At 43.8% G+C, this 576,716-nt stretch overlaps 6 protein-coding genes and 2 pseudogenes across 16 annotated transcripts; 3 read left to right on the top strand and 5 right to left on the bottom strand.

The window, feature by feature from the left end:
* Positions 1-9,277: 9,277 nt before the first annotated feature.
* CCL24 (C-C motif chemokine ligand 24) lies at positions 9,278-14,915 on the bottom strand. The gene is made up of 3 exons (XM_003416557.3): positions 12,026-14,915; positions 11,709-11,826; positions 9,278-10,780 (listed from the first exon to the last, which is right to left on the bottom strand). Exons 1-3 carry the CDS (start codon positions 12,096-12,098, stop codon positions 10,612-10,614), a joined length of 360 nt encoding a protein of 119 aa, XP_003416605.1. The 5' UTR covers positions 12,099-14,915; the 3' UTR covers positions 9,278-10,611.
* Positions 14,916-110,022: 95,107 nt separating this feature from the next.
* Positions 110,023-384,826, top strand: HIP1 (huntingtin interacting protein 1). Of its 6 annotated transcripts, none has more exons than XM_023556050.2 (33): positions 257,178-257,384; positions 263,350-263,433; positions 306,221-306,284; positions 309,115-309,257; positions 309,490-309,546; positions 314,502-314,582; positions 329,695-329,771; positions 330,285-330,346; positions 336,922-337,062; positions 339,648-339,705; positions 342,627-342,702; positions 342,829-342,969; positions 343,324-343,421; positions 343,761-343,833; positions 344,492-344,687; positions 345,367-345,455; positions 345,879-345,995; positions 347,236-347,337; positions 347,554-347,697; positions 348,145-348,280; positions 350,427-350,513; positions 350,695-350,802; positions 350,883-351,019; positions 354,198-354,308; positions 355,064-355,122; positions 355,523-355,616; positions 363,187-363,287; positions 363,549-363,654; positions 366,212-366,335; positions 366,756-366,817; positions 371,075-371,183; positions 371,901-371,982; positions 372,351-384,823. In XM_023556050.2, exons 2-32 carry the CDS (start codon positions 263,407-263,409, stop codon positions 371,951-371,953), a joined length of 3,033 nt encoding a protein of 1,010 aa, XP_023411818.2. In that variant the 5' UTR covers positions 257,178-257,384; positions 263,350-263,406; the 3' UTR covers positions 371,954-371,982; positions 372,351-384,823. The 6 variants fall into 6 exon arrangements, with proteins under 6 accessions (XP_023411816.2, XP_023411817.2, XP_023411818.2 ...); XM_064296136.1 differs by lacking the exon at positions 257,178-257,384 and adding an exon at positions 267,220-267,243 and having other exon boundaries at positions 263,392-263,433; XM_023556048.2 differs by lacking the exons at positions 257,178-257,384; positions 263,350-263,433 and adding an exon at positions 110,023-110,157 and having other exon boundaries at positions 372,351-384,824.
* LOC104846487 (RNA-binding protein 7-like) lies at positions 168,162-168,847 on the bottom strand (annotated as a pseudogene).
* Positions 384,827-435,678: 50,852 nt separating the features above from the next.
* LOC100654720 (nuclear envelope pore membrane protein POM 121C-like) lies at positions 435,679-464,874 on the top strand. Of its 4 annotated transcripts, XM_064296130.1 has the most exons (13): positions 436,362-436,951; positions 438,072-438,287; positions 438,606-438,764; positions 440,414-440,494; positions 441,945-442,116; positions 448,828-448,919; positions 449,550-449,623; positions 450,112-450,233; positions 450,395-450,497; positions 457,317-457,493; positions 458,525-460,150; positions 462,077-462,199; positions 462,659-464,874. In XM_064296130.1, exons 1-13 carry the CDS (start codon positions 436,362-436,364, stop codon positions 462,754-462,756), a joined length of 3,633 nt encoding a protein of 1,210 aa, XP_064152200.1. In that variant the 3' UTR covers positions 462,757-464,874. The 4 variants fall into 4 exon arrangements, with proteins under 4 accessions (XP_064152202.1, XP_064152200.1, XP_064152201.1 ...); XM_064296132.1 differs by lacking the exons at positions 436,362-436,951; positions 462,077-462,199 and adding an exon at positions 435,679-436,087 and having other exon boundaries at positions 462,497-464,874; XM_064296131.1 differs by lacking the exon at positions 462,077-462,199.
* Positions 464,875-464,928: 54 nt separating this feature from the next.
* Positions 464,929-469,711, bottom strand: NSUN5 (NOP2/Sun RNA methyltransferase 5). 2 transcript variants are annotated; one of them, XM_010596391.3, is made up of 10 exons: positions 469,599-469,711; positions 469,344-469,466; positions 468,719-468,893; positions 468,515-468,623; positions 466,705-466,843; positions 466,504-466,619; positions 465,866-466,044; positions 465,494-465,704; positions 465,272-465,412; positions 464,929-465,197 (listed from the first exon to the last, which is right to left on the bottom strand). In XM_010596391.3, the coding sequence occupies exons 1-10, from the start codon at positions 469,689-469,691 to the stop codon at positions 465,083-465,085; spliced, it is 1,401 nt and encodes a 466-aa protein (XP_010594693.2). In that variant the 5' UTR covers positions 469,692-469,711; the 3' UTR covers positions 464,929-465,082. The 2 variants fall into 2 exon arrangements, with proteins under 2 accessions (XP_010594693.2, XP_064152205.1); XM_064296135.1 differs by lacking the exons at positions 469,344-469,466; positions 469,599-469,711 and adding an exon at positions 469,213-469,305.
* Positions 469,712-491,348: 21,637 nt separating this feature from the next.
* On the bottom strand, positions 491,349-501,131 carry TRIM50 (tripartite motif containing 50). 2 transcript variants are annotated; one of them, XM_003416555.4, is made up of 6 exons: positions 500,733-501,131; positions 497,091-497,186; positions 495,931-496,161; positions 495,806-495,828; positions 494,599-494,723; positions 491,349-491,938 (listed from the first exon to the last, which is right to left on the bottom strand). In XM_003416555.4, the coding sequence occupies exons 1-6, from the start codon at positions 501,129-501,131 to the stop codon at positions 491,349-491,351; spliced, it is 1,464 nt and encodes a 487-aa protein (XP_003416603.1). The 2 variants fall into 2 exon arrangements, with proteins under 2 accessions (XP_003416603.1, XP_010594642.1); XM_010596340.3 differs by having other exon boundaries at positions 495,806-495,825.
* A 3,195-nt stretch (positions 501,132-504,326) lies between these two features.
* FKBP6 (FKBP prolyl isomerase family member 6 (inactive)) lies at positions 504,327-555,120 on the top strand. The gene is made up of 10 exons (XM_064294828.1): positions 504,327-504,396; positions 505,803-506,720; positions 506,805-506,892; positions 506,984-507,126; positions 508,038-508,240; positions 511,108-511,227; positions 513,639-513,833; positions 513,956-514,065; positions 517,273-517,365; positions 554,827-555,120. Exons 1-10 carry the CDS (start codon positions 504,327-504,329, stop codon positions 554,837-554,839), a joined length of 1,953 nt encoding a protein of 650 aa, XP_064150898.1. The 3' UTR covers positions 554,840-555,120.
* LOC111752454 (5S ribosomal RNA) lies at positions 534,375-534,492 on the bottom strand (annotated as a pseudogene).
* Positions 555,121-576,716: the final 21,596 nt, after the last annotated feature.

Genomic DNA, 576,716 nt, shown 5'->3' with positions numbered 1-576,716 from the left:
TGTTGGTGAAGTTGTGGAGAAACTGGAACCCTCATCCATTGCTGGTGAGATTGTAAAATGGTGCAGCCAAAAAGTTGAAAATAGAATTACCATATGACCCAGCAATCCCAATCCTGTGTATGTGCTCAGAAGACGTGAAAGCAGGAATACAAACAAACCTGTACACCAGTGTTCATTGCAACACTTTTCACAATAGCCAAAATGTGGAAAAAGCTGAAATGTCCATCGACAGATGAATAGATAAACAAAATGTATTATATACACACAATGGACTACTACTCAACCATAAAGATAAATGAAGTCCTGATGTGTGCCACTACATGGATGAACCTGGAAAATATTATGCCAAGCAAAATAAGCCAGTTGAAAAAAGACAAATACTGTATAATATTACTCATATGAAATAAGCAAATATACAGTAATCAAAGATTATTAGTGGTTACCAGGGTTGGGAAGTCCCTGAGCCACACAAATGGCTAAGTGCTCCACTACTAGCTGAAAGATCTGCAGCTGAAACACATCTAGAGATGTGTGGGAAAACAGGCCTGATGATCTGCTTCCGAAAGGTCACAGCCTCAAAATCCCTACGGAGCTGTTCTATTCTGTACACATAGGGTCACCATGAGTCAGAATTGACTCAAAAGTAACTTTTTAAAAAAAGTTTTTGTTTTTTTAAAACCAGAGACAGGAGGGGGGGAAAGGGGAAGTTTTTGCTAAGGAGGCATTGTGTTTGTGTTAATGCAGGTAGAATAATCTGGAAAAGGGTAGTGACAATTGTTACTTACAAAACAAGAAGAATGAAATCAATGTCACTGAATTGTACGTGTAGAAACCATTGAATTGAGGAAGCTTTTGTTGTTTATGGAGTCCTGGTGTATATTTTTACCACAATTTAAAAAAAAAAAAAAAAGCAGAGGGAATTAAATATTGATTTCAGTAAACTGACCTAGGTTACCTGATAATACAATTGGTTATTCCAGGTAGGTTCCTGGCTTTGTTTCCTTTCTAAACACTGTTGTCTTGCAGGGAGGTCAGAACATGAGCATAAAGCAGTCCAACCACAGCAATGGATATTCAAGGACCATGCTCCAGGGCTGTGTCATTTCCATCTTCTTAGTGCCACCCATTACCCAATACCCAGCACCAGAGCTGGGCAGGGGTGCTTAGAGATGCCCTGTGGACCATAGAGGCTTACAAACACAATGAGTCATCAGAATCACCTGGAGCTTTCAAGAATACTTGTTTCTCAGCCCTGCCCTGCATCTCCTGGAATGGGACCCAGGAATTTGTATTTTAACCAGACTGGCTAAAATTCAGGGAGTGAATTCTAGAAAGGGGCAGTGGTTTCTGCTAGTGCAGTCTTAGGGAAGGGCAGACCAGGACATGGACCCTATGCTCAGTCAATTCCCGTCCCCTGGTATGCCCTAATTTAAAAAATCTGAGTTTAAGAAAAAAAAAAAAGCAAGCAAGCAAACAAATGACAACAAAAACAGAAAATCTCAAGGCTAGATGGGATCTTAAATATCACCTAATCCAACCCTTTTAAGACACCCACATCATGGTTGTCCAGGCTGTTTTGGGGAACTCAATGTCTAGTCCCTCCCAACTAATCTAGTTCTGACCACGAAAAAGTTCTTTTTAAAATTTGGCAGAAATCTATATTCTCATAAATGCTACCAGTTCTAAAACAAACAAACAAAAAGCCTAATTTCTCTTCTCTTCTTCTGGAAGATGAGACAATTGAGGCTTAGGCAGATTAACATTCTTTTAGTTTGGGTTCCCCTAGAAGCAGGCCCTGAGACAAGGATTCAGCTGCAAGTGAATTTATTTGGGAGATGATCCAGGAGCCTCGGGTAGAGGCGGGCACAAGGGTGTAGAGCAGGGCAGGTGGCAATGCAGGGCAAATTATCAAGCAAGCTATCACACAGGCAGTTGGGCACAGTCCACTGGGGAGTTCTGGGAGTCAGTGCAGAGCAAGCCTCAGAGTTAGCCCAACTGTGAGGAGGAAGCTGGGGAAACAGGCTGCTCAGCTGTACCTTGAACAGCACCGGAGCCAATTTTTTTTCTTCTTCTTTCTCTCCTTTCTCTCCCCCAGCCCATCCCTGCCTCCAAGTAAGATCCTGATGTTAGCTCCGCAAATGGTGAAGTGTTAACCAATGTTTCCTCTGAGACTGTGGAAAACAAGTGATATTGATCTAAGCCTGTCAAATAAGACGAAAGATGGTGCCAGCTATCCTCTGAGCTGATGAGATAATGGCAGGGAAAGATCAACATGTTTGAGGTACGACCACCAAAACCAAACAGAAGAAAAAGAGCACACATTCCACAAGTCCCTAAAACTTACGGCCCCTTTTCCCTTAAAAACCGGAGCTGATCGGTAGTCTGGGAGACAGACAACTTTAGGAGGAGATCATTCCCCTCTGTCTCCATATACCGGTATATGTAATAAAGCTCTTGCTACCCACCTCACCCCTGTCTCAAGAATTGGCTATTTGTGGCAGGCGGCTCTAGCTCGCAAAATTGCAGTGACACTGGGATATGTGCACCCCATCTCCCGCCTGTCACTATTTGAGGGCTATATCCCATGCTACTAGTTGTCCTATTCAAAGGATCGGAGTGCTCAGTAATCAAAAAAAAAAGCCCTCAGCAGATTCACAGGTTTCCCCAGTAAGCAGCCTTTCGCTTAAAGAAGTGAATGCTGAGGTGATATGGGCAAGGGCCCCAACAGCATCTCCTAAAACCACTATAATGTCTGCCCTCCAATGTTGTCTTCTTTAGGCTAAACCTGCCCTCTGCTTTCAGTTTGCCCATACCACCCTACTGGCCACCTTGGATATTTCTACTATAATTAACTGTGTGTCAGGGACCCAAATGTTTCATAAACAGGACCCAATATGCACTAACCATAAAGGGGAAAAGTTGATAAATTGGATTACATTAAAATGTGGAATTTTAATTCATTAGGAGACACCAATAAGAGAAAAAAAAAAGAATCTGTAGGGTGGGAGATTTTTGCAATATGTACATCCATACTGGGTTGAATAGTGTCTCCCCAAAATTCATACCCACTTGGAACCTCAGAAAATGACTTTGTTTGGAAATAAGGTCTTTGTAGCTGTAACCAGTTAAGATGAGGTCATACTGGATTAGAGTGAGTTCTGAATACAGTGCAGCGTCCTTTATAAGAAGGTCATGTGCAGACACAAGAGACCAAGAGAGGAAAGCCATGTGAAGACGAAAGTGAAGATTGGAGGGATGCAGCTACAAGCCAAGGATTTCCAGGAGCCACTAGAAGCTAGGAAGAGGGAAGGAAGAATCTTCCCTAGAGCCTTCAGACTTATAGCCTCCAAGACCATGAAAGAATAAAAGTCTGTTACTTTAAGCCACCCAGTTCTTGGTAATTTGTTATAGCATCTCTAGGAAACTAGGACAGCGTCTATCTGTAACAGGAGTGTAATTCAGAATATATAAAGAATGCCATAAATCAACAAGAAAAATACAGACAAAACAATACAAAAATGTCCAAGTCTTAAACACTTTATGAAAATGGAAACCCAAGTGGTCAATAAAAAGGTGCTTGACTTTATTAGTCATCGGAGAAATGTAAACTTAAACCACGATGTGATACCACTACACACCCACCAGAATGGCTAAAATGAAAAAGATAGAAAATATCAAATATTGGTGAGGATATGGCACCCTGGGAACTCTCATATACCGCTGGCAGGAGTATACTCAACATTATTCAACAATATCTACTAAAGCTGAAAATACACATACCCTATAATCCAGCAATTCCATTCCCAGGTATATACCCAAGAGGAATATGTACATATGTTCACCAGGAGACTTGTACTTAGAATGTTCATATCAGCATGATTCACAGAAGCCCCGAACTGGAAACCACCCAAAAGTCTATCAATAGTACAATGAAAAATAAATTGTGATTTATTCACATAAAACAATAGCGTAGAGCAATGAGAATGAACTACAATAATACACAGTCATATGGCTCTCACAACCTAATGCTGAGGGAAAGAAGCCAGAAGCAAAAGAGTAATATTGAAGGGTTGCATGTATATAAAGTACGAAACAAGCAAAACTGATCTATAATGAGAAAAGTCAGGATAGTGGCTACCCTTGTAGGGGGATAGTACTAGAAGGGGGCCCAAGGAAGTGCTCTGGGGGGCTGGTCATGCTCTGTTCCTTGATCTGGGTGCTAGTTTGCCATTTGTTGTTGTTAGGTGCTGTCAAGTCGATTTTTGACCCATAGTGATCCCATGTGACAGGGTAGAACTGTCCCACAGGGTTTTCTAGGCTGTATTTTTTAATCTTTATGAGAGGAGCTCTGTGGCCCAGTGGTTAAGAGCTTGGCTGCTAACCAAAAGTCGGCGGTTCAAATCCATTAATTGCTCCTTAGAAACACTGTGGGGGCAGTTCTATTCTATCCTGTAGGGTTGCTATGAGTCGGAATCAACTTGATGTTAATGGGTTTAGTTTGGTTTTTTTTAATAGCAAGGGAGGATGCCTGGTGGTACAGTGGTTAAGAGCTCAGCTGCTAACCAAAATATCGGCAATTCAAATCTACCAGCCGCTCCTTGGAAATCCTGTGGGGTAGTGTACTCTGTCCCATAGGGTCACCACGAGGCAGAATGAACTCCACAGCAACGAGTTTGGTTTAGTTTTTACAGCGAGAGAGTCAGCCACCAACATTTGCATTTGGCAAAGACTCCAAGGCAGGCAGGGGAACGGGAAGGCTTTATAGTGAAAAAGGGAAGGAAGGCTTCAGGCGTGCTGATTGGAGGTGGTTGGCACCGAGAACCTGGAGGAGGGCTAACTAGAAGAGGGGCACTTTATGTGATAGGTTTGAGGAGCATATCTGGCTTTCTCTGGATGGTGCTGAATTGGAAAAGGGAGAAAAATAGAGAAGCTGCAGTCACTGACCAAGGCCAGATCGATCTGCGCTGATTGCTGCCGAGGCAGTGGTTTTGCTTCTTGAGCTGGTTGCTGCAGAGACTATGGGTCAGAGTTCTGTTGTCATCTACGGCCTGGCCATAATCCGTTAGTGTACGCAGTTTCTCATCCCTAAATACCACCTCTGAGCCTTTGCTCCAGCGGCACTCCATCCTTGGTATGTGTTCTTCTTCCCCCAATCACCCCAGCTGGGGTACAATCCAACCATTATTCAGACAGCAGCTCTCTGGCAAGGATCTCTGCAGGCTTCTCCCCATCAAAGTATCCCCTCCTCTGACTGTTTAGCACTACTGTTCGCTCTACTTTGTATTACAGTTAAAAAAGAAAAAAAAAATTTTTTTCTTTTTTAACTTACGTTACCTTTAATAGTGACTGTGTTGACTGACTGCTATGTGCCAAGCACTTAACATATTTTATCTATAATCCCCTCCAAAAATCTACAAGGGAGGATAGCAGAGAGCTATCAGTGTTCCACCATCCTCTCTTGGGCCTCTTGTGTGCTCTGAAGACTTCCAGCTGCCAGCGTGGGCACCTCTGTGTCTGAGAGATTTTTTGAACCGTGGAAGGCTGCTCTACCCTCACTTGCTGAAAGAATTAACACTACCCCTCCCACACTGCAGGCAATGATCGTTGGGACTGGGTATGTAATTCTGAGGTGAGTCTTACATCACTTCCCAGTGGAGACAGCTCTAATTGCCCTCTTTGGTAGCTGACTTAATAATGCACTCTTATTGGCTCGCTTCCCTTTCTTTTTTACCTCTCTATTCTCCTAGTGATCACTATGCCTCTCAAATGTGACACTGCATTCAAGTCTTTGTTTCAGGGTCTGGTTCTAGGTGAAACACAACCAGAGTTGGGAGATTTTGTTTTCCCCATTTTACAGATGAGGAAACTGAGGTTCGGAAAGGTTAATTCATGTATTTCAAGGTCATGCATCTAGTAAAGCAGGATTGGTATCATACAATCCAGCAATCTTACTTCTAAGAATATATCCTAGAGAAATAAGAGCCATCACATGAATAGACATGCACATCCACGTTCACTGCAGCATTATTCGCAACAGCAAAAAGATGGAAACAACCCAGGTGCTCATCGACATATGGATGGAGAAACAAACAGTGGTACATACACACGATGGAATACTCTGCAACAATAAAGAACAACAATGAATCCATGAAACATCTCACAGCATGGGTGAAACTGGAGGGCATCATGCTGAGTGAAAAAAGTCAATCACAAAAGGACAACTATTGCATGAGACCACTATTATAAAAACTCAAGAAAAGGTTTATACACGGAAAGAAACAATCTTTGATGTTACAAGGGAGGGGAGGTGCAGGGAGGGGAAATCACTAACTAAATAGTAGACAACTGTTAACTTTGGTGAAGGGAAAGACAACACACAATACAGGGGAAGTCAGTACAACTCGACCAAGGCAAAGGAAGACACTCAGAGGAACATAAGGAAAGAAAAAGAGGCAACCACAGTAAATACTATAGCATATATAACCCTACAACAACAGTAAAAATAAATAATAACTTACAGGCAGATACGTATGCTGAATAGGGGAAGGAGGGCATATAGTAGTATACCCATGTACATATATAGGTCAGGCTGTAGATATTTTTACATACATATTTGCATGTACAGCACAAAGGTGGCACAATCATAGAAACTTCCTACACACATTGAAACACCTTGAGGGACGGAGTTATTGGGGCTGAGGGCTGGGAACCATGGTCCCGGGGAACATTTGGGTCAATTGGCATAACATAGCTCTTAAAGAAAATGTTCTGCAACCTACTTTGGTGCGTAGCATCTGGGGTCTTAAAAAACTTGCAAGTGGCCATGTAAGATACATCTATTGGTCCCATCACATTCAAAGCAAAGGAGAATGAAGAAAACCAAAGACACAAGGAAAATGTTAGTCAAGAGGATTAATGGACCACATAAACCACAGCCTCCACAAGCCTGAGCCCACAAGAGCTAGATGGTGCCTGGCTATCACCATTGACAGCTCTGACAGGGATCACAATAGAGGGTCCTGGGTAGAGCGGAAGAAAAATTTAGAACAAAACCCAAATTCACAAAGAAGGCCAGACTTACTGATCTGACAAAGACTGGAGGAAACCCTGAGATTTTGGTCGCCAGAACTATGGTCCCCAGAATCCTTTAATTTAGAACTGAAGCCACTCCCAAAGTTGACCTTTCAGCCAAAGTTTAGACAGGCCTATAAAACAAACAATAACACATATGAGGAACATGCTTCTTAGATAAATCGAGTATACAGAACACTGTGCACAACACCTGCCCAAAAGCAAAGATGAGAACGCAAGAAGGGACAGGAAAACTGGACGAACAGACATGGAAAACCCAGGGTGGAAAGGGAAGAGTGCTGACACATTGTGGAGATTGCCACCAACGTGACAAAACAATCTGTGTATAAATTTTTGAATGAGAAACTAATTTGCTCTGTATATTTTCACCTAAAGCACACATACATACATACAAAAGCAGGATTGGTATTTTTCGGGGGACAGCCCCAGCAAGGAAAGACCCTCGCTGTGCATCCTGGCAGATAATCCGAAGGACTGACACATAGCTCTTTCCAGATTCATACGTTTATTCAGGGAAACTTACTGACATGGGCAAGCAGCTGCTTTCTCCAGTGGCAGCTGGCTGGAGTATTTTCCGCAACCACCTAGCAAGGGACCCAAGCTTCTATACCATTCCAGCTGGAACCAAGGCTCATCGTTTTTCTCTCACATTCTTGGGCAGTCAGTGTTCCCAGACAGTTCACGTCCAGGCCCAGATGTTTTCCTTCTTGTTGCTAGGGCATTCTTCGGCCTTGGCCACTGGCCCAGTCATGACACTCCCAGCCTTGTATCTTAGCCCAAGTCCATCCCGAGTTCATCCCCAGCATGCTTCAGGGAAGAGCAAAGCTGACTCCATTAGGGAGGGGATGCATATAGCTAAATAGCATTACCCTACAGTATTAAACTTGAAACAGGCTGCTCAGCCATGTCTTGAACAGAACCTGCGCCATTTTTCCTTTTCCTAGCCTGTCTCTGTCTCCTAGTATGATTTTGCTGTTAACTCCCCTAAAAGCTAAATGTCAACTGATGTTTCCCCTAGGACCGTGGAAACCAAGTGATATCAATCTAAGCCTGTCAAACAGGACGAAGGATGGCACCAGCCACCCCCGGACTGATGGCATAATGGCAGAAAAAGATCATATTAGAAATACGACCACCAAAACCAAACAGAAAGAGAATGGTCATTCCACAGGTTCCTAAAATCCATGTTCCCCTTTCCCTATAAAACACCGGCTGGACTGCAGTTGCTCCAGACACACAGCTTTAGGAGGAGATAATTCCTCTCTGTCTCCATATGCCGATATATGTGATAAAGATCTTGCTACCCACCCCACCCTTGAAATGGGAAAATACTGCTTGAACATCCAGATGGTAGAATAGTTAATGTTTATGGGAACTGATAAAACCCCTGTGAGATATACCATGCCTTGCAATTCTTTTCTCACTGATTGTTCTCCCATAATGTTGTAAAAGTTTAAGATTAACTTATGTTTTTCTTCCTAAAGATGAAAAACAAGTAATAGGATCTGGGAAACGAGGAGTCAGGAGACAGTGATATCAGGAGATGCCAGAAGGGACCCCAAGAATACCTTGAAAAGATAATCACGTGTAGCAGGCGGTTTGCAAAACACCTCAAAGGGGAATTAAAAATTCTCCAGATTCCTCGGACTTAGCTTTTCTTTCCCTGTAAAGCCCTCCAGCTGGCCCTTTTGGGGCAGACAGAATTTGGACAGAACCTGTCCTCTCTGTCTCTTGGATACCGGTATTCAGTAAAGCCCTCTTGCTGCTTACCTCCTTCCTGTCTCAGTATTGGCTTTGTGGCAGGTGGCTCAGATCCATCATTTGCGGTAACACCCTTATCTCAAGAATTGGCTGTGGCGGGCAGCTCTATCGCGCGAAATTGCGGTGACAAACTCATAGTGCTCTTGATTTGTTTGTATGTGTGTGTATGTAATGTTTCTCCCTAATTCTTTGAAGCTGGAGATAATCTCTTCTAATTTGATAGCCTCCTAGTGCCTGTAACAGTTCCTGAATGGCACAGATGGTTTATACTTGACTACCAACCTAAAGTTAGACAATTCAAACCTACCCAGAGGCGTCAGGAAGAAAGGCTTGGCCACCTGTTTCTGCAAAGATTACAGGCAAGAAAGCCTATGGCGGCAGTGAATTGGAACTGACTCAACAGCAGTGGTTTTGGGTTTTCTGGTTTAATGCCTTTAATAGTTCCTCGTGCATATAAAGTGCCTCTTTGCTGAAATTAAAAGAAAAACTTAACTGAATCCAGCTGGGTATTTTTCAAAGTTAATGACAGGGATCCCAAGAGAGAACACACGTTTCCACCCCAGATATACTGAATCAGAATCTACAGTTTAACAAGATCCCCAGGTGATTCTTATATGTAATAAATTCTGAGACCCACTGCTGTACTAGTGATTCTCAGAACTGGTTCCTAACTAGCGGCATTAGCATCACCTGGGAACTTGTTAGAAATGCGAATTTTCAGCAGCGGTTAGAGCTTGGGTGAACTAGTTAGAGGCCCAGCTAAGAACAAACCAAGATCACTCCCAGGATATCCTGGGTTTAGGATGTCCTCATCCTCTCATCCTCTCCTGGTTTCTGGTGGGCAAGTGCCCCCCAGGATGCTCTTTGAGGCACACACTCCATTGTTCTTACCCCAACCCTCCCCCTAAGGGAGATGATAAGAGGCAACACACGACTGCCTTCAAAAGAGAAATCATATTTTACCAGGATTGTTATTTGGGAACAGCAACTGTGTCTACACTCTTGACATACAAACCACACAGTATCTCATGCATTGAACAAAAAAGGTGGTTCTTCTCCCCCTCAGTCCCCACCCCACTTGCTTCTCACCAAAACATGGAGAAAGCCCCACTTCAAAGACCACTAAGGCCTCCAACCCCAAAGCAGCAAGGAGCAAGCTTGTCACAGAGCAGAGCATCTCCTCAAAGTCGTATCTTCACAAAGAAATGAAACTACCCAGGCTGGCCCTCACCCTGATCCTCCATGTCCATTTCTTTACAAAAAGCAGGATGTTCCTGCATATCCCATGAGAAGTGCCCAGGGAGGACCCACTGTTATAATTTGCCAAATTGGGAGTGTTGGAATTAGAACAAGGCTGGAGTACCCATTATGCCAGGGAGCTGCAGCCATTGACAGGTCACTCATCTCCAGACAGACAGCCCAGAGGCCCCACTATAAGCCCAGAGGGCCAAGAAAAGCTACTGGAGGCATGGCATCAGCAGGGTGTGCTGGGCCTCAAGCGCCTGGGCTGAGCTGGGGACCAGGAGTCAGAAGAGAAGCAGCTGCTACTGAAGAGGAAAAGGGCAAATGGCTGCCCCTGCCTCCACCCAGGGTGCCCAAGGGAGCTGGCCTCTTCTGCCTTGGGTTTTCCATAGAATAGACACTTTCCCTGAAAGTGATGCTGAGAAGCAGGAAAATTAGCTCTCATCACAGGCTTCCCAGGCCGCAGGCATCCAGTCAAGTGGCAAGGCCCAGGCCCAGAGCTGGAGGCCAATGTGGTTAGATGGTGGTGCTGTTGGCAGGGTGTCTTCGGACAGGGGCCTTTCTGCCTATTGCCTTGTCCCCAGGGGAGGCCTTCTTTCGTCTGGCCTCCAGGTTCTTCATATACCTCTGGACCCACAGCTGCTTGGGGTCACCACAGAATTTCTGGCCCTTCTTGGTGGTAAAGCTGTGGGAAGAATCACAGAGCACACCTGAGGCCTGGAAGGAGCCTTAGGGACCACCGTACACAACCTCTTCACCTTACAGGGAGGGGGTTGTGGAGGTGGAAGCGCAGATTGAGTGAGCCACTTGCCCAGGCCTCCTAGCAAGTTACTGACAGTGTCTTCTATCTGTGTGACTAGGTCTCTTTGTTTCAGTGTTGGGAAGAAGAATGGGGGGCGGGGGGACTGAAAAGTTCATGGTCTGTGAACTCCCTGTTAGATGGAAGGAGGCCCAGTTCTGCCTTTAGATAATGCTGAGTCTGAAAGGAGAGACACAATCTTTACCCACAGGGAGGAGGGTAGAGTAGAATATGCAAAGGGCACCCGCAAGAAAAAAGTCAGATGCCCCCATGTGCAAGGGAGTGTGGCTAAAAAAGTATGTCAGAGTTGGGAGGGGGACTGGGGTACCCTCTCTAGGCTGGTTCTGAGAGGGGAGGACCCAGGTTATGGAACTGAGTCTGATGCCAGTTGGGGAAAGTTAATACTAATTTCACATTTCTACTGCCCACCACTGCTTAGAAGTGGGTTCACTATGGGTTATCTGGGGTCCAGAGCCTGGCTACCTCTGTGGCCTTGAGCAAGCCCCCTTTCTGAGTCTCAGTTGCTTCCTGTAAAATGGGATAATCATAACTACCTCATAGAATTGTCGAAGGGGTTTGTTCAGATTATGTTATAGGCCCTGAATAGGGCCTAGTTTATATCTGGTGATCAGTAAATAATTATTTAATCTGAATTTTCTTCCTAGTTTTATGGGAGAGAAAGCTGAGGCTCAGGGGATAAAGCAACTTCTCCAAGATGCACAGAGCTGGGTGCTCCTGTCTTTATTCCTCAGTGACCCTAAAGGCTCATCCCTGCCCCTCTCCTGCCAGATGCCCAGGAAGAAGCAGTACTTACATCACCCCTGCCTTGGGGCAGACACTCCCATTGGACACCTGGTAGCCTACCACACGGCCCTCGGGAATTTTCTTGGAAATAAAGGACATGCAGCAGGAAGAGGGGATGGCTACAGAGCCTAAAAGAAGGGGAGAGAGAAGAACCACGTTCTTTCCCACCCTGCCCAGGGCTCTGGACCACCAGACACCCAGCCTGTCCCCTACATTACACACCTCCTGCCTGTCACTGGCCCCCATCTTTGTTCCACACCATCCCCAGGCTAGAGGTCCTCCACCCTTCCTTGAGCCATCCCAGCAGGGCCAGGGCTGAGGTCTTACCTGCAGGGGTGATGCTGTGGGCACAGAGGGCCAGGAGCAGTAGGCTGGCTATGAGGGTCGCAGTGCCTGCCATGTCCTGGAGAGCAGAGGAGGCCAAGAGGATGCAGACCAGGGTGCAGGAGACGGGCTAGGAACAAAGGCCTGGTTCCTCGAAGAGCACAGCAACCTCCCTCTGACCTTTATAGGGGTGGCTAGGAGGAAATATGTGCTGATATAGCCCCCCTCCTTCTCCTCTTAAGGTTCCTCTAAAATCCTAGAGGTCCCTGAGGTCTGAAAAGGGGAAGTTGTTGCACTTGAGTCAGGGGTTATTTTGGGTGCTCTAAAGAGCCTTGGTGGCATGGTGGTTAAAATGGTGGACTGCTAACTGAAAGGTTGGAAGTTCAAAACTACCAGCAGCTCCACAGAAGAAAGACGTCTCAGTCTGCTTCTGTAGAGGTTTACAGCCTTGGAAACCCTATGGGGTCACTATGAGTCAGAATCAACTTGACGGTAGTGAGTTTGTTTTTTGGTTTAAGAAGCTTTGGTGGTGCAGTGGTTAAGCGCTAAACTATTAGCCAAAACGTCAGTGGTTCGAACCCACCAGTGACTCCACAGGAGAAATGACCTGGCTATATGCTCCCATAAATATTACAGCTTAGAAAACCTAGTGGGGCAGCTCTACCCTGTCATATAGGGTCACTGTGAGTCAGCACACAACAACAAGAAAAGGCTGGGGGGCGGGGAGGGATTGCCCTGCCTGGGTGAGGGCAACAAGCTTTGAATGCACAGTCAGAAAGTTGATTGGGGTCCTTGCTGTGCTGCTTATTCCCTGTGGAGTCTTGGGCAAGTCACTTACCTTCCTGTGCCTCAGTTTCTTTAGCTGAAAATGGGTAAAATCATCCCTGTTTCCTTCCTTCCTTTCGATCATCCGTTCACCACATTCATCAAACACTTATTTGTCGTTAGCTGGTGCTGAGTCGGCCCTCATCTCATGGAAACCCCACGTACGATGGAACAACCCTTGTGATCCATAGAATTTTCATCGGCTGATTTCTTTGGAAGTAGATTGCCAGTCCTCTTCCTAGTCCGTCTTAGTCTGGAACCTCTGCTGAAACCTGTTCAGCATCATAACAACATGCAAGACTCCAGTGACAGAGAGGTGGTGGCTGCATGTTAGGCACATTGGCCAGGAATTGAACCTGGGTTTGCCATGTGGAAGGTGAGAATTCTACCATTGAACCACCAGTGCCTTTCAAACTCCTATTAGACATATGCTATGTGCCAGGCTCTGGGAGGCTTTTCGTGGGGAGACAGATATGTGATCAAGTGTGCCTGTAAATGGTTGCAGGTGCTGACAGAGTGAGCCTAGATTCCGCTGGATGATACCAGCTTTCCTGGACTTGTGCACCCAGCAGTGGGGACCTACACCATCAGGTTCCAAAGCCTTAGCCTATAGGCTCTAGGAAAGTGGAAGTGACTGGAAATATACCCTCTCCTGGGAAAGCTCTGGACTAATGTCTGCTGGAAGGATACAGGCTTCTGGTCCAGCGTGACCTACACTGTTTTTTGAGTTTCACGGGAGGATCAAGCCAGTTTACCTCCATGCAGTGGGACTTTGCTTGGCTCCCTTCCCTTCTCCTCCTGGTTTGCTTTCCCCATCCCCTGCTGGTCACCTGTAAATTCTCATCTCAGAGCCTGCTTGGGGAACGCTGACCTGAGACAAGGGGTGTGTGTTGTAGGTGGGTGGGGGTGTGGGGGTTGGGGAACACAGAAAGGACCAGCCAGCTCTGCTGGAGGAAGGATTCAGAGTGGACAACTGACCAGAGGATTCTGAAGCTCAAAGGCAACGGTGACTGTGATACAGCTTTGTAAATCATAACGTTCAGGTCAGTTGTGAGAGACAATAGTGACTTTGTCAAACAGAGGGCACATGATAGCACTGTCTCATTCCACCCGCCACTCTGGCTCTGCAGGATGCCAGACCCTGGGACCTGGGGTCCCCTCATACTTCTTCCATTCCCAACCCCTCCTTAGAGTCCTCTCCATTTGATGTTTCACGGCTTCCCTGCTCTGGATTCCCAGGGTACTAGGAACACACTGGAGAGGAAGTGGCATGCATCCCCTGGAAGATGGCCAGTTGTCTGTCTGTGTCTCCTGCTTGACTGTGAACATCTTGAGGTCAATGTCTTATTCCTGCACTCACTGAGTCCCAAGCAGATCACCTGTCCCATGGCCAGTTTGTAGAGTGAGTACGTGATGGATGAACTCTGGTCAATTTCCTCTGGATCAAGGACGCCTGTGTGGTTCCTGCCCAGCGTGACTGGGGTCAGTATATGGGACAGTATACAGGTTGGGGTGGGGACAGGAAGGAAAGTCCCCTGATGGGGGCAAGACTGCAGTCGGCGGGGTGGGGCGAGTCCAGTAGTGCCTGATCGCTTCATTCCTTTCTTTTTTTGTCAGTTGCCTTCGAGGAGATTCCAACTCATGGCTACCCCGTGTGTTCAAAGTAGAACTGCTTCATAGGGTTTTCAAAGCTGTAACCTTTCAGAAGCAAATCACTAGGCCTGTCTCCAAGGTGCCTCTGGGTGGGTTCTAACTGCCAACCTTTTGGCTAGTGGTCAAGTGCTTAACCATTTGTGCCACCCAGGCACTCCCTTCTTACAGAATGACAAATACCGAGAGCCCAGCTCTGCTCTTCCCTGGCTCTACACCTTCCCCTTGTGGGTTCCACCCTTTCATCCCCCAGCCAACAACAGCAGTCCATCCCTGGCAGGGTAGTTGGGGAGGATTAAATGAGAAAATTCATGTGAAAGCCTTTAATACGTGCAGGGGATTTTCATGATTGCACTTTACAACATCTCATTCTGACCTCTGTGTCTCAACGGTTCAGAGGTGGTGGCCTGTCATCTGTTTGGGTTCTATGACTCAGTGGGTGTAGGAGTGGGGTGTGGCAGAAGGAAGTGGAGAAGTAAGGATGTACCATGAGGGTGAAGAGCAAGGACAGGAATGAGTGGGGAGGTGGTGGGGGAAAAGCACAGGCTGTGTGCGCTTTGCAACAAGAGTAGGGTAGTAGAAGGTCATTGGGTAGGAGGGTTTGGGGCAGGTTGCCTCACCCAGTTTAGTAACACCCTTTAGGTGCTTTTTCAAGGCCTTTTTTTAGTTCTAAAAAACACCTAGTCTTTGTGTCTTACCCAGGGAAGTAGGTAAGCCAGGTGTTCCTAACCCTGTTTTACGAAGAGAAAATTGAAATCTACAAAGGCTAAAGGGCTACCAAGCAGCACAGAGCCAGCTCAAACCCACTGTTCCCAGCTCCCAAAATGGGAGTCTGTACGCTTCCTACTTGAAAGAGTGGAACTTGAAAGCCAGAGGGATTATTTAAAGAAAGAGTGGGAAGAGGAGTTTCTAGGAAAGCAGAATAGAAAGGGGAGGGAATAAATACAGAAAAGGAGGAAGAGGAAGCAGATTATGAGGAGGAGGAATAAGAGGAAGGAAAAGAGGAGAAGGAAGATAGAGCAAACTTGGGGAAGGGAGGCTGGCAGGAGTGGGAGGAAGGAAGAGAAGAAAGAGGGATTAGAGAAGGTGGCCCTGAGCAGGGAAAGGAGCCCAGAGCCCAGCCCAATTCCAGCTCACACTCCCAGCAACAAGCAGGCCCTGTCCTTCTCTTGGTCTTGGTTTCTCCACCTGAAAAATGAGGGCATTGGCCAGATCTGCATTTCCCCAAGTGTAGTAGCCGCAACACCACGGGTGATAAAAGAATGGGTATTTCTCATTTTAATTTAAATAGGTTTTATTATGGTTACTGTTACAGATTGAATTGTGTTCACCTAAAAAGATATGCTGAAGTCCTAACCCCTGTATTGGTAAATGTGACTTTATTTAGACATAGGGTCTTCCTTTGTAGATGTGATCAGTTAAATTAATGAGGTCATGCCAGAGTAGGGTGGGTCCTAGTCTCTTGTGAGTGGTGTCTTATAAAAGGGCAGAACAGACACAGAGACAGGGACACACAGGGGCAAGACAGATCCCTTGTGAAGATCAATAAGCCAAGGTTATGACAAGAGATGTCCAGGGCTATCAGAAACTGAAAGAGACAAGGAAAGATCTACCCCTGGAGTGGACAGGGAGAATATGGCCCTACTGATGCCCTCAGTTCAGTCTTCTTGCCTCCAGAAGTGTGAGACAATAAATTTAAATGTTTTAAAGCCACCTACTTTGTGATATTTTGTTAAGGTAGCTCTAGGAATCTAAGACAGTTACCCTCTATGATAAGGGATTTTATATTTTTGGTAGTGATATAAGCTTTTCTTAAAGTAAAAAATATGAGCTGACAAAAAAAAAAATTTAAGTGAATAATAAAACAGATGGTATTATGACAATGGCCCAAGACAATCTGAAGTCAGTGCTCTCTGAAGGGCTTTCTCGTCCTACCTTCCTTACAGCAATGCAGCAGCAAGGAGGGGATAGAGGATTAGGGGCAGGAAAAGTGTCTGGGAAAAGAACAGATGGTGATGGAAGCAGTGAGCAGGTAGCAGAGGGTCAGTTCCCACTCATCTGTCAGTTTGTCGTCCTGTGCTTAACCTTTTGCACTACCCACAGACTCCGAAGACATATCTCAGAAAGGCAAAATTAGACTTGATGGTCCTAATTAGTCCAAAAGTAGACCAGAGACCATGTGGTGATGTTAGGGCAAAAAAATCCCCTGCTGGACCAGGAGAGGGGTGGGCTGGAGGTGAGGGGCACCAGAGACAGTAGAGCCCTGGCTGCTGTATGAATTTGTCAAGCTCTTAACCTCTGTTAGCTCCACTGATTATCTCCATTTTATACACAAGGAAACAGGCTTAGAGAGGTCAGGAGGGGGTAGAGCTGACATTTGAACTGAGTTCTATCTGATTGCAAGGTTCATGTGGTGCCTCCTATTAGTGGAGCTCAGCCTTGATCCTGTGGGGATTGGGGGCATACGCAGTTTTGAGGTGCACAGTTAACAAAACCTCATCTGCTGATTAGTGACATGATCAGATCCTCTGGTGGGTATGGTGGGAAGAAGCTGGGGGCAGGAAGGCTAGATGCCAGGTTGTTTCAGCTTCTAGGGAAGGGAGAGTTCAAGCTGGTTCACTCTGCTCCCTGCCTCAGAACTATCTGGAAAGCCTGGGAGAAAGGAAGATGCAGAACCTGAGGTGTCCCCCAGAGACACTAGCCCCTACCCAGCCTGCAGACCAGGTTCTAGATCAGAAAACCCAGCAGGTTTCTTAAGACTCATCTCTTGAAGCCAGCCCAGAACTCACCTCTTTAAGCCTCTGCCTAATTCCTGGAAAGACTGGACAGCAGCTGTGGCTCTCCAAGATCACCCTATGATTTTAAGAGTCACCACCAGGTTTCAAGGTTTCCCTGAGTGGCACAAATGATTAAGTCCTTAATTATTAGCTAAAAGGTTGGTGGTCTGAACCCACACAGAGGTGCCTCGGAAGACAGCACTGGTGATCTGTTTCTGAAACTCACAGCCTTTGGAGCCTATGAAGCAGTTCTACTCTGCACTCATGGGGTCTCCATGAGTTGAAATAAACTTGAGGACAACTAATAACAACAACAACCAGGGTTCAAATTTTAGCTCAGCTCTTTAGTAGCTGTGTGACCAAGGTTGCTTAACTCTTCCATGTTTTAGTGTCCTCATCTGTAAAATGGGCAATAACAATATCTAACTCATGGGTTATTGTAAGGATTGAATGAGATGATTCAAGTCAAATTCTTAGCTCTTCGCTGATATAGATCAAGTGCCCCCCAAAATGGTGGCCATTCTTGTTATTGTTACAGCAACTCGTCAACCTGATGAACTGATTAAACAATCCATAGACAGGCTCTTCTGTGAGCTTTAATATATTATCGCATTTAATCTTTACAACAATGACCCTATGAAGTAGATACTACTATTCCTATTTTACAGAGTGGTGAGTTAACTTGCTCCAGGTTGTACAATCCTAGACTCCACCTCCAGTTTTTAGCCTGAATCTGAACCATCAGACAGAGTGCGAGAAATATGGGCATAGTAGGGAACAGTGGCAAAGGAGAGAAAGGCTAAGAGAGGGAAAATGGAGAAGCTGAGCCTAAAACTCATCTGGAAATACAAGGAATCTCAAATAATCAAAATGATCTTAAAAAAAAAAAACCAAAGGACTCATACTTTTCAATTTCAAAACTTACTACAAAGCCTTAGCAATCAAGACAATTTTTCACTGGTATAAAGCAGACATATAGCTCATTGGAATAAAATTGAGAGTGCAGAAATAAGCCCATATATCTATGGTCAACTGATTTTTGACAAGGTGCCAAGGTCATTCCACAGGGAAAGAATAGTCTTTTCAACAAATGGTGCTGGAACAACTAGATCTCCACATGTAAAAGAATGAAGTTGGATCCTTACCTCACACTATATATAAATATTAACTCAGAATGGGTCAAAGACATAAATGTAAGTGCTGAAACTATAAAACTCCTAGAAGGAAACTCAGGTGTAAATCTTCATGACCTAGGATTAGGTAACAATTTCTTAATTTTGACGCCAAAAGAACAAGCAACCAAAGAAAAAAATAGACAAGTTGAACGTCATCAAAATTTAAAACTTTTGTGCATCAAAAAACACTGTCAAGAAAGTAACAAGAAAATCTACAGGATGGGAAAAAATATTTGCAAATCACGTATCTGTTGAAATATATATATATATATATATATATATATATATATATATATATATATATATATATATATATAAAGAACTCTTACAATTCAACAATGAAAAGACAAATAGCCCATTTAAAAAACAGGCAAAGGATTTGGATAGATATACAAATGGCTAATAAACACATGAAAAGTTGTTCAACATTATCAGTCATCAGGAAATATAAATCAAAACTACAATAAGGTACAACTTCACATCCACTAGGATAGGATGGCTAAAAAAATTATTTTTTAACAGGAAATTAACAAGTGTTGGTGAGGATAGAAAAACCAAAATGCTCATATATTGTTGGTGGGAATGTAAAATGGTACAGCTGCTGTGGAAATAATCCAAACACCCATCAGCTGATGAATGGATAAACAATGTGGTATAGCCATAAATGAAGTATTATTCAGTATAAAAAGAAATGAAGGCCTGATTCATGCTATAGCATGGGTGAACCTTGAAAACATTATGCTAAGAAGTCAGACACAAAAAGGCACAAATTGTATGACTCCATTTATGTGAAGTGTCCAAAACAGACAAACCCATAGAGACAGAATGTAGATAAGTGGTTGCTGGGGGAAGGGGAAAGAGAGTAATTAGAGAGGTACAGGGTTTATTTTTTGAAATGATGAGAAATTTCTGAAATCAGATAGTGGGGATGGTTATACAACATTGTGAACATGATAAAAAAAGAAAACTCAATTGTACAGTTCAAACAGGTAAAACTGATGAATATTATGTTATGTGAATTTTATTTCCACTAGAAAAAAGAAGAAAAGAAGGAAGGTAGGGAGGGAGGGAGGAAGAAAGGAAGGAATTAAAAAAAGGAGGGAAAAACTCCAACAAGTTTTTGAAATGTTTGTTCAAATGATGGGCCTTAATGGCTTTATTATCACAAGCCCAGACTCAAAGGCCTCATGTGCTCTTTCATGTGCCCTGACTTTCATCCAACAGTCTGATTTATCAGATTGGAACCAGGAAGGCACAGGCAGGTGGAGAACAGTGGGTTTTTCCCCCAGTCTTCCCTTACCCTGAGTATGCCTTCTGGCAACTAGGCAGAAAAGTTATCTTCCTTCAGGAATTCCATGAAAGAGTCCTGAAAGAGCTGGAGTTTCAAGGTCCTCAGCCTCTCTCTCTTTTTCTCCCTGGTGACCTGCTCAGGCCCCTGTGCCCTCTTACTCTCTCTGTCCCTTCTTACATCAAAACCTACTGTCAATGAAAGGCATTCGGTCTACACATAAGTGACTGGCAACAGCTTAAAACAAGAGGCTTCCTGTTTTTTACCAAAACCACATCCGTTGCCATTGAGTCAATTCCAACTCAGGGCAACCCCACGTGTGTCAGGGTAGAACTGCGCTATAGGGTTTCTGGGCTGTAATCTCTACAGGAGCAGATCACCACGACTTTCTTCCACAGGGTCACTAGGTGGGTGTGAACTGCCAACCTTTTAGTTAGTAGCCAAGGCCAAACTGTTTGCACCACCCAGGGACCTTTCCTGTATTCTAGGTCTCTGCAAATTAGGACAATAGAAGCCAGGTTTTTCACTACTGGAGAATGAGTACCAGGTGGCTTCAAGTCGACTTCAACTCATGGTGACCTTATGTGGAGAAGGGAATTGAAAATATGGAAAGGGGGATGGCAAGAATAAACTCAATGATGTTGGGTTGGAATCACATATATCAGTATTAATTCATGGTTTTATATATATAATAATATGTATATATGATTTTTCCCCTAATTCTCTCTGCTGCCAGGGCAAAGACACACCCATAGCAATGAGCATAACTAGGAAAACGTTTCTTCTCGGACAAATGGCTGATTTCAAGGCAAAGGAAGGGAAACTAGAGTCTGGAACATCTTTTTGTGCCAGGAAGTAAGGAAGTACTCAAAGAATCCTGGGGACATGTAAAAATGACACAGGAGCCAGCTTACAAAGGCTCACACTGGCCAAATCTGGAATGATCTGACCGTCAAAACAGTGGTAGAATGAACTGAGGAAAATAAAAATGTGCAAGTCCATATAATCCCAAATAAATAAGTGAATCAATAAATAAGCGGAGGAGGAGGGAAAGCTCTACCTTAGAGCAGAATACTAACTAATAAACATAAAGAAATGATGGAGTTAGAAGATCGTTCTTGGGTGCTAAAATTGATGGGTGAAAGTTTGATGATGTTTATGGAGTCTCACCCTACAGATTACTTGTTAATTACCAAAAGAAAATTAGTAACTTGACCTTGAAGAGATTTGGAGGGCAAATTAAAATAAAAAATATGTGAGCTTTCTTTCAGAGATTTGAAGCTGAATTGAGGTGGTCAAGGAGAGGGGGGCTATGGTATATTAGAATGTTCTTGTCCCAGAGCTGCTAAAAATTAGCTGTACGAATTTGGGCAGGCTGTTCACTTTTCTCAAGTTTCATTTTCCTCATCTGTAAAATGGGAGTTGAGGGGGTATGCTACCTACTTCACGTGGTCGTGAGAATCCAAGCATCATGAATGTGAGAGCATTTAGTAAACATCAAAGCACAGCACATGTATAAGCCAATAGTTGAGTCTAGCAGGAACCAGAGCCTTCAGTTGTGGGAATTAAGCCTTAATGGAGGCATTTCAAGGAGCTCTGGTAGTGCAGTGGCTAAAGTGCTCTGCTGCTAACAAAAAAAGATCAGCAGTTGGAACCCACCAACTGCTCCACGGGAGAAAGATATGGCAGCCTGCTTCTTTAAAAATTTCCTGCCTTGGAAACGCTATGGGGCAGTTCTACTCTGTCCAATAGGGTCTCCGTGAGTCAGAATCAACTCAGCAGCAGTGGATTTGATTTTGGAAGCATTTCAGGCATTAGACAGCAAAGGAACAAATATTTGGGGTCAGTAGGGCCTTTCTGGGCCCCAAAATTTGGACCTCGAGGAAGTCTTCCCCTGCCTAATGCTCGTCCTGCCACTCTTGAATGGACTTTAAGAAAAAGGACAATGGCTTGGAGGATAGAACCAGTAATACCGGGGCTTCTAGAGTTGTCCTTTTCCTTGGGGGCCTGGGACTTCATGACAGATAGCTGTTTCAAGAGCCTACCTAGGGCAGATAAAGTGGATGTGTTTTAAGGAGTTCAAAAATTTCTCCCTTCTCACTCTAATTGTTGATGCAGATAATTGGCAATCTCCCTCTTAATAACCCTTCCTTTGTTAAGATGCAAATATGTTTCCTGGTAGGGAAATTCCTCACAGGAACTCACGAATAAAATTTAATCAGACTAGTTAGTTATTCATCCATCCAACCACTCACTCACTATTGAACACCTTTCTATGCTCAACTGGGGAAAACCAAAGGGAGTTTTACACAGGTGCTGCCTTTGGAACACTCACACTGGGTTGGGAGAGATAGAGTTAATTATGATACAGTGTGGTCTGTACCCACAGGTATAACAGCAAGAGGAGCCAGAGGAGGTATGCCTGGGCCACACTGGAAAACAGAAAAGGCAAAAGAAAGCTTTCTAGAGGAGATGCCCCTAAGCTGAGTTAGGCTGACCAAGGGGAGTGCAACTTGGGGTGATAAGAGTGGAGACCTGGTAGAAACCATAGGTGCAGAGTTAAGGATGGTAGATGACATGATCAGGACTAGAGTTTTAAATAAATCACTTGCCAGTAGTTGGTGCCATGTTAGTTGCAGAAGGAGAAGGAGGTGTCCAGGATAATGCACAGGTTTCAAACTTAGGTTAGGGCCATTCATGGAAAAGAAGAATCCCCAAGGGGAGGCAGATCTGAGCGAAAGCTGTTTTGGGCTTTTGAGGGGTATTCTAGTATTCTAGTAGAGGTATGTGGTAAGTGGGGCAGGTACAGAAAGGTCTAGACATAGATCAACTAGATTATAGAGCAAGAAGGACCCTAGGGAGTTTCACATATCCTGACATTTTGCAGATGGGAACTGGAGGCCCAAAGAGATTGCACAAATCCAAATTCCCCACCCAACCCACATCCCATACACTGACAGTATAATGCCATGGCAAGGACATGACCCTAGAGGTAGACTGTCCTGAGTTTGAGCCTGGCTTTACCACTTGCTCACTTGGTGGCCCCAGGCAAGGTGCAGCCCATGACTCCATGAAATGCCACCAGACCAGTAGCCCTTCACCTATTCCATGAAAACCCCACTTGCTTCTCTGAACTCTTATTTAATTCTCTTCTTACCACCATTTCACCAGTGAAAAAAACTGAAGTGCAAGATCCCAAAGCCATGATGCAACAGGGCTGGTTCTACATCTTCCTCGCCTAGCTCCAGGTGGGCACTCTCTGTTGCTTGGTGCCAATGCCACTGCTTGAGTCCACTTTCTTAGTAGCTATCAACTCCATCCCTCTCTTTGGACATTACTGCCTCCACCTTCACTCAGGTTCTCATCAGCTCTCTCCTGGGTTCCTGTCCCGACCTCCTTACTGAAGGTGGCTGAAGACAGGTGGAGTGGGGCCTCCACTGCTATGCAGAAAGTCACAGGGTTTGAAGCAGGCGGATACGGCAGGAGGGTGCTAAAAGCCTGCATAGGAGCAGAGATGGGGAAGATGTGGGGGTAGGGTTCGGGAAGCAGACTGGAGATGTCACTGCTACCTGTGGTATGCCTCCCCCAGAGCTACTGAACACACACACACACACACACACACACACACACACACACACAGAGTCCCAGGCTACTGTGAACAGCTGCACGCTTGGGAGCCACTTACCTAGAGGTGACAAAGTGATAGCCTCAGCATCAAGTGGAGAAATGTTTTCCCCTCACTTATCAGATCCAGGGGTGCAGGGAGAGCAGGAGTAAAGGAGCACATCTCATCTTGTTTGCCCTGGAAATTCAGGAGTCCAAGGTTTACGAGGGCTTTTGAGAAGTTGGCTTCGTGGCAACAGGGAGACCTTGACAGGGGCAGACATGTGGGGGCAGGATGGTGGTCTCTGCTGGGAGATCACAGTGAGCCCATTGTCGGGATGTACTTCTCCCCATATACCTCAGAAGCCCAGCCTACTCAAGTCTGGTCCTGGAAGAAGCGTAGAATGGGTGGGGTAGTGAGGGACAGGTGACAGCTATGGAGTGCCGTGCCCTTTGATCCCCTGAGGGAAAGGCTGCCAAGAGCTCCGCTTGAACGGGAATAGGAGGGCATAGGTAGTGGCTGAACCCAAGGGCACTGCTAAACAGCTAGCCCAGACTGGATGAGTGGACTGGGATGGCTGCAGATCAAAGGGGCCAGGGAGATTCCTTTTGTATACCACAGCAACGTGGTGACCAAGGGGTCAAAGTAAAGATGAAAGGAGGCAGATTTCAGCTTGATAGGAGGAAGACATTTGTCGTGGGCAAAGCTGTCTAGAGACAGAATGACTACATTGGATGAGAGTGAGATCCCTGCCAAAGGAGGTTTTGAAATCTCCTCTTGGCAGAGCTCCATGTAGGAACCTCAAGCTTCAGGCGAGGGAGTCCCATCCAGCCATGGGCTTGTGTGATTCAGTGAAGCAACCATTTGTGACTCAATGTCATAAGATCTCCAAGTCCCTTGGAAAGATAGACACATAAATAATTAAATGCAGCACAATAAGCTGCAGAAGCAGAGTGATGAAGAACATAGGCTTTAGGGGCAATTAGGCCTCAGTTCAAATCCTGGCTGTACCAGCCGCAGTTTTGTCATCTGCGGAGTGGAGATGAAATCCTTTACTTACTAGGGGTGTTGTGAAGAATGAGTGAACCACTTGAACATAAAGTTCTTGGCGCAGTGCCTGGCCCGCAGTAAATATTAATAAGTTGTCATTGCCCTTATCAGGTACCATGTACAAAGGGTTCTGTGAGAGCAAAGGAAGAAGCAGCTCTATGTGGGGGATCTGGCAAGCTTCAGAGAAGGAAGGATAGGAGCTACCAGGTAGTAAAAGAGTCAAGGGCATTCCAAGCCAAGGGAAACATTGAGGGCAGGGGGATGCCTGGTGAAGGGGAGAACGGAGATGGCAGGGGGTGAGGCTATGGGTGAGGGTGAGCAGGGCTATCACATAAGACCTCACACCTCTTGTACCAAATGCAACCAGTGTATTGTTCCTTAAACTTCTTCCAGGGAAAGCACCACCATCTCTCCCACCCCCACATCTAATCATATCCCTAGTTTTATTGATTGTACCTATTTATCACACTGAATGACGCAGGAAGCATCAAAAGCAGATGGAGGAAATACACAGAATCACTGTACCAAAAGAAATTGATTGACATTCAACCATTTCAGGAGGCAGCATATGATCAAGAGCTGATTGAAGTAAGAAGTCCAAGCTGCACTGAAGACATTGGTGAACAACAAGGCTCCAGGAATTGACGGAATACCAAATGAGATGTTTCAACAAACAATTGCAGCACTGGAAGGGCTCACTCATCTATGCCAAGAAATTTGGAAGACAGCTAGCTGGTCAACTGACTGGAAGAGATCCATATTTGTGCCCATTCCAAAGAAAGGTGACCCAACAGAATGCAGAAATCATTGAACAATATCATTAACATCACACGCAAGTAAAAGTTTGCTGAAGATCATTCAAAGGCAGTTGCAGCAGTACATTGACGGGGAATTGCCAGAAATTCAAGCCAGATTCAGAAGGGAATGTGGAACAAGGGTTATCATTGCTGATGTCAGATGGATCCTGGCTGAAAATAGAGAATACCAAAAAGTTATTTACCCATGTTTCATTGACTATGCAAAGGCTTTCGATTGTGTGGATAGTAACAAACTATGGATAACGTTGTGAAGAATGGGTATTTCAGAATACTTAATTGTGCTCATGCAGAACTTGTACATAGACCAAGAGGCAGCGTCCAAACAAAGCAAGGGGATGATGTATGGTTTAAAGTCAAGAAAGCTGTGCGTCAAGATTGTATCCTTTCACCATACTTATTCAACCTGTATGCTGAGCAAATAACCAGAGAAGCTGAACTATATGAAGAAGAATGGGGCATCAGGATCGGAGGAAGACTCATTAACAACCTGCAAATATGCAGATGGCGCAACCTTGCTTGCCAAAAACAAGGACGACTTGAAGTACTTACTGATGAAGATCATAGACCACAACCTTCAGTATGGACTACACCTTAATATAAAGGAAACAAAAACCCTCACGTCTAGCACAATAAGCAACATCATGATCAATGGAGAAAAGATTGATGTTGTCAAGGATTTCATTTTATTTGGATCCACAATCAACATGCATGGAAGCAACGGTCAGGAAATCGAACAACGTATTGCCTTGGACAAATCTGCTACAGACCCTTTTAAAGTGTTGAAAAGCAAAGATGTCACTTTGAGGACTCAGGTGCCCCTGACCAAAGCCATGATATTTTCAATCGCCTCATATGCATGCAAAAGCTGGACAATGAATGAGGAAGACCGAAGAAGAATTGATACCTTTGAATTACAGTGTTGGCAAAGAATATTGAGTACACCATGGACTGCCAGAAGAAGAAACAAGTTTGCCTTGGAAGAAATACAGCCAGAATGCTCCTTCGAAGTGAGAATGAAGAGATTTTGTCTCACATACTTTGGACATGTTATCAGGAGGGACCAGTCCCTGGAGGACATCATGCTTGGTAAAGTAGAGGGTCAGAGAAAAGGAGGAAGACCCTTGATGAGACAGATTGACACAGTGGCTGCAACAATGGGCTCAAGCATAACAACGATTGTGAGGATAGTGCAGGGCCAGGCAGTGTTTGGTTCTGTTGCACATATGGTTGCTATGAGTCAGAACCGAATCGATGGCACCTAAAAACAACATAAACAACAACCTATTTACCAATTTCCGGACCCATCTGTGTCTTTTCGGCCCCATTCCACTACCTCCCAACTTGCCTCCCTGCAATCTGTTCTGCATACAGCTGCAAGAAAACTCCTCCTAAATGCAAAGCCGCCCCAGCCACTACCCTGCCTCAAATTCCTCACTAGTACCCATTACCTACAATGGTGTTTTCCAAACTCTACCTACTCTCTCATCACCTTCATAATGTTTACCATTTCTACCTACCCCCCAATCCATTATGCACTTAATGATTTAAAAAAAAAAGTCTTCAAATTAACTTTTTACATTATTATTAGTATCATCCAAAAATATCCATGAAATCACAGGTTTAGTACACTGTCTATACTTTTCTCAAACACATGGTGAAATAAATACACAGCTATTAAAATAAAGCAGGTTTGTGTATATGTATCACATCTGTAACAGAGACCATCCCTGCTTTGCCACTGTCATCTCTCCTTGGTACCTGGCCAGCTCTGCGCCCTGGGGCCAGGCTGACCTGCTGGGGAAAGGGGCTTGGGGACTCCGGTAAGAGAGGCTGGTACCAAGACCAAGGATTATTAGCAAACACTTGGCAGGTCTTGGTTGAAAGACAGGCAAGGTGGGACCAGTGATGTGTTGGTAAATTTTTAGCACCTGGCTCTGTGGGAGAAGAGGAGCCCTGGTGGCGCAGTGGTTAAGTGCTTGGCTGCTAACCAAAAGATTGGGAGTTTGAACCCACCAGTTACTCCATGGAAGAAAGATGTAGCAGTCTGCTTCCATAAAGATTACAGCCTTGGAAACCCTATGGGGCAGTTCTACTCTGTCCTATAGGGTCGTTATGAGTCAGAACTGACTGAACAGTGGTGGGTTCTGTGGGAGAAGCCCTGATTTGTAGTGTTTGATGATTTCCATGGTATAAACATCCCCACCATAACTGCTGCCAATTTGATGTCACTGAACATGAAATTGGGAAGAAGTGTTCACAACCAGCTCCCCCAAGCTTATGCGAGCTGGCTTTGGCATGCCGCTGAGTGGGGCCCAGGATAAGGTCTTAGGAAGCGCAGAGTACTTAAGTCCTGGGAGACACAAAGAGGAAAAGAGTGGTGTTGAGAGGGCAGTTGGAAGGTATTTACTTACAACTCTGAGGCTCACCGAAAGCAGGTAGGTACAGGAGGAGGGAAGGGCTATGAGCACATGCACAAAGGTCATTCTGATAGTCCACAGCTAGGGAGGCTTGGTCCTAAAGCCAAAGAGTCCCAGGCCAGAGGGACCAGGAAGCCCTAACCACTGGCTTTGTTGTCTTATCCTTCTCCTTGTAGAAATACCTCCTGCTTGGAGGCCCAGGAAGGATAAGATTCTGCTGATCCACAAAAATCTGGTGGTTGACCTTCATAAAAGGAGAAGTGAAAGGGCAGGCTTTCTGAAGATCCTACACAGCTGGATTTTCTTCCCTAAGACGGAAAAACCTTAGGCTGGAGCCAGACTCGAAGATGCCTGGCCGCTTTACTAGCTTTCCAAGGACACTGGGGGTCTGAGTCTAGAGACAGACACACTCTGCCCATTCACCTGACCCCAAAACTCATGGGGTTGGTTGGAATATCTGGGACTTCTGTGCCTTTGGGGGCCAAAGGGATAGTGTATGGCAGAGCAGCCAGGGCAGTGGAGAGCTGGCTAAACCTATGCTTAAACCCCTGACTTTGCCCTTTCTGGAGGGTGTGAAATGGGACTTCATTTTCCCCCTCTTCGAACTGGCACTATAGTGCCTGCTTGCCCCTAGCCCCCGTCCCCTCATGGAGCTATTGGGAGCCAAGAATGAGAAAAATAACCAACCAAATCCGCTGCCATTGAGTTGATTCTGACTCATGGCGACACCATGTGTGCAGAGTAGGACCGTTTCCATAGGGCTTTCAAGGCTGTGCCCTCGCGGGAGCAGGTCATCCAGCTTTCCTCCCAAGGCTCCTCTGGGTGAATTGAAACCACCAACCTTTTGGTTACTAGTCCAATGATTAACAATTTGCGCTACCCAGGGACTCCCCTTGAACGAAAGAGAGCCACAAAGGCACTTTTTAAACTGCAAAGCATTGTGCAGAAATGAACAGCGCAATGACAGTGCTGCTCCATCTACCCAAGACTCCCAGGGAACAGTTCCTGCTCATTAACTCAGTGACTCGGGCTACAGGGAAAGTCCTTGGTTACCCAGTAGTTTTTAGAGCCTGGGGAGATGGGATGCACCAAAACAGACAATGGGTACTGAGAGGGTAGGTGGGAATATTCTCAACACCAACCCTCATAACTATGTCTGTGACCCCTCTCTGTCCTCAGGAAGGTTATAGCCTCACCAGGGAGAAAAGTGGAAAGCCCACTTTGCTCTCTTCTTGACACATCCTCTCCTCCAAATGTCTGAGAAGTGCCTGGTGATCTCTTCCTCCCCTGCCCTATTCCCTCTCCCCTGTTTCTGCCACTATGGACAATGACCCTAAAGAATAGCTCCTTACAAGAAATGATCTTTTACAGGCACGGTCTCTGGGAATACAACAACCCAAAAGACTGTCAGTTCAAACCCATCCAGAGGCAACTTGGAAGGAAGGTCAGGTGATCTGCTCCCAAAAGGTGACAGCCTTGAAAACCTAATGGAGCACAGTTCTACTCTGCACATTCAGGATCACCACGAGTTGGAATCAACTGGGTTGCAGCTAACAACAACAAAATGTTATCATTTCAACATGTAGCAACATAAAAAATTATTAATGAGATATTTTACATTCTTTTTCTCACCTAGTGTATATTTTACACTTTCGACATGTCTCAATTGTGACTTTATACTCTCAATAGCCACACATGACTAGTGGAATGCATGGTGGGGTACAGGTCAAGGGGGATGATTTTATGACCTTTTAAGCCATAATCCACTTTTTTTTCCTCCTAGCAAATTCTCACAAAGAAGCTAAATCCATAAAGAGATAAGCATGGTGCTTCTCTGGGTAGAAGCAGGAGTGGAGATTCTGGAGCTGTCCTCTCAAGTCTCTTCATCCTGTCCTCTCAAGTAGCTCTCATCCCCCCCGCCCCCGCCACCAATGATTGCTCCACCCAGCAATCATTGAAAATACCAATAATAACAATAGCTAACATTTATTGAATGCCTACTGTAAGCCAAGAATGGTGCTAAAGTCTTACATGTATTATCTCATTTAATACCCCATGGTGGGTAAAGAAGCCCTGGTGGTGCAATGGTTAAGCACTTGGCTGCTAACTGAAAGTTTGGTGGTTCGAACCCACTCGAGCCTCTGCAAGAGAAAGACCTGGCATTCTGCTTCCATGAAGATTACAACCAAGAAAACCCTATGGGGTAGTTCTACTCTGCACACACGGAGTTATCCTAAGTCAGAATTGACTCAGTGACAACTAACAACAACAACAACAGCAGGAGAAACTGTCTATGCAACATGAACAGTTCTGTTTTGGTATCTTTGAGACACATGGGAAGATACTGGACTGATAGTTGATCTAGATCCTGATTCCAACTCTGTTATTTGCTAGCTGAGTGGGCAAGTCACTAACACATCCTTGGCCTCAGTTTTCCCAGCTGTAAGATGGGCGTAATGATCCTTGCCTTGCATGCTGGTTCTGAAATTGACAAAGACTTAGCCGAGTTAGTGGGGGTAAAACGGAAACTCTTTCAGATATGAAGGCTGATGAGTGTTGTTTAGCTGGATCATAAACCTGTATCTTCAGGAAGGGATGAAGAACATGAGAAATGGTAAATAGGTAGATAATCATACGAAAGACAACTTTTTACTAACAATTTTACTCATAATTTATTTAAAATAAAAATATTGTATGGTGAGTTGGATTTGGTTGGATGGTGAGTTTATTACATATGTAGATATAACACGTGATAACTAGCATAGAGACTAAGAAGAAATGGATCTATACAGTTGCAAGATTCTTGGATTTCATGTCAAATGATACAACATTAGCTCTAAGTAGACTGTGAAAAGTTAACAATGTATACTGTATTTCCTAAAGCAATCACTAAAAAGGTAACGCAAATAGATTTAGCAAAAGAGTCAATGAAAACCCAAAATAAAATAAAATTCCAAAATAAATATTCAAAAGAAGGCAGGAAAGAAACACACAGGAAGAGAAAACAAAAAACAAAGTAAAAAAGATAAAAAGAGGAGACAAACAAAAGACAAATAACATGGTAGAACTAACTCCTACTATACCAATAATTACATTAAATGTAAACGGATTTGTGTTGGAGTTCCCAAAACCACACCTACATTTGGAGATTCCCTAGAAGGACTCTTGGGACTCAGCATATAGTTGTACTCACAGCTAAGACTTATTATAGTGATGTGGTAAGGGTACACAGTGGGATCATAAGGGGAGAAGGCTCAGGAAGAGTCTGGAGGAATCCATGTGTAGGCTTCCTTATGTTCTCTCCCTCCCATGAGGGATCACACAGAGTGCACTCTTCCTTCAGCCATGAACATGCAGCAACGTGTGTGTGATGTTTCTATCCAGGGAAGCCCATTAGAAGCCCAGTGCCCAGGGCTTTTTGGGAGGCTGGACATGTAGGCATCTTCTGCCTTGTTGTTGTTGTTAGGTATCATTGAGTCAGTTCAGACTCTTAGCGACCCTTTAGGACAGAGCAGAACTGCCCCATAAGGTTTCCAAGGGGCAGCTGGTGGATTTGAACTGTCAACCTTTTGGTTAGCAGCCGAGCTCTTAGCCACTATGCCACTAGGGCTCCTTTGCCTAGCACATACAAAATTCTAGACCCCCAGAAGAAAACAGGTGTTCATTGTAAACCGTATTGTTTGTACAACTAGACAGACCAGTGAATCATCCTTATCAGTTAACTGTTGACTGGGGACACTTCAAGACTAAATTCCCAGATGCCGGTCAAAGGCCAATCTTGCAAGCAAGATTGGATAGGTCTCGCCCTGCTATGTTAACTCTTCTTTTCACAGGACTAAATGCTCCAATTAAAAAGACACAGATTGCCGGACTGCATAAAAAAGCAAGACCACTACATGCTGCCGACAAAAGATGCACCTTAAATATAAAGATATAAATAGGCTAAGAAATGGATAGCAAAATATGTACTATACAATCAATAAAACAGAAGGAAGCTGGAACGGCTATATCAATATCAGATAAAATAGACTTTAAGACAAGCAGTATTACTAGAGATAAGGAGGAGTGTTTCACAGTGATCCATTAGGAAGACATATAATTATAAATATGCATGCACCTAATAACAGAGCTTAAAAATACATGAAGAAAAACCTGCCAGTATTCAAGAGACAAATTCACTACCATAGTTAGAGATCTCAATACTACTCCCTCGATAATTGTGGAACAAGTAGACAAAAAACCGGTAAGGATATAAAAAAAAAAAAAAATTTTTTTTATGGAAATTACCTTAACTAATTGACACTTATAGAACACGACACCAACAAATGTAGAATACATTTTTCTTTTTCCAAATGCATCTCATAAGGTCATTGAGATACACCATGTGCTTGGCTAACAGCTCAATATACTTCAAAAGATTGAAATGTTACAGAATATGTCATCTGACCACAATGGAATTAAATTAAAAGTCAATAAAAATAAGATATCTAGAGAAATATTTGAAAATGAAACAACACATTTTTTAAAAACCCACGGATAAAAGAAGGAATCACAGGGGAAATTGGAAAATACTTTGAATTTAAAGATGATGAAAATATACCATATAAAAATTTGTGGGATCATATGTTCATATATGGAGCCCTGGTGACAAAGTGGTTAAAAGCTAGGCCACTAACCAAAAGGTTCGTAGTTCAAATCCACCAGCGGCTCCTTGGAAACCCTGTGGGGCAGTTCTACTCTGTCCTGTAGGGTCGCTGTGAATTGGAATTGAATCTACAATTTAAAAAAAATATTCGTGTATATAAATAAGCACACAGGGGAAACAGTTATGGATTCTTCTTAGACATAACAAAAAAATCTCTTGGGACTGAATTTCTGGGTTTGAAGGATTAGAACCATAGTATCATGGGACATCTCAGTCAAATGGTATAGTATAGTTTACAAAGTTACATTCAACATGCTAGTCTGAGTGGTGTCTTGGGTCTCAAAATCTTGCTATCGACCATTTAAGCTATAACTATTGGTCTCTACTCATCTGGAATAAAAGAAAAAGAAGAAAACCAAAGAAGAAAGTAGTCTACAGGACAAATGTTGTTGTTGTTAGGTAACACCAAGTTGATTCTGACTCATAGCGACAATGTACGACAGAACGAAAACACTACTTGGTCCTGTGCCATCCTCATAATTGTTGCTGTGCTTGAGCCCATTGTTGTGACCACTGTGTCAGTCCATTTCATTGGGGGTCTTCCTTTTTTTCACTGACCCTCTATTTACCAAGCGTGATGTCCTTTTCCATGTACAATTATATGAGATGAAGCCTTGCCATCCTTGCTTCTAAGGAGCATCCTGGCTGTACTTCTTCCAAAACAGATTTGTTCATTCTTCTGGCATATTCCAGAAGGTATATTCATGGTATATACAATATTCTTCACCAACACCATAATTCAGAGGCACCTATTCTTCTTTGGTCTTCCTTATTCATTGTCCAGCTTTCGCATGCATATGAGGCGATTGAAAATACCATGGCTTGGGTCAGGCACACCTTAGTTCCCAAAGTGACATCTTTGCTTTTTAAAACTTATGAGGCCTTTTGAAGCAGATTTGCCCAGTACAATGTGTCCTTTGATTTCTTGACTGCTGCTTCCATGAGTGTTGATTGTGGATCCAAGTAAAATGAAATCCTTGACAACTTCAATCTTTTCTCCATTTACCACGATGTTATGTATTGGTCCAATTGTGAGGATTTTTGTTTTCTTTATGTTGAGGTGTAATCCATACTGAAGGCTGTGGTCTTTAATCTTCATTAGTAAGTGCTTCAAGTGCTCCTCACTTTCAGCAAGCAAGGTTGTGTCATCTGCATAATGCAAGTTGTTAGGTTGTTAATCAGTCTTCTTCCAATCCTGAAGCCTCATTCTTCTTCATATAGTCCAGCTTCTAGGATTATTTGCTCAGCATACAGATTAAACAAGAACAGTGAAAGAATACAAAACTGACCTTAAATCATGCAACATCCCTTTGTTCTGTTCAAACAACTGCCTCTTGATCTATGTACAGGTTCCTCACGAGCACAATTAAGTGTTCTGGAATTCCCATTCTTCCAATGTTATCCATAATTCGTTATGATCCACACAGTCGAATGCCTTTGTATAGTCAATAAAACACAGGTAAACATCCTTTTGGTATTCTCTGCTTTCAGCCAGGATCTGTCATCAGCAATGATATCCCTCATTTCAATTCCTCTTCTGAATCAGGCTTCAATTTCTGGCACTTCCCTGTTGATATACTGCTGCAACTGTTTTTGAATGATCTGCAGCAAAATTTTACTTGCATGTGATATTAATGACATTGTTTGAGAATTTCTGCATTGGTTTGGCTCACCTGTCTTTGGAATAGGCATAAATATATGTCTTCCAGTTGGTTGGCGAGGTAGGTGTCTTCCAAATTTCTTGGCACAGATGAGTGAGCACTTCCAGCACTGCATCTGTTTGTTGAGACATCTCAATTGGTATTCTGTCAATTTCCAGAGCCTTGGTTTTGCCAATGTTCTCAGTGCAGCTTGGACTTCTTCCTTCAATATCATTGGCTCTTGATCATATGCTACCTCCTGAAACAGTTGAAAGTCAGCCAGTTCTTTTTGGTACAGTGACTGTGTATTCCTTCCATCTTCTTTTGATGCTTCCTGCGTCTTTCAATATTTTGCCCGTAGAATCCTTCAATATTGCAACTAGAGGCTTGAATTTTTTTTTTCACTTCTTTCAGCTTGAGAAATGCTGAACGTGTTCTTCCCTTCTGGTTTTCTAATTCCAGATCTTTGCACATGTCATTACAGTATTTTACTTTGGTGCTCGAGGTGCCCTTTGAAATCTTCTGTTCAGATCTTTTACTTCATCATTTATTTCATTTGCTTTAGCTACTTGGTGTTCAAGAGCAAGTTTCACGGTCTCTTCTGACATCCATTTTGATCTTTTTTTTTTTCTTTCCTGTCTTTTTAATGACCTCTTGCTTTCTTCTTGTATGATGTCATTCCATAGCTTGTCTGGTCTTGGGTCACTAGCCTTCAATGCATCACATATATTCTTGAGATGGTCTTTAAATTCAGGTGGTATATGCTCAAGGTCATACTTTGGTCCTCGTGGACTTGTTCTAATTTTCTTCAGTTTGAACTTGAACTTGAATATGAGCAAATGATGGCGTGTTCTGCAGTTGGCCCCTGGTCTCGTTCTGTCTGATGATATTGAGCTTTTCCACTGTCTTTTTTCACAAATGTAATAGATTTGATTCCTGTGTATTCCATTGGGCAAGGTCCATGCGTATAGTCATCGTTTATGTTGTTGAAAAATGGTATTTGCAATAAAGTCGTTGGTCTTGCAAAATTCTATTACTTGATCTCCTGCATCGATTCTATCACCAAGGCCGCATTTTCCAACTGTTGATCCTTCTTCTCTGTTTCCAACTTCTGCATTTCAATCACCAGTAGTTATCAATGCATCTTGATTGCATGTTTGATCAACTTCTGATTGCAGGAGTTTGTAAAAATTTTCAATTTCTTCATCTTTGGCCTTAGTGGTTGGTGTGTAAATATGAATAACAGTCATATTAACTGGATGTCCTTGTAGGCATATGGATATTATCCTATCACTGACAGCATTGTACTTCAGGACAGATCTTGAAATGTTCTTTTTGACATTGAATGTGACACCATTCCTCTTCAATTTGTCATTCCTGGTGTAGTAGATCAGATGTTTGTTTATTCAACATAGTCAATACCAGTCCATTTCAGCTCACTAATGCATAGAATATCAATGTTTAAGCATTCCATTTCATTTTTGATGATTTCCAATTTTCCTAGATTGATACTTCGTACATTCCACATTCCTATTATTAACAGATGTTTGCAGCTGTTTCCTCACATTTTCGGTCATGCCACATCGGCAAATGAACGTCCTGAAAGCTTGACTCCATCCATGTCATTAAGGTCCACTTTACTTTGAGGAGACAACACCTACCCAGTTGTGTTGTGAGTGATTTCCAACCTGAGGCGGCTTATTTTCTGGTACTATATCAGACAATGTTTCACATAAGGTTTTCACTGGCTAATTCTTTTCAGAAGGAGACTGTGGGGTCCTTCTCCCTAGTCTGTCTTAGCCTGGAAGCTCAGCTGAAACCTGTCTACCACGGGTAGCCCTGCTGGTATTTGAATGCCAGTGGCATTGCTTCCAGCATCACAGCAACCCACAAGCTGCCACAGTATGACAATTGACAGATGCGTGGGGACAAATAGTTTAGACAAACCGCACTCTCATCTGCCTTGAAAACAGAAGAACTAGGTGGTGCTCAGCTACCACTGTTAACCATTCTAATCAGGGCCACAATATATGGACTTTGACAGGATGGGAGATAATTGTGGAACAGAACCTCAAATTCCTAAAACAAAAAACAAACAAAAAACCAAAGCAGACCTACTGGACTGGTTGAGACTGGAGGACTCCTCGAGGCTACCGCCTCAAGATACTCTTCAAACCTTGAACCAAAACTGACTCCTGAGGCCAATTTATAGTGAAATAACAAATTGGCTCAGAAAATAATGAATATCACCCATAAGTACTGTGCTGCTTTAAAAAATCACCTGCATGAAACTAAATGGTCAACAATTACTTTAAAGTAAAGATGAGAATGTAGCGGGCAGGAAACTAGATTAATGAAAATGAAAAAACAGAAGGAAAATAATGAGAATGTTCATGCCCTGTGAAGGGCGCAACCAGTGTCACTGAACAACTTGTGTAGAAATTGTTGCATGGAAACCTGAACTGCTGTGTAAACCTTCACCAAAAACCCAATAAAATATTAATTTAAAAAAATTGTGGGAGAGGCGGGGCCAAGATGGCGGACTAGGTGGACACTACCGCGGATCCCTCTTGCAACAAAGACTCGGAAAAACAAGTGAATCGATCACATACATAACAATCTATGAACTCTGAACAACAAACACAGACTTAGAGACGGAAAATGAACAAATATGGGCAGACAGCGACCGTTTCCAGAAAGAGGAGCCAGCGTACCAGGCAGGTGAACTTTGGAGCCCGATCTGGGGCAGAGCCCAGGGGGGCAGACGGCACAGACAAGGGGCCCAGCCCTACCCCCCCGAACCCATCCCGGGAGGGAGTCTAGCTGGTTGGCGCGGGCGGCATAGCGGCGCAGCCGGAGAGAGAAGCACCCGGGAGGCAGTGACTGATCTTGGAGCGGGAAGAGCAGCGTCCCAGCCGGGGAGCGGTCCTGCCGGGAGTTTGGCGGGAAGTGGGCATGGCGCGAGCGGGGGGATCAGCTATATTTCCCTAAAGCGACCCTGGGGCGGGGCCCACACGTTCGTGTGGGGGATGCCCACCCAGCTCGCGCGTGTGGCGCGGCGCACTGGAGGGAGAAGTCCCAGGGAGGAAGTGACTGGTCTTAGAGCGGGGACAGCAGCGTCCCACCTGGGGAGCCATCCCGCTGGGATTTTGCCGAAAGCGGGCAGGGTGTGAGCACGGGGATCAGTTATATTCCCCTGAATTGACCCAGGGGGCGGGCCCACCTGGTCGTGCGGGTGATGCCCACCCAGTTCGCGCGTGTGGCGCGGGGCATCGGAGGGAGAAGTCCCTGGGAGGAAGTGACTGGTCTTGGAGCGGGGAAAGCAGCATCCCAGCCGGGGAGCCGTCCAGCTGGGATTTGGGCATGCGCGGGCGGGGCGTGAACACGGGGTCCAATTATATTCCCCTGAATAGATCCCGGGGGTGGGCCCACACGTTCGTGCGGGAGACGCCCACCCAGTTAGCGCAAGCGGTGCAGCGCACCGGAGGGAGAAGTCCCCGGGAGGAAGTGACTGGTCTCGGAGCGGGGAGAGTAGCGTCCCAGCCGGGGAGCCGTCCCGCCGAGATTTTGGCAGATGGGGGTGGAGTGTGAACGCAGGGATCAGCTCTATATTCTGTGGTGCTACACTCCTAGCTCTCTGATCCCTCCCCCACCCTCCCCAGGCGGCTCCATTAACATCCGAATAGCCTGAGCCAGAGGGAGAATTCAGATAGGGATCTGACTGCATTTTTTTATAGCTGATTACCTCGAAAATCTAGTTTCCCAGTGATGGCTCGGAGACAGCAGTCCATATCAAACCACATAAAGAAACAGACCATGACAACTTCTCCAACCCCCCAAACAAAAGAATCAAAATCTTTCCCAAATGAAGATACAATCCTGGAATTATCAGATACAGAATATAGAAAACTAATTTACAGAATGCTTAAAGATATCACAAATGAAATTAGGCTAACTGCAGAAAAAGCCAAGGAACACACTGATAAAACAGTTGAAGAACTCAAAAAGATTATTCAAGAACATAGTGGAAAAATTAACAAGTTGCAAGAATCCATAGAGAGGCAACATTCAGAAATCCAAAAGATTAACAATAAAAGTACAGAATTTGACAACGCAATAGAAAGTCAGAGGAGCAGACTCGAGCAATTAGAATGTAGACTGGGACTTCTGGAGGACCAGGGAATCAACACCAACACAGCTGCAAAAAAATCAGATAAAAGAATTAAAAAAAATGAAGAAACCCTAAGAATCATGTGGGACTCTATCAAGAAGGATAACTTGCGAGTGATTGGAGTCCCAGAACAGGGAGAGGGGACAGAAAACACAGAGAAAATAGTTGAAGAACTCCTGGCACAAAACTTCCCTGATATCATGAAAGACGAAAGGATATCTATCCAAGATGCTCATCGAACCCCATTTAAGATTGATCCAAAAAGAAAAACACCAAGACATATTATCATCAAACTTGCCAAAATCAAAGACAAACAGAAAATTTTAAAAGCAGCCAGGGAGAAAAGAAAGGTTTCCTTCAAGGGAGAATCAATAAGAATAAGTTCAGACTACTCAGCAGAAACCATGCAGGCAAGAAGGGAATGGGACGACGTATACAGAGCACTGAAGGAGAAAAACTGCCAGCCAAGGATCATATATCCAGCAAAACTCTCTCTGAAATATGAAGGAGAAATTAAGATATTTACAGATAAACACAAGTTTAGAGAATTTGCAAAAACTAAACCAAGACTGCAAGAAATGCTAAAGGAGATTGTTTGGCCTCACGACCAATAATATCAGGTACCAGCACAATACAAGGTCACAAAACAGAACGTCCTGATATCAGCGCAACTCAAATAGGGAAAGCACAAAAACAAACAAATTAAGATTAATTCTAAAAAATAAATAAATAAACAAAATAATACACATAACAGGAAATCATGGAAATCAATAGATAAACGATCACAATAATCAAAAAGAGGGACTAAATACAGGAGGCATTGAACTGCCAGATGGAGAGTGATACAAGGCGATATAGAACGATACAAGTTAGGTTTTTACTTAGAAAAATAGGGGTAAATAATAAGGTAACCACAAAAAGGAATATCAACTCCATAACTCAAGAAAAAAGCCAAGAAAAACGTAACGACTCAACAAACATAAAGTTAACCATTATGAAAATGAGGATCTCACAAGCTGCTAAGAAAAACGTCTCAGCACAAAAAAGCATGTGGAAAAATGAAATGGCCAACAACACACATGAAAAGGCATCAAAATGACAGCACTAAAAACATATTTATCTATAATTACGCTGAATGTAAATGGACTAAATGCACCAATAAAGAGACAGAGAGTCACGGACTGGATAAAGAAACACGAGCCATCTATATGCTGCCTACAAGAGACACGCCTTAGACTTAGAGACACAAACAAACTAAAACTCAAAGGATGGAAAAAAATACATCAAGCAAATAATAAGCAAAAAAGAAGAGGAGTAGCAATATTAATTTCTGACAAAATAGACTTTAGACTTAAATCCGCCACAAAGGATAAAGAAGGACACTATATAATGATAAAAGGGACAATTGATCAGGAAGACATAACCATATTAAATATTTACGCACCCAATGACAGGGCTGCAAGATACATAAATCAAATTTTAACAGAATTGAAAAGTGAGATAGATACCTCCACAATTATAGTAGGAGACTTCAACACACCACTTTCGGAGAAGGACAGGACATCCAGTAAGAAGCTCAATAGAGACATGTAAGACCTACTTACAACAATCAACCAACTTGACCTCATTGACTTATACAGAACTCTCCACCCAACTGCTGCAAAATATACTTTCTTTTCTAGTGCACATGGAACATTCTCTAGAATAGACCACATATTAGGTCATAAAACAAACCTTTGCAGAATCCAAAACATCGAAATATTACAAAGCATCTTCTCAGACCACAAGGCAATGAAGCTAGAAATCAATAACAGAAAAACTAGGGAAAAGAAATCAAATACTTGGAAAATGAACAATACCCTCCTGAAAAAAGACTGGGTTATAGAAGACATCAAGGAGCGAATAAGGAAATTCTTAGAAAGCAACGAGAATGAAAATACTTCCTATCAAAACCTCTGGGACACAGCAAAAGCAGTGCTCAGAGGCCAATTTATATCGATAAATGCACACATACAAAAAGAAGAAAGAGCCAAAAGCAGAGAACTGTCCCGACAACTTGAACAAATAGAAAGTGAGCAACAAAAGAATCCATCAGGCACCAGAAGAAAACAAATAATAAAAATTAGAGCTGAACTAAATGAATTAGAGAACAGAAAAACAATTGAAAGAATTAACAAAGCCAAAAGCTGGTTCTTTGAAAAAATTAACAAAATTGATAAACCATTGGCTAGACTGACTAAAGAAAAACAGGAAAGGAAACAAATAACCCGAATAAGAAACCAGAAGGACCACATCACAACAGAGCCAAATGAAATTAAAAGAATCATTTCAGATTACTACGTAAAATTGTACTCTAACAAATTTGAAAACCTAGAAGAAATGGATAAATTCTTGGAAAAACACTACCTACCTAAACTAACACATTCAGAAGTAGAACAACTAAATAGACCCATAACAAAAAAAGAGATTGAAACGGTAATCAAAAAACTTCCAACAAAAAAAAGTCCTAGCCCAGACGGCTTCACTGCAGAGTTCTACCAAACCTTCAGAGAAGACTTAACACCATTACTGCAGAAGGTATTTCAAAGCATAGAAAAAGATGGAATACTACCCAACTCATTCTATGAAGCTACCATCTCCCTGATACCAAAACCAGATAAAGACATTACAAAAAAAGAAAATTTTAGACCTATATCCCTCATGAACATAGATGCAAAAATCCTCAACAAAATTCTAGCCAATAGAATCCAACAAAACATCAAAAAAATAATTCACCATGATCAAGTGGGATTTATACCAGGTATGCAAGGCTGGTTTAATACCAGAAAAACCATTAATGTAATCCATCACATAAATAAAACAAAAGATAAAAACCACATGAACTTATCAATAGATGCAGAAAAGGCATTTGACAAAGTTCAACACCCATTTATGATAAAAACTCTAACCAAAATAGGAATTGAAGGAAAATTCCTCAACATAATAAAGGGCATCTATGCAAAGCCAACAGCCAATATCACTCTAAATGGAGAGAACCTGAAAGCATTTCCCTTGAGAACGGGAACCAGACAAGGATGCCCTTTATCACCGCTCTTATTCAACATCGTACGTGAAGTCCTAGCCAGGGCAATTAGGCTAGACAAAGAAATAAAGGGTATCCAGATTGGCAAGGAGAAAGTAAAGCTATCACTATTTGCAGATGACATGATCGTATACATGGAAAACCCTAAGGAATCCTCCAGAAAACTACTGAAACTAATAGAAGAGTTTGGAAGAGTCTCAGGTTATAAAATAAACATACAAAAATCACTTGGATTCCTCTACATCAACAAAAAGAACACTGAAGAGGAAATCACCAAATCAATACCATTCACAGTAGCCCCCAAGAAGATAAAATACTTAGGAATAAATCTTACCAAGGATGTAAAAGACCTATACAAAGAAAACTATAAAACTCTGCTACAAGAAATTCAAAAGGACATACTTAAGTGGAAAAACATACCCTGCTCATGGACAGGAAGACTTAACATAGTAAAAATGTCTATTCTACCAAAAGCCATCTATACATATAACGCACTTCCAATCCAAATACCAATGTCATATTTTAAGGGGATAGAGAAACAAATCACTAATTTCATATGGAAGGGAAAGAAGCCCCGGATAAGCAAAGCATTACTGAAAAAGAAGAAGAAAGTGGGAGGCCTCACTCTACCTGATTTCAGAACCTATTATACAGCCACAGTAGTAAAAACAGGCTGGTACTGGTACAAAAACAGGCACATAGACCAATGGAACAGAATTGAGAACCCAGATATAAATCCATCCACGTATGAGCAGCTGATATTTGACAAAGGACCAGTGTCAGTCAATTGGGGAAATTATAGTCTTTTTAACAAATGGTGCTGGCATAACTGGATATCCATTTGCAAAAGAATGAAACAGGACCCATACCTCACACCATGCACAAAAACTAACTCCAAGTGGATCAAAGACCTAAACATAAAGACTAAAACGATAAAGATCATGGAAGAAAAAATTGGGACAACCCTAGGAGCCCTAATATAAGGCATAAACAGAATACAGAACATTACCAAAAATGATGAAGAGAAACCAGATAACTGGGAGCTCCTAAAAATCAAACACCTATGCTCATCTAAAGACTTCACCAAAAAAGTAAAAAGACCACCTACAGACTGGGAAAGAATATTCAGCTATGACATCTCAGACCAGCGCCTGATCTCTAAAATCTACATGATTCTGTCAAAACTCAACCACAAAAAGACAAACAACCCAATCAAGAAGTGGGCAAAGGATATGAACACACATTTCACTAAAGAAGATATTCAGGCAGCCAACAGATACATGAGAAAATGCTCCTGATCATTAGCCATTAGAGAAATGCAAATTAAAACTACGATGAGATTCCATCTCACACCAACTAGACTGGCATTAATCCAAAAAACACAAAATAATAAATGTTGGAGAGGCTGCAGAGAGATTGGAACTCTCATACACTGCTGGTGGGATTGTAAAATGGTACAACCACTTCGGAAATCCATCTGGCGTTATCTTAAACAGTTAGAAATAGAACTACCATACAACCCAGAAATCCCACTCCTCGGAATATACCCTAGAGAAATAAGAGCCTTCACACGAACAGATATATGCACACCCATGTTTACTGCAGCTCTGTTTACAATAGCAAAAAGCTGGAAGCAACCAAGATGTCCATCAACGGATGAATGGGTAAATAAATTGTGGTATATTCACACAATGGAATACTACGCATCGATAAAGAACAGTGACGAATCTCTGAAACATTTCATAACATGGAGGAATCTGGAAGGCATTATGCTGAGCGAAATGAGTCAGAGACAAAAGGACAAATATTGTATAAGACCACTATTATAAGATCTTGAGAAATAGAAAAAACGGAGAAGAACACATACTTTTGTGGTTACAAAGGGGGGAGGGAAGGAGGGAGGGAGAGGGCTTTTTATTGATCAATCAGTAGATAAGAACTGCTTTGGGTGAAGGGAAAGACAACACTCAATACAAGGAAGGTCAGCCTAATTGGACTGGACTAAAAGCAAAGAGGTATCCGGGATAAAATGAAAGCTTCAAAGGTCAGCGGAGCAGGGGCTGGGGTCTGGGGAACTTGGTTTGAGGGGACTTCTAAGTCAATGGGCAAAATAATTCTATTATGAAAACATTCTGCATCCCACTTTGAAATGTGGCACCTGGGGTCCTAAATGCCAACAAGCGGCCATCTAAGATAGATCAATTGGTCTCAACCCACCTGGAGCAAAGGCAAAGGAAGAACACCAAGGTCACACGACAACTAAGAACCCAAGAGACAGAAAGGGCCACATGAACCAGAGACCTACATTATCCTGAGACCAGAAGAACTAGTTGGTGCCCGGCCACAATCGATGTCTGCCCTGTCAGGGAGCACAACAGACAACTCCTGAGGGAGCAGGAGAACAATGGGATACAGACCCCAAATTCTCATAAAAAGACCATACCTAATGGTATGACTGCGACTAGAGGAATCCCAGAGACAATGCTCCCCAGAACTTCTGATGGCACAGGACAGGAACCATCCCCGAAGACAACTCATCAGGCATGAAAAGGACTGGTCAGTGGGGGGGGGAGAGGTGCTGATGAAGAGTGAGCTAATTAAATCAGGTGGACACTGGAGAGTGTGTTGGCAACTCTTGACTGGAGGGGGGATGGGAAGATAGAGAGAGAGGGAAGATGGCAAAATCGGCACGAAACGAGAGACTGAAAGGGCTGACTCAATAGGGGGAGAGCAAGTGGGAGAAGGGAGTAAGATGTATGTAAACCTACATGTGACAGACTGATTGGAATGGTAAATGTTCACTTGAAGCTAAATAAAAATTAATTAAAAAAAATTGTGGGATGCAGCTAAACCAGTGCTTAGACGGAGATTAAAGGCTTTTAATGCTTATATTAGGAAGAAATAAAAGGTCTAAAATCAGTGACCCAAGTTTCCACCTTTAGAAGCTAGAAAATGAAGACCAAGATGAACCCAAAGTAAAAAAAAAGGAAGCAAATAATAATGATATAAGCTAGAATTAATAAAAGTTCCCAGATGCCAGTCAAATAGAAAATAAACAATAGAGCAAATAACTGCAAAAAGTTAGTTGTTAGCAAGATTAACAAAACTGATAAGATCGTAGCTAGATGAATAAAGAAAAAAGGAGGCACTCTCAGTACAGATGCTATAGACATTAAGAAGATAGAGGAAATGACCAACAGGTCAAAGAATAAATCACAAGGAGCATTAGAAAATACTTTGAGATGAAGGAAAATGAAGATAAAACATGCCAAAATTTATGGGATGCTACTGAAGTCATGCTCAGAGAGGAATTCATAGATAACTTAGTTGAAATAGACAAATTTCTAGAGGATAACAAACTAACAAATTGACTTAAGAAAGAATGGAAAATAAGATATAACATGTAAAGACACTGAAGGAGTGATCAAAAACTACCCACAAAGAAAAACTCAGGTCCAGATGGGTGCACTGATGAAAAGAATTAACACTAAACATTCACAAACTTTTTAAAAAACGAGAAGAGGAGGAAACACTTTCCAATTTATCCTATGAGGCCAATACTGCCTTGATACAAAAAGCAGAAAAAGACATGGTGAGGGAAAAAAAAAACTATACATCAATGTCTCTTAGAAATACAGACACAAAAGTCCTCAACAAAATACTAGCGTACTGAATCCAGCCATATATAAAAAGGATTATACACCAAGACCTGATGGGATTTATCCCAGGAAAGCAGAGTTGGTTTAACGTAGAAAAATCAGTCAATATAATACATAATATCAATAGAATAAAGGGCAAAAACCCCATGATCATCTTAATGCAGAAAAAGCATTTGACAAAATTAACACCTCTTTATGAAGAAAACGCTCATAGAAGGGAACTTCCTTAATCTGATAAAGGGTATCTACAAAAAAATCCATAGCTAACATCATACTTAATGGTAAAATACTGAATGATTTCCCCCTAAGATCAGGAATAAGACAAGGCTGTCTTATCAGGAATAAGACAAGGATGTCTGGCCACTTCTATTAACATTGTACTGCAGATTCTAACCAGGGTAATAAGGCAAGAAAAAAAAAAAATGAAAAGGAATACAGATAGGAAAGGAAAAAGTAAAAAATATCTCTATTTGCAAAGACACAATCTTAAATATGTAGAAAACCCTTAATCTCTATACACACACACACTATTAGAACTAATAAATGAGTTCATCAGGGTTACAGGGTATGAAAACAATATACCAAAATCAATTATATTTCTATAAACTAGCGTTAAACGATGCAAAAAAGAAATTAAGAAGATAATTCCGTTTACAATAGCATCAACATTATTAAAACACTTAGGAATACATTTAACCAAAGAAGTGCAAGACTTGTACACTGAAAACTATAAAACATTATTGAAAGAAATTAAAGAAGGCCTAAATAAACGGAAAAATAGTCTATGTTCATAGACCAAAAGACTAACATTGTTAAGATGTTAATACTCCCCAAATTGATCTACAGATTCAATGCAATCCCTGGCAGAATTAGAGCTGGCTTCTTTGCAGGAGTTCACAAGCTGACTCTAAAATTCATATGGAGTTGCAAGGAAACCAGAATGGCTGAAACAATCTTTTTTCTTTTCCTTTTGTTTTGACTTCTTCAGTATTGTGTACTGACTTACCCTTCACCGAAGTTACCACTTCTCTACTGTCTAGTGTTTTTCCCTCCCCACCAATGCCCTCCCTCATAACAATCAAATGGTTTCTTTCTGTGTGGGAACATTTTCTTGCATTTTTATAATAGTGGTTTCATACAAGATTTGTCCTTTTGTGACTGACATTTCACTCACAAATGCCCTTCAGATTCATCCATATTGTAAGATGTTTCACAGATTAATCATTGTTCTTCATCTTTGCATGGTATTCCGTTGTGTGTACGTACCATAATTTATCTGTTCATCTGTTCATGGGCACTTAGGTTGTTTCTATCTTTTTGCTATTGTGAACAATGCTGCAATGAACATGGGTGTGCATATGTCTATTCATGTGATAGCTCTTATTGCTCTAGGGTATTTTCCTAGGAATGGTATTACTGGATTGTATGGTATTCTATTTCTAGCTTTTTAAGGAAGTGCCACATTGTTTTCCAAAATGGTTGTACCATTTTACATTCCTACCAGCAATGCATAAGAGCTCCAATCTCTCCATAGCCTCCTAACATTTCTTATTTTCTGTTCTTTTTTTTTTTTTTTTTCCAGTAATGCCGGGGTGAGATGGTATTTCATGGAAGTTTTGATTTGCATTTCTCTAATGGTTTTAATGGCTAGTGACCATGAACATTTCCTCTCATGTCTGTTAGCCACCTGAATGTCTTCTGTGGTGAAATGTCTGTTCATATCCTTTGCCCATTTTTTAATTGGATTATTTGTCTTTTTGTCGTAGAAGTGTTGTGTTTTACTTTAGATTTTTAGAGATTAGACTTTTGTTAAATATGTCATAGCCAAAAATTTTTTCCCAGTCTGTAGGTTCTCTTTTTACTCTTTTGGTGAAGTCTTTTGATGAGCGTGAGTTCAATTTTTAGAAGATCTCATTTATCTAGCTTATTTTCTGGTGTTTGTATATTCTTCATTGTGGTTCGTATCCTGTTTATGCCATTTATTAGGGGCTATAGTGTTGATCCTGTTTTTTCTACCATGATCATTATAGTTTTTGGTTTTATATTTAGGACTTTGATCCATTTTGAATTGGTTTTTGTGTATGGTGTGAGGTATGGCTCCTGTTTTTCTTTTTTTTTTTTGCAGATGGACATCCAGTTTTGCCAGCATCATTTGTTAAAAAAAAATTGTCATTTCTCTATTTAATGGACTTTGGGCCTTTGTCAAAGATCAGGTGGCTGTAGATAGATGGGTATACATACATCTGTGTTCTTGATTCTGTTCCCTTAGTCAATGCGACTATCAGTGTATCAGTACCAGACTGTTTTGACTACTGTAGCTGTATAGTAGGTTCTGAGTTCAGGTAGCATAAGGCTTCCTACTTTGTTCTTCTTCTTCGATAATGCTTTTCTTATCCAGGGCCTCTTTCCTTTCCATATAAAGTTAATGATTAGTTTATCCATCTCTTTAAATAATGACATTGGTATTTGAATCAGGGTTGCATTGTATTTGTAGATTGCTTTGGGTAAAATCGACATTTTCACCTTGTCGAGCCTATCTATCCATGATTATAGTATATTTTTCTGTTTATGTAGTTCTCTTTTGGTTTCTTGCAGTAGTGTTTTGTAATTTTCCTTGTATGGGTCTTCTATGTCCCTGGCTTGATTTATTCCTAAGTATTTTATTTTTTTAGGGGGTATTACAAATGGTATTTTTTCCCCTGATTTTCTTTTCATAGTTCTCTAATGGCATATAGGAATCCAAATGGTTTTTGCACATTTATCTTGTATCCTGCTACTCTACTGAATCTTTCTATTAGTTCCAGTAGTTTTCTTGTGGAGTCTTTGGGGTTCTGTAGGTATAGTGTCATACCATCTGTGAATAGGGATAGTTTTACTTCTTCCTTACTAATTTGAATGCCCTTTATTTCTTTTTTTGTGCTGTATTGCTCTAGCTAGGACTTTCAGCACAATGTGAAATAGGAGTGGTGATAAAGGGCATCTTTGCCTTATTCCTGCTCTCACGGGGAATTTTTTCCAACCTTTCTCCATTAAGAATGATGTTGGCTGTTGATTTTGTACAGATGCCCTTTATTATGTTGAGGAATTTCCCTTCTATTCATATCTTATTGTAAGTTTTTTATCAGGAATGGGTGTCGGACTTTATAGAATGCGTTTTTTGTGTCCATTGAGATGATTATGTGATAATTTTCTTTTGTTTTATTTATGTGGTAGATAATGTTGATTAATTTTCTAATGTTAAACCATCCTTGCATATCTAGCATGAATTCAACTTGGTCATGGTGTATTATTTATCTGGTGCTGAATTCTATTGGCTAGAATTTTGTTAAGAATTTTTGCATCTGTATTCATGAGATGTATTTGTCTGTAATTTTCTTTTTTTGTAGTGCCTTTGCCTGGTTTTAGTATGAGGGTTATGCTGGCTTCATAGAATGAATTGGAAAGTATCCCTTCCCTTCCTGTATCCTGAAATAATTTGGATAGTGCTTGTGTGGGCTCTTCTCTGAATGTTTGGTAGAATTCTCTAGTGAAGCCATCTGGGCCAGGACTTTTTGTTGTTGTTGTTTTTTTAATTACCTTTTCAATCTTTTATTATGGGTCTGTTCAGATTTTCTACCTAAATTTGTGTTATTTTAGGTATTTAGTGTGTTTCTCAAGATGTGCCTATTTCTTCTTGGTTTTCAAATTTGTTGAAGTATAGTTTTTCACAGTACACTGTTATGATCTTTTTTATTTCAGTTGGGTCTGTTGTAAAGTCCTCCATTTCATTTCTTATTTGGGTTATTTGCTTCCTTTTCTGTTTTTCTTTTGTTGGTTTGGTCAATGGTTATTCAATTTTGTTGATCCTCTCAAAAAACCAACTTTTGGTTTTGTTGATTCTTTCTATTGTTTTCCTATTCTCTGTTTCATTTATTTCTGCTCTGATTTTTATTATTTCCTTTCTTCTGGTGGCTGTGGGCCTCTTTTGCTGTTCTCTTTCTATATGTTTGAGTTGTAGGCTAACATTTTAATTTTATCCCCTTTTTTCTTTTTGATGTGTGCACCTATTGCTATAAATTGACCTCTGAACACCATCTTTGCTGTGTCCCAAAGGTTTTGGTATGATGTGTGTCTTAGTTATCCAGTGCTACTATAACAGAAGTATCACAAATGGATGGCTTTAACAAACAGAAATTTATTCTCTCACAGTCTAGGATGCCAGAAGTCCAAATTCAGGGTGCCAGCTCCAGGGGAAGACTTTCACTCTTTGTTGGCTCTAGGAGAAGTGTTTGTCATCAATCTTTTCCTGGTGTAGGAGCATCTCAGTGCAGGGACCCCACATCCAAAGGACACGTTCCAATCCTGGGTCTGCCTTCTTGGTGGCATTAAGTCCCCCGTCTCTCCGCCAGCTTCTCTCTTTTATATCTTAAAAGATATTGACTCAAGATACAACCTAAGCTTGTAGATTGAGTCCTGCCTCATTAACGTAACTGTCTCTAATCCTGCTTTATTAACATCATAAGTTAGGATTTACAACACATAGGAAAATCACATCAGATGGCAAAATGCTGAACAATCACACAATACTGGGAATTATGGCCTAGTTGAGTTGACACACGTTTTTGGGGGACACAATTCAATCCATAACAATATGCTGTCATTCTCATTTGATTCTAGAAATTTGTTAATTCCATCCTCGAGTTCTTCTACTACTCGATGGTTTTTAAGCAAGGTGTTATTCAGCTTTTGTGTATTTGCATTTTTTTCCTTTCTCTTCCTGTTATTAATTTCTAATTTTATAGCATTGTGATCAGAGGAGATGCTTTGTATTATCTCAATGTTTCGGATTTTGTTGAGGGTCACTCTGTGGCCTAAGTTATGGTCTATTCTGGAGAATGTTCCATGTGCATAGGAAAAGAATATACACTTTGATGTTGTTGGGTGGAGTGTTCAATATATGTCTCTGAGGTCAGTATGGTTGACTCTGGCCTTTAGACCTTCTGTATCTTTGCTGAGTTTCTTTATAGATGCTCTGTTCTTCACTGAAATTGGTGTGTTGAAGTCTCTTACTATTATTGTGAAACTGTCAGTTTCTCTTTTTAGTGCCATTAGGGTTTGTTTTATGTATTTTGGAGCCCTGTCATTGGGTGCATGGAAATTTATCATGGTTATGTCATCATGGTGAATTGTCCCTTTACCCAAACCCAAACCCAGTGCTGTCGAGTCGATTCCGACTCATAGCGACCCTATAGGACAGAGTAGAACTGTCCCATGGAGTTTTCAAGGAGTGCCCAGTGATCATTACATAATGTCCTTCCTTGTCTTTTATGATGGATTTGTCTTAAAGTCTATTTTATCTGAGGCTAGTATTGCCACTCCTGCTCTTTTTTGGTTGTTGTTTGCTTGATATATTTTTTCCGTCATTAGATTTTTAATATATTTATGTCTTTGTGTCTAAGGTGTGTCTCCTGTAGATAATATATTGATGGGCCTTTTTTTTTTTTTTTTTTTTTTTTTACCCATTCTGTCACCCTCTGTCTCTCTATGGGTTCATTTAAGCCATTTACATTCAGTGTTATTATCGGTAGGTTTGAGTTTATTGAGGTCATTTTGTAGTGCTATTTTTTTTGTGGTGCTGATGTTTTCTTTGTTCCTCTTACTCTCCTGTGTTGGGCTACTTTTGCTTGTGAAATTTATTTTTGTTCCTTTTGTTATTGTAGATTTTGTGTTTACTGAGACTTTATGATTTTCTTCTTTATTTTGATAAGTAGGTTTAACTTTCTTTGTAGTTATCCTTGAAATTTACCCTCATCTTCCTAAGTTTGAACCAGCCTTTTATTACTTGATATCTCCTTGACTTCCTCTGCATTTGAAAGTTCTATACCTTCACCGTGTTGCTGTTGTTGTTAGGTGCCAATGAGTCAGTCCAACTTACAGTGACCCTATGTACAGCAGAACTAAACACTGCTCAGACTAGTGCCATTCTCACAATCATTGTTATGCTTGAGCCCTTTGTTGCAGCCACTATGTCAATACATCTTGTTGAGGGTCTTCCTCTTTTTTGCTGACCCTCTACTTTACCAAGCATGATGTCCTTCTCCAGGGACTGATCCCTCCTGATAACCCATCCAAAGTATGTGAAACTTAGTCTTGTCATTCTTGTTTCTAAGGAACTTTCTTGTTATACCTCTTCCAAGACAGATTTGTTCATTCTTTTGGCAGTCCATGGTACACTCAATATTCTTCACCAACACCGTTATTCAAAGGCATCAATTCTTCTTCAGTGTTCCTTACTCATTGTCCAGCTTTCGCATGCATATGAGGTAATCGAAAACACCATGGCTTGGGTCAAGAACACCTTAGTCTCCAAGGTGACATCTTTGGTTTTTTAACACTTTAAAGAGGTCTTTTGCAGCAGATTTGCTGAATGTGATGCGTCTTTGGATTTCTTGACTGCTGTTTCCATGGGTGTTGATTGTTGATCTGAGTAGAATGAAATCCTTGACAACTTCGATTTTTTCTCTGATTATCATGATGTTGCTTATTGGTCCAATTGTGAGGATTTTTCTTTTCATTATGTTGAGGTGTAATCCATAATGAAGGCTGTGGCCTTTGATCTTCATCAGTAAGTGCTTCAAGTTCTCTCTGCTTTCAGCAAGCAAGGTTGTGTAATCTCCATAACACAAGTTGTTTATCAGTCTTCCTCCAACCCTGATGACTCATTCTTCATATAGCCTAACTTCTCAGATTATTTGCTCAGCATACAGATTTTATACAGATTGAATAAGTATGGTGAAAAAATACAACCCCGATGGACATCTTTCCTGACTTTAACCACACAGTATTCCCTTGTTCTGTTTGAATGACTGCCTCTTGATCTATGTACAGGCTCCTCATATGCACAATTAAGTGTTTGGAAATTCCCATTCTTTGCAATGTTATCCATAAGCTGTTATGATCAACACAGTTGACTGCCTTTGCATAGTCAATAAAACACAGGTAAACATCTTTCTGGTATTCTCTGCTTTCAGCCAGGACCCATCTGACATCAGCAATGATATCCCTAGTTCCATATCCTTGGATGAATCCAGCTGGAATTTCTGGCAGTTCCTTGTCAATGCACTGCTGCAGCTACTTTTGAACGAGCTTCAGTATAATTTTACTTGCATGTGATATTAGTGATATTGTTTGATCATTAATACACTATGCATACCACCTTTTATTGTTCTGACTTTGTTATCATTTACAGATTGACATCTCTAATTACCTGTTTTGAATCTTTTAGTTTTGTTTTATCCTTGAGAGTTCATTACCTAGGTAGGTATTTGGCTGAGACTGATCTGTGTTCTAGATTCAGGTTGTTGTCTGACGTTGGTTGTCTAAGCAAAGGACTCCCTTTAATAATTCCTGTATGTTTGGTTTGTTTTTTACAAAATTCCTTATTTCTATTTATCTGGAAATGTCCTAAATATGATTGCCATCATATCTGAGAGAGAGTTTTGCAGGATATATTACTCTGGGTTGGCAATTTTTTTTTCTTTCAAGGTTTAATATATATCCTCCCTTTGCCTTCTTGCCAGCATGGTTTCTGCTGAGTAATCAGAGCTTAGTCTTATTGTTTCCTCACTGTATGTGACTTTTCATTTTTCTCAAGCAGCTCTCAGGCTTCTTTCTTTATCTTTGGTTTGAGTGAGTGTTATTATTATATGTCTTAGTGACTTTTGTGGTCTGTTGTATACAGTGTTTGTTGAGTTTCTTGGATGGTCAGCTTTTCATACTAGGTAAGTTTCTGTCAACAAATCTTCAGTGATCCTCTCTGTGTTTCCCATTTCCTCCCTTCATTCTGAAACTCCGGTCATGTGAAAATTTTTGCTCTTGATTGTATCCCACATAGTTCTTAGATTTTATTCATTCTTTTCTGTGATTTTTTTCTCAAAAAAGTGGCATCCATTAATTTGTCTTCAATTTCATTGATTCTGTCTTCCATTGTTTCAAATTTGCCCCTAAAACCTTTTATTGAGTTGTCCATTTCTGAAATTTTATTGTTTATATTTTAGGTTTCTAATTGCCATTTTCATATGATTTCTAATTGTTTATTTATTTTGACATCTTGTTCTTGTATTAGTTTCCTGAATTCTCCTGTAGCTTTGTCTGCGTTTTCCTTGATTTTGGCTATGTTTTGGTTGGTTTTGTTTGTGTTTTCCATGATTTTGTCTGCATTTTCCTTGATCTCTTTCCTAATCTCTTGGAGAGCCCTGAATAACAGACCTTTTGAATTCCCTATCAGGTAGTTCCTGTGCCTTTTCTTCTGCTGGAAGGTCAATTGACGCTTTAGTATGGTCACTTACTGGAGCCATCTTGTCCTTTTTTTTTTTTTTTTTAATGTTTTGATATTTTCTGACATTACAAGACATTAGGTATTATTTTCTTTTTTTGTTTGTTGTAGGTTTGTTTGTTATGTCTTGCTTCTCTGTTTTGTTTGATTATGTCTGGGTGGGTGGTCTGGATGAGCTTTGTGGCTTGCTCATCTGTGGGCATGATAGTTTTCACGTTTTCTCCACCTTGTCTGGTTGCTCAGATATGGTAGAGCAGGACAGGTCCAGCGGGGGGGGGGGGGGCAGGGAACGGCGGAGATGGCTTTTATGTCTGTAGCATGAATCTGGCTGGGGGATGGAGCAGAGCCATGGTGGTTGGTGGGGGGCGTCCTGAGCCACTGGTGAGGGGCCTGGCATCTGGGCCCAGTCCCTCAGGGCTGCAGTAGTTGGCAAGGGGGAGAGTCCAGAGCCTGTGGGGAAGGGTCTGGAATTTTGGCTATGTCCACTTGGGGCTGTGGTGGGTGGCAGGAGGGGTTTGGAGCCAGCAGGGAGGGGCCTGGGCTCTAGGCTATGTCCTCTTAGGGCTACAGTGACTGGTGGGAGAGGTCCAGAGCAGTGAGCAAGAGCCTGGGGTCCAGGCTGGTTCTGGGATGGGAGTGGCGGGGGGTGAAGTTGTGGCAGATGGGGCTAGATGGAGGAGGGCAATAGGGTCAGTTGGTACTGTGGTTAGTGTAGTTGGGGTTGCCAGGGTGGGGCTGTTATAGCTACTGTTCACCAGAGGGGTGGGGATTGTGGGAATGTGCTCTTATGGTTACTGAGTGAGAAAGTCTGGCGTCTCCTTGAGTTGCCAGCCAGCAAATGTGGTCTTACTTAGCACTGGCCGTGTCCGTGCTGTACTTCTATCTTCTATTGGGAATTTCATGGAGGCACCTTTCTGTGTGCAAGGTTATTGGTTTTATTCCAAGATGGCCACTCTGAGTCATGCCATTTGGCCAGGAACCTCCACTCCATATCTCTATTCCTTTCCCATTTTGTATCAGTTTCTTCTTCTCAGTGACTTCTGATCTAATATTTTTCCCTTCATTTAAGGTTCGAGTTTCCAGGATTGATATCTGTATCTGTTTTACTTGGTTTTTCAGGTCTTATTGCAGCAAGATGGCTTAGTCTGCCATCTTGTCTCCACTCCTCCCCCCTGAAAGAATCTTGAAAAAGAACAATGCTGGAGAACTCACACTTCTTGATTTCAAAACTTGCTACAAAGCTACAGTAATCAAGACAGTTTGGTACTTGCATAAGGATAGACATACATCAATGGGATAGAATTGAAAGTTCAGAAATAAACATTCACATTTACAGTCAATTTATTTTCATCAAAGGTGTCAAGACAATTCAATGAAGAAATAGTCTTTTAACAAATGGTGTTGGGACAACTGGAGAGCTATATGCAAAAAATGAATTTGAACTTGTACCTCATATCATATACAAAAATTAACTCAAAATGAATCAAAGACATAGCCTAAGAGCTAAAACTATAAAACTTTTAGAAGGAAACATAGGTGTAAATCTTCGCGACCTTGGATTAAGCATTGATTTCTTATATATGATACCAAAAGCACGAGCAACCAAAGAAAACATATAAATTAGACTTCATTAAAAATTAAAAAAAATTTGTTGTTAAAGATGCCATCAAGAACGTGAAAAGACAACCACAGAATGAGAAAAAAATATTTGCAAATCATACCTCTGATATGTGGCTTAAATCTAGAATATATAAAGGACTCATATGACCCAATAATAAAAAGAGAAATAACTCAATTAATAATGGGCAAAGGACCTGAATAGATATCTCCCCCAGGAAGATATTCAAATGACCAATAAGCATATGAAAAGATGCTCAAAATCAGTCATTAGAAAAATTAAAATTACTTCACCCCTACTAAGATGTATATAATAAAAAAGACAGATAATAATAAGTGTTGATGACAATGCGGAGAAATTGGAACTCTCGTTCACTGCTGGTGGGAATGTAAAATGGTGGATCTGTTTTGGAAAATAGTCTGGCAGTTCCTCCAAAGGTTGGACATATGACCCCGCCATATGAAAACATATCTCCACATAAAAACTTCTACACAAATGTTCATAGCAACATTACAGCCAAAAAGTTGTAACAGCCCAAATGTCCATCACCTGTTTAATGGATAAATATAATGTGGCATATCCATACAATGGAATATTACTTGTTAATAAAAGGAAATGAAGTGCTGATGCATGCTACAACATGGATGAACCTTGAAAACATTATGCTAAGTGAAAGATACCAGTCACAAAAGATGACATATTGTTTGACTCCATTTAAATTAAATATCTAGAATTGGCAAATCTATAGGGACAGAAAATAGATTAGTTTTGCCTAGATTTGGGAGACGTGGAGGAGGTGGGGAGTGACTGCTAATGGATACAGGGTTCTTTTTGGGGGTGATGAAAATGTTCTAAATTTGACTGCAGTGATGGTTTTCAATATACTAAAAGCCATTGAATTGTGGACTTTGATAGGTGAATTTTATGTAAACATATCTCAGTAAAGCTGCTATTAAAGAATAAGAGACTGTTATGAGAAACTTTTGATAAAAAATTCAACAACTTGGATGAAATTAACAAACTTCTTGAAAAGTAAATCTTGCCAAAATGGATACAAGATGAATCAGAAAATCTAAATAGCTTTATGTCTATTAAATAAATTGAACTCATTCATTTCTATGGGAGGCAGTACCAAGATAGGGGAGTAGTCAGATGCTTTCTGTGATCCCTCTTATAACAAAGACCCCAAAAAACAAGTGAATTGATTATATATGGCAAGCTAGGAGCCCTGAACATCAAAGGCAAAGTTAAGGAATCAGACTGAGCTGCGGGGGAGGGAGATACAGTTCAAAAGCAGTGAGTTGCCAAACCTGACCGAGTGGAAACCAGCACCCCACAGACCGATATCACTGCTACTGGGAGCACAGCGAGGCAAGCAGAGGTGTTTGTGGCACGTTTTCTGCACCGGGGAGGCCAAATGGCAGAGAGTCTGCTCAACCCGCCAGAACAAGTGAGAATCAGCCCACAATCAGCAAATGATAAGTACTTGCATTTAACCTACCATGATCCAAAAATACCCCTTCGGGAAAAACCTCTCTCCCACTTACCTGCTCCCTTTCTGCTCTGCACTAGTTCCCAACTGCCTGCATCCCCTGGGCCAGAAGAAGGACTCTGCACTCTTTCTGAGCCATTCTCCTGGCCATGGAGAGGGAACAAATCAACAAACAGGGAAAAAATAATCTGCCAGATCCCCTAAGTCGGGCACTCAGGGCAGAAACAGCTGCTTTGCCTAGGCACAGGCATAAGGGGCCCATGGGCTTTGAATGCCTTTCACCCCTACACAGACCTGTGTAGGTCCATCTCGACAGCGTAGGCCCTCATTATCACAATACAACAGGGTATATAACTGAAGTCTAACTTCAATTGATTCAGCTACATGGTGGAGACGCAAATTTGTGTCATTTGACACCATTCTGCCTATTAAGCAGGGTCCTCACCTACCCACATCAGAGGCCTGAGGGCTAGTGGCTCCACCCATGGCACTTAGCTACCAACGACAGGGGATCAAGAATAAGTGGTGCCTCCCAGTCCTTACAGCCAACAGTATTGGGTGCCCATAGTCCAGATGCAAAACCCAGCCACCTACGTGCTCTAGGGAACAGGGACATTCTTTCCTCACAGACACTCAGGGGTGGTTGTTAGCCCCCTGCCTTACTCAGCCCATGACCCCCTACTGCACCCAGATACCTGTGCCTACACCAATCACCCCCACTCATCTAGGACTGTAGATGAGAGTCTGCACCACATACTTGGTGACTGACTATCTGGACACTTGAGCTGAATCCATACAAGAAAAACGAACGGACTCCTGGGCTCACATACCTAGAAACAGCTGTAACCACCTATAACAGGACATTAGAGCTCTGAAGGTGCCAATAATCAAACTAGCTCACTATACAGATCTCTTCAGGAGATTGGGAAGGAGATCAGGCAAAACACAGAACAAGCCAAGGAACGCACAGACAAAGCATTAGAGGAACTTAAGCAGATTAGACAAGAGCATAATGACAAATTTAATAGGCTGCAAGAATCCATAGAGAGACAGTAAACAGAAATTCAGAAGATTAACAATAAAATTTCAGAATTAGACAATTCAGTAGAAAGCCATAAGAACAGAATTGAGGCAATGAAAATCAGAATTAGTGAGATTGAAGATAAAGCACTTGGCACCAATATATTTGAGGAAAAACCAGATGAAATAATTCTTAAAAATGAAGAAACCATAAGAATTACGTGGGATTCTATCAAGAGGAATAACCTACCAGTGACTGGAGTACCGGAATGGGGGGGGGGGTGCAGATAACAGAAAATACACAAAGAATTGTTGAAACTTTGGCAGAAAACATCCCTGATATTGTGAAAGATGAGAGGATATCTATCCAAAATGCTCATAGAACCCCACACAAGGTAGATCCCAAAAGAAAGTCACCAAGACATATTGCAATCAAACTTGCCAAAACCAAAGATAAAGAGAGAATTTTAAGAGTGGCTAGGAATAAACAAAAGGTCAGCTACGAAGGAGAGTTAATAAGAGTAAGCTCAGACTACTCAGCAGAAACCATGCAGGCTAGAAGGCAGTGGGATTACAGATGTAAAGACTTGAAGGAAAAAAATTGCCAGCCAAGAATTATATGCCCAGCAAAATTGTCTCTCAAATGTGATAGCAAAATTAGGACATTTCCAGACAAACAGAAGTTTAGGGAATTTGCAAAAACCAAACCAAAATTACAAGAAATACTAAAGAGAGTCCTCCAGTTAAAAAGTCAGCAACATCAGATAAGAACCCAAAACTAGAACACAGGACAGAGCAATCAGTTATCAACCCAGATAGGGAAATCACAAAAATAAATAAAAGCTAAAATGCTCAAAACAGGCAAACAGAGATCAATATGTAAAAGATGACAAAAATAAAACAAAAAACAGGGCCTAAAAAATGTAGCCATAGATCTTTCATATGGACAGGAAGTCAAGGTGATACAAGGGAATAAAAGATTGGTTTAAACTTAGGAAAACAGGGGTAAATATTAAGGTAACCACAAAGGAAACTAACAATCCTACACATCAAAATAAAAAACAAGAAAAACATAAAGACTCAGCACCAACAATGAAAAGGAGGAAAAGACAATATATAAAGAAAAATGACCCAGCACAGAAATTAAGTGGAACAAAGAAACTGTCAACAACACACAAAAAGGGACATCAAAATGACAACACTAAACTCATACCTATCAATAATTGTGCTGAATGTAAATGGACTAAATGCACCAATAAAGAGACAGAGAGTGGCAGAATGGATAAAAAAACACAATCCGGAAGAAATGTAGTCAAGATGGCTGACTAGGTAGAACTACCGCGGATCCCTCTTGCAACAGCCTCGGAAAAACAAGTGAATCGATTACATACGTGACAATCTACAAACCCTGACCATCAAACACAGAACTAAAGAGTTGACCTGAGTGACAGGGGAGCAAAAAGCAACGCCCTGAAGTAGCAACGGCTTCTGGAACCAGTGCCCCGCGCCACAGCCTTGAGCCCTCGTGGTTCCCTGGTGCCAGAGAGGTGGAGCTGATTGCAGCTTACTGAGACAGGGCAAGCACGGGACACAGCCCTAACCCCTAACTCCCTGGAGTAACCTCAGTAGAGACGGCCAGCACAAGCAGGCTGCATACTGGAGCGGCTGACAAGAGAACGAGGAACCACGGGGAAGCAGCAACTGTTTTCGAAGCCTGGAGCCAGCGTTCCAGTCAGAAAACCTTGGCGCCACACTTTGGACTAAGCGCAGAGGAGCTGAGCACGGCTTCCTGAGATAGTGCAAGCACGGGACGCAGCCCTAGTCCTCTGAAGTAACGTCGGGGGAAACCCAGCCAGCGCACACAGGCTGCACAACAACGCGGCTGATAGGAGGAGAAATCACCGGGAAGCAGTGACTGCTTTTGGAGGCTGGAATACAGCGCCCCAGCCAGAAAACCTTGGCGCTGGGCTTTGGACTAGGAGTGGAGGAGCTGATCACAGCTTCCTGAGATGGTGCAAGCACGGGAAGGCAGGCCTGACCCTCAGGGGCAATCATGACCCAGCCAGCACACACAGCCTACACAAGCCTCTGGAATCTCAGACAAAACAGTCATCACCAATCAAGATAATAAACTTTGTCTACATTGCCACACTACTCTCCTATCTATCTGATCCCTCCCCTTCCTGCCCCAGGCAGCTTCATTAACATTGGAATTTCCTGGGCCAAGGAGTGAAATGCTTTGCTGGGTTTTTTTTTTTATTTCCCCCTCACCCATTCTCCTGGTCTGAGAGAAGCAGCAACTAACAACTCAGAGGGAAAAAATCCTTCCCTGACTTCCCCAAACTGGAATAAAAATACAGAACCAGCTCCAGCCAAGCATATGAGATCCACAGTCTTTGGCTTTCATCCCCACAGGTAACAAGGTGGCTATTATAATGCAAAGGCAGTTCTGATAGAGATCTGACTGTAATTGTTTTAGCAGAGCAGTGGAAAGAAGTTTTTGAGCTCTGATAGCTCTCTACCTGTCAAACAGAGCCCTCACTGATCCACAGTGGGGAACTGAGGGCTGAAGCTCCACCCAAACCACCTAGCCACCTGCTAAAGGGGTCTGAGGATAGCGACGCCTACCAATCTTTAGAGGTACAAGCATTGGATGCCTAAGGTACAGCTGCAGAGCCCACCCACCAAAGTTCTCTAGGAATAGAGACACACCTACCTCACTGGCACGTGGGGGAAGGCTGTCAGTGTCCTGTCCTCCTTGGAGCATGACCCCCTGCCACTACTAGAATCTGGTGCACACAACTATCACCACTACTCCTCTAAGTTAATAGGTGACAGTCTACACCACACACTTGGTGACCCAAAATCAGAACACCTAAGCTGATTCTATTCAAGAATAGTGAATAGACTCTTAGGTTTATATAGCTGATTACAGCTCAAACCAGCTGGTAATAGGACATAAGTGATTCCAAGGCTACAACAATCAAGACAGCACAATCTAGTAGCCCATCTGGGTATATTGAAACAAAACAAAACAAGAAGATAAGACTCAGTGAGCAAATATAAAATAAATCATTACAATATCTTATAGATGGCTCGGAGACAGCAAAAAAAAAAAATTGAAACAAAACAAAACAAGAAGATAAGACTCAGTGAGCAAATATAAAATAAATCATTACAATATCTGATGGCTCGGAGACAGCAGTCGATATCAAATCACATAAAGAAGCAGACTGTGATTGCTTCTACAACTCCCCAAATTAAAGAATCAAAATCTTTCCCAAATGAAGATACAATTCTAGAATTGCCAGATGCAGAATATAAAAAACTAATGTACAGAATGCTTAAAGACAACAGGGATGATCTCAGAAATGAAATAAGGCAATCAACAGAAAAAGCCAAGGAAAACACTGATAAAGCAGTTGAGGAAATCAAAAAGATTATTCAAGAGCACAGTGGAAAATTTAGTAAGCTGCAAGAATTCATAGAGAGACAGCATTCAGAAATCCAAAAGATTAACAGTAAAATTACAGAATTAGACAACTCAATAGGAAGTCAGAGGAGCAGAATCAAGCAATTGGAATGCAGAGTGGGGGTCCTGGAGGATAAGGGAATTGACACCAATATAGTTGAAGAAAAATCAGATAAAAGAATTTTAAAAAATGAAGAAACCCTATGAATCGTGTGGGACTCTATCAAGAAGAATGACTTGCGTGTGATTGGAGTTCCAGAACAGGGAGGGATAACAGAAAATACAGAGAGAATAGTTGAAGATCTGTTGGCAGAAAACTTCCCTGGCATTGTGAAAGACAAAAGGATATCTATCCAAGATGCTCATCGAACCCCATACAGGATCGACCCAAAAAGAAAATCACCAAGGCTTATTATCATCAAACTTGCCAAAACCAAAGATAAACAGAAAATTTTAAAAGCAGCCAGGGATGAAAGAAAAGTCACCTACAAAGGAGAATCAATAAGTTCAGACTACTTGGCAGACACCACGCACACAAGAAGGCAATGGGATGACTTATATAGAACACTGAAGGAGAGAAACTGCCAGCCAAGAATCATATATCTAGCAAAACCCTCTCTCAAATACGAAGGTGAAATTAAAACATTTACAGATAAATACAAGCTTAGAGAATTTGCAAAAACCAAACCAAAGCTACAAGAATTACTAAAGAAAATTCTTTGGTCAGAAAATCAATAATATCAGATACCAACACAACACAAGGTCACAGAACAGAACATTCTGATATCAACTCAAATAGGGAAATCACAAAAACAAAATAAGATTAATTTAAAAAAGAAAAAAATGCTCAAAACAGGGAATCATTGAAGTCATTATGTAAAAGATTACAATAATCAAAAAAGAGGGACTAAACACAGGAGGCATAGATCTTCCATATGGAGAGGAAAACAAGGTGACACAGGATGGTATAAGTTAGGTTTTTACTTAGAAAAATAGGGGTAAATATTAAAGTAACCACAAAGAGGTCTAACAATTCCATACATCAAAATAAAAACCAAGAAAAACATAACGACTCAGCAAAAATAAATTCAACTACTATGAAAATGAGGAACACACAATTTACAAAGAGAAACTTCTCAGCACAAAAAAGTAAGTGGAAAAATAAAATTGTCAACAACACACACAAAAAGGCATCAAAATGACAGCACTAAACTCATACTTATCTATAATTACCCTGAATGTAAATGGACTAAATGCACCAATAAAGAGACAGAGAGTCTCAGACTGGATAAAAAAACACGATCCGTCTATATGCTGCCTACGAGAGACATACCTCAGACTTAGAGACACAAATAAAATAAAACTCAAAGGTTGGAAAAAAATATATCAAGCAAACAACAATCAAAAAAGAGCAGGAGTGGCAATATTAATTTCTGACAAAATAGACTTCAAAGTTAAATCCACCACAAAGGATAAAGAAGGACACTACATAATGATTAAAGGGATAATTTACCAGGAAGATATAACCATATTAAATATTTATGCACCCAATGACAGGGCCTCAAGATACATAAAACAAACTTCAACAGAATTGAAAAGTGAGATAGACACCTCCACAATTATAGTAGGAGACTTCAACACACCACTTTCAGAGAAGGATAGGACTTCCAGTAAGAAACTCAATAAAGACAATGAGGATCTAATTGCTACAATCAACCAACTTGACCTCATAGACTTACACATAACACTCCACCCAACAGTGGCAAAGTATACTTTTTTTTCTAGTGTACATGCAACATTCTCTAGAATAGATCACATTTTAGGTCATAAAACAAACCTTTACAGAATCCAAAACATTGAAATATTACAAAGCATCTTCTCAGACCATAAGGCCATAAAAGTAGAAATCAATAACAGAAAAATCAGGGAAAAGAAATCAAATACTTGGAAACTGAACAATACCCTGCTCAAAAAAGACTGGGTTATAGAAGACATTAAGGAGGGAATAAACAAATTCATAGAATGCAACGAGAATGAAAACACTTCCTATTAAAACCTCTGGAACACAGCAAAAGCAGTGCTCAGAGGTCAGTTTATATTGATAAATGCACGCATACATAAAGAAGAAAGAGCCAAAATCAGAGAACTGTCCCGACAACTTGAAGAAATAGAAAGTGAACAACAAAAGAATCCGTCAGGCACCAGAAGAAAAAAAATAATAGAAATTAGAGCAGAATTAAATGAATTAGAGAACAGAAAAACAATTGAAAGAATTAACAAAGCCAAAAGCTGGTTCTTTGAAAAAATTAACAAAATTGATAAACCACTGGCCAGACTGACCAAAGAAATACAGGAAAGGGAACAAATAACCAGAATAAGAAATGAGATAGGCCATATCACAACGGACCCAACTGAAATTAAAAGAATCATATCAGATTACTACAAAAAATTGTACTCTAACAAATTTGAAAACCTAGAAGAAATGGATGAATCCCTAGAAACACACTACCTACCTAAACTAACACAATCAGAAGTAGAACAACTAAATAGACCCATAACAAAAAAAGAGATTGGAAAGGTAACCAAAAAACTCCCAACAGAAAAAAAGCCCTGGCCCGGACAGCTTCACTGCAGAGTTCTACCAAACATTCAGAGAAGAGTTAACACCACTACTACTAAAGGTATTTCAAAGCATAGAAAATGATGGAATACTACCGAACTCATTCTATGAAGCCACCATATCCCCAATACCAAAACCAGTAAAGACACCACAAAAAAAGAAAATTACAGGCCTATATCCCTCATGAACATAGATGCAAAAATCTTCAACAAAATTCTAACCAATAGAATTCAACAACATATCAAAAAAATAATCCACCATGACCAAGTGGGATTTATACCAGGTATGCAAGGTTGGTTCAATATTAAAAAAACAATTAATGTAATCCAGCATATAAATAAAACAAAAGACAAAAACCACATGATCTTATCAATCGATGCAGAAAAGGCATTTGACAAACTCCAACACCCATTCATGATAAAAACTCTCAGCAAATAGGAATTGAAGGAAAATTCTTCAACATAATAAAGGGCATTTTTACACAGCCAACAGCCAAATAAAAAAATATATATATATATATCATCCTAAATGAAGAGAGCCTGAAAGCATTTCCCTTGAGAACGGGAACCAGACAAGGATGCCCTGTATCACCGCTCTTATTCAACATTGTGCTAGAGGTCCTAGCCAGAGCAATTAGGCTAGATAAAGAAATAAAGGGCATCTGGATTGGCAAGGAAGAAGTAAAATTATCTCTATTTGCAGATGACATGATCATATACACAGAAAACCCTAAGGAATCCTCCAGAAAACTACTGAAACTAATAGAAGAGTTTGGCAGAGCTTCAGGTTACAAGATAAACATACAAAAATCACTTGGATTCCTCTACATCAACAAAAAGAACATAGAAGAGGAAATCACCAAATCCATACCATTCACAGTAGCTCCGCAAAAGATAAAATACTTAGGAATAAATCTTACCAAAGATATAAAAGACCTATACAAAGAAAGCCACAAAGTACTAGTGCAAGAAACTAAAAAGGACCTACTTAAGTGGAAAAACATACCTTGCTCACGGATAGGAAGACTTAACATAGTAAAAACGTCCATTCTACCAAAAGCCATCTATATGTACAATGCACTTCCGATCCAGATTCCAACAACATTTTTTAATGTAATGGAGAAACAAATCACCAACTTCATATGGAAGGGAAAGAAGCCCCGAATAAGTAAAGCATTACTGAAAAAGAAGAAGAAAGTGGGAGGCCTCACTCTACCTGATTTTAGAACATATCATATAGCCACAGTAGTCAAAACAGCCTGGTACTGGTACAAAAACAGGCACATAGACCAATGGAACAGACTTGAGAACCCAGATATAAACCTATCCACATATGAGCAGCTGATACTTGACAAAGGCCCAATTCCAGTTAATTGGGGAAAAGACAGTCTTTTAAACAAATGGTGCTGGCATAACTGGATGTCCATCTGCAAAAAAATGAAACAGGACCCATATCTCACACCATGCACAAAAACTAACTCCAAATGAATCAAAGACCTAAAATAAAGACTAAAACGATAAAGATCATGGAAGAAAAAATAGGGACAACGTTCGGAGCCCTAATATAAGGCATAAACAGAATACAAAACATTACTAAAAATGACGAAGAGAAACCATATAACTGGGAGCTCCTAAAAATCAAACACCTATGCTCATCTAAAGACTTCACCAAAAGAGTAAAAAGACCACTTACAGACTGGGAAATATTTTCAACTATGACATCTCCGACCAGCGCCTGATTTCTAAAATCTATATGATTCTGTTAAAACTCAACTACAAAAAGACAAAGAATCCAATTAAAAATTGGGCAAAGGAGATGAACACGTACTTCACTAAAGAAGATATTCAGGTGGCTAACAGATACATGAGGAAATGTTCACAATCATCAGCCACTAGAGAAATGCAAATTAAAACTACGTTGAGATTCCATCTCACTCCAACAAGGCTGGCATTAATCCAAAAAACACAAAATAATAAATGCTGGAGAGGCTGTGGAGAGATTGGAACACTTATGCACTGCTAGTGGGAGTGTAAAATGGTACAACCACTTTGGAAATCGATCTGGCGTTTCCTTAGAAAGCTAGAAATAGACCTACCATATGACCCAGAAATCCCGCTTCTTGGAATATATCTTAGAGAAATAAGAGCCTTTACGTGAACAGATATATGCACACCCATGTTTATTGCAGCACTGTTTAAAATAGCAGAAAGCTGGAAGCAACCAAGCTGTCCATCAAAGGATGAATGGATAAATAAATTATGGTATATTCACACTATGGAATACTACGCATCGATAAAGAACAGTGAGGAATCTGTGAAACATTTCATAACATAGAGGAACCTGGAAGGCATTATGCTGAGTGAGATTAGTCAGTTGCAAAAGGACAAATATTGCATAAGACCACTAATATAAGAACTTGAGAAATAGTTTAAACTGAGAAGAAAACATTCTTTTGTGGTTACAAGACGGGGGAGGAAGGGAAGGGGGAAGAGGGGCATTCACTAATTAGATAGTAGATAAGAACTACTTTAGGTGAAGGGAAAGACAGCACACAATACAGGGGAGGTCAGCACAACTGGACTAAACCAAAAGCAAAGAAGTTTCCTGAATAAACTGAGTGTTTCGAAGGCCAGCATAGCAGGGGCAGGGGTCTGGGGACCATGGTTTCAGGGGACATCTAAGTCAATTGGCATAATAAAATCTATTAAGAAAACATTCTGCATCCCACTTTGAAGAGTGGCGTCTGGGGTCTTAAACACTAGCAAGCAGCCATCTAAGATGCATCAACTGGTCTCAACCCACCTGGATCAAAGGAGAATGAAGAACACCAAGGACACAAGGCGATTACGAGCCCAAGAGACAGAAAGGCCCACATGAACCAGAGACTACATCATCAGGAGACCAGAAGAACTAGATGGTGCCCGGCTATAACCGATGGCTGCCCTGATAGGGAACACAACAGAGAACCCCTGAGGGAGCAGGAGAGCAGTGGGATGCAGATCCCAAATTCTCATAAGACCAGACTTACTGGTCTGAGACTGGAAGGACCCCGGTGGTCATGGCCCCCAGACCTTCTGTTGCCCCAGGACAGGAACCATTCCCGAAGCCAAGTCTTCAGACATGGATTGGACTGGACAATGGGCTGGAGAGGGATGCTGGTGAGGAGTGAGCTTGTTGGATCAGGTGGACACTTGAGACTATGTTGGCATCTCCTGCCTGGAGGGGAGATGAGAGGGCGGAGGGGATTAGAAGCTGGCCAAATGGACACGAAAAGAGAGAGTGGAGGGAGAGAGCGGGCTGTCTCATTAGCGGGAGAGTAATTGGGAGTGTGTAGCAAGGAGTATATGGATTTTTGTGTGAGAGACTGACTTGTAAACTTCCACTTAAAGCACAATAAAATTATAAAAAAAAAAACAGCAGGAGTGGCAATATTAATTTCTGACAAAATAGACTTTAAAATCCACCACAAAGGATAAGGAAGGATACTATATAATGATTAAAGGGTCAATATACCAGGAGGACATAACCATAATAAATATTTACTCAGTCAATGACAGGGCTCCAAAACACATAAAACAAACTCTAACAGCATTGAAAAGAGAAATAGGTAGCTCCACATAATAGTAGTAGACTTCAACACACCACTTTCCATGAAGGACGGAACATGCAGAAAGAAGCTCAATAAAGACGTGGAATATCTAAAAGCCGCAATCAGCCAACTTGACCTCATAGACATATACAGAATGCTCCACCAAACAGCAGCCAAGTACACTTTCTTTTCCAACGCACATGGAACATTCTCCAGAATAGACCACATATTAGTCCGTAAAGCAAACCTTAACAGAACCCAAAACATTGAAATATGACCAGTCATCTTTTCTGACCATAAAGCCATAAAAGCAGAAATCAATAAAAGTGGAAATCCCTTCAGACAGGGATTGGACTGGGCTATGGGACAGAAGATGATACTGGTGAACAGTGAGCTTCTTGAATCAAGTAGACACATGAGACTCTTTGGGCAGCTCCTATCTGGAAGGGATATGAGTGGGCAGGGGGGAACAGAAGCTGGCCGAATGGACACGAAAATAGAGAGTGGAGGGAAGGAGTGTGCTGTTTAATTAGGGGGAGAGCAACTAGGAGTATATAGCAAGGTGTGTATAAGTTTTTGTATGAGAGACTGACTGGATTTGTAAACTTTAACTCAAAGCACAATAAAAATTGGAAAAAAAAAGGTTATGTGCTATATGATTCCATTTCTATAACATTGAAATGACAAAATCACGGAGATGGAAAACAGATGAGTAATTTCCAGGAGTTAGAAAATGGGAGAGGGAGGGAGGTGGCTGCAGCTATAAAAAGGTAGTACAAGAGATCCTTGTGAAGAAGGAACTCTTGTATGATTTGATTGTGCTGAAGAGAGGGGTTAGAAGAATCTACACATGTGATAAAATTGCACAGAATGAAATACACACATATAAAAATGAGTGCACGTAGAAGTAGTAAAATCTGAGTAAGGTCAGTGAATCATATTATACCAATGTCAATTTTCTGCTTGTGTTACGACTGAGAGGAAATGGGGAAAGGGCATAAGGGATCTCTTTGTATTATTTCTTACAACTACATGTTAATCTACAATTATCTTTCACAAGTTTTTAAAAAAATTCTATTTGCTAAAATGGACCCTAAGTGGCAAACCACCTCCTCCATTTGGTGAGAATGCCTACGTCATGTTCTCCACATGGCCTTAGTGATTTCCTCCCCACCCCTAAACAGCCGCAGCTCTCTCCTGCCTCTGAAGGACTCTGTCACACTTGTTGTCCCTCTTGTGGCACTTGTTTACAATTGTAATGTAGTTATTTATGCTCTTAGATCTGCTACCAGACTGCAGGCTCCTTGAAGTCAGAGATTAAAAAAAAAAAAGTGTAAATCTGATACACTACCACTCTGAGTCTGAGTGGTGTACATAGAAGAGGGCAGTACAGATCCATGGGCTTAACAAGGGGTTCTTTTATTCATAATTCCATATGCTTACCAGCAGATGGCAACAGTATCCTACCATTTTTTAAGGACAACACCTACAACCTCTTCCCTGACATCTGGCCAATTTTCAGGGAAGTCCATTCTATGAGCCTTTACTGAGAATCTACTTGAAGTCCAGGGTCATATGCTAAACGCTGGGGGAGAAGGATGGGGCTGGGGGTGGGGATGGATATGAGACAAGGAAGCCCTGCTCAATTTTCATAGGGTACAGTTCAGAGGTCAGTAAAATATACACAAAGCAAATCAGACACCCTATTACAAGTTAAGGAGGCAGTGATGGTTCTGTGGTAGAATTCTCTCTTTCCACACGGGAGACCCAGGTTCAACCCCCGGCCAACGGACCTGGAGACCCAGGTTCAACTCCTGGCCAGTGGACCCGGAGACCCAGGTTCAACTCCTGGCCAGTGGACCCGGAGACCCAGGTTCAACTCCTGGCCAACGGACCCGGAGACCCAGGTTCAACTCCTGGCCAACGGACCCGGAGACCCAGGTTCAACTCCTGGCCAACGGACCCGGAGACCCAGGTTCAACTCCTGGCCAATGGACCTGATGCACAGCCACCGCCTGTCTGTCAGTGGAGGTTTGCTTGCTGTTTTGATACTAAACAGGTTTTGGTGGAGCTTTCAGACTAAGACGGACTAGGAAGAAAGGCCTGGCGATCTACCCCCTGAAAATCGGACAAGGAAAGCCCTATTTATCACAATATTCCAAGCCACGGCTGACAGCGCGCGTGGCACAGGACTGTGCGGTGTTTTGTTCCACTGTGCGTGGGATCACCATGAATCAGAGCCCACTCGATGGCAGTTAGTAACAACTACAAGCTAATGGAGCTGTGTGAGCTTGACTGGTGGCACCACCTTCTTGGGCCTCAGTTTCTTCATTCTTTAAACAAGGAGGTTGGAGGAGAAGATATTCAGGTCTCCTTCCAGCTCCTGAGTTCCCTCAATATACTAAAGCGTACTCACGAGCCACCTGGGAGAGAGGTCAGTATGTGCAGGTGTAACCACACGAAGCTCCACAAAGAAGAACAGAACTGGGCCCTGAAAGATGGACAGGGCTTGGGGGCGGGGGGCACTGCCATAATAAAGGTCATTGTTCATACCATTGTTACCAGGTGGAAACCCCAGGTTCTGCTCGGCGTGACTCGTATTGGCCAATAAAGGAGAGACTGAGGTGGGAAGGCAGAAGAGCACCTTTATTTCATTGTGCAAGGAAAGGAATCAGTCAGTGCTTCTGTCACCAAGACTGTTCCCCGAGGGCAAGGGTAAAAGTTACTTTTAAGGGGTTAACAAGTAGGGAGTTCATATAAGTTATGTCAGCAACATTCTTAATCATAGTACACAGGTGCAATGGGGTTTACACAGAACTTCAAAGCTGTGGGGAAAGAAGCCAAGCAAAGAAAACAGGATTTTGATGCAAAGCTGCCTGAGGCTCTGCCTTATTACTGTGTGGTGTGGTACAGGAGGAGGTCCATGGGGGTGACACCATGAGTTACCACACTGGGTAACCAACCCCAGTGATGCCACTGGAGGTCAGAAATTCAGAGGGGTTAAGAAGCTTTCCCAAAGTCACTCAGCTAATGATAAGTAGAGGTGGGAATTCCGATCCCTTCTGTATAACCTCAGAGCTCATCCTCTTTCCATTGCACAGCATGCAAACAGAGGGAAGGGTTCACTCTATTCTTAGGGTTGTGGAAGGCTAGGTGATTCAAGCAGAGTCTTGGCAAATGAGTGAAGCTTCTGGAACCATAGCGAGCTGAGTCATGGAAGGTAGGGGGTATGTGAAGAACTGGAGACAGCACAGTAGGGGGATGGTTGGAGGACAGCTGAAAATAAGGGCAAGACTGTGCAAAACCTCATTGGCCATGCCAGGGTGTCTGGACTCAGCTGTGTAAGCAACAGAAAGCCCTGGTGGGTTTTAAGCAAGATTGTAAAATGATCCAATCTGTGTTTTGAGAAGGCATCTCTTCAAAAACCACATGATCTTATCAATTGATGCAGAAAAGGCATTTGACAAAGTCCAACACCCACTCATGATAAAAACTCTCAGCAAAATAAGAATAGAAGGAAAATTCCTCAACATAATAAAGGGCATCTATACAAACTCAACAGCCAACATCACTCTAAATGGAGAGAGCCTGAAAGCATTTCCCTTGAGAACGGGAACCAGACAAGGATGCCCTTTATCACCGCTCTTATTCAACATTGTGCTAGAGGTCCTAGCCAGAGCAATTAGGCTAGATAAAGAAATAAAGGGCATCCGGATTGGCAAGGAAGAAGTAAAATTATCTCTATTTGCAGATGACATGATCATATACACAGAAAACCCTAAGGAATCCTCCAGAAAACTACTGAAACTAATAGAAGAGTTTGGCAGAGCTTCAGGTTACAAGATAAACATACAAAAATCACTTGGATTCCTCTACTTCAACAAAAAGAACATAGAAGAGGAAATCACCAAATCCATACCATTCACAGTAGCTCCGCAAAAGATAAAATACTTAGGAATAAATCATACCAAATATGTAAAAGACCTATACGAAGAAAGCTACAAAGTACTAGTGCAAGAAACTAAAAAGGACCTACTTAAGTGGAAAAACATACCCTGCTCATGGACAGGAAGACTTAACATAGTAAAAACGTCCATTCTACCAAAAACCATCTATACATACAATGCACTTCTGATTCAAATTCCAATGACATTTTTTAATGTGATGGAGAAACAAATCACCAACTTCATATGGAAGGGAAAGAAGCCTCGGATAAGTAAAGCATTACTGAAAAAGAAGAAGAAAGTGGGAGGCCTCACTCTACCTGATTTTAGAACATATCATATAGCCACAGTAGTCAAAACAGGCTGGTACCGGTACAAAAACAGGCACATAGACCAATGGAACAGAATTGAGAACCCAGATATAAATCCATCCACATATGAACAGCTGATATTTGACAAAGGCCCAGTATCAGTTAATTGGGGAAAAGATAGTCTTTTTAACAAATGGTGCTGGCATAACTGGATATCCATTTGCAAAAAAATGAAACAGGACATGTACCTCACACCATGCACAAGCACTGACTCCAAGTGGATCAAAGACCTAAACTTAAAGACTAAAACGATAAAGATCATGGAAGAAAAAATAGGGATGACGTTAGGAGCCCTAATACAAGGCATAAACAGAGTACAAAATATTACCAAAAATGATGAAGAGAAACCAGATAACTGGGAGCTCCTAAAAATCAAACACCTATGCTCATCTAAAGACTTCACCAAAAGAGTAAAAAGACCACCTACAGATTGGGAAAGAATTTTCAGTTATGACATCTCCGACCAGCTCCTGATCTCTAAAATCTATATGATTCTGTTAAAACTCAACCACAAAAAGACAAACAACCCAATCAAGAAGTGGGCAAAGGATATGAACAGACACTTCACTAAAGAAGCTATTCAGGCAGCTAACAGATACATGAGAAAATGCTCTCGATCATTAGCCATTAGAGAAATGCAAATTAAAACTACAATGAGATTCCATCTCACTCCAACAAGGCTGGCATTAATCCAAAAAACACAAAATAATAAATGTTGGAGAGGCTGCGGAGAGATTGGAACTCTTATACACTGCTGGTGGGAATGTAAAATGGTACAACCACTTTGGAAATCTATCTGGCGTTTTCTTAAAAACTTAGAAATAGAACTACCATACAACCCAGAAATCCCACTCCTCGGAATATACCCTAGAGAAATAAGAGCCTTCACACGAACAGATATATGCACACCCATGTTTACTGCAGCACTGTTTACAATAGCAAAAAGCTGGAAGCAACCAAGGTGTCCATCAACGGATGAATGGATAAATAAATTGTGGTATATTCACACAATGGAATACTACGCATCGATAAACTGCAGTGAGGAATGTGTGAAACATTTCATAACATGGAGGAACCTGGAAAGCATTATGCTGAGTGAAATTAGTCAGTTGCCAAAGGACAAATATTGTATAAGACCACTATTATAAGATCTTGAGAAATAGTAAAAACTGAGAAGAACACATACTTTTGTGGTTACGAAGGGGGGAGGGAGGGTGGGAGAGGGTTATTTACTGGTTAGTTAGTAGATAAGAACTATTTTAGGTGAAGGGAAGGACAATACTCAACACACGGAAGGTCAGCTCAAATGGACTGGACCAAAAGCAAAGAAGTTTCCTGGATAAACTGAATGCTTCAAAGGTCAGCGGAACAAGGGCGGGGGTTTGGGGACTATGGCTTAAGGGAACTTCTAAGTCAATTGGCGAAATAATACTATTATGAAAATATTCTGCAACCCACTTTGAAATGTGGTGTCTGGGGTCTTAAAGGCTAACAAGCGGCCATCTAGATGCATCAATTGGTCTCAACCCACCTGGATCAAAGGAGAATGAAGAACAAGAACACCAAGGTCACACAACATCTATGAGCCCAAGAGACAGAAAGGGCCACATGAACCAGAGTCTTACATCATCCTGAGACCAGAAGAACTAGATGGTGCCCGGCCACAACCGATGACTGCCCTGACAGGGAGCACAACAGAGAACCCCTGAGGGAGCAGGAGTTCAGTGGGATGCAGACCCCAAATTCTCATAAAAAGCCCAGACTTAATGGTCTGACTGAGACTAGAGGAATCCTGGCGGTCATTGTCCCCAAACCTTCTGTTGGTCCAGGACAGGAACCATTCCCGAAGACTACTCATCAGACATGGAAGGGACTGGACAATGGGATGGAGAGAGATGCTGATGAAGAGTGAGCTACCTGCAACAGGTGGACTCTTGAGACTGTTTTGGCATCTCCTGTCTGGAGGGGAGATAGGTGGGTAGAGAGGGTTAGAAACTGGCAAAATTGTCACAAAAGAATAGACTGGAAGGGCTGACTCATTAGGGGGAGAGCAAGTGGGAGTATGGAGCAAGGTGTATATAAGCTTGTATGTGACAGACTGACTTGATGATTTGTAAACGTTCACTTAAAGCTCAATAAAAATTATTAAAAATAAAATATGTATATATATATAAAAAAAAAAAAGAAGAAGGCATCTCTGACATGTCTGTGGAGCAGGCTGGGTGACACGACCAAAAGTCGGGAGACCGCTGGACAGTCCACGAGAGAAACATCGAGGACCCCAAGTAGGCTGAGACATCGAGAAAAGAGGAGGGATGAAGCCCCGAGTCATTGCAGAGCTCAAATCCAGAGGCTGCTCTCCCGCCATGGGAAATGTTAGACCTGTGAATAATCCAGCACATCTTTGACATACTGCCCAGAACAAGGTCTGGCACACAGTAAATTCTTAATATCAGTGTATTGCATGGAGGAAGGAAGGAAAAAATAAAAACCCTGAACTCTACAGCAGTGGTCTTCGTGGACTCAGGGGAGGAAAGGAACCATTTAAAATCATTGGGAAGCTTTTTCTAAAGAAACTTGCTCCTCCCCATCAACAAATCCTCTCTGACCCCATTCCAAATTCAAATATATTCTGAGGTGGGGTAGAAGCTGGGGAATGAGGGCAGGGGAGGAGCCCAGGCAGATAGATGTGTTCCAGTCCCTCCTGGTAGACACCAGGACACTTAAAGTAGGAAAGAGAGAAGCCATGCTTGGGGAGATAGGGACCGAGGAACAATCAGAAAGTGTTTGGTTCCTTAGAAGCCAATCCTTTTTTCTGTCCTCTACCTCCCTGCTTGTTTGGTAATGACCTTGTCTCCTCCATTATTAATCCATTGTTTCAACTAAAGCTGTGACTCTGTTGGGTCCATTAAGGCTCTCCTGGGGCCGTCAGGCACTCACCAAGGGCATTAGAGCAGAGAGAGATGGGGCTGGGAGGCGCTAGGGGCTGGCTCAGCATACACTGGGAGGAGCTGGGTTGCTGCCAAGTCTACTCCCCCTCCTCCCAACCAGCAACCCCAGCAAATCCAAGGCACCTTACTTAAGGGTCTGTCTGCACCAAGCAGGTCACTGCCCCTTCCTGGGCCTCAGTGTCCTCCTCTGCAATGATCCTTGAAGCTGTTTTTCTTACACAGAGACCTCCCAAGCATACACAGGCACCATAGCATGGGCTTGAGGTCAGCCTGGCTGGGCCTGAATCCTAGTGCCACAATTTATCAGCTGTGTGATCTTAGACAAATTCCTGAACTTGCACCCACCATTAACCTCAGTGTCCTTGCCGGTAGATTATCGTAACACTAAGCTCACACGGTCGCTATGAGGACCGAGTGAGAGAACGTAGCACAGTGCCTGATATATGGTAAGTGAATAAGGAATGTCAGTTACTACAGCTGCTTTTGTTGTCTTTATTATTATTACAATGACAAAGTTGGACTTAAGGCAGAGTGGTGGCATGGCACAGGTTGGGTGACAGACTTGGCCAGAGTACACAGGGCCCTCTTACTCTAGGTAAAGAGTAGGAGGCCTCAGGAGGTATGGTCTTAGTCCCCTTGTGTGGGTCTCTTGGTCTCTGCCAGGGGTTGTTGTTGTTGTTAGGTGCCGTCAAGCCAGTTTCGACTCATAGCAACCCTATGCACAACAGAATGAAACACTGCCCGGTCCTGAGCCATCCTTACAATCGTTGTTATGCTTGAGCTCATTGTTGCAGCCACTGTGTCAGTTCACCTCATTGAGGATCTTCTTTTCCGCTGGCCCTGTACTCTGCCAAGCGTGATGTCCTTCTCCGGGGACTGATCCCTTCTGACATGTCCAAAGTATGTAAGATGCAGTCTCACCATCCTTGCCTCTAAGGAGCATTCTGGCCGCACTTCCTCCAAGACAGGTTTGTTCGTTCTTTTGGCAGTCCGTGGCATATTCAATATTCTTTGCCAACACCACAATTCAAAGGCAACAACTCTTCTTCGGTCTTCCTGATTCATTGTCCAGCTTTCACATGCATATGATGTGATTGAAAATACCATGGCTTGGGTCAGGCGCACCTTAGTCTTCAGGGTGACATCTTTGCTCTTCAACACTTTGAAGAGGTCCTTTGCAGCCAATTTGCCCAGTGCAATGTGTCTTTTGATTTCTTCGCTGCTGCTTCCATGGCTGTTGATTGTGGATCCAAATAAAATGAAATCCTTGACAACTTCAATCTTTTCTCCGTTTATCACGATGTTGCTCGTTGGTCCAGTTGTGAGGATTTTTGTTTTCTTTATGTTGAGGTGTAATCCATACTGAAGGCTGTGATCTTTGATCTTCATTAGTAAGTGCTTCAAGTCCTCTGCCAGGGGAGGAGTGGACAATTCTAACTGGCAGGGCTGTCTTCAACCCTCTTGATGAAGGCAGGAGCAGGGGAGCTGGGTTTACTTCTCATAAGTGGGACTCCCTGCTGCCCAGGGAAGCCAGAAAGCCCCCAGAGAATATGGGCTCCCTCTTGATCCCTGTCAGTGGCATAGGAGGGCTGGAGCAGAGAGTAAAAGGCCTGGGGAGGGGAGGTCTTGGATCCTAGGATTTGGTCCATATAAATCAATTCCAACTTTTAGCAGCAAGGCTGCAGAACTGCACCGAATCAGAGGTCCAACCAGGTGAAGGTGATTTGTGATGTCCTTTCCAGGAGTGCACAACACTTGCCCTGCAGAATGCTGCCCCCTTCTCTCTGAAGATCAGGGTTATCCCACTTAGCTAACATCTCCTTAGCATCTAATAGTGCGTAAAGCATTTTCAAAACCGTTATCTCGGTAGCTTTCAAAAATATTTTTTTTAATCAGAGCTACACTTTTTCAAAATAAAATCTCATATGAAACTACAATGTAAAAAGCAGATGAAATTGAAATTTATATCACATAAATTTCAAATTTATAAATGAAATTATTATAAAGCCAGTCAATGTTCTCATGTATCAAAATTTGGTATATCACATGTTTTGGTGAGGTATCACTTTTGTTCAGTTGCTTTTTTTGTCATTGTTTTTTAAAGAGTTAAAAACGTTTTATTGAAATAAAATTCAAATGAAATGTTTCTAGAATTCCTGGGGCTTCCAAGGGACACTGAATTGAAAGTGGCTGCTTCTGAGAAGTGAGTCACCTTAGAGGGGAAAGGAAGGGAAAGAAGAGGATAGGAAAAGGGAGGAAGGGATGGGAGGGGAGGGAAGCAAAGAGGAAAGAAGAGAGAAAGAAGAAGAGAGAAGACGGAGAAGAGAGGGGAGGGGAGGGGAGGGCAGGGGAGGGGAGGGGAGAGGAGAGGAGACTGTTTTTTTGTAATTACCTCAGAGAAATATTTGATATTTTTTAACTCTACACAACATAACTTCAATAAAAATAAACATTTGAAAAGAAAGATAACTACAACATTTTTCCTTTAACCCAACATGTAGGAATTAGTTTAATCCCTGTTTTACAGATGAGGGAACTGAGAGTCAAAGAGGTGAAGTGATTAGTACACAGTAAGTGTCACTTGGCCCCAGGTCAGCTGATTCCAAACCCTATGATTTCCTCAGTTGCATCCTCACGCATCTGAAGAAGAAATGGTCAGCTGCCCAATGCACTCAGTGTTGGGAAGGACTCCAGATCCAACATCTTCCTTCTCTGCTACTGATGCCTGAAACTCCTTGAGGGGAGGGTAGAATCTTTCACTCCACAGACATGTGTAAAGTAAGTGGTTCTCATTCACCATTCACTTGACACTTTCGTTATGAGTTCCTCATTCATGTGTTAAGAATCTGAGTTCCCTAAGTGCCATCACTTGTCTGTCAGTCTGTTGTACCGTAGGGGTTCTGTGATACTGTAAGCTACACCACCAGTATTTCAAGTGCCAGCAAGGTCACCCCTGGCTGACAAGTTTCAGGGGAGCTTCCAGACTAAGACAGACTAGGAAGAACGGCCTAGTGATCTACTTCCAAAACTCAGCCAGTGAAAACAGAACACTGTCCAACTTGCTTGAGTTGCACATGTCATCAGGAGGGATCAGTCACTAGAGGAGGACATCATGTTTGGTGATGCCTTAGTAGAGGGCTAGGAAGGGTGAGGGAGACCCTTGGTGAGATGGCCTGGCACAATAGCCGCAACAATGAACTTGAACATGCTGATGATTGTAAGGATGACACACAACCAAGCAGTGTTTTGTTTTGGGTACATAAGGTCACCATGAGTTGGGGTCCACTTGGCAGCAGCTAACAACAATGAGTAGAAGTAGCTGACATCTGTTGTATTTGGGCCCTTTTCCCATCCCAAAAGCACTCCTCCCCCAATAGGTGCAGCTCTGGAGGATGGGTAAACCCAAGTAGCTATACACTAAGACAGAAGACTGCTGAAGGGAACCTGTCCTCCTCTCACTGTCCTAAGTTCAGACAATCGAATACTGTCTCCCAAAATTTTGAATCTTGAGCAAATAAGTCAAACTGAACAAGGAATGGATTGATCCAGCTGGCAGTTTCTGCTACAAGACCTTTCATGTGGCTCTTTTGACATTATTTTACTTACCTACTGCTGTGTAACAAATTATTCCAAAGCTTAGTGACTTAGAAAACAAACATTTATTATCTCATAGTTTATGTAGGTCAGGAGTTCAAGACTAGTTCAGCTGACTTAGGATTTCTCCTGTGGTTTCATTCAGCATCCCAGCACAGACTGCAGCCATCTGAAAGCTTGAATGTGCCTGGAGGAACTGCTATGTATAGTGCCTTTTACGACCTGGTCTCTGAAGTAACACACTTAATTCTATTTCTTAGAAGAGAGTCACTACATCCAGCCCACAATCAAAGGAAGGTGAATTAGGTTCCGCATCTCAAAGGGAGGAGTATCACAGATTTGACATATTTTACATATTTCACTCTGAAGATGCCATGATTCTCCCACTTACAAGCTTAATTCTCCCACCTGCCCACCCCACAACAGGGCTGGCTTCACTTCATGGGTGTGTGACTTGTGCATTTGCTAGAGGCCCTGTGCTTCGAGGAGCCCCACACTTGGTTTAAGTTTCCCAACGATTTGCACTCTACTGCTAACCTAACGGTTGGTGGTGAAAACTGATGCAGCAATATCACTGAAGAAAGACTTAGAGATCTTCTTCTGCTTAGATTATGGCCAAGTTCTACTTTACAGTTCTACTCACATGGGGTTGCCACAAGTTGGCAACTAATAACAACAGTGCTTGGTTTAATGCTCTGCTGTTGTCCTCTTGACATTCTTCATAATTTTTTTTAACAAGGGGGCCCACATTTCACACTGGGCCCTGCAAATTATGTACCCAATCCTGCTGGATGTTATTGTTGTTAACTGCTGTAAAGTCATCTCCCAACTCATGGTGACCCCATGCACAGTGGAACAAAATCCTGCCCGATACTGCACCATCCCCATGATTGGTTGTGCATAGAACCATTGCAATCCATAATATTTTCATTGGCTGATTTTTAGAAGTAGATTGCCAGGCCTTTCATCCTAGTCTATCTCAGTCTGGAAGCTTTGCTTAAATCTGTCCAGTATCACAGCAACACACAAGCCTCCACTAACAAATGGGTGGTGGCTGTGCATGAGGTAAATTGACCAGAAATTGAACTCGAGTCCCCCCGTGGAAGGCAAGAAACCTATCACTGAGACATCAGTGCCCCCTAGCTCTGCTGGGTAGTCTCCTGTAAATTCCCTTGTGTTTGAACTAGCCAGAATTAATTTTTTGTTGCTTACCACCAAAACTCTCTACCATACAGTAGCTTTTTCCTGTACATGTTTGTATATACCATACGTGAGTTTTGGCACGTAAGTAGGTACTCAACCAGTATTTCTTGACTAATAGTAATTGACACAATTGTAAATTGCGTGCTAAATTTCGAGAATAATTTCTGATTATGTGCTTCATAAGGAAGAGATAGTGTCTTCTATGGACATGTCTATATCCCTAGCACACAGATAGTAAGCGTTCAATAAATATTTAACTGAAAAAAGTAGACAAGGAAGGAAAATTAGAACCCAGATTTGTCTAATGCCAAAGCTCATGTTCTTTCCTTTGTACCATTCTGTTTCATCAAATGGTTTGTATTATTTCTGCATCTGTGGCATTGTTTCGATATTGTTTGTTACTCTTGGGTTGATTCCGACTTACGGTGACCCCAGCGTTACAATGTAGAACTTCTCCATAGGGCTTTCTTGGCTATAACCTAATGGAAGCAGATCTTCACACCTTTTCTTCCACAATACTGATGGACTGGTTTATACCATCAACCTTAAAATTAGCAGTTGAGTGGAAACCATTTGTATGTCGATGGCCCTGTGTTACTAGCTACTCGTGCCTCACCACCAAACTGCGAGCTCCATGTGGGCAAGGACCATATCTGTTTTTTTGCCTGTGAAGCCCTTGTGCCTGCCCAAAGCTGGTCAGAATATTAGCTGAATGAATGGTAGACAGGATCACAGCAACAGGATAAGTGGCAAGACAGGAACAAAAGCAAAGCTGTGCTCTCCTGTGTTTCTCAACTGGAAATATTTACACAAGTGTGTAAGGAAACTAAAAGTTCCTGTTGCTGAGTGAGTTCTGACTCATAGCAGACCTACGTACAACAGAACGAAACACCATGAGATCCTTTGCCATCCTCACAATTGTTGTGCTTGAGCCCATTGCTGCAGCTACTATGTCAATCCATCTTGTTAAGCGTCTTCCTCTGTTTTGTGAACGCTCTACTTTAACAAGCATGATGTCCTTCTCCAGGGACTGTTCCCTCCTGACAACATGTTGGAAGTATGTGAGGCAAAGTCTCGCCATCCTCACCTCCAAGGAACATTCTGGCTGTACTTCCAAGACAGATTTCTTCGTTTTTCTGGCAGTCCACAGTATATTCAATATTCTTCACCAACATCATAATTCCTAGGCATCAAATCTTCGGTCTGCCTTATTCGTTGTCTAGCTTTCTTATGCATATAAGGCAATTGAAAACTCCATGGCTTGGATCAAGTGCACCGTAGGCCTTAAAGTGATGTCTTTGCTTTTCAACACTCCAAAGAGATCTTTTGCAGCAGGTTTGCCAATGAAATGCATCATTTGATTTCTTGACTGCTGCTTCCATGGGTGCTGATTGTGGATCTATGTAAAATGAAATCCTTTACAACTTCAATATTTTTTCCATTTATCATGATGTTGCTTATTGCTCCAGTTGTGAGGGTTTTTGCTTTCTTTATGTTGAGGTATAATCCATACTGAAGACTGTGGTCTTTGATCTCATCATAAGTGCTTCAAATCCTCTTCACTTTCAGCAAGCAAGGTTGTGTCACCTGTACATTGCAGGTTGTTAATGAGTCTTCTTCCAATTCTGATGCCACGTTCTTCTTCATATAGTCTAGCTCTCGGGTTATTTACTAAGCATACAGACTAAACAAGTATGGTGAAATGATACAACTCTCACACACACCTTTGCTGACTTTAAACGATTCAGTATCCCCTTGCTCTGTTGGAATGACTGCCTCTTGGTCTAAGTACAGGTTCAATTAAGTGTTCTGGAATTCCCATTCTTCACAATGTTATCAATAATTTGTTATGATCCATACAGTTGAATGCCGTTGTATAGTCAGTAAAACAGGTAAACGTTTTTCTGGTATTTTCTGCTTTCAGCCAGTATAAATCTGACATCTTCTGAATATGGCTTGAATTTCTAGCAGTCCCCTGTTGATGTACTGCTGCAGCCGCCCTTGAATTATCTTCAGCAAAATTTTACTTGCCTGTGATATTGATGGTATTTTTTGATAATTTTCTGCATTATGTTGCATCACCTTTTTTTGGGATGAGTACAGATATGAATCTTTTCCAGTCAATTGGCCAGGTAGCTGTATTCCAAATTTCTTGGCATAGGTGAATGAGCACTTGCAGGGCTGCAACCGTTTGTTGAAACATCTCAGTTGGTATTCCACCAAATCCTGGAGCCTTGCTTTTTGCCAATGCCTTCAGTGCAGCTTGGACCTCTTTCTTTAGTACCATTGGATCTTCATCATATGCTACCTCCTGAAATCGTTGAACATCAACCAATTCTCTTTGGTACAGTGACTCTGTGTATTCCTTCCATCTCGATGTTTCCTGCATCGTTTAATATTTTCCCTGTAGAATCCTTCACTATTGCAACTCAAGGTTTGAATTTTTTCTTCACTTCTTTCAGCTTGAGAAATGCTGAGCGTATTCTTCCCTTTTGGTTTTCTGTCTCCAGGTCTTTGCACATGTTATTATAACACTTTACTTTGTCTTCTCTAGCCACCCTGTTCAGCTCTTTTACTGCATCATTTCTCCCTTTCACTTTAGCTACTCTACTTTCAAGAGCAACTTTCAGAGTGTCTTCTGATATCCATTTGGTGTTTTTTTTTCTTTCCTCTCTCTTTAATGACCTCTTGCTTTCTTCATGTATGATGTCCTTGATGTCTTTCCACAACTTGTCTGGTTCTGAGTCATTAGCGTTTAATGAGTCAAATCTATTCTTGAAATGGTCTCTAAATTCAGGCGGAACATGCACAAGGTCGTAATTTGGCTCTCATGGACTTGTTCTAATTTTCTTCAGTTTCAACTCGAGCTTGCATGTGACCAATTGATGGTCTGTTCCCTGGTCAACCCCTAGCCTTGCTCTGACTGATGATACTGAGGTTTTCCATTGTCTCTTTCCTCACGTGTAGTCAATCTGATTCCTGTGTATTCCATCTAGCGAGGTCTACATGTATAGTCACAGTTTATGTTGTTGAAAAAAGATATTTGCAATGAAGTTATTGATCTGCAAAATTGTATCATGCCATCTCCTGCATGGTTTCTATCACCAAGGCCATATTTTCCAACCACCAATCCTTCTTCTTTGTTTCCAACTTTCTCATTCCTATAGCCATTAATTATCAATACATCTCGATTGCATGTTTGATCAATTTCAGACTACAGAAGTTGGTAAAAATCTTCAATTTCTTCAACTTTAACCTTAGTGATTGGAGCATAAATTTGAATAACAGTTGTATTAACTGGTCTTCCTTGTAGGTGTATGGATATTACCCTATCACTGACAGTGTTGCACTTCAGGGTAGATCTTGAAATGTTCTTTTTGACAATGAATGTGATGCCATTCCTCTTCAATTTGTCATGTAGGCCATATGATTGTCTGATTCAGAATGGCCAATACCAGTCCATTTCAACTCACTAATGCCTAGGATATCCATGTTTATGCGTTCCATTTCATTTTTGATGACTTTCAATTTTCCTAAATTCATCTTTCATATATTCCTTCCAATTATTAATGGACATTTGCAGCTGTTTGTTCTCATTTTGAGTTGTGCCACATCAGCAAATGAAGGTCTCAAAAGCTTGACTCCATCCACGTCGTTAAGGTTGACTCTACTTCGAGGAGGCAGCTCTTCTACCATGTGTCTATCACTTTGTCGTACTGTGGTGGCTTGCATATTGCTGTGATGCTGGAAGCTTTGCCACCAGTATTTCTAATACCAGCAGGGTCACCCTTGTGGACCAGTTTCAGCAGACCTTCCAGACCAAGGCAGGCTAGGAAGAAAGGACCCAGTAGTCTATTTCTGAAAAATTGGCCAGTAAAAATTGTATGAATAGCAGTAGAACATTGATATAGTGCCAGAAGATGAGCCCCTCAGGTCGGAAGGCACTCAAAATACTACTGGCGAAAAGTTGCTTCCTCAAAGTCCAGTCACTAGAAGAAAGAGGCTAAATATCTGCATTAGAGTGAAAGGGTTAAGTGTTATAGGTGGCGGTCTTGCCACTAAAAAATGGAGAGATAGGATGAGGAAGAAAGCCTGGAAAATAGGCCTGGTCATTTTAGGGAATACAAAGGTGTGGTCCTGGGAAGGGCAAAAACGTCTTTCAAGGAAATGGGTTTCTTTTTTTTTTTAGAAACACATGAAGGCACACACCATTCTCACAGACTGTAGCTACTTGGGCAAAAAGCACTTTATTCTGTAATTAGTCAATGAAATAAAATTTAGGGTGATAAACTTTTTGGAACAATAGCCTCCATGCATTAGACCTTTGTAACTAGCTGTTTTTTTTTTTTTTAATTGTACTTTAGATGAAGGTTTATAAAACAAGAAGTTTCTCATTAAACAGTTAGTATGCATATTGTTTTATGACATTGGATAACAACCCCATGACACGTCACCACCTTCCCTCCTCAAATCTGGGTTCCTTATTACCAGCTTTCCTGTCCCCTCCTGCCTTCTACTCCTTGCCCCAGAGCTGGTGTGAACCTTTAGTCTTCTTTTGTTCCATGGGCCTGTCCAATCTTTGGCTGAAGGGTGAACCTCAGGAGAGACTTCATTGCTGAGCTGAAAGGATGTCTGGGGACCATACTCTCAGGGTTTCTCCAGTCTCTGTCAAGCCAGCAAGTCTGGTCTTTCTTTTTGAGTTAGAATTTTGTTCTACATTTTTCTCCAGCTCTGTCAGGGACCATCTATTGTGATCCCTGTCAGAGCAGTCAGTGATGATAGCCAGGCACCACCTAGTTTACTGGACTCAGACTGATGGAGGCCATGGTAGTTGTGGTCCATTAGTCCTTTGGACTAATCTTTCCCTTGTATCTTTAGTTTTCATCATTCTTCCTTGCTCCGGAAGGGGTGAGACCAGTGGAATATCCTAGATGGCCGCTCACAGGCTTGTAAGACCCCAGACACTACTCACCAAAGTAGGATGTAGAACATTTTCTTTTTAAACTATGTCATGCCAATTGAGCTAGATGTTCCCTGAGACCATGGTCCCTACAGCTCTCAGCCCAGCAATTCCGTCCCTTGGGGAGTTTGGATGTGTCTATGGAGTTTCCATGACCTTGCCTTGTACAAGTTGTGCTGGCTTCCGCGGTATTGTGTACTGTCTTACACTTCACCAATTTTACCACTTATCTATTGTCTATTTAGTGTTTTTCCATCTGTACCCCTCCCCTCCCTTGTAACCATCAAAGATTGCTTATTTTTCTGTGTAAACCTTTTCGTGAGTTTTTATAGTAATGGTCTCATACAATATTTGTCCTTTAGTGACTGACTTATTTCACACAGCATAATGCCCTCCAAATTCATCCAAGTAGTGAGATGCTTCACAGATTCATCATTGTTCTTCATTGTTGCGTAATCCTCCATCATGTGTATGTACCTCAGTTTGTTTATCCACTCATCTGTTGATGGGCATCTAGGTTGTTTCCAACTTCTTGCTATTGTGAACAATGCTGCAACGAACATGGGTGTGCATATGTCTATTCATGTCACGGCTCTTATTTCTGTAGGATATACTCCTAAGAGTGGGATTGCTGGATCATATGGTATTTCTATTTTTAGCTTTCTAAGGAAGCACCACATCACTTTCCAAAATGGTTGTATCATTTCGCATTCCCACTAGCAGTGCATAAGAGTTCCAATCTCCCTGCAGCCTCTCCAACGTTTGTCATTTCCTGTTTTTTTTTAATTTTTGCCAGAAATGCTGGGGTGAGATGGTATCGCGTTGTAGTTTTGACTTGCATTTCTCTAACTGGTTAGTGATAGCAAGCATATCCTTATGTGTCTGTTGCCCACTTGAATGTCTTCTTTGGTGTTGAATTTTCTTGTAGATTTTAGAAGTTAGAACTTTGTTGGATTTGTAACAGCCAAAATTTTTTTCCCAGTCTGTAGGTTCTTTTTTTACTCTTTTGGTGAAGTCTTTTGATGAGCATAAGTGTTTAATTTTTAGAAGATCCCAGCTAATCTTCTGGAGTTTGTGAGTTGTTCGTTGTGGTTTGTATCCTTTTAAAGCCATGTATTATGGCCTCTAGCATTGATCCTATTATTTCTTCAATGAGCTTCATAGTTTTTTACTTTATATTTGTCTTTGATCCATTTTGAATTAGTTTTTGTATACGGTGTGAGGTATGGGTACTGTTTCTCTTTTTTTGCAGATGGACTTCCAGTTTTGCCAGTACCATTTGTTTAAAAGACTGTCTTTTCTCCATTTGAAGGAATTTGGGCCCTTGTCAAAGATCAAGTGACCAGAGGTGGATGGATTCACATCTGGATCCTCAATTCTGTTCCACTGGTCAATGTATCTGTCATTGTACCACTACTAGGACACTTTGACTACTGTAACTGTAGAGCAGATTCTGAGGTCAGGTAGTGCAAGTTCTCCTACTTTATTTTTCTTCTTCAATAGTGCTTTGCTTATCCGGGGCTTCTTCCCTTTCCATATAAAGTTAACGATAAGTTTTTCCATCTTTTTGAAGAATGTTGTTGATATTTCGATCAGAATTGCATTGTATTTGCAAATTATTGGGTAGAATTGTCATTTCGCAATGTTGAATCTACCTATCCATGAGCATGGTATGTTTTTCCATTTATGTAGATCTCTTTTGGTTTCTTGCAGTAGTGTTTTGTAGTTTTCTTTGTATAGGTCTTTTACATCCCTGGTTAGATTTATTCCTAGGTATTTTACTTTTTTAGGGACTGTTATAAATGGTATGGTTTTCCTTTTCATTGTTCTTTTTATTGGTGTATAGGAATCCAACTGATTTTTGTATGTTTATCTTGTATCCTGCTATTCTGCTGAATCTTTCTATTAGTTCCAGTCGTTATCTTGTGGAGTCTTTTGGGTTTTCTGTGTATAGTATCATAGCATATGCAAATAGAGACAGTTCAACTTCTTTATCAACTCAGATGCCCTTTATTTCTTTTTCTTGCCTTGTTGCTCTAGCTAGGACTTCCAGCACAATGTTAAATAGGAGCAATGATAAAGGGCATCCTTATCTTCTTCCCATTCTCAAGGGGGATATTTTCAGCCTTTCTCCATTAAGAATGATGCTGTCCATTGTTTTTGCATAGATGCCCTTTATTATGTTGAGAAATTTCCCTTCTATATCTATTTTATTGAGAGTTTACCAGGAATGGGTTTTGGACTTTGTCAAATGCCTTTTCTGCATCGAGACGATAATGTGCTTCTTTTCTTTCCTTTTATTTATGTGGTGAATTGCGCTGATTGGTTTTCTAATGTTGAACTATCTTTGCATACCTGGTGTGAATCTTACTTGGTTCTGGTATATATACATTTTTTTATATGATGCTGAATTCTATTGGCTAGAATTTTGTTGAGAATTTTTGCATCTATATTCATGAGAGATATTTGTCTGTAATTTTCTTTTTTTGTGGTGTCTTTGCCTGGCTTTGGTTTCAGGGTGGCTTCATAGAATGAATTTGGCAGTATCGCTTCCTTTTCTATGTTCTGAAATAGTATGGGTAGTACTGGCGCAAGCTCTTCTCTGAATGTTTGGTAGAATTCTCCAGTGAAGCCATCTGGGCCAGGGCTTTTTTTTGTGGGGAGTTTTTTTTTTTTTTTTACCTTTTCAATCTCTTCCCTTGTTATGGGTCTCCTCAGATTTTCAACATCATTTTCTGTTAGTTTGGGTAGGTAGTATGTTTCTAGAAATTTTGTCCATTCCCTCCAGGTTTTCAAATTTGTTGGAGTATAAACAAACAAAACAAAATCCGTTGCCATCGAGTTGATTCCAACTTATAATGACCCTGTAGGACAGAGTAGAACTGCCCCATAGGGTTTCCAAGAAGCACCTGGTGGATTCGAACTGCCAACCTTTTGGCTAGCAGCCGTAGCTCTTGACCACTACTCCACCAGGGTTTCCAAGATACAGGCTGTTTGAAGATGATGGGTGTGTAGTTTTTCATAATACACTGTTATGATCCTTTTTCTTTCACTTGCATCTGTTGTAATGTCTGCCATTTCATTTCTTATTTGGGCTATCTGTGTCCTCTCCTGTTTTTCATTTGTCAGTTTGTCCAGTGGTTTGTCAATTTTATTGATCTTTTCAAAGAACCAGCTTTTGGTTTTGTTGATTCTTTCTATTGTTTTTCTGTTCTCTATTTCTGCTCTGATCTCTATTGTTTCCTTTCTTCTAGCAGCTATGGGCTTCTTCTGCTGTTCTCTTTGTATTTGTTCAAGTTGTGTAGCTAAAGTTTTGATTCTATCCCTTTTCTCTTTTTTGATGTATGCATCTATTGCTATAAATTGACCTCTGAGGGCTGTCTTTTCTGTGTCCCAAAGGTTTTGGTATGATGTGTTTTCATTCTCATTTGATTCTAGGAATTTTTTGATTCTATCTCTGTTTTCTTCTATTACCCAGTGTTTTTCAGCAGGGTGTTATTCAGTTTCCATGCAATTGATTTTTTTTTTTTTTCCTTCCTCTTCCTGTTGTTAATTTCTGCTTTGATGGCACTGTGGTCAGAGAAGATACTTTGTATTATTTCAATGTTTTGGATTTTGTTGAGGGTTGCTTTGTGGCCTAAGATGTGGTCTATCCTGGAGAACTTTTCATGTGCATTGGAAAAGAATATGTACGCTACAGTTGAGTGTTCTATATACACCTATGAGGCCAAGTTGGCTGATTGTGCTCTTTGGTTCTTCTGTATCTTTGCCGAGTTTCTTTTTTTTTCTTTTTTAATAATTTTTATTGTGCTTTAAGTGAAAGTTTACAAATCAAGTCAGTCTCTCACACAAAGCCCATATACACCCTGCGACACAATTACTCTCCCCTTAATGAGACAGCCTGCTCTCTCTCTCCACTCTCTCTTTCCGTGCCCTTTTCACCAGCTTATAAACTCCTCCACCCTCTCATCTCCCCTCCAGGCAGGAGATGCCAACATAGTCTCAAGTGTCCACCTGATTCAAGAAGCTCACTCCTCACCAGCATCCCTCTCCAACCCATTGTCCAGTCCAATCCATGTCTGAAGACTTGGCTTCGAGAATGGTTCCTGTCCTGGGGCAACAGAAGGTCTGGGGGCCATGACCACCGGGGTCCTTCCAGTCTCAGTCAGACCAGTAAGTCTGGTCTTATGAGAATTTGGGATCTGCATCCCACTGCTCTCCTGCTCCCTCAGGGGTTCTCTGTTGTGTTCCCTATCAGGGCAGCCATCGGTTATAGCCGGGCACCATCTAGTTCTTCTGGTCTCCTGATGATGTAGTCTCTGGTTCATGTGGGCCTTTCTGTCTCTTGGGCTCGTAATCGCCTTGTGTCCTTGGTGTTCTTCATTCTCCTTTGATCCAGGTGGGTTGAGACCAATTGATGCATCTTAGATGGCTGCTTGCTAGTGTTTAAGACCCCAGACGCCACTCTTCAAAGTGGGATGCAGAATGTTTTCTTAATAGATTTTATTATGCCAATTGACTTAGATGTCCCCTGAAACCATGGTCCCCAGACCCCTGCCCCTGCTATGCTGGCCTTCGAAACATTCAGTTTATTCAGGAAACTTCTTTGCTTTTGGTTTAGTCCAGTTGTGCTGACCTCCCCTGTATTGTGTGCTGTCTTTCCCTTCACCTAAAGTAGTTCTTATCTACTATCTAATTAGTGAATGCCCCTCTTCCCCCTTCCCTTCCTCCCCCCTCTTGTAACCACAAAAGAATGTTTTCTTCTCAGTTTAAACTACTTCTCAAGTTCTTATAATAGTGGTCTTATGCAATATTTGTCCTTTTGCAACTGACTCATTTCACTCAGCATAATGCCTTCCAGGTTCCTCCATGTTATGAAATGTTTCACAGATTCCTCACTGTTGTTTATCGATGCGTAGTATTCCATTGTGTGAATATACCATAATTTATTTATCCATTCATCCTTTGATGGACAGCTTGGTTGCTTCCAGCTTTCTGCTATTTTAAACAGTGCTGCAATAAACATGGGTGTGCATATATCTGTGCGTGTAAAGGCTCTTATTTCTCTAGGATATATTCCAAGAAGTGGGATTGCTGGATCGTATGGTAGTTCTATTTCTAACTTTTTCAGGAAGCGCCAAATCGATTTCCAAAGTGGTTGTACCATTTGACATTCCCACCAGCAGTGTAGAAGTGTTCCAATCTCTCCACAGCCTCTCCAACATTTATTATTTTGTGTTTTTTGGACTAATGCCAGCCTTGCTGGAGCGAGATGAAATCTCATTGTAGTTTTGATCTGCATTTCTCTAATGGCTAATGATTGTGAACATTTCCTCATATATCTGTTAGCTACCTGAATGTCTTCTTAGTGAAGTGTCTATTCATATCTTTTGCCCATTTTTTAATTGGGTTATTTGTCTTTTTGCAGTTGAGTTTTTGCAGTATCATGTAGATTTTAGAGATTAGGCGCTGATCAGAAATGTCATAGCTAAAAACTTTTTCCCAGTCTGTAGGTAATCTTTTTACTCTTTTGGTGAAGTGTTTGAATGAGCATAGGTGTTTGATTTTTAGGAGCTCCCAATTATCTAGTTTTTCTTCTACGTTCTTTATAATGTTTTCTATACTGTTTATGCCATGTATTAGGGCTCCTAACGTCCCTATTTTTTCTTCCATGATCTTTATCGTTTTAGATTTTATATTTAGGTCTTTCATCCATTTTGAGTTCGTTTTTATGCATGGACTGAGGTATGGATCTTGTTTCATTTTTTTGCAGATGGATATCCAGTTATGCCAGCACCATTTGTTAAAAAAAAACAACTGTCTTTTCCCCATTTAACTGTTTTGGGGCCTTTGTCAAATATCCACTGCTCATATGTGGATGGATTTATGTCTGGATTCTCAATTCTGTTTCATTGGTCCATGTATCTGTTGTTGTACCAGTACCAGGCTGTTTTGACTACTGTGGCTGTATAATAGGTTCTAAAATCAGGTAAAGTAAGGCCTCCCACTTTGTTCTTCTTTTTCAGTAATGCCTTATTTATCCGGGGCCTCTTTCCTTTCCATATGAAATTGGTGATTTGTTTCTCCATCTCATTAAAAGATGTCCTTGGGATTTGGATCGGAATCGCATTAAATGTATAGATCGCTTTTGGTAGAACAGACATTTTTATAATGTTAAGTCTTCCTATCCACGAGCAAGGTATGTTCTTCTACTTATGTAAGTCTCTTTTGGTTTCTTGCAGAAGTGTACTGTAGTTTCCTTTGTATAAGACTTTTACATCTCTGGTAAGATGTATTCCTAAGTATTTTATCTTCTTGAGGGCTACTGTAAATGGCATTGATTTGGTGATTTCCTCTTCGATGTTCTTTTTGTTGGTGTAGAGGAATCCAATTGATTTTTCTATGTTTATCTTGTATCCTGATACTCTGCTGAACTCTTCTATAAGTTTCAGTAGTTTTCTGGAGGATTCCTTAGGGTTTTCTGTGTATAAGATCATGTCATCTGCAAATAGAGATACTTTTACTTCTTCCTTGCCAATCTGGATGCCCTTTATTTCTTTATCTAGCCTAATTGCTCTGGCTAGGACTTCCAGCACAATGTTGAATAAGAGTGGTGATAAAGGGCATCCTTGTCTGGTTCCCGATCTCAATGGGAATGTTTTCAGGATCTCTCCATTTAGGGTGATGTTGGCTGTTGGCTTTGTATAAATGCCCTTTATTATGTTGAGAAATTTTCCTTCTATTCCTATTTTGCTGAGAGTTTTTATCACGAATGAGTGTTGAACTTTGTCAAATACCTTTTCTGCATCAGTTGACAAAATCGTGTGATTCTTGTGCTTTATTTATGTGGTGGATTACATTAATTGTTTTTCTAATGTTGAGCCATCCCTGCATACCTGGTATGAATCCCACTTGGTCATGGCGAATTATTTTTTTGATATGTTGTTGAATTCTATTGGCTAGAATTTTGTTGAGGATTTTTGCATCTACACTCACGAGGGATATAGGTGTATAATTTTCTTTTTTGTGGTGTCTTTACCTGGTTTTGGTATCAGGGATATGGTGGCTTCATAGAATGAGTTTGGTAGTATTCCATCCTTTTCTGTGCTCTGAAATACCTTTAGTAGTAATGGTGTTAACTCTACTCTGAAAGTTTGGTAGAACTCTGCAGTGAAGCCATCCAAACCAGGGCTTTTTTTTTTGTTGGGAGTTTTTTGGTTACATTTCAATCTCTTCTTTTGTTATGGGTCTATTTAGCTGTTCTACCTCTGTTTGTGTTAGTTTAGGCAGGTAGTGTGTATCTAGGAATTCATCCATTTCTTCTAAGTTTTCAAATTTGTCTGAGTATAGTTTTTCATAGTAATCTGATATGATTCTTTTAATTTCAGTTGGGTCTGTTGTAATATCGTCCATCTGATTTCTTATTCGGGTTATTTGCTTCCTCTCCTGTTTTTCTTTTGTCATTTTGGCCAACGGTTTATCAATTTTGTTGAGTTTTTCAAAAAACCAGCTTTTGGTCTTGTTAATTCTTTTAATTGTTTTTCTGTTTTCTATTTCATTTAGTTCAGCTCTAATTTTTATTATTTGTTTTCTTCTGGTGCCTGTGGGTTTCTTTTGTTGCTCTCTTTCTATTTGTTCAAGTTGTAGCGATAGTTCTTTGATTTTGGCCCTTTCTTCTTTTTGTATGTGTGCATTTATTGATATAAATTGGTCTCTGAGCACTGCTTTTGCTGTGTCCCAAAGGTTCTGATAGGAAGTGTTTTCGTTCTCATTGAATTCTATGAATTTCTTTCTTCCATCCTTAATATCTTCTATAATCCAGTCTTTTTTGAGCAGGGTATTGTTCAGTTTCCAGGTGTTTGATTTCTTTTCCCTGCTTTTCCTGTTGTTGATTTCCACTTTTATGGCCTTATGGTCAGAGAAGATGCTTCGTAATATTTCAATGTTTTGGATTTTGCTAAGGCTTGCTTTACGACCTAATATGTGGCCTATTCTAGAGAATGTTCCATGTGCACTAGAAAAGAAAGTATAGTTGGTTGCTGTTGAGTGAAGTGTTCTCTGTATGTCTACGAGGTCAAGTTGGTTGATTGTGGCATTTAGATCTTTCGTGTCTTTATTGAGCTTCTTTCTGGATGTTCTGTCCTTCACCGAAAGTGGTGTGTTGAAGTCTGCTACTATAATTGTGGAGCTGTCTATCTCACTTTTCAATGCTGATAGAGTTTGTTTTATGTATCTTGCAGCCCTGTCATTGGGTACATAAATATTTAATATGATTATATCTTCTTGGTGTATTGTCCCTTTAATCATTATATAGTGTCCTTCCTTATCCTTTCTGATGGATATAACTTTAAAGTCTATTTTGTCAGAAATTAATATTGACACTTCTGCTCTTTTTGATTGTTGTTTGCTTGATATATATTTTTCCATCCTTTGAGTCTTAGTTTGTTGGTGTCTCTAAGTCTAAGGTGTGTCTCTTGTAGGCAGCATATAGACGGATCTTGTTTTTTGATCCATTCTGCCATTCTCTGTCTCTTTTGGTGCATTTAGTCCATTTACATTCAGGTTAATTATGGATAAGTATGAATTTAGTGCTATCGCTTTGATGTCTTTTTTTGTATGTTGACAGCTTCTTTTTCCCACTTGATTTTATGTGCTGAGTAGATTTTCTTTATATATCGTCCTTTCCTCATATTTGTTGTTGTTGATTTTGTTTCTGCTGAGTCTATATTTTTCCCTTGTATTTTATTTTGATGAGTAGGATAGTATAACCAAAGGGTTGGCAGTTTGAATCCACCAGGTGCTCTTTGGAAACTCTAGGGTGCAGTTCTACTCTCTCCTATAGGGTCGCTATGAGTCAGAATCGACTTGACGGCACTGGGTTTTTTAGGATAGTTTGTCTCCTTTGTGATTACCTTATTATTTACCCCATTTTTCTAAATTTATAACTAACTTTTATTTCTTTGTATCGCCGTATTTTCCTCTCCATATGGAAGGTGTATGCTTACATTTCTTAGTCCCTCTTTATTATTTTAACGTTGTCTTCTTTTATATAATAATATCGCCGTTACCCTGTGTTGGGCTTTTTTTTTTTTTTTTTTTTTTTCAGATTTCCCTGTCTGGGTTGACTTCTGGTTGCTCTGCCCAGTGTTCTAGTCTTGGGTCGATACCTGATATTATTGATTTTCTAACCAAAGAACTCCCTTTAGTATTTCTTGTAGTTTTGGTTTGGTTTTTACGAATTCCCTCAACTTGTGTTCATCTGGAAATGTCTTAATTTCACCTTCATATTTAAGGGACAGTTTTGCTGGATATATGATTCTTGGCAGGCAATTTTTTTCCTTCAATTTTTTAAATATGTCATCCCATTGCCTTCTTGCCTGCATGGTTTCTGCCGAATAGTCCGAGTTTATTCTTATTGGCTCTCCCTTGTAGGTGACTTTTCTTTTATCCCTCGCTGCTCTTATAATTGTCTCTTTATCTTCAGTTTTGGCAAGCTTGATTATAATATATCTTGGTGACTTTCTTTTAAGATCTACCTTATGTGGAGTTCGATGAGCATCTTGGATAGATATCTTCTCATCTTTCACAATATCAGGGAAGTTTTCTGCCACCAAATCCTCAACAATTTTCCCTGTATTTTCTGTTATCCCTCCCTGTTCTGGTATTCCAATCACTCGTAGGTTATTTCTCTTGATAGAGTCCCACATGATTCTTAAGGTTTCTTCATTTTTTTTAATTCTATTATCTGATTTTTATTCAAATATATTAGAGCCAAGTGATTTATCTTCGAGTTCAGAAATTCGAGCTTCTACTTGCTCAATTCTGCTCCTCTGACTTTCTATCGAATTATCTAATTCTGTAGCGTTATTGTTAATCTTCTGAATTTCTGATTGCTGTCTGTCTATGGATTTTTCCAGCTTATTAAACTTTTCATTATGTTCCTGAATAATCTTTCTGATTTCTTCAGTTGCTTTATCTGTGTATTCCTTGGCTTGCTCTGTGTACTGCCTCATTTCCTTCCTGATGTCTTGAAGGGTTCTGTATATTAAACTTTTGTATTCTGCATCTGGTAATTCCAGGAATGCACTTTCAGCTAAAAGATCCCTGGATTCTTTGTTTGGAGAGCCTGTTGAGGTGATCATGGCCTGTTTCTTTATGTGACTTGATATTGACTGTTGTCTCCAAGCCATCTATAAGTTATTGTATTAGTTTATGCTTGCTTACTGAGTCGTAGCTGCTTGCTTTGTTTTGTTTTGGTATACCCCTATGGGTTGCTTGAGTGAGCTAGCTTGATTATTTTCTCCTTTGGAGCTCTAGTGTCCTGTCCCCAGCAGGCTAGAGCTGTTATCAGGTATATCAGTCTAGGAATCCATTCAGTTTTCTTGTATGAATTCAGCTCAGGTTTCCAGGTAGCTGATATCAATTGTGTGGTACATGTTCTGTCCTACAGTCTTAGAGGGGCAGTGGTGGTTGGCATATATACCCATAGCTGATTGCAGCAGGGGGTCACGCTCTGAACAAGGCAGGGGGCTGAGAACTGACCCCCAAGTGTCTCTGAGGAAATGCGTCTCTGTTCCCTAGAGCGTGCTGGTGGATGGGCTCTGCAGAGGGACCACAGGCACCCCAAATTTTTGTTGTAAGGACTGGGAGGTTCCAGTTATCCCTAGACCCCTGTCGCGGGTGGATGGGTGACCTGAGTGGAGCTACCAGTCCTTAGGTCCCTGTTGTGATTAGGTGAGGACCTTGTTTAATAGGCAAGGCAATGTCAAACGTCAAACACCTACCTCTCCACTGCACTGCTGAAATGATTGGGGTTTGCCAACACGGACCTATTCTCCTGAAATAGGCCCACATAGGTCCATGCAGAAGTGAAAGGTACTTAAGGTCCATAGACGGTTTATGCCTGGACAGGAGCCGCTTCTGTCCTGAGCCCCCCCAGTTTATGGAACTAGCAAATTATCTTTTCCCCCCAGTTGCAAATTTTTTCCTTCCCCAAGGCTGGGAGGACAGCTCCAGGTGCTCACCAGGGTCTATCTCAGGCCTAGGGATTCAGCTGCTGAAGCTGGGTTGAGGGTGGGGAGCGCAGTAAAATATATGCAAGTACCTAGCTTTTGCTGAGAGCGCCCTTCTCTTCAGGTTCCGGAGGCATGAGTGGGCTGTGTGGCTGGCTGCTCCTCCCTGAGGAAACTGTGGCTGCATGCTAGGACCAGCCCACCACCACCACCACCACTCCGGAAATGGTGCCTGAGGGCTCCCTGCAATTCAGGTCTGGTAACCCCTTTCCGCTTCTGAACGATCTCTTCCTTCCTCTGCCCCTCAGGTCCTTGTCTAAGCTTGCCTTTGATGCTCAGGGCTCCCAGCTTGTCACAAATATACTCGTTTCACTTGTCTTTTCAGGTCTTTGTTGTAAAGAGGGCTCGATGGAAGCATCTGTCTGTTTCGCCATCTTGGCTCTGCCTCCTGCTGAGTTTCTTTCTAGTTCTTCTGTCCTTTACTGAGAGTGATGTGCTGAAGTTGCCTGTTATTATTGTGGAATTGTCAATTTCTCTTTTCAGTGCTGTTAGGGTTTGTTTTACGTATTTTGGAGCCCTGTCATTGGGTGGGCAAATGTTTATTATAGTTAAGTCTTCATGATGGATCACCCCTTTAATCATGATATAGTGCTCTTCATTGTCTTTTATGGTGAATTTTGTTTTAAAGTCTATTTTATCTGAGATTAGTATTGCCACTTATGTTCTTTTTTGGTAGTTATTTGCTTGACATATATTTTCCATTCTTTAATTTTTAATAAATTTACGTCTTCGTTTCTAAGATGTTTCTATTGTGGACAGCATATTGATGGATCCTGTTCTTTTATCAATACTGTCACTGTCTGTCTCTTTATGTGTGCATTTAGACCGTTTATATTCAGCGTAATTATTGATAGGTGTGAGTTCGTACTGTCATTTTGTAGTGCCTTTCTTTGTGGTGCTGACATTTTCTTTGTTCTTCTTACTCTCCTGTGCTGTATTCCTTTTGTTTGTGGGCTTCTATTTCATTTCTTCTGTTTTTGTAGATTTTGTTTTCATCGAGACTTTATGTTTTTCTTCTTTATTTTGTTAACTTTCTTTGTGGTTACCTCTAAATTTACCCTTATCTTCCTAGGTTTGAACCAGTCTATTATTACTTGGTATCACCTTGCCTTCCTCTTTATTAGAAAATTCTATACCTACATCATTTGTTCCCTCTTTTATTGTTCATACATTGTTGTCATTTACAGATTAACCTCTCTGTGGCAATTCTTTCGGTTTTGGATAGTCCTTGAGAGTTCATTTCCTAGGTTGGCTTCTGGTTAGTACAATCTTGCGTCCAAGTTTCAGACTGTGGTTTGATGTTGTTTGTTCTCATACAAAAGGACTCCCTTTCATAATTCTTTTAAATTTGGTTTGGTTTTTGCATATTCCCTTAATTTCTGTTCATCTGGAAATGTCCTGATTTCATCATCATATTTGAATGAGAGTTTTGCAAGATATGTTATACTTGGTTGGCAATTTTTTTTTCTTTCAAGGTTATATATGTCACCCCATTGCCTTCTTGCCTGCATGGTTTCTGCCGAATAATCAGAGCTTAGTCTTATTCTTTCTCCCCTGTATGACTTTTTGTTTTTCTCAAGTGGCTCTCAGGATTTTTTCTTTGTCTTTGGTTTTAGCGAGTATGATTATGTTATGAAGTGATGATTTTCTTTTGGGATCTATCCTATACGGGGTTCGTTGAGCTCCTTGGATGGTCAGCTTTTCATCCTTCATGATATTAGGGAAGTTTTCTGTCATCAGTTCTTCAATGATCCTCTCCATGTTTTCCATTTTCTCCCCGATCTTGAACTCCAGTCAAGCACAAAGTTTTGCTTTTGATTTTATTGCACATAATTCTCAGCGTTTCTTCATTTTTCTCTGTTCTTTTTTCTGATTTTTCCTCAAACAGAGTTGTATCCAAGTACTTGTCTTCAATTTCACTGATCCTGTCTTTCATCATTTCAAACCTGCTCCTCAGCCCTTCTATGACACTGTCCATTTCTGAAATCTTGTTGTTTATCTTCTGGATTTTTAATTGTTGTTTTTGTATGATTTCTAGTTGTGAATTTATTTTGGCATTTTGTTCCTGTATTATTTTCCTGGGAAACCCTGGTGGCACAATTGTTAAGTGCTACAGCTGCTAACCAAAAGATCAGCAGTTCGAATCAACCAGGCGCTTCTTGGAAACTCTATGGGGCAGTTCTACACCGTCCTATAGGGTCGCTATGAGTCAGAATTGACTTGATGGCAATGGGTCTGGTTTTTGGGTTTTACTATTTTCCTGAATTCTTCCATGTTTTTGTCTGTATCTTCCATGAATTTGTGTGCTTTTTCTGTAAATTTGTCTATTTTTTCCTCTTGGATAGCTCTGAATATTAGAGATTTGGATTGCCTGTTAGGTAGTTCTAGTGACTTTTCTTCTAGTGGAAAATCATCTTGTGTTTCATTTTGTATGCCTACTGGTACCATCCTGCCCTGTTTGTTAGTATGTTTTTATGTTGTCTGCTCTCTTTGGGACATTCAGTAGTTATTTTCTTCATTGATTGATTGTAGATCTGTTTATTTCATCCTGCCTTTTTGTTTTATTTGGTTATGTCTGAGTAGGTGGGCTGTGCATTCTTTGTTGTTCGGTCGTGTGTGGGCACAATACTTTCCACCTTCTTTTCCAACGGGCAGCGCCAGTCACTCAGCTATGGTGCAGCAGGGCAGGTCCAGTTGAAGAGGAGGGGCTGGGATGTGTTGTTTGTGGCATGTACTAGGGCCAACAGTTCCTGCATTTGGTGTTGTATTTAAGAAATCTTTACCAAGCCCTAATCACTTTGCCAAACCCTAATCACCAAGATTTTCTCCTATGTTATAAATTTATAAAAGTTTATAGTCTTCGTTTTTACACTTAGGTTTATAATACATTTTAGTTAATTTTTGTATATGATGTGAAGAAAGAATTGAGGTTCATTTTTTTCATATGGTTATCCAAATTGTTCTAGCACCATTTCTTAAATAGCTTTCTCCCATTGAATGCCTTGTACTTTTATAGAAAATCAATTCACCGTATACGTACTGCTCCATGTTTGGACTCTGTACTCTGTTCTGTTGATTGGCATGTCTGTCTTTTTAGCAGTACCACAGTGTTTTGGTCACCATAGCTTTGTAAGTCTTGAAATTATGTAGTGTAAGTACTTGAACTTTGTTCTTCTTTTTTGAAATTGTTTTGGACATTCTACATCTATTGCCTTTCCTCATAAATTTTAGAATCAGCTTGCCAATTTTTACCAAAAAGGTTTGCTAGAATTTTGATTGGAATTGAATTAAATCGATAGATCAATTTGTGGAGAACTGACAACATTGAATTTATGGTTCATGACCATGGCATAACTCTCCATGATTTAGGTTTTCTTTAATTTCTCACAGTAATGTTTTGTAGTTTTCAATGTATATATCTTTCACATCTTTTGTCAAATCCCTATTTTGTATATTAGTTATTATTGTGTATGTTTTTTTTTTGTTTTTTATTTCAATTTTTGATAGTTGCTGGTAAAGAGAAATACAATTACATGCTGTATATTGGCCTTGATTTCCACAATATTGCTAAACTCATTTATTAGTTCAATAAGAAAACAAACAACCCAATTTTTAAAATGGGCAAAAAAAAAAAAAAAAGAAACAGAATATTTGTATGGCCTCAAAGTATCTCCCCCCAAAGTATTTATTAATTACAAAGGGGAAAATATTAATTTAACAATGGAGAAAAATGAGATACACCACCTTAACCAAGTGATCGGAGTTATCAACAGTAATAAGACTTATCAACAGTATGTAACCTTTGATAGAATGTGCTGAGAAGGGCACATTATCTCTGTGGTATTCTCACCAAAACTTCATATCCTCAATCTAATCATGAGAAAACATTAGGCTTCAGTAGATTAGTTAATAGTATTGTACTGTACCAATGTTAGTTTCTTAGTTTTAGTCATTGTAACGTGGTTATTCAAGATGCTAACATTAGGGGAAGCTAAGTGAAAAGTATATGGAAACTCTTGGTACTATCCTTGCAACTCTTCTGTAAGTCGATATTACTTCAAAATAAAGTCGTTTTGTTTGTTTGTTTGTTTTCTGTTTTTAATGGGTAAAAGGCTTAGGTAAACCCTTCAACAAAGAATATGTATGGGTGTGAAATAAGCACATGGAAAAATGCCCAACATCATTAGTCCTTAAGAAAATGCAAGTTTAAACAACAGCAAGATACTACTATATAATTATTAGATGGCTAAAATGAAAAAGACTGACCTTACCAACTGTTGACAAGAATGTGGAGCAAATGGAACTCTCGTACACTGATGGTGGAAATGTAAATAAAACAAACACTTTGGAAAAAAGCCTGGTAATTTCTTAAAATGCTAAATATACACCTACTGTACAACACAGACAGCTCTAGATATTTACCCAAAAGAAATGAAAGCATAAAACTTGTATACAAATGTTCATAACAGCCTTTTTTGTAATAGTTAAAAGCTGGTGGTTGTTAGGTGCCATCGAGGCGATTCTGACTCATAGCAACCCTATGCACAACAGAACAAAACACTGCCCAGTCCTGTGCCATCTTCACAATTGTTGCTATGTTTGAGCCCATTGTTGCAGCCACTGTATCAACCCATCTCCTTGAGGACCTTTCTCTTTTTTGCTGACCCTCTACCAAGCATGATGTCATTCTCCAGGGACTGGTCCCTCCTGACAATACATCCAAAGTGAGACAAAGTCTCACTATTCTCGCTTCTAAGGCGTATTCTAGCTGTACTTCTTCTAAGACAGATTTGTTCATTTTTCTGGCAGTCCATGGTTTATTTGATATTCTTTGCCAACACCATAATTCAAAGGTATCAATTCTTCTTCTGTATACATAGGTATGGTGAAAGGATACAATCCTGATGTACACCATTCCTGATTTTAAACCACACAGCATGCCCTTTTTCTGTTCAAACAACTGCTTCTTGGTCTATGTACAGGTTCCACATGAGCACAATTAAATGTTCTGGAATTCCCACTTTCCACAATGTTATCCGTAATTTCATATGATTTGCATAGTCAATAAAACACAGGTAAACATCTCTTTCTGGTATTCTGACATTAGCAAGGATATCCCTCATTCCACATCCTCTTCTGAATGCAGCTTGAATTTCTGGCAGTTCTGTCGATGTAACACTACAACATTTTTTAAATTATCTTCAGCAAAATTTTACTTACATGTGATATTAGTGATAACTGAAGAGGAACAGTGTTACATTCATTGTCAAAAACAACATTTCAAGGTGTATCCTGAAATACAATGTTGTTAGTTATAGGATAATATCCATATGCTTACAGAGAAGACCAATTAATACGATTATTGTTCTAATTTAGTGGCCAAGCACTAATGCCAAAGATAAAGAAATGGAAGGCTTTTACAGTCTGAAATTGACTAAACATGTAATCAAGGTGCATTGATAATTACCAGTGATTAGTGTGTGAAACTTGGAAATAAAGAAGGATTAGCAGTTGGGAAATATGGCCTTCGTGATAGGAATGACACTGGAGATCATAAGATAAAATTTTGCGAAACCAACCAATTATTCATTAGAAATATCTTTTTTCAACAATATAAATAGGGACTACACACGTGGGCCTTGGAAGATGGAATAAACAGGAATCAAATGGACTACATCTGTGGAAAGAGACAATGGAGAAGCTCAATATCATCAGTCAGAACAAGGCCAGGGGCCAACTGAAGAACAGACCATCAATTGCTCCTATGCAAGTTCAAGTTAAAGCTGAAGAAAATTGAAACAAGTCCATGAAAGTCAAAGTATGACCTTGAGTATATCCCACCTGAATTTGGAAACCATCTCAAGAATAGTTTTGATGTGTGGAACACTAATGACTGAAGACCAGACAAGCTGTGGGATGACATTGAGGACATGGTAAGTGAAGAAAGAAAAGGTCATTAAAAACACAGGAGAGAAAAAAAAAAAAAAAAGACCAAAATGGATGTCAGAATAGAAGGAAGAAAGGATGAAGTAAAAGAGAGGAACAGAAGGTTTCAAAGGGCCACTTGAGAAGACAAAGTATTATAACGAGATGTGCCAAGACCTGGAGTTAGAAAACCAAAACAGAAGAACGCGCTCAACATTTCTCAAGCTGAAAGACCTGAAGAAAAAAATTGAAGGCTCAAGTTACACTATTGAAGGATTCTATGGGCAAGAAAAGACCGAGATGGATGTCAGAGGAGACTCTGAAACTTGCTCTTGAACTTCGAGCATCTAAAGGAAAAGGAAGAATTGATGAAGTAAAAGAACTGAACAGAAGATTTCAAAGGGCGTCTGAGGAAGACAAAAAAAAGTATTATAATGACATGTGCAAAGAGCGGGAGATGGAAAACCAAAAGAGAAGAACACGCTCGGCGTTTCTCAAGCTGAAAGAACTGAAGAAGAAATTCAAGCCTCGAGCTGCAATAGTGAAGGATTCTGTGGGGAAGATATTAAACGACGCAGGAAGCATCAGAAGAAGATGGAAGGACTACACAGAGTCGTTATACCAAAAAGAATTAGTTGATGTTCAACCATTTGAAAAGGTGGCATACGGTCAGAAACAAATGGTACTGAAGGAAGAAATCCAAGCTGCTCTGAAGGCACTGGTGAAAAACAAGGCTCCAGGAATTGATGGAATATCGAGATGTTTCAACAAACAGATGCAGCTCTGGAGGTGCTCACTCGTCTATGCCAATAAATATGGAAGACAGCTTCCTGGCCAACTGATTGGAAGAGATCCATATTTATGCCTATTCCCAAGAAAGGTGATCCAACCGGATGTGGAAATTATAGAATATCATTAATATCACACAGAAACAAAATTTTGCTGAAGATCATTCAAAAATGGCTGCAGCAGTATATCGACAAGGAGCTGCCAGAAATTCGGGCTGGTTTCAGAAGAGGACGTGGAACCAGGGATATCATCGATGATGTCAGATGGATCCTGGCTGAAAGCAGAGAATACCAGAAGGATGTTTACCTATGTTTTATTGACTATGCAAAGGCATTTGACTGTGTGGATCATAACAAATTATGGATAATGTTGCGAAGAATGGGAATTCCAGAACACTTAATTGTGCTTATGAGGAACCTTTATACACGTTAAGAGGCAGTTGTTCGGACAGAACAAGGGAATAGTGATTGGTTTAAAGTCAGGAAAGATGTGCATCAGGGTTGTATTCTTTCACCATACCTATTCAATCTGTATGCTGAGCAAATAATATGAGAAGCTGGACTATATGAAGAAGAATGGGGCATCAGGATTGGAGGAAGACTCACTAACAACCTGCATTATGCAGATGGCACAACCCTGTGTGCTAAAAGTGAAGAGGACTTGAAGCACTTACTAATGAAGATCAAAGACCATAGCCTTCAGTATGGATTACACCTCAACATAAAGAAAACAAAAATCCTCATGACTGGACCAAAGAGCAACATCACGATAAAAGGAGAAAAGATTGAAGTTCTCAAGGATTTCATTTTACTTGGATCCACAATCAACAGCCATGGAAGCTGCAGTCAAGAAATCAAAAGACGCATTGCATTGGGTAAATCTGCTGCAAAGGACCTCTTTAAAGTGTTGAAGAGCAAAGATGTCACCTTGAAGACTAAGGTGCGCCTGACCCAAGTCATGGTATTTTCAATCACATCATATGCATGTGAAAGCTGGACAATGAATCAGGAAAAGAAGAATTGACACTTTTGAATTGTGTTGGCGAAGAATATCAAATATACCATGGGCTGAGAAAAGAATGAATAAATCTGTCTTAGAAGAAGTACAGCCAGAATGCTCCTTGGAGGCAAAGATGGCGAGACTGCGCCTTACATACTTTGGACATGTTGTCAGGAGGGATCAGTCCCTGGAGAAGGACATCATGGTTGGCAGAGTACAGGGTCAGCGGAAAAGAGGAGGACCCTCAATGAGGTGGATTGACACAGTGGCTGCAACAATGGGCTCAAGCATAACAACGATTGTGAGGATGGCTCAGGACCGGGCAGTGTTTCGTTCTGTTGTGCTTAGGGTCGCTATGAGTCGGAACCGACTCGGCGGCACCTAACGACAACAACAACATGGGCAAAAAACTAAATGATGCAGGAAGCATCAAAAGAAGATGGAAGGAATTCACAGAGTCACTATAACAAAAAGAAGTGGTTGATGTTCAACCATTTCAGGAGGTAGCATATGATCAAGAACCAATGGTACTGAAGGAAGAAGTCCAAGCTGCACTGAAGGCATTGACAGAAAACAAGGCTCCAGGAATTGATGGAATACCAACTGAGATGTTTCACAAAAAATGCAATGCTGGAAGCACTAGTGTATGCCAAGAAACTTGGAAGATAGCTGGAGTACTTATTGGAAGAGATCCGTATTTGTGCGCATTGGAAAAAAAGTGATTCATTGGAATACATACATTACCGAAAAAACTGGAAACAACCCAAATGCCCACCAGTGGGTTAATAAAGTGTGGACTAGCCATACAGTGAAATACTACTCTGAAATAAAAGGGGGGGGGGGAACTATTGATACATGAAACAATATCATGAATTTCAAAATAATTATCCTACATGAAGAAGGAGCTCTGATGGCACAGTGGTTAAGCACTCCACTGTTAACCAAAAGGTTGGCAGTTTGAATCCACCAGCCGCTCCTTGGAAACCCTATGGGGCAGTTCTGTTCTGTCCTATAGGTTCTCTATGAGTCAGAATTGACTTGATGGGAACAGGTTTTTTGTTTTTTGGTAGTGAAAAAAGCCAGACAATGAAGAGTACTTACTGTATTATTCCATTTATACAAAATCCTAGAAACGCAAACTCATCTGTAGCGACATAAAGCAGATCAGTAGCTGCCTGGGCACAGGTGCTGAGAATCCTGGCCCAGCCAAGTTGACACGCAGCTTAATGATCACAGATGCTAAATCAGATCTAAACTGAGTGCGAGGTGGGACATAGTTCACCGTTTGTGGAGAGGCAGGGTTTTGGGGCCTCCCAGAGATTAGGATTTCATGTCAGGAATTATTGCATCCCTAGAAGGTATAAGGAGTCCCTGTGTGGCACAGACACTTAGGTCTTTGGCTGCTACTTGAAAGGCTGGCTGTTTGAATCCATTCAGAGTTACCTGGGAAGAAATGCCTAGAAATCTATTTCCAAAAGATCAGCTATTGAAAATCCTATGTGCAGTTCTATTCTGAAACACATGGGGTGGCCATGACAGCAACTGATAGAAGGTATACAACAAGTTGTCTTAGTCGTTTAGTGCCGCTGTAACAGAAACACCACAAACAGATGGCTTTAACAAAGAAATTTATTCTTTCACAGTCTAGTAGGCTAGAAGTTCAAATTCAGAGTGCCAGCTCCAGGGGAAGGCTTCCTCTGTTGGCTCCGGGGGAAGGTCCTTGTCAACAGTCTTTCTTGGTCTAGGAGTTACTTGGTGAAGGAACCCCAGGTCCAAAAGACACGCTCTGTTCCTGGCGCTGCTTTCTTGGTGGTCTGGGGTCCCCGATGTCTCTCTGCTCATGCTCCTCTCTTTTATATCTCAGAAAAGGTTTACTTAAGACACAACCTAATCTTGTAGATTGAGTTCTGCCTCATTAACATAACTGCCTCTAATGCTGCCTTATTGACATCATAGAGGCAGAATTTACAACACATAGGAAATCGTATCAGATGACATAATGGCGGACAATCACACAATACTGGGAATTATGGCCTAGTCAAATTGACACACATTTTGGGGGAACACAATTCGATCCATAACAGAAGTGGTTCCTAAATTGCTGAGAGATGAAGGTGAATGCTGGCACAGTCCTGAAATTTATGTCTAGGGGAGGTTTACCCTAAACTCCTGGCAAAGGGTTTTGTTGTTGTTGGCAAGTGGGCAGTTTTAACTCTGAGTTTCACAAAAGAAAGTAAGTTGAATCTTTCTTCACATGGCGCCTCCAAACCACAAATTCTCGAACTCTACTCTGGTTTATTCTAATAAGAATTAGATTGATCCCTTAATTCCTATTTTAAGGGCCCCTGTGTTTATTGAAGCCATAAACTCTGGCAAAAGGTCATAAATCACTCTTTAGCTGGGTCTGTAACCGAACGAGAGTTCTTGTCCTGTCCTATTAGCTGATCGAAATAAGACAGATGCCACACCACCAGCTGCAAGGGAAACAAAGTGGAAATTTATTGTCTGCGCTGACAAGGAGCAACGCGGGGTCTAGCAACCATAAGGCCACGCACATGTCCACCGTCTAAGGCGGCTAGGGAACTTTTTTTTTCCAATGGTGTAGGGGTTGGGTTTGGTACCAGGACTCTCTGCCCTTAGCCCTCCCATACCCACACTTGGAGGTCTGGATATTAAATTGTCTTCCATCGGAGGTGCATGTAGTGGGACCCCTCACTTCTAAAATGGAATCGGATGAAATCATGGGCTGGGAAATATCATTCTTTCCAGTGACAATCGGGTCCGGGGTGGGTTGAAGGACGCGATCTCCTCAATTTGTGCATGCTTCAAGGTGTGGCTAGTTCAGTGGATGGAGCCACTACCTGCCATGACTTCCTGAAAAATGTTGCTCAAAACAAGCTTGTGGTTAGCAAGACAAAGAAGGGGGGGGGGTGTTGATTGGGGTTTTCAGGTCCAGAGCATGAGTGGGTACAGGACTAGAAATGGGCACAGAGGTAATATTATGATTAACCTTGTCTGTTTCTTTAGGCTTTGTATTTTTGGCATACTCCTGTGGACCCCCTGTGCTGGGAGACCCAACTTTTGGTCTTCTCCACCTTGCTGTATTCCTGGAAGGAGATGTGGGGGGGGGCACTAATTGCATCATCCTTGTCCTCTGGCTTACAGTTGGGTTTGGCCAATAGGGAGCACTATTAGGAAACGAGAGGACAGAAGACATGGAAGGAGAGAGATTGGAGTATTCACACCACAGCTCCCTCCCTGCCAGGCCACTATTCTGGAGTGGCCGTGTTTTTCTTCCTAGGGCCACAGCTTTGGGCAGAGGCCTTGTCTTCCACAACCGCAGCTGGTGTCCGCATAGCTCCCTCTCCTTGTCCCTGCGAGCTTTGGGGTGGTAACGACTTCCCATTGTTTTAATCCCTGGGTACTTCATCATCCCTGGTTGATTCCCTTAAGCCAGGTCACACTTTTGTACATGTTATTGCTGTGTTGTGTGTCATGAAGTCGTCGCCAACTCATAGTGACCCTATAGGACCAAGGAGAACTACCCCATAGGGTTTCCTAGGCTATAATATTTATGGGAGCAGATCACCAGGTCTTTTGTCCTACAGAGCTACTGGTGGGCTTGAACCAGGTGAGCGCTTAACCATTGCACCACCAGGGCTCCTTCCTTTGTACATAGTTCCTTCTTAAACTGTCAATTCCCCCTTTGACCCATTTCCTGCTAGAATTCTGATATACGTTCAAGCACCCCCAAATACCCTCAAACAACACCCTTACCTATTGTCTTTACTTCCCTATAATGCAGTTTACTGATACACCTCCCTCAGTTCCCCTTATATTCCCCTGCCCTCTTAGCCTCGGTGCTCCTTCTCTTTCTCCTATTTCTCCTTCTCAGGCTTCTCTGTTTCCGCACGCCCACATACACATTCACCATGTCTGTGTTGATACTGAAATCCTTCTGTGGTACAAATGCTTAATGAGTTTGGTTGCTAACTGAAAGGCACCCAGAGCCACCTCGAAGAAGGGTCTCGCAATCTACTTCCAAAAAATCTGCCACTGCAAACCCTACGGAGCAGTTCTACTCTGATGCGCATGGGGTTGCCATCACTGGTTTGGTTTTCAGTATGTTGATATTGCTCTGTCTAAAACCGAAGTCATCTGTTCCTCAGCCAGCTCGCTGACTGTAAAATGGTGGAGGTAGCAATAGTATCAGAACCTGTCTAAACTCACAGGGGGAATGATGAAAGTCACCATCAGCCCAAAGATGATTCTCATGAAGTGGAGGTCAGACACACCTCCAGTCTCCAGCGTTTTTACCAACTCTGACACCAGCTGTCCTTCCCGTGGCACTTTCTACCCTGCTGGGTTCAGTAACTCATTGCAATGGCCACATAGAACTCACAGACCGTCGTTACGGTTAAATGGTACGTTAAGAAGGTAGCAGGCTACAACTCAGGGTCAGGAAGCATGTAGGCAAAGTCTTCCTTCTCTAGTGCAGGACCGCTCTCTCACTTCGCCCAGGCCATGCAGGCCTCCTCTCTCGGCCCCCTCGGGACAGGTTCCTCTTGGCCCTGCCATCTGTCACCACTGACTCTGCCGTGGGGCCCGTTTTGGGCCTGTCCTTGTCTTCAGTGCTACAACCCTTGACCTGCGTTATAGCTCTTTTAGGAGGTTCCTTGCCTCCTTTCTCTCTGCTTCTTCTCTCTTGCCTTTTCTCCTTTCTGCTTCTTCCTGCCTCCTGTCTGCCTGCTTCTGTCTCTGGAACCTCTGGAGAGTTGGCTGTTTCTAGCTACAAGCTCCTCAGTTTCAAGGCATGGCCCTCCCACCATGGCCAGGAACTGACCAATCCCCTTTAAGTAGTCCACAGACATGTAATTTGTTTAGTAGGCTGCAGAGAGTTCGTTTGCATAGTTTATTGACCAATTCTTGCAAGGTGCATACCAATCACAGAACAGGCTGCAGCCCAGGACCGGACAAAAAGTATCAAACCACCCTCGCTTACAGCTCACCTAGGAAATGTCAATCAACTTCGACAAACTTAACAAACCCTCTAAGGTAGAAAACTAGGGCAAAGGTAACTCCTCAGGGTTTAGGGGAAAAATCTCTCAAGCTGTTTTTCCAAAGAACTAAGGCAAAAGGCCACATAAAGTAATTCATTTCACCACACGTATTATGTATGCCCCCCCAGAAACCCTGGTGGTATAGTGGTTAAGACCTACGGTTACTAACCAAAGGGCAGGCAGTTCAAATCCACCAGGCGCTCCTTGAAAACCCTATGGGGCTGTTCTACTCTGTCCTATAGGGTCGCTATGAGTCAGAATCAACTTGACAGCAACAGGTTTGTTGGTTTGTTTGTTTTACTGTGGTCCCCTTGTCAGTTAATTTTATCTCCAACTTCCCTGACACAAAGGTTTAAAAACTGGGTAACAGCTAACCTCTCCCTAGAGGAACCCAAAGGGGGCTGCGCCCAAAGCCTCCCACATAGACACACAATCTAAGTAAGGAGAAACTAGTGAGCTTTTTGCCCACGGTGTAGCCTCAAGGGAATTTCCCTTCAATTACTCTGCCACCCTTAAATTCTTCTCTGTAAAAATTCTGGTGAAGACCACGGCCTCCCCCTCATCCCTTTGTCCAAGCCTTATTCACACAACCTCCCTGAGGCAGAACTTTCTCCTTTCCATTCTAGTGTAGGCCCGCATTGTATCTCACCTACTGCTGGAGCCTTCCCATCGGTTCCTCCCACTTCCATCTGGCCCCCATAATCTGGCCAACACAATGCCAGCACCACAGAGCACGGGGCTGAGCAAAAGCCTGAGTAGCTCCCTGTTGTCCTTAGCTGCCTGCCCAGTCCATCTGGACTCATAGCAACCCCCAGTACCTGCAAATGCCCTTTCACGTCTCTATTGAATGTGTGAATTTTCATCAAAAGCTGTTAATGAAGATTGTAAAAAATACACACAACTCATTAAATAGTTTAATGCTTCAAAGTGTCATTCATTACTTTGAGTTTCAAATAATTAAAAAACAAAACAAAAAACACCAAAATTGGAATATCATGGAAAACGTGTAATTTTCTTCAGTCTCTCAGCTAAGGGTCCCACTTCCCTCTGGCTCCTGTCACCTTTGCTGACGCCATCTGAGCGGGATGGGGGAGGCGTGTAAGGCGGCCCAAATCGAAAATCAAATGGATGCGGTGGAGTGGATTCTGGTTCACAGTGACCCTATAGAACAGAGTAGAGCTGCCCCGTGGGGTTTCCAAGGAGCAGCTGGTGGATCGCAACTGCCTACCTTTTGGTTAGCAACCAACCTCTTAACCACTGTGCCACCAGGGCCCAGCACTGCATAAACAAAAAGTGTCTACAAATAAATTCTGGCCCGTCCAGACGACCAGAGGCTTGGAAAAAAGGTTCAGGGAGGTTCCCACTGCCCAAGTCCGGAGCTCCCAGACCTGGAGCCGGCGATCGTTACAAAGGGAACGGGCAGGGGCTCAGGAGGCAGGAAGCAGGAGCCTACACCCGCTGGGTGGGGCCCGCACCCACCGCGGCCGGGCTGGGCCGGGCGCTGACCCTCCCGTCCCGAGCCGGGCGCCTGCCGCGGAGCCGACCCACCCCAGCTCTCGCGTCCCAGGGCCGGAAGCAGTAAAGAGGCTACTCCCAGGCGGGCCCGGGTGCCCGGGGACGGCCCGACTCCGCAGCCAGCGTGACCGCCGCCCACAGCCCCAGGACCTCGCTGCGCAGCCGAGAGCAGGAGGCAGCAGCGCGCGCGGGGCGCTTCGCGGAGGAAAAGGGCGCTCGGGCCCCGAGGGCGCGGAGAGGGCGGCCGGCGCGCGCCTGGCGTCGGGGGCGGGGTGTGCCGGGGCCCGCCCACCGGGACCCGCCCACCGGGACCCGCCCACCCCGGCCCCCTCCACAGGGCCCCGCCCACCCCTGGGCCCCGCCCACCCGGGGTCCGCCCCCGCCGAGAGCCGCCGGACCGCGATGATAGACAGGCCTGCGGGCCGGTGACGGCGCTGGCCACGGGGTTCCGAGGGACTCCGTGGGGCGGGGGCGGGCGGGGAAGCCTTGGGGCGCGGGGCGGGGCCTCGGGGAAAGTGGCAGCGCTCCCAGCCAATGAGAGGCGGCGGCCGTCCCATTAGCGCCGGATCCCAGAGGAGAGGGCGGCGGGCGGCGCCCTGGGGATCCCGGGGCAGCTGAGGCCTCCGACTCGGCGCCGCGCGGCGACATGGACCGGATGGCGAGCTCCATGAAGCAGGTGCCCAACCCCCTGCCCAAGGTGCTGAGCCGGCGCGGGGTCGGCGCGGGGCTGGAGGCGGCGGAGCGGGAGAGCTTCGAGCGGACCCAGGTGAGGACCAGCGGAGCGCCGGGGCTTGGCCGGGGCACCCCGAGAGATGCAGTGCCGGGGAGGGGACCTTGAAGGCAGGAAGGATGCTGCACAGCCCGAGGAGGACGGGGTCGGGGGGCCGCGAGGCGCCTGCATCTGGGCGCAGATCTAGGCGATTCCAGGAGGTCCGGGACCCCGCGATCTCCCAGCCGGCCTGGGGAAAGGGCAGCAGGGCCAGGGCCGGGCTCCAAGGAGCGGGTCGTCTGTGCGGCGAGGCCCGGGGGGCTGGACCGGGGCCCGAGTGGAAGGGTGTCCCTGGGTGGAGGAAGCGCATGGGGGGGGCACTGGGAGACGCACTGTCGGGGCGGAGAGTGGATGCGCCAGGAGGAGGAGGTGAAGGGTGAGGCGCCCTCTCTCTGCTCTCGACCCGCCGCTTCTCTGTTGCACTGACATTTCCCCCAACCCCTGACCACCCCTTTTCTCCGCATCTCTTGCTGAAGTCTTGCCGCCCCAGTTGTCGGCCTGGAAGGGCCAGGCTGAAGGGATCTGAGTGGTGAGAAGGAATGTAGGAAATGCCAAGTGTGGCCGGGTCTGGAAAATGACTTGGGGCTGGAGGAGGGAATCAGTCAAGGGCAGGAATTAGGACGCCTGACAGGACAGCCCATTGCTATTTGGAATGAGCTGCCCTTGGTGCCCAGAAGCCTGACTTGGGGTTTTCGTTTCATCACTCTGAGATGTGTCTGACAGCCCCATTTGTCCACCCTGACCAGGGATGGGGGCCAGAATTCCTCAGTGTCATCAACAAAAAGCCACAGTCCATTTTACCTCAGTTTTAATGCCTCAAGTATTGATTTGACTGTAGAAAGCTGACATGTTTATGCTGTTCACCACTTCATTTGTGTGTACAGTGGATACAACTGTTTTCAGTGGATACAACTCTTCTTTTAATCCTGGTGCCAAGGTTATCAGCAGGTTTGTCTTCACTCTTGCCCTGGAGCGGAACCTTTGAAAATCCTATTGGCCGCTTACTGCCAGAGACTGGTCTCCTGCCGTGTTCTTATGTGCTCTGGTTCTTCCCCAAAATACAGTACTATGTTAGGGTAAGGGTTTTGGGGTTTAGATAGAAAATAGAATAAGACCCTGATTGGAGTTCCCTCTGTGTGAATTCTTGTGAAGGATGAAGCTTTCCACCCCAGGGGACTTCATCCTCTTGTCATTCTTGACACACCTGGCCCCCCGAAGATGTGTCGGCAGGTGTGTCTGGGTGGGGTGAAGTAGGGAGCTTCTCTGCCTGTGTCACCTAGGGGAGAGATGGCCATTCACCTCTGCCTCTCAGGGTACACCTGGGTTTGAGGCTTGTTCTCTGGCTTTATGAAAAGAAGAAAGTTTTCTGTCTGTCTGACCAGACAGTATCTTGGGTGTTAATTCTTAAATTAGCTGCCTGGTCACTTGGCACTTCTGGCTCCAGGAAACAGTGTGTTTTTTTCCCCCCCTTAAATAAAAGAGAAAATAAATAAGTATAATTTTATAATAATACATCCCTTCTAGAGACTTAGATAAGTAAAAAGTGGAGCAACTGAGAAATATTCATAAGACTTTGACCCACTATAGTAATGGAAATTAGGCTTGTGAAAAAGTTTCCGCCATGGCTGGCATGTTCACTAGCTGTTCAGGGACCCCCTGACGAGGAGAGTCTAGGCCAATGCTTTCCAGTTATTTTACATTCTGTGGAACACCTGTAATCGTCCAGATTTGATCTAGTCGAGTCTGTGCGCGTGTGTGTGCGCGTGTGTGTGTGTGAGAGAGGAAGAGAGGGAGATGGGGAGGTGGATTGGAGGAGGAAAGAGGAGTTTTGCTATTATTGAAGCTATTTAGGGGAGCAGGAAAGTGAAGAAGAGACTGGCCCTAAAACCAGCGGCAGTCAACGAGCAGAAGTTTATTTTGTATGATGACCACCTGTCAAAAGTACTACGAGATATAAAAATGGGGGAAAATGAGTTAGAAGCCGTGAGAATCAGCCAAGTTATAAAGATAATAGAAACGCTGTGGGGCAGTTCTGCTCCGTTCTTTTGAGTCACAATGAGTCAGAATTGACTAGACGGAAACGGGTTTTTTGTGTTTGGAATAGTACTTAACGGTATTACCTTATATAATCTTGACAAGGACCTCTGCAGTGGGTGTTGGCCACATTTTACCCAGAGACAATTGGGGCACAGAGAGGTTAAGTAATCTGCCCGAGGTCACAGAGCTGGAGGTGGTCCCATTCTTTGATCACTGCCTTAGGCCACCTTTGAGTACTGGGAAGAGCACGGGCTTTGGAGCCAGTTGGAGCCAGATTCCTGTTTACACCTGGGTAGGTATATAGGTGGTGTGACCCCAGACAAATTGCCTAACATTTCTAGACCTCAGTTTCCTTATTGTAAAATAAAGATAACACTTCTCTCTCAGGTTTACTGTGGGGATTCAATATGTGTGAAGCATTTTGTAAACTGGAGCATTGTTCAAATGTGGTATTGTTACAGTCTGACTGGGGACAAGAGATTTAAGAAAGCCGAAGTAACAGTACAGGCTGTGATTAACTCTTCAGTGTAGGGACAGAGGCGTTACTAGGTAATACGATAATTTGAGGGTGATAATTATGAGAGTGTGGGTAAAGTACAGGGGATAGGAGTGGGAAAAGGTTGGGAGCCCTCACTAAGGACTGCAGTGTGCCCTTCAGCATGAGTGAGCACTTGGCTGGGTGGAGAGGAGGGGATGGGGGGATTCCAGTAAGGGGAAGCCATCTAAAGGCAGAAAACCATGCAGGGTGGGTGTCAACAAGACCATTGGCTGAGGAAGAGAGAGGTGACAAAACTGGCTGCTTCTACCTCTGAACTCCTCCAGCACATTTTGTAAATCTCTCCTAGTGCTGGTTACTTGTGCTGTCATCATTGCTCTCTGTAAACTGTGAGCTTCTCTTGAGGACAGGGCTATGTCTTGCTCTTGACTGTGTCCTCAGGTGCCTGAAGTGTGTAGTACGTGGTGAACTGGCTGTAGTGGAGGGTAGAAAGACTGTAGTTAGCACGAGCAGGGAAGGCTATGACCTGGTGTTACCCTCACCATGAGGAGCTATGATGGCCTAACTCAGCTCTGGGCCACAGAAGGCATCTGGAATTGATTGACCTCTTTCCTAATGGCCTCAGGATCCTCCTGGTCCAACCTAGACCTCTACATAGTCAAGAGCACTGCCCCCATGGCCATCAAAAGGACTCTGATTTCTCTTTGCCTTCCTCCTGGTTCTAGGCTGCCTGACCCTCAGATCCGCCTTGTTTCCTCACTTCTGCCATCCTCGTTTGAGGATGTTTTTTCTCCCCGGCTGTCTTGTCACAGTCACCACGCTTCACATGACAGTGTCACTGCTGGAATAAGGACTCTTGACCCACCCAATGGCCCAGCCACTGCCACAACTAGACCCCAGTTGTGTCCACCACTCAGACATCACCTTATGTACCCAACCCATCACAAGCAGTGGCTTTGGAAAGTGGAGAGCAGTTCTTGCCCTCAGAAAAGCTGGGGCCCTGCTGTAATAACAGTACCGTGTCCAGAGCACTTTTTAGTTTATAGATAGGTGGTTGCTGTTGAGTGTACTCCAGCTTGTGGTGTCCTGTATCCTCACAATCACCAGCATGTTTAAGCCCTTCATTGTGGCTCTTGTGCCAGTCCATTTCACAGAGGATCTCCCATCACCTTGCTGGCCCTCAGCTTCACCAAACACGATGTCCTCCTCCAGTGATTGATCCCTCTAGATGACAAGTCCAAAGTAAGCAAGTCAAACAGTGTTCTGTTGTGATCCATAAGGTTTTCACTGGCTAATTTCCAGAAATAGGTCAGGGCCTTTCTTCCTAGTCTGGAAGCTCTGCTGAAACCATGACCCTGACCCTGCTGGTATTTGAAATACTGGTGACATAGCCTCCAGCATCATAGCAACATGCAAGCCACCACAGGATGACAAACTGACAGGTGGTGGTTTCAGTTTATAAAGCATGTTTTTAGCTTTCATCGGGGCTGTATGGTTGTTAGTGCTACCTTCCTTGTGTAATGAATGAGGACGTTGAGATTCAGAGAACTTGGTGACTTGCCTAGGGTGGGGATTCAAACCCAGGACTCCAGGTTCCAAGTCTTAGGCCCGTTCCATCATGCTGTCCTCCCATCAGCCAAGATGGCGATTCTGGAGTGAACCAGGAGGGCTGCTGCTCACAGACAGACAAAATACCCCATCTGTGTTTACTTAGCAGGAAGATGGTTTTCCCAATGGTTTGTTTATTCTTTGAACACCCGTTTAGTGAGCACATACCATGGAGGGCACACAAAGATGAGAAACATAAAGAGAACAGCCCCAAAGGAGCCCATAAGTCTGCAGGGAAGGTGGACTGGCGACTGGGCTCCTCTGCCAGCCTGGCTGCTCCGTTGTGGGCAAAGGACCAGCAGCACCGGAGCGGTTAGAAATGCAGAGTCTCAGGCCCCACCCCAGGCTCTCTGAGTCAGTATGCATTCTAACTAGAGCCCTGAGTATGCCTGTGCACTAAGGCTTGAGCAGCACTGCTCTGTAGTAGGTGAGTGCTTGAGCTAGAGGGGAGGATGGGGCCCGTGGAAACAGGCAGGAACAAACACTTCAGGCACACCACAGAGTAAAGGATCTTAACAAATAACTATGCATTTGGGAAAAGCCAAGAGTCACGGATTCTAGAGAAGACGAGACATACACATTTGTTTTTTTGAACACTGATCACATTATGTGATCCTGGTGTGCAACCATCACCCATATCTGTTGCTATATTTGCCATCACCATTAAAAGATACTCGTTGCTTCCTAAACAATTTTCCCCCATTTGTCCTTCCTCCTGTTCCAGGTAACCACTGATAAACTTCGGTCTCTATACATTTGCCTGTTCTAGATATTGCATATAAGTGGGATCATACAGTATTTGTCCTTTTGTGACTGACTGACTTCACTCAACACAATGTAGAGACACATTTATTGAGGGCCTGTGGGGTGCTAGGAATATGTAAATGATTTATATCAGTTGTTTAATAACTCAGGCTAAGAGAGGCTAAGTGACTTATCCAAGGTCACACAGCAGGTAAACAGAGAAGCCAAAATCAGATAGCAAAATGCTTTCCTCCACGCTTAGGTCTAGGGTGTGGGGGGTGTTTCTTCAGCAGGTGCTCAGCCTTAGGTCCAACAGGTGGAGAATGTCAGGATTATTCTGGAAGCATCAGTGGTCTTCAACCCTAGCCGCACTTCAGAGTCACTTGGAGAGCTCTTTAAACACATACTGTGTTTTTTCCTGGGTTCCACCCTGCAGAGATGCTGTCTTAGTTGGTGTGAGGTAGGAGTCCCTGGGTGGCGCAGACCATTAGTGTGCTCAGCTCCTAATCAAAAAGTTGATACTTTGAGTCCACCCAGAGATGCCTCGGAAGAAAGGCCTGAAGATCTACTTCTGAAAAAAGCAGCCATTGAAATCCCTGGAACACAATTCTACTCTGACACACATGGGGTTGCCGTAAGCTGGAATTGACAGCAGCTGGTGGTGGTGGTGGTGGTCAGGGGTGGTTATTGACAAGTTGTAAAGCATGAGGTAATTCTAATGGAGCCAGAGTGGCAACCACTGGGCCTGATGAGCTCCTGCCCCCCAGGCACACTGTGGGCTCTGGTATGGCTCAGTCATCCCAAAAAAACAACATGGCCCTGGGCCTGCCTCCTGCTGGTGAGAAGAATCTGTGCTTATTCTTTGTAACTTCAAATGTCCAGAGCTCCCTTGGAACCGCAGTGCCCAGGTTGTATAGCAGCCTGCAGCCTGCGTATCTGGCGCTCCTTCCCCTACTGCTTGTTGACTAGGTATGTAAGGTGAAAGCTGGAAGTGAACCTCATTTTCCTGTTTACTTCACTTTGTAATTAGAGATGGATTCTTATACAAAAGATGCACTCCGAAGGCATTATGCTGAGCGAAATTAGTCAGAGGCAAAAGGACAAATATTGTATAAGAGCACTATTATAAGATCTTGAGAAATAGTAAACCTGAGAAGAACACATACTTTTGTGGTTACGAGGCGGGGAGGGAGGGAGGGTGGGAGAGGGTTTTTTATTGATTAATCAGTAGATAAGAACTGCTTTAGGTGAAGGGAAAGACAACACTCAATACATGGAAGGTCAGCTCAATTGGACTGGACCAAAAGCAAAGAAGTTTCCGGGATAAAATGAATGCTTCAAAGCTCAGCGGAGCAAGCGCGGGGGTCTGGGGAACATGGTTTGCGGGGACTTCTGAGTCAATTGGCAAAATAATTCTATTATGAAATCATTCTGCATCCCACTTTGAAATGTGGCGTCTGGGGTCTTAAATGCTAACAAGCGGCCATCTAAGATGCAGCAATTGGTCTCAACCCACCTGGAGCAAAGGAGAATGAAGAACACCAAGCCCACACGGCAACTAAGAGCCCAAGAGACAGAAAGGGCCACATGAACCAGAGACCTACATCATCCTGAGACCAGAAGAACTAGTTGGTGCCCGGCCACAATCGGTGACTGCCCTGACAGGGAGCACAGCAGAGGACCCCTGAGGGAGCAGGAGATCAGTGGGATGCAGACCCCAAATTCTCATAAAAAGACCAAACTTAATGGTCTGACTGAGACTGGAGGAATCCCAGCGGCCATGCTCTCCAGACCTTCTGTTGACACAGGACAGGAACCATCCCCGAAGACAACTCATCAGACATGAAAGGGACTGGTCAGCGGGTGGGAGAGAGTCGCTGATGAAGAGTGAGCTAATTATATCAGGTGGACACTTGAGATTGTGTTGGCAACTCTTGTCTGGAGGGGGGATGGGAGGATAGAGAGAGAGGGAAGCCAGCAAAATTGTCAAGAAAGGAGAGACTGAAAGGGCTGACTCAAGACGGGGAGAGTAAGTGGGAGTTGGGAGTGAGATGTATGTAAACTTATATGTGACAGACTGATTGGATTTGTAAACGTTCACTTGAAGCTTAATAAAAGTTATTAAAAAAAAAAAAAAAAGATGCACTCCTCCGAAACCCTCTTTGCCTCCGAAGCGGTTTTGAAAATGTAGTATGGACACTAAGCTTTCTTAGGGTCATTGGTTTTGTTGTTATTAGCTGCCATTGAGTTGGCTATTTCATTATGTAAAAAAAAAAAAAAAAACTTTTTTTTTCATTATGTACAGCAGAATAAAATGTTGCCTGGTCCTGCGTCGTCTTTGTGATCGTTGTTTGAGTCTGTTATTCCAGCTATTGTGTCAATCTGTCTCTTTGAGGGCTTCAGTTTTTTTTTTTGTTGACCTTCTGCTGTACTACGTGATGGTAGTGATCGGCCCCTCTTGAGGTCCATAACGGACAATATTCTGCTTTCCCCCGAACTGATAATTATGGTAATAGCTAACATTTGTTGCCCACGGACTGTGTGCATGTGATAACAGCCTTACATGAACCACCCTTTTTGATTTTTGCAACAAATTTAGGAATTATAATCTCTATTTCATAGATGAGGAAATTGAGGCTGAGAGGGGTTAATAACTGGCACAAGATTCCAAAGTAAGTCACGGGGACTCAAACCCAGGAAAACCGGTCCTAGAGCCTGGCTTTCCACTGCCTGCCTCCCTGTGTCACTGCCTGGTCCCTCCAGCTCTTTTCCTCTCCCCGTCAATGGTTGGGGTCCCCAGGGTGCTGCACTCAGTCCTCTTCTCTTTTACTCCTGTCCACTTCCTCTGCCCTCACCTCCATCTGAAGGCATCTGTTCTCACCTCTGATGTTAATACCCCACATTTTCCTCCTCCCTTCCCAGCCTGCGTGATCATTTCCTGCTGGACATCTGCACCTGGATAAACCACACACACCCCAGCTCACCTAGGGCCTCCACAGCTGCTTCTCCTCACTGGTCCTGCCATCATCTTTCCAGCAACAGTTGCAAGTCCTTCCTTGCTCTTGCTCTCACAGCCACATTTGGTGATGTTTCTCTTGTCCATCCCTCCTTTGTGTATCACTCTTCCTTATCACTATGATGAACAGGTTTCAGCAGAGCTTCCAGACTAAGACAGACTAGGAAGAAAGGCCTTGTGATCCACTTGAGAAAGTCAGCCAGTGAAAACCCTATGGATCACAATGGTCCGATCAGCAGGCAGTCGTAGGAATGGCACAGGACCTGGCAGCATTCATCCTGTTGTGCATAGGATTGCCATGAGTTGGGCTGACTCAATGACAGCTAACAATGACAACCCTTATTACCTCTGACATGGATCGCTGTGATCCTAGCCTCCCTGTCCCCTAGACAGTCTGGTGCCAGATTGATTGTCTCCAAAGCCTGACGCTGCTTATAAAAAAAAAATTTTTTTTATAACTCCTTTTTTTCAAGAACCTTTGCTGGCTCCCCAGAGACCCTGCAGAATGTGCACTGTCAGGGTCCCTGGTCCCTGTCTTTTTCCAGCCTTAACTTGGGCAGTGTGATGGTTAAGCTTGTGTGTCAGCTTGGCTGGGCCATAATTGTCAGTGTTTATATGTGATCATTCCTATGATGGGATCTGCTGTGAGTAGCCAGACAGTTGAAAGGGAGTTTCTTTGGGCATGTGGCCTGCGTCCGAATATAAGTGGACCTTCTGGCTTTTGCCTGCCCTGGATCCTGCAGCTGCCTCTTGTTTGTCTGACCTCCAGTTCTTGGAACTTGAGCTAGCATCTTATCTGCCAGTCTTGGGATTCATTGATCTTCACAGCCTGTGAGCAACAGCCGTGCTCTCCAGTATACCAATCTTGGGTTCACCAGCCCTTGCGGCTACATGAATCAGGAGAAGCCTCTATCTTGATCCATGGACTTGGGACATTCCAGCCTCTACAATCATGTGAGCCATTTCCTTCATATAAATCTCCATGTATATTTACACACTTTACTGGTTTTGCTTCTCTGGAGAACCCAGCTTAAACATTTGGTATTGAGACTGGTTCTAGTAAAACATAATTGTAAGGATGAGTTTTCTAAATTGGTTCTCAAGTCTGGGTAGTCTTAAAGATGTTGATGACTCTGCTACCAGCAGTAAAGAGGGCACTGCTAATCCATGGCGTGAGGTAGTGGTACAAAAATGCAAAATATTGTCACCAGTAGATCAGGTATTGGTGAAAGGCGAGGCTCTGAGTGAACATATGTGTGATATCTTTCTACAGTTTTGCTAGGATGAGAAGTATAAGGAAGGCGATTGGTTGGTTCTACTTTCACTAGACAAACTGGTGAAAGAAAGAGATGCATTCAGGACTTAGAGTCAAAGCTCAAGTGCCACATAAACGACCTCAAATTTCCACTTGTGCTTTGAAGGAAAGCCTTATTTCTTGTAGTAACAGAGCTGATAATGCTGAAAACCAAACCCAGAGTCTTACTGTAAGAGTTGCTGAATTACAATGCCACCTCAGTTGCCAACCTTGAGTGTCTGAAGTTAAAGTGAGGGCATTGATTGGGAAGAAATGGAATCCTGGAACTTGGGTTGGGGACATATGGGCAGATAATCAGAAAGTTGGAGACACTGAGCCCCTAAATTCCATTGAATCACTCCTGCCAGCAGAACCACTCCCATCTAAAGAGATTGCTTCATGTTTGTCTGCTACACTACCCTGCACAGAAAAACCATTAGCCCCTCCACTCCCATCTAATGATATTAGCCCAGCTGCCTCTAAAGGCCTTTGCCTGAGTCATTACCTGGGGCAGATGCTTTACAAGACAATGCTGTGTTCTCAAAACAATTCCACACTGCCAGCTCTGGCTTCTAGACCTGTAAGTAGACTTAAGCCCCAGTGAGCCTCAAAAGGTGAAGTATAAAAGTGTGACCCAGGAGGAGGTATGCTACATTCCAAAAGAACTGCTTGACTTTTCTAATATGTACAAACAAACCTGGGAAGTATGTGTGGGAATGGCTATTAAAGTTGTGGGATAATGGTGCAAGGAACATAAAAATGGATCAAAGTTTATAGGTATGGGTCCATTAAGCACAGATTCTTCATTCAGTGTTTCAGCTTGAGAAGTTAGGAAAGAAGCTAATAGCTTATTTGATTGGGTTGCTGAAGCATGAATTATGCTGTGGCCTACACATAATCAAGTTGAAGTACCAGACCTGCTGTGGTGTATTGTAGAAGAAGATATCCAAAGGCTTAGGGAAACTGGCATGCTAGAGTGGATTTATCAGGTTGGACCCACAGATGCACACATGGAGTGCCCAGAGGACACACCTTTTGCCACAAGTGTGAGAAACAAATTTGAATACTGCATCCTTGAAGACTGCTGTTATTGCTATTTCATGTAAATCAGATTTGACAGTGGGAAAGCCCTAATTGAATTTAGACACCTAACTACAAGGGGGCTGATTGGACCCCATGGTAGTAGGAGCCATGTGGTTGCACTCAATTGACAAAGGCAGGGTGGGCATGGTTAGAGTAATGGACAGCAGTCAAAGCGGTAATCGGAATAGTCTGACTCACATGGACTTGTGGCATTGGCTACTTAGTCATGGTGCCCTTAGGAGTGAAATAGATGGGAAATCTACTAAATATGTACTTGATCTGTACAAACGGATGAATTCTCGGTCAGGTGAATAGCAGTCTAACTTGAATCACTAGAATAGAGAGTCACAGTCCCTCAATCAGTTCCCAGGCTTGAGCGAGTTTAAAGACCCACAACCCTTTGAATAAAGGGGAGGCCGAATCCCCTTGAGGTAGTACTCCAATACACTGCCAAAAATTTATACTGTTAATCTTTCTCCCAGTCTTCCCCAAAGGGATCTGTGGCCTTTGAGGAGAGTGACTGTTCACTGGGGAAAAGGAAATAATCAGATTTTGGGGGGATTACTGAATACCGGCTCTGAACTGACACTAATTCCAGGAAACCCAAAATGTCACTGTGGTCCACCAGTCAGAGTTGGGGCATATGGAGGTCCGGTTATTAAGGGAGTCTTAGCACATGTCCGTATCAAAGTGTGTCCAGTGGGTCCCTGAACCCATCCTGTAGTGATTTCCTCAGTTCCAGAATGCATAATTGGAATAGATATACTCAACAACTGGCAGAACCCCCACACTGGATCCCTGACAAATGGAGTAAGGGCTATTTTGGTAGGAAAAGCCAAGCAGAAGCCAGTAGAACTGCCCCTACCTAGGAAGATAGTAAACCAAAAGCAATACCACATTCCTGGAGGGACTGCAGAGATTACTGCCACCATCAGGGACTTGAAGGATGTAGGGGCATTGATTCCCACCACATCCCAATTCAACTCACCTATATGGCCTCTGCGAAATACAGGTGGATCTTGGAGAGTGACAATAGATTGTTGAAAACTTAACCAGATGGTGACTGCAACTGTAGTGCTGTCCCAGATGTGGTTTCATTGCTTGAGCAAATGATACATCTCCTGGTACCTGGTGTGCAGGTATTGATCTGGTGAATGCTTTTTTCTCCATACCTGTTTCAAAGGACCATCAGAAGCAGTTTGCCTTCAGATGGCAAGGTCCGCAATACAGTTTCACTTGGCTACGTCAGGGCTATATCATATCTCCAGCCCTGTGTTATAATTTATTCTGCAGGGACCTTGATCGCCTTTCCCGTCCACAAGACATCACACTGGTACATTACATTGATGACATTATGCTGATTAGATCTAGTAAGGAAGAAGTGTCGATGACTGTGGACTTGTTAGTAAAAACGTTTGCATGCTTGAGGGTGAGAAATTCCACAAAAATTCAGGCACCCCCTACCTTCCTGAAATTTTTGGGGGTCCAGTGGTGTGGGGCATGTTGCGATATTCCTTCTAAAGTGAAGGATAAGTTATTGCATCTGGCTCCTCCCACAACTAAAAAGGAGTCATAATGCCTGGTGGGCCTCTTTGGGTCTTGGAGGCAACATATTCCACATTTGGACATACTACTCTGGCCTATTTATCAAGTGACTTGAAAAGCTGCTAGTTTTGAGTGGGGCACAGAACAAGGGAAGGCTCTGCAACAGGTCTAGGCTGCCATGCAAGCTGCTCTGTTACTTGGGCCATATGATCCAACTGATCCAATGGTGCTTCAAGTATCAGTGGCAGATAGAGATGCTGTTTGGAGTCCTTGACAGGCCCCTCTCGGTGAATCACAGTGCAGACCCTTAGGATTTTGGAGCAAAGCCCTGCCGTCCTCTACAGATAACTACTCTGCTTTTAAAAAACAGCTTTTGGCTTGTTACTGGGCCTTAGTAGAGAGTGAATGCTTAATCATGGGCCTCCAAGTCACCATGCCGTCTGAGCTGCCCATTATGAACTGGGTGTTGTCTGATCCAGAGAGTCATAAAGTTGGACGTGCACAGCAGCACTCCATCATTAAATGGAAGTCGTATGTGTGAGATCAGGCCATGCAAGACCTGAAGGCAGAAGTAAGTTGCATGAGGAAGTGGCCTAAAATGCCCATGGTCTCCAGCCCTGTCACATAACCTTCTGTCTCCCAGTCTGCACCTGTGGCCTCATGCAGAGTTCCTTATGATCAGTTGACTGAAGAAGAGAAAACTCGTGCCTGGTTTACAGATGGTTCCGCGCTATACGCAGGCACCACTTGCAGGTGGACAGCAGCACCACTTCAGCCCCTTTCTGGGACCTCCCTGAAGGACAGTGTTGAAGGGAAATCCTCCCAAAGGGTAGAACTTCGAGCAGTGCACCTGGGTGTTCACTTTGCTTAGAAGGTGAAATGGCCAGATGTGTGATTGTACACTGATTCATGGACTGTGGCCAGTGGTTTGGCTGGATGGTCAGGGGCTTGGAAGGAACATGATTGGAAAATTGGAGACAAGGATTTATGGGGAAGAGGTACGTGGATAGACCTCTCTGTATGGGCCAAAGAAGTGAAGAAATTTGTATCTCATGTGAATGGTCACCAAAGGGTGACCTCAGCAGAGGAGGATTTTAACAATCAAGTGGATAGGATGATGCATTCTGTGGAAACCAGTTACCCTCTTTCCCCAGCTACTCGCATGATTACTCAATGGGCTCATGAACAACGTGGCCATGGTGGTAGCGATGGATGCTATGCATGGGCCCAGCAACATGGACTTCTACTCACCAAGGCTGACTTGGCTACAGCCACTCCTGAGTGCCCAGTCTGCCAGCAGCAGAGGTTAACACTGAGTCCCCGATATGGCACCGTCCCTCGAGGTGATCAGCCAGCAACCTGGTGGCAAGTTGATTACATTGCACCACTTCCATCATGGAAAGGGCAGCGTTTTGTTCTTACTGGAATGGACACTTACTCTGGATATGCATTTGCCTTTCCTGCACACAGCGCTTCTGCCAAACTACCATCCGTGAACTTACACTATCATGGTATCCCACACAGCATTACTTCAGATCGAGGGACTTACTTCACAGCAAATGAAGTGTGCAATGGGCCCATGCTCATGGAATTCTGATCTTACCATGTTGCCCATCATCCTGCAGTAGCTGGCTTGATAGAACGATGGAATGGTCTCCTAAAGACACAATTACAGTGCCAACTAGGTGGCAGTACCTTGCAGGGTTGGGGCAGTGTTTTTCAGGAGGGCATGTGTGCTCTAAACCAGCATCCAGTATATGATGCTCTTTCTCCCATAGCCAGGATTCATGGGTCCAGCAATCAAGGGATGGAGATGCGAGTGGCACCACTCACTATTACCCCTAGTGACCCACTCACAAGATTTTTGCTTCCTGTCGCCACAACCTTATGCTCTGCAGGTCTAGAGGTCTTAGTTCCAAAGGGAGGAATGCTCCCACCTGGAGACACATCACTGATTCCATTGAACTGGAAGCTAAGAATGCCACCTAGCTACTTTGGGCTCCTTATGCCTCTGAATCAACAGGCAAAGAAGGGAGTTACCATACTGACTGGTGTGATGGATCCTGATTACTAAAAGGGAGTTGGATTGATATTACATAATGGAGGTAAAGAAGAGTATGTCTGGAATGTAGGAGATCCCTTAGGGTGTCTCTTAGCACAGCCATGCCCTGTGATTAAAGTCAGTGGAAAACTACAGCAACCCAATTCCGACATGACTACTAATGGCCCAGATCCTTCAGGAATGAAGGTTTGGGTTACCCTACCAGACAAAGAATCACGACCAGCGGAGGTGCTTGCTGAGGGCAAAGGGGATACGGAATGGGTGGTGGAAGAAGGTAGTTCTAAACACCAGTTACAGGCACTTGACCAGTTGCAGAAACGAGGACTGTAATTGTTATGAGTATTCCCGCTTTGTATGTATGTTCATTGTATCAGTTAGGGACAAGTATGACTTTATAGTTGCCTTTATTCAGAGATTGTATATAGCTAGAAGAGATGTGTACAGGTGCCAAGCTGACAAGCAGTGGACTGTAATGGTTAAGGTTGTGTGTCAACTTGGCTGGACCATGATCCTCAGTGATTTGATAGTTGTATGATGGTGTAATTACTTCCATGATGAGATTTGACATTATGTGATCACCTCCATGATGGGATCTGCCGTGAGTAGCCAATCAGTTGAAAGGGAGTTTCCTTGGGCGTGTGACTTCCATTGAATATAAGTGGATATTCTGGCAAGGTTGTGGGTTTTTGCTCATTCTGGATCCTGAAGCTGGCTCCTGTTCATTTGATCTCTAGTTCTTGGGACTTGAGCTAGCAGCTTACCTGCGGCCTTGCCTGCCCATCTTTGGGATTCATCAGTTTTCACAGCCTGTGAATAAGAGCCCTGTTCTCCAACCTGCTGGTCTTGGGTTTGCCAGCCCCTGTGGCTACATGCATCAGGAGAAGCATGTCCTATGGACTTGGGACATTCCAGACTCTACAGCCACATTTGAAAAATGAGACAATCACTGATTTTATGGTTTTTCTGTATAAAAGTGCTCCATAAATTATGATAAATATAAATATATATATTTATACGCTCTACTGGTTTTGCTTCTCTAAAGAACCCAGTCTAAGACAGGCATCATCCCCCTCTTACCCCTGCTCTGGTCTGGGTCTAGCCAGGTCATGTGTTCATGCAAGTAGACAAGGTACTTTCTGACTCCTCTGCTCCTGCTGTTTTCTCTGTGTGCACTGGCCTTCCCTCCCATCTCCATCCATCTCAGATACCACCTCTCTCTTGAGATCTGCCTCCTAAGGCCCGATAGCACATCTTGCTGTGTAACCCTTACATTCATTCAAGCCTCCATCTTGTTTTCCTTCTAGACTGTAAGCCCACTGAGGGCAGGATCTGGCTTTCATTGCCAGTTACAGGCCCTTGCATTCCACAGCACTGATGCCTGTTTGCCAGATGTTTGAATGTAAAACAGTTCAAGGGTCTGCAGGCTGCCTGGGTGCTGCAGGCAGGCCCCCACTTGCAGGGCCTTTTTCCTTTGTACCTTTTGAAGATTCTGTTTCCTTTTATTTCTTCAGTAGCTGATTCTTACTAAGTGCCTGCTCTGTGTGCCAGGCCTGTGCTGGCAGGTCCATTGCCTGGTCCTTTTCCCATGGGAGCCGCAGCCTACCTCCCTGAGAGCAAGGCTAGAAAACCCACTTAGAAGAGAGCCTCCAGAGCCCAGAAGCAGAGTTAGGCTCTTGAGTTCCTGTGATGTTAAGAACACTTGGCAAGCATTTCTAAAACATGGTCTTAGCCTTTCCAGGGCTTCTTCCTTGTTCAGGTGGGTCCCCTTCTGAGCTGGGAGCTATTACAGGGAGGGAGAGTGACTGGCCTAGTGTCCTGGGACCTGGATGGAGCTGGTTGGCAGCACCCTGTGCAGGCACTGGGGTTTACAGTGGAGGGTAAAGGATGCTAGCATGAGTACAGTAATACCAGAACACCCCCCAGACGGTGAGAAAATCTGGCTCTGCTACTGAATTGCTCTTTATAAAACGAGGCTGGAAAAGAATTCTGAGGGTCCTTTCAGCTCTCAAAATATTTTAGCTTATACACCTCCTGTAAGCAGGCTTTCACACTGTTTAATAAGGACATAGATTTCGTCTGTGCTATCAGAGTTTTCAAATGCCTTTATATGTGGTGCAGGGACTAGGTACCAGTGACGTGGGGCTAACGAAAGGCTAGTACTCCACCTTAGATAGGGATGGGGAAGGTCCTTGAGGCCAGGAAAACAGATTCCCAGCCTGTCTGCCCACTGGAAGGGGTCCTTGAGTGGCAGGTCCACCAGGCGCTGGTGAGGATTGTTTCATGTTCTTCCTCCTCTTAGCCCCTCATCTCCCCTCCTCAGGACACAGTGTGGAGCAGACCTGGGTGTGGCGGACCGACGGCCAGTTCCTGTCCTCCATCAGGGAGGGTTGATGGCCTGGAGAGATGCCCACCTAGGGAAGGGAAGCTGCCAGCCTCACCTCCCCAGTGGGTGGAGGCTGCTTCCTGTTTTCCTGCCCAGGCAGGCAGGGAGGAGCCCCATTCCCAGCTTGTGGTCAGTGTAGTCTGACATTTGTGAGAGAAGAGGGGCAGGATTTAAGTGCTCCTGTGGCTCAGACAGTGGAAGAGAAGGTGGTGCATTTTGGATATGAAAGGCTGCGGCTATTGTCTCTGCTGTTAGTGCTGTGAGACAGCTCAGGAAGCTGGTCTGTGCCAGGCTGTTCAGGAGCCCAGTGTGGCCATTTGCTTCTGATTTCACAACAGCTAACACTGTCAGTGGTGGAGCAGTGGCAGTTTATGGTAGAATCCTCACCTTCCATGTGGGAGACCCGGGTTCGACTCCTAGCCAGTGCACCTCAGGAGTAGCCACCACCCGTCTGCCAGTGGAGGAGTGTGTGCTGCTATGACGCTGAACAGGCTTCAGCAGAGCTTCCAGACTAAAACGGACCAGGAAGAAAAGCCTGGCGATCTGCTTCCAAAAATCAGCCAGTAAAACCCTGTGGATCACAGCAGTCCAGTGTATAACCAATCCCGGGGATGGTGCAGGACTGGCAGCGTTTTGTTCTGTTGTGCACGGGGTTGCCAGGAGTCGGGAGCAAATTTGACAGCAGCTGACAACACTGTTTGTAGTTTATAGAGCACTTTTATACAGAACAACCATAAAATCAGTGATTGCCTTATTTTCCAGATGTGGACCCTGAGGCTAAGTGTGGCTAAGTGTCGTGCTTAAGAGGAGTCAGGAAATGTCAGAGCTGAGGCTTGAGCTGGTAACTTAGAAAAGGTGCAGAGATTTTTCTTTTTCCTGTCTTTTGTAGTTGATTTATTTGGAGGTTTAAAATTCTTTCCAGAAGTTTTTCCTGCAACACACATAACCATCAGAGGGCTTAATAAAAAAATAAAAATAGGCAGGAGGAAGGTCACAAAAGAGGATAAACAAGTGACCAATGGACACATGAAAAGGTACACAGCCTCTTAGTTGTCAGAGAAATTAAATTAGTTAAAATTACAGTGAGATACCACTACATGCCCATCAGAATGCCTGAAATAAAAATGAAGCATACTGCCAGTATCAAGTGTTGACAAGGATGCAGAGCAATGAGAACATGCAGTCACTGGTAATGGGGCTGTAAGCTGGTGCAACCACCTTAGAAAACAGTCTGGTTTACTTAATATTGAAGATATGTGTATCCTGTTATAGATTGAATTGTATCCCCCCCCCAAAATATGTACCCCTGAGGCTGTACCAATAAATGTGACCCTTTTTGGAAATACGGGTTTTCTTTTGTTATTTTAATGAGTTCATACCAGAGTAAGGGTGAATCCCAAACCTAATCAGTTCTAAACACTGTCTTACAAGAAGAGCATAGTAGACACAGAGACGTACACACAGGGGGAGATGCCACGTAAAGACAGAGGCGGATGAATCCAAGAGTCCAGGAGTGCCAAGGACTGCTGGAGGCTAGAATGCAGAAAGAGACAAGGAAGGACTCCTAGTCTCCAAAACTGGGAGAAAATAAATTTCTATTCCTTAGAGCCACACACCTGTGGTATTTCTGTCATGGCAGCACTAGCAAACTAAGACACCCTTGTTGTTGTTAGATGCTGTCAAGTCGGTTCCAACCCATAGCAAACCTGTGTACAACGGAATGAAACACTGCCTGGCCCTGCACCATCCTTTCGATCATTGCTGTGTTTGAGCCCATTGTTGAAGCCACTGTGTCAGTGCATCTCGTTGAGGGTCTTCCTCTTTTTCACTCACCCTCTACTTCACCAAGCATGATGTCCTTCTCCAGGGACTGGTCCCTCCTGATAACGTGTACTTCTTCCAAGACGGATTTGTTCCTTCTTCTGACAGTTCCTGGTATGTTCAGTGTTGTTGACTAATACCATAATTCAAGGACATCAGTTTTTCCCCAGTCTTTCTTATTCATTGTCCAGCTTTCGCATGCATATGAGGTGATTGAAAATACTATGGCTTCGGTCAGGCACACCTTAGTCCTCAATGTGACATCTTTGCTTTTTAACGCTTTTAAAGGTCTTTTGCAGCAGATTTGCCCAGTGTAACATGTCATTTAATTTCCTGACTGCTGCCTCCATGGGCGTTGATTATGGATCCAAGTTAAAATGCTTTCAGCCAAGATCTGTCTGACATCAGCCGTGATATCCCTATACACAGAAGTTTGACTACTAGATATCTACCCAACAGAAATGCATACAGGAACACCAAAAGAATGGTCGTCAGCACATTTTGGAATAGCTGCAAACTGGAAACAACCCAAAATGTCCATCAAAAAGGGACGAACAGATAAACTGTGATATAGTCATTCACTGGAATATCTTAAAAAAAGAATTTTTTTTCCATGAAAATGAATAAACTTTTTTTTTTTTTTTATAGTTACATTCAACAACATGGATTAGTCTTAAATAATGGTGAATGGTAAAAAGCCGAACACAAAGGACATCTTCTGTGTGATTTAATTTATATTAGGTTCAAGAAACAGGCAGAACAAAACCAATATTTAGGGTGCTTGATTAGATGGTAAAACTAACGCAAAAAGGAAGTGATTATCTAAAAGTCAAGATGAAGCTGCCCAGGGGAGGGGTGGTGATTGAGAGGGTACGCAAGGGGAGCTTGTGAGGTCCTGCCTATCTTGGTTTTGGCCTGGGCTATGTTTTTGGTAATTCTTTAAGCTGTACATTTTTGTTTTTGCGACTTTTTGTACCTAATTATATTTCAAAGGCAAAGTTAAAAAAACCCTCCTCCCAGGGAGGAGGAAACAGTTTCTTGGTTGGGGGTTAGGGGAGGGAGGGAGGGAGGAAGACGTACTAAGAACTGCTGGGAGCTGCTGCCCCTTACATCCTCTGAGGTCCGTCTGAAACAGCCTCCCTCATGAAAGCACTTCTGACGCCGCCTGGAAGCCTTGGACCATGCCTGTGCAAGCAGGGTATTACCAGCACTGCTGTAACTTGTAGCTGTGAAGCTGAGACCTGTCGTTAGCCCACACTTAGCACGCTGCTCCAACTTTTATTCATTTGTGTCTTGTGTGTGCCTCTCTTAGTCACAGACAGGCCGTGAGGTCCCCAGAGAACAGGGGCTGGGTTTTGCTTATCATTTATTGTGTTGCCCAGCTCCTAGCTAAGGCTCAGGGTATCTGTTAAATACAAAATAAATCAGTGGTGAAAAGTTCTCAAAGGGGAGGGTGAGAGAAGAAAGTGTGTCTCCAGGCTCAAAAAGAGCATGTTTAAATGAAACCTAAGACGTGGATGGTAGACCTCTGGAACACGTAACCTCAAGCTTGGCTCATTTTCCAAATATTTAGCTTAAGTCATGAGTGATGGAGTCATGATGAGCCACTATGAGAATCTGGGAGCTTGGGGAATATAACATGACAGGTCTCTGGGTGGTAGAAACAGTTAACATGCTTAGCTCCTAACCAAAAGGTTCGATGTTCAAGTCCACCTGGAGGTACTTAGGAAGAAAAGCCTGGCAATCTACTTCTGAAAAGTCAGCCATTGAAAGCCCTATGGAAATTGGTGTATGTTCTGCTGTGTACATTCTCAACAATGACAGAAGTAAAGTGTATATGAAAAAAGAAACCCTGTGGAGCACAGTTCTGCTCTGACACACATGGGGTTGCCATGAGTCAGAATTGACTCGACAACAACTGGCTTAGCATGGCAGGAACCTCGACCTTCCAAGAGTGGATCTTCGAGATTTGTCAGGGACAGATTTTTGGCTGCATGGTGCCTGGGACCAGCCCACAGTGACAGTTCTTAGGTTTAGAGGTTGCTGTATGTGAATTTTTCTGTCTTGCTCGTCTGTTGTGCGTCCTCTGTCCCTCATTGGACTGAATGCAGATAGCTTATCTACTTGGTTTTCCTTTAGTTTGTCTTTGCTGATCCTTTAATTATTCCTTCCCATTTTCCAGAATCCTTCAGAAAGAGGAATAAGTTATATGTGGTTACTCCTCTGAGCAAGACCCAGGGTAATTTTCCTTGAATTAGTAGGTCAACCCAGGGCTCCAGCTCTCTGCGCTTGGCACATGGTAGGTATTTAGAAAATACACGTTGAATACCTTATTCATCTTTGCAACCTCAGTTTTCTGACACAGTGTTTGGTCCCGAGTGATGCTCAGTTGTGGAATGAAGGAAAAAAAATTTGAATAAAGAACTGAGTGAACATCAGCCATTGTTGGTCCCAGTTCCTAACTGTGAACAACAGTGAGCTAATCCTGAATCTGGAAGTAAGTGAATGAGCACAGTTAGAGCCACCAGGAACCTCTGAAGAGACCAGCTCTCTAACATGAGTGGTTCTCAGGGACTTCGTATTGAGTGTCAACTCCCTGACTCATGCTGGGAAGTGACTTGGAGATCTGTTTCCCTTGGGATCCTTATTCCAGAATGGGACCTCCCTGTATAGTTAAGACCCATTTGCTGCCAAGAAAAACTCAGCGTGACTAAACCTGAACTCTATGTCCTGTCCCAGGCTTGCTCATTCTCAGTCTTGTTCTCGGTTTTAGGGCTTTGTAAACAATGCACCAGGCTATTCAGGGTGAAATTCTTCCAGTCATCTTTGACACCACTTTCCTACATCCTGCAGCTAGTCACCAAGCCTGGTTGTTTCAGTTGCTCTCCATATCACTCCCAACTCTCTACGCCACTGCCTCTGTCTGACTTCAGACGTTCATCTCTAGCCTAAACTATTTATTGCATGGACCAACTGGCCTCCCTGCCCTTCACTCTTGACCTCCATGAGATCCACCCTCTGCCTGGCTGCCAGAATGCTCTTTTAAAAGACACAACTGCTTGTAGCACTCCATGCTTTAAAAACCTCTGTTTGTTCTGCATTACTCTGAGCTGAAACCCAAACCCTCTAGCATGGCACAGAGCCTGACCTTGTCAGGCATAACGTCTTGCCATTCCCCTCCACCAAACCCCCAGCACTTGTCCGACACAGCCCGCTGCTTCATGACTCTGGGTTTCTCCAGGTGGCGCCATGTTTTCCGCCTAGAATTCCTCTCCCACTTTGCCCACCTGCCAAACTCTTCTTCATCTTTTAAGTCCCCTCTCAGATGCCCCTCTTCTGGGAAGTTTTCCCTACTCTTCTAGGCAGTTATTTAATTGTATTTCTGTGTGTGGTAGATTTTGTCATATCGTATTAACGTATTTACCTAGGTCTCTGTCCCGTACTGGGCTGTGAGCTTTACCATAGTTAGCCTTCTTGTAGGCCTCCTCTCCCCACCCCCCAAAAATGGGATACTTGGCATGTAGTGGGGACCCCCCCACAAAAAAAATTTACACCCTAATCCCTGGAACCCGTGAATATATTATGTTACATGGCAAAAGGGACTTGTTGCTGTCAAGTCACTTTCGACTTATGGTGACCCCATGTCTTACAGAGTGGAACTGCTCCATAGGGTTTTCGTGACTGTAATCTCTTTGGAAGCAGATTGCCAGGCCTTTCTTCTGTGGTGCCACTGGGTGGATTCTAACCATCAATCAACCTCTAGGTTAGTAGTTGAGTGCAAACTGTGCTACCAAAGGAAGGACCTTAAAATAGGGAAATTAGCCTGGATTATCCAGGTAGGTCCGATATAGTTACAGAGGCCCTTAAAAGCAGAGAATCTTCTCTGGCTGCAAGCAGAAGGGAGCTGCGGCAGAGTGGGTGAAGGCAGATTCTAAATGTGAGATGATGATTCTGTGGGCTGTTGCTGCCTCAGATGTCGGGGCCCCCATGCCAGGGCTGGAGAAAGGTCTCTGGGTGCTAAGAGTGGCGTCCAGCTGACAGCCAGCAAGGAAGTGGGGACCTCAGTCCTACAACTGCCAGCAACCTGAATGAGCATAGAAGCAAATTCATCCCAGAGCCTCCAGTAAGGAATGAAACCTTGCGGACACCTTAATTCTATTGTTTTAGATTTTATATTTAGATCTTTGATCCATTGTGAGTTAGTTTTTGTGCATGGTGTGAGGTATGGGTCTTGTTTCTTTTTTTTTTTTTTATCAGATGGATATCCAGTTATACCAGCACCATCTGTTAGAGAGACTGTCTTTTCCCCATTTATTGGACTTTGGGCCTTTGTCAAATATCAGCTGCTCATCCGCTGCTCATCGGGGGATAAATTTAGGTCTGGATTCTCAATTCTGCTCCATTGGTCTGTGTATCTGTTGTTGCCAGTACCAGGCTGTTTTGACTACCATGGTGGTATAATAGGTTCTAAAATCAGGTAGCGTGAGGCCTCCCACTTTGTTCTTCTTTTTCAGTAATGCATTACTTATCTGGGGCCTCTTCTCTTTCCATATGAAGTTGGTGATTTGTTTCTCCATCTCATGAAAAATGCCATTGGAATTTGGATCACGATTGCATTGTATCTGTAGATTGCTTTGGGTAGAATTGAAGTTTTTACAATGTTGAGTCTTCCTATCCACAAGCAAGGTATGTTTTTCCACTTATGTAGGTCTCTTTTGGTTTCTTGCAGTAGTGTCTCGTAGTTTTCTTTGTATGGGTCTTTTACGTCTCTGGTTAGATTTATTCCTGAGTATTTTATTCTCTTGGGGGCTATTGTAAATGGTGTTGATTTGGTGATTTCCTCTTCCATGTTCTCTTTGTTGGTGTTGAGGAATCCAACAGATTTTCGTATGCTTATCTTGTTTGCTGAAATCTTTTATTAGTTCCAGTACTTTTATTGTGAATTTTTTAGGGTTTTCTGTGTACAAGATCATATCACCTGCGAATAGAGATACTTTTTACTTCTTCCTTACCAATTTGGATGCCCCTTATTTCTTTTTCTAGCCCAAGTGCTCTGGCTCAGACTTCAGTGCAACACTGAATAAGAGTGGTGATAAAGGGCATCCTTGTCTGGTTCCCGATCTCAAGGGGAATGCTCTCAGACCGTTTCCATTTAGGATGATGTTGGCCGTTGGCTTTGTATAAATGCCCTTTATTATGTTGAGGAATTTCCCTTCTATTCCTGTTTTGCTGAGAGTTTTTGTCATGAATATGTGTTAGACTTTGTCAATGCCTTTTCTGCATCAGTTATTAAGATCGTGTGGTTCTTTTGTTTTATTTATGTGATGGATTACACTGATTGTTTTTCTAATTTTTATTATTTGCTTTCTCCTGGTGCCTGAGGGTTTCTTTTGTTGCTGTCTTTCTATTTGTTCAAGTTGAGGGATAATTCTTTGATTTTGGCCTTTTCTTCTTTTTGGATGTGTGCATTTATTGATATAAATTGGCCTCTGAGCACTGCTTTCGCTGTGTCCCAAAGGTTCTGATAGGAAGTGTTTTCATTCTCATTGGATTCTATTAATTTATTCCATCCTTAATGTCTTCTGTAACCCAGGCTTTTTTGGGCAGAGTATTGTTCAGTTTCCAAGTGTTTGATTTCTTTTCCCTGCTTTTTCTGTTACTGATTTCTAGTGGTTAAGTGCTACAGCTGCTAGCCCAAGGGTCAGCAGTTCAAATCCTCCAGGCGCTCCTTGGAAACTCTACGGGGCAGTTCTACTCTGTCCTATAGGGTTGCTATGAGTCGGAATCAACTCGACGGCACTAGGTTTGGTTCTGGGTTTATGGTCAGAGAAGATGCTTTTTAATATTTCAATGTTTTTTATTCTGTTAAGGCTTGCTTATAGCATAATATGTGGTCTATTCTAGAGAATGTTCCATGTGCACTGAAAAAGCAAGTATACTTGGATGCTGTTGGGTGGAGTGTTCTGTGTATGTCTATGAGGTCAAGTTGGTTAATTGTGGCATTTAGCTCTTCCATGTCTTTATTGAGCTTCTTTCTGGATGTCCTGTCCTTCACCGAAAAGTGGTGTGTTGAAGTCTCCTACTATAGTTGTGGAGCTGTCTATCTCACTTTTCAATACTGTTAGAGTTTGTTTTATGTATCTTGCAGCCCTGTCATTGGGTATATAAATATTTAATATGGTTATATCCTCCTGGTATGTTGTCCCTTTAATCATTACATAGTGTCCTTCCTTATCCTTTGTGGTGGATTTAACTTTAAAGTCTATTTTGTCAGAAATTAATATTGCCACTTCTGCTCTTTTTTGATTGTTGTTTGCTTGATATATTATTTTCCATCCTTTGAGTTTTAGTTTGTGTCTCCAAGTCTAAGGTGTGTCTCTTGTAGGCAGCATATAGACGGATTGTGTTTTTTATCCATTCTCCCACTCTCTGTCTCTTTATTGATGCATATAGTCCATTTGCATTCAGTGTAATTATGGATAGGTATGAATTTAGTGCTGTCATTTTGATGTCTTTTTTTATATGTTGTTGACAGTTTCTTTTTCCCACTTAATTTTTTGTGCTGAGTAGTTTATCTTTATATATTGTCTTTTCCTCGTATTCGTTGTTGATTTTGTTTCTGCTGAGTCTCTATTTTTTTCTTGTATTTTATTTTGATGTATAGGATAGTTTGTCTCCTTTGTGGTTACCTTAATATTTACCCCTATTTTTCTAAATTTAAGCCCAACTTTTATTTCTTTGTATCACCTTGTCTTCCTCTCCATATGAAAGATGTGTGACTACATTTCTTAGTCCCTCTTTATTGTTTTAATGTTGTCTTCTTTTACATAATAACATCGCTGTTTCCCTGTTTCGAACATTTTTTTATCTTGACTTATTTTCGTGATTTCCCTGTCTGGGTTGACATCTGATTGCTCTGTCCAGTGTTCTAGTCTTGGGTTGATACCTGATATTATTGATTTTTTAACCAAAGAACTCCCTCTAGTATTTCTTGTAGTTTTGGTTTGGTTTTAAGAATTCCCTAAACTTCTGTTATCTGGAAATGTCCTAAGTTCACCTTCATATTTGAGAGACAGTTTTGCTGGATATATGATTCTTGGCTGGCAATTTTTTTCCTTCAATTTTTTATATAAGTCATCCCATTACCTTCTTGCCTGCATGGTTTCTGCCGAGTAGTCTGAGCTTATTCTTATTTACTCTCCTTTGTAGGTGACTTTTCGTTTATCCCTAGCTGCTCTTAAAATTCTCTCTTTATCTTTGGTTTTGGCAAGTTCGATTATAATATGTCTTGGTGACTTTCTTTTAAAATCTACCTTATGTGGAGTTCGATGAGCATCTTGGGTAGATATCTTCTCATCTTTCACGATATCAGGGAAGTTTTCTGCCAACAAATCTTCAACAATTCTCTCTGTGTTTTCTGTTATCCCTCCCTTTTCTGGTACTCCAATCACTCATAGTTTATTTCTCTTGATAGAGTCCCACATGATTCTTAAGGTTTCTTCCTTTTTTCAAATTCTTTTATCTAATTTTTCTTCAAATATATTGGTGCCAAGTGCTTTATCTCCAAGCTCACCAGTTTTACCTTCCAGTTGCTCAGTTCTGCTCCTCTGACTTTCTATTGAGTTGTCTAATTCTGTAATGTTATTGTTAATATTCTAAATTTCTGATTGCTGCCTCTCTGTGGATTCTTGCAGCTTATTAAATTTTTCATTATGTTCTTGAATAACCTTTTTAATTTCTTCAACTACTTTATTTGTGTATTCCTAGGCTTGTTCTGCATATTGCTTGATCTCCTTCCTAATTTCATTCCTGATATCTTAAAGAGTTCTGTATGTTAATCTTTTGAATTCTGCATCTGGTAATTCCAGGAAGGCACCTTCATCCAGAAGATTCATTGATTCTTTGTTTTGAGAGCTTGTGGAGGCGATCATGGTCTGTTTCTTTATGTGACTTGGTATTGACTGTTGTCTCTGAGCCATCTATAAGTTATTGTATTAGTTTTTGATTGCTTACTGTATCCTAGCGTCTTGCTTTGTTTTGTTTTGATATGCCCAAATGGGTTGCTTGAGTGAGCTAGCTTGATTATTTTTGCCTTTGGAACTCTGACATCCTGTCACCAGATGGCTAGAGCTGTTATCAGGTATATCAGTCTAGAAGTCCATTCACTTTTCTTATATGAATTCAGCTCAGGTGTCCAGGTAGCTGATCATCAAGCGTGTGGTACAGGCTTTGTCCTACAGTCTTAGAGGAGCAGGGGTGATTGGTGTAGGTACTGGTATCTGGTTGCAGCAGGGAGTCAAGCTCTGAACAAGACAGGGGGCTCAGAATTGTCCCCCAAGTGTCTCTGAGGAAAGTGTGTCCCTCTTCCCTAGAGCATACAGGTGAGTGGGTTCTGCAGGTGGACCATGGGCACACATTGTTTTTGGTTGTGAGGACTGGGAGGCACCAGTTATCCTTGAACCCCTGTTGTGGGTGGCTGGGTGACCTGAATGGAGCCGCCAGTCCTTAGGCCCCTGATGTGGGTAGGTGAGGACCTAGTTTAATAGGCAAAGTGGTGTCAAACCTCAAACACCCACATCTCCACCGCACAGGTTAAACAGTTGTAGTCTGCCAACAAGGGCCTACTCTCCTAAAATAGGCCCACACAGGTCCATGCAGGGGCGAAAGGTACTCAAAGTCCACGGACTGTTTATGCCTGGACAGGAGCCGCTTCTGTCCTGAGCTCTCCAGGTTAGTGGAGCTGGCAAATTATCTTTTCCTCAAATTGAGAATTTATTCCTTCTCCAAGGCCGGGAGGATGGCTCCAGGTGCTCAACAGGGACTATCTCAGGCCCAGGGAAATCAACAGCCACTGAAGCTGGCTTGGGGGCAGGAGGCACGGTAAAATATATGCAAGTACTTAGCTTTTACTGAGAGTGCCGTTCTTCTCTGGTTCTGGAGGTATGAGTAGGCTGTGCGGCTGGCTGCTTCTCCCTGCAGAAACTACAGCCAAACACTACTCCCAGCCTGCCGCAGCCACTCCAGAGAATGGTACCTGAGGGATCCCAGTGATTCAGGTCCAGCAACTCCTCTCCACTTAAGAACTGTCTCTCCCTCCCCCTGCTGATCAGCCTGTTTTCTAACTTTGCATTTGATGTTCAGGCCTCCTAGGTTGTCATAAATATAATTGTTTCATTTGTTGTTTTGGGCCTTTGTTGTAAGAGGGAATCGCAGGAAGTGTCTGGCTATTCTGCAGTCTTGGCCCTGCACTGACTGTTTTTCTAATGTTAAACCATCCCTGCATATCTGGTATAAATCCCATTTGGTCATAGTGAATTATTTTTTTGGTACATCTTTGAATTCTATTGGCTAGAATTTTGTTGAGGATTTTTGTGTCCAACTTCATCAGGGATATTGGTCTGTAATTTTCTTTTTTTGTGGTGCCTTTTTTTTTTTCACCTGGTTTTTGGTACCAGGGTTATGCTGGCTTCATAGAATGAGTTCAGGAGTGTTCCATCCTTTTCTAATGCTCTGAAATACCTTTAGTGGTAGTGGTGTTAACTCTTCTCTGAAAGTTTGGTGGAATTCTCCAGTGAAACTGTCAGGGCCAGGGCTTTTTTGTGTTAGGAGTTTTTAAATTACCTTTTCAGTCTCTTCTTTTGTTATGGGTTTATTTGGTAGTTCTACCTCTGTTTGTGTTAGTTCAGGTAGGTAATATGTTTCTAGAAATTTGTCCATTTCCTCTAGGTTTTCAAATTTGTTAGAGTACAGTTTTTCATAGTATTCTGTTATGATTCTTTTCATTTCAGTTGGGTCTATTGTGATATTGCCCATCTCACGTCTTATTCGGGTTATTTGCTTCCTCTCGTTTTTTTCTTTTTTCTGTTTGGCCACTGGTTTATTGATTTTGTTGATCTTTTCAAAGAACCAGCCTTTGGTCTTATTAACTCTTTCAGTTGTTTTTCTGTTTTCTATTTCATTTAATTCTGCTCTAATTTTTATAATTTGCTTTCTTCTGGTGTCCAAGGGCTTCTTTTGCTGCTCTGTATTTGTTCAAGTTGTAGGGATAATTCTTTGATTTTGGCCCTTTTCTTATTTTTGGATGTGTGCATTTATTGCTATAAATTGACCTCTGAGCACTCCTTTTGCTCTTTCCCAAAGGTTCTGGTAGAAGGTGTTTTTGTTCTCATTTTATCCTATGATTTTCTTTATTCTGTCTTTAATTTCTTCTGTAACCCAGTAGTTTTTGAGGAAGATGTTGTTCAGTCTCTGTGTGTTTGATTTTTTTTTTTCCCCTGCTTTTTCTGTTACTGATTTCTACTTTTATGGCTTTATGGTCAGAAAAGATTTTTTGTGATATTTCAGTATTTTGGAATCTTTTAATGCTTGCTTTATGACCTAGTATGTGGTCTATTCTAGAGAACGTTCCAAGTGCGCTAGAAAAGAAAGTATACTTGGCTGCTGTTGAGTGGAGTGTTCCATACATGTGTATGAAGTCAAGTTGACTGTGGCATTTAGATATTCTGTGTCTTTATAGGGTCGCTATGAGTCGGCATCAACTTGACGGCAGTGGGTTTTTGGTTTTGGTGTCTTTATTGAGCTGCTTTCTGGATGTTCTGTCCTCCAAAAGTGGCATGTTGAAGTCTCCTACTAACATTGTGAAGCTGTCTATCTCTCTTTTCAATGATGTTAGAGTTTGTTTTCTGTAATTTGGAGCTGTGTCATTGGGTGTGTAAATATTATGGTTATATTCTCCTGGTGTTTGACCCTTTAATCATTATATAGTGTCCTTCCTTTTCCTTCTTGGTGAATTTTATTTAAAGTCTGTTTTGTCAGAAATTAACATTGCCACTCCTGCTGTTTTTTAATTTTTGTTTGCTTGATACATGTTTTTCCATCCTTTCAGATTTAGTTTGTGTCTTTAAGTCTAAGGTGTGTCTTTTGTACACAACATATAAAAAAACATATAGACGGATCGAATTTTTTTTTATCCATTCTGCCACTCTGTTTCTTTAATGGTGCATTTAGTCCATTTATATTCAGCGTAATTATTGATTGGTATGAGTTTAGTGCTGTCATTTTGATGTCTTTTTTTGTGTGTATGTTGTTGACAGTTTCTTTTTTCCACTTAATTTTCTTTGCTGAGTAGCTTTTCTTTATATATTGTCATTTCCTCTTTTTCATTGTTGTTGCTTTTGTATTTGCTGAGCCTTTATGTTTTTCTTGTTTTTTATTTTAATGTGTAGGATTGTTAGTCTTCTTTGTGGTTACCTTAATATTCATCCCTATTTTTCTAAGTTTAAACCAAACTTTTATTTCTTTATATTGCCTTGACTTCCTCTCCATATGAAAGATCTATGACGATATTTTTTACTCCCTCTTTTATGATATAATGTTGTCATCTTTAACACAATGAAATCTCTGTTTCCCTGTTTTGAGTGTGTTAGCTTTGATTTATTTTTGTGATTTCTCTCTCTGGGTTGATATCTTGGTTGCTCTGTCCTGTTTCTAGTCTTGGGTTGTTATCTGATGTTTTTGATTTTCTAACTGGAGGACTCCCTTCAGTATTTCTTGTAATTTTGGTTTGGTTTTTGCAAATTCCCTAAACTTCTTTTTTCCTGGAAATGTCCTAAATTCGCCTTCATATTTGAGAGACAGTTTTGCTGAATGTATAATTGTTGGTTGGTAATCTTTCTCCTTCAAGGCTTTATATATGTCATTCCATTGCCTTCTTGCCTACATGGTTTCTGCTGAGTAGTCGTCGCTTAGTCTTACTGACTCTCCATTGTAGGTGACTTTTTATTTATACGTAACCCAGACCCACTCTTAAAATTCTCTTTTTCTTTGTTTTTGGCAAGTTTGATTATAATATGTCTTTGTGACTTTCTTTTGTAATCTACTTTGTGTGGGATTCAGTGAGCATCTTGGATAGATACCTCTTCATCTTTCATGATATCAGGGAAGTTTTCTGCCAACAGATCTTCATCAGTTCTCTCTGTATTTTCTCTTATCCCCGCCTGTTCTGGTACCCCAGTCAACTTGTAGGTTGTTTCTCTTGGTAGAATCTCACATAATTCTTTGGGTTTCTTCATTTTTTTTCAATTGTTTTATCTGATTTTTCCTCAAATATGTTGGTGTCAAGTGCTTTATCTTCAATCTCACTAATTCTGACTTCCATTGCCTCGATTCTGCTCCTATGACTTTCTATTGTGTTGTCTAATTCTGAAATTTTATTGTTAATCTTCTGAATATCTGTTTGCTGTCTCTCTATGGATCCTTGAAGCCTATTAAATTTGTCATTTACTCTTCTCTAATCTTCTTAAGTTCCTCTAATGCTATGTCTGTGTGTTTCTTGGGTTCTGGGTTTTGCCTGATTTCCTCCTTGATCTCTTAAAGAGTTCTGTATATTCATCTTTTGTAATCTACCTCTGGTAGTTCCAGGAAGTTATCTTCATCTGGAACATTTCTTGATTCTTTGTTTTGGGAGCTTGCTGAAGCCATCATGGTCTTTATGTGATTTTATATTGACTGTTGCCTCCAAGCCATCCATAAGTTATTGTATTTATTTTATGTTTGTTTACTATATCCTAGCTTCTTGTTTTGTTTTGGTTTGATGTGCCCAAATAGGCTGCTTGAGTATGCTAGTTTGATTATTGGCACCTTTGAAAGTCCACTGTTGTGTCACCAGGTGGTTAGAACTGTCACTAGGTATATGAGCCCAGGAGTCTGTTTACTTTTCTTATATGGATTCAGCTCAGGTGTCCAGGTAGCCAGTCACCAAGTGTGTGGTGCAGGCTTCCACCTGCAGTCCTAGACAACCAAGGGTAATTGGTGTAGGCACAGGTATCTTGCTGCAGTAGGAGGTCATGCACTGATGAAGTCAGGGGGCTGATGGCTGCTCCTGAGTTCCTGGGAGGAAAGTGTGCCCTGTTCTTTAGAGTGTGTAGGTGGGTAGGTTTTGCAGCTGGACTATGGGCACCCAATGCTGTTGGCTGTAAGGACTGGGAGGTACCACTTATCCTTGGACCCCTGTTGAGGGTGGCTAGGTGGCATGGGTGAAGCCTCAGGCCCCTAATGTGGGTAAGTGAGGACCCTGCTTTATAGGCTGATTGGTGTCAAACATTATGAACCTACCTCTACACCACATAGCTGAAACAGTTGAAGTTAGGCTTCAGGTATATACCCTGTTGTACTGTGCTAATGAAGGTCTCCACTGTTGAAATGGGCCCACACAGGTCTTTGCAAGGGTGAAGGGCATTCAGAGTCCATGGATTGCTTATGCCTGTGCCTAGGCAAAGGAGCTATTTCTGCCCTGAGTTCCCATTTTAAGGGGGCCGGCAGATTATTTTTTCCTTCTCCAAGGCTGAGAGGATGGCTCAGGGCACACAACACATCTTACTTCCAGCCCAGGGAAAGTGACTATCACTAAAGCTGGCTTGGGACTGGTACAGATTGGGGAGGGATCAGTTAAATGGGAGAGAGTTTTTTCCAAAGGGGTTTTTTTTGTCCACACAGTAGATTAGATGCAAGCACTTATCTTATGCCAAGAGCCCCAGTCTTCACTGACCCCGGAGGTGTGAGTGAACTCTCCGCTGCTTGATCTCTCCCGATGTAGAAAATGCATCCTGGACACCACTGCTTGTCTCCCTGCACTTGTACTGCATCACTGGATCCAGCCTGCAGGGTGCCAGTTCCCGCCAGGTCAGGTCCGGCAACTCCTTGCTGCTACAGAACCGTCTCTCCCTCCCCCTGCCGCTCAGTTGGATTCCTCAATTTTGCCTTTGATGTTCAGTGCTCCTAGATTGTAATATATAACCGATTCACTTGTTTTCTTGGGTCTTTGTTGTAAGAGGGACCATCGGAAGTGTGTGGCTCCACCATCTTGGCCCAGCCTCCGACACCTTGATTCTAGCCCAGTGAGACCTCTGTTGGCCTTCTAACCTACAGAACGGTGAGATGATAAATGGGTGTGTTTTAAGCTAGTTATTTTTTATGGCGGCAATAGAGAACTAATACAGGATGATAACAGGTAATTCATGGTCCAGAGCAAGGGAACTAACGTACCCCATGCCTCACTGAACAGACAGGCCATCCTTTCAGACCTGGAGAGATATATATTATTTCATTTGTGCTGCTTGTGGCCATAGATGAAACATTGGATTTCCACATTTGGCACTCATTCACAGGAGCTTTCTCCTGGAGAAATAATTCAGCAGCCTGTTCAAATCATACTTTCCTGCTGGGCCACAGAGTTCTTTGGGACAATTCCAAGCTTAAGGATAGCAGATATAATTTACTTAACCTTGAAAAATTTTTTTCTTTTTTGATCCAGTGCTATGCTGTCTTTTAAAACAGGTGGGTGGGAAATGCAGCGTTAGCATAAAATCATGACAGTGTCTGCTGGAAGCAGAGGTGGGAATAAATGAGTGGCTTCCCCCAGGGTGAGGGGCCATGTCTTAATACTTACTCAGACTTGTGGTGGTGATCGGGAATGTCCCGGGATCCTGGGCTGAGCTGCAGGGCAGCCAGGAGCCCCTGGAGCACTGGAGTGAGAATCAGGAAGCTTTGCTTCTCCCAGCCGTAGTTCTCTCTGCTTTGCCATGTTCCCCACCGCTCTGTCTGTGAACTGAGGGAGGCTGGGACACACTAGCCCCAAAGGCTGATAGAATTGGTGATTACGTGAAAATGCGGTTCCTGAGGTAGCAGCGCTGTCAGAATCAACTGCCCGCTGTCAACACCTGGCCCTTGTTAATTCATCTTTGCTCTCCTATTAGCTTTGGACACTGAATTGTTTGGCTTCCCCCTCTCTATAAGACCCTTCCTTCTGAGTAACCTTGGTTGTATTAGTTTCTATGGATAACTTCTGTATTGGCCACATGTCCCCCAAAGAACTGGCCTCCCAAGGCCACTCACTCAGAGAATTTTCCCAGTGAGTAGCCTTTACAATTGGTCATTGCTGCCCTGACACTATCTCCTGCCATCTTCTTATGTCTGGCAAGTACAGCTGCTCAGGTTGGGTACTCTAAAACTTTGGGGGTGTCTTCTGATCCTGGCCAGCCCGGTGTTAGCCCATTAGGTCTAGGTTGTACCGTATAACAAAAATATTATTCCAGACAAACCTTTTTTTTTTTTAATTAATTTTTATTAAGCTTCAAGTGAACATTTACCATTCCAATCAGTCTGTCACATGTAGGTTTACATACATCTTACTCCCTTCTACCACTTGCTCTCCCCCTATTGAGTCAGCCCTTTCAGTCTCTCGTTTCGTGCCGATTTTGCCATCTTCCCTCTCTCTCTATCTTCCCATCCCCGCTCCAGTCAAGAGTTGCCAACACACTCTCCAGTGTCCACCTGATTTAATTAGCTCACTCTTCATCAACATCTCTCTCCCCTCCACTCACCAGTCCTTTTCATGCCTGATGATTTGTCTTCGGGGATGGTTCCTGTCCTGTGCCATCAGAAGTTCTGGGGAGCATTGTCTCTGGGATTCCTCTAGTCGCAATCATACCATTAGGTATGGTCTTTTCATGAGAATTTGGGGTCTGTATCCCATTGTTCTCCTGCTCCCTGAGGAGTTGTCTGTTGTGCTCCCTGACAGGGCAGACATCGATTGTGGCCGGGCACCAACTAGTTCTTCTGGTCTCAGGATAATGTAGGTCTCTGGTTCATGTGGCCCTTTCTGTCTCTTGGATTCTTAGTTGTCGTGTGACCTTGGTGTTCTTCCTTTGCCTTTGCTCCAGGTGGGTTGAGACCAATTGATGTATCTTAGATGGCCGCTTGTTGGCATTTAGGACCCCAGGCGCCACAATTCAAAGTGGGATGCAGAATGTTTTCATAATAGAATTATTTTGCCCATTGACTTAGAAGTCCCCTCAAACCAAGTTCCCCAGACCCCAGCCCCTGCTCCGCTGACCTTTGAAGCTTTCGTTTATCCCGGAAACCTCTTTGCTTTTAGTCCAGTCCAATTAGGCTGACCTTCCTTATATTGAGTGTTGTCTTTCCCTTCACCCAGAGCAGTTCTTATCTATAGATTGATCAATAAAAAGCCCTCTCCCTCCCTCCTTCCCTCCCTCCCCCCTTTGTAACCACAAAAGTATGTGTTCTTCTCCGTTTTTTCTATTTCTCAAGATCTTATAATAGTGGTCTTATACAATATTTGTCCTTTTGCAACTGACATTAAATCAGAGACCACATGGAGTATCAGAATAAGATGACATCACAGTAAACATGTGGCCAAATCTATTAAATGTACTTGATTTAGAGAATGTTAGAGCTGGATTGGATATCAAAGATTCTTTTTGTTGTTGTTGTTGAGAATATACACAGCAAAACATAGACCAATTCAACAGTTTCTACATGTGTAATTCAGTCACATTGATTATGTTCTTTGAGTTGTGCAACCATTCTCACCTCTTTTTCTGAGTTGTTCATCTCCTATTAACATAAACTCACTGCCCCCTAAGGTCCCTGTCTAATCTTCCGAGTTGTTGTTGCCACTTTGATCCCATATAGGTAGTTCTTAAAGAGCATAATGCCCAAGGCAGACATTTTTAATTAGTTAAGCGAAACTATAGTTTGGTTTTAAGAAGACTTCAGGGGATAGTTTTGGTTTAAGGTTTAAAAATTATCTCAGGGCAATAGTTGCAGGGTTTCATCCAGCCCCCATGGCTCTAGAAAGTCTAGAGTCAATGCAAATTTGAAATTCTGTGCTGCATTTTCCCCCTTTTGATCAGGATTCTGCTATAGAATCTTTGGTCAAAGTGTTCAGTAATGCTAGCCAGGCACCGTTCAGTTCTTCTGGTCTCATGGCAAAGGAGGCAGTTGTTTATGGAGGTAATTAGCCACATATTCTATATCCTCCTATTGCTGACACTCCTCCCTCTGTTGATCCAGGTGAATAGAGACCAATTGTGCCTCGGATGGCCACTTGCAAGCTTTTAAGACTCCAGGCACTACGCAATGAACTAGGAGGTAGACTAGAAGCACTAAACATGTTATTAGGCCAATTAACTGGGATGTCCCATGAAACCATGACCCTAACCCAAGAAATCCCATGAGGTGTTTGGTTATATATAAGCAGCCTCAGCAGCTACTCTTTTTTTTTTTTTTTTATTGTTGTTATAAATATATCTATCACACAACTTTTCATAGGTGTACAACTTATTGACAGCAATTATGACAATTGGCTATGCAACCCTACCCTTAATCAATGTGATTTTTCCATTACTGTTAAACCCTTCCCCTGCCATCCTTTTCCCCTCCCTCCTGCCCGTGGTAACCACTAATAAACTTTGGTCTCTATACATTGCCTTTCCTTGTCTTTTTATATAAGTGAGGTCATACAGTATTTGTCCTTTTGTGGTTGACTTATTTCACTCAGCATAATGTCTTCAAGCCCCATCCATACTGTAGTATGTATCAAGACTTTGTTTCTTCTACTGGCTGAGTAGTATTGAACTGTATGCATGTACCACATTTTGTTTATCCCCTCATCTGTTGATGGGGATTTAGATTGTTTCCACCTTTTGGCTATTGTGAATAGTGCCGCAATGAACATTAGGGTACAAGTCTCTGAGTCTCTGCTTTTAAGTCTTTTGGGTATATACCTAGGAGTGGAATTGCTGGGCCATATGGCAGTTCTATTTTTAATTTTTTGAGTAACTGCCGCACTGTTTTTCATAATGACTATATCATTTGGTATTTCCACCAGCAATAGGTGAGAGTTCTACTTTTCCCACATCGTCGCCAACATTTGTTATTATTATTATTTTTTTTTATCTTAGCCATACTAACCCAGTGCGCTTGAGTTGATTCCGACTCATATCGACCCTATAGGACGGAGTAGAACTGCCAGTGGGAGTGAAATGGTATTTCATTGTGGTTTTGATTTGCATCTCTCTGTGGCTAATGAGATGAGCCTCTTTTCATGTGCTTGGTGTCATAGACTCTCTGGTAAGTGATTGCAGTATATTTCTTTTGGACCAGTAGCATTTACATTTTTTAAATAAGCCTGAATTAGCCAGGGCATGAACACTTTGGTTCACCAGAGTCCCCACCATTGCCTATTGTCTTCCACTAGCCTGGTCCATTCAGTGACCTTGCTTCTCTGGCTATTGGAGTTATCTGAGGTTAACAGACAGGATTCCAGTTCCTGAAAGGAAATTAATGATTAAAAAAGATAAATAACTCGTCCAGGGCTCAAACATCAAGTCAGTGCCCAGATAGAGGCAGACCCAGACTTGCATCTGGATCAGTGTTGTGACCCAAGACCTTATAGAAGTTAAAAGCACGGACTTGGAAGCCAGACAGTTTACCTGTCTGCTCCAAAGGTGATCCATCCAGAGATGCTGGTCAGCACCAGTGAATCTGAGTCAGTTAATTAGAGATCTGTTGAAAGAGCGTTTACAGTAATAAAAATATCTACCTCGTGTTATTGTATGCTGTCGAGTTGATTCCAACTCATGGTGACTCTACAGGACAGAGTAGAACTTCCCCACAGGGTTTCCCTAGGCAGTCATCTTTATGGGATCAGATTGCCAGGTATTTTGTGGAGCCACTGGTGGGTTTGAACCACCAACTTTTAGGTTAGTGGCTGAAAGCTTAACCATTGCTCCACCAGGGCTCCATATCTACCTCATAGGGTTATTGAAAGGATTCAGTGATACAGTAAATGAAAAGTGCTTAGCACACTACCTTATATATAGCGAGCGCTCAGAAGTCTCAGCTCTTATTTATTCTTGTGCTAGTACTTAGTAACGTGAAGTTTTGGGAGCTAGTGTACTATTTGGCATGGAGGAGATGCGTAGATGTTGTTGAAGTAAATGAATGAGCCTTCCTGGTTCATTTGCTCCCTGTTTTTAAGGCCTGGCTTGAGTGTCATCTGGGAGAGGACATGCACTGGGTTTGCTGTTTCGGATGGTGGTATGCAGAATCCGGGACATCTCAGGAGGTGTTTAAATGGACCATGATCTGAGCACATTGATCCACCTTTGTGCAGGGCCTTGGGTGGACTGTGTGTTGGAAGAATCTGTGCACTTCTGGTTCTGAGGTCTCGGGAGAGACATTGTGGCACAGGGCTGGATCAGAGATGACAGCGAAAATGATAGTGGGGTGTGTGGAGAGAGCTGTCCAGTCTGGAGAGACAAAGGCTGAAGCCAGGTGCAGATGGACTGGGAAAAACACTGGCTCCAAGGTCACTGGGGTTTGAGTCGTAGCACTGCCTGTTACCAGTTGTGTGATCTTGGTATTTTGTTTTGGATTTTATTTTCATTAAACTTACACATGTACATAGTTATAGGAGTTGTATAGTTACCCAAAAGCAGCAGCCTCCCAACCCAGCTCTTTCCCTTCTCCCTAACCGTTTCCCGCTTCCCAGAAGCAACCAGTTGCAATTCCCTTCACTGCTTCGGTTTTAGCCATTATCATTAACCTCCCTCTGTGGAAGAGAAGGGTCTAGCTCTCATTTCATGCAGGCCCCCATCCCCATGACAAATGTGCACGTCCCCTCTCCATCCTTTCAGAGTCCTAACTTTATGTTTAGTGTTAACTTTATTACGACCATGTAAATGCTAGAGGCAGCTGAGCTGCTCTAGTGTACTTTGATATATTTTACTTTCCTGCGTACATTTTTGTTATTCCTGGAGTGATTGTTTTCTTGGGTTTCTGTGTATTTATCATTAATTTATCCTCAACTATCCCTCCGATGTGTAAATCACCACTTAATAATAGGTATTCCATCACTTTCCACACTAGGTCCTTGGTCAAGTTGAATGGGAAAGGGCTTTGTAGGCAGAAAGGCATCATGAAAACAATGTAGATTGGTGATGACTGTTGCTGTTTGGAACTTTTCTTCCCAAATCTCTCAACTGGAAAGTAATTATAAGGCACTTCTAACCCAAGAAATAGAATAGGCTAAGCATGTTTATAGGGCTATAAAGAGTTTGGGTCAATTTATAGAATATTTAGCTGTGACACATAATGAAGAAAAATCTGAGTTGTTAAAGGTGTCTGTATGTCATAGAGTGACCTGGACCTCTCACAGACAGACCCCTTTTGGGGGCTTAGTTAGAGGCAGAACTTGGGGCTGAAAGGACTGAACCAATCTGTCTGCATTAACGATGTTTCTGTGGGAGGAGAAAAAACTTCCCTCTAATGCCTGGAGCCAAAATAACTATCATAATGATGGTGGTGGAGGTCTAGCTTATCTCGCTGTGCCCTGGCTTAGGGGCACCTTGGAGCCTGGGAAATTTGAAAAGTATTTGTTTTCATTTATTCTGAGTGCCAGTTGAACATTTTTAGAACGTCATCTGTCATGTTGTTGTTACGTGCCGTCAAGTTGGTTCCAACTCATGGTGGCCCCATCCACAACATAAGAAAACACTGCCTGATCCTGCACCATCTTCCATTTGTTGCTATGCTTGGGCCCATTGTTGCAGCCAGCATCAGTCCATCTCGTTGAGGGTCTTCCTCTTTTTCACTGACCCTTTACCAAGCATAATGTCCTTTTCCAGGGACGATCCCTCCTGATAACATGTCCAAAGTACGTGAGGCGAAGTTTCACCATCCTTGCTTCTAAGGAGCATTCTGGTTGTACTTCTTCAAAGACAGATTTGTTTGTTCTTTTGGCAGTCCATGCTGTATTCAGTATTCTTTGCCAGCACCACAATTCAAAGGTGTCAACTCTTCCTCAGTCTTCCTTATTCATCGTCCAGCTTTCACATGCATATGAGGTGATTAAAAACACCATGGCTTGAGTCAGGCACACCTTAGTCCTCAAGGTGACATCTTTGCTTTTTAACACTTTCCCTAAAGAGGTTTTTTTGCAGCTGATTTGCCCAGTGCAATGTGTCTTTTGATATCTTGACTGCTACTTTATGGGTGCTGATTGTGGATCTAAGTAAAATGAAATCCTTGACAACCTCAATCTTTTCTCATGATGTTGTTTAGTGCTTCAGTTGCAAGGATTTTTCTTTCTTTATGTTGAATTGTAATCCACACTGAAGGCTATGGTCTTTGATCTTCATCATAAGTGCTTCAAGTCCCCTTCCTTCTCAGCAAGCGAGGTTGTGTCACCTGCATAACGCAGGTTGTTAATGAGTCTTCCTCGAATCCTGATGCTGCATTCTTCTTCATACAGTCCAGCTTCTTGGATTATTTGCTCAGCATACACATTGAGTAGGTGTGATGAAAGGACACAACTCCGACACACACCTTTCCTGACTTTAAGCCAATCAGTATCTCCTTGTTCTGTTCAAATGACTGACTCTTGATCCATGTATAGATTCCTCATGAGCACAATTGTTTCGGAATTCCAATTCTCCACAATGTTATCCATAATTTGTTATGATCCACACAGTTGAATGCCTTAGAATACTCAATAAAACACAGGTAAACATCTTTCTGGTATTCTCTGCTTCAGCTAGGATCCATCTGACATCAGCAGTGATATCCCTGGTTCCGTGTCCTCTTCTAAATCCAGCTTGAATTTTTGGCAGTTCCTGTCAGTATACTGCTGCAGCCGTTTTTGAATAATCTTCAGCAAAATTTTGCTTGCATGTGTTATTAATGATACTGTTCAATAATTTCTGCATTCGGTTGAATCACCTTTCTTGGGAATAGGCATAAATATGGATCTCTTCCAGTCAGTTGGCCAGGTTGCTGTCTTCCAAATTTCTGGCATAGGTACGTGAGTATTTCTGGAGCTGCATCCATTTGTTGAAATATCTCGATTGATATTCCGTCAACTCCTGGAGCCTTGTTTTTCGCCAGTGCCTTCAGTGCAGCTTGGACTTCTTTCTTCAGTACCGTTGGTTCCTGATCATATGTTACCTGCTGAAATGGTTGAACGTCGACCAATTGTTTTGGTATAATGACTCTGTGTATTCCTTCCATCTTCTTTTGGTGCTTCCTGTGTCAATTAATATTTTCCCTGTAGAATCCTTCAGTATTACAACTTGAGGCTTGAAATTTTTCTTCAGTTCTTTCAGCTCGAGAAATACTGGGTGTGTTCTTCCTTTTTGGTTTTCTATCTCCAGGTCTTTGCACATGTCATCATAATACTTTACTTTGTCTTCTCGAGCTGCCCTTTGAAATCTTCTGTTTAGCTCTTTTACTTCATCATTTTTTCGTTTCGCTTTAGCTACTCTGTGTTCAAGAGCAAGTTTCAGAGTCTCTTCTGACATCCATTTTCGCATTTCTTTCTTTCTTATATTTTTAATGAGCTCTTGCTTTCTTCATGTATGATGTCCTTGATGTCATTCCACAACTTTTCTGGTCTTTGGTCATTAGCGTGCAATGTGTCAAATCTCTTCTTGAGATGGTCTCTAAATTCAGGTGGGATATATTCAAGGTCGTACTTTGGCTTATCTGTCATAGGAAATGGAAAATATAAGCCAAGTGACAGGAAAGTCTCAAATGCCAGCAGTAGATTCCCAGCCACTTTTCTGCCTTAAACTTTGGTGCAGGCCTGACTGATGACTGGTGTGAGGCCTCTCTGAGCCTCAGTTTCCTCATTTGAAAATTACGTTACATAATCATAAAACCAGTTGCCACTAAATCATTTCCAACTCTTGGCAATCCCATGGGTGTTGGGGTAGAACTGTGCTCCATAGAGTTTTCAATGGCTGGTTTTTCAGAAGTAGATCACCAGGCCTTTCTTCCAAGGCACCTCTGGGTGGACTTGAACCTTGGCTAGCAGCCTAATGCATTACCCATCTGCACCACCCAGCGACGACTACATAATCACACAGTTCCTTATTCACAATTTTGAAATCCCCTAGACTCTGAAAACCGAAAGTTCTTTTCACAGTTTGGTACCTGACTTCCACTTGTCTTGAGGTTATTTACAGTCTTTATGTGTCCACTTTAGTATGACTAGTTATGCTGCAGAAATATTACTGTGTTTGATGAGAGTGCGTTGCCCCGACCCCAAAATTCTAAATTCCAAAAACACACCTGGCTCTGGGAGTTTGGAATAAGGGATTGGGCCCCTGTAGTATCTACTCCATTTGCATTGCTGGCAGGATTTGATGAGACATTATGTATATAAAAGATGAAGAACCATGCCAGGCAAATAGTAGGTGCTTGATAAATGTTAGCTGTTATCCATATTATTCACTATTTGTTGGACTAGGAATGACGATAGAGATTAACCGTCTAAGCCCAGCTTCCTGTTCAGTAATGGTCATGATGAATTATTTAAAACCAGAAAGAATTTTGAAGTAGCAGCTTGGTGTGTAATAGAAAGATGCAAAGGACAGAACTGGGTTCAAATCCCATTTCTGCCGCTTACCACCTCTGTGATCTTGGACAAATGCCTAAACCTCTTTGGCCTCAGTTTCCTGATCTGTACAGTGAGGATTGTAATACCTGTCTCACAGGGTTGCCCTGAGGATACAGGGAAACTCAAGAAGACAGTGTTTTAAAATGAATGGCCCCAGATGTGATGCCCTAAGATGGGCCAATCACCTCTGCAGTTTTCTTGCCAAAAGTACATAACCTTGGTCTAATTATGGAAAACGTCAGACAGACAAACCCAGAAAGCTACAAAAGCATCCAGGTCGTGAAAGATCAGGAAAAACTAAGGAAGTATTACAGATTGGAGAGACTAAGGAGGCATGACAACTAAATGCAGGGTGGGATCCTGCAAAGGACAATAGTGGAAAATTCAAATTAATTTTGTAATATCCATCCATCCATTGAGTCAGTCGTGACTCATGGCAACCCCACATATGTCAGTCAAGAACTGTGGTTCCTAAGGTTTTCAGTGGCTGATTTTTTGAAAGTAGTATAATAGTTAATAGTATTGTACCGAGGTTAATTTCTTAGTTTTGATGAATTTTTCTATGGTTGTATGTTAATATAATAGGAAGTTGAGTGAAGAGTGTACAGGAATTCTGTACTATTTTTGCAACTCTTCCGTAAGTCTAAAATTACCTCAAAAGAAAACGATTAAAAAAAGAATGGCACATTTCTCGGCAAACCCTTAGTCAGAGTTCTGTGAATGTGTGTTCCCTTTCCCCGTGAGGCCTCTTATCCCTGCAGAAACTAAAGACTCACAAAAGCCACAGGGACAGGAAGGACATGGTAGTTTGTGAGGTAGGAAAGTGAATCATCTGAGCTGTGTCAGTGGAGGGAGAGGGTCTGGTATCTCCTCCGAAGAGGGAGTGCTTGGCTTTTTAAAACTGACTTGGCCAGCTTCCTAGCAGGATTGGAGAAGTATTACAATGTCAAGCTCCTTTAGTAGTTGTTGTAGGAAGCTGCCACGCGCCCAAGTCTTGGTGGCAGAAATGCAGTGGAACCTTTGATGCTGTGTAGCAGGGACATTTCTGTCAGACTCTACCTGTTGCAGTAGACGTAGCAGGGGTAGTGGAGAGACTTTGCAGTCAGGTGGTCTTAATTCCAGCTCGACTTTTGTTACTTATTATCTTGGGGGGACCTTGGGGAAATTATTCATCTGTAATATGGGATAATATACTGACGTCCTGGCTCACTGAGTGGGCTGAATGAGAGGGTCCAGTGAATGCTGGTTGTTGGTTCCTCTCCCCTTGAAGCCTTTCCTAATGCTCTCAGTCGAAGTATCCCCTACCCTCCAGATTCCCCATGGCTCTCACTTTGTGTCTTTCCAAGAGCCCTTTCTAGGGATGGGCTTCTTATTACATGATTGTGTGCCTGGTGTGTAGACCACAGGACTTTACACATAGGGCCCCTGAAAAAAATATGTTGAATCAATGAATGAATAGATGAGTGAGTAGATAGATAAGTGAGTAAATAAGTAGACAAATGAGTGGATGACTGAGTGAATGAATGAGTGAGTGAGTGAATAAATGAATAAACAGATGCCTTTCTTGCCTCTCTGAAGAGGGCTGTGTATCACATATGTACCACGCTTTGGTATGACAGGATGACTTTGGAAGAGTTCAAGCCAAACACACCTTTTGTTATGATTTACTCCCCTCTATCTTGGGTGCCAAGGAGCCCTTGTGGCACAGTGGTTAAATGCTTAGTCATTAACCGAAAGGTCAGCAGTTCGAACCCAGTAGTTGCTCCACAGGAGAAAGATGTGGCAATCTGCTTCCGTAAAGATTCACAGCATTGGAAACCCTATGGGACCGCTCTACTCTGCCTCATTGGGTCGGAATCAACCCAAAATCAATGAGTTTGATTTTTTTGCTTTGTTCTGTTTTATTTTGGATGCCAGTCGCCTATCCAGAAAAAGCAATCAGCTTCTTTTCTTGAACTGTTTGAACTTATCAAGCTTTAGTGCCTCGGAATTCTCCTGGCCTCTCTCCTTGCTGCTGAGAACTTTTTGCCACAGGAAATCAGGCTCATTTTGAGGGCCCAGTAGCTAAATATAGTCTCTCAGCAAAGATATTTAAAGAGCTATGTTGATGATGTTATGTCTGAACAGGGAAGGAGGGGAAAATAACTTTTTTTTTTTTTTCTGGAAAGAAGAACAAAGTTACACCAGGATTTCCGCAGGGCTGCAGAGAGCAGAGCAATGGTCTGGTGTCCGTGACTTAATTTTGGAGTTACCAGGTAGACCTCCTGGGACTGTCATCAGCTTGGGGCTTAGGGTTTAGGTTTCCATTACCAGGCATTCATTTCTTGATAATTCCTATTCATCACTATTTAAAAATACCTCCTGCCCTGGAGAGTGTCCTCTGACAAGTATGCCCTGCTTGCCAAGCCCAGGAGGGCTGTGCTGGGTGGGGTGGGGGGGAGGCCGTGTCCGTGAGAGCCACTCTGGCAGACTGGCCTGGGACAGGATTCAGGAATTCACCCACCCCATCTGCCTCCCACCCCCAGGGCCGGCAGGGGGCTGAATTGGGGAACCCACCCTGAGAGAGGCTTGCTTTCCCCTCACTTTCTCGTAGCATCACAAGTGCTAGTTGATGAGCAGTAGATGACAAAGGTGGAAGAAGCCAGAGTAGGATGGGCCCTGGCATCTTGACTGATGAAAAGAGAGTTGCAGATACAGAGGCCGAGAAAGGGTTCATTTGTCAGAGAGAGGTTCTGACTGAAATTGCGATCACTGTGGTCCCAGTGGCATCCCAGGGCCTTCTGTGGGGGTGGGCAGCTTGCCTTCTGTACTCTCCCCTGGCCTCCATATTGGGTTGATGGACTGGTCAGGATAATGTCAAGACAGGAGGAAACAGGGTATTATTTTTTTCCGCAAATGTCCCTTCTAGAATATAAATAGGACAACTCTAGGAGTTCTGAACTTCCTTTGGGGCTGGACTTGTATCTCTTTGGGAAAGAAACAAGTAGCTCTTTCTCTAAGAAGCTCCGCGCAGTAAATTCTCTTAGTCTTTTTATGTCTAAAGATATCTACATTTCACCATCTTTTTTTCTTCTCTGTTATAACCAAATTTTATTGATACTTTTTTTGAGATCAGTTCACAGACTTCATGATTTATTGATGTTAGTGTTAAAAAGCCAAAAGCAAGGTGGTCGTAATACTTTACTAAAAAGTTACTCAACTGATGTTCTAGCTTAAGTTTGGAGACAGTTCATTCACACGTAGAGGACATCAGAGCCCAGAATCTTAAACTATTGTAACTCCTACGTCTTTTGTGAGGGATGTCCTGATAACACAGGATTTGGTATCTCATGCATTATACCCACAGCACATTAATAGTTATTGGGAAATTCCAGACCTTCCCTAGCAGGATTGTACTAGATTAAATTGTATCCCCCAAAAAGATATGTTGAATTCCTAACCCCTAGTGACTATGAATGTGACCGTATTTGGAAATAGAGTCTTTGCTGTTGTTATCAATTTAAGATGAGGTCACACTGGATCAGTTTTTGCACTTGGGTGCTGTTGAGTCGATTTCCGACTTATAGCAACCCCATGTGACAGAGTAGAACTGTCCCATAGGGTTTTCTAGGCTGGAGTCTTTATAGGAACAAATCACCAGGTCTTTCTTCCACAGAGCTGCTGGTGGGTTCGAATTGCCAACCTTTCAGTAATCCAATGACTGGTGCAATTATAAGGAGAAAAAGATTTAGAGACACACAGGGAGAATGCCATGTGATGATGGAGGCAGAGATTGGAACGATATGTTTACAAGCCAAGAAAAGTCAAGGATTGCCCATAGCCACCAAAAGCTAGGGGAGAGGCATGGAACAGATTGTCCTCAGAACCTCCACTAGAAACCAACCTTTCCAACACCTTGATTTTGAACTTTTAGCCTCTAGAACTGTGGGAGAATAAAGTTCTGTTGTTTTACAACCCCTAGTTTGTGGTACTTCATTACAGCAGCTGTAGGAAACTAATGCGAGGATATTGGCACAGATAGTGTGCAGTTCTGATAGGGAGATGAAAGATCATATAAGCGACTATTTGCTGACCTTTTAGGGGTTTCTCCTTAAATGTCTATTCATCAGAACTGACTGTCCTCCTTGTCGTCTTGGATGTAAGCAGTGACTGTGGGCACAGCTGGGAGAATAGTACCAGGTGCCTGTGGGTACCATTATAAAAGTTTTCCCAAAGTTGGCAGCCTGGACACTCCCCCTCATGTTGCGTGAGCTGCTGGGATACAAGATGGAGACAGTAGCGAATGGAACAGGGTTAGGATCCTGCTGCCTTCTCACTGCACTCTTAGTTCCTTTTCTTCAGCACTTTAGAGCTATTATTCCAATGTCTTCTGGTACTTCGCTAGTCTAATAGTTTTTGGATAATCCTCTTCTGTCTTGCAGCTTTCAAGAGTTTTCTTTTACTGTAGTGATATGCTATGTGCCCTGGATATTTTACCTTATCCTTTTTGTGACTTGTTTTAGCTTTTATTCTAATTCTAGAAATTTCTCAGCCATTACCACTGATATTGCCTCTGGTTTTTTTCTTTATTCTTCCTTCTGTGATTTCTATTAAATGCATTGTGGAACTTCTCATTCTGCTCTCTGTTTAATTCCTCTTTCAAATTTCCTGTCTGTTTTTCCTTCTGTGCTGTATGCTGGATGATTTCCTCAGACTCATCTTCCTATTCATAATTCTCTCTTTAGCTGTTTCTAAATCTGTTCTTTGGTTTCTAGAATTTCTACTTCTCTTTTTAAAGCCCACTTTTTTGTTTTCCACAATGTTTTGTTTTTGCTTTATGGTTCCTACTTTCTTCATCTCTTTGAACATGTTAAACATTTTTACTTTAAAATCTTTGCATATAAAAGGACTGTTATTTATAGTTCCTGGGGTATGCTTTCACTCTCTTTTTTAAATCTGCTGCTTATATAGCATTTGGTTTTTCCTGTATCATTTGTAATTTTTGTCTGTGAGATCATCTTTGGTGGGAATTATAATCTGTGGAATACTGCATGTGGCCTGTGTTAAGAAGGTGTGCATTGGGACGGTTTGATAGCTGCCTCTGCTGGGCCCTACAGGTTCACTGCATTTGAGTCAATTTTTTTTTAATTGTTATTTAAGTGAAAGTTTACAGTTCAACTTAGTTTCTCATACAAGATTTATACACACATTATTATGTGACCCTAGTTGCTCTACCTATAATGTGACAGCACACTCCTCCTTTCCACCCTGTATTTCCTGTGTCCATTCAACCAGCTCCTGTCCCTTTCTGCCTTCTCATCTCACCTCTGGACAGGAGCTGCCCATTTAGTCTCATGTATCTACTTGAGCTAAGAAGCGCACTCTCCACAAGTATTTTATGTCTTATAACCCAGTCTGTTCTTTGTCTGAAGAGTTGGCTTCACGAATGGTTTTAGTTTTGGGCTAACAGAGAGTCCAGGGACCTGTCTACTAGGGTCTTTCCAGACTCAGACCATAAGTCTGGTCTTTTTACTAGAATTTGAGTTCTGCACCCCACTTTTCTTTTGCTCTGTTGAGCTCTCTGTTGTGGTCCCTGTCAGGGCAGTCATTGGTGGTAGCTGGGTACCATCTAGTTCTTCTGTTCTCAGGTTGGTGGAGTCTCTGGTTTATGTGGCCATTTCTGTCTCTTGGGCTCATATTTTTCTTGTGTCTTTGGTGTTCTTCATTCTCCTTTGGTCCAGGTGGGTTGGGACCAATTGATGGATCTTAGATGGCCGCTTGCTAGCTTTTAAGACCCCAGACGCCACTCACCAAAGTGGGATGCAGAACGTTTTCTTAATACACTTTGTTATGCCAGTTGACATAGATATCTCCTGAAACCATGGTTCCCCAGACCCCGCCCCTGCTACTCTGTCACTCAAAGTGTTTGGGTCAATTGTCAGTTGGTTTTCCAGGACAGGGCTTCCATACTACATGGGCAGTAGGGGAACTTGGCACACTTGTCCTTTTTTTTTTTTTAGTTTTTGTGAGAAAGAAATACGAATATTTTCAGAGCCTTGGTAGAGGTTACAAAAATCATTCTTATTTAGGGGTACATCATGTCTTTCCCAGTTGTGTCTTTTCCAGTAAGGGGAAGTGCACTACCTGCCATGGTCAGAGGCTCTGGCTTCTCTCTACTCTCTTCACCAAAGGCCCGGGGCTGGCACCTTTGGCAGGAGCTGAGTTCCAAATCACTGATGCACATGGTTGGTCTCAACTCCAGGCTCTCACAGCAGATACCTGGTTTGTTACGCACTGGCATGTGGCTTTGACTCCCATTTGCTGCAGTGACTTTCTAGTACCTGGAGATGCTTTCAAACTCATGTCCACATACTTGGGGGAGAGAGGTCTTCTGTATGTTAGCTCAGTCTGCTGTCTTTATCAGAAGGCTTAACTCCCTACTAGTAATGTTCTACATAGCAGCCAGAGAGATTTTTAACAAACGTAAGTCAGATTATTTCACCATTGCTTGAAACCTTCTAGTGGTCTCATAATTGCTTAGAATAAAATCTGCCTTCCTTAAGTAAATGAAAAACCCTCCTCTATCAGCTGCCCCTGCTACCCTTGCCAGCCTCATCTTGCTCACTGTGCTTCGGCCTCTCTGGCCCTTCTGCCACTCTTGCTCCCATCCTAGAACCTTTGCGTCTCACCCTCATCCTAGAACCTTTGTGTCTGGCTGGTCCCTCTACCTGCAGCACTTTTCTCCCAGATCCCTACGTGGCTGGCTCCTTGTCCTGTGCTCTCACCATATTGCCACCTCTTTAAAGGTGCTTCCTCCAACTCCTCAAAGAAGCCATTCCCTCACTCTGTAGCTCATCAGTTCATTGTATTTTCTTTTTAACCTTCTCACTGGGTAGGATTATCTTGTTTATCTGTTCATCACCTGACTTCTCCTCCTCCCCCAAATCAGAATGGGGGCTCCACGAGCATAGGAGAAATCAGCTTTCTTAACTGTTGTCTCCTCAGGCTCCATCACAGTACAGTGGGACAGGAACTAACACCCAGGCTTCTCCTCTGTAGGCTAGATAATTCAAATTCCTGCCACCTCTCTTCCCGTTTCTACCTAGAATCTCTCAGGTAGGAACACTGGATAGAAGAGTCCAAAGATCGGTGCTCTGGCAGCAGGGCACGTCCCCTATGCGATCTTGGGCAAGTTGTTTAACTTCTCCATGAGTTTCCATTTCCTCATCTCAAAAATGAGGACAACCCTATATGGTGGAGTTTTTCTGAGAATGAAATGTGGATGTTCTCGGAGGCTCAGGAGCAGTTACAACAATCATTCTTAGTTTGGGGTGAAAGTGTTAAAAATTTCCTCTCAGTAAGGGCCTATGAGGACACTTCTGCTGTCACCATACCCCACGAGAGCCCTTACCCGAAGCCCCTTCTTGTTGGTTTTCCTCATGTGTTGCCTTTTGTCTCTGCTGTGGCTGTTTTTTGGGTGATTCTTTGGATGATAAGTTTTGTGTCGGTCAACCAACAAATGTGTTTTTGAAGGCTTGCTGTGTGCCAGACACTGTGCTAAGAACTAAGTATAAAGAACAAATCCTACTACTTTCATGGATGTTCATTCTGGTCCCTCGAGGGCAGGGATCCTGTCATGTCCTTTGGCTTGCCCCACAAAGGTCTGTCAGGGTCCTGAATAAAGTGGGTTAGTCAAATGCCCCATCAAAGAGGAAACCTGCCCTCAACAGTGTTCATCATACAGCAGATGAAGTTTCCCAAGCTCCTGAAATCCCAGGCGCCAGCCCAGGGGTGAATCAGACTTGATTGCTGCCTTCATGTTGCCCCTGAACCACAGGAGGAGCGGATGGACTGAACAGGCATTGCAATCTACTGTGCTAAAGAGGATGCCAGATGAGCGGTAAGAGCCTAGGAAGGCAGGGTTGCTGTCTCCAGTTGCTTATTTAAGAACTCAGTGTTACCCTGTGGCTGGCAGTGATTTTAAACCTGACAGCCGTGGGGAAGAGGAGCACAGGGCAGCCTGGAGGAGCAGAAAGGCTTCTAGCAGCAGGTGAGCCTGGAGGAAGGCCACAGGGGACCAGCAGGGGCAGAGGGAGAAAAGCACGCACAAAGGGTACATACTCTCCAGCAGAGGTCACAGGCTGGCATCCCAAGGGCTGCATTTTTCTGTGGACTTGTTTTGTTTGGCCCACGCTGTGTTTTTAAAAAATTGGAACTTAATGTCTTTATATGGAGAACACATTCTTTCCTACACCACAGTCCTCACTGTTCCCATTTTTCTTTTCCTGTACCTATAACCAGCCTAGACCCCTGCTGTATCCACTGAAAACCCGGGAGAGCCCATTGGAAAAGTATTAGAATTAATAAGCAAGTTCAGTATAAGAAATAAAAGTACTGGGAGTGAGGCAAATACGTAAAATTAGATAATGTATTTTCCCATATATCAGTGACCAGCTTGAAAGCATAGTAGAAAAAGATCTTGCCAACTAAAGCAGCACCTCCATAAAGGACCTTTATAATAATCTGTGAAATCTCCAGTCGCTTCCAAAATATATTTACTGAGTGTTTGCTATATATTTTATTTTAAATTTTTCAAATCTACTTAATTTTTAAAAAATAGATAACACATTTACTTGGTTCAAAAAATTTAAAAACATAAAGGGAAAAGGCTCCCTCCCACCTCTGTCCCTCAACCACCTAGTTCCTATTCAAGTCCAAGAGAGAACTCCTATTGCTTATTGTGTCCATTCAAATATTTCCTTTTCATATGCAAGCAAATACGAACATATTGGACTATTGCCCCTCCCCCCTTTTTTAATACGAATGATAGTTCAGAATCTTGTTTTTTCACTTAACAAAATATCTTGGCAGTGTTTTCATATTGGTGAGTAAAAGGCTTCCTCATTCCTTTTTATAGCTGAATAGTAAAAATACAGATTTTAGATAAGCACTTGGGTTCTGGAGCAAATCGTCTGGGTTTGAAACCTGTTTCTACCGCTTACTACCTTGGACTGTTGACCTGATCTCTCTGTGGCTCAGTTTCTTCATGTGTAAAATGGATGAATAGGTGGTGTTGTTGCCGTTGCTGTTAGTTACTGTCCAGTTGGCTGTGACTCATGACGACCACATGCACAATGGAACGAAATGTTGCCCAGTTCTGCACCATCTTCACAATCGTTGGTATGCTCGACTCCATTGTTGGAGCCACTATGTTTTTTGAAGGTCTTCCAACCTAGGGGGCTCATTTTCCAGCTGTATGAGACAATATTGTGTTGTAATCCATAGGGGTTTCGTTGGCTAATTTTTAAAAATAGATCACCAGGCCTTTCTTCCTAGTCTGTCTTAGTCTAGAAGCTCAGCGAAACCTGTCCACCATGGGGTGACCCTGCTGGTATTTTAAATACTGGTGGCATAGCTTCTAGCATCAAAGCAACACACAGTATGACAGACTCACAGGCGGGTGGTGGATAATAGGTACCTACTCATACTGTTGCAAGAATTTAGTGAGATAATGTTGACAAAGTGCTTAGGACAGTGCCTGGCATTCAGTGAGCCCTCTAAATGTTAGCTGCTTTAAAATTCTTATTATAATGATGAATACTATAAATGCAAAGTAGGGTGAAGGCGAAAGAGTCACTTGGGGGGTGTTTTAGATAGACTGACCCTGATAAAAATACTAGAACTTTACTGAGATAAAAGCAGATGAATTAATGGAGAGACATACCCTGTTTCTGGACGTAAACTATGGAATTTGTAATGATGTCGTGTTTTCCTATTATAATTTATACTTATCCCATTTGTAATCAAAACTCCAATAGCTTTTTTTTTTTTTTGAAACTTGTTAAATTGTTCTGAAGTTTATCTGGAAGAATGAGAACAATTTTAAAGCTTTGAAAAAAGATCGTAGTGAGGACAAACTTGCCCAACTAGATATCAAAACAGATTTTAATTATTAAAACAGTGACTCAGTTAATGACTTAAGTATAAACAAACCAGTGGAACAGAATAAATAGATCAGAAACATATCCCTATACATATCTAAATTTGTTATATGGTAAAGGTGACCTCACAAGTCAATGAGGAATAGAAAGATCGTTTAATAAATTGGATGAGGTCAGTTTGGTTAGGTGTTTGTGGGGAAAAGAGGATATTTTAGATCATCATTTTGCGTTGCATGCCTAATAAATTCCAGATAGATCAAAGAGTTAAATTTGAGGCAAGAAGAAAATTGAACCATTAATAAAAACCAAAACATTGAGTAAGGTAGAAGGAAGGATTTTGGGCTAGGGAGGACCTCTGAGTTTTAAAGTAGTCATAATTTTATCACAGTGGAAAAAAACATTGATTTATGTGATCAAGAAATATGTCAGAAAACAACAAAAAGTTTTAGATAAAGTAGCAGAAATAAAGGTTTCAGATAAAGTAAGGAAATAAAAATTATCAAAAAAAAATTTTTTTTTTTTACAAGGACAAAGAGAATGAGAGAGGAATTGTTTTCAAATAAGACATTTCAACACATTTTGGAAGGAAGAGAAGGGACGCAGACAGGGGAGAGCTGATGGGCTCGGCAGGGCTCAGAGAGGCTTGAGTTTGGAGGCAGCACGTTGGGGTGGGGGAAACACACCCATCCCTAGCTGAATTTCCAGCAGACATTTATCCTGCAGCTGTGGATCTGGCTGGAGAAGCCGACCCAGAGGAGCTCCTAACTCAGACACTCCATGTGGCAGAGGGTGGAATGTGGCAGGTGCTGAAAACAGAAGGATTAACTGAAAGTATGGAACCTTCAACCCATCGAGAAGAGCCAGGTACAAGCCACAGAGTGTCTGCCTCTGAGGCAGGTGATCAGAAGGCGTTTCTCTGCAGAAACTCAAGGCTCCTTGCCCACTCTCCCTTAAAATAAAATTTGCCGGCTGATGAACACCATGCACACAGAATTTCCAGTTAACTTTTTAGAGCCTCACTGGTAATGTAAACAGCTAACCAAGGATCAGTTGGTGTATAAGGAAAGTCAAGCCTCTACCATGAACAAAAGAACTAAAACAAACAATCAGGAAAAAGCAATCAGCAAGAAACAAATACAGTGCAAGTTTAGAATAAAATTTTAAAAACTTTTAGACAGTATTCTCACAGAGTTCAAGAGGACAGTATATCATAAAACAAAAATATGAACCTGTGGAAAAAACCCAAAATTTTATTAGAAGATAAAGTCAAGGAAGCCTCTCAGCAAGTAGGAAAAAAGGGCAGGAAGTTGGGAAGGAAAATATGGAGAGCAGATGAGAGACACAGAGAACCATTCCAGAAGGTTCAACATCGGGATACTTGGACTTCCAGAAAGATAAAGGAGGCAACAGAGGAAAGGAGATGGAAGAAGTAGGACAAGAAAATTTTCCAGAAAACACATCTGCAGATGAAAAGTGCCCAGCACAATAAATGATGAAAGACACACCAAGGCACAGCATTGTGAAACTTTAGAATGCCAGGGTTAAAGAGAGTGGATTCTACAGGCTTCCAGAGAGGAAGAACAGGCTTCAGGTAAAGGAATGAGAATTAGGACAACACTGAACTTTTCAAGAGCAACCCTGAATGCTAGGCGTCACATGCCTTCAGCATTCTGGGGAAAAGTGATCTGGATCACCCAGCCAAAGTACTGATAAAGTGAGGGGGCAGAACAGAGATACTTTCAGATAATACAGGATGTGAACATTTTCTCCCCATGAATCGTTTTTACTGGAGGATGTACTTCAGCAAGAGCAAAAGAAGAGAGCATGAGAACCAGGAAAAGTGGATCTAGTACAAGTGAGCAGCAAAGGCCGCCGAGGGGGCGCCTCTCGGAAACAAGGGACCCCACAGAATCTCTTATTATAATAGAGTATTTGGAAAAAGTGAAGAATACATGTGTAGAAAATTATGCAAGTAAAATAACAAAGGAATTATTAACTCCAAGAAGAACAAGAAGTTGAACAAGAATAGAAATGTAATCATAGTTTTACCAATTTGGGTCTATGCTGAATGGCATTTATATAGTCATAATTTATACAGTGATTATATAACTAAAATATTTGTGTAACTGTTGAGAAGATAGGGAAGGGGGTGGTAGGATATCTAAAAGAACTATATCTGTTACAATAGAACATTACTAGACAGTGTTTAAAATTAGTAAATAAATATATTCATTGGAAAGATAGAGTTTATTACTACGTACTAAGAGGTAAAAAGTGAGACTGAAAATTGGAATTGAGGGGAAGTAGAAAGGGAGACATGACTGTTGGTTGCTTATTAAAAGCTGTCCTTACTGCTTGATTTTTAAACTGTGTTCTATATGATTTTGATGAAAAAAAAATTGACAAAAGAATAAAAACCATAGCTGTAAAAAAAAAAGCAAGAACAAAAAGGAAGGAAAAAAAAAAAAACAGAAAACCAAACCCCTTGCCATCCAGCCGATTCCAACTTACAGCGACCCTGTAGGAGAGAGTAGAACTGCCCCATAGTGTTTCCAAGGAGTGGCTGGTGGATTCAAACTGTAGACCTTTTGGTTAGCAGCTGAGCTCTTAACCACTGAGCCACCAGGGTTCCAATAGGTTAAAAAAAAAAAAAAGATACCAAAGAATAAATATCCTTAGTATACAAAGAACTTATCCAAAGCATTAAGAAAGACATAAATTCCAGTTGATAACTAGACATGAATAGAATAGATGACTTATAAAGAAAGAAAAATATCCATAAACACAAGAAAAATTAGTAAATAAAATACAAATTAATGTCATAAGATATTTTTACTTTTTTGTAATGACAAAAGCAAATACTATCAGGATGTAAAGAGTAGACACTCTTCTAATAATGGAAGTACAGATTGGTGGGAGTTTTTGGAAAGCAGTTTGGCCCAGTAAGTCAAGAATCTTAAAAATATTGATACTCTTTGACTCAGTAACTCAGCTTCTGAGAATCCACCCCAAGAAAATAAGCTGAAATATACAAAATCCCTGGATACACAAAGATGTTTATCACAGTGTTAGTTTAATAGTAAAAATTATAAACAACCTAAGCATTCAACAGAAAGTAGATGAGTAATTTCTGATACACCCAATGCCTTGAAACATGTTTAACACGTAATAGAGACAAATAGTTTATGTGAATGAATACATTCATAGGATGAAATACTATGCAACCATTAAAATTGTATTCACGAAGTGTTTTTGTGTGTGTGTGTGTATTAATTGTTTAATGAGAAACTAGTTTGCTCTGTAAATCTTCATCTAAAGTACAATAATTTTTTTTAAAAAATATATTGCCATTTGTATAAAATGTCCCTGAAGTTAGTGATTTTAAAGACGAGATACAGCCCTCCTTTGGATGTTTAATTTTAAATGTATTAAAAAGCAACATAATACAAATGTCGTGGTCAGTATTAAAAAGTACCCAAAGTTTTCAGTGAATAAATTTTTATAAACAAGTTTATATTCCATAATGAAAGGTAAACAATATCATCTTGATACATAAAAGTTATGTTAAACAAGATTTTAAAATTTAAAAATCAGGAAGTGTTTAAGACTACATTTTTTCAACAGAAAAGCACCTGGTTCAGTCTTCACCATAGAATGTGTCCTATACACACGCCCTGGGCATTTTGAAAGTATGAAAATTTTTAGCATTTGAGTGGCAGAAGCAATGTTCTTAAAGGCTTCATGAATCTTTTCCCCCCAAAAAGCATATTTGCAGTAAAACAGTTTGCCGTTTTATCTGACTATGCATTGACAAGTTTTTTCTTCTTGAAAAAGGGAATTTAAACTAATACTGTTTTTTTGATGTAAATATACATCTAGAGACATTTAACTTCTTGAGTGACTTTAGTCATATATCAAACATGATTTAATAAACAAATCCTAATATTTTAGAGTGAAACAGTATTCTGTGTAAATTTACACTTGTATTTTCAGTTAGGGTAAAGCTCGAAAGAACATGTCATAGATTGTTAAATTGTCATAGATTCTTAAATCAATATGATTGATCCCCAAACTTTACCAATAAGCCTTCTCAAATATAATGCTAGTAAAACAAATCACTGAAAAGTTTCATTTTCTAATTTATTAACAAAATACTGGTAGCCATTTCAGACTGTCAACACAGATATTTTCTGTTATACACAACCAAATCTGATTTATTAGCAAGAAATTTTTTATAATACAAAAGGATTACAGGCCATCTAAGATGCATCAATTGGTCTGAACCCACCTGGACGAAAGGAGAATGAAGAGAACACCAAAGACACAAGGTAATTATGAGCCCACGAGACAGACAGGGCCACGTAAACCAGAGACTGCATCATCCTGAGACCAGAAGAACTAGAAGGTGCCCGGCTACAACCAACGACTGCCCTGACAGGGAACACAACAGAGAACCCCTGAGGGAGCAGGGGAGCAGTGGGATTCAGACTTCAAATTCTCTTAAAAAGACCAGATTTAATGGTCTGACTGAGACTAGAAGTACCCTGGAGGTCATAGTCCCCAGACCTTCTATTAGTCCAAGACAGGAACCGTTCCCAAAGCCAACTCTTCAGACAGGAATTGGACTGGACTCTAGGATAGAAAATGATACTGGTGAGGAGTGAGCTTCTTGGATCAAGTAGACACATGAGACTATGTCAGTAGCTCCTGTCTGGAGAGGAGGTGAGAGGGCAGAGGGGGACAGAAGCTGGCTGAATGGTCACTAAAATAGAGAGTGGAGGGAAGGAGTGTGCTGTCTCATTAGGGGCAGAGCAACTAGGAGTACATGGAAAGGTGTATATAAATTTTTGTATGAGAGACTGACTTGATTTGTAAACTTTCACTTAAAGTGCTATAAAAATTTTTAAAAAAAGGATTACAAATAATTAAAATATTTGTCTTATAATATAACCAAACTATACAGTTCAACCTTTCCTAAACTGTCTAAAATGATTAGGAATTGTGGCACTTTCTTCTGAATAAAATCTTTTCCTCTTCATAAAACCCTGAGGTGAAAGGTTATTAATGTAAACTGGAATCACAATTCTTCTCATTTCTGTATGAAATTGCAGCTATGGGTTTAAAAAAATCTTTTAAAAGAGATGTGGCAAATGCAAATCAAAACTACAATGAGATACCATCTCACCCCAACGAGGTTGGCAATAATCCAAAAAACAGAAAATTATAAATGTTGGAAAGGTTGCGGAGAGACAGAACACTTACAAACTGCTTGTGGGAGTGTAAAATGGTACAGCCACTTTGGAAATCGATTTGTTGCTTCCTTAAAAAGCTAGAATTAGAACTACCATATGATCCAGCAATCCCACTACTTGGAATATATCCTGGAGAAGTAAGAGCCGTTACACGAATAGATAATGCATTCCCATGTTCACTGCAGCACTGTTTACAATAGGAAAAAAATGGAAACAATCAAAGTGCCCATCAACAGATGAATGGATAAACAAATTATGGTATCTTCACACAATGGAATATTGTGCAACGATAAAGCACAACGATGAATCTGTGAAACATCTCATAACATGGAGGAATCTGGAAGGCATTATGCTAAGTGAAATTAGTCAGTTGCAAAAGGACAAATATCATATGAGACCACTATTATAAGAACTAAAGAAAAGGTTTAAACACAGAAGAAAACATTCGTTGATGGTTACGAGGGTGGGGTGGGAGACAGAGGGATATTCACTAATTAGATAGTAGACAAGAACTATCTTAGGTGAAGGGAAGGACAACACACAACACAGGGGAAGTCGGCAAAACTGGACTAAACCAAAAGCTAAGAAGTTTCCTGAATATAACCAAACACTTCGAGGGACAGAGTAGCAGGGGCGAGGGTCAGGGGACCGTGGTTTCAGGGGACATCTAGGTCAATTGGCATAACAAAGTTTATTAAGAAAATGTTCTGCATCCCAATTTGGTGAGTGGCATCTGCGGTCTTAAAAGCTAGCGAGCAGCCATCTAAGGTGCATCAATTGGTCCCAACCCACCTGGAGCAAATGAGAATGAAGAATACCAAAGACACAAGGAAAATATGAGCCCAAGAGAAAGAAAGGTCCACATAAACCAGAGACTCCAGCAGCCTGAGAGCAGAAGAACTAGATGGTGCCCGGCTATCACCAATGACTGCCCCGACAGGGAACACAACGGAGAATCCCTGATGGAGCAGGAGAAAAGTGGAATGCAGAATTCAAATTCTAGTAAAAAGACCAGACTTAATGGTCTGACTGAGACTGGAGGGACCTGAAACTCATGGCATCCTGACTCTATTAGCCCAAAACTAAGACCATCCTCAAAGCCAAGTCTTCAGACAGAAAGATTAGACTAGACTATAAGACATAAAATGATACTGGTGAGGAGTGTGCTTCTTAGCTCAAGTAGACACATGAGACTACATGGGCAGCTCCTGTCTGAAGGCAAGATGAGAAGGCAGAGGGAGACAGGAGCTGGTTGAATGGACATGGAAAATACAGGGTGGAGAGGAGGAGTGTTCTGTCACATTACAGGGAGAGCAACTAGGGTCACATTTTGATGCGTATAAGTTTTTGTATGAGAAACTGACTTGAATTGTAAACTTTCACTTAAGGCACAATATAAATAAATAAACAAAAATTAAATAAAGAGATGTGGCATCTTGTAAAGCTGCCCTGTACTGTTTTTCAACAAAACTTTTCCAGACTAAATTAGCCAAAAGGGCCTAAAATGACCCTAGAAAAGAAAGACGATGTCCTTTTAATACTTGTTAGTGTCGAGATGAGTGCCATTTTCCATCTCTACTATTGTCTCTTCTGTTACCATAGTCATGGCTTCGGCCATCGTGATTCCTGTCTTTGTAAAAGAAATCATCAGTATAACATGGTTCACAGCTATAATGTCTGTCTGCTGCACAGGGATGAGAATTCTGTCTAACTGCACTGTGATAATGAGGTACCTTGGCACCACTGGGAGCTTGAAGACTGGTTATGAGAATGATTATGTGGCTGCACTGTTGGGAACATCCTGGTTGGTCCAACTGTAGAGAACCAAATTTCCCACCGTATGGTATGTGTCTGAAAACATTGTTCATCACTGCTTGTCTCTGAAAATTTTCTGAAGAAAACGATCTCTGAATTGCCTGTGCTGATGGAGTCATGTTATCCATGGCCCTTTCAGACCTGCTGCTGAGAGATGTGGGAGTAAGAGTAGGGCTTGAATTCCCAGGTGATGCTGGGAATATGACCTACTGGCATCCTGCGAGTCATGGCTACTTCCTGATCTAAACTGAGTTTTGACAGGCCTTCCAAAAGTTTGATTCCATTAAGCAGATTCATTGTATAAGGAACAGATTGTTCATGTTTGCAATTCATAAATGCAAATCGCTTACGTTTACCATCCTTATCTTTTGGGATCTTTATTTTTAATATTGGCCCAGGCTGGTGGAAAAGCTGGAGAAGGCGCTCCTCTTTCACGTTAGTTTCAAGGTTGCCCACAAGGAGTGTGTGATCAGTTTCAGCTGCCATCTCAGTGTCACCACCTCCCCACCAAGGCTGAAGGGTCATGGCCGATGAATCCATGGCACATTCTCGGAAACCCTCATGAAGTGTTTTAATAATGTGAAATTCTTAAACTTTAGGGGAAAAAAATGAGGATTAAAAAGTTTATCTGGAGTATGGTTTTACCACTTAAAGAAAATAAATAGATAAAGGTAAAAAGAAAGGATAAGGAAAAAACCCAAAATGTAATGCATTACCTCTGGGTGGTGGAATATTAAATTAAAAAAAAAAAAACGGAACTACCTCCTTTGCTGCTGCAGTTATCTACCTGCCTTGGGCAGGACAGTTTTCCAGGACTTCCTGGGGGGGTGGGAAGGACCATTAGCGTGTGGGTGCTGCAGGTTCTGCTGTTGATGTTAGGTGCAGTGGAGTCCACTGCGACTCATAGCAACCCTATAGCTTGGACCCTCCTTTCTCCATAGGATTATTGAAGTAAAGGCTCTCCCTTTACTGAGACTGGGAGCATCTGACTCTCTTTGCTTAGCATGCGGGGAAATGCAGGATTTATAAAATTTGTTCTCAGGCGCATATTAGCACCCGTTTTATACCAGGAACCAAGGGCACAGAGAATTCCCACGAAATCGAATAAGATCCATCAGGACTGAGACTGTCCTCCAGGCATGGAGAGCAAAGGATGACACCGTTTCCCAGTTCCCTGACAGCACCCCTAGTGCTTCCTCCACAACCCCGTCAGCCGACATAGGTCTCCTGACCGCCAGTCCTGGACAGCTGAGCGCACCTTTTGTCAGCAGCCTGCACCCCCTGTTTCTTCTCGTGGTTTGTGGTACATGTTGCTCTTGGACACAGACACAATCACGATAGTACCCTTAGGAGACTGGCTGCCCCAGAGCTAAGACACAGCTAAGGAAATTTCTGTGTATACGTGTGTATTTTATTTACTTATTATTTATATATGCCTCTATGTATGTATTTTTTACAGTGAGTTGATATTGCCTTTATAATAAGTCAGAAATACAAGTTTGTTTCGTGTGTTTCTGTAAGTATTCACTCTGCTTGTTTGCTTTAATGTCTTGCTCACCCGGTTGCCTACAGATGTGACCACCACGTGGAGCTGAGCCAGGGGACCTTGGAGAGGAAGAAGGGGGCCTCGAAGAGCCCCCTGGTCAGTTTGTCACTGGGAAGCACTGGTCCTTTGCTTGTCATCCAAGCCAGGGATACCCAGGTGCTGTGGGGCCACTCTCTTCTGCTGGCTCCTGGGGAGGCTTAAGTGATTTGAAGATTGCTATGGCGAGCCAGAGCTGGGAGGCCTGTGTAAGCCTTTTGGGGGCGGGGGGAGGTGGAGGAGCAGGATGAACTGATTTCCACCTGCTGGTTTGGTGCAGCTGTCTGGGGAGAGGACCAAATGCCACCGAGGGAGGGAGGCAGCTGCTGGCGGCAGGCACAGGGCCAGGCCCGGGAGAACGGAGTGGAGGATTTGTGCCAAGGGCCTGACAGGTGGGGCTTTGTGTCTTGGTGTCCTCATCTAGGGGGCAGCCACACAGCTGTCTCATTATCCCGGCTTCCTCTTATCCGGCTGCACTTGGCCACCTTCCAGCCACTAAGTTCTGTGGCCCTCTGCTGAGAGCGCCCTCGGCCCCCAGCCCTGCAGACACAGTGCAGTGGGTTCCCCCTTGGGTGCCTTCCAGCCACTAAGTCCTGTGGCTCTCTGCTGAGAGCCCCTTCAGCCCCCAGCCCTGCAGACGCAGTGCAGTGGGCTCCCCTTTGGAACCCAAACTCCACAATCCTGGGTCACCCCAGCCTTGGCCGGATCATTGTAGGGGTGAGGGCTTCCTGTGATGTGGTGGGGGTCTCTGAAAAGACTCACTGTTACTTTCCGAGCTTCTACCTTGAGGCAAAGGATAAAGAAACCCTTGTGAGTCTGTAGATGCAGTCCCACCACCAGGACTGTGGCACACACAGTGGTACCCCACTGTTGTGGTCAGACACCAAGCTGGGTGTCAGGATGCAGGAAAGACCCAACTTTTGTCCACAGTTTAGTGAAGGAGATAGCCTCATAAACTAGAATGAGTGTAATAGCGAGGTATTGAATGGAATGGAGTCCCTGGGTGGGGTAAACAGGCAAGGGTTCATCTACTAACTGAAGGGTTGGTGGTTTGAATCCACCCAGGGGTGTCTCAGAAGAAAGGCCTGGTAATACGCTTCCAAAGGGTCACAGACGTTGAAAACTCTGTGGAGCGCAGTTCTACTCTGCCACGTGTGGGGCCACCAAGAGTTGGCATTGACTTGACAGCAGCTGGTTTGGTTTTGGTTTTGTGTACAGAATGCCACAGGAGCACGTAGAAGAAAGTGAAGGGCTCTTTCTAGGGTCTGGGGAGGGGGATGGGCTCACAAAGAGATAACCTTTGTGAAGAGGTTTTACAGTTGAGGGTACCAAAAAAAAAAAAAAAACACACTGCTGTGGAGTTGGTTCCAACTTAGTGACCCTATAAGACAGAGTAACCCTATGGGGTTTCCAAGGCTGTAATCTTTACGAGAGCAGACTGCCACATCTTTCTGCTGTGGAGCAGATGATGGATTTGAGCCTCTTACCTTTCAGTTAGCAGTCGAGGGCTTTGACTACTGCGTCACCAGGGCTCCTCAGTGGAGGGTACAAGAGAAAAAATTCAGTGAAGAAAACATCATGTAGAAAGGTCCAGAGGCATGAAAGAGCTGGGCTCTGGAAACAGCGAGGTCTTTGATGATATTGGGCCATAGGATACGGGTTGGGAAGGGAACGAGGCGCAGGGGAAGTGAAGATGGGAAGGCAGGGTGGGGCGGGGCCAAATGATGTATGTTTGTCATCAGAGATTTTAAATGTGTCACTGGGAGGGATTGGCAAGATCCAATTTGTGTTTTAGAAAAATGTATTTTCACAGCAGAGAAAAGAGGAGGCTAGAGCAAGAGTGATGGGGCAAAGAGATCAATTTGAAAATTATTGTTAAAGTCTAGGATAATAAGAAGTCTCTGGGTGGTACAAACGGTTAACATGCTCAGCTGCTGACTGAAGGGTTGGAGGTGTGATTCCACCCAGAAGTGCATTGGAAGAAAGGCCTGGCTTACTACTTTCTAAAAATCAGGCAGTGAAAACCCCATGGAGCACAGTTATACTCTGATACACATGGGGTGTGTCAGAGTAGAACTGTGCTGCAGGAGAAAAATACCTGGCAATCTGCTGGCATAAAGATTTGCAGCCTAATAACAAAATGTATTACGAAAGCATTCTGCATCCCATTTTGATTAGTGGCGTCTGAGGTCTTCACTAGCAAGTGGCGATCTAAGATGCATCAATTGGCCTCAACCCACCTGGAGCAAAAGAGAATGAAGAACACCAAAGATGTAAGGTAAAGGTAAGCCCAAGAGACAGAAAGGGCCACATAAACCAGGAACTACATCAGCCTGAGACCAGAAGAACTAGATGGTGCCGCGCTACCACCAATGACTGCCCTGACAGGGAACACAACAGAAAGTCCCTGATGGGGCAGGAGAACAGTGGGATGCAGAACTCAAATTCTCGTAAAAAGACCAGACTTAATGGTCTGACTAAGACTAGAGGGACCCCGGAAGTCATGGTCCGCTGACCCTGTGTTAGCTCAAGACTAGAACCATTCCTGAAGCCAACTCTTCAGACAGGGGTTGGACTGGACTGTAAGACAGAAGATGATACTGGTGAGGAGTGAGCTTCTTGGCTCAAGGAGACACATGAGACTATGTGGGCAGCTCCTGTCTGGAGGCAAGATGAGAAGGAAGAGGGGAACGGGAGCTGGTTGAATGGACTTGGGGAATACAGGGTGGAGAGGTGGAGTGTGCTGTCTCATTAGGGGGAGAGCAGCTAGGAGTACATAGCAAGGTGTGTATAATAAGTTTTTGCATAAGAGACTGACTTGATTTGTAAACTTTCACTTAAAGCACAATAAGTAAAAAAAAAAAAAAAAAAGATCTGCAGCCTAAGAAACCCTGTGGGGCAGCTCTAGTATATCCTATAGGGTTGCGACGAGTCAGAACTGACTTGACGGCATACAACAGCAACAGCAAGGATTGCTGTCTGTTTTGGTGCTGTGCTGGCTGGGCACCTGGTGGAAACATCTGGAGTCACTGGAAATACAGGTCCGGAGACTTCCAGATGCAGTCACATAGTGGACCAGACAACCTGAAAGCCCTATTGCCCCAAACATTTAGAAATGTTAGGTAACGAGAACAGATACGCTTTTAGGTACATAGCAGTGCTCATTAGATGGTAAGAGACATTCAGGCCTCACCTTCCTACTCCCACTCCAGGATTTCCTGGGGCACTTCCCACTACTTGCCCCTCAACCCTTGTCTCCAGGTCTGTTTCTGAAGATAGGTTCTTCAATTGATGCTGAAGCAATCAGTTACTCATATGGAAAAATAAAATTAGAATCTTGCTTTATACCTTAACTGAAAATAAATTCCAGGTGGATTAAAAACCTAACTGTGAAAACCAAAACTTTAAAACTTTTAGAAGAAAATCTGAGAGAATATCAGAACATAGGGGAAACATTCTTAAATAAGACACTGAAAGCTAAAATAAAGAAAATTATTGATAAATTTGATTTTATTTAAATTATAAACTTTGTCAACAAAAAATGCCATTAGAATGAAGAGAGGCCTCAGACTGAAAAAGATATTCACGATGCAGAAAACTGACAAAGAATAGGTGAAATCTATAAAGAACTAGTACAAATGTATAAGGAGACAGACGACCCAGTGGAAAAGTGGGCAAGGACATGAGTAGGCATTTCATAGGAGAGGAAACAGACTACCAATAAACACATTAAATACCATTTCACACCCAGTAGATTGGCAAAAATTTTAAAGTCTGACATACTGAATGCCGGCTAATAGGTGGAATGACTCATCTGTTGATGAATTTCCTGGCACTAGGGGTGTACATTGTCGCCGCCACGATTGCAGATGAAGCTTAAAATGTGCATGTCCCAAGTCCCCGTGGTTTCCTGTCTAGCACATCTGCACAAGGACATGGGAACAGGATTTTTCAGTGATGCCCTGAATAATCGGTTTGTAATTATGAAAAGTTGGAAACGACCTAAGTGTCCATCCACTTGAGAGTGGCCAAACACACTGGTACAGTAGAATATTAATCAGCAGTCTATATTCTGTCAACACGGATAGCTCTGAAAAATATAGATGTTGGCCACAAAAAAGCAAGTGGGAGCTCTGCATCTGCTTAGGATGTTAAAAAACGGCAAGTAGCAGAAGTGGTATTGCTGTTTGTGTATCATTTATATATAGTTTAAAAACGTGAAAAACCACACTGCATATTGATTTGGGTACACACGTTATGAATGAACATTATAAAAACATGTGGAAGAATAGTAAACACCAAGTTCAGGATAGCGGTTGGACGAGAGGAGCAACTGAATGAGATGGAAGTGCGGAGGGTGCAGAATGTGAAGATTGGCCAATGCTGGGTGATTCATACACTGGCAGCATTGCGTTTTTCTCTACTCTTCTGTATGCTTGAAATTAAAGGAAAAGAGCAAAGAGGAGAGGTGACACTGGGGGCAAGGACTTGAGTCACCCCCAGGTAGGACCAAGAGCAGGTCCTTGGGAAGCACCCACATTTGAGCAGCGGGTAGATGAAGGGGGCCCCTGAAGAGGCTGGAGGACAGAAAACTGAGACAGTAGGATGTGGAAAAAGAGAGCTTCAGGGAGGGCCCGCTCCTGAGAAGAGGTCCCTGGACTTGGCAGTGAGTTATGGCAAAAATGCGAGCAACTTCAGTGGGTAGAGGGGGCAGCGAGTAGATGCAGAGTTTGGAACAGAAGATAGTGGAAACATCTTGGAGAAGCCATGTTCAAAGGGAGGAGAGAGACCGTGACCTCTGAGTCATTCTAGTCTCAGTCAGACCATTAAGTCTGGTCTTTTTACGAGAATTTGGGGTCTGTATCCCACTGCTCTCCTGCTCCCTCAGGGGTTCTCTGTTGTGTTCCCTGTCAGGACAGTCATCAGTTATAGCCGGGCACCATCTCGTTCTTCTGGTCTCAGGATGATGTAGTCTCTGGTTCATGTGGCCCTTTCTGCCTCTTGGGCTCATAATTACCTTGTATCTTTGGTGTTCTTCATTCTCCTTTGGTCCAGGTGGGTTGAGACCAATTGATGGATCTTAGATGGCTGCTTGCTAGAGTTTAAGACCCCAGACCCCACTCTTCAAAGTGGGATGCAGAATGTTTTCTTAATAGATTTTATTATGCCAATTGACTTAGATGTCCCCTGAAACCATGGTCCTCAAACCCTCACCTCTGCTACGCAGGCCTTCGAAGCGTTCAGTTTATTCAGGAAACTGCTTTTGGTAGAGTTCAGTTGTGCTGACCTCTCCTGTATTGTGTGTTGTTTTTCCCTTCACCTAAAGTAGTTCTTATCTACTCTCTAATTAGTGAAAACCCCTCTCCCTCCCTCCCTCCCCACTCTCGTAGCCATCAAAGAATATTCTCTGCTCTGTTTAAACTATTTCTCAAGCTCTTACAATAGTGGCCTTATGGAATATTTGTCCTTCTGCAGCTGACAAATTTCACTCGGCATAATGCCTTCCAGCTTCCTCCATGTTATGAAATGTTTCGTGGATTCATCATTGTTCTTTATTGATGCCTAATATTCCATTGTGTGAATATACCATTATTTATCCATTCATCCATCGATGGGCACCTCGGTTGCTTCCATCTTTTTGCTGTTGTAAACAGTGCTGCAGTGAACATGGGTATGCATATATCTGTTCATGTAAAGGCTCTTATTTCTCTAGGCTATATTCCAAGGAGCAGGATTGCTGGATCGTATGATAGTTCTATTTCTAGTTTTTTGAGGAAGCTCCAAATCCATTTCCAAAGTGGTTGTACCATTTTACATTCCCACCAGCAGTGTATAAGTGTCCCAGTCTCTCCACAACCTCTCCAACATTTATTATTTTGTGTTTTTTGGATTAATGCCAGCCTTGTTGGAGTGAGATGGAACCTCATTGTAGTTTTAATTTGCATTTCTCCAATGGCTAATGATTGTGAGCATTTCTTCATGTATCTGTTAGCTACCTGAATGTCTTTTTTAGTGAAGTGTCTGTTCATATCCTTTGCCCATTTTATGATTGGGTTATTTCTCTTTTTGTAGTTGAGTTTTTGCAGTACCACGTGGATTTTAGAGATCAGATGCTGATTGGAAATGTCACAGCTAAAAACTTTTTCCCAGTCTGTAGGTAGTCTTTTTACTCTTCTGGTGAAGTCTTTGGATGAACATAGGTGTTTAATTTTTAGGAGCTCGCAGTTACCTGGTTTCTCTTCTGCATTGTTAGTAATGTTTTGTATACTGTTTATGCCATGTATTAGGGCTCCTAGCATTGTCCCTATTTTTTCTTCCATGATCTTTATCGTTTTAGATTTTATATTTAGGTCTTTGGCCCATTTTGAGTTTGTTTTTGTGCATGGTGTGAGGTATGGGTCTTGTTTGATTTTTTTGCAGATGGATATCCAGTTATGCCAGCACCATTTGTTAAAAAGACTGTCTTTTCCCCATTTCACTGACTTCGGGCCTTTGTCAAATATCAGCTGCTCATACATGGATGGATTTATGTCTGGATTCTCAATTCTAGAACAGTAAGTTTTATGGCATGCCCCAATACACATACAGAGCTACTCAGCAAAGATTGGGAGATTTATTGGTTCTAGGCTGTTAAGGAAATCTCTGTCTAGTCATTAGCTGACCACTAAACTAGCCAAGTAGAAATTCCAATGGTCATACATGACAAAGAATGTAGATTTTACAGAATTAGCCCAGAAAAATCACTAAACAGACAAAAAACTACTATAACAACCAGCAACAAAAATAAATTCTGCAGGGGGGGAGAGAATATGATTTCTAGAGTTATCACATATCATTTTAAATGTCCAGTTTTCAACAAAAATTATGAGACATGCAAAGAAATCAAGAAGTCTTTCCTATACAAAGGGAAAAAAATCAATCAATAGAAACTCTCCCTGAAGAAGTTCAGATGTTGGATTGGATTAAAGAATCCAGACAGAAGTTTTAAATCAACTATTTTAAATATGTTCAAAGAACTAATGGAAACCATGTCTAACGGAAAGTCTGAAAATGACATTTCACTAAATAGCGAATATCAATAAAGAAACCTTGTTGTTAGGTGCTGTTGAGTCAGGTCCAATTCATAATGACCTTATTTATAACAGAATGAAACACTGCCCAGTCCTGTGCCATCCTCATAATCATTGCTATGTTTGAGTCCGTTGTTGCAGTCAGTGGGTCAGTCCATCTCATTGAGGGTCTTCCTCTTTTTTGGTGACCTTCTACCAAGCATGATGTCCTTCTCCAGAGACTTGTCCCTCCTGATAACGTGTCCAAAGTAGGTGAGACAAAGTTTCACCATCCTTGCTTCTTTTTTTTTTTTTTAATTTTTTTTGTACTTTAGATGAAGGTTTACAGAACAAACTAGTTTCTCATTAGATAGTTAGTACACATATTGTTTTACGACATTGGTTAACCACCCCAAGACATGTTAACACTCTCCCTTTTCAACCTTAGGTTCCCTATTACCAGCTTTCCTGTCCCCTCCTGCCTTCTAGTCCTTGCCCCAGGGCTGGTGTGCCCCTTTAGTCTTATTTTGTTTTATGAGCCTGTCCAATCCTTGGCTGAGGGGGGGAACCTCAGAAGTGACTTCATTACTGAGCTGAAAGGGTGTCTGGGGGCCATACTCTCACAGTTTCTCCAGTCTCTGTCAGGCCAGCAAGTGTGGTCTTTCTTTTTGAATTAGAATTTTGTTCTACATTTTTCCACGGCTCTGTCTGGGACCCTCTATTTTGATCCTCGTCAGAGCAGCCAGTGATGGTAGCCAGGCACCATCTAGTCGTACTGGACTCAGTCTGGTGGAGGCCATATTAGATGTGGTCCATCAGTCCTTTGGACTAATCTTTCCTTTGTATCTTTAGTTTCCTTCATTCTTTCTTGCTCCTGAAGGGGTTAGACCAGTGGAGTGTCCTGGATTCACCATCCTTGCTTCTAAGGAGCACTTTAGCTATACTTCTTCCAAGACAGGTTTGTTCATTCTTCTGGCTGTCCATGGTATATTCAGTATTCTTCACCAATGCCATAATTAAATGCATCAGTTCTTCTTTGGCCTTACTTATTCACTGTTCAGTTTTCACATGCATATGACATGATAGAAAATATGACGGCTTGGGTTAAGCACACCTTAGTCCTTAAAGTGACATCTTTGCTTTGGAACACTTTAAAGTTTTTTGTAGCAGATTTGCCCAATGCAAACGTCATTTAATTTCTTGACTCCTGCTTCCGTGAGTGTTGATTGTGGATCTAAGTAAAATGAAATCCTAGACAGCTTCAATCTTTTCTTCATTTATTGTGATGTTGCTTATTGGTCTAGTTGTGAGGATTTTTGTTTTATGTTGAGGTGTAACCCATGCTGAAGGCTGTCGTCTTTGATCTTCATCTGTAAGTGCTTTAAGTCCTCTTCACTTTCAGCAAGCAAGATTGTGTCATCTGCATAACAGAGGTTGTTAATGAGTCTTCCTCCAATCCTGATGCCATATTCTTCATATAGTCCAGCATTTAGGATTATTTTCTCAGAGTACAGATTGAATAAGTATGTTGAAAAGATACAACCCTGATGCATAACTTTTCTGATTTTAAACCATGCATATCTCCTTGTTGTGCTTGAAAAACTGCTTCTTGATCCATGTACAGGTTCTGCATTGGAACAATTAAAGTGCTCTGGAATTGCCGTCTTTGCAATGTTATCCATAATTTGTTATGATTCACGCAGTCAAATGCCTTTGCATAGTCAGTAAAACACAGGTAAACATCTTTATGGTATTCTTTGCTTTCACTGAAGCTCTGACATCAGCAATGATATCCCCACTCCACATCCTCTTCTGAATTCAGCTTGAATCTCTGACATTTCCCTGTTGATGTCTGGCTGCAGCTGTTTTTAAATTATCTTCAGCAAAATTTTGTTGCATGTGATACTAATGATATTGTTCAAAAATTTCTGCATTCTGTTGGATCATCTTTCTTTGGAACGGGCACAGATATGGATCTTTTTCAGTCGGTTTGTCAGATTTCTTGGCATAGACAAGTGAGGGCTTCCAGTGTTGCCTCCATTTGTTGAAACATCTTAATTGATATTTTGTCAGTTCCTGGAGCCTTGTTTTTTGCCAGTGCCTTCAGCGCGGCTTGAGCTTCTTCTTTCAGTACCATTGGTTCTTGATCATATACTGTCTCCTGAAATGGTTGAACATCGACCAATTCTTTTTGGTACATTGACTTTGTATATTTGTTACATCTCATTTTGATGCTTCGTGCGTCATTCAGTTTTTTGTTCATATAATTTTTCAGTATTGTAACTCGAGACTTGAATTTTTTCTTCAGTTCTTTCAGCTTGAGAAATTCTGAGTATATACTTCCCTTTTGGTTTTCTAACTCTAAGTCTTAGTACATTTCATTATAATAAATGTGTCTTGTCTTCTCAAGCCACCCTTTGAAATCTTCTGTTCGGCTCTTTCACGTCATCATTTTTTCCATTCAATTTAGGTAGTCTGTGCTCAAGAGTAAGTTTTAGAGTCTCTCCTGATGTCATTTTGATAATTTTTTTTATTTCCAGTCTTTTTAATGACTTTTTGCTTTCTTTATGTGTGATGTCCTTGATGTTATCCCACAACTTGTCTGGTCTTCAGTCATTAGTGTTCAATGCATCAGGTTTATTCTTTTTACATGGTCTCCAGATTCAGGTGGGATATACTCAAAGTCATACTTTGGCTCTCATGGACTTGTTTTAATTTTCTTCAGCTTCAGTTTGAACTTGCTTATGAGCAATTGATGATCTCTTCCACAGTCAGCCCCTGGCCTTGTTCTGACTGATGATAGTAAGCGTCTCCATTGTCTCTTTTCACAGATGTAGTCTACTTGATTCCTGTGTATTCCATCTGGCGAGATCCACATGAATAGTGTGGATTGTTGTCATTTGTATTGTTGAAAAAAGTGTTTCCAATGAATAAGCCATTAGTCTTAAAAAATTCTGTCACATGATGTCCAGTGTTGTTTCTATCACCAAGGCCAAATTTTCCATCTGCTACCCGTCATTCCTTGTTTCCAACTTTCACATTCCAATCATGAGTAATTGTCAGTGCATCTTGATTGCATGTTTGATCAATTTCAGACTGTAGCAGGTCATAAAATTATTCAATTTCTTCACCTTTGGCATAAATTTTAATAATTGTATTAACTGGTTTTCTTTTTAGCTATATGGGTATTACCCTATCACTGACAGCATTGTACTTCAGCATAGATCTTGAAATGTTCCTTTTACATATGAATGCAACACCATTCCTCTTCAATTTGTTATTCCTGGCATGGTAGACCATATCATTGTCTAATTCAAAATGGTCAGTGCCAGTCATTTCAGCTCACTGATATCTAGGATATCTATCTTCAAGCATTCCATTTCATTTTTGATAACTAACGGTTTTACTTAATTCATACTTCATACATTCCATATTCCAATTACTAATGGATGTGTGCAGCTATTACTTCCCATTTTAAGTTTTCCCATTATCAACAAAGGAAGGTCACAGAAGCTTTACTCCATCCTTGTCGTTAAGGTCAGCTCTACTTTTAGGAGGCACTTCTTCCACAGTTGTATTTTGAGTGCTTTCCAACCTGAGGGGCTCGTCTTCGAGCAGTATATATGACGGTGTTATGTTTTTATCCATCAGATTTTCGTTGGCTAATTTTTTTTTTCTGAGTAGATTGTCAGGCCTTTTTCCCAGTCCATTTTAGTCTGGAAACTCTGCTGAAAGCTGTCCACATGGGTGACTCTGCTGGTATTTGAAATCCTGGTAGCATAGCTTCCAGCATCATAGCAACATGCAAGACACCACAATATTACAAACTATTAAAGAAACAGAAATTATAAAAAAGAACCAAATAGAAAAATATATAGTTGAAAAGCACAAACAAATGAAAAATTCACTGGAGAGGCTCAACGGCAAATTTTAGCAGGCAGAAGAAAAGACTCAGTGAACATGAAGGTTTGTCAGTTGGGATTATTTAATCTGAGAAACAGGAAGAAATGAAGAAACACGAACAAAGCCTTACAGACTTTAGGACACCGTCATGCACACTGTAATAGATTGAACTGTGTCCCCCCAAAATGTGTCAATTTGGTTAGACCATGTGTACTTGTCCTCCATTTTGTGATTTTCCTGTATGTGATAAATCATAATCTCTGCCTGATCTAAAGGGAGTTTCCCTAGGGTGTGGCCTGCACCACCTTTTATCTTTGAAGAGATAAAAAGAAAGGGAAGCAAGCAGAGAGTTGGGGACCTCATACCACCAAGAAAGCAGCAGTAGGAGCAGAGCATGTCTTTTGGACCCAGGGTCCTGCACCTGAGAAGCTCCTTGACCATGGGAAGATTGAAGACAAGGACCTTGTTCCAGAGCCAACAGAGAGAGAAAGCCTTCCTCTGCAGCTGATGCCTTGAATTTGGACTTTTAGCCTACTTTACTGTGAGGAAATAAATTTCTCTTTGTTAAAGCCATCCACTTACTGTGTTTCTGTTAATGGCAGCACTAGATGACAAAGACACATACCAGTATATGCGTAATGGGAGTTCCAGGAGAGGCAAGAAAGGGATAAGAAGAATATTTGAAGAAATAATGGCCAGAAATATTGATGAAAATCATTAATCTGTACAGCCAAGAAGCTCAACAATCTCCAAGTAGGATAAATCCAAAGACAGCCACACTAGATGCAGAATAATCAAACTGCTGAAAGCTTAAGACAAAGAGAGACTCTTAAAAGCAGCAAGAGAGAAGAGGCTCAGCAAGATTAACAGCTGATTCCTCCTCAGAAACCATGAAGCCAGAAGGCAATGGGGTGACATATTCAAAGTGATGAAAGAAAAACCAACCTGTCAACAAAAAAATTCTGTATTTGTTAAAACCATCCTTGAAAAATGAAGGAAAAGTTAAGACATTCCTCAACCTGATACAGAGCATCTACAAAAATCTCATAGTAACATCATACTTAATGGTGAAAGATTGAAAGCTTTTCCCCTAAGATCAGGAACAAGAAAAGGATGTCTGCTTTCATCATTTCTATTCAGGATTGTACTGGGGATTCTAATGAGAGTAATTAGGCAAGAAAAAGAAATAAAAGGCATCCAGATTGGAAAGGAAGAAGTGAAACTGTTACTACTTGATGATGACATGAAAATATGTACATCTCTAAAGAGTACAGATAAACTACTAGAGCTAATAAATGAGTCCAGTAAGATTGCAGGATAAAAGATCAGTATAATAACTGGACACTCACATGCCAAAAAATAAAAAAATCTAGAACAACCGTTACACCTTTTATGTGAATTACCTCAAAATGGGATCATAGACCTAAATGTAAAATGCAAAACTATAAAACTTCTAGAAGAGAAAATAGGAGAAAATCTAGGTGACTTTGAGTTTGCTGATGAGTTTTTTGGTACAACACCAAAAGCATGATCCATAAAAGAAAAATTTTAATAAAGTTGGACTTTATTAAAATTAAAAACTGCTGCTCTGCAGAAGACACTGTTGAGAAAATGAAAAGACAAGCCACAGACTGGGAGAATACATTTGCAAAACACGTATCTAATAAAGGACTGGTATTGAAAATATACAAAGAACCCTTAAAACTCAACAATAAGAAAACAGCCCAATTAAAAAAACAGACAAAAGATGTGAACAGATACCTCATTAAAGAATGTATACAAATAGCAAATAAGCACATGAAAATATGTTCAACATCATCTTTGGGATGTCGTTTTGGAATTGCAGTGGAATATCATTCAAAAACCTGTTGCTGTCAAGTCAATTCTGACCCATAACGACCCTATGGAACAGAGTAAAACTGTCCCATAGGGTTTCCAAGGAGCAGCTGGTGGATTCAAACTGCCGACCTTTTGGTTAGCAGCCAAGCTTTTAACCGCTGTGCCACCAAGGCTCTGGAATATATTATTCAGTGATAAAAAGAAAGTCTATTATTAAAACAGTAATAACAACAAAAACTTGGTGTGAACAACTCTTTTGGAAAATAAAATAATAATGTAGGGATTCTTCTCCTAGAATCTATCCCAAGGAAATAGGAAATTGCAAAATAGACTTTCCTAAAAGAAATTTCACTTCACCATTATTTATAACAATGAAGTCAATTCATATACTTAATAAAGGAATGATCAAGTAAGTTCTAGGCATATGATGAAACTATTAAAATCCAGGAAATCCTGGTGGTGTAGTGGTTAAGAGCTATGGCTGGTAACCAAAAGGTTGGCAGTTTGAATCCACCAGGTGCTCCTTGGAAGCCAGATGGGGCAATTCTACTCTGTCCTATAGGGTTGCTGTGAGTCTGAATTGACTCGACGGCAAAGGGTAGGGTAATAGAATCCAATTTTCAGTGATACTTAGTAATGGAAAAATGCCCATGATAAAAAAGTAAATAAATAGTACTTACTGTATATTATAAAATGTTGTAGTATTACACAGCCAGAAATGTGTATTATACATGTGTAAATAATATCTGGAAATAAATACCCTATCTTATTTAAGAAAGTAAAATAAAGATGCATATTAAAAAAGTTGTATTTATATATACGCTAGTTATGATAAATCCAAAAATGAAATTAAGAAAACAGTTCTTTTTAAGTAACATCAAAGAGAATAAAGTATTTATGAGTAAATATAACCAAAGATGTGTGAGACTTGCACAATGGAAACTACAAAACATTGTTGAAAGAAATAAAAGACTGAAATAAATAGAAGGACATCCATGTTCATGATCAGAAGACTTAATATTGTTAACACAGCAGTACTCTAATTGATATACAGATTCAATGCAATCCCTATCAAAATTCCAGGGTTTTTTTTTTTTTTTTTACAGAAATAGACAAGCTAATCCTGAGATTCATATGAAATTAAAAAAAAAAAAAAAAAACCAAGTCCACTGTCGTCAAGTCAGTTCCGACTCATAGTGATCTCACAGGTTTCCAGGGCTGCAAATCTTTACAGAAGCAGACTACCACATCTTGCTTCCACGGAGCTGCTGGTAGTTTTGAACTGCCAACCTTTCGATTAGCAGTTGATTAACCACTGTGCCACCAGAGCTCCCTATGAAAATATAAAGGACTGCAAATAGCAAAAAAATATATTGATAAAAGAAGAACAAAGTTAGAGGACTTACACTTCCTTATTTCAAAAGCTACTATAAAGTTAAAGTAATTAAGACAGTGTGGTACTGGGCCGGTGGAATAGAGTCACGTGTCCAGAAATAAATTCATACGTTTGTGGTCAGTTTATTTTCAACAAGAGTGCCAAGACCATTCAATGGGGAAAAAAGAGCATCTTTAATAACTGGTGATAGTACAACTGGATATTCTTATGCAAAAGAATGAAGTTGGACCCCCTACCTCACACCACAAAGAAAAATGAACACAATATAGATCAAAGACATAAATGTAAGAGTGAAATCTACCAAACTCCTAGAAGAAATCATAGGCATAAATATTTGTAACCCTGGATTAGGTAATGGTTTCTTAGTTTTGACACGAAAGAACAAGCAACCAAAGAAAAATAAATATGCAGTATTTATCAAAATTAAAAACTTTGAGGAGGCAGAGCCAAGATGGAGGACTGGTCAGACACACTAAGCCTTCCCTCTGCAACAAAGACCTGAAAAACCAAGTAGAACAGGTACAGACATCATTACTGGAACCTTGAACCTTAAATGAAGGGATAAAGTATTAGACCAGAAGCCACTGAGAAGAAACTGATTGAAAACCACAAACGAGTAGAGATACAGAGTGGAGGTTTCCTGCCTACTGACACAACACAGCATGATCATCTTGGGACAAAGCCAACAACCCCAAACAAAAAGTGCAGAAAGGCACCTTCATGGAATTTCCAATAGGAGACAGAGGAATGACACAGACACCCAGAGCAAAATAAGGCCTCGTTTGCTGGCTGCAGCTCAAGGAAGCCCCCAGATACTCCTATACAGTAACGAGAGAAGCAAGCTCCTAAAACCCCCACCCTTCTGGTGAATAGCAGCACAAACCACCTCATCCTGGCAGCCCTGACTGCCGTGTACCACAGTACAATGCTCCCTTACTCCCCTCCCCCATCTAGCCCCATCCGCCCCTCCGTTTGTCCCCACTTCTGCCTCTCTCCTCTGCCCTGCTGTGCCGTGGCCTCAGGAGGAACCAGCCCTGCACCACTTCCCTCCCTGCTGGTTCCATCCTACTGCACTATTGCCCCAAGCAGAGCCAGCCCCATGCCACCCACCTCCATGTACCCCTCCAGGCCCACCGCGCTGTGCCATAGCTGAGCAACCAGCCCTGCCCATCTGGACAAAGTGGTGAGAACTATCATGCCCACAGATGAGTGAGCAACAAAGTATGCCCAGCCTGCCTGCCCAGACCTATCAAAGTAAAACAAAAAAGCTGGATGAAACAAACTTAGAATCAGTAAGTTAAAAAATACCTGAATGTCTTGCAGACAGCAGACAGTATCAAAACATATAAAAAATCAAGACAAGATAGGTCTTGCAATTGACCAAAATAAAACACCAGATGACCTTCCAGTAGAAGAAAAAGTGCTGGAACTACCTGATATGAAATTCAAAAGTCTAATATTCAAGGCTCTCCAAAAGATCAGGAAAGACATCAAGGAAAACACAGAAAAACTAAGAAAAAAATAGATGAAATAGTGGAAAACAGACAAAACCAACCAGAGTATAACCAAAATCAAGGAAAACACAAAGAAAGCAGTAAGAGAATTCAGGAAAGTAATACAAGAAGAAAACATCAAAATAAAGAAATATTAAGAACCATACAAAAACAACAGTTAGACATCCAATAGATAAACAACAAAATTTCAGATGTGAACAACTCAGTAAGTTTTAGGAGCAAATTTGAAACAATGGAAGACAAAATCAGTGAAATTGAAGATGAACCCATTGATGACAGTTTGAGGAAAAGTCAGAGAAAAGAATGAAGAAATATGAAGAAAACTTAAGAATTGTGTGGGACACAATCAAAAACAAAAATTAGCACATGATTGTGGAGTTCCAGAACAGGTAGGGAAAATGGAAAAAAGGCAGAGAGGATTGTTGAAGATTTGCTGGGAGAACTTCCCAAATATCATGAAAGACAAAAAGCTGCCCACCCAAGAAGCTCCACCAACCCCAGAAAGGATAGACCCCAAAAGAAAGTCACCAAGACGTATCATAATCACATTTGCCAAAACCAAAGACAAAGAAAGAATCCTGAGAGCAGCTCAAGAAAAACAAAAAGTCCAAAAGGCAGAACAATAAGACTAAACTCTTATTACTCAGCAGAAACCATGCAGGCAAGAAGGCAATGGGATGACATATAAAACTCTGAAAGAAAAAAAAAAAAAAAAAAAGCTGCCAACCAAGAATAATATATCCTGCAAAGCTCTCTCCGAAATTCAGGGGTGAAATTAGGTCATTTCTAGATGGACAGAAATTAAGGGAATTTGTAAAAATCAAACCAGACTTACAAGAAATATTAAAGAGAGTCCTTCAGTTAGAGAACCAGCATCAACCTGAATCCAGGATACAGGACATCATTAGCCAGATACCAACCTAGGTAATGAACTCTCAATGATAAAACTAAGATTCAAAACAAGAAACCAAAGATGTCAATCTGTAAATGACAACAATGGCAAGATAGTAAAAGGGGTAATAAATGGTGTAGGTATAGAACTTTCAAATACAGAGGAAGTCAAGGCAATATCAAGTAATAAAAGAATGGTTCAAACTTAGGGAGATATGGATAAATTTCAAGGTAACCACAAAGAAAGTTAACAAACCTACTCATCAAAATAAAAAAGAAAAACATGAAGACTTAATAAACATAATAACTTTAATAATGAAAGAAATGGAAAGAAATTCCATAAACAAAAGAAACCCAGCACAGAAAAGTAACAGGAATATAGAAAATGTCATCACCACACACACATACAAAAACACAACAAAATGACAGCAGTAAACTCAAAGCTGTTGATAATCACACTGAATGTAAATGGCCTAGATGTACCAATAAAGAGACAGTAACAGAATGGATTAAAAAAAACATGACCCATCAACAAGCTGTCTATAAGAGATACACCTTAGATGCAAAGATATAAATATATTAAAAATAAAAAAGATGGAGAAAATACAACCAAAAAAAGAGCAAGAGTGGAAATACTGATCTCAAATAGAACAAACTTCAAGGCAAAATCCACCATAAAAGACAAGGAAGGACAATATATAATGATTAAAGGGACAGTCCACTAAGAAGACATAATAAATGTCTACGCACCCAATATCAGGGCAATAAAATACATAAAAACTGTAACTGCACCAAAGACAGAAATAGTTCCACAGTAATAGTAAGAGACTTCAACAGACCACTTTCAGTAAAAAACAGTACATCTAGAAAGAAACTCAACAACCATCATGGCCTCATACCACCCTAAAGCAGCAAAGTATACATTCTTTTCCAACACACATAGAACATTCTCCAGAATAAACCTCATTTTAGGCCACAAAGCAACCCTCATAAAATCCAAAATGTTGAGATAATGCAAATCATCTTCTCTGATCACAACACCATAAAAGCAGAAATCAGTAACAGGAAGGGCAAGGAAAAAAATTAAAAACAATAATACAAGAAATCAAAGATGGAATTAAAAAAGTCCTAGAATCAGATGAGAATGAAAACACATCAAAACAAAACCTTTGGGACACAGCAAAGGTAGTGCTCAAAGGTTAATTTATGGCAGTAAATGTACACATCAAAAAAAGAAGGGCCAAAGTCAAAAAGTTAATACTACAAATAGAGAACGGCAAAAGAAGCCCACAGCCACCAAAAGAAAGGAAATAATAAAGACCAGGGCAGAAATAAATGAAATACAGAATAGAAAAACAATAGAAAGAATCAACAAGATCGTATGTTAGTTCTTTGAAAAGATCAACAAAATTGACAAACCAATGGCCAAATTTACAAAAGAAAAGCAGGAAATGAAGCAAATAACCCAAATACGAAATGAGATGGGGGACATTACAACACATCAAATTGAAATGAAAAGGATCATAACAGAGTACTGTGAAAAACTGTACTCCAACAAATTTGAAAACCTAGAGGAAAGGGACAAATTTCTAGAAACACACTACCTACCTAAACTAACACAAGCTGAGATACAAAATCTGAAGAGACCTATAACAAGGGAAGAGATTGAAAAGGTAAAACAAACAAACAAAAAAACTTCAAACAACACCAAAAAATTCCTGGTCCGGATGGCTTCACTGGAGAATTCTACCAAACATTCAAAGAAGACTTCATATCAGTACCACTCAAACTATTTCAAAACATAGAAAAGGAAGGGACATGCCCCAGAGTCATTCTATGAAGCCAGCATAACCCTGATACCAAAACCATGTGAAGCCACCACAAAAAAAAGAAAACTACAGACTAGTATGTCTCATGAATATATGTGCAAAAATTCTCAACAAAATACTAGCCAACAGAATTCATCAACATATTAAAAAAAAAAAAATACACCACGACCAAGTGGGATTCATACCAGCTGTGCAAGGATGGTTCAACATTACCAAATCAATCAATGTAATCCACCACGTAAATAGAAGAAAAAAGAGGATCACATTATTAACTCAATCAATGCCGAAAAAGCATTGATAAAGTCCAACACCCATTCCTCGTAAAAACTCTCAGTAAGATAGAAGTGGAAGGGAAATGTTTTAACATAATGAAGGGCATCTATACAAAACCAACAGCTAACATCATTCTCAATGGAGAGAGGCTGAAAGCATTCCCCTGAGAATGAGAACAAAACAAGGATGTCCTTTGTCACCACACCTATTTCACATTTTGCAAGAATCCTAGCTGGAGCAATAAGGCAAGAAAAAGAAATAAAGGTCATCCAAACTGGTAAGGAGGAAGTAAAACTATCCCTATTCATAAATGATGTGATTTCTGTACATAGAGAATCCTGACGATTCCACAAGAAAACTGCAGAACTAATAGATTCAACAGCACAACAAGATACAAGATCAACTCCTAAAATCAGTTGGATTCCTATACACCAGCAAACAGAATACTGTTTATAATAGTCCCTAAAAAAATAAAATACGTAGAAATAAACCTAACCAGGATTGTAAAAGACCTATAGAAAGAAAACTACAAAACACTACTGCAAGAAACCAAAAGAGACCTACCTAAATGGAAAAACATACCATGCTTATGGATAGGTAGACTCAACATTGTGAAAATGTTGAATCTACCAAAAGCAATCTACAAATATAATGAAATCCAAATACCAACAGCATTCTTTAACAAGATGGAAAAACTAATCATTAGCCTTATATGGAAAGGAAAGAGGCCCTGGATAAGTAAAGCACCATTGAAGAAGAAGCATAAAGTAGGAGGCCTCACGCTACCTGACCTCAGAACCTACTATACAGCTCCATAGTCAAAACAGCCTGGTACTGGTACAGTGACAGACACGTTGACCAGTGGAACAGAATCAAGAACCCAGATGTAAATTCATCCACCTACAATCACCTGATGTTCAGCAAAGACCCAAAGTGCATTAAATGGGGAAAAGGCAATCTTTTTTCCTTTTTTGCCATTTTCTCCTTTTTTTTTTTTTTACTTTAGGTGAAAGTTTACAGCTCAAGTTAGTTTCTCACACAAAAATTTATACACACATTGTTATGTGACCCTAGTTCTTCCTTTAACGTGACTGTACATTCCCCCTTTCCACCCCAGATTTCCCATGTCCGTTCAACCAGCTCCTATCCGTTTCTGCCTTCTCATCTTGCCTCCCACAGGAGCTGCCCGTATAGTCTCGTGTATGTATTTGAACTAAGAAGCACACTCTTCACGAGTATCATTTTATGTCTTATAGTCCAGGCTATTCTTTGTCTGAAGAGTGGGCTTCAGAAATGGTTTTGGTTCTAGGTTAACAGAGAGTCTGGGGGCCATGTCTTCTGGGGTCCCTCCAGTCTTAGTCAGACCATTAAGTCTGGTCTTTTAACTTGAATTTGAGTTCTGCGACCCACTTTTCTCCTGCTCCGTCAGGGACTTTCTGTTGTGTTCCCTGTCAGGGCAGTCATTGGTGGTAGCTGGGCACCATCTAGTTCTTCTGGCCTCAGGCTGATGGAGTCTCTGATTTATGTGGCCCTGTCTGTCTTTTGGGCTAATATTTTCCTTGTGTCTTTGGTGTTTTTCGTTCTTCTTTGCTCCAGGTCAGTTAGAACCAATTGATGCATCTTAGGTGGCTGCTCGCTAGCTTTTAAGACGCCAGACACCACTTACCAAAGTGGGATGCAGAACATTTTCTTAATAAACTTTATTATGCCAATTGACCTAGATGTCCCCTGAAACCATGGTCCCCAGACCCCTGCCCCTGCTACACTGTCCCTTGAAGTGGTTGTGTTCAGAAAACTTCTTAGCTTTTGGTTTAGTCCAGTGGTGCTGACTTCCCCTGTATCGTGTGTTGTCCTTCCCTTCACCTAAGATAATTCTTGTCTACTATCTAGTTAGTGAATACCCCTCTCCCTCCCTTCCCATCCTCATAATCGTCAAAGAGTGTGTTCTTCTGTGTTTAAACCTTTTAGGAAAAGACAGTCGTTTTAACAAACGGTCCTGGAAAAACTGAATGTCCTTCTGTAAAAAAAAAAATGAAGCAGGAATCATACCTCACACCATACACAAAAACTAAAATTAGGGTCAACACTTGAGGCCCTAATACATGGCATAAAATGGATACAAACCATAACTAACAACAGATATTCACCAGAAGATAAACTAGATAACTGGGATCTTCTAAAAATTAAGCACTTATGTTCATCAGAAGACTTCGCCAAAGGAGTGAAAAGAGAAACTGCGTAGTGGAAAAAAATTTTGGCTATGACGTATCTAACAAAGGTCTAAGCTCTGAAATCTATAAGATAGTCCAACACCTCAACAACAAAAAGATGAATAATCTAATTAAAAATGGGCAAAGGCTATGAACAGACACTTCACAAAAGAAGACATTCAGGTGGCTAACAGACACATGAGGAAATGCGATCATTAGCTGTTGTTGTTGTTAGGTGCTGTTGAGTCAGTTCCAACTCATAGTGACCCCATACACAGCAGAACAAAACACTGCCCAGTCTTGTGCCATCCCCATATTGTTTTTATGCTTGAGCCCTTTGTTGCAGCCACTGTGTCGATCTATCTCATTGAGGGTCTTCCTCTTTTGCTGACCCTCTGCTTTACCAAGCATGATGTCCTTCTCCAGGGACTCATCCCTCCTAATAACATCTCCAGTGTATGTGAGATGAACTCTTGCCATCCATGCTTCTAAGGAGCATTCTGGCTCTACTTCTTCCAAGACACATTTGTTCGTTCTTCTGGCAGTCCAGGGTATATTCAGTATTCTTCGCAAACACCATAATTCAAAGGCATGAATTCTTCTTTGATCTTCTTTATTCATTGTCCACCTTTTGCATGCATGTGAAAACACCACGGCTTGGGTCAGGTGCACTTTAGTCCTCAAAGTGACATCCTTGCTTTTGAACACTTTAAATACTTTTTTTGCAGCAGATTTGCCCAGTGCAGTGCATTGTTTGATTTCTTGTCTGCTGCTTTCGTGGGAGTTGATTGTGGAGCCAAGTAAAATGAAATGCTTGACACTTCAATCTTTTCTCCATTTGTCATGATGTTGCTTATTGGTCCAGTGGTGAGGATTTTTGTTTTCTTTATGTTAAAATGTAATCCATACTGAAGGTTGTAGTCTTTGATCTTCATCAATAAGTGCTTCAAGTCCTCTTCACTTTCAGCAAGCAGGGTTGTGTCATCTGCATATCTATTAGAGAAATGCAAATCAAAACTGCAGTGATACACCATTTCACCATGACATTATTGGCACTAATCAGAAAATGACAAATGTTGGAGAGGCTTCGAGGTGATTGGAACTCTTATGCATTGCTAGTGGGAATGTAAAATGGCACAACCACTTTGGAAAACGATATGGCACTTCTTTAAAAAACTAGAAATACCATATGATCCGGCAGTCCCACTCCTAGGAATATATCTTAGAGAAATAAGAGCCATCACATGAATAGACATACACACACCCATGTTCATTGTATCATTACTCACAATAGCAAAAAGATGGAAACAACCTAAATGCCCATCAGCAGATGAATGGGTAATCAAATTAGGGTATATGCACACGATGGAATACTACACAATGATAAGGTACAATGATGAATCTGCAAAATATAACATAAATGAATCTGGAAGGCACTATGCTAAGTGAAATAAGTCAGTCACAAAAGGACAAATATTGTATGAGACCACAGTTGTAAAAACTCATGAAAAGGTTTACACACAAAAAGAAACAATCTGATGGTTATGAGGGAGGGGAGGAAATAGGAGGGAAAATCCCTGACTAGATAGTAGATAAGTGATAACCTTGATGAAGGGAAAGATAGTACACAATACTGGGGAAGTCAGCATTACTTGACCAGGGCAAAGTCATAGAAGCTACATAGACAAATTTAGACTCCCTGAGGCACAGAGTTAACTAGGCTGAGGGCTGGGGACCTTAGTCTCAGGGGACATGTAGGTCATTTGGCATAACATAGTTTATAAAGAAAATGTTCTTCATCTAACTTTGATGAGTACGGTCTAGGGTTTTAAAAGCCAGCAGTTGGCCATCTAAGATACATCTACTGGTACCATCCCATTTGGAGCAAAGGAGAATGAGGGAAATGAAAGACACAAGGGAAATATTGGTCCAGAGGACTAATGGGTCACAAGTACCACAGCTTCCATCAGCCAGTGCCCAGAACATCTAGATGGTGCCTGGCTACCCCCACTGACTACTCTGAGAGGGAACACAATAGAGGGTTCTGGACAGAGTGGGAGAAAAATGTAGAACAAAATTCAAAATCACAAAAAATGACCAAGCTTACTGGCCTGACAGAGACTGGAGGAACCCCAAGAATATGAACCCCAGACACCCTTTTAACTCAGAACTGAAATCACTCCTGAAGTTCACCCTTCAGTCAAAGACTAGACAGGTCTATAGAACAGTTAACACATGTGAGGAATGTGGTTCCTAGTCAACCGTGTATACAAGACTAAATGGGCACACTTGCCAAAAGCAGAGATGAGAAGGCATGAAGGGGCAGGTGAAGGGGCAAATGGAAACAGGGAACCGACGGTGCAGAAGGGGAGTGTATTGACACCTCACGGGGTTTACAACCAACACCACAAAACAGTTTGTGTATTAACTGTTGAATGAGAAACTAATTTGCTCTGTAAACTTTGATGTAAAGCACAATAAAAAAAAAATTAAAAACTTTTGTGTATCAGAAACACAATGAGGAGTTCAAAAAGACAGCCCACAGAATTGCAGAAAATATTTGCACATCGTATGTCCGATAAGGGTCTGCGGGTACCATCATGTCAGTTTCCATTCATAGTGATCCTGTGTACAACAGAGCAAAAACTATCTGGTCCTGCGCCATCCTCCCAGTCATTGCTATGTTTGAGCCCATTCTTGAGGCCACTGTGTCAATCCATCTTGTTGAGGGTCTTCCTCTTTTTTGCTGATCCTCTACTTTACCAAGCATGATGTCCTTGGCCAGGGATTTGTTCTACCTGATAACATGGCCAAGGGAAGTGACATGAAGTCTTGGCCATTATTGGTTCTAAGGAGCATTCTCACTGTGTTTCTTCCGAGACAGATTTGTTCGTTCTTCTGGCAGTTCATGTTATATTCAGTGTTCTTTGCCAAAACCATAATTCAAATGCATTAGTTCTTCTTGGTCTTCCTTATTCGTTGTCCAGCTTTCACATACATTTGAGTTGATTGAAAATACCGTGGTTTGGGTCAGGCACACCTGAGTCCTCAAAGGGACGTCTTTTCTTTTTAACACTTTAAAGAGGTCTTTTGCAGCAGATTTTCTCAATGCATTTGATTTCTTGATTGCTGCTTCCATGGGTGTTAATTTTAGATCAAAGTAAAAGGAAATCCTTGACAATGTCAATCTTTTCTCCATTTATCATGCTGTTTCTTATTGGTCCAGTTGTGAGGATTTTTGTTTTCTTGAGGTATAGTCCATACTGAAGGCTGTGGTCTTTGAGCTTCATCAGTAAGTATTTCAAGTCCTCTTCATTTTCAGCAAGCAAGGTTGTGTCATCTCCATAATGCAGATTTTTAATGGTCTTCCTCCAGTCCTGATGCCACATTCTTTTTCTGATAGTTCAGCTTCTTGGATTATTTGCTCAGCACACAGATTGAATAAGTATGGTGAAATGATACAACCCTGACACACACGTTTTCTGATTTTAAACCACTTAGTATCCCCATGTTCTGTTCGAACCACTGCCTCTTGGTCTATATACAGGTTGCACATGAGCACGATTAAGTGTTCAGAAATTCCCATGCTTCAAAATGTTATCCATAATTTATGATCCACACAGCCGAATGCCTTTTCATAGTCTGTAAAACACAGATAAACTTCTTTCTGTTATTGTCTACTTCCAGGCAGGATCCATCTGGCATCAGCAGTGATATTCCTCGTTCCATGTCCTTTTCTGAATCTGGCTTGAATTTCTAGTAGTTTTCTATCATAATGCTACAACCATTTTTGAATGGTCTTCAGCAAAATTTTACTTGCATGTGAAATTAGTGATAAAGGGTCTAGTATCCAGAATTTATAAAGAACTCTTAAACTCAAAAATAGTAAGATAACCCAATTAGATATGGGTAAAGGATTTGAACAAACATTTCTCCAAAGAAGATATTCAAATTGCCAGTTAGCGCATGAAAAGATGTTCAACATCATTGTTGCTATTAGGTGCCATCGAGCCAGTTCCGACTCATATCGACCCTATGTACAACAGAACAAAACACTGCCAGGTCCTGTGCCATCCTCACAATGGCTGTAATGGCTGACCCCATTGTTGCAGCCATTCTGTCAATCGATCTCCTTGAGGGTCTTCCTCTTGTTGCTGATCCTCTACTTTACCGAGGATGATGTCCTTCTCCAGAGAGTGATCCCTCCTGATAATATGTCCAAAGTACGTGAGACTTAGTCTCACTATCCTTGCTTCTAAGGAACATTCTCATTGTATTTCTTCTAAGACAGATTTCTTCATTCTTTTGGCAGTCCATGGTATATTCGCTATTTTCAACAACACCACAATTCAAAAGCGTCAGTTCTTCTTCAGTCTTTGTTATTCATTATCCAGCTTTCGCATGCATGTGAGGTGACTGAAAACACCGTGGCTTGGGTCACATGCACCTTAGTCTTCAAGGTGACATCTTTGCTTTTTAACACTCTAAAGAGGTCTTCTGCAGCAGATTTGCTCAATGCAATGCATCTTTGAATTTCTTGACTGCTGCTTCCGTGGGTGTTGATTGTGGATCCAAGTGAACTGAAATCCTTGACAAATTCAGTCTTTTCTCCGTTCATCATGATGTTGCTTAAAAAAAAAAAAATTTTTTTTTTTTTTTTTTTGCTTATTGCATCATTTGTGAGGATTTTTGTTAATGCTGAGGTGTAACCCCTACTGAAGGCTGTAGTCTTTGATCTTCATCAGTAAGTGCTTTAAGTTCTCTTCACTTTAAACAAGCAAAGTTGTGTCATCTGCATAACACCGGTTGTTAATGCAGCTTCCTCCAATCTGGATGCCCAGTTCTTCAGAGAGCCCAGCTTCTTGGATTATTTGCTCAGTATACAGATTGAATAGGTATGGTGAAAGGACACTACCCTGATGCACGCCTTTTCTGACTTTAAACCATGCAGTATCCCCTTGTTCCTTGAATAGACTGCCTCTTGATATATGTACAGGTTCCTCATGAACATAATTAAGTATTCTGGAATTCCCCTTCTTCATAACGTTATCCATAATTTGTTATGATCCACAGAGTTGAATGCCTTTGCATAGTCAATAAAACACAGGTAAACATCTCTCCGGTGTTTTTGACTTTCAACCACGTCCATCTGACATGACCAGTGATATCCCTGGTTCCATGCCCTCTTCTGAACCTGGCTTGAATTTCTGGCAGTTCCCTGTTGATATACTGCTATGGCCAATTTTGAATGATTCTTCAGCGAAATTTTACTTGCATGTAATATTAATGATATTGTTTAATAATATCCACATTCAGTTGGATCACCTTTCTTGGGAATAGCCATAAGTATGGATCTCTTTCAGCCAGTTGACCAGGTTCCTTCCAAATTTCTTGGCATAAATTAGTGAGCACTTCCAGCACTGCATTCATTTGTTGAAACATCTCAACTGATACTCTGTCAATTCCTGGAGCCTTGTTTTTCGCCAGTGCCTTCAGTGTAGCTTGAACTTCTTCCTTCATTACCATCGGTTCCTGAGCATATGTTACCTCCTGAAATAGTTGAATGTTGACCAGTTCTTTTTGGTATAGTGACTGTGTGTATTCCTTCCATCTTCTTTTGATGCTTTCTGCATCGTTTAATATTTTCCCAGTAGAATCCTTCACTTTTGCAACTTGAGGTTTGAATTTTTTCTTGAGTCCTTTCCATTTGAGAAATGCCGAATGTGTTCTTCCCTTTTGGTTTTCTATCTCCAGCTCTTTTCACATTTCACTGTAATACTTTGTCTTGTCGAGCTGCCCTTTGAAATCTTCTGTTTAGCTCTTTTACTTCGTCATTTCTTCCTTTTGCTTTAGCTACTACTCAGTATTCAAGAGCAAGTTTCAGAGTCTCTTCTGATATCCATTTGGGTCTTTTCTTTCTTTCCTGTCTTTTTAATGACCTCTTGCTTTCTTCAGGAAATGCTGTTGATGTAGTGGTTAAGAGCTATGGCTGCTAACCAAAAGGTCATCAGTTCAAATCCACCAGGTGCTCCTTGGAAACCCTATGGGGCAGTTCTCCTCTATCCTTTAGGGTCGCTATGAGTTGGAATCAACTCGACGACAATGGGGTTTGCTTTCTTCATGGATGATGTCCTTGACGTCATTCCACAACTCCTCTGGCCTTTGGTTGTTAGTGTTCAACGCATCAAATCTGTTCTTGAGATGGTCTCTAGATTCAGCTGGTATACACTTAAGGTCATACTTTGGCTCTCTTGAACTTGTTCTAATTTTCTTCAGTTTCAACTCGAACTTGCATATGAGCAGTTGATGGTCTGTTCCGCAGTCAGCCCCTGGCCTTGCTCGGACTGATGATAATTGAGCTTTTCCATCATCTCTTTCCACAAATGTAGCCGATTTGATTCCTGTGTATTCCACCTGGTGAAGTCCATGTGTATAGTTGCCGTTTAAGTTGGTGAAAAAAGGCATTTGTAATGAAGAAGTCATTGGTCTTGCAAAATTCTATCATGCAATCTCCAGCATCGTTTCTATCACTACAGCTATATTTTCCAGTGAGCCTTCTTCTTTGTTTCCAACTTTCACATTCCAATCGCCAGTAATTATCAATACACCCTGATTGCATGTTTGATCAATTTCATACTGCAGAAGTTGGTAAAAATCTTCAGTTTCTTCATCTTTAGCCTTAGTGGTTGGTGTGTAAATTTGAATAATAGTCAAATTACCTGGTCTTCCTTGTAGGCATATGGATATCATCCTATCACTGACAGTGTTGTACCTTAGGATAGATCTTGAAATGTTCCTTTTGACAACGAATGCAACGCCATTTCTCCTTAGGTTGTCATTCCCGGAATAGTAGACCATATGATTGTCCAATTCAGAACGGTCAATACCAGTCCATTTCACTCACTAATGCGTAGGATATCGATGTTTATGCGTTCCACTTCATTTTTGACGATTTCTAATTTTCCTAGATTCATACTTCATACATTCCGTGTTCCAATTATTAATGGATGTTTTCAGCTGTTTCTTCTCATTTTCAGTCGTGTGACATCAGCAAATGAAAGTCCCGAAAGCTTGACTCCATGCACATCATTAAGGTTGACTCTACTTTGAGGAAGCAACTCTTCTCCGGTCATCTTTTGAGTGCCTTCCAACCTGGGGGGGCTCATCTTCCAACACTGTATCAGACAATGCTTCACATAAGGTTTTCACTGGCTAATTCTTTTCAGAAGGAGACTGTGGGGTCCCTTTTCCTAGTCTGTCTTAGTCTGGAATCTCAGCTGAAACCTGTCCACCACGGGTGACCCTGTTGATATCTGAATACCAGTGGCATAGTTTCCAGTATTACAGCAACATGCAAGCTGTTGGGATAGTTACCATAAAAAATATGACACAACAATTCCACTTCTAGGTATATACTGTATATTTATGCAAATAGCATGCGTCTTCCAAGTTTGTTTGCCAACCACTCTCTTCCCCCAGAAGGTATTTTTGTAAGTGCTGCTATGCTAATTTATTTTACCTGTTGCTATACAAAAATTAGCGTAGTGCACTTATGAAAATACCTCTTTGGGGAGAGGGAGAGGTTGGCAAACAAACGTAGAAGACATGGGTTATTTGCATAAAAAATACAATACCGAAGAGAATTGAAAACAAAAATTCATATAAAAGAATATACATGAACATTTAATAGGATTAGTCATAATAACCAAAAAGTGAAAACAACCCAAATGTGTGTGAACTGATAAATGGTTAAACAAAATGTAATTTATCTATACAGTGGAATATTATTGGGCAATAAAAAGGAATGAAGGTCCAATACATGCTACAACATGGGTGAACCTTGAAAATATCCTAATGAAAGAAGCCAGACAGTAAACCCACATACTATATGATTCAGTTTATATGGAGTGCTCAGAGTAGTCAAATCCATAGAGACAGAAAGGAGATTAGTGGTTGATGTGGGTTCGTGACAGGGGGGAATAGGAACTGACTACTAATGGGTGTGGAGTTTCTTTTTGGATTGACAAAATGTTCTGGAATTAGATACTGGTGATGGTTTACAACCTTGTTGTAAACTGAAAACCAGAATGGAAACTATCATGTTATGTGAGAGTTATATCTCAATTAAAAAAAAAAAAAAAAGCTTATTTTGGCTGCATGTAAGGATAGACCATCAGAAGCCAAGAGTGGAAACTGGCAGGCGAGACAGGTGATTTTTTACAGTTTGTCCAGTTTCCACACTTGGCCTTCTGTGATCTTTTCCTACGTACAGCCAAAGTAGTGTGTTTGGTGCTCTAACTGTGTTGGAGACTGATCCACAGGGATAATGGTTTAAAAAGGTAAGAAGATACACAGGTGAAAGTTGTGTGATAGATATATTTGCAACACCAAAAAAAAAGAAAAGTAGCTCCTGAGGCTGATTATGTACAACCAAATACTTCATCAGTTTTGGTTCCTTGATCTGGAGGTTTAGGGTCGTGGTTTCATGGGACATCCCAGTTAATTGGCCTAATAACATGTTTAGTGTTTCTGTTCTACCTTCTAGTTTGTTGCGTAGTGTCTGGGGTGTTTAATGCTTGCACGTGGTACAACAATCCAAGGCACAACAATTGGTTTGTATTTGTCTGTATTCCAGAGCAACAGAGAAAGGAGAGGCAGGAATAGGAGGAGAATATGGAATGTTTGGCTAATTACCTCCATTAATAACTGCCTTCCTTTGCCATGAGACGAGAAGAGCTGGATCGTGCCCGACTAGCATTAGTGAGCATTTTTACCAAAGATTCTATAGAAGAATCCTGATCAAAAGGGGGAAAATATACAACAGAATTTAAGATTTTCATGGACTCTAGACTTTCTGTAGCTATGGAGGGTGGACGAACCCTTGAAACTATTGCTATGAGATAAACTTTAAACCTTAAACCAAAAATATCCCCTGAAATCATCTTAAAACTGAAAGACAGGATAGTTGAAGTAGTAAAAAAGGTCTGCCTTGAGTGTTATGCTCTTTTAAAAACTGTCTATATGGGATCAAACTGACAACAGCAACTCAAAAGATTAGTTAGAAAAATTAAGGGGCAGTGAGTTTACGTAAATGAGGGAGGAACAACTTAGAAAAGGAGAATGAGAGTGGTTGTACAACTCAAAGAGTCTAGTCAGTGTTACTAAACTGTACATGTACAAACTGTTGAATTGGTGTATGTTTTGCTATGTATATTATCAGCAACAACAAAATAAATGAATAAAATTTAGAAGAAAAAGAAAAAACATTAGAAGGCCAGGATCTGGAGTCCTGAGGAAAGGCTGGCCTTAACAGGAAGAGGGGTACCTCCAAAATCGAGGCAAGGGAGGAGGGAAAGTGAGTGCAGATGTGGGCGTTTTAAAACGTGGCTGTGTCATTTGGGTTGGTACTGACAGAGTTCCAACTTAGGCAGAGGATTCCTGGAAGTATCAAAAGCCGCAGGCAAGCCAGAACCTGGCTGGTTTCCACCAAGATCTTGGGGCCCTGGCACTAGGTGTGCAGGGTTGCTTGCCGGGGCAATCGTCCTCTTGAATTGATTTTTTTTAGTTCGACGATGCGGGAGATTTGAGGTCTCAACTTCATCCTAAATATCATGGTTCAGTAACACAATTGGTAGCCTGACTTTAATAGAATGCCTGTTTCGTGAAATCATAGTGACCGATTAGTCAAGAACTGACATTGTATCTAACAGTCAGTCAGTTTAATTTTGAATTGGGTATATGCCAATTCATTAATGAAGGAATAAAAGGTGGAACTGGCAATAACTAACACAGTTTAATTGATTTACAGAATTTGTAAATCTGCAATGTCTTACTTGTCCTGTATGAGAACCATGTGAAGCAAGCTTTATTATTTTTACACCGATTTTTTTTTTTTTTTTAAGAAAATGCTTCAGGGATTTAACACTTTTCTAAGTGGCCTGAATCCAAGTCTTCTAAATCTTATGTTCTTTCCACTATTACTCCGTGAATCAAGCAGAATTTTTTTTTTTGCATATTCAAATCTTCAGAGTATGTTGTCAAGGTAGAAAGTGTATTTTTATAGATTGTCTTTGATACTTGCCCATTACAATGATTATTTTAAATAATACTTTTTTCTGTTAAGAATGGTAATTATAGAAAATCTAGGACAAGTTTTTTTAAATCAGCACTCAGATAACTACTGTTAACATTATAGTGTATTTCTTTCCAGTGTCTGCCTATAAATACACATATATATTTTTACAATTTTTCTTATGAAGTTGTGCTCATACTAGTAGCCGTGTGCCCTTGTGAATGCTGCCTAACCTTTTTATACCTTAGTTTCCTTCCTCTGATCTCAGGTGCTGTCTGTTCTCTGGGATCAGGATCTTTTCCCTGACAGCAGTATACCCATTCTTTCTTCCGTTGGCCAGCAGGCTTTCCCCTTCAACCTTCTTGACCCTCTCCTCGGATCCCTTGCCCTGTGACTTCCATAACACCCACACATGCCCGAGTTCCTGAGCACCACTGGGGATCACACCTCAGAGAATATTAGTGCCTCTGTTGAGCCTGTCAATCTTTGTCCTTTTTTCTTTCTTTGTAATTTTTTCCTTGTTGGATTTTACTTATTTTTTAAATAGTAATGTATGAAAATGCCTTAATTTTTTTCCTTTAGAACAAGGAGGTAACTAGAGAAGAGTAAATCTTCCTCCAGCCCACGTCCCCTACCCCCAGTCACCCTCCCAAGAGACAGCCCCTTTTACTGTCTCTCTGTGTTCATGCTAATGAAGGAAGCCAGACACAAAAACTACACATTATATGTACCATGCCATCTGTGTGGACTTGTAGTGCCATTTCACCTTAGCAATATTGATCTTGAATGTTATTTGTATCAGTACATATGATTCTCCCTCGTTTATGTTTGTTTGTAACTAACGAAGTTTAAAGCATGCAATGAAACCTAGAAGTCATAAAAGAAACGTTTAGCTATAGAAAAATTAAGAGCTTTAGTATGTACAACAAAAGATAACATACACAAAGCAAAAGACAAATGGCCTCCACGTTCAAGTGGGCCTTCAGCACTGTTTCGGGATCCTTTCCCCCTCCCCTTTCTTAACAGTGACTATTTCAAACCTTCTGTTGCTCAGAGCTCCACCTTCATCCCTGCTTGCTTGCTTGTCTTCTTCACACAGAAAACTAGTCATCAGCTGGAAATGCTCTCAGCTTCCCACCACCAGACCTTTAAATATATTTGAGCCTGTACCATCTATTCCACCTCCCTCCTGTTAAAATGGAAGTTCTCTCTCCCTCTGTCTAAAGCTAACACTAACTTTGTGCTCTGATCCTGTCCCATCTTTCCTTAGTAGAACCGTTGCTCTATTGCTTTATTGGAGTCAAAAAGCTAGAAGTCATCTTGCCCCACCAACTGTTCCGTGCCATCCCCTCCGTTACTGTGTCCTCCTGATATTTCCTGACTCTGTTCTCTCCTCTCTTTCCTGCTTTCACTGGTCAGGCTCTGGCCTCATCATTTCATGCCTGGACCATTGCAGAAGCCTCCTCCCTGGCCTCTGCTTTACACCTTGCCATCCCAGCAGCTGCCAGTGATGTTATCTAAAACTCGGATCTGCTCATGTCCCCTGCCAAACACCCTTAACTGACCATCTGCCTCCTACATCAGTTCCTCTTATCTGCTTGTAGTGGAGTAGAAGCAATGTGTAATGAACCTCCTGGTTGGTGAGTGACTACCTGTAATTTGGAAAAGCTTCTCGTACCCCATTTGAGCCACAGCCCTTCAGGATAAAGTCTTGTTAGTTTAGGCTCTCTCTTCCGTGACCCTCAATTGTCTGACTTTCCAGAATCACTTGCCAGCACCTCTTGCCTTGTTCTGTGATGCCAACCTGCCACGTACCTACCCCACTTCTTCCAGGAACATGCCTACTGGCACTGCCCCATTTCACCAGGGTGCTATTGCGCATCTCCCAAATCTCAGCCCTAGGCTGGGTAAGTTATACTCCCTCCTCTGGGCTCTCCTTGCATCCTGCATGTGCCTGAGTGGTTTGTCGAACTGTCTGGTGCCTCCTAAGAAGCTAGTTGGGCACTATCCAAGCTGGCTGGCTTGGACTCTCTTTAGAATATGGACCACATCTCACCCCTGTTCACCAGCACTGGGTCCCAGCCCCAATTCTGGGGGAATTAGGAAGGTCCCACTTACCTCCTTCCTAGCACTTGCTGTGATATTAAAACTAAATTTAAATGATCTGCTTTGGTGTTTGCCTCCCTAGTACACTGTAAATATCTTAAGAACAAGGACTACGTCTTGTTCATCTTTGTACCTGCAGAACCTTCCTTCCCAGGGCCTGGTACATACCTGGTACACAGGTGAACCAAAAAGAAACTTGGCATGCCACAGACTAGTTTAATGTTTTCTTGGTCATTGTCCTGGAACAGGTTATCATAAAGACAGTTAATGAAATGTAATTAGGATGAGTGTAAAGTCCTATAGTTATACCCAAAAATAACAGCCAGGCAGATATTGGGTGGACAATAGCCATGTATGTGAAAAGAGCTGGGGATTTTCATTGAGGAAGGCTCAACGTGGGTCACTAGAGTGGGAGGCTGCAGGACACTGCTGGGGGTTTAGCCTGCTGCAGTGGTGTCCTGAGACCTGCTCTGTCAATGTCCCTCTTCTCTTGTGTCTTCAGTAATTTTCCCTTTCCCACCCAGCCTACTAGCCTATAAACCTGCCCATGTTTCCCTTAACCTTTAAAAACCTTTTTCCTACCCTGCTTCTTCCTCAAGGGACCTCCCTCTATCCTATCCTTTCACATTCTTGAAAGAAGTGTCGAAAGGGTAAGACAGTACACAATAGTGGAGAAGTCAGCATGGCTTGACAAGGCAAGATCATGGAAGCTCCACGGACACATCCAAACTCCCTGAGGGACCAAATTACTGGGCTGAGGGCTGGGGACTATGGCCTCGGGGGACATCTAGCTCAATTGAAATAACAAAGTTTATAAAGAAAATGTTTTGTATCCTACTTTGGTGACTAGCATATAGGGACTCAAAAGTTTGTGAGCAGCCATCTAAGATACTCCACTGGTCCCACCCCGTCTGAAGCAAGGGAAAATGAAGAAAACCAAAGACATAATGGAAAGATTAATCCAAAGGACTAAGGGACTACAACTACCACAGCTTCCACCAGACTGCATTCAGCACAACTGGATGATGCCTGGCTACCCCCACTGACTGCTCTGACAGGGTCACAACAAAGGGCTCTGGACAGAGCTGGAGAAAAGTGTAGAACAAAATTCAAACTCACAAAAAAAGACCAGACCTACTGGTCTGACAGAGACTGGAGAAACGCTGAGAATATGGCCCCTGGACCACTTTTTCGCTCAGTACTGAAGTCACTCCTGAGGTTCACCCTTCAGCCAAAGATTAGAAGCTGGAAAAAGGATTTTTGGATTAGTAAAGAGTGGATGGTGATCAGATGGAGGCGGTATTGACTCTTCTTCTTCTTTTTTTTTTTTTTATGGTGTTCATGAATTTTTTATTGTACTTTAGATGAAGGTTTACAAAGCAAATTAGTTTCTCATTAAACAATTAATACACACATTGTTTTGTGAAATTGTTTGCCAATCTCATGACATGTCAACATTCTCCCTCTCTTGACCTTGGGTTCCCCGTTACCAGCTTGCCTCTCCCCTCCTGCCTTCTCATCCTTGTCCCAGGGCTAGTGTGCCCATTTAGTCCCATTTTGTTTTATGGACCTGTTGTTGCTAGGACACAACTTTCTCTTCTTTCTTTCTCCCTTCTCCTTCCTTCCACTCATTCTACTCAGCAGACAACTTAGCCTTGTTGAAAAGATGAAGACCCTTCAATGTGAGCCTCCTCTCCACTTGATTTCACCCACTATGATGCCTTTGAACACATCACCTCTTCTCCTTCCTCCCTCTTCCCTCCAACTGCTTATTGCCTTGATCCCATCCACTCATCAGAGACCTTGTTCAATCGTCTGTCTCTCTTCTGTTGTAGTTCCTACCCATTCCATTCCTTCTTCCTCCTAGCATGTGCAAATCTTTAAAACTGCTACTGCCTTCTCTGCATTTTTCTGTCCCCTCAGGAACTTCCTATGATTCCTTGCCCTTCACCACAGCCTTTTCCATCTCCCCATTTCTTACCAATTGCTCAGTGTCATAGAGTCTAACATAGGCCCATATTGCAACCGCTCTCCCAAATGGCATCAGATACCTAACTGATGCATTTAATGCTTCTTTCTCTCACTCCCTTCAGTTCTTATCCTCAGGATCTCTATGTAGAATCTGGCCTCCTTCTTCGAACATTCTCCTCCCTTGGGGTCCAGGGCAGTTCTCCCTACCTCCCTTGCTGTCTTCTTGCTCTCGCTTGGGTGCCTGCAGTAGATGCTCTTACCATCTTAGATGTAGGCTGTCTCCAATGCTCCATCCTTGATCTTTTTTCCTTCTTCACACTTTCCCCATTGCCTGTAATAATAAACAAAGAGATTGGTAGAGGGTGCTGAGAAGACTTTGAGGTTGAAGGAAGTTCTTCGTGTTGGTTTGGCATTGTCGTTGGTTTTTCATTGTTGCTGTTGTTGGTTTTTGTTTGTGTTTTGTAATGGCATGAGGAATTCCTTAGGGCACAAAGGAGGGGATTGGAAGAACACAAACAAACCATATGCCGTTACTCTTTTCTGACATGCCCCAAACATTTCTTGTCCTCATGGTCCTTTGCTTATCATCTCTACTAGATGTATTCTCTCCCCACTCTTAACTTCCATAGCTTCCTGGCAATGCTTTAATCAAATATTACATGTTGGTCATTTTACTGCATATTATATCTTAAATACTTCACTACTAGACTTAGGCTGTTTTGAGTTCAGGACTTGACTTATAAGTGAATCCCCTGGAGCACACAGCAAAGATCCTTGCATATAAACCCGTCGTCATCGATTCTGACTCATAGCGACCCTGTAGGACAGCATAGAGCTGCCCCATAGGGTTTCCAAGGAGCGACTGGGATATTCGAACTGCTGACCTTTTGGTTAGCAGCTGAGCTCTTAACCACTGCACTACCACCGCTCCTCCTTGCATTTTTTTGTATAGTGGATATTAAATAAATGCTTCCTCAGCAGCATTAACTAATGGGAAGGACATGAGTTTTAGGTGTAAACAGACCCCTGTTCAGTCCTGATCCTGGCCTTAATTCCTACTGGTTGTGTGACCTTGAACACAGTAATTAACTTTCATATTACAATAATTGCCACAAACTATTGGGAGGATTAAATGAGACAATGGATGCTCAGGAGATGCCAGTCCCCTTGATGAGATGGGAAGGAGCAGAAAGGAGTGGAGTGTGGTGGGAAACAGCCTGGGGGACACTAAGCTACACAGTGAGACCAAAGACCAGAATTTTTGCATGCTTTGGGATCTGGGGGAAAATCATTTGCGAGGCTGCCCTAATTTTCCATAACGTAAGATCCTCCCTGAGCAATCTACACTTTCAACCTGGGGCTGGCTGGAAGTGGAAGGAGGCAGAATGACCCAGCATCTGAGAACATACTGATACAGCTTGATGTGTCTCCATCCCATAAATGGCCAGTTGTTGGAACTGGACTGACTGCACTTGGTATGGCCTTTTTGACTTTCACAGTCTTTCTTTAGATTGCTTTCCTGCTGGTCTTACTTTTTTTTTTTTTTGTCTTCTTCCCTCCCTTCACCCTCTCTATATGCACACACATGATGCCCCAAACTCAGCTGCCCCCTTCTTTACTTTCCCTCCCTCAAAGTTTAGCTACTGAGTAAGACACTCCAAGCCCATATCTCAATTCTGGCATCTCTTCAAATGGCATCACACCAACTAGTCCTGGAGCTGGGCAGATTTGTTCTTCACCCACGAAAATCCTTTTGAAATGAGGAAGAGGCTGGCAAGCCAGCTAATAAATCCATTTGGAGTGACCCAGGGTGCAGAGAATGTTTTATCTCCTTCATTTTTAGTTCAAAGAGCAGTGTACTCCAGCTTTGCATCCATTCCCCCCTGCCCCATCTCACCTGACTCCAGCCCCCACCCCTGGAGCCGAGCACAGAACCTGGCTCCTGGTGGTACCAACTACTGGTTAGCCTGGTTGGGTGGGTGGGTAGATGGTTGAACTCCAGGCCCCCGGAAGACTGGTATTTTCCTAATGCATAACAGGACACCAAGAAGCAATGTGGGGCTATGGAAAGAGCCTACAGCCATAGCATTTGTTGAAAGAACAGACAAGAGATAAGAGTTTTGTTTCTTAGACGAGCCCTTAGCTTCTGTGTCTCATTTCGCTCATCTGTAAAGTCATAGTGCAGTCCTGCTTCACAGGGCGCTGGGAGGGCCACACGTGGCCTAGGCATGAAGGCCCTTTGCTGAAGCCGAGAACAGCACCCTGCCAGTGTTAGGGGTTGCAGGGTCCCGGGGAGCCGCAGTGCCCGGGATGGGCCTGGCACATCTGTCGATGACTTCTTGCGTGCACTCTTTCATCCATGCAACCAGCATTACTTGAGTGCCTGCTTTGTGTCCTGCACTGTGCCAGAGGCTAGCGGTTCAGCCGTAAACAGGGCAGAGGCCCTGCGCTCGCCGACCACTCAGTGGTCCAAGAACAAGCCCCAAGAGTCCTAACTCCCATCCCACTCTTTTGGCACTAACTCTAGACTATGCTGTCATCATGACTTTTTTAAACCCAGCAAGATATGCTGGTGGAGAGCTTGCATCGTAAGCAGGCATCCCCAGCTTTAAGGAAAAAAAGATTTTAAAATGAACAAAGAATAGGCCAGGTTCTTTGCAGGTCAAGCAGTTTAAAATCCTTGAGGAAAGCTTTTTTTGGATTTCTATGTAAGGAGAAGAGAGACAGAAGATTTCAGATATTACTCGCACTGCCACCCCTGCAGATGACAGGGCTGCAGCCTTCAGGCCTCGTCCTGCTGGGGCCCAGGGGCGGAAGACGGTCACCTGGTCCTCTTCACACACCAGCTGCAGCTAGGAATGGTGCCAGGTGACACCTTGTCCCCACTTTGGCCCCACACGGAGCAGCTATAGCCACGGAGCTTACAGCCTGTGCTGGTGCCTGGGCTGATTACAGGTTATTCACCAGCTGTGTAATCCACAACTCTCGATCATCTCTGGTGAACTGAGGCTCAGGGAGGGTAAGAACTTTGATCTAGGTCATGCAGCTATGCATGACAGAGGCAGAATCTTTGTTCTTACCAAGACACTCGTTGAGCCAGATCCTAGGAGCCAGGTGAGGCAGAAGAGCAGTGAGGTTGATGGGGCAAGATCTGGCAAGAGACTCTATGTATTTAATAAAACCTGAGTTACACCCAAAAGGGCAGATTTTATTATTTATTAATAGAACTTAGCAATAAAGGGACCTGTTTGGAGCTCAGAAAATTTTATGGGCATTAACAGTTTCCTAAGTACTTTCATACGTGTAATTTTTCATTTGGTCTTTACAACAACCTCTGGGAGGGAGGTTTTTGGGTTTTTTATGTTATGAATTAAAAAAACTATGACTCAGATTATACAACTTGTGCGTGTGGCAGGGGAGGGGAGGTTAGTGTGGGGAGCGGTCTGATAGATGCCCTTAACAGCCCTACCAAGGGCAGAGGTGACTCCCAGCCCAGGGGAGCAACAGGAATGCTTCAGCTTAATGAGGTCACAGGTGGTTTTTCCCCCAACTTTTATTACCCCAGTCAAGTGTTCTAGTGAAAATAACTGACACGTGTGTTTTTTACAAGTCTTTTCATTAGAACATGATTTAAGCTTTGTCTCTGTACTCTCACCGTTCATTATGAAGATTGTTACCTCAAGTGATGTCAGTATATTTTGTAAGGGTGGCATTTTTCCTCTGCATGTGCTTTAAAGGTCTCACTTGAAGTTTGGAAAGAGTTACTTGCCCTGGCCTGGGCTGGGTTGCTGCCCTCAAAGAGTCAGCCTAACCAAATCATCCCACTAGAGGGAGAGCTCTAGGTAAAGTGCGCTGAGGAGGCTGACCCTGCCCACGCACCTGGGAGCTGGGGAGACTCCCGGGAAGAGGTGGTAAGTGTGTGTGTGCATGTTTCTCTGCCAGGGAGAGAAACACAGAGAAAGGAACAGTGGGAATCCTTGTAGGGAGAGGGGCCGACTTGTGCAAAGACCCCAAGCCTGGCGTGCTCACCATGGGACAGCTGAAAGGTCGGCCATTTGGGGAGGAGTGATGGAAACAAGGCTGGAAGGGGTTCAATCCGGAGGAAGGCCGCTGGGATTCACCCTTAAAAGCCATGGGGAGCTCTTGGTAGTTTGTATTGGTCAGGGGTTTATATTTGTGTGTGTGTATATGTGTGTGTGTGTAAATATATGGTGGTGGTGGTGGTGGTGTTGTCAGGTGCTGTCGGGTTGGTTCCAACTCATAGCAACCCTGTGTACCAGAGAATGAAGCACTGCCTGGTCCTGTGCCATGCTCACAATCGTTATGCTTAAGCCCATTGTTGGAGCCACTGTGTCAATCCATCTTGTTGAGGGTCTTCCTCTTTTCTGCTGACCTGGTACTCTACCAAATATGATGTCCTTCTGCAGGGACTGATCCCTCCTGACAATATGTCCAAAGTATGTAAGACGTAGTCTTTGCCATCCTTGCTTCTAAGGAGCGTTCTGGTTGTATTTCTTCAAAGACAGATTTGTTCGTTCTTTTGGCAGTCCATGATATATTCAGTATTCTTCACCAGCACCAGAATTCAAAGGGGTCAGTTCTTCAGTCTTCATTATTCATGGTCCAGCTTTCACATGCATATGTAAGGTGACTGAAAATACCATGGCTTGGGTCAGGTGCACCTTAGTCTTCAGGGTGACACCTTTGCTTTTCAACACTTTAAAGAGGTCCTTTGCAGCAGATTTGCCCAATGCAATGCCGCCTTGGATTTCTTGACTGCTGCTTCCATGGGTGCTGATTGTAGATCCAAGTATAATGAAATCCTTGACAACTTCAATCTTTTCTCCATTTATGATGTTGCTTATTGGTCCAGTTGTGAGGATTTTTGTTTTCTTTATGTTGAGGTGTAATCCATACTGAAGGCTGTGGTCTTTCATCTTCACCATAAGTGCTTCAAGTCCTCTTCACTTTCAGCACACAAGGTTGTGTCATCTACATAATGCAGGTTGTTAATGAGTCTTCCTCCAGTGCCCCATTCTTCTTCCTATAGTCCAGCTTCTCCTATTATTTGCTCAGCATACAGATTGAATAGGTGTGATGAAAGGATACAACCCAGACACACACCTTCCCTGACTTCAAACCGTACAGTATCCCCTTTTTCTGTCCGAACAGCTGCCTCTTGATCTATGTACAGTTTCCTCATGAGCGCAATTGAGTGTTCTGGAATTCCCTTTCTACACAATGTTATCCGTAATTTGTTATGATCCACACAGTCAAATGCCTTTTCCTAGTCGATAAAACACAGATAAACATCCTTCTGGTATTCTCTGCTCTCAGCCAGGATCTATCTAACATTAGCAATGATATCCCTGGTTCCATGTCCGTTTCTGAATCCGACCTGAATGTCTGGCAGTTCCCAGTTGATACACTGCTGCAGCCACTTTTGAATGATCTTCAGCAACATTTTGCTTGCATGTGGTATTTTTTTTTTTTGTAATTAAAAAAAAATTTTTTATTGTGCTTTAAGTGAAAGTTTACGAATCAAGTCAGTCTGTCATACAAAACCTTATATACACCTTGCTATACATTCCTAGTTGCTCTCCCCCTGATGAGACAGCATATTCCTTCTCTCCACCCTGTGCTTCTGTGTCTATTCAGCCAGCTTCTGTCCCCCCCACCCCACCCCAGGGCCTTCACATCTCCCCTCCAGACAGGAGCTGCCCAGATAGTCTCATGTGTCTACTTGATCCAAGAAGCCCACTCCTCACCAGTATCATTTTCTATCTTGTAGTCCAGTCCAATCCCTGTCTGAAAAGCTGGCTTCGAGAATGGTTCCTGTCTTGGTCTAACAGAAGATCTGGGGACCATGGCCTCTGGGATCCCTCTGGTCTCAGACAGACCATTAAGTCTGGTCTTTTTACTAGAATTTGGGGTCTGCATCCCACTGCTCTCCTGCTCCTTCAGGGATTCTCTGCTGTGCTCCATGTCATAGCAGTCATCAGTTGTAGCTGGGCACTGTCCAGTTCTTCTGGTCTCAGGCTGATGTAGTCTTTGATTTATGTGGCCCATTCTGACTCTTGGGCTCATACCTTGTGTCTTTGGTATTCTTCATTCTCCTTTGCTGCAGGTGGGTTGAGACCAATTGTTGCATCTTAAATGGCTGCTTGCTAGCATTTAAGACCCCAGACACCATTCTCCAAAATGGAATGCAGAATGTTTTCTTAATAGTTTTATTATGCCAGTTGGCCTGGATGACCCCTGAAACCATGGTCCCCAAGCCCCTGCTACTCTGGCCTTCGAAACATTCCGTTTATTCAGGAAACTTCTTTGCTTTTGGTATAGTCTAGTTGTGCTGACCTCTCCTGTATTGTGTGTTTTCCATCCGTTCACCTAAATTAGATCTTGTCTACTACCTAATTAGTGAATCTCCCTGTCCCTCCCTTTCTCCCTCCCTCCCTCATAACCATCAAAGAATATTTTCTTCTCTGTTTAAACTATTTCCTGAGTTCTTAGAATAGTGGTCTCACAATATTTGTCCTTTTGCTGGTGACTAATTTCACTTAGCATAATGCCTTACAGGTTCCTCCATGTTATGAAATGTTGCATAGATTCATCACTCTTCTTTATCGATGCACAGTATTCCATTGTATGACTATACCATAATTTATCGATTCATCCGTTGATGGGCACCTTGGTTACTTCCATCTTTTTCCTATTGTAAACGGTGCTGCGGTGAACATGGGTGTACATATATCTGTTCGTGTAAAGGCACTTACTTCTCTAGGATATATTCCAAGGAGTGGGATTGATGGATCGTATGGTAGTTCTATTTCTAGCTTTTTAAGGAAGCACCAAATCAATTTCCAAAGTGATTGTACCATTTTACATCCCCACCAGCAGTGTAAGTGTCCCAGTCTCTCCACAACCTCTCCAACATTTATTATTTTGTGTTTTTTGGATTAATGACAGCCTTGTTGGAGTGAGATGGTATCTCATTGTAGTTTTGATCTGCATTTCTCTAATGGCTGATGATAGATTTCCTCATGTGTCTGTTAGCTACCTGAATGTCTTCTTTAGTGAAGTACCTGTTCATATCTTTTTCCCATTTTTTAATTGGGTTATTTGTCTTTTTGTTGTTGAGTTTTTGCAGCAACATGTACATTTTAGAGATCAGCCGCTGATCAGAGATGTCACAGCTAAAAACTTTTTTCCCAGTCTGTAGGTAATCTTTTTACTCTTCTGGTGAAGTCTTTGAATGAGCATAGATGTTTGACTTTTAGGAGCTCCCAGTTATCTAATTCCTCTATTGCTGTTTTTGCGGTTCTAGTAATGTTTCGTGTACTGTTTATGCCACGTATTAGGGTTCCTAGTGTTGTTCCTATTTTTTCTTCCATGAACATTATTGTTTTAGATTTTATATTTAGGTCTTCGATCCATTTCGAGTTGGTTTTTGTGCATGATGTGAGGTATGGGTCTTGTTTCATTTTTTTGCAGATGGATATCCAATTATACCAGCACCATTTGTTAAAGAGACTGTCTTTTCCCCATTTAACTGACTTCGGGCCTTTGTCAAATATCAGCTGCTCATATGTCATGGGCTTATGTCTGGATTCTCAATTCTGTTTCATTGGTCTATGTATCTGTTGTTGTACCAGTAGCAGGCTGTTTTGACTACCGTGGCAGTATAATATGTTCTGAATTCAGGTAGTGTGAGGCCTCCCACTTTGTTCTTTTTCAGTAATGCTTTACCTATCGGGGCCTCTTTCCCTTCCATATTAAGTTGGTGATTTGTTTCTCCGTCTCATTAAAAAATGTCACTGGTGTTTGGATCGGGATTGCCTTGTACCTATAGATCGCTTTGGGCAGAATAGACATTTTTACAAGGTTAAGTCTTCCTGTCCATAAGCAAGGTATGTTTTTCCACTTAGGAAGGTCTCTCTTGGTTTCTTGCGGTCGTGTCCTGTAGTTTTCTTTGTATAGGTCTTTTACATCTCTGGTTTGATTTATTCCTAAGTACTTTATCTTTTTTTTTTTTTTCCTTTATCTTCTTAGGGCTATTGTAAATAGTATTGATGTGGTGATTTCCTCTTCTTTGCTCTCTTTGTTGATGTAGAGGAATCCGAACAATTTATGTATGTTTATCTTGTATCCTGAAACTCTGCTGAACTCTTCTATTAGTTTCAGTAGTTTTCTTAAGGATTCTTTAGGTTTTTCTGTGTATAAGATCATGTCATCTGCAAACAGAGATACTTGTATTTCTTCTTTGCCAATTTGCCTTTATTTCTTTATTTAGCCATATAGCTCTGGCTAGGACCTTCTGCACAATGTTGAATAAGAGTGATGATAAAGGGCATCCTTGTCTGGTTCCTGTTCTCACTGGGAATGGTTTCAATCTCTGTCCGTTTAGGATGATGTTGGCTGTTGACTTTGTATAAATGCCCTTTGTAATGTTTAGGAATCTTCCTTCTATTCCTATTTTGCTGAGAGTTTTTATCATGAATGGGTGTTGGGCTTTGTCAAATGCCTTTTCTGCATCAATTGATAAGATCATGTGGTTCTTGTCTTTTTTGTTATTTATGTGATGGATTACATTGATTGTTTTTCTAATGTTGAACCATCCCTGCATACCTGGTATGAATCCCATTTGGTCGTGATGAATTATTTTTTTGATATGTTATTGAATTCTGTTGGTTAGAATTTTGTTGAGGATTTTTGAACCTAAGTTCATGAGGGATATTGGCCTGTAATTTTCTTTTTTTATGGGAGTTTTTATCTGGTTTTGGTATCAGGGTTATTCTGGCTTCATAGAGTGAGTTTGGGAGTATTCCATCCTTTTATATGCTCTGAAATTCCTTTAGTAGTAGTGGTGTTAACTCTTCTCTGAAAGTTTGGTAGAATTCTCCAGTGAATCCGTCAGGGCCAGGGCTTTTCTTCATTGGGAGTCCTTTGATTATTTTTTCAGTCTCTTCTTTTGTTATAGGTTTATTTAGTTATTCTGTCTCTGTTTGTGTTGGTTAGGGTAGCTAGTGTGTTTCTAGAAATTTTTCCATTTCCTGTAGGTTTTCAAATTTGTTAGAGTACAACTTTTCATAGAAATCTGATATGATTCTTTTACTTTCAGTTGGGCCTGTTGTGATATCACCCATCTCATTTCTTATTTGGGTTATTTGCTTTGTCTCCTGTTTTCCTTTTGTCATTCTGGCCAATGGTTTATCGATTTTGTTAGTCTTTTCAAAGAACCAGCTTTTGGTCTTGTTAACTCTTTCAGTTGTTTTTCTGTTTTCTATTTCATTTAATTCTGCTCTAATTTTTAATATTTGATTACTTTTGGTGCCTGAAGTTTTCATTTGTTGCTCTCTTTCTATATGTTCGAGTTGAAGGGATACTTCTTTGATTTTGGCCCTTTCTTCTTTATGTATGTGTGCATTTATTGATATAAATTGACCTCTGAGCACTGCTTTTGCTGAGTCCCAAAGGTTCTGATAGGAAGTATTTTCATTCTCATTGGATTCTATGAATTTCTTTATTCCATTCTTAATGTCTTCTATAGCCCAGTCATTTTTGAGCAGGGTATTGTTCAGTTTCCAGGTGTTTGATTTCTTTTCCCTGCCTTTTCTGTTATTGACTTCTACTTCTATGGCCTTATGGTTAGAGAAGCTGCTTTGTAATATTTCAATGTTTTTTATTCTGTTACGGCTTGCTTTATAGTGTAATCTGTGGTATACTCTAGAGAATGTTCCATGTGCACTGGAAAAGCAAGTATACTTGGATGCTGTTGGGTGGAGTGTCCTGTGTATGTCTGTGAGGTCAAGTTGGTTAATTGTGGCATTTAGATCTTCCCTGTCTTTTTTGAGCTTCTTTCTGGATGTTCTGTCCTTCACTGAAAGTAGTGTATTGAAGTCTCCTGCTATTATTGTGGTGCTGTCTATCTTGCTCTTCAGTGCTGTTAGAGTTTGTTTATGTATCTTGAAGCCTTGTCGTTGGGTGCATAAATATCTAATATGGTGATATCCTCCTGGTATACTGTCCCTTTAATCATTATATAGTGTCCTTATCTCTTGTGGTAGATTTAAGTTTGAAATCTGTTTTGTCAGAAATTAGTATAGCCACTCCTCTTTTTTGATTGTTGTTTGCTTGATATATTTTTTCCATCCTTTGAATTTTAATTTGTGTCTTTAAGTTTAAGGTGCGTCTCTTGAAGGCAGCATATAGCCAGATCGTGCATTTTTATCCATTCTGGAACACTCTGTCTCTTTATTGGGGCATTTAGTCCATTTACATTTAGTGTGATTATAGATAGATATGAGTTTAGTGCCGTCATTTTGATACTTTTTTTGTGTGTGTTGTTAACAGTTTCATTTTTCTACTTACTTTTTTGTGCCGAGAAGTTTTTCTTTGTAAATTGTGTGTTCCCCTTTTTCATTGTGGTTGAATTTGTTTTTGCTGAGTCTTTATGTTTATCTTGTTTTTTATTTGGAAATGTAGGATTATTAGTCTTCTTTGTGGTTACATTGATATTTACCCCTATTTTTCTAAGTTTAAACCTAACTTGTATTTCCCTGTATCGCCTTGATTTCCTCTGCATATGGAAGTACTATGTCTACTTTATTTAGTCCCTCTTTATTGATTTAATGTCGTCTTTTACATAGTGACATCACTGATTGCCTGTTTTGAGCCTTTTTTTTTTAAATCATGATTTATTTTTTATGATTTCCCTTATCTGAGTTGATATCCGTTTGCTCTGTTCTATGTTGGGTTGATATCTGATATTACTGATTTTCTATCCAGAGAATTCCCTTTAGTATTTCTTGTAGTTTTGGTTTGGTTTTTGCAAATTCCCTAAGCTTCTGTTTATCTGTAAATGTTCTTAATTTCACCTTCATATTTGAGAGACAGTTTTGCTGGATATATGATTCTTAGCTGGCAATTTTTCTCCTTCACTGCTTTATATATGTCATCCCATTGCCTTCTTTCTGCCAAGTAGTCCAAGCTTATTCTTATCGATTCTCCTTTTTAGGTGACTTTTTGCTTATCCCTGGCTGCCCTTAAAATTTTCTCTTTATCTTTGGTTTTGGCAAGTTTGACGATAATGTGTCTTGGCGACTTTCTTTTGGGATCTACCTTGTATGGGGTTCGATGAGCATCTTAAATAGATACCCTTTCATCTTTCACAATATCAGGGAAGTTTTCTGCCAACAAATCTTCAACAATCCTCTCTGTATTTTCTATTATCCCTCCCTTTTCTGGTGTTCCAATCACTCGCAAGTTGTTATTCTTGATAGAGTCCCTCATGAATCTTAGGGTTTCTTAATTTTTTTAAATTCTTTTAACTGATTTTTCTTCAAATATATATTAGTGCCAAGTGATTTATCTTCAGTCTTACAAATTCTGCATTCTGGTTCCTCAGTTCTGCTCCTCTGACTTTCTATTGCGTTGTCTAATTCTGTAATTTTATTGCTAATCTGAATTTCTGAATGCTGTCTCTCTATGGATTCTTGCAGTTTGTTAAATTTTTCATTATGTTCTTGAATAATCTTTTTAATTTCTTCAGCTGCTTTATCTGTGTGTTCCTTGGCTTTTTCTGTTGTTGCCTGATTTTGTTCCTGATGTCATTCCTGATGTCTTCAAGAGTTCTATATATTAATCTTTTGTATTCTACATCTGGTAATTCCAGGAATATATCTTCACCCAGGAGAGTCCTTGATTCTCTGTTTTGGGAGTTTGTTGAAGCAATCATGGTCTGCTTCTTCATGCGATTTGGTATCAACTGTTGTCTCCAAGCCATCAAAAGTTATTGTATTTATTTTAGTTTTGCTCACTGTGTTTTAGTTTCTTGCTTTGTTTTGTTTCAGTATAGCCAAATAGGCTACTAAAATGAGCTAACTTGGTTATTGGTTTCTTTCAAGCACTAATGTCCTGTTACCAGGTGGGTAGAGCTGTTACCAGGTATATGAGCCTGGGAGTCCATTCACTGTTCTTGTATAGATTCAGCTCAGGTGTCCTGATAGTCGATAGCCTAGTGTTTGGTGTAGGCTCTCACCTACTATCTTAGAGGAGCAGTGGTGATGGGTGTATGCACTGGTTTCTGGTAGCTGCAGGAGGTCACACTCTGAGGAAGGCAGGGGGCTGACAGCCTTCCCCCAAGTGTCAGTGAGGAAGGAGCGTCTCTGTTCTTTAGACCACTCTGGTGGGTAGGCTCTGCAGCTGTACCATAGGCACCCAATGCTTATACCTGTAAGGACTGGTAGACACCAGTATCCTTTCGTGGGTGGCTGGGTGGCGTGGATGGAGCCTCCAGTCCTCAGGCTCCTGCTGTGGGTAGGTGAAGGCCCTGTTTAATAGGCAGAGCGGCATCAGACCTCCAAAACCTGCCTCTCCACTGCACAGCTGAAACAGTTACAGTCAGACCTCAAACAGATTTGCCCTTGCAATATAATAGCCACCTGAATCCGTATAGGGGTGGACTGGAGCCACTTCTTCTCTGAGCTTCCAGATTAAGGGAGTCTACAGAGTATTTTCCCCATTTTGTTAATTTGTTCCTTCTCCCAGGCCAGGAGAATGGCTTAGGGAGCACAGCAGGGTCTGTCTTAAGCCCAGGGAAATCAACTGTCACTGAAGCCAGCTGGGGCAGAAGGGGGAGAGATCAGATAGATAGGAGAGAGTTCTTTCAAAAGAAGGAGCCATTAGATCTGCCCATGGTAAATTAGACAAAATCGCTTATCTTTTGCTGAGAGCTCTGTTTTATCTCAGATTCCAGAGGTGTGTGTAACCTGTGTGCACTGGCTGGGTCCCTGCCAAGATTGCCCCAGGCAGTTAGGGCTTTGTCCCACATCTGCCTTCTTTCACTGAAGCAGCTGTTCCCTAAACTCGACAGCCAGTCCCGCGGTCGTTACACGCGGGGGTCAGGGTGCCAGAACGTCAGTTACCTTCTTTTGCTGAAGCAGCTGTTTCCTAAATGCCACAGCCAACCCTGTTGTAGACACGCCACAGGGTCAGGGGTGCGTAACTCTGCTTGCCTTCTTCCGCTGAAGCTACCACGTCTCAGGGAACTACCATCAGCCCCGCCATAGTCACGCCAAAGAACGGCGCCGAGGAATCGGAGCTGAGGCACTGCGTGTGCTCGGCAACTCGTTACTGCTTCTGCACCGTCTCTCCCTCCCCTGTCGCTCAGACCAACTCCTTAATTTTGCCTTGATGTTCAGGGTTTCTAGCTTGTCATACATGCGATTGATTCACTGCTTTTTCAGGTCTTTGTTGTAAGAGGGGTCGGTGGAAGCTTCTGGCTAGTTTGCCATCTTGGCCCTGCCTCCTTGCGTGTGGCATTAATGATATTGTTTGATAATTTCCACATCTGGTTGGATCACCTTTCTTGGTAATAGGCATAACTATGAATCTCTTCTGGTCCGTTGGCCAGGTATCTGTCTTCCAAATTTCTTGCCATATATGAGTGAGCACTTCCAGCACTGCATTTGTTTGTTGAAACATCTCAGTTGGTGTTCCGACAGTTCCCGGAGCCTGGTTTTTCACCAGTGCCTTCAGTGCAGCTTAGACTTCTTCCTCCTGAAATGGTTGAATGTCGACCAATTCTTTTTGGTATAGTGACTGTGTGTATTCTTCCATTTTCTTTTGATGCTTCCTGTGTTGTTTAGTATTTTCCCGGTAGAATCCTTCACTATAGCAACTCGAGGCTTGAATTTTTTCTTCAGTTCTTTCGGCTTGAGAAATGCCGAGCATTTTCTTCCCTTTTGGTTTTCTATCCAGCTCTTTGCACATGTTATTATAATACTTTGTCTTCTCAAGCCACCCTTTGAAATCTTCAGTTCTTTTACTTCATCATTTCTTCCCTTTGCTTTAGCTGCTTGATGTTCTAGAGCAAGTTTCAGAGCCTCTTCTGACATCCATTTTGATCTTTTCTTTCTTTCTTGTCTTTTTAACGAGCTTTTGCTTTCTTCATGTATGATGTCCTTGATGTCATTCTACAACTTGTCTGGTCTTCGGTCATTAGTGCTCAACCATCAAATCTGTTCTTGAGATGGTCTCTAAATTCAGGTGGGATATATGCAAGGAGGTAGTTTAGCCCTTGTGGACATATTCTGATTTTCTTCAGTTTCAGCTTGAACTTGCGTATGAGCAATCAATGGTCTCTTCTACGGTTGGCCCCAGCCTTGTTCTGACCGATGATATTGAGCTTTTCGATCGTCTCTCCACAGATGTAGTCGATTTGATTCCTGTGTATTCCATCTGGTGAGGTCTATGTGTGTAGTTGCTATTTATGTTGGTGAAAAAGGGTATTTGCAGTGAAGAAGTCATCGGTCTTGCAAAATTGTATCGTGTGATCTTCAGCATTGTTTCTATCACCAAGGCCATGTTTTCCAACTACTGATCCTCTTCCTTTGTTTCCAACTTTCACATTCCAATCTCCAGTAATTATCAGTGCATCCTGAGTGCATGTTCAATCAATTTCAGACTGTAGAAGCTGGTAAAAATCTTCAATTTCTTCATCTTTGGCCTTAGTGGTTGGTGCATGAATTTGAATAATAGTTGTATTAACTGGTCTTCCTTGTAGGCGTATGGCTATTATCCTATCACTGACAGCATTGTACTTCAGGATAGGTCTTGAAATGTTCATTTTGAAGATGAATGCAGCACCATTCCTCTTCAAGTTGCCATTCCCAGCATGGTAGACCATATGATTGCCTGATTCAGAATGGCCAATACCAGTCCATTTCAGCTCACTAATGCCTAGGATATCGATGTTTATGCGTTCCATTTCATTTTTTATGGCTTCCAATTTTTCTAGATTTGTACTTTGTATATTCCATGTTCCAGTTATTAGTGGATGTTTGCAGCTGTTTCTTCTCATTTTGAGTCATGCCACATCAGCAAATGAAGGTCCCAAAAGCTTGACTCCATGTCATTAAGATTGACTCTACTTTGAGTAGGCAGCTCTTCTCCAGTCATGTTTTGAGTGCCTTGCAACCTGGGGGGCTTATCTTCTGGCACTATATCAGACAAGGTTCCTCTGCTATTCATAAGGTTTTCACTGGCTAATTCATTTCAGAAGGAGACTGTGGGGTCTGTCCTAGTCTGGAAGCTCAGCTGAAATGTGTCCACCATGGGCAACCCCGCTGGTATCAGAATACTGGTGGCATAGCTTCCAGCATCACAGCAACATACAAGCCCCCACAGTACGACAAACTGGCAGACACATCAGAGGAGGGAGAATTGATTTATTTTAAGGAATTGGCTCATGCGTTTCTGAGGGCTGACAAGCCCAAAGTCTGTAGATCAGGTGACAGGCTAGAAAATCCAGCAGGATATCTATGTTACAGTCTTGAAGCAGAATTCCTTCTCTCCAGGAAATCTCAGTTTTTGCTCTTAAGGCCTTCAACTATTAGATGAGGCCCACCTACATTGTGGAATGTAATTCTGCTTTACTTAAGATCATCTAGATTTAAATGTTGTTGTCGACTCTGACTCATGGTGTCCTCATAGACAACAGAACAAAACGTTGCCTAGTCCTGTGCCATCTTCACAATCATTAGTATGCTTGAGTCCATTATGGTAGCCACTGTGTATTTTGAGTGCCTTATGACCTAGGAGGCTCCTCTTAATACCTTCATAGCAACATCTAGACTAGTGTCTGATCAAATAACTGGGCACTATAGCCTACCCAAGTTGGCATGTAAAATTAACCATCACAAGGTGTTTGAGGGGATGACCTGCTCAAGCCTGTGTTTCCCAACGATCACTGTACTGGCATGTAGGGAGTCTAGAAATGAGGTGATCACTGTCCCCAGCATCTCAGCACAGAAGACCAAGATACCATGACTGAAATGCACTGTGACCAAAACAGAGCACACCCTAAAGTCTCTGCTGAGGCCTGGTGGCCACTCAGCTCTGGGAGGCTTACAGAGGGAGCAGCAACAGCCCCTGCCCTCAGAAGTCCACAGCCCTGAGGGAGATGAGCAGGGCTCCAGGCCTCTTTGACCGAAGGCCAGCTGTTTGAGGCAAGCAGTGAGGGCTGTGGGAGTTCGTGCACTTCTCAGTACTGCCACCTCTCCTGCCTCATGCCTCACCTCACAATCCCAAACTTCCCTGCAGGGACCCTGCCGAATCTCCCCTCCCTGTACTTGTTCACACCTCTGTTGGAACACTTCTGTCTTGCTTCCTGGAAAGTGTCACTGCCTCCAGGAAGATGTCCCTTTGCTCACTCAACCCAGACCCTCCTTGGTGTTCCCTTGGCACCTGCACCATCTTGTGCAGGTTATCCCCCTGTGATCTGGCGTGATCTGAGGGCTGGACCCCTGGCTTTATTTGTCTCAGTTTTCAGAGCACTCACCCCGGTGCCATGCATACATTGTTTTTGTTGTTATCAGCTGCCATTGAATTGGTCCCTGACTCATGGTGACCCCATGCACAACAGAACAAAATGCTGCTTGTTCCCGCCCCATCCCCATGATCATTCGCAGTTTGTACAGTAGGGTTTTCATTGGCTGATTTCAGAAGTAGTCTGCAAAGCCTTTCTTCCTAGTTCTTCTTAGTCTGGAAGCTCTGCTGAGCATCATAGCAACACCCAGGCCTCTGATGATGGATGAGTGGTAGCTGCACGTGAGGTGTTTTGGCTGGGAATTGAACCCAGGTCTCCTGCATGGAAAGTGAGAATTCCATTACCAAACCAATGTCTCCATGCATACAGTAGACACTCAATAAAAGTTTACTGGACTGAGCTAGAAGGGAGAGGCCGGTAAGGGCTGGGTTAATATAAAGGAGCATGGAGGGTGTATGAGCAGTCAGGCAGGTGTGGGTGAAGGGGCAGGTGGAGGGTGGCAAATGCAGAGAAGGATGACAGTTGGCAGAGAGGCCAGATTCTAGGGGGGGTTGGATCATATTCAATGGAAACTAGGACTGATCACCAGGACGGGTGACTTCAGAGCCAGCTGACATCACTGAGCACCTCCTGGGAGCCTATGCTTTGTGCCCTCATTTGCATTAGCTTCTTTAATCTGCCCAAGAGTGGGTATTACAGGAGGAGAACTACGACCCAGCATTCACATCTAAACAGAAGCAAAGTGTCTTCTAAAAAGTGTTGGGTTTTGAATACCACTTTCTGTGACGACCTCCCTGCCGCCTGAGGCCTCTATGATGTTTATCTTCATAGGCTCTCCTATTCCAGTGTGCTGTTTAAATGACTGTTATTACTGACAGTAATACTTAACATACGCATGGTGATTTAATAAAAATGGTAGCTAACTTTTGTATAGCACTAGGTGTACCAGGCAGTCTTACATATGCTAACTTATTGAGTCCTGAAAACAACCCTAAGAGGTAGCTACTGGTATTAGCCTTGTTTTGTAGAGGGGGAAACTGAGGCACCAAGGCATTGAGTGACTTGCCCAAGAACTTGAGTAGAGTGAACACTGGAGCCAGGGTTCCAGCCCAGAGTCCCATCTGATTTTCATAACGACCTTCCTGAGGCCATACAGCAGGCAAGAGCTGGAGGGAAGACTTGAACTTGGGGATTCTGACTTAAAAGCCCTTCTTCATTCAGCCTCCATCCTCTGCCTTCAGAATCCTGGGATATTTTTATTGTGAGGAGGGTCTTTGAGGACCCTCTCAACCTCCCACCTTCTCTTGTGGGCCAAGTGCTCACAGGTGCCCCCGTATTAGCCTATGTGAGAGTAGCTGCCTCCTGGGAAATGATTTTGAACAAAGCCATGTTGTGACCCTTAAAAAGTAATATGTGGGATGAACAAGCACTTAAAAATAATCCAAGATCAGTTTTTTGTGGTGGGGGCTGTGTTTTCCTTTCTCTTCCCTTCTCTCTACCCTCTGCCCCCAAGACTCGCCAATTGCTGCCAGCTGACAGCTGGGTCAGTCTGCCTTCCTGTAAGGTTGTAATAACATGGAATTAGCCTGGCTGCTGCCCCCGCTAGCCCAGAGGAGCCTGTGGTTGGTCACTGCCCTCAGCCTGCTCCACACTCCCAGGATGGGGTAGCCTCGTAAATGACTGGGCAGAGACAAATTCCTGGACTTGTCCTCCTAGGGAGGAGCAGTGGAAAAACCCCTCTGAGTTAGAGGCTGGCAGCTTCTGGGCCAGGCCATTTGAAAGTGTCCAAAATTCCTGCCTACGGAGAGGAGCTGGGCGGGCAGGGGCAGAGAGCTCTGTCAGCCTGGGCCCCCTGAGTTGAGGTTTCCAGGCTGTCTGCTGACTTGGGCTTGGCTGAGTGGCTCCCATCTGTCTCAGTGCCTGGAACAGGCCCCAAAGCCCACCCCTGACAGCTGCCTCAGCCTGCTGGGAGTAGCTTAAGAAATCCAGCAGATCTTTCCTACCCAGAACCCACCAGCTAAAAGCATCACCCTAAGACTAGACCAGCTTTCCTCCTTAGCAGGGTGTATCTTACAGAATGGATATAGGTTCTTGGGGGGCGGGGGTGCTAGGCATTTCTGATTAGCTCATCCAGGCTTGGAGCCTGTCTTTCCCCTATGAGTACAAATGTGTGGGAAGGGCCAAAGGACATTCCTGTTTAATACATGGGGAATGACAATGCAAAGAGGGAAAAGAAGTTTGCCACTAGGAGAAGACTATGGCCAAGAGATGGAAAATTCCATGTGGAAGCTAGGAAATCCCAGCATAGGAGAAGTGGTAATGGAAGTGCTCCACTTCCTTGTTTCCCACATCCCTAGGCTTCAGCCAAGACTCGGGCAACTGGGGGCAGGGGTAGAGGATAGGGATGGGTTGGGGGCTGGGTTTCCTGAGCCTTAGCTGCAGTTGTTTAGTTGATTGATTGTTCCCGGTCTTGGCTGCACATCACAGTTTCCTGGGGAGCCTTAAAATTCTGATGCCCAAGCTGTCCCCAGACGAGGTACATCAGAATCCCTGGGTACAGCCCCGGCTCCCAGGTGACTGCAGTGTGTAGCTGGGGTGGAGAACACTGCCAGCAGTACCAGCCTCAGTTCTCCTCTACCCTCATTTCTCTTCTACTCTCTTGCACCTTAACTTCTGATACCTCAAATTCAGAGATACGTATTGCCATGCCCGGCAATAGGACATCTACGTAGGTGTCCTACATAGGATACTCTCCCAGGGCTGGAAGCATTTGCAAACGGCTCTTCTATGATTTCATTAAAAACTGTCCCTTATACGGACACCTTATCAGCTCCAAAAGTGTCCCTTATACGGACGCTCTATCAGCTGACGGGTGAACTCCTGAGGTTCACCCTTCACCAAAGATTGGACAGGCCCATAAAGTGAGACTAAAGGGGCATATCAGCCCAGGGGCAAGGACTAGAAGGCAGGAGAGGACAGGAAAGCTGGTAATAGGGAACCTCAGGTTGAGCAGGGAGAATGTTGACATGTCATGGGGTGGTTAACCAATGTCGTAAAACAGTATGTGTACTAATTGTTCAATGAGAAACTAGTTTGTTCTGTATGCCTGCATCTGAAGTACAATAAAAAAAAAAAAAAGTGCCCCTTATAAACACTTAAGGGAAAAGATCAGCTTGAAAGTTGTACCCAAGATCCAGTACCAAAAAAACCCAAACCAGTTTCCATCAAGTCTATTCTGAGTCACAGCGACCCCATGTGTGTCAGAGTAGAACTGTGCTTCATAGGGTTTTCACTGGCTGATTCTTCAGAAGTAGATCTCCAGGCCTTTTTTCCGATGCACCTCTGGGTGGATTCAAACCTCCAACCTGCACCACCCAGGGACTCCTAAGATCCAGTAGGGGTTAAAAATAAAAGCTGTCTTTAGCCCACAGCCAGAAAAATGAATGGCCTGTCTTCTGAGAGCTCTCCTGCCTTCCCCTGGCCTGGCCTGAGTTGGGTTCTCATCTTTGTGACCAAATGACCCTCACACATGGCCTCTTGGCTCCCTGAGACAGATGGCTCGCAAATCCGTGTCTCTGGGCTCAACCTGCCTGAGCTGCGGCCTCCACTGCATCCACCTCTCAGTGGCTGGTGAACGAGCAGTGCAGACTTAGTGTAATTGAGACCATGTTTTCCCTCCTACTGCTCTGGAAAACAGGACCCTTGCCCTGATTCCTCCTGAATCCTCTTAATGGCACCTCTTCCTCCCAGTCTCCCAGGGTCAGACTTTTGGTCAACCTTACTCCACCTGTTCTTCATCTCTACAGTGGGTCTCTTCCCTCCCCTTCTCCTCTCCTTGAAGCCGTGACCCCAGTTCAGGCTCCTGTCTTCTTGACCCAGGATTTCAGCTGGTGACTTTCCACTGCTTCTAGCCTGTTCCTCTCTGCACCTCCCAGGCCCCACTGCCAGCACTGGCCTAGAACACTGTTGGGCAGGAGGAAACCAGCAGGCTGGAGGGACCTTGGGAGCCATGCACTCAGCACACCCTCTGATGCTTGAGTCCCACAACAGCATTCTCACCAGGTGCTCTACCAGCCTCAGCCTGAGCTCACAGGTAAGGAGATGCTTAGTTCCTTGTTATCTCTTGAGACCACGAATCCATATCTGGCCGGCTCTTCTTCATATCTCTTCTTACATAGTAGCCCTGGATGGCTTCATTTTGCCTGCAGGGGAGTGCCTGTGTGTTCTAGCATGGAATTCCTTTCTTTGCTATACCTCTCTGTTATGCATTGAATTGTTTCCCCTAAAAGGTATGTTGACATTCTAACCCCCTGGTTAGAGGTACCTGTGAACCTGGCCTTATTTCGAAAATAGGGTCTTCGAAGATATTATCAGTTAAGTTAATACAAGGTTATACAGGAGTAGAGTGGGCCCTAATCCTATATAACTGATGTCCTTATAAAAAGAGGAAGAGAGGAAATGGGGGCAAGGTGGCGGATTAAGTACTAGTCCCCATTTATCCCCCAGCAACTAACCCACTGAACAACAAATAAAACCAAACACAGACTGAGATCTCAGAACTCCAAATGATAGCTCAAGTGTTGGAGAGTCAAGTTGAGTCCAGAAACGGGGGAAAGGAAGAATGGGGTGGCACAGAAGCTGAAGATGCTAGCCACTGGCACCTGGAAGACTCAGCTCGTCGTGGCCATTTTGGGACGGGGATGGGCAACACCCTGAACACCCTGAACAAAGAACATAGGATGGGAGCTAAACTGAGGACGCTGTAGCCTGATTTTTAAGGCAGTACAGATTTGCTATGAGGGTTCTTGGGCTGCACACTTGGAAGGGGGCAGGGGGAGATGAAGGTGCTGCAAGTAAGTCCCGTTGAACCTCACTGAGACCCAAGGCAGACTCTAGGACCTAAAGAAACTAAAAAAATCGCATGTCCCAGCCGTCATCCAGAGTGAGAAAAATACTTCAGATAGACGACACAGAGAAAAACAACTGACTCCATGCCCACAGCAGGATACCGTGAGAGAGCCTGGACAGGGGCACTCATGAAGGAAAGACATAAAATGGTCCCCACCTTCATCTCAGGAAAGCCAAACCAGACCTCTTTGTCCACGTCCATGGCCAGCAAAAAACCCCAGCACGTGTGCATTGACCTGCAGAGGCTAAGCCATCCCAAACTCTACATAAGGGCGTAAAGGAAGTCAACCCCAGTGGTACGCTCAGGGCCACAGCTAAAATCTCAGAGGACAGAGGGAGCCAGCACATCAGCAGAGTCAGCCACCTCATGGAGAGCCAGCCAGAATAGGTACCCAAAGACTTAAGTACCCAGATAAAACCTCACAGAACTGACTCAGCACTGGGAAAAAAACCTAAGTACAAGACTGTGCTCTAGTGGTTCTTTTCAATTAAAAAATCTAACATTATAATTATTGAAATTCCAGAGCACCATGACAATAATAAAGGCATAGAAAGAATTTTCCAAGAAGTAATCATAGAGAATTTCCCAGACCTGCACAGAGATCCAAGCACAAACACCAATTAGAAGAAACACAAAAAGATCAATCACGTGCCACAATCTAGTAAAATTTCTGAAAACCAAGACAAGGAGAGAATTCTGAAAGCAGCAAGAGAAAAACACAATACAATATGCCCTTCATAAGAAGCAGTGCAGATTTCTCCCTACAAATCCTAGAAGCCAGAAGGCAATGGAGTGACTGTATATAAAATACTGAATGAAAATAATTGCCAAACAAGAATTCTTTAACAAGAAAAGTTGTCATTCAAAAATGAGGGAAATTAAAACATTCCCAAATTTGCCACTACAAACTCAGCTCTGCAAGTATTACTCAAGGAAGTTCTCTAAATGGAAAGGCAAGAACTTTAAACAAATACTCAAATCCATACATGGGGGAAAAAGTACGAGAGAGAGATCTCCAAACAACACAATAACATGGACAGTTGTAAGGACCAAGTATATATTTTCAGGGAATAAACTCAGTAATTTAATTCTGCAAGCAATACAGCATCGAGTTCCCAAGAAATTAGTACAAAGTAAACCTATCAGATATAGAATGCACAGCAATATTAATGAAGACTCACCAACAGAAACAGGCAAGGGAGGAGCAAATCAGCATTAGATTTAATATGTTAATGTCGTATGTTATCTGTTGTCCATACATTAAATGTCATAATTGCAAGTTGTGGAATGTAATACGTGTAATCCAACTCAAACCAAAACCCATTGCCATCGAGTTGATTCCAACTCCTAGCAACCCTATAGGACAGAGTAGAGCTGCCCCACGAGGTTTCCAAGGCTGTAAGTCTTTATGGAAGCAGACTGCCACATCTTTCTCCCAAATATGTATGGTAACCACTAAGAAGTCTCTGAGAAAAAATACACAGAAGAAGAAATCAAAAAGGCTCCTTACAAGAACACAGCCAAACACAAAAAATAACAGGAAAATGAGAATAAAAACACAAAGAAGGTATGAAACACTCAAAAAAACAAATAGCAAAATGAATGAGGTAGACATTTCATTTTCAGTAATAACCTTAAGTGTAAATGGTCTAAACTCCCCGTGCAAAAGGTAGTTAGTGGCAGAATGGATAAAGAAACATGATCCATCCTTTTGCTGTCTGTAAGAAACACACCTTAGACATAAGGTCACAAACTGACTGAAAATGAAAGGATGGAAAAAAGTATTCCCTGCAACTAGTAAACAAAAAAGAAGAGGGTTGGCCATACTGATATCAGATAAAATAGACTGTAAATCAGAATATGTTACCGGAGGTAAAGAAGGAAAATACATAATAATAAAAGGGTCAATCCAGGAAGAAGCCGTAACAATTATGTATGTCCCTAACAGCAGTGCTCCAAAATAAATGAAACAAATACTAACTAACATGAAAGGAGAAATGGACGATTCTACAATAATAGTTGCGGGCTTCAACACACCACTTTGAATTCTAGACAGAATATCTAAAAAGATCACTGAGGACATTGAAAACTTAAATAAAACCCTAAGTAAGTTTGACCTAATGGCATATATAGAACACTCAAACCATCATCAGAAAAATACATGTTTTTCTTCAGCACACATGGACCATTTACTAGTATAGACCCTATGCTAAGACACAAAACAAACCTCAACAAATTTAAAAAGACAAATCATACGAAGCATTTCTCTCACCATAATGGTATGAAGCTAGAAATCAACAACAGGAAAAATAAGGAAAAAAAATGCGCGTGGAAACAAAATAATACACCACTAAAAAACTATTGGGCTACGGAAAAATCAAAAATGAAATTTAAAAAATTCTTGTTGTTGTTGGGTGCCATCGAGTCGGTTCCGACTCGTAGCGACCCTATGCACAACAGAACGAAACACTGCCCAGTCCTGCGCCATCCTTACAATCATCCTTTTGTTTGAGCTCATTGTTGCAGCCACTGTGTCAGTCCACCTCGTTGAGGGTCTTCCTCTTTTCTGCTGACCCTGTACTCTGCCAAGCGTGATGACCTTCTCCAGGGACTGATCCCTTCTGACAACAACAACAAAAAATTGTTAGAATCAAACAAAAATGTAAACACAACATACCAAAACCATTTGGACACAGCAAAAGCAGTATTCAGAGGGAAATTCTTGGCAACGAATACTTACATTAAAAAAAGAAAGATTCGAAATCACTAACTTAAACCGACCAACCTGAACAAATAAAAAAAGAAGTGCAAAAGACACTTAAAGCTACCAGAAAAAAAAGGAAATAATAAAAATCAGGGCAGAAAAAATGAAATAGAAAATAGAAAAACATAGAATCAGCAAAACTAAGAGTTGATTCTTTAAAAGGATCAATAAAATAGACAAACCACTGGCTAGACTGACAAAAGAAAAAAATGAAAAGAGGCAAATAACATTTAAGAAATGAAACTGGAAACATTAAAACAGGTACCATTTAGATAAAGAGAATCATAACAGATTATTACGGAAAACTGCTCCAATGAATTTGAAAGCCTAGATGAAATGGGTGAATTCTTATAAACACACCACCTACCTAAACTAACACAGAGATTAGAAAATTGAAATGACACATTACAAAAAAAAAAAATTACAAAAGAAGATATTAAAGATGTCATCAAAAAAACTGCCAAAAAAAAAAACAGCCCAGGACCAGAGGGCAACCCTGGGGAATTCTACCAAACATTTAGAGAAAAATTGACACCAATTCTGCTCAAACTCTTAAAAAACAGAAGAGGAAGGGACACTCCCTAACACTTTCTGTGAAGCTAGCATAACCCTTATACCTAAACCAGACAAAGACATCACAGAAAAAGAAAACTATAGCCATATCCCTCATAAACAGAGTAGAACTGCCCCATTGGGTTTCCAAGGATTTCCTGGTGAATTCAAACTGCCAACCTTTTGGTTAGCAGCCGTAGCTCTTAACCACTACGCCACCAGGGCTTCGTTTCCCTCATAAACATAGATGTAAAACTTTTCAACAAATTTCTGTTCTTGTCGTTAGGTACCATCGAGTCAGTTCTGACTCATAGGGACTGTATGTACAACAGGTTGAAACACTGCCCAATCCTGTACCATCCTCACAGTCATTGTTAGGTTTGAGCCCACTGTTGCAGCCACTGTGTCAATCCATCTCATGAGGTTCTTCCTCTTTTTTGTTGACCCTCTACTTTACCAAGCATGATGTCCTTCTCCAGGGACTGGTTTCTTCTGATAACGTTTCCAAAGTACATGAGATGAAGTACCATCATCCTCGCTTCGAAGGAGTGTTCTGGCTGTATTTCTTCCAAGACAGACTTGTTCATTGTTCTGGCACACCATGATATATTCAGTATTCTTTGCAAACACCATAATTCAAATGCATCAATTCTTTGGTCTTCATTCATTGTCCAGCTTTCACAATCATATGATGCAACTGAAAATATCATGGCTCGAGTCAGGTGAGCCTTAAACCTCAAAGTGATGCCTTTGTTTTTTAACACTTTAAAGAGGTCTTTTGCAGCAGATTTGTCAGTGCAGTACATCCGTTGGTTTCCTGACTGCTGCTTCCATGGGCCTTGATTGTGGATCCAAGTAAAATGAAATCCTTAACAACGTCAATCTTTTCTCCCTTTATCACGGTGTTGCTTATTGGTCCACTTGTGAGGATTTTTGTTTTCTTTATGTTGAAGTGTAATCCATACTGAAGGCTGTAGTCTTTGATCTTCATCAGTAAGTGCTTCAAGTCCTCTTCACTTTCAGCAAGGAGGTTGTGTCATCTGCATAACACAGGATGTTAATGAGTCTTCCACCAATCCCGAGGCCTTATTCTTCTTCATATAGTCCAGCTTCTCTGATTATTTGCTCAGCATACAGATTGAATAAGTATGATGAAAGGATGAAACCTTGACACATTCTTGATTTTAAACCATGAAATATTCTCTTGCTGTGTTAGAATGACTGCCTCTTTGTCTGTGCACAGGTTCTTTATCAGCACAATTCAGTGTCATCAAATTTCCATTTTTTGTAATGTTATCCATAATTTGTTATGATCCACACAGTCAAATGCCTCTGCATAGTCAATAAAACACAGGTAAACATCTTTCTGGTATTGTCTGCTTTCAACCAAGATCCATCTGACATCAGCAATGGTTTCCTTTGTTCCACGCCCTCTTCTGAATCTGGCTTGAATGTCTGGCAGCTCCCTGTTGATGTACTGCTGCAACCACTTTTGCATGATCTTCAGCAAAATTTTCCTTGCATGTGATATTAATGATATTATTTGATAATTTCTGCATTTTGTTGAATCACCATTCTTTGGAATGGGCACAAATATGGATTTCTTCCAGTCGATTGGACAGGTAGCTGTATTCCAAATTTTTTGGCATGCATGAGTGAGCAGCTCCAACGCTGCATCCATTTGTTGAAACATCTCAATTGGTATTCTTTCAATTCCTGGAGCCTTGTTTTCACTAATGCCGTCAGTGCAGCTTGGACCTCTTCCTTCAGTACCATCAGTTCTTGATCATACGCTACCTCCTGAAATGGTTGAACATTGACCAATTCTTTTTTGGTATAGTGATTCCGTGTATTCCTTTCATCTGCTTTTGATGCAGAACTTGGACTTTGTGAACTGTATTGTGCCAATTGACTGAGTCATCCCATGAGACTATGGTCCTAAACCTTCAAGCTTAGAAAACCAATCTCAGATGGTGTTTACATCTAAAGAGAATCGGTAATTGTACCTTCAATGAATATATGTGCCTGCACACACGTATTTGTATTTACACATACATATACTGTATTTTAATGCAGATAACACGTGCCTTCTATGTTTGTTTGCCAACCACACCCTCCTCCCCATGAGGTACTTTAGTAAGTGCCACTAGGTCAGTTTGTTTACACGTTGCTGTAAAAAATTGGCATAGCATGCTTATGAAAGTACCTCACAGGGAGAGGGCATGGTTGGCAAACAGATGTAGAAAGTGCATGTTATTTGTGTAACCTATCTGCTGTCACATATGTATACACCTGTACCGACCCGTAGACCTATATGCCTATAACCATCCGTATGTGATCGTACACTCATTTTCTGGTCTTTGTTGGAGTTGCAGTCATCTTATATATGTCAAATTCTTTAGTACAGGCATCCTTTTCTCTTGAGTGCTTCTCAGTGACATTATTTACTTTGGTCGTGGTGTGCCCACTATACCTACATTTGGTGCCACTTTTCCCATTGCCAAAAACAACAAGTATCTATGATCTAAAGCATGCTTCCCTCTACCCCCCTCCCTTATAACTGCCAGTGAACACCAGTCTCTTTATATACATCTATTCTTGTCTTCTTATAAAAGAGGGATCATACAATATTTGTCCTTACGTGCTCAACTTTTTTCACTTAGCATTATGCCCTTCAGGTCCATCTGTGTTATAGTATGTTTCATGGAGCAAGAGTAAGAAGTTAACCAGAATCTTAGAGAAGAAACACGTCTACAAGGCTTATAGCCTACACCAGCCATGACCTCATCTACCCTGAGACCAGAAGAACTAGATGGTGCCCAGTTACCACCACTTACTGTTCTGAGCAGGGTCGTAATTTATGGTCCTGGATAGAATGGGAGAAGAATGTGGAACAAAACTCAAATTCTTAAAAAAGGCCAGACTAACTGGACCAGGTGAGACCAGAGGACTCCTGAGACTATCACCCAGAGACATTCTTTAAACCTTGACCCGAAACTATCTCCTGAGATCACCTTTTAGCAAAATGGCAGAGTGGCACATAAAATAAAGGATATTACCTGTAAGATTAATGCTCTACTAAAAAACCGTCTTATGAGACTAAAGGTCAACATTTGCTCTAAAGCAAAGATGAGAAGATAAGGGTCAAAGAAAGAAGACTACTGGAAATAGAGCAACCAGAGCACAATTAAAGAGAATGTTGATACATTGTAAAAAATGTAACTAATGTCACTGAACAATTTGTATGGAAATTGTCAATTAGGAACCTAACTTGCTGTGTAAACTTTCACCAAAAACACATAAAATATTATTTTAAAAATAAATAAGAGGAGCAGAGACAGCAATGTGAAGATGCACGTTCATTCCAAAGAATACCAAGGAACACCTGGAGCTACCAGAAGTTAGGAGAGAGGCATGGAATAAATTCTCCCTCAGAACCTCAGAAAGGATCAATGTGGTCGACGCCCTGGTCTTGGACTTCCAGCCTTCAGAACTTTGAGACAATAAATTTCCGTTCTTATAAGCCACCTGCTTTGTGGTATTTTGTTGCTGCAGCCCTAGGATACCAATAAACTCCCTCCTGCTGTATCTGCTCAGTGAGATGACTCTGCTCCTACAGAGACTACACCTGGCTCCTTCCACTCATCACACTCTGTCTCACACTGTATTCACCTTGCCGTTCAGTCTCATGCCTACACACCGTGCGCCTGATCTTCTCCAGCCACCTGCCTCCCCTTCACACGCTGCTCCATTCACACACTGCTGTCCTGGGACATCACAGGATCGAGGTGGCCATGTGCAGGTGCCTGTGCCCCTCGTCAGTGTGAGCCAGGCCGTCTGTCCCTGTGCAGATGAGCCAGCTGTCCACAACCAAGGCCAACATGGCCTGGTAGCAGCTCCTGTACGAGTGGCCTGTTTGGTCCTTGTGGACTTCTCTTTCTCTTGATTTGAAACTGTTTTCTGCCTACTCAGTCCCCCTTTACATGGATCCTTCCTCTGAAAGGAAGCACGTTTCTGGGACAGTCCAGAAACTGCAGGAGCTGAAGTCCCAAAGTCAGCCACTGGTAGATTGGACTAGAAGCAGAATCCTAGATTTTGAGGTCCACATATAAGACTGAGGTTAAGTCATGTGGGTTCGTGCACACTCACAGTCAATGCCAGAGCCAGAGGAACACTCCAGATCTCTTGCCGCTTCTTTCTAGGAGACCCCAGGCCTCTTCCTGACCAAACCTGTTGCCATCAAGTCGATTCTAACTCATGATGACCCCACGAACTGTTCCACAGGGTTTTCTTGGTTGTACTCTTTACAGAAGCAGATCACTGGGTGGGTTTGAACTACGAACCTTAGGTTAGTAGTGAAGTGCAAACCATTTGTGCCATGCAGGAACTTTTTTTCCTCACCAGGAGAGTTCATTTCCAGGTACTGTCCAGCTGCACTCCTGGGCTTCCAGGGACACCCTCTGGGCACATCATGGTCCTGGAGGGATCCTGTTGATTGCAGAACATTCAGCCTTTCCCAGTTAAATGGCACTCCAGACATTATTGCATTACTCATTTATGCTGCAGCTCCTGGGTTAACCAAAGGTCAGCTCTGACATCCCCAGCTGGTGTCCAGAGGGTGTCGTGGGCAGACGCATCCCAGCTGACGTAGAGACTCCCAGTGGTTTCACTCCTAAAGGGCTGACAGTCATTTGAAATTGATCCTAGCTCTTGCTGTGCATGGGTTTATCTTTGGGAAAGGTAGGCCATGAATTAGTCACTAACATCTTTGCAGCTCAGTGTCCATGTTGTAGAATGAACACCATGAGCCCTGAGATCCCAGCATCGCTGGGAAGGTTAGATAGAACAACCTAGGCAGAGCATCTGGCCGGATGCCTGGCACGATGCCGGTGAGTTCCTTGCTCCTTTGACCCCTGTGATCTGGAAGGCGTTAGTAGGTTTAATGCAGGCTCAACAATGTAGCCATTGTATTAGGACTTAAGGGACTAGGTCTTTACTGAGCAACTGCTTGGAGGCCAGGCCAGAGCCCTTGAGGAGATTTGGATGGCTCTATTTTTTTTTTTTTATGGTGAGCACTGTAGTTGCCTGGGTGGTGCACATGGTTAAGTGCTCTGCTACTAACCAAAAGGTTGGTGGTTTGAGTCCATCCAGAGACACCATGGAAGAAAGTCCTGGCTATCTACTTCCAAAAAGTCCTATCTATGGAGAACCTTATGGAGCATAGTTCTACTCTGACACACACAATATCACCGTGAGTTGGAACCAACTTCAGGGCAACTGGTTTGGTTTGTTTGGTGTTCAGTGCTGGGAGAAACAGGCCAAGTGTCGGACCTAACCTGCTGCCTGCTCTCGGAATGTAGGCTAGATATCGACAAATGGAAATTTATGGAGATTACCCTCTAGTTCCTCCTGTGAGTATCAGCCCATGTGTGATTGGCCCAGGTGAAGAGGAGAAATCGTGACCTGTCAACAGGGGAACCCAGAGTTCCTGCAGGCCCAGCACCTGTAGCTGTGGCATCAGATCAGGTGAATTAAGCTGCTGACAACCCAGAGGGTGAGGCTTCTGAAGGTAGCTGTGGCAACCCCCAAGGCTCTTGTGCTTCATGGCATGTGTCCACAGAGATCCAGGGCTCAGCAGACACATCCAGAGAGAGCACCTCCATCCACCAGCTGCCTTTGTGACCTGAGGCTTCCCTGAGAGAGCTGCTCAGCTTCATATTTTCTTACCATGTCACTAGCACCTGGATATTGCTGAGAGGTTCCTGTAAAATGAAATTTGCATAATGAAAGCAAGTAACTAAGATTCCTTATAAAATTTGAGACGTTCTCCAAGAGGTCAAGAGAAAGGTTTTCCAGCAGTTCAACCTAAAAGGTTTTAGCTAAGAAGACATTGAAGCTGAACCCATGTGTAACTATAGAATGACTGTAAGAGGTGGGAATTTTATTCCTCACCTTGGAGGTTACTCTCCTTTCTAGCACTTCCTTAACTGTGGGGTCTCGGATCTGCATTTTCTACCTATCTTTGACTTCACCTCATCCCCCTTTGGCTTTAGGATTTTTTTGGTCATGCCCTAGCATCTCATTTATTGCTTACAGCTTGCAGCCTAAGCTGCACTCATTTTCTTTTTACCTGTTTATAAAAATTTGGTTTTCTTCATTGTCCGGGGGGATGGAACCAACAGATGTATCTTAGATGGCTTCTTGCAGGCTTTGAAGACCCCAGATGCTATTCACCAAAGTGGGATGTAAAACATTTTCTTTGTCAACATTGTTATGCTCGTTAGACTAGATGTTCCCTAAGACTATGGTCCCCAGACCCCAGCCCTAGCTACCCGGTCCATCAGAGTGTTTGGATGTGTCTAGGAAACTTAACATGCGTTTGCTTTAGTCCAGTTGTGCTCACTTCCCCTATATTTTGTGTTGTTCTTCCCTTCACCGAAGCTGACACTTGTCTACTATCTGGTTGGTGATTGTCCCTCCCCTTCCCCAGCATAACCATCAAAGAATGCTTTTTCCTGTGTATAAACCTTTTCTTTAGCTCTTTTTTTTTTTTTAAGTTTTTTTTTAACTTTTATTAAGCTTCAAGTGAACGTTTACAAATCCAATCGGTCTGTCACATATAAGTTTACATACATCTTACTCCGTACTCCCACCTGCTCTTCTCCTATTGAGTCAGCCCTTTCAGTCTCTCCTTTCGTGACAATTTTGCCAGCTTCCCTCTCTCTCTATCCTCCCATCCCCCCTCCAGACAAGAGCTGCCAACCCACTCTCAAGTGTCCACCTGATATAATTAGCTCACTCTTCATCAGCATCTCTCTCCCACCCGCTGACCAGTCCCTTTCATGTCTGATGAGTTGTCTTCGGGAATGGTTCCTGTCCTGTGCCGACAGAAGGTCTGGGGAGCATGGCCGCCGGGATTCCTCCAGTCTCAGTCAGACCATTAAGTATGGTCTTTTTATGAGAATTTGGGATCTGCATCCTACTGATCTCCTGTTCCCTCAGGAGTTCTCTGTTGTGCTCCCTGTCAGGGCAGTCATTGATTGTGGCCGGGCACCAACTAGTTCTTCTGGTCTCAGGGTGATGTAGGTCTCTGGTTCATGTGGCCCTTTCTGTCTCTTGGGCTCCTAGTTGTCGTGTGACCTTGGTGTTCTTCATTTTCCTTTGCTCCAGGTGGGTTGAGACCAATTGATGCATCTTAGATGGCCGCTTGTTAGCCTTTAAGACCCCAGACGCCACATTTCAAAGTGGGATGCAGAATGTTTTCATAATAGAATTATTTTGCCAATTGACATAGAAGTCCCCTCAAACCATTTTCCCCAGACCCCCGCACCTGCTCCGCTGACCTTTGAAGTGTTCATTTTATCCCGGAAACTTCTTTCCTTTTGGTCCAGTCCAATTGAGCTGGCCTTCCATGTATTGAGTGTTGTCTTTCCCTTCACCCAAAGCAGTTCTTATCTACTGATTAAACAATAAAAAGCCCTCTCCCTCCCTCCCTCCCTCCCCCCTTGGTAACCACAAAAGTATGTGTTCTTCTCAGTTTTTACTATTTCTCAAGATCTTATAATAGTGGTCTTATACAATATTTTTCCTTTTGCCTCTGACTAATTTCGCTCAGCATAATGCCTTCCTGGTTCCTCCATGTTATGAAATGTTTCACAGATTCGTCACTGTTCTTTATCGATGCATAGTATTCCATTGTGTGAATATACCACAATTTATTTACCCATTCATCCGTTGATGGACACCTTGGTTGCTTCCAGCTTTTTGCTATTGTAAACAGAGCTGCAATAAACATAGGTGTGCATATATCTGTTTGTGTGAAGGCTCTTGTATCTCTAGGGTATATTCCGAGGAGTGGGATTTCTGGGTTGTATGCTAGTTCTAGTTCTATTTCTAACTGTTTAAGATAACGCCAGATAGATTTCCAAAGTGGTTGTACCATTTTACATTCCCACCAGCAGTGTATAAGAGTTCCAATCTCTCCGCAGCCTCTCCAACATTTATTATTTTGTGTTTTTTGGATTAATGCCAGCCTTGTTGGAGTGAGATGGAATCTCATCGTAGTTTTAATTTGCATTTCTCTAATGGCTAATGATCGGGAGCATTTTCTCATGTATCTGTTGGCTGCCTGAATATCTTCTTTAGTGAAATGTGTGTTCATATCCTTTGCCCACTTCTTGATTGGGTTGTTTGTCTTTTTGTGGTTGAGCTTTGACAGAATCATGTAGATTTTAGAGATCAGGCGCTGGTCTGAGATGTCATAGCTGAATATTCTTTCCCAGTCTGTAGGTGGTCTTTTTACTCTTTTGGTGAAGTCTTTAGATGAGCAAAGATGTTTCATTTTTAGGAGCTCCCAGTTATCGGGTTTCTCTTCATCATTTTTGGTAATGTTTTGTATTCTGTTTATGCCTTGTATTAGGGCTCCTAGGGTTGTCCCTATTTTTTCTTCCATGATCTTTATCGTTTTAGTCTTTATGTTTAGGTCTTTGATCCACATGGAGTTAGTTTTTGTGCGTGGTGTGAGGTATGGGTCCTGTTTCATTTTTTTGCAAATGGATATCCAGTTATGCCAGCACCATTTGTTAAAAAGACTGTCTTTTCCCCAATTTACTGACACTGGTCCTTTGTCAAATATCAGCTGCTCATATGTGGATGGATTTATATCTGGGTTCTCAGTTCTGTTCCACTGGTCTATGTGCCTGTTGTTGTACCAGTACCAGGCTGTTTTGACTACTGTGGCTGTATAATAGGTTCTAAAATCAGGTAGAGTGAGGCCTCCCACTTTCTTCTTCTTTTTCAGTAATGCTTTGCTTATCCGGGGCTTCTTTCCCTTCCATATGAAATTAGTGATTTGTTTCTCTATCCCCTTAAAATATGGCATTGGAATTTGGATCGGAAGTGCGTTATGTGTATAGATGGCTTTTGGTAGAATAGACATTTTTACTATGTTAAGTCTTCCTATCCATGAGCAAGGTATGTTTTTCCACTTAAGTATGTCATTTTGAATTTCTTGTAGTAGAGCTTTGTAGTTTTCTTTGTATAGGTCTTTTACATCCTTGGTAAGATTTATTCCTAAGTATTTTATCTTCTTGGGGGCTACTGTGAATGGTATTGATTTGGTGATTTCCTCTTCGGTGTTCTTTTTGTTGATGTAGAGGAATCCAAGTGATTTTTGTATGTTTATTTTATAACCTGAGACTCTTCCAAACTCTTCTATTAGTTTCAGTAGTTTTCTGGAGGATTCCTTAGGGTTTTCTGTGTATAAGATCATGTCATCTGCAAATAGTGATAACTTTACTTCCTCCTTGCCAATCCGGATACCCTTTATTTCTTTGTCTAGCCTAATTGCCCTGGCTAGGACTTCAAGTACGATGTTGAATAAGAGCGGTGATAAAGGGCATCCCTGTCTGGTTCCCGTTCTCAAGGGAAATGCTTTCAGGTTCTCTCCATTTAGAGTGATATTGGCTGTTGGCTTTGCATAGATGCCCTTTATTATGTTGAGGAATTTTCCTTCAATTGCTATTTTGGTAAGAGTTTTTATCATAAATGGGTGTTGGACTTTGTCAAATGCCTTTTCTGCATCAATTGATAAGATCATGTGGTTTTTATCTTTTGTTTTATTTATGTGATGGATTACATTAATGGTTTTTCTGATATTAAACCAGCCTTGCATACCTGGTATAAATCCCACTTGATCAGGGTGAATTATTTTTTTGATGTGTTGTTGGATTCTATTGGCTAGAATTTTGTTGAGGATTTTTGCATCTATGTTCATGAGGGATATAGGTCTGTAATTTTCTTTTTTTGTAATGTCTTTACCTGGTTTTGGTATCAGGGAGATGGTGGCTTCATAGAATGAGTTGGGTAGTATTCCGTCATTTTCTATGCTTTGAAATACCTTCAGTAGTAGTGGTGTTAACTCTTCTCTGAAGGTTTGGTAGAACTCTGCAGTGAAGCCGTCCGGGCCAGGGCTTTTTTTGTTGGCAGTTTTTTGATTACCGTTTCAATCTCTTTTTTTGTTATGGGTCTATTTAGTTGTTCTACTTCTGAATGTGTTAGTTTAGGTAGGTAGTGTTTTTCCAAGAATTCATCCATTTCTTCTAGGTTTTCAAATTTGTTAGAGTACAGTTTTTCGTAGTAATCTGAAATGATTCTTTTAATTTCATTTGGTTCTGTTGTGATGTGGTCCTTCTCGTTTCTTATTCAGGTTATTTGTTTCCTTTCCTGTATTTCTTTAGTCAGTCTAGCCAATGGTTTATCAATTTTGTTAATTTTTTCGAAGAACCAGCTTTTGGCTTTGTTAATTCTTTCAATTGTTTTTCTGTTCTCTAATTCATTTAGTTCAGCTCTAATTTTTATTATTTGTTTTCTTCTGGTGCCTGATGGATTCTTTTGTTGCTCACTTTCTATTTGTTCAAGTTGTAGGGACAGTTCTCTGCTTTTGGCTCTTTCTTCTTTTTGTATGTGTGCATTTATCGAAATAAATTGGCTTCTGAGCACTCCTTTTGCTGTGTCCCAGAGGTTTTGATAGGAAGTATTTTCATTCTCGTTGCATTCTATGAATTTCCTTATTCCCTCCTTAATGTCTTCTATAACCCAGTCTTTTTTCAGGAGGGTATTGTTCATTTTCCAAGTATTTGATTTCTTTTCCCTAGTTTTTCTATTATTGATTTCTAGTTTTATTGCCTTGTGGTCTGAGAAGATGCTTTGTAATATTTCGATGTTTTGGACTCTGCAAAGGTTTGTTTTATGACCTAATATGTGGTCTGTTCTAGAGAATGTTCCATGTGCGCTAGAAAAAAAGTATACTTTGCAGCAGTTGGGTGGAGAGTTCTGTATAAGTCAATGAGTTCAAGTTGGTTGATTGTTGTAAGTAGGTCTTCCGTGTCTCTATTGAGCTTCTTACTGGATGTCCTGTCCTTCTCCGAAAGTGGTGTGTTGAAGTCTCCTACTATGATTGTGGAGGTGTCTATCTCACTTTTCAATTCTGTTAAAATTTGATTTATGTATTTTGCAGCCCTGTCATTGGGTGCATAAATATTTAATATGGTTATGTCTTCCTGATCAATTTTCCCTTTTATCATTATGTAGTGTCCTTCTTTATCCTTTGTGGTGGATTTAAGTCTAAAGTCTATTTTGTCAGAAATTAATATTGCTACTCCTCTTCTTTTTTGCTTATTGTTTGCTTGATATATTTTTTTCCATCCTTTGAGTTTTAGTTTGTTTGTGTCTCTAAGTCTAAGGTGTGTCTCTTGTAGGCAGCATATAGATGGCTCGTGTTTCTTTATCCAGTCTGAGACTCTCTGTCTCTTTATTGGTGCATTTAGTCCATTTACATTCAGTGTAATTATAGATAAATAAGTTTTTAGTGTTGTCATTTTGATGCCTTTTCATGTGTGTTGTTGGGAATTTCATTTTTCCACATACTTTTTTGTGCTAAGACGTTTTTCTTAGTAAATTGTGAGATCCTCATTTTCATAGTGTTTGACTTTATGTTAGTTGAGTTGTTACGTTTTTCTTGAGTTATGGAGTTGTTATACCTTTTTGTGGTTACCTTATTATTTACCCCTATTTTTCTAAGTAAAAACCTAACTTGTATCGTTCTATATCGCCTTGTATCACTCTCTATCTGGTAGTTCAATGCCTCCTGTATTTAGTCCCTCTTTTTGATTATTGTGATCTTTTACCTATTGACTTCCATGATTCCCTGTTATGTGTATTGTTATTTATTTTTTTTAATTAATCTTAATTTGTTTGTTTTTGTGATTTCCCTATTTGAGTTGATATCAGGACATTCTGTTTTGTGACCTTGTATTGTGCTGGTATCTGATATTATTGGTTTTCTGACCAAACAATATCCTTTAGTATTTCTTGTAGCTTTGGTTTGGTTTTTGCAAATTCTCTAAACTTGTGTTTATCTGTAAATGTCTTAATTTCGCCGTGATATTTCAGAGAGAGTTTTGCTGGATATATGATCCTTGGCTGGCAGTTTTTCTCCTTCAGTGCTCTGTATATGTTGTCCCATTCCCATCTTGCCTGCATGGTTTCTGCTGAGTAGTCTGAACTTATTGATTCTCCCTTGAAGGAAACTTTTCTTTTCTCCCTGGCTGCTTTTAAAATTTTCTGTTTATCTTTGGTTTTGGCGAGTTTAATGATAATATGTCTCGGTGTTTTTCTTTTTGGATCAGTCTTAAATGGGGTTCGATGAGCATCTTGGATAGATATCCTTTCGTCTTTCATGATGTCAGGGAAGTTTTGTGTCAGGAGTTCTTCAACTATTTTCTCTGTGTTTTCTGTCCCCCCTCCCTGTTCTGGGACTCCAATCACCCGCAAGTTATCCTTCTTGATAGAGTCCCACATGATTCTTAGGGTTTCTTCATTTTTTTAAATTCTTTTATCTGATTTTTTTTCAGCTATGTTGGTGTTGATTCCCTGGTCCTCCAGATGTCCCAGTTTGCATTCTAATTGCTCGAGTCTGCTCCTCTGACTTCCTATTGCATTGTCTAATTCTGTAATTTTATTGTTAATCTTTTGGATTTCTACATGCTGTCTCTCTATGGATTCTTGCAACTTATTAATTTTTCCACTATGTTCTTGAATAATCTTTTTGAGTTCTTCAACTGTTTTATCAGTGTGTTCCTTGGCTTTTACTGCAGTTTGCCTTATTTCGTTTGTGATGTCTTGAAGCATTCTGTAAATTAGTTTTTTATATTCTGTATCTGATAATTCCAGGATTGTATCTTCATGTGGGAAAGATTTTGATTCTTTTGTTTGGGGGGTTGGAGAAGCTGTCATGGTCTGCTTCTTTATTTGGTTTGATATGGACTGCTGTCTCCGAGCCATCACTGGGAAACTAGTTTTTCCAGAAAATCCGCTGACTGGTACGCTGGCTCCAGGCTCTGAAAACAATCGCTGCCTCTCCGTATTTGTTCGTTCTCCGTCTCTAAATCTGTGTTTGTTGTTCAGGGTTCGTAGATTGTTATGTATGTGATCGATTCACTTGTTTTTCCGAGTCTTTGTTGCAAGAGGGATCCGCGGTAGCGTCCACCTAGTCCGCCATCTTGGCCCCGCCTTCTTTAGCTCTTATAATAGTGGTCTCACACAATATTTGCCCTTTTGTGACTGACTTATTTTAGTCAGCATAATGCCCTCCAGGTTCATCCATGTTATGAGATATTTTGCAGATTCATCATTGTTCTTTATCATTGCATGGTATTCCATTGTGTGTGTGTACCATAATTTGTTTATCCATTCATCTGTTGATGGACATTTAGGCTGTTTTCATTTTTTTGCTATTGTGAATAGTGCTGCAGGGAACATGGGTGTGTATATGTCTATTCATGTGATGGATCTTACTTCTCTAGGATATACTCCTAGGAATGGGATTGCTGGATCATACGGCACTTCTATTTCTAGCTTTTTAAGGAAGCGCCATATCGTTTTCCAAAGTGGTTGTACCATTTTGCATTTCTACCAACAGTGCATAAGAGTTCCAATCTGAGGAGAGGCAAAGACATTGGGGTAGTCAGATAATTCCAGTGGTCTGTCTTACAACAAAGACCCTAAAAAACAAGTGAATAGATTATATATATGACAAGATTATATATATCAAAGGCAAAGTTAAGAAACCAGACTGAGTGATGGGGAGGGAGAGATGGTGCAGAAGCAGTAAGAAGTTGCCAAGTCAGTGGGAGCGCCTCACCCCTGATTCCCTGGTGCAGCCACAGAGGGGCTGGTGGTAGTGTTCAGAGTTGCAGCTGCTTCAGTGAAAGAAGGCAAGCAAAGTGGCGCACCCCTGATCTTCTGGCACGACAGTGGCAGAGCTGGTGGTGGTGTTCAGGATGTGGCTGCTTCAGCAAAAGAAGGCAAGAGAGGTGGCACAGTCCCAGTCCCCTGGCACAACCATAGCAGGGCCAAGCCAGCGCACAAAATCTACGTACACCTCTGGAATCTGAGATAAAACAGTGCTCTGAGCACAAGATAAGTGATTTTATCTAATTTACTGCATGGATCTAATATCTCCTCCTTTTGAAAGAACTCTCTCTCATCTATCTGATCCTTCCTCTCTCTGCCCCAGCTGGCTTCAGTGACAGTTGATTTCCCTGGGCCTGAAATAGGTCCTGCTGCGCTTCCTGAGCCATTCTCCCAGCCTTTGAGAAGGAACAAATTAACAAACATGGGAAAAATACTCTGCTGACTTCCCTAATCTGGAAACTCAGAGCAGAAGTGGCTCCTGTCCGGGCACAACCAGTCCAAAGACTTTGTCTTTCACCGCTGCGTGGTTCCAGGCGGCCCCATTACAGCAGATAGGATCGGGCATTATATTGCAAAGGTGAAATCTGTTTGAGATCTGACTGTAACTGTTTCAGCTGTGCGGTGGGGAGGCAGGTTTTTGATGTTTCATACCACTCTGCCTATTAAACAGGGCCCTCATCTACCCACAGCAGGAGCCTGAGGACTAGTGGCTCCACTCATGCCACCTAGCCACCCACAACAGGGGTCCAAGGATAAGTGGTACCTCCCAGTCCTTACCATTAAAAGCAGTGGGTGCTTATGGTACAGCTGCAGAGCCCGCCCACCAGAGCGCTCTAGAGAAAAGGAACACACCTTCCTCACAGACACTCAGGGAAACGTTGGCAGCCCCCTTCCTTCCTAAGGGTATGACCCCCTGCTGCAACCAGAAACCTGTGCATATGTCAATCACCACTGCTCCTCTAAGGTCGTAGGTGAGAGCCTACACCACACACTAGGGTGACCGACTACCTGGACACCTGAACTGAATCTATAAAAGAATAGTGAATAGACTCCTGGGCTCATAGACCTGGTAACAGCTCTAGCCAACTAGTGACAGGACATTAGTGCTTCAAAGGCTCCAGTAATCAAGTTAGCTCACTCTACTAACCTATTCGGGTATATCAAAACAAAACAAAGCAAGAAGCTAGGACACTAAAAAAAAAAAAAAAAACAGCAAACATAAATTAATACAATACCTTATAGATGGGTCAGAGACAACAGTCAATATCAAATCGCATAAAGAAGCAGACCATGATTGCTTCAACAAACTCCCAAAACAAAAAGGAATCTTCTGGATGAAAATGTATTCCTGGAATTACCAGATGTAGAATATAAAAGGTTAATATACAGAACTCTTCAAGAGATCAGGAAGGAGATCAGGCAAAATGCAGAACAAGCCAAGGAGCACACAGATGAACCAGTTGAGGAAATTAAGATTATTTGAGAATATAGTGAAAAATTTGATAGGCTGCCTGCAAGAATCCATAGAGAGACAGCAATCAGAAATTCAGAATAATAACAGTAAAATTTCAGAATTAGATGACTTAGTAGGAAGTCAGCAGAGCAGAATTGAGGCAATGGAAATCAGAATTAGCAATATTGAAGATAGACACTTGGCAACAATATATCTGAAGAAAAATCAGATAAAAGAATTTAAAAAATGAAGAAACCCTAAGAATCATCTGGAATTCTATCAAGAGAAATAAGCTACGAGTGATTGGAGTACCAGAACAGGGAGGGATAACAGAAAATACAGAGAGAATTGTTGAAGCTTTGTTGGCAGAAAACTTCCCTGACATCATGAAACATGAGAAGATATCTATCCAAGATGCTCATTGAACCCCATACAAGGCAGATCGCAAAAGAAAGTCACCAAGACATGTTATCATCAAACTTACCAAAACAAAAGAAAAATTTAAGAGCAGGCAGGGATAAACAAAAAGTCACCTACAAAGGAGAGTCAATAAGAATAAGCTCGGACTACTTGGTGGAAACCATGCAGGCAAGAAGGCAATGGAATGACATATATAAAGCATTGAAGGAGAAAAATCACCAGCCAGGAATCATATATGCAGCAAAACTGTCTCTCAAATATGAAGGCGAAATTAGGATATTTCCAGGTAAACAGAAGTTTAGGGAATTTGCAAAAACCAAACCAAAACTACAAGAAATACTAAAGAGAATTCTCTGGTTAGCAAATCAATAATATCAGAAGTCAACCCAACACTAGAATGCAGGACAGAGCAACCAGATATCAACGCAGATAGGAAAATCACAAAAATAAAACAAGATTAAAAAAAAAAAAAACGATCAAAACAGGGTGTCAGCGGTGTCATGTAAAAGATGACAACATTAAATCATTAAAGAGGGACTAAATAATCATAGATCTTTCATATGGAGAGGAAATCAAAGCGATATAGGGAGATACATGTTAGGTTTAAACTTAGAAGAATAGGGGTAAATAATAAGGTAACCACAAAGGAGACTAACAATCCTACACATCAAAATGAAATACGAAAAAAAAATAAAGACTCAGAAAAAACAAAATCAACAACAATGAAAAAGAGGAACACAGTTTACAAAGAAAAACTACTCAGCACAAAAAAATAAGTGGAAAAAAGAAACTGTCAACAGCACACAAAAAAAGACATCAAAATGACAGCACTGAACTCATGCCTATCTATAATCACACTGAATGTAAATGGACTAAATGCACCAATAAAGAGACAGAGAGCTGCAGAATGGATTAAAAAACACGATCTGCCTATATGCTACCTACAGGTGACACACCTTAGACTTAAAGACACAAACCAAAGGGTGGAAAAAAATATATCAAGCAAACAACAATCAAAAAAGAGCAGGAGTGGCAATACTAATTTCTGACAAAACGAACTTCAAAGTTAAATCTACCAGAAAGGATAAGGAAGGATACTTTATAATGATTAAAGGGACAATATACTAGGAGGATGTTACCATATTAAATATTTATGCACCCAACGGAGGGCTTCAAGATACATAAAACAAACCCTCACAGCATTGAAAAGCAAGATAGACAGCTCCACAATAACAGTAGGAGACTTTAACACACCACTTTCTGTGAAGGACAGAACATCCAGAAAGAAGCTCAGTAAAGACATGGAAGATCTGAATGCCACAATCAACCAACTTGACCGCATAGACATATACAGAACACTCCACCCAACAGCATCCGAGTATACTTTCTTTTCCAACCCACATAGAACATTCTCTAGAGTAGACCACATTAATTAGGCCCTAAAGCAAGCCTTAACAGAATCCAAAACATCAAAATATTACAAAGCATCTTCTCTGACCATAAACCCATAAAACTAGAAGTCAATAATAGAAAAAACAGGGAAAAGAAATCAAACACATGGAAACTGAACAACACTTTGCTCAAAAATGATTGTATTGTAGAAAAATTAAGGATGAAATGAATTAATAGAACCCAATGAAAATGAAAATACTTCCTATCAGAACCTTTGGGACACAGCTAAAGCAGTGCTCAGAGATCAGTTTATAGCAATAAATGCACACATCCAAAAAGAAGAAAGGGCCCAAATCAAAGAATTATCCCTACAACTTGAACAAATAGAAAGCAACAAAAGAAATCCTCAGGCACCAGAAGAAAGCAAATAATAAAATAGAGCAGAATTAAATGAAATAGAGAACAAAAAAACAATTGAAAGAATTAGCAAGACCAAAAGCTGGTTCTTTGAAAAGATTAACAGAATAGATAAACCATTGGTCAGAGTGACAAAAGAAAAACAGGAGATGAAGCAAATAACTCGAATAAAAAATGAGATGGGCAATATCACAACAGACCCAACTGAAATTAAAAGAATCATACCAGAATATTATGAAAAATTGTCTCTAACAATTTGAAAACCTAGAGGAAATGAACAAATATCTAGAAACACACTACCTACCTAAACCAACACAGAGACAGAACAACTAAATAAACCCATAACAAAAGAGATTGAAAAGGTAATTTAAAAACTCCCAACAAAAAAGAGCCCTGGCCCTGACGGCTTCACTGGAGAATTCTACCAAACTTTCAGAGAAGAGTTTTTTTTTTTTTTTTAAAATCTAGAAACTAGTCACCAAATGAATCTAGAGATAGGTATATCGAACTGAACCCTGGGCCGGCCTCCTACTCTGCTGGGTGCTCTACATGCATTGCTTTGCTTAATTCTCACATCAGCCCTGCAGCTATAATGTTTATTATCCCCACTTTGCAGGTAAGGAACTGAAATTCAGAGAGGTTAAGGAACTTGCCCATATCTGGAAACTAGTAGAGCCATAATTCACCTTGAGGTCTGTCTGAATTCAAGAGCTTATACTTTTTTTTTAATACCTATTATTGTTATGCAAGTAATAATATATCATCATATATATTTTCCTTATAGAAAATTAAAACACTATAGGCAAAGCTAAACAACCTTTCAACTACCCCTCCATATTCCATTGCCTTCCCCAGGTTTCAGTTTTACACTCTTTCATCCACACATCTCACCTGCAAAACAGATGTAAGGGTAATAATAGGCTTCTGTCACCTTGCCTGTTTTTTTAAGGGTCGAATGAGATAATGGACAAAAAAGCATTTCGTAAACTTTATACCCCTCTGCATATGCTTCTTGTTGTTGTTGTTGTGTGAGATCTAGTCACAGAAATCCTATGGGACAGAGTAGAACTGCCCCTAGGATTTCCAAGGACCAGCCGGTGGATTCAAACTGCCAACCTTTTGGTTAGCAGCCTGAGCTCTTAACCACTATGCTACCAGGGCTATGCTTGTTAGTAGTAGCGTAATAACATAGGCCCTTTTGTAGGAAATGTTTTTTACCTTAAACTTCATTACTGGGAGTTCATGGAATTTCACGTCTCTAAAGTGCCCTATGGAGCCCTGATGGTACAGTAGTTAAGAGTTTGGCTGCTAATCAAAAGGTTGGCAGTTCGAATCCACCAGCTGTCCTTTGGAAACCCTGTGAGGCAGTTCCGCTCTGTCCTTTAGGGTCTCTGTAAGTTGGAATCAACTTCACGACAATGGGCTCGGTGTGTTTTGTTGAAAGGCTGTATGAGGCCCTGCCTTCAGCCTGTCCTTGAGGCTCATCTGCACCTATTGGTAGAGCTAAACTTCAGATTGAATCCCAACATGAGGAAAACTAAGCTTCAGATTACACCCCAACGTGAGGAAAGCTAAACTTCAGATTACACCCCAACATGAGGAAAGCTAAACCTCAGATTACACCCCAACATGAGGAAAACTAAGCTTCAGATTATACCCCAACATGAGGAAAGCTAAGCTTCAGATCACACCCCAATATGAGGAAAACTAAGCTTCAGATTATACCCCAACATGAGGAAAGCTAAACTTCAGATTACACCCCAACATGAGGAAAGCTAAACCTCAGATTACACCCCAACATGATGAAAACTAAGCTTCAGATTACACCCCAACATGAGGAAAACTAAGCTTCAGATTATACCCCAACATGAGGAAAGCTAAGCTTCAGATTACACCCCAACATGAGGAAAACTGAGCTTCAGATTACGCCCCAACGTGAGGAAAACTAAGCTTCAGATTACACCCCAACAGGAGGAAAGCTAAGCTTCAGATTACACCCCAACCTGAGGAAAGCTAAAATTCAGATTATACCCCAACATGAGGAGAGCTAAGCTTCAGATTACACCCCAACATGAGGAAAACTAAGCTTCAGATTACACCCCAACATGAGGAGAGCTAAGCTTCAGATTACACCCCAACAAGAGGAAAACTAAGCTTCAGATTACACCCCAACATGAGGAAAGCTAAGATTCAGATTACACCCCAACATGAAGATAGCTAAGGTTCAGGTTATACCCCAACGTGAGGTAAGCTAAGCTTCAGATTACACCCCAACATGAGAAAAACAAAAACCCTCACAACTGGACCAATAAGTGACATCATGATAAACTGAGAAAATATTGTAGTTGTCAAGGATTTCCCTTTATTGGGTCCACAACCAGCGCCCATGCAAGCAGCAGTCAAGAAGTCAAATGACGTATGGCACTGGGCATATCTGCTGCAAAAGACCTCTTTAATGTGTTGAAAACCAAAGATGTCAGTTTGAGAACTAAGGTGCATGTGACCAAAGCCATAATATTTTCAGTCGCCTCATATGCATGGGAAAGCTGGACAGTGAACAAGGAAGCCTGAAGAAGAATCAACGCATCGGAATTATAGTGTTAGCAAGGAATATTAAATATACTGTGGAGTGTCAGAAGAACAAACGAGTCTGTCTTGGAAGACGTACAGCCAGAGTGCTCCTTAGAAGTGAGGGCAGCCAGACTTCATCTCACATACTCTGTATGTTATCAGGAGGGATCAGTCCCTAGGGAAGGACATCATGCTTGGTAAGGTAAGAGGGTCATCGAAAAAGAGGAAGACCCTCGACGAGATGGACTGACACAGTGGCTGCAACAACGGACTCTAACAGCAACGATTGTGAGGATGGCACAGGACCAAGCAGAGCTTCAGTCTGTTATGCGTAAGGTCCTTAAGAGTCAAAACACACTTGAGGACACCTAATAACAAGGTGTAGAACCACTCTTCACCGGTAGGTGTCAGCCTCGACCAGGCCGCCTGCGTTGAACCTTCTGTAGGGATTTGTAACTGGAAGCTTCCTGGATCCATTCCCTACTTTTCAGTTGAGGTTAAACGTGAAGCAGTGATGTGCATGTGGAAAGGAGGCTGAAGAGAGCCCTGGGTGGGACAGATAAGGGCAGGGCACTAAGGATGCAGTGGCCTGTGAGACAAAGCCCCTGCCTGGGGGAGCTCCCAGGCCAGTGGAGAGAGAGCCCAGGGCACAGACTATCCCATCCCAGGGTGATGCAGGGGGTTCACAAGAGCCGCTCATTGTGGGAAGGGACTCCTGAGTAGCTGGCTATGTCTGGATGGGTCAGAGAGGGTTTCACAGAGGAGGTGACATCTGAGATGGGTCCTGAAGGGTAAGAAAGAATCTTCCAAGCTGGATAGTGGGAAGGGCATTGGTGGATCAGGACCTCGTTGTTGGGGTGGGAGGGGCAGGAGGACTGGAGAAAGTAAACTAGAACAGAGCGAGATGAGGCCAGATTAGTAAGGACCTTGAGTGCCAAGTGAACTATGGAAGGGTTTTTTTTCTTTTGGGGTGGGTAAGGCAGGGGCAGGGGTCTCACTTGGAAGTGTGGTAGATGAATTGGACGGGAAGAGACTGGAAGCAGGGAGGCCAGTTAAGAGGCTGTTGTTGAAAGTCTTAGCACAGAAACAGTTGGTATGGAGAAGGAAGACATGGATTGTAAGCTATTTACAAGGAAGAATTTATGAACATGAGACTTAATTAGATGGGGTGGAGTGGAGGGAATGTCAATGGAGGAATTAAGGCCGACTTTGAAGTGGAGCCCTAGTGGCACAGTGGTTAAGCGCTTGGCTGCTAACCAAAAGGTCAGTGGTTGAAACCTACCAGCCTCTCCATGAAGATTAGAGATTTGGGAACCCTATGGAGCAGTTCTACGCTGTCCTGTAGGGTCACTGTGAATCTGAATCAACTCTACGGCAGCGGGTTTGGTTTGGTTTTGAAGTTTCTACCTCGAGCAACTAAATGGAGGTAGAAACCATTAACTGAGACAGAAGACATAAGAGAAAGAGAAGATCGTGAAAACGGGGAAGAAAGGTTTATCTTTGGACTTGTTCACTGTGACGGGCCTATGAGGCTGGGACCTCCACAGGGGAAGATAACCAGCCAGGGGTTGGATGTAGCATCCAGGAGCAGAAGGAGAAACAGCAGAGTCACAGCCTGAGGGCCACAGCATTCGTGGTCCGGGACTCATTGTTCATCTTGCTGGCCAGTTTATTTGAAAGCAGCTTCCCTGCCTGGGCTAGTAGCACAAAGCCTCATGGTGGTTGTGCTTGTATCAGGTGGCTGTCACCACAGCAGCGTGGCTAGAAATGTCTTAACAACCTGAGAGGCCTGGGTGCATCAGGGCACAACCACTCACCTTGTCACCTCTTCTCAAATCCAAACCTGTCTGCCCAAGGAGAGTGGTAGGACAGGCAGGCACCCAAGAATGCTTATGTGCTGGATGGTTCTAGCAGGGTGATAGGTTAGCCAAGGCAGAGAAACGCAGGCTTTTTTTTTTTCTTTATAATTTTTATTGTGCATTAAGTGAAAGTTTACAAATCAAGTTAGTCTCTCACACAAAAACTCATATACGCCTTGCTACACACTCCCAATTACTCTCCCCCTAATGAGACAGCCCGCTGTCTCCCTCCACTCTCTCTTTTCGTGTCCATTTCGCCGGCTTCTAACCCCCCCACCCTCTCATCTCCCCTCCAGGCAGGAGATGCCAACGTAGTCTCAAGTGTCCACCCGATCCAAGAAGCTCACTCCTCACCAGCATCCCTCTCCATTCCATTGTCCAGTCCAATCCATGTCTGAAGAGTTGGCTTCAGGAATGGTTCCTGTCCTGGGGCAACAGAAGGTCTGGGGTCCATGACCATTGGGGTCCTTCTAGTATCAGACCATTAAGTCTGGTCTTATGAGAATTTGGGGTCTGCATCCTACTGCTCTCCTGCTCCCTCAGGGGTTCTCTGTTGTGTTCCCTGTCAGGGCAGTCATCAGTTGTAGCCGGGCACCATCTAGTTCTTCTGGTCTCAGGGCGATGTAGTCTCTGGTTCATGTGGCCCTTTCTGTCTCTTAGGCTCGTAATCACCTTGTGTCCTTGGTGTTCTTCATTCTCCTTTGATCCAGGTGGGTTGAGACCAATTGATGCATCTTAGATGGCTGTTTGCTAGCGTTTAAGACCCCAGATGCCACTCTTCAAAGTGGGATGCAGAATGTTTTCTTAATAGATTTTATTATGCCAATTGACTTAGATGTCCCCTGAAACCATGGTCCCCAGACCCCTGCCCCTGCTATGCTGGCCTTCGAAGCATTCAGTTTATTCAGGAAACTTCTTTGCTTTTGGTTTAGTCCAGTTGTGCTGACCTCCCCTGTATTGTGTGCTGTCTTTCCCTTCACCTAAAGTAGTTCTTATCTACTATCTAATTAGTGAATGCCCCTCTTCCCCCTTCCCTTCCTCCCCCGTCTTGTAACCACAAAAGAATGTTTTCATCTCAGTTTAAACTATTTCTCAAGTTCTTATAACAGTGGTTTTATACAATATTTGTCCTTTTGCAACTGACTCATTTCACTCAGCATAATGCCTTCCAGGTTCCTCCATGTTATGAAATGTTTCACAGATTCCTCACTGTTCTTTATCGATGCGTAGTGTTCCATAGTGTGAATATACCATAATTTATTTATCCATTCATCTGTTGATGGACACCTTGGTTGCTTCCATCTTTTCGCTATTGTAAACAGTGCTGCAATAAACATGGGTGTGCATATACTGTTCGTGTAAAGGCTCTTATTTCTCTAGGATATATTCCAAGGAGTGGGATTGCTGGATCTTATGGTAGTTGTATTTCTAGCTTTTTAAGGAAGTGCCAAATTGATTTCCAAAGTGGTTGTACCATTTGACATTCCTACCAGCAGTGTAGAAGTGTTCCAGTCTCTCTACAGCCTCTCCAACATTTATTTTGTGTTTTTTAGGTTAATGCCAGCCTTGTTGGAGTGAGATGAAATCTCATTTTAATTTTGATCTGCATTTCAGTAATGGCTAATGATTGTGAACATTTCCTCATATATCTGTTAGCTACCTGAATGTCTTCTTTAGTGAAGTGTCTATTTGTATCTTTTGCCCATTTTTTAATTGGGTTTTTTGTCTTTTTGCAGTTGAGTTTTTGCAGTATCATATAGATTTTAGAGATCAGGTGCTGATCAGAAATGTCATAGCTAAAAGCTTCTTCCCACCCAGTCTGTAGGTAATCTTTTTACTCTTTTGGTGAAGTCTTTGGATGAGCATAGGTATTTGATTTTTAGGAGCTCCCAGTTATCTAGTTTCTCTTCTACATTCTTTATAATGTCTTGTATACTGTTTATGCCATGTATTAGGGCTCCTAACGTTGTCCCTATCTTTTCTTCCATGATCTTTATCGTTTTAGATTTTATATTTAGGTCTTTGATCCATTTTGAGTTGGTTTTTATGCATGGACTGAGGTATGGATCTTGTTTGATTTTTTTGCAGATGGATATCCAGTTATGTCAGCACCATTTGTTAAAAAAAAACAACAGCTGTCTTTTCCCCATTTAACTGTTTTGGGGCCTTTGTCAAATATCCACTGCGCATATGTGGATGGATTCTCAATTGTGTTCCATTGGTCCATGTATCTGTTGTTGTACCAAGACCAGGCTGTTTTGACTACTGTGGCGGTATCATAGGTTCTAAAATCAGGTAAAGTAAGGCCTCCCACTTTGTACTTCTTTTTCAGTAATGCCTTATTTATCCGGGGCCTCTTTCCCTTCCATATGAAGTTGGTGATCTGTTTCTCCATCTCATTAAAGAATGTCCTTGGGATTTGGATTGGAATTGCATTAAATATATAGTTCGCTTTTGGTAGAACAGACATTTTTATAATGTTAAGTCTTCCTATCCACGAGCAAGGTATGTTCTTCCACTTATGTAAGCCTCTGTTGGTTTCTTGCAGAAGTGTACTGTAGTTTTCTTTGTATAAGTGTTTTACATCTCTGGTAAGATGTATTCCTAAGTATTTTATCTTCTTGGGGGCTACTGTAAATGGCATTGATTTGGTGATTTCCTCTTCGATGTTCTTTTTGTTGGTGTAGAGGAATCCAACTGATTTTTGTATGTTTATCTTGTATCCCGATACTCTGCTGAACTCTTCTATTAGTTTCAGGAGTTTTCTGGAGGATTCCTTAGGGAAACCCAGGCTTTTTTAAAAAGCTGTTTTACTCCTTCCCTGTGCTTGTATGTATGTGTGTGTGTGCACCCATGCATATACAGGCTTGCCTGTCGGTACTTTCTTATCTGCCAGGAACTGCTGACAGGAATCCCTCAATGGAGCAAGAGATAGGCCAGCTTCTGTCCTGGCTGGCCTCTCCTTCTGCTGTCACATGGGTAGCACCTGTCCTGGCTGACCTCTCCTGTCACACTGGCAGCTCCTGGGCGAGGAAGTCCTACAGAGAGGGTAGCCCCAAGGCAGGCACCTGTCTGGAGCCATGACACTAGCACACACTGATCTTCGGACAGTGTATTGGTTTCCTGTAGCTGCTGTAACATAACCACAAACTTGATGCTTAAACAACAGAAATTTTTTCCCTCCCAGTTCTGGACGCCAGAAGTAGGAAATCAGTATTACTGGGCTAAAATCAGAGTGTCAGCAGGGCCATGCTCCATCCAGAGGCTTTAGGGAAGAATCTGTTCCTTGCCCCCTCCAGCTTCCGGTGGCTGCTGGCGTTCCTTGGTTTGTGGCCACATCACTCCAGGCTCTGCCTCTGTAGTACATTACTTTGCCTCTTCTGTGTATGTCAGTTTGCCGTCATGACGATACGTGTGATTTCATTCAGGGCATACTCAGTCGATAGATAGTGCTGATCCAGTATCACCTTTCCATCTCAATAAGATCCTTAATCATATATGCAATCTTGGCTACGTAAGGTAATATTTACAGGTTCTAGAGATTACAACCTTTATCTTTAGGGGCCATCACTCAGGCCCCTATAGGCAGGGTTTAGGAAAGTACTTTCATTTGACCCTCACCACCAGCCTGGGAAGAGGGTGACACTACACCCATTTTAGAGATGAGAAAATGGGCATTGTCAGCTAAGGTACCAAAATCTGTGGGGAGACCTTCATCTGTTGACTGGGGACCTCTGGCCTAATGGTTGCTAACATCGTTGTTTTACTTTAGAATGCCTTTATTATAAAGGGAAAACAGACTTTTCTCAGTAGCCAATGGTAGCACATCACATAGCTTTGCATTTTTGACTTTCCTCAGTCTTTCCATTCAACACACGTACCGTTTTTTAAACATAAAATTTATCCATTTTTTTTGTTTGCTTTTAGGAAAAATATGGTGGTACATTTAATTGAGCTGCATTTTTACATTGGATGATTACTGCTGGTCCAACTGGCCCTGGTTTCCCTTGGCTATGTTGTAGAACCAGGAAGCAGTGGCATAGTTTTCTCCCACCCTGCACTGCGTTTGGGTTCACTTTCACGGGCCTGAGTCAGTAGGGGGACGATTGGGAACCCAGCACACCAGAAAGGACCAGGGCTTCTGGCTGGGGCATGGGCCATGAAGAGCTGGACTTTCCAGGGGGCAGTCCTGGAATAGGATGGGACACTGGCCCCTGCAGCCCAGACTTGTGGTTCAGTGACGAAACCTGGGCCCAGAGATCCCTTACTTGAAGCCAAAAGACTTTTGACTGGGCTTGAGACAGAGCCTAGGAATGACAGTAACCACCTCCATGCCCCTTATGTTCTTATGCTTTGGCTTCGGGCTGACCTCATGGGCTGTACTGTCTGCCTGCCCCCATCCACGTGACCTGGGAGAAAGTACTGCCCTCTCCGGGTCTCAGTTTCCTCTTCTGTGTAGCGGAGGTTGGTCCAAGTGGACTCTAAGGCCCCTGCTGACTGCTGCTCCCAAACCTTACTTCCCATCTATTTGAGGCAGCCTATAAGGGTTGCTGGAAACCTGGTGGTGTAGTGGTTAAGACCTAGACCCCTAACCAAAAAGCTTGGCAGTTTGAATCCACCAACCGCTCCTTGGAAACACTATGGGGCAGTTCTACTCTTTAGGGTCACTATAAGTTGGAATCAACTTGAGGGCAATGGGCTTGGGTTTTTTTTTTTTGTTTTTTGATATAGGGTCGCTATGAGTCAGAATCGAGTTGTTTGGTTTATAGGCTTGGGTGTCTGGGTTTTTCCTGGAGATCTTGCCTCAAAAGAGTATTTCTGAGCCCTTTTCTGCCACCACCTTGTGTCTCCTGCAGGGACGAGTGTTTGCCTCCCATTATTCATGAGAGCAGACCTGGCACTGAGGAAAGCATGGGAGATTGGGGGTTCTGGCCAGAGGAAGGAGCTGTGTGCTCATGGCAGACAGAATTCAAGTCCTCAGCCAGCTTCCATCCCTCCACGAAGGGCTGGCTCTGGCTCACTTGCTGGGGGCCTCAGGGCCTCTCTGGGGATACCTGTTCCACTGCCTTCTATTCCCCCATTTATTTGCAGACCCCAGTCTCATTCCGGTGTCCCCTCCCGAGTAGCCACAAGAGGCAAACAACTGGCTCTGAATTCCGCCTTTGTCCGGTGAAGCCAAGCACCGAGGGGCCCGGGGCGACCCCCTGCCCCCACTGGAATGTCAGCTCGCTGCGCCCCCACCTCTCCCTCCTTTTCAGACGCCTCCCCCGCGCACTTCCTGAGCCCCCCGGTCCCACCGCCACCACCGCGCGCACACACTTCCTGGCGGGCTCGGCGGCCTCCGGGTCCTCGGTCGGGAGCGCCGCCCAGGCTCCTGGAGAAGCGACCTTTTGTTATTCAGATCACACCCTCGGCCTGCGCGGGGCGAAACTTCGCCCGGGAATCCGTGTTAGTTTTCCCGGCGCTCGGGCGCCCCTGCAACCGCGGCCGGGATTTCCTCGCCCGCGGGGGGCTGGGGCGCGTCGTCTCCGTCTCCCCCGCCTGGGCGCGTCTCCCCCGCCTGGGTGCGCCTCCCCCGCCCTGGGTGCGCGCTGCGGCTCGTGGGCCCCCACCCCTCCCTGTCTCCCTCCCGGCCTTTCTCGGGTGCCGCCTCGGTCCTGCCGCCGCCGCCGCCGCTTCCCCGGTCGGTCCGCGGGGCCCTGCTGGCTCCTCCCCGGCAGCATGGCACCATCAGGGCGGAATTAACCGGGCGCAACATTTAACATTTAGGGAAGCGGGATCTCAAGGGAGAGGGGTGCCCTGCAGCCTCGGTCATGGATGTGAGCAAGATGGTAAGTGAAGAGCAGCGGCTCTGCCCTGGAACCCCGGCCCCCCGCCCCCGCTCCCTCCCAGGAGGCTTGATCCATTGAAAGTTTCTGGATTGTTGATCCTGCCTCTTGGCCCCAACTCCAGACATGCCGGAGGAGGGAGCCGGGCCAGGATTCCGGAGGACCGGGATGGGCTCCCTGTTTCCCGCCGCGCTGCCGTTCGGACTCCAGGGAAAGGGCTGTCGGAGTTCGCCTCTCCGAATGAGAAGCCAGCCTGGTAGAGGGAGGGTGGGGAGGAGGCCTCCCAGCCCCCTGCCCAGACACCTCGAGATTTCTGGGAAGATTGATAGGGCCGAGCCACTGGCGGGGGAGGGGGACAGGGAGGCGACCATAAGCTGACAGTGAGCCATTTAATCGCCCCATAAAGTGAGGGGGCAGGAATGGAATCCTTAGGTTAGGTAGGGGGTGCTCTGGATTTACCACGTGTAAACCTCAGCTTCATTTGACTCCCCTTTTCCTTTAGAGATGGGCTTTCCTGAAGAGGCCTGTGTCCTCCCCCAGGGCAGCCCGAGGAACACAGCAGCAGCTGAAGCAATTATTGTCCATTGACTGAGTCCAAAGAGCAGCCCTCAGCAGGTGGCAGGATGCGATTTGGGGAACTGAAGGGAGGGGACCTGAAAGGGCCTCAGGGAGCACCTAGAGACCTGGGGAACTTCAGGTTTACCCAGGGGTCCTGGTTGTTTCTCAGTCTGAATGGAGATTTAAGGGTGCCCTTGAGATCATTACCGCCCTGACCTGGACTCTAGACCAGCCCCCGCCACCTGTGTGTCGGGTTGGAGGGGGGCCCCAACAAGGTCTGTGCATCATAGGGCCCCTGGGCCTCAGAGCAAAGGAGCTGGGTCTGGGCGTGCCTGTGTGTGTGTTGGGGGCTCTGGGTCTGCCTACACCATAGGGATAGAAGGCACTGACATTTCAGTTTCTTCTGTACAGAATTAGGCTGGTTTTCCTCAGTAGATGTCCCTTTGAGGCAGCCGTCTCTATGGTAAAGTCCTTTGCCATTCCCTCTCAGGTAGGGAAGTGGGATGGGGCAGATGTTAGGTAAGACTCCTTTCTTCCCGTGGAGGAGACCAGTCTCACACTGACTGAGCACTGCCCTGGCTTGTGGGCTGAGGACAGGGGCCTGCACTGGCTCCTGTCTACGCATGGCTGACCATGAGGAGACGATATAGCCGATCCACAGTGGAAATGCCAAGAGGCCGGACTACCATGCCATATTTGGCCTTTATACCATGAAAGCTCACTCTTTTTGGGTGACTGTTAAAAGAACGCCTCAAAAAAATTCTTCTTTGCAGTTGTGGGGTGGGGATGTGGAAAATTGAGCAGCAACTGGGCCCTTCCTGGAGGTGTCTGAGCAAGACCAAAGAGTCACCTTTTTGGGCCGTGGTGTAGGGAGGAGAGACTTGAGGCTCTAGACTGATGGCCGCCTGAACCAGATCACCCCTGAGCTTCTTTCTGGCCCTGAGTTCTGGTTCCTTCCAAAGCCTGACCTGCGTCAGCCAGTTTACAGGGTTCAGGGACCTGTCTTCAGAGACCTGGGTCACCTCTGACACTACCACCTCCCTCCACAAATTCCCTCATTAATTCAACAGCATTTGTTTAATCTTTATCATTTCCATAGCAAGTGCTGTGTGAAGGACACAAACAACTTAAGGCCACCCAGCTCCTCAGGGACCTTAGCATCTCGATGAGGGGTCCAGGGAGATACAGGCCAACTCAACAGTTAGGTATCAGTGTAAGCCCCGACTGGAGGGCCACAGCTCCAAGGGCTGTGGGGTCTGTGAATGGACTGGGCTGCAGAGTTGCAGATGGAAGCCTAGGACCTGATTTGCTCCTGAAGGCTGGATGGACTTGACTGCCCAGAGCAATGAGTTGGCTGCTGGAAGAGGTGCATGCAGAGGAATGGGCAAAGCCCACTGGGTGAGGCTGAGAGCATTTGGCCGGGACGAAGGTTTGACATCGAGAAATGTTAGGATCATTGGTTGAGGCTAGACCAGGAGGGCCTTGAATGCCAACCTGTCGGTACTGGGTAACCTCTGGAGAACTTGGAGTGCAGGGAAGGCACATTTGTTGCCTCTTTCCTCTTTTAGCTTGAGATCCAAACAAAGGTGACATTAGATTCTCGTTAGTTGTTGAGCAGCCCTGAAGCAGTCGTCTTCAGCCCTTTGCTGAGAGTGCAGACCATGGCCTGTATAGCAAGAAGAACCTTACATGCCCCAGGGACTTGGTGCCTGCTCCCTATTCCTGCAGAAGACTTATTTTCCGTTCTGACCGTTAAGTCCACATCTCTGGCTTGAAGTCCACACTCTGGGGGCCTTTGACCCCAAACCCAGTATTTCAGCCACGTCCATGACAGAGCCCATCAGCTTTAGGGGCTTCTGGGTATCGCTGAATGAGAAAAAAGTGTGGTTCACCCAACTGTGCTTTTGGGCAACCTGTTAGCCTCATCTGTAAAATGAGAGTAATAACACCTGCCTTGGAGGCCTGGCATAGGAAGCCCTCTACACATGGGGGCTGTTCTGAAAATGACTATCTCCCAAGTCCCATCTGGCCCTGAGGTGACTCAGATTCCCCACACACCCTTTATTTTCTTGATTGGCTGGAGGCCCTGGGCATAGGCTATATTTCAGTTGGCTGCTGTTGGGACCAGTACTCCCAGGTGTAGTTATGTTTGTGAATGACAGTACAAATGGCTGGGGACAGTGGACTCACCAGCTGCTCTAACCAATGAATTTTTTATGACATCCGATATCTCTGTCCGGGGGGAGCTGGTTTAACCCAGCTCACACAGATAAAGTGCAGTTGGCTTTGACGGGCTGATGATGGAACCTGGAACCTGTGCCATCACAGAACGCACAGTGTTACAACTGCAGAGAAAAGACCCAATGACCTGCTTCTGTAAAGACTACAGCCAAGAAAATCCTGTGGGGCAGTTCTTCTCTGTCACTTGGGGCCACTATGAGTTTAAATTGACTCGACAGCATCCAACAACATAATTTTGGGAGCTGAGTCAACACTACCAGTTCTTACAAAAGAATGTATAGTATGGAATAGCAGCATATTTATATAGGGCTTGACAGTTTACGGAAACCCTGGTGGTGTAGTGGTTAAGAGCTACGGCTGCTAACCAAAGGGTCGGCAGTTTGAATCCACCAGGTGCTCCTTGGAAACTCTATGGGGCAGTTCTACTCTGTCCTATACGGTCGCTGTGAGTCGGAACAGACTCGACGGCACTGGGTTTGGTTTGGTTTGGTTTACAGCTTACAAAGCATTTTCACACCCATTTTCCAATAATTCTGTGAGGAAGGCAAGGCAGAAATAATTAGCTACATTTTACAGATAAGAAAGCTGGAATCTGAAGTTAAGCCCAAAACCCCATAAAAGTGGCAGAACCAGACTTTGTACTCAGTTCTCCTGACAATTAAAATATACACTATTGTGACAAAATAAATAACTTGATTCCAACTCACAGCAACCCTATGGGACACAGTAGAACTGCCCCATAGGGTTTCCAAGGAGTTGCTGGTGGATTCAAACTGCCAGCCTTTATGTTAGCAGCCAAGCTCTTAACCACTGCACCAACTTTTCTAGTGCCAACTGGGCTCCCAAATAAATCATGGATAAGGAAAAAGATTTAGTCACCAAATTCTAGAACGGACACTAGACTAGCTGGGAGTGGTGGCCTTTGTCTTCCTACCTTAGGGATAGAGATTGTCAGCCTGTACGTAGAATTTGCTCCTTGTAAATCACCTGCAGCTGTTCTTAAATTCAGCGTTTCTTCATGAATCTGAGCTGCCACCCCCTCAGAGGTGAGATACCTGTCCCCTTGGAGCCTCCAGTGTACAGAACAGGAAGATGGGGGAGGGGAAGGTTGTTTCAGGTGTTGTGCGTAAATGATAGTGGGGTGGAGTAGAAGACTCCAGGGCCCATGCTGTCTCTGCTGTATGTGTATTTGGTGGGCTGGAGGAGGGGCGTGGTAGGAAATGCTGAGGAGACGCCCCCGCCCCCGTGCACAGTGACACCAAGGGCTGCTCAGCACACACCCACTTACAGCAGTGTGGAGGGGAGGACACCCTCCCATGGAGGGTCTGAGCCACAGGGTCCACTGAAGCTGAGCAACAGGAAATAGGTGGCCAGCTCTGTCAAATCAGAGCAGTGACTTCAACTCTGGGTCACAAAGCCGGTTCAGTGGCTGCAGCCAGCATTTGAAAAAGTAAAACAGATTGGGAAATACCCCAGTGTACCCTGTGTAAGAAGGTCAGTGTTAGTTTACAAGACTGGTTTAGGCTGCATGTGCACATGCGTACCCTAAGTACTGGGTGGCCGTGCAGAATGTATTTTCTGCTATGGTCATAGTCAAAAAAGACTCAGAGCACAAGAGGATGTCACCCTCTTAAACGAGTAATTCAGCTTGAAGTTGATCATTGTCTTCAACTCGCTGAGGGCCTGTCAGGAGGAAGAGGCAGTTTATGTACCCCTCGTGGCTCTGGAAAATCAGATTCATTTTCAAGAGGGGGTAGATTTGGGCTGGGTAGGACTTCCCCACAGCGGAGCGATCCCATGTGGAATCATGGACTGCTGGAGAAGGATTGGCCTGTGAGGCCCCACCAACCCAGAGATTGGCTTGGGAGTGGTCCTCGGAGACCAGTGGGTTCCATGGCCGAGGTCTAGGGGCCTGACACAGGAGAGTGTGTGGGTTCCAGGCTGAGGTCTGGGGGGCTGACAGAGGAGAGTGTGTGGGTTCCAGGCTGAGGTCTGGGGGCCTGACACAGGAGAGTGTCTGGGTTCCAGGCTGAGGTCTGGGGGCCTGACACAGGAGAGTGTGTGGGTTCCAGGCTGAGGTCTAGGGGCCTGACACAGGAGAGTGTCTGGGTTCCAGGCTGAGGTCTGGGGGCCTGACACAGGAGAGTGTCTGGGTTCCAGGCTGAGGTCTGGGGGGCTGACAGGAGAGTGTGTGGGTTCCAGGCTGAGGTCTGGGGGGCTGACAGAGGAGAGTGTGTGGGTTCCAGGCTGAGGTCTGGGGGGCTGACAGAGGAGAGTGTGTGGGTTCCAGGCTGAGGTCTGGGGGGCTGACAGAGGAGAGTGTGTGGGTTCCAGGCTGAGGTCTGGGGGCCTGACACAGGAGAGTGTCTGGGTTCCAGGCTGAGGTCTGGGGGCCTGACACAGGAGAGTGTCTGGGTTCCAGGCTGAGGTCTGGGGGCCTGACACAGGAGAGTGTCTGGGTTCCAGGCTGAGGTCTGGGGGCCTGACACAGGAGAGTGTCTGGGTTCCAGGCTGAGGTCTGGGGGCCTGACACAGGAGAGTGTCTGGGTTCCAGGCTGAGGTCGGGGGGGCTGACACAGGAGAGTGTGTGGGTTCCAGGCTGAGGTTTGGGGGGCTGACAAAGGAGAGCGTGGCCCCATCTGCAGAGACAGCTCATTAAGAGTCAGTCCATGTATCCTGCACTGCATCACCCTCCTCATTTTCCAAAACTCAGCAGACCATCATGGATCAGGCACCCTCCCCACCAGCCCTGGAGTAAGGTCAGTGACCGTAGATTGTATTCACCTCAGCCAGATGCTGGTGCGAAGGAAATCTGTTAAATGCCTCTTTCTGAAATGCTTAGGAGAAAAAGAACTTTAGATTTACCATAAATCTGCTATCTTTGATCATCACTGATCACTAAGATTTTATCATGTTAAATTGAAGCTCAGTTCAGTTCCGTGGACATGTATTGAATACCCACTTTATACACAGGCCCCTTGGTTTGGAAGTTAAGATGTTAGGGGTCCAGAGCCAAGTATGGCAAGGTCCCCATCTGTTGAAAGGCTTACAGAGTGGAGAGTGCAATGAGAAGCCTCCCTGGAATGCGTGTTAAGTGCAGTGACACGTTAATAGAGCATTTGTAGTAGACAGCACTCACCTAGATGCTTTCTTTCCTTCCTCGCAACAGCCTTGGAGGCAGGAATCTCTGTTGCTGCTTCACCTGTGAGGACCAGCCCAACGCGGCATGGGTTTCATGACAGCCGGGGCCACGGTACACCATTGCTGACACACCCTCTCCCTCTTTTTCTCTCTCTCTCTTAATCCCTTCTCTTTCCTTTACACTCCGCCGCCACCCCCCCCCCACACACACACACAGCTGGGTAGTTTTCTTGCAAAGTGTGTCCAGGGGCTATTTCCACTCCACTTTTGTCTTCTTACTTGCAGTCCCCGTCCAAAGCCAGACAGGCACATGGTCTGGCAGCTGCCCCAAGCCAAAGTATTGCTGCAGCCAGACAAAACTCAGGCTGCCCCAGGAGGCCCCCCCAAAATTAAACCATAGGTATTTAAAGGAAAAAAAAAAAGCTCATGTCTCCTTTAGATTCTCTGAAATTCTAGTTCTTGATTTAGAGGTGACTTCTGTGGATGAAAGGGGCCTGGGGGCAAGAGGCATGTTGGAATGTGAGTGGTTGAGTTGTGGGAACCCAGCGCTATCCCCTGTACAGGGAAGGTTGGAGACCTGTCATCTGTGCCCACCTGAGGCTGCACTAGATAGAGTCAGACCAGAGACTAAGTCCTGGGTCCACCGTTTGCAGGCCCTAAAACTGTGGGGCCACCATTTGCCAGCCCTGAGACTGTGGGGCCGTCATTTGCGGGCCCTAAGACTGTGGGCAAGTTAATTGACCTCTCGTCTTCAGTTTATTCATCTCCCAGATGGGGTAGTGTCTGCAGTTTGTGGAGGTGTTGAAGTGGCTTGTTTGAAGTACTTGACTCATGGCAACTCCATGTGTGTCATTGTAGAACTCTCCTCTATAGGGTTTTCAGTGGCGGCTTGTTCAGAAGTAGATCACCAGGCCTTTTTTCCAAGGTGCCTCTGGGTGGACTCAAACTGTCAACACTTGGGTTAGCAGCTGAGCGCATTAACTCTTTGCACCACCCAGGACTCCAGTTGGCACATGTTGTTTTAGAGGCAATCAAGTGGACCCCCCAATCATGGCAACCCCGTACACAACAGTTACGGATCAGACCATTGTGATGTACGGGTTTTCATTGGCTGATTTTTCAGAAGTAGATAGCCATGCCTTTCTTCGTAGCCTGTCTTAGTCTGAAATCTCTGCTAAAACCTGTTCACCAACTCCCCACTGACGGATGGTTGGCTGCTGCGTGTGAGGTGCAGTAGTCGAGAATCGAACCCAGGTCTCCCACGTGGAAGGTGAGAATCCCATCAATGAGCTACCACTGCCTCCACTTGGCACATCATTGTTGTTGTTGTGTGTCTTTAAGTCAATTCCAACTCATAGCAACCCAAAATGACAGACTAGAACTGCCCCATAGCATTTCGTAGGCTTTTCTCCCACAGAGACACACTGGTGGGTTTGAACCGCCAACATTTCAGTTTGCAGCCAAGAACTTAACCATTGTACCACCAAGGCTCCTTACTTATCACATAGGAGGGTGGTGGCTATAATTATTAATATTTTTGCACTTTTTTTAGGCAATAAAATCTTAAAGCTTTAGCTGCTTAGTGAGCTCAGTCTATTAGGGCAGTCAGACACCCTATCAAATAATCACAGTACATGTAATTAAAACACAAAGGCCAGATGAGGGATGTGTGTGCATGGAACTTGAGGAGAGGCTTCACTGAGACAGCTGGAGGAGGAGGAGGGTTCCGCCTGGGGGTAAGGAAAGTAAGGGCATTCCCACCAAAGAGAACAAGTGCAGAAGCGCAAGGTCATGAAACCTCCGGGTTTGTTTAGGAATGACCTGCAGTTTATGCCAGAAGAGTAGGAACCGTTCCTATCTCAGTGGGACTGACAGAGTTCTGGGGACATACATTTAGCAAAGGCATGGGGTGCATGCCCTTTTATACCTCAGAGCTCCCTGGGAGAGGTGGTGTGCTTCTTCTGGAAGAAGGAGAGCGGCAGTGTCATTGATGGAAACGCGTGACATAGTAGGTGCCAAATGGATGAATGATTAAATGATGAAAGGAGAAGGCATACCAGCTGAGACAGTTGCACTGGGTGCAGGCTGGTGACAGGAATGAACAAGTCAGGTGAATGAATCTCGAGCAGGTTTGTTAGGAGCAGAGCAAGAGATGGAAGAGGGTGGGCGCAGGGAGTGACGGCCCATGTTAGAAATAATGAGCAAGTCTCCAGGAGAACCAGGCACTGAGGCTGTCTCCTCTTGGCAGTGTCAGACTGGCGTACTATTTTGGCTGAAAGTTTTAACACCTCCTCCTGGTCCCAGCGCCTTAAGATGGCTATTGCTGGTACAAGATAAGCGTGGGTGCCGCACACTGTGGGTTGGGAAAGTTTTTTTGAAATGAGCATTTCATTAACTTTCTATTGACTCATGGGCCTCTCTTTGCAGCACTCAGTTCAGACTCGTGTTCTGGGGCCTAAAATAGCTTTTTCTTGATGGATTTTTCTCAGGCTGGATTCTTTGGAAAGATGTCTACCAGTTCACAGCCTCTCCAGCCCCACTAGCTCCAAGACCGTTGGTACTGTACAGTGATGTACCCTAGTGGTTGTGGCAAAGGAGGTTAAAAGAGCAGTGTTCTTGCCATGGTCCTTTTGCCCTGCGCATATGTGAAGATTGTTCATTGAGTCGGCAAGCACTGGGGACCTACTCAGGCCCGATGCCAGGCAGAGAGGATAAAAATATAATATCGTGTGGTGAGCACGGTATTAACGATTTAAGCGAAGTCTTGTAGAAACTCAGAGGTAGGAATAATAAATTCTACCCACTGGTGTAGAAGGTTGAGGAAGGTGACATTTCAGCCAGACCATTTATTCATTTATATGAAAAATATTTATGGGCGTGCCCTCTATATGCCTGGTGCTGTTCTAAGCACTTGGGACACTTCTTTGAACAAACTAGACAAAGACCCCCGCCTTGTGGAGCTTTACGTCCTGTTGGGGGGTGGGTGGTGAGGGAGTGGGAAGTAGTCAACAAATGTAAATGAGTGAATTGTATAGAATGTCCGAAGGCAATATGTGATCCTGGAAGAGGGGTTGGGAAGCATAGAAGTAGCTGCAGTTTTCCTCAGGATGCTGGGATAAGAACTGTTAAAGAGGGATGAGCTGATTTTCCGTGGCTGGCAGTGAGCCCTCCACCCACATTTATAGTCTGTTCTTGGCTGACAGTCTGGATCCCAGCTTCAACCCGTGGCTCAGCCCCTGGCTTATTGCAGAAAGTTGCCTGAATCTAGGCTTCAAGGCACATTCCCTGGGCCCAGCTCCATTTGCCAGCCTCTTGCAGACCAGGAGTCAGCCATACTTTATAGAGAACATTGAAAACTCATCAGTTTCTCCCAGATTTCATAGAAGTTGGAGGGAAGACACCATCTCTTATTTCCAACAAAACTCTGTTAAGGAGCCAAGTGTTTAGTGAGGATTCTCTAGCCAAGGTCCTGGGTGTGGATTTGGCGCCATCGACAATCTTGGAGGCCCTGTCGGCCCTACCCAACTAACATCAGCTAGAATGAAGGTGGGTGAAGGAGCATTTGGTTCATACCATTTTGTCTGATTCTCAGAAAGTATGATTCTCACATTCCAGATAAAAAAAACTAAGGCTCAGAGAAGTCAAGTCATACAGCTCACAAGCAGTTAGGCCTTAAGCCAGGACTTCTCACCTTGAATTCTGGCTCTTTCGATGGCAGCTTTTTGCCCAACACTTTGGTCTCTCAGCTCCCAAAGGGAGACGGCCGTAAGTCCATGGGCCTCCATTTAGCCAGGCCAAGGCTCCTGTACTTTGGGTGCCCTTCAGTATCGCCTATCTGTGGTCCTTGGGAGCAGTCCACGGAAAACATTTAACTTCTGCTTTTTTTTTTTTTTTTCAGAAAATTTGGAAAGGTGTAAAGAAAGTAAGAATCAAGCATACTCCCACCATCCAAACTACTGCTAACATTTTGGTGTATAGCCTTACAGACTGCTTTCTGTGTGTGTGTATATGTATTTATATGCATGTGTTAGGTTGAACTATGTGGAAATACTGTTTTTAAAAGTCAAAAACAGCCAACTGTTCATCTGATTTAGCGAAATATAACATATATACATAGACAAATGTGCTCGTATTTAGACAAAATGGGGTCATACTGTAATACAGTTTTGTAAACTTTTGTTTTAGCCTATACCATGTCATAGATCTAGAAATAGGACACCGAAAGTGCCGAGAACATGGGCTCTCTGGTTCCAGTACTGCCCACCACATATTCATCTGGGAGGGTTCTGAGGCTCCCTATGCCAAGGTTTTCCCGTTCGTGAGATGGGGATAATCATAGGACCCTCTGTATAAGGTTGTTGTGAGGACAGATGAGTTCACGTATGTGTAAAGTGCTTAGATGGTGCCTGGCGCATAGCAGGCACTCAGTAAATGTTAGCAATGATTACGGTTATTTCCAGATGAGTAGAATGATGCTTTGTTCCCTTGTAACCCATCTTATGTTAGTAGGTGACCTCCTTGTGCATACGTCTGAGAGTGTTTATCCGTTCACTTCTTTGTGCTTTAAGAATTTAGCCTTTAAGTTTTCAGCTTTTAAGAATTCCGTTTTGTTGGTGGATTTTGAGCTGGGCAGTGAGTACATGTTTCTGTTGCTCTGTAACCCTATAAACAAGGCTTTCCATGTTATGGCCCCCTCTTTGCTTTTCACATGCCAACAACACTGCACAGCTTGTCAGTCCCTCCATCGGGCCATTGTTCACTTTTGTGCCTTGGTTATGCTATCTTCTTTACCCAAATGCCCTTGCACTCCTCTTTTCTGGGTTAACTTTTCATCTGGTTAGATGGTTCCTCCTCTTGGTGGCCCTTAGGTGCCCATCCCCAAGCGTCTGTGCCCTGCACAGCAGCATCTTTTCTCTAACACACCGTGTACACCATGTCGCTGTCTCTCTCCCCACGTAGACTGCACTCCTTGAAGCCAGGACTTATGTCTTAATCATTGCTGAGCTAACTTAGCACAATACTAAATACATAGGTGCTCGATGTAAATATAGTGGGTGAATAAAATCGAGACTAACTGAATTAACGGCAGGACTTAACCAAGAGATGGTTGGGAGGGTGGTTAGTCTGTGTTACAGGGCTGCATGAAGCAAAGGCATGAAGGTCAGGTGATGCAGAACATGTCTTAAAAAAGGTCCCTAAGAGACAAAAACAAATGCTGAGACTGGAAAGGCCTGCAGGAGCCAGATCCCAAAGGCCTTGCAGATTAGGTCCTTAAGGGTGTGCCACAGTGAGCAGTGGCATGGCCACCAGGAGCTGGCAACGGAAAGTCTGCTGAGCAAACCAGCAGGATGTCAGACCTGGAAGCTGTGATGGGGGTTTTCCCTGCCCGGAGCACTTTGGGTGACTCCCCTCCACACCCTCCACTTCTCGTGAACCTTGGGCTCTTCCCCTCTCCCTTCAAGGAAGGGTTCTTCTTCACCCCTTGAGAAACAGAAGTGAGAATTAGTGATTGCTTTCTGAGGAAATTGCATCACAGCCCAACAACTGATCATGAAATCCACAGCAGTTTAGGTTCCCATTCAACAATTTCTACACAAGTTGTTCAGTGACATTGGTTGTGTTCTTCATGATGCATGAACGGTCTCATTATTTCCGTTCTGCTTGTTCAGTTTCCATTAATCTAGTTTCCCTGCCCCCTTATATTCTTATCTTTGTTTTAAAGTAATTGTTGACCTTTTGGTCTCATATACCTGAATTTTTTTAAAGGAACACATTTTATTTACAGGTGATATTATTTTGTGAGCCAGTCTGTTATTTAGCCACAAGGTGACCTAAGGGGTTAGTTCCAGTTCAAGGTTTGAAGAGTATTTCAGGGCAGTAGTCTCAGGAATCCTCCCGTCATCCAGTCCAGTAGGTCTGCTTTGTTTGTTTGTTTTTAGGAATTTGAGGTTCTGTTCCACATTTTTCTCCCATTCTATCAGAGTCCATCTATTGTGGCCCTGATTAGAACGGTTGGTAGCAGTAGCCGGGCACCATTCAGTTCTTCTGGTGTCAGGGTAGGTGAGGCCATGGTTCATGTAGACTAATTGTCCAGTAGACTAGTTTCTTCTTTGAGCCTTTGGATTCCTTCTTTCTGTTCTGCTCCAGATGAATAGAGACCAATAGTTGTATGTTAGATGGCTGTTAGCAAGCTTTTAAGACTCCAGACACTGCTTACTAAACTAGGATATAGAATACAACTTTATGAACTATATTGTTGCGAGGTCTAAGCTGTTATTGTTAATAAGGACTTCAGTTCCTGGAGCCCAGAACTTTATCTTGACTTGTGTGTTCTTGTCAGTAGAAGTGAGTTGGAATTCTCCTTCCCAGGTTTGGAAGGGTACAGCTGGATTCCTGGACCTGGCACGAGAAGATCTTGGTTCAGATTGTGGCTCTGCTATTTACTAGCAGGGTCATCTAACCAGTTGGGCATCATGACGAACTGGGCAAGTCACTTAGTTATCCGGAGTCTCAATTTCCCCATCTGTTCAACTGACATAATAGTTCCAGTGTTGCTGTAAGGGTAAAATGAAATAATGTGCGTGAATGAATCTGGAGTCTATTATAGGCCAGAAGTTAATTAGATCAGAACCTGAACCACAGTAAGGTGGGGACTCTTCAGCCTGTGTTTTAGATAAAGATATTAAGAAAGGGAGAGAGAGACAGAGAATTTGCGAGAACTGAGAAGAGAATCTGGATGTTTTGCCCTTATGTTTCCTGTTTCCCTCATAAACTCCTCCCCTACACGCCCACACACAAAGGCCCCTCCCCCCCACACACACACACCTCTACTGCCAAGTCCCTGGTACGTATCTTCCCAAAGGAAGCACCAGTCAATTCCAGCTTTCTTCCTAAAAGATCTCCTTGGAGAAGAAGGACACAAAAGTGACCAAAGGTGTTTGGGTATTGATTCCAGTGGATTCCACACAGTTTTAAAGCTAGAAAGACAATGAGACAGAGAAGTTTTGAGGACAAGTGAAAGGGATGGGGATGTTTGGGCTGGAGAAGAGGAGGCAGACGGCTGGATTAATTTCTTCAGGTTGCATTCAGATGGGCCTTGAGCACTGCCACCTGGCATTCCTACGCATTCCATAGTCCATTCAGCCTGCCACTTCCTAAACAACTGTGTCGTGCCTTCTCCTCCCCTGTCCTCACTCTTAGCCCATGCCCTTGCTTCCTATTTCATCATAAAAGGAGCCACAATCCCAAGAAAACTTGGATGTCCACGTCCATCTGTGCCTGTACCCTGATCAGCCGTCCTGTGTTGCATAAGTCCTGTCCCCTCAAGCACACGTTCCAGCAATTCTCCCTGCTTTCCCCGGCATTACTAGTTTGTCGCTCTCCAGTGCGTTGTTCCCAACACCATGTAAACATGTTATCATTTCTCCCGTTTAAAAAAGGAAAACCTTGACCTTGCCCGCATCCAGCTGCAGCCCTTTCTCTGTTCCCCTTTGTAGCAGGAAGCTATGACTCCCTTTTTTCATGAATCTCCAACCAGGCTTTCTCACTCCTGCTCTGCCAAACCGTTTTTTGTAGAGGCCACAGTGATGTTCAACCCAGTGGTCAGCTTTCAGCTCTCATTTTACTTGACCCATCAGCAGCCTTCAACACAATTGATCACTCCCAAAAGAATTAAATGCCTTCATGTGGCTTTCAAGATACCACAGCCTCCTGGTTTTCCCCCTACCTCATGTGCTGTTTCTTTTGTCTCCATTACTGATTCCCTCCTATCTCCCTTTCTTAGATATTGGGGTGCCCTAAGTCTGTCCACAGACTTCTCGTCTATACTCACTGCTTGGTGAACTTATCCATTCCTAAGACCTTAAATCCCGTCTATGTGCTAAATATGCTAATGAATACCAAATTTGTCAATCTAGTAGAGCTCAGACCTCTTCTGAATTCTAGGCATACATATCCCATCGCTTACTTATACTATCTCCATTTGGATATCTGATAGGCATCTCAAATTTAACATGTCCAAAAAAATCTCCTATCTCCTCTTCCCCTAAACCTGCTTCTCCCACAGTTCTCTCCATCTTGTTAATGGCAACTCTGCCTGAGTTGCTCTGGCAAATTATCATGGTGCCATCCTTGACTCCTGTCTTCCTTACATCCCACATCCAATCCATTAGCAATTCCTGTCAGCTTTACCTCCAAAATGTATTCTGAATCCAAACACACCTCTGCGCCTCCACGGCTGCCATCCTAGCCTGAGCCACCATCATCTCTGTGATGCAACAGCATCTTAGTTGTCCCCGCTTCCACTCTTGTTCCTACAGTGTATTCTCAGTGCAGCAGCCAGAGGCACCCTTTTAAAAAGTCAGTTTGTGTCCCTCTTTTGCTCAAAACCTTCCAATGGCTTCCACTACTGCTCAGAACAAAGACCACTCCTTGAAGCGGCCCATAAGGCCCCTTGTGGCCTGGCCCCTCCCACCTCTGATGCCTTGCTCCAACCAAAAAAACCAAACCTGTTGCCGATGAGTCTGTTCCGACTCATAGTGACCCTATAGGGCAGAGTAGAACTGCCCCCATAGAGTTTCCAAGGATCTGTTGCTTCAGCTACACGTAAAAAAAAAAAAAAAAAAAAACACGTAATCCCCTTGCTATTCTTGCGTTCCTGCCCGGGACCTTTGCGCATCCTGTTCCCTCTACCTGGAACTCATTCCCCAGGGGGCTGCAAGGCTCACTTCATGATAACTTTCAGATCTGTGTCCCTCTATCCCCTGATGATAACACCAGCCTAGTATCCCCCTACCCCATTTTTGGCCTTACTTTTTTCCATCTGACATAGCATTTTTTTTTTTATTTATTGGTTTAATATTTCTCTCTCCCCATCAGAATATAAGATCCATGAGGGCAGGGATCTTTGTCTCTTGGTTCACTGCTGTATTCCTAGTACCTAGAGTAGTGGGTAGTGCATGGAAAGCCTTCAATAAACTTGGGTTGAATGAATTAGCAAATATTAAAAGAAACCAAATTCCTTCAGTTTAGGGAAGACCAGAAGAGATTTGGTCATCTACAAGAATCTGCTAACCATTATCAGGCTAAAACATAGAAATAGGTGACAGAGAGCAGGACTGCCCCTGGATGGATATCTCCTGGAAGAAAATAGGTGGCCATCTGTACTGGGCCAGTTCTATAGTTAGCCAGGCTACATGGGAGGAGAGCTATTTTTCTGAGCTTTATGTAACAGGGTTTTGTATAAATCATACTTCTGTAAACTGAACCTAATTTAAATGTACTAGTGGAGATTGCTATTTAAGGGAATCTGCCTCCAAATTCTTTGTAAAATGAATAATAATTTCCTAATTTGTTCTTGGTGTCAACTCATATTTTCCAAAAAATACTCATATTTAACTTAAAGTATGCTCATGTGAGCTGAGGAAATCTCCTCATTTTCCATTTATCTGCTGTCTCCCTTATTCCTTCTCTCCTTGCCTGGCCTTCATCCTTTCCCTCTTCATTCCTCATTTTTCTTTAGCTGAGTTTTGTTTTGTTTTGTTTTCTTTGACTTCAATATAGAATGTTCTATAACTTAACCAGAATTAAAGATGCAATGAGCAGTGGCCCCTTCCTAGACCAGCTGACTCCAATTAGGGGGTGTGTCTGTGTACTCGGGGTCCAGGGTTAAGTTCTCAGGTGATGTCCATGCGCAGCCAGCTTCGGGAACCACTAACCAAAGAGACAACCGTGTGCCATTTGCCCTTTGCACTAACCAGTTTATACCCTGCAGAACTGATGTAGCTGGACAAGTAGTCCATCTTTGCAAAAGAGAGTAGCTGTGCATTTGGCTATATACTGTTACAGGACTGGCTGATTTGTACAGGGACTGGAGTTTGGGGCTCAGGAATAGTAGTAGCTTAGTAGCTCACCCCCCTCCCCACCAATATCTTCTTGTTATTAGGTGCCGTGGAGTCAGTTCCAACTCATAGCAACCCTATGACAGAGTAGAACTGCCCCAAAGGGTTTCCAAGGAGGGACTGGTGGATTTGAACTGGTGATCTTTTGGTTAGCAACCAAGCTCTTAACCACTGCACCACCAGGTCTCTACCAATATCTTAGATGAGAGCAAAGTACCGTGGCCACTGCCTGATGAAGTTTGTTCAAGTGTCCTCCAGAGGGTCTGCCTCTGATGAACTTGGACTTAACAGGCCCCTCTATCCAATCTCTTTGTTTCCTTTCCAGCTGGAATGTGTCTGTGCGGGATAGCATCCCTCCAAAGAGCGCAACTGTGCATTGTGGATAATTGGTGGAAGGTGTGCCAGCAACTAAGCTCAACACTTGCTTCCATAAAAAAAAAAGAGTAGAAGGTTGATCTGTTTAGAGGTAGTTCAGCCTTAGGTCTGATCTTCTTCAGGTACCCACTCAGGTCTTCTGAAAAATCTGCTCCTTTTGGCCTCACTGGTCCAAAAGATTATACCATAAGATGAGAGAAATCTGCCTTTGAAATAACAAATGTAGTGAGGTTAGAGCAGAGGGTTAGTAAGTAACTTTACTTGGCTAAGAGTTTGGCTACAACCATCTAAGTAGTAGAATGTGCACTGGCCTGGGAAAGGTGAGTTCCAGCTCCTCTCTTTGTGGCTTGAACTTTCTGAACCCACTTGTTTGCCTGTAAGATGTGTCCTGCTTTCCCTCTTAAAGTTTTCTCAGCATCAGTGAAATGATGCATAGGAAAGCTCTTTGAAGACTGTGAAGGTCTGAGCAAAAATGAGAACTCTATACCAAACATTGGGGTTTGTTACAGATTGAATTGTGGCCACCAAAAAGATATATTAAAGCCCTGCCCTCCAGTACCTGTGAATGTGACTGTCTTAGGCTGGGTTCTCTGGAGAAGCAAAACCACTGAAGTGTATATGTATACAAGAAAGAGAGATTTATATCAAGGAAATGGCTCATGTGGTTGTAGGGGCTGGAAGGTCCCAAGTCCATGGGTCAGGCATCAGGCTGGAGAGTTCTCCTGACTCACATAGCTGCAGAGGCTGGCAAACCCAAGATTGGTAAGTCACACAGCAGGCTGCTGGCTCACGGGCTGCAGAGGCTGACGAATACAAGATCAACAGGTAAGGTGGCAGCCTGCTGGCTCAGGTCCCAAGAACGAGAGGTCAGATAATGATAAGCTGAATATAAGATCCAGGCAGAGCAAAAGCCAGTGATCTTTGCCAGAAAGTCCACTTATGTTGGATGCAGGCCACACCTGCAAGGAAACTCCCTTTCAGCTGATTGGCTGCTCATAGCAGATCTCATCATGGAAATGACTACATTAAATCAGATCTCATCATGGAGGTGATGATATCATTACATAACTGCCAGTCTACATCATAACTGCCAAACCAATGAGAATCATGGCCCAGCCAGGTTGACACACAACTTCAACCATTACAGTGACCTTGTTTGGAAATAGGGTCTTTGAGGATGTTATCAGTTAAATTAACATGAGATCACACTGGAGTAGGGTAGGACTTAATCTAGTATGAATGGTGTCCTCATAAAAGAGAAGAGACACAGTCACACAGGAAAGGCAGTCATGACAACAGAGGCAGAGATTGTAGGAGACGCAGCTATAAGCCAAGGAATGCCAAGGATTGTCAGGAGCCTACCAGGAGCTAGGAGAGAGCCATGGAACAGATCCTCCCTCAGAACCCTCAGCAATGTACCCGAGACAATACATTTCTGTTCTTATAAGCCAGCTACTTTGTGGTATTTTGTACTGGGAAACTAAAACAGAGATAGTCAGTGTTGTACAATGATTTGCTGCAGTCGAATAAGATCTTTTCACATAGCCACCCCCTCGTGTGTGTAAAATGGGATTGTGTTTACTTATAAACTGCATTTCAGGAAAATTGGATCACGGTTGCTCGAAGACCATGATCTCAAGTGAGAAATGAAGCTAGAGTGGGACTTTTAGAGGGTAATACTGAAGCCACATTATAGAGTTTGGATTTCACAATATCAAGAACCTCTCTAGGTTTCGAAACTGGGAGACTTTATGCGAGGAAATTTATTCTTACTGCTTTATTTGGAGTCTTTGTGGTGAAGACTAGAGGTAGGTGCCAGTTATATAGTGATACAGGTGTCAGATGAAAGTATTGGCTGTGGAAATAGGATAAAAAGGAGGGATCTCAGGGTGGTTTGGGAGGAAACAGCAGCAAGATAGCATTACCTAGAAAAGGCAGTGCTTCCTGACTCATTCATTTGAGAGATGGAGACCCGCCTATGAATAGGGCTTTGTAAGAGACACTAAGCTGGGTAATGAGTGGTTCCTGTGCTCAGGGACCACCGGTCCATCAGCCCTCCCCCCAGGCTATGTCTTGAGATAGAGAAAAGTTGCCACATTGTAGTAAAAAAGAGACAAAACTAACCTGGCAAACATCTGGGGAAGCAAACGGATGGTGGAGGGCGTGGTACAGGGGAAGATGAGGAAGTTGGGCAGTGCTGGTGGTTTGGGGGAAGACTGCACAGAATTTTCAACTCTTGTGGACCAGCTGCCCATCTGGAAGACTTTTCCCAGAAGCCCTGGCAAGGGTGTTGTGAAAGGTCATTCCAGTATAGCTCAGTGAATGTTGAATGATGAGGATGTGTCTGAAGGCGCTTGCCCAAAGGCCAAATTTCTAGGCAGGGTAACTTGTCCAGATAGCGACTGTGATGAGGTTTCTGGCACAATATCTGTGAACATGACTCTGCAATTGAGGTTGATAGAAAAGAGGAACCAATGCTTCCTCTATGACAAGAGAAGCAGAACTATAAGGTGGAGGGTGCCTTTCCTAAGCCACAACTCTCTGAAAGTGGGGGAGAGGGTAGATGGGATGGTGTTATGGATTGAACCCAAAACGTGTGTCAGCTTGGCTAGACCATGTTTTCCAGTACCGTGTGATTGTCCATCATTTTGCCATTTGATGTGATTTTCCTGTGTTGTAAATCCTACCTCTATGATGGTAACGAGGCAGGATTAGAAGCATTTATGTTAATGCGGCAGCACTCAATATACAAGATTAGGTTGTGTCTTGTTGTTGTTGTTGTTGTTAGGTGCCGTCGAGTCAGTTCCGACTCATAGCCACCCTATGCACAACAGAACGAAACACTGCCCAATCCTGAGCCATCCTTACAATCATTGTTATGCTTGAGCTCATTGTTGCAGCCACTGTGTCAGTCCACCTCATTGAGGGTCTTCCTCTTTTCCACTGACCCTGTACTCTGCCAAGCATGATGTCCTTCTCCAGAGACTGATCCGTCCTGAAAACATGTCCAAAGTATGTAAGACGCAATCTCGCCATCCTAGCCTCTAAGGAGCATTCTGGCCACACTTCTTCCAAGACAGATTTGTTCATTCTTTTGGCAGTCCATGGTATATTCAATATTTTTCGCCAACACCACAATTCAAAGGTGTCAACTCTTCTTCAGTCTTCCTTATTCATTGTCCAGCTTTCACATGCATATGATGCGATTGAAAATATCATGACTTGGGTCAGGAGCACCTTAGTCTTCAGGGTGACATCTTTGCTCTTCAACACTTTGAAGAGGTCCTTTGCGGCAGATTTGCCCAATGCAATGCGTCTTTTGATTTCTTGACTGCTGCTTCCATGGCTGTTGATTGTGGATCCAAGTAAAATGAAATCCTTGACAACTTCAGCCTTTTCTCCGTTTATCATGATGTTGCTCATTGGTCCAGTTGTGAGGATTTTTGTTTTCTTTATGTTGAGGTGTAATCCATACTGAAGGCTGTGATCTTTGATCTTTATTAGTAAGTGCTTCAAGTCCTCTTCACTTTCAGAAAGCAAGGTTGTGTCATCCGCATAACGCAGGTTGTTAATGAGTCTTCCTCCAATCCTGATGCCCCATTCTTCTTCATATAGTCCAGCTTCTGGGATTATTTGTTCAGCATATGGATTAAATAGGAATGGTGAAAGAATACAACCCTGACGCACACCTTTCCTGACTTTAAACCAATCAGTATCCCCTTGTTCTGTCCGAACAACTGCCTCTTGATCTATGTAAAGGTTCCTCATGAGCACAATTAAGTGTTCTGGAATTCCCATTCTTCGCAGTGTTATCCATAGTTTGTTATGATCCACACAGTCAAATGCCTTTGCATAGTCAATAAAACACAGGTAAACATCCTTCTGATATTCTCTGCTTTCAACCAGGATCCATCTGACATCAGCAATAACATCCCTGGTTCCACATCCTCTTCTGAAACCGGCCTGAATTTCTGGCAGTTCCCTGTCGATATAGTGCTGCAGCCATTTTTGAATGATCTTCAGCAGAATTTTGCTTGCGTGTGATATTAATGATATTGTTCTATAATTTCCACATTCGGTTGGATCACCTTTCTTGGGAATAGGCATAAATATGGATATCTTCCAAATAGTTGGCTAGGAAGCTGTCTTCCATATTTCTTGGCATAGACAAGTGAGCACCTGCAGCGCTGCATCTGTTTGTTGAAACATCTCACTTGATATTCCGCCAATTCCTGGAGCCTTGTTTTTCGCCAGTGCCTTCACAGCGGCTTGGACTTCTTCCTTTAGTACCATCGGTTCCTGCTCATATGCCGCCTCTTCAAATGGTTGAGTATCAACTAATTCTTTTTGGTATAATGACTCTGTGTATTCCTTCCATCTTCTTTTGATGCTTCCTGCATCATTTAATATTTTCCCCGTGGAATCTTTCACTATTGCAACTCGAGGCTTGAATTTTTTCTTCAGCTCTTTCAGCTTGAGAAATGCCGAGCGCGATCTTCCCTTTTGGTTTTCCATCTCCAGCTCTTTGCACATGTTATTATAATACTTTATTTTGTCTTCTCGAGAGGCCCTTTGAAATCTTGTTTGGTTCTTTTACTTCATCAATTCTTCCTTTTGCTTTAGCTGGTCAACGCTCAAGAGCAAGTTTCTTCTCTGACATCCACCTTGGTCTTTTCTTTCTTTCCTGTCTTTTCAGTGACCTCTTGCTTTCCTCATGGATGATGTCCTTGATGTCATTCCACAACTCGTCTGGTCTTCGGTCACTAGTGTTCAATGCATCAAATCTATTCTTGAGATGGTCTCTAAATTCAGGTGGGATATATTCAAGGTCATATTTTGGCTCTCGTGGACTTGCTCTGATTTTCTTCAGTTTCAGCAAAAGGTTGTGTCTTAAATCGGCCTTTTTGGAGATATAGAAGAGACCTTCCTTCAGAGCTGGCAGAGAGAGAAGGCCTTCTCCTGGACCTGGCACCCTGAGTTTGGACTTCTAGCCTCCTAGATTGTGAGAAATCTGAACAAATGTGTCTTGGAAGAAGTATGGCCAGAATGCTCCTTAGAAGCAAGAATGATGAGACTACGTCTCACATACTTTGGACATCTTATCTGGAGGGATCAGTCCTTGGAGAAGGACATCATGCTTGGTAAAGTAGAGGGTCAGTGAAAAAGTGGAAGACCCTCAACGAGATGTGTTGACACAGTGGCTACAACAGTGGGCTAAAGCATAACAACAATTCTGAAGATGGCACAGGACTAGGCAGTGTTTTGTTCTGTTGTATGTGGGGTCGCTCTGAGTCAGAGCCGACTCCACCTAACAAGAACAGATTGTGAGAAAATAAATTTCTCTTTGTTAAAGCCATCCACTAGTAGGGTTTCTGTTACAGCAGCAGTAGATAACTAAGACAGCTGGCTTCTCCTTTTCCTAAGACCTGGTGTTTGGGTTGTCTTTTTGTTTTTGAGTTACAGGAGTCCTTTATATGGTCTAGATAATACAGAATTAATGATTTGCGAACATTTTCTTACATTCTGCAGGTTGTCTTTTCATACTTTTGAGAGTTTTTGATGCACAAAAGTATTTAATTCTTATGAAGTTCAGCTTGCCTGTTTTTTCTTTTGTTGCTTGTGCTTTTGGTGTCATATCTAAAAAACCGCTGCCAGATACAAGGGCCCATAAAGATTTACGCATATGTTTTCGTTATGTGTTTTGCAGTTTTAGTTCTTATATTTAAGTCTTTGATCCACTTCGAGTTAATTTTTGTATATGGTGTGAGGTAAGGGTCCAACTTCAGTATTTTACATGTGAATATCCAGTTCTAGCATCATTTGTTGAAGGTAAAACCATTCCTTTCCCATTGAATGGTTTTGGCATCCTTGTCAAAGTGTGCCATCATTTGACTGTAGTTGTATGGCTTATTTCTGGACTCTCAATTCTATTCCATTGGACTATATGTTTATCCTTATACTAGTATCACACTGTTTTGATTACTGTCGCTTTGTAGTAAATTTTGAAATCAGGAGATGTGAGTCCTCCTACTTTGTTCCTCTTTTTCAAGATTGTTTTGGCTGTTCAGGCACCTGCAATTCCATATGAATTTGAAGATTGGCTTCTCCATTTCTGAAAAAAAAAGGGCCATTAGGATTTTGACAAGGATTGTGTTAAATCTGCTCCCATTCTCTCTTAGCCCTCTCTGCTTAGGCTTTTGCCTCTGTCTCTCACCTGAAATGGCTCTTGCTGACGTCACCAGTGAGGTCCTTGTTGCCATATCCAGAGGCTGATTCTTAGTCCTCATCCCTCTTGCCCCTCTAGCAATATTTGACAGTTACTCACTCCCTGCACATGGAAACACTTTCTTCATTCAGAGAGGCAGCTCCTCTCCCCTGTTCCTGCCTTACTGAATGCATTTTCTCAGTCTCATTTCCTGGTTCCTCCTCATCTCCCTGACTTCACTGGAATGTTCTTGGGCTGTAGCTGGTCCTCTTGTCATTTTCAGTCACACTCACTTCCCAGTTGATCTCATTCAGCCCCGCAGCTTTGAATGCCGTCTCTAAACTGATAACTCCCAAACCCTTTTCTCCAGCCTGGATCTCTCCTGTCCTTTCTACCTGCCCGTCTACTAGGATGTCCAACAGGCACCTCAGACTTAATCCCATGCAGAACCAAGCTCCCTTTCCTCCACACAAACCTGCTTCCTCCCCGGTTTTCCCTGCTCAACAAATGGCGGCTTCATCCTTCAGTTGCTAAGGCAAAAAAACTTGGAGGCATCCTAATCGCTCTCTTATTCTCACATCCCAAATCAAAACCATCACAGACTCTGACAGCTCACCGTCGCTGTATATCCAGACCCCTTCCATTTCTCACTCCTCCGCTGCCACCACCCTGGTCAAGCTATTGTCACGTCAAGCGTGGATTATTTTAATAATCTCCTAGTTATCACCCCTGCTTCCTCCTACTGTCTGTTCTCAATACTGCAGCCAGAGTAAAAAATAGTCCCTTAAAAATGCAAGTTCGGTCATGTGACTCCTCTGCTCACCAAAAGTTCTTAACAGTGGCCTGCATGGTCTGGCTGCTTCTCTGCCTCGTCTTACTCTGCTCTTGCCCACTGGGCTCCTTGCCCTTCCTCAAACATGTCAAGCACTCTTATTCTTTTTATTTATTTTTTTTTCCATTTTTTCTTTTAAAGTGAAATTCAGGTAACATTTTAAAGTGTAGCGTTCAGTGTCGTTCCGTACATTCACGGTGCTGTACAACCACCATCCCTTATCTAGTTCCAAAACATTTCCATCACCCCAAAGGGAAACCCCACACTTGTTAAGCTGTCACTCCCCATTCTTCCCTCCCCCCAGCCCCTGGCAACCTATAGTCTGCTTTCTCTTCCTATGGATTTATCTATTTTGTATTTTTCATGTAAATGGAATCATAGTATGTGGTCATTTGTGACCGGTTTCTTTTAACATAATGTTTTTGAGGTTCGTCCACATTGAAGCATGTATCAGTGCTTCATTTCTTTTTATGGCTGGATGATATTCTGTTGTGTATATATACCACAGTTTGGTTATTCATTCATCAATTAGTGGACATTTGGGTTGTTTCTACTTTTTTGGCTGTTGTGAATAGTGCTGCAATGAACATTTGTGCACAGGCATTTATTTGAACACCTGTTTGATTTATTTTGGGCATATATATCAGAGTGGAATTGCTAGGTCATATGGTAATTTTTTGTGTAACTTTTTTGAGGAATTCCTAAACTGTTTACCACAGTGGTCGCTCCGTTTTGCATTCCTAGGCACACTGGTTAAGAGCTCGGCTGCTAACTAAAAAGTCAGCAGTTCAAATCCACCAGCCACTCCTTGGAAACCCTATGGGGTAGCTCTATTCTGTCCTATAGGGTCGCTATGAGTTAGAATCGACTCCACGGCAACGGTTGGTTGGTGGGTTGGTTGTTGGTTGGTTTTACTAGCAATGTATGAGGGCTCCAATTTCTCTACTTCTGTGCCAATGCTTGTTATTTTTTTTAATTATAGCCACCATAGTGGGTGTGAAGTGGTATCCAAGAACACCCTTGCCTTAGAGCTTTGTACTTGCTGTTTCCTCCACCTGAAATGTTCTTCCCCTTTATCTACAAGGCTTCTTCCGTCACTTCCTTCAGGTCTCTGCTCAGGTATGACCTGGCTGGCGAGGCCTTCCGTGGCCATCCCATATAACATTGCAACCATCCTGTCCCCATACTCCCAGATGCCTTTCTTTGCTTCATTTTCTCCATAGCACTCATCACCATCTGATATGCGGTATTCACTTGTTATTTTGTTTAATGTCTGTCTCTGTCCTCTAGAATGGAAGTCCCACAAGGGCTTTGTGTTTTGTTCGTTGCTGTGTTCCAAGTGTGTAAAACCGTGTCTGGCACATACTGGGCCCTCATGGAATATCTGTTGTATGAATGAAGTTTAAGAGAGGATAGGCAAATTGTGAGGTCCCAGAATCATAGGCTCATAGGGTCAACCAAAACCAAACCTATTGCTGTCCACTCAATTATGACCCATAGCAAACCTATAGGACAGAGTAGAACTGCCCCATAGGGTTTCCAAGGAGTGGCCGGTGGATTCGAACTGCTGACCTTTTGGTTAGCAGCTGCGTGCTTAACCCCTATGCCACCAGGGCTTCTCATAGGGTCAAGGGAGCCTTAAAACCATTTTGTGTAAATATTCACTGATGGTTGAACACTTCCAGCCCAGGCCAAGTATCAGTGGCTACCTTCTAAGGTCTTCTTGTCCAGCTCTGCACTAAATCTGGTTTTTTTCTTTTTAAGCCAGATTTATTGAGAGATAATTTACATTCCGTGAAATTACTATTGTTAGTGTACAGTTCTGCGAGTTTTGACAGTCAAGTATAGCTAAGTAACTGCCTCACAACCAAGATTTAGAGTGGTTACATTACCCTCCAGAATTCCCTCATGCTCCTTTATAATCAGTTCCTTCACTCACCCCCAGGCCCTAGCAAGCACTGGTCTGTTTTTTTTTCCATAGCTTTGACTTCTCCAAAATGTCATATAAATGAAATCATAGAGCACATGACATTTTGTTTGTTTGTTTGATGATTATCAATTTGTTTTATTGTGCTTTAAGTGAAAGCTTACAATTCAAGTCAGTTTCTCATACAAAAACTTATACACACATTGTTATGTGACCCTGGTTGCTCTCCCTATAATGTGACAGCACACTCCTTCCCTCCACCCTGTATTTCCCGTGTCCATTCAACCAGCTCCTGCCCTTTTACCTTCTCATCTCCCCTCTGGACAGGAGCTGCCTGCTTAGTCTCATGTCTACTTGAGCACACTCCTCACCAGTATCATTTTATGTCTTATACTCCAGTCTAATCTTTGTCTGAAGAGTTGATTTTGAGAATGGTTTTAGTTTTGGCCTAACAGAGTCTGGGGGCCATGTCCTCTGGGGTCCCTCCAGTCTCAGTCAGACCATTATGTCTTTTTTTTTTACTAGAATTTGAGCTCTGCACCCTACTTTTCTCCTGCTCCATCAGGGACTCTCAGTTGTGTTCCCTGTGAGGGCGGTCGGTGGTGGTAGCCGGGCACCATCTAGTTCTTCTGGTCTCAGGCTGATGGAGCCTCTGGTTTATGTGGACCTTTCTGTCTCTTAGGCTCATATTTTCCTTCTGTCTTTGGTGTTCTTCATTCTCCTTTGCTCCAGGTGGGTTGGGGCAATTAATGCATCTTAGATGGCCGCTTGCAAGCTTTTAAGACCCCAGACGCCACTCACCAAAGTGGAATGCAGAACATTTTCTTAATAAGCTTTTTTATGCCAGTTGACCTGTATGTCCCCTGAAACCGTGGTCCCCAGACCCCGCCCCTGCTACTCTGTCCCTTGAAATGTTTGGTTGTGTTCAGGAAACTACTTAGCTTTTGGTTTAGTCCAGTTGTGCTGACTTCCCCTGTATTGTGTGTTGTCTTTCCCTTCACCTAAAACAATTGTCTGCTTTGTAGTTAGTGAATACCTCTCTCCCTCCCTCCCCATCCTTGTGACCATTAAAGAATGTTTTCTTCTGTGTTTAAACCTTTTCTTGAGTTCTTATAATAGTAGTCTCATAAAACATTTGTTCTTTTGCGACTAATTTCACTCAGTACAATGCCTTCCAGATTCCTCCATGTTGTGAGATGTTTCACAGATTCATCGTTGTTCTTTATCATTGTGTAGTATTCCATTGTGTGTTTATACCATAATTTGTTCCTCCATTCATCCATTGATGGGCACCTAGGTTGTTTCCATCTTTCTGCTATTGCGAACAGTGCTGCGGTGAACACGGGTGTACATGTATCTATTCATGTGAGGGTTCTTATTGCTGTAGGGTATATTCCAAGGAGTGGGATTGCTGGATCGTATGGTAGTTCTATTTCTAGCTCTTTAAGGAAGCACCAAATTGATTTCCAAAGTGGTTGTACCATTTTACATTCCTACCAGCAGCATATAAGTGTTCCAGTCTCTCAACAGTTTCTCCAGTATTTATTATTTTGTGTTTTTTGGATTAATGCCAGCCTTGTTGGGTGAGATGGTATCTCACTGTACTTTTGATTTGCATTTCTCTAGTGGCTAATGATCATGAGCATTTCCTCATGTATCTGGTAGCCACCTGAATATCTTCTTTGGTGAAGTGCCTGTTCATATCCTTTGCCCATTTTTTAATAGGATTATTTGTCTTTTTATTGTTGAGGTTTTACAGTATCTTGTAGATTTTAGAGATTAGACGCTGATCTGATTTGTCATAGCCAAAAATTTTTTCCCAGCCTGTAAATTGTCTTTTTAGTCTTTTGATGAAGTTTTTCTTTTTCTTTTCTTTTTTTTATTATCTTTATTGTACTTTAGATGAAGGTTTACAGAACAAACTAGTTTCTCATTAAACAGTATACGTATTGTTTTACGACATTGGTTAACCACCCCACGACATGTCAGCATTCTCCCTTCTCAACCACAGGTTCCCTATTACCAGCTTTCCTATCCCCTCCTGCCTTCTTTCTAGTCTTTGCCCCAGGGCTGGTGTGCCCCTTTAGTCTTGTTTTGTTTTATGGGCCCCTCTGATCTTTGGCTGAGGGAGGAACCTCAGGAGTGGCCTCATTACTGAGCTGAAAGGGTGTTTGGGGGCCATACTGTCAGGGTTTGTCTAGTCTCTGACGGGCTACCAAGTCTGGTCTTTCTTTTTTAGTTAGAATTTTGTTCTACATTTTTCTCCAGCTCTGTCTGGGACCCTCCATTGTGATCCCCGTCAAAGCAGTCAGTGGTGGTAGCTGGGCATCATCTCGTATTGGACTCAATCTGATGGAGGCCATGGTGGATGTGGTCCACTAGTCCTTTGGACTAATCTTTCCCAATGTATCGTTAGTTTTCTTCATTATTCCTTGCTCCTGAAGGGGTGAGACCAGTAGAGTATCTTAGGTGGACATAGACTTTTAAGACCCCAGTTGCTACTCACCAAAGTAGAATGTAGAACATTTTCTTTATAGACTGTGTTATGCCAATTGAGCTAGATGTTCCTGGAGACCACGGTCCCCACAGCCCTCAGCCCAGCAATTCGGTCCCTCAGGAAGTTTGGGTGTGTCTACAGAGCTTCCATGACCTTGCCTTGTACAAGTTGTGCTGGCTTCCCCAGTATTGTGTACTGTCTTGCCCTTCACCACAGTTACCACTTATCTATTGTCTATGTGGTATTTTTCCATACCCTACCCCTCCCCTCCCTCTTAACCATCGAAAATTGTTTCTTTTTATTTCAAAACCTTTTCAAGAGTTTTTACAGTAGTGAACTCATACAATATTTGACCTTTAGTGATTGACTTATTTGCTTCAGCATCGTGCCCTCCAGATTCATCCATGTTATGAGATGCTTCGCAGATTCATCATTGTTCTTTATCATTGTGTAATACTTCATTGTGTGTATGTGCCATAGTTTGTTTATCCATTCATCTGTTGATGACCATCTTGGTTGTTTCCATCTTTTTGCTATTGTGACCGGTGCTGCAGTGAACATGGGTGTGCATGTGTCTATTCGTGTGACGACTCTATTTCTCTCGGGTATATTCCTAGGAGTGGGATTGCTGCATCATGTGGTATTTCTATTTCTAGCTTTGTACAGAAGTGCCATATCGATTTCCAAAATGGTTGTATCATTCCACATTCTCACCAGCAGTGCATAAGTGTTGCAGTCTCCCCACAGCCTCTCAGACATTTGTTATTTGCTGTCTTTTGATTTGTACTAGTAACGCCGGTGTGAGATGGTATCACTGTGGTTTTGATTTGCATTTCTCTGATGGCTGGATTTCTTCATGTGTCTTTTGGCTGCTTTAATGGCTTCTTTGGTGAAGTGTCTGTTCATTTCCTTTGCCCATTTTTTAATTGGATTATTTGTCTTTGTTATAGAGATGTTGGATTTTCCTATAGATTTTAGAGATTAGAACTTTGATTTGTAATAGCCAAAAATTTTTTCCCAGTCTGTAGATTCTCTTCTTACTCTTTTGGTGAAGTCTTTTGATGAGCATAAGTGTTTAATTTTTGGAAGATCCCAGTCACCTAGCCTGGCTTCTGGAGTTTATGTGTTGTTAGTTATGGTTTGTATCCTGTTAATGCTGTGTTTTAGGGACTCTAGTGTTGATCCTGTTTTTTCTTCTGTGAACTTTATAGTTTTTGCCTTTATATTTACGTCTTTCTTTAATACATTTGGAATTAGTTTTTGTGTATGGTGTGACGTATGGGTCCTGTTTCATTTTTTTGCAGATGGACATCCTGTTTTGCCAGCACCATTTGTTAAAAAGACTGTCTTTTCATCATTCGATGGATTTTGGGCCTTTGTCGAAGATCAGGTGACTGTAGGTGGATGGATTTACATCTGGATTCTCAATTCTGTTCCATTGGTCAGTGTATCTGTTGTACCAGTACCAGGCTGTTTTGACTCCATAGCTATATAGTAGGTTCTGAGGTCAGGTAGTGCAAGTCCTCCTACTTTATACCACTTCTTGGATAGTGCTTTACTTACCCGCGGCTTCTTCCCTTTCCATATAAAGTTAATGATTAGTTTTTCCATCTCTTTAAAGAACGTTGTTTAAAGAATGTATTTAGATCAGGATTGCATCGTATTCGTAAATTGCTTTGAGCCGAATTGTCATTTTCACCCTGTTGAGTCTACCTGTCCATGAGCATGGTATGTTTTTCCGTTTTTGTAGATCTCTTTTGGTTTCTTGCAGTAGTGTTTTATAGTTTTCTTTGCACAGGTCTTTTACATCCCTGGTTGGATTTATTAAGTATTTTACTTTTTTAAGGGCAATTGTAAATGGTATTGTTTTTCTGATTTCTTTTTCATCGTTCTCTTTATTGGTGTATAGGAATCCAACTGATTTTTGTATGTTTATCTTGTATCTTGCAACTCTTCTGAATCTTTCTCTTAGTTCCAGTAGCTTTTTTTTTTTTTTTACCTTTAAAAATGTAAAGCCAGTCTTATCTCACAGGCCACACAAAAACAAGCACAGGCTTGATTTGGCAAGCAGTCAGTTGTTTGCCTACCCCTGGTAGCTGCTCATTTCTTATTCTTGCGTACAAGGATATTTGTCAAATGCTTTGATGATGGAAATCCAGACACATACTGCATCTACTTCATTGGTCTAGACTCTGATAAAGAAATTGAGGTCAGGCTCACATGGCTTGTTTTCAGTAAACACATGGCAGCTCCTGGTGGTCAGTGCTTCCTTTTCTTTCTGGAATCTCTCCTGTGTGATACGTGGAGTTTTACACGCTATTCATCGGCATGTGCCACTCATAGACTCATAGACATAAGTAACTTGTGCACCCATACTGGTTTCTCTTCTTCATAAAGTACTTTTGAAATTGCATAGTCAGAGGGGAAGGAAGGAACAGGAAGAAGGAAGATGATCTTTATCTCCCTGTAAAGGGCTAACTCTTTTAGGGCAAGATGGCCTTTCCTTCACCTGTGTGCTCTCTAGAAGCACCTGGCACAGCACCTGCACCCAGGCAGCTGCATACAGCTGCACAAGCTGCTCATCACGATCTTTGTGAGAGGCCTTCCGTGGAGTTGTACAGCGTACAGTCCTGCAGCCTTATATGGTGGCCCTGCCCTGCGTATAATAGGTATTCAGTAACAATCACAACTCCTCACTGTTTTCCAGTGAGTGCTTTTATTGCCTCAGCTGTTTCAAGTGCTCACAGGCCTGCTTGCCCTCCTCACAGCAAAGGTTCACCCAGTTGATTGTGGGAGTGATTTGCCTGTTGAATTTTCTCAACTTCCGTAATCCATCTTCCCTTCCAGAGTATCAGATTGAAGAGTATCACCTTTCTCTTCACCAAATCTTTTGAAATCTCCCTGACCCAGACAGGTCATTTACTCAGCACAGATCCAGAAGCCAAAGGTTGTTTGGGGGCTTTAGAGTGGGATGAAAGGGGTGATGTGATCCTGATTTCAGTAGTCCCCAGCCTGTGACAAGACACACAAAATACTTTTAAAAAAAAACCTTTTATAAGACGTATTTAACGCTATGGAGCTTAGCTAAGTACTAAAAAGAGTGTGAGGAGAAACAGCTGGATATCATTAGTTGGGGACCCAGAAACCAAACCCACTGCCATCGAGTTGATTCTGACTCATAGCGACCCTATAGGACGGAGTAGAACTGCCCCGTAGAGTTTCCAAGGAGGGCCTGGTGGATTCAAACTGCCGACCTTTTGGTTAGCAGCTGTAGCACTTAACCACTACGCCACCAGGGTTTCCTTAGTTGGGGAAGGTGAAACTTAAATGTAAGCAAGGTTTTTAATTGGAGAAAGAAAAAGAAATGTGACTTGGGGAAGGAGAGAATGGAGCATCCTAGACCGGAAAAGTGGTATGCCAAAACTGAAGCAGATGAGGTACCACGAGCTGATGAGGGTATTTCTTTGGTCTATAAAGATCATTCTGGCTGCTAGGTGGGGAGGGGCAATCTGTTTGGGAGGCTATTTCAGTGGCCTACTGGGGAGATAATAGTGTTTGGGCTTGAACGAAGGCAGAGGAGATGATGAAAAGTAAGATTTTGGAGGTAGAACGGACAGAACTACCGATGGATTGGATGGGGGCATTGAGATAAAGGCAACAATTAGAGATGACATCTTGGTGTTTAGCCTGATCAGCTGGGTGGCTGACGGGCTGAGATAAGGGGGACTAGGAGAGGAATGAGTTGGGTAGGTGGGTGAGATGGCAGAAGTTAAGAGCTCAAAGCCATGGGACTAGTCGAGATCACTAAGGAGTGAATGTACGTAGGTAGAGATCTGGGGATGAGCCATCAAAGAAACTAAGGGAGTCAGCCACATGAGGCTGGAGGCAGAGCCAGACAGCTGGAAAATATTAACAGGTTAGTACTGGACTGTGGGAGGCTACAAAGGCAGCATGAGGTGGGAAGGGGCCAGACTCTCAGATGGACCTGGGTTTGAATCCTGGCTCTACTTGCTGTCTGTCTAACTTTGGACAAGTTGACTGGGAAAATAGGGATGGGATTACCTGCCTTATAGGACCAAGCGGGGAGGATTAGAAGCAAATCACCAAGTGTAGTGCCTGGTAGGAGGCAGAGGCTCAGTGATAGGCTGCTCTTGTGACAACAATGACTATTCCTTTATTACCATTTCTGATCAGGAGAATAATTTAAAAGACCTAGAAGTTGGACACCAAATCCCAAGTATCATGGTTGAGACCATAAAAGCCTCACTTGTGTCTTCAACCCAGGCTCATCTGATCTTGACTTGGTCTGACTCTTTCTCTTATCCTTGCTCAGGCTCGAGTTTCCAGCTGTGAACTTAAGGTGTCTCCACCTTTATTTTGACCTGCCACCACAGGCTTTTGCATTCCATCTGCTTCCAGTATCTCAACCCAACTCTCCCCGTTGCCAGCGTCGTTGCTTCCAAGACAGAGCTACTCTGCCTCTCAGAATCAGGCACTTTGGGAAAGAGATTCTTTTATAGCCCTGTGTTGGTTGAGTTTGGTTTGTGGAATCTGGAAGCCATTGCAGTAATCCAGGCTGCGAGGAGGAGAAGGGTGGTATCTAGACCAGATCTCTAGTGTTAACTGGATCACCTCTCTGGTCTACTTATCTCAAGCTCACGAGACCTGAGGAGGTGAGCTGAAGCTGCAGGCATTGCCAGTTCCCAGGCTTTAGCCCCAGGTTAGGCAACTGTCTCCAGGGCCGCTGGTGGTGGTCACCTGTGTCTTCACCTGGGCAAATGCCTCCTTCCCTCCTCTTGCTCTTCTTTGTCTATTTCTTCCTTTTGTCTTCCCTTCTCCTTTCCTCTTCTGCTCTGCCTTTTCTCAGTCTTTACTGTCCTCTGTGGTGGGATCTCAGGTCCCTTGCTTCAGGACCAACCACCCTATGGGTTCATCCTCTTTGCCTGCCCCGCCGTAGAGCCTTTACAAGCCAGCCCAGCCTTGGCAACCCAAGTGCTGGGCCCCTGCCAAGAGCTGGGTGCCTGACCGGACAGCGCCCAGCTGGCCTTGCAGGGCAGCCCAGGCCCTGCTTCCTGCAGAAACAAGGCCTAAAAGTTTCCCATTGGCTACTTCCTGGCTGAGGCTGTCCTAAGGGAGTGGAGGGTAGGGAGGGGTGGTGGAGAGGGGACGCAGAGAGAATGCCACCCTTCCTGCAGTGCCTGCTGATATTTGGCTCTCCGGAGCCAGCTTAGGACACAAGGGACAGCTGGGTCAGGAAGTGGTGGATAATGCTGCTCTTTCAGGGGAGACATGTGTGGCCCTTGGTCCCGTGTGACTCCAGGTAAATCTGGAGAACAGCCTGTTCTACAGGGATGTTCTCTAACCTAGGCCCCCAGAGGTGAGAAAATGAGCCCTGGCCTTCCCACCCTCTACCCTGGGAGGGGCCCAGGCATTGATCTGTAGCTGGGCCAGCACCAATTCAGAGCCCAGTAGTTTCCTTCAGGAAAGTCTAGGGAAGGAAGGGAAAGGAACCATGAGTCATGTACCTGGTACTCTTTAGAGGGGAGTGTGCTTGGAAGCAATCAGTCCTTAATAATTTAATGATTTCTTAAGACTCTATGCTCTGCCTTAGCAGCTGGGCCCACAAGGCAAAGAGAAGGCAGGGTCCCTGCCCTCAGGAACTTTCATCTTGGTGGGAGATTATACAGTATTTTAAGTGTCAGATTTCTTTTACGAGAAATAGGAATTGAAAGAAAAAATAAATTATTGGCAAGAGTAGCTTGGCGAGTCTATGAGAATTGAAGTTTGGCCTGGGCTCCGAAGATGAGATGGGATTTGAAACGTAGATAGGATGGGATGGAGAGGTGGCACCGCAGGCAAAAGTATTACATAAGCAAAGGGAAACTTATCCTCTCAGGGAACTTCTGCCCTGGAAACTTGCCAGCATCTGTTATTCTGAAGGCCTTGGGAGGTGCACAGCCCTCCTTTTATGCCTCTGCTCCCTGAGAAGCCGTGCCACAGAAGCCAGGCAGAGGGTCTAACTATGGTCACTGCCTCACAGGTGCTTCTCCTGTAGTGAAGCTGTTGGTTGGAGAACTTGGGGCCTGCTGGCTGCAGTAATTTGGGTTCTTGTGAGCCTGCCAAAGCTGCAGGAAAGGGTTCTGGGGTAGTCCTGGCAAGGGCACGGAGACCTGGCAGACGGTTTTGTAGCTGTTGCTTTTTGAAGAAACTTCATTCCGTAGTCCAGTGCTAGGCTAGGCCCTTTGTCATTGTACTAGACTCGTACTGGGTGACTGTGACTCCAGGGCCCACAAAGAAGTTCCTTATGTCGGGGCACTAAGGGAAGTAACTCTTCTCCAATTCAGAAGGATGGAGGGGCATTTATATCAGATCTCTCCCCTGCTCAAGAGCCTTCTGTGGTTCCCAGTGTCCATCAGATCCCCATTCCTTGCCTTGACATCCAGGGCCCTCTATCATCTGAAGGGCCTTTAAAATAAAAAAAAAAAAATGTTGCCATCAAGTCCATCCCAACTCATGGCAACCTCATATGTTACAGAGTAGAACTGCTCTATAGGGTTTTCTTGGCTGTAATCTTTACGGAAACAGATCACCAGACCCTTCTTCCATGGTGCCACTAGGTGGATTCAAACCACCAACATTTAGGTTAATAGTCAAGTGCAAACCGTTTGCTCCACCCAGGGACCTGAAAGGCCTTCACAGAGTCTAAAAATGGGAAGGCACAAGAACTCCTCTGATTCAGCCCTAGCTGGCCAGTCTCTTTCAGAATAACCCTGAAAAGTGGTTGACTCTCCTCTGCCTTTATGCCTCTAACAGTGAGGAATTCTCCCTTCATGAGACAGCTCTAAATTTAGCCAGAAACTGCCTCCCTGTACTTCTCCCCAGTGGTCTAGGTTTGATCCTCTGGAGTTAGCCCTCCTTCCACATAACCACAGTTCAGAATATTGATACTTCCTATAGGTTTTCTCCATTTTAAGCCACCCAAGTCCATCCCAACCTTTCTTGGGGGAGTAGTCTAATATGTCCGTTTCCCTTATGAAGTATAAAGCCTAAAACCGAATAGTGTTTTAGGTGTGGCTTGATCTGCATAGAGAATTGACACCGTCCCCTCCCTCATTCTAAACACTATACTCCTTTTAATGCAACGAGAAATCAGAATTGCATTTTGATCAACCACATCAACATGTTTCTTATGTTAAGTTAGCAGCCAAATAAAATGCCCAGATCATTTTCACAAATGCTGCTTTTAGTGATATCTCCCATCTTCTATTTGGGCCAGTGAGTTTTTTACTTCAGTGCAGAGATTTCCTTTATACATATTGATTCATCTTGTTAGTTTTAAAGCATTTTTCAAGTCCATGGAGATCCCTTGGATTCTGATTCTGTCTTTCGGGTGTGGAGGGCCATGTCTAGTCCCAGGGTTGCAACCCAGCACCTGAGCTCTGGAGCCACGTGCTGAGCCGGAGTCCCAGCTCTGCACTTGCCAGCTAAGTGACCTTGGGCGACTTCTTCAGTCTTTCTAAGCCTTGGCCTGCTCGTATGTAAAATGGAGATAATTAATACTAGTACAGTGAAACCTGTGAGAGCTGGAGCTCAACGGGACTGCCTTGTTTTTCCGGGTCTTGCAAGTTTTCTGCCTTGGACAGGGTGTAGTCCCCGCCTTTCTGTTGCCCTCTGTTAGTGGGTTCCATTCCCAACCAGTGCACCTCCTGTGCAGCCGCCATCCACTACCTGTCTGTCGGTGGAGGCTTACATGTTGCTACGATGCCGAACAGGTTTCAGCAGAGCTTCCAGACTAAGATGGACTAGGAAGAAAGGCCTGGTCATCTACTGCCAAAAATCAGCCAGTGAAAACCCTACGGGTCATAACAGTCTGACTGGCAACTGATCATAGAGCTGGAGCAGGACTGGGCACTGTTTCATTTCATTGTACATGGGATCTCCATGAGTTGGGGCGGACTCGGCACACCTGATGACAGCTTCTGATCTCCAGGCTCCACCGCCCTCTACTCCTAATTCTTTCCCTCCTCACCAGCCCAGAAACCCAACGGCCTTCCACACCCAGCAGCCTTCTCTGGTTCCGTCTTCCCCAGCCTTCCCCAGCCTGCATGCCCGATGCCTTTCCACACTGATGCCTTTCCTTGTTCTGCTGCTTCTGCCTGGAAGGCCTGTCCTCCATGTCTATGATCTGGATCCAGCCACCTGCAAGCCCCAGCTCAGTACAGAGTTGTCTCTGGAGCTTGGAGCTAGACTTTACCATCAGGCCTACTGGGATTGGAATCAAGTAATGTGACCTCGGGCAAGTTGCTTAGCCTTTTCTGAGAAACCGGAAATGTCTCATAGGTCCCCCAGAATTTGTGTGAGGAATACATGAGAGAAGTGGGTAAATTTTAAGGTGGCGGTACCTGGTGCAAGTTATTCCTTTCTTCTTCTTAGAAGTCTTCCTTGGGCACCATCTCAGTTTAAAGGGATTTCTCCCTCCTTCCAGCATTTCTGGCACAGAATTTTTCTGATTTTCACAGACACACAAACACACTGGATCTACAGTTACAAACTCTAGTATATTATTCTGTGTTGTTTAAAGGGCCTTTTAAGCTTGTTTGTTTTTGTAAGCGAGGCTTATAATGAGTACCAAACCCCCCCAAAAAAGAAACCAAACCTGCTGCCTTCGAGCCGATTGTGACTCACAGCGACCCTATAAGACAGAGTAGAATGCCCCATACAGTTTCCAAAGAGTGCCTGGTGGATTCGAACTGCCGACCCCTTGGATAGCAGCGGTAGCCCTTAACCGGTACGCCACCAGGGTTTCCATAATGACGGCAAGCTTATACAATTGGTCAGTCAGTATAGACAAGTATTTGTGGGATAAATCTAAACCCCGCTTTGCAGTGGTCCTCCCTAGAAGTCCTGAAGCCCTTTCTAACATTTCCAACCTAAGTGGCTTCTGACTTCTTCCTCGCAGCCAGTGTTACTGGTAATCATTACCAAACCCCTCCCAGATTTAGGTCTCTTCTCATCATTTCACTTTATGTCTGATGTAATTCTTTACAGAACATAGGCAACCTTTAAGGGCTCAGTAAATGTGTTGAATCTGCGCAGAGGTCATTCTCCTAGAGCTGGGCAGACAGTGTAAACCACTGTACTCACCTGAGAAGACCTTAAGGAAGGGGAATGGACACAAGCACTTACTGAAGGAAGCCGTGGGCAGCAGGCCTCCACAAGAGACAAGGACTGCTGCACTGGGAGGTTGTTCTGCAGTAAACACTGACTCCTTTCCTGCAGCACCTTTTGTGTGAGTTTCCCCATGACCGACCTTACCCTCACCTGCCCAGCAGCCAGCTCTGCTGTAGTGGACAAGGACAGGGAACACTGGCATGTTCTTGTCCTTGGGGAAGACCCAGTCTGATGAGGAAGAGACCTCAGGCTGTTAAAGAGCTGAGTCTGGGAGCAAGATAAAAACATATATGAAAAGTAGCCTTAGGAACACACCCAAAGAATTATATAAACCAGGTATAAGAGAACAGAGCCCTAGTGGCACGGCGGTTAAGAGTTCGGCTGCTGACCAAAATGTCGGCAGTTCAAATCCACCAGCCACTCCTTGGAAACCCCATGGGGCAGTTCTGCTCTGTCCTGTAGGGTCACTGAGAGTCAGAATCAACTCGACAGTAATGGTTTTTGTTTTTTTTTTTAATCGTAAAACCTAGAAATAACCTATTTTATAACATATATAAAAATAAAATAGATGGAGGCGGGGCCAAGATGGCTGACTAGGTAGAGGCTACCTTGGATCCTTCTTGCAACAAAGACTCAGAAAAACAAGTGAATCGATCACATACATGACAATCTACGAACCCTGACCATCAAACACAGATCTAAAGAGTTGACCTGAGTGACAGAGACTGAGAACAAGCAACCACGGGAAAGCAACAACTGTTTTCAGAGCCTGGAGCTAGCGCCCCAGTCAGAAAACCTTGGCGCCGGACTTTGGACTGGGCACGGGGGAGCTGAGCACAGCATCCTGAAACAGTGCAAACAGGGGACGCAGCCCTAGCCCCCAGAAGTGACCTGGGGGAAGCCCAGCCAGTGCACGCAGGCAGCATAGCAACATGGCTGACAGGAGGCGAAGTCACCGGGAGGCAGTGACTGGTTTTGGAGCCAGGAGTGCGGCGTCCCAGCCGGGGAACCTTGGCGCTGGGCTTTGGACTGGGAGCGGAGGAACTGACCATGGCTTCTCAGACAGCATAAGCACAGGACGCAGGCCTGACCCTCGGGGGCAGTCTTGACCCAGCCAACGCACACAGGCTACACACCCCTTGGGAATCTCAGATAAAACAGTCATCTCCAAGCAAGATAAGTAACTTTGTCTATATTCCGGGGTTTTTTTGTATTTGTTTTTGTTTTTTTTTTGACTCCCTGCTATCTATCTGATCCCTCGCCTCCCCTTCCCATGTGGCTTCATTAACATTGGAATTTCCTCAGCCAGAGAGTGAAGTGCTCTGCGTTTTTTTTGTGTGTGTGGTTTTCTTTTTTTCTTTGGTCTTTTCCTAACCCATTCTCCTGGCCAGAGAGAAGCAGTTACAAAAAACCCAGGGACCATGAATCCTTCCCTGACTTCCCAAAATTGGACTAAAAATACAGAACCAGCTCCAGCCAAGCATATGAGATCCACAGTCTTGGGCTTTCATCCCTACAGGGAACAAGGTGGCTATTATAATGCAAAGGCAATTCTGATAGGGATCTGACTGTGATTGTTTTAGCGGATTACTGGAAAGACAAGTTTCCCAGGTCTGATATCTCTGCGTATTCAACAGAGCCCTTAATTTTTTTTTTCACTCACCCACAACGGGGAATGGAGGGCTGAAGCTCCCCCCAGACCACCTAGCCTCCTGCCTTAGGGGTCTGAGGATGGTGACACCTACCAATCTGTAGAGGTACATGCATTGGGTGCCTAAGGTACAGCTGCAGAGCCCACCCACCAAAATGCTTTAGGAATAGAGACACACCTACCTCACTGGCACTTGGGGGAAGCCTGTCAGCATCCTGCCCCCCCCTGGAGTGTGACCCCCTGCTGCTACTAGAATCTGGTGCACACAACTATCACCACTACTCCTCTAGGTGGATAGGTGACAGTCTGCACCACACACTTGGTGACCCAAAATCAGATTCTACTCGAGAATAGTGAATGGACTCTTAGGCTTATATATCTGGTAACAGCCCAAACCAGGTAGTAATAGGACATAAGTGATTCAACGGCTACAACAATCAAGAGAGCACAATCTAGTAGCCCACCTACGTATATTGAAAGAAAACAAAACAAGATAAGACTCAGTGAGCAAATATAAAATAAATCATTACAATATCTTATAGATGGCTCGGAAAGAGCAGTTGATATCAAACCACATAAAGAAGCAGACCATGATTGCTTCTACAACTCCCCAAATTAAAGAATCAAAATCTTTCCCAAATGAAGATACAATCCTGGAATTGCCAGATGCAGAATATAAAAAACTAATGTACAGAATGCTTCAAGACATCAGGGGTGACCTCATAAATGAAATAAGGCAATCTACAGAAAAAGCCAAGGAACACACAGATAAAGCAGTTGAAGAACTCAAAAAGATTATTCAAGAACATAGTGGAAAAATTAATAAGCTGCAAGAATCCATAGAGAGGCAGCATTCAGAAATCCAAAAGATTAACAGTAAAATTTCAGAATTAGACAACTCCGTAGGAAGTCAGAGGAGCAGAATCAAGCAATTGGAATGCAGAGTGGGGGACCTGGAGGATAAGGGAATTGACACCAATATAGCTGGAAAAAAATCAGATAAAAGAATTTTAAAAAATGAAGAAACCCTAAGAATTGTGGGATTCTATCAAGAAGAATAACTTGCATGTGATTGGAGTTCCAGAACAGGGAGGGAAAACAGAAAATACAGAGAGAATAGTTGAAGATCTGTTGGCAGAAAACTTCCCTGACATCATGAAAGACGAAAGGATATCTATCCAAGATGCTCATCGAACCCCATATAAGATTGACCCAAAAAGAAAATCACCAAGACATATTATCATCAAACTTGCCAAAACCAAAGATAAAGAGAAAATTTTAAAAGCAGCCAGGGAGGAAAGAAAGGTCTCCTACAAAGGAGAATCAATAAGAATAATTTCAGACTACTCAGCAGAAACCATGCAGTCAAGAAGGCAATGGGATGACATATACAGAGCACTGAAGGAGAAAAACTGTCAGCCAAGGATCATATATCCAGCAAAACTCTCTCTCAAATATGAAGGTGAAATTAAAACATTTACAGATAAACACAAGCTTAGAAAATTTGCAAATACCAAACCAAAGCTACAAGAAATACTAAAAGAAATTGTTTGGTCAGAAAATCAATAATATCAGAAACCAGCACAACACAAGGTCACAAAACAGAACATCCTGATATCAGCTCAAGTAGGGAAATCACAAAAAGAAATTAAGATTAATTTTAAAAAGAAAAAAATGCTCAAAACAGGGAATCATTGAAGTCAATATGTAAAAGATCACAATAATCAAAAAGAGGAACTAAATACAGGAGGCATGGAACTGCCATATCGAGAGGAAAACAAGGCGATATAGGACAATACAAGTTAGGTTTTTACTTAGAAAAATAGGGGTAAATATTAAGGTAACCACAAGGAGGTCTAACAATTCCGTAAGTCAAAATAAAAACCAAGAAAAACATAACGACTCAGCAAGCATAAATTCAGCTACTATGAAAATGAGGAACACACAATTTACAAAGAAAAACGTCTCAGCACAAAAAAGTAAGTGGAAAAATGAAATTGTCAACAACACACACAAAAAGGCATCAAAATGACAGCACTAAACACATACTTATCTATAATTATGCTGAATGTAAATGGACTAAATACACCAATAAAGAGACTGAGAGTCTCAGACTGGATAAAGAAACACAATCTGTCTATACGCAGCCTGCAACAGACACACCTTAGACTTAGAGACACAAACAAACTAAAACTCAAAGCATGGAAAAAAATATATCAAGCAAACAACAAGCAAAAAAGAGCAGGAGTGGCAATATTAATTTCTGAAAAAATAGACTTTAAATCCACCACAAAGGATAAAGAAGGACACTACGTAATGATTAAAGGGACAATTGACCAGGAAGATATAACCATATTAAATATTTATGCACCCAGTGATAGGGCTGCAAGATACATAAAACAAACTTTAACAGAACTGAAAAGTGAGATAGACACCTCCACAATTATAGTAGGAGACTTCAACACACCACTTTCAGAGAAGGACAGGACTTCCAGTAAGAAGCTCAATAGAGACATGGAAGACCTAATTGCTACAATCAACCAACTTGACCTCATAGACGTATACAGAACACTTCACCCAACAGCTGCAAAGTATACTTTTTTTTCTAGCGCACATGGAACATTCTCTAGAATAGACCACATATTAGGTCATAAAACAAACCTTTGCAGAATCTAAAACATCGAAATATTACAAAGCATCTTCTCAGACCATAAGGCCATAAAAGTGGAAATCAATAACAGAAAAATCAGGGAAAAGAAATCAAATACTTGGAAACTGAACAATACCCTGCTCAAAAAAGACTGGGTTATAGAAGACATTAAGGAGGGAATAAAGAAATTCATAGAATGCAATGAGAATGAAAACACTTCCTATCAAAACCTCTGGGACACAGCAAAAGCAGTGCTCAGAGGTCAGTTTATATTGATAAATGCACGCATACATAAAGAAGAAAGAGCCAAAATCAGAGAACTGTCCCTACAACTTGAAGAAATAGAAAGCGAGCAACAAAAGAATCCATCAGGCACCAGAAAAAAACAAATGATAAAAATTAGAGCTGAACTAAATGAATTAGAAGACAGAAAAACAATTGAAAGAATTAACAAAGCCAAAAGCTGGTTCTTTGAAAAAACTAACAAAATTGATAAACCACGGGCCAGACTGACGAAGGAAATACAGGAAAGGAAACAAATAACCTGAATAAGAAACGACATGGGCCGTATCAAAACAGACCCAACTGAAACTAAAAGAATCATATCAGATTATTACAAAAAATTGTACTCTAACAAATTTGCAAACCTAGAAGAAATGGATGAATTCCTAGAAAAACACTACCTACCTAAACTAACACAATCAGAAGTAGAACAACTAAATAGACCCATAACAAAAAAAGAGATTGAAAAGGTAATCAAAAAACTCCCAACAAGAAAAGCCCTGGCCCGGAAGGCTTCACTGCAGAGTTCTACCAAACTTTCAGAGAAGAGTTAACACCACTACTACTGAAGGTATTTCAAAGCATAGAAAATGATAGAATACTACCTAACTCATTCTGTGAAGCCACCATATCCCCAATACCAAAACCAGGTAAAGACACCACAAAAAAAGAAAATTACAGACCTATATCCCTCATGACCATAGATGCAAAAATCCTCAACAAAATTCTAACTCAACAACATATCAAAAAAATAATCCACCACAACCAAGTGGGATTTATACCAGGTATGCAAAAAAAAAGGCTGGTTTAATATTAGAAAAACCATTAACGTAAGCCACCATATAAATAAAGCAAAAGACAAAAACCACATGATCTTATCAATTGATGCAGAAAAGGCATTTGACAAAGTCCAACACCCATTCATGATAAAAACTCTCAGCAAAATGGGAATTGAAGGAAAAGTCCTCAACATAATAAAGGGCATCTATACAAACCCAACAGCCAACATCACTCTAAATGGAGAGAGCCTGAAAGCATTTCCCTTGAGAACGGGAACCAGACAAGGATGCCCTTTATCACCGCTCTTATTCAACATCGTGCTAGAGGTCCTAGCCAGAGCAATTAGGCTAGACAAAGAAATAAAGGGCATACGGATTGGCAAGGAGGAAGTAAAATTATCTCTATGTGCAGATGACATGATCTTATACACAGAAAACCCTAAGGAATCCTCCAGAAAACTACTGAAACTAATAGAAGAGTTTGGCAGAGTCTCAGGTTATAAAATAAACATACAAAAATCACTTGGATTCCTCTACATCAACAAAAAGAACATAGAAGAGGAAATCACCAAATCAATACCATTCACAGTAACCCCCAAGAAGATGAAATACTTAGGAATAAATCTTACCAAAGATGTAAAAGACCTATACAAAGAAAACTACAAAGTACTAGTGCAAGAAACTAAAAAGGACCTACTTAAGTGGAAAAACATACCTTGCTCATGGATAGGAAGACTTAACGTAGTAAAAATGTCTATTATACCAAAAGCCATCTATACATGCAATGCACTTCCGATCCAAATTCCAATGACATTTTTTAATGTGATGGAGAAACAAATCACCAACTTCATATGGAAAGGAAAGAAGTCCCGGATAAGTAAAGCAATACTGAAAAAGAAGAAGAAAGTGGGAGGCCTCACTGTACCTGATTTTAGAACGTATTATACAGCCACAGTAGTCAAAACAGCCTGGTACTGGTACAAAAACAGGCACATAGACCAATGGAACAGAATTGAGAACCCAGATACAAATCCATCCACATATGAGCAGCTGATACTTGACAAAGGCCCAGTGTCAGTTAATTGGGGAAAAGAGTCTTTTTAACAAATGGTGCTGGCATAACTGGATATCCATTTGCAAAAAAATGAAACGGGACCCATACCTCACACCATGCACAAAAACTAACTCCAAGTGGATCAAAGACCTAAACATAAAGACTAAAACGATAAAGATCATGGAAGAAAAAATAGGGACAACCCTAGGAGCCCTAACACAAGGCATAAACAGAATACAAAACATTACCAAAAATGACGAAGAGAAACCAGATAACTGGGAGCTCCTAAAAATCAAACACCTATGCTCGTCTAAAGACTTCACCAAAAGAGTAAAAAGACCACCTACAGTTTGGGAAAAAATTTTCAGCTATGACATCTCCGACCAGCGCCTGATCTCTAAAATCTGTATGATTCTGTTAAAACTCAACCACAAAAAGACAAACAACCCAATCAAAAAGTGGGCAAAGGATATGAACACGCACTTTACTAAAGAATGTATTCAGGCAGCTAACAGATACATGAGAAAATGCTCTCGATCATTAGCCATTAGAGAAATGCAAATTAAAACTATGATGAGATTCCATCTCACTCCAACAAGGCTGGCATTAATCCAAAAAACACAAAATAATAAATGTTGGAGAGGCTGCAGAGAGATTGGAACTCTTATGCACTGCTGGTGGGAATGTAAAAAGGTATAGCCAGTTTGGAAATTGATCTGGCGTTTCCTTAAAAAGTTAGAAATAGAACTACCATACAACCCAGAAATCCCACTCCTCGGAATATACCCTAGATAAATAAGAGCCTTCACACGAACAGATATATGCACACCCATGTTTACTGCAGCACTGTTTACAATAGCAAAAAGCTGGAAGCAACCAACGTGTCCATCAACGGATGAATGGTTAAATAAATTATGGTATATTCACACCATGGGATACTATGCATCGAAAAAGAACAGTGATGAATCTGTGAAACATTTCATAACATGGAGGAACCTGGAAAGCATTATGCTGAGTGAAATTAGTCAGTTGCCAAAGGACAAATATTGTATAAGACCACTATTATAAGATCTTGAGAAATAGTATAAACTGAGAAGAACACATACTTTTGTGGTTATGAGGTGGGGAGGGAGGGAGGGTGGGAGAGGGTTTTTTACTGATTAGTTAGTAGATAAGAACTACTTTAGATGAAGGGAAGGACAATACTCAATACACAGAAGGTCAGCTCAACTGGACTGGACCAAAAGCAAAGAAGTTTCCGGGATAAACTGAATGCCTCGAAGGTCAGCGGAACAAGGGTGGGGGTTTGGGGACTATGGCTTAAGGGGACTTCTGAGTCAATTGGCAAAATAATTCTATTATGAAAACATTCTGCATCCCACTTTGAAGTGTGGTGTCTGGGGTCTTAAATGCTAACAAGCAGCCATCTAAGATGCATCAATTGGTCTCAACCCACCTGGATCAAAGGAGAATGAAGAACACCAAGGTCACATGATAACTAAGAGCCCAAGAGACAGAAAGGGCCACATGAACCAGAGACTTACATCATCCTGAGACCAGAAGAACTAGTTGGTGCCCGGCCACAGCCGATGACTGCCCTGACAGGGAGCACAACAGAGAACCCCTGAGGGAGCAGGAGAACAGTGGGATGCAGATCCCAAATTCTCATAAAAAGACCAGACTTAATGGTCTGACTGAGACTAGAAGAATCCTGGCGGTCACGGTCCCCAAACCTGTTGGCCCAGGACAGGAACAATTCGCGAAGACAACTCATCAGACTTGGAAGGGACTGGACAATGGATTGGAGAGAGATGCTGATGAAGAGTGAGCTACTTGTATCAGGTGGACACTTGAGACTGTGTTGGTGTCTCCTGTCTGGAGGGGAGATGGGAGGGTAGAGAGGGTTAGAACCTGGCAAAATGGTCACGAAAGGAGAGACTGGAAGGAGGGAGCAGGCTGACTCATTAGGGAGAGAGTAAGTGGGAGTATGGAGTAAGGTGTATATAAGCTTATATGTGACAGACTGACTTGACTTGTAAAGTTTCGCTTAAAGTGCAATAAAAATTATTTTAAAAAAATAAAATAGATATAGGACTCAAATGTAAAAAACAATAAAACACTTAGAAAAAAACGTGAGTTTACCTGTCTAATGCAGGGGCAGGAGAAACCTTAAGGAAACTAGAAGCTGAAAGAGATAAGAAGGACACACTTCACTTGGGAAGGCAGAACGCATGTAATAATGCTTAACTCACCAGCAGTCAGGGAAATACGGAGTAATGATAAAATATCACTACACATCAGGCTGGCAAAAATGAAGAGTAATAGCACTTGTTTGGTGGGGGTGCTTTTGTATGTTGTCACTGGAAGTGTGAATTGTTAAGAACCTCTTTAGAAAGAAATGTGGCAACCTTATTTGCATCCTGATTAGAACAAACTGCAAAAAAAAAAAAAGTTTTGAGACAGTAAGTAAAATGTGAACATGACTGGGCATTTCATGTATGCTGAGCAAATAACCCAAGAAGCTGGACTATATAAAGAAAAAACATGGCACCAGGATTGGAGGGAGAGTCATTAACAACCTGCGTCACGAAGAGGACTGGGAGCGTTTACTAGTGAAGATGAAAGACCACAGCCTTCAGTATGGATTGCACCTCAACATAAAGAAAACAAAAATTCCCACAACTGGACCAATAAACAATATCGTGATAAATGCAGAAAAGATGGAAGTCGTCAAGGATTTCATTTTACTCAGACCCACAATCAACACCCATGGAAGCAGCAGTCAGGAAATCAAAAGACACGTTGCATTGTGCAAATCTGCGCAAAAGATCTCTTTAAAGCGTTAAAAAGCAAAGATGTCGCTTTAAGGACTAAGGTGCGCCTGACTCAAGCCATGATGTTTTCAGTCACCTCGTAAGCATGTGAAGGCTGGACAGTGAATAAGGAAAACTGAAGAATTGACGCCTTTGAATTATGGTGTTGGTGAAGACTGCAACCGCTTTTGAATCTTCAGGAAAATTTTACTTGCATGTGATATTAATGATATTTCTTCATAATTTCTGCCTGCTCCTGGATCACCTCTCTTTGGAATGGGCACAAATAATGGATCTCTTGTAGTTGGTTGGCCAGGTAGCTGTCTTCTGAGTTTCTTGGCATAGGTGAGCGAGCACCTCCAGCGCTGCATCCATTCATTGAAACATCTCAGCTGGGGTTCCGTCAGTTCTGGAGCCTGGTTTTTCCCCAGTGCCTTCGTACAGCTTGGATTTCTTCCTTCAGTACCATCAGTTCCTGATGATATGCTACCTCTTGAAATGGTTGAATGTCAACCAATTTTTTTTGGTATAATGACTCTGTGTATTCTTTCCATCTTCTTTTGATGCTTCCTGTGTCGTTTAATATTTTCCCTGTAGAACCCTTCGCTATTGCAACTCAAGGCTTGAATTTTTTCTTCAGTTCTTGCAGCTTGAGAAATGCCGCGTGTGTTCTTCCTTTTCGGTTTTCTATCTCCAGGCTTCTGCACATTTCATTGTAATACTTTATCTTCTAGGGCTGCCCATTGAAATCTTTTGTTCAGTTCTTTTACTTTGTCATTTCTTCCTTTTGCTTTCGCTACTCGATGTTCAAGAGCAAGTTTCAGAGTCTCTTCTGACATCCATTTGGGTCTTTTCTTTCTTTCCTGTCTTTTTAATGACCCCTTACTTTCTTCACGTATGATGTCCATGATGGCATTCCATATCTATCCTGGCCTTCGGTCATTAGTGTTCAGTGTGTCAAATCTATTCTTGAGACAGTCTCTGAATTGAGTAGTTGTGACAAAGACCATGTGGACTATAAACCCTAAAAGATTTACTAACTTGCTCTTTACAAAATAATGTTTGTTAACACCTGGTGTGGAGGAAACATGTTTGTTCACAAGTTCATAATGTCTGATCTGGGGATTGGATACATGAGGGCACACTGGACTACCCTTTGTATTTGGATATATTTGGTCTTTTCCATAGTGGAAAGCTAAAAATAAATTTTGACTCAGCCATCTCACTTTGAGGAATCTATCCCTTGGAAATAGATGCACCCGTAAATTAAAGTGTGTGTATAAGAGTGTTCACTAAAATATGGTTCACAGTGGCTAAAAGCCGGAAATAACTTGATTGCCCACCAATCCAGGAATGCTTTATAAATCACATCCACTCACACCATGGAATCTTATGTTGTCTTTTTAAAAGAATGAACTAGAGTTTTACCCGTCCACTTGGAGAATTTGCCATGAGATATTTCTGAGTGAGAAAAACAAGATGTAGAAAAGTCTGAGAATGACAACCCCATTTTTATAGAACATTGACAAAATTAATTCCTTCTATATTTAAGTATTTGTGGTATATTTGTAGGTATGTGGAGTCCCTGGGTGGTAGAAATAGTTAACTTGGCTGCTAACCAGCAGGTGGGAAGTTGGAGTCCCCCCACAGGCACCTTAGGAGAAAGACCTGGCGACCAACTTAAGAAAAATCAGCCACTGAAAACCCTATGGAGCAGGCCTGTTCTGACACACACGGTGTGGCCGTGAGTCAGAATCGACTCGATGGCAACTGGCTCCGGTATATGTACGTGTGTAAGATACGTGGAGCCCTGGTGGCACGGTGGTTAAGCATTGGGCTGCTAAGGTCAGCAGTTTGAATCCCTATGGGGCAGTTCTGCTCTGTCCTGTAGGGTCGCTGTGAGTCGGAATCAATTCAACGGCAGCAGGTTTGGGGTTTTGTGTGTGTGTGTGTGTGTGTGTGTGTGTGTGTGTGTGTGTGTGTGTGTGAGAGATACATAAGAGTTTGTTCACATGGGTTAAGGGTAGAATGATGTCCATGGAAGGGGAAACAAGCAAAACAGAAAAAGAAAAAACCTGTACTTAAAGAGGCCATACGATATGATCCCAGTTAAGACTTTGTATAAATTATGTTCATGTGTATGTGTCCTTTGCTAAATTAAAAAGAGAGTTATGATTTTTTAAACAACTAGAAAGGAGCGGTGTTTTTAATATCCTTTGATATAATTAAGGAAACCATTGGGAATTTGGTTATGAGTTAGAAAATGCCCAAGAGTAGGAAGACTGCAGGCCTGGGCAAGCCAGGGGAGGCTCCGTGGAAGGGTCTGAGAAGTGAGAAGGAATGGCTGGATGGTCTCCGTCCACAGTCGCTCCTAGATCTCAGAGCCTCTTCCCCCTGCTCCTGGAGAAATAATGTTCCCTGAGGATGAAAAACATCTCTGTGCAGGCTTTAATGGCCATGTTGTGCCGAGTGAATGAATGGCAGGCGGATGCAGCAGCTGGGTACAGCCAATGCCAGGCAGCAAAGCTTGCTCCCTCAGGACGGCCTGGACCAGCTGGCTGGGAGCGCTGCCCACCTCTGCCCCCAAATGGGGACCCACGCAGGGACCAGCCCACAGTGGGGCAGGGGCAGGGGGATTGGTGGGGCGAGAGAGGATTCATTGGAGGAAGAGAAAGGGGTGGGGCATCTGGGAAGGCCACGAGCCACTCTCAGAGGCTTATTCATCTCATCCTCCTTTCCCCTCCCCCTCCCTCTTGTTTTTCAGACCGTCAGCATCAATAAGGCCATTAATACGCAGGAAGTAGCTGTAAAGGAAAAACACGCCAGAAATATCCTTTCGGGTGTTGCTTGGAAGACTGATCCTAAGTGGGGTCACATAGTGGGGACTGAAGTCGGGGCGAGGCCTCCTCGCTAAGCTCCAGAAAGGGGAACCCCCAAACGGGCCAGGCCCCTGCAGGCTCTCAGCAGCTTCCTTTGGCAGCAACAGGCTGTCAGAGTGTACTGGTCTCAGGGATGCCACACTGTCGGGGGAAGGGACGCACAGAAGAGCCCGCTCCTCTTCTCTAGGACATAAGCTTTCAGCTCTGCAGTGTCACTTGCCTGTGGGATACTTCCTTGGAGCACAGAAGAGGTTTTCAGCTGGTGTTATCAAACCACTCCAGGCCCTGCACTTTGCCCATAGGGCCAAACTGACCGCCCCCTTTGGAGAATGACAGTCTTCCCCTTTTCTAAGAATGAAAAAGAAAGGTCTCAGCAGTAGTGACTGGCCCTATGCCAGCCGTAGTGGCTGAGCTTGGGAGCAAGATCCACCTGTGTGAGCAGGTTCACCCAGTACCAGAGCAGGGAGAGAACAAGAGGCTCCAAGTGGAGTGTGGAAACTGGTGGCTGGAACGCTGTTTACCAAGGCCATCCCACCAAATAGGCAGAGGCCCATAGGCAGCCATCTTTTTCCGTGAAGGGCTTTGTAGAAAAGTGCAGGCAGCAGCTTGGGCTGATGGGTCCCTTGGGCCCCTGTCCTTGAGATCTAGAGTCTAAAGACTGAAGGAGGAGGCTTCCAGTGGGGCTGCCTCTGTGTGTGTATTCTGGGGCCGAGCAGGGTGGAGTTCAGGCAAGTGGAGCCTGGGCTTCTGTCTGGCAATGGAAAGCCCTGTCTTCCCTGGGCTCATCATGGTTGCCGTGGCACAGCCAGTTAGGCCTGAGCAGCTCGTCTTGAAGCCATCCAGCCTCAGTCCTAGGATGAGACCCTTAGGGTTAGGTGGCCAGGGAAGCCCAGCACTGCCTAGCACGGTACCTGGGACATGGTAGGCACTTGGCAATACTGCTGAAAGGCTGACCACGTGAACTGCTCTTTCCTGGGCTGACAGCAGCTTGCCTTTAATGGGAAGGTGTTTGGTTGGAATTAGAAAGGGCTTTGCTGCAGGGTGGAGGCTATAGAACTTCTCAGGGATAAGGCCTAGCTAGACTTTGCTCCATTTTTTTCCCCCAGAAAGGCAAAATTCCCTTGCTTTACTGTATCAGGGTTGGTACCCTTGTCATGATTCAAAACAAACCAAAAAAAGCCTTTATCGTAAGTAGCCCAGTTGATTTTCTCAGAGGGAATTACCCAGACCTGACCCCTGCCTTCCAGGTATTTGTGATCAGTCTGATTAATGAAGATACTGTTCAGAGAGACTGCACACTCGTAAAGTAACTAGAAGGAGCCCTGGTGGTGCAGTGGTTAAAGTGCTCAGTTGCTAACCAAAAGGTCGGAGGTTTAAACCCACTGGCGGCTCTACAGGAGAAAAGACCTGTTGGTCTGCTCCTGTAAAGATTCCAGCCGAGGAAGCCCTACGGGGCAGTTCTGTCTGTCACATAGGGTTGCTGAGTGGGAATTGACTCGATTGGCACGCAGCAACAACAACAAAGTAACTACAGTAGGCCCATAAGAAGTCAGTGTGTAAGAGGGTAGGAGTGGCCTGTCTCTCCTCTTTGTCTGCAGGCTGCGGGGGCTGCGCTTTAGGTGAAACGGTAAATTGTTTCGGAAATAACTCCAAGACCAAAAGCTGGCTTCAGCTTCCAGACCCAAAATCTGTCCTCAAGCCCACCCCTATCCAAATACAGAGTTCAGTCTGGGGAAGGAGCTTTGAGGTGCCCTCCAGCTCAGAGGCAGAGCCACCTGTGTTCTGGATGAGCCGTTTGGTCTCCGGCCTGTGACAAGTCTCTGCCCTGAAGGACACTGTGCTTCTTACCTGAGCCCTGGCGCAGGAGTCTGAAGAGCTGTACTTACGGTTGGCGTGCCCAATTCCTGGATCTGTGAGGCCTGTTGAAGCAAACAATTACAAAAGAAGTGGAAATCCTCTACACCCTGTAAAGTGGGCCCACCCATTAGAGACCTGGAGTGCTGAGCTTAAACTCACACAAGGCCAGATGTGACAGGCAGTTCCCTGGTGGCGGGTATGTTCTAAATTGGGTCTCAGGAGAAAGTGGCCCCAGGATCCCACATACGGGGAATTCAAGGTGTTGGGAGATGAAGGCATTCCTGAACGAGTCCAGGAAAGCTTGTGGAAGAGCTGTGGTGGTAGAGTAATGTTTAGGCGAAGGACGTTTTAAACAAAGACTGCTGCTTTCGAGGCAGGCAAAGCTGACTTGATGGAGAGGCAGTGAAGCTGCTGCCTGAAAAGGAGCCTGGAGAGTCAGCAGGACAGGCTGTAAGGGTCCTCAACAGGAGCCCTGGTTCTTGATTAAAAGCTGAAGCATGCCCTGCTTTTAAATAATACGTAAGAGCTTTGAACACTGTAATGTGTTATTGAAATGTTAGCTCTGATTATCCCCCAAGGATCTTATCGCACACAACACACCCAGAGGAAGAGCAGAGTCTGTCTTTGTCGACCAGAGCACATTTGTGCAAATTAGGAAAAAGACACTCCCCCCCGCAGGACACTTGTATCTGTGGGGAAATTGTTTAGTGAAATGAGACATTTTATTGCCATCTGCCAAAAATTACCAGAGTAAATACACAGACCTACAGTGTCTAAGCTGTGAGTGATGTCTCTTCCACGGTGGCGCCTCTGCGCCCTCCACTACTGCTTCACCCTCCAGAGTGGCCTGTTGCAGGCTGGACCCAGGAGCTGACTGCCCGGGCCACGGCCCATGCCTTCATTTTCCATGACCTTCCCTCACCATGCATACTGGGCACCCACCATGAGAAAGGGGCACAGACCTTTTGGTCTGTTGTCAACCGACTGCCTCTCTCTAGCAATGCTGTGCTCTGCTGGAAGTTTTGCCACGTGTTCCACAAACTCCTCCGAGATGGACACCCAAATGTGAGTTCCTGGACTACAGCGGGGTGGCCAGGGAGCCATGTGTGGGCTACAGAGGGCTGCTCTCCACACCCACATGGAGGGGTGGCAACTGCCCATCTCTCCTGGCCTTTTGGTTGCCAATCAGGGTTGGATGCCTTTCTCTCCAGTCAGTGTCTGCTCCCCACTGGCCTCATCCTTTACCAGCCTTTGCCCTCCTCCTCTTCTCTCACAGGCTGTTCTCTTCCCTCTCCAGGTCCTGAAGGACTCTCTGAGATACAAAAATGAGTTGAGTGACATGAGCAGGATGTGGGTGAGTTTGGAGATGCTTTCGGGAACCACCCGTTCCTCCTGTTCTTCTCCAGTGGCCACAAAACCAGGACTGTGGAATGGAACAATTTCATCTCTTTTAACTTTTTTTAGGATTTCTCCCATGAGAACCAGAGGAGAGCCAAGGAAACCCAAATATTGTCCTGTGATATCCACAATCTTCCTGGGGCCCCTCGAAGCTAGGAGAGGTTCTCGAGCCTGAGATCTCCTATCTGTAGAGCCTCATGTCAGCGCTCACCAGGTTTTGGGATCCCCTCAGCAGTGACATTGCCTCGGGTCCTACTTCTTTGCCTTCCACTGTCCCATTGAGGTCACAGTGCACTAAGAATTAACATCCAATTCTTACGCACTTAATGGGATGAGGGAAGAGGTGTGTGCAATATCAAAGTCACTTGAAAAAAGTGTTTTTATACACACACCAAAATCCCTCTTAGATTTTGATATCCCAGAGGTGTGTGCATGGCGGGAGTTAGGCTAGGGTGGGGTGATTGGCATTTTGGGAATCTCTCTGGTTGATTCTGATATCCCATTTTGCCCCACTAGTTGAGAACTTCTACTTTAGTGCATTTCCCTCAATTATTACCTGTATCTGTCTGTTCTCACAAAATGTGAGTGATTATGTAGTCTAGTCCACCTTCATAAGTGAGGAAATACTTGCCCAAAGGTGTAAGGCTAGTTACCTGCACAGAGCCGAGAGTTGTCCTTGAATCTCCCAACTGTGTTAGTAACATCTTTATTTTTTAATAATAATAGTTGTTTTTTTTTTTTTCCCTTAATAATGTTTTATTGAGTTTTTGGTGAAAGTTTATACAGCAAGTTAGGTTCGCATTTGACAATTTCCACACAAATTCTCCAGTGACATTAGTTGCATTTATCACAGTGTGTCAGCATTCTCTTTAATTGTGTCCAGTTCCTTTCCAGTACTCTCGTTTCCCTGACCCCCATTTTCTCATTTTTTTTTTTTTTAATTTCTCATTCAAAAATTTATACACATGTTGTTTTGTGGCCTTGGTTGCAATTCTCACAACTGACAGCACACTCCCCATTCTGCCCTGGGTTCCCTGTTTCCATTTGTCCAATTCCTGTCCCTTCCTGCCTTCTCGTCCTGCTTTGGACAGGAGTTGACCATTTGGTCTCATATATTTGATTGAACGAAGAAGCACATTCCACACATGTGTTATTTTTTCTTTTACAGGTCCATCTAATCTTTGTCTGAAAAGTGGGCTTCAGGAATGGTTTCAGTTATGGGTTAGCGGAGTGTCCAGGGGCCATAGTTTTGGGATGTATTCAATAACATGTAAAATTTAGGACTTTTTTTTTTTTCTTTTTGTTAGAATTGTCCTGGTATATCTTTTTTTTATCCTTTTACTCTCAACTTTTCTATATTTTTGTTTTAGAAATATCACTTGTAAATAGCATTTAGATGTATCAAGATGATAGTTGACAGATCACATCTTTTAGCTGGGTATTTAGTTCATTTACATTTGTTGTAATAAATGGATGTATATCTCCCATATTAGTTTTTGCTTTCCATTTGTCCTGTCCTGTTTCTTTCCCTCTCATTCCTTGCCTTCTTTGTATTGATTGGGTATTTTTCTTCTCATTCCATTTTTTCCCTATTACTAACTGGAAGGTGAAATTTTTCTTTCTTTTTTTGGTAGGTTGTCTAATATTTCCAAATCCGTGTTTAACTTACCAACATCTAAAATTTTATATCTTCACCTGGTTCCTGTATGACACAGAGACCTTAGAATGTTTTAACTCCATTGGTGGCGAAGTGGTTAAATGCTACCTGCTAACCAAAAGTTGGCAGTTCAAATCCACCAGGCACTCCTTGGAAACCTATGGGATAGTTCTACTCTGTCCTGTAGTGTCGCTATGAGTCAAAATTGACTCGACAGCAGTGGGTTTGGTTTTGGTTTGGTACTCCCTCTCAATTTATTTGGCATTATTGTCATGGATTTTAATTTTGGTTATTTTTTTCTTTTTAAACACTGTAAGATATTATTTTAATTGTTTTATTATGTACTCTTCATTTTTTCTTAAATCTCAGGCCTTTCCTTTGGTACCACTTTCTTTCTGCCTGAATTATTTCCTTTAGTGAGAGTTGGCTAGCAGCAAACACTATATTTGCTTGTCTGAAAATGTCTTTACTTCACCCTCAAGCTTGGAGGATATTTTCTCTGTGTTTAGAATTCTAGAGTGACAGTTATTTTCTGTCAGCACATGGAAGATATTATTCAAGATATCGTACCACTGACCACTGGCTTCCATTATTTTAATGAAGTCAGCTGTCAGACACACTGTTGCTCCTTTGAAGCTAATGTGTGTTCTTATCCTGCCCATTTTTAAGATCTTAGTATGTATCTAGGTGTGAATTTTTTTTTTTTTTTTTGATTCTTTGGATTTCTTAAATCTGTGGGTTAGTGTCTTTCATCAGTTCCAAAAACTCCTCAGTGTCTTCAAATACTGCCTTTCCTCCATTTTGTCATCTTCTTCTGAGACTTTGATTAGAGGTGTGTTAGACTTTCTCACTTTACTTGCCATTTCACTCTATTGCCCATGTCTCTAAACTGCTATTTCATTTTTCCACCTATTTGTCTCTATAACTCTGGATAATTCACAAGATAATTCATCTACATTTTGTTTTACTTGTTCCCTCTTTAGCTGAGTCTAATCTGTTGTTAAACATTTCCGTAAAGAGTTCAGTTTTAGCCAATGCAGTTTCATTTCTCGGAGTTCTTTTTTTTTTTTTTTTCCCTATCTGCCTGGCATTTTTTATAATTTTGTGTCTTGCATGTATTTTGAAGCAGTCTCTTATTTCTTTAGACATTAAACACAGTAGTCATTTGTATGTCACTGTTTATAATTCTCTTATCTAAAGTCCTTGGAGGAAACCCTGGTAGCATAGTGGTTAAGAGCCATGGCTGCTGGCCAGGAAGTCGGCAGTTTGAATCCACTCGGCGCTCCTTGGAAACCGCGTGGGGCAGTTCTGCTCTGTCCTATGGAGTCGCTGTGCGTTGGAGTCGACTCAACGGCAGTGGCTTTTTTGATTTAAAGTCCTTAGATCTGATTCTGCTATCTGTTGTTTTTGGTGAATTTTACTCATGTTACGTAGTTTGCTTTTCTGCTTAGTTATTTTTTACAATGAGCTGTTCATTTTCCTTGGAATTGTATTTGTGGGGACTCTTTGAAGTCTGTAACGAAGGCAGGCCCCCCGGAGAATCAACGTTTGGTTTCATCTAAATCACCCTCAGTTCTCAGCTTGAGGTTTTGTCAGTTCCGGGGTGAATCTCCACAAGGACTAGCTCACAGGTCCAGTTCTCAGCAGCAGTTTTTCCCTCCCTCCGCTTACACCAGTGGTTTGAGGCTGTAGATTTTCTTTGCAGTCCTCGGGAGGAGCGCGACATGAGCAGCTCCCCTGCACCAAGGAGGCAGACCTTTGGCTCTTCCGCTTGATTCCTCAACTTGGACAGGCCAGATCCTGCCTCCTGTTTAGTACCTGGTTCACCCCCTGAGACCAAGTCTTGTCCTTCCGCTCCCCACCCCAGTGTTCAGTTTACCTCTCTGATTACCTGTGTTTACTCAATCCTGAGGAGTCCTTACTTTCTTGCTAGCTTTTTAATGCCTTCAAAAAGAAAATTTTTAATATTTTACCCAATATTTTTAGTAGTTTTCAGTGGGAAGGTACCTAGCCTTCCTTGTTATCCAAAATGGAATTCCTTTAGGTCTCTTTTGCTATGTAGTTCTGCCTCATTGATATGACTGAGTTTCTGGAAGTTAGGAGTCATCTTTTATTTTTTGATCTTTGTGCCTTTTCACATTAATTATAATTATCTTTGATGCTGAGAATATTTTCCCTCCTTTTTCTATTTTTTGATACTTTCCAATTTTTCTGTAATGAACAAGTGTTACATAAAATATGATTTTTTCAAAGAACATTAATTAATTATGAAAATACTCTCATCTCTGGCATGGGTGTTTCTACCTCCTCTGATTACTCATCTCCCTCTGAGGCATGTTTTCAGTGGGGTTCCCTGACTCTATCCTAGAGGATGTAGATACACTTAAAAGAAAATGTAAAAATCAAAACTTGCATGGGGGCCACAGCTGTTCAGTTTAAGGGTTCTTTGTGCCCCTACTACTCCCCTTTTTTTTATAGATAACTGGGAGTTGCCAGCATCACTTTGCTAGTTCTAGCTTCTTCCCAGGCACCCAGGGCAGGCCAACAAGGGGGCCTGACTGCTGGGGCAGCCCTATGGGAAGGCGTGTTTTTCACCAGCTAGGATTGAGTCCACTTCAGGTTGCTATCACCTGTGTAATGGTCTTTGTAGTCCATCTGGGGAGGTGTTTCTTCTCCTGTGCTTAGACGGGGAGACAGAGGCAGGAGGAAGAGAATCAGGCCATGGCTAGGCTCTGATTGCCAAGGGTGGGAGACTTAAAATTTGTAAATAAAAAACCTGTCCAGAATTTTTTCTAAGAAATTGTCATATTTGTGTACAAGATTATACTATAAAAGTGTTCATTGAAACATAGTTTATAATACAATAATTTTCCAACAAGTGATACGTGTCGTAGTAGGGAATTGGTTCCGTAGGTTATGGCACATCCTCGTCACTCACTAAATGTAATGATACAGAAAAACGTTAAAGAACACGCAGGAAGTTACCGTGCACTAAGGGAAAAAAAAAGTTGATCCCATTTTATATTTAAAAATACAGGGAAGGTTACACCAAAATGTTAGTCATGATTGTATCTGGTGACTAGATTAAAAGTGAAACTTTTGTGTGTGTGTGTGTTTCTATATTTTCCAGATTTTCAACAACGAACATTTGTTATTTTCATAATCATGAGAGATACACCCCAATCCTGGCCGTACGTCTCTCAGCCTGAAAGTTCTTAGTGCTGACACCATACTTTCTTTCCTTTTTTTGAAAGGGTCACCTGAGTGAGGGGTATGGACAGCTGTGCAGCGTCTACCTCAGGCTGCTGAGAACCAAGATGGAGTACCACACCAAGGTGAGTCTGTGTGGACAGCTCTGCCCTCAGCCTCTCCTCCCACCCCCAACACCATTCTCCTCAGCCCCTCAGCACCCCGCTGGGCTTAATTATCAGGTCTTTTAGGTAGTGAGACAGTGTTGATCCCATATTCCAGCTGTGTGAGAAGAAAACATCTTATATAGCAACCACAGTCAGGCCCGTGAGGTTTGACAGAGGGACTCGGGTTTGGGCCCATGTCGCCTGCATGTTTTGTTTTCCCCCATTTTGCAAATACAGGAACCGTGTTCACTAAGTGGCCTTATGAAAATGTTCTGGAAGCACTGATTTTAGTGTATATTGTTAGTGAAAAATAATTCCTTCAATTTATATAGTGAGTTTCCACCACAGAATCTTCTTGTAATCACTACATCATTTTAGTCAGCATTTCTTATATGCACCTGATGCATAACAAGTGAAGATGGTCTGCTCTTTAAGAATTTACAGATTTGCTGGGGAGAGAAGCCACACACATTCTGAGTAACTATGTAATAGTGTAACGCAGAAGTAAGTTGTGTGTGCTGTAGATGAGGGCTAGAGATGTTCTGGAATTATCGAGGGTTACGGCTTCAGAGATGCGGAATGAAGTAGGGCTTGAGGTGGATCTCGAAGGATGGGCATGGTGCGAATGGGTGACGGGGAAGAAGGATGACATGCCTGGTAGAGGAGAAAACGGCCTGAATTGAGGAGCTAGCAGTGGAAATGGAGAAAGGAATAGATTTAAGAAGAAATAACATAATTGAGTATGTATTGTGTCTTATGTACTTAAAGAATCTGTTTGATAAATGTAGCTTTGGTTCATTGTTATCCTACTGTATTGATTTTTTTGTTTTTTTTAATTGAGGTAAAATTCATAAACATAAAATTAACCATTTTAAAATGGACAATCCAGTAGCATGTCGTACATTCACAGTGTTGTACAACCATCACCTCTGTCTAGTTACAAAGCATATTCATCATCCCAAAAGGAAACACCATACCCATTAAACCGTCATTCCCCATTCCCTCTTCTTCCCAGCCTATAAAGACCAAAACCACTGCCATCAGGTTGATTCTGACTCACAGCTAGCCTATAGGACAGAGCAGAACTGCCCCATAGGGTTTCCGGGGAGCAGCAGCTGGTGGATTCAAACCGCTGACCCTTTTTTTTAGTTAACAGCTGAGTTCTTAACCACTGTGCTACCAGGCCTCCAATCCCAGCCTGTGACAACCACTAGTCTACTCTCTCAGTCTCTGAATTTGCCGGTTCTAAATACTTCGTGGAAACCCTGGTGGCGTAGTGGTTAAGTTTTTAGATACTTCATATAAATGGAACCATACAGTATGTGACCTTATGTGTCTGGGCTGGTTCGCTTAGCGTCATGTTTCTGTGTTCATCCATGTCGTAGCACGTATCAGCATCTCGTTTCTTTTTATGGCTGAGTAATACGCCATTAAGGATGTACCACGCATTTTGTTTATCCCCTCATTAGTTGGTGGGCGTCAGGGCTGTCGCCACCTTTTGGCTATTGCAAATAGTGCTTCTGTGGACATTTGTGTACAAGTATTTGTCGGAGTATCTGTTCAGTTCTTTTGGGTGTATACCTAGGAGAGGGTTTTCTGGGTCATATGATAATTCCATGTTTTCTTTTTGAGGAACCCCCAAACTGTTTTCCACAGCAGCAGCACCATTCTACATTCCCACCAGCCATGTTCAAGGGCTCTAATTTCTCTACATCCTCACCAACACGTGTTATTTTCCTTTTCTTTTTAATTAGAATATCTTAGTGGGGGTAAAGCAGTATCTCATTCTGGTTTAGATTTACACTTTACTAATGACTAATGGGAGCCCTAGAAACCCTGGTAGCGCAGTGGTTAAGTGCTGTGGCTGCTAACCAAAGGGTCGGCAGTTCGAATCCACCAGGCGCTCCTTGGAAACTCTGTTAGGCGGTTCTGCTCTGTCCTATAGTGTCGCAATGAGTCAGGATCAACTCGACAGCACTGGGTTTGGTTTGGTTTTAATGGGAGCCCTGGTGGTGCAGTGGTTACGAGCTCGGCTGCTAACTGAAAGGTCAGCAGTTTGAATCCACCAACTGTTCCTTGGAAACCCTACAGGGCAGTTCTGCTCTGTCCTATAGAGTCGCTATGAGTCGGAATGGACTCCACGGCAACGAGGAGGGGGCACTTAATGACTGATGATGTTAACATCTTTTCATGTACTTGTTGGCCATTAATATACCTGCTTTGGAGAAATAATCTTTTGAAGTCCTTTGCCCATTTTAAAAATTCTGCTGTTAGTCTTTTTGTTGTTTGTAAGAGTTTCTTATATATTCTGGATACTAGAGTGTTACCAAATGTACGATTTACAAATATTTTCTTCCACTCTATAGGGTATCTCTTCACTTCCTTGAGGGTGTCCTTTGGAGCACAAAAGTTTGTAATTTTGAAGTCCAGTTTATCTGTTTTTCTTTTGTTGCTTGTGCTTTTGGCGTCATATCTAAGGAGCCATGGCAAATCTAAGGTCATGGAGATTTGCCCCTGTGTTTTTCTAGGAATTTTATAGTTTTAGCACTTACATTTAGGTCTTTGATGCATTTCGAGTTAACTTTTGTACATGGTATGAGGTAGGGGACCAAATTCATTCTTTTTCATGTAGTTATCCAGTTGTCCTAGCACCATTTGTTGAACAGACTATTCTTTTTCCATTAAATGGTCTTGGCACTGTTCTAGAATCAGTTGACATAGATTTGTGGGTTTATTTCTAGACTCTCAGTCTGTTCCATGGATCTGTATGTTCATCCTTATATCAGTACCACACCGTTTTGATTACTAGCTTTGTAGTATTTAAATCAGGAACTGTAAGTCTTCAAACTTTGGCCCTTGCAATTCCATGTGAATTTTAGGATTAACTTTTCCATTTCTGCAGAAAAAGGTCATTGAGATTTTGATAGAGATTTCACTGAATCAGTAGATCAGTTGCGGGTATGTTGCCATCTTCATGGTATTAAGTCTTCCGATCCGTGAACACAGGATGTCTTTCCATTTATTTGGGTCTTTGAATTTTTTTAGCAATATCTTTACTGGTAAAATTTATTCCTAAGCATTTTATTGTTTTTGATGCTATTGTAAATGGTACTGTTTTCTTCATTTTATTTCTGAATTGTTCATTGACAATGCGTAGAAATACAACTGATTTTTGTATTTTCATCTTGTATCCTGCTACTTTGCTGAATTTGTTTATTAGCTCTAGTAGTTTATTTGTAGATTCTTTAGGATTTTCTATATATAACATCATCTGTGAATAAAGATCATTTAATTCTTTTTTTTTTTTTCCCCAATTTAGGTGGATTTTTTTTTTCTTGCCTAATTGCTCTGTGTCGTGGATTGAATTGTGTCCCCAAAAAATATCCGTCAACTTGGTTAGGCCGTGATTCCCAGTATTGCATGCTTGCCTACCATTTTATCATCTGATGCGATTTTCCTGTGCATTGTAAATCCTATCACTGTGATGTAATAAGGTGGATTAGAGCCAATTATATTGATGAGATCTACGAGATTAAATAGTGTCTTAAACCAATCACTTTTGAGATATAAATGAGAGGAGCAAGCAGAGAGACCTCATACTACCAAGAAAGCAGTGTCAGGAGCAGAGCGCGTCCTTTGGACCTGAGGTTCCTGCGCTGAGATACTCCCAGACCAAAGGAAGACTGATGCATCACAAGGACCTTCCTCCAGAGATGACAGAGAGAGAAAGCCTTGCCCTACAGCCAGTGCCCTGAATTTGGACTTGTAGCCTACTAGACTGTGAGAGAATAAATTTCTCTTTGTTGAAGCCATCCACTTGTATTTCTGTTACAGCGCACTAGGTGACTAAGACACTCTGGCTAGAACTTCTAGTCCATTGTTCAGTAGAAGTGGTGAGAAGCACTTTCTTGTCTTGTTCCTAATCTTGCAGGGAAAGCTTTTAGTCTTTTACCATTAAGTATAATGCTCAGTCTAGGTTTTTCATAAATCCCATTTATTATTTATCCCTAGTTTGTTGAATGTTTTTTATCGTGAAATGGTGTTGGATTTTTGTCACATGCTTTTTCTGCCTAAAAGCACTGGGTGCCCGTGGTCTGGCTGCAGAGCCCACCCACCTGTGCACTCTAGGGAACAGGCATGCGCTTTCCTCACAGACACTCGGGGGATGGTTTTCAGCCCCCTCCCTTGCTCAGCATGTGACCCCCTGCTGCAAGCAGATACCTGTGCCTATACCAGTCACCCCTGCTCCTCTAAGACCATAGGTGAGAGCCTGCACCGTGTACTTGGTGACCAACTACCTAGACACCTGAGCTCAATCCATACAAGAAAAGTGAATGGACTCCTAGACTCATATACCTGGTAACAGCTCTAGCCATCTGGTGACAGGACGTTAGAACTTCTAAGGTGCCAATAATCAAGCTAGTTCACTCAAGCAGCCTATTTGGGTATATCAAAACAAAACAAAGCAAGAAACTAGGACACAGTAAGCAAACATAAAATAAATTAATACAATAACTTATAGATGGCTCAGAGACAACAGTCAATATCAAATCACATAAAGAAGCGGACCATGATCACTTCAACAAGCTCCCAAAACAAAGAATCAAAGAATCTTCCAGGTAAAGAGATATTCTTGGAATTACTAGATGTAGAATACAAAAGATTAATATACAGAACTCTTCAAGAGATCAGGAAGGAGATCAGGCAAAAAGCAGAACAAGCCAAGGAGCACACAGATAAAGCAATTGAGGAAATTAAGAAGGTTATTCAAGAGCGTAATGAAAAATTTAATAGGCTGCAAGAATCCATAGAGTGACAGCAATCAGAAATTCAGAAGATTAACAATAAATTTTCAGAATTAGAATGCGAAAGCTGGAAACGAAGAAGGATTGGTAGTTGGAAAATATGGCCTTGGTAATAGAAACGATGCCAGAGAGCACATGATAGAATTTTGCAAGACCAACAACTTCTTTGTTGCAAATACCTTTTTTCAGCAACATAAATGGCGACTATACACGTGGTCCTCACCAGATGGAATACACAGGAATCAAATTAACTACATCTGTGGAAAGAGACGATGGAAAAGCTCAGTATCAGTCAGAGCAAGGCCTGGGGCCAAATGTGGAACAGACCATCAATTGCTCATATGCAAGTTCAAGCTGAAGCTGAAGAAAATTAGAACAAGTGCACAAGAACCAAAGTATAACCTTGAGTATATCTGAATTTACAGATGGTCTGAATTTACAGACCATCTCAACAATAGATTTGACTCGTTGAACACTAATGACTGAAGACCAGACGAGCTGTGGAATATGAAGAAATCAAGAGGCCGTTAAAAACGCAGGAAAGAAAGAAAAGACCCAAATGGATGTTAGAAGAGACTCTGAAACTTGCTTTTAAACGTCAAGTAGCTAAAATGAAAGGAAGAAATGATGAAGTAAAAGAGCTGAACAGAGATTTCAAAGGGTGGCTCAAGAAGACAAAGTAAAGTATCATGACATGTGCAGAGACCTGGAGATAGAAAACCAAAAGGGAAGAACACACTCGGCATTTCTCAAGAACTGAAGAAAAAATTCAAGTCTCAAGTTGCAATATCGAAGGATTCTACAGAGAAGATATTAAACATCACAGGAAGCATCAGAAGAAGATGGAAGAAATATAGAGTCACTGTACCAAAAAGAATTGGTTGACATTCCACCATTTCAGGAGGAATAGCATATGATCAGGAACCAGTGGTACTCAAGGGAGAAGTCCAAGCTGCACTGAAGACATTTGCAAAAAACAAGGCTCCGGGAATTGACAGAATACCAGCTGAGGCGTTTCCACTAAAGAAAGGATGCAGCGCTGAAAGTGCGCGCTCTTCAGCACCAAGAGATTTGGAAAACAGCTACCTGGTCACCTGACTGGAAGAGACCCATATTTATGCCTATTTCCAAGAATGGTGATCCTACTGAGTGCAGAAATTACCGAACAATATTATTAATATCACAGGCACATAAAATTTTGCTGAAGATCATTCAATAGCGGCTGCCACAGTATATTGACAGGTAACTGCCAGAAATTCAAGCCAGATTCAGAAGAGGACGTGGAACCAGGGATATCATTGCTGATGTCACATGGATCCTGGCTGAAAGCAGAGAATACCGGAAGGATGTTTACCTGTGTTTTATTTACTATGCAAAGGCATTCGACTGTGTGGATCATAACAAATTGTGAATAACATTAAGAAGAATGGGAATTCTGGAACACTTCATTGTGCTCACGAGGAAGCTGCACCTAGATCAAGAGGCAGTTGTTAGAACAGAACAAGGGGATACTGTATGGTTTAAAGTCAGGAAACGTGTGTATTAAGAGTTGTTTCCTTTCACCATACTCACTCCATCTGTATGCTGAGCAAATAATCTAAGAAGCTAGACTATATGGAGAAGAACGGGGCATCAGGATTGGAGGAAGACTTGATAACAACCTGCATTATGCAGATGACACAAGCTTGCTTGCTGAAAGTGAAGAGGACTTGAAGCACTTACTGATGAAGATCAAAGACTACAGCTTTCAGTATGGATTTTGCCTCAACATAAAGAAAACAAAAATGCTCACAACTGGAACAATAGGCAATATCATAATATTGGAGAAAAGATTGAAGTTGTCAAGGATTTCATTTTACTTGGATCCACAATCAACCACCCATGGAAGCAGCAGTCAGGAAATCAAACAACGTATTGCATTGGGGCAAATCTGCTGCAAATGACATCTTTTTTTCCTTTTTTTTTGATTTTTATTGTGCTTAAAGTGATAGTTTACAAATCAAGTCAGTCTCTCACACAAAAACTTATATATACATCTTGCTACATACACCCAATTGCTCTCCCCCTAATGAGACAGCATGTTCCCTCCTTCTCTCTCTTTTCGTGTCCTTTCCGCCAGCTTTAGACCCCCTCTACCCTCTCATCTCCCCTCCAGACAGGAGATGCCAACATACTCTCAAGTGTCAACCTGATCCAAGAAGCTCACTCCTCACCAGCATCCCTCCATCCCATTGTCCAGTCCAATCCGTGTCTGAAGAGTTGGCTTTGGGAATGGTTCCTGTCAGGGCCAACAGAAAGTCTGGGGGCCATGACCACTGGGGTCCTTCTAGTCTCAATCAGACCATTAAATCTGGTCCTTTTACAAGAATTTGGGGTCTGCATCACACTGCTCTCCTGCTCTCTCAGGGGTTCTCTGTCGTGCTCCCTGTCATGGCAGCCATCGGTTATAGCCTGGCACCATCTAGTTCTTCTGGTCTCAGGCTGATGTAGTCTCTGGTTTATGTGGCCCTGTCTGTCTCTTGGGCTCATAATTACCTTGTGCTATTGGTGTTCTTCATTATCCTTTGGTCCAGGTGGGTTCAGACCAATTGATGCATCTTAGATGGCTACTTGCTAGTGTTTAAGACCCCAGACGCCACTCTCCAAAGTGGGATGCAGAATGTTTTCTTAATAGATTTTATTATGCCAAATGACTTAGATGTCCCCTGAAACCATGTTCCCTAAACCCCGACCCCTGCTACACTGGCCTTCAAAGCATTCAGTTTCTTCAGGAAACTCCTTTGCTTTTGGTTTAGGCCAGTTGTGCTGGCCTCGCCTGTATTGTGTATTGTCTATCCCTTCACCTGAAGTAATTCCTATCTACTGTCTAAATAGTGGAAACCCTGGTGGCGTAGTGGTTAAGTGCTACAGCTGCTAACCAAAAGGTCGGCAGTTCAAATCCACCAGGCGCTACTTGAAAACTCTATGGGGCAGTTCTACTCTGTCCTTTAGGGTCGAAAGAATGTTTTCTTCTCTGTTTAAACTATTTCTCGAGTTCTTTTTATAATAGTGGTCTTATATAGTATTTGTCCTTTTGCAACTGACTAATTTCACTCAGCATAATGTCTTCCAGGTTCCTCCATGTTATGAAATGTTTCACAGATTCCTCACTGTTCTTTTTCAATGCGTAGTATTCCATTGTCTGAATATACCATAATTTATCCATTCATGCATTGATGGGCACCTTGGTTGCTTCCATCTTTTTGCTATTGTAAACAGTGCTGCAGTGAACATGGGCGTGCATATATCTGTTCATGTAAAGGCTCTTATCTCTCTAGGATATATTCCAAGGAGTGGGATTGCTGGATCGTATGGTAGTTCTATTTCTAGCTTCTTAAGGAAGCGCCAAATCCATTTCCAAAGTGGTTGTGCAATTTGACATTCCCACCAGCAGTGTATAAATGTTCCAGTCTCTCCATGACCTCTCCAACATTTATTATTTTGTGTTTTTGGGGTCAATGCCAGCCTTGTTGGAGTGAGATGGAATCTCTTTGTAGTTTTGATTTCCATTTCTCTAATGGCTAATGACCGTGAGCATTTCCTCATATATCTGTTAGCTACCTGAATGTCTTCTTTAGTGAAGTGTCTATTCATTTCTTTTGCCCATTTCATAATTGGGTTATTTGTCTTTTTGTAGTTGAGTTTTTGTAGTATCGTGTAGATTTTAGAGATCAGGCGCTGATCGGAAATGCCATAGCTAAAAACTTTTTCCCAGCCTGTAGGTAGTCTTTTTACTCTTTTGGTGAAGTCTTTGGATGAGCATAGGTGTTTGATTTTTAGGAGCTCCCAGTTATCTAGTTTTTCTTCTACATTCTTTATAATGTTTTGTATACTGTTTATGCCATGTATTAGGGCTCCTAACGTCCCTATTTTTTCTTTCATGATCTTTATTGTTTTAGATTTTATATTTAGGTCTTTGATCCATTTTGAGTTGGTTTTTGTGCATGGAGTGAGGTATGGATCTTGTTTCATTTTTTTGCAGACGGATATCCGGTTATGCCAGCACCATTTGTTTAAAAAAAAAAAAAAAACTGTCTTTTCCCCATTTAACTGTTTTGGGGCCTTTGTCAAATATCCACTGCTTATATGTGGATGGATTTATGTCTGGATTCTCAATTCTGTTCCATTGGCCCATGTGTCTGTTATTGTACCAGTACCAGGCTGTTTTGACTACTGTGGCAGTATAATAGGTTCTAAAATCAGGTAGAGTGAGGCCTCCCACTTAGTTCTTCTTCTTCAGTAATGCTTTAGTTATCCGGGGCCTCTTTCCCTTCCATATGAAGTTGGTGATTTGTTTCTCCATCTCATTAAAGAATGTCCTTGGAATTTGGATCGGAATTGCTTTAAATGTATAGATCGCTTTTGGTAGAATAGACATTTTTATAATGTTATCTTCCTATCCATGAGCAAGTTATGCTTTTCCACTTATGTAAGTCTCTTTTGGTTTCTTGCAGAAGTGTACTGTAGTTTTCTTTGTATAAGTCTTTTACATCTCTGGTAAGATTTATTCCTAAGTATTTTATCTTCTTGGGGGCTACTGTAAATGGTATTGATTTGGTGATTTCCTCTTCGATGTTCTTTTTGTTGGTGTAGAGGAATCCAACTGATTTTTGTATGTTTATCTTGTATCCTGATACACTGCTAAATGCGTCTATTAGTTTCAGTAGTTTTCTGGAGGATTCCTTAGGGTTTTCTGTGAATAAGATCATGTCATCTGTAAATAGAGATACTTTTACTTCTTCCTTGCCAATCTGGATGCGCTTTATTTCTTTATCTAGCCTAATTGCTCTGGCTAGGACCTCCAGCACAATGTTGAATAACAGTGGTATTAAAGGGCATCCTTGGCAAATGACCTCTTTAAAGTGTTAAAAAGCAAAGATGGCACCTTGAAGACTAAGTTGCACCTGACCCAAGCCATGGTGTTTTCAATTGCCTCATATGCATCCAAAAGCTGGACAATGAATAAGGAAGACCAAAGAAGAATCGATGCCCTTGAATTATATGTTGGTGAAGGGTATTGAATATACCATGGACTACCAACAGAACGAACAAATCTGTCTGGGAAGAAGCACAGCCAGGATGCTTTATGAAGTAAGGATGGTGAGACTGCATCTCACATACTTTGGACATGTTACCAGGAGGGACCGGTCTCTGGAGAAAGACATTGCTAGGTAAAATGGCAAGTCACTGAAAAAGAGGAAGAACTTCAACAAGATGAACTGACACAGTGGCTGCAACATTGGGCTCAAACATAGCAGCAATTGTGAGCATGGCACAGGACCAGGAGATGTTTCATTCTGTCGTACATAGAGTTGCTATGAGTCAAAATTGACTTGAAGATACCTGACAACAACAACAAAGGAATCCCTGAGTGTCACAGATGGCTACGCACTTGACTAGTATCTGAAAGACTGGCGATTTAAACCTATCCGGAGGCATTTCTGAAGACAGGCCTGGTAATTTGACTCTGAAAGGTCACAGCCTTGAAAATCTGTGGAGCAGGTCTGCTCTGCACACATGGGGTCACCATGAATCAGAGTCAACTCAACTGCAGCTGACGAAGCACTAGATCCGTGTTAGTGTGAGCAGTGGGCAGAGTGGAGAGTGGTGTGAGGAGTGGGCAGAGTGGAGAGTGGTGTGAGGAGTGGGCAGAGTGGAGAGTGGTGTGAGGAGTGGGCAGAGTGGAGAGTGGTGTGAGGAGTGGGCAGAGTGGAGAGTGGTGTGAGGAGTGGGCAGAGTGGAGAGTGGTGTGAGGAGTGGGCAGAGTGGAGAGTGGTGTGAGGAGTGGGCAGAGTGGAGAGTGGTGTGAGGAGTGGGCAGAGTGGAGAGTGGTGTGAGGAGTGGGCAGAGTGGAGAGTGGTGTGAGGAGTGGGCAGAGTGGAGAGTGGTGTGAGGAGTGGGCAGAGTGGAGAGTGGTGTGAGGAGTGGGCAGAGTGGAGAGTGGTGTGAGGAGTGGGCAGAGTGGAGAGTGGTGTGAGGAGTGGGCAGAGTGGAGAGTGGTGTGAGCAGTGGGCAGAGTGGAGAGTGGTGTGAGGAGTGGGCAGAGTGGAGAGTGGTGTGAGGAGTGGGCAGAGTGGAGAGTGGTGTGAGGAGTGGGCAGAGTGGAGAGTGGTGTGAGGAGTGGGCAGAGTGGAGAGTGGTGTGAGGAGTGGGCAGAGTGGAGAGTGGTGTGAGGAGTGGGCAGAGTGGAGAGTGGTGTGAGCAGTGGGCAGAGTGGAGAGTGGTGTGAGCAGCGGGCAGAGTGGAGAGTGGTGGGCAATGGTGCTGTTGAGTGTGACATGAGTCTATGTCACAAAGGCCTCGACTCTCCTTGGACTCTTCTGTACTTGATGGAGGATCAGGTTGTAAAGAAGTATTGAGTCAGATCTGCCTTTTAGGTGGTTCCTCTGGCAGCACCCTGAGCATGGATTTGAGGAGACCTAGGCTGTCAGTGTGGAAGATGATGAGGGCCAGAATTAGGACATTGTCAGTGGGACAGAAAAGGGGCGACACCTTTCTGAAGATTAGCAGGAAAGGAAGGAGAGAGGGAAGCAATAACCAGAGAGACATGCAGGTCCAGTGGGAAAGACTTGGACAGTGGAAGAGGGGCAGGGGTTGAAAATTGAGACAAGCAGGGATACAGGTGCTGTGGACTCTGGGCTCGGAGAGGACCGAGCACAGGTGTGCTCGTTCTCCTTGTGCCCTCTGCGTCTGGTCAGCAGCTAGCCTAGAACAGGTGCTCAGTCAGGGTTTGTTGAATGAATGAAGGAATGAGCCAGAACCTAAATCTAGTAGCACCCGAGAAGGGGCCAATCCTGAATAAGATAAGAGGTTGGATGGCTGGATTCATTCATAGCAGGGAAGGAAGGATGGGGAAGCAAGATTCATTCATAAGGGGGAAGGAAGGATGGATGGATTCATTCATAGCAGGGAAGGAGTGGGGAAGCAAGATGGTGAGGTTGTTTGCACATGACATAAGAAGCAAGGTCATGTCCTGAGGGTGACAGCATGAGAACCAGGCACCAGTTTTGAGAGTCGAACAGTTATTGATGGAAAGGGGAACTGTCAGTGCAATAGCAGGGACTGTTCAAGGGCACCAAGGCTGTGAGCACCATTTAATAGTAACAGCAGCTGTGAGTTCTCCTCCAGGGCATTTGGCGCAGAGGATGTGAAAAGGATCCATGTCAACAGGTTTCATCTGTAGGGTAGTGGAAGGACAGGCAGCCAGTGGCCAGGGGTGGGCGAGTGGGACCAGGTCACCAATCATAATGTCCAGGTAGAGCAAGGAAGTAAATATGGCCAAGAGGGGCCACCAGACTGAGAGAACAGGGAGCAATAAGGCAGCAGAGGAGTAGTAAGTGTGAGGGTGGGAGAGGGCTGGAGGGCGGGATATTCTGGTCAGAGTGAGGTGCTGCTGTGGCAGGTTTCTGCTGAGGGGCAATCGTAGGTGCTGGCAAGGTCCAAGATGGGGCCACAGGTGTCAGTAACTGGAGTAAAGGCAGAGGTTTCTGAAATTGAGGATGTCAAAGGTTGTATAATCTCAGGGGCTAAAGGAAGACTGTGACCCAGGAGCCAGAGACTTGGGTGACTACAGGGTAGTGACCAAGAGGCTGGCAGATACCAGTGATGAGGCAATTCAGAGGAGGAGTAACTGAATCAAATGAACCTTCACGCAAGAGCCATGTTAGGTGAAGTGAAGAAACACTGGGACCCTTGCCTGTGGAAGTGGGGTCATGGGAAGTGAGCACCCATCACTCCAGAAGGTCCCGCTGTCCTTTTGGGAGAGTGAGATTTCAGTTGGAGTCAGTGGACTGAGCCTTCCGTGAGAAGCTGAGTGGAAGAGCAGCAGGCTGGGGAGAGGAGGCATCTTGAGGACCACAGAGGAGAGGCAAGGATGGCCAGAGAGCCCTGCATGTGGGCACTGCTACCTGAGGATGACAGAGAGGCATGCAGGTGCCCTGTGGGACTCTGGAACCAAGTTCAGATCCAGCACCAGGTGCCCTGGCACTGTGGAGCCCAGGAGTCTGCTCTGCAGTGGGTTTCCAGGTGGAGGTGAGACTATTACGACACCCGTCAGATGAGCAGGCACCAGAATCATGAGCCCTACGATCTAGCTATGTCTCCTGGTGCTGCCGTAACAGAAATACCACAGTGGGGACATTAAAGAATAGAAATTTATTTTCTCAGTTCAAGAGGTTAGAAGCCCAAATTCAGGACATGGATCTAAGGAGAGGTCCTTCTTTATCCGTTTCTGTTCCTGTTTAGTGCTGTCCAGGTGATTTCAACTCATGGCAACCCCATGTGACAGAGAACAGCTGGGTGGGTTTGAAGTGTCAGCCTTGCAGTTAGCAGCAGGGTGCTTAACCATTGTGCCACCAGAGCTCCACATCCGAGCTTCTAGGACCTGGTCGTCCTTGGAGATCCTGGGCGTGGCGGTTCGTCTGCCTCTGTGGTCGTCAGGCAGTGTGTCCTCCCCGTGCGCCTGTCTGTTGCCTACTCTGTAATGCAGAAGTAATTATGTTTAGGGTTCCACACTGAGACAGGAAGGCAATTACCTCCCCAGTGTAGGAGTTAGGATTCCAGCTCATACTTTGGGGGGACACAGTCCAGAGCACCCAATTTTTCTCTTTGACCTTGGCCTTATCTGCCCCTTAGCAGCCCCAGCCCTGAGCAGCAGCAAAGTGTGCCCTTCTGACAGGAGGATGGACAGCGGGGCTCCTGAGCACATATGTGTAAACTGCCTGTGTTGGAAGAGTCAAGGGGGAAGCAGAGAAGGCAGATTGTCAGAAGAGTGAAAGAATTTAAGGTTGAGCTGAGTTTGAAGGTCATTATGTTTCGTGTGTGCCTGGTATAGGCAGATGGGTTATAGTAGACATTCCAAGGAGCACCCGTGCTGAAGAGTGTCCAAGCCTGGAGGAACTTAGAATCTTCCGGATGCAGTGCCAAGCTGTCCTGAGGGACGCTCTGCTTACGAGTCAGCGGCTGGCCCTTCACCATCCACTCCCAGCTCCCTGTCTCTCACCTCCACGCACCTGTCCACGTCGCAGTACTCAGCGTATAAGCATCTCCATCAGCACCTCTGAACAGCGCGGTATTTCTGAACCAGAACGACCTGAGTTCAGGCTCAGTGACTGTTAACCAAATCCCAGTTCCCTCAGTTCTAAAATGGGCATCATTTCTGCTCTGTGGGCTGGTGTGAGGAATAAAGTTCTTATGGCATCCTGCACGGTGCTTGGCAGGCATGAGGTGTACCCCTGCACCCCCCGGACCCTCTACTCCCAGCCTTGCCCACCAGGTAGTTCCCTGCTACTACCAGGCTTCATGATTCCTGTCCCTATTTGACCACCCGTTCAGAATCACCTAGGGGGCTTATTAAAACACAGATCCCTGGGCCCTATCCCCAGTCTGATTCAGTAGGTCTGGGGTGGGGCATGAGAATTTGCATTTCTAGCAAGTCCCCAAGTGAAGCTGATGCTGCTGGTTCAGGGACCACACTTGGAGAACCCCTGCCGTAGACTCTGTGTTGAGATAAATCAAAAACAACAGACTCCACCTGCCACCTCACACTGGAATTTAGAAGCCCCAGTTGAATAGAACGGTCACTCACCTCTGCCTCCCCTGTTCTGTGGCTAATCTCTGTCCTTCCCTTTTGCCAGTGTCCCTCCAGCTCTAGACACATCACACTGATGAAGAGAGAATGATTCAGACACTCCTCAATGACTGACAATGCAAAATAATTTCCCTTGATTCATGTGATATTCCCCTACCATCAAGTTTATTTTACTGATTACGTTTTACTAAAGTTAACATAGGAATGGGTTTTCCTTCCCTGAACTCACACCAGCAGCTTCAGGAAATGGCCAAAGGACAGCAGGAAGCCAGAGCAGGCTTCAGAATGTACTAAGGATGACTGAGGGCCACCCACTCACAGGCTGTGTCTCATTGCATCACATAACAGCATCTTTACAAGAATGTTCTAGGCCACAGACTAAGGGAGGAGCCCTCTCCTGGCTCTGAGTTATGGGCTGGAGCCTTCACCTTTGATGATGGAGAGCCAGTCAGGGGCTGTGTGTGTATGTGAGGCTGTGTGCTCTCAGCCAAGAGGAACTGATACCATCTTCCTGGGAACAACGTGCTGCTGTGCGCGCAGAATCAGCCAGCTATGCCCAGGCTCCTGCAGATTGCTTGCCGGATGTCGGCTGAGTTGGGCTATACAGAGAGCTCCTGAGGCATCCTATCCTGACTTCCTTACTCTGCCTCCCTTTCAGAATCCCAGGTTCCCAGGCAACCTCCAGATGAGTGACCGACAACTGGATGAGGCAGGAGAAAGTGATGTTAACAACTTGTAAGTGGCCGACCTCATGCTCTGGACCCAATAGGGGAAGAAGCTTTAGTAGGTGCCCTCACATCCCATTAGTTAGGGCTACAGAGGGCCCGATGGTAGGGGCAGTGGCGGGTGGGGACTGAAGCCCCTGGGTGACTCGGCCTCGGGGCCACTGTGTCTGCCTTGTCCAGAACCCCTACCAGGCTATCTCACCTCCAAGGCTTTCCTCTCCGTTTTGCCCTCCACCCTCCCAGCTAACCTGGTGTCTGTTCTCTCCTTTTGCTACTGTCACTGCTTACTCTTCACCCTCCTCAATCTCCAAATGGCTTTAATACCCTTAAGACCTCCTTACGGGGGGCTGAGAATTAGAGCCAGGGTGTGTGTGCGGGTGTGTGTGTGCATGCATGTTCCTGTGTGCTTGTGCGCATGTGTGTGCGTGTGCACGCATTGGGGGTGGAAGCACAATACAGCTGTAGAGTAAGACTGGCCATTGGCTGTGGAGTATAATTATACTTTCTTTCCTCCCGGGTTCAGTTTTCAGTTAACAGTGGAGATGTTTGACTATCTGGAGTGTGAGCTAAACCTCTTCCAAACTGGTGAGTCTCTTTCCCTCCCATCTGGCCCAGGCTCTCATGGGAATTGCCTGATTGCCTCCCTTTTTCCCTGCTTTGACCAGCCAGCCTAGCCTCCCTCTCCCTACAGATTTCACGGCACAAGGGGCAGGAAAATGGAGCTCTTGACACCTTTGTCTCTGCTCTCAGTCCCTCAGGCTGGGAAGGGGCTGAAACTCTTGGCTGTTTTTAGAGCCAGTGAGTTCGTGTCTGAGCAGAAGGACCCAGCTGGCCGCCTCCTAAAGCCTAGACCTCTGAGAGCCTGAAGTCAGGCCAGACCTCTGGTAGCCCTCAGACCCTAGCCGGCCCTTTGGCACAGCTCTGTCTGCTACTCGGAGCTGGGCCCACACTCAGAACTGATTTCTGCTGAGAAGGACAGGCTCGTGTCTGCATTTGGTTGACAGCCATGGGAGAAAGCTGGTTGAGTTGGGGTGCCACTCAAGTCCATGTGAAGTCCTGCTCTGCTCTCAGGAGGACACTTCTGGGGTCCCATCTGCTGGGAGTGCTGGTACCTCCAGCTGTCAGCCATGAGCACTTCACTGACAAGCCTGAGGAAGGAAGCAGCCCGTTCCCTTCTCTCCAGAGTCTCCCCACACCTCCCAGCCTGGCTCCCTCTCTTTCCCTGGGAATGTAAGAGCCAACTTTTTAAGATTCAAGTTGTTCCACAGCAAGTGTCCAACCCTGAAAGAGTGAGTTCCACACTGGAGGTATTCACACACCGTCTGGGTGGCCTTCTTAGCATGTGGACATATAGGGTTCACTCTTGGGGCTCTGACCTCCATAAAAGACAGACTTTCTCATCCTAAGTCATAACTTCCTTCCCTAAATTATAACTTCCTTTGATGTATTCGGAGCCCTGGTGGCAAAGTGGTTAAGAGCTCAGGCCGCTAACCAAAAGGTTGGCAGTTCGAATCCACCAGTTGCTCCTTGGAAACCCTATGGGGCAGTTTTGCTCTGTCCTATTTTTTTTTTTTTATAGGGTTACTATGAGTCAGAATCAACTCAACAGCAATGGGTTTGGTTTTGGGGTTTTGATGTATTCATGTGTGCAGCAAATAATACTTTAAAAAAAAAACAGGTGCTGTCAGTTCTGACTCGTGGTGACCCCACGTATGTCAGAGTAGAACTGTGCTCTGTAGGGTTTTCAGTGGCTGATTTTGTGGAAGTAGATCACCAGGCCTTTCTTCTGAGGTGCCTCTAGATAGACTTGAACCTTCAACCTTTTGGTTAGCAGCCAAGTGTGTTAACCATTTGCACCACTCAGGGATTCCCGCAAGTGTTTACTACTGACCTTCTACTGTTCTAGTGCTGTCCTGGGCATGTGATAGAGCGGCAGATTCCTTAATACCTTGGTCAATCTGTTCAGTCCATGGTTTGTGGGAGAAAGAAGAAGGTACTGAGTCTCCTGGCAGCCTGTTTGAGTAGAGCTTATCAGTTAAATCAGTAGAGAAGTAAAAAGGAGTCAGAGTATAGTCCTTGCCCTAAGGCATTCCCAGTCAGCTGGGAGAGAGCCTGCAGAACTTGTTGTTTAAGGCATTGGAAGTGTTTACAGAGAAGCATATGCAGGACTGTACGTTGTTATGGCCAACTTTCCATTATTTAAATAGTGGTGGGATGGAAGGAACTGGGGATAATTTAGAATTCATTTACATTCAGCTTTGGAATGTGCTGAGTTTGAATGCAGGTATGAGTAGCAGTCTAGGAATTGTCCTCCTTGGGAAAGTCCAGCCTAGAAGTTGCCGCTCAGCTGATCCAGGCCGTCTCACAGCAGCTCTGGCCTCCTTCTTGGAGCCTGCTGCCTCCTGCCACCACCACAAAGGCTCGGGAAAAGCAAGTCCACCATTCAGCCTCTGAGGCTGTCCCTTCCAGCCCCTGAGGACTGTTGGAGTAAGAGTAAGCAGAGATGGTGCTAGCGTCAGGAAGGGCTTGAGGAGGCTGAGGGTTAGTACACAGTGGCCTGAGGCTCCCCAACGCTGGGCGTCACTCAGTCATGTTTCTTTTGCCCCCACACTTATTACCACTCGATGCTGAGCTCCACATCAGCGTCAGAAACTGGGTCCTGCTCGTCTTTGAAGCCCCTCTGGTCTGCCCAGTGTCTAGTAGATAGCAAGTGCTCAGCAACGACAGCAAAAATGGGAAGAGCACTTGCTTTAGATAAGCAGCAACAAAGAAATAACAGGTGAACAGAGTCCATAAAATGGTGTCAACATCCAGCTTACTGCTACAGGGATACCTGGAGTGAATTAGCTACTTAGAGCCTTCTAGAGTAGAACTACCCTTGTTTAAACCCCACATCTCTGCACAAATACCTCCATGGTCTCGTCCCTGAGAAAGCACTGGTCTGGAATCAAGAACCCTCTAGTACATTCCCTCCTCTGTGCCCCTGTTGCCTGCATCTGTGTCCCATAAAAATCAAGAGAGCTGGTGTTGGAAGAACAGCTTCAAGAAGGGCCTGTTCACCGTCTAAAATGTGCCTAAGTAATCGCTCCTGCTGCAATAAAACCCTCTTGAGCCAGTCTTCCCAGCTTTTGAGTTCTACTCTGTGATCCTAGAAGGTTCTGACCAGTATCCTTGGAAGGATGCCACAGCCTGGTTTTCATTGCTTTGGGAAACACAGGGGCAAACTACAGTTAACATTTATTTTGAGCACTTAAACAATAGTTCTCAAAGTGTGGTCCCCTGACCACGAGCATCAGTAATACCTGGGAACTTGTTAGAAATGGAAATTCTTGGGCCTTACCCCAGGCTTTTAAAAAAAAAACCCAGCTGCCATCAAGTCATTTAAAACTCATGGTGACCCATGTGTGTCACAGCAGAACTGTGCTCCACAGGGTTTACAATGGCTGGTTTTTCAGAAGTAGGTCACCAGGCCTTTCTTCCGAGGTATCTCTGGGTGGACTCAGATTTCCAACCTTTTGGTTAGCAGCTGAGCATGTTAACCTTTTGCACCACCCAGGGACTCCACCCCAGACTTACTGAATCAGATTTTCTGGGGTGGGGCTCAGCAATCTGTGTTCTAACAACAAGCCCTCTAGGTCGACACCATCCAATACAGTAGCCACTAGCCACGTGTGGGTATTTATGTTTAATTTTAGATTAAAATGAAGTAACATTAAAAACTCAGTTGCACTTAGCCACATCTCCGGTGCCACATGTAGCTGGCGTACTTGGCAGAACAGATGTAGAACATTTCACAGAGTTCTCTTGAACAGCACTGCTTCGGCTAACGTTTGAGAATCGCTGAGGTAGGCGGTAGATCAGGGTCCTCAGCCCTGGCTGCACATTATAACCACCTGGGGAACTGATGAACCATACTGAAGCCCACTCCTACCCCAGATGAAAATTAAAAGAGAATGGGCTGGAAGTTTGTTGGCAGGCAGTAGTTTTTAAATTTCCCCAGGTGATGCTCATCAATCTTGAAGCCAGAGTTGAGAACACTGCAGAATGCTACGTACTTTCTCATTTCATTTTTACAAACCCTTATGTACTATCACAATCTTCTGCATTTTAGAAGAGAGGAACCAGAGGCAAAGAGATGGAGTAACATCTCCATAGTCATGCTCTTCTAGATGTTGCCATATGTCCCAGGAATGTTCCTGGAAGGCCGTGGGGAAGCGGAGGGCAGGCTGGGAGAGGGAGTGGTCTGTGATTCCTTGCCAGAGAGGAGCCTGAGGAAGCCAGTAGGCTTCAGGAATGGACTCCTTGCTGTGACAGCTGCTTTTAATTTGCACCAAGAAGGAAAGCTGCCTTTTAATTAGAACAGTTTCGGGTTTTTTCAGCTGTCAGGCTCACCCAGTTAGCAGGGATTCGAGCAATCAGGAGAGGCGGAGCACACAACTCTGGGCTTTCCTCTGGGGGTCGTTCAGCTCAGCCAGGACTACAGGGAAGTCATTTCACCCCTGGCCCTGTGTGGAGTCTCCAGAGGCAGTGGGTGGCCAGTGCTGGAAGGAAAATCAACCCAGACCAGTGTAAGCTAAGGGTCTGCAGCCAGGCATCCATTTGCAGGGGTCAGGATCTGGTTTAGGGTCTTGGGCAGGGAGTTAATGTGGGGGATCTTGGGCAAGAAGTTGAGGGAGAGTTGTCTTTGGAGAATGGAGGGTGGTACTCACTTTGGCTTCCTCAAGGACTTCTGTCAGCCTTGGATCCTCATGGTTTGTCCTGCTTTCAGCCTCTTGCCTTTGCCGTCATAGGTTCTCCAGTTGTCTACCCAGGGCTCCTGAACAGCCTGGCGTTACGTTTTGCAAGTGTCTGGTGGTCAGTGATGATACCTTGGCTCCTAAGCCACCAGGAAGTCCAAACCAGAATTCTCCCTGTATTCATTTTCTTATCAATGTTTGATATTTTGCCCCCCATGTTAACTCTTGCCACCGCTAGATTTGGTGCTTCCCCGAGTCAGGGATTACCATCAGACTGATGTCATGCGTGAGAGGGAATTTCAGTCCTGAAATTCTGATTCCCCATAAAACTGAGAGTGCCCTTTGAACAATAAGCCATCTGCCTGTTAAATCAAACTCTAAAAGATCATGTGCTCTGTATAGCTGATCAGACTGGTGACAGGGACTATGAAGTTCCTCAAAGACAAGAAGGAACTGGTTCTCTTCCATTCTGAGAGCTCTCCCAGGCTGTGAGCAAGTTCCCTATCTTAGGCTACCACTAGGCTCTGTATAAGTAGAGCCTGACACTGGTTCACAGCACTCCAAGCATGTTAACCACCAAGAGCAAAGGCTCCTGATCTAGCTGTTGATGGCCACATGGGCTGTCCATCTTTTTACTTACCTCCTCTCAGCAGAACCACTTCTTGGTTTGTCACCTTCTGTCTTAGTCATCTACTGATGCTATAACAAATACCATAAGTCGATGACGTTAACAAAGAGATTTATTTTCTCACAGTTTAGTAGGCCAGAAGTCCAAATTCAGGGTGTCATCTCCCAGGGAAGACTTTCTTTCTCTCTCAGCTCTGTGGGAAGGTCCTTGTCATCAATCTTCTCCTGAACTAGGAGTTTATCAGTGCAGGAACCCCAGGTCCAAAGGACCCGCTCTGCTTCTGGCACTGCTTTCTTGGTAGTATGAGGTCCCCCCTCTCTGCTTGCTTCCCTTTCCTTTTATCTCTTGAGAGATAAAAGGTGATGCAGGCCACATCCCAAGGAAACTCCCTTTAGATTGGATCAGGAATGTGACCTGAGCAGGGGTGTTATATCCCACCCTAATCCTCTTTAACCATGGGCAGAGACTGATTTATAACACATAGGAAAATCACAAAATAGAGGACAACCACACAATACTGGGAATCATGGCCAAACCAAGTTGATACATATTTTTGGGGGAGACACAGTTTAGTCCATGACATTCCACACTTTGGCCCCCAAAATTCATGTCCTTGCTACATGTAAGGCACATTGACCCCATCATATCGTAGCAAAAGTCTTAAATCAAGTCCAAAATCCAAAGATTCCTCTTCATCTGTGAAATCTAGAATACAAGTTATGTGCTTCCAATGGTACAATGGCAGAACAGGCACAAGCTAGACATTACCATTATAAATGGGAGAAACTGGAGGAAAGGAAGGAATAACAGGCACCAAGGAAGTCAACAGGACACATCACATTAGCACTCAAGGCTTTGAAAATAATCCTATGTTCCCTGAGAACATTTGCACAGTGCCCCTGCGCTCCAGACTCTAGGTATTGGCCATACTTTCCAGATTCTGAATGGAGGCTCCTCAGCCCTGGGCTTCAGCTCCACATTCCAGGCCCACTGGGGCACCAACTCTGCCCCCTCGGCTTTAGGTGCACCATTCTCCTAGCTCATATGAGTGGAGACTCTACCCTTAGAAACACCAGAGGCCATGACTTTACCCTTTGAAACCCCAGAGGTTGAGGCCATACCTTTTGAGACTGAGTTTGGGCACCTCAGCTTCTTGTGTTCCTCGGCCTCTTGGCACCCAGACCTCATGCCCACATCTGCCCTGCTGGGGCAAGTGTTCCAAAGCTTAGTAGCTGTACCAGTAAGTCCCTGGAGGCACCCCACTGCTCCAGGAAGCCTCCTGCACACAGGCATCTAGCTCTCTCACTGTGTGGGTTGGCTCCAGTGCTGTCTGGCTCTGGTCTCCTAGTTTTTTGCAGCTACTACCAGTCCTCTGCTGCTGTTTCTCACCATCTGCTCCTTCTCCAGTGTTAACAGTTCTCCTCACTTCCTTCTGAGTCTTCCATCCATTTACAGTTTCAAAACCACTTCCACACTTTAGGTATCTGTTAGAGCAGCACCCCACTCTCAGTACCAAATGCTATCTTAGTCATCTAGTGCGGCTATAACAGAAATACCACAAGTGGGTGGCTTTAACAAACTCCTTCAAGTTACTTAGCTTAATTTCCTCCCCTTTATAGCAGGGGTACCTTTACCTATCTCTTCGGGTGTTTTAGGAGTTAAATGAATTTCGTTAGGTAACATCGGCACAGAGTAGGTCCTCTGTGGGTGTTGGATCTCTCCCTTCTGCCCCTCTGAGGTCACCTGTCGTTTCTTACCTCTATTCCCTCTCATCTTCGCCTTTATTTTTTTCCTAGTGTTCAACTCCCTGGACATGTCCCGCTCCGTGTCAGTAACAGCAGCTGGGCAGTGCCGCCTCGCCCCGCTGATCCAGGTCATACTGGACTGCAGCCACCTCTATGATTACACTGTCAAGCTCCTCTTCAAACTCCATTCTTGTGAGTACGCTGGACTGGGTCTTTCCCTGTGAGCTTCAAGCTGATGGAAGGATCACAGCTTGAGGCTGTCCCTGGAGAGATGCAAACCCTCTCAGTGCCCTTGGCTTTCTACTTCTGTTCCAAGCAGTCCTTGAGAGCCTAGCTGTCTTGGAACTAGAAGAGCAGAGCCCAGAGAAGCATCTGGATTGTCATAGTAATGTCCCAGGATGGCTCCTCTCCTTTGGCCTCTGGCTTTATAACCACACCATCCAGCACAAATACACTTATCAAATACATGACATACTCTAGGAACCACAGAAATAAGAACAGACTTGGTCCCTGCCCTAGCACCTCAAGATCTAGGACAGTGTTTCCAAACTGTCTGCCAACACAATGCCTTTGTACGAATGGGATTTTATGGAGAAATATCAAATGTAAATCAGAGCTTCTCAAGTCCATGGAGCGCTGTCCCTTTCCTACCTGCAGGTCCCTAGGGTTCCTTAAAACCAAAAAAGCCAGTTGCCATCGAGTCAATTCTGACTCATAGTGACCCTATAGGACAGAATAGAACTGCCCCATAGGGTTTCCAAGGAGTGGCTAATGGATTCAAACTGCCGACCTTTTGGTTAGTGGCCAAACTCTTAACCGGTGTGCTACCAGGGTTCTTAGCAGAACCCATTTTGCATTGCAGAGGAAGTTCTTACACTTTTGTATGCCTGTTGTTTAAAATGGTATGCCCTGCACCCACAGCACATGTGTTAGTAGGTCTGCTGGGGTTCACAGTCTGCGTTTTACGGTGCTTATGCCTAGGCGAGTTAGTGCGGGTGGTTCCTGCGCCGCACTCTGTAAGGCAGCCACCATGAAGACAGTACGTGATGGTGGAAAGCCAAGAAAAATCGAGGCGTGGATGGGTACCAGGAAGGTCTTATGACACAGGAAGGACAAGGGTGTGTCTTACAAGTCCAGCCAGGAGATACTCTAACTGTGGTCGTTGACAGAGAGTGAGATGGGTTTTTTGGCAAGGCAGGGGAAGCAGCGTCCTTCTGATTAATCTAGGTAGCTTGGTGGAGGGGAGGCTGGAATTTGCTGTTCAACATTTAAAGAAAGGCTTTGGAGTAAATGAGCACACCTGAAGGACGTAGGGAGGATGGACAGAAATCCCGAGAGGAGAAGGGAGGCAGTTATTTAGCAGCTCTGGATACAGATGAACTTGTAATTGTTTCTAAGATACTGTGGAACCCAGCTTGCCTGGTAGAAGATCCCTGTTTCCTTCTTATAAAGTGATGAGTTGTGAGAGGAGAGAGGGCACTTAGTCCATGTTTGGGCTTGAAGGCCTTCTGCAATACATGAGGCCCACATGGTTGCCTCTGGGCAGGGAACTGTGTAGCTGAGGAAAGGTAAGAAAGAGATTTTATACAGTCTTCTTTTAAAAAAATAACTTTTAATTTCAGAATAGTTTTACAGAAAAGTTGCAGACATCGTAGAGGGCGTTTCCACATGCTACTCCCCCAACGCGGTGTCTTTTGCTGTTAGTGTCTTACAGTGACACATTTGTCACAGCTCCGAACAAGCACTGATCCGTTAGCACTAAGGACAGCCCGTGCGTCATTCGCTTTTCCACGGTGTGTACCTAATGTCTCAACGTCCCACCCAGGATACCACGTTCCATTTAGCTCTCACGTCTCCTTAGACTCTTCTTGGCTGTGACAGTTTTCTCATAGCGTTTCCTCATTTTTGATCAACTTGAGAGTTTTGAAGAGGACCAATCAGGTATATCGTAGAGTGTCTTGACTGAAATTGGTCTGTTTTTCTTATGATTAGACTGGGATTATGGGTTCTTGGGAGAAAAATCATAGAGGTGAAGTACCATTTTCATCCATTTTACACTTTTATTTTTTCAGGTTATCATGTCTTATCATTGTACTACCTATTTAGACCAAATGAATGTATTACCCATTGAAAAATAACTAAAATTTAAGCAAGAAACAAAAAAGGATTGCTAGGCTGTGATCGGTAGCTGAAATGCATAGAACCACACCATCTGAGAGGGCATCAGGGAGCCCACTCTGTCAGTGAGGAGGCCTTCCCACAGAAGCTGCTGTTTATCCAGGTCCTAGAGTGAATTAGAACCAAGATCCTGTGAGTCCCAGCCCCATGTTCTCTGCCTTCTGCCAGGCATCCTTTCAGGCAGGACCTGTGGATCTCTTCCAGTGCACATCAGCCCTGGTTTTACTAGAACAAGTAGATCCGGTACCTGGAAGAGAACCACCCCTCCAGGGCCTGCCGTGCCTGGTCCTCCTACTTGGTCGGGGATACAACATCCATCCTACTGTGCCCAGAATGACTAGCGCTTCAAAAGTGGTGGAGGATAAGGCCTCCTACCACCGGCGTCTCCTCCCAGACTCCCTGCTGGCAGCACTGCCTCAGAGCATGTCTTCTGCTCTGGTCCTGCTGGGCTCTCTTGGTCACCAGTCCTCGGCAGCCCCTGGCCAGGACTGGCCACATGCCCTGACTCCTCAGATGGGTGGTTTCCTCCCTCCTGATCCCTGCTGTGGTTCACTGGCTGTCTGGTCCTCCTCCCCACTCATGCTCTTCAATTCTTCCAGGTCTTCCAGCCGACACCCTACAGGGCCACCGGGACCGCTTCATGGAGCAGTTCACAAAGTGAGTGGCTTAAGTGATAGGAATGAAGGTGAATCAAAGAGTGTTATAAAAGCAGTTAATCCATGCAAGGGTTAATACTAGTAGGGTGTAAAGTGATGGAAGGTGGCCAGGACAGTGGCGTATACACTGACCAGTGCCTATACTTGAAGGGTGTAAAGTGATGGAACGTGGCCAGGACAGTGGTGTATGCACTGACCAGTGCCTGGAGAAGCTGTCGGTTCTCTGATGACTCCCACAGAAGCGTATAGAAGAATGAGCCTTTGTTCATCACCACCAGCTTTGTGCCCAGGGCTTCATCCTCTTTTTACCTCTCCCCGAGTTCTCTTGGCCTTATGCCATTTACATGCTGACAACTCCCAAACGTGTATCTCTAGCTGAACCTAACCTCTGGATCTGTCTCACATGCCCACTTGTCTGTTTGACATCACTACATGAGGCTTAAATCTCAAACTGAACTCTAGGTTTTCCCCCAGAACACTTTTTCTCCCAGACTTTTCTGTCTCATTGGGAACTGCCACCATCCAGTTAGGCCAGAGATCTGCAACTTGCCCTTTCCTCGCCTACATGTCCAGTCTGTTTGCAGGTTGAGTTGATCCTCTACACACCTGTCTTGGCTCTGCCCTCATCTCTGTCTCTTCAGCCACCATTGCTGCTTGTCAGACCACTACAGTACTGACTGGGCCCCCTGGACCCTCCTCCAGCCCCTACAATACAGTCTTCACATAGCAGACCGAACAACCTTGTAAAAACATGAATTCCTTGCCCAAAGCCTTTTAATGGCTTCTGATGACACTTAAAATAAAACCCAGGCCCTTCTCCATGGCCTATAAGGCCCTCCGTGACCTGGCTCCTGCCACTTCCTTCTGACCTCACCTCCATTGCTCACAGTGTCTCAGCCACACAGGGTCTTTTTTCGGTTTCTGAAACATACCCAGCGCATTCCCCAATCGGAGCCTTTGCCCTTGTGGTCCCTCTGCTGGGATGCTCTTCTCCCAGCCGAGCCAGCTCCAGGAGAGGCAGTCTCTGCCACCTCATGTAAGTAGTGTCTTCTTCTCCACCTCCATCCCTGCCTCACCCCCGTCTCTATCACAGCGCCTTGCTTATTTCCTTCATATTCAGCGTACAGCTTTATTTCTGTTTGTCTGTCTTACCCATTATTGTATCCTTTGCACCTGGCACATCAGTCAGTTAAGCATATAGTGCTCGATAAACGTCTGAACAAATGAATAAGCTAACGAGCAGCTGTCTAGCCTAGGAGAGAAGGAGCCTGGCTGGCTGGGGGTTAAAGTCCACAGTGAATTTGGGGAAAAATCACTGGTGATAGATGGGAAGTACAGCTCGTCCTGTGAGTAAATATTCCCAAGAGGAAGGGACGGAGTGGGGTGAGAGATGGGAGGATCCTGGCGTAGTACTGCGTTCTCTGGCCTCCTTGTCTCTCCTGCTGATTTCTGCACCCTTGATGGCAGGGAAACCCTAGCTCCTGAAACCAAGAGCTTAGGCTTCTCTGGCTGGTTCTCCAGCAGCAATCAGAAGACAAGATCAGGGCTGCACTAACCTCCTGGTTTCCTTGTTCCCTTTGAGAAGCCTGGTATGTATTCTGTAATAAATGACTTATTAAACTCTAGGAGACGGCCCTGGGGCTGCTTTCCTGGAATGTTAAATTCCAGTAGCTTGTGAAAGCAGTAGAACTTATTATTGTTGGCTCTATCCCAGAAAGGAGGAGCTGTGTGGTCAGTGATTTCATTGCCTTTCAGATTTTTCTGGCTTAGGAAAACAGCATCTGCACTGAGTAGCCACCGCACTTTCTTTTCCAAACAGGCCTGGCCCCTCCCTGAGCCCTCATTGCCCTTGAATCCAGAGGTGGCAGCATTGAAGTCACAGCGACAAGCCTAGCCTCTGTCATGGGACCCCAGGGGTCTAGTCTGTTGGGTTGAGTGTGAGAAAATTCTGTGTTGTGGGTAGAAGGTGCTAAGCTCCGTGATCCTCTTTCCTCTCAGAATATATAGGTCTGGATGCTCTTGGCCTTCTTGGCACCCAGAGTTTAGATTCAAAGTGAGGATTTGGGCATGGGAAAAAATTTTGACTTCATGCCTATATTCATCTAAGACTAGGACACAGTGAAGATAGTTTTTTTCCCACAAATATCTATTGAGTGACTCCTCTGTGCCTGGTCCTGTGGTAAACCCAGCTCAGCAGGCCTCAGTCCTTGCCTCAAGAAGCTTATAATCTAATTAGGGAGATAGCACATAGCTCTAAAACAAGACAAATTAATTAAAAAGAGATCTGCCTCAGCAATTACATTCCCTTCCCCTTCCCTGTGGTCAGTTGGCCCAGTTAACAGTTGGCATCTCATCGATTCCAACTCACGGCAACCCCATGTGTGTCAGAGTAGAACTGTGCTCTGTAGGGTTTTCAGTGGCTGATTTTTTTCAGAAGTAGGTTGCCAGGTCTTTCTTCTAAGGTGCCTCTAGGTGGACTCAAACCTCCAACCTTTCCATTAGAAGCTGAGCACGTTAACTGTGTACACCACCCAGGGACTCCAGTTCATACTCAGAGAAAGCAAATTCCTTTTAATGTTACTCTAAGTCAGACATTCCCGGGAAGTTAAATCTGCAAAACAACGATATATATTCTATACGGACAGAGAAATTAGTTTTTGGATTATCTACCCTGCAAAGGGTTTACTCTGCAAAGGGTTTGTAGTATGAATTGCTGTCCCCTCGTGACCAGGTGCTTGAGGACTGGCTGTAAGTAATCCTTCCCTGGTGGCATCATAATTGAATCCCAGTGACACGGAGGCCGTCTCCTGGACAGTCTGCCTTTTAGACGGGGCGGTGGTACGAAAGCTAGGTGGCTGCACTGCCCTCTACCTGGGGCTGGCAAAGGCACCCAGCACCCCTTTGAGCCTTCTTCACCCCTAGGTTGAAAGATCTGTTCTACCGCTCCAGCAACCTGCAGTACTTCAAGCGGCTCATCCAGATCCCTCAGCTTCCTGAGGTACGCGTGCCCCGGCCATACCCCTGCGAGCTGCTGAGGCCCTGGGTACTGTCTTAAGAGGCTGGCAGAGCCTGGCAGGCGAGCACGGGGGACTGGCATGTTTGAGCATATGTCTCCCCTCTTCAGAACCCACCTAACTTTCTGCGAGCCTCAGCCCTGTCAGAACACATCAGCCCTGTGGTGGTAATCCCAGCTGAGGCCTCGTCCCCGGATAGTGAGCCTGTCTTAGAGAAGGATGACCTCATGGACATGGATGCCTCCCAGCAGGTGAGGACCACCTGGAAGAGAAACTTGGCCCTTCCTTTTCCCTCAAGTGCAGGTCTCAAGAATGAGCCAGGCTCATTGGCTCTAACTCTATGAACAGCCCCTATCACGTCTTACTGGGTTCTTTCTTAAGGATCAAAGAATTGTTCAGCCACCTCCTAGCCTGAGCACTGACCTAGACTGCACACCCCTGACTTATGTTCCCTAGGAGCCATCATAAGTGGGTCGGAACCAAATTCAGAAAGTGGGTCGGAACCAAATTCAGAAAGGGTCCATCCTGACACGTGCTGCCTTTGACCCACATGTAGAAGTCTCTGGATCTCTAACTTTGTTCTCAATCCCTTCTGGTCACCACAGAGTTTATTTGACAACAAGTTTGACGACATCTTTGGCAGCTCATTCAGCAGTGATCCCTTCATTTTCAACAGTCAGAATGGTGTGAACAAGGATGAGAAGTGAGTCCAAGCTGGGTTAAAACAGACGGTGTAGAAACTAAATTAAACCATGATCTGTCTAGGAACACCTACCTAAGAGGAGCTCATAACGTTGCTGGTGCTTCTTAGATATTAGGGGGTAAGGACTGTCTTCATCCTCAGTGTTGGCCACTTTAATCCGAAAAGAAAACCCAGTGATGCTGAGGTAACAGTGGACCTATGGGTATTAAATGAGTATGTAGTAACCCTGAAGCCCTTAGAGTATAATTTATGGAGTTTCACAGAATCGTCCCTTTCCCCGCTCACAGTTAAAGGAGGGTAGAAGCATGGTGCAATCAAACGTGTTCTTCTGTTCCCCAGGGATTGCTTAATCGACCAGCTGTACAGAGAGATCAGTGGGCTGAAGGCACAGCTGGAAAACATGAAGACTGAGGTATGGGCTGGGGTCTGACCTGCTTTTGTGCTTCATCAAAGCATGATGGATTTTAATATTAAATCCACTTCATTTCACTTCACTTAGGGAGGGTTAATTAGGAGACTTGGCAAAGCCAGAAGAGCCCTGTCTTCCTTTGGTCTCCATTACATTTGCCTTTAGAGCAGCATTTAAGCCAGGCTCCAGGGCCACTGTGAGACTTAGAGATAATGGTGGTCACCGCCTGGCTGTGCAGCTGTGGTGAGAAAGACCACTTCCTGGCGATAGGAGGAGTTTGGTGTGTAACTCCGGGGGCCGTTTGCAGCGTCTGCTGCTGCATTTCACTGCCTCTCAGACCCGTGGCCAGTCAGATGGCTTCCTTACCAAGACAGGCAGAGCGTCCGCTCCTTCCACATTCTAGCTCGCCCACTGCTGCTACCAGGCTGCTCTGTGATTACAGTTCTCCTGCCCTCCCTGTCACCTGTCTCAGCCTCTCACCAGCACTTTGGGTCCACACTCATAATGACCAGAAGGCTCAACTCTGATGAGACCTTGGGAGTTAGCTCGTTAGGAAAACCTAAGTACTTGGTCAGAGCTGGAAACCTGATGGACCATGTTTCTCCTGCCCAGCACACCCAACCCAGTCCACCGCAGTACGGTGACTGACTTGTGACCCCAGTGCCTCCCACAGAACCAGCGGGCTGTGCTGCAGCTCAAGGGTCGCCTCAGTGAGCTAGAAGCTGAGCTGGCTGAGCAGCAGCACTTGCGGCAACAGGCAGCCGATGACAGTGAATTCCTCCGGGCGGAGCTAGATGAGCTCAAGAAGAAGCGAGAAGACACAGAGAAGGCTCAGCGGAGCTTGACAGAGATAGAAAGTGAGCGGTGGGGGTGGGCTGGAGTCCGGGGAGCGCAGAGCCTAGCTAGACTCAGGATTAAGGATGAAGGTTGGGCAGCAGAGCCCAGGCCTTGCATCTTTCTAGAAGAGCTGTCAGGGATGCCAGCTCTCGTCATGAGTCAGAAGGTCATCAGTCCACAAGGTACAGAGCCCTGAGACATGGAGACAGGAATACAGAGGATGGCACAGAGGACCTGCCCTGGGAGTGTATATCTGAAGAGAGGGAGACAGGATAGATAGCCTAAGAAAAAGATTCACATAAAAGCCCAGAAACATTAAAAAAGTAAAACCCTGCTGGCATAGTGGTTAACCAAAAGGTCAGCAGTTTGGATCCACCAGGTGCTCCATGGAAACTCTACAGGGCAGTTCTACTCTGTCTTTTAGGGTCACTATGAGTTGGGATTGACTGGACGGCCACAGGTTTGGTTTGGTTTATGTATACAAATGCTGAGGAGGCATGAATCAGTGGAGCAGTTTCAATAGGGTGTATTTCTTTGAAACAAAGAAAGACTTCCCAGAGGAGTTTATTTAGGTAGGGTTTTGAGGGAGAAGAAGGTTTATAAATTTGTGAAGAGAGAGGAGGACATTCCTAAGGGCCCTGGCTTACTGGAAGGTTCCCAGCCAAGGTAGACTCCTTACCTTGGTCCTTGACAACACAGGGAAGGCCCAAGCCAACGAACAGCGGTACAGCAAGCTAAAGGAGAAGTACAGCGAGCTGGTTCAGAGCCATGCTGATCTGCTGCGGAAGGTAGGACCTTCAACTCCTCCCCCTACCCCCCCACCCCCGCCATCCTGCCAACCCCAAACCACAGGGAGATAGCAACTCAGGCCTCGTGGCTTCTCCAGATCCAGGGCCCCAACCAGTTTCTATTGGCTTGTCACCATTCCTTGGGAACCACAATGTTTCAAGCTCCCTTGCCTCCCATATCTTGAGCTCCATCCTAGATACCAGCCCCAATTAGGTTATCTGCCATCTTTATTATTTTTGTAAACACCTGAGAGTTGAGTATCTGAAAATGATGGCTTTACTCCAACTTCCCTCTGGGCAGGAAAGTGATCCCTGTGTCTAGCTCTAGGGCACCTGTGGCCTGAGTGTCATCATTTATTCTGGAAGGACGGTGTCCTTTAAGCCTGCGATAAGCCAGTTCAAGACATTGTTCTTCCCTCACAGAATGCAGAGGTGACCAAACAGGTGTCGGTGGCAAGGCAAGCACAGGTGGATTTGGAAAGAGAGAAAAAAGGGCTGGAGGATTCCTTCCGGCGTGTGAGCGAGCAGGCCCAGCGGAGGGTGAGTGGAGGGAGATACGCAGCAGGAAATGGAGGGCCTCTCCGAGTTAGAGGCAGGTCTTGAGCACTACACAGACCAAAAGACTTTGTTTTCTGTCAGTTCCACGGCAGTTCTGTGGGCTAGTCCGTGCCGCCTAGCGCTCTCGTGCCACGGGCGGCCATGCGTACACCATACAGGACACGGTTACCAACAGCGGTCATGAAGTAATGAACAGACCCAAGTTGAATGGGGTTAATCAGCAAAGGCTTTTTGACTTACAGACAGGAGAATACCCACTATGCTGAGAGGCTGCACAGCCAGACAGGCTTAGAGGATGAGGCTTAGTAAAAACATCAGATGGATAAAGCCTTAGAATGGTGGCTTCCACACTTTCTGACTGTGACCCAAAGTGAAAACTACATGTACCTAGGACTCCCCAGTGGTACAAATGGTGAACACACTCAGCTGCTAATTGAATGGTTGGTTGGAGGTTCAAGTCAACCCCGAGGCACCTTGGAAAAAAGGCCTGGTGACCTGCTTCTGAAAAATCAGCCACTGAAACCCCATGGAGCACAGTTCTGACGTACATGGGGTCACCATCAGCCACCATCAGTCAAAATCGACTCCATGGCAACTGGCTAATGGAAGTAAAAGCTTCGCCAAAGAATATCCAGTGCCGTCGAGTCGATTCCGACTCATAGCGACCCTACAGGACAGAGTAGAACTGCCCCATAGAGTTGCCAGGGAGCACCTGGTGGATTCGAACTGCCGACCCTTTGATTAGCAGCCGTAGCACTTAACCACTACGCCACCCAAGGAATACTTACCCTTAATTTGTGAATGTACTTGCATATTCCTAGTTTTACTTATTTTCATTTTGTTGAAATGCTGGTTGTGAATTCTTACAAGTGGATCACAGTCCACTCTTTGAAAAATGCTGCACACCAAAGAAATCAAAGAAAGGGAGTCATTTCAGAATGGTGTCGTTCAGCGGTATACCAGATGCCGGGATGCCTACGTGACTAGTGCTCTGGGCTCAGGCATCACACTTGGGAAATGTGCCTAAAGTTCCTCCTTTGACATTCCCCTTAAGCAGAAGGAAAATTTTGGTGTGCTCTGGGGTCCTCCCTCTTGTGGAAATATGGTGTACACACAGTAGAGTGCACACAGCTTTCATTTAGAGCTCAAGGAATTTGTGTATTCATGTGTCCCTTGTAACCACCACCCAGACCAGGGTCACCAGGCTTTTCTTCTCTTTCAGACTCAAGAACAGACAGAGGTTCTAGAGAGCTTGAAGACAGAACTCGCTACCAACAAACAGGAACTCCAGGTCCTCCAAGGCAGCCTGGAAACTTCTGCCCAGGTAAGTGAGCACCTCCCTTCTTCCCTCCCTCATTCTCTTCCCTTTAGCTTCAGTATTGCTAGTATCCAGCACCCAGCCAAGCTCGTCCCATCCGTAGCCGGCATGAGCCCAGGTGTCCTCTCTTGTTCCTTGTGGCCCAGTGGTGGGTTTGACCTCTGGGAAGGGGCCGTTGACTTCTCCCAGCATCCTGCTTTGCTCCTGTCCCTGCCATTGCAGTCTGAAGCAAAACAGGTAGCCCAGATCGCCGAGCTGCAGAAGGAGCGGGACAGCCTGCTGAGCGCAGCGACACATCGTGACAAGGAGTTTGCCGCTCTTCAGGAGCAGCTGGGACACGACCAGCTCAAACTGGCCAGCACACAGGTGAGTGATGCGGAGCCACTTGGACGGACGCAGCCCTGACTCACTGATGGGCCTCAGGGTATGCGTGGAGGTGGAGAGGCAGTGAAGGGGGCTTGGGGCTTTGGCCTGACTGCAAAGGCGTCTAGAGGCAGAGTTCCTAATGCCAGCATGGCCTGTGTCACCCACAGAGCAGGGAAGGGACAGCAGAGCTCTCTTTCTTGTGAGAAGCCGGCTCTCAGACAGAGATGCACTTAGGCTGCAATGATCCATCCCCCTAGCCTCCTTGTGGTCAGTGTCACCCACCTGTACACAAAATTAAAGGATTTTTCTCTGTCAGGGTAACTGGACTAGACCTCATTAAGAACCACTTGAGCTAAGATGCCAGGAGTCCCGCAGTGTCACAGGTAGATGCAGCTCAAGCCTCAGTGGAGGTCTGTGGCAGCCTCTCATCTCCCTACATCTTTCCAGGAGTCTGTGGAACGACTGGTGAAGGACCAACGGAAGGTGCTTCTGATGGAATCCAGGATGGCCGCGGAGCGGGTGGTACAGGAAGCCCTGAGTCAGCTTGAGGAGCCCACTCTAGTCAGCTGTGCTGGGTCTGCAGGTATTCTTACCGCAGCCCAGCTTTCAGCGCTGAATCCTTACAGCTTGACTTGGTGCCAGATCCCACGTGACACTTAGCTCAGTGGCTTTCAGCCTGGCTGTATGTTAGAATTTTCTGGAAAACATTTAAAAATACAGATGCCCAGGCCCCACCCTCAACCAGGTAAACCAGAATCTTTGTAGGAGAGGATCTGGGCAGCAGTATTTTCCAGAGCCCCCCCCCCCGCCCCCGCCCAGGTGTGATTTGTTAGCAGGTGTGATAACTACAGCTTTAGTTAGTGGGTCACACCAATGAAAGCAGAGCTCTGGAAGGCACAGGGGAGGAGGAGCAGACGGCCGGTGAGCTTGAAGTCCAGCCATGGAGCATCACACAGCACAGGGTGGCAGAGACAGAAACCCAGCAGCACAGCCACTGGTGTACACAGGGACCCACACAGCCACCGGTGTATGCAGGGACCCACACAGCATGGAGCGGCAGACACAGAAACCCCAGCAGCACAGCAACTGGTGTACACAGGGACCACACAGCCACCAGTGTATGCAGGGACCCACACAGCACGGAGTGGCGGACACAGAAACCCCAGCAGCACAGCCACCGGTGTACACAGGGACCCACACAGCCACTGGTGTATGCAGGGACCCACACAGCCACCGGTGTATGCAGGGACCCACACAGCACAGAGTGGCAGACACAGAAACCCCAGCAGCACAGCCACTGGTGTACACAGGGACCCACACAGCACATACAGGAGTCCTCGGGACATGCAGGTGGAGCAGCGGTCAAGTCAGAGAGACGGCTGGAGGAGAGGCAGGTGGGAGAGCACCCCCCAGGCACAGAGGGTTTGTGTGGTCCTGGATGTAATGATGAACACACCACTGGAGGAGAGTTAGGTGGGAAAGCATCCCCAGGCAAAGGTTTGTGCAGTCCTGGACATAAATGATGTATACATCTCATGATAGCTCATTTTCAGAGGGGACGTGTTGGCCAAGTAACGAGAAGTCCCATTGACAGATGAAGCAGGAGCGAGGGAACAGCTGACAGTTGCATTTTTATTATCCAGTAAAAAGGCCCCAGTTAATGAAGTATACAGCAAGGACTTACTCAGCTGGGACCCGTCAGTAAGGAAGCACAACAATTGCAAATGGAGGGGCACACTGACCACTGCCCCACTGAGGGCATGCTGGTACACGGGACAGTCACGGGTAGATTGGGGGAAGAGATGTTAGAAACTGGGCTTCGAAGGTTTTTGAAGGAAGGAATAGGGAAAGTGGGCAATAATGATAAACAGCTAACGTTTATTGAGCCCTTACTGTGTGCTGGAGTCCCACGGTGGCACAAATGGTTACGCGCTGGGCTACTAACAAAAAAGGTGGCAATTTGGTCCCACCCAGAAGCACCCCAGAAGCAAAGCCATGAAAACCCTGTGGAGCACAGTTCTTCTGTGAAACACATGGGGTTGCCACAAGTCAGAATCAACTCAACGGCAATGGGTTTGGGTTTTTTGGGGTACTGTGTGCCAGGCACTATTCTAAGTGCTTTACATTCCTTTACCCACCTAACCCTTGTAGTGACTCCACGAGGTAGCACTGTTACTCCCATTCTTTCAGGTGAAGAGGCAGGCACAGACAGTCTGGGATCACACCGCTAGTAGTGGCTTTGTGACTCAGGAGCCCATACTCTGAGCTGTCCTGCTCTGCAGTCCCATGGCCCTGTGTGCAGAGGAAGGGGAGGCACAGAGACCGTGTTATATGCAGAGCAGGATCGTGGATTAGCCTGCTAGAGCCAAGGGTCTGAGCTTAAGAGTCATTAGAGTCAAAGGGCCATCAAAGACTCAACAGGAAAGTTCGTGCTGGGCAGGGATGAGAAAGGAGGGCTAAAGTCTGGGCTAGGAACGCAGTCGCCCTGTTTCTTGGATAAGGGACAAGACAGTCTCAGAAGCATAGCTTTGGATGCTCCTGCAAAAGATCACACACATCACATCAGTACCTGCATAACCAACAATCTCTCCTCCCTTGTCTGTCTTAGGGCAACTCCCGCAGGGCCAGGGTCACTCAATAGGTAGGCTCATCCGTCAAGTGGCTTAACTAGTGAGGATACAGACAGCTGTGAGGACTCGTCCTCTGACTTAGCCTCTTCCCTTTCACAGATCACCTTCTCTCCAGGATCAAGTCTGTTTCCAGCTGCATTGAACAACTAGAAAAAAGCCGGAGCCAGTATCTGGCCTGCCCGGAGGGTGAGAAAGTAGAATCGGGTCTGTCATTAGTGACGGCTGGACAGGGTCAGAAATGCTTGAATGTGGAAGGAGTGCCAGATCCCTGTGTACCCAGAAAGGAGTGGGTGTACCTTGGGAAGAGGGGGTATGAAAGTGATACCCTCGATCAGGACTGAGGAACTTTTCTTTCAACTCCTGGCAGATATTGGCGGGCTCCTCCATTCAGTAACCCTCCTTGCCCACTTGACTGGTGACACCATTCTTCACAGTAGTGCTACCTGCCTTCGAGCCCCACCAGAGCCGGCTGACTGTGAGTACCTGGGCGTGAGGGGCCGTTCATGAAAGCAGGGGGAGCAAGGGGCCTTACAGTCTGTCACCTTGCATCTCTAGCACTGGCCGAAACCTGTAAGCAGTATGGCAGGGAAACGCTCACCTACCTGGCTTCCCTGGAGGAAGAGGAAAGCCTTGGGAATGCCAGCAGCACAGCCCTGAGGGACTGCCTCAGCAAGATGGCGGCAATCGGCGAGGTATTGTTATTGAGAAAGGTTATTATTGTTCTTGGGTATGAGTGCCGGTGATTTGCCAGGGAATCAGCAACATTCTAAGCCAGTTCTTTTTGCATTTATAACTTGATTTCTAGAAAATAAGAGTTAAAGCTGGAAAACCTGACTTCCTGAGGGACTTTCCAGTTTTAATTAACTCAGTGGCTTTTATCTGAGAATCTGCTGTGTGGTCGTCACTATTCTAAACCCGTCAAGTCGATTCTGACTCATGGCAACCCTATAGGACAGAGTAGAACTGCCCCATAGGATTTTCAAAGCTGTAATCTTTACAAATGCAGACTGCCACATCTTTATCCCACGGAGTGGCTGGTGGGTTTGAACTGCCAACCTTTCGGTTAGCAGTTGAGACCTTAACCACTGTGCCACCAGGGCTTCTTCATCACTATACTAAAAACCAAACCAAACTAGTTGCCATCGAGTCTATTCTGACTCATAGTGACCCTATAGGACAGAGTAGAACTGCCCCATAGGGTTTCCAAGGAGCACCTGGTGGATTCAAACTGCCAACCTTTTGGTTAACAGACGAGTTCTAACTGCTGTGCCCAGGGCTCCATATCACTACACCAGGAAGTATCAAAATATCAAAGCAGTTTCCTGGTCTTCACAGACTTATCTGGTTGGGGAGCTAACACCTAAAATGGAGTTGTTGTTGTTGTCAGGTGCAGTCAAGTCAGTTCCAACTCATAGCCACCCGGTGTACAACAGAATGAGACACTGCCTAGTCCTGCACCATCCTCACAATCCTTGCTATGCTAAAATGGAGATAACTGTTTATTCATTTATTCAATAAAGATGTAGTGAATGTGTCCTATATGCCAGGAATTTTGTTAGGTAAGGTAATACAGGGACAAATAAGACTTGGCCTCCATCGAGAGAAGGTAAGAAAATCCACCATTTCTGGAGAGTGTGATGAGAACTGCAGCAGAAACCTGTTTGAAGAGTACAGAACAAGGCAGCATCTCATTAACTCCAGAAATGTGTGGCAGCAGTAACACAAGGAAGGAGTCAGAGCCATAGTTCAGATCCTCGTCTTCTCTCATTTGGACTCTTAAAACAGCCTTCTGATTATTTTCTCTGCATCTGGCCTCTTTCCTCTGCTGTCTTCCAAAAATAGAGATCTGATTATGATAACTTTAATTTGATAACAAAAATCAAGTTACGTAGTTTTGACATACAAGGACCTTCTCAGTCTGGCCCTTACCCCTTCCTGGGGCCCACTGCCCTCACCTTGGAGTGTTGGTGGGATGCACTGTAGTGTACCGGCTTATGTGTCTGTTTCCCCCATCAGATGAGCCCCTCAAGGGTAGAAACCACACCTTATTCATGTTGTATTCCTGGTCACTGGCAGAATATCTGGCAGGTGGTGAACACCCAGCAAATGTTTGATAAATTCAATATGCACATGGAGAAAGCAAAAAAGATGAAAAGGTGGATCTGACGGGAAGGAAGGTGCAGGGGGAGAAACGGACAAGGAGGTTTTGGAGAACTTGAATGTCTGAATGAAGGAAGATGACGCATAATGGAAAATCATAAACTTTTTTCTAAATAATAGTGACATTTTACTATTATTAACCTGGGGGTGGTGGCCTAGCCAGCACTACCACAGCCTGCTTTCATTCGAGAAGGAGCAGCTCTCCCACTATGTTGCTGAATTGAGTAAACTGAGCGCTCATCATGTGATTCACAGTACGTAAGACACGATGGAGAGATAAAAACATAAATTAAGGAAAACAAAGCCCTTTCCACCAATAAAAATGCAAGATGTGGTAGAAAGACTGTGGGCAGGCTTTCTTTCTGTCAGTAAGGCTGATGAGATAGATAGTCAGAGAAGTCTTTCCAGCACAGGAGCTTTAAAATGATGGATGCAACCTGGAAAAGAGATCATTTTAATTGAGTGGATGAAAACGAAGGAAATCGTAGAATCAGAAACCAAAGGATGCCACAGCCAGAGTTTGTCCTGTGGAAGGGGGTCTGCCACATACAGAAGAGAATAAGGAACAAAACCTAGGGCCAAGTAGGATAGAAGATTGGAATGGAGACCTTTCCCACCAAGAAAGGAACCCCAAAGGGTTACACTTTAGTTGAATGTCTGGAGAAAAAACCTGCCTTCCAAAAACCAGTTGCCATTGAGTCTGTTCCAACGCGTGGAGACCCCATGTGTGCAGAGTGGAACTGCTCCATAGGGTTTTCAAGGCTGTGAACTTTTGGAAGCAGATTGCCACGTCTTTCTCCTGAGGCACCTCTGGGTGGATTTGAGGTGGATGAGTTCAAACCGTCAACCTTGTGGCTGGTAGTTGAGTGCTTAAACATTTGCACCACCCAGGGACTCCTCTGCCCTACAAGGGGAGACCTTATTTCAAACTTAGTTCTGGGAGGAAAAGAAAACACAGCTCCCTAGAAAATTCCTAACCACAAGCCACCTTTACATGGGTTCAGGACCCAAATCTCATACTACCTGTATGGCATGAAAATCTTAAATTGAAAATTAAATTTAAAGTAGTCAGGTTATGGCGTCAGGTACCTGGCAGAAACAGATCCAGATTGTCTTTGAACCTAGGCCTCAAAGAGTTTCTACAGATAAAGTCCTAAGGAATATAAGTCATAATAAATATGTTTGATACGTTTAAAGAATTAATAAAAAAGTATTAAAAGTGTGACAGAGGAATAAAATATTTTCAGAAGTAACCAGACATAATCAAAAAAGAACCATATAGAACTTTTAGAAATGAAAAATATAATCACTGAAAGTAAGAACAGTATACAGGTTCAACAGCAAATTAAAGCTGAAGAAAGAATTAGTGAACTGGATGACAGAGTTGAGGGAATTGCACAGAACGTGACACAGATTTTATAAGTTGGAATACAGAGGTTAAGAGACGAGGAGGATAGAATGTCTCAACAGCTCCAGAAGAACATGATAGACCCTGCAGCTAAGTACGCTCATGGGGTTGGGTCGGAATGGCTTTTTAGAAGGAAGTGGGTTCCGAGTGAGGTTCCGGAGTGCGCACGGTAAAGACTACCAGATGGGGTCTGCGGACGGCTTGCATGGCGGGGCCCCTCCCACCTTCTGCCACCCTGCGGAGGTTCTAAGTCGGCCAAGGAAGAATATAGAGGTCAAAAGGTCATGTCACACTTTTTTTAGGAGCTCTTACCCAGAGGCCTGGATCTCAAACAGGAGGAGCTGGGGGACCTGGTGGACACGGAGATGGCTGCCACTTCTGCTGCTATTGAGACTGCTACCGCCAGAATTGAGGTACGGCGCTTTCTGCAGGGCCTCCTCAGCTGATGCCCTGGCCGCAGCCCTGTGGCATCACTGCCCGTTAAATGTACCTTACATTCACTAAGGCTACAGAGGGCCCCATAAAACAGAGCAAAGCCCAAACTCACTGGGCTCTCGGAGGGATAGAAAATGAGGAGATCCTCACTGCAGGAAGGTAAGCAGTTTCCTTCAGAGTAAGATGCTGTGGTGTCAGACCGTCCTGGGTTCAAGTTCCAGACTGACCACGGACTAGTTGTGTAACTTCCAGGAAGTTACATTAACCTTGCTAAGGTTCAGATTCCATTTCTAAATGATGGCGCTAATAATAGTACTTACCTCACGGGGATGTTGTAAGAATTAAATGAAGTAACGCATATTTATCTCAGGGCTACGCACTCAATAAATCGATGGTACTCCTAATCAGTGGCAACAGTTGTCTCGGGAAAAGCTGAGTGGACAGCACTTGAAAGGTCATATGTCACTCCTTTAGTGGGAGACTTCAGCTGCCTGCCTCAGTGTGAGCACCTGCCTCTAAGACCCTCACTGATTACAGAGCCGGCCCGCTGTCACTGAATTCCGCCCAGCTAGACCAGAGGTCTGGATTCTTTCCCTGGCTCTCTCGAGGACTTGGATAGGCACTTCTAGTTTGGGGTTTCTCAGCTACCACAGGGTGCTGGGCTCAGTGTAGGCGTACATCAGGGTTTCTCAGTACCTGTGCCATATTTAGAAACCATGTTTCTTTTTAACAGGAGATGCTCAGCAAATCCAGAGCAGGAGACACAGGAGTCAAATTGGAGGTGAACGAGAGGTCAGTCTGAGCAGCATGGTAGCAGCTATGTGGCCGATAGAGGTCTTTCTTGTACTGGATTATACTTACATACCCATTCGGGAATTAGAACAATGTTAGCAGCCACAGGGAAGGGTTGAGTCTGTGTAATTGTTGATAACAGTATTAATAATGGAAATAACATTGCCATTGCATTATAGGGGTAAAGAAACCCCAAGAATTATCACTTAAATAGTCCTTATGAACAAGTTCCACAGTCAAGTCTTCTCACCCACCATTCTTTCCCTCAGAGCTTTCCACCAATTTCAGCTCTTTCCCTGCCTCCCTTTCCCATTCCAAGTTTGTCTGTGTTTAAGAGTGAAAACGAGAACGGAAGTCTTCATAGTTGGTGGTCTCTGTGCCCCTGGTCTTTCTTCTTCAGGATCCTTGGTTCCTGCACCAGCCTAATGCAAGCTATCCAGGTCCTGATTGTAGCCTCCAAGGACCTCCAGAGAGAGATTGTGGAAAGTGGCAGGGTAAGTATCTTAGTTTCCAGCCCTGCGGTAACAAATACCCCAAGTGGATGGCTTTAAAAACAGAAATTTATTTTCTCACAATCCGGAGGCTTAAAGTCCCAGTCAGGGTCTCGGCCTTGTGGGTTCTTTGCCGGTAGCCCCAGGTTTTCCTTGGTTACTGAGTAATCCTCACCTGCCGACTGTCTCCCCCCCGTGTCCTTGGCTCCGTAGTAATCCTCACCTGCCGTCTGTCTCCCCCGTGTCCTTGGCTCCGTAGTAATCCTCACCTGCCGTCTGTCTCCCCCTGTGTCCTTGGCTCCGTAGTAATCCTCACCTGCCGTCTGTCTTCCCCGTGTCCATGGTTCCTGAGTAATCCTCACCTGCCGTCTGTCTCCCCCCGTGTCCTTGGCTCCGTAGTAATCCTCACCTGCCGTCTGTCTCCCCCATGTCCTTGGCTCCGTAGTAATCCTCACCTGCCGACTGTCTCCCCCCGTGTCCTTGGCTCCGTAGTAATCCTCGCCTGCCGTCTGTCTCCCCCGTGCCCTTGGTGCCTGAGTAATCCTCACCTGCCGTCTGTCTCCCCCCGTGTCCTTCGTTCCTGAGTAATCCTCACCTGCCGTCTGTCTCCCCCCGTGTCCTTGGCTCCGTAGTAATCCTCACCTGCTGTCTGTCTTCCCTGTGTCCTTGGTTCCTGAGTAATCCTCACCTGCCGTCTCTCTTCCCCGTGTCCCTGGTTCCTGAGTAATCCTCACCTGCCGTCTGTCTCCCCCCGTGTCCTTGGCTCCGTAGTAATCCTCACCTGCTGTCTGTCTTCCCTGTGTCCTTGGTTCCTGAGTAATCCTCACCTGCCGTCTGTCTTTTCCGTGTCCCTGGTTCCTGAGTAATCCTCACCTGCCGTCTGTCTCCCCCCGTGTCCTTGGCTCCGTAGTAATCCTCACCTACCGTCTGTCTCCCCCTGTGTCCTTGGTTCCTGAGTAATCCTCACCTGCCGTCTGTCTTCCCCGTGTCCTTGGTTCCTGAGTAATCCTCACCTGCCATCTGTCTCCCCCCGTGTCCTTGGCTCCGTAGTAATCCTCACCTGCCGTCTGTCTCCCCCGTGTCCTTGGTTACTGAGTAATCCTCACCTGCCGTCTGTCTCCCCCCGTGTCCTTGGTTCCTGAGTAATCCTCCCCTGCCGTCTGTCTCCCCCCGTGTCCTTGGCTCTGTAGTAATCCTCCCCTGCCGTCTGTCTCCCCCGTGTCCTTGGCTCCGTAGTAATCCTCCCCTGCCGTCTGTCTCCCCCGTGTCCTTGGCTCCGTAGTAATCCTCCCCTGCCGTCTGTCTCCCCCGTGTCCTTGGCTCCGTAGTAATCCTCCCCTGCCGTCTGTCTCCCCCGTGTCCTTGGCTCCGTAGTAATCCTCCCCTGCCGTCTGTCTCCCCCGTGTCCTTGGCTCCGTAGTAATCCTCCCCTGCCGTCTGTCTCCCCCGTGTCCTTGGCTCCGTAGTAATCCTCACCTGCCGTCTGTCTCCCCCGTGTCCTTGGCTCCGTAGTAATCCTCGCCTGCCGTCTGTCTTCCCTGTGTCCTTGGTTCCTGAGTAATCCTCACCTGCCGTCTCTCTTCCCCGTGTCCCTGGTTCCTGAGTAATCCTCACCTGCCGTCTGTCTCCCCCCGTGTCCTTGGCTCCGTAGTAATCCTCACCTGCTGTCTGTCTTCCCTGTGTCCTTGGTTCCTGAGTAATCCTCACCTGCCGTCTGTCTCCCCCCGTGTCCTTGGCTCCGTAGTAATCCTCACCTGCTGTCTGTCTTCCCTGTGTCCTTGGTTCCTGAGTAATCCTCACCTGCCGTCTGTCTCCCCCCGTGTCCTTGGCTCCGTAGTAATCCTCACCTGCTGTCTGTCTTCCCTGTGTCCTTGGTTCCTGAGTAATCCTCACCTGCCGTCTGTCTCCCCCCGTGTCCTTGGCTCCGTAGTAATCCTCACCTGCTGTCTGTCTTCCCTGTGTCCTTGGTTCCTGAGTAATCCTCACCTGCCGTCTGTCTCCCCCCGTGTCCTTGGCTCCGTAGTAATCCTCACCTGCTGTCTGTCTTCCCTGTGTCCTTGGTTCCTGAGTAATCCTCACCTGCCGTCTCTCTTCCCCGTGTCCCTGGTTCCTGAGTAATCCTCACCTGCCGTCTGTCTCCCCCCGTGTCCTTGGCTCCGTAGTAATCCTCCCCTGCCATCTGTCTCCCCCGTGTCCTTGGCTCCGTAGTAATCCTCCCCTGCCGTCTGTCTCCCCCGTGTCCTTGGCTCCGTAGTAATCCTCCCCTGCCGTCTGTCTCCCCCCGTGTCCTTGGCTCCGTAGTAATCCTCACCTGCCGTCTGTCTCCCCCGTGTCCTTGGCTCCGTAGTAATCCTCACCTGCCGTCTGTCTCCCCCGTGTCCTTGGCTCCGTAGTAATCCTCACCTGCCGTCTGTCTCCCCCCGTGTCCTTGGCTCCGTAGTAATCCTCACCTGCTGTCTGTCTTCCCTGTGTCCTTGGTTCCTGAGTAATCCTCACCTGCCGTCTCTCTTCCCCGTGTCCCTGGTTCCTGAGTAATCCTCACCTGCCGTCTGTCTCCCCCCGTGTCCTTGGCTCCGTAGTAATCCTCCCCTGCCATCTGTCTCCCCCGTGTCCTTGGCTCCGTAGTAATCCTCCCCTGCCGTCTGTCTCCCCCGTGTCCTTGGCTCCGTAGTAATCCTCCCCTGCCGTCTGTCTCCCCCCGTGTCCTTGGCTCCGTAGTAATCCTCACCTGCCGTCTGTCTCCCCCGTGTCCTTGGCTCCGTAGTAATCCTCACCTGCCGTCTGTCTCCCCCGTGTCCTTGGCTCCGTAGTAATCCTCCCCTGCAGTCTGTCTCCCCCGTGTCCTTGGCTCCGTAGTAATCCTCCCCTGCCGTCTGTCTCCCCCGTGTCCTTGGCTCCGTAGTAATCCTCACCTGCCGTCTGTCTCCCCCGTGTCCTTGGCTCCGTAGTAATCCTCCCCTGCCGTCTGTCACCCCCGTGTCCTTGGCTCCGTAGTAATCCTCCCCTGCCGTCTGTCACCCCCGTGTCCTTGGCTCCGTAGTAATCCTCCCCTGCCGTCTGTCTCCCCCCGTGTCCTTGGCTCCGTAGTAATCCTCCCCTGCCGTCTGTCACCCCCGTGTCCTTGGCTCCGTAGTAATCCTCCCCTGCCGTCTGTCACCCCCGTGTCCTTGGCTCCGTAGTAATCCTCCCCTGCCGTCTGTCTCCCCCCGTGTCCTTGGCTCCGTAGTAATCCTCCCCTGCCGTCTGTCACCCCCGTGTCCTTGGCTCCGTAGTAATCCTCCCCTGCCGTCTGTCACCCCCGTGTCCTTGGCTCCGTAGTAATCCTCACCTGCCGTCTGTCTCCCCCGTGTCCTTGGCTCCGTAGTAATCCTCACCTGCCGTCTGTCTCTCCCGTGTCCTTGGCTCCGTAGTAATCCTCCCCTGCCGTCTGTCTCCCCCCCGTGTCCTTGGCTCCGTAGTAATCCTCCCCTGCCGTCTGTCACCCCCGTGTCCTTGGCTCCGTAGTAATCCTCCCCTGCCGTCTGTCACCCCCGTGTCCTTGGCTCCGTAGTAATCCTCCCCTGCCGTCTGTCTCCCCCCGTGTCCTTGGCTCCGTAGTAATCCTCCCCTGCCGTCTGTCACCCCCGTGTCCTTGGCTCCGTAGTAATCCTCCCCTGCCGTCTGTCACCCCCGTGTCCTTGGCTCCGTAGTAATCCTCACCTGCCGTCTCTCACCCCCGTGTCCTTGGCTCCGTAGTAATCCTCACCTGCCGTCTGTCTCCCCCGTGTCCTTGGCTCCGTAGTAATCCTCCCCTGCCGTCTGTCACCCCCGTGTCCTTGGCTCCGTAGTAATCCTCCCCTGCCGTCTGTCTCCCCCGTGTCCTTGGCTCCGTAGTAATCCTCCCCTGCCGTCTGTCTCCCCCGTGTCCTTGGCTCCGTAGTAATCCTCCCCTGCCGTCTGTCTCCCCCGTGTCCTTGGCTCCGTAGTAATCCTCCCCTGCCGTCTGTCACCCCCGTGTCCTTGGCTCCGTAGTAATCCTCCCCTGCCGTCTGTCACCCCCGTGTCCTTGGCTCCGTAGTAATCCTCACCTGCCGTCTGTCTCCCCCGTGTCCTTGGCTCCGTAGTAATCCTCCCCTGCCGTCTGTCACCCCCGTGTCCTTGGCTCCGTAGTAATCCTCCCCTGCCGTCTGTCTCCCCCGTGTCCTTGGCTCCGTAGTAATCCTCCCCTGCCGTCTGTCTCCCCCGTGTCCTTGGCTCCGTAGTAATCCTCACCTGCCGTCTGTCTCCCCCGTGTCCTTGGCTCCGTAGTAATCCTCCCCTGCCGTCTGTCTCCCCCGTGTCCTTGGCTCCGTAGTAATCCTCCCCTGCCGTCTGTCACCCCCGTGTCCTTGGCTCCGTAGTAATCCTCCCCTGCCGTCTGTCACCCCCGTGTCCTTGGCTCCGTAGTAATCCTCACCTGCCGTCTGTCTCCCCCGTGTCCTTGGCTCCGTAGTAATCCTCCCCTGCCGTCTGTCTCCCCCGTGTCCTTGGCTCCGTAGTAATCCTCACCTGCCGTCTGTCACCCCCGTGTCCTTGGCTCCGTAGTAATCCTCCCCTGCCGTCTGTCTCCCCCGTGTCCTTGGCTCCGTAGTAATCCTCCCCTGCCGTCTGTCTCCCCCGTGTCCTTGGCTCCGTAGTAATCCTCCCCTGCCGTCTGTCTCCCCCCGTGTCCTTGGCTCCGTAGTAATCCTCCCCTGCCGTCTGTCACCCCCGTGTCCTTGGCTCCGTAGTAATCCTCACCTGCCGTCTGTCTCCCCCGTGTCCTTGGCTCCGTAGTAATCCTCCCCTGCCGTCTGTCTCCCCCGTGTCCTTGGCTCCGTAGTAATCCTCACCTGCCGTCTGTCTCCCCCGTGTCCTTGGCTCCGTAGTAATCCTCACCTGCCGTCTGTCTCCCCCCGTGTCCTTGGCTCCGTAGTAATCCTCACCTGCCGTCTGTCTCCCCCGTGTCCTTGCCTGCTCTGTGTCTGTGTCGTTGTTGCTCTGGAGTCACTTTCCAAGGCTATGACCGTTTGGAATCAGATGGCCAGGCCTGTCTTCTCAGGCACCCCTGGATGGGTTCACACCTTTTGTTTGTACGACCCAGGGGCTCCTCTGTGTATCTGTGCTGCTCTTTATGTACTAAGAAGTGGTTGGGTTTAGGGTCCAGCCTACACTAGTATGACCTTAGCTGATTGAAGGTATTACACTAGACTGCATTATGGAAAGGTAACTGCGTTACAGGAGATTAGATCGCGTCTGTATGTGCAGGGCTTATTACTCCAGCATGTATTTTGGAGGGACACAATTCAAACCATAGCGGTAAGCATGGGTGTGGGCCTGCAGACAAGGAGAACAGAAATCAGTTCTAGATTCCCAGTTCACGGAGAGGCTAAGTCTGCTTGATAGGGCTTATCCAAATTCCGTAAGGTCTGGTTATGCTGCCGTTCCAGTGGACGTTAGCAGAGGCCACAGCACTGCCACATCCCCAGAGAGCAGCCGGGCATATGAGCCAGCTGCAGACTCACTCACCCAGGGCAGACATTGATGGTACCTGCTCTGGAGCCCCATTTACAGTGCTGGTCTGGCCCTCTGAAGAGGAGGTGACAACCTTGGAAACCTGGGCAAATCAGAAGTGCAAATCTGGCACCGTCCTCTGCTATGGAGTGTCGACACCAGGCTCTGTTGCGGCCCTTTCCACCAGCCTCTTGTCGGCATCATCACTCTAGTGTCTCACTCCTTTGCCGGTGCTACTGTTTGTTCCTCACAAGCCAGATGCAGCTGCAGCTCAGGACGTGGAGGTCCAGGGAGAGGGCCATGGGCCAGAAGACAGTTCTGTAAACTAAGAAGCCATATTTGCTTTGGTGGTACTTTTTATCAGTCTGAGACTCGGTGTTTTCTATCCCTGTAATAGAAAAAGGAACTAAGCAAGGCATACCTGCAGATTCTCAGATGAACAGATACTTTTAAGGCATAAAAGCCTATTTTAAATCCAAGTAGAAATAATTTTTAAAAGTTATTCTGTGTCCTCTCCTCTTTCGGCAAATCATAGAAAGCGGCCAGACTCCATCCAGATCATAAGTTATCCATATATTTTTGTCCCTTATGTATACAGTATAGAAATGTTATGATAGAAATGCTATGGGCTTTACAGGCAGAAAAACCTAGGATTTATGTCCATTTATTTCCTCTGTGACCTTGGGAAAAGTATTTTGCCTCTGAATTTCAGTTTTCTCGTCCATAAAATGGGAATAATATGCTTACCTCTCAGGGTTGCTGTGAAGACTATGTGAGATAATGTGTATAAGAGCACCTGGCACACAGTTGTTATTGTTGTTGTTAGGTGCCATCGAGCCAGTTCCGACTCATAGCGACCCTATGCACAACAGTACGAAACACTGCCCGGTCCTGCGCCATCCTTACAATCGTTGTTATGCTTGAGCCATTGTTGCAGCCACTGTGTCAATCCACCTCATTGAGGGTCTTCCTCTTTTCCACTAACCCCATACTTTACCAAGCATGATGTCCTTCTCCAGGGACTGATCCCTCCTGACAATATGTCCAAAGTACGTAAAACACAGTCTCACCATCCTTGCTTCTAAGGAGCATTCTGGTTGTACTTCTTCAAAGACAGATTTGTTTTTTATTTTGGCAGTCCATGGTATAGTCAATATTCTTCGCCAACACCACAATTCAAAGGCATCAATTCTTCAGTCTTCCTGATTCATTGTCCAGCTTTCTCATGCATATGAGGTAATTGAAAATACCATGGCTTGGGTCAGGCGCACCTTAGTCCCCAGGACGACATCTTTGCTTTTTAACACTTTAAAGAGGTCTCCTACAGCCGATTTGCTCAATGCAATGTGTCATTTGATTTCTTGAGTGCTGCTTCCATGGGTGTTGACTGTAGATCCAAGTAAGATAAAATCCTCGACAACCTCAATCTTTTCTCCATTTATCATGATGTTGCTTATTGGTCCAGTTGTGAGGATTTTTGTTGTCTTTATGTTGAGGTGTAATCCATACTGAAGGCTGTAGTCTTTGATCTTCATAAGTGCTTCAAGTCCTCTTCACTCTCAGCAAGCAAGGTTGTGCCATCTGCGTAATGCAGGTTGTTAATGAGTCTTCCTTCAATCCTGTTGCCTCATTCTTCTTCATATAGTCCAGTTTCTTGGATTATTTGCTCAGCATACAGATTGGATAGGTATGGTGAAAGGATACAACCCTGATGCGCACTTTAAACTACGCAGTATCCCCTTGTTCTGTTCAAATGACTTGTCTCTTGATCCATGACAGATTCCTCATGAGCACAATTAAGTGTTCTGGAATTCCCATTCTCCACAATGTTATATATAATTTGTTGCCATCCACACAGTGGAATGCCTTAGCATAGTCAGTAAAACACAGGTAAACATCTTTTTGGTATTCTCTGCTTTCAGTCAGGATCCGTCTGACATCAGCAATGATATCTCTGGTTCCACATCCTCTTCTAAATCCAGGTTGAATTTCTGGCAGCTTATTGAGTGCACACAGTAGGTACTCAGTAAAAGGCAGCTGTGATTATTTTTCACTTCTCCAGGGTACAGCATCCCCTAAAGAGTTTTATGCCAAGAACTCTCGATGGACAGAAGGACTCATCTCTGCCTCCAAAGCTGTGGGCTGGGGAGCTACGGTCATGGTGTAAGTGCCTGTCAGTCCCAGGGCTCCCCGCCTCCACCCCCTTCCATTGATCCACCCAGAGACTAGCTGAGGGAAAAAAAATCTGCCCCCATGAAATGAAGTGTTGATCAAGGAAGTGAGTAGATTAAAAGTTTAAAAAGGAGTCTGGGTCGCCTGTGGCCACAGGGGCAGGACAGTATGATAGGAGTGGGCTAGAGGTGGGGGCAGAGGGGCTTGCAGCTGTCAGTGACACAGTCCGTCTTCTTCTTTCCCGACTATCAGGGATGCTGCTGACCTGGTGGTACAAGGCAGAGGGAAATTTGAGGAACTAATGGTGTGTTCTCACGAGATTGCTGCTAGCACAGCTCAGCTTGTGGCTGCATCCAAGGTAGGACCCATCTGGGAATCCTGGGGACATGGTAAGGCCTGGTTATATTAGAGAATACTAGTGCTGTGGAGCTAGCCCCCAAAATAGATGATTTGTCTAGGGTCCCAGTAGGTTGGATCCCAAATAAAAACTCTACTTCTCAAGGACCCCACACTAAAAAAAAAAAAATCCCATTGCCGTCAAATCAATTCCAACTCATAGCAACCCTGTAGGACAGAGTAGAACTGCCCCATAGGGTGTCCAAGGCTGTAAATCTTTACAGAAGCAGACTGCCACATCTTTGTGCTGTGGAGCAGCTGGTGGGTTTGAACCAGCGACCTTTCTGTTAGCAGCCGAGCACTTAACCCCTGCACCACCAAGGCTCCAGTCCCACACTACCCTCCCCTAAAAAGCCTCTCATCTCTCACCAAGGAACCCCTCTGCCTACCTCGCCCCATGAGCTCCTCTTGGCTCCTCTCCCTTTTGTTAGAAGCCACCTTTGAGGGTCCCAGCCATACCAACTTCTGATGAGCAATTACAACATTCAAGGAGAGCTCAAGTAAGAATATGTTGGCACAGTCAACAGATTATCCGGCTTGGCTCCTAGGTTCCACAGCCAATATCTGCCTCTCTTCAAAAGTCTCCAAATTTGAACCAACACCCCAGCTAATCTAATGCAAAGCTTGTGAGCCAAATCCTTTCCCCAGTGAGTATTCTTTTATCATCCTTACTGCTGTGCCAAGTTAGGCTTCCACAGTGGAACCCTTTATCAAAATCAGTGATGAAGTACGCACAGCTGTGTTCACCGCAGCTTTACTCACAAGAGTAAGAAAATGGAAGGAGCCTAAGCGCTCTTCAGTGGATGAACTGATGAGCAAATCAGGGATTACTACGCAGCCGTAAAGAAGAGTGATGAGTCTGCAAAACACATAACTTGGCTGGATCTGGAGGACATAATGCTGAGTTAAATAAGTCAATCACTTAAGGACAAATACTGTCTGATCCCACTTTTATAAGAAGACAAGAATATATGTAGAGAGACAGACCAGTGTTTATTAGGGGTTGCCAGGGACGGGTGGGGGAGGGGGAATCGTTGTCTAGATCGTAGGTACGTGTTATTATGGTGATGGGAAAGTAGCACCAAATAAATGTGAGTGTAATGAGCACAACTTGACCAGAGTAAATGATGCCACTAAGAAGCACACAAGAGAAAAGGATGTTTGTGCTAAAGAATAAGACATATATAATTTGGCAACAACACCAACAATAACCAAAAAACAATCATATGGTCATATATGTAGGTGTATAGACATATATGTGTACGAGTAGGTACAGGTGAGTACATATGTGTGCACAGATAGAATTATCTACATGTACGTGTACTTACAGATAGGTGTGTTCACACATATCTATTCATAGAGGACACAGTTACTTCTCAGACATAACCAAACACCTTGCAAGATTGGTTTTCTGGGTTTGAAGGCTTAGTCTCATAGGACAACTCAGTCAATTGGCATAATAAAAAAAAAAAAAAAACTCGTTGCTGTCGAGTCGATTCCAACTCATAGTGACCCTGTAGGATAGAGGAGAACTGCCCCATATAATTTCCAAGAAGCGCCTGGTGGATTCGAACTGCCAGCCTTTTGGTTAGCAGCCATAGCTCTTAACCACTACGCCCGCAGGGTTTCCAGTGGGCATAATATAGTTCACAAAGTTCGCGCTCTATATTGTAGTAAGGTGAGCAGTTTCTGGGGTCTTAAAAACTTGTGGTCAGCCATCGAAGATACAACTATTGGTCTCTACTCGTCAGGAGAAAAAGAGAAGGAAACGAGAGTCTCAGAGAAGAAACTAGTCTACAGGACTAATAGCCTACACAAGCCACAGCCTCATCTACCCTGAAACCAGCAGAACTAGATGGTGCCTGGATAGCACTACTGGCCGTTCTGGTCAGGGATACAATAGATGAGAGAAAAATGTAGAAGAGAACTCAAATTCTTAAAAAAGTACAGACTTATACTGGACCAGTTGAGACTAGAGGACTTCCTGAGACTGTCGGCCTGAGACACTCTTTAAACCCTCAACCAAAACTATCCCCTGAGGTCACCTTTTAGTGAAATAACAGATTGGCACATAAAATAAAGGATACTGTCCATGAGTACGGGGCTCCATTAAAAAACCATGTATATAAGACCAAAAGGTCAACAGCTACTCTAAAGCCAAGATGGGAAGGTAAGGGAGCAGGGAACCAGAGTACTGGGAGTGGAACAACACGACCGCAATTACAGAGAACGTCAACACGTTGTGAAAAGTAACTAATGTCACTGAACAGTTTGTATAGAAATTGTCAAATGGGAACCTGATTTGCTGTGTGAACATTTATCAAAAACACAATAATGTGTTTAAAAAAAAAAATCAGTGATGAAGCTCGAGTTTTGGGGCCGCTGAGCAAATAAGCCAGGAATAATTTTATTATTAAGCGACATGCCAAGGTTGTGGTCAGGAGCCATCAGACCAACCTATTTGACTCCGTCCTTGTTGCTCTGTATTGTGTGAACCTAAATCTGCTTTGTCCTGGCAGGTGAAAGCTGATAAGGACAGCCCAAACCTAGCCCAGCTACAGCAGGCTTCTCGGGGAGTAAACCAGGCGACTGCCGGGGTCGTGGCCTCAACCATTTCTGGGAAATCACAGATTGAGGAGACAGGTAGTCTTCCTGAAGTAATGCTTTTCTTACCCATCCTTTTAGCTGTTATTACATTCTTCTACTCCATGATCCCAAGTTTCTAAATTCTTAGGTGTCATCTTTTTACATTCACACTTATTTTCTTACAAGATGGGATATTACATAAGGCCGCTGCTATAGTGGCAGACCCTTAAATAAATTTTCCTGTTAGCTGTTTCTCTGAATTTAAAGAAATGACTCCAAGGGCTAGGATGCCCCTGGGGAGATCTGATCCTGGTTACTCTGTAACTGTGTCTTCCTTCCTCTTCATCCCTCAAGTACTACCATGCTATGTGTTGGCAAATGCCAGATGAGGCATTTCAGCAGGGCATTGTTACTGTCTGTGAGGCGAGAGTCAGCCAGGGATGATATGTGACAAGGCCTTCTCCTTTCTCATTGCAGACAACATGGACTTCTCAAGCATGACGCTGACCCAGATCAAACGCCAAGAGATGGATTCCCAGGTAGGAACTCCATGTCTAAGTTCTAGTCAGTCTGTATTGCCTTAGACATTGACCCCAAAGATTATTTCCATGGAGAAGAGCCAGTGAGAGAGACTGGAGGGAGTGGGGGCCCAAGAATGAATGTAGATGTTGCTGGAAGAAATACTGAAGGTGGAGAGAGGGGATTCAAATCTTAACTCTTGGCCCCCAGGCTTGGACTAGTGTTCCTCTGAATGTTATCAGGGATCTCCTTGTAGTCCAAAAACTGTTATTTAATAGTCTTACTCTAAATAATTTTTTTTAATGCAAATTATTTGCAATGACCTTTAATTTAAAGAAATGCTAAGGGACCCATCTGTAGACCTTTACCAGTCCAAATCTGCATTTTATCCCAAGGCTGATGGCCAGTAATTCTACAACAATTCCATCAGTCCACTGTTAACCTATCAAAGGCAATTTCTCTCAGTTGTTCAGCAGTTATGCCGTGAAAACAGGAATCAGTGGGATACTAAAAAAAATCTGACCTACTTGTTCTAGAATTTCTGACCATCAGCCTTGGGACAGAATCAGATTTGGACTGGTAAAAGTCTACAGATGAGTCACTTATGTTTAGGAAAAGTCATGTCGCCAAACTTCTGACTAAATACTGAAAGGACCGTGCTGGTCCTGAGTCCTCTGTCTGACGCTCTTGCTTACTGTCTCATCCAGTCCCTCTTGACTTTAATACTCTCTATGCTGATAAGGAGCCTTAGTGGTACAGTGGTTAAGAGCTCAGCTGCTAACCAAAAGGTCATCATTTCAAATGCGCCATCGTTTCAAAACCCTATGGGGCAATTCTTCTCCGTTCCTATAGGGTGACTATGAGTCGAAATAACTCCATAGCAATGGGTTGGGTTTGTTAGGTTTATATGCTGATAAATACCAAATTCTTCTCCTCAGCCTAGATCTTCTCCTAGAGCTCCATAGTTAGACAACTGCCTACCTGATATCTCCGCTGGGATGCCCAATATATACCTCACACTTAACATATCCAAAGAGATCTCTTGATCTCCCCCAGCCAAATCTGCCCCTCTCTGTCTTCTCTGACTCAGTAAATGGCACCACCAGCTACCTGGATGCTTGAGTCGTCCTTGGTTTTTCCCTTTCCCTCACCCTCAACATCCAGACCATCAGCAAGTCCTGCCAACTCTAAATCTCCACAACACAGCCTGAATCCTTCCACTTTTTTCCATCTCCCCACCCTGGTCTAAGCTACCATTGTCTCTCTCCTGAACTACTACAGAAGCAACTTACCTTCTGTAAGTATGTGAGTATTTATTTCAAAATAAATAATTCTGTGCCAGGGTGAGGGAGAGGGAGAAGAGAATAAGAACGAGTATGGCTGAACCAAGTCTGGCCATGAGCTGATCATTGGTGAAGCTGGATGAAAAGCTGGGTGCAGTTCACTCTACTGGTCTCCATATTGTTTTAATTTTCCATAATAAAAAGTTTTAAAAAAAAAGGCCACCTAACCAGGTCTCCATGCTTCTACTTTTTTCCCTGTATAGTTCATTCATTCTTTGCCTACTTTTAAAACATAAATTACAGCATGTCACTTTCCTGCTTAAAACCTTCCAATCAATGGCTCCTTTACACTTATGAGAATATACAAACTCCTTACTCCAGCATGTGGGCCCTGGGTGAAATGATTCTGGTCTAGTTTCAAACTTCATCTCATGACCTGCTCCCTCTCCCACATCAACTATAGAGGACTTCCTTTCTCCCGGGACTTCTCTTCTCCAGGACTTGACTTCCGTTCTCCCCGGGACTTGACTTCTGTTCTCCCGGGACTTCTGTTCTCCTGGGACTTCTGTTCTCCCAGGACTTGACTTCTGTTCTCCCAGGACTTGACTTCCGTTCTCCCGGGACTTGACTTCTGTTCTCCCGGGACTTCTGTTCTCCTGGGACTTCTGTTCTCCCAGGACTTGACTTCTGTTCTCCCAGGACTTGACTTCTGTTCTCCCGGGACTTGACTTCTGTTCTCCCGGGACTTCTGTTCTCCTGGGACTTCTGTTCTCCCAGGACTTGACTTCTGTTCTCCCAGGACTTGACTTCCATTCTCCCGGGACTTGACTTCTGTTCTCCCGGGACTTCTGTTCTCCTGGGACTTCTGTTCTCCCAGGACTTGACTTCTGTTCTCCCGGGACTTGACTTCTGTTCTCCCAGGACTTCTGTTCTCCCGGGACTTGACTTCTGTTCTCCCAGGACTTCTGTTCTCCCAGGACTTGACTTCCGTTCTCCCGGGACTTGACTTCTGTTCTCCCGGGACTTCTGTTCTCCCAGGACTTCTGTTCTCCCAGGACTTGACTTCTGTTCTCCCAGGACTTGACTTCCGTTCTCCCGGGACTTGACTTCTGTTCTCCCGGGACTTCTGTTCTCCTGGGACTTCTGTTCTCCCAGGACTTGACTTCTGTTCTCCCGGGACTTGACTTCTGTTCTCCCAGGACTTCTGTTCTCCCGGGACTTGACTTCTGTTCTCCCAGGACTTCTGTTCTCCCAGGACTTGACTTCTGTTCTCCCGGGACTTGACTTCTGTTCTCCCAGGACTTCTGTTCTCCCGGGACTTGACTTCTGTTCTCCCAGGACTTCTGTTCTCCCAGGACTTGACTTCTGTTCTCCCGGGACTTGACTTCTGTTCTCCCGGGACTTCTGTTCTCCTGGGACTTCTGTTCTCCCAGGACTTGACTTCTGTTCTCCCGGGACTTGACTTCTGTTCTCCCAGGACTTCTGTTCTCCCAGGACTTCTGTTCTCCCAGGACTTCTGTTCTCCCAGGACTTGACTTCTGTTCTCCCAGGACTTGACTTCTGTTCTCCCGGGACTTGACTTCTGTTCTCCCGGGACTTCTGTTCTCCTGGGACTTCTGTTCTCCCAGGACTTGACTTCTGTTCTCCCAGGACTTGACTTCCGTTCTCCCGGGACTTGACTTCTGTTCTCCCGGGACTTCTGTTCTCCTGGGACTTCTGTTCTCCCAGGACTTGACTTCTGTTCTCCCGGGACTTGACTTCTGTTCTCCCAGGACTTCTGTTCTCCCAGGACTTCTGTTCTCCCGGGACTTGACTTCTGTTCTCCCAGGACTTCTGTTCTCCCAGGACTTGACTTCTGTTCTCCCGGGACTTGACTTCTGTTCTCCCAGGACTTCTGTTCTCCCAGGACTTCTGTTCTCCCGGGACTTGACTTCTGTTCTCCCAGGACTTGACTTCTGTTCTCCCGGGACTTGACTTCTGTTCTCCCGGGACTTCTGTTCTCCTGGGACTTCTGTTCTCCCAGGACTTGACTTCTGTTCTCCCGGGACTTGACTTCTGTTCTCCCAGGACTTCTGTTCTCCCAGGACTTCTGTTCTCCCAGGACTTGACTTCTGTTCTCCCGGGACTTGACTTCCGTTCTCCCAGGACTTCTCTTCTCCCGGGACTTCTCTTCTCCCAGCACCTCAAACGCGTCCTGCCTTAGAGCATTTGCTCGTGCTGCCTCTTCTTCCTGGAATACTCATCCCCAGTTCTTTGAACTGCTGATTTCTTATGGTCACTTAGGTTTCAGCTCAAATGTTTCTTCCTCAGAGTAGCCTTTGCTGACCGCCCTTTGTCTGTGTCACTTTGCTGTGTCATTTCCTTACAATCTGATCTCATTCATTTGTCTCTCCTTTTGTGGGAGAGCAGGGATCTTTTCTGTTCACCACCATGTCCCAGCACCTATGATAGAACCTAGGGTACGTGATGGGTGCTCAGCAAATAATTCTTCAATTAATAAATAAATTACAGAGTAGGGATAGCCGCCAGGAACCAGCCTTTCCTTGAGTAACAGCACATGCCTTTTCCTGTAGCAGTAATAACCCTAAGTTGCAGTAACACCTCAGAGATACTAGAACCACCATATTTGGTTTCTACCTGGAGTTCTAGAGAACTGAGATTGCAGGAGAAGGGCTACAGCTGGATTAGAACAGGTAGGGAAAACGTTAGCATTGTTTTGGGGTCGTGATAGACCAGAGGAACACAGGAATTAGGCATTGGATTTGCAAAGCATCATCCATTCCCAGTAAAGGGTCACAGTGCGAAAACGTAAGAGCCACTGGGATAAAAGGAGGAATAAGAGAATAGAGCAATTAGAGCATAGAAGAGAGTTGAAATTGAGAACTGGGTAAGCTGAGTAAACAAGGTGAATAATATGGAGGAAAGGGATTAAATCAAAATTAGGTAGTTCTCAGGTAGATGATCAAAAGAAATTTCCATTTACTTTCCCCACAGGTTAGGGTGCTGGAGCTAGAAACTGAATTACAGAAGGAGCGTCAAAAACTGGGAGAGCTTCGAAAAAAGCATTATGAGCTTGCTGGTGTTGCTGAGGGCTGGGAAGAAGGTGAGCTATCTGAAGGAAGAAGAAGCTGGGTGATGAGGGCTTCGTCTCCACTATGACAGAATGAGGAGTTCATCGTCGGGTGGATGACTTCCCCATCTCTATTCACAGTACATACTGCCTCTTCAGTTGTCTTTAAGCTAAACCTGGGCTAAACTGTGGTGAATGGAAAGCTTTTTTTTGTCACTGAACGTTGACCAGCAGATTCTCATCACTCACTCACTCGCTCACTCACTACTATCCTCTCAGGGCCCAGTTAGCCTGGTTTACTCCCCAGGAGTATAATTCCTGGCCAGTATAGAGTTGCGTAGTGAATGAATAGTGGTCAGTGAAGACCTGTAGACAGGGGCAGGCAGATTACAAGGTTCTGACTCTGGGAGCCAGTGGTGGGCAACAATGGCCAGGAGATAGGAAGGGCCAAGAGCTGAGAGATGGAGTAATATCTGGCCCACCACCACACAAGTCTGCGTGTGCTGCTTCCACATGTCCGAATTGGACCGAGTTGTGACTGAGTTGGCCAGTTCTTGTTGGGCTTGACTAACTCCGCGAACCAACCAGAGACACATCCTAGTCATTCTTAGATACGTAACTTTGGAAATAGATTATTACACCATGGTTGTCATCGTACTACATTTTAGAGCCCAGCATGGTGGCAGTTTTTGTTGGTTAAAGGAAGCATGCAAGGAGGAAGTGCTATGAAGCCTAATTGTTGACTTTTAGGAGCAGAAGCCTCTCCCCCTACGCTGCAAGGAGCAGTAGCCGAGAAGGAATAGAGCCAAACCAATGCCCCATACATCCGAGTGTAAGTTTTTGGGACCCATCTATGTGTTTGTTATCTCCCAGCTACAGACTAACTCCTTGGAGTTCCAGTGGCAGCCACACCACTCCCAGTGACCCTCAGGTCTGCTGAGGACTTGCATGACCTTTCCAAAGACTACCACTCCAAAATGACAACCTTTCTATTCCGAACCCATTTGGCCTCTGCTGCCTGTGAGCAAGGCCAAGGAGGAGGGATCCCAGGCCAACAGAGAGGACCTCCATTCCAGTCCTGCCTGCCTTATTCTGCCCACACCAACCTGTGTCCCTAGTAGAGGGTCCTGTAGTTCTGTTGAGAGCTTGGAGCTTGGAAAGGAAATATCTTACACATTTTCTTTTCTGTTTTCTTCTCAGTTTTTTTCATTTTCATCATTTGCACAAACTTGTGGGCATCAGAGGGCTGGTGGATTCCAAACCAAGACGCTACCCTGAAGACGTGCACCAAATCGGAACAGCAGGAGTGTCCTGGCCGAGAACGCCAAGGCAATTCTCCCCCTCTTTTGGCAGTTCCGTGGATTTCCACTGCTTCTTATGGTGATTGGTTGGGATTTTTGGTTTTATTTTTGAAAGCTGCATTCATATACCCAACTCTCCCAAAAAGAGCACCCCTGGAATGCTGAGTTTTCAGGGGCCCCTACACCACAGCAGTTAACAATGATGGTGCTGCTCAGGCTTTACCTTGGTGCTCCACATCAACCTCCACACTGTCCTGCCAAGAGAGTGAGGGTCAGCCAGGGCCCCTCCCCAGGGTTGGGCGGAGCTGCTGGGTGACAGCTATCTGCAAAAGGCAGAAGCAGAGCCAATGCCTTTCCTTCTTAAAGCTGGACCCCAGCTGAGAGCCTGTGTCCACCTTCAAAAGTGAGAGGGCTAAAGAAAGGCAGAAAGGGGATGCACACAGCCGGGTCTCAGGAGACCCCTTTCTTTGAAATTCCTTGTGACCAGGCTGAAAAACTCGCCCATGCTCGAATGGAGCTGATGAGAGTAGCAACACTGCTTCCCCATGCCACATCACGTTGGCCGCCTCCCTCCACACCTGGCCAGGGCCCAAGAAGAGGGAGCATGTCAGGGGCTACCAGCCTTGGCATCCTCTGAGTTCCATGTTCTACCTAATTAGCAGACCCAGAAGATCAGGCAAACTTGCTCCCGTTAGGAAAGAACCCTGTGCTTGGTTTGGTACCTTTGTATTTATTACTAACCTCCTTTAAGCAGCACACAGCCTATGGAAAGATGCTCTGAGCAATCAGGACTTCAGGGATGACTATGGCGAGCCTTACCTTGCTGTCCTAGTACATCAGCTTCAAAAATCAGAAACAAGGCCAAGATGCCAGCTCTGGACTGTTACCAGCTGGATCCTTAAGCAAGCAGGTTCCTCAGAGCATTTGGGTCAGGGAAAAAGAGAAAGGGGGAACCACTGGCTCAGACTGCTTTCAGCCCAAGTCCCAGCTCTGGGTGCCCTGCTGACTAGATCAGGACAGAGGGCTCATTAACAAACTCCTAGAGGCGGGCAGACTGGCACTACTTCTCTACTTCCCAGCAGACCCCAGTATTTAAGTGACCTTTCCATCTTGGAAAAGCAGTGTCTTCCTTCTTTAACTGTAGCAGTTCTTACATAGTAGCCAACAAGCACTTCCCAGGACCTGTCCCAAAGGAACATGTTAAGTTTTGCTACATGATGGGTTGTAAGACTCCTGTTCGATCACTGTGAAACAAACCCCCTCCTCCTGACCCAGCCCAGCTCCCTCTCTGTGCTTTTTCTAAGCGGGGCACTCAAAAGACAGTCTCCCGGAAACTCAAACTCCATACAGGGCTAAGGAGCCATCAGCAGGAGAAATTGAGGGCTTATCATTTTTCCATCCCAAGGCTCAGAGGAGTAGTGTCCGGCATCTCTGGCCCAGTTAAATCTGTCAGTGTGTTCTCAGTGTGGGTCGGCATTTCCAAAGATGGTTAGTCCTCGTTTCTAGAGTCCTGGCCATTCAAACTATTGTGCTCCAATTTAACAGTGGGGGAAAAATCTAGTGTATTGGATCAGGTTAGTAGTCTATGCTGAAACATTTTATAAGAAGCCACAATAATTTCTAAAATCTTCATGGACTTAGTAAAACAGATAAGAAAGTGCCGAAGCACGAGCAGCGGCCAGTTCAGTCTCACATGAGGAGTATCTGTCAGATGTAGTGTAATTGGTTCACAACAGCTCAGATTAGAAGCTAGTCCATTCTCCAGCCAAAACCAAATGTCCTATCTTGGTTCCTCTTAATGAGTGTCTTACATTTGGTGTGATTAAAGCAGAAATCACGTCTCAAGGCTGAAGATGAACCTCACAGCTTTTTCGTCCCATTGGCCTACTGTTAGTGACTAAACTTGCACGTCTCATGGGTGAGTGTAAATGGGTCATAACAGGCCAACAACAAAAAGATGGCTTATGATGACAGGTTGAGATACACCTGCCTCTGTTATTTAATTTTATTATACAGTGCTCCAAAAACCTCTAGAGTAAGGATATGTGCACGTAATAAGGAAAGTAATAGAAGATGAGTGAGGAGTTTAAATTAGACTCAAATTTAGATTATTTACAGAGTCTGCTGCCCAGAACACTTCCCTAGGATCCCAACTGAACATGAGTCCTTAACCCGGTGGCTGGAACAACCAGACACTGTCCAGAGCATCCTTTCTTGGAATTATTTCAGCTACCAAATCAGATACCAAGGTTTACACCAGGTAACACAGGGATCACAGAGACACGTCACCTTGGTCAGATTAGTTTGCTTTGGCCTCTCACTCCTGAGGAAGAGCTGGTTCTGAGCCAGCACCTGGCACATTCTCAGTTCTTGGTCAGCTCCTTAGTTGAGAGGGGTCTATTGGCTGCACTTTACCCCATCTTTAATAACTGGCAAATTTCTTGCTACCTTTTACCATCTTTCCAAATCTCTGAAAATCCTTTCTGCCAGTGGAAGCCTTCAGTCCAACGCTGGCCTTCCAGCCAGACAGCTTTGCCCTCTCTCTGGCTTCCTCGGTCTTCCTTGGTCCTGCAGAGACCACACTGCCTGTAGCATAGACCACCACCACGGGCCTGTCAGCCATAAACACAGCAAACCCTGCCAGCTGTTTGCTGCTCAGTTCCTTCATCTCCCAGGTCAATAGCCCACAGTGGTGGCACTGCCTTTTACCCCAGGAGCCAAAGCAATGGGAACAACTGGTTAGGTGCAGTTGGGTCCAATTCTGAGAGAAGAGATTTCCCGACATGTCTTTCAGGTGACTCTCAACTACCTCAGGTTTAAAAATCCCTAAATTAAGCTGATTCCTAGGGACAAACCGAGGAGGTTCAGATAAATCTTGGTGATAACGAAATTGTCTCAAACTTATAGTAACTCTTTCACATTTAGGTTTGCAGGGATGGGGTTGGGTTTGTTCTGTTTTAAACCTTTCCCCCAGTTTTCCATTAGAATAGTTCCTATAAATGAATTTCATTTTTCACTGAGTGCCTACCTTCCCAGGGCAGGTAGCCACTGGCTTTTGTTTCCTTCCAACAATACTTTTATTATGATACTAAGATCTTTCTTTGTATAATACATTGCATCTGTGTTTGCAATTTTTGAAATAAATATTTCAACCTGGCAATGGAGAGTAGTGGTGATAACTGACTAAAGTGGCTTTGAGGTCTAGGGTTCCAGTGAAAAGCTTGCGTTTACACCCTGAGGTTCACCGAACCCACTTACGTGCTGGGCCTTTGGGAATATATCCTTAAAAAGAATTTTTCTGAGAGGTGCAGCTGTTACCACATTTCCTTAGCTGGTTTAGAAAGAAGAAGTATTACTTTGTACTCTTTAAATATGTTCCATCCTCCCTGTCCTTGTGGAGGATTAGATGGAAAATGCCAGGGTGGTTGGGGTAAATGACCTAGAAGGCCAGGTCTCTGATTAAAATCTGGGGGCTCGGGCGGTAACTACTACCTTCTCCACCCTTTCAATGCAAAAATAACCTGACACCTTCAAGCTGGATGTGATGAATTCTGCTTAGGGACAGAAGCTTCCAATTAGGGATTCAGAACGAGCCATTCGCAGTTAGATCTGGAAAGAGAGCTAACAGAATGGGGCTGGGTTGCATGACGACCTTTCCACAGGATGGAACTTCTGCAACCTAACACTGCCAAGGTGACCTACAAGCGGAGATACAGGGCAGGCCTGAGGGTGGTAAGTGGGGGATTCACCCAAATGACTCATCAAGTAAGGAGAGAATGAGGCAACTAATAGAAGCTAGAGCCTAAAGCTAATCAAAGAACCAGGAAAACAAGAGAAGAGGAATAGTGTTGAAACTGCCTAGTGGGAAGATGAGCGGGATAGCACAGAAGATGGGAACACTTCCTGACAGCTGGCTTTTTCTGGTCCCTGTAGCAGAATGCCAAGGTGAGCCTGCTCCATTTAAAGCACTGCTGATAGAATGGACAGTTCTTGGTCACAGCTGTCTTGCAGGTCAGTCCTGGAGCTCAGATGTGAAGATGAGGGGTCCAGAAAGCCAATCAGCAGTCCTGTCTTGGGCAAGGGGAAGTCTCCTTCCGGGGCCTGGGTCTGGCCAGGCCAGCAGTGCCATCCAGGAGAGCACGCCCAGCTCAGGCCAGACCAGGTGGGCCCCAGTGTTCCTGCTTCCTCCCTCTCAGGTACACTCCAGCCCTCTACACTCCCCCACTCAGCATGGCTCTGCTACTCCCATCTGAGGGGTCTTCCTGGGGGTCTGTGGTCAGGCCTCAGTTCTAGGAATGAACCCTGCCTAGTGGGTCTCTCACCCTGGCCAGCACAGCATTTTATGAGGAATTGTGTGATATTCAGCCACCAGAATGATGCTAACATGCTATCAAAAAGGGGGAGGGGACCTAGGGTTTATACAGACAGGCCTGCCAAGGTGGAAAGAAACAAAGGGTTGAATGGGCAAGTAGGAGGACAGCCTAGATGAAAAGGGGAAGGGAACCGAGGGTTCCTACAGACCAGTCTGCCAGGGTGAAGAAACACAGGGTTAAGATGGGCAAGTGGGAGGACAGCCTAGATGAAAAGAGGGAGGGAATTGAGGGTTCCTACAGACAGGTCTGCCAAGGTGAAGAAACACAGGGTTAAGATGGGCAAGTGGGAGGACAGCCTAGATGAAAAAATGAAGCCACAGGATGTAGCTGAGCATACTGTGTACAGTTGTGATTCAAAGTCAGCAAGTTATCCTCAGTTGCTAACACATTACCTGACATGTGGGAGGCCTCTGAACATTATTTTTGAATGAATGACTGAATTCTCTCTTTTCACTGCATTTTTAGTCATGCACACATTTTGTGCATCCATTCATTATGCAGACATTGAGGTTTTTAAAGAAGGCTGTCCTCAAAAGCTACATTCACGTACTCACTACTTGTTATGAGGCATCTTCCGTATGAAGTACTGGGAACACAGTGGAAAGCAAAAATAGATACGGTCTCGACTTCCTGGAGCTTGCAGGCTACTGAGGGAAATAAATCAGATAAATGATCACAACCACTGGAAGAAGCACAATCAGGAAGGGACAGAGTGCTGGGAGAGCATGTCAGGGTGCTTACAGAAAGGATTCCTTAAAAAGTTGATGGCTGAGCTAAGAGGATGAGGAGGTGTTACCTAGATAACGCAGGTAGGAAAGCTCACCCCAGGTGGCAGGAACTGCATGTGCAAAGGCACTGTGATGGGACACCAGAGAGACTGAGGCCATTGTGTAACTGGAGCCCAGAAGAGAATGGTGCGTGAGGGGTCTGGAGGAAGAGGCAGGGGCAGGTCATGCAGACAAGGCCAAGCTGTTGAAGGGCTTTAAGCAAAGGGGTGACAAGACCAGATGGGCATTTTGAAAAGGCCATTCTAGTGCAGTATGAGAACAGATCAGAGTAGTACAAGAGTAGATGTGGGAAGACCAGGAGGGAAGCTATCGTAGTCCAGACAGGATGAGAGAAGCTTGGGCTAGGGTACTGGCAGTAGAGATGGGGAGAAAGGACAGGCCAGAAAGACATTTAAAAGGTAAAATGGACAGGCCTTGGTTTAGAAAAGGGTATAGGAACAGGAATTGTCAAGGATGGCTCCCAGGTTTCTGGCTTGTAGAGCTGGATAGATGGTGGTATCACCTGCCTGAGGAAACCCTAGAAGCGGGCAGGTTTGGCACAGATGTGTTTTCAGTTTGAATTGCCTTTGAGACATCCAAGTGAAGATACTGAGTAGGTTCCTGCATTCAGAGAAGTCATAGGTAAGATGTCATGAGAAAAGGAGAGGGTCCAGAATGGGCCTCGAATTTCAACATTTAGAATAGTCAGGCGCAGGAAGCTAAACTTGCCAAGGACCTGAGAAGGAGCAGCTTGAGAGACAGGGAAGTCAGGAGACTGTAAGGTATGAACAGCAAGGGAAGATGGTGTTTCAAGGAGTGAAACACAGTGTTAAATATTGTCATTCTGAAGGCTTGTTCCAAGTAAATGCTATAGGAGCTTGTCTTAGTTATCTAGTGCTGCTATTACAGAAATACCACAAGTGGATGGCTTTAACAAAGAGACATTTATTCTCTCACAGTCTGGGAGGCTAGACGTCCAAATTCAGAGTGCCAGCTCTAAGAGAAGGCTTTCTCTCTCTGTCGGTTCCGGAGGAAAGTCCTCGTCATCAGTCTTCCCTTGGTCTAGGAGCTTCTCCGCACAGAAACCTCAGGGCCGAAGGACGTGCTCTGCTCCCAGCACTGCTTTCTTGGTGAATGAGGTCCCCATGTCTCTCTGCTGGCTTCTTTCTTTTCTGTCTCAAAAGAGATTGGCTCAAGAAACAATCTAATCTTGTAGATTGAGTCCTGCTTCATCTGCATAACTGCTGCTAATCCCATCTCCTCAACATCATATAGATGGTATTTACATGTAGGAATATCGCATCAGATGACAAAATGGTGAATAATCATACAATGCTGGGAATCATGGCCTAGCCAAGTCCACAGGTATTTTGGGGGGACACAATTCAATTCATGACAGAGCTGTTGACATCATTCCCAAATGTAATGATCCAGAAAGACTGCATAGAGGGACATTTAACTCTTATCCCAAAATGATAGCTCTGATTTCAGCAGGTGGAAATAATGTAACAGGATATGCCAGGTAGGTGAAATGCTACCAAAAGTATAAATATGGGGCAGCAAGGTTAGGGAAGGGTCTATCATCTGGTTTGGTTGAAGCATAAAATTTTTGAGCAGAGAAACAGGAGAGAAAAGCTTCAAAGGTAACTTGTACCAAGCTAAAGAAAATTTTGAACGCCAGGCTAAGAAGTTCTGATATAGTTCCACAGAGAGCCATTGCTGGGTCTTAGATATGGGAATAGGCCCATCTCTCACTCTCACCTTCTCACAGTGTTCAATAGTCACACTGACGCAGACTGAAGACACGTCCTGAAGGCTGACACAACATTTTGGTAACCTCACGAGATCTTCCGTACTGCCTCTTATGTTCCCTTTTTCCTCTGCCTTTCACCATTACAATTGAACTAAAGTGTGCATCAGGTTTTCTTTTTTCACCATGCACATGGGCTCTGAAACCCTTCTTCCTCATTCTATGTGTACTCTGCTTCCTGTTCCATCTCTGAGCCAAAACCAAGCCTAAGTATGGCTGCTAGCACAGAAGTGCTGTTTCTAGAGAAAGCCTAAGTTTCTGAGTTAAATACCAAAGTTCTTGGAAGCATCCTGAACTCCCCTTCAAAATCTTTGCCACAGTCTCCGTTGTTGTCACTGTTGTTGGGTGCCATCGAGTCGGTTCCAAACTCATAGTGACTACATACAACAGAATGAAACACAGCCCAGACCTGCGCCGTCCTCACAAATGTTGCTGTTTGAGACCACTGTTGAAGCCACTGTCAATCCATCTTGTCGAGGGTCTCCCTCTTTTTTGCTGACTGTCCGTCCACCTTACGAAGCATGATGTCCTTCTCCAGGGACTGATCCTTCCTGATAACATGTACAAAGCACATGAGAAGAAGTCTCACCATTGTTGCTTCCAAGGGGCACTCTGGCTGTCCTTCTTCCAAGGAAGATTTGTTCATTCTTCTGGCAGTCCATGGTATGTTCAATATTCTTCGCCGACACCATAATTCAAAAGCATCAACTCTTCTTTGGTCTTCCTTATTCTTTGTCTGGCTTTCATATGTATATGAGGAGACTGAAAATATCATGGCTTGGGTCAGGCACACCCTAGTCCTCAAAGTGACATCTTTGCTTTTCAACACTTTAAAGAGGTCTTTTTGCAGCAGATTTCTCCAGTGCAATACATTGTTTGGTTTCTTGACTGCTGCTTCCATGGGCGTTGATTATGGATGCAAGTAAAACGAAATCCTTGACGATTTCAGTCCTCTCCATTTATCATGATTTTTCTTATTGGTCCAGTTGTGAGGATTCTGTTTATGTTGAGGTATAATCCATGCTGAAGGCTGTAGTCTTTAATCTTCAGTAAGTGCCTCAAGTCCTCTTCACTTCCAGCACGCATGGCTGTATCATCTGCGTATTGCAGATTGTTAATTAGTCTTCCTCCAGTCCTGATGCCACATTCTTCTCCATAAAGTCCAGCTTCTCAGGTTATTTGCTCAGCATACAGATTGAATAAGTATGGTGAAAGGATACAACCCTGACGCACACCTTTCCTGATTTTAAACCACACAGTATCCCCTTGTTCTGTTCGAATGACTGCCTCTTGGTCTATGTACAGGTTCCACATGAGCACAATTAAGTGTTGTAGAATTCCCATTTTTTGCAGTATTATCCATAATTTGTTATGATCCACACAGTTGAATGCCTTTGTGTAGTCAGTAGAACACAGGTAAACATCTTTCTGGTATTCTCTGATTTTTCAGCCAAGATCCAGCTGACATCAGCAATGGCATTCCTCATTCCATGTCCTCTTCTGAATCCAGCTTCAATTTCTGGCAGTTCCCAGTCAATGTACTGCTGCAACCTTTTTTGAATTATCTTCAGCAAAATTTTCCTTGAGTGTGATATTAATGATATTGTTCAATAATTTCTGCATTCTGTTGGAGCACCTTTCTTGGGAATGGGCACAAATTTGGATTTCTTCCAGTCGGTCGGCCAGGTAGCTGTCTTCTATATTTCTTGGCATAGATGAGTGATCACCTCCAGTGCTGCATTCGTTTGTTGAAACATCTCAGTTATTCCGTCAGTTCCTGGAGCCTTGTTGTTCACCAATACTTTCAGTGCAGGCTGGACTTCTTCCTTCAATACTATCAATTATTGATCATATGCTGTCTCCTGAAATGTTTGAATGTCAACCAGTTATTTTTGGTACAATAACTGTATATTCCTTCCATTTTCGTTTGATGCATCCTACATCATTCAATATTTTGCCCATAGAATCCTTCAGTATTGCAATTCAAGGCTTGAATTTTTTCTTCAGTTCTTTCAGCTTGAAAAATGTGCAGCGTGTTCTTCCCATTTGGTTTTCTATCTCCAGGTCTTTGCACATTTCCTTATAATACTTTGTCTTCTCCAGCTGCCCTTTGAAATCTTCTGTTCAACTCTTTTACTTTATTTCTTCCATTCACTTTAGCTACTTTATGCTCAAGAGCAAGTTTCAGAGTCTCTTCTGACATCCATTTAGGTCTTTTCCATCTTTCCTGTCTTTTTAATGATCTTTTGCTTTCTTCATGTATGATATCCTTGATGTCATCCCGTAACTCCTCTGGTCCTCATTCATTAGTGTTCAGTGTGTCAGATCTATTCTTGAGATGGTCTCCAAATTCAGGTGGGATATACTCAAGGTTGTATCTTGGTTCTCATGTACTTGTTTTAATTTTCTTCAGCTTCAAGTTGAACATGCTTATGAGCAATTGATGGTCTGGTCAGCAGTCGCCCCTGGCCTTGTTCTGACTGATGACATCGAGCTTTTCCATTGTCTCTTTTCACAGATGTAGTGGTTTGATTCCTGTGTTTTCCATCCGGTGAAGGCCACACATATAGTCACCGTTTATGTTGTTGAAAAAAGGCATTTATAATGAGTAAGTCATTGGTCTTGCAAAATTCTGTTATGCAATCTCCAGTGTCATTTCGGTCACCAAGGCTATCTTTGCACTACTGAGCCTTCTTTGTTTCCAACTTCCACATTCCAATCACCATTAATTATCAGTGCATCTTGATTGCATGTTTGATCAGTTTCAGACTGTAGAAGTTGGTAAAAATCTTCAATTTCCTCATTTTTGGTGTTAGTGGTTGGTGTATAAATTTGAATAATGGTCGTATTAACAGGTCTTATAGGATATTATCCTATTACTGACAGCATTATACTTCAGGATAGATCTCAAAATGTTCTTTTTAACGATGAATGAGACACCATTCCTCTTCAATTTGTCATTCCTGGCATGGTAGACCATATGATTCTCTGATTCAGAATGGCCAGTATCAGTCCATTTCAGCTCACTAATGCCTAGGATATCGATTTTTATGCATTTCATTTTTGATGTCTTCTAATTTTCCTAGAGTCATACTTCGTACATTCCACATTCCCATTATTAATGGTTGTGTGCAGCTGTTTCCTCTCATTTTGGGTGGTGCCACCTCAGCAAATGAATGTCCTGAAAGCTTTACTTTATCCACCTCATTAAGGTTGACTCTACTTTGAGGAGGCAGCTCTTCCCCAGTTGTATTTTGAGGGCCTTCCAACCTGAGGGGCTCATCTTCTGGCACTGTACCAGACAGTGTTCCACTGCTATACATAAGGTCTGTCTCAGTTGGAAGCTCTGCTGAAACCTGTCCACCATGGGTGACCCTGCTGGTGCTTGAAATACCAATGGCATAGCTTCCAGCATCACAGCAACATGCAAGCCACCACAGTATGACAAACTGACAGACACTTGGTGGACAATCTCCATATATCTTCTAATTATATTTTTTCCCTAAAGGACCAATATTCAAAATAAATTTTGAAAACTAAATTGTATTCAATTTAATTCTATTATCATATTGTTTAAAATGGCTAATCTTACAATAGTTATATCTTCTGGATTCCTGTCAGTTCAGTTTTTATTATATACAAGAGGCTGTAGAAGATAGAAAAATAAACAAGATATGGTCCTTTAAGGGCCTTCCAAACTTGGAAAGAAGACACATGTACATTCGAAACTGAAATATAAACATGAAAGAGAAATGAGGCAATAACTTTGAGTATGTAACAGCACCAAGGGAAGTTTTTTTAAGGGGAAAGAATTGAGAATGTGTAAAGAGTAAAAAGAAGTCAGAGGGGGTAGAGACTGAAGTATGACAGAAATAAGAGGAGTGCTGAAGCTAGTTCCTAGAGATGTGATTCATTCATTCCTTCCCACAAATTCTTATTCAGTGTCTACTGTGTTTAAGGCCCAAAGGATACAGTGCTAGGAACACATCCCACCCTCCCAGAGCTTGCAGTCTGGTGGGGCAGCTGACATTCAACAAGTGGGTTGCATGTCCCAAACGGAGTGGTGAAAAAGATGATGTGACAAGGGAACTTATACATTCAGGAGGGCCCGGGGAAGCCCCCATGAGGCAATGACATGATAGCTGAGGCTGACCAAACTGTAGGGCCTCGACTGCCAGCTGAAGGGTTTGGGGATTTATTCTCTGGATCATAGGCAGGGATGTGATGACACCAGCTGTCACCTCTCGTCTAAATCACCCTAGTAACCTCCTAAATCATCACCAACATGAGCTCTGGTCCCCTGCCAAGCCGTTCTCCAGACTGCTGCTCAAGTCATCATTTCCAAAGTTAAATCTGATCTTGTCACTCACCCTCCCTCCCTTCTGTAAAACCTTTCGGTGGCTTCCCATTGCTTTTATGTTGTAAACAAGCCCATAAGCTCCTCCCCAGAATCTGTAGGGTCAGGTCTCAAGCAACCTTGTCATCCTCCTCACTGCTCCCACCACTACTACTCTCCATTCCAAACACATGGACTTCTTCCAGGACTTTGACCTTGACATGCTCCCTCCTGCCCAAGCCTTTCGATGTGCTGTTCGTGCTGCTAGGGCACTCTGCCCTGCCCTCTTTGCCCAGTTGACTCCACTCATCTTTCTGACCTCAGTTTAAGCATCACTTCCTCAGGAAAGACTTCCCTGAATTCCCCAATTAGGTCAAACTATTTTATTTCAGGCACTCATGTTATCTTGGTTCTCTCCTTCATAGTCCTTGTCACAGCTGCAATTTTACATTTGCTTGTTTGACCATTTGACTGTTAGGTTTCTCCATTAGACTACCTGAGGACCATGAAGGCATGGTTTCTGTCCATTTTTGCTCGTTATTGTACCCTTGCACTAGCACAATGCCTGGCACATAGTAGGCACTCAAATATTTGTGAAAGATTTGTATTCTATAAAGATCACTCAACAGTGTGGAAAACAGATAATAAGAAAAGTATGAATGGGAGAAAGTGGTTACAATGCTATTGTAGTAGACCAGACAGGCAGTGTCAGCAGTAGGGAATGCAGTAGATAGATAAGAGGTATGTCCAGGATGTAAAATTATAGGATTCATCGAGGTGAGAGAGAAATAAGAATGAATCCAAGGTTTCTGTCTTGAGCAAAAGGGTGGATGATGGTGTCGTATACTGAGATGGGCAACACTACAAGAGGAGCAGGTTGGTTGGAGAATGAAAAGGGTACAGATAGGAAGATGACCCATTCAGTCTGGGATTTGTTGAACACCCAGGTGGAGATGGACACAGTAGTCTGAATCCTAGTAAATAAGAGTAGGGTAAAGTTTCACATTCAGGAATGCACAGCACATAGAAGATCTATGTTTTGGGAGAGGCAATTCTCCATGGGCCCTGAGCATCGCTCTGTGTTCCTGCTGGGTTTATTGAGAATACAAGGTTCTGGCTTTTTTTTTTTTTTTTTTTTCTGGGCCATTTCTCAAGGTTATGTTTACACTGAGCAACAGTCAAGGATGAAGTAATATCTTTCTCCAGTCAAAGAGCAAGCTTGCTCAAGGATCACTATAAAAGCAGTGAGTTCCCCAGCTCAATGTTCCTCTCTTGTAATGCAACCCATTGCATGTGCAGGCATCCATCTATGACCACCTATGTGGGACTTAGTGGACAAAGGAAACTAGCATGAACATCGTGCTGACAATTTGGCTACTGCTTTTGCTGTAAGTATTAAAGTCCTTTGTCTCTGCCCAGAGTCTCGTCTTCTGCCAGCATCCATGAAACAGTAACAGACTAGCTTACAAGCTTGTAAGTAGGGTAAAATTCCAGCCTTTCCATGGCTCTTAACAAAATAAAGCCATGCAAATGGATGAGACTGCCAGGGAGAGGGCATAAAGAGAAGACTGAGTCCTGAGGAATTCCAACATTTAAGGATTGTGTAGAGAAAGAGAAATCAGGAAATAATATTGAAGAGTGGCCAGGGAAGGAAAACGGGAAACCAGCAGAATGTGGTGACATGGAAACCAAAGGAAAAATATATTTCGGCAAAGAGTAGTGGTCAAGTGCTAGGGAGAAGTCAAACTAGATAAGGTCTGGGAAGCGTCTTTTGGAACTAATGAGCTTAGCAGGAGCAATTTTTGTAGAACTGTGGATTAAGTAGGACTACTGGGTTTAGCAAATAAAAACATACGACACCAAGTTAAATTAGAATTTCAGATAAACAATGGATAATTTTTAGTATAACTACATCCCCAGTATTCCACGTGTCCTGTTTTTTTCTAGCAATTTTAGGATTAAGGGAAATAAAGTGGAGATAGCAAATGTTGACTATCCTTTCAGGAAGTATGACTGGGAAAAGGAGAAAAGAGCTATGAAGATAGTTGGTGGGAGAGTTGCTTATTGTATTCCATAAGATGGGGTCATCTGAACATGTATAAGTGCTGATGGGAAGGGGATCAGTGGATGAGAGACTGAACATAGAAGAAAAGATTATCAAGTGACTGGTCGAAGAGATAAAAAGCAGAGATGGAGGCATTATTCTTGGAAAGGAAAGGAGACACGGTTCAAATAGGCAGGAAGAAGGAGAGGAATATACGGAAAAACTCAGAGGTAAAATGGTGGGAGTAAGGGGAGTTTGAGGATTTGCACATTACATGATTAAATGGCCCCCATCATCTCAAGAACAGAGATGCAATGTAGGAATATAGTCAAGATGGTGAACTAAGGTGACCCTGGAAAACAATTCTCTCGAATTAAAAACAGAAATACTGGATGTCTTAGTTATCTAGTGCTGGTACAACAGAAATACCACAAGTGGATGTCTTTAACAAAGAGAAATTTATTCTCTCACAGTTTAGGAGGCCAGAAGTCCAAATTCAGGGTGCCAGCTCTAGGGAAAGGCTTTCTCTCTCTGTTGGTTCTGAGGGAAAGTCCTTGTCATCAATCTTCCCCTGGTCTAGGAGCTTCTCAGCACAGGGACCCTGGGTCCAAAGGATGCATTCGCTCCTGGCTCTTCTTTCTTGGTGGTAGGAGGTCTCTCTCTTCTCTGGCTGATTCTCTCTTTTATATCTCAAAAGAGACTGACTTAAGATACAACCTAATCCTGTAGATTGAGTCCTGCCTCATTAACATAACTGCCTATAATCCTGCCTCAATAACATCATAGAGGTAGGATTTACAACACACAGGATAATTATAGCAGATCACAAAATGGTGGACAACCATACAATACTGGGAATCATAGCCAAGTTGACACATTTTGGAGGACACAATTCTATCCATAACAATGAATAAAACATGCAATTTTTAAAAAAGACATATCGAAGCTCAAAAGCAGGAAATTAAAATCCCCAGGTGTCAGGATGTAAAGCAACCAGACCATTCATACATTGCTATCAGGATTGTAAATTGTTTCAACTATGGAAAACCGGCAGCATCTCCTAAAGCTAAACAGCCCTACTCTTTGACCTATAATTCTACTCCTGGTATAGACTCAGTAGAAATGAGTGATTATGCCCACCATGTATGAGAATATTCATAGATTTATTTAAAATAGCACTAAACTAGAAATAACCCAAATGTCTATCTACAGTAGTGGTTCCCAGTGAGGGGCGATTTTGCTTCCAGGAGACATTTGGTTGTCACAATTGGGGATGTGGTCTGCTCCTAGTGGGTAGAGGCCAGAGATGTTGCTAATATCCTACAATGCACAGAACATCCCTCCCTACAACAAAGAATCATCCAGCCCAACATATCAATAGTGTCAAGGTTGAGGAACCCTGATTTAGGGTAATGAAAAGAACAAACTACTGTTACGTGCAAGAACAAAGGTGAACCTCACAGACATAATGTGAATAAAAGAACCCAGACAGGAAAGATTACTTAATGCCTGAGTCTATTCATATAAATAGATACAGAAAGAAAAAATTCACCAATCTGTATACTTAAAATTTCTCAATTTAACTCTCTTAAGTTTTACCTCAACTTTTAAAAATTTTTCAGGTGGTAAAAACAGAAGGAACTCAGAGTGTTGAGCAGGAGGTAAAACCTGCAATGGGAACCTGGGACACTCCCAAGTGTTATGGGAAATGGGAACTGAGAGCTCTGCATAAAGCAGGAATGAAAACGGGAAACCAACCAGGAGAAAGACCAAGAACAAAGCACAACAAAGGAACAATATAACACAACTTTGGAAGATGGAAAACAGATGGAAGCGTGCAGCTGATTAACAGAGCAGAAGAGGCAGAAATCTGAGTACCTGCAGGGAGGGAAACTAAGAAGTAAGCAGATTGCCACCACAGACAACTCAAAGATTCAGGCACTGAAGACATCAAAGTAACACGTGAGGGGGCAAGACAGCTGGAAAAATAGGACTGTGTGTGAAAGTTATATTTTACAACTTTAAGGAGCCCTGGTGACGAAGTGCTTAAGAGCTCAGGCTGCTAACCAAAAGGTCAGCGGTTTGAATCCACCAGCTGCTCCTTGGAAATGCTGTGGGGCAGTTCTACTCTGTCCTGTTGGGTCGCTATGAGTTGGCATCCACTCTGCAGCAGACAACAGCAACAGACTATAAAAAGAAAACCAGATCCATTAAAGAGTCTGCACAAAGAGCAGTGAGAATTCCTGATCGGCGCCCTCACCCTATAAAGTCAAAGAACATGATGCTATTTAAAAAAAAAACTCAGCTACTAAAAATAAAGAGCAGAAATTTTTTTTGAATCTTAGAAAGTTGAAGAAATCTGTCAGAAAGCAGAACAAAAAGATGTAGATGGAAATAGGAGAGAAAAAAATAAAATTGCAGGATTGATACAGGAGGTTCAGCATCCAACTAAAAATTATCTAGAAAAAGAGAAGACAAAAGCAGAAGAGGGAATTAGCCAATAAATTAAAGGGAAAATTTTCTAAGAACTGAAGGATATGAGGCTCCAGACTGGATGGGGTCACTGCGTGCCTAGCACAATAAACACAGTGAATGATGAAAGACTCACACTAAGGCACATTATCTCAGAACATCAAGGATGAGGAGAAGATCCTAAAAGCTTCCGAGACAGTAAAAAGCAGGTGATGTATGAAGAAACAGAAGTTAGAATGTCAATACGTTTTCCCACAGCAGGAGTTAGAAGACAATGTAGCAGTCTCTTCAAAATACTGATAGAAAAGTATTTCCAACTTAGAATTCTATTCCCAGGTGAAGCACCAATTACGTGTGAAGGCAGAATGAGGACATTTTCAGATATGAAAAGTCTTAATTTTTTTTTTTTTTTTTTACCTTCTGTGCATACTTTCTGGGGAAGCTACTAGAAGGTGTGCTTCACCAACATGAGGGAATCAACCAAGAAAGGGCAAAACAGGGAACAGCATCCAGTGCAGAGAAGAGATGGACAAATTCCAGGAGTGGCAATGAAGGGAAGTTCCAGGATGACAGGTGTGCAGCAGGCCTAGAGAGCAAGTCGTTAGTCTGGAGTGCAGCAAAATTATAGAGAGCTCTAGAAAAAAGAAGAAAAGAAACTGATTTACTGATGTGTTTGATTGTGTAGAAAAATACCGGAGAGTCTGGGAATATACACACAAACACACATAAATATACTACACACATGCATATATGCACAAACTGTGCACATGTACATATGCATATGTGTACATGTGCACATGCTACGCCCAACATATACATATATACATACCCCTCACACACATATATGGATGTACATATACAGTCTTAGAAGAAATACAACCAGAATGTTCCTGAGAAAGTAGCAACACTTCGGCTTTGCTGACTTCGGACATGTCACCAGGGAAGACCAATCACTAGAAAAGGATGTCACGTTTGGTAACGCAGAGCGTGAGCAGAAACGAAGGAAATCCTCAATGAGATAGATTGGCACCATAGCTGCAACAACGGACTCAAACTTCCCAAGCATGAAGACGACACAAGACCAGGCAGTGTTTCGTTCTGTCGGATGTAAGGTCGCCATGAGTCAGAGCCAACTCGACAGCAGCAACAACAACATATACAATATAGTTTTGATGAAATTTTTTTTTAATTAACTAAAAAATTATAATGGGCTCTGGCTTCCACTTAGGACATAGCTGAAAAAAGCACCACTCCCATACTAACAAGAAAAAATACGGAGTATCTACAAAATCCTAACTTTTCTTGATCCATCAGAGAGCTGAGGTCTCAGGGCAGCCACCTTAGCCTGAAATCCAAGGAAGGACAGGCACCTCCAAGGAAAGACAGTACACCAGCATTTGCTTACCCAGGGCAGCGCGCTGGAGGAAGACATGGCCCACAAATAGCTGGTAAGAACTGAACTAAAAGCTTTAAGGAACTGCTGAAGTCTGACTATGGATTAGTGAGAGAGTGCAAAATCCAGGGAGCTGCAGACACAAAGAGAATTCACATCCACTCGAAGGATCTTCTCTACGAACCTCACCCCGGAAATTCAGCAGACTATAAAAAAAAAAGCTACATAATATTAGAACAAATAGGAGAGTGTGGCAATTTTGGTAGTTACAAGAGCAATATACAAAAATCAACAGTGTTCCTATATACCAATAATAAGCAACTATAATTGTAATTTTTAAAAAGATACCTCACTATAGCAACAAAACTCTAAGTTACCTAGGAAGAAATCTATAAAGGATGTGCAAGAACTTTATGAAGAAAATTACAACCTTAATTGAAACACCTAAAAGAAGACCTGAATAAATGGGGAGCAATCATGTTCACAGATAGAATAATTTAATAAGTAAAGATGTCGATTTTCCTCTAACTGACCTATAAATTCAACATACCTCCAACTCAAATCCCAGCTGGGTTCTTCTGAAATATGAAAATCTGATCCTAAAATTAACATGAAATAATAAAGATCTAAAAATAATCCAAGAATTCTAAGGAGGTAAAAGAGGGTGGGTAGATTTACCCTGCCTTAATAGGAATACTTAATATGAAGTTATAATAATAATGGTAATAGCAGAAAACAGCCAACTGTTCCGTGGAGCAGAATAAGGGGCCCAGGAACAGAAAACGACAGAGATAACATTATAAATAGTGAAGAAATAATGGAATACCTAAAACAAAAACCTACTGCCATCAAGTCAATTCTGATTCAAGGCAACCCCGTGTGTTACAGAGCACAGCTGCTCCGCAGGGTTTTCTTGGCTGTAATCTTTATGGAAGCAAATCACCAGGCCTCTCTTCCTCGAAACCTTTGAGTGGGTTCAAACCACCAAACTTACACTTACTGGGTGAGCACAGACTGTGTATAGTTAGGTGTATACAGACATAGAAAGTACGTGATAGTAGTTGCTTCTGGGGTAAGTTAGGGGAATAGCAGTGGTGTGGCACATAAAGGAAATTTCATTTTTATCTGGACTGGTTTCTTTATTTTTATTTAAGAAGATTCAGAAAAAAAAGATATGAAAGAAACATGACAAAATGTCAATATTCATTCTGGGTGGTAGATTATTTTATATCTGAGTTATTTTCTAGATTACATATTTTAATAAAAAGATTTATACAAAAAAAATACAGATGCAAAGCAGATGAGAAATAAGAATATAGGTAAGACCATTTACCAGAAGTGAAGGGGACTGAGCTGAAAGTTTGTGGCAGACAACTGCAAGTCTGGGGACAATGTTGTAGGTAACGTGACAGCAAGGCCAGAGGATGCATAAAAGAAATTCCAGTTCTCACTGGGAGCACTACGCTTTCTGAAAGTACGTCTTTGTCCAGGAGCGACAGCACGGCTCTTTGTTTCTCACCAGCAAAGTTCAGGATCTCTACAGCCAGACTGGAGAACGCACGTGGCCTGGATGGAGAATGGCAAAAAGGGCAGAGTGAAAAATCACTAGGGTGAAAGATTGTAGGGTGCTGGTGAGAAAAGAGCTAAGGAGCCCTTGTGGCACAGTGGTTAAGTGCTTGGCTGCTGACTGAAAGATCAGTGGTTCAAACGCCCAGCCACTCTGTGGCAGAAAGATGTAGCAGTCTGCCTCCTTAAACATTTATAGCCTTGGAAAACCTATGGGGCAGTTCTATTCTGTCCTTTAGGTCACAATAAGTTGGAATCAGCTCAACGGCAAAGGGTTTGTTTGTTTTCTAGTAAGAAAAGGGTTGAATGAATAGGCATTATTTCCAAACTATTTGGGACAGAACAGATGCCTAGAGAGCTGCTGGTTAGAGTAAAAGGGTCCTACAGGCTGAGATGAGGGTGAAAAGTGGATCTGAAGTAGGACTGGAGGAATACTCCCAGTAAAATGAAAGAACAAGAGAGGTGACAGAATCCGTTTGTGGTAGAAGATAGGACTTCCAGGGTTTGAAACCCACCAAAAGGGCTTTTTTAAAAAAATGCTCAGATCAGTGGAACAGGCATTCACTGTCCTATTTGGCTACATCTTGTGACAGGATGATCGGGAAGGGAGAACAGCCTTTAGCATATGTTAAAAAAGAAAAAAAAAGTGCTCTTGGGTTTGGCTTCAGTCTAAATGTACAGTCTTTCAGGCAGTCTTAAAAATGATCTAAGTAATTTTCAAAGAACAAATAAAAACAAAACTGTGGTGAGTAGCGACTGGGGTCTTAAAAGCCAGCGAGTGGCCATCTAAGATACATCTACTGGTTCCATCCCAGCAGGAGCAAAGGAGAATGAAGAAGACCAAAGACACAAGGGCAAGATTAGTCCAAAGAACTAAAGAGCCACAAGTACCACAACCTCCACCAGACTGAGCCCAGAACTAGATGGTGCCTGGTTGCCACCACTGACTGCTCTAGCAGGGATCACAATAGAGGGTCCCAGACAAAACGGGAGAAAAATGAAGAACAAAATTCAAATTCACAACAACAACAAAAAGGCTTGCTGGTCTGACATAGACTGGAAAAACCCCATGAGTATGGCCCCTGGGCACCCTTTTAACTCAGTACTGAAGTCACTTCTGAGATTCACTCTTCAACCAAAGATTAGACAGGACCATAGAGCCAACAATTAACACGAAGGGATATGCTTCATAGTACAATCACATATATGAGACTAATAGACACACTAGCCCAAAAGCAAAGACCAGAAGGCAGGAAGGGACAGGAAAACAGGACGACTGGAAACAGGGAACCTGGGTGGAAAAAGGGAGAGTGTTGGTACATCTCAAAGTCCACAACCAATGTCACAAAACAATTTGTGTATTAACTGTTTAATGAGAAACAAATGTGCTCCGTAAACTTTCACCTAAATCACAACAAAAAGATTGCTAAAAATAAAAACAAACACACACACACACACACACAAAAAAAAAAACCCTGATGCATCCAGTCCATTCTGACTCATGGCGACCCCATGTGTTACAGAGTAGAACTGTTCCACAGAGTTTTCTTGGCTATAATCTTTATGGATGCAGGTCAATAGGACTTTCTTCCTTGGTAACCATGAGGAGGTTGGAATCGCCAACCTTTAGGTTATTGTTGTTGTTAGGTACCATCCAATCGGTTCTGACTTGTAGCGACCTTATGTACAACAGAACAAAACACTGCTGGGTCCTGTGCCATCCTCACAATCGTTGCTGTGTTTTAGCCCATTGTTGCAGCCACTGTGTCAATCCATCTTGTTGAGGGTCTTCCTCTTTTTCGATGACCCTCTACTTTATCAAGCATAATGTCCTCCGGGGACTGGTCTCTCTTGATAACATGAGCAAAGTACATGATACAAAGTCTGTCATCCTAGCTTCTAAGGAGTATTCTGGCTGTATTTCTTCCAAGACAGATTTGTTCGTTCTTAGGGAAGTCCATGGTATATTCAAGATTCTTTGCTAACACCATAATTCAAAGGCATTACTTCTTCAGTCTTCCTTATTTATTTTCCAGCTTTCAGATGCATATGAGGCAATTGAAAATACCATGGCTTGGGTCAGGCGCACTTTAGTCCTCAAAGTGACATCTTTGCTTTTTAACACTTTAAAGAGGCCCCGGTGGTGCAGTGGCTAAGCGTTGGGCTGCTAACCAAAGGGATGGCAGTTCAAATCCACCAGATGCTCCTCGGAAACCCTATGGGGCAGTTCTACTCTGTCTTATAGGGTCTCTCTGAGTTAGAATCCACAGACGGCAACTTTTTTTTTTTTTTTTTAAAGAGGTCTTTTGCAGATTTGCCCAGTGCAATATGGCATTTGATTTGACTGCTGGTTCCATGAACGCTGATTTTGGATCCAAAAAAGTTGACGTCCTTGAAAACTTCAATATTTTATTTAGTAGACCAGCACATACCATTTGCGCCACCCAGGGACTCAAACAAAAACAGTAGGAAATCTCCAGCTGTGTGCAGGGTGTTCTGTGCCTGGAGTCCTGCAACGGTCAGATCTGAGGGAAGATTTGGGCTCTTGGAGAGCCAACCCCTTTGAGGAACTCACCAACGTATGCAGCGTGTGCTACTTAGGACTGAGTTAAAGTCCCTCTCCCCTCCCCGCAGAAAAGAACAGAATTGGACTCTCACGACCTCCAAGGCAAAGCCCGCGGCGGGAGCCTCCTGCTCGTTATTTCCGCCCTCCCCTCGAAGACCAACTCTGGGTGCCGGCAGAGGCCACCCTAAGCGCGTTGCCGGGCAACCGGCTTCCGCGCGCCCGTCGCCCGAGAGTCGCGCTACAGTGACGTAGGACCCGCGTGGTGCATGTTGGGAGCACGAGGTTCCCGCCTGCTGGGGGCCTTCGCGCCCTGCGGAGCTGCCAGGTGCTGCCAGGCCGGCTGGGCAGGGAGGCTGGGGACAGGTCCTCCCGGCCGGACCGGCCCCAGTCGGCACCTCGAGCCCGCAGCTGCCAGGACTGCCCGGTTGCTGCGGCCGTGGCTGGGCCACAGCCCTCCGAGTCAGGTAAACCCCTTCCACCCGCTCAGGCCATCGAGGCCTCTCGCGATCCCTAGGTTGGGCTCTGGGCGGGTCACCAGAGGTTTCCGAATCAGGTAAGTTGGTGGATGGAGAGCATATATGTCTTAGTTTATTCTAGCGTGTCACAATTAAAAGGCAGTTTCACCACGTAGTAGGTGCATAGTGTTTGTTGTTTAGTAATGGAGCCATCCGTCAGTTCATTCTCAACCTTCATCCTCACTTGGCTCTAGGTACTGCTTTCTTGGGTCCCATGATACCACTCCTGTTGCTTCTGCCCTGGTTTCAGTTCCTCAAGTCAGCCCTATGTCACTCTTCTCCAAGATTCTGTTCTTGTCACACTTTCCTCGGGTGTTGGTCTTCTGCACCCTGCTCTTAATTACCAGTGTTGTATAGCTAGCTCCTAAATACCTAACAGTGTCCCTGAGTGGGACAGATGGTTAGCACTGGACTACAAGTAAATCTAAAGGTTAGTTGTTCGAACCCACACAGTGGCACCGCAGAAGAAAGGCCTAGCAATCTGCTTCTGTAAAGATTACAGCCAAGGAAACTCTATGGAGTGCAGTTCTACTCTTGGAACACATGGGTCAGCATTTGACTTGAGGGCAACGAGTTTCTCTTTAAAATGCCTTACAGGCCCTGGTGGCACAGTGGTTAAAGCCCTTGACTGCTAACCAAAAGGTCAGTGGTTAGAAACCACCAGCTGCTCAGTGGGAGAAAGATGTGGCAGTCTGCTTACATAGAGATTTACAACCTTGGAAACCATATGGGGTCATTGTGAGTCAGAATTAACTCAGTGGCAGTGGGTTTGGTTTTTTGTTTTTTCAACAGGTCTTCTGTCCTAAATCCTAGGACTGCATTTCATCTCTTGTAGGACAGTTTTATAGGCCTTTCTTCGTATGTCAGGCCCTGTGTCTAAACCTGAAGTCGCGATATTCTCTTCCCTTCCCCACCTACTCCTTATGTTGTGTTCACTAACAAAACAATATAATCACTGAGGCATGAAACTGTTAGATTTGACTCTTTACTGCCTCCTCAGCCCTCCCATTCTGTGAGGTGTCAGGTCCTGGGCAGCTCTCTCCACCAGCCCGTTCTTTGCATTTTCATACTCCTCTCATTTATATTTTAAGTATTTACTTGCGTATCGCAGGCTTCTCTTTGGTCCTCCTGCTTGGCATCTTTTTCTGTCATCATTCCGTCTATGTATGCTTAGAGAGTAATCTCCTGAAAGCATAGATCTAAATGTACCACTTACCTGCTCAAAACCTTTCAGTGGCTCCCAGTTACCTCCAAAAGAGTCCTAACTCATTAGAATGGCATTTGGGCTCTAGATTTGTGGTTTTCAAGCTTGGCTTTGAGATGTATCACGGGTTCAAAGGGGAGAGGTGGAGGAAGAAGCTGGATTGGAGGATTCTGGCTTCTCAGCCCTGCGTCAGTCTGGTTTTATCTGTTTTTCATATTGTGTTTCTATTTGAAAAATGAGTCCCACTTTTAAAAGGAAAAAGTTTGAAAACCAGTGCAGTAAATAATCCAGCGTAAATGGTATTTTTGGCAGCAACTCCCACTATATGTCTATCCAGCAAAGCCTTCGTTTCATACTTCCATTAGAACATACCTGGTGGTGCAGCAGTTAAGAGCTGAGGTGCTAGCCAGAAGGTCGACAGTTTGAATCCACCACCCATTCCTTGGAAACCCTGCAGAACAGTTCTGCTCTGTCCTGTAGGCTCACCATGAGTCAGAATCGATTCGACAGAAATGGATTTGGTTTTCTTGGTATTAGAATTCATTCAACATTCATTCAGCAAATATTTTCTTAGCATCAACTATGCGCCTAGCACTGCTACGTGCTGGGGATACAGCAGTAAACTAAAAGTCCTTGCCCTTACAGAGCTTGCATTTTATTACAGGCATACACACTAAAATATATATGTCAAATGCTGAGAGTTACTCTGAGGAAAAATTAAAAAATGCTTTCGGGGGGGGTGTCTTAGTTTCCTAAGGCTGCCATAACAAAATACCACAAATTGAATGGCATCAAAGAGCAGAAACTTATTTTTTTTTTTGAGGCTGGAAATCCAAATCAGAGCACCAGCTATGTCGATTCCTTCCTGGCTTCTGGTGGCTCCAGCAGCACTTGGAGCTCCTTGGCTTGTAGATGCATCTTCAAATGTCAGCTCCCCACATGTGAGTCTGTCCCTTGTCTGTTCTCTCATTTTATAAGACACTGCTCAGAAGGGATTAGGACCCACCCTACTTGGGTATGACCTCATTACCTGATAACATCTTCAAAGAAACAACCTATTTCCAAACAAGGTCATAGGTACATGGGTTAGAACCTAAACATATCTTTTTGGGGAACACAATTCCCTTATAACAGAGGGTGAAATTCTTTTTTTTAATGGGATGGACAGGGAAGGCCTTGCTGATAAGGTGACATTTGAGCAGAGATTTGGAGGAGATAAAAGTGAGCCATGCTCGGTTCCAAAAGAAAAGCATTCCAGACAGAGGGAAGAGAAGGTATAAAGGGCTTTAGATGGGAACATGTACGATGTGTTTAAAACAGCATGGAAGCCAGTGAGGTTGGAGCAGAGTAGGCAGGGGCAAGAGAGGAACGAGATGAGGACCAAGAGGTAGCTGGGGATTAGATCCTGTCAGGCCTTGTTGGGGATTCTAAGAACTTTGTCTTTTACTCTAAATAAGATGAGAATCTTTGCAGGCTGAACAGATGAGTAAGTAACAAAACCTAACAATGTTTTTTAAAAGATCCCTCTAGTTGCTGTGTTGAAAATAGCGTAGAGGAGGCAAATAACCAAAATAAAAAATGAAAGAGGAAACATTACAACTGACCTGCTAGAAATAAAGAGAATTGTGACAGAATATTATGAAAAACTGGATGACCTAGATGAAATGGACAAATTCTTAGAAGCACACAACCTACCCAAACTGACTCAAGAGGAAATAGTCTCAACAGACGCATAAAAAGTAAAGAGATCAAGTCAGTGATCAAAAACCTCCCAACAAAAAAAAAAATTCCTGGACCAGATGGCTTCACTGGGGAATTCTACCAAACATTTAGGAAGAATTGACACCAATACTGTTTAAACTTTTCCAAAAGACAGAGAAGGAAGGAATACCCCCTAATTCATTCTGTGAATCAAACATAACCCTGATAGCAAAACCAGACAAAGACACCACAAGAAAAGAAAACTACAGGCCAATATCTCTTATGAATATAGATGCAGAAATCCTCAACAAAATACTAGCAGAAAGAATGCAATAGCATATTTTAAAAAGTCATACACCGTGACCAAGTGGGATTTATTCCATGATGCAGGGATGATTCAGCGTTAGAAAATCAATCAGTATAATATACCACATCAATAGAACAAAAGAAAAGAACCACATGATTATCTCTATCAATGCAGACAAAGCATTTGATAAAATCCAACACCCTTTCTTGGTGAAAACGCTAAAGAAGATTGAAATGGAAGGAACATTGCTAAATATGATTTAGGGCAAATAAGCTAACAGCCAACATTATACTTAATGGAGAAAGATTGAGAGCTTTCCCCTCGAAATTGAGAACAAGACAAGCATGTCTGCTCTCACCACATCTGTTCAACAATGTGTTAGAAGTATTGGCCAGAGCAATAAGACAAGAAAAAGAAATAAAAAATATGCAGATCAGAAAAGAAGAAGTATAATTATCTGTGTTCACGGATGATATGATCCTATTTATAGAAAATCCAAAAGAGTTTCTACAAGAAAACTTCTAGAACTAATAGAGGAATTTAGCAAAGTTGCAGGGCACAAGGTCAGCAAACAAAAATCACCTGGGTTTCTGTATACTAGCAGTGAGAAATCTGAAAGGGAAATTACGGAAATCCATTTAGAATAGCATCTAAGAGAATAAAATACCAAGGAATAAATCTAACCAGGAATGTGGAAGATATATACAATGAAAACCATAAAACTCTGCTGAAAGAGATTAAAGAAGACTTAAATAAATGGAAAGATGTTCCATGTTCATGGATTGGAAGACTTAATATTGTTAAGATGCAATCTATAGATTCAACAGAGTTCCGATCCACATTCCAACAGTCTTCTTTACAGAAATAGAAAAACCAATGCTCAACTTTACATGAATGGCAAGAAGCCCTGAATAGACAAAACAATGTTCAAAGAGAAGAACAAAGTAGGAAGACTCACACTTCCTGATTTTAAAACATGCTATGCAGCTGCAGTCGTCAAAACAGCCTGCTACTGGTGTAACAGTAAAATTGAGAATCCAGAAATAAACCCACACGTCTGTGGTGAACTGACTTTTGACAAGGGCGATAAGTGTATTTGATGGGGAAAGAGGAGTCTCTTCAATAAATGGTGCAGGGAAAATTGGATTTCCCCATGCAGAAAAATGAAACACGATCCTTGCCTCATACCATACGTAAAGACAAAAATGGATTCAAGACCCAAATGTGCAGAATGTTATTGTCGTTAGGTGCTGTGATCATTAATGTTGTGTGTCAACTTGGCTGGGCCATGATTCTCAGTGGCTTGGCAGTTATGATGTAGCTTGGCAATCATATGATAATGTGATCACTTTCATGATGAGATTTGATATAATGTGATCACCTCCATGATGGGATCTGTTGTGAGTAGCCAGTCAGTTGAAAGGAGTTTCCTTGGGGTTGTGGCCTGTATTGAGTATAAGTGGACTCTCTGGCAAGGCTCATGGGCTTTTGCTCACTCTGGATCCTGCACCTGGCTCCTGTTTGTCTGACCTCTGGTTCTTGGGATGTTAGCTAGCAGGTTACCAGCCATTTGCCTGCCAATCTGGGAATTAGTTGGTCTTCGTAGCCTGTGAGCAAGAGTCCCGCTGTCTGAGCTGCTGATCCTGGGCTTGCCAGCCCCTGTGGCTGTGTGAATCAGGAGAGGCCTCTTATCCTGACCCATGGACTTGGGATGTTCCAGCCTTTAAAATCTCATGAGCCATTTCCTTGATATAAATCTCTCTATACATACATACATTTATATGCTTTACTGGTTTTGCGTCTCTAGGAAACTCTGCCTAAGACAGGTGCCAATAAGTTGGTCATGACAGATAGTGACCCTGAGTACAACAGAATGAAACACTGCCTTGTCCTGCACCATCACAATCATTACTGTGATTGAGCTTATCGTTGCAGCCATAGTGTCAGTCCATCTCATTGAGAGTCTTCCTCTCTTTCACTGACCCTCTACTTTACCAAGCATGATGTCCCTCTCCAGGAACTGGTCCTTCCTGATAACATGTCCTTGAGACGAAGTCTTGCCATCCTTGCCTCTAAGGAGCATCCCGGCTCTACTTCTTCCAAGACAGATTTGTTCATTTTTCTGGCATCTCATGGTACATTCAATATTCTTCGCCAACACCATAATTCAAAGGCATCCATTCATCTTCTGTCTTCCTTATTCATTGTCCAGCTTTCACATGCATATGAGACAATTGAAAATACCCTGGCTTCAGTCAGGCATACCTTAGACCCCAGAGTGAGATCCTTGCTTTTCAACATTTTAAAGAGATCTTTTGCAGCAGATTTTCCCAATGCAATCCAGGATTTGATTTCTTGACTGCCACTTCCGTGAGTGTTGATTGTGGATCCGTGTAAAATGATATCCTTGATAATGTCAATCTTTTCTCCGTTTATCATGATGTTGTTTATTGACCTAGTTATGAAAGTTTGTGTTTCGTTTATGTTGAGGTGTAATCCATAATTAAGGCAGTAGTCTTTGATCTTCATCAGTAAGTGCTTCAAGTCCTCTTCACTTTCAGCAAGCAAGGTTGTGCCATCTGCATGTCATGGGTTGTTAATGATTCTTCCTCCAACCCTGATGCCATTTTCTTCTTCATATTGCCCAGCTTCTCAGATTATTTGCTAAGCATAGATTGAATAAGTATGGTGAAAGGATGCAACCCTATTGCACACCTTTCCTGATTTCAAACCACACAGTATCCCCTTGTTCTGTTCGAATGGCTGTCTCCTGGCCAATGTACAAGTTCCTCGTGAGTACAATTAAGTGTTTTGGAATTCCCATTCTTTGCAGTGTTATTCATAATTTGTTATGATCCACACAGTCAACTGCCTTCATGTAGTCAATAAAACACAGGTAGACATCTTTCTGGTATTGTCTGCTTTCAGCCAAGATCCATCTGATGTCAGCAATGATATCCCTCGTTCCATGTCCTCTTCTGAATCTGGCTTAAACTTCTAGCAGTTCACTGTTGATATGCTGCTGCAACTGCTTTTGAATGATCTTCAGCAAAATTTTCCTTGCATGTGATATTAATGATATTGTTCAATAAATTCCTCATTCTGTTGGGCCCACCTTTCTTTGGAATGGGCACAAATATGGATCTCTTCCAGTCGGTCGACAAGGAAGCTGTCTTCCACATTTCTTGGGATAGATGAGTGAGCACCTCCAGTGTTGTATCTGTTTGTTCAAACATCTCAATTGATATTCCATCAGTTCCTGGAACCTTGTTTCTCACCAACGCCTTCAGTGCAGCTTGGACTTCATCCTTCAGTACCAATGGTTCTTGATCATTTGCTGCCTCCTGAAATGGTTGAATGCCGACCAGTCCTTTTTGGTACGGTGACTCTCTATTATTTCCATCTTCTTATGATGCTTCCTGCATCGTTTAGTATTTTCCTTGTGGAATCCTTCAGTATTGCAATTCAAGACTTGAATTTTTTCTTCAGTTCTTGCAGCTTGAGAAATGCTGAGTGTGCCCTTCCCTTTTGGTTTTCAAACTCCAAGTCTTTGCACATTTCATTGTAATAATTTATTTTTTCTTCTCGAGTCACCCTTTGCCCTTCTCAGCTCTTTTACGTCCTTTCTTCCATTCTCTTTAGCTACCTTACGTTCAAGAGCAAGTTTCAGAATCTCTTCTGTCATCCATTTTCATCTTTTCTTTCTTTCCCATCTTGTTAATGACCTTTTACTTTCTTTATGTATGATGTTCTTGGTGTCATTCCACAACTCATCTGGTCTTTGGTCATTAGTGTTTAATGTATCAAATCTGTTCTTGAGATAGTTTCTAAATTCAGGTGGATATACTCAAAGTCATATTTTGGCTCTCATGGACTTCTCTGATTTTCTGCAGCTTCAGCTTGAACTTGCTATGAGCAACTGATGGTCTGTTCCACATTCGGCCCCTGGCCTTGTTCTGGCTGATGATATTGAGCTTCTTCATCATCTCTTTCCACAGATATAGTTGATTTCATTCCTGTGTTTTCCATCCGGTGAGATTCATGTGTATAGTTGCTGTTTATGTTGTTGAAAAAAGGTATTTGCAATGAAGAAGTCATTGGTCTTGCACAATACTGTCCTGCAATCTCCAGTGTTGTTTCTGTCACCAAGGCCATATTTTCCAACTCCAGATCCTTCTTCTTTATCTCCAACTTTTGCATTTTAATCACCAGTAATTGTCAGTGCATCTTGATTGCATGTTCAATCAGTTTTAGACTGCAGAAGTTGGTAAAAATCTTCAGTTTCTTCATCATTGGCATTAGTGATTGGTGCATAAATTTGAATAATCGTCATATTAACTGGTCTTCTTTTGGGCATTTGGATGTTACCCTATCACTGACAATGTTGTATTTCAGGATGTATCTTGAAATGTTCTTTTTGGCGATGAATGCAATGCTATTTGTCAAGGATTGAATTGTGTCCCCCAAAAATATGTGTCAACTTGGTTAGGCCACGGTCCCCACTATTGTGTGTTTGTCCTCCATTTTGTGATTGTAATTTTATGTTAAAGAGGATTAGGGTGGGATCGTAACACGCTTAACCAGGTCACATCCCAGATCCAATGTAAAGGGAGTTTCCCTGGGGTATGGCCTGCACCACCTTTTATCTCTCAAAAGATAAAAAGAAAGGGAAGCGAGCAGAGAAGGGGGACCTCATACCACCAAGAAAGCAGTACCAGGAGCAGAGCGCATCCTTTGGACCTGAGGTTCCTGTGCTGTGATGCACCCAGACCAAGGGAAGACTGATGACAAGGACCTTCCTCCAGAGCCAAAAGAGAGAGAAAGCCTTCCCCTGAAGCCGGCACCCTGAATTCAAACTTCTAGCCTACTGAACCGTGAGAGAATAAATTTCTCTTTGGTTAAGCCATCCACCTGTGGTATTTCTGTTATAGCAGCACTAGATGACTAAGATACCATTCCTCTTCAGTTTATCATTCCCAGCATAGTAGACTTTCATGGATTGAATTATGCCCCCCAAAAATGTGTGTATCCATTTGGCTGGGCCATGATTCCCAGTATTGTGTGGCTGTCCTCGTTTTGTGATTGTAATTTTATGTTAAAGAGGATTAGGGCGGGATTTTAACACATTTACCAAGGTCACATCCATGATCCAATGTAAAGGGAGTTTCCCTGGGGTGTGGCCTGCACCATCTTTTACCTTACAAGAGATGAAAGGAAAGAGAAGCAAGCAGAGAGTTGGGGACCTCATACCACCAAAAAAGAAGCACCAGAAGCAGAGCACGTCCTTTGGACCCAGGGTTCCTGCGCAGGGAAGCTCCTAGTCCAGGGGAAGATTGATGAGAAGGACCTTCCTCCAGAGCTGACCAAGAGAGAAAGCCTTCCTCTGGAACTGACACCCTGAATTTGGACTTCAAGCCTACTAGACTGTGAGAAAATAAATTTCTCTTTGTTAAAGCCATCCACTTGTGGTATTTCTGTTATAGCAGCACTAGATGACTAAGACATAGCCCATATGATTGTCTGATTCAAAATGGCCAATACCAGTCCATTTCAGCTCACTCATCGAACTTTGTCTTCCATTTCATTTTTGACAACTTCCTGTTTTCCTAGATTCATACTTCCTACGTTCCACTTTCAGATTATTAATGGATATTTGCAGCTGTTTCTTCTCATTTTGAGTCACGCCACTTAAGCAAATGAAGGTCTTTAAAGCTATACTCCATCCATGTCATTAAGGTCAACTCTACTTTGAGGAGGCAGTTCTTCCCCAGACATATTTTGAGTGCCTTCCAACCTGAGGGGCTCATCTTCCTGCACTATACCAGACAATGTTCCACTGCTGTTCATAAGGTTTGCAGTGTCCACCTTTTTCAGAAGTAGACCCGCAAGTCCTTCTTCCTGGTCTGTCTTAGCCTGGAAGCTCTGCTGAAACTTGTCCACCATGGGTTACCCTGCTGGCATTTAAAATGCTGGCGATGTAGCTTCAGGCATAACAGCAACATGCAAGCAAGCCCCCACAGTACAACAAACTGAAAGATGGGTAGTGAAATTAATGCGTAGGAGGTACGTTTTCCCTCTTTTCTTTTAATGTGGGTGTCTGTGTGCATACAGTCACACACCTGTTTCTGCTTTCAGGGTTGCTTCTGGCCTGCAATTCTATACTTACCAGTTTGATCTATCCCTCTTCAGGAATCTCCTCTCCTTCCGCACTGATCTGTTGGTGAGAGATGCAACTGATTGCTTTTACCACATTTTTTCACTTATCGGTGATACCTATAATGGTTCACTCCACCTCTGCAGGGAAAAAGGAAGAAAGGGTGAATAAATAGGGTAGGCATTTCAGGAAGTCCCTGGGTGGCATAAGCAGTTAAGCATTCGACTACTAGCCAAGCAAGGTAAGCAATTCAGACTCACCCAGAAGTACTGCAGAAGACGGGTGTGGTGATCTGTTCCGAAAGGTCACAGCCTTGAAAACCCTATGGAGTAGTTCTACTCTGCACACATGGGGTCACCATGAGTCAGAATCAACTCCGCAGCAACTGGCCACAACAGGAGTTCCAAAGACAAACATAACCCGTTTTATAATTTTGTTAAGGACAATCGTGAGAGAATAAATACAGACTTCAGGGACCTTCGTGTTTTGTCTTCATGATCTTCGCTGGTACTGTTAAATTGTTGGGGTTCACAGCTATGACGCAGTGGTTAAAAGTTTGGCTGCTAACCAAAAGGTTGGCGGTTCAAATCCACCAACCCACTCCTTGGAAACTCAGTGGGGCAGTTCTCCTGTGTCCTGTAGGGTTGCTATGAGTCGGAATCGATTCAATGGCAACAGGTTTGGTTTTAGTTTTTTGGTATTACATCCTGAGGCAACCTAGATTTCCAGAACAAGAAAATTAGAGTGTAGGAACCAACTGTCTTGTTGACTATAATCAGTGCCCACCACATTACTGGCATCTAGTAGGCATTCAGCTAATATTTATTGAACGAACTAACCAACATGTAAGGTCCCTGGATGGCACAAATGGTTTGCACTAGGCTGGTAACTGAAAGATTGGCAGTTCAAACCTACCCAGCGGCACAGTGGTAGAAGAAGCCTGGCGATCTGCTTCTGTAAAGATTACACCCAAGAAAACCCTATGGAGCAGTTCTACTCTGTAACACATGGGGTCTGTGAGTCAGAATCGACTCAATGGCACAAGACAGCAACCGACACGTACTGTTTATGAGCACTAACACATTTCTTAAGAGCCTACTATGTTCAAGATAGTAAGCCAAGCACTGCAGATAATATGAGTCAGGGATTATCATCCTTTTTCTTAAAGAGCCGGATAGTAAATATTTTAGCCTTACAGGCCATACGGCCTCTGTCCCCACTACTCAGTTCTACTGTTGTAGTGGGAAAGCGGCCACAGACCATATGTAATCTAATGGGCATGTCTGTGCTCCAATAAAATTTTATTTATAAAAACAGGCAGCTGGCTCGCAGGCCCCAATTTGCCAATCCTTGATATAAATAATGATAATAGGGACTTTTCTAGCCATGTTCACCAATAACCTCCCATTGCCGAATCCACTGGGTCCTTAAAAAACATTCTTTCATTATTACGAAATATTTCAAACCTCAGAAGTGGTACAGAGAATACTATAATGAACACCCATGTATCTTCCACCCAGATTTGCCAAACATTTATATTTTGCCATGTTTCAGATCTTCAGAAAATATATTATGGATACAATTTAATTTCTTTTGTGTACTCTACCTGGATGCCATTTTCCTCTTTCTTTCCCTCTCTAGGAGTAACCAGAATGTGAGGTTGTGTGTTTTCTTCCCATGCGTGCATTTATACTCTCACTACATATGTATGCTCATTGTCATCAAGTCATTTCTGACTCATGGCAACCCCATATATTACGGAATAGAACTGCTCCATAGGGATTTCTTGGCTGTAATCTTTACAGAAGCAGTCTGCCAGGCCTTTCTTCCATGGAATTGCTGGGTGGGTTTGAATCTCTAACCTTTAGGTTAGCAGCGGATCACAAACTGCTTGCACCGCCTAGGTTCCTGTGTAATGTGTACATTTGTTGTTGTTAGGTGCTGTTGAGTCAATTTTTGACTCATAGCAACCCCATGTGACATGGGTAGAACTGCCCCATAAAGTTTTCTAGGCCATAATCTTTATGGAAACAGATCATCAGTTCTTTCTCCCACACACTGGCTGGGTGGGTCCAAACTGCCTTTCTTTTAGCAGCTAAGTTCTTAACTATAGCACCACCAGGACTCCTTAGGCATGTTATTGTTCAGTATTTTTTAACTTTGCCACTTGTTTTTTTTCACTCAACGTTGATATGTGTACAACATTGAGTTTTTTAAGTGTTTATATTTTTAAATGTTTTTAAATGTTAAATTAAGTGCTTTTGTATACTAAGAAAACTTTACCTGTCCGAAGGTTGCAAAGATTATCCCCTATGTTTTCATCTAGAAGTTTTTTAGTTTTAGCTTTTACATTTAATTTTGTGATCCATTTTGAAATATTTTGTTGTGCATGGTGTGAGGTAGGGGTTGATATTCATTTTTTGCATATGGACATATAGTGTGGTCATTTTATAATATATTCATAAATTCTTTAATACTACTCCCTTCAAAAGATAGAGCCTGACTCCTCTTGCCTTAAGTGTAGGTTGTACTTAGTGACTTGATCTTAATGAGTAGAACATGGCAGAAGTCATGAGGTGTTCCTTCCATCCTCCTTTTCTCTCCCCCTTGGATCATTTGCTCTGGGGGAAGCCAGCTGCCATGTGGTAAGGCATTCAAGCAATGCTATGGAGAGGTTCATGTGGCAAGAAACTAAGGCCTCCTGCCAACATCCAGGAAGGAACTGAGGCCCTCTGCCAGCAACCATGTGAGTGAGCTATCTTGGAAGCAGATCCGCCAGCCCTGGTTAAGCTTTCAGATGACTGCAGAACTGGCTGATGTCTCGACTGCAACTTCATGAAAGATCCTGAGCCAGAACCACCAGCTAAACCACTACCAAATTCCTGACTCACAGAAACTGTGAGATAATAAATGTTTGTTGTTTTAAGCCACTAAGTGTTGGCGTAATTTGTTTTTCAGTAATAGGTAACTAATACATCTAGTATTACAGCACCATTTGTTGAAGACCACTGTTTTTCCACTGAATTACCAAACCAAAACCAAACCCTTTGCCATCGAACCATAGCAACCCTACAGGACAGAGTAGAACTGCTCCATAGGGTTACAGTGGGTACCAGTATAGAAGATCAGTTGACCACATAAACGTTGGTGTATTCCTGGACTCTCTATTCTGTTTCACTGGATTACGTGTCTGTGTTTATGCCAACAACACATTGTCTTGATTACTGTAATTTTATAATAAGACTTGAATCAGGTAGTGTAAGTCTTCCAACTTTGTTGTTGTTGTTTTCCCAAAATTGATTCAATTGTTCTGGGTTCGTTGCATTTCTAAATAAAGTTTAAATCAGCCTGTCAATTTCTTAAAAAAAAAAAAAAACCTGCCCTTATTTTAATTGGGATTGGATGAATCTACAGATCGATACGAGAACAATGGCTGTCTTAACAATATGAGTGTTTCAATCTGAACATAATATATTGTCTTAGTTATCTAGTGTTACTGTAACAGAAATGCCACAGGTGGATGGCTTTGACAAACAGAAGTTTATTCTCTCACAGTCTAGTAGGCTAGAAGTCTAAATTCAGGGCATGAGCTCCAGGGGGAAGTTTTCTCTCTGTGTCTGCTCAGGAGGAAGGTGTTTGTCATCAGTCTTTCCCTGGACTAGGAGCTTCTCAGCACAGGGACCACTGGGACTAAAGGATGCGCTCTTCTCCTGGCACTACTTCCTTGGTTGTGCAAGGTCCCCATGTCTCTCTGCTCGCTTCTCTCTTTTATATCTCAAAAGAGATTGGTTTAAGACACCCGGCCTTGTAGATTGAGTCTCATCAATATAACTGCTGCTACTTCCATCTCATTAACATCACAGAGGTAGGATTTACAACACATAGGAAACTCACATCAGATGACAAAATGGACAATCACACAATACTGAGAATCATGGCCTACCCAAATCGATACACATATTTTGGGGGGATACAGTTCAATCCATGGCATACATCTATTTATTTGTTGTTGTTCGGTGCCGGTGAGTTGATTCCGACTCATAGCGATCTATGTACAACAGAACGAAGCACTGCTCGGTCCTTCATCATCCCCACAATCATCGTTAAGTTTGAGCCCATTGTTGCAGCCACTGTGTCAATCCATCTCATTGGGATCTTTCTCTTTTTCGCTGACCCTGTACTTTACCAAGCATGATGTCCTCCGGGGACTGGTGTCTCCTGTTAACATGCCTAAAGTATGTGAGACATAGTCTCACCATCCTTGCTTCTAAGAAGCATTCTGGCTGTACATCTTCCAAGACAGATTTGTTTGTTCTTCTGGCAGTCCATGGTATATTCAATATTCTTCACCAACACCACAATTCAAAGGCATCAGTTCTTCTTCTGTCTTCCTTATTCCTTGACCAGCTTTTGCATGCATATGAGGTGATTGAAAACACCATAGCTTCAGTCAGGTGCACCGTCGTCTTCAAGGTGACATCTTTGCTCTTGACCACTTTAAAAAGGTCATTTGCAGCAGATTTGCCCAATGCAATGCATCATTTGATTTCCTGACTGCTGCTTCCATGGATGTTGATTGTGGATCCAAGTAAAATGAAATCCTTGACAACTTCAGTCTTTTGCCCATTTTATCATGATGTTGCTTATCAGTCCAGTTGTGAGAACCTTTGTTATGGTGTAATCCATACTGAAGGCTGTGGTCTTTGATCGTCATCACCAAGTGCTTCAAATCCTCTTCACTTTCAGCAAGCAAGGTTGTGCCATCAGCATAATGCAGGTTGTTAATAAGTCTCCCTCCAATCTTGATGCCCTATTCTTCTTCATAGAGTCCAGCTTCTTGGATTATTTGCTCAGCATACAGATTAAATAGGTATGGTGAAAGGATACAACTCTGACGCACACCTTTCTTGACTTTAAACCATGCAGTATCCCCTTGTTCTGTTTGATGGACTCCCTCTTCATCTATATACAGGTTCCTCATGAGCACAATTAAGTGTTCTGGAATTCCCATTCTTGACAGTGTTATCCATAATTTGTTATGATCCATACAGTCGAATGCCTTTGCACAGTCAATAAAACACAGGTAAACATCTTTCTGGTACTCTGTCTTTCATCCAGGATCAATCTGACATCAACAGTGGTATCCCTTGTTCCACATCCTCTTCTGAATCCAGTTTGAATTTCTGGCAGTTTCCTGTCGATACACTGCTACAGCTGCTTTTGAATGATCTTCAGCAAAATTTTACATGAGTGTGATATTAATGATATTGTTTTTGTCATCTAGTGCTCCTATAACAAAAATACCACAAGTGGATGGCTTTAACAAAGAGAAACTTATTTCCTCACAGTCTAGTAGGCTAGAAGCCCAAATTCAGGGCATCAGCTCCAGGGGAAGGCTTTCTGTCTCTCTCATCTCTGGAAGAAGATCCTTCTCATTAATCTTCCCCTGGACTAGGAGCTTCTCCATGCAGGAACCCTGGGTCCAAAGGACACGCTCTGCTCCTTGTGCTTCTTTCTTGGTGGCATGAGATCCCCAACTCTCTGCTTGCTTCCTTTTCCTTTTATCTCTTGTAAGATAAAAGATGGTTCAGGCCACACCCCAGGGAATCTCCCTTTACATTGGATCAGGGATGTGACCTGAGCAAGGGCGTTACATCCCACCCTAATCCTCTTTAACTACAGACAGAGATTATGGTTTATAACACATAGGAAAATCTCAAAATGGAGAACAACCATACAATACTTGGAATGATGGCCTAACCAAGTTGACACATGTATTTGGGGGGCACAACTCAATCCATGACAGATATTGTTCTATAATTTCCACATTCAGTTGGATCACCTTTCTTGGGAATAGGCATAAATAAGGATCTCTCCCAGTCAGTTGGCCAGGTAGCTGTCTTCCAAATTTATTGGCATAGACAATTGAGCACCTCCACAGCTTCACCCGTTTATTGAAACATCTCAGTTGGTGTTCAGTCAATTCCTGGAACCTTGTTTTTTGCCAGTGCCTTCAGTGAAGCTTGATCATCTTTAACTTCTCTCAAAAATGTTTTGTTGTTTTAGTGTAGAGTTCTTACACATTTTTTTTAAATACTTATCCCTAAATATTTCATGTTTTTATGGTATTATAACTGGTATTGTATTTTTAAGTTTAAAACTCCAGTTTTTTGTTGCTAGCTAAATGAATAATTTCTTTAATAAAAATCAGCACAAAGCTGGTTCCTATGAGGTAGAGGTTAAAGATGTCCCAAATGTCCAGCTTCTCCAAGCTGCTGTCCCACTCCGTCTATAACACCAACTGCTCTCTCCACCCTCAGTACTCTTCCTCCTGTCTTTGGGTTTTGTAATTCACTGCAACATCTCACAGCACTCACAAACTGTACGCAGAGTTAAGTGGTTTATTGGGGAAGTATCAGGCTACAACTCAGGATCAGAATCAACTTAGAAATAGCTGGATACAACCCATATCAGGATAGAGTTCTTCAGTCAGGAAAGCTTCTAATTAAGACAGCTCTCTACTCCTTCTCAGCTGTGCCCACAAGTAGACCCTTTGCTTGGTCCTGTTGCCATCAGGCCCTGCTCCGGCCTATGCTCTGCCCTGCTCAGGCAAGTGCTACAGTTCTGTTGGCTCCATGGTTAAGTGCCTGGAGGCAGCCCATTCCGCCAGCAGGCCTCCTGCCCAGAAGCACTTAGCTCTCTGTCTCTCCCCAGGTCAGTGAGCCCACTGCAGCCATCTGCCGTCTGATGCCATCTCACACTGTCTCTCACCATCTTCAGTGTTACAGCTCTCTCTCGGGTCTCGGAGGTTCTCAGCACAGGGGCCTCAGGTCCAAAGGATGCGCTCCACATCAGGTTCTTCTTCTTGATGGTAGTGAGGTCCCACTCAACCTCTGAGAAATTAGCCCTTTTATAAGCCTACTTTTCTCACCAAGACCACAAACTGACCAGCTCCCTCAGTAGGCCAAAGGCATCTTATTTGCATAGAAATTGACCAATCCCTGCAAGGGTCTTACATACCTTTTTTGTGTAGAAAACTGCCCAATTCCTGTGCAAGATAGTGGGCTAGCGAATCATCTTGACAGAACTACAAACGCAGGGCCGGTAAAGCCATATGCAAGGAGAAATCTGTTGTACTGCACTAGCATATAGAAATTCAGTTGATTTTTTTATACTGACCCTGTTTTTGTTTTTTTCTTACAATCTTGCTAAACTTGTTCATTAGTTCTAGCAGTCTGTTAGAATTTTCCGTGAGCACGAGCTTGTCATCTGTGAATAAAGAACAATTTTATTTCTTCCTTTCTCATCTGTATGCCATTTATTTCTTTTTCTTGCCTTGTTGCCCTGACAATGTTGAGTTGAACTGATGACAGTGGGCATTCTTACCTTGTCTCAGTCTTTTCTCGCTTAACTTAAGTGTGATGTTAGCTGTAACTTCTTGAACATGTACTCTATTAGGTTAAGGATGTTCCTTTCTCTTCCTAGTTTGCTGAAGTTTTTTTGTTTGGTTGGTTGGTTTTGTTTTTAAACCATGAATATGTATTTAATTTTGCCAAGTGCCTTTCCTGCATCCTCTGCCTTTCATTTGGGGTGTTCAGACCATTCGCATTTAAGGCTGTTTATGGATATTGTTAAATTTGATTTTATCATCTTGCTACTTGTTTTGTATTTGTCCTATATGTTATTGGTTCCTGTTTCCCTCCTTTTCTGTATTGTTTTGGATCAATCGAGTATTTTTTATTATTCCATTTGTCTCCTTTGTTGACTTATTAGCTATAACTCTTTGTTTTGTTATTTTAGTGCAAACATTAAGGTTTATAGTATATGTCTTTAAATTATCAGAGCCTACATTCAAAGAAGAGGTATAGTTAGTATGAGAACTTCATAATACTATGCTTTCATTTCTCACCTCCCAGCTTTTATGCTATTATTGTTAGGTATTTTACTTTTACATGTGTTATAAACCCCACAATACATTGTTATTATTTTTGATTAAATAGTCAATTATTTAAAAGATTTAAATAATAAGAAAAAAATTATGTCTATTTACCCATGTAGTTACCATTTCTGGTATTCTTCATTCGTTTGTGTAGATCCAAATTTCTATCTAATATCATTTTCCTTCTGCCTGAAGGACATCTTCTGACATTTCTGGTAGTGTGTGTCTGGTGGTGGTGAATTCTTTTGCTTTTGTGTGTATTTATTTCACCTTCTTAAAAGATATTTTTACCATATATAAAATCCTTGGTTTTTTTTCTCCTTTGAATACTTAAAAGATGTTGCTCCACTGTCTTCTCACTTGCATTGCTTCTGACGAGAAATTTGATATCATCCTTATCTTTGTTCTTCTGTAAGTAACACTATTTCTTTTCCATTGGTTTTGAAAACTTTGATTATTGTGCTTTGGCATAGTTTTCTTCCTACATCTTGTATGTGAGAGTAGAGTTGAGTTCCATAAAATTTTCATGGCTACATTATGGATTGTGTTTTCCTGGTTGTTTATATGCCTAATAATCTTTGTTTAGATGCTAGACATTGTGAATTTTATCTTGTTCTATGCTGGATATTTCCCTGGTGGTGCAACGGTTAAGCACTCCACTGTTAGCCAAAAGGCTGACATATCAAACATACCCAGCAGCTCCATGGGAGCAAGACCTGGCGATAAAGATTACAGCCTAGAAAACCCTATTGGACAGTTCTACTCTTGGTCACAAGAGGTCACTATGGGTCACAGTCCACTCGATGGCACCCAAAAACATATTTTTTTGAAGTTTGTTTTGGGATTGTGGTGCAATGAATTACTTAGTATGACCCTTCTAGTTGTAGTCTTTGTGACTAACACACAATCATTGAGTGTGACTATGCAAATAAGGTATATGGAACCCTAATGAAGATATTGGTCAGTTTTGCCATCCTGCTAGGCTTAAAATTAGCCATCCCAGAGGTGAGAGGAGAGGATCTCACCACCACCAAGCAAGAATAGTCAGAAGCAGATCCTTTGGGCCCAGGATCCCTACACTGAGAAGCTTCTGGAACCAGAAGACAGAGAGAGAGCTGTAACACTGAAGACAGCAGAAGCACTGACAGAGAAACAGTGGCAGGAGAGACTGGCAGGAGACGGCACAGTGGGCTTCCTGGCCCATGGAGAAGAAAGCTAAGCACCTTCAGGCAGGAGGCTTACTGGCAGAGTAGGGTGCCTCTGGGCACTTGGCGGAGCTAGGTTTGCCAACCTGCAAAGCTAGAGCTGAGTGCCTTCAAGCCAAGGCTTACTGGTGGAGTAGGGTGCCTCTGGGCACTTATCAGTAGAGCTGAAAGAGCTTCGTAACACTTGCCAGAGCAGGGCAGAGACCAAGCCGAGGGGCCAAGGAACCAGAAAGAGACATGCCTGCAGGCACAGCTGAGAAGAGGCTACCCTGATCGAAGAACTGTATCCTGAGTGTTCCTGGACCTAAATTGTAACCTGTTACTTCCCTAATAAACCCCATAATCACAAGAATTGTCTGTGAGTTCTGTGTGGCCATCGCAATGAAATATCAAACTCAGCAGAGAAGCAGAGAGTGTCATGGGAGGGACGGTTGGTGTCAGAATTGGTTAAGATGGTGGAGAAAAGAGGCAAGTCTGACCACCACGTCATAGGAATCAGACTTGGGCTGTTGATAGTGATTCTCTTTACTCCTTGTGAAATTAGAGGAGGCCAGATGCCTCCACAACACCATTTTTACAGCGATTCATTTAAGATATTTGAAACCAGTTTGATCCTTTCAGGCCTCGTTTTTATGACTTATTAGGCAGATCCAGAACAGTCCTCTAGGGCAGATCATTTCACTTTACTGAGGCAACATCTTCCTGAGGATTCTACTCATTGTCTTAGGAATCATGAGTTTTTCCACTTTGGATAGTGAGAAAAGGCACTATTCCCAGCCTTTTGTGAGTGCCAGGTCATGTTCCCTCTAATACTTTGGGATGGTTCCTTCCCTGGCCTGGGGTAGTTTTCTCATAAGCATGTATTAATCGGTACTGTAAGGAGTCATCATGATGCAACGGTTAAGCGCTTGGCTGCTAACCAAAAGGTCAGCAGTTTGAACCCATCAGCGGCTCCATGTGAGAAATGACCTGGCAATCTGCTCCCTTAAGATTACAGCCTAGGAAACCCTATGGGATGGTTCAGAATCAACTCAACGTCACAAAACAGTGACCAGTACTGTTCTGAATACTCAAGGGGGAATCTCTGTAGAACTCTGGGGATCTCTTTGTGCAGCTTTCTCTTCTCTGGTATTCTGTCACTTAAAATTTAATTGCTTTGGTCTCCCCAAACTCTTCGCTCCATCTCCTCAATTCAAGGAGTCTACTGGGCTCTGCCTCAGTTCCCCCTTTCTGTGCCATTGCTTGTAACCTCTCTCAAGGCAATAAGCTGTGGCAACCACAGGGCTCACCTTATTTGTTTCCCAGTTCTCGGCGATCACTGTCCTTTGTTGCCCAGTGTGTGGCTGTCTTGAAAACTATTGTTTCATGTAGTTTGTCTTGAGTTTTTTTGTTCGTTTGTTTGTTTATGGTTGTTATTGTCTTAGGTGGGAGAGTAAATCCAGTCTTTGCTATTCCAACATGGTCAGAATTGGAAGTCTTATTCCATAGATTTAGATACATTGTGTTTTCATTTTTATTCAGTTAAAAATATATTCTGATGTCCCTTGAGACTTGTTCTTTGACCCATGGATTATTTAGAATTGTGTTAATTATCAACTGTTTGGAGATTCTTTTATCTTTCTGTTCTTGATGGCTAGTTTAATTCTATTACAGTGAGAGAACATGTAGATTTCAATTCTTTTGAGTTTATTAAATTTTCTCTTAGGTCCAGGATATGGTCAATATTGAATACCTTCACATTTCACACTTCACTTTCCTATTTCACCATACTCCTTCTCACATCACACCTGACACACCAAATATCTCACTTCCTGCTTTCCACTTCATGCTTTCCACCTACCATCAGTAACCTTACAACAGCGTAATTCCATTTATTCCTTACGTACCCCAGCGTTTGGTGGTGGTTGTCACATCTTTTACTTCTATACCTGTTATAAACTCTGCCCCACAGTGTTTCTATTATTTTTACTTTAAATAATAACTTTTTAAAATAAGCCATGAGAAGAAAATATGCTCTTTTACATTTACCCATATACTTACCATGTAAGTATTTTTTTCTGTAGTTCCGCGTTCCCATCTGGCATCATAACCCTTTGTTCTAAACAATGCCCTTTAACATTTCTTTTTCTGTGTATGTGTTTAAGTGAAAGTTTACAGCTCAAGTTAATTTCTCATTGAAAAATGTATACGCATACTGTTTTGTGACATTGGTTGCAGTCCCCGCAACGTGACGGCACGCTCCCCTTTTCCACCCCAGGTTCCCTGTGTCTATTCATCTAATTCCTGTCCCGTCCTGCCTTCTCGTCCTGCTTTTGAACAGGAAATGACCATTTGGTCTTGTATATTTGATTGGACTAAGAAGCGTATTGAATATACCACAGACTGCCAGAAGAACGAACAAATCTGTCTTGGAAGAAGTATAGCCAGAGTGCTCATTAGAAGCAAGAATGGCGAGACTTCATCTCACATACTTTGGACATGTTATGAGGAGGAACCAGTCCCTGGAGAAGGACGTCATGCTTGGTAAAGTAGAGCGTCAGTGAAAAAGAGGAAGACCCTCAATGAGATGGATTGACACAGTGGCTGCAACAATGGGCTCAAGCGTAACAAGGATTATGAGAATAGTGCAGGATCAGGCAGTGTTTGGTTCTCATGTACATAGGGTTGCTATGAGTCGGAACCTACTCAAGGGCACCTACCAACAACAACGAGAAGCACGTACCTCACGTGTTATTTTTTGTTTTATAGGCCTTCTAATCTTTGCCTGAAAAGTGGGCTTCAGGAATGGTTTCTGTTCCAGGTTAGCAGAAAGTCCAGAGGCCATAGTTTCAGGGGTTCCTCTAGTCTCTGTCTTCAGTCTGGTCTTTTTAAAAGAATTTGAATTCTGCTCTGCATTTTTCTCCTCCTCTGTCCTGGACGCCCTGTTGTTGTAATCCCTGTCAGGGAGGTCATTTTGGTCGTAGCCAGGCACCATCTAGTTCTTCTGGTCTCAGGCTGGTGGAGTCTCTGGTTCACGTGGTCCTTTAAGTTCTTGGGCTAATATTTTCCTTGTGTCTTTGGTTTTCTTCATTCTCCTTTGCTCTGGGTGGGATGGGACCAATAGATGTATCTTAGATGGCCACTCGCAAGCTTTTAAGACCCCAGACACTACTTACCAAAGTGGGATGTAGAACATTTTCTTTATGAACTATCGTATGCCACTTGACCTAGATGTCCCCTGAAACTATGGTCCCCAGGCCCCAGACTCAGCTATTCAGTCCCTCAGAGTGTTTGGGTGTGTCTAGGAAACTTCTATGCTTTTGCTTTGGCCCACTTGTGCTGACTTTCCCTGTATTGTATGGTGGTCTTCCCTTCACCGAAGTTGACACTTGTCTACTATCTTGTTATTAATTTCCGCTCATTTTTTTCTGTGTATAAACCTTTTCTTGAGTGCTTATTATAGTAGTTTCATACAATATTTGCCCTTTTGTGACTGACTTATTTTACTCAGAGCAGTGCCCTCCAGATTAATCCATGTTGTGAGGAGTTTTGTGGATTCATCATTGTTCTCTATCATTGCATGGTATTCCATTGTGTGTATGTACTATAATTTGTTTATGCATTCATCTGTTGCTAGGCACTTAGGTTGTTGCCATCTTTTTACTATTGTGAAAGTGCTGCAATGAACATGGGTGTGCATATGTCTTATTCGTGTGATGACTCTTACTTCTCTAGGGTATATTCCTAGGAGTAGGAATTTCTATTTCTAGCTTTTTAAGGAAGTGCCATATCATTTTCCAAAGTGTTGTACCATTTTACATTCCCACCAGCAGTGCATGAGAGTTCCAATCTCCCCACAACTTCTCCAACATTTGTTATTTTCTGTTTTTTTGATTAGTGCCAGTATTGTCAGGGTGAAATGGTACCTCGCTGTAGTTGTGATTTGCATTTCTCTAATGGCTAACGATCACCAGCGTTTCCTCCTGTGTTTTTACCTGCCTGAATGTCTTCTTTGGTGAAGTTCTGTTCATATCCTTTGCCCATTTTTTAATTGGGTTATTTGTCTTTTTGTTGTTGAAGTGTTGCAGTATCTTATATATTAATTTAGAGATTAGACCCTTATCGGATATGTCACAGCCAAAAATTTTTTCTCAGTCTGTAGGTTCTCTTTTGGCAAAGTCTTTTGATAAGCATAACATTTGATTTTTAGGAGCTCCCAGTTACCTAGCTTCTCTTCTGGTGTTTGTGCATCGTTAGTTATGGTTTGTATCCTATTTATGCCATGTATTAGGGCCCCGAGCATTGTCCCTATTTTTTATTCCACAATCTTTCTTGTTTTAGATTTTCTATTTAGATCTTTGATCCATTTTGAGTTAGTTTTTGTGTATGGTGTGAGGTATGGGTCCTGTTTCATTTTTTTACAGATGGATATCCAGTTATGCCAGCAGGCTGTCTTTTCCTCATTTAACAGACTTTGGGCCTTTGCCAAATACCAGCTGCTTATAGATGAATGGATTTACATCTGGGTTCTCAGTTCTGTTCCGTTGGTCTCTGTGTCTGTTGCTGTACCAGTACCAGGCTGTTTTGACTACCTTGGCAGTATAATAGGTTCTAAAATCAGGTAGTGTGAGGTCTCCCACTTTGTTCTTCTTATTCAATAATGCTTTACTTTCCAGGGCCTCTTCCCTTTCCATGTAAATTTGGTAATGTGTTTCTCCATCTCGTTAAAAAAATGCTGTTGGAATTTGGATCAGGATTGCATTGTATCTGTAGGTCGCTTTGGGTAGAATTGACGTTTTCACAATATTGAGTCTTCCTTTTTATCCATGAGCATGGTATGTTTTCCACTTATGTAGGTCTCTTTGGTTAGTAGTGTTTTGTAGTTTTCTTTCTTCCGGTCTTTTACGTCTCCGGTTAGATTTATTCCTAAGTACTTTATCTTCTTGGGGGCTATTGTAAGTGGTATGGATTTGGTGATTTCCTCTTCGAAGTTCTGTTTGTTGGTGTAGAGAAATCCTACTGATTTTTGTATTTTATGTTTTATCATGCTACTTTGCTGAAATCTTTTATTAGTCCTAGTAGCTTTCTTGTGGATTCTTTGGGGTTTTCTGTGTGTAAGATCATATCATCTGCGAATAGGGATAATTTTACCTCTTCCTTACTAATTTGGATGCACTTTATTTCTTTTTCTTGCCTTATTGCTCTAGCTAGGACCTGCAGCACAATGTTGAATAAGAGTGGTGATAATAAGCATCCTTGTTTGGTTCACATTCTCAAGGGGAATAATTTCAGGCTTTCTCTGTTTAGAATGATGTTGGCTTTTGGCTTTGTATAAATGCCCTTTATTATGTTAAGGAATTTTCCTTCTATTCCTATTTTGCTGAGAATTTTTGTCAGGAATGGGTGTTGGACTTTGTCAAATGCCTTTTCTGCATTGATTGATAAAATCTTGTGTTTCTTTTTATTTATGTGGTGGATTCTGTTGATTCATTTTCTAATGTTGAACCATCTTTGCATACCTGGTATGAAGCCCACTTGGTCATAATGTATTATATTTTTGATATGCTGTTGAATTCTACTGGCTCAAATTTTGTTGAGGATCTTTGTGTCTGTGTTCATGAGGAATACTCGTTTATAGTTTTCTTTTTTAGTGGTATCTTTGCCTGGCTTTGATATCAGCATTATGCTGACTTCATAGGATGAGTTTGGGAGTATTCCTTCCTTTTCTATGCACACCTCATGAATTTTCTTTCCCTCAGTGATCACAACCTTGTGTTTCCTGTTGTCCTCTGCTGAAAAGCAGTTGTCTTATAAATTTTGTCCATTTTTTAGTTGTTTGTGGTAGAAGAATTAGTCTGGTACCAGTTACTCAATCATGGCTGGAAAATTTGCTAATTTTCAACTGCTTAACAGTATTTTATTATATAAATTATGCTTCTATTCATCCATTCTTGTACAGGAAGATGTTAGACATTTCTTGCTGTGGTTGTTAGGTGCCATCAAGTCAGTTCCAACTCATAGCTAACCTATGAACAACAGAAAGAAACACCGCCTGGTCCTGTACCATCCTCAGAATCATTGCTATGTTGCAACCATCGTTGCAAGCCCTGTGACATTCCATCTCGTCGAGGGTCTTTGCCTTTTTCACCGACCCTCTACCAAGCATGATGTCCTTCTGCAGAGACTTGCCCCTTCTGATAGCATGTCCAAAGTATGTGAGATGAAGTCTCACCAGCCTCACTTCTAAGGAGCATTCTGGTTGTACTTCTTCCAACACCGACTTGTTGTTCATTCTTCTCACAGTCCATGGTATATTCAATATTCTTTACCAGCAACATAATTCAGAGGCATCAGTTCTTCCATCTTCCTTATTCATTGTCCAGCTTTTGCATGCATCTGAGGTGACTGAAAAAATCAGGGCCTGAGTCAGGTGCACCTTTGTCCTCAAAGTGACACCTTTGCTTTTCAACACTTTAAAGAGGTTCTTTGCAGCAGATTTGCCCAACGGAATACGTGATTTTTTGACTGCTGCTTCCATGGATGTTGGTTGTGGAGCCAAGTAAAATGAAATCCTTGACACTTCAGTCTTCTCTGCATTTACCATGATGTTGCTCATTGGTCTAGTTTTGAGGATTTCTGTTTTATGTTGAAGTGTAACCCATACTGAAGGCTGTCATCTTTGATCTTAATCAGTAAGTGCTTCAAGTTCTCTTCACTTTCAGCAAGCAAGGTTGTATCGTTTGCATAATGCAGGTTGTTAATGAATTTTCCTCCAGTCCTGATGCCCTGTTCTTCGTACAGTCCATCTTCTCAGATTATTTGCTCAGCATACAGATTGAATAGGTATGGTGAAAGGATACAACTCTGACATACACTTTTCCTAACTTTAAACTACCCGAGATCCCCTTGTTCTATTCGAACGACTGCCTCTTTATCTATGTACAGGTTCCTCATGAGCACAATTAAGTGTTCTCAAATTTCTGTTCTTCTTAAAGTTATCCATAATTTTTTATAATCCACACAGTCGAGTGCCTTTGTATAGTCAATAAAACAGGTAAACATCTTTTTGGTATTCTCTGCTTTTAGCCAGGATCTATATGACATCAGCAATGATATCCTTGGTTCCATGTCCTCTTCCGAATCTGGCTTGAATTTCTGGCAGTTCCCTGTCAATATACTGCTGTAGCCACTATCGAATGATCTTCAGCAAAATTATACATGCGTGTGATATTAATGATATTGTTGGATAATATCCACATTTGGTTGGATCACCTTTCTTTGGAATAGGCATAAATATGGATCTCTTCCAGTCAGCTGACCACGTAGCCGTCTCCAAATATCTTGGCATAGACAAGTGAGCATTTCCAGCGCTGCATCCTTTTGTTGAAACATCTCAGTTGGTATTCCATCAATTCCTAGCACCTTGTTTTTTGCCAGTGGTTTAGTGCAGCTTGGACTTCTTCAGTACTGTCAGTTCCTGGTCATATGCTACCTTCTGAAATGGTAGAACATCAACCAGTTCTTTTTGGTATACTGACTCTGTATATTCTTTCCATCTTCTTTTGGTGTTTCCTGCATAGTTTAATATTTTTCCCCCCAAATTTTTCAATATTGCAATTTGAGGCTTGAATTTTTTTCTTCAGCTCTTTCAGATTGAGAAATGCTGAGCCTGTTTTCCCTTTTGGTTTTCTATCTCCAGGTCTTTGCCCGTGTTGTTACAATACTTTGTTTTCTCAAGCCATCCTTTGAAATCTTCTGTTCAGCTCTTTTACTTCATCATTTCTTCCTTTTGTTTTAGCTACTCGACATTCAAGAGCAAGTTTCAGAGTCTCTTCTGACATCCATTTTGGTCTTTTCTTTCTTTCCTGTCTCTTTTAATGACCTGTTGCTTTCTTCATGTATGATGTCCTTGATGTCATTCCACAACTTGTCTGGTCTTCGGTCATTAGCGTTCAATGCATCAAATCTATTCTTGCGATGGTCTCTAAGTTCAGGTGCGATATACTCGAGGTCATACTTGACTCTCATGGTCTTGTTCTAATTTTCTTCAGTTTCAACTCAAACTTGCATATGAGTGATTGATTGTCTGTTCTGCTGCATTCAGCCCCTGGCCTTGTTCTGACTGATGATATTGAACTTTTCCGCTGTCTCTTTCCACACATGTATTCGATTCAATTCCTGTGTTTTCTATCTGGCAAGGCCTGTGTGTATAGATGCTGCTTATGTTGGTGAAAAAAGGTATTTGCAATGAATAAGTCATGAGTCTTGCAAAATTCTGCCATGCCATCTCTGGCATCGTTTCTGTCACCAAGGCCATATTTTCTAACTACACATCCTTTTCCTTTGTTTCCAACTTTCACATTCCAATCACCAGTAATTATCAGTGTACCCTGACTGCATGTTTAATCAGTTTTAGACTGCAGAAGGTGGTAAAAATCTCTAATTTCTTCATCTTTGGCCTTAGTGGTTGGTGGGTAAATTTGAATAATAGTCATATTAACTGATTTTCCTCCTAGGCACACGAATATTATCCTATCACTGACAGCATTGTACTTTAGGATAGATCTTGAATTGTTCTTTTTTTTGAGGATGAATGCAATGCCATTCCTCTTCAATTTTTCATTCCCAGCATTGTAGACCATATGATTATCCAGTTCAAAATGGCTAATACCAGTCCATTTCAGCTCACTAATGCCCGAGATATCGATCTTTATGCATTCCATTTCATTTTTGACGACTTCCAACTTTCCAGGATTCATACTTTGTACATTCCACATTCCAGTTACTAATTGATGTTTGCAGGTGTTTCTTCTCATTTTGAGTCATGCCACATCAGCAAATGAAGGTCCCAAATGTTTTACTCCATCCACATCATTAAAGTCGACTTTACTTAGAGGAGGCAGCCCTTCCCCATGTATTTTGAGTGCCTTTCCAACCTAAGGGGCTCGTCTTCCAGCACTATATCAAACAATGTTCTGCTGCTATTTTTGAGGTTTTGACTGGCTAACTTTTTTCAGAAGCAGATTGCCAAGTCCTTCTTCCTAATCTGTCTTAGTCTGGAAGTTCTGCTGAAACCTGTCCACCAGGGGTAAACCTGCTGGTATTTGAAGTACTGGTGGCATAGCCTCCAGCATCACAGCAACACACAAGCTACCACAGTATGACAAACTGACAAGCAAGTGTTAGACATTTAAAAAAAAAATTTTTTAGGGGTGTTCAAATTGATAATAATACAAATGATGCTGCAATAACTATATTTGTACCCAGAAATGCAATTTTAGGTTATAAGAAACAAATTCTTCAGCCTTACTAAAAAAATAAAATAAAATAAAATAAAAACTCGTTGCCATCTAGTCAATTCTGAATCATAGTGACCCTACAGGACAGAGTAGAACTGTCCCATAGGGTTTCCAAGGAGCCACTAGTGGATTCAAACTGCTGACTTTTTGGTTAGCAGCCAAGCTCTTAACCACAGTGCCACCATATTGCCAAATTGCTCTTCAAATTGTACTGTTTTATACACCCACAAACAACATATGAGTTCCTTTTGTTCCACATCCTTGCCATATTTGATTTTAACTATTAAACTTTCAAAAAGACCTATTAAATTCTTCCTATTTGTGCAAATGAAATCAAAATGCTATCCTCTCACCTTAATAAGCCTTTCCTAGATTACAAAAAAGTTATATGTATATATATATATATTTTTTTAGCTATTTTGGGAAACTGTATGGGGCAGTTCTTTGTCCTGTAGGGTCACTATGAGTTCGAATTAACTCAAGGGCAACAGGTTTGGTTTTGGTTTTTATTCAGTAAATTCAAGAGCAAGTTTCAGAGTTTCTTCTGACATCCATTGTGGTCTTTTCTTTCTTTCCCATCTCTTTAATGACCTTTTGCTTTCTTCATGGATGATGTCCTTGATGTCATCCCACAACTAATGTGGTCTTCAGTCATTAGTGTTCAATGCATCAAATCTCTTCTTGAGATGGTCTCTACATTCAGGTGGGATATACTCAACATTATACTATGGCTCTTGTGGACTTGTTTTGAATTTTCTTCAACTTCAACCTGAACTTGCATATGAGCAAATGATAGTGTGTTCTGCATTTGGTCCCTGGCCGTATTCTGACTGACGACATTGAGCTTCTCCATCATCTCTTTTCACAGATGTAATCGATTTGATTCCTGTGTATACCATCCAGTGAAGTCCACATGTATGATCACCATTTATGTTGTTGAAAAAAGGTATTTGCAATGAATAAGTCATTGGTCTTGCAAAATTGTATCACGAGAATCTGGTGTCATTTCTATCACTATGGCCATATTTTCCAACTACCGCTCCTTCTTCTTTGTTTCCAACTTTCGCATTCCCGTCACCAGTAATTATCAGTGCATCCTGATTGCACGTTTGATCAATTTCAGGCTGTGGAAGTTGGTAAAAATCTTCAGTTTCTTCATTTTTGGTATTAGTGGTTGGTGCATAAGTTTGAATAATAATAGTATTAACTGGTCTTCCTTGTTGTCATTAGGTGCTGTGCAGTCGGTTCTGATTCATAGTGACCCTGTGTACAACACAAACACTGCCCAGTCCTGCACCATCCTCACCATCATTGGTATGCTCGAGATGGCATCATTGCTATGCTTGAGCTCATTCTTGGAGACACTGTGTCAGTCCATCTCGTTGAAGGTCTTCCTCTTTTTCGCTGACCCTCTAGCTTACCAAGCATGATATCCTTCTCCAGGAACTGGTCTCTCCTAATAACACTCCTAAAGTACATGAGATGAAGTCTCACCATCCTCGCTTCTAAGGAGCATTCTGTCTGTACCTCTTCCAAGAAAGATTTGTTCGTCATTCTGGCAGTCCATGGTATATTCAATATTCTTCGCCAACAACATAATTCAAAGGCATCAATTCTTCTTCAGTCTTCCTTATTCATTGTCCAGCTTTTGCATGCATATGAGGCGACTGAAAACATCATGGCTTGGCTCAGGTGCATCTTAGTCTTTAAGGTGACATCTTTGCTTTTTAAGACTTTAAAGAGGTCTCTTGCAGCAGGTTTGTCCAATTTGATACATTGATTTCTTGATTGCTGCTTCCATGGGCTTTTATTGTGGATCCAAGTAAAATGAAGTCCTTGACAACTTCAGTCATTTTTCTATTTATCATGATATTGCTTGTTGGTCTAATTGTGAGGATTTCTTTTTTCTTTATGTTGAGGTGTAATCCCTACTGAAGGCTGTGGTCTTTGATCTCCATCAGTAAGTGCTTCAAGTCCTCTTCACTTTCAGCAAGCAAGGTTGTGTCATCTGCATATCACAGGTTGTTAATGTCTTCCTCCAATCCTGATGCCATGTTCTTCTTCATACAGTCCAGCTTCTTGGATTATTTGCCCAGCATACAGATTGGATAGATATGGTGAAAGGTCTTCCTGGTAGGTCTGTAGATATTATCACTGACAGCATTGTCCTTCAGAATTGACCTTGAGATGTTCTTCTTGATAACGAATACCATACCTTTCTTCTTCAATTTATCAAAATGGCCAAAACCAGTCCATTCCAACTCACTAAAGCCCAGGATATCAATCTTTATGCATTCTATTTCATTTTTGATGACTTTCAATTTTCCTAGATTCGTACTTTGTACATTCCACGTTCCCATTATTAGTGGATGTTTGCAACTGTTTCTTCTCATTTTGAGTCATGCCACATCAGCAAATGAAGGTTCTGAAAGCTTTACTCCATCCACATCATTAAGGTCAACTCTACTTTGAGGAGGCAGCTCTTACCCAGTTGTATTTTGAGTGCTTTCCAACCTGAGGGGTTCATCTTCCAGTACTATATCAGACATTGCTCTGCTGCTATTTATAAGATTCTCATTGGCCAATTTTTTTTTTTATAAATAGATCTGCAGGGCCTTTTTCCTAGTCTGAAAGCTCTGCTGAAATCTGTCCACCATGGGTGTCTTAGACTGGGTTCTCTAGAGAAGCAAACCCAGTAAAGCATATAAATATATAGAGATATTTACATCAAGGAAATGGCTCACATGGCTGTAGAGGTGGAACATCCCAAGTCCATCGATTAGAATAGAGGCTTCTCCGAATCCATGTAGCCACAGGGGCTGGCAAATCCAAAATCAGTAGGTCGGAAAGCAGGGCTCTTGCTCACAGGCTGTGAATATCTATGAATTCCAAGATTGGCAGGCAGGACCACAAGACTTCTCCTGATTCACGTACCTGCAGGGGCTGGTGAACACAAGATCAGCAGGTCAGAGAGCAGGGCTCCGCTTATAGGCTGTGAAGATGGACAAATTCCAAGATCGGCAGATAAGCTGATAGCTCAAGTCCCAAGAACTGAGGTCAGATAAACAGGAGGCAGCCACAGGATCCAGAGCGAACAAAAAGCCAGAATGTCTGCTTATATTTGAATGCAGGCCACACCCCCAAGGAAACTTCCTTTCAACTGATTGGTGATTCACAGCAGATCCCATCATGGGAGTAATCACATATAAACACTGAGAATCATGGCCCAGCCAAGTTGACATACGATCTTAACCATCACAATGGGTGACCCTATTGGTATATGAAATACTGGTGACATAGCTTCCACCATCGCAGCAACACGCAAGTCACCACAGTACAACACACTAACAGACAAGTGGTAGAGTAGCTAAAGCAAACGGAACAAATGGTCACATAAAAGAACTGAACAGAAGATTTCAGAGGGCAGCTCAAGAATAGAAAGTATTATGATGACATGTGCAAAGGAGTTAGAAAACCAAAAGGGAAGAACAAGCTCAGCATTTCTCAAGCTGAAAGAAGTGAAGAAAAAAAATCAAGCCTCAAGTTACAATATTGAAGGTTTCTATGGGCAAAATCTGTCTTGGAAGAAGTACAGCTAGGGTGCCCCTTAGAAGCAAGGATGGCAAGACTTCATCTCACATGCTTTGGACATGTTATCAGGAGGGACCAGTCCGTGGAAAAGGACATCATGCTTCTAAAGTAGAGGGTCAGTGAAAAAGAGGAAGACCTTCAATGAGATAGATTGAAACTGTGGCTGCAACAATGGGCTCAAGCATAACAATGATTGTGAGGATGGTGCAGGACCAGGCAGTGTTCCATTCAGTTGTACATAGATCACTAAGAGTTGGAACCAGCTCTACAACACCTAACAATAACAATAACATGGGCAAAATATTGAACAATGCAGGAAGCCTCAAGAGCAGATGGAAGGAATATATAGAGTCACTGTACCAAAAAGATTTGCTTGATGTTTACCCATTTCAGAAAGTAGTATATGATCAAGAACTGATGGTGCTGAAGGAAGAAGCCCAAGCTGCACTGAAGGGAATGGTGAAAAACAAGGCTCCAGGAGGTGACGGAATACCAATGGAGATGTTTCGTCAGTAGATGCAGTGTTGGAAGTGCTCACTCGTCTATGCCAGGAAATTTGGAAGACACCTACCTGACCAACCGACTGGAAGAGATCCGTATTTATGCCATTCCAAAGAATGGTGATCCAACAGAATGCAGAAATTATTGAACAATGTCATTCATACAAGTATAATTCTACTGAAGATAGTTCAAAAATGGTTGCAGCAGTACATCCACAGCAAACTGCCAGAAATTCGAGCCAGATTCAGAAGAGGACGTGGAATGAGGGATGTCATTGCTGATGTCGGATAGTTCTTCGCTGAAAGCAGAGACTACCAGAAAGTATTCTGTGCAGAGACGTTCGACTGTGTGAATCATAACAAATTATGGATAACATTGCGAAGAAGGGAATTACAGAATACTTAATTGTGCTCATGTGGAACCTGTACATAAACCAAGAGGCAGTTGTTCGAACAGAACAAGGGGATACTGTGTGGTTTAAAATCAGAAAAATTGTGTGTCAGAGTTATATCCTTTCACCATTTTTATTCAATCTGTATGCTACGCAAATAATCCTAGAAGTTGGACTATATGAAGAAGAACGAGGCACCAGGATCGGAGGAAGACTTACTAACAATCTGCGTTATGCAGATGACACAAGCTTGCTTCCTGAAAGTGAAGAGGGCTTGAAACACTTATTGATGAAGATCAAAGACTACAGCCTTCAGTATGGATTACACCTCAACATAAAGAAAACAAAAATCCTCACAACTGGACCAAGGAGCAACATCATGATAAACAGAGAAAAGATTGAAGTTGTCAAGGACTTCGTTTTACTTGGATCCACAACCAACACCCATGGAAGCGGCAGTCAAAAAATCAAACAACACATTGCATTGGGCAAATCTGCTGCAAAAGACCTCTTTAAAGTGTTAAAAAGCAAAGATGTCACTTTGAGAACTAAGGTGTGCCTGACTGTAGCCATGGTATTTTCAATCTCCTCATATGCATGCAAAAGCTGGACAGATGAGTAAGGAAGACTGAAGAATATCGTATATACTACGGACTGCCAGAAGAAGGGACAAATCTTTCTTGGAAGAAGTACAGCCAGAACACTCCTTAGAAGTGAGGATCGCGAGACTTTGCTCACGTACTTTGGATATGTTATCAGGAGGGACCAGACCCTGGAGCAGGACATCATGTTTGTAAAGTAGAGGGTCAGCAAAAAAGAGGAAGACCCTCGATAAAGTGTATTGACACAGCAGCTACAAGAATGGGTCAAATATAGCAAGGATTGTGGAAACGGCACAGGACTGGTCGGTGTTTCCTTCTCTTGTACATAGGGTTGCTGTGAGTCAGAACCGACTCGACAGCACCTAACAACAACATTCAATGAATGGGAGCCCTAGTGACACAGTGATTAAAGCACTTGGCTGCTAAGCAGAAGGTCACTGGTTCAAACCCACCAGCCACTGTGCGGGAGAAGGATGTGGCAGTCTGCTTCCACAGAGATTTACAGCCTTGGAAATCCCATGTGGCAGTTATACTTTGTCCTGTAATGCTGCTATGAGTTGAAATCGACTCGATGGTAGTGATTTGTGGTGGTGATTCAGTAAAGTGCTTTTTTATATCAATTTTCCTTTTTAAAAGTTAGGCCATGTTTTTGATGTTGATTCTTTGGAGTTCCTTATAAATTCTAGTTACTCCAGTTTTTGGAGTTCATGGGTGGTGAAAATGCTTAATGCGCTCAGCTGCTAACCAAAAGGTCAGAGGTTCAAAGACACCCAGAGGGACTTTTGAAGAAAGGCCTGGCAATCTACTGTTGAAAAATCAGCCATTGAAAGCCCTATGGAGCACAGTTTTATACTAATCCACATGTGCTCACATGTGTCAGAATTGACAGCAACTGGTAATCCTCTTTTGGTTACATGCATTTGAGTTGTTTTTCCCCAATCTTGACTTGCCGTTTAGTTGCTTATGTTATATTTTTGCATACAGAAGTGTTCAGTTTTAACATGGTCATATTTATCTATATCTTACTCTATGATTTGTGCTTTTTGTGTGTCCATCTATTCTAAACACTGGGGTGCCCCAGGGCTCAGGTCCCTGATCTCTTTTTTCTACAGCCATTCCCGAGTTATCTTAGTCTCGTGACGTTTGTACACTGATAGCTTTCACATTGTAGCTAGCTCCAATCTCTCCTTTGAACTCTAGTCATATAGGATAATTTAAAAGACCCTTGCTGAGCTATTTTATCCTCCTCTTATTATCCAAGTTTCTTGAACGGGAAGTTTGACTGTCTCTGTTTCCTCACCTTCTGTTCACTCTTCCCCCCACCGCAGCTTGGCCTTTGTCCCATCGTTCCACTAACGCTGATGCTACTGCACTCACTGGTGCCTTCCTGATGGTCACACCCAGTGAGTACTTCTCAGTCCTCAGCCTTCCTCATGGTCACACCCAGTGAGTACTTCTCAGTCCTCAGCCTTCCTCATGGTCACACCCAGTGAGTACTTCTCAGTCCTCAGCCTTCCTGATGGTCACACCCAGTGAGTACTTCTCAGTCCTCAGCCTTCCTCATGGTCACACCCAGTGAGTACTTCTCAGTCCTCAGCCTTCCTGATGGTCACACCCAGTGAGTACTTCTCAGTCCTCAGCCTTCCTCATGGTCACACCCAGTGAGTACTTCTCAGTCCTCAGCCTTCCTCATGGTCACACCCAGTGAGTACTTCTCAGTCCTCAGCCTTCCTCATGGTCACACCCAGTGAGTACTTCTCAGTCCTCAGCCTTCCTGATGGTCACACCCAGTGAGTACTTCTCAGTCCTCAGCCTTCCTGATGGTCACACCCAGTGAGTACTTCTCAGTCCTCAGCCTTCCTCATGGTCACACCCAGTGAGTACTTCTCAGTCCTCAGCCTTCCTCATGGTCACACCCAGTGAGTACTTCTCAGTCCTCAGCCTTCCTCATGGTCACACCCAGTGAGTACTTCTCAGTCCTCAGCCTTCCTGATGGTCACACCCAGTGAGTACTTCTCAGTCCTCAGCCTTCCTGATGGTCACACCCAGTGAGTACTTCTCAGTCCTCAGCCTTCCTCATGGTCACACCCAGTGAGTACTTCTCGGTCCTCAGCCTTCCTGATGGTCACACCCAGTGAGTACTTCTCAGTCCTCAGCCTTCCTGATGGTCACACCCAGTGAGTACTTCTCAGTCCTCAGCCTTCCTGATGGTCACACCCAGTGAGTACTTCTCAGTCCTCAGCCTTCCTGATGGTCACACCCAGTGAGTACTTCTCAGTCCTCAGCCTTCCTGATGGTCACACCCAGTGAGTACTTCTCAGTCCTCAGCCTTCCTCATGGTCACACCCAGTGAGTACTTCTCAGTCCTCAGCTGACCTTTCAGCTGGGGCAGGGGGAACCCTCCCTTGAAACTTTATCTTCCCTTGATTTCCTTGACACCAAATTTTTCATGATTCTCCCTTATCACTGACCATTAATTTTCTGTAGCAATTCTCTTCCTAAGCCCACTCTAAATTTTCCTCCAGGGTTTGGTTCTTAGACCTGTTCTGTCCTTATTCTACTTCCCTTCCCTGAGCAATATCTTGTATCCTCTTGGTTTTAACTATGGTCATTATGCTGATGACTCCCAAATCTATAACTTTAGCTCCCAACTTTCTCAGACTTGAACAGGCTTCCAGACATTTTCCCTTACTGCTCTGCATACCTGGTAAACTCTATCATCCTTCAAACCTTTGCCTAGGTGTTATTTCTGCTAGGAATTTCTTAATCCCCATGCCAGAAATATTTTTGAATTTAATAAATAAAGCTTTATGTACCAGCAGCGCCCTTAGAGTAGATGGCTCCAGACAGATATCAGGTTTTGTCCTTGAGCCAGATCTATAACTCACTGCAAATGAAAATACATGGTTGGCATTATTTCATGAATCTTTACTGTAATGGTTCTTAATCAGGATCATATATTAGAATCACCTGGGGAGGGTTTTCCATATATGCTTGCTGTGACTCCACCTACTAATACTGCCATTAAGTAAATTTAGTTTAGTAGGAGAAATGGAGGAAACCCTGGTGGCATAGTGGTTATAGAGCTACAGTTGCTAACCAAAAGGTTGGCAGTTCGAATCTACCAGGTGCTCCTTGGAAACCCTATGGGGCAGTTCTACTCTGTCCTATAGGGTTGCTGTGAGTTGGAATCAACTCAACGGCAACAGGTAGGAGAACATCCTTAAGAGTTTCTTCCTGATTACTAGTTGGTTTACCAAGTCTTCTGGTACTAGGAAAATGGTGCCCTCTATCTACTTCCAAAAAATCAGCCATTGAAAACCCTATGGATCCTTAGTGCCATTAACCATCCAAACCAAAAAACCAAATCTGTTCCCATCAAATCAATCCAAATCATAGCGTCACTTACAGGACAGAGTAGAACTGTCCCATAGGGTTTCCAAGGAGGATTCAAACTGCCAACCTTTTGGTTAGCAGACGAGCCCTTAACCACTGTGCAACTAAGGTTCCCATTAGCCATCAGAGAGATGCAAATCAAAACCACAATGAGATACCATTTCACTCCCACTAGGATGGCTAAAATTGGGGGGGAAAAAACAGAAAATAACAAATGCTGGCGAGGATGTGGGGAAACTGGAACCTTTACCTATTGGTGGTGGAAATGCAAAATGGTACATTTTCCATTGAGGAAAACAGTGTGGCATTTCCTCAAAAAACGAAATATATAACTACCGTAGCAACAACAACGAAAAAACTAAACCCATTTCTCTCAAGTCAATTCCGACTCATAGCAACCCTGTAGGGCAGAGTAGAACTGCCCCATAGGGTTTCCAAGGAGCAACTGGTGGATTAGAACTACCAGCCCTTTGGTTAGCAGCCAACCGCTTAACCACTGCACCACCAGGGCTCCAGAACTAACATATGATCCAGCAATTCCACTCCTGAGTATACGCCCAAAAGACTTGAAAGCAGAGGCTCCAACCTGTACACCAGTGTTCACTGCAGTACTATTGACAACAGCCAAAAGGTGGAGACAACCTACATGCTCATCAACGGACGAATGGATAAACAAAATATGGTACATACATACAGTGGAATACTGTTCAGCACAGAGGAAAATGAAGTCTTGATACACACTACAGTATGGATGGAGCTTGAAGACATTATGCCAAGTAAAATAAGTCAATTACAAAAGGATAAATATTGTGTAATCTTATTTAAATAAACAGACAAGAAAAGGCAAATGTATAGAAACCAAAGTTTATTAGTGGTTACCTGGGGCGGGAGGGAGGTAGAAAGGGGGGTTAAGGGTGATAGAAATATCTCATTGATGAAGTGTAGGATTGCACAGCAGATTATTGTAATTGCTGTCAGTAAGTTGTACACCTGTAAAAAGTTGAACTGGCAGATGTTGTGTGATGATACATTTACAACAACAACAAAAAAGAGTAGCTGCTGAAGCTGATTATGTACAACCAAACACCTCATGGGATTTGGTTCCTTGATTTGGAGGTTTAGGGTCATGGTTTCATGGGACATCCCAGTTAAATTGGCCTAATATGTTTAGTGCTTCTGTTCTACCGCCCAGTTTGTTGTGTAGTGCCTGGGGTCTTAAAAGTTTGCAAGCAGCCACCCAAGGCACAACAGTTGGTCTCTATTTGCCTGGAGCAACAGAGGAAGAAGAGAGTCAGGAATAGAAGGAGAAATATGGAATGTGTGGCTAAATGACTCCATGAACAACCACCTCTTTTCCCATGAGACCAGAAAAACTGGATGGTGCCTGGCTACCGTTCCTGAACATTTGGGTCAAAGATCTATAGAAGAATCCTGATCAAAAGGGGGAAAATGTAAAAGAGAACTTCAAATTCTCATGGACTCCAGACTTCCTGGAACCATGATGGTAGATGAACGCCTGAAATTATTGCCCTGAGATAATCTTTAAACCTTAAACCGAAACTATCCCCTGAAATCTTAAAACCAAACAATAATTTAGCTCTGCTAGTAAAAAAGGTCTGCCTTGAGCATTATGCTCTTTTAAGAACTATATGGGATCAAAGCAAGAACAGCAAATTGAAAGATAGAAACCTTGGGGGACAGTGAGTTTATGTTAATGGGAAGGAACAACTCAGAAAAGGAGAGTGAGAATGGTTGCAGAACTTGAAGAATGCAATCAGTGTCGCTAAATGGTACATGTAGAAACTGTTGAATTGGTGTATGTTTTGCTGTGTACGTTCTCAACAACAACAATAAAATAAAATTTTTAAATAACCAAAGAAAACCCTATGGGGGATAGTTCTACTCTGACACACATGGGGTCACCATGAGTCAAAATCGACAGCAACTGGTAATCCTTTTTTGGTTATGTGCATTAGAATTGTTTTTTTCCCAAATTTTAGCTTATCTTTTAGCTGCTTATATTGTCTTTTTGCATATAGAATATTCTAGAGACTGGAAAGAAATATACTTCAGTACAAGTAAATTGGTTTCTGGTCTATACAGTTGTTTCTCGTGAGTTTGGTTATTGTGAGGCCGGCCTCTTTTATCCCTTCCAGCTCTCCCGGGTGGTGATGCTTTCACTGAGGAGGAGCCACAGAGTCTGTGTGGGCGGTCAAGACAAGACTCATGGTTAGTTTTGTCTTACTGCCTGCAATATATGCTAGGCAACTGAGGGAACCAAAGCACGGAGCATGAAGTTGCTTGGTCACCATGAAGTCAGAACAAACAATAATATTTGGGGAGAATGCTTCCAATAGGTAGCCCACTGGATTGTTTTTCTCTACTGAAGGGGCATTTCTATCTTGAGAATGAATCCAACACTGTAAAACCAGAACAGTTTCAGTCTCATCAGTTATATTCTAGCCGTAGCTTCCTGAGATTGCAGCCTGATCCGGGCTGTGGACTTGGAAAAGCCCTCAGGACACGTCCACAGATGGCTAATTTCATTTATTCTGTTTTAAAGTATGAGCTTTGGCTTCAGAAATTGTTCCTTTTCCTTATGTGGTTTCCAGGTTCTGTAGGTTTACCATTCAGACTTGGAGCTGACTACTTGCCAGTGAAGGGGTTCTGTGACCCCTGCAGTTTCCAGGCGTTCTCTGCCATGTCTCTGTTCCTTGTAATCCAGAATATGAAGCAGTTATTTACTGTGTCAAAAAGAGCAATGTCTGAGGAATTTGGAGTTCTTTTCTATGCTACTACTTTTCTAATTTACTGTGTAGAGGAGCCCTGGTAGTTAAAGAGCTAGGCTGCTAACTGAAAGGTTGGTGATTTGAACCCAGCAGCCGGGAGATGTGGCTGTCTGCTTCCATAAAGACTACAGCCTTGCAAACCCTGTGGAGCAGTTCTGCTCCGCTCTGCAAGGTCGCTGTCTTAGTCATCTAGTGCTGCTATAACAGAAATACTACAAGTGGATGGCTTTCACAAAGAGAAGTTTATTTTCTCACAGTAAAGTAGGCTAAAAGTCCAAATTCAGGGCATCAGCTCCAGGGGAAGGCTTTCTCTCTCTGTTGGCCTTCTCATCAATGTTCCCCTGGACTGGGAGCATCTTTGCTCAGGGACCCTGGGTCCAAAGGATGTGCTCTGCTCCCAGCATTGCTGTCTTAGTGGTATGAGGTCCCCATGTCTCTCTGCTTGCTTCTTTCTTTTATATCTCAAGACATCTCAAAACACAATCCAGTCTTGTAGATTGAGTCCTGTCTCACTCACGCAAGTGCCACCTATCCTCCCTCATTAACATCATAGAGGCAGGATTTACAACATACAGGAAAATCACACAATACCAGGAATCATGGCCCAGCCAAACTGATGCACACATTTTTGGGGGACATAATTCAATCCATGACAGTCGCTATAAGTTGGAATCTGCTCGATGGCAGCAGGTTACTGTGTAATGTTGGATAAGCCATGTTACTTTTCTGGATTGGGTCTTCTCATCTGTAATTGAATTAGATTTTTTTTTAAAGCAAGATAGCCTACCCACTTTTCCTTTCAAATGAAATTTTATGTAAAATCACAAAATATTAAACTGATAGAAGCCGAGCTGGCTTATCTCTCCAAGTTGCCTCAGAGGCACCTTTGCTAAGCCCTGCGTACATTTCCAACCTCCTTACCCCCCCAAACACCTGCATCTCCGGCCATACTGAACTATTTGGAAACTCTTGCATCACACTCGTTTCCGTCTCTGCGTGCCTGCCTGGAGCCTGGTTTAGCCAGCTGTTTTAGCTCAAGTCGCACCTCCCTGGCCCTCCTGCCCATTTATCATGCCTTCTCTTTCTGTGCCTCTATGAACTGTAGTTTTCTATTTACACATATTTCTTTGCTACCAAACCGAGGGCTTCTAGACCTTACCCCCCTCCCCCCAAGTCATTTGAGTGTACATCAGTAATGGAATGAAGAAATCAATGAATGAGTTACGCTGAGAAAGCTGAGCTAGGTCAAAATCTGGATTGGCATACTACCAATTTTTTTTCAACAGCTTTGTTAAGATATGATTCACATCTCATACAATTCACCCATTTAAATTGAATTCAATTCAGTGTTTTTTAGTATAGTCACAGGGTTGTGCAACCATCCCGAGAATCTAATTTTAAAACACTTTTTTCTTCCCTGAAAATGAAACCCTGTAACCCTTAGCAATCACTCCCATTCCCCACCACCCCCACCCTACTCTGCAGCCCTAGGCAACCGCTATTTTCTCTGACCACCAAATTTAACATAGGTGAACTGGTCATTAATCTTCAAAATTTGGTAGGGAATCGACTTGACAGCACTGGGTTTGTTTGTTTTTTAGCACTGCTTAACCAGCTTGTACTGTAGAAACTCAGATTCAGGACCTGAAGCAGCAGCCCTAGGGACTCTCTGATCCAAAATTTATTAGAACTAGTTCAGGAGCCCTGGTAGCACAGTAGTTGAAGCGGTCAGCTGCGATCTAAAAGGTCGGCGGTTCAAACGACCAGCAACTCCACGGAAGAAATATGTGGCAGTCGCTCCCCTAAAGATTTACAGCCTTGGAAACCCTAAGGGACAGTTCTACTCTGCCCTATAGGGTCGCTATGAGTCCGGAATCAGCCCAACGGCACTGGGTTTGGTTTGGTTTTTAGTTCTACGTTTAATAGGATGGTTGGTTTGGTCTTGCTTTTCCCTATTGCTGTTGAAGTTAGTCCCCTCTAGCTATTTATATTTTGGAGTAAACAAGGTAACTGAAAAACTCAGTCTCTGTTAGCAATTGTGGCAAGTGCTTGGTAACGATCCCTTCTGGGAGATTAAACCCATTGCTGTCCGGTGGATTCCTACTCATAGCGGCCCTGGAGGGGAGATTAACCTTAAAAACAACAACAAAAATATACTTTTTGCTGTGGATGCCGGTTCATAGAGATCCCATAGGACAGAGTAAGCTGCCCCATAGGGTTTCGAAGGCTGTAATCTTTACAGGGAAACCCTGGCGCCGTAGGGGTTAAGAGCTACCGCTGCGAACCGAAAGGTCCGCAGTTGTAATCCGCCAGGCGCTCCTTGGAAACCCTGTGGGGCAGTTCTACTCTGTCCCGTAGGGTCGCTCTGAGTCAGAATCGACTCGACAGCAGCGGGTTATCTTCACGGGAGGAAACTGCCAATCTTTCTCTTGGAAAGCGGCTGCTGGGTTCAAACCACCGCCATTTCGGCTGGCAGCGGAGCACTCTAATCGCTGCGCCACAAGGTTTCCGGAGGGGAGATTACCCTGTTGCTGTCGATTCCGACTCATAGCGACCCTATAGGGCAGAGAGCTGCCCCCTACGGTTTCCAGGGAGCGCCTGGTGGACTGACTGCCGACCTTCGGGTAACAGCCGTAGGTCTTAACCAGGCCACCGGGGTTTCCAGGAGGGGAGATGAGCCCCTGGAAAACATCTAGGGTTCGGAATTACGTGAGAATATCATGAAGTAAGGATTAGGTGAGTACTTTCCCTGCTTTTATTTTTAACAAGATTCTTCCACAGGATCATGTCTGGTTGGTGCACTGCGGGGAGACACGCGGGAAACCTCGAGACTCAGAGCTCGCTTCTCGAGCAAAGCCGCGTTTTTCAAATTCGGTCTCGGTCTACCGAGTTGCCAAGCAATGGCGTCGCTCCGCGCCGTCGCGTGCGCAGTGACGTCGCCGGCGCGGTGACGCGGCGCGCCGCGCGGTGCACGCTGGGATATTTAAGTCCTCCGCGGCGCGGAGCCGGGATGTCTCCGGCGGCTGCGGCGGCTGGAGGAGGCGAGCGGCGGCGGCCGGCAGCCGGCGTCAGGGACGGCCGGGGCGGGGGCTGCGGCGGCCCGGCCGGGGCGGCGCTCGTCGGCCTCTCGCTGCTCGGCCTCTCGCTGCTCGGCCTCGTGCTGCTCCTGGTGCCGGCGGCGGCCGCGCTGGCCTGGCTGGCCGTGGGGGCTACCGCGGCCTGGTGGGGACTGAGCCGCGAGCCCCGGGGTGCGCGCGCCTCGGCGCCGGGTCGGAACGCGCGGCGCCAGCGGACGCGGCCGCCCTCGCCGCCGGCCAAGCCGGCAGTGAACGGCAGCCTGCTGGAGCCGCGGGCGCTGCTCGAGGGGCCCGCCGCGGCTGAGCTGCTGCTCATGGGCAGCTACCTGGGCAAGCCCGGCCCTCCGCGGCCTCCGCCCGCTCGGGAGGCCCGGGACCCGCCGCAGGGGCCCGGCCGCCGGCCCGCCGCCCTCCGCCCGGCCGCCCGGCCCTCGCCGCCGGCGCCCTCGGCCGGCCTCGGCCACCGCGCGCAGCCCGGGCCCCCCACGCCTGTGCTCCGAGCCTCGAGGAGGCTGCCCCGGCGGTAGGGCTTCCGGGGCCCTTGTCGGTGTCTGTTGGGGGGCGTTAAGGCGAGGACTTAGGTGTTTGGTCGTTTCGTTGGTTTGCGTTCAGTCGGAAGCGGCTTCCCTGTGATTTTTGCCTTCTTTAAACGCTTGGCGTGTCCGTGGCCTCCTGCCCTCCTCTCCGCTGGTGGAAGGAGATGTGAGGCCAGCGCTTTCCCCGCCCTCCCAGTTCTTAAAACCGCCAGAATTTTCGTGTAGTATAGATTCAGCGGGGAGCCCTGGTGGCTCAGTGGTGAAAGCGCCCACTCTGACTCAAAGGTCCGCGGTGTGACCCACCAGCCGCTTTGCGGGAGGGAGATGTGGCGGTCTCTTTCCGTAAAGATTAAGCCTTGGAAACCCTGGGGGCGGTTCTCTTCTGCCCTGTAGGGTCGCTGTGAGTGGGAATCAACGGCAGCGGCAGCGGGTTTGGGTCGGTTTGGGGGATTACAGATTTAGCAGTATATTTGATAAAGCACTAATATTTCTATTTCGAGTGAAAATGACTTTTTCTTTCAAGCATAGTCTGTAGTGTATTTTGGTCTTTGGACCAGTGAGAAATTATATCAATTAGCAGAACTCGAAGTGTTCCAGAGAATTCAAATTAAAGAGACATTTTTATTTAGTCCCAATAGCTGAGGTGATACAGGCGAATACAAAAATTTGGTGAAAATGTTAGATTCTTGATAAGTACATTTGTTTGAGAAGGTGAACATTTAGGTGTGGAAACTGGTTAAAATTGTTTGGCTTTGGGTGTATTCGTTACTGGAGTTTTAGCGTAAAAGACTGAAAAGATTGAAGAATTCTTGAAGAATTCCTCCCTGTGCACCCCAACACACACTCGTATGCCATTGCATGGGCAGGGGTTCCAGCTTCCCTAGCAAATTGTTGAAGTCCCTTGTTGAGACAGTTGCTAAGCAGCTGCTAATTTCTACCCTTAAATAGAATGGGGGAAAGTTGCCATAGAAATATTGTGTTCTGTGTTAGAAAGAGATTTAAGCTCTCTGAAAGACGTCCAAACCCACATGGTTGTTTGGCCACTTTAACTTTCTGACATTCTTTTATACTTCTTTGCTTCCATGGCGTATCTCCCATTCTTTGCAGGAATTGTGGGACTTTGCCAAATCGGTTTGTAATAACACCTCGGAGAAGTTACCCAATCCAGCAGGCCCAATATTCCTTCCTGGGGGCACTTCCCACGGTGTGCTGGAACGGTTACCACAAGAAGACGGTGCTGTCTGCACGTAATTCCAAGATGGTGTGCAGCCCAGTGACAGTGAGGATTGCTCCTCCTGATAGCAAGTTGGTTCGTTCACCAGTGTGAGTATTGTGGAAAGAACAGATTCCCTTTTGTGTCCACTCTACTCTCTGTTACTCTTGTGTGGTTATTCCTTTGACAACTCTGAAGGAAAAAGAAGAAATAACTGTTTATTTGAATGAGAGAAACCCTAAATTGTAGCCATTGAACCTTTTTTAATTTTTTGCCCTTGACGGTGGCTTAAATCACTAAGAGCAATTTCTGTGAATGTATAAATTACACTTTGGCTAGCTTGGGTTTTGATTTCCTATTATTAGCATCTATGCTAAATGTGTAGTAATTAAAATATTTTAATACTAGATTTTTGTTTTTCATTGCAGACCAGAGCAGATAATCAGCTCAACACTGTCCTCACCATCAGGTAATATTCCAGACCCATGTGCAAAGGAGACTGTACTGAGTGCCCTGAAGGAGAGGAAGAAAAGAACAGTGGAGGAGGAAGACCAAATATTCTCAGATGGCCAGGAAAATAAAAGAAGGTAATAGGCCCAGCAGACTACTAAACAGCCTCCCTGTGTACTCCTGGGAATTTGTTGAAATACAGATCATTCCCAAAAAATATACAGAAGCCAACTTTAGTTTATGAACCTTCATATTCCCTTCTCTGGCTTTCATGAAGGAGCCTGGTAACAAAGGCATTAATGCTGTTCATTTCCATGGGTAGATAAATTTTATAGTCTACTTTTTTTATAAGTATTAGAGTTAAACCAACAAGTATTAGCCATATCAGCCTCACACTTTTGATACTAGCATGTTTAATTTTATATTTGAGAGAGAATGCTCAAAGTCTTCCACTTACAATCTTGTGTTGTTGATTTATTTGGCCAACTACCTGTTTAAAAGTCATAATTGTGCTAAAGGAAATGCTTGCCAAAGAAGAGTGAAGACTAGAGTGTGGTAGATTTACCAGTAATGAGAGTAAAACCAATTTCATTATTTGCCTTATGTGATACCTTAACGGAAGTACAGTAAACAGTCTGTTTCCCAAATTTAAGAGATGAAGTGGCTAGTCATGATATAGAACTACTTATGGCTTTCCAAGGAATCAGTAAGGACTCCGCACTTTTTTTAATTTAACAAATATTAATTGGGTACCCACTGTGTGCCAGGGCCTGTTCTAGGTACTGTGGATAGAGCAGTGAATAAAACAAAGTCCCTACCCTCAAGGGGCTTTCTTGAGGGAGATAGACAAATTAAAAAACAATGAAATAAACAAGGTGATTGAAGACTATAAGTGTTCAGGGGAGGGGTACAAAACAAGGTGTATATAACAGAAGGTAATGAGAAGGGGGTTTCTCTGTATAAGGTGAGATATCAGATGCCACACCTGAAAAATATAACCACCGCCACAATTACCTAGACCAGATTGTTCATACCCGACAGTTTCAGAGTTGATCAGCTTTGATATTGTGGATTACTAAATTAAGTAGGGGAAATCTTAATAAATGGAAATATATTTGTATAATATAGAAGATGAGGTGATGGTGACTGGAAATGTGACTTATGGTCTGTGGCAGGTGAGGAGTTTGAGCTGGTGTCACCCAGCTAAGCAGGAGTAGCAGGGGTTGTGAGGATGAAGAGGAGGCAACAGCTATTCTTACAGTCCACACAGGTTTCTCATCTTCTCCAGGGAGGTAATTTTTCTTGACTCTGGGAAGTTCATAACTGAGGATCCTGTATTATTTTCCCCTAATTGGAATAAGTAGTGATCACGTGCCGCCTTGCATAGGCTGTTCTCACACATGACCGGCGAGGGTTTTCCCGACAGACTTACCACATCAGCCTCTGGAGCACCATGGGAGTGTGGCTTGGTCCTTAAAGGTTTTTGTTGCTTGTTTGTTTTTTTTTTTAATTTGTGGGTGGCGATATGTTAAATTTGTGATTGTAACACTTCAGTGTGAAGTTAGCAAGTAAAGAACCAGTAACACCTGACTAGTTCAAAAGGTCTTGACGTAATTCATATTTTCCTTATTATCTGGACAATCTTAGATTAAATTGACCTTTCGGAATCCTACGGCTTTGAAGCAAACTTTTTCTTATCTAGCTGGAACACATGCTCCCTAGAGATATTATATATGCTGTAAGGATAAAAAGTTATTTTATCAAGAGTTTTTTTTATTTGCCTCAGGCGCCATGATAGCAGTGGAAGTGGACATTCAGCATTCGAGCCCCTGGTGGCCAATGGAGTCCCCGCTTCATTTGTGCCTAAGTAAGTGAGAGCCCATCTGGATGGGATGGATGTAGACTATTTTGAAAAAGGGTATTACCAGAGCGTTGCCCTGTAGATTTTCCTCTTTGCTTTTGCATTGCATTAGTAGTTCAGGTTCAGATCTCTCACATCAGGTAGGAATATTTTGAGTAATGTAACACAATTAACTGTCTTCTAATTCCACTTAATGTGTTTACATCAATATGGGTGAAATGTGCCAAGACTGATGGCCAAGTATATAAACAAAGATCACAGGTGTTTTGCGATGGATAAAATCCAGCAATATGAAATTTACGGTAAATGTTAAGTTTCTGGGAACTTGATATCAGTATATTAGATTTTATTTGTGTTTTGAGTTTAAAAATACATTTGAGGAGGAACTGAATGGGAGAGAAAGTGGCTGAGAAATATGTGTGAGAAAACTCAGGACAGCTTAGGTGCTGGCTTTGAGTCCCCAATATCTGGCTACCCAGAAGGCTGATGTGCACCTCCTTCCTGACTCGAAGAACAGAGACCAGAGTGCAGCAGGGAAGTTGTAGTCCTGCTTTACGTCTCCTGTTTGTGTTCAGGCTGTCCATGCACTGTAAGAGGGGATTCATTCTGAGTGAAGCAGATAAGATGTTAAAGGGATTTGGAGCAGCCAAGCAGGTGGTGGTGATGGGTGCGGGGTTTTGGAAGGTACAGAAGTACTAGCCCAAAGGACAAAAACTTCAGGGGAAATGAAGAAATAGGGAGGTGCATAAAGGTCTCCCCAAAACTGAAGGACTGTCACATGAAAGAGGGAAAGCAACTTGTTTGGTTCAGCTCCAAATACAAGCCACAGGTGGAAGTTAGAGGAAGTAAATTTTAATCTAGTATAAGAATAAGCTGGTGCCTGGTTGAAATGGATCACTCTAGGAGATGGTCAGTTGTCTACATTTTAATAGAGGTTGGATGACTAGTTCTTGATAAAGATGTATAGGGAATTTCTGTTTCAGTTGGCAGTTTAGGAAAAATGGTTCAGCTTAACTCTGAAATTCCAATTTTTAAAAACAGCTTTATTGAAGTTTAATTGACATATGGTAAAGTGCACACTTTGATAGGTTTTGACGTGTATATACATGTGAAACCAGCACTGTACAGTATAATGAACACATCACATCCATTGCCTCAAAAAGTTTCCTCTTGTCCCTTAGTAATTTCTCTAGTCCCATCCTGTTCTCCCCACTCCTGTCCCCACAGGTTAGTGTACATTTTCTAAAAATGGAATTGTGCATTTAATCTTTAAATATTTGGCTTTTCCTTACTGACTTTGTTGGATGTATTCAGCTAAATTGTTAATAGTAAAACCAGGAATGTGTACATCTTCCTTTCAGTTATGTTAAGAAAGGTGCCGTGACCAGATTGGATGAAGCCTCCAAAGAGTGCTGCTTTTAGTAGCACGTTTAACTCTCTTTTTCCCTTTTATTAGACCTGGTTCTCTGAAGAGAGGTTTCCATTCCCAGAGCTCAGATGACCACTTGAACAAGAGGTCCCGCACCTCGTCTGTGAGCTCCGTGACGAACACGTGTGCGGTTGGCATCCCAAGCTCCAGCCGTAATGCCATTACCAGTTCCTATAGTTCTACTCGTGGTTTCTCTCAGGTACAGTAGTTCTTGTGGTGCGGGAGAAGTGGGTTCCCCAGGTTGAACTGGGTAGATGAGAATTAATTCATTAGCAAATGTTTACTCTGCCAGATGTTGGGACAGTCTCTAAGCTAACAGAACCCTTGAATGATAAGTGTAGACCAATAGAATAGATAGAAAGCCTGGAAACAACTAATGCGTATGTGGGAACCTGCTATGAGACAGCTTGTGTTGCAGTTCATGAACAATTCAATAAATGGTATTAATTTTACTAAAAAGGTAGATACGTGAGAAACCTGTTTCCTCTAGCGATTTCCACTTCTTTTCCCATGCCTGTTGGTTCATGTCTTTTGCCCCTTTTTCTGAAGGGCTACTGGTTTTGTCTCATTTTCAAGAGCTTTTCATATATTGTAGAAACATGTCCCAAATAAATAAAAGATTTAAGTGTGAAATAGACACCATGGAGGAAACCATTAGAGGAAGCAGGCGTCATGCATTGCTGGTGGGGGTGTCAGTTGGTACAGTTTGGGGCATTAGAGATGCAGGGGTCCTGTGATCCAGTAAGTTTACTTTTAGGAATTTATCCTATATAAATACTTAAAGACGCATACAAGGATATTGATCGTAGCATTATTTTCATATAGCAGAATATTAAAAACACTGTCAGTGTACTTTTCAGGGAACTGGTTGAATAAATTACAGCATATCCGTGAGGTAAAATCCTGTAACTATTAAAAAGAATAAGGTGGTTTAATAGGTCCAAATGTGGGATGACCTCAAAATCATAAAAAAGCAAGGTGTAGAACTGTGTTATGTATTATTCTGTTATTTGTGTTGCTGGTTTCTTTAATCTTTTGATACCCAAAGAATAATTTTGGCAAGATATATTAGAACAGGAAACAATTATTGAAATAGGAGTGAAGCTTTTCACTATATACTCTTTTTAGTTGTTGGAATTTGTAACAAGTGCAAGTATTCCTTTTCCTATTTTCAAAAAATTTTTAGGTATAGGTAACTGTTAAGTACAAAGCAAAATTCCCCTGCCCTGGTGCTCCCAGTTAAAAAAAAAAAAATCCCATAAAAATAGGTACCTATTATTATCATTTTTTACTGTGTGCACCCGTACAGATAATACACAGAAGTTTGGATTGTGTTTACACAGATGGAATCATACCATATGTATCTTTTTGCCTCATTTCTCTTTTAGTTGTTTGTCTTGCATAGCATTTCATGTCATGTCATCTACCTTTTTTAAATAATTTTTTTATTACAGGAGAATACACAGAAAAACACAAATCCATAAGTATGCAGTTGTGTATAACCACTACGCAGGTCAAGTCAAACACAGATCATAAGTGTGCAGCTCTGTGTAACCACTACCCAGGCCAAGGAGTAACATTTTCTAACCCAGAAGCCCTCCTTGTATCCACTCCCAGTCACTGCACTTTCCTTCCGAATATGTAGTTTTTCTGTTTTCAGGCTTTATATACGTGGAAGCATAGAGTATGCGTTCTCATATGTTTGGCTTCTTCCCCTCAGCATTTTGTTTGTGAGATTCAGTCAGCAGGAGGTCGTTCAGTTTCATGGCTGTATGCCCTTTCATGATGTGAATGTACCCGACGTACTTACCATCCTGCCTTTGGACATTTGAGTTTCTAGCTTACGGCTGTTGTAAATATGGCTATAAAAAAAAAAAAAAAGACATTGTTAAATCAGTCTTTAGGCACATACGTATAAAGTATGCCTGTGTTGGGTTTAGTCGACGTTGCTAAATGATATTTTTAAGTGAGTGAGTGAGCCAATTCCCATTCTTCACCGGCAGCATACGAGATCTTGTTCCTCTTTCACGTCCTCACTAAGTTTGGTCTAAGTTTGCCAGTCTCTGTAATTAGCCATCCTGGTTCAGGTGGGGTGGTATTTCATTGGGGTTTTATTTTGCATTTCCCTGATGACTGCTGAGGTAGAAGTATGCCCTGTTGATGTGCCTTTTGTATTTCCTGTGAAGTGCCTGTTCACGGCTTTTCTCCCTTAGGCTGGCTGGCTGAGTGATTTGTGTAAGTTTGTTACATACTCTAGATACAAACCCGCTGTCAGTTACATGTGTCGCAGCAAATAAGTGTCCTGCTGTGGGCTTGCCACTTCACTCTTACAGTCTTTTCGTTCATTGTTAGTGTATTCTGTGTACTCTGCAGGAAATCTTTTCCCACCCAAAGTCTCCTGTGATAACCCTCTAGAAGCTTATTTGGCTTAAGCTTCTTGTTTTCTGTGTGAAAAGAGCAAGTGTTTTATGTTTTGTGCCTGGAAAAAATGTGATGAGTTAAGCCTCTGAATGGTGGTGTCTTCCTCCAGAGAGATTTGACTTTTGTTTCTGACAGGCAGCGTGGATAGGGGCAGACTACTTCTGTCCAGTCCAAGTTGACATGATTCACTGTTGTTCTCAGTTGTTGGGAGGGCTAGTGTCTTTGCGATTTACCCTCTCTCCTAGCATGTAGCCTTTTGGAATTCCAACCAAAAGCCTGAGGTGCTTATTAACCAGAACCAAACCACTTCCTCAAGTCGATTCCAACTCATAGTGACCTAGACAGAGTAGAACTGCCCCACAGAGTTTCCAAGGAGCCTCTGGTGAATTCGAACTGCTGAACTTTTGGTTAGCAGCCTAGCTCTTCCCTGCTGCACCACCAGGGCTTAGAAGGCCCTGAATTCCAGTTTTTGTCCTTCTAGCCCTATGAGACTGTGAAAAGCTTTTCTCGGTCTTTTGTCAGCTTTTACTTTTGGAATTGTCAGTCACCTTGAGGGAAAAGTGGGTCCAAGTGTGGGGCTCACTTTTTGGCTCCTTTTTTCTGTCTTCTCCACAGTTTTTCACTGCCGTGTTAGCTCTTTCATATTTTCAAACAAATGTATTTCATATTTTCTTTAGCATTCTCTAGTTGTCCTCAGCAGGAAGGTTGGTCCATAGTCAGCCATCCCTAGAAACATGGTCAGACTGTGTTTTGAGCACCTTTGTTCCTGGTGGACCCTGTGACCTACTGCAGGAAATGTACTCGGTGACACTAATAGCTGCTGGGTGTCCTGCTGTGAGCAGTTACCAGCCTCCTATGGATATGTAACACTTGAATGTAACAGAAGTTCTGAGAAGTAGCATTGCCAGAACACAGCCTGGTGCATTTTGAATTTTGATAATTTTAAGTGACTCAGACATCAGCTATTTTAAAATCTCAGAAACGTTAAGAAACTCTTAAAATTCTTTGCATTGAAGCTTATCCTGGAAGGTAATTTTTGCTGAAGCAGTGAGTATTCCCACTGATCGATATGGATGACAGCCTTTGTATTTGGTGGTAGTGTAGATATTTGACTTGTATTTTTCCAGGGAAGATTTGTAAATGCCCAAATCTTCAGCTGCCCAAATTAGAAACCCTACCATAGATATTATAAAGTGATCACACATGTTAGACTGATAGTAGTTAAGGAAAGTAAGTAGTTTTCAGACCTCCTCAGGCCTGGCATTGATATCTCCGTGTGTCTTACAAGACTTAGATTTTCCAGTGTCGCAGCAGTAACCTTGGCCTTCAACACTTCATGCTCCTTGCTTGCATTTCTTACCCTGTCTCTGTTTATCCATTTATATATACCCCATTCTTAAGCCAAACTGGAATATTTATTATCTTCTAAGAACACCTGATGCTTTCCTGCTTACTTCCCTTTCCTTGTTCTGTTCTCCATCTGGAATGACAAGTCCATCCTACTGCAGGCCTACAAAGTTTCTCTTTCTTCAGGTGTTTTTGTTGAATCATGTAGGACCACCTGAAGGATCGCCATCATTTCTTGATTCTCCCAGCCTAACCGTACATAATCTCTCTTCTTGGACTCATTTTTAGGGACTTCTTTTATCTCTTGGCTCTTAGAGTTGATTTGTGTACTTGTCCTAGCTGGCTTCCAGATTGTAAATCTCTTGGTGGTGAGAATGATCTTTGTATTCTCCGCCACACTTGGTATAGTACCTTTGTGAAGTAGAGACTCAGCAAATGTCAATTCAGTTAAAATGCAGAACTAAACTGACTGCCAAATACTTAGATTGATTGTACTTCTTTTTATGACTTACTTTGTGCAGTGCAGTGAATTATTTAATATGGCCCTTCTAGCAGTAGTCTGTGTAACTCCCACTGGGACTAGGCAGATGAGGTGCTTGTGGCCCACCAAGGGGATTGGATAGCTTGCTAATGTGAATAAGATGCATGGCACCCTTGTGAGAGTGGAACCATGCAAATAAGGTATATAGAACCCTAATGAGGGGGTTGGTCAGTTTTGCCATTCCACTAGGCTTAAAATGAGCCATCCCAGAGGCAGGAAGAAAGGCTCTCAGCACCACCAAGAAGGAAGAGCCAGGAGCAGAGCACATGCTTTGGACCTGGGATCTCTGTACTAAGAAGCTCCTAGAACCAGGAGACCAAGAGAGAGCTGTAACACTGAAGACAGTGAGAAGTGGTGGCAGAGAAGCGGCAGCAGCAGATGCAAGAGACAGGCAGGATACAGTGCGGAGGGCTTCCCAGCCCACGGAGCAAGCAAGCTAAGTGCTTTCAAGCAGGGGGCTTGCTGGTAGAATAGGGTGCGTCCAGGCACTTGATGGAGCTGGGTTTGCTGACCCACAGAGCTAGAGCTAAGCCAAGGCTTAGTGGCAGAGTAGGGTGCCTCTAAACACTCGTTGGCAGAGCTAAAAGAGCTTTGTAATACTTGGTGAGCAGTGCAGAGGCCAGGCTGAGGGGCCAAGGGCTATAGAGAGGCAAGCCTGCAGACACAGCTGACAAGAGGTTGTCCTGATTGAAGAACTGTATCCTGTAACCTGTTACTTCCCTAATAAACCCTGTAATCATGAGTATTGTCTGTGAGTTCTGTGTGGCCATTACAACGAATTATTAAACTCAGCAGAGAAGTAGTGCTTTGGGAGGGATGGTTGGTGTCAGAATTGGTAAAAAGATACAGGAGAATGAAGGCATATCTGACCTCTGCCTCGTAGGAATCAGCCTCGATCTGTTGCTCTTGATTCTCCGTCCCCCTCGTGAAGTTAGAGGAGGTCAGACACCCTCACCACATCAGTTTTACACCTTGTTATATCCTTTGCCCATTTTTTCATTTAACGTTTTATGTGCACACACATATATGTATGTAATTGCAACATTTCAGTCTTCACATGTTTTGAATATTAACTCTTGTCTCCTTAATTGAAAGTATCTGCCTTTTAATTTTGTTAATTGTTTTGTCTGTCTTGTTCTGAGGTGTTTTTGTATCCTGCCCACGTAGATTTTATTTTTATTTTATTAAAACATTCATATGGTTGAAAATTGAAATGATTGAGAAGGGTATACAGTAAAGTTTACTCCATATATGGTGATGTTTTATATATAACAGTACCAGTTGCCATTGGTTCAGTTCTGACCCCATGTGTGTCCGAGTAGAGCTCTACTCCTAGGGTTTTCAGTGCCTGATTTTTCAGGAGTAGATTGCCAGGCCTTCCTTTGAGGTTCCTCTATGTGGACTTGAACCTCTAACCTTTTGGTTAGCAGCTGAGCCGGTTAACCGTTTTCACCATCAGGGTTGACTCTTATTTTTAGTATATAGAGGTTCTTAATTTTAACTTACTATTTTCTTTTTTTTCTGGCACAGAAAGGCTTCTCTACTCCAAATTATATAACGACTTGCTTATTTTTTATAGTCCTTTTTTATTTCACTTCTTACGTGTAATTCTATTATATCTGAAATGTGTGTATATGTGCAATGTACAGAGATATAACATTTTCCTCCTTATCATTGAGCCAGGTTGTTCTCAACCCTGGCTAAACGTAAGAATCACCTTTGGCATTTTGCTAAAAAAAAGGCAAGGGTATGAGATCCAAGTGATGGTGCTTCTTAGAGGTCCCACAGGATGAGCAGTCATGTTTGAGAACCAGAGCTAGGATTAGGGATTTGAAATGCTTGGAAGCACCGTTTATAGCATTTATTAAATCCTTGGATCACTTTGGTAGATTTTTTCATTCTGGTTTTTCATATCCCTATAACCTCGTATTTTTTAAACCAGTTTTTGCTCTGGTCCTTCCAAGTAGCTGTTCTTTCTTGTTCTCAACCTTAGCGCAATGTAACAGACTTCTTTGTGAGAACATTTTTCTCAAGCGGATTCTTCTCCTGCTTTACCACTGGTTTTCAATTTTAGGCCCCTCTTTCCTTCTTTTGAACTCTTACTAAGCATTATTCCTTCCTGTTTGTGTTTATATGATGCAATTGACTATGACTGGATGAGAAATCACCAGAAGTTTTTCAGTATGAAAAAAAATCTAAGATGAGAGTTTAGTGTGTTTGTAATTAGACTAAAAAAGACTTAGGAAAATATTTGCAGAATGCCTGCTTTGTGTCAGTTACTTTGCTCTTGGGCCCTTTTGAAGGATGCAGAGAAAACAGACCATCTCTGCCATCAAGGGACCTTACTGATTGTTGCTTTCTGCTTTTTAACATGTGCAAGAAGTACATCATTCCTTCTACATGTATTAGCGTCGCATTATTTTTGTAGACTTTTTTCTTTTCCATGATTAATACCAGCAACTGTCTTTCTTTTCAGGGGTCTTCCTTCACAAAGAAACATTTTTAATTACTTTAAAGGAGACCTTACATGCAGTGATGGCAGAATGATGTTGGAGGTCAGATGCTAAATTATCAACGTGTTATTTTTTCTTTGACTTTTAGCTATGGAAGAGAGGTGGTCCCAGTTCATCACCCTTCTCTAGCCCAGCCTCATCCCGCTCCCAGACACCGGAGAGACCAGCAAAGAAAATAAGGTAATCAGCATCTCCCCCAGCTATTTTTTGCTGAATGGAATAATGGGAGGTTAGGAAAGGAGGGACATTTTCTTGGCTCTTACACTTTGTGCTACTCTGACTTGGAAAATCAGAGAAATTAAGATCTAGGAGGAGGACAGTAAAATACCCACCTGAGTTGCTCTCATCTCTTACCATTCTTACACGCCGACTGTGGAGGCTTCTGATGCCCTTCCTCGTGCTGCAGCATGAGAGACTGGGTATAAGCTTTGAAGCCACACAGTGGACAGTACCATCCAGGTACTTAGAGTCTAGTAGAACTCCACCTTCTTAGGGGTCAGATCCGTATTTAGAACTCCCGGGAACTTGGCAGGTTGTAAATAATGTTTTGAAGATTACTGCTTTGTGATGGTTTTAATTCATAAAGTTTTTTCCATGCTTCTGTGAACTACCTCACTTCACATCTGTGTAGGAATTTTCATTTGACTTGTTTTCGCTCATGTTTGTTTATTGCTTTTCCTGACATACTGAGATCTGAAATCATGGTTGTTCTGGGCCTTGGGCATTTGGTCATTAGCAGAGTCCAAGAGGCTATCGACTACTTTCGTCAGGAAGTCTTTTTAAGCCTAATTCTGCCTTTTTTCCTTACAGAGAAGAGGAGCTTTGTCATCATTCTAGCTCTTCAGCCCCACTGGTAACAGACAAGGAGTCCCAGGGAGAAAAGGGTAAGTTAACGAACGAGCAGGAGTGGTTTGTGACGGTGAAAGTATTCATGGAGCTGTACAGACTAAGACCTATTCCAAAATATTTGTTGAGCATTGCTTTGATCTAGGACATGATAAATAGAGATAGAAGTTTCTGTCTTTCAGAAGTTTATAGCTGAAAAAGGGAGAATGGTAACAGACAAATACAGTCTCACATATGATAACTATGGGATAGAGATAAGCTTAGTTTGAGCTATCTGTCAGTGATCCAGGTAATTACCGTCCGTTAAGCGGTTGTATGTGTGCCTTTGAAGCAGTTATCTCTTTTTGTCATCTTGACTAATAACAATAATCACGCACACAACATCTAAGAACCCAAACTGTGGAAGATAGAACTGCATCTTTTCAGAGATACCCAATGAAAACTCAGTGTTAAAAACCAGGTGAATAGACAAAACCATCCATTTTGGAAGAGGGAAGGAAGAAAATAAGTCTGTATTTCTTCTTAGTTGCAGATACAACCACAGGGAAGAAACAAAACTCGAATACCCCATCTATACCTGGCAGCTCTGGGCAGCGTAAACGGAAGATTCAGCTGCTGCCCTCTAGGCGAGGGGACCAGCTGACCTTGGTATGGTCTCATCCATCTGTCCATCCCCACCCCAACTTAGCTTTCCTCAGCTTTAACTACTGAACTTTTAGGAACCTGAGGACATACTATTCTTAGGACGGCTAAGTTCAGGTTTCTTTCAGTTTCTTTTGATTGACTGAACTTCTTTTTCTTTTTGGTAGCCTCCACCTCCCCAGCTTGGTTATTCCATAACTGCTGAAGATCTAGACTTGGAAAAGAAAACATCATTACAGTGGTTTAACAAGGTCTTGGAGGATAAGACAGGTAAGGAATATATAGATCAATTTCACACTCCAGAGCCAGTCTCTTTCCTTTGGTTTTATTTTGGGTTTTTTTAAAAAACAGTTTCTCTGGGAAAAAAACCCAGGAAGAATTCCACGTTTCCTTTTGGTCTTTCTCATCTGAAAACTCATTTGGGTTTTTATTGATGCCAGGAGAACAATAACCGTTGAGATTGTGGGGAAGCATGTCTAGATGAGTTACACCCTAAGCATCTTTGTGCCATGATACGTCATCTGGAAAGAATCCCCAAGCTCCATGTACGATAGACCCCAAAAAAAAGGTCACCAAGACATATCATAGTCACACTTGCCAAAGACAAAAGAATGCTGAGAGCAGCTCAAGGAAAACAAAGTCACTTACAAAGGGGAAACAATAAGACTAAGCTCTGATTACTCAGCAGAAACTATGCAGGCAAGAAGGCAATGGGATGACAGGTATAAAACCTTAAAAGAAAAAAAAAAAACTGCCAACCAAGAATAATATATCCTGCAAAACTCTCTCTCAAACACAATAGCAAAATTAGGATATTTCCAGATAAACAAGAAATATTAAATATTAAAGGGAGCTCCTCAGTTAGAGAACCAACAACGTCAGACAACACCCGGAGTCTAGGACACAGGACAGCATCAGCCAGATACCAACTTAGGTAAACAACTCTCAATAATAAAAAAAAAAAAAAAAAAAGTGCCGTCGAGTTGATTCTGACTCATAGCGACCCTGTAGGACAGGGTAGGACTACCCCATAGAGTTTCCAAGGAGCACCTGGCAAATTTGAACTGCTGACCCTTTGGTTAGCAGCCATAGCACTTAACCACTATGCCACCAGCGTTTCCCTCAATTTTTTTTAGAAGACTTAAAACAGGGAAACAGAGACACCAGTCTAAATGACGACAACATAAAACAAAAGGGGCAATAAACGGTTTAGATATAGGACTTTCAAATGGAGAGGAAGTCAAGGGGATATCAAGTAATAAAAGATAAGTTCAAACTGAGGAAGACAAGGGTAAATTTCAGTGTAAAAACAAAGTTAACATACCTGTTCATCAGACCAAAGAAAACCATAAAGTCTCAGTAAACTCAAAGTCCATAATAACAAAAGAAAATTCTATAAACAAAAGGAACTCAACACAGGAAAATAAGAGGAACAACAGCAGCAAAGTACACGTTCTTTTCCAACACACATGGAACATCCTCCAGAAGAGGCTACATTTGAGGCCACAAAGCAACCGTCAGTAAAACCCAAAACATCAAAATATGGCACAGAGTATTCTCTCTTATCACAATACGGTAGAAGCAGAAATCACAGGAAGAGCGACAGAAAAAAATCAAATACATGGAAATACCTTGCTTAAAAACAGCTTGGTAATAGAAGAAATCAAAGAGGGATTAAAAAAATTCCTAGAATCAGTTGATAGTGAAAACACATACTAAAACCTTTGGGACACAGCATCGGCAGTGCTCAGAGGTCAATTTATAGCAATAAACACACATCAGAAAAGAAGAAAGGGCCAAAATCAAAGCGTTATCCCTACAACTCGAACGAATAGAAAACAGCAAAAGAAGTCCACAGCCACTAGAAGAAAGGGAATAATAAAGATTAGAGCAGAAATAAATGAAATAGAAAAAAAGTAGAAACAGTCAATGAGACAAAAAGTTCTCTGAAAAGATCAGCAAAATCAAAAAATCAAACTGACAAAAGCAGGAGAGAAAGCAAAGAACCCAAATAAGAAACGAGATGGGGAACATTATACAACAGACCCAACTGAAATAAAAAGGATCATAACAATACTATGAAAGACTGTCCTCCAACAAATTTGAGAAACTAGAGGAAATGGACAAATTTCTAGAAACACACTACCTACTTAAATTAACACAAGCAGAAATAGAAAATCTGAACAGACCTATAACAAGAGATTGAAAAAGTAATAAAAAGAACTCCCAACAAAAATAAGCTCTGGCCTGGATGGCTTTACTGAAGAATTCTACCAAACATTCAGAGAAGAGCTCACACCACAATTACTATAAAACTATTACAGATCATAGAGAAGGAATACTCCCGAATTCATTGTTTGAAGCCAGCACAACCCTCATGCCAAAGACAGGTGTAAACACCACAAAAAAGGAAAATTGCAGACCAGTATTGCTTGTGAATATAGATGAAAAAATTCTGAACAAAATTCTAGTAAGTAGAATTTAGCATCATATCAAAAAGTAATATAGCACAACCGAGCAGGATTCATAGCAGGTATGCAAGCATGGTTCAGTGTTAGAAAATCAGTTGGCATAATCCACCTCCTAAATAGGACAAAAGAAAAGAATCGCATGATCGTCTCAATTGATGCAGAAAAGGCATTTCACAAAGTCCAACACCCATTCCTGATAGTAACTCTCAATGAAATAGGAATAGAAGGGAAATTCCTCAGCATATTTAAGGGCATCTATACAAAACCAGCAGTCAGCATCATTCTCAGTGGAGGGAGGCTGAAAGCATTCCCCCGGAAAACAGGAACAAGATGCCCTTTATCACCATGCCTGTTTCACATTGTGCTGAAAGCCGTAGCTAGAGCAGTAAGGCAAGAAAGATAAAGGGCATGCAGTTCGGAGAGGAAGAAGTAAAACTGTCACTCTTTGCAGATGATAATGAGCCTGTGCATAGAGAACCACAAAGATCCCACAAGAAAACTGCTGGAACTAACAGATTCAGCAGAGTAGTAGGATACAAGATCAACATGCAAAAATCAGTTGGATCCTTAACACACCAACAAAGAGAACTTCAAAAAGGAAATGAGGAAAACAATACCATTTATAATAGCTTCTGAAAAGATAAAGTACTTAGGAATAACTCTAACCAGGGATATAAAAGACCTGTACAAAGAAAACTCTAAAACACTATTGCAGGAAACCAAGAGACCGACATATATGGAAAAAACAGCATGTGCACGGATAGTGTCCAGTGTAAAAACGGCATACGGGCAGTGTGTGACCTCTCGCTCCACAAGGGGGAAGGAGAATCAAGATCAGCAGCCCAGGGCTGATCCCTGTGAGGTGGAGGTCATTCTTCCCCTCTCTGCCATCTGTACCAGTTCTGACACCAACCATCCCTCCCATGGCACTCTCTACTTCTCTGCTGACTTTGATAATTCATTGCAGTGGCCACACAGAACTCACAGACCATACGGTTATGGGGTTTATTAGGGAAGTAACAGGTTAAAGTTCAGGCTCAGGAACACTCAGGATACAGCTCTTCCATCAGGACAGTCTCTTTTCACCTGCGCTCCCAGGCATGTCTCTCTCTGGCCCTAGGCTTCTGCCCTATTCAGGCAAGTGTAACCAAGCTCTTTTAGCCTCTGCCAGTAAGTCCAGATGCACCTCAGGCACTCAGCTTCCTCACTCTATGGGCTGCCAGGTCTCTGCTGCTGCTGCTTGCTGCCTTCAGTATTAGAGCTCTCTGTGTCCTGGTTCCAGGAGCTTCTCAGCGCAAGACTCGCGGGTCCAAAGGACGCGCTGGTTCCTGGTTGTTCTTTCTTGGTGGCAGTGGGATCCTCTCCCTTGTGCCTTTTGAATGGCTCACCTCAAGCCTGGTGGGATGGCAGAACTGACCAGTCCCTGTGTTAGGGTACAATTACCCTATCTATACAGTCCCACCTGGTCCCTTGGGTGGGAGTCACAAGACCATGGCAAGAAAGGCTACACAAACATGATCCATTGCACTGCATTTAGTAATCTAATGCTGCTGTAACAGAAATAACCACGAGTGGATGGCTTTAACAACAGAAATTTATTCTCTCACAATATAGGAGGCTAGAAGCCCAAATTCAGGGCACCAGCTCTAGGGGAAGGCTTTCTCCTTCTATTGGCTCTGGGGGAAGGTCCTTGCCATCAATCTTCCCCTGGTCTAAGAGCTTCTCAGTGCAGGGACCCCAGGTCCAAAGGACATGCGCCAGACCTGGCTCTTAATTCTTGGTGGTAGGAAGTCCCTCTCCTCTCCGTTCAGTTCTCTCTTTCATATGTCAAAAGAGATTGACTCAAGATACAACCTAATCCTGTAGATCAAGTCTGGCCTTTTTAACGTAGTGGTCTCTAATCCAACTTCATTAACATCTTAGAGGTTAGGATTTACAACACATAGGAAAATTAGGTCACAAAATGGAGGACAACCACACAGTACTGGGAATCATGGCTTAGCCAGGTTGAGACCCAGTTTTGAGGGACACAATTCAATCCATAATAGATAGGAAGACTCAACATTGTAAAAATACCAGTTCTACCCAAAGCAATCAACAGATACACCAACAACATTCTTTAACAAGGTGGAGAAACTAATCACCAACTTTATAAAGAAAGAGGCCCTGGATAAGCAAAGCATTATTGAAGAAAACAAAGTAGGAGGTCTCACACTGCCTGATCTCAGAACCTTCTATACAGCCACAGTAGTCAGAACAGCCTGGTACTGATAAAACAACAGACACATAGACCAATGGAACAGAACCGAGAACCTAGATGTAAGTCCATCCACCTATGGTCAGCTCATCTTTGGCAAAGGACCAAAGTCCATTATATGAGAAAAAGTCTTTTAACAAATGATGCTGGCAGAACTGGATGTCCATCTTTAAAAAAATGAAACAGGACCCACACCTCACACCGTACACAAAATCTAACTCAAAATGGGTTAAAGACCTAAATATAAAACCTAAAACAATAAAGATCATGGAAGAAAAAATAGGGACAACACTCCCACTCCACTCCATTCCACTGCCGTTGAGTCGCTTCCAACTCATAGCGACCTTACAGGACAGAGTAGAACTGCCCCATAGAGTTTCCAAGGAGCTCCTGGTGGATTTGAACTGCCAACCTCTTGGTTAGCAGCCGTAGCACTTAACCACTACACCACCAGGGTTTCCAGGACAACACTAGGAGTTCTAATACTTGGCATAAAAAGAATGAAAACCGTAACTAACAATACAAACACCAGAAGATAAACTAGGTAACTGGGAACTCCTAAAAATTAAACACTTGTGCTCATTGAAAGACTTGACCAAAACAGTAAAAAGAGAACCTACAGGCTGGGAAAAAAGTTTTGGCTATGACATAGCCAACAAGGGTCTAATCTCTAAATCTGTAGAATAAATCAGCCCCTCAATAACAAAAAAAAAAACATAATTAAAAACTGGACAAAGGATACGAACGGACACTTCACCAGAGAAGACATTCAGGCAGTTAACAGACATGAGGAAATGTAATCACTGACCATAAGAGAAATGCAAATCAAAACTACAATGAGGTACCATCTCATTCATACATTGCTGGCAGTAATTAAAAAACACAGAAAATAACAAATGTTGGAGAGGCAGTAGGGAGATTGGAACTCTAATGCACTGCTGGTGGGAATGCCAGATGGTACAACCACTTTAGAAAACGATATGGCGCTTCCTTAAAAAGCTAGAAATAGAAATACTGTACAACCCAGCAATCCCACTCCTAGTAATATATCCTAGAAAATTGGAGCCATCACACGAATAGACATATGCACACCTGTGTTCCTTGCAGCATTATTCACAATAGCAAAAAGATGATAACAACATAAGTGCCCATTAGCAGACGAATGGATAAACAAATTATGCTACATGCACACAATGGAATACTACTCAAAGAACAATAATGAATCTCTGAAAAATCTTACAACATGGTTGTATCTGGAGGCATTATGTTGAGTGAAATCAGTCAGTCACAAAAGGACAAACATTGTATGAGACCACTATTATAAAAACTCAAGGTTTACACACAGAAAAGAACAATCTTTGATGGTCGCAAGGAAGAGGAGGGCTGGAGAGGGGAAATCAACTAGACAGTAGACAAGTGTTACCTTTGATGAAGGGAAAGACAACAGACAATATAGGAGAAGTCAGCACAGCTTGACTAAGGCAACGTCATAGAAGCTTCCTAGACACATCCAAACACCATGAGGGGCTGCATTTCTTGGGCTCAGGGCTGGAGACCATGGTCTTGGGACATCTAGGTCAATTGGCATAACATAGTTCATAAAGAAAATGTTGTACGTCCTGCTTTGGTGGGTAGTGTACGGGGTCTTAAAAGCTTGTGAGTGGCCATCTAAGATACATGTATTGGTCCCATCGTGTTTGGAGCAAAGAAGAATGAAGAAAGCCAAAGAAGGAAAATATTCATCCAAGTGAATACTGGACCACGTGAACCACAGCCCTCGGCCTGAGCTCAGAAGAACTAGATGGTGCCCGGTTATCGCCACCAACTGCTCTGACAGGGATCACAATAGAGAGTCCCGAACAGGGTGGGAGAAAAATGTAGAACAAAATTCAAAAAATAACCAGACTTACTGGTCTGACACAGACATGAGGAACCCCTGAGACTGTGGCACCCCCCCGGACACCCTGCTAACTCAGAACTGAAGCCACTCCCAGAGTCCACCTTCAGCCAAAGGTTAGACAGGCCCATAAAACAAACAATAACAGCTGGGGAACATGCTTCTTAGTTCAAGTAGACAAGACCAAATGGGCAAATCCTGCCTAAAAACAAAGATGAGAACACAGGAAGGGACGACAAAACTGGACAAATGGACACAGAACCCAAGGTGGAAGGGGTCTGGGGAAGAGTGCTGACATATGGCAGGAATTTCAGTCAGTGTCACAAAACAATATGTTCATAAATTTTTGAATGAGAAACTAATTTGTGCTGTAAACTTTCACCTAAAACACAGTAAAATTAAAAAAAAAAAAAAAAAAGTCCGTAAACAAGGGCAGACAGTTTGATCTTTTTGTTCTTCCTTAGATGCTGCCTTGAACTCTTTCACTGAGAACCTACCTACTGCTCAGCCTTCTTTTACTTTCACCCTGCCTGCTGCTGGGACTGCCTCCTCGCCACCCTCTATCCTGGCCCCGAGCACTAACCCACTGCTGGAGAGCTTGAAGAAGATGCAGAGTTCCCCGGGCCCACCATCCCTCCCAGGTGCGTGGGAAAGGTTCCCTCGAAGCGTGGGATGGTACCAGCCTTTGTCTAGGTTGAAGTAAAAGCATTATGCTTGTGAGTGGCTGGAAATTATCCTAAAGGTTGAACCCACCCTGGCTCACCAAACCTGAGCTGTGCAAGCTTAAAAATCTTAAGAATTCTCTAATCAGGAAATTTTAGGGAAGGTGAGCTGTGATACTTAAAGCTGGAAAAGGCAGCTTAGTTTTGATATTCAAATGGCCCTTGATTTAAAACCCATTCCCATGGCCTCTGAGCCTGAGCTCTTGCTTTCCTCACTTGTAACGTGAGGTTTCTCTGAAATGTCTATGTGATAACATGAAGAAGCTTGTCAGGTGGTTTTTAGACCGCAGGCACAGAACAGCACTAATCGCTTTTCCCTGTGGATTTCCAGGGGTCTGTTGACTGTTCCAGCTTTGTGCCTCCATATGTTGTTGTTAGGTGCTGTTGAGTTGTTTCCCACACATACCAACCCTGTGCACAACAGAACGAAACACTGCCCAATCCTGTGCCATCTACACACACCTCCGTATATAGGTGCCTCCGTATATAGGTGCCTCCGTATATACCTCTGTTATTGAACTTTATCATACAGTGGCGTATGGTGTGTGTTCAGCCTCTCCTAGTCTAGAAACAGTCTCATTCACGGTTGTATGCTGTGCTTTGCTCGTGGCAGGTGAACGTTGTAAATCTTTGTTAGATGGATAAGGTGCATCTAGATAGGTAACTGAACTTAAAAGCTCAGGTGATCAAATTTTCCTCAGTTTCCTAACATTTAACCCCTGATTAGGCCAACTTTTATCCTTTTCTGTTTTCCTTATGATCTGTGAAGAGTGGAAAGAACAAATACTTACTTGATTTGCTTTAAGGGCTGGTGTTACAGATTTAGTCTCATTTGTTGACCGACCCTTGGATCCCTAGCACTGTGCTAGCCGTGGGGAGAAAAATTCTGAATACCATCAGGTTTCAGGTGCTCAGAATTCACATTCTCAGTAAATCCCTCTCTCCTGCAGAATCTTCTGGAGTGGCAACCGCTGGGGCCCATTTGCCTCTGAAGACACCCAGCCTTCTGGCCCATCTTGGGGCATCACAGTCAGAAGCCCCTTCAGAATCAAAATCCACAGCCACCTTCCCGGGGCTGATCCCTGACTCCACAGTACCAGTCACTGACATCACCAAGTCACCTCCGACCCTCCAGGCTGAGACATCTGCCAAACCCCAAACCCCATCTGCCCCATCCCCCACCGCCAAGCCAAGTATTCTCTTTGGAATGCTGAACACCGCAACTTCTGGCCCTTCTGTAGCTCCTGCTGTGTTTTCAGCAGTTCCAATGTTCAAGCCCATTTTTAGGGCCCCATCTAAAAGTGAGAATGAAGGCCCCTTGCCTGCTAACCCTTCATTCACAACTACCACATCCAGCTCTGCCCTCCCTGCAGTTCCTAACACCTCAGCCCCCACTTTCCAGCCTATCTTTGGCAGCATGGGGCCACCAACATCTGTGCCCTTGTCATCTCCTTTCTCCTTCAAGCAGACAACCGCTCCAGCCACTACCACAGCTGCTCCTCTCTTCACCAGCCTGTCCAGTGCCACCGCTACAGTGGCTTCCATCACCACAGCCAGTACATCCACAGACTCTGCTGCAAAGCCCATCTTTGGCTTTGGTGTGAACAGTGTGACTAGCACCATGAGCAGTGTGACTAACACCACTTCCACCTCCCAGCCTTTCCTCCTTGGGGCTCCGCCTGCCTCTGGTGCCAGCTTTACCCCAGGCCTGGGCTCCATGTTCCAGTTTGGCAAGCCTTCTGCCATGTCTGCCTCCACAGCAGTCACCACCTTTGGCCAGTCCCTTCCCAGTGCTGTTCAGACAGCCCCCAGCAGCAGCACTGCCAGCTTTAGTGGTTTTGGCAGCACCCTTACCACCTCAGCCCCAGGTACCACCAGCCAGTCTACCCTCACGTTCGGTGGTACCACAACCTCGGCATTCAACATTCCCTTTGGTTCAAGCACCAAGCCCCTTCCCCCATCATATCCGGGAGCCAACCCCCAGCCCACATTCGGGGCCACTGACGTGCAACAGCAGACAACCACCAAGCCAGCCCTTGCCCCTGGCTTTGGCAGCTCTTTCAGTTTCGGGAACTCTGCGTCCCCAGCCCCAATTGCAAACCCAGCACCGACCTCAGCTCAGCCAGCCTTTGGCAGCACCACGCAGGTGGCCTTTGGTGGTTTGAAGCCCCTGGCCTCCACCTTTGGCTCCCCCGCCAGCACCCAGCCGGCCTTTGGCAGCACCACAGCTGTCTTCTCCTTTGGTGCAGCCACCACCGCTGGCTTTGGGGCTACAACCCAGACCACCAGCAGTGGGACCAGTAGCTCAGCGTTTGGCAGCACAACGCCGTCGCCCTTCACATTTGGGGGATCAGCAGCACCAACTGGCAGCGGGGGCTTTGGGATCAGTGTGGCTACCCCAGGCACCAGCTCCACCTCTGGAGCATTCAGCTTTGGAGCAGGACAGAGTGGGACCACCAGCACTACAGCCCCTTTTGGTGGAGGCTTGAGCCAGAACACCTTGAGCACACCCAGCCAGAGCACACCATTTGCCTTCAATGTGGCCAGCACGCCTGACAGCAAACCTGTGTTTGGAGGTGAGCTTAGGAATTGATTTGGTCTACCGTGTCAGGCACTGTTGTAAGTACTAGCACAGTCTGCACTTGCGGGGCTGATACTATGGAGGTGATGAGGCAGACCTTAAATATAAACGAGATGTCAGGTGATAAGTATATGGTACGAGGTAAGACGCTATTGTGGATGTAGGTGGTTAAGCCTGGGCTTTTCTGAGGAAGTAATGAATTTAAGCTGAGACCGTGTTTGTGACAAGGGGTTGGGAGTACTGGGGGAAGGAGGGTGCTGTGTGAGAGTGTAGTAGGGGCAGGGAGTAGCTAGTGTAGAAGCTCCAAGGTAGAAACAAGCTTGGATTGCTCATAAGCATAAAAGCGAAGTGTGGTACCAGAGGTTAAAAGATGGCGGAAGGGGAGGTACAACGTGACGACCAGAGGCAGGCAGAGCTGCAGACCGTCCCTGGGCAGGGTTAAGGGTTAAAGGTCTGGAACTTAAGCGTTAAGGGAAATCACTGGAATTTGGAACTAAAGTATTGAGGAAGAGCACTGGAATTTCAAGCAGGATACTGTGTGCTGTTGGTCGCTATAAGGAACGTTGATCCGACAGCTTCTGTTCTCTTTGTTAGCGTGAGGGAACATCTTGGGAGGTTAGTTTAGGCTGAAATGTAGAAAAGGAGGACCTCTTGAAATAGCCATTTTGGAGATTAGGAAGAGGAACCCATTAAGAAAGGGTGGAATTGCCAGGCAGTTTTGAGGCTTAGAAGATTGTGGTTATGGATTTAAGGTGAAGTTAATGAGCAGTGTTGTATGTGTTTCCCAGCTATATTCAGTTGCTGAGATGCAGACCTAATAAGTGGCTAGCTGGTAAACTCCAACCTGTTGAAACTCGAAACAAGTATAAAAGGAAGGGACAGTGGGCTGGAGGCCTTGATAAGGCCGAAGAAATGCAGGAGCGGGGGTACTTGAAATGGAAGAAAGGGAGCGAGCTGCTTGAGATTGGGGAGCCAGTGTGGTTCCTGGGTGACAAGGTTTGACCAGGGGAGTGGGTGGTACAGGTGGGGTAGAGGACGAGGTCTTCGGTGCAGTGAGGTCAGGGGACAGAGAGGGCGAATCATCCTCGTAGATTTTGACGTCCCCAAGTGTGGTGGTGGCGTGGAGGGGAGGACAGCCCGGTCTCATCAGTGAAGGAGAGAGTGACACAGCAGTTGGTGGGTGAGGTTACAAGGAAAAGTTGCTGCTTACAGCTAAGTCAGCTGGTCTGAACTAGGAAGCGCTGAGGTATCTGAAAGAGGAGGGAAGAGAAATGGTTTGGAAGCAGCATCAGGGAACAAGGAGACACGTGCATCTGGGTGGGAGCCATCTGCCCTTGAGAAGGAGCTAGAGGAAAAGCAGTGTCAGTACACAGCCGGCATTCAGTTACGGGCTGGGGAGGGAGCTGGCCAGTGACTGGGGTCCAGGGGCACCATGGGAAGATTAGGGGACCAACAGAGTGGTGTGGTGGCAAGAGTTTGCGGGAAGCCTCAGGCTTCTGGATGAGGGGGAACAGGTAAACAGAGAAGAACCCTAACGAGATTAGTCCTGGTGGAAGAAGGTAGGTAACCTGTTTAAACTGCAAGGGTGGGGGGTCTACAGAATGTTCCCCTCCACAGCAGCCAGTGGTGTGAAGGTCAAGGGAGCACATAGCACCTGCTCCTCAGGTGGCCAGGAGAAGGCGGCACTACAGAGTTTTTCTCTGCTGCCAGCCCAGCAGTTACTCTGGAGCACCAGGCCTAATTATCTCGTGCAGCTTCTCAGTGGTGGAGTGAACAGGAACAGGCATCCTTTTGGGGTCCTTATGACGAGGGAAATGCCTCTGCAGAGTGCAAACCTCCCTCCTAAAATTCAGTGCTGTCTGCTTTGATGCCTCTGCTCATTGGCCTAGTCTCTACAGCTGTCTGCTGTCTCTCATCCTAGGCACTTCCACACCCCCCTTTGGTCAGAACCTGCCTGCCCCTGTGGTGGGCACATCAGGCAGCAGCCTCTCTTTTGGGGGGTCTTCAGCACCCGCCCAGGGCTTCGTTGGAGTCGGACCTTTCGGTAAGCAGCAAGTCTCTTTGTTGCCAGTGACTGCTGACACCCTCTGAGGAGGGATTAGGGTGGCAAGTCCCTGGCTCTGCAGCCCTACAGAGAAGAGCAGGCTGCTAAGCGCAGGAGATGTGGTCAGGTGGGAGTCCTGCACAACCCAGGTATGGAGTTGGACAGCAGAGATCAGAGATGAGCCATGTGGGGTAGAAGTTCCCAGAGCACTAGGGAAGCCAGGTAGAAGTGGGTTTGTGGGCCTCTCGACTCCCAGACTACCTGGTATGTGATTCTGGGATTTTGCATTTTAAACAGCTCCTCCCCACTCGCCCAAAGAAGCGATTCTGATGCAGCTTGAAAATCCTTGTTCTAGCGCCTGCTGTTGTGTTACTTGCCACACTTTGCAAAGATTGGGACACCCAGAGAAATGTTCTCAGGTAGCAGCTGCCCTGATGAGACCTTGTTCAATCTTTCCAGGATCTGCGGCTCCTTCATTTTCCATTGGTGCCGGATCCAAGACCCCAGGCGCTCGACAGCGACTGCAGGCCCGAAGGCAGCACACCCGCAAGAAATAGCCCTTGACCCTTGTCCCCACCCCCCCACCCCCACCCAGATCTGGACTTCTGCACCTGCTGGGAAGAGCCTCTGCCCATTTTAGTCCCGAAAAGTAACCCTACCCCAGATCTCCGGCTTCAGCCACCAAGGAGGCAGTGGCAACTTTGGGGGCCCTTTCCCTCCTCGAGGAACCAGAGGCCCCCAGCCTCTAGAGGGAGCAGGGAGGCAGGGTGTGGCAGAGCAGGTGCCAACACCTCTGCTTGTACAGCTCCGTCAGCGAGGCTAGAGAACTAAAGGAACATCTGTACATACGGCCCGTTCCTTCCCTGACTCGTTTGGTGCATACATCCGACGCCCTCCCCGCCTGCCTTTTCCCTGAGATCCGCCTTTGTTAGAGGGTACAAGGTCCAGCCCTTGCCAACTTGCATCTCTGGGTATGCATTTGATGGGGTTGGGGGAAACAGATGATCCCTGAAGCTTTACCTTGCTTGGCTTGGCTATACGTGGTTGTCTTCCTTTGGTCCCTCTAGGGGACTTTGTTTCCCCATATCTTGCTGCTTTCTCCCTCACCGGTTCCTTGCAGTATCTATCCATTTTACAAAGATCTCGTACCCAGCTTTGCCTTGGAGATCTCAGTGGGTGCTGCTCCGGCTCTTTCACTTCCTCCTGCCTAGCCCTCTCTGCCAGTTTGGCCCCTAAAAGCTTAGTGGCTCAAGACTGTTAGCCTGGCAGACCCCGAGGTGAGACTCCTCCATCCAGGAGAGAGAAACTCTTGCATCAGTTTTCCTCCCGCCGTGGAGCAGGCAGGATGCCCACTGCTGCTTTCAGTGGCCTCCTCCCCCTCGTCTGTTTGCCTCACTGGGCCCTTGCCTGTCCCGGGATTGTGTATTTGAAGCTTTGTCCTATGTTACTGTGTCTGATGCTCACGTCTATTGCTCTTTGAATCGAGTTTGGAGGAAGAACTGAATTGTGTGAGTGGCGGCATGTTGGTAGTGCCGGACTTTACTGTGTCAAGTTTTCTGGGGTCAAGCTAACTGAACGTGCAAAGTAGCACCGTTACAGCTACAAGTGCTGACTCTGAATTTTCAAACGGTGTCTTTACTGTAAGTGCTGGCAGCCCAGGAGGATGGGGCCTAGGGAAGACCTCTTCTGCTGTTTCCCTCCCACTTAGCTGACCTCATCTAGGTAGCTCACCCCAAGTGCGTTAGGAAGCCCAAATTAACGAACCACACTTTAAATTGTACCTTAGCCATTTTTTCCAAATAGGGCCTTCTTCAGCCCTACACCTTTCCCCTTTTCTTGCTTTGTTCCAAAAACCACATACCCTAGGTCCAAGAGTCTTGCTGCCATGCCCACCCTCTTTGGGAGAAGTATGAATGTGTGTGTCTAAATTAAAAGAAAAAATATTTAAACATTTTTTAACAAAATAAAAATTTATTTTTGTATTTAAGCTAAATTGCCTTTTAAATTCCTTCAAGCTTGGTTCATTGAGGTGGTTAAGTGTAAAAGCTATCAACTAGGAATTTTAGCTGCGTAGTTAAGTTATGCCTGAGTGAAGAGACTCAAACGTGGTCCCAAGTAGCTTTCCTAAGGGACTAGAGCTCCTCTGGTCACGTTCCATCAAGTGGAATTCTTATTTTATAAATACTGTGATGTAGATGTAACTGGCTCCCCTGCTTTGTGACTGAGGTTGAATGTTTTGACTGGGGAATGCTCCCCATCCGCAAGGAGAGCTCCCAAGTCCAATGTGTGTGTGTGTTTGGAGCTGAGGAGGGAGCCTGAATCTCAAGTCCCAAATACCTCTTAGGATCGGAGCGGGGTGGGGCGGGGTCCAGGTATAGAAATCAAGTGTCTGCCTGTACCTTATATAAGGTAGAGCCTCTAGTTTTGGCACTTCCAGCTAGTGTTACCTCAGTTCCACAGGCAGGACATCTGGTCCAGGAACCCCGAGCAGGCACCCTGGTGGCCTGAGTGTGTGTATGTATACATGTGCGTGCACCGGACATGAACAGGAGGCAGAGACTTTCCATGACAAGTAAGGATTTCATTCCTGCTGAGTCTAGTTGCCGTTTTTAGTATGAATGTGCAATTTTTCTCCTTGCTTATGTCATTAAGAATAAAAAACCTGTGATCTGTCATAGACCATGTTCTGCCTTTTATTTTGGTGGGCAGCGCTTCTACTTTCACCAAGAGAACCTGGACCAGGGCAGGGACCCAAAGATAGGAAATTCACTCTGCCTTTCCAGCTGCAGAAACAGGAATACCAGTTTTCTTCCTACAGCAGTAAAAACCATCTTCCAAAAACAAAACTGCTGCTTGAGTCGGAGGGCCTGAAGTCAGCATCTGCTATGTGCAGGGTGGTGTGCTAGCACCAGCTGCTAGTTTTCGCTGCTGCTGCTTTCTCTTTGGAGCTGGGCTGGGTGTGAGTTCTGGCCCCAGTGCTTCAGTCTGTGAGACTGAACTAGAAGAAAATTGTAGTTGTTAGATGTGCCCCAGACCTCTAGTGCCTGCCAAGCAGGACCCCTACTCACTCACCTTGACACCTCTTCCCGTTCAAGGACAGCAATGAAGAAGCCACCGGTGAGTGTGGTCTCAGGGGAGGCCCGGAGGCAGTGTTCAGCGCCTGGAAAGGTCCCAAGGCCTCGGTGGGGCCAGGAGGGTAGGACAGGCACTAGCCTGGGGTGGGGGGAAGAAATAGCAGAGACTGACAGGTAAGAGCAGCTCCTCCTCCCTGACACCCTGCTGGATGCCCATTACCTGAAGGTCCCTGGGCTCTTCTGCAGAGCATCTTGTACCACGTCTTCGTTCTCTTCTTGGCAAAGGGAACACGTGGAATAGACAAGTCGTCGCAAGGAGGGGAAAGCGAGCGCGTGGCACAGAGCTCGCTGCTGGAACCCTGCCAGAGCATGCAAGCGCTTCTTGCTAGGAGCGCCTGCCCCGGGCTCTTCCAACTGTCGGGTCAACATACCTAAGGAGAAGTGTTTCAGTTACATGGTTTTACAGGCTGCCTTATTACATACACTGAAATCTCCACTTTATAGATCAGACTAAACCTAAGACCACAACAAACTACTACCCCATCAGCACTAGGCTCCTCTGGATCTCAGTCCCTCGACCACACCTTCTCACCAGAGCCACTACAAGAAGGATCCAGCAGGATGTACTGGACCTGACGGTAACGCTGGTCTGAGGGTGAGACCGCCAGGAAGTCTTTCTCAGCTAACTCGCAGCAAGAGACTCCAGCCCGGGCCAGGAGGGTAGCCATGGACGCCAGCCGCTTTTCATCCAAATCAAAGGCAAAGATCTTCCTGGAGGAAAGGTCAGAGGTGAGCTGAGGGTTTATAGAGCATCTAAGGGCTACAGGTGAGAGATAGATGACTTTCCATCCTCAGAGGAGAAAAAGCTGATGCAGTAACACACACGCCTTCAATAGGCTTATCCACCACTCTGAACTACATGCAATAAAGTGTACATGAAGTCAGCACACAAGGCAAGTATTTAAATGGCCCACAGGGGTCAGCAGTCAAGTGACCCCATGTTAGGTGACTGTCCCATGTGTTAAGAGATCCATATCTCACACCTGTAACCTACTGGGAGGCTTAGCTTGGGGCTATACCACAAACTTCCCCAACTTTCCAGGTCTAGAAGGAAATATTTAAAGGAAGATCCTCCTTCCTACCTTCGTGACCTATTAGAGTTCCTTCTTTCTACTTACGAAGTACAGCTTCAGGCCCCATCCCTCCCTCTCCACTGCCTGCAGCACGCACCCTTGGTTCTTGAGAAGAGCAGCCAAGTGACTGGTCTTGTTGCCTGGGGCGGCACACGCATCGATGACGTGGGAGCCTGGCGGTGGAGCCAGCAGCATGGCTGGGAGACAGCTGGCCTGGCCAGGAAGAGCACAGCAACGAGTTAGCGCAGACCCCAGGCCTGTCACTCCCCCGTCTCCCCTTTTCTGGCATCTTCCTCACCTTATCCTGTAGGATGAGGTGACCAGCTTGGTACAGTGGATGTTCATGCAGATCCGTGTGGGCAGGGAACACAAGCAGTTCTGGCAATAAGGGATCCAGGAGAAAATGCTTCCCCTTGAGGCTCCTTAAGTCCTCAAGGCTGCCAGGGAAGAGGTTAGGACCAGGAAATAGGAACCATTAACTTGACATTTTCTGAATTCCTCCATGCTAGACTAGGCTACACATATTGTTCCACTTTAACCGTTCATTTATGCGTATTTAAAACTGCTCCGAAGAAATAAACAGGGTGATAAGAGAGAGACAGCACAGTCAGTGGGTTCTCAAGCCAGACAGGCTGGGCTCGGGGTCCCACCTCTGCCGTTTCCCAGCAGTGGCAGCTCGGTTGGATAAATCTCAGTTGGATAAAGCCTCAGTTTGCGCTTCTGTAAGATGACAGTTGTGAGGATTAAATGAGTTAACACAGGCCACTTAGAAAACTACTTGACATGACAAATGCTGCCATTGCTATTAAATGAGGAGCCCGGGGGAGGGACGAATGGAGGAAAGGTCTGAGCAGATTCCTGATGGACAAGGAGTTACACGAGGAGCTGAGCGTAAAACCACATTCACTATAATCTTGCGAGGCAGTACTGTCCCCTCACCCTGACTGACGCACAGACAGGCATCGGAAAGCCATGAAGTGCCACAGCTGGAATTCTAACCCAAAGCAAGCTGTTCTCTACCACCCCTGTGTCCAACCAGGGTACCAAGAGGCAGAAGGAGGAGCATTTAAAACAGACTGGAGGAAGGGGAGAGCAGAAGGACTGCTCAGAGCTGCCAAAAGACAAAGCGGGAGGCAGCTGGGAGTCCAGTGGAGGGTGGAGGAGCGTTGTGGGCACCAGGTGCACATGGCGCTGTGGCAGATGGGCCTAAAGAGGAAGCAGGAGGCACAGCACAAGGGAGCGCTGAGGAAGCATTACAGCAGGGAGTAACAGCATCACATCTGGCTCTAGATCTTTCTGCAGCCAATCACAAGGACAAACGAAGCAAGTGGGTCTGGAAGTGGGGAGACCAGTTGAGGAGATTCTTCTACCAATCCTGATAGGAAATGATGGCCTAAAGCTAAGCCATGTCCACGATGAAAAAGAAGTAGATCTAAGAAAGACGCTAAAAGCTGCAGAGTCGATGTTGGGAGGAAAAACAGGGAAGCATGTAGAATGACTCGGGTTCTGGCTTGGGCAAAGGGCTGGGGCAGAATGACAGCCATTAGGTTAAATTAGGGCATGCAGATGGTGCAGAATCCAAGAAGGAAGATGGTAAACACAGCTTGGCGTACACTGTGACTATATTTTTGAGAAACAGTCATGTGATCCAGAGGCAGGAATACACGGCAAGGCTTCCAACCACTTCCTGCAGCTCAAAGCCCTGCAAAGGATCTGTTTTTAAACAAGTTCCCAGGAAGCTATACATGCTAACCTCTGGGGATCTCATTGAAATGTAGATTCTGACTCAGTATATCTGGGGTGGAAATGCAAATTCTCAGCAGGGGTTCTAAGAGAAGGAAGCAGTTCGAAGCCTGTACAAGAGTAAAGTCTACCCTGGAAGACGGAAATCACCAGGTTAGAGGTGGAAGTCAGAGGTAGAGGTTAGGGCTTTGAGAACTGAGGAACACATGAGATGAACGTAGGATGGGACTGCCAGGAATATCAATGTAGGAGGAGATGGGAGAAAACGCTGGAAAAGTAGGAAGAAACGTGCAGTCACAACCACCCAGCCTCACTCTCCCCATGATCCATTCCCCAGGATGCCCAGACAGGGTTCTAGCTCTCACCTGGAAGCCCGTCCCTCGTAGGAGAAACCCTGTCTCTTGAAATAATCAATAACATCATCGATGCAGGTCTTCAGTGCGTTCACCCGCACAAATCGAGGCACCTGGAGGGCTAGGACGCAACCAGCAGTGAGTGGGCAGGACCGCAGCACGCCCTGCTAGGGCCCTCCTTGGCTACTCCCACCCCCAGGCCCTTTTCCAGTTCACCTGGACCAGGCCTGGATCCCACTTCCAACAGGTCCTCGTTCCGGCTCACACCCCGATGAACCTTGAGCCGGGCCAACTCGGCCTTCAGCCTTGCCTGGTGCCGGGCCAACAGAGGCTTCCATCGGCCCCCACCCCCTCGAAAGCCCCGTCCCAGCAACAGCTCATACACGAGCACCTGGAGATGGAGAAAGAGAAAAACTTAAGTTAATAACGCCTTGGAATATGGTGAAGCACTTTATCAAAGATCACTCAAGGAATCAAGGACAGACCCGGGGTGGGAACCTGGTGTACTGCCTCCCCCTCTGGTCCCTTTCTCCACTGTTGCTCACCAGTATACCTCTGGACCCCAACCTTCCTCCTCCTCGACATTACCTTTCTGTTTACTTACAGGGTCTATGCCATCGCTACACGGGCTCTTACATAATCCTACACACAAGGTCGAAGTTAGCATCTTCATCCCACCTCGATCTGTACCCCAGTGAGGACTTGCTCACCCTCATTTCAGGTGAGCTGCTGGCTAAGCTGCGCGGCAGCAGGGCACGGACCCCCGGGCCCGGGCGGCGACCCCCGAGCCGAGCCTGGGCTCCCGCCTGCGGCGTGGCAGGGACCCCGCCCGGCCCGTCACCTTGGCCACGTGCGGCCGCAGCTTCTTCTCGGCGCGGAGGAGCCCGGCGCTGGCGATGACGGCGTCCAGCACGGCGGAGTAGCGCTGCGTCTCGCACACCAGCGCGTACAGCTGCTTCACGTTCTGCGCGCGGCCAAAGCAGCGGCTGAGCCCGAGGCGCGACAGCCGCGCCGCCCCGGGCTCGGCCTCCCGCCAGCGCCCGCACGGCCCCCACCCGCCTCCGGCCCCACTAGCCCTGCGCCCGAGCCCTGCTACCTGGAAGCGGCTGCCGTACACCAGCCCCTTGATGGAGCCTTGGCGGCTCTCCACACCCTCCAGGACGGCCGCGGCGGCCGCGTACAGCGCCATGCTCCGCCGCGCGCGTTTACGGCCTGTCGCAAAGCGCGCCCGCCGGACGTCCCGGGTCAAAGGGCACGAACCTTCGGCCACCATTGACCCGGAAAGCCATCCCAGTTCCGGAGAAAGGGTGAATCTCTTCACACTCGCCAGAGCAAAGGCTCTGAATGACTGGGCTTTACTGCTGTTGTATGTATTTTTGTTTAAATAACTTTTTATTGTGTTTTTGGTGAAGGTATACACAGCAGTTCAGGTCCCAGCCAACATTTCTCCACAAGCTGTTGAGTGGCCGCGGTTGTGCCCTTCCCGACGTGTGAACGCTCTCATCTCCCTTGCGCTTGTTGCGTTTCCGTTTAGCTCGTTTCCCTGCCCCTTACATTCTCGTCTTTGTTTTGAAGTAATTGTTGACCGTTTGGCCCCATATAGGTGATTTTTTAAAGGAGCACAGTACTTACAGGTGATGGTATTTTGTGGGCCAATCTGTTATTTAGCCATAAGATGACCTGACTGGTTAGTTTTGAAGTAGAAAAAACTGATTTTCTTCAGGGTTTTAGTACTGAAGTAGAGATAAGATATTTTTTTAATGTTTTAGTATAACTGTATAAGCTAGTCTTTGAAACATAATTACTTGCTCTGAAATCTGTCCCGTGATTGTTCCTTTAAAGAAAAATAAGGTAATCAGTTTTTAGTTGCTGATTAAACTATGTTCCTCTCCCAAAGAAAAAAATACACAAAAGCGAGGTAGCTGAACAAAGCTTAGATCTATCTTGCGACAGAAACCAAGACATGAGAAGACGTGCAGGACTCCAGGATGGCATGAAGAGACAAGACTAAATAATAGATCACTTTATCATCGTGTCTACCTCAAAGAAAAACCAACATTCCTGAAAAACCTCTAAACCCTGACCTTCCCCCTATAAAAACTCTCCAATTAGTCCGCTAGGTTTAGACAGAATTTGAGAAAAATTTAACTCTCTCTGTTATACACCTGTGTTCAATAAAGCCCTCTTGCTGCTTACCTCCTCCCGTCTCAATATTGGCTTTGTGACAGACGGCTTGAATCCACGGTTTGTGGTAGCAGTTTCAGTTCAAGCTTTGAAGCAGATCTCGGGGTAACAGTCTCAGGGAGTCCTCCAGTCTCCACCAGTCCAGTAGACCAATTTTCGTTTTTCATTTTTTGGAATGTGAGGTTCTTTTCCACATTTTCATCCCATTCTGTCAAGGTCTATCTATTGTGGCCCAGTCAAAACAGTTGATAGTGGTAACCAGGCACCTTCTACAAGACAAATAGTCGTGTAGACTATTTGTCTTGTAGATGAGTTTCTTGGAGTCTTTGGTTTCTTTCTTTCTCTTTTGTTCTGGATGAATAGAGACCAATAGTTGTATCTTAGATGGCTGCTCACAGGTTTTTAACACGGCAGACACTGCTCAGCAAATTAGGATGTAGGGCATACCTTTATGAACTATATTGTGCCAATTGTCTGAGATGTCCCACAAGACTATGGTCCTAATCCTTCAAACCCAGAAATCCAATCCTTCCAGGTGTTTGGTTATGTCATATATATATAATATGTTTTATTATGTACATTCATGCCTTAATGTCCACGATGCATTCCGTGAAATAGGACGTTATGGGATTTGGACGTTGTGTAAACACCTGGTTTATCTAAGGTTTCAACAAATTCTTCTGCTGCCTTTGCATTAGCACTGGAGTACTCACCCTTAACTTTCACATTATGCAGCAAAAAACGTTGTTTGAAGCACTTGAACTGTAACCGAATGAGGGTTCTTGTCCTGTCCTATTAGCCGATCAAAATAAGACGGACGCCACACCACCAGTTGCAGGGGAAACAGAAAGTAGAAATTTATTGTCTGCACAGACAAGGAGCAACTGGGGTCTAGCGACCATAAGGCCACGTGCTCGCTGTCTGAGGGGGTTGGGAGCTTTTTATTTCTAATGGCATCTGGGGGTTGGGTTTGGTGCCTGGAACTCTCGCCCTCAGCCCTCCCATGTCCACATTTGGGGGTCCGGATGTTGAATCATGTCGGTTATGTTCAGGTCCAAGGAGAGACTGAGGACACTGCTCTTCACGTCCTGCGGATGCACCAAAATCTTGGTTCGCGCATGCGCAGGATTCTGGCACCAAAGTCAAACTGGTTACGGCCGCAGCGTGGTTGAGCCAAACCGCAGTTAGAGGCTTGGTGGGCTGCGGGGGGGAGGGGGGGGACTGTGGCGGGGTGGGGGGAGTCTTGGCAGAGGCTTCAGAACCACCCAGAGGTAGCACTAAACTCGATATGTAGTCTGGTCTTGCTTTTTCTTTAAGCATCTCAAACAAACTTCACACCTAAGCAGTGATCATCAGTGTGCTGAGAGGGATTGGCCTTTGTGTTTGGTCCTCAGTCCACATCATTAGCAGTTTCTCCATATCTGATATAAGTCCCTCTCCCATTTTTGTTAGCCTTGTAACTTTCAGTGGAGCTGATCCTTTAACAGCTCGGAGAATTTTTTCTTTGTTTTTGAGGTTATGTCCTGTTCTCTAATCAGGATTTCTGAACTCTCTTATAACCTTATGGGACTACAGACGTATATGCAGTTGGATGTTGCCCAAATGGATGTTATGTGGTGCACGATTGTATGTGTGTATAGTCATATAGATGCATATATATGTACATACAGATACACCTACATGTACACAGATACATACTCACATATACGTACCTGTACACATCTGTGCCTACATACATACATATATACCTGAGCACGTATTTTTTGGTTGTTACAAAGTGGTTAAGAGCTCAGGCTGCTAACCAAAAAGTCGGCAGTTTGAATCCACCAGGTGTTCCTTATTAACCCCGTGGGGCAGTTCTACTCTGTCCTGTGGGGTCACTGTGAGTCAGAATCAACTTGACAGCACACAACAACAACAGCAATTACCAACAGGTACTTTTTTCTTTTGTACATTTTAGTGACGTCTTTTACCTTCATCAAGCTATGTACCCTTCATCCTCATTCTGTGTCACCTTTCCCATCACCAAAAATAACAAGTGTCTGCAGGGTCGCGGTGAGTCAGAATTGACTCATTGGCAAAGGAACTTCTCCTCCTCGTCGTCCATCTCTGGTAACCATTAATGAACATTAGTTTCTGTATATTTACCTGTTTATGTCATTTCATGAAAGTGAGAACATAAAATTTTTTGTCGTGCGATTGACTTATTTCACTCAACATAATGTCCCCCAGGTTCATCCATGTTCCAAGATGTTTTGTGATTTCATTTTGTTTTATCACTGAGTAGTGTATGTACCACATTTTACTTATCTCTTCATCTGTCGGTGGGCACTTAGGTTGTTTCCATCTTTTTGCTATTGTAAATAGGGCTGCAATTAACATAGGTGCACGTATGTCAGTTCATGTCACTTCTATTATATCGCTAGTGTATATACCTGGAACTGGAATTGTAGGGTCATGTGACAGCTCTACTTCTAGTTTTCCGAGGAATTGCCAGCCTGTTTTCCACAACAGCTGTACCATTTTGCATTCTCATCAGCAATGGATGAGGGTTCCAGTTTCTCCACATCCCCTCCAACACTTGGTATGTTCCATTTTCTTTTGTTTATTATCTTACCCATCCTAGTGGGAGTGAAATGGTATCTCATTGTGATTTTGATTTGCATTTCTCTATTGGCTGATGACACTGAGCATCTTTTCATGTGTCTCTTGGCCATATGAATATCTTCTTTGGTGAAATGTCTGTTCATGTCCTTTGCTCAGTTTTTGATTGAGTTATTTTTCTTTTTGTTGTTAAGTTGTAGAAGTTTTCTACAGGTAGTCCGTGACTTACGACGGGGTTGCACTCCGATGACTCTGTCATAAGTCTGTCCTGATGTCAGTTGAAAACCAAACAAAAAACTACACCCGTTGCCATCAAATTGATTCCAACTCATAGCAACCCTATACGACAGAGCAGAACTGCCCCACAGGGTTTCCAAGGAGCACCTGGTGGATTTGAACTGCCGGCCTTTTGGTTAGCAGCTGTACACCACCACGGTTTCCCAATGTAAGTTGAATACCTCATTTTATTTTAGTTTTCATTATTATTGCTTTTTAGTATCAGTATCCTTATAAATTCAATCTTTGTCTTTATGGGTTAGAAACATTACACGTACACTTACAGATATATTTTAATACATGCATGTTCTTGTTAGGTGCTGTTGGGTCGGTTCTGACTCATAGTGATTCTCTATGTACAACAGAACGAAACACTGCCTGGTCCTGTACCATCCTCACAATTGTTGTTATGCTTGTGCCCATCGTTACAGCTACTGTGTCAAAACATCTCCCTGAGTGTCTTCGTCTCTTTTGCTGACCCTCTACTTTACCAAACATGATGTCATTCTCCAGGGACTGGACCCTCCTCATAGCATGTCCAAAGTATGTGAGACAAAGTCTTGCCATCTTCTCTTCTAAGGAGCATTGTGGCTGTACTTTTTCCGTGACAGATTTGTTTGTTCTTCTGGCAGTCCATGGTATATTCAGTATTTTTCACCAAAAGCATAATTCAACAGTGTCAATAATTCTTTGGTCTTTCCTTATAGCCTTTGCATGCATGTGAGGCAATTGAGAATACCATGGTTTGGGTCAGGCAAATCTCAGTCCTCAAAGTGACATCTTTCCTTTTTAACACTTTAAAGAGGTCTTTTGCAGCAGATCTGCCCAATGCAGTATGTCGTTTGATTGTTGACTGCTGCTTCCATGGGTGTTGATTGTGGAGCCAAGTAAAATGAAATCCTTGACACTTCAGTCTTCTCTCCATTTATCATGATGTTGCTTATTGGTCCAATTGTGAGGATTTTTATTTTCTGTATGTTGAGGTGTATCCATACTGAAGGCTGTGGTCTTTGATCTTCATCAATAGGGCTTCAAGTTCTCTTCACTTTCAGCAAACAAGGTTGTATCATCCGCATATAGCAGGTTGTTAACAAGTCTTTTTCCAATCGTGGTGCCACGTTCTTCCTCATATTGTCCACCTTCTCAAAATATTTGCTCAACATACAGATTGAATAAGTATGGTGAAAGGATACAACCCTGACACACATCTTTGTTGATTTTAAACCATGCAGCATCCTCTTGTTCTATTCGAGTAACTGCCTCATATAGTCTGTGTATAGGTTCCTCATGAGCATGATTAAGTGTTCTGAAATTCCCATTCTTCTCAATGTTATCCATAATTTGTTATAATCCATAAGTATAGGGTCGACAGCACTGGGTTTGTTTATAAGTAGAATCCCTTTGCATAGTGAACAATATGCAGGTAAACATCTTTCTGGTATTCTCTGCTTTCAGCTAAGATCCGTCTGACATCAGCAATGAGATCCCTGATTCCATGTCCTCTTCTGAATCCAAATTCAATATCTGACAGTTCCCTGTCAGTGTACTACTGCTGCAATGGCTTTTGAATTATCTTCAGAAAAATTTTACTTATGTGTGATATTAATGATATTGTTCAATAATTTCTGCATTTTATTGGGTCACCTTTCTTTGGAATGGGCACATACATGGATCTCTTACAATGGCTTGACCAGGTAGCTGTCTTCCAAATTTGCTGGCATAGACAAGTGAGCACCTCCACTGCTGCATCCATTTGTTGAAACATCTCAGTTGTTTCAACAAAGTTCTTGGAGCCTTGTTTTCTGTCAATGCCTTCAGTGCACCTTGGACTTGCTCCTTCAGTACCATTGGTTCTTGATCAAATGCTACCTCCTAAAATGGTTGAACATCAACCAATTCTTTTTGGTACAGTGACTCTGTATCCCTTCCATCTTCTTCTGATGCTTCCTGGGTTATTCAATATTTTGCCCTACAATCCTTCAAAATTGCAACTCAAGGCTTGAATTTTTTCTTCAGTTCTTTCAGCTTGAGAAATGTCAAGCATGTTCCTTCCCTTTTGGTTTTCTAACTACAAGTCTTTGCACAAAGAGGCTTGGGGAGATTTGATACACACACAGGGGAGAAGTCAACATAAAACAGAGGCAGAGACTGGAGTGATGTGGCCACAAGCCCAGGAATCCCGGCAGCCACCAGAAGCAAGAAGAGGTAGCAAGGAACAGATTCTCCCCTAGGGCCTCCAGAAGGAGCGCAGCACTGCCGACACCTTGATTTTGGGCTTCTGACCTCCAGAACTGTGAGAGAATACATTTCTGTTGTTTTAAGTCACTAAGTTTGTGGTAATTTGTTACAGTGGCCAGAGGAAACTAATACACCTTGGGAGGAAAAGTTTGCGAGTGAGGGAGTAGGAAAATTGTGAGCTCCATTTTGGACATGCCTTTGACATCGACATGGAACTGCCAAATGGCAATGGCGTGTAACAGGTCTGGAGCTCAGGGGGCAGGTCTAGAGTGGTGAGTAAACCTCTGAGTCATCCAGAGGAGATGACTGAAGTTCTGTTGGGTGTGAATGAGCCCCTGGGAAGAAGTGTAGACAGACAGCAGTAAGAGGAGGCTAAAGGCTCTCAAACACTGAGCAGCCAGGAGGAAAGGATGAATCTTTCACGGAGCCTGAGAAGGAGTGCTCACAGAGGCAGTGAGGTGCATGGAAGCTAGGGGAAGAGAATTGTAGTGGTTGTTGTTGGCACCTGCCCACCTTCTCTTAGACCCTAATGCCAGTCTGTGTGCACCAGGGAACGATTATCCAATAGACAAGATAAGCGTAGTGCTTACCTTGGTTACCAGATTATCTATAGTGAACAACTTCACATTTTTTCACCACATCAAAGATTCTGCTTTTAGGTATAGTTGGCATCTTTCTCACTCCCAACCCTCACAGCAGCTTCCTACAGAATCAAAGCCTCTTTTCAAATTTACAGTCCCTGCCAGGGGCAGATGACCCAGTAAGCAAGGTAGCCACGGACTTACTTGTGCTTACTTACTAATCTGTAGCAAACAATTCCACATTGGTTTCACCAGATCTTTGCCTGTTGGATAATCCACCCCTGGTGTGCACCAATTTGACTTCCAGTGGCTGACACCTGCATCTTGGTCAGAGGTCACCCTGGGTCTTCCAGAACCCACTTTGCCTGTGAGCATGGTGAGTCAAAACAGCATGGGGGTACATGTGAAAATGATTAAAATGGCAAATGTTTTGTTATATATATTTTACCACACTAATACAAAAATGAATGCATATGAGTTGTTCCAACTCACAAAAAATGAATGCATATGAGTTGTTCCAACTTATACCAACCCTGTGTACCACAAAACGAAACACTGCCCAGTCCTGCACCATCCTTGCAGTTGTTCTTATGCTTGAGCCCATTGTTGCAGCCACTGTGTCAGTCCACCTTGTTGAGGGTCTTCCTCTTTTCTTTTGACTGTGTAATTTACCAGGCATGATGTCCTTCTCCAGGGTCTGATCCCTCCTGACATGTCCAAAGTATGTGAGATGCAGTCTCCCCATCGTTGCTTCTAAGGAGCATTCTGGTTGTACTTCTTCTAAGACAGATTTTTTGTTCTTTTGGCAGTCAATGGTACATTCAATATTCTTCGCCAGCACCACAATCCAAAGGCGTCAATTCTTCAGTCTTCCGTATTCATTATCCAGCTTTCACATGCATATGATGCAACTGAAAATACCACAGCTTGGGTCAGGCGCACCTTAGTCTTCAACACTTTAAAAAGGTCCTTTGCAGCAGATTTGCCCAGTGCAGTGCATCTTTTGATTTCTTGATTCCTGCTTCCGTGGGTGTTGATTGCAGATCCAAGTAAAATAAAATCCTTGACAACTTCAATCTTTTCTCCGTTTATCATGATGTAGCTTATTGGTCCAGTACCAAACCCAAAAATCCACTGCCGTCGAGTCAATTCCGACTCATAGCGACCCTGTAGGACAGAGTAGAACTGCCCCGTAGTTTCCAAGGAGCGCCTGGCGGGTTTGAACTGCCGATCTCTTGGTTAATAGCCGTAGCACTTAACCACTATGCCACCAGGGTTTCCTATTGGTCCAGTGGTGAGGATTTTTGTTTTCTTTATGTTGAGGTGTAATCCATACTGAAGGCTGTGGTCTTTGATCTTTATCAGTAAGTGCTTCAGGTCCTCTTCACTTTCAGCAAGCAAGGTTGTGTCATCTGTATATGGAGTTAGAATATGCAATTTGAATCAGTATTGTAAAATACTTAGCTTGAAGATCTTTCTACAACTGAAGGTCTATTGATCCATCACATTTGCATACAGGCAATAATACGTTTTAGTATTATCATATAATAAAATTAGTATAATACATTGGTTGGCTTCCTCACCATCTTCATTGGTTCCATTTAACTATTGGCTATTACCAGGAAGATTTGAGATGGCACCAGTGTAGTTTTGATGTATATTTCAAAATACCGAAAATTTGCAAAATGTGTACATGCATCAGAAGGACCCAATAGGAGATGTTTAGTGTTTGCTCATTGTTTCCTGATCTATTCAATAAATATTTATTGAGAATTTACTTAAAAAAAAAAAAAAAGAGGACATGGGAATTACTGTTCCCCCAAGGGCAGTCCTGAACCAATGACCGACAGATGTGGGGTGATAAATACCCCAGCTCTCTCATTCCTTGCCTAGGGTGATTCTGAATCCCAGTGGGATTAAGCCCACTGTGCTGGCTGGCTTAATAATGCACTGCTTACTGGCTGCCTTCCCTTTCCTGTATCACCTGCCGACTCCACTCCCAAGTAAACTTTATGAACTGGCATCTTCATCACAGTCTGTTTCCTGGGAAAACAAAGACAGGAATGTTTTAGGAAGAAGGGAGGAGGCAAAGGCAGTGAGCACTGGGAGGATAAGGAAGAAGATGTAGAAATATCCACTGAATAGCACCTTGGGTGTCCACCATCTTACAGGGGAGAAGTGAGAGCTCATCTTAGAGTGTATGTCCATGCCAACCTCATTGTCACCACCACTAGTTTGAAACAGTTGGGAGAAAAGGGGTGAGAGTTGGACATTTTTATATCCTTGACCCAAGATGCTGTTTCTTATGACCATTTTAGGCATTATCCTGTAAGAAGCCATGTGGTTCTGTTCTGACAATCTCAGAGGTTCCTGAATTGATAATTGAAGAAACAACTACAAAATGATGTTGACAGAATACAGATGTAGAGATTAACTGCTAGTGCCACAAAGCTGACAACATTAAAAATTGTTATTACATGATGCATCTAAACCTAACATGGCAACCCTGTTGTGTATGATTAGCCCCTTAATAACTAAAACTCATAGCTACATAGCCAGAGAAACAGAATGGCAGTGCTACAGCTGATTTGAAATGCTTGGCCCTCAAAGAGGCTGGGGGCCCAAAACTGAGCTGAGGAGTGGGATAGTTTTAGGTGGGGAGATTTCAAACATTTCTCCATCTTTGAGTGGCCTTTTTTTAGTACCTTGGCACAACCATTGTTGTCGTTAGCTGCTGTCGAGTCGACCCACTCATGGTGACCCCAGGCACAACAGAATGAAATGCTGCCTGGTCTTGTGCCATCACGACGGTTGGTTGTAGATCATACCCTTGTAATCCATAGGGTTTTCATTGGCTAATTTTTGGAAGTACATCGCCAGGCCTTTTGTAAAAATGACTTGGCAGAGGCATCTGACCTCCTCTGACTTCACAAGAGGGGAGGAGAATCACTGTCAACCCAAAGCTGATTCCTGTGAACCAGTGGTCAGACATACCACTTCTCCAACTTTTTTACCAATTCTGACACCAACCTTCCCCTCCACGGCACTCGCAACTTCTGTGCTGGGTTCGATAATTCGTTGGAATGGCCACACAGAACACATGGACCATACTCACAGTTAAGGAGTTTATTAGGGAAGTAAAGGTTACAGTTCACGTTCAGGTACGCTCAGGATACAGTTCTTTGATCAGGACAACCTCTTGTCAGCTGTGTCCACAGGCACACCTTTCTCTGGCCGCTCAAACCCTCAGTCCCTTGACCTGGCCTCTGCCCTGGTCGGGCAAGTGTTACAAAGCTCTTTTAGCTCTGCTGATAAGTGCCCAGAGGCACCCCACTCCACCAGTAAGACTCGTCCCGAAGGTGCTCAGTTCTAGCTCCATAGGCAAGCAAACCTAGCTCCACCAAATATCCAGAGGTACCCTATTCTGTCAGCAAGACTCCTGCCCGAAGGTGCTCAACTTTCTCACTCCATGGGCTGGGAAGCCCACCACGCCATCTCCTGCCAGTCTCCTACCTCTGCTGCTGCCATTTCTCTGCCACTGCTTCTTTCCATCTTCAGTGTTACAGCTGTCTCTCTTGGCCTTCTGGTTCCAGGAGCTTCTTAGCACAGGTATCCTGGATCCAAAGGACACACACTGCTCCTGGCTCTTCTTTCTTGCTGGTGGTGAGATCTTCCCTTCCCACCTCTGGAATGGCTTATTTTAAGGCCAGCAGGATGGCAAAACTTACCAATCCCTTCATTAGATTTCCATACACCTTATTTGCATGGTCCCACTCAGTTATTTGATGGGAGTTACAAAGACTATGGCTAGAAGGGACATATTAAGGACGTATTAAGGAATTCATTGCACTGAACCTTTCCTCCTAGTCCCTCTAAGTCTGGAAGCCCCACTGAAACCTGTTTCACATTGTTATGGATTAAATTATGTCCCCCCAAAATATGTGCTGTAAATCCTATCCTCTATGCCTGTGGTTATAATCCCTTTATGTTAATGAGGCAGGATTAGTATAGGGTGTGTCTTGAGTCAATCTCTTTTGAGACAGCAAAGAAGTTATAAGCAAGCAAGCAGAGATGGAGGCAGAGAGATGTCAAGCCATATGAAGATTTTCCAGGAGCAGAAGCACAGAAGAGACAAGGACCTTCTCCAGAGCCAACAGAGAAAGCCTTCCCCAAAGCCAACACTCTGAATTCAGACTTCTAGCCTCCTAAACTGTGAGAAAATAAATTTCTGTTGGTTAAAGTCACCACATGTGGTATTTCTGTTCTAGCAGCATGTCTTGCAAAATTCTGTCATTCGATCTCCGGCATTGTTTCTGTCACCAAGGCCATTTTTCCAACTACTGATCCTTCTTCTTTGTTTCCAACTTTTGCATCCCAATCGCCAGTAATTATCAATGCATCTTGATTGCATGTTCGATCAATTTCAGACTGCAGCAGCTGATGAAAATCTTCTATTTCTTCATCTTTGGCCCTAGTGGTTGGTGCGTAAATTTGAATAATAGTCGTATTAACTGGTCTTCCTTGTAGGCGTATGGATATTATCCTATCACTGACAGCATTGTACTTCAGGATAGACCTTGAAACGTTCTTTTTGATGATGAATGCAACACCATTCCTTTTCAAGTTGTCATTCCCAGCATAGTAGACTATATGATTGTCCAATTCAGAATGGCCAATACCAGTCCATTTCAGCTCACTAATGCCTAGGATATCAATGTTTATGTGTTCCGTTTCATTTTTGATGATTTCCAATTTTCCTAGATTCATACCTCATACATTCCAGGTTCCGATTATTAATGGATGTTTGCAGCTGTTTCTTCTCATTTTGAGTCATGCTGCATCAGCGAATGAAGGTCTTGAAAGCTTTACTCCATCCACGCCATTAAGGTCAACTCTACTTTGAAGAGGCAGCTCTTCCCCAGTCATCTTTTGAGTGCCTTCCAACCCGGGGGGCTCATCTTCCAGCACTATATCAGAAAACGTTCCACTGCTATTCATAAGGTTTTCACTGGCTAATGCTTTTCAGAAGTAGACTGCTGGGTCCTCCCTAGTCTGTCTTAGTCTGGAAGCTCAGCTGAAACCTGTCCTCCATGGAGACCCTGCTGGTATCTGAATACCGGTGGCATAGGTTCCAGCATCACAGCAACACGCAAGGCCCCATAGCACGAAAAATTGACAGACATGCGTTATGCAGATGACATACCTTGCTTGCTGAAAGCGAAGAGGACTTGAAGAACTTACTAATGAAGTTAAAGACCACAGCCTTCAGTATGGATTGCACCTCAACATAAAACAAAAATCCTCACAACTGGACCAACGAGCAACGTCATGATAAACAGAGAACAGATTGAAGTTGTCAAGGATTTCATTTTACTTGGATCCACAACGAACAGCCACGGAAGCAGCAGTCAAGAAATAAAAAGACGCATTGCATTGGGCAGATCTGCTGCAAAGGACCTCTTTAAAGTGTTGAAGAGCAAAGATGTCACCTTGAAGACTAAGGTGCACCTGACCCAAGCCATGGTATTTTCAATCACATCATATGCATGTGAAAGCTGGACAACGAATAAGGAAGACCAAAGAAGAACTGACACCTTTGAATTGTGGTGTTGGCGAAGAATATTGAGTGTACCGTGGACTGCCAAAAAAAACGAATAAATCTGTCTTAGAAAAAGTACAACCAGAATGCTCCTTAGAAGCAAGGATGGCGAGACTGCATCTTACATACTTTGGACATGTTGTCAGGAGGGATCAGTCCCTGGAGGACATCATGCTTGGCAGAGTACAGCATGAGTGGAAAAGAGGAAGACCCTCAATGAGGTGGATTGACACAGTGGCTGCAACAATGAGCTCAAGCATAACAACGATTGTAAGGATGGTTCATGACCAGGCAGTGTTTCGTTCTGTTGTACATAGGGTCGCTATGAGTTGGAACTGACTGGACAGCACCTAACAACAACAACAAAGCATGTCTTAGTTATCTAGTGCTGCTAGAACAGAAATACCACACATGGATGGCTTTAACATAGAAATTTGTTCTCTCACAGTCCAGTAGGCTACAAGTCCAAATTCCAGGCGTCAGCTCCAGGGGTAGGCTTTCTCTTCTCTGTCAGCTCTGGTGAAAGTTCCTTGTCATCAGTCTTCCCCTGGACTAGGAGCTTCTCCATTCAGGAACCCCAGGTCCAAAGGACGCACTCTGTGCTCCCAGTGCTGCTTTCTTGGTGGTATGAGGTCCCCAAGCTCTGCTCACTTCCCTTTCCTTTAATCTATTGTAAGATAAAAGACAGTGTAGGCCACACCCCAGAGAAATTCCCTTTACATTGGATCAGGGATGTGACCTTAGTAAAGGTGTTATAATCACACCCTAATCCTCTTTAACATAATCTAATCTTACCTCATTAACCACAGGCAGAGATTAGGATTTACAACACATAGGAAAATTACAATCACAAAATGGAGGACACTCACACAATACTGGGAATCGTGGCTTAACCAAGTTGACATATATTTTGAGGGGACACAATTCAATCCATGACACAGCACTAAAGAACTAAGGCAGAATTTGGTATCGAGAAGTGGGGGTGCTACTCTAACAAATACCTACAGTGTTGAAGTGGTTTTGGAACTTGGTAATGTGTGGAGGCTGGAAGAGTTTTAAGATGCTGAATAGTAAAAAGACTAGATTGCCTTGAAGAGATTGTTGGTAGAATTATGGATGTCAAAGGCAAGTCTGGTGAGGACTCAGAAGGAAGTGAGAAGAGTTACAGAGAGTCTCTGTCATCTTAGAGAATACATACGGTGCCAGCAACAGACTGTCACTATAAATGTGGACATTAACTGTGTTTCTGTTGAGATTTTAAAAGAAAATGATGAACATATGATTGGACAATGGAGGAGGAGAGATGTTTTTTGTGCAGTGGCAAAGAACTTGTCTGAATTATGTTCAAATGTTTGGTGGAAGGTAGAACTTTTAAGTGATGAATTTGGATTATCTGGCTGATGATATTTCTAAGCAAGATCTTAAGGGAGTTGCATGGTTTCTCCTTGACACTTGTAGTAAAATGTGAGAGGAAAGAGATGGACTTAAAGTGAACTGTGCAAAATGAAAACAAAACAAAGATTTGAAGATTCTGTTATATAAATGAAGGACACCTGTCCTATACTGTTCACCAAGTACATGGCTACACAATCTTTTGTTAAAGAGATTAAGCCTGTGACTGATGAGCTAACTGACTACATAGCAGAAAACCCATCAGCTTAGACTGAAGGGACAGAGAAAGAACAAAAGGAGAGAATGCTGTCTGCTTCCTGGAATTTTACAAGCAGGAAACTGACCAAAGGTGCTACATCTGTTGTTGCTCCAAGAAAAGGACCATCCTGGAGCAGCTCAAAGTCAGAACTGTTGGAAGGAGCACAGCAAGCAGGGCCTTCTAGGTTTCAAAGGGTGGGGCTATGGTCTCCTGGATCTCAAAGGGTAGGGCCACAGCTTCCTAGGTTTCAAAGAGTCAGACCTAGGCCAACTCAGTTCTGGAGTGTGGGGTTGTCATTAAGGTGTGCCAGCAGGATGGTGCTGCCACCCAAATCCGAGGGAGTGGGGCTGCCATACCCAAGGGGCAGAAGAACAAGGCCTGCCAGGGCCAAGGGGATGAGGTCCCCACTCAGATGGACTAGGAGAATGGGGCCGCCCAAAGCTGAGGAAGCAGGATTGGGCCTGGAAGACAGAGGTGAAGCCCAGGGCCGAAGGGCCTCTACCCAGAATCCAGAGGGAGTGGCCAATACCCAGAGTCTAGAGGGTGGGGCCATTGTCCAAATCATCTCAGAGAGCAGAGGATTATTTTCAAGCCTTGAAAACTATTGTAATTTGTTCTGCTATATTTTGGACTTGCTTGGTGCCTATTATCCCTTCTTTCCCTCCAATTTCTCCCATTTCTAATGGAGATGTCTACCTTGTGTCTGTTCTACTCTTGTACTTTGGAAGCAGAAAAGTTGTATTCTAGATTTTCACAGGCTCACGGATGAGGAGGAATTTTGCCCCACGATGGAATATGCCTAAAGTCGCACCCATGTATTTGATTTATATGCTTCAGAAGATGAGATTTTGGACTTGGATGATGTGATGGAGTAAATGTGTTTTTCATGTGGCAAGGACATGAATCGGGGGGGGGGGGCCCAAAGGGTAGAATGTTATGGATTGAATTATGTCCTTCAAAAATACGTGTTGTAAATCCTAACCTTTATGCCTATGATGGAGCCTTGGTGGCGCAATGGTTAAGAACTCAGCAGCTAACCAAAAGGTCAACAGTTCAAATCCAGCAGCTGCTCCCTGGAAACCCTATGGGGCAATTCTATTCTGTCCTATGGGGTCACTATGAGCCAGAATTGACTCCATGGCAAAGGGCTTATGCCTGTGGTTATAATCCCTTTTGAGAATGGGTTGTCTTTGCCATGTTTATGAAGCTGTCTTTATTATATTAATGTAGGGTGTATTGTGAGTCAATCTCTTTTGAGACAGAAAAGAAGTTAAACAAGCAAGCAGAGATGGGGGAAGAGAGATGCCAAACCACGTGAAGATTTTTCAGCTCAGAAGAGACACAGACCTTCCTCTAGTGCCAGCAGAGAGAGTAAGCCTTCCTCCAGAGCCCATACCCTGATTCGGACTTCTAGCCTCCTAAACTGTGAGAAGATTAATTTCTGTTTGTTAAAGCCACCACATGTGGTATTTCTGTTATAGCAGCACTAGGTAACTAAGACAAATATCATAGCAACACAAACTTCCACTGACAGATGGGTGGTGGCTGCACATGAGATGCACTGGGCAGTAATTGAACCCAGGTCTCCCTTATGAAGTTGAGAATTCTACCCCTGAGCCCCAACCATTACTCGCTCCTCTTTCTATTGACTCTTTAATCTCTTGCTTTTTATTATCTCCTTCTCTTAGCTTTTAAAGATGTGCTGTCCGATATGGTCACCACACGTGACTGTTGAGCACTTGAAATGTAGCCAGTCCGAATTGAATATGCTCTGAGTATAAAATACATACTGGATTATACAGCCTTGGCATGAAAAAAATTGTAAAAATATTCAATTAATAATTTTTATATTGATTACACATTGGAATACATCTTAGATATATTGGTTTAAATTAAATATATTATTCAAATGTTTATTGCTAAAATTATTTTCATTTGTTTCCTTTTTTAATAAGCTTTTAATTTTAGAACAGTTTTAGATTTTACAGAAAATTGCAAAGATAGTACAGAGTTCCCATATACCCCACATCCAGCTTCCCTTACTATTAACATCTTATATTAATATGGTAAATTGGTCACAATTAATGACAATTAATGTAGCCGATAAATTTATTATGAACTAAAGTTCATACTTCATTCTGATTTTCTTAATTTTTTATGTCCTTTTCCTGTTTAAGATCCCATCCAAGAGACCAAATTGCATTTAGTTTTCATTCTCGTTGGACTACTCTTGGCTTTGACAGTTTTTTGTTTTTGTTCTTTCCTTGCTTTTGATGACGTTCACAGTTTTGGGGAGTACTGGGAAGGTATTTTGTAGAATGTCCCTCAATTGGGATTTCTCTGATTTTTTTTCATGATTAGACCTTGAGTATATGCCACCCGAATTTGGAGATGATCTCAAGAATAGATTTGACACATTAAACACTAATGACCAAATACCAGACGAGCTGTGAGATGACATCAAGGACATCATACATGAAGAAAGCAAAAGCTCATTAAAAGGCAGAAAAGACCAAAATGATTGTCAGAGGAGACTCTGAAACTTGCTCTTGAACAAGCAAGCTAAAGCAAATGGAAGAAATGAAGTAAAAGAGCTGAACAAAAGATTTCAAAGGGCAGCTCAAGAAGACAAAGTAAAGTATTATCATGAAATATGCAAAGACCTGAAGTTAGAAAACCAAAAATGAAGAACATGCTCAGCATTTCTCAAGTTGAAAGAACTGAAGAAAAAATGCAAGCCTTGAGTTGCGATTTTGAAGGATTCTATGGGCAAAATATTGGACAACCCGGGAAGCATCAAAAGAAGATGGAAGGGATACATAGAGTCACTGTACCAAAAGGAATTGGTCAGTGTTCAACCATTTCAGGAGGTAATACATGATCAAGAACCAATGGGATTGAAGGAAGAGGTCCAAGCTGCACTGAAGGCAGGCACTGGTGAAAAACAAGGCTCCAGGAATTAACAGAATACCAATTGAGATGTTTCAACAAATGAATGCAGCAGTGGAGGTGCTCACTTGTCTATGCCAACAAATTTGGAAGACAGCTACCTGGCCGATTGCCTGTATGAGATCCATATATGTGCCCATTCCAAAGAAAGGCGACCCAACAGGAAATTATCGAACAACATCATTAATATCATATGTAAGTAAAATTTTGCCGAAGATCATTCAGAAATGATTGCAGCAGTACATTGACAGGGAACTGCCAGAAATTGAAGCTGGATTCAGAAGAGGACGTGAAACAAAGGATATCATTGCTCATGTCAGATGGACCTTGGCTGAAAGCAGAGAATACCAGAAAGATGTTTACCTGTGTTTTATTGACTATGCAAAGGCATTTAACTGTGTGGAGCATAACAAATAATGGATAACATTGTGAAGAATGGGAATTCTAGAACACTTAATGGTGCTCATGCAGAATCTGTACATGGACCAAGAGGCAGCTGTTTGAATAGAACCAAGGGGATAAAATCAGGAAAAGTGTGTGTCAGGGTTGTATCTTTTCACCATACTTATTCAGTCTGTATGTTGAGCAAATAATCTGAGAAACTGGACTATATGAAAAGAACATGGCATCAAGATTGGCAGAAGACTTATTAACAACTTGCAATATGCAGATGCACAACCTTGCTTGCTGAAAGTAAAGAGGACTTGAAGCATTTATTCATGAAGATCAAAGACCACAGCCTTCAGTATGGACTGCACCTCAACATAAAGAAAACAAAAATCCTCACAACTGGACCAATAAGCCACATCATGATAAACAGAGTAAAGGTTGACGTTGTCAAGGATTTTATCTTACTTGGATCCACAATCAATGCCCATGGAAGCTGTAGTCAAGAAATCAAGTGACATATTGCATTGGAAAAATCTGCAAAAAAAAAAACTCTTTAAAAAAGTGTTAAAAAGTAAAGGTGTCTTTTTGAGGACTAATGTGTGCCTGACCCAAGCCATAGTACCTTCAGTCACCTCGAGTGCATGTGAAAGCTGGGCAATGAGTAAGGAAACAAAAAATTATGGTGTTGGCGAAGAATATTGAATGTACCATGGACTGCCAAAAGAATGAACAAATCTGTCTTGGAATAAATAGAGCCAGAGTGCTCCTTGGAAGCGAGGATGGCGAGACTTTGTCTCCCATACTTTGGACATGTTATCAGGAAGAACCAGACCCTGGAGAAGGACATCATGCTTGGCAAAGTAGAGGGTCAGTGAGAAGAGGAAGACTTTGGGCAAGATAGTTTGACACAGTGGCTGCAACAGTGGGCTCAAATATAGCAACGATTGTGAGGGTGGCCTAGGACTGAGTCATTGTGAGTCAGAACTGACTCAATGGCAGCCAACAAGAACAATGTGGACTTTTGGAAGGAAGACCACAGAGGGGAAGTGGTAGTCTCATTGTATCATATCAAGGGTTCATAATATTAATAGGACTTATCACTGTTGATGTTAACCTTGATCTCCTGACTGAGGTAGGGTTTGTCAGCTTTCTCCACTATAAAGTTACTCTTTTCCCCCGCTTTCCATACTGTACTTTTTGGGAAGAATTCACTATGTACAGCCCACACTTAATGAATTGGGGGGAAAAATAAATAAACTTTAAAAATTAAAAAAAAAAAAAAGAACTAGGGAGTGGAGCTCCACCTCCTTGAGACAGTATCTACATAAATTATTTGGAAGTCTTCTGCATTGGAGAGTTGTCTCTTTGCCCCCATTTATTTGTTCAATCGCTACAGACTCATGGGTATTTATTTTATAATTTGGGTTATAATCTAATACTATTTTATTCTGCTTGCTCAATTTTTTCCAGCTTTGGCCATTGGGAGCTCTTTCAGTTGGCTACTGGGCCCCTTTGACCTATGCCTGTCATTGTGGGGTTGTCTGTTTATTTGTTTTTAAGTACTTTCTTACTTTCTGGCATTACAAGATACTCCAAGTTCATCTTGGAAATGTCCTGTCCCAGTCCTACAATCAGCCATTTCTCCAAGGAGCCCTGGTTCCTTTTATTGGAGAATGGTATTAGAAATGCGGAGATTTGGGTGCCAGGTGACCTGATTCTTTTACCCTTTTTTAATGTGCCCATTAGAAAACTTAAAATTACATATGTGACTCACATTAAATTTCTATTGGGCAGTCCCACGTTAGAGTCTTCTCTGTCCTAAAAACTCCTTCCTTGAATCGCACCCGTCTCTCAACCTCATGACCCATTTCTCTCCTTCCTTCCACCATCAAACTTTTTAAAGAATCAGCAACCACCACTTAAACTTCTTCATCACATGCTATTATTATAGTATTTTAATTCCCCGTAGCCTGTCTTCCACCCCACTCCACTGAGACGGCTTCCACCAAGAATTTCCTCATGTTCCTCTCAGGCCTTTCCTGCTCTACCTGTGGTTGCATGGTGCTGTGGCTCACACCCTCCTCGTTATAAAGCTCTCCCCCTTTGGCTCCACAACCCCACTCCCAGCTGGCATACCCTCCCATTCTTCTGACCAATTGTACATCTTGGCTGCCTCGTCCAGCCTGCGCCCTAGGCTGTGGTGTTTCAACCTCTGACCTCCTTTCTGTTGGTCTTACGTTTTCTTCCTAGGCAGTCTCACCCATTCCCACTCTATCATTTTTACTAGAGAATGAAGTTCATATGCACTAAAGTAGCAGTGACAGCATCCACGGTCCACCCTCCATCCCAACTGCAGCATCTCCTGTGGACCTAGACCCCGGAAGGCTCTTTTCCTCTGCCTGGATTCCACTTCCTTCAGCATAAATGCCAACTTCTCCATGAAGGAGGAGCTGCTCTTTCCTCTGCCCTCTCCATATTGGATATAAATCAGTTAAGAGCTTTTGGTTGTAAGCCACAAACACTAACTCTGCCTAGCCAAACCAAAAGGGGGATGTGTAAAATGGGTGCAAGGGTATGTCACTGTATTTATCAGGGCCTAGCTGGGAACAGAAAGGTGCACTCCAACAGAGCAATTGAGGAAGCGTTAAAGAAGGGACTATTTATAAAAAAGAATGGTCAAAGTTAATGGAACCTACAAGAGATGGTGCAGTACCTGTTACCATCCCTAGGCCTGAAGGAATGACAGAAAGGAGTAACAGGAGAGTCTTTGGTACAGGACAGCTGCCAACCCATAGCCCAGCAGGAAGAAACCAGAAAAAGAAGTACCTTAAACTCCTTCTTCTGCCCTGGGATCTCCTACTAGTGCCTCCCACTGCCTGAACCCAGTGGAGGCCAGAGGGTTTACATTCCGTTGGGGCTGGCCTCTCAGGACAGAGAGCAGAGTGGCAAAGTGGAGAGTGGATATAGAGGGGCAGTGGTCCTCAGCTCTGTCATGAAGCTGAAGGAAGAACTGAATAACCAGAAATTGGGTCTGGAAAGCATGAAGCACACAGCAGGCAGACGAAGGCCAAGGCCTGACAGATTCAACTGGTAAAGATACAATGAGCCACTCTTCGATTCAGACATTTCCTTTGGCAAAAGGAAGAGTAGTCAAAGGTTCCAACTCCCTATGGTCCTTGTCCCACACACCCAAAGGGACAACACCAAAACCAAACGGGCAGGTGACCGCACTGCCCTGTGAGTTGTGGGATATCCCAATGCTGAGGTGCTAACTCTAGACTTCCGAGGGAGTGGGGCATGCAGGAAAAAGACTCTCATGATGGCCTCCCGGGGGGGTAAGGAGGTGGCCTTGAGGCAGCGCCTCACAAGCCCTGGAGGGTCACAGGATGCTGTGTGGTAACTCAGGCTTCATTGCCACATGGCCTCTGAGGGTACACTTGAGGGCACCGTGGGAGGCTGTTCCCCTGCAGATGGCACTCAGGCAGCTCCACAGTCCCTCTCCTTAAATTTCCAGATTCTTTGGAGAGAATTCGGTTGTCCCTGTGTTGGTCTGAGGCGGGCCCCTGCCCTGTCAGCTTTGGGCAGGGGCAGGATCACCATAAGCAGACATGTCCTCTGGGGCCACTCCCGGGTGCCCAGCAGTTGTCAGAAATGGGCAGTATGCCTTGTGGCCCCTACTCACTTTGCTTTGAAATAACGCCATTTCCAGGTCTGTCTTCCTCATCTAGCTGAGAGGGAAGTCACGAGAGTTCTTTGGGGACAGAGCTTTCTCCTTATCTCCCCAGGGCGGGGACACAGTCCGGGCTTACCAGATACTTGTATGGGATGAATGACTAAGTGGTCAATGTGACTAACCACAGACCAGGTAGGCAGGGGGTGGAACCGAGATGCAGTCACCAGAGGCTGGAGCTGCTTTTAACAGCCCACACATAAAGCAGTATGTGCGTGCAGCAATTAAGATTTGAAAATCATTTAAAAAGAAATAATGTCAACTTTAACTTCCTTAATATTAGATCCTTAAGAGTTGTTTAAAGCTTACCATGTTAAGGGAAAATTATGGGTAGGAACTTTCCAGCCCTTGGTTCAAAGAATAAATACAGATAGCGTTATTAGGAAGGACCAAGGGAAGCTTGTTGGACCACAGGCTGTGGACACCAAGGCCTGGCTCTAATGCTGGCCAAAGGTTACTAAATATGCCCTTGGCTGATGGGTTGGGGATTGTGGTCATAAAATGTTTCTAGGGGCAAACCAGCATGAAGACCTTCCCCAGCAGTGAAGAAATCCCCTACTGCTGGTAATGGCAGTGGAACCTCAAGAGTCTCCACTGCCTGGCTGTGTGCGCGGGCCTGTGGGCAAGCAGGACGGTGGGCAGCCCTATAGCTTGGTGGGCTGTGGGAGGGGGAGGTGGCCAGGCTCACTGGGTGGAGGCAACACCATGGGCAGGGAGTTGCTGCCCCGTTCATGCCAGCACGTGTCCAGGATGGGGTACAGCTTGCCCTGGAAGTCAGCCTGAAAGGTGTAGAGCAGTCGCAGGTCTTCAGGGCGGTCGGCATCGAAGAAGGTGAGCTCACCCTGCTCGTAGTGCAAGTAGACACCGATGCGATGGGGGTGGCCCACCACGGGCAGGGGCACCCGTGGGCAGCTGAAGGCCTCATATACCCGGCCCTCTTTCAGACCGATCAGCCACACGCCATGCTCTGGGGACTTGCTCAGCTTGCCCTTGCGACTGGCCGTGCCTTTGATGACTCCCAGGCGCCAGTTGCTCTTGCTGCCCACAACTACCTCCCAGTAGTGGCGGCCACAGGAGAAGCCCTGGCTGGCCAGGACACACGTGCTGTAGTCGAAGCGCTCGGGCTGGTTGGTGCGCTGCTGAGCCAGGAGCCCACACTGCACCACCGTGTTGCCCTTGGAGAGCTCGAGGAGCGGGTGGGCCGTGGCAGGGTCCAGGCTGAGAGGCTCTGGAGCTGGGGAAGAGAGCGGAGGAGTGTGTTGTTGGAGCCACACAGAAGACGGCCTCTGCTCCAAGGAGGCCCCGGGCCTCTCAAGAAGAGACAGTGTGCCTGACTAATCTTTGCTCCCCAGGGCTCAGGAGGGGGCAGCACAGAGCGGGCACACCCAAAGGATCTTGGCTGAATGAATGCCCAAAGGGTTAGGAAAAATAGCTGTGGGTCAAGGGCTTCTGGTGAAGGTTGAGGTGGAAGTGCTGATGGAAGGCCTGGAAGGCAGCTGCCACGTGTGCTCCACAGCTGAGTCCAGAAACAAACGCAGTTTTCTTTGATACCCTCGTCAGCCACTTGAAGGACACACTAGCACAGCCGAACTCTGCTAGCTGTCAGCTAATCAGCTTACCCAAAAGCCGTGCAAAAAGGTTCACTGTTCACAGACTGACGGTAGTTTTGTCTTCTCCCCGCTTCTCCTATTTTCTCTTTGTAAACTCTGTTTTTGCCTTGGTTGGATGAACTCGATCTATTGATCTCCCTTATGTACGCATCAACACCATGCTAGCAATAAATGAATTAATTAAATGTCTTTGAGCAATTTTTGACAGAATAACCCCTACCATTTATTAAGCCCAAACTCCTACATGTGCGGCAGTGGTGGTTAAGCGGTAGAATTCTCGCCTTGCATGTGGGAGACCCAGGCTCAATTCCTAGCTAATGTACATCGTGGTCCCCTGTCGCCTACCCGTCAGCGGCGGCGTGCATGTCCGTGGCGCTCGACAGTGTCAGCAGAGCTTACAGACTACAACGGGCTAGGAAGAAAGGCCTGGCAATCTACTTCCAAAAATTAGCCAGTGAAAACCCTCCGGGTCACAGTGGGTCAACCCACAACCAATCACGGGGACAGCCCAGGACCAAGCAGCGTTTTGTTCTGTTGTATACATGGTCCCCATGAGTCGGGCTAACTCAGCAGCAGCTGAGAACAACAAACTACATGCACACACATATATGTCTGTGTGTGTATACATGCACATGTATCTCTGTGGGTATATATGTGCATAAATATGTGTGTAGAAATATACACACAGGCAGTCCCCAACTTACAATGTATTCAAGTTATGACGAACCACATTACTACTTTGCGTTTTTACTATATACAATGTTGTAGTGCGTAATTTGCTAATGTTGTCATTCTCAAGTGTTCACTCACAGATGTTTATATGTAATGTTTCCAACTCCCAAAGACAAAGATGGGATTTATAAAGATACTGATAATAAAAGGCAATATTAATGAAAACTAAAAAAAAAATTAGGTACTCGTCTTACAATGGAGACATCAGAATGGAGCACTGTCGTAAGGTGGAGGCTACCTGTATATGTAAAATGCAGGTCCTGCAAGGTGAGTGTGAACAGCTCCTCTTTATAGACGAGGAACGTGAGGCTCCGTGTGGTGCGGTAGGTCGCTATGGTATGGCCCTTCTAGCCGTGGTCTTGTGGCTCCTAAGGGATGATTGTGTGGTACTCTACAGATGGAGTGCTTGTGGCCCACCAAGGGGATTGGACAGTTTTGCTAATGCAAATAAGGTGCATGGAACGCTTGCAGGAGTGAGACCATGCAAATAAGGTGCATGGAATCACGCAGGGGATTGGTCAGTTTTGCCATCCCACTAGGCTTAAAGGGAGCCGGTTCCAGAGGTTGGGGAGGGGGAACCTCACTACCATCAAGAAGAAGAGCCAGGAGTGGAGCACATCTTTTGAACCCAGGTTGCCTGTGCTAAGAACCTCCTGGACCCAGGAGACAAAGCTGTAACATTGGAGACGGTGTGAAACGGCGAGAAGTGGCGGCAAGCATGGCAGAGTCCAGCAGCAGAGAAACAACAGCAGCACGAGGAGACTGGCTCGAGACGGAAAGGTGGGCTGGGAAGTGGCTAAGGTGGGCATGCCGACCCATGGGGTGAGAAAGCTGAGTGCCTGTGGGCAGGAGGCTTCCTGGCAGAGTGAGGTGCCTCTGGGCAGTTATCAGCAGAGCAAAAGAGCTTTGTAACACTTGTCCAAGCAGGGCAGAGGCCAGGCTGAGAGCCAAGGGCTGAGGGCCAAGGGAGAGGCCTGCCTGCGGGCACTGCCGAGAAGAAGCTGTCCTGATGGAAGAACTGTATCCTGAATCCTGGTATTTCGAAGTTGATCCTGATTCTCAGCTGTAACCTGTTACTCCCCTAATAAACCCCATAATCATGAGTATGGTCTGTGAGTTGTGTGTGGCCATTGCAACAAATTATCGAAGCCAGCAGAGAAGCAGACAGTGCTGTGCGAGGGACAGCTGGAGTCAGAATTGGTAAAAGGCTGAAGACAGCGGTGTGTCTGACCTCCACCCCAGAGGAATCAGCTTTGGGCTGATGCTGATCTCAGTGATTCTCCTCCCCTCTCCTAAGTTTAGATGAGGCCTGAGGCCACGTCATTTTTACACTCAGAGCAATTTCAAGTACTTGCCCAGTCACCCAGCCAGGAAGAGATGAGGCTGAGCCTGAGCCCATGCTGTCTGGGGGACCCCAGTCCCACATTCCCACCACTACTGTCTGCCAGCCTCCCCTCACGATCTCTCTAGCTAGACTCTCTCTGATGCCACTGAGAAGCTGCTGCCGCCAGGGCCGGCTGCCCTCAGGGAGAAGGGTGGGTTAGGGCCTCACCTGGCAGAACTTTGCGGAAGAGCCTTTTCCACACAGTCAGCTTGATGTCGGCCTGGTGGAGGCCTGGCTTGAAGGAGATGGGGCTGAACGTGCCTTCCAAGGGCCGGGCCTGCAGGAGCTCTGCTCTGGGTGTGACACCAACAGTGATGGCAGAGCGAGGCACCCAACAGCCCACCCCACCCACGTGGATGTCCAAACCCAGAGCGCAAAGTGCCTGTCGTTCCTTCCCCTCACACCCGCTTCCTAAAGTGCTGCCCCTTCCTAGGGGGGATTCTCAAAGTACAGGGCCAAGACCAGCCACAGCAGCCGCCCCTGGGGATCTGTTAGAAGTGCAAATTCTTGGGTCCCACTCCGGACCTGCTGAATCAGAAACTGCTTCCTGGAGTCCAGTAATACGTGTTTAATAAGCTCTACTGGTGGTCCTGATGCAAGTTTGAGACCCACTGCTCTGTGTCAGTGACCCTGGTCCCAAGCCACAGCCAACTGGCCCAGGAGTGGACACCAGCTATACACTGAGCCAATCAGATTCCCCATCCATCCGTTTAAACCAGTATCTCTTAACCAAACTGTCCCCAAGACTAAAAGGAAATTCAGAAAACAAGAAAACTCCCATAACAGGGTCTGAGGTGGCTCAGGAACTGGGTAAACTGTGGCTTTGTTGGGACAAGACCACAGATCCCACGTCCTTAGTGCATGTTTCCAGGTCTCATTCGAGCCATCACCCACCTCTCCTGCCTCATCCTCCCCTTCCTCCCTGCATCAGACTCACCCCAGCAATGGTGAACTCCTTCAACACTGCAAAGAGTGCACTGCTCCACCCACTCACACGCCTCACTCCCACTCTGCTGACCTACCAACTCCCGTTCACCTGCACACCTTCCTTGCCAATCCCCATTCACCTTCTCCTCTGTATTGTTTCTGTAGCTTGCATGAATTTCTGTTGTATGTAATCATAGTTCACTGTCTGCCTGAGGCTCAGAGGTATTATGCAGCTTGCACCAGCCACCCAGAGCTGAGCTTGAACCCAAGCTGTTTGGGGTCCCTGAAGGCAGCGACACAGCTTTCATCCCTGTTTTCCTGGGCTAGTGCTCAGAGCTAGATTTGGGCAGCTGCTCCAGAAGCACCGGTTAAGCCAAATGAGAAACTGAGTAGAGAGGAGATGACCATCTCCCCTGGAGCCACTGGGTGCTCCCTTGGAGACTCTTACCTGGAGGCTATGGAGTGGTACTTCTGTAAGACAAAAGAGAGGTGGGGAAGACGAGGTGCTTAGGAAGGAGGATACTCTGTGGGCCCTGAGAGCCTTGGCTCGGGGGCATTCCCATGTCCACTCACCCGGATGAACTCATGATGACTCTCATTACTGAACTGCTCCAGCACACGCTCGGCCTGGACCAGCTGCTCCCGAGTCCTCTGGGCCTGCTCCAGGTGCATGTCCAGGGAGGCCACGAGGCCACGAGTGTGGCCCTCCACCCCCTCCAAGCAGTGGGCCTTCTCCTCGTCCACCAGGTGGTGCAGCTCCTGGAACTCTCGGTGGATCACCCAGCTGAACACATCGGACTCATTCTGGGACAAGGAGGGTCCAGTCACAGCCGAAACCACAGCAGATCTGTGTGGCTGTGGCTGGCCTTACTGGGCCTTCCTGACATGGCTGATCCTGGCACCTGAGTCCCAGGCAGGCCCTGTGGGCTGATTTCTGCTCAGGTGTTCAAACGGTACCCATGACCCCTAAATATTTCAGGGAGATGTGGTCCTGGGGGAGGGTGACAGGTAGTAGGGGAGATTCTGGACCCCCATTCCCGTTTCAAAGAGAGTGGCTCTGCTTTCACCTGTTTTAACTATTAAATGTGCATTATTTATCACAGGGCTCCACAACTGAAAAAAATCTGAATGCCCTGAGAGAGCCCAGACGTTGGAATGAGCTAGCACAGGACTGTGGGACCCGAGTTCTGCCCTCCTCAGACAGGGGTACCACCACCCCCTCTCAAACATGATGAGGGCTAAACGAGACACTGCAAGGCTCCTTGTCCCTGTTTGGCAGTCACCCTCAGGGCTTAGGTTCCATGCCCTCCAGCCCCTGTGCCCCTCACGGAGGAGCCCTGAGACAGATAGCAGCTGAGGTCTTCAGGCCTGTCCTGGCCTGTGTCCCAACGTACTGAAAGGGCACAATAAGCCCACTCGCAGGCTGTGAAGGTCAAGCAGACACAGGTGGCATGGGGGGCAGAGCCATGCTCACAGCTTTGGGTTGTTTATCTCTGGGACTCAAATTCTGGGTTATCTCAGTCCCAAGGACATGGAGGACAAAAGCCAACTTGGAGCCAGTCCTAACAACTGAGCTGATTTCTCCCAGTTGGAATTTTCACTTTCTCCACCCACCAAGAAATGCCTTGCTTCCTATGGGAGGCCTGCTGTTTTTGTAAAATACAAATAACAACGGGGTCCTGCAGGACCAAAGGTGCCAGGTGCCTGGTAGGGGGCAGACATGGCTCACTCACCACAATTCGGGTCCTGTTGTTCACCAATTTGGCAATATGTTCATCCACCTTCTTCTGCTCCTGCTTTAGGTCAGAGATGAGGGTCGCAAGCTCCTCCTGGAGGCAACATGCCGTGGCCCATGAGCTGCTGAGCTCTGGACCCACTTAGCTCCTTGGGACCTCGTCCTTCTTGGGAGAATTCCAGTGGCCACAAGCACATCCCAGTGGAACCAGGGCATGACCTAAGCTTCCCAGGTGCCCCTCACTCCAAAATAGGTAAGATCAACTGTAGAAATTGCCCAGCCAAGGGAGAATCTCAATGCCATCCTTCTCCATGATGCAGAGAGAGATGTTAAACATTGTTACAGCTACCTGAAAGTCATTGCACAATATCCAAGAGTGGTGATTCCAGTCTGAAGCCAACACTTCCTGTGTGGAATGCTGCCAGTAGGGTACTCACCAGGTAAACTCTCCAGGCAACTTATGCCACCAGCAGCTCCAGACTCAATGGGCATTTGATCAAGAGTCATTTCCAAAAAGGCTGGACCCAATAAGGCTAATTCTAGGGCAAACTGTGCATATTGTGGTGCAGGGTACACCTGGTGACCCCCCCCCCGCCACCAACTTCCTTATTAAAGACCTAAATCCATCCCTGGCAGGCTTGGACCGCACCTGGATTTGGGGACCTCTCCAGGCTTAAGTAAGCTCACATTTCCTGGGCTGCCCTGGCCCCAAATTTGACCTAGGCTTAGGGATGTCAACCAGGACCACCTGCAGATCTGCCCATTTAGCCCCACCACATGACCAGAGTCCCTTCTTTTTGTGCCCAGGGATCGTACAGACACTTTAGTTGAGATAGTCCCCAAACTGAGGTCAGTTTTTGGGAAGGGAGTTGAGTAAAAAGTAAAGCAAACTTAGGGGTAAATGGACACAGAGTCCTTGCCCTGGGTCACGAGGCGCTCAGAACATCTCACAGTGGCCTGAGAAGGACAGTCCAATTAATTGCAGCCTTCTCAAGGCAGAGAGGTATATCAACTTTGCCACAGTGAGAGGAAAAGAATTATGCAAAAGTTAAGTATCTAGGGTCCCAATAAATAGGAGGAAACAGCAATGCACAGAAGGGATCTGATAAAGGGGCATAATACAGTTGCATCACAGAGAAGAGACTTGGGATCGCAAAAACCCAAACCCCAAATGGTGACCCAAACTGGGGCCCAGCTCCTTGGCAGAGATGATGAGCGAGATCCTTCTCTCCTGGCAGCCCTTCTTGCTGCTCAGACTCAGAGTTAGCTCCATCCTGCTGCAGTCTGGCTTCCTTCTTCCAAACCGCCCTAAAACTGCTCAGGCCAAGACAATCAATTCTGACTAAATCCAGTAGCCATTTTTCAGTCCTCATCAGACATCACACACGTGATCTTGCCCTTCAGATGTTCTGTCCCTCTGATTTCCAGGAGGCCACACTCAGCCAGCTTCCCTGTTCTCTCTGCTGCTTCTTTCCAGGTTTCCTTCTCTCTACCCAAACCCTGGGGCACCTCAGGTGTCCTCACCAGCCTCTTCCCTTATCATTCCACAGACTCTCCTTGGTCTTCAATTTCCACCATATGTAGATTACTCTGAATCCCTTATCTCCAGTCCTGATCCCTTTCCTGGTCTCCAGACTGTGTCACCCATCTGCTTGTTGGACATCATCTCATGACTGTCCCACAGGTACCTCGCACTCTACCTGCCCATTCCTGACACTGCCACCCTCTCTCCCCCTTGTACCCATTGTCTGTGCAAGGGGACTTGCCAAAATTAGAGGTCTGGGGGTCGATCCTGGCTCTTCCCTTTCCTGTACCCCCACATTCAGTCATCAGGGTTTTTCTTTTCTAATTATGTCCTGGTGTTCCTGGGTAGTACAGTTAATGTGCTCAGCTGCTAACTGAAAGGTTGGAGGTTCGAGTCCACCCAGAAGCACCTCAGAAGACAGGCCTGGTGATCTACTTCTGAAAAACCAGCCATTGAAAACCGTATGAAACACAGTTCTGCTCTGACACACATGGGCTCACCAGGAGTCAGAATCAACTCAATGGCAACTTTTTTTTTTTTTTTAATCCCCTGAGCCTCCCGGCCTTCCTCCCATTCCCACTTACCCAGCTCCTGATGCCCTTATATTTTGCTCCCATCTGTCAGCCTCACTCTTCAGTCTACTCTCTAGCCAGAGACACCTGACCACATCACCACTCTGCTTAAAATTCCCCAGTAACCCCTCCCTGTGACCCTCCAGATAAACCCCAGATCTCTTCAGGTGTGACATGGGCCCCTGCTTACCTCTTCTGCCCACCTCGCTCTCACCTCTCTCCCCAGGCTTTATGGAGTGATTTATCTTTCCTCAGGTATGCCATGCTGTTTGCCTCCTGGTATTTTGCACTTGCTGTCTTTACACTTGGAATGTTCTTCCTCCTCTTCTTTTCCTATCAAGTCCTCCTTGTCATTTAGTCTCAGCTTAGAGGTCTACTTCCTCCAGGAAGCCTTCCCTGACCACCTGAGGCCATGTAGGATTCATGTTCCGGGTGATCTCACTGCTCCCTGTATTTAACCTTGACATATGGACCACTCTGCTAGACCTCCAGAATGAGCTTCCCCAGAGCAAGGAGTCTCTTGCCCACTAGTGTACTGAGGGCACAAAGCACAGTGCCTAGCAATATGAGGTGCCCAGTAAATAAATGTTCATGGGAAAGAGGGCCCCATGCATGGCCTGGCCAGCCCTGCACAAGTCTCCTACTTGTCTCCCAGGGTTGAGGAGCAAAGGAAAGCTGCCAGACCACTCAGCCCAGGAAACCCTGGAACAGCTCACAGGGCCCTCTGCCTGCCTGTCTGGATGCTCTTCCCTCTCCTATATTTTTTCATTCCTCACTTTCAGTTTCCCAAAACTCTCCTGCCAAGCTCACTCCTTCCTGTGACATTTCACTCCCGAGAACCCTTCCTGCCCTTTCCTGATCTGTTGGCAATGGAAAGAAAACGGGCCTTGGTTTGACTCCTAGATCTGCCACTCACAAGTTTGTGTGAGCTTGGATAAGACCATTGCCTTCTCTGAGCCTCAGTTTCCTCATTTGTAAATACAGTAAGAGCCCTGCCCTCCCTGCCTCACAGGGCTCTGAGGAGGAAATGAAGTGTAGGTGGAGCTGCTTTGCGATCCCCGGATGAATGCATCAACCTAAGATGGCATTATTATTACTGTTGTTGTTGTTGTTAGCTACTAGACCTGGAAGCAGGAGTTCAGGAAACAAATATACTGTGAGCACTTACTCGGGAATTTAGCAGGGAAAAGAACAAAGTTCCTGCCCTCGTGAGCCTACCTGAGAGGCAGCCACGAGAGCACGCTAGAAACAAACAAGAGCCACGAGGAAAAATAAAGCAGCAAGGAGCTGGCAAGTGACTCCAGGGGGCTCTCCATCTCGAGTATTCCCTAATCCCCAACACTTGGTTTTAGCAGCTGCTGAAAACGTGATGAATGAATGAATGAATGTTCTCGAGAGTCCTGCTGCAGGACAAGGCTGGAGGAAAACTGAGTCCTGCGTGGTGACCCTCCTTTTATGCCAGGTGATAGCACCAGAAAGCCCCGGACCTGGGCTCCATAGCCCACAGGCCCTGCCCCTGGCCCCCGGAGAGCCCGGTTCCCACCTTCATGCGGCTGTGGACGGTGGAGACAGGGGTGACGCGGTGGTGCTGGTGGGAGCCCAGCAGGCCACAGAGGCCACAGATGAGCTCCTGATCCTCCTCGCAGAAGATGCTGAGCGGGTTTCGGTGGTGCACGCAGACCTGGGGCTCTGGGTCCCTGGGAAGGCGCAGAGCCTCAATCACCCGGGCCAGGGAGACATTGGGCGAGGAGCTGCTGCTGTCTACCGCCTGCCGGCACACTGGGCAACGCAAGTCCGCGTCCAGGTGGCGGGACAGGGAGACCAGGCAGCCCTTACAGTAGGAGTGGCCACACTGCAGCATCAGGGGCTCCTTAAAGACCTCTAGGCAGATGGGGCACTGAAGCCGGTCCTCCAGCTCTGGCACACTCACCTGCCACGCCATCCACCTGAAACACTGAAACACAGTGGGAAAGGACTGTCCCTCCACTGGCCTGCCCAGCTCTCTGCCCCACCACCCAGGGCCGCCAGAAATGCAGATGCAAGCATGCCAGACCTGGGCTCCGGCCCTGACGCACTGTGACCTTGGGCCTCAGTTTCTCCAGGTGTAAAACAAAGGACTTCAGTGAGAAAACAGTCACTCAGAGAGATAAGACTCTACATTTTTTACTTAGATTTGTGGGTAAACATGCAAGGAGACAGCTTCAGGGTCATTTGCAGCGACACTGCCCTCAGCAGTCCTGGCCCAGAACCCCAGAGCAGAAACAAAGGCCATTAGTGGAAGAACTGTTTGGCATTCCCACTTTCTAGATCAGTTCTCAAACTTCATAGCAACTGTTGAAAGGATTATTATGATTCCTGATTTCCACCTTTAAGATTCTGCTTTAGAGAGTCTGAGTGCAGCCCGGAAATCTGCATGTACGGCAGACACCCCAGGTCGTTCCAAAGCAGGCAGTTCTGTGCTCAAACAGCATTGGGACTAGGAGCGGGCTATCCTAGCATCCCACGCCACACCCTATGGCAAATGGTTGGCAAGGAGAGAGAAGAAACACATGCCTGAAGCTGAAGCAGAGCCAGGCGGAGCCCTGATGTTGTACCACCTGTTCCCTCACCATCCACTGAGCCCCCCACTGGGGCCTCAGACCATCACTGACCTGATGGGGTCACTGGCCCGATGGAGTCACCCTCTTCTCTTCCCAGGATGAGACGGCAGGAATGGAAACCTGGGAACTGCAGCTGGATACCTAGTCTCTGCCCTTTTTTTCCTCCCCTTCACCTTTCCCAGCAACACCCTGTGTCCTCAAGGTCATCCAGAATCAGGTGGAAACTGGGCCACCTCATGGGACTGGGCTGGCAGCCTCTGATTGGCCAGCTCTGATAATGGCAAGATTCAGGTGCTTGCTTTGGCCATGTATGGAGGGGGGCAGAGGGGGCTGGGCCCCTCACAACACACCTTACAAACCCCAAAAGGGAGGGGCATGTGTTTTGACAGAACTCTTTCTGAATCTGTTTTTTTTTTTTAGAATTTTGAAGGTATTTTTTATTCATTTTGGAGCCCTGGTGACACAGTGGTTAAGAGCTCAGCTGCTAACCGAAGGGTCAGCAGTTTGAATCCACCAGCCACTCCTTGGAAACCCTATGGAGCAGTTCCACTCTGTCCTGTAGGATTGCTGTGAGTCAGAATTGACTTGCAGCAATGGGTTTTTGGCTTTATTCATTTATTTTGATTTTTTAATTGACGTATAAAAGTGCACAAACCTTAAGGACACTCAGATGGAGCAATTGAGTAGCCCAATGGCTACTTCAGCTGGCCACAAAATCACTTGGAGGACTTGTTAAAATGTAAGATTGCATCCATCAACAGATGAATGGATAAACAAATTTTGGTACATACACACAATGGAGTACTACACAACGATACAGAACAATGATGAATCCACAAAACATCTCACAGCATGGATGAATCTGGAGGGCATTATGCTGAGTGAAATGAGTCCATCACAAAAAAGACAAATACTGTATGAGACCACTATTATAAGAACTCAAGAAAAGATTTAAACACAGAAAAAAGTATTCTTTGATGGTTCCAAGGGCAGGGGGGAGGTGGGTGGAATTCACTAACTAGATAGTAGACAAGGATCAACTTCAGTGAAGGGAAGGACAACACACAATCCAGGGGAAGTCAGCGCAGCTGAACCAAAGCAAAAGCTAAGAAGTTTCCTGGACACATCCAAACTCTTTGAGGGACAGAGTAGCAGGGGCGGGGTTCTGGGGACCAAAGTTTCAGGGGACATCTAGGTCAACTGGCATAACAAAGCTTATTAAGAAAATGTTCTCCATCCCACTTTGGTGAGGGGCGTCTGGGGTCTTTAAAAGCTTGGGAGCAGCCATCTAAGATACATCAATTGGTCCTATCCCCATTGAAACAAAGGAGAATGAAGAAAACCAAAGACACAAGGAAATATTAGCCCAAGAGACTAAAGGACCACATAAGCCGGAGACACTACCAGCCTGAGATGAGAACTAGATGGTGCCCGGCTACCACCAATGACCACCCTGACAGGAAACACAACAGACAGTCCCAGACAGAGCAGGAGAAAAGTGTGGAGCAGAACTCAAATTCAATAAAAAGACCAGACTTAATGATCTGACAGAGACTGAAGGAACCCCCTAAACTATGGCCTCCAGATACTCTGTTAACCCAGAAATGAAACCATTCCTGAAGCCCACATCTCAAAGATTAGACAGGAGGATAAAACAAAAAATAATACACATGAAGAGTGTTCTTAGTTCAATCAGATATATGAGACCAAATGGCGGCTCCTGTCCGAAGGAAGGATGAGAAGGTAGAAAGAGACAGGGACTGGTTGAATGGACTCAAAGAACCTAGGGTGGAAAGGGGGAGCGTGTTGTCACATTGTGGCGATTGCAAGTAATGTCAAAAAACAATATGTGTATAAATTTTTATATGAGAAATTAGCTTGAACTGCAAACTTTCACCTAAAGCACAGTAAAAAAAATTAAAGAGGGAGAGAAAGTAAGATTGCTAAGTCCCACCTCCAGAGATTCTGTTTCAGGAGGATAGGGATGGGCCAAAGAACTTGCATTTCTAGTAAGTTCCCAGGTGACACTGCTGCTGCTGGTCTGGGGACTACACTTTGAGAACCACTGAAGTAGGCAACTGGACACAGGAGCCTGGAGCTCCAGAGCTCAGGGGAGGCCTAGGCTGGCCTGATATATATCACCTATTTAAATACGTCACCTATTTAAACCTATGGGAATGGCTGGGATCTCCCAGGGATTGAGAATAGAGAGGGAACGGCAGAAGTACAAGGACAAGACCCTGGAGTTACCAATTATAGGGTAATGCTATTCAGCTATACGCATCCCCTCCCGAATGGAGTCAGCTTTGCTCTTCCCTGAAGCATGCTGGGGATGAATTTGGGATGGACTCGGGCTAAGGTACAAGGCCGGGAATGGCATGACTGGGCCAGCGGCCAAGGCTGAGAAATGCCTTAGCAACAAGAAGGAAAATATCTGGCCCTGGACATGAAGTCCCTGGGAACACTGACTGCCCAAGGATGTGGGAGAAAACGATGAGCCTTGGTCCCTGCTGGAATGGTATATAAGCTTGGGTCCCATGCTAGGTGGTTGTGGGAAATACTCCAGCCGGCCGCCACTGGAGAGCAGCTGCTTGCCCGTGTCAGTCAGTGAGTTTCCCTGAACTCATAAATGTGGAAAGGGCTACGTGTCAGTTCTTTGCATTATCTGCCAGGATGCACAGTGAGGGTCTTTCCTTGCTGGAGCCGTCCCCCAGCACCAATGTTTAGAGGTCAGGAAGAGGAGAATGACTGAGAAGGAACAGCCAGTGAGGTAGGAAGAAAATCAGAGTACAGTGTCCAGAGAGCTGTGGTAGGCAGAATGCCACCCCCTCCCCACCAGGTGTCTAGCTCTGTCCTAATCCCTGGAGCCTGTGAATGTTACATTACGTGGCAAAAGGGACTTTGCAGATGTAATTAAGGTTATGGAACTAAATTATCCAGGTAGTGGGCCCAATCTAATTATAAAAAAATATAAGCCCTTAAAAGCAGAGCACTTTCTCTGGCTGGAGTCAGCGAAGAACTGTGGCACAAGGGAATCTCAGATTCCAAGCGTGAGAAGGCTGTGATGGGCTGTTGCTGGCTCTGGGGTGTAGGGGCCCACGTACAAGGTCCAGAGAGAGGTCTGTAAGAGCTAATGGTGGCTCTCAGGCTGACAGCCAGCAAAGAGAGGGACCTCAGGCCTGCTGCTGCAAGGACTTGGATTCTGCCAAGAACCTGAATGAGCTCAGAAGTGGATTCTTCCCCAGAACCTCCAGTAAAGGATGCAACAACACCTACGCCTTATTTTCAGCCCAGTGAGACCTATGTTGGACCTCTGATCTACATAACTGATAATTTGTTAGGACAGTGATAGAAAATGAACTCAGAAGCCAAGAGAACAAAGTGTTTTAAGGTCAGAGAAGTCAATTTTGGGAAATGCTGACAAAAGTCTGGTAAATGGAGGAGGAAAAAAAGGTGTCTGGTGGATTTGGCAACAAGCGCATTCTTCAGGGCTTGGTGTAAAGGAAGGAGCGGTGAAGTGCGTTGAAGAGAAAATGAAGGGTGAGAAGATGGAGACAAAGTAGTTGAAAAAGAGGCAATTGCAGCAACTATTTTGAGAAGTTTTCTGTGCAGAGTAGGAAGGGGGCCACCTGTAGCAGAAGGAAAATGTGGGATAACAGAAGACAAGCTTGTTTTAAGGTAAAGATTTGAGGGCATGTATAAACTGAAGGAAATGCTCTGGAAGAGAGGGCCCACCCCGAGGAGTCCAGTCCTTGAGCAACCAGGAGGAGAAGGAACCACGGAGACAGCAGAGGAGGGTCTGTGAGGCCCACTCTTCCCTCCTAGCCCAGGAGGGCAGGTGCCCCAGGTTTTGTGGACTTGGTGGTGGGAAGATGAAGGACATCACTTTTTTTCTTCAGGAACTGGGCCCTTTGACCTGAAAGTCCTGTCTGTGCCTACGTTTCTCCAAATGCAATGGAGGAGGGACTGCTGAAGGCAGAAGTAACCCACTGGCCCAGCCCAACCAACCGCAGGCAGCTCTGGGGCCTGGTTCTCACTGGCGGGCCCCCATTATATTTCCCCCACCCTGCGTGCGTCCGCGCCACGTGCTCCTCCGCAGCTATTCCCGCCAGCCCCACACGTTGCGCCCCTGCGTCCCTGTCACGTGCTCCTCCGCGCTGCACGTGCTGTAACACGTGCCCCTCCACGCTCCACGTGCCCCGTCACTGTGCCCATCACGTGCCCCACAGCCGGCCCAGCCCCCCGCCACGTGCCCCGCCACGTGCCCCGCCACGTGCCCCGCCACGTGCCCCGCCACGTGCCCCACGGCCGGCCCAGCCCCCAGCTCCATCAGGCTCGTCCCGCCACGTGCTCCCTGGGGCCCGCCCTCCGCCGCCGGTTTCTGACGCTCCAGCGCCGTTGGCAGCGGTTGGAGCGACGCGATGAGCGCCTCCTCGAGGCCGGTGGACGGAATGCCGCCAGTGGAAGGCGCCGCCCCGGTATACAGGGGCTGCTGGGCCTGGGGCTTCTGCGTGGGGCGCCGCGGGGTGAGGCTGCGGGCTCGCCCCGGCCGGGCACACACCAAGCCGCCTGGGAATGGGGGGCAGCGCCGGCATCCCGGGAGCCGCGGAAGGGGGCGTCGTCCCCAGCCAGGGGAAGCGCGGGCCCGAGGCCGACAGGGTCCGGCGCGGCCGGAGCGGGGCCCGGGGCTCTGAGGCCTCGCGTCTGTGTCCCCCAGTCCCCCTACCAGAGGCTGAGTCACCGGATGCTGGACGTCTCCGGGGACCGCGGCGTGCTGAAGGACGTCCTCCGGGAAGGCTCCGGGGGCCTGGTGACGCCCGACGCTTCCGTCTTAGGTGGGCCGGGCCTGGGTGCGAGTCCTCCGCGCAGCAGCGGAGCAGCGGGAGGCGGCCCGGACGCCGGGCGCTGCGGTTACCTTGCGGGGAGGGAAGGTTGCATTGCTAGAAAACGCTTTGTTTGAATTCGGGTTTTTAAGAAAAAAGCTGGGGAGTCCCTCTCCCCTTTGCGCGACGAAGCCGCTGTGAACGATAACACTCAAAGCCTGCCAGCCAAGCTCTTGAACGTGAAGGCCGAAGGGCAGGCATCCAGAAACGCTGAGAAGGGGTAATTCCCGTGACTGCGGGTGTGGGGCAATTCAAACTCATCTGATTGCATCTTTTTGGTGTGTGTGACAAGAAAATTTGGTATTATACAGGTGTGGGTATCCTTGGTCTGTTTTCTTCACATTGAATCTGTCCTCTGTTCTAGTGAAATACTCTGGATATCTGGAGCACATGGACAAACCCTTTGATTCTAATTGCTTTAGGAAAACTCCTCGCCTCATGAAACTAGGAGAGGGTAAGTTCAGATTAAAAAAAAAAACCAAACTCCTTACAGTCGAGGGGATCCTGACTTAAATAAACTTTTTTGCTATGGAGTCAATTCTGACTCATGGCGACCATACAGGGCGGAGCATAACTGCCTTAGGGGCTGGTAGAGAAGAATTTGCTTAGGGAAGTGATGGGAGAATGCAGTAGAACGCCTTAGGCACGCAGAACCATGTCCATAGCGCAGACCCTCAGAGTTGGTCTTTCCAAGGCTGGGTTGTGCTGAGCAGCCGTGCCCTCTCCCACGTCCCCCCTTGAGAACTAGGTATTTGGGAAAAGGTTTACTTGGCAGGGTTTTCTTTGCACCCTGACGTAACCATTAACCGGTTTATTTTGGTCACTTATTAAGTAAACGTCCACAAAATGCTGCCTACATATGGTACACCGTGAAAAAAGAGGTGGTACTCAGATGACGAGAAATCTCTGCCCTTATGGACTTCACAGTGTGGTGGCAGAGACTGGCATGTATTTAGACAGCTAACGTGGTAGAATTCAGTGAGCACCTGGGTGGTAGGTACAGCAGTGTTGTGGGAATGCTTAATGAAGCCACAGTTAATTCCAGCTGGGGGAATCAGGGAAGACTTCGTGGGAGAGGGGGCATTTGAAGTAAGGTTTGAATGAAGTTTCAGTCAGGGTAGAAGCTGGGAGTGGCATGAGGGGGAAGACGTGGCAGAAAGAAGGAATAGAGTGCCTGGTGAAGCTGGAGTTTGGAAAGGAGGGAGGTAGTGGGAAACAAGGCTGAAAAGTGAGTTGGGACTATGTTGAGAAGGCTTTGGAATATGACATGGAGAGGTTGAGACTTGAAACCTATTGCCACCGAGTGAATAGCATTGGAACAGGATACTGGGCAAGCTTCAACCAAGTTTTTGTCCTTTTTTCCAGATATTACGCTGTGGGGCATGGAGCTGGGTCTTCTGAGCATGCGGAAAGGAGAGCTGGCCAGGTTTCTGTTCAAACCAACCTATGCCTATGGAACACTGGGCTGCCCTCCCTTGATTCCTCCAAACACCACTGTCCTATTTGAGATCGAGTTGCTTGACTTCCTAGACTCTGCCGAGTCAGACAAGTTCTGCGCTCTCTCAGCTGTAAGTACCAGAGCCCTGATGGCAGCACTTTAGAGGGGAATGGGTTTGTGCTTTTAATATTTCTCCTAGGTAGCTTACCCTACCAATGATCATCTGCCCCAGGTTCCTCCCTGAGGCTCCTATGTGTTGCTGCTGGAGGGCCCCTGTCAAGGGACAGCCCCAGCAAGGAAAGACCCTCACTGTGCATCCTGGCAGATAACCCAAAGAACTGACACGTAGCCACTTCCAGGTTCATGAGTTTATTCAGGGAAACTTACTGACACAGGCAAGCAGCTGCTCTCCAGTGGCAGCCGGCTGGAATATTTTCCACAACCACCTAGCAAAGGACCCAAGCTTATATACCATTCCAGCAGGGACCAAAACTCATCGTTTTCTCCCACATCCTTGGGCAGTCAGTGTTCCCAGAGACTTCACGTCCAGGGCCAGATATTTTCCTTCTTGTTGCTAAGGCATTCCTCAGCCTTGGCTGCTGGCCCAGTCATGCCACTCCCGGCCTTGTACCTTAGCCCGAGTCCATCCCGAATTCATCCCCAGCATGCTTCAGGGAAGAGCAAAGCTGACTCCATTCGGGAGGGGATGTGTATAGCTGAATAGTGTTACCTTACAGGCCCCATTTCCTAGAGCATATATGGGTAAGGTGCTGGGCTGAAGTAAGGGGTGAATTTGTAGTGGACTGGCAGTTTTAGCTAACATTTTCAGTCACCCTTTGCCTGAAGGACAGTGAATATTTTTTCCCCAGTGTTGTTTATTTTTCAGTAGTTTATAACATACAATTTATTGTCCAGTTCAGGATGCTTGTTCAGTCCACGGGTTATTAACTAGATGGGATAACAGGACACAAGGTGTAAAGGGAACACACCCAGGCAAGCTGTCCTTATATGGCCACTGTCCTCATAACTGCGCCACTGGCGAGGGCGAACTTCTGACCTTTCAGCTAGCTGAGCATTTAACCGCAGTGCCACCAGGGCTTGCAAGATGTGGTGGTGATCATGGAAAGGTGGGCTTATGTCTCTTCCTTTGAATCTGAGTGGGCTTGTGACTGCTTCAATGAATAAACTACAACAGAAGCGACACTCTGTGACTTCCAAGGCTAGATCATAAAAGGCAGTGCAACTTACTCTTGGTTCTCTTGGAATGCTTGCTCTCCACAGACTCCCTTGTAAAACCTAGCTACCATGTTGTGAGAAGTCAGCAACATGGAGAGGTGCTCCAGTAGACAGTCTTTGCCCAGGTGCCAAACGTGAGTCAAGAAGCCTCCAGAGGATTCCAGCACCCATCCATTTGAGTCACCCCCAGCCAAGGCCCTAAGGATTATGAAGTAGAAAAGCCAGGTCCACTGTTCTTGTCCCAATTCCTGACCACAGAATCCACGAGCATAAAAATGATTGCCGTTTATGTTGCTTAGTTTAGGATGGTTTGTTATTCAGCAACATGTAGTTGAAATAAAAGATGTGAACTTTATACCAGGGCTTCCAACCGCATCATTTGACTTTGAACACTGCTGAGAATTTGCATTTCCACCCCCAGATGTACTGAATCAGAATCAACACTTTAAAAGATCCCCAGGTGATTCTTATGTATAATAAATTCTGAGAACCACTGCTGCACTAGTGAGTCTCAGAATTGGTTCCTAACCAGCGGCATTAATATTCTCAGCAAATTCTCAGCAGAGCTTTGAATTGGAATGAACTGGTTCAAAGCCCAGCTCTGTACACTGATGGAAACCCTGGTGGTATAGTGGCTAAGACCTGCCTGTGCTAACCAAAAGGTCAGCACTTCAAATCCACCAGGTGCTCCTTGTAAACCCTATGGGGTAGTTCTACTCTGTCCTATGGGGTCACTATGAGTCGGAATTGACTTGACGGCAATGAGTTTTTAGTTTTTATACATTCACTACAATCCCAATTACAATTGCAGCTGTATTTTTTTGGTGGGAATTAACAAGTTGATTCTAGAATTATTTATGTAATCAAGAAGCCGCCTTCCTAGTGAAGAAAAAGAACAAAGCCATATGACTTCCGCTACCGGGTATCAAGTCTAATTATAAAATTATAGTAATTAAAAGTGTAGTATCAACATAAGGTAGACAGAACTGTGGAATCGAAGTGTCTGGAAACACACCCACACATGTAAGCATCGTCCGATTTATGACAAAGATGACACTGCAGTACAGTGAAGAAAAGAATAGTCTTCAGTAAATGATGCTGAGGCAACCAGACGTCCGTACGGGGAAAAGCGTTTGCCCCTCACAGCATGTTTCCCTGCTGGGAGGGGAGTGTCTTCTGTGTCTCCTTGGAGAGCACAGGACGCCTGCTGATGGATTCCTCCAGACTCCCGCCCGCTTTGTCTTTTCCCCTTACTGATCTGGCAGTGTATCCTCCCCACATCGCTGCAATAAATCTTAGCTGTGAGTACGACCATTTAAAAAAAAAAAAAAAAGGCTCTGTGGATGGTTCTTATACGTAGCCGGGCTGCAACATAGTGGCCCTAAAGACCGGCAAGGCCCTGGGCAAACCATTAAGTGCTTGTTAGATAAATGATTGTTGTGAGCCCTGATTTCTGTACTTGGCAAGTTCTGTTAGTTTCTAATTCCATGGGAACCTGCTTCTTTAGGGAGCATCTCAGAGGAGACTGAACAAACTTCCTCCTGGCCCTGGTCTGTAAAATGGAACAGTGATAGCACCTACCTGCTGTGACTTCTGTTGAGACTTAGGTGACTTCTGCAAGGGCACGTAGCACAGTGCTTGGCACATGTAAGACGGTTAATATGAGTTCAAAATCTAAAAGAGAATAATTAAAATAATACTTCCACTGTGACGTTGTGGCCTTTGGTTTCCGTGTTGAGTATCCTTGTCTATGGTCCTCAGGAGCAACAAGACCAATTTCCACTTCAGAAGGTCCTAAAGGTGGCAGCTACCGAACGAGAGTTTGGCAACTACCTTTTCCGCCAGAATCGTTTCTGTGATGCGAAAGTGAGATATAAACGGGTAAGAATGCTTTGGAAATTAGGTATAAGGTTAGACCCTGAAACATCCTTTCTTAAAACATAGATCTTGTTACTTACCTTGTTTTTCATGGGCAACCATTAAGAAAAGTTTCATTAAAAAAATTCTCATTCCAGAGGAATAGTGACCAGGAGGGGGATACCAGGAGGTTTCTGGGAGCCTCAAAAAGTCCTCTGTTTTCATCTGGATGCTGGTTACGTGGGTGTTCAGGTTGTGAAAAAGCATTGAGCTGTACACTTGTTTTTGTGTGTCATTTATGTCTATAGATTTTATTTTGTATTTGTATAGATTTTAATAAAGATTTTTGAAATAAAGGTTTTGAAAATACCCATCCCAGCATGAAGTCCTCTACCAACTGATTTCTCTACCCTATTTGCCGTCTGATGTCATGTTTCTCTGACAGTGGGAACTCGTCTGACGCTTTGAGGGCTGACTACAGGCTCAAGCATCTGATCACGGTTTGGCTATTTACATAGATTATGCTGGCAGGGATTTTCTGTTTCCCTCGGTAACTCATTCAGCAGATACTTGGTGAGCGCTTTGTGTGTGCTGGACCCTGCTCTAAGTTCTAGAGACTTGCGATGATTAAAATGGTGTGTCATCTTGGCTAGGCCATGATTCTCAGTGTTAATATGTGATCACTCCCGTGATGGGATCTGCTGTGAGTAGCCATTCAGTTGAAAGGGAGTTTCCTTGGGGGTGTGGCCTGCATCCAAATATAAGCCGATGTTCTGGCTTTTTGCTCGCTCTGGATCCTGCGGCTGCCTCCTGTCCGTCTGACCTCCAGTTCTTGGGACTTGAGCTACCAGCTTATCTGCAGACCTTGGGATTCATGGATCTTCACAGCCTATGAGCAGAGCTGTGCTCTCTGACCTGCGCATCTTGGGTTCACCAGCCCCTGCAGCTACGTGAATCAGGAGAAGCCCTGCGGTCTTGCCTGCCAATCCTGGGATTCATCGATCTTCACAGCCTGTGAGTAAGAGCTCTACTTTCCAACCTGCCAGTCTTGGGTTTGCCAGCTCCTGCAGCCACGTGAATCAGGAGAAACCTCTATCCTAATCCATGGACTTGGGACACTCCAGCCTCTACAATTGCGTGAGCTGTTTCTTTGATATAAATCTCTCTATGTATGTATTTCTATTCTTTACTGGTTTTGCTTCTCTAGAGAACCCAGCCTAAGACACACCCACGGTGGACAGGCTTTAGCACAGCTTCCAGACCAGGAAGAAAGACCTGGAGATCTACTTCTAAAAAAAAAATTGGCCAGTAAAAACTTTATAAAGAGTAGCAGAACATTGTCTGATATAGTACTGGAAGATGAGCCCCTCAGGCTGGAAGTCACTCAAAATAAGACTGAGGAAGAGCTGCCTTCAAGGCAGAGTCGACCTTAATGATGTGGATGGGGTAAAGCTTTCAGAGCCTTTGTTTGCTGATGTGGCGGGATTCAAAATGACAATCTTTTATATTTTTTTAAATATGTGTATTTGTATGCTTTAGTGGTTTTGCTGCTGTAGAGAACCCAGCCTAAGTCAAGGCTCATACCTTTTCTGCCTACAGCACCAACTTCTCTAACATTTTTCCAGTTCATCCACGCTTCTCGCACCTTCCAGATGGATCCAGGGAATTCTCCGTTAGTCACAATGTCCTCTTCAGGGTTTGCTTTCACTTTTTTTTTTTTTGCTAAATTTTTTTTTAATGAGGTGTCATTCACATACCGTAAAATTTACCCTTTTAAAGTGAGTTCTTAAGTGGTTTTTAGCATCTTCACAGGCTTGCACAACCATCACTATTATCTAACTCCAGAACATTTTCTTCACCCTAAAAAGAAACCCTGTGCCTGTTAGCAATCATTCACCCTTTCTCTCAGCCCCTGGAAACCACTAATCTACTTTCTGTATTTGCTTGTTCTGGATATTTCATGTAAGTGGGATCATCCAGTATGTGGCCTTTTGTGTCTGGTTCCTCTTACTTAGCATCATGTTTTCAAGGTTCATCCATGTTGTAGCCTGGATCAGTAGTTAGCTTTCCAGTTGTCCCAGCACCTTTTGTTGAAGAGACTGTTGCCTTCCCCGTGGAATGTTGCCAACACCCTTGTCAAAACTCAATTGACAGTAAATGTATGGGTTTATTTTTAGGTTGTTTTTGTGGATTCTGTAGGGTTTTCTGGAAACCCTGGTGGCATAGTGGTTAAGTGCTACGGCTGCTAACCAAAGGGTCGGCAGTTCGAATCTGCCAGGCGCTCCTTGGAAACTCTATGGGGCAGTTCTACTCTGTCCTATAGGGCTGCTATGAGTCGGAATCGACTCGACGGCACTGGGTTTGGTTTTTTGGTAGGGTTTTCTAAATATAAGATCATGTTACTCCTCTTGACCAGCTGCCTTCCCTCCCCACAGGCCTTGTTGCTCCTCCACCGGCGATCAGCAGCCCTTGAAGAGCAGCACCTGGTAGAGGCCGCCAAGCTTCTTGTTCTCCTTAACCTGTCCTTTACATACCTGAAGCTGGAGCGACCCACCATGGCCCTGCGCTATGGAGAGCAGGCCCTGATCATTGATGAAAAGAATGCCAAGGCCCTCTTCAGGTGTGGACAGGTGAGTCGGAGGGCAGTGACTTTTGGACAAACACCCAAGAAGCAGTAGCAGCAGCACTAAATTGGGGCACTGCAAAAATGTATTTCCTACATGTGCGTTTAAAATTTTGTCCTTTATGGCAGGCTTGTCTCCGCATGACTGAGTATCAGAAGGCCCGGGATTTTCTAGTCCGTGCTCAGAAGGAACAGCCCTTCAATCATGACATCAATAACGAGCTGAAGAAACTGGCCAGGTGAGGCCTGTGTTTGTAAAAATTCCAGCAGGAGGAGGCCACAGATCTGGTCTAGCCACCTGGGTGAACGTATTGTGAAGCAGCAAAGCAGCACCACCTACTGATAGGTTCCCTTGAATGAGTTCCAACTCACAGTGACCCTATGTAAACAGAATGAAATATTGCCTGGTCCTGCACCATCCTCACAATCGTTGCTGTTTGAGCCCGTTGTTGCAGCCACTGTGTCAGTCCATCTCGTTGAGGGTCTTCCTCTTTTCCGCCGACCCTCTACTTTACCAAGCACGATGTCCTTCTGCAGGGACTGTTCCCTCCTGACAACAGGTCCAAAGTATGTGAGCCCCAGTCTCACCATTCTCACTTCTAAGGAGCATTCTGGCTGTATTTCTCCCAGGACAGATTTGTTTGTGCCTCTGGCAGTCCATGGTATATTCAGTAGTCTTTACCAACACCATAATTCAAAGGCATCAATTCTTCTTTGGTCTTCCTTATCCATTGTCCAGCTTTTGTATGCATGTGAGGTGATTGAAAATACCATGGCTTGGGTCAGAGGCACCTTAGTCCTCACAGTGACATCTTTGCTTTTTAACACCTTAAACAGGTCTTTTGCAGCAGATTTGCCTAGTGCAATACGTCTTTTGATTCTTGACTGCTGCTTCCATGGGTAGCTGGTTTTATGAAGTGTTCAGTACTCTAAACCGGAGTGCACAGTGGGGAGGCAGACAAACCTTTGGGCTACACCTGAGTGGATCAGCTCCCAACCTGCTGCCCCAGCCCACAAATAAGTGCCCCTAGAGAGATGGGCTGTGTTGATTTTTTTTAAATGTGTCTTGTTATTCACATACTCTTCCCTGCTTGCCACCAACTGAGATACTATCAACTGACTGGAGGAAGGTGTCTTACAAATCCTGCTTTAATCGGAAATGGGTCTTTCAGGTCTAATATATGCAAATGGGGTGATTTCTTTGGTACATGAGTGATACCTACACCATCCTTTTAGTCGTATAATTTTTATGATTATAAAAGTTTTATGTTCATTGTAGAAAATTTTGAATTATCAACATATAAATAGGAGTCAACCATAATTTCTACTTTTTTTCCAGTTCTGTATTGGTGGGATTGTCTTCTTAACATTAAATGTTGAATCCAGATTGCCAGTTAAGTCTTTGTTGTCACTGAAGGAGTCTGAGGAGTGTGAACTTCTTAAATTTGGGTCTAGTTGTTAAATCTCAGTTGTTTAGGACTTTGCCACAATTGCCTTTCACGTATGTAAAAGTATCTTGTCAGGTTATATGTAGAAATGTTAGGATCTGAGCATTCTCTTTTTTAACTGTGGTAAACTGTAAATCAGAGATTGGTCATTTGAAGCATTTTAAACATACTACAAACCAGGGGCAGTAATTACCGTGTTGTGCGGCCTTCACCATCATCCATTCGCAAAAGGTTTTCATCTCCTCAGAAGCTGAGCACCCCTTCACCTGTAACTCCCATTCTTCCCTCCCCCCAGACCCTGGTAGCCAGCCACTCTTCAACTTCTGTCTCTACGCATTTGCCTATCCTACTTATTTCATGTAAGTGGGATCATACACGTTCATCCTTTTATGTCTGATCTCACTGAGCGTAATGTTTTTAAGGTTCACCCGTGTCATAACATGTATCAGAACTTTATTTCTCTTTATGGCTGAGTAATAATATTCCATTGCATGTACATACCACGTTTAGTTTATCTGTTCACGTGTTGGTGGCCACCTGGGTTGTTTCTGCCTTTTGGTTATTGGGAATAATACCGCAGTATATCTTTAAGTCTCTGCTTTCAAGTCTATTGAGTACATAGTGGAATTGCTGGGTTGTATGGTAATTCTGTGTTTCACTTTTTAAGAAACCACCAAATAGTTTTCCACAGTGGCTGCACCATTTTACACTCCCACCAGCAACGCACAAGGGTTCCAATCTCTCCACATCCTCACCAACACTTGTTATTTTCCATTTTTCTGATAATAGCCATCTCACAGGGTGTGATATGGTGGTATCTCATTGTAGGGGTTTTTGTATGTGTGGTAAACATACATGTAACAAAACATTCTGCTGTTTCAGCAGTCTGCACACGTACTTTTCAGTACTTCAGATGTTCATCATGTTGTTCACCCATCACCGGTGACTGTTCCCAAGCGTTCCCTTCGCCCTTAACAGCTCAGCGTCCCTTAAGCATTGTCCTCCTTTCTCTCCCTCCCGCACCCCCATAACCACTGGTAAACTGTGGTCTCTATTCACTTGCCTGTTTCACGTAAGTGGGATCATACAATATTTGTCTTTCATATCCGATTTACTTCACTCAGCATAATGTTTTCAGGGTTTGTCCATGTTGCAGCATGTGTCAGGACTTCATTTCTCTTTATAGATGAGCAGCATTCCGTTATATGGACCACATCTTGTTTATCCACCCATCCGCTGAGGGACGTTTCGGCTGTTTCCATCTTTCGGCTGTTGTGAATAGTGTTGCAGCGAAGGATCTGTGTGTGTTCCTGCTTTTAATTCTTTTGGGTGTACACCTGGGAGTGGGTTTGCTGGGTCATACGGTAATTCTGTGTTTAAGTTTTTGAGGAACCACCAGGCTGGTTCACAGTGGCTACACCATTTTACAAGTCCACCACCAATGGATGAATTTCCAATTCTTCCACATCCTCACCAACCCCTGTCATTTTTCACTTTTTAATCATAGCCACTGTGATTTTTATTTGCATTTTCCTAATAATCAATGTCTTTGAACATCTTTGCATGTGCTTATTGGCCATTTATATGTCTTCTTGGGAGAAATGTCTATTCAAGTCCTTTGCTCATTTCTTAATTGGGTTATCTGTCTTTTTGTTGTTGGAGAAGTAGGATCTGACCATGCCTTAGCAAGAGAATCTCAAGATAAGTTAGAGACCACTGAGCGTGAGACCTCACTTGGCAGACTCAGACTCAGCCTGGCAGCTTCGCTTACAGTGCTTCACAGCCATCTTTGTAAATCATGGATGTTTTATCCACAAGTTTCATGAACAGGTTGGGGGTCTCACTTGTCTCCCTTGTCTCTCTGGTATTGCTTTAATCCTGATTCAGTTTAAGGCCTGATGAGTTTTTAGTATTTCTGGACCTGAGTGGAGAGTTCCAGCCACCAGATGTCACCTCCTGCAAGCACAGACCTTGTGTAATATGTGTTCCTCTCTACAGCTATTACAGGGACTACGTGGATAAAGAGAGAGAAATGTGCCACCGAATGTTTGCCCCTGGCGATAATGACTCGACAGAAGGAGACGATGGAAAGTAAGCCAAGGCCCGGGGTAGCATAAAAGGCCCCAGGATTTTGTCCAGTGTAGAGAAGTAGGGCTGTTCTCCTCGATCCCCCAGTGAATTGTGGCTGTCTACAACTGAGGATAAAAGGAGACGATGGAAAGTAAGCCAAGGCCCGGGGTAGCATAAAAGGCCCCAGGATTTTGTCCAGTGTAGAGAAGTAGGGCTGTTCTCCTCCTCCCCCCAGTGAATTGTGGCTGTCTACAACTGAGGATGGATAGAGGGACTAGAAAATTCCTTGTTGCAGCTTGTGACACAGAAATGGTGCAGAATACTCATAGGGTGAGCCTTCTCATAGTGAAGATCATCACTGGAAGGTCAGTACCTAGAACTGGAGATGTTATAGGTTTGGGTAAACTTTAAAATTCAAAAAGTAAGTATATTTAATTAAAAATTTTAAATTTTTCACGTTTCATGCCAAGCTCCCGCTTATAGCTACTTGGAATGTGAAACTGAGTGTAGTCATTAATTTGACAATTTAGTTAGAACTTGAAATACAGAGTAATGTTTTTCTTAATCTGGTTTTCCTGAGAGTCTTAAAGCTTCTGACTTCACTTTACATCTAATATGTTCCTAAAGAAGACAAACCCAGGTGTCAAGGGTTGGGATGGACTGTGACTTAAATCCTGCCTACTACTGGAGTTAGAGATTTGAAGATGTTAGGCCCAGCAGGGAGCAGCCTTGAACCTTCCCACACCCTTGTGATTTAGCAGGCACAGGGTTAAGGTTGCCCTGAAAGCGTGAGATAACCCTCTAGTCTGGTCTACTATTACTGAAGAAAATTAGTGGAAACAAAATCACCTGCCTTGAACACCTGCTTAGCTGGGTTGATAAGTCTGCTTTCTCTGAAAGAAGTTGAACAAGGGACAACAAGAAAACAGCTGCTGAACGGGCTCATGGTGATAAATCTCCTTTGTTGCTACCTACGTCTCTACAAAAGAGGCTTCAGAGCAGAAGGGAGTGAAAAGGCCTATTCATCCCAGACTTTTTCACAAACGGTCTACCTGCCCTGTTGGCATCAGAAGTAAATGTTGCCTTCACCACTGACCCTGACCCGGTGACTCTTGCCTTCAGTTCTTTTGGGGTACATGGGAGTATTTACCGTTCTTCTGAACTTAGATGTGAGCCAAGGACTTCTCTTGTTTGGTTGCTGTTAATGTACAGTCAAAATGGAGGGCTGGTGGCTAGTTTGCCAGATATCTTGGACTGTGATCCAGAATGTCCTGTTGTCAGTGAAGATCCATTTCTCCCAGGGTCCATCCTAGAACTAGGTCTTCGGAAACCCAGCTGGGCAGTAGGTTTCTTTTCAGTTTTCTTTACCTCATAGCCGCCTTAGTCTCTAAGAGTTGTTGGAGCCTTATGATTTTTAGTTTGCCACATATTCCCCACTCCTGAGTATTGTCTTATCACTGGTAATGGCTGTATTTGGGTCTACTCTTTGGTCTTTAAAGTGACCAAATTGTCATATTCCCACTACTCTTTAGGTTGTAATGTATTTCAGTTTTTGTCTCTGATGTGTCCCTGCTCCCGATTTTTCCTGTGGTTCTTGTCCCTAGTTGGTCACTTAGAATATCTAGGTTTTTAGATACTTTTGACAATCCAATTTTGACTAAGTAGGATCACTCTAAATTTTGTTCTTGTTTTCTAAGATGTCAGATACTACTGACCTGTAAGATTCCTACTAGCATAATGAGTGTCCTCACAGTTGTACTCTTTAAGCATCTGTTTACAGTAGACTGAGTTTTCTGAGGTCCAAGACTGGTGTTCAGAAAATGTTGACTGGATCAAGTGTAAAATAGCCAAAATGCTAGACCAATCCCTTTGAAACCAAATCCTCCAGGTTGGCTCTCTTATTGGCTGTCAGGACTCTTATCATTTCTAGTGACAGAAACCCATCTTTAACGTCAGCTAAAAAAGGGAGACTTTACTGAAGGATCCGAGCTAGCTCACAGAATCAGAGAAGGAGGTGAACAACGGACACTCGGGAAGGTAGAAAGGCCAGGCAGTTCTGCTTCATTCTCTCCTGCCACAAAGCATGCCCAGGCTTCTGTTTCCACAGTCTATCTGTTTGAGGGAAAGTTCTTTCTTAACCCACGCCTCCCTCCTCTTCCTATACCAACATAACTTCAGTTTGAAAAATCCTGAGGCAGGACTCTGGCCTGGTTTGGGGCATGTGGAGTCCCATGGGTGGCACCAATTCCTAGCACTGCATAGTGGAATTGAGGGGGAAACAATTGTCTGAAAGAACAGACTGCTGTTTCCAAAAAACAAGGTGGGTGGAGATGACAAGTGAATAACAGAAAGATGGCTCTCCTGGTGCTAAGCTGTGGCAACACTTACTGTTCTTTTGAGTGGGGCCTTCAGTGGGTCATTTGCCAGTTTTGTGAGTTAGGAATCCTTTGTACCTTCCAGTGATGAGAGAGCAACAGTGGAAGGAGCAGGCATGTAGTTCTGCTACATGGTGTTTTTCCTTAACTTTCCAGAAGGTATGGCAAAAACACACCGCTGGGTGTGAGCATTCTTAGGAATAATCTGAAAAGTCAAGATTGGGGGTCAATGTCTTGACTCATGCATGTCAAAATATGTAGAGGCCTATAGAAGACCTCAGACTAATACCTGATAAGCTGTTTTGAAGTTGCTTCCCCTTGGTTTGAAGCACGGTGGAGGCAGCATTCCTGTGTTTGTGCTACGTTAAAACTTTCTTAAGGGGACATTTTCTAACCATCTACATGATTAGAACTTTACATAGCTTCATCTACCAAGCAAAAATCAAACCCAGTGCCGTCGAGGGGATCCCGGCTCATAGCGACCCTAGAGGACAGAGTAGAGCTGCCCCGTAGGACTTCCAAGGAGCAGCGGGGGGGATTTGAACTGCCAACCTTTTGGTTGGCAGCCAAGCTCTTAACCACTGTGCCGTCAGGGCTGCGCTCCATCTAAAGTGGTAGCAATTTTACCAAGGGCACCAAAGAGCTCCTATGACAAAGGCAGTCACAGTTAGAAACACTTGATGGTGTTTTTGTATTTTTCTTAGCTCTGTGTCTGTGCCTTTCATTGTTGCCTCTGGTAGAGTTTGAGTTATGCCCTTCCTGAGCGCTCAAAAACATGCAAGTATCTAGGACCCTTGAAAAATAGCTACATCTATTTTCAGCTATTTAAATGGCTGACATATAAACGGTGATGTTTATTCTGTAGTTTCCAGAAAGTAGGACCAGTAAGCGGACAAATTAGGAAGACAGAGTTGGGCTTGGTATGAAGGATTTACTAATGAAATGTCCTACCATAAGTAATACAAAGTTTTCCCAGCATGGGTACAAACACTAAAAAGGGGACACTTCTGACTACTAACATTAAGTACCTGCTTCAGACCAAGCTTTCCCAGTGGATTCCACAGGGGTGTGGGTTATCTTGGGAGCTGGTGAGTCCCATGTCAGGGTCTGTCTGAGTAGAGCTGGAGGGCCCCTTAGAGGTGAGTGAAGGGCTAGATTAAATGAACTTCCTGGACCTTTCAATGCTAACGTTTTACCATTAGGCACTTGGGAACTTTTTTTTAAAGTGCATAGCAGCTGCCATCCTTACGCACTTCTAATACCCAGTGCCAACGCACTTCTAATAGAGGTGAAATAATGAAGTCCTCACTAACATTAAAAAACACACAAGGAAAGGAAGTGAGAGAGACATGGTCTGAGAGCAGACACAAATTTTGTTGTCTGCTGGTTATGCCAAATGTGAAGCATGGCTGTCCTGAGTCAAGGCGTCCCTTCCTTACCTGCTCCTTCCATAGCCTATCTAGGGATGACTGTTTTGGGCACCATACTTGGTGCTCCGTGGCATACAAAGAGAAGTCCAGTACTGCCTCGCCTTCAGAGTTCGTGGTCTACCTGAGGACAAGAAGACAAAGAGTTAAATAAGAGCACAGAGTGGAACTACAGGAGGAAACCTCCTGGTCGGAGAAACGCTTTCCTGAGCCAGGCCCTGAAGGATGGGCAGCACTGGGGCCTAGGGAGGGAGGAGTGGAGAGTCCAGAGTGTGTGAGTGGGTAAGGGGACAACAAGGAGTTCAGAGCTAAGGTTGGCTGTGGACTGGACATTATCCTAGCATTTGCAGTCCTCCATGGAGTGGGCGTATTCTCTGGGCATCAGAGGGAGGTGACAGAAAGGATCAGAGCTGGTGGCCAGTGTCTGAGTGAGGGTGATGGAAACCTGGAGACAAAAGCCCCAACAGAATGGAAAAGAGGCAGGAAAGTGAAGCCTCCCAGCTGGAATTGCTGAAACCTTTTGTTCATATCTGGGTACTTTCTGTCAGAAGAATTCTGAGGACAAACTGAGCTTATCCAAAGGAAGATGGCCATAAGGCCAAAAGGTCTAAAAACTGACTGGTGATAAATGATGGAAGGAACTGAAGCTGTTGATTTTGGAGGAGGGAACATTTAAGGAGCATGTTAGGCATCTGCTAGTGGAAAACAGTGGCTTCGGGGGCAGGATTAGGAGTTCGGGGGAGAGACCATACTGTGTACTAGGATGATGCGGGAAAGCTTCCTGGAGGAGCAGGCAGGGCTTGAGAGAGCTCACGTGGGTGAGCTTGTAGGCTGAGGCAGATGCAGGGAAAGAGGGCCACGGCAGGAGCAGCCAGCCTGCTGGAGAGACTCGTGACTCAGGCACAAGGTCATCTCACCTAGGCCTGGTTTTTTTGGTTTTGGTTTTTTTTTTCCACTGTGCTTTAAGTGAAAATTTACAAATAAAGTCGGTCTCTCATATAAAAACTTATATACACCTTGCTATGTACTCCTAGTTGTTCTCCCCCTAACGAGACAGCATACTCCACCTCTCCACCCTGTATTCCCTGTGTCCATTCAGCCAGCTCCTATCCCCCTCTGCCTTCTCATCTCACCTCCAACAAGAGCTGCCCGCATAGTCTCATGTGTCTCCTTGAGCCAAGAAGTTCACTCCTCACCAGTATCATTTTCTGTCTATAGTCCAGTCCAATCCCTGTCTGAAGAGTTGGCTTTGGGAACGGTTCCAGTCTTGGGCTAACAAAGTCCAGGGACCTTTAACTCCGGGGTCCTTCTGGTCGCAGTCAGACCATTAAGTCTGGTCTTTTTACAAGAGTTGGAGGTCTGCATCCCACTGCTCTCCTGCTCCCTCAGGGGTTCTCTGTTGTGTTCCCTGTCAGGGCAGTCATCAGGTGGTGTAGCCTGGCACCATCTAGTTCTTCTGGTCTCAGGCTGATGTAGTCTCTGGTTTATATGGCCCTTTCTGTCTCTTGGGCTCTTAATTACCTTGTGCTATTGGTGTTCTTCATTCTCCTTTGCTCCAGGTGGCTTGAGACTAGTTGATACATCTTAGATCTAGGCCTGGTTTTAATTGTTTTGCTTTTGGTTTTCCATACCTTTCTTCTAGATTGTTTTGATAGCACTGGTCACCATTTATTTAGTTTTTTCCTTAGTTTATTTTTATTAACTTTGATAAAGATATTTACTGAACATATTTTATATACCAAGCACTCTTTTACATGCTTCATATGGATTGATGTTTTTATAGAATATTAATTAGAAATGGAGATGTTATCTCCATTTTACAGGTGATGAATTGGACATGAAGAAGTTAAGTATTTGTCAAGGCTTCATAGCTATTAAGTAACAGAGCCAAGATTCAAACCCTGGCAGTTGCCCATAGCCATCACAAAGTTTAAAAATATATATATACCAAAGGGCTCATCAGAGAAAACCAATTTTAACTTTTAACAGTTTCTTCTGGGAATTTCTCCGTATAGCCAAACTGTGTTTATATTGCCATTTCTTGATTTGTCAGTTTTGGACTTTATCTATTGATCTCCTGTTACGACAATACTGTCTCTTTCCTTCTCTAAATTACTATTTCTAAAATTTATTAGATTATTATAATGAAATTAACATATACGTACTGATGTTGCTGGTTTCATGAACTAAAGGCGGCATCTCCTGATGTTCCATGTTGTATGATGAGAATATAATTTACTGAAAAGCCAGTGCTATCCTTATGTTTTCTTGTTTTTCCTATAATTTCTAATCGCGTTTCTTTTTTTTTTTTTTTTCCTTGAACTGTTTATGTTTATCATATCCTTATCTCTTTTAAACCACCATGGGATCAAATAGTCTCTTGAGTCACCTTTCTCCTCAGGGCCTCCCTCTTGGACGTTCCCATATTTGTGTAACCATCTGCACAGATGCACAGCTGCCATTCAGGGATTTCTTTTATCTCCTGGGTTGAATCACCTATTGTCTGAATCCCTTTTCTTGGTTTACTTCCTCATTCTGATAAGGTATATTTTTGAGTAACTTCTCAAAATTGGATGTATAGAAGATAAATTTTGTAAATCTTTACATGTCCAGGAAATCATTTTATTATACCTTAATACTTGATCGAAAATATATAGCTAGGTGTAGACTTTAGAATAAAAAGAACCTCCCTTAGAACCCATCTCCCCCTTTAGAACACCTGCCTTGTCAGAACCTATCTCCTTCAGACTTTCTTCCCCACTCAGACCTTGCTTCCCCTTCATACCGCCTCCTTCTCAGACCCTGTCTTGCCAAAACCCCTTCATTCCCTCTTCCTCAGACCTCTTCCCTTGTCTCACACATCACACCCCTTCACAGCAGTGAGAGTCCTGCCACACCTCATCCCCTCTACATCTCACTCCTCTCCCCTTCCATGTTACTCCTCCCCACCTCGCATAACTCCTTCCTCCTCCTCAGAGCTCACCCCTCTCCCCAGAACTCCCACTCCCCTCAGAAGTCCCCTTCTCAGGACTACCTTCCTATCTTAGAAGGTCTCACCAGCAACTCCAGATGGGAGGTGGAAGTCTGAGGCCAGACCATCTCTTCGATGGTAATTTGAGAAATCTGTTGTGGGTTTTTTTGTTTTTTCCTCTAGAATCTTTTAAAATCTCTTTTTTCTCGGTCATCTGAAATTTCACAGTGTTGTGTCCAGGACTCCTCAGATGCTCAAATCTGTGTAGATGAAAAAAAAATTAAATTCTAGGGGCTTGCGCTCTTCAAAGAAATTTTTCCGTAATGTTTCTTTAATGATGTTTCTCCCATCTTCTTCTCTGTCCTCTTGTCCTGGGACTCCTGTTGGTTGGATATTGGGCCTCCCACACGGAGGATCCTGTATGTCCTCTATGCCTGGTGCCTTTCAAATTTCCTGTCTTTGCCTTTTCATTTTCTGGGAAATGGCCTCCATTTCTACCTCTTCCACTGGCTTTTTCATTCCAGCAATCAAAATTTTAAATAAAAGTGCTCTTACCACATTTTTCTTCTTTATAGTATCCTACTTTTTTTTTTTTTCTGTTTGTATTATCGAAAATCTCAAACTTATACACAAGTAGAGAGAATCGTGTGGGAATCCCCATGTGCTCAGCGTCCAGCTTTAACAGTTGTCAGCATAAGGCCAGTACTTTCATCTGTGACCCCCCTCATTCCCTCTCCCACCCTTAGCCATACTGGATTAACTTAAAGCAAATCTCCAGTCAGCATTTCACCTACAAGCACTTTGGTTTTTGTTGTTTTTTTTCCCTAAAAGATAAAAACCATTCTTGCATGTTTTCTTCTATTCCCTGAAACGTTTATGTTTATTTTTCTGCTTATTTGCTTTGACCTTTCTCATGTCTATCTTGAAGGCTTCCTACAGGTACCTGTTGTTTCTTGGTTGCCTATTCACATTTAAAAATGAAACAGAAAAATTGACCAGGAGCTCTGTATACCTGGGTGGGGCCTCCCCAGTGACACTTTTGAAGGCTCAGAAGTGGGGAGATAGCCAAGGTACTTTAAGATCCTTAAATACTGGAAGGAAGAAGCTTAGCATTGGGTACCGACTCCTGTACTAGCTTTTCTGATTTTCCTCAGATGGATTTTTTTCCTGAAATAATGGTTACAAGGTACTACATCATTTTAATCAGTATCTCCTCAATTTCTAGTGAAGCTGAGCGTCTTTTTGTGTTTTTATTGGCAATGTAAATTCTTTACACCAATTCCCTGTTGCAATCCGTGCCCTCTCTTGGTTTGTTTCTATTATTGTTGATTTTTAAGAACTCTTTTTATATGAGGGATCTTAATTAAATGTCTGATAGTGAGCTCACCTATTTTCTCCAAGTTGTTTTAACTTGTTTGTGGGATAAGCTGTACACAGGTTTTAAGTCTTCATGTAGGCAGATGTACCACTGTTCTCTTTGTGGTTTCTGTGATTCGAGGTATGCCTAGGCACGACGTGTGGGAATAAACAGAGGTCTGCAGCAAATGACAGTGAAGGCCTTCCTCAGGCGAAAGACTTCTTAACAGTTCTTCCAAGAGCCTGAACATCATATCTACAATGCTTTAGAATGTCCACAAGCTTCACTTAATCTTACCTACATTCTTGCAAGGAAAAAATTACTATTTCCATTTTATAGATGGGAGAAGAAATAAAGCTCAGAGGACTAGGAGCTTTTCTCTTTAGAGGTCTTTGTATATATGTAAACAATTATGACCATTTTCATTTGATTTGGAACATAAACCCCAGACGATACCTGAAGCTTTAAATCTGTTCAGTTTCTGCATTCAGTTGGAGCATTTCCCCTGAGTGGCCCTTCGTTTTTATCCCTCTTGGAATTTCCTCTCTTGTCTCTGCTTTCTATACTTGAAGAGAAGCTGAAGCCTTTGGGCTGTAGAATTAAGGGAAAGAATATCGTAACAGAATTTTTTTTGAAAGATGTTTTCTGGGAAGTCAGAGCCATTCCCAGGACGGTAGGCAGAAATATAGATCAGGCTGTGGAGAGTGCACTCTTGTTGTTGGAGATTCTAGGATTTAGTGCTACTTCGAAGAGTTGGCCTGAAGGGAGCGCTGTGCAGTGGTCCCCACAGAGCATGGTGCCAGTGCTGCGGCTAGAGGTGTCCCCTGAGCAGGGGTGCCCTTGTTCCAAACAGCCTACCCATGTCCGAACCCTACTGGTCAGCTGCCAGGAATCCCCAAGAGCACATCGTCATCTCGTGGTATCTGACGGAATCCAGACAGGGAATCTGACCCCCTTCTTCCCGAAGAGATTAAAAGGAGAAACTCACATCAAGTATTGAGTCTATAAAGATATTTTGTGCTTCCAGTTAGACTGATCTGAGTCCTGAACAAATAAGCCAAAAAAGCCAAACCCCTTGCTGTCGAGTCTGTTTTGACTCACAGCGACCCAATAGGACAGAGGACAACCACCTCATAGGATTTCCGAGGCTGTAAAAAAAAAAAAAAAAAAAAATTTTTTTTTTTTTTTAAATCTTTACAGAAGCAAATTACCACATCTTTCTCCCATGGAGCAGCTGGTAGGTTTGAACTGCTGACCTTTTGGGTAGCAGTCAGGCACTTTAACCGCTGCACCACAGGGCTCCTGAACAAATAATAACTTGCTTAAATGTGTTTTTGTAATTTTTTGTATTATTAATTCTTCTGCCTCTCTTTCTCCATGTCTCCGCTTTTCCCCCCTCTACTTTTTTTTCTCCTCAAAACGAAGTTGCATTTTCTCAAGGTTAACTGGGCCAGGCAGGCATTTCTTTTGTTGTCAGTTGAGGACCATGTAGTCTCCCAGGCAAACTGTTAAACATAGTCTCTGGATCTTTTGGATATCTGTGAAATGCCTTTTCTCCCAGCTCAGGAGGTGTCGCTGGAATCATCTCTTTGTTGTGTGACTGTAAATAACTCCGGTTAGTACCTTTTCATTCTACCTCTTCCTGGGAAAGTATTTCCCCTGGTAGAGTTTCTTTGGCCCCTTTATCTTTCCCTGCATCCTCTCTTGGCAGCTATAATGGGCTCAAAACCTGACTCCTGCTGAGAGAGTTATTTTAGTGGATTCCGTGTTCATTGTGGGTGAGGTGTCAGTGAAGGCTACTCAGTTAAATTTCGGGAGACAACTAGAATCCTTTTCCTAATCTTCAAATGAATGGCCACGGAAGTTATCCTTTGTGATTCACTACAGGACAGGAAAAGGGAAGTTTAGGCTCTCAGTCCAGCTCACTCGTTGTGACTTTAGCCGGCTCATGTGTGATCAGATCTTTAAGGTCACTGTGCACTTCATTAGGCTTGGCTTCATCAAGACTATCAGATGTTGGCCCAGTCAGATTTTAATTCTTGGATTCATTATCAGATGCATAAGCTCTGCCTCCAGGCATATATATGTGATCCAGTACACCAGTTATTTGGATTAATAAAAGTAGAAGCAAGTAACGAAAAGGCAAATAATGAAGTGAGCCTAAGCAGTAAAGAATTTACATCAAATGTGAGTCTTATTGCATCTGAGGGAGGCAATAAGGAGTCTAACCTATTTTTTCTGACTGCCCCATGTAGGGTTCTGCCCAGAGTTCCAGGGGGATATTGACCCATGCCTTTGTGACTTTTGGTTGTAGCGAGTATGACTTTTACTTTCAGTGCTCCCCTACATGTCAGAACAACCTTATACCCAGGATGAGGCTGCACAGAATTTCCCAACAGGACACAGAGTAACTGTGTACACATACCCAGTGTGAAATAAGGTCCTGATTGCTGGCTGCCGCCAACGGGAGGAGGCCAGGCACACTTGCCTAATGAGAGGCGTATGTTTCTCTCCCCCGCCCTCCTGGTGATTAGTGGCACAAACTCTCATCTCCCTGAAGCCCCAGGTGCCACAGAGCGAGGTGCAAGCCTCCTCTCTTGGTCCAAGCCCCAGCTGCCTGTCTGGCCAGTCCAGCCAAGCTCTCTTCCCCTCCCTCATTTGGTAAGAGGAGGCAGCAGTTTAACCATGCACCCACTCACTGGCCGCTCCTCACCCCCACCAGGAGAGAGGTGGCAGTAGCGCAACTGTTCACGCACCCACACATCACTCACCCCCCCCCGTCTGATGAGAAGTGACGACCACACCCCCAGTAGCCAGCCACACCCACCACGCCTGTCACCCTGCCCACTCGGCAAGTGCCACTGGACCAAAAGACAGCAGCCAACGCCTGCACAGTCCTCCCTCAGCCACCCTACAAGACCAACAAGCAGAAACTCACACACCCAGCCACTACCCCATGCACTCAAAGACAGGTGGCAAGTGTGCCAATGCAGCCAGACTAAGTGACCAGAGCAGCACACCTGTCCAGCCTGACTGGATATATCAAAAGAAAGTATCTTAAAAAACCAGGATGTAGCAAACATAGAATTTTTGTTGTTCTTGTTAGGTGCTGTTGAGTCGGTTCCAACTCATAGCGACTTTATGTACAACAGAACGAAACACTGCCCTGTCCTGCACCATCCTTACAATCATTGTTATGCCTGAGGTCATTGTTGCAGCCACTGTGTCAGTCCACCTTGTTGAGGGTCTTCCTCTTTTTCACTGACCCTGTACTCTGCCAAGCATGATGTCCTTCTCCAGGGACTGATCCCTCCTGACAACATGTCCAAAGTGTGTAAGACACAGTCTCGCCCTCCTTGCTTCTAAGGAGCATTCTGGTTGCACTTCTTCCAAGACAGACACACCTTTCCTGACTTTAAACCAGTCAGTATCTCCTCGTTCTGTCCGAACAGCTGCCACTTGATCTATGTAAAGGTTTCTCATGAGCACAATTAAGTGTTCTGAAATTCCCATTCTTTGCAATGTAACATACTAAATAAATATAATAACACCTTAATGCCTCAGATACAACAGACATCATCATATCACCTACAGAAGCGGGACAAGATGGCTCCAGTAAGTGACCAAAATAAAGAACCAGGAAACCTCCCTGAGGAAGAAATGGTAATGGAACTACCTGATAAGGAATTCAAAAGGCTTATATATAGGGCCCTCTAAAAGCTGTCAAAAAAAAGATCAAAGAAAACACAGACAAGCCTCTAGAAGGATTCAGGAAAACAATACAAGAACAAAATGACTAAATAAATCATTAGAAACATACAAAAAAGCAACTAGAAATCTAGAAGATTAACACAAATTTCAGAAATAGGGAACACAAAGGTGAAGAATTGAATCAATGGAAGAAAGAATCAGGGAAATAGAGGACAAATCCCTTGATGCCAATCTGTTAGAGGAACAGTCAGAAAAAAGAAGAAAAATGAAGAAACCCTAAGTTACATGGGACACTATCAAGAGGAATGATTTACGTGTGTTTGGAATTCCAGAACAGGAAGAGACAAAAAAAAAAGCACAGAGAAAACTTTTGAAGATTTGCTGGCAGAAGAGTTCCCTAATACCATGAAAGACAAGAAGATACCCATCCAAGAAGGTCAACAAATCCCAAATAAGATAGACCCCAAAAGAAAATGAAGACATATCATAATCAAACTTTTGAAAACCAAAGACGAAGAAAGAATCCTGAGGGCAGCTCAGGGAAAACAAAATGTGACCTAAAAGGGGAACCAATAAGACTAAGCTCTTATTTTTAATCAGAAACCAGGCAAGAAGGCAATGGGGTGACATATGTAAAACTCAAAGAAATTGTCAACCAAGAATTATATATCCAGCAAAATTGTCCCTCAAATATGATGGCCAAATTAGGACATTTCTAGATAAGCAGAAATTAAGGAAGTTTGTAAAAATCAGACCAACCTTACAAGAAATATTAAAAGGGTGTCCTTCAGAGAACCAACAATGTCAGACAATGAGATTAAGACGTGACATTACCCAGAAACTAACCCAAATAAAGAATTTTCAAAATAAAGCTACACAACTGAAAATGGGGAACCAGAGATGTCAATCTGTAAATGATCACGACTTCAAAACAAAAAGAGAAAATAAATGCTGTAGTTATAGAACTTCCATATGGAGATGAAGTCAAGGCAATTATCAAGAAAGAACAAACTGTTTTAAATTTAGGAAGATAAAAGTAAATTTCAGGGTAACCACAAAAAAAAAAAAATCAAACTTTCTCACCAAAATAAAAAATAAAATCATAAAGACTCAGTAAACACAAAGTCAATAGTAATGAAGGAAACGAAAAGAAAATCTATAAAAAGAACTCAGCACAGAAAAGTATTCGGAACAAAGAAATCATCAGCACCACAGAAAAAGCACAAAAAAGTGGCACCTGTGAATTCGTACCTATCGGTAACTACACTGAATATAAATGGATTAAATGCACCAGTCAAGAGACAGAGAGTGGCAGAATGAATTAAGAAAACACAACCCATCATTATGCTGCCTGCGAGAGACACACCTTAAACACAAAGATAAAAATAAGCTAAAAATCAAAAGATGGAAAAAAATAAGCAAATGGCAACCAAAAAAGAACAGGAGTGGAAATATTAATCTCCGGTAAAATAGACTTTGAAGCAAAAAACCAGCATAAGAGACAAGGAAGGATATTATATAACGATTAAAGGGTCAGACCAACATGAGGACATAACCATAATAAATATATACATACCCAATGAAAGAGCTCCAAAATACATTAACAGAATTGAAAAGAGAAATTGACAACTCCACAATAATGGTAAGAGATTTTAATACACCACTTTCAACAAAGGACAGAGCAACTAAAAAGAAATTCAGCAAAGATACAGAAGATCTAAGCAACACAGTCAGCCAACTTGATCTCATAGTCGTGTACAGAATACTCTACCCAACAACAGAACACACAGGTCATTCTCCAGAATAGACCATGTGTTGGGCCACAAAGCAAGCCTCAAGAAATTAAAAAACATCAGAATAATACAAAGCATTTTCTTGCACCACGATGCTATAAAGTTAGAAATCAGTAACAGGAACAACAAGAAAAAAACCAAATATATGGAAACTGAATAACACACTGCTTAAAAACCACTAGGTAATAGAAAAATAAAATTAAAAAATTCCTAGAACCAAATGTGAATGAAAACATACCAAAACCTTTGGGACACAGCAAAGGCAGTGCTCAGAGGTCAATTTATAGCAATAAATGCACACATCAAAAAGGAAGAAAGAGCTAAAATCAACACCTTAGCCATATAATTCCAACAAATAGAAAAAGCAAGGGGCGGGGGGGAAGCCCTCAGCCACCAGAAGAAAGGAAATAATAAAGATTAATGCAGAAATAAATGAAACAGAATCAGCAAGACTAGAAGTGGGTGGGTTCTTTGAAAGAATAAAATTGACAAACCACTGGCCAAATTCATAAAAGAAAGAGAAGATGCAAGTAACACAAATAAGAAATGAGAGATGGGTAATGTCACAACAGAACCAAATGGAATAAAAAGGATCATAACAACTCTATGAAGAACTGTACTCCAACAAATTTGAAAACCTAGAACTGGACAAATTTCTAGAAACACACTACCTAGGCAAACTAACACAAAGTGAGGTAGAAAATTTGAACAGACCCATAACAAAAGATAAAATTGTAGAGGTCATAAAAAAAAAAAAAAATACCAGTAAAAACAAAAAAACCTACCCAGATGGCTTCACTGGAGAATTCTACCAAACATTCACAGAAGAGCTGGCACCGATTCTACTCAGACTATTCCAGAACACAGAAAAGGATGGAGTCGCTTCAAATTCATCCTGTGAAGCAAGCCCTGACGCAAAGCCAGGCAAAGACACCACTAAAAACAAACGGTAGACCAGTATCTGTCATGAACGTAGACACGAAAATCCTCAACGCAATCCCAGCCAGTAGGACCCAACACCATATCAGAAAAATAAGACATCATGACCAAGTGGGATCCATACCAGGTGTGCAGGGATGGTTCAACATTACAAAATCAGCCAATGTAATCCACCACATAAATAAAACAAATGAACCACATGATCATATCAATTGATGCAGAAAAGGCATTTGATAAAATTCCATTCCTGATAAAAACTCTTCAGCAAGATAGGAATAGAAAGGAAGTTCCTCAACATATAATTAAGGGCACATATACAAAACCAACAGCCAACATTCTTAATGGAAAAAGACTGAAAGCAATCCATTTGAAAATGAGAACCAGAGAAGAATGGCCTTTATCACCACTCTTACTTTACATGGTACTGGAAGTCCTAGCTAGAGCAATAAAGCAAGAAAAGGAAACGAGGCATCCACATTGGTAAGGAAGAAGTAAAACTATCCCTATTTGCAGATGATATGATCTTATACATTAAAAATTCTAGAGATTCTCCAAGGAAGCTATTGGAACTAATAGAAGGAACCAGCAAAGTGGCAGGGTACAAGGTCCACATACAAAAATCAGTCGGATTCTTCTACACTAACAAAGAGAACTCCAGAAAGGAAATCAGGAAAACAATATCATTTACAATAAAAAAAGTCACTGCCGTCAAGTCAATTCCAACTCACAATAGACCCCCCAAAAGATAAAATACTTAAGAATAAACCTAACCAGGGATATGAAAGCCCTATACAAAGAAAACTACAAAACACTGCTGCAGAAAAACAAGAGACCTACATAATGGAAGAACATACCACGCCCATGAATAGGAAGACTTAACATTGTGAAAACGTCAATACTCCCAAAACAATTTGTATAGATATAATGCAATTCTGATCCAGATTCCATCAACATTCTTTAAAAAGGTGGAAAAACTAATCACCAACTTTATATGAAAAAGAAAAAGACCCTGGATAATCAAAGCTCTACTGAAGAAAGACAAAGTAGGAGGCCTCACACACTCCCTGATCTCCGAACTTGCTATACAGCCACAGTAGTCAAAACAGCCTGTACTGGTACAACAACAGACACGTAGACTAATGGAACAGAACTGAGAACCCAGAAGTAAATCAGTGCAGCTGTGGACAGCTGATCTTCAGCAAAGGGCTGAAATCCATTAAAGGGGAAAGGGAGAATCTCTTTGACAAGTGCTGTTGGCAAAACTGGATATCCATTTGCAGAAAAAGTGAAACAGGACCCATACTTCACACCATATACAAAAACTAAATCAGGATGGATCAAAGACCTAAATGTAAAACCTAAAACTATATATAAAAAAGATCATGGAATAAAAAATAGGGGCAAACCTAGGGGCCCGGGATTTATGGCATAAATAGTGTATCAAACATAACTAAAAATGCACATACAGCCAAAGATAAACTAGATGGCTTGCACCTCCTAAAGATGAAACACGCGCATTAAAAGACTTCTCCAAAAGAGTAAACAGAGAACCTACAGACTGGGGAAAAATTTTTGGCAACAACATATGACAAGGGACTAATCTCTAAAATTTAGAGAAAGCCTCAACAACAAAAAGACAATCCAATTAAAAAGTAGGCAGAGGACATGAACAGACACTTCACCAAAGAGGACATTCAGGCAGCCAACAAATACATGCAGAGATGCTTGCAATCCTTAGTCAAGAGAGATGCAAATCTTAACAACGAGATACCATCTCACCCTGACAAAAATGGCAGTGGTCAAAAAAACAAAACAAATCCTGGCAAGGGTGTGGGGAGATTGGAACTCTGGTCATACACTGCTGGTAGGATTGTAAAATGGTACAACAACTGTAGAAAACAGTGTGGTGCGTCCTTAAAAAGTTAGCAATAGAAATACCTTATTATCTAGCAATCCCACTACTAGATACACATCCTAGAGAAGAGTCGTGACACAAATAGACATATGTACACTCACGTTCACCAAAGCATTACTCACAATAGCAAAAAGATGGAAACAACCTGTGGTACATACAGTGGAATACTACGTAATAATAAAGAATATTGATGAATCCGTGAAACATCTTACAGCATGGGTGAACCTGGAGAATATTACGCTGAGTGAAATAAGTCACAAAAGGACAAATATTATATGAGACCACTATTATAAAAAGTCAAGAAAAGGTTTATACACAAAAGAAAACATTCTTTGATTGTTACCAGGGATGAGACGGGGAGGGAGGGAAAACCGCTAACTAGTGTTATTGTGTGCTGTCAAGTCACTTCCAAATTACAGCAACCCTATAGGACAGAATAGAACTGCCCCATAGGTTTCCAAGGAGCATCTGGTGGATTCGAACTCCCAAGCTTTTGGTTAGCAGCCAAGCTCTTGACCACTGCGCCACCAGGACTACTCCTAAGCCAACAACACCCGGCATTCCAAGGCAGTCTTCATCTAAGTACTAACCAGGCCTGACCCTGCTTAGCCTCTAAGAGCAGATGAGATTGGGTGTGTTCAGGGTGGTATGGCCATAGACAACTGGATGATGATGATGTTGTTAGGTGCTGTTAAATCTGTTCTGACTCGTAATGACCCTATGTACCACAGAATGAAACACTATCTGGTCCTGCACCATGCTCACCATCACTGTTACTCTTGAGCCCGTTATTGCAGCCGCTGTGTCATCTCATTGAGGGTCTTCCTCTTTTCTGCTGTCCCTGTACTTTACCAAGCATATGTCCCTCTCCAGGGACTGATCCCTCCTGACAACATGTCCAGTGTATGTAAGACGCAGTCTCGCCATCCTTCTAAGGAGCACTCTGGCTGTACTTCTTCCGAGGCAGATTTGTTCATTCTTTTGGAATGTCATAGTATATTCAGTATTCTTCGCCAACACCACAATTCAAAGGTGTCAGTTCTTCTTCGGTCTTCCTTATTCATTGTCCAGCTTTCCCATACATATGATACGATTGAAAATACTATGGCTTGGGTCAGATGCACCTTAGTCTTCAAGGTGACATCTTTGCTTTTCAACACTTTGAAGAGGTCCTTTGCAGATTTGCCCAATACAATGCGTCATTTGATTTCTTGACTGCTGTTTCCACGGGTGTTGATTGTGGATCTACGTAAAATGAAATCTTTGACAACCTCAATACTTTTCTCCGTTTATCATGGTGTTGCTTATTGGTCCAGTTGTATTTTTGTTTCATGTTGAGGTGTGATCCATACTGAAGGCTGTGGTCTTTGATCTTCATCAGTAAGTGCTTCAAGTCCTCTTCACTTTCAGCAAGCAAGGTTGTGTCATCTGCATATCACAGGTTGTTAATGAGTCTTCCTCCAATCCTGATGCACCATTCTTCATATAGTCCAGCTTCTTGGATTATTTGCTCAGTGTATAGATTGAGTAGGTATAGTGAAAGGATACAACCCTGATGCACACCTTTCCTGACTTTAAACCATCAGTATCCCCTTGTTCTGTCTGAACAACTGCCTCTTGATCTATGTACAGGTTCCTCATGAGCACAATTGAGTTTTCTGGAATTCCCATTCTTTGCAATGTTATCCATAATTCGTTATGATCCACACAGTCGAATGGCTTTGCATAGTCAATAAAACACAAGTAAACATCCCTCTGGTATTCTCTGCTTTCAGCCAGGATCCATCCAACATCAGCAATGATATCCCTGGTTCCACATCCTCTTCTGAATCAGGCCTGAATTTCTGGCAGTTCCCTGTCAATACACTGCTACATATGCTTTTGAGTGATCTTCAGCAAAATTTTGCTTGTGTGTGATGTAAATGATATTATTTGATAATTTCTGCATTCGGCTGGATCGCATTTCTTGGGAATAGGCATAAATATGGACCTTACGGATCTCTTCCAGTCGGTTGGCCAGTTAGCTGTCTTCCAAATTTCTTGGCATAGACGAGTGAGCACTTCCATGCTGCATCCATTTGTTGAAACATCTCAATTGATATTCCGTCAATTCCTGGAGCTTTGTTTTTTGCCAGTGCCTTCACTGCAGCTTGGACTTCGTCCCTCGGCACCATTGGTTCCTGATCATATGCTACCTCTTGAAATGGTTGAACGTCGACCAGTTCTTTTTGGTATAGTGACTGTTTTATTCCTTCCATCTTCTTTTGATGCTACCTGAGTCTTCTAATATTTTCCCGATAGAATCCTTCACTATTGCAACTTGAGGCTTAAATATTTTCTTCAGGTCTTTCAGCTTCAGAAACACCAAATGTGTTCTTCCCTTTTGGTTTTCTCTCTCCAGCTCTTTGCACATGTCATTTTAATAACTTTGTCTTTTCAAGCTGCCCTTTGAAATCTTCTGTTTAGTTCTTTTACTTCATCATTTCTTCCTTTTGCTTTAGCTGCTCGACGTTCCAAGAGCAATTTTCAAAGTCTCTTCTGACATCCATTTTGGTCTTTTCTTTCATTCCTGTCCTTTTAATGACCTCTTGCTTTCTTCATGTATGTCCTTCTATAACTCGTCTGGTCTTCAGTCATTAGCATTCAGCGCATCAAATCTCTTCTTGAGATGGTCTCTAAATTCAGGTGGGATATACTGAAGGTCGTACTTTGGCTCTTGTGGACTTGTTCAGATTTTCTTCAGTTTCAACTTGAACCTGCATATGAGCAACTAATGGTCTGTTCCACAGTCAGCCCCTCGCCTTGTTCTGACTGATGATGTCAAGCTTTTCCATCGTCTCTTGCCACAGATGTAGTCAGTTTGACTCCTGTGTATTCGATCTGGCAAGGTCCATGTGTATAGTCGCCATTTATGTTGGTGAAAAAAGGTATTTGCAATAAAGAAGTCGTTGGTCTTGCAAAAATCAATCATGCCATCTCTGGCATCGTTTCTATCACCAAGGCCATATTTTCCGACTACCAGTCCTCCTTCTTTGTTTCCATCTTTCTCATCCCAATCGCCAGTGATTATCAGTGCATCCTGATTGCATGTTTGGTCAATTTCAGACTGCAGAAGCTGGTAAAAATCTTCAGTTTCTTCATCTTTGGTCTTAGTGGTTGGTGCATAAATTTGAATAATAGTCGTATTAACTGGTCTTCCTTGTAGGCATATGGATATTATCCTATCACTGACAGCTTTGTACTTCAGGACAGATATTGAAATGTTCTTTTTGACAGTGAATGTAACGCCATTCTTCTTCAAGTTGTCATTACAGGCATAGTAGACCGTATGATTGTCCGATTCAAAAAGGCCAATATCAGTCCATTTCAGCTCACTAATGCCTAGGATATTGATGTTTATGTGTTCCATTTCATTTTTGATGATGCCCAATTTTCCTAGATTCATACTTCGTACATTACACATTCCAAATTATTAATGGATGTTTTCAGCTCTTCTCATTTTGAGTTGTGCCAGATAACTGGATAATAGACATGTAGTAACTTGGGTGAGGGGAAAGTGAATACATAATACAGGGAAAGTCAGCACAGCATGACCAAGGCAAAGGTAAACACTGAGGTATGCACGAATAAAAGGCAACACGGGTAAATACTATAATGTACGTAACCCTGCAATAATAGTAATAACAAGCGATAATTTATAAGTGGATACACAGGTAGATATGTAAGCTGAACATGTGTGCGATGGTGTCTGGGAGTGCACTCACCAGCATTTATAGGTTTGGCAGAGGATATTTCTTCATAGGTATTTGTATGTGCTGCAAATATATCCATATATATAGTGGCGCACACGGGGGCACAGTTATGAAAACTCCTTGGCCATAACTAAACATCTTGAGGGACTGAGTCACTGGGCTTGAGGACTTAGGACCATAGTCTTGGGGAACATCTAAGTCAATTTACATAACATAGTCCATAAAGACAGTGCTCTACATCCGACTTTGCTGAGTAATGCCTGAGGTCTTAAAAGCTTGTGAGTGACCATCTAAGATGACTATTGGTCTCTTCCCCTATGGAGCAAAGAAGAGTGAAGAAAACCAAAGACTCAAGGAAACAATTAGTTCAGAGGGCTAATGGACCACATGAACCACACCCTCCATTAACCTGATGCCAGAAGAACGAGATGGTGCCTGGGTACCACGCAGACTGTTCTGATTGGGTTCACCATAGAAGGTCCTGGACAGAGTAGGAGAAAAATGTACAAAAAAAATTCAAATTCCTAAATAAACCAGACTTACCGGTCTGATAGAGACTAGTAGAACCCCAAGACTGTGGCCCTTGATACCCTTCATACCTGGAATGGAGCCCAGTCGCAGATCCCCATTCAGCAAACAACAGGCAGGCTGTTCAGCCAACAACAGGCAGGCTGTTCAAGTGAACAGTAACACCCATGAGGAACGTGCTCCTCAGAACAATCAGCTGCACGAGACCAAAAGGGCACCATTTGCCCAAAAACAAGTTCAGAAGGCGGCAAGGGGCAGGAAAGATGGATGAATGGAAACGGGGAACTCTGAGAGGAAGGGGCTAGAGTACTGTCACTTTGAGGGATTGCAGCTAATGTGAGGAAACAAAATGAGTATAAATTGCTGAATGGGAAACTAATTGGCTCTGTAAACTCTCACCCAAACCACAATAAAACGTTCCAAAAAAAAAAAGAAAACCCCGTGGAACACAATTCTACTCACACACAGTGTCATCTTGATCCAGGGTCAACCCTGCGGAAATTGGTAGGGTAGAGCCCAAGAATTTGTACCTTTAATAAACTTCCTGGTGAGCTGATCTGTGGACCACAGTAGTGAGACTACTTTTTCAAGATGTTTTCAAGAGAAGAGGCAAAAGAATAGTTGGATGGTAACTAGAAAAGTGACATAGTAGAATAATTTGAACTTGTTTTGAAACGAGTGTGGCAGTTGGCATGGCACTCTTGAATTCTTTGACCATATCTTCTGCTGCCTTCATCCTAGCACTGTGGCAGCTGATAGCAGTAAGCTATAGTTGTCACCTGAGGAAGTGGGGGCTGTCCACCCTGAGGGGAGGGGACTCAGGATGCCTTCTTATTCACCTTACTCCTAGAAAGGGTGGGCTTTGCGGGGAGCACTCAGAGAGCTGGACGTGTTCTCGGAGGAGGGAGGAAGCATGGCCATCTGATGCTGACTCCTGGCCAGCAGGGAGTGGGAGGGGGGAGCTAGGGGCTGTGACCACTGGGATGTAGCCAAGGGTGAGGCAGATTGCCAGTCTGGAGGACCACCAGTGAGGCTGGCAGGACTGCAGCAGGAGGAGTCAGTGTGGAGCAGCTGCCAGAGAACCAGGGCCAAGATGGAGAATCTGGATGAAGGAGGCCTGGCAATGAGAGGTGGTGTTGGACAGCTGCCAGGCAGGGTAGCAGGAATGGAGGACTTGCTGGGGGACCCATCAGGCCAGCGTACACTGCTGTTGGGCAGGTGGCCAGAACACCACATCAGAGAGTATGAATGAGCTGCTGCTGCTGCTGTTAGCTGCTGTCAAGTCGGCCCCATCTCATGGTGACCCCAGGCACAATGAACTGGAACACCGCCCAGACAGCGCCATCCCCGTGATCGGTTGCAGACCAGGTAGTTGTTACCCACAGAGTTTTCACTGGCTGGTTTTCAGAAGTAGATTTCCAGGACTTTCTTCCTAGTCTGCCTCAGTCTGGAAGCTCACCAGACACCTGATCAGCATCACAGCAACACGCAAGCAACACACAAGCTCCCACTGATGGAGGGTGGTGGCAGCGCATGGGGTACATTGGCTGGGAATTGAACTTGCATCTCCCACAAGAAAGGTGAGAATTCTACCGCTGAGCTGCCCCTGCTGTGATATGAATGGACTAGTGGCTCCTTATAAAATTCTTCCCCCTTAGTTGAAATTATTTGAGATGCTCAGACTGGGGTCTAAGGATCAACTAAGTAGTACATTTTGAGGAGAACCAGTTAAATGACTTCAGGGAATGTCTATGAACCTCCACATTTATGTCCAACATTTGTGCGTTTTCAGGGATTTTTAAGAGGAATCCATCAGTTTTCTTGAGTTTTTTCAAAGGTCTCCGTGACCCATAAAATGCCAAGATCTGCTGGTCCAGAGGTTTCTCAGCAGCTTGTGTTTATGTCTGACAGTTTACCCTGGGTTAGTATCATAGAGCTGTAAGGAAGTACAGACAGGACAGGGCTGGAGGCCAAGCGGGGCTGGCACTAGATGCCGTGGGAACGCGTTTGCCCAGCCCTGATCCTTGGCTCTTTGTTTGTCCTCAGATTTCCGACATAAACATCCTGGGCCCTGTGCCTCCAGCTCTTGGTTCCAGGATTACATCATTCTCTGTCTTTATTACGTTTTCACACTCTTCTCTGATTACTGCTCATTATTTTGTGTGATTGTTGTGGACACCGATCGTATCATTGCTTGGGTTTCCATTTCACATTGTGCCTTTTCCTCAGGCCTGGGCTTGACGCTCATTGGAAGCGACTCGCTTAGTATTAATGTATTCAGCTGGAGTCTGCCCTTGTGGGCCTTCCTCTGCATTCCCTGCTCAAGTCTAACTTCTCTTGTCTTTGTAGGTCTCTGAGTTTATCTTTCCTTGAACCACAGATACGTGACAGCTTTTTTCTCTGACTTTGGATCTCAGCGAGCTACCAGTATTGCTTTTTCAAAGTGAAATGTGAACTTTTGTATTTTGATACACTCTCATTTATGCTAAAGTGTTATTTTTGATTAGTTTTGATTGGAAAATTCAGCTAACTGAATCTCATAAGATCCGAGTGTCTGAAGAAATCTTGGAGGTTATTTCCACCCACCTGCATTCCCAACAACATGTTCGTGCTTAGAAGCTATGGATTATAGGGAGTATTTCTTAAATTGTTTTGTTGAATACAGACTAGATTGAAACAATTTATTGTTTTTCACTTGATTATTATTTAATTCTATTATGGAAAAATTTTAGCCTATTCAAGGGTAGAACGAATAGCATAATGACCTGCTTGGGTATTCAGTACCCTTTTTTTTTTTTTTTTATAATAATTTACTGTGTTTTGTTGTTGTTGTGCTTTAGGTGAAAGTTTACAAATCAAATCAGTCTCTCATACAAAAAGTTAGACACACCTTGCTGTGTACTCCTAGCTGCTCTCTTAATGAGACAGCACATTCCTCCTCTCCACCCTATATTCCCCGTGTCCATTCAACCAGTTCCTGTCCACCTCTGCCTTCTCATCTCACCACCAGACAGGAGTTGCCCACATATTCCCAAGTGTCTGCTTAAGCCATAAAGCTCACTCCTCACCAGCATCATTTTCTTACAGTCCAGTCCAATCCCTGTCTGAAGAGTTGGCTTTGGGAATGGTTCCAGTCTTAGGCTAACTGAAGGTCAGGGGACCGTGACTTCTGGGGTCCCTCGGGTCTCAGTCAGACCATTAAGCCTGGTCTTTTTATGAGAATTTGAGATCTGCATCCCACTGTTCTCCTGCTCCATCAGGGATTCTCTGTTGTGTTGCCTGTCAGGGCAGTGATGGGTGGTAGCCAGGCACCATCTGCTTCTTACGGTCTCAGGCTGATGGGGTCTCTGGTTTATGTGGCCTTTTCTGTCTCTTGGGCTCATCTTTACCATATATCCTTGGTGTTCTTCATTCTTCTTTGCTCTAGGTAGGTTGAGACCAATTTATGCATCTTAGATGGCCGCTTGCTAGCATTTAAGACCCCAGACGCCTCTCACCCAAGTGGGATGCAGAATGTTTTCTTAATAAATTTTGTTATGCCAGTTGACCTAGATGTCCCCTGAAATCATGATACTCAGACCCCTGTCTCTGCTGCTCTGGCCTTTGAAGCATTTGGTTGTATTCAGGAAACTTCTTTGCTTTTGGTTTAGTCCAGTTGTGCCGACTCTCCCTGTGTTGTGTGTTGCCCATCCCTTCACCTAAAAAAATTTATGTCTACTATCTAGTTAGTGAATATCCTTCTCCCTCCCTCCCCACCCTCATAACCATCAAAGAATATTTTCTTCTAGAGTTCTTATAATAGTGGTCTCTTACAATATTTGTCCTTTTGCAACTGACTGATTTCACTCAGCATAATGCCTTCCAGATTCTTGCATGTTAAGAAATGTTTCACAGATTAATTGTTGTTCTTAGTCATTGTGTAGTACTCCATTGTGTGAATATACCAAATTTATTTATCCATTCATCCATCGATGGGCACCTTGGTTGCTTCCATCTTTTTGCTATTGTAAACAGTGTTGCAGTGAACGTGGGGGTGCATGTATCTGTGCATGTGAAGGCTCTTATTTCTTTAGGGTATATTCCAAGGAGTGGAATTGCTGGGTATGGTAGTTCGATTTCTAGCTTCTTAAGGAAGCGCCAAATCGATTTCAAAAGTGGTTGTACCATTTTACATTCCCACCAGCAGTGTATAAGTGTTCCAGTCTCTCCACAACCTCTCCAAAATTTATTATTTTGTATTTTTTGGATTAATGCCAGCCTTGTTAGAGTGAGATGGAATCTCATTGTAGTTTTGATTTGCATTTCTCTAATGGCTAATGATCGTGAGCATTTCCTCATGTATCTGTTAGGAGCCTGAATGTTTTCTTTGGTTAAGTGCCTGTTAATATATCCTCTGCCCATTTTTTAATTGGGTTATTTGTCTTTTTGTTGTTGAGTTTTTGCAGTATCATGTAGATTTTAGAGATCAGATGCTGGTCGGAAATGTCATAGCTAAAAATTTTTTCCCAATCTACAGGTAATCTTTTTACTCCTTTGGTAAAGTCTTTGGATGAGCATAGGTGTTTGACTTTTAGGAGCTCCCAATTATCTAGTTTCTCTTATGGTGTTTGTACATTGTTAGTAACATTTTGTATACTGTTTATGCCATATATTAGGGCTCCTAGCATTGTCCCTATTTTTTCTTCCATGATCTTTATCGTTTTAGATTTTATATTTAGGTGTTTGATGAATTTTGAATTGTTTTGTGCATGGCATGAGGTATGGGTCTTGTTTCATTTTTTTTGCAGATGGATATCCAGTTATATCCAACACCATTTGTTAAAGAGACTGTCTTTTCCCCACTTAACAGACTTCGGGCCTTTGTCAAATATCAACTGCTCATATGTGGATGAATTTATGTCTGGATTCTCAATTCTGTTCCATTGGTCTATGTATCGGTTGTTGTACCAGTACCAGGCTGTTTTGACTACTGTGGCAGTATAATAGGTTCTAAAATCAGGTAGTGGGAGGCCTCCCACTTTGTTGTTCTTTTTCAGGAATGCGTTACCTATCTGGGGCCTCTTTCCATTCCATATGAAGTTGGTGATTTATTTCTCCATCTTATTAAAAAATGTCACTGGTATTTGGGTCAGGATTGCATTGTATCTGTAGATTGCTTTGGGTAGAATAGACATTTTTACAATATTGAGCCTTTCTAACCACAAGCAAGGTATGTTTTTCCACTTAGGTAGGTCTCTTTTAGTTTCTTGCAGTAGTATGTTATGGTTTTCTTTGTATAGGTCTCTGGTTAGATTTATTTCTAAGTATTTTATCTTCTCAGGGACTATTGTAAATGGTATTGGTTTGGTGATTTCCTCTTTGACATTCTCTTTGTTGGTGTAGAGGAATCCAACTGATTTTTGTATGTATATCTTGTATCCCGATACTCTGCTAAACTATTAGTTTCAGTAGTTTTCTTGAGGATTCTTTAGGTTTTTCTGTGTATAAGATCATGTCATCTGCAAACAGAGATACCTTTACTACCACTTTGCCAGTTTGGATGCCCTTTATTTCTTTATCTAGCCTAATAGCTCTGGCTAGGACCTCGAGCACAGTGTCGAATAAGAGTAGTGATAAAGGACATCCTTGTCTGATTCCTGTTCTTAGGTGGAATGCTTTCAGTTGCTCTCCGTTTAGGATGATGTTGGCTATTGGCTTTATATAAATGTCCTTTATAATGTTAAGGAATTTTCCTTCTATTCCTATTTTGTTGAGAGTTTTTATCATGAATGGGTGTTGGACTTTGCCATTTACCGTGTTTTTGATGAAGGTTTACACAGCAGTTTAGGTTCCCATTCAGCAGTTTCTACACAAGTTGTTCGGTGACATTAGTTACATTCTTCACAATGCTTGAACATTCTCTTTATTTCTGTTCTGGTTGTTCCATTTCCATTCATCTGTTTTAAAGTAATTGTTGACCATTTGGTGTCATATAAGTGATTTTTTTTTTGTAGGAGCACAGTACTTATGGGTGATATTCACATTACCCATCTGTCACGGACTGAATTGTGTCCCCCCAAAGTATCTGTCAACTTGGCTAGGCCATGATTCCTAGTATTGTGTGATTGTACACCTATTTTGCCATCTGATGTTATTTTCCTGTGGTTGTAAATCCTACCTCTGTGATGTTCATGAGATGGGATTAGTGGCAGTTATGTTAATGAGGCAGGACTCGAGCTACAAGATTAGATTGTGCCTTGAGCCAGTCTCTTTTGAGATATAAGAGAAGTGAGCAGAGAGATATGAGGACCTCATGCCACCAAGAAAGCAGCATCAGGAGCAGAAGGCATCCTTTGGACCCAGGGTCCCTGCACCTGAGAAGCTGCTAGACCAAGGAAAGATTGATGACAAGGACTTTCCTTCAGTACTTACAGAGAGAGAAGGCCTTCTCCTGGAGCCGATGCCCTAAGTTTGGACTTCTAGCCTACTAGACTGTGAGAGAATAAAATTCTCATTATTAAAGCCGTGCACTTGAGATATTTCTGTTACAGCAGCACGAGATGACTAAGGCACTATCTTTGACAATTATCGCCATTCTGCTTTTCTTGTTCCCCTATTCCCACCATCATTTCCCACCCCACGCCACCTTTCTTGGTAGTACTTAAAGTATAAAACTGCTACATGCTTAGACTTTTTTTTTTCTTAATGGTGGAAAGTAAAATTTCCCCAGACCACAGGCCTGCTTGCCAGAGAAAACCATGGTTGATGGTTCATATGTACCTTCTAGGAATTTTTTGTGAATATTCAAGAACGTGGGTATATCTGTAATCTTCCCCACAAATAGAATCATTTATTTTGTACTATAATACATTTTTTAGAATACATTTTGGGTATTTTCTGAGCACGCATATTTTCAAATGACGGGATAGCATTCCATCCTATGAGGGTATCATAATATTTTTAACAGAGCTAGATAATGTAGATAGATAACATAGTTATTATCACGTGCCTCAGTTTTCTATGATATTTATATAAAGTTGTATCACTGGGTTGTAATCTATGTGTATGTGTATCTTCTACTGAGCTAAGTATTGCGCAATGATCCTTCAAGTAGCTGTACCAATTTATGTCCCTTTTGGTAGTGGCCGAGAGATTTCTGTTCCATAGCTTTGCCATCTTTTCTGTCGTTAAACTTTCTCATCTTTGACGGTTTGGTACATCTGGAATGGATTTCGTTACTGGAATTAGCATGTCCCTGATCAAGCATCTCTTCACATGTTTAGAGAGTCAGGTGTTCTTTTCTGTAAATTGCCTTTTTTCTGCCCATTTTTTAACCAAACACCTTTCTAATTTTGTAATTAATTTTTGATAGTCTTTCAGTCGTTTCACTGGATGTTCCAGCCAGGTGACCATCATCTACAAGTAACGGTAATTTTGTCTTTCCGCGATTGACATCGGTTTTATTCCAAGCCTGCCTAATTGTGTGGGCTAGTACTTCCAGTGTTGTTATGGACGAAATTGTGTCCCCCCACAAAAATGTGTGTCAGCTTGGCTAGTCCATGATTCCCAGTATTGCCCAATTGTCCACAGTTTTGTCATCTGATGTGGTTTTTCTATGTGTTGTAAACCCTACCTCTATGATGTTAATGAGGTGGGATTAGCAGCAGTTATGTTAATGAGGCAAGACTCAATCTACAAGATTAGGTTGTGTTTTAAATCAATCTCTTTTGAGATATAAAAGAGAAAAGTGAGCAGAGAGACATGGAGACCTCATACCACCAAGAAACAAAAGCCAGGAGAATAGCGTGTCCTTTGGACCCAGGATCCCTGTGCTGAGAAGGTCTTCTCCATTTGGTCCTCATGCTGTTGTTGGCTAATGGTCAGCTCTGATAATCTAGGATGTCTTAGTTCTTTAGTGCTGCTATAACAGAAATAGCACAAATGGGTGGCTTTAACAAACAAATTTATTTATTCACAGTTTAGGAGGCTAGATGTTCAAATTTAGGGCTCCAGATCTGGGGGGGAAGGTCTCTTCAGCTTCTGTTTCCTGATTCCTTGGACATTTCACTGTGGCTTGGCATTTATCTCCCTGCATCTCTGCTTGCTTCCTTACTTGTTTAATCTGTTTTACATGTCAAAAGGATTGACTCAAGACACACCCTACACTAATCCTGTCTCATTAACCTGACAAAGACAACCCATTCCCAAATGGGATTATAATCACAGGCATTAAGGTTAGGATTTACAGCACCTTTTGGGGGGGACACAATTCAATCTATAACATCGGGGGTACAGTATAGTAGTTAGGATTTGTATAGCTCAATTAACAGAACCCTGGTCCACACTATCATCAGTGCCACACAGCAAGGAAGAGGATTAGTGAGAACAACTCAGGAGCCAAATGACTGTGGTCTGAGGAATAAGTGGAAAGTGAGCAGACCAGACAAGCCCAGGATGCCACTTTCAAGAAACTTGACTCTGAGGGGTGAGGTGGGTATGAGGCTCAGGGGACATATCAAATGCTGGTTGCGTGACCCCAGCAGAGTAGTGAAGATTTTTTTTGTATTTGTATTCACTGTTGTATCCCTAGCTCCTAGAGCTGGCACATAGTAGGCGCTCAGATATTTGTTGACTCAATGGATGTTGAAGCATGTACTATAACTTGATTTTGAAGGGCATTAATGTCTGTTAATATGAAACTTAAAAGTTTACATGGGTATGTATGTACATCTATTGATTTTAAGGCTGTCTTGAGTTCCGGGTGTTATATTATCTCTAGGCTTTAGAGTTGACACATGGATCCAGTTTGGGATGTTTGTAGATACTGATTAACCACCTCTCTGAGCTTGATGTTAATCTGTCTAGCTCCTAGCTCCTCGCTGGCTAGTAAATAGAAGTGTTAAGCAACAGACTTTTGGGGCACCTGTGAAATGCCACAGGTGTCCCTAGCACTGTTAACGGTGGGCCAGTGCCACTCTCTGGGTTGCATTTGAATGGATCACGGACCAGCTTTGTTGTATCTTTAAGCCCATGTTTCTCTATCTGGCCCCCAAGAATTATACTCCTTGAGGACTCTCAGATGAATGTTGTGTTTTCTTCTACTCCAGTGTAAGAGTACATAAAAAGAAACGACATCAGGCTGCCAGAGCCTATTCTTGTTTTTATTTGCTATTTATCGATTGTAATACAAACTCTCATTTTATCTTACTAGAACTAATATTTACATCTGTCAGTGATATCCTCTGAACTGTTACAGTTGCAGCTATTCTGTACACGTGGTTTTCTGTTCCACATGTTTGAGTAAATGCCTTTTTTTTTAATTTGCTTCTACGCTTTCTGCATGGAACCCTGGGTGGTATAGGGATTAAAAGCTTGGCTGACCAAAAGGTCAGCAGTTCAAATCTACCAGCTGCTCCTTGGAAACCCTATGGGCCCATCCTACTCTGTCCTATAGGGTCGCCATTGGTCAGAACTGACTTGACGGCACATAACAACAACAACAATGTGCTTCTGTAACCAGTTTATTAAGGATTCTTAACTCATTGGAGTGTGACATGAAAGGTTTTATTTCTTTCAGGGAGCCCCTGGGTAGCACAAACAGTTAAGCACTCAACTGCTAGCTGAAAGGTCTGTGGTTCAAACCCACCCCAAGGCACTGCAGAAGACAGGCCTGGTGATCTGTTTCTGAAAGATCACAGCCTTGAAAATCCTGTGGAGCAGTTGCCATGAGTTGGAATCGACTTGCTGACAAAAAAACAACAGCATTTCTTTAAATGATGACGGCTAGCTGTGCTGTATTGAACCCCTCTTTCCTGCTGGGTAGCAGGTTCCTCAACATTTTGGACAAATTTCATGACTTTCTGGTTACTTCTGGTTTTTAGACCATGTCATTCTAATATTTAAGACCAATCCTGTTGTTTTTAAAACTTCAACTTCACTCCACTCATACTCCTGCTCTCCTCCTGGCTGTGGCTCTGGAGGTTTAACAGGGGAAGGTTCGGCTCTTTACTCCGCCCCCTCTTCTCTTTTCTAGGCGCTAGTTCTTTTGGGGAGCCCTGGTGGTTTTTTGGTTTAGTTCTTTTGGTGTGTTGGTGTAGGAAGAAGGAGGGGGAAAGGGCACCCTCTCTTTACTTAATTAGATAAAATAGCATTTTTCTCTTGGTCAAAACTGCTTCTCTGGCCATGCTGACCAGCTATCCGTTGCCACATTCCGTGTGGCATGTAAATGCTGGCCCTCTTGGGTCGTGTGAATGGACTCCTCAGAGAACCATGGAGGGAGTGCCATTGCCTGGCTCACAGCTGTCCTGGGGGAGCAGCAGGTATTGGCAAGGTGGTTGTGGCCTGGCAGCCTTCTATGTTAACCCGTATCTCTTACCATGTAAGATAGCTTACTATTTGTTTTTACTTCTGTCCTCTTTGTCTTTTCATGTCCTTGGATATTTGTTCATTTGTTGGAATTATTATTGATCTGTATGGTCTTGGAATATTCAAGATACTAAACTGTTCCTACTTTATTTATTGTGAGCATTCCCCCTTGTACTGTGACTGTTTCGCTTGTAGTTTATTCCTTTTCCCCCATAGGTTACTTAGAAGTGTGTTGTTTAATTTCTAAATATTTGAGATTTTCCAGATTTTCTCATTCCAAAGGACATAATCTGTATGATTTCAGTCCTTTTTAATTTTTGAGATTTGTTTTATGGCCCAACATGTCATCTATCTTGGTGATTTTTCTATGGGTACTTAAAAATGTATATTCTATATTTGTTAGCTATGGCATTTTGTAAATGTCAGTTAGGTTAAGGTGGTTGATAATTGTTAAAGTTGCCTGTATCCTTACTGATTTTCTGTCTGTTTGTGCTCAGCGTTCTTGAGAGAGGAGTATTGAAATTTCCAACTGTAATTGTGGTTTTGCCAGTTTCTCCCTTCAATTCTGTTAGTTTTTCCTTCATGAATTTTGAAGTGCTATTATTATTAGGTGCATGCACGTTTAAGATTGCTATGTCTTCCTGATTAATTGACCCTTTTATAAAATATCTTTAATTCTAGTTATATTAGTGTCCTAAAATCTACTTTGGTATTAATATAGTCACTCCAGTTTTTTGTGATTATTGTTTTCATGGTATATGTGGTGAAATGAGTTCCTTTATGTGGCATTTTTTCTTGGTTGTCTGGAAAAACTGCTTGAGAGGTTTTTCCCCTAAGCCCTGAGGGTTACCTTTGCCCTAGTTTTCTATCCCAGAGAGTTTATTATTTTTGTCCAGGTTAACTGACATTTCCTGGGTAAGCTGTAAACAACTTGTAGTTTGATGCTTTTTGTTTGGCCCTGGGCTGTAGCCTGCCCTGTAACGGGTATGTCCCTTGCTAATATGAGAATCTCTGCCTTTTTAATTGGAGTGTTTAGCCGTTTATATTTAATGTAAGTATTGATATGGTTACATTTAAGTCTACCATTGTTTTCCATTTGTCTACATTTGTCTTGTTGTTTTGTGGATTGAGTATATTTTTTCTATTCCATTTTACTTCTTCTATTGTTTCCTAGTTTTACCATCTTGTTTTTATTTTTTATTGGTTGCTCTAGCATTTACAATAAGCAACTTATCACAGTCTAACATCAAACAATGTTATATTACTTTTCGTATAACATAAAAACCTTACTTCATTTTTTATACTTCAGTATTATACTTCATTTCCCCCATTCTGTTTGTCTTTTGAGATGTAATAACCTACCCCCAAATTTAGTGGCTTAAAACAACAAACATTTAATTATATCTCATTTTTCTTAGGGTAGAAATTTGTACAGGACTCAGCTGGGTGATTTTTCTGCTCCACATGGTATTAACTGAGGTTACTTGGCAGTAACTGACAGATAGGCTAGTCTGGGGATGTCAGGACAGCTTCACCCACATCTTGGCACCTTGGCAGTGATGGGGAAGTCTGGGCTTAGCTAGGACTATCAACTGGAGCTACATGTGGCCTCTCCAGTGTAATGGTCTTAGAGTAGTTGGACTTACATGGCAGCTCAAGTCTGTGGTTGAGGGATAAATGGGAAGCGAGCAGTGTGGCGAAAGAGAAGAGTGAAAGCTGCCAGCCTCCTAATGCCCAGACCAGGAAACTGGCACAGACGGTATCATCACTTCTGCCTTCGTTATTGGGCAAAGCAGTCATAGAGCCTTCCCAGATTAAAGGGTGGTCCCCCTGCCTCTCTTCTTATGCCCGTGCAGTCTGTCTTCCACAAGGCAGCTAGAATGATCCTTTTTAAAAATGTCATTTCTTTATACAGAACCTCCAATGGCTTCCCATTGCACTTGGAGTAAAATCTAAAGTCTTTCTTATGGCCTACATGGCCTGTATAATTTGCCCCCTTGCTACTGTTCTGATCTCATTTCCTGTCTTCACCTCGTGAGCCACACTGCCTTCCTTGATGTTCCTCAGACGTTCCAATCGTGTGCCTGCCTCTTGGCCTTTGCGTTGACATCAGCAGCCTGGAAAGCTCTCCTCCTGGCCATTCACAGAGCTCACTCTGCTTAAATGGCCCCTCAGAGAGGTCGTTCCTGGTAACTTTACGTTAAATAGCAACCCATGACATTCTGCAACCCCATATTCTGCTCGTTTTCCTTCACAGCACGTATTTATATTTATTTGCTTATTCATCTGTTCATCCCACTAAAAAGAGCTCCATAAGGATGGTGGCTTCGGTGTCCACCCACTGAATCTCACTAGGTCGCTAAAACCAAAAAAACTGAACCAGTTGCCGTTGAGTCGATTCTGACTCATAGTAACCTTATAGGACAGAGTAGAGCTGCTCCATAGGGTTTCCTAGGAGCGCCTGGTGGATTCGAACTGCTGACCTTTTGTTTAGCAGTCGTAGCTCTCAACCACTACGCCACCAGGGTTTCCACAAGGTTACTAGGGCCATCAAAACCAAAAAAACCAAACCAATTGCCGTCAAGTCAATTCCAACTCATAGTGACCCTAGAGGACAGAGTAGAACTGCCCCATGGGGTTTCCAAGGAGCAACTGGTGGATTCGTACTTTCGACCTTTTGGCTAGCACCCATAGCTCTTAACCAGTGAGCTACCAGAGCTCCACTACTAGGGCCATTGTTGTTAGGTGCCGTTGAGTCAGTTCCAACTCATAGTGACCCTGTAGCACAACAGAACGGAATACTGCCCTGTCCTGCGCTTTCCTTACAATCATTGTTATGCTTGGGCTCATTGTTGCAGCCACTGTGTCAGTCCACCTCGCTGAGGGTCTTCCTCTTTTCTGCTGACCCTGTACTCTACCATGCATGATGGCCTTCTCCAGGGACTGATCCCTCCTGACAACATGTCCAAAGTATGTAAGATGCAGTCTTGCCATCCTTGCTTCTAAGGAGCATTTCTTCCAAGACAGATTTGTTTGTTCTTTTGGCAGTCCGTGGTATATTCAATATTCTTTGCCATAAATATGGGAATAGGCATAAATGTGGATCTTTTCCAGTCAGCTGGCCAGGAAGCTGTCTTCCATATTTCTTGGCATAGACGAGTGAGCACCTCTAGCCCTGCATCTGTTGAAGCATCTCAATTGATATTCCGTCAGTTCCTGGAAGCTTGTTTTTTGCCAATGCCTTCAGAGCAGGTTGGGCTTCTTCCTTCAGTACCATTGGTTCCTGATCATACGCTTCCTCTTGAAATGATTGAACATCGACTAATTCTTTTTGGTATAACGGTTCTTTCCATCTTCTTTTGATGCTTCCTGCATCATTTCAGTCTACTTCTAAAAAGCATTAGCTGATGAAAACCTTATGAATAGCCACAGAACTGAGGCCATAGTTTTCTATAAGTTGTTGTAAAGGCCCGTCAACAAAGGCTTAACATGTACTATAGCTTAGCCAGCAGAATACCACGGTATTTATAGCACCAAAAAAGCACTACTAATACTAGATTTAAATGAGAAGCAAGATGACTGACTTGAGAAAGCTCTAGATTTCTCCACCCCCTCTGCACTGTGCCCACCTGCTGCTGCTGCCCAAGAAGAAGTGATGTCACAGGGCAGGTTTGTTCTTTTCACCTCAGAGATTGCACTTCTGCAAGAAGGGAGTGCGGCAGGTATTCTTACTACAGAGCCCCCATAACATGGCCAGAAAGCTGGTCACACCTATAGGTACACCAGTGTTGAGAAGGCATATGCAGAGAGAGTCCCCTCTGTGTATAACCACTTACATGAAACTAGTACCAGGTTTGGCTCCTGGGGAGTTAAAATTGGGGAGGAGGGGTGGTGGGCAGGCAATAACTGCAGAACTATACGTAGGTTTTTTAATAGCTCTTGTTTATTTACCTTCCTTCAGAGAACTTTCACTTGTGCTCTTAGAACACCTCAGTGAAGTATATGTTATCGTATTTTATAGATGAAACCCAGGACTATGACTTGCCCAGGATCACACAGCTGGAAATATGCGTTCACCAAGCCAGGTCGTCTACTTGTAGATAAGCTACCATACTGTCTCCACCATCAGCACACATGTCAGTTATCTGTCTGGTGGTATAAAGCCAGTTATGGGAAGGGCCCCCAAACTGTACTGTAGAGCCACATGTGAAAGTGTTTGTCCAGGTACCTCCCTCAGCGACACCCTGAGAGGCCTGAGTTGCTCCGGTATTTGTAACAGGTTTGTAGTATTCCACTGAGAAGAAGCTGCGAAGATAGGGGTGTTTGTAACAGGTTTGTAGTGTCCCACTGAGAAGGAGCTGCGTAGATGGGGGTGTTTGTAGCAGGTTTGTAGTATTCCACCGAGAAGAACCTGCGTAGATGGGGTGTTTGTAACAGGTTTGTAGTGTCCCACTGAGAAGAAGCAGCGTAGATGAGGGTGTTTTTCATGTCTTTTATGGTTAAGGAAGTGTCATTCCTTGTGGAACAGTTGAGAAAGGCTAATGGAAAAGCTCTGTGTGCACTTGAAATGGTTTGTTTATTTGGGGACCTCATCTGAAAAATGAGGAAGCTGAAATAAATAACCTCTTCGAATCCTTCTATATGTGTACATATATATACATATATATACATATATATATATATAAAATTGGGTTTTTGATGAAACTTACACAGCGAGTTAGATTCACATTTGACAATTTCCACGCAAATTGTTCAGTGACAGTAGTTACATTTATCACATTTATCACAATGCTTCAACATCCTCTTTAATTGTGTTGTTCCCTTTCCAGTACTCTAGTTTCCCTGCCTCTTATCTTCTCATCTTTGCTTCTGAAAAATTGTTGAACTTTTGGTCTCATACTGATGGTTTTTAAGTAGGGCACTATGATGCAATGAATGACTTAAAATAGCACTTCTCGCCATGGTCTTTGTGACTCATGCACAGTGATTGAGTGGGACCATGCAAATAAGGCATATGGAACCCTAACGAAGGGTTTGGTCAGTTTTGCCATCCCATAGGCGAGAGGAGAGGATCTTACCACCATCAAGAAAGAAGAGCCAGGAGTGGAGCACATCCTTTGGACCCAGGCCAGAGAGAGACCTGCCTGTGGGCAAGGCTGGGAAGAGGTTATCCTGATTCTGAATTGTAACTGTTACTTCCCTAATAAACCCCATAACTGTGAGTATGGTCTGCGAGTTGTATGTGGCCATTGCAATGAATGATGAAATTCAATACAGAAGTAGAGAGTGACTTGAGAGGGAAGGCTGATATCCTAGTTACCTAGTGCTGCTGTAACAGAAATACCACAGCGGATGACTTTAACAAAGAGAAGTTTATTCTTTCACAGTCTACTAGGCTAGAAGTTCGAATTCAGGGCATCAGCTCCAGGGGAAGGCTTTCTCTCTCTGTCGGCTCTGGGTCGTCAATCTTGCCCGGTTGAGGAGCTTCTCAGCGCAGGGACCCCGAGTCCAAAGGATGCGCTTTGCCCCCAGTGCTTCTTTTTTGGTGGCGTGTGGTCCTGGGGTCTCTTTTATATTTCAGAAGAGACTGATGTAAAACACAGTCTAATCTCGTAGATCTCATCAACATAACTACTGATAATTCATCTCATTAACATCATAGTGATAGGATTTACAACACATAGGAAAATCACATCAGATGACAGAATGATGGACAATGACACAATACTGGGAATCATGAACTAGCCAAGTTGACATATATTTTTGGGAGACACAGTTCAGTCCATGACAGTTGGTGGCAGCATTGGTAAAGAGATTGGAGGGTGGAGGCATATGTAACCCCAGCCTCATGGAATCAGCCTTGGGCTGTTGATCGTGATTCTTCACCCTCGTGGAGTTACAGGGGGTCAGACGCCCCTGCCACACCATTTTTATAGGCACCAATCTTGCAGGTAACATCCTTTATTTTGTATGCCACTCTGCCCTTTCACTAAAAAGTGATCCCAGGAAATAGACTTGGTTCTAGGTTTAAGGAATGTCTCAGGGCAGTAGTCTCAGAGGGTGCTCTGTTCTCTACTATTCAAATTTGTCTGGCCTTTTTTTTTTTTTTTAATAAGAATTTGAGTTCTGCTCTGTATTTTCCTAGAATCCTTTCTATTCTGACTCTCTGAGACCATGTCCTGTATTCTTGATTTGAAGTTTGAAAGCTACCATTTCAGTGGGTGGCAGCTTTCCGACCCTGGCACCGTGGCTGCTCCGGCTTCGTGCCTGCTGCCTCCATGGGTGTGGCTGTGGCTGCTTAGCAGCAGCCTCAGATCACGATGGACTAAGGAGTTTTGTTGTGTTTCTCACTGCTGTGTTTGATCCCTAGGTCCTTCAGCTAACGACAGGCAAGAGAAGTGAAGCTGCCAGAGCCTTCCATGTTAGGGGGGCTTTGGGAGAGAATGCCCCAGGGCGAGCAAGCTCTGTTGCAGGGACATCCTTGGAAGAGGGGCCGGAATTTCCCAGCCTGACCGTTGCCTCATCTCTGACTCCGTGACGATGATGCTGCTGAAGTTTGTTTTCACAGGGGCTGTTTTCTGTTTCACATTTTCATACTTGAGACTAGAGTAGGGGAGAGTGTAGCTACTGAGTAGACAATTGATATTTTTTAAAGGCAGTTTCTTGTCCCACCCCCCACCCCCCGCCCCCCTCTTAAATGGAATTAGTCCTTGGCTTTTCTTCTAGCCCCAACCCCTCTTCCGGCTGCCAATGTCCCTGAATAAATACACATAGAGATTGCTTTGTATATTTTATAGAGTTCTCTGTTTTGAAGAGAGAGAATTATATTACAGCTGTTTTTGTTGTAAATAAAACACTCCCTTGTCCTAGCAAGATCTAGTACACATTGTGTGAATTCAATTAAAGCTCTAAAGTCAGCAGTAGGTGGGCAGAGGGACAGCCATTTGTGAAGACCAGATGGGTCAGCAAGAGCGAGAGCCGGGTTTGTTCTCGGGAACCTGAGCAATTCTTCTCAATTTACCTGATGACATAATGCCCCTTCACTAGGATGGACGGTCCCGCTGAACCTGCAACACAAGTTAATTGGAAACCTCAGAGGTGGTCTCGCTCACTCCTGGGACCCTGCCCGACACAGGCCTCCCCAGGCTGGGGTCTGACTCCACAGCCTTGGTGCCTCAGCCGTGCATTTAGAGCACCTTCTGGCACTGAGGTTGGGGCGCTCCTCCTCCTGGGCGCCAACCCCAGTGGTCTGCCCCCTTCTGTGGTCTGCCCTGCAGCTGTGCCTGCCTGTCAGCACCTAAACGTGCCCACTCTTCCCCACACACCCACAGTGCCCCTGGATCCTTTTATAAACCCCGTGCCCTCTCTCCTTAACCTCCCTGACCCTCGTCTTCCTTATTGGCCAGCCTTCTTTAAGGGTGTTGTCCACACAAGCTTTCTCTACCTCTCTGTCCTTGCCGCCATCTTACGCAGACTTGCTTGGGGCGGCCTAAGCCAGTTGGCATTTGTGTGTCCTTTTGTACTTGGCTTTTCCGGAGCATTTGTTACTTTGAAATGTCCTCCTTCCTAAGACACTATGGTCTCTGAATTTCCAAGCTTCCAGGCTCTTAGATTTCCTCCTACCTCTCTGGCCACCCTTTGGTTTCCTGTCTTCATTGCTCTCCCCTCTTACCCCTCGGGCAACACTTTAGAGCATTTCAAATATAAGTCAGACAATCAGTGGCCAAGGGCTATGACAGGTGACCCAACCAGATCATGGGCCATGCTGGAGGAGTGAGTGTGTTGACTCTGGAGGCCCCTTCAGCTCCACACTTTCTTACAGAATCAACTTAGCAAACACCAAGGCCTTCTGGGCTGGCTGGGCCCTGCCTCTGACTGGGAAAGGAGGGGTGGAGTGGTGCTGCTGGGGACCAGGGCCAGAAAGGCCTTCCTTGGAGACTCCTGTGTGCGTTTTCCAAACGTGTGGGGTGGTCTGTGTCCTCAGAGTAGTGGTTTTCTCTAGAAGCCATGAAAACCTTGGCTGATGGTTCCAAAATCTGTACCTCCAAATCACATGATGGCCTGGGCTCACTTGGGATCAGGGCCCCTCAGTCCTTCCAGATTCAGGAGGACCCAGACCCAAACCATTGCCTCACCCATACCCCTACTCCGTCAGCCTGCCCTGCTGAGCCCTATTTCGGTGGCTGGCAAGGTCATCCACCCAACTGCTATCTGTCCCTCCCCCTGTTTGACCTTCTCCAATGTGGGCATGTAGCCAAAACAGCCTTTTTAAAAGTCAGCCCTGCCATCCTTAGTGGTACTTGGGTCGCCTTCCCGATTGGGCCTGCGTCGACCTCCTCTCTCAGTTCCTACCACAACTCCCCGTGCTCAGCCCTGCCCGCGACAACACATGCATACACACACAGCTCCCTGAAGGGGTGGGAGCTGACAGTGAATGTCCACTCACTGCCCACAAGTTGTTGGGCCCCCCCCTTCCAGGCTTTATCTTGGAGGAGAGTTTTGGAAAGTGAACCTGCCCCCAAGGCTTCTCCACTCCCGTGCGGTTCCCCCCTCGCAGCCCAAGCCACAGTTTCTAACTGCAGCTTGGCCTGACTGCTCCACGGTTTGAATTTGGCGTGGAATTCCAAGCTTGCGCAAACCAGGATCTTGGCGCATGCACAGTACCCGAGGAGCTGTGGCCCTGAACTTGACCCCGACTTGAACATCCCCAGAGAGGAAGATATTTTCCAGCACACCACGTGCCTGAGCCCATTTGTAAAGCGAAAAGTCCTGCCCTTTGCATCATGACCCAGCACCTGGATTTCCAAATTTGGGCATAGGAGGGCTCTGGGGTTTTTGATTTTGGGCGCCAATCCCTGGCCCCTGGGGACTCCGGGACATAAAAGCTCCCAGCTCCCCTGGGGCAGGGAGCATGTGATCTTTCGGCTGCTAGGCCCCACATGATATCCACTCTCTGTTCCCCTTGCAGCTGGTGGTAAGGCATCAGTCTTACTTTGATCCGCTAATAGGACAGGACAAGAACCCACGTTACATTACAAAAGAACTTTAGCAGAGGAGTGGCACGATGAGACTGACATTTCAGGAAGATTTTTCTGGGGAAGGCAGTTTGAAAATATTGAAAGTTTAAGATACATACTCCTCAACCCAGCAGTTCCTACTTTTGGGACTTTGTCCTTAAAGGCATTTGTACTTATGGACTAAAAGAATGTTCATTGCACCATTGTTTAAGTATGTATGGGAAAATTGAAAACTGTAAGTGCTCCAATAGCAGGGTGGCGAGAGAATTCAGAGAAAAGCTTTCCTTATCTAGCCATGTCATGCTTTGTAGCTCTTAAAGAATAAAGTAGAACGTGGACAATAACACGTGAAGTCTGGAGGCACTTCTGTGCATAGATGAAGGACTGGGAGAATATGCTCCAAACTTAACAGCGGCCCCTTCTGGGGAGCCCAGTGCTTCTAGTGGTTTGAGATGCGTTCATGTGTTACCGGTGTCCTAACATTAAAAGGAGGATTATACTGGCTGCAGTGAGGACTGCAGAGGAAGAATGGCAGGGATGGGTCACTGCAGCCTGCAGTAATACAGTGTGTGTTCTCTGCAGCCCAGCCTGTCCCAGGGCTCATGCTGGTTGGTACGTGTGACGAGCACTCTGAAGACAAGCTGGCCACCACCTTACGAACCACACATGTGTGTCCAAATGGGGCGATGGGGGCTTCTGTTTGGGCCAGGGAGATAACCTAGGAACCCAGCTTGCATGTTGGTGATCTCCAAAAAAAACAGCCTCTGACAGGGCTCCCTACTCAGTGGACAGCACGCGACAACTCAAGTGGATTTCGGGTGGCACTGGCCTTGTCTTGCTGTGTCACAGTTTGCTCGCAGTAAACCACTTTTCACCTGAGATGGGTTTGGGGGTTTTGGTCCTCCCTTGCTAGCCTGCGTCATGGCACATTGTCACCACCACCTATGCAGGGCCCTCCAATTTCATTCCCCACTTATTTGTTCCCGTTTGTCCCCATACCCTCTCCCATAGGCAACTGTGTTCATGTGTTTTGTGTGTACCTTTCTGCTTGAATGTGTTCTCGAAAACTGTATACGTTGTGGGGTGTTATTGGCCCAGCCTCCTGAGATATCTTGGATAGCTTGGTCAGGGTAATGACAACCGCCGCAGGCAGGGGCCTGGGCTCACTTTCTCACAACAACACTGAGGTGAGTGGTAGCACCTTCACTTAACGAGGAAGAAAAAAGCTTGCTTAGAGAGGTCATGAAGCTTACCCCAATTCACCCACTGTTTGCTGTTAGAGCCAGGACTTAATCCCCACTTTTCCTGGCTCTCTGCCTGGCCTGGGATCACAGTGGGACTGCATTTGGTCAGGGCCTCGGCTTCTCAAAGGGCTTTGTCGTCATTGCCACAGTCAGGTGCACCGCCCCTCCTGGAGGCGCTTTCCTTTCCTTACACCAACCTATGCCCTCCCTCTTCCCTTGGAATCGCCATCAGCATCTACAAGGCTTAAAGGTTGAAACACAACCTGAGAGAAAACGAAAGACTTGCCCAGGATCACACAGTTAGAGCTGAGGTAGAACCTGGCTTCTCACGAAGCGCACTGGAACTTGAGGTGATCAGGGACTTCTCTCTCCCCATCTCAGGCTGGTTGTGTCTTCTGAAGACGATTGGAGCCTCTCTTTTCCCTGTCAACAAGGCCCAGGAGGCTCTGGCTGACTTTTACTAAGCAAACCAGGCGATAGGTGGCGACATACCCCCAGTTTATGCTTTCTGGGCAAGCCTAAACCAAACCAAACCTGTTGTTGCTGTTGAGTCCATTAGCAACTCATAGGTTTTCCAAGGCAAGCCTGGTGGCCCTAAAACCCAAACCAAACCCATTGCCATCGAGTCAATTTCAACTCATAGTCCACCCTATAGGACAGAGTAGAACTCTGCCCCACAGGGTTTCCAAGGAGTGGTTGGTGGATTCAAACTGCCGACCTTTTGGTTAGCAGCCAAGCTCTTAACCACTGTGCTACCAGGGCTCCTTAAAAAAAAAAAAAACATTGCCATCGAGTCAATTCTGACTCAGCAACCCTGTAGGACAGGATAGAACTGCCCCCACAGAGTTTCCGAGGAGCACCTGGTGGATTCAAACTGCTGATCTTTTGGTTAGCAGCTATAGCATTTCACGCCTACCCCACCACAATAAGTGGCCAGGACTTCAAGTGCAAGATAGCTGTCTTTTATGGGAGGTAGTGATGACACTTGCCTCTCTGCCACCCAACTGCTGAACAGTGTGACCACAAGCACCCAGTGCTGGGTGTTGGGGACCCAGTTGAAAGCCTGACCCTTGCCCTCAAAGAGTAGGGAAAAGCAACATGGCGCAGGCAGTCCCACATACCCAGCAGAGGGGCAGGAAGGACTTTGCAGGGAGGTGAATAAGCAGTGTTTTCAACATGGGGTCTGAAGGAATTGTTTCAGACAGAGCAAGAGGCAGGAGCAGAGGCACAGAGCATTAGCCAGCCTGGCACACTCGAGGATGTGGTAAGTCTGTGTGGCCAGCACGTGGACAGACGGCCAGGTCCCAGAAGGTGGGATGGGTTGGGCCAAGAAGTCTGGACTCCCTCCTGTCCAAAGAGGGGAGTCACTGAAAGCTCTTCTACAGGTGCAAACACCCCTGTCATTGTTGTTAGGTGCCGTGGAGTCGGTGCCGACTCATAGCGACCCTATGTACAACAGAACGAAACACTGCCCTGTCCTACACCATCCTCATAACTGTTAATGCTTGAGCCCATTGTTGCAGCCACTGTGTCAGTCTATCTTGTTGAGGGTCCTCTGCTTTACCAAGCATGAGGTCCTTCTCTAGGGACTGATCCCTCCTGATAACACATCCAAAGTATGTGAGACGTAGTCTCGCCATCCTTGCTTCTAAGGAGCATTCTGGTTGTACTTCTTCTAAGACAGATTTGGTCGTTCTTTTGGCAGTCCATGGTATATTCAATATTCTTTGCCAACACCACAATCCAAAGGCGTCAATTCTTTCTTTGGTCTTCCTTATTCATTGTTCAGCTTTCACATGCATATGAGGCAATTGAAAATGCCATGGCTTGGGTCAGGCGCACCTTAGTCTTCAAGGTGACATCTTTGCTTTTCAACACTTTAAAGAGGAGCCCTGGTGGTGCAGTGATTAAAAGCTCGCCTGCTAACCAGAATGTCAGCAGTTAGAATCCACCAACCGTTCCTTGAAAACCCTATGGTGCAGTCTACTCTGTCCTATAGGGTTGCTGTGAGTTGGAATCAACTCGAGGGCAACGGGCTTGGAAACAGCCCTGGAGACTGCTTATCCCTTCACGGGCTGGCTGGTGGGAATGGCTGAGCACTTAGCACCTTCTCTGTCCTGATTTGGTAAGAAGCTTACTAATTGCTTTGGTCAACTGAGTCCTGACAATAATGGTGAGCAGTCAGACTTAATCCAAAGCATGGGTAAAACAAAAATGTGCGTGTGTGAGAGAAGTACTCTAGAAAAAGAGGCAGAAGTGCCAACAGATAAATAGCAATACAGTATGATAAAAATATCGTAATAAGCCCAAGAACTTTTTTTTCTTACAAATGTGATATTCTTAATTCACAGCCCTTCAAACTAAAAGTGCAGTCTAGGGGTGGAGAAAGGACTTGAGGGCCATGGACCTGCTGAGCTGGCCCTCACCACTCACATCCACATAGAGCTGCCCTTCTAAGGTGAAGAAAGGCCCAGTCAATTCACCATCCAAAAAGGGGAAGAAGTTAGGGGGTGATTGTGGGCTTTGTAGCTGCCCTTGGAGAAATCCTGGAAAACGAATAATGCCAGGAGACAGACTCTGGACAAATGTCACTCTGGAAAAGGGGCCACACAGGGTCCCAAAAGGAGCCCCAGACTTATTCGTGCCAAGTGACTGGGCATGTGAACTTGCCTCAGGGTCTGTGTGCTGACGCCATGTTGGCCTGCCAGGATCAGGCTGTTCCCACATGGTGGTGGTTCACTCAGCGCTGGGTGCACAGTGCTGCTCATTACGTGCTAGCTGAGTCTGAATCCAGATTGCTGATGCCAAAGACCATGCTGGTTGCTAACAACATCCTGAGGTAAGTTACGAGAGGGGGAGTAAGTGCAGATAGCCAGTGTCTGTTCCTGAAGGATAGGCTTGCCAGACTCACTTTTGCTTATTTTCATGGAAGGACTCCTAAGTAGTAGTGCAGGAGAGTGCCACACATACAGAGGGTACCTCGACATCCTCGGCGCCCGGAGAATGGAAGTCCTCCCCTGAATCTGCTGCTGCTCCTGCCTTCACAAACGGCCCCACCCACAGCCCAGGCACCTGAGCCAGACACCCGGTGTCCCGCTGCCCTCCCTCCCCTTACCCCTCCTCTTCACGCCTCTGCCCCAGCCCGGATCAGACACTAATGACAGCTCACCTTGGTCACTGCGACACCCTCCTGCACCAGCTTAGCACTTTCCGTAGCTCCCAGTGGTCTTTGGGATAAAGTTCAAACTCTAATTTAGCACAGAAGACCCAAGGTTCTCCGGTGCCTGCCCCCCTCCAGCTGCCCTCTGTCAGGCTCTGGTTCCTAAATGTTCAGCCAACCCCTCCTTATCCCCTCATGTGCTGCTCTCCCTAACCCGACTGCATTTCCACGCCTTCCCCAAAATCTAGCTTGAGGCAGGATCCTGAGGCTGAGTCCCCCAACCCCTGTCAGCCTAGAGTGGCAGGACCTAGGGGTAAAGATGTGTCCCCAACTAACTAGCAGCTACCCCAACAATCGTGAAAAGGGGCCACTCAGCACAAGAACGATTTTTTCTGTCCTGGGAATGACCTCAGTTCTAGCAAATTAAACCACAAAATGTTCCTCTTTGCTTGATATTAAAATTTTCCCTTCTTAGGTTTTAAAAAGTCAGTTTCTTTATACACATGCCAAAGGCAGAAGGTAGTTAAAAATAAATGCATAAATCTGGAGAGAAAAGAAAAACTTAGCTTAAGCTCCACCTCTTCCAGCCAGCCTTCCTTGACCACCCGCCTCTAAGATGCCAGCCCCCCACCCGAGTGTTTCCTGTCACCCCGTGGCAAGTCATGACAGTCTGGCTGGACTTCCCCCAAGGCTGTGCACCTCTCAAGGGCAGGGTCTATACTTGACTTGACTTTGAATCACCATTCCGCAACACACTGCTGAGAGGCAGGAGACCCTGCTTGTTGAGTGAATAAATGGATCTCAACAAGGCTTTTTGTCCACCTACCTCATGAAATCCTCACTGGCAAGAGAGAATGAAAACGCAGGATAGACAGCTTGGAAACGTGTTGAACGAGGCCTGTATGAGTCTGTCATGTCGAGGAAATCTGCCCCAAGGACCCTTGAAGTAAAAGAAAAAAGACAAACCCAGGAGGTGACTGACTGTGAGCTCAGTATGAGCCTGAGGTGCTGCCAAAAGGGATGGGGTGGGTGCTGGAGGGGGCAGGCTGGGAGACAGGCCCACCAAGGAAGCTGGGGCCTGTGGCTTGAGCCAGGTCACTCAGCTACAGGACCACAGGCAGGTCTGCAGGCAGACTATGCAGAGGGCACGTGGGCAAAGTCAGCCTTCTGTGCCTTGGTTTCCTCGTCTGTCACAATGGGTGTTGTGAGAGCTCTGGGCCACAACAGGTGAAAACTAGTGGACTGGACATGCAGTGAGCATTTAAACCTAGCTTTTTTTTTTTTTTTGAATAGTTGTTGGAACAACTGGAGTTGACTGGGGGTCTGAAGACCACAGCAAGTCAGCCACATCTTCTCACGGCCCTAACCAGCTCAGCACAGAGATGTAGAGAGAGGACCATGGTCACAGGACCCTCCCTGGCCGGGGACTGTGCTTCTCTTCACAAGCACGTGCCCCACAGTGCTCCGCCCCACTTCACCTGCCCCCGCAGTGCTCTGCCCAGGTGTGCCTGCAGCGCTCTCTGCCAGACCTTGCACACACAAGCTGGCCCCACCCGACTTGGATTTGAGGGAAAAATGGAGGTCGAGGTGGGCCCTGACCCCAGCACCACCACCACAATAGCAAATGCCATAAATAGCACAGTGTCTACTGCTTACAAAGAGCCTTGTAGAGCCTGCGTGGAACGAACATAAAAATCACCAAAGTGTGCTTCCAATCTCAGAATTACTCAGCAGCCCTTTTATGCATCACTGGCTCCACTTTTGATTCCATGTGACAGGTCTTTCTAACTGTGCCTTTGATTCTCAGGCCTCCTCTTCTCTTGCAGGCACCTCCACTCACCTCCCAAGTGACCTGCCCTCCTCCTCCACCAGACGCAAAATACTCCCCTCCACACACACACACACACACACACAGACACACAAAAATGTCCTCTTGCCCCCTACCCTCTCTGTACCTTTGCCCACCCTGGGCTCCTTCCCTCACTCCTCCTTTCCTTTATCTGCACAGCGGATCCTGGCCCCATCGATTCTGCCATCCATCCTCTCTCGGTAACTTAGTTTTCTTCCCCTTTGCCTCCAAGTGCAGCCCTGTCTCTCCTTCCGAATACAGCACCTCAAGCCCACCTCCTCCTCTCACCCAAAGCCAGACCACTTTTATTTTGTTCTATTTATTTGCTTCTTGAAAATGTAATACAGTCACACGAATCGGAATTGATATATGTAGCAAACGGTCTCTCTCCCATCCTTGCACTCTTACCCCATTCCTAGTCCATTCTCAGTTTGAGTTTCTTTTTTTAAATTTTATTTATTTTGTTGTCATTTCTACATGTACAATTCAGTGACACAATTACATTCTTAAGTTGTGCAACCATTCTCACCCTCTTCTGAGTTGCTCTTGCCCTATTAACATAGGCTCACTGACCCCTAATGTTCCTATCTTTTGACTTGCTGTTGTCAATTTGATCCCATATAGATAGCTCTTAAAAGAGCATTATGCTCAAGGCAGACCTTTTTTACTAGTTAAGCTAAACTGTTGTTTGTTTTTAAGACTTAAGGGGATATTTTTGGTTTAAGGTTTAAAGATTGTTTTAGTGCAGTAGTTTCAGGGCTTTGTCCAGCCTCCATGGCTCCAGAATGTCTGGAGTCAGTGAGAATTTTAAATTCTGTTCTGCATTCCCCCCACTCCTTTTCATCAGGATTCTTCTATAGAATCTTTGATCAAAACATTCAGTAATGGTAGCTGGGCACCATCCAGTTCTTCTGGTCTCATGACAAAAGAGGCAGCTGTTCATGGAGGCAACTAGCCACACATTCCATCTCCTCCTTCTATTCCTGACTCTCCTCCTTCCTCTGTTGCTCCAGGTGAATAGAGGCCAATTGTTGTGCCTTGGGTGGTCGCTTGAAGCTTTTAAGACCCCAGGCGCCACGCAGTGAACGAGGAGGCAGAACAGACCCAGGCCTCACGCAGTGAACGAGGAGGCAGAACAGACCCAGGCCTCACGCAGTGAACGAGGAGGCAGGACAGACCCAGGCTCCATGCAGTGAACGAGGAGGCAGGACAGACCCAGGCTCCACGCAGTGAAGGAGGAGGCAGGACAGACCCAGGCCTCACGCAGTGAACGAGGAGGCAGGACAGACCCAGGCCTCACGCAGTGAACGAGGAGGCAGGACAGACCCAGGCTCCACGCAGTGAACGAGGAGGCAGGACAGACCCAGGCTCCACGCAGTGAAGGAGGAGGCAGGACAGACCCAGGCCTCACGCAGTGAACGAGGAGGCAGGACAGACCCAGGCTCCACGCAGTGAAGGAGGAGGCAGGACAGACCCAGGCCTCACGCAGTGAACGAGGAGGCAGGACAGACCCAGGCTCCACGCAGTGAACGAGGAGGCAGGACAGACCCAGGCTCCACGCAGTGAACGAGGAGGCAGGACAGACCCAGGCTCCACGCAGTGAAGGAGGAGGCAGGACAGACCCAGGCTCCACGCAGTGAACGAGGAGGCAGGACAGACCCAGGCTCCACGCAGTGAAGGAGGAGGCAGGACAGACCCAGGCTCCACGCAGTGAACGAGGAGGCAGGACAGACCCAGGCTCCACGCAGTGAACGAGGAGGCAGGACAGACCCAGGCCTCACGCAGTGAACGAGGAGGCAGGACAGACCCAGGCTCCACGCAGTGAACGAGGAGGCAGGACAGAAGCACTAAACGTGTTATTAGGCCAGTTACTGGGATGTCTTATGAAACCATGACCCTAAGCCCCCAAGCCAAGGAACCAAATCCCCTGAGGTCTGTGGTTGTACATAAGCAGCCTCAGCAGCTCCTCTTTTTTTTTTTGGTAAATATATCCATCACACTACTTTTGCCAATTCAACTTTTTACAGGTGTCCAACTTACTGACAGCACTTAAAATAATTGCTTTGCAACCCTACCTGTAATCAATGTGGTTTTTCCATCACCGTAAACCAAACCTCAGTACTCCATACACCATAATCTTCCTCCTTCCTGCCCCAGGGAACAACTAATAAACTTTGATCTCTATACTTTTGTCTGTTCTTGTCCTTTTATATGAGTGAGATCATGCAGTATTTGTCCTTTTGTGACTGGCGTATTTCACTCGGCATGGTGCCTTCCAGCCCCGTCCATATTGGAGCGTGTATCAAGACTTCAGAGAAATCCGGGACTGAGCAGTGTTCTGTTGTGTGTCTGTACGTTTTGTTTACCCCTCATCTGTTGGTGGGCATTTAGGTTGTGTCTACCTTTGGTTATCGTGAATAGCGCTGCAGTGAACACTGGTGTACAAGTCTCTGAGTCTCTGCTTTCAAGTCTTTTGGGTACATTCCTAGGAGCGGAATTGCTGGGTCATATTTTTTTAGTTTTGGAAACCATGGTGGCATAGTGGTTATGAGTCACAGTTGCTAACCAAAAAGCCAGCAGTTCAAATCCACCAGGCACCCCTTGAAAATCCTATGGGTCAGTTCTACTCTGTGCTATGGGGTCACTATGAGTCGGAATCGACTCGATGGCAACAGGTTTTTGTTTTTGTTTTATATTTAATTTTTGAAGAACCAACACACAGTTTTCCACAACAGCTGTACTGCTATGCAGTTCCACCAGCCATGGATAAGGGTTCCGGTTTTCCCCACATCCTCGCCCACATTTGTTATTTTCTGTTTTTTTTTTTTTTTTTTTTAATCTTAGCCATTCTCCTGGGAGTGAAATGGTATCTCATTGCGGTTTTGATTTGCGTCTATCTGATGGCTAAGGATGTTGAGCATCTTTTCATGTGTTTTGTGGCCATTTGAATGTCCCCTTTGGTGAAATGTCTATTCAATTCTTTGCACTTTTTATGATTGGGTTGTCTTTTTGTTGTTGAGCTGTTGAAGTTTTATATATATGTATATATATAGGTTATCAGATTTTTATTTGATATATGGTTTCTGAAGATATTCTCCCAGTGCGTATCTTGTTTTTTCACAAAGTCTTTTGATGAACAAAAGTCAGTTTGGCAATTTCTTAATTATCCCTCCAAGATAGTTAATGATTTTTACCAGATATTATCATATATTCTTTCTCCTCTTTTAAAAAAATTGAGATATAATTCACACACCAAAAAATGCACCCATTTAACACGTATAATTCAGTGGTTTTTAACATATTCACAAAGTTGTGCAGCCGTGACCACTTTCTAATTCCAGAACATTTTTATGACCCCAAGAAGAAACTCCGTACCCATTAGCAGTCACTCCCCACCCTTCTCCTCCCTCCCCCCGGCCCCTGGCAATCACTAACATACCTTCTGTCTCGATGGACTGATCTCTTGCAGACGTTTCACAGAAATGGAATCATGTGATACGTGGCCTTTTCTGTCTGGCTTCTCTCACTTAGTATGTTTTCAAGGCCCATCCGTACTGTAGTCTGTATCAGTACGTCATTCCTTTCTACGGCTGAATCAGACTCCATTGTATGGATACCACCTTTTGTGAATTCGTTCATCAGCTGATAGACATTTGAATTCTTTCTACCTTTGGGCTATTGTGAATGACACTGCTGTGAACATTCATGTACGTTTTTGTGTGGACACATGTTTTCAGTTCCCTTGGGTACACACCCAGGAGTGGGACTGCTCGGTCATATGGCAACTCTATGTTTAACGTTTTGAGAAATTGCCAAATTGTTTTCCACAGTGGTTACACCGGTTACATTCTTGGCAGCAATGTGTGAGGGCTCTAGTTTCTCCACATCCTTGCCAACACTTGTTATTTTCTTTTCTTTTTAATAGTGTGACGTGGTATTTCTTTATAGTTTTGATTTGCATTTTCCTCATGACTAATGAAGTTAAGCATTTTTTCTCATGTGCTTATTGGCCATTTATATTTTCTTCAGAGAAATGTCTATTCAAAACCTCTTTTCATATTTTAATTGGATTTTTTTTAATGTTGAGTTGTAAGAGTTCTTTATATATTCTAAATACAAGTCCATTACCAGATATATGATTTACAAATATTTTCTCCCATTCTGTGGGTTGTTGTTTTACTTTCTTGAGAGTATTCTTTGAAGCACAAAAGTTCTTTATTTTGTCAAAGTCTAAATTTATCTTTTTTTTTTTTCTTTTCCTGTTCATGCTTTAGGTGCCATATATAAGAATCCATTGCCAAATCCAAGGCCATGAAAATTTATGCCTATGTTTTCCTCTAAGAATCTTACAATTTTAGCTCTTACATTTAGGTGTTTGATTCATTTTGAGTGAATTTTTTTATATGGTGTGAGGTAGGGGCCCAACTTTATTCTTTTGCATGTGGATATCCAGTTGTCCCCACAGCGTTTGTGGAAAAGACTATTCTTTCCTCATCCAATGGTCTTGGCACCCTTGTTGAAAATTAATTAACCATAGATGTATGGATTTAGTTCTGGACTCTCAATTCTGTGCCATTGATTTACATGTCTATCCCTCTGCCAGTACCACACAGTCTTGATTACTGTAGCTTTGTAGTAAGTTTTGAAATTGAGAGTGTGAGTCCTCCAGCTTTCTTCTTCTCTTTCAAGATCGTTTTGGTTATTCTGAATCTCCTGCATTTCCATATTAATTTAGGGTCAGCTTTTCAATTTCCGCAAAAAAGGCAGCTGAGATTTTGATAGAAATTGCTTTGAATCTGTAGATTAATTTGGATAGTACTGCCATCTTAACAATATTAAATGTTCCAGTCTATGAACAAAATGTCTTTCCATTTATTTAGGTCTCTAATTTCATTCAACAATGTTTTGTTGTTTTCAGTGCATCTTCCTCCTTTTTGTTAAACCCAAATTTGCCAGGCTTTTTGGCTGAGTTGTCTGTACTTGCTTTCTCAGCTTCTTGTCCATCAGTTGCCACTTGGCCCGTTTCTGTCAGACCTCAGCCCCACCACTCCCGGACATTGCTCTAACGTTGGTCCCCAGCAACCTGTCAGTTGACTGTCCAGTGGGCACTTTCCTTATGGAAAAGGTCCTCTCCCATTAACCTCTGGGATCACTCTCCACTTTTGAAAATTCCTTCTTAAAATTCCTTCTCATGTGACTTTCACAAACCATTCTCCTTGTTCTTCTCTGTGTCCTTCACTGTCCTCCTCCTTCTCCTCCTCCTCTTCCTCCTCTCCCTCTTCCTCTGCCAGTCCCTTAACTTTTGGAGCTCTATCCTTGGTCATCTTCTCTTCCACCTGAATGTGTTCATCTTGGGTAAAAGCCTCAACTCCCAAGATCTCAGCCTCCATCTTTACCCCAGAGCCTCCCAAGCCTCCATCTCCAGCCCCACCTTCTCTGGAGCTCTAGCTCTGTACTCCCAGGGGCCTTGAAACAAACTCTTCCTTTTCTTTCCTGGGTAGCCTGGGCCTTCTCTCACATTACTGAACTTGGTTAGTGACAACACAAGGCATAGACGTTGGGGTCACTGTACTTGACTCCTTCCTTGCCTTTACTTCCAAAATCCCATCACTCATCACATGTTGTGGCTTCTGCCTCCTAACTATTCAAAAGGAAGATCTAAAGAGACCAAGGCAGGCTCCTGCCTCTAGTGCCTGTATGTGAGGAAGCAAGATGGGATTGCAGCAGCCCAGCCCACAGTATCTGAAGCACAAGGCCACATGACTAATGCAGGCTGGGAGTTCAGAGGGAGTCAGGGAGATCAGGATAGGCAGGCATTCCTGCAGGAAGCTCCTCAAGGGAGGTGGGCACACACTGGGCTGTGAAGGAACATGCTCAGCAGAGAAGAAGCAGAGGACCTGAGCCGTGATATGCTGTGGAAACACACAAGGTGCGGGATTTAGAAGCAGCCAGTCCTCAAGGGAGTTAGGAGGGAGGGGTTAGGGAGGGCATAGGGAGTATGGCTGGGTGGGCTTGGGAGCACTGGCCATAGTCCGAAAGGACCTGGCTGCAGGCTCTCCACCTCCCTTACTGCCTGTGTGACCTCAGATACATAATACTAAAGCCTCAGTTTCCTCATCTCACAACTTGATTGTGGTGAGGGTTGCCTCAGATCATGCCCATGAAAGTCCTTTGCAGATGGTAAAGGCTGGATGGGTGTAAGGGACTAATGCCTGAAGGGAAGCAGGGCACGCAGTAGGACGGGCATGAATTCCAAGTGCAAGACTCGCACCTTATTTTTCAGGTAGTGACAGGGACAAATTACCCAATAAGCAAGGTATGCTCAGGCTTAATTGCGCTTCCTTACTAATCTGGGAAACCCTGGTGGCATAGTAGGTAAGTGCTACGGCTGCTGACCAAGAAGTCGGCAGTTGGAATCTGCCAGACGCTCCTTGGAAACTCTATGGTGCAGTTTTAGTCCGTCCTATAGGGTTGCTGTGAGTCGGAATCGACTCAACGGCAGTGGGTTTGGTTTTTTTTTTTTTGGTTTACTAATCTGTGGTACACAGCTTCATCTGGGTTTCACCACATCTTGTGCAGTCCAGATCAGTGAGTAAGCACAATTAAGTCCATGTGTACCCTGCTTACTGTTAACAGATGTTGTACTTACAGTATGCTTACCAGGTAATCCACCCCTGGGTAGTGGGGAGGGTATGAGACAGGACTCTTTGAATTCCAAGGGACAGAAACTCAGCTCAAACTGGCTCAAACAAAAAGAGATTGGATTGGCTGTGGTCAGTGGGCAGTCCAGGATTGGGTCTGTCTGCAGAAACAGCTGGGTCCTGGGTACCAAGGTTGACTTCACTGTCTGTCTCAATTTTCCTCTTTCTTGCCCCTCACTGGCTCCATCTCTCACCTTTGCTGCCCTCTATGTGGCCCTCATTCCTTCTCCCTGCAGCAGCTTTCTTTTGTGGCCTGGGCCTTGGCAGCCTCACCCTCACTCCTTCCCAGTAGCAAGACCTAGAGTCTTCCCTGTCAGCTCTTGAGGAACACCCCAGGGAAGACTTTGATTGGCTTAGCTTAGGTCACTGCCCATCCCTGAACCAATCAGGAATGTGGGTGAGGTTCTCTGATTTGTCAACTGGGTCAGTGCCTCCTCTCCACTGGGGGTGGGAAGGCAGTGACAGGTGGAATTGAGGAGGGAGGATCTTCAGAGGCCAGGCTTCAGGGCTAACACAACCTCGTCCACCACAGGGAGTCTCTGGGGATTCTAAAAAGTAATTGATCCTCTTGAGGGGTGGGAGGCAGTGCCTTGGAGAGGCATAAGGAGGGCAGATCTGGGCAGTGGCTAGAGAGCAAAGGCCTGGTCTGGTATGAGTGTCTCACAGAGAAAGGGCCAGCCACCTTGCACTTCTGCAGCTGACCTTCCTTCACAGCCTTCGGTGCAGTGAATTACTTAATATGACCTTCTAGCCATTGTCTTTGTGACTCTCACCAAATGACTGGGGGGGGAGGGCTATGCAAATGAGGTGCTTGTGGACCACCAAGGGGGTTACATAGCTTGCTAATAATGTAAATAAGGGGCGGCATGGCACTCTTGTGGGGGCGGGACCATGCAAATAAGGTGTATGGAGCCTTAAGGAGGGGATTAGTCAGCTTTGCCATCCTGCTAGGCTTAAAGGGATGCACGGTCAGAGAGAAAAAGAAGAGCCGTAACAGGGAAGGCAGCAAGAAACGGTGGCACAGCAGTAACCAGACTGATCGTGGCGCCAGGCAGCTGTCAGGGGGCCTCGCCGCCCCAAGGAGCTCAGAGCTGTAACACTGGCCAGAGAAGGCCTCCAGGAGCCCAGACACAGAGGGTGAGAAGGGGCTGTCCTGATCCAGGCAGCTGTGGGGGGGCTTGCCACCCCAAGGAGCTCAGAGCTGTAACACTGGCCAGAGAAGGCCTCCAGGAGCCCAGACACAGAGGGTGAGAAGGGGCTGTCCTGATCCAGGCAGCTGTGGGGGGGCTTGCCACCCCAAGGAGCTCAGAGCTGTAACACTGGCCAGAGAAGGTCTCCAGGAGCCCAGACACAGAGGGTGAGAAGGGGCTGTCCTGATCCAGGAACTGCAACCCTGAGTTATTCCTGTTACTTCCAGGTCGGTACTGATCCTGAGTTAGTTCCCTAATAAACACTCAACTGTAAGCAGGGCTCGCATTAGGGAACCCCAAAAGGAGGGGGAGAGTTCTGGGGGGGGGGGACAGATGTTAGAGATGAGGGAGAAGCTGGACATTCGGGACACCTTTAACCTCTGCTCCTAGGAACCAGCTTTGTGCTGATCCCTATAAAAGATATTATTCATTTACAGCCTCTTTCTTCAGCCTTGCAGCAGACCTGCGAGTAATGAAGGATGATTTTGCTGTGTCCATTTTGCCAACATTAACGGGAATTAAGTCCCCAGTTGGCAAACCGCAGGCTGCCCTGCCTCCAGCAAGGGGGTTTCCACGGAGAGCTAGCGCTGGCGTCCGGGCGGGTGGCAGGATCCTGGGCCCGCCCTTCGCCCCAATTCGTTTTGGTTTTCCTGGCTGGGTGGGGTAGCTCACAGGGGATGAGGGGCTGCAGGAGGGGCTCGGGCCTAAGGGCGGCCCAGCGAGGCCCGGGCGTCGGCGAGGGCGCTGCGCCGGGCGAAGCAGGACGAGCGGCCGAGGGGGACGTGGCCCGCGCGGGGAGCCAGCGGCGCAGACGGACGGCGGACGGACAGACGGCCAGCGCGGCCTGGAGGCTCGGCCCGCCCCCGGTTTTCGGCGCGTCAGCAGAGCGGCGAGCGCGGCCTGGCGGCTCCGCGGGTTCGGTTCCGCCCGCGTTTGTCTTGGCAGCTGCCCCCGGCGCGCGGCCTGGCGCGATGAAAGGGCCTTCTGTCTGCGCCCCAGCGGCCTGCTCGGCTTTCATTCTTAATATAATCTTCGCTTCATTTTTAACCGAGCAGAGGTTCTCTGGAATTTTTCCCCTTCTTCCAAAAAAAAAAAAAAAAAAAAATTTTTTTTTTTTCCAAAAATACATGTGCGCGTTTGTGTTTGCAAAAGGCCCTTCACGGTGAAGGTCGGGATTGTCGGAGGGGAGGCGAGTGAGAAACACGATGCGGGGGAGAGACAGAAATGCCTTTCTCCCGGCGCAGGAGCCTTCTGGGGTCGCCCCCGCTGGGGTGTCCCCCATCCTGGCCTTGGAAAGGCAGCCCCCATCACCCCGCACGGCACCCAGGACGGACGGGCTGTTTGGGAAGTCGAGGTCCGTGGGCAGGAGCTGGTCAGGGGAGCACTCTCCTCGGTGTGACCAGCCCAGCTACCTGCCTAGCGGTGGGCAGGAGAAGGGACAGGACTCCTGGGTCCCGAGTTCTACTTGGGAGACCGTACTCTGTACTGATACCTTGAAAAAAAAAATTGCTGTCTAGCTGATGCTGACTCACAAGGACAGAGTAGAGCTGCCCCCACAGGGTTTCCAAGGAGCAGCCTAGTGGATCCGAACTGGAGACCTTTTGGTTAGCAGCAGTAGCTCTAGCCTGCAACAATGCGTGGAAAGCTGTCACCAGTCAACCTTCATTCACCTGGCTGGGCAGAGAGGTGTTACACCTAGGGGAATTTTCCAGATCATACCAATGGCTGCAATTCAGAGAGCTCCAGCATCAAGCATCACAGGGCCAAGACTTGCCATACGTGTTTCCAGGTAAGTCTCTCTGTGGCCCTGGGAGTTAAGTATGATCATCTATACAGAAGGAAAAAGAAAGGCACAGAGAAGCTGAGTAACTTGCCCCAAGCCGCACAGCATGAGGATACTACAGCTGGAACGGCCAGGAAGCCAGAGTTCTCCCCTTCGAATCAGTGGTTTTTAAACTGTTCTCAGCAGAGCTTCTGTTGGTTTTAAGGGTCCTGAAAATGTGTAATTCTGATTCTTTTTTAAAAAAATGAATTATTTTGTGTGTATATTTGGACTTCTGTTTTGAGCAATACAGCAGATTAGATGACCTGAAAACCATCCTGCTCTAAACATCTAGGAAAGTTAGATTAAACTACAAAAAAAAAAAAAAAAAAAAAACCAACAACACCTTTTAAAATCCAAGGAATTAAAATACAAAAAGAATTCTCTAAGAGCCAGAAATGAAGAAAAAACCAAGCCTGAGGGTGGTGAAGCTCAGCTGGCCACAGCTGCCCTAATTAGTGGGAGAGGGCACAGGCAGAAAGTGGGGGCAAGTTGTCAGCCTAGGTGGGGGCTTGGGCCCACCCAAAGTAGGAATTGAACCAGAGACCCAACTAAAACTGGGACTGTCTGCAGCAATACCCTAGATGAAACAATGTACAGGGGTGGAGAGGAAGGCCCTTAGGCACAGAGAGGTAAGGGTGAATTTCATCTGTGTCAACCTGGACTGGCACAATTAAAAAGAAAAAAAAAACCTGATAATTTGTTGCCATGGGCCACTGCTTGCACAAACTTCAGATTCAAATACACTTTACCCTCCAACCCTAAAGCTGAGAATTAACATAAACATTTGTCCCAGGCTAGTGATATCCATGGGGTGCTTAACAGAAACAAACTCAAAACCTGCTCCAAAGGAATAGGTCCTCAAGTGAGGCCACACAGCACTCCCACAGATGAAGCCCTGAAAAACGTAAATTCATAGCATACAGAAGGAAACTATCAACCATGATTAAAAGTGGGAGACATACAAACAGCAAGACTAAACACCTGAGACCAATCTGATAAAAAAAAAAAAAAATTTTTTTAATCTGATAAAAAATCTGATAGACACTATAAAATAAGTGTGTTTAAAAGAAAAAGGAAGTAAAAAACATGAGAGAAAAATGACACTGTGAAAAAAGAATACGCAGTGTCTTAGTTATCTAGGGCTGCTATAACAAAAATACCACAAATGGGTGGCTCTAACAAACACAAGTTTATTCTCTCACAGTCTAGTGGGCTAGAAGTCCAAATCCAGGGCATCAGCCCCAGGGGAAGGCTTTCTCTGTCAGCTCTGGAGGAAGGTTCTTGTCATCAATCTTCCCCTGGACTAGGAGCTTCTCTGCACAGGAATGCCGGGTCCAAAGGACGCACTCTGGTCCCTGCACTGATTTCTTGGTGGTATGAGCTTCCCCCCCTCCCGCCTTGCTTCCCTTTTCTTTTATCTCTTATAAGACAAAAGATGGTGCAGGCCACACCCCAGGGAAACTCCCTTTACATTGGATCAGGGATGTGACCTTAGTAGGGGTGTTACAATCCCACCCTAATCCTCTTTAACATAAAATTACAATCACATAATGGAGGACAACCACACAATACTCGGAATCATGGCCTAACTAGGTTGACACATATTTTGAGGGGACACAATTCTATCCATGACAGGGGGATTTAAGAAAAATCAAATAGAACTTCTGGAAATGAATAATACAGTCCTTTAAAATAAAAATACAATGGATGATTAAAAATGAAATTAGTTTATAGCTGAACTAGAAGACAGATTTGAGATAATATGTCCACCGGGGAAGACAGAGTTATGAAGAGACAGTAACCATAAAAGGGAGTATTGTAAATTGCTTGCAAAAAGTGGTCACGATTATTCCACTCTGATCCCAGAGTTTATTCTCTAAACCACTACCATTAAAAACAGGACACAAATACAAGATGTGATAAATACCACTTTTTTAATTTTAAAAACTCAATTTCCCTCCATGTGATTTTACCACCAAGAATCTAAACTGCCTTCCAACTTGTTTTGACCAATAGAATGTGGCAGAAGTGGTGTTGGTTCTGAGCCTAGGCCTCAAGAAGCCTTGCTCGCTTCCGTTCAGTCACTTGAAACCCCTAGTGAATGAGTAAGGACTAGTCTGCTGGAGTATGAGAGACCAGTGAAGTGAAGAAGATCCATCCCAACTGAGGCCATCTTAGACCAGCCATCCCTGGCTGACCTGGAAACTGACCACATATTTATTTAGTTCACAATTTTGTGCATCATCAGTTTGAGCTAGGCTCAGCTGCGTGGCCTTGGCTGAGCTCACTTGCGTATATGTGGTCAGCTTCCAGGCAACTAGAATTGCCTCCAGCAGACTAGGTTGGGCTTGGTCGATCTGCTTTAACTTATAATAAATGTAGATGAACAAAATGTCTAGGTTAAAAGAGAACATCATATTGAATGATTAAACAAAAGCCAGAGACAAATAAATATTAAGATACATACAGAAAGGTTGGATGTAAAGGAATGGGAAAAGCTATACTAGGCAAATTCTAATAAAAATAAAGGTAGTATAGCCATAAATATTAATCAAAATGAACTTAAATGTTCTGTTTCCAGGTAAAATGGAGTAAGCACACTCCACCCATCTCTCTTACAAAATGCAACTATAAAATGTGAACAGATTGCATCTGAAGAAATAATAGCTGGAAACTCCCCAAACTGGGCAAAAGATATAAACCTACAAACTCCAGAAGCTCAGTAAACCACAAACAGCATAAACCCAAAGAAACACACACCCAGGCACATGCTAATTAAACTGTTGAAAACTAAAAACAAAGAAAAAATTATGAAAGCAGCCAGAAGAAAGAACATACATTATTACAAAGGAAAAACAATTCGAATGACTGTGGATTCCTCATTAAAAACCATGGAAGACAGAAGGAAGTGGAACAATAAAGTACGGAAAGAAAAGAAATGTCAACCCAGAATTCTGTATCCAGTAAGAACTCCCTTCAGGGATTAAGGTGAAGACATTTTCAGATGAGGTAAAACTAAAAAAATTTGTTCGTAGTAGTCCTCTCTAAAAGAATTACTGAGGAAAATTCTTCAAACAGAAGGGAAATGACACCAGAAGGAAACTTGGAACATCAGGATTCATGGAAAAGCAACAGAAATGGTAAACATCTGGGCAAATACAATAGACTATTCTTCTCTTGAGAGTTTTAAAAATATGTTCAATGGTTGAAAACAAAAAAATATAACATTGTTTGATGAGATTTTCAGTATATGTTGATGTCGTATATGATAACC

Source organism: Loxodonta africana, chromosome 12 (genome assembly GCF_030014295.1).
Source record: "Loxodonta africana isolate mLoxAfr1 chromosome 12, mLoxAfr1.hap2, whole genome shotgun sequence".
Lineage (NCBI taxonomy): Eukaryota > Metazoa > Chordata > Mammalia > Proboscidea > Elephantidae > Loxodonta > Loxodonta africana.
The sequence above is the reverse complement of the archived record's forward strand: the minus strand, read 5'-3'. Positions and strand labels throughout refer to the sequence as shown.

Bases quoted from the DNA above. Each gene is read 5' to 3' on its own strand.
- HIP1 (XM_023556048.2), top strand. From the start codon at position 110,038: ATGGACCGGATGGCGAGCTCCATGAAGCAGGTGCCCAACCCCCTGCCC. The intron at 330,347-336,921 runs GTGAGTCTCTTT...TTTTTTTCCTAG, and splicing joins GCTAAACCTCTTCCAAACTG to TGTTCAACTCCCTGGACATG. The intron at 342,970-343,323 runs GTGAGGACCACC...TGGTCACCACAG, and splicing joins ACATGGATGCCTCCCAGCAG to AGTTTATTTGACAACAAGTT.
- TRIM50 (XM_003416555.4), bottom strand. From the start codon at position 501,131: ATGGCGTGGCAGGTGAGTGTGCCAGAGCTGGAGGACCGGCTTCAGTGC. The intron at 496,162-497,090 runs GTGAGTGAGCCA...TCCTTGTCCCAG, and splicing joins ACAACAGGACCCGAATTGTG to AATGAGTCCGATGTGTTCAG. The intron at 491,939-494,598 runs GTGAGGCCCTAA...TCTCTTCCCCAG, and splicing joins CTTCCGCAAAGTTCTGCCAG to CTCCAGAGCCTCTCAGCCTG.
- LOC100654720 (XM_064296129.1), top strand. From the start codon at position 436,362: ATGTCTCCGGCGGCTGCGGCGGCTGGAGGAGGCGAGCGGCGGCGGCCG. The intron at 457,494-458,524 runs GTGCGTGGGAAA...TCTCTCCTGCAG, and splicing joins GGGCCCACCATCCCTCCCAG to AATCTTCTGGAGTGGCAACC. The intron at 460,151-462,496 runs GTGAGCTTAGGA...CATTTTAAACAG, and splicing joins CAGCAAACCTGTGTTTGGAG to CTCCTCCCCACTCGCCCAAA.
- FKBP6 (XM_064294828.1), top strand. From the start codon at position 504,327: ATGCTAGGTGGTTGTGGGAAATACTCCAGCCGGCCGCCACTGGAGAGC. The intron at 507,127-508,037 runs GTAAGTTCAGAT...CCTTTTTTCCAG, and splicing joins CCTCATGAAACTAGGAGAGG to ATATTACGCTGTGGGGCATG. The intron at 511,228-513,638 runs GTAAGAATGCTT...CCCTCCCCACAG, and splicing joins CGAAAGTGAGATATAAACGG to GCCTTGTTGCTCCTCCACCG.
- CCL24 (XM_003416557.3), bottom strand. From the start codon at position 12,098: ATGGCAGGCACTGCGACCCTCATAGCCAGCCTACTGCTCCTGGCCCTC. The intron at 11,827-12,025 runs GTAAGACCTCAG...CCCTTCTTTTAG, and splicing joins CCACAGCATCACCCCTGCAG to GCTCTGTAGCCATCCCCTCT. The intron at 10,781-11,708 runs GTAAGTACTGCT...TTCTTCCCACAG, and splicing joins TGCCCCAAGGCAGGGGTGAT to CTTTACCACCAAGAAGGGCC.
- NSUN5 (XM_010596391.3), bottom strand. From the start codon at position 469,691: ATGGCGCTGTACGCGGCCGCCGCGGCCGTCCTGGAGGGTGTGGAGAGC. The intron at 466,620-466,704 runs GTGAGGAAGATG...CTTCCTGGCCAG, and splicing joins ACCTCATCCTACAGGATAAG to GCCAGCTGTCTCCCAGCCAT. The intron at 465,413-465,493 runs GTAATGGGCATC...CCCCCACCCCAG, and splicing joins AAGAGCCCAGGGACCTTCAG to GCTAGTGCCTGTCCTACCCT.